This window comes from Oncorhynchus keta, chromosome 32 (assembly GCF_023373465.1).
Source record: "Oncorhynchus keta strain PuntledgeMale-10-30-2019 chromosome 32, Oket_V2, whole genome shotgun sequence".
NCBI classification, from domain to species: domain Eukaryota; kingdom Metazoa; phylum Chordata; class Actinopteri; order Salmoniformes; family Salmonidae; genus Oncorhynchus; species Oncorhynchus keta.
In genome coordinates, this window is record NC_068452.1 from 13,623,867 (window position 1) to 14,196,698 (window position 572,832).

General features: G+C 42.1%; 10 protein-coding genes and 1 pseudogene across 33 annotated transcripts; 6 read left to right on the top strand and 5 right to left on the bottom strand.

The window, feature by feature from the left end:
• The first annotated feature begins 1,167 nt into the window (after positions 1 to 1,167).
• si:ch211-126j24.1 (phosphofurin acidic cluster sorting protein 2) lies at positions 1,168 to 96,882 on the top strand. Of its 4 annotated transcripts, none has more exons than XM_035747004.2 (25): positions 1,168 to 1,589; positions 42,121 to 42,208; positions 50,128 to 50,217; positions 50,522 to 50,647; positions 52,812 to 52,974; positions 54,475 to 54,566; positions 54,919 to 55,002; positions 57,007 to 57,066; positions 60,928 to 61,079; positions 61,559 to 61,652; positions 63,532 to 63,621; positions 65,519 to 65,664; positions 68,042 to 68,174; positions 68,286 to 68,390; positions 72,968 to 73,074; positions 73,254 to 73,408; positions 73,760 to 73,870; positions 76,380 to 76,491; positions 76,966 to 76,998; positions 79,495 to 79,537; positions 83,420 to 83,462; positions 83,834 to 83,972; positions 84,630 to 84,853; positions 90,362 to 90,475; positions 92,745 to 96,882. In XM_035747004.2, the coding sequence occupies exons 1-25, from the start codon at positions 1,357 to 1,359 to the stop codon at positions 92,861 to 92,863; spliced, it is 2,856 nt and encodes a 951-aa protein (XP_035602897.1). In that variant the 5' UTR covers positions 1,168 to 1,356; the 3' UTR covers positions 92,864 to 96,882. The 4 variants fall into 4 exon arrangements, with proteins under 4 accessions (XP_035602897.1, XP_035602898.1, XP_035602899.1 ...); XM_035747005.2 differs by having other exon boundaries at positions 76,389 to 76,491; XM_035747006.2 differs by lacking the exon at positions 76,966 to 76,998.
• A 1,792-nt stretch (positions 96,883 to 98,674) lies between these two features.
• klc4 (kinesin light chain 4) lies at positions 98,675 to 129,091 on the top strand. 5 transcript variants are annotated; one of them, XM_035747001.2, is made up of 16 exons: positions 98,675 to 98,735; positions 107,323 to 107,590; positions 108,598 to 108,828; positions 110,128 to 110,206; positions 110,561 to 110,789; positions 111,026 to 111,113; positions 111,703 to 111,804; positions 114,614 to 114,787; positions 115,389 to 115,488; positions 117,559 to 117,608; positions 118,209 to 118,264; positions 118,375 to 118,483; positions 118,788 to 118,904; positions 124,595 to 124,719; positions 126,858 to 126,921; positions 127,167 to 129,091. In XM_035747001.2, exons 2-16 carry the CDS (start codon positions 107,342 to 107,344, stop codon positions 127,248 to 127,250), a joined length of 1,857 nt encoding a protein of 618 aa, XP_035602894.1. In that variant the 5' UTR covers positions 98,675 to 98,735; positions 107,323 to 107,341; the 3' UTR covers positions 127,251 to 129,091. The 5 variants fall into 5 exon arrangements, with proteins under 5 accessions (XP_035602894.1, XP_035602893.1, XP_035602896.1 ...); XM_035747000.2 differs by lacking the exon at positions 98,675 to 98,735 and adding an exon at positions 99,329 to 99,643; XM_035747002.2 differs by lacking the exon at positions 98,675 to 98,735 and adding an exon at positions 99,646 to 99,768.
• An 18,075-nt stretch (positions 129,092 to 147,166) lies between these two features.
• soul4 (heme-binding protein soul4) lies at positions 147,167 to 156,382 on the top strand. Its single transcript, XM_035746999.2, has 6 exons — positions 147,167 to 147,286; positions 151,577 to 151,762; positions 152,313 to 152,404; positions 152,941 to 153,082; positions 153,406 to 153,589; positions 154,105 to 156,382. The coding sequence occupies exons 2-6, from the start codon at positions 151,603 to 151,605 to the stop codon at positions 154,277 to 154,279; spliced, it is 753 nt and encodes a 250-aa protein (XP_035602892.1). The 5' UTR covers positions 147,167 to 147,286; positions 151,577 to 151,602; the 3' UTR covers positions 154,280 to 156,382.
• A 10,092-nt stretch (positions 156,383 to 166,474) lies between these two features.
• Positions 166,475 to 206,080, top strand: ptk7a (protein tyrosine kinase 7a). Its single transcript, XM_035746998.2, has 20 exons — positions 166,475 to 166,948; positions 182,953 to 183,249; positions 184,092 to 184,194; positions 184,415 to 184,599; positions 184,837 to 184,984; positions 190,071 to 190,201; positions 190,497 to 190,763; positions 191,223 to 191,359; positions 192,098 to 192,233; positions 194,236 to 194,355; positions 194,890 to 195,039; positions 195,416 to 195,560; positions 195,989 to 196,116; positions 196,431 to 196,628; positions 197,016 to 197,177; positions 197,298 to 197,551; positions 197,940 to 198,020; positions 198,334 to 198,485; positions 203,865 to 204,043; positions 204,478 to 206,080. Exons 1-20 carry the CDS (start codon positions 166,825 to 166,827, stop codon positions 204,636 to 204,638), a joined length of 3,258 nt encoding a protein of 1,085 aa, XP_035602891.1. The 5' UTR covers positions 166,475 to 166,824; the 3' UTR covers positions 204,639 to 206,080.
• Positions 206,081 to 210,729: 4,649 nt separating this feature from the next.
• On the top strand, positions 210,730 to 302,514 carry mark1 (MAP/microtubule affinity-regulating kinase 1). 4 transcript variants are annotated; one of them, XM_035746993.2, is made up of 19 exons: positions 210,730 to 211,333; positions 229,832 to 230,035; positions 240,585 to 240,638; positions 253,736 to 253,759; positions 269,389 to 269,437; positions 273,578 to 273,643; positions 274,114 to 274,184; positions 276,248 to 276,304; positions 276,533 to 276,769; positions 287,522 to 287,641; positions 288,012 to 288,111; positions 288,343 to 288,455; positions 289,005 to 289,158; positions 293,899 to 294,071; positions 294,401 to 294,492; positions 294,867 to 295,028; positions 296,916 to 297,173; positions 299,354 to 299,398; positions 300,008 to 302,514. In XM_035746993.2, exons 1-19 carry the CDS (start codon positions 211,283 to 211,285, stop codon positions 300,351 to 300,353), a joined length of 2,376 nt encoding a protein of 791 aa, XP_035602886.1. In that variant the 5' UTR covers positions 210,730 to 211,282; the 3' UTR covers positions 300,354 to 302,514. The 4 variants fall into 4 exon arrangements, with proteins under 4 accessions (XP_035602886.1, XP_035602889.1, XP_035602890.1 ...); XM_035746996.2 differs by lacking the exon at positions 299,354 to 299,398; XM_035746995.2 differs by lacking the exon at positions 253,736 to 253,759 and having other exon boundaries at positions 210,732 to 211,333.
• A 1,809-nt stretch (positions 302,515 to 304,323) lies between these two features.
• On the bottom strand, positions 304,324 to 326,914 carry zgc:172076. The gene is made up of 9 exons (XM_052490667.1): positions 326,758 to 326,914; positions 326,441 to 326,487; positions 324,707 to 324,905; positions 318,360 to 318,514; positions 316,216 to 316,348; positions 315,006 to 315,162; positions 312,752 to 312,875; positions 306,280 to 306,469; positions 304,324 to 304,799 (listed from the first exon to the last, which is right to left on the bottom strand). The coding sequence occupies exons 1-9, from the start codon at positions 326,771 to 326,773 to the stop codon at positions 304,639 to 304,641; spliced, it is 1,182 nt and encodes a 393-aa protein (XP_052346627.1). The 5' UTR covers positions 326,774 to 326,914; the 3' UTR covers positions 304,324 to 304,638.
• Positions 326,915 to 335,158: 8,244 nt separating this feature from the next.
• Positions 335,159 to 345,933, bottom strand: traf5 (Tnf receptor-associated factor 5). 3 transcript variants are annotated; one of them, XM_035746989.2, is made up of 11 exons: positions 345,766 to 345,933; positions 342,628 to 342,867; positions 341,778 to 341,841; positions 341,379 to 341,480; positions 341,046 to 341,210; positions 340,048 to 340,125; positions 339,129 to 339,203; positions 337,855 to 337,947; positions 337,593 to 337,733; positions 336,958 to 337,129; positions 335,159 to 336,643 (listed from the first exon to the last, which is right to left on the bottom strand). In XM_035746989.2, the coding sequence occupies exons 1-11, from the start codon at positions 345,831 to 345,833 to the stop codon at positions 336,042 to 336,044; spliced, it is 1,800 nt and encodes a 599-aa protein (XP_035602882.1). In that variant the 5' UTR covers positions 345,834 to 345,933; the 3' UTR covers positions 335,159 to 336,041. The 3 variants fall into 3 exon arrangements, with proteins under 3 accessions (XP_035602882.1, XP_035602883.1, XP_035602884.1); XM_035746990.2 differs by having other exon boundaries at positions 345,751 to 345,917; XM_035746991.2 differs by having other exon boundaries at positions 342,628 to 342,860; positions 345,751 to 345,909.
• On the top strand, positions 340,251 to 440,704 carry LOC118365070 (potassium voltage-gated channel subfamily H member 1-like). Of its 8 annotated transcripts, none has more exons than XR_008088485.1 (15): positions 369,332 to 369,857; positions 370,278 to 370,304; positions 372,448 to 372,571; positions 375,185 to 375,291; positions 375,412 to 375,540; positions 376,048 to 376,166; positions 377,607 to 377,774; positions 378,325 to 378,549; positions 380,738 to 381,167; positions 394,543 to 394,742; positions 397,997 to 398,249; positions 410,334 to 410,530; positions 438,022 to 438,162; positions 438,895 to 439,011; positions 440,425 to 440,574. XR_008088485.1 is itself a non-coding variant. In XM_052490665.1 (15 exons), the coding sequence occupies exons 1-14, from the start codon at positions 369,785 to 369,787 to the stop codon at positions 439,008 to 439,010; spliced, it is 2,316 nt and encodes a 771-aa protein (XP_052346625.1). In that variant the 5' UTR covers positions 369,344 to 369,784; the 3' UTR covers position 439,011; positions 440,425 to 440,574. The 8 variants fall into 8 exon arrangements, 6 of the variants coding, with proteins under 6 accessions (XP_052346622.1, XP_052346624.1, XP_052346620.1 ...); XR_008088486.1 differs by having other exon boundaries at positions 438,022 to 438,191; positions 440,425 to 440,457; XM_052490665.1 differs by having other exon boundaries at positions 369,344 to 369,857; positions 438,022 to 438,169.
• On the bottom strand, positions 346,308 to 365,305 carry rcor3 (REST corepressor 3). Its single transcript, XM_035746992.2, is given in 13 exon segments — positions 346,308 to 348,685; positions 348,688 to 348,784; positions 351,031 to 351,275; positions 351,381 to 351,438; positions 352,762 to 352,839; positions 357,743 to 357,964; positions 362,106 to 362,184; positions 362,271 to 362,395; positions 362,873 to 363,034; positions 364,110 to 364,162; positions 364,274 to 364,351; positions 364,781 to 364,837; positions 364,949 to 365,305. Coding segments are annotated over 13 exon segments (1,641 nt in total). The 5' UTR covers positions 365,073 to 365,305; the 3' UTR covers positions 346,308 to 348,422.
• Positions 440,705 to 451,789: 11,085 nt separating the features above from the next.
• On the bottom strand, positions 451,790 to 506,090 carry LOC118365069 (tau-tubulin kinase 1-like). 5 transcript variants are annotated; one of them, XM_035746986.2, is made up of 16 exons: positions 505,931 to 506,090; positions 500,816 to 500,974; positions 499,211 to 499,358; positions 496,664 to 496,737; positions 495,426 to 495,566; positions 491,402 to 491,506; positions 483,051 to 483,116; positions 482,682 to 482,774; positions 482,140 to 482,265; positions 481,595 to 481,749; positions 476,714 to 476,930; positions 476,175 to 476,356; positions 475,486 to 475,820; positions 474,953 to 475,116; positions 456,153 to 457,627; positions 451,790 to 455,817 (listed from the first exon to the last, which is right to left on the bottom strand). In XM_035746986.2, the coding sequence occupies exons 2-16, from the start codon at positions 500,882 to 500,884 to the stop codon at positions 455,382 to 455,384; spliced, it is 3,786 nt and encodes a 1,261-aa protein (XP_035602879.1). In that variant the 5' UTR covers positions 500,885 to 500,974; positions 505,931 to 506,090; the 3' UTR covers positions 451,790 to 455,381. The 5 variants fall into 5 exon arrangements, with proteins under 5 accessions (XP_035602879.1, XP_035602876.1, XP_035602878.1 ...); XM_035746983.2 differs by having other exon boundaries at positions 495,426 to 495,569; XM_035746985.2 differs by lacking the exon at positions 505,931 to 506,090 and adding an exon at positions 504,692 to 505,305 and having other exon boundaries at positions 495,426 to 495,569.
• Positions 506,091 to 521,259: 15,169 nt separating this feature from the next.
• On the bottom strand, positions 521,260 to 531,946 carry LOC118365735 (two pore calcium channel protein 1-like; annotated as a pseudogene).
• Positions 531,947 to 572,832: the final 40,886 nt, after the last annotated feature.

Below are 572,832 nucleotides of genomic sequence, written 5' to 3' on the forward strand. Positions count from 1 at the left end.
CAAGGCCATAAAGATCATCAAGGACATCAACCACCCGAGCCACTGCCTGTTCACCCCGCTATCATCCAGAAGGCGAGGTCAGTACAGGTGCATCAAAGCTGGGACCGAGAGACTGAAAAACAGCTTCTATCTCAAGGCCATCAGAATGTTAAACAGCCACCACTAACATTGAGTGGCTGCTGCCAACACACTGACACTGACTCAACTCCAACCACTTTAATAATGGGAATTGATGGGAAATTATGTAAATATATCACTAGCCACTTTAAACAATGCTACCTTATATAATGTTACATACCCTACATTATTCATCTCATATGCATACGTATATACTGTACTCTATATCATCGACTGCATCCTTATTTGTAAGTCGCTCTGGATAAGAGCGTCTGCTAAATGACTTAAATGTAAATGTAAATGTTATGTAATACATGTATCACTAGCCACTTTAACTATGCCACTTTGTTTACATACTCATCTCATATGTATATACTGTACTCGTTACCATATACTGTATCTTGCCTATGCTGCTCTGTACCATCACTCATTCATATATCTTTATGTACATATTCAGTGTATAAGACAGTAGTTTTGGAATTGTTAGTTAGATTACTTGTTGGTTATTACTGCATTGTCGGAACTAGAAGCACAAGCATTTCGCTACACTCGCATTAACATCTGCTAACCATGTGTATGTGACAAATAAAATTGATTTGATTTGATAAACATATTTTCTCCAAATCTTAATGGAATGTGCAAGCGACACAGTGGATTTTTTTTATATATATAAAAATAACATTTTAATATGACTTGCCATTTCTTTCTTAGGAATGGATTGTGGGCTAGTAGAGGAGTAGGATTTTATATTAAGGGATATTTCATTGGTTGTTGCAGCCGTTTTTATTATGAATCCTGATTATGATCCCTGATATATTGTATCATTAGTCTATAAATAACGTTTCTTACTATGGTTATAAAATGTCCAATAAATAATTATGTATAGACTAATAATTGTCTACTAGCTATAATCACATGGCGGATAATTACATATAATAATGTTATTATAATGCAATAATATTCAGCTCTGAATTTTTATTTACAATCAACCAATGACCCGCCCCGTTGAAAAATCTGCTGGCGCCCCTAGCGTCCAATAGTAGAACCGTACCTCGTTTTTGTGTGCGTGCTTCATAACGCCCCGGCCAGATTTGTGTCTGAACGCCTCTGTTTCAGCACTATCTCGATATGCTAGCCTTGAGCTGCCTGCTACACTGACAAGTTTCTGCGATATAGCCGAGAGTGGCTACGCGAGAGAGCATCACAGCCTGATAGCCTGCTGCTACCCCGGGAGAGGCGATGATGGCGGCGGCCGTAGAGAGAGGAGGAGTGCGGGCCGCTTTCCTGAACCCAGGTAGCGGCGGCGGGATCGGTGGACCACCCCCGGCACCTATGCCCTCTGCTCCCGGAGCCGCGGTTGGAGCGGGAGGCATGGGTTCGAATTCGGGTGGGTCGGATGGTCCCATGCCCGTGCCTATGAATCTTTTTGCGACATGGGAAATAGACCGCTCTTCTCCGAGTTGTGTTCCAAGGTAGGCTAAGCTACTTACATTGCCCAGCACGCAAGTAATCCGTTATTTTTGAGAGTGGGCGTCTGTAGTAATGTTTCCAATTCGGAGTGGTTGTTATATGTTGTTACAAGATAGCTAGGCTACATTTTGAGAGCTGTTCCATGGTCTGTAGCAGCAACCTCACACATCCATAATTCAATGACATTTGGTTGAGTTTGTTGTAAGGTCATTCGGACTAGACAGTCAATTTCTCTGGATTTATCTAATCAAAGTCTGCCCTCGTAGTCTCATTTTTGTTTCTTTTAAGAATGTACGACAAAGAATAATATGACGGTAAAGCTATCTTAAAGCCAAAGAAGGCTAGGCTATACTCATACTGACCAACCGTTTTATAGACCAAAATAATCTACCATTGCATTGGCTAAATTACTAGCTTGTTAATAAGTCTACATTTATTAATGTTTTTCTCACCATAGAAAGCGTATGGCTTGCATAGACCCCTCTTGATTTTCAAAGAGGCACTTTCCCGTTATTCTAGGCTACATGGAGCTATTTTCACCGAGTTAAACCGTTTGTTATGAATTCCATCCACCCATAGCCTACATTCCAGAACTGCATGGTAAAACATACTTGATCCAGGCAATGGAACTATATAGGGTACCTACAGGGAACTGCCAAAATAAAGGAAACACTCGAGTAAATGATGGATACAAAGTATATTGAAAGCATGTGCTTCCACACAGGTGTGGTCCCTGAGTTAATTAAGCAATTAACATCCCATCATGCTTAGGGTCATGTATAAAAATACCCATTGCCCATTATGTTGGCTACAATGGCTGGAAGAAGAGATCTCAGTTACTTTGAAAGAGGTGTCTCAAAGGAGCATAGGCAGTGTGTGTGTGTGTCTGTCACCGGATCTCAGCCCAATGGCGAACGTGCGTAAAGCTGGCAGAATTCAGATATGACGTAATTATTTCAAATCAAATTAATTTTTCCACATACACATGGTTAGCAGGTGTTAATGCGAGTGCAGCGAAATGCTTGTGCTTCTAGTTCCAAACATGCAGTAATATCTAACAAGGAATATAATCTAACAATTTCACAACATTTTAGCACTATCCACTGAGTGTAACTACAGCGGGCGATATGGTTCAATGTGCCAATAAATCAGAACAATCTTCTTTTTAGTTTTTTTTTTCAAATTGCCTGCGTCTTGACGCTAAAGGTGGGTCATGTAGGCTATACTTTGCTAATGACTATACCAACAAAAGAGCGACAGAGAGCAATGTACAATAAGGCAAATTTACAACAAGGAATTTGTGGTAAGTGTACGGGGGCCGCCATCTTTATGCGCCTCTGTTAATTGGGAGATTCTGGACTTATGCCTGAGACAGAATTTTCCACCACCATCAACAAAGAGTTCCAGACACTTGCAGAATCTATGCCAATGCGCATTGAACCTGTTCTGGCAGCTTCATGGTGGCCCAGTACCAAATTAAAGGTGCAGTGCAGTCAAAAACATGATTTGCCTGTGTTTTATATATATTTCCACCCTTTTAGTGTAAGAGCTGTTTGAAAAGACTACCTGACATTTAAGCCTGTTTTGGTGGGATGGATGGCTTTCCCTATAATCAAATAAAATATAATGGTATTTGTCACATGGGCCGAATACAACAGGTGAAGTGCTTACAGTGAAATACTTACTTACATTGTTGATGTTGTAAATGGATATTGTAGCTGGAAACGGATGATTTTTTATGGAATGTCTACATAGGCGTACAGAGGCCCATTATCAGCAACCATCATTCCTGTGTTCCAATGGCACATTGTGTTAGCTAATCCAAGTTTAGCATTTTAAAAGGCTAATTGATAATTAGAAAACCCTTTTGCAATTACAAAAACTGTTGTTCTGCTTAAAGAAGCAATACAACTGGCCTTCTTTAGACTAGTTGAGTATCAATTAAATTCAATTCAAGGGCTTTATTGGCATGGGAAACATGTGTTAACATTGCCAAAGCAAGTGAGGTAGACAACATACAAAGTGAATATATAAAGTGAAAAACAACCAAAATTAACAGTAAACATTACACATACAGAAGTTTCAAAACAGTAAAGACATTACAAATGTCATATTATATATATATATACAATGTACAAATAGTTAAAGGACACAAGATAAAATGAATAAGCATAAATATGGGTTGTATTTACAATGGTGTTTGTTCTTCACTGGTTGCCCTTTTCTCGTGGCAACAGGTCACAAATATTGCTGCTGTGATGGCACACTGTGGAATTTCACCCAAAAGATATGGGAGTTTTTCAAAATTGGATTTGTTTTCGAATTCTTTGTGGATCTGTGTAATCTGGGGAAATATGTATCTCTAATATGGTCATACATTGGGCAGGAGGTTAGGAAGTGCAGCTCAGTTTCCACCTAATTTTGTGGGCAGTGAGCACATAGCCTGTCTTCTCTTGAGAGCCATGTCTGCCTTCTCAATAGCAAGGCTATGCTCACTGAGTCTGTACATAGTCAAAGCTTTCCTTAATTTTGGGTCAGTCACAGTGGTCAGGTATTCTGCCGCTGTGTACTCTCTGTGTAGGGCCAAATAGCATTCTAGTTTGCTCTGTTTTTTTGTTAAATCTTTCCAATGTGTTAAGTAATTATCTTTTTGTTTTCTCATGATTTGGTTGGGTCTAATTGTGCTGTTGTCCTGGGGCTCTGTAGGGTGTGTTTGTGTTTGTGAACAGAGCCCCAGGACCAGCTTGCTTAGGGACTCTTCTCCAGGTTCATCTCTCTGTAGGTGATGGCTTGGTTATGGAAGGTTTGTGAATCGCTTCCTTTTAGGTGGTTGTAGAATTTAACGGCTCTTTTCTGGATTTTGATAATTAGTGGGTATCGGCCTAATTCTGCTCTGCATGCATTATTTGGTGTTTTACGTTGTACACTGAGGATATTTTTGCAGAATTCTGCGTGCAGAGTCTCAATTTGGTGTTTGTCCAATTTTGTGAAGTCTTGGTTGGTGAGCGGACCCCAGACCTCACAACCATAAAGGGCAATGGGCTCTATGACTGATTCAAGTATTTTTAGCCAAATCCTAATTGGTATGTTGAAATTTATGTTTCTTTTGATGGCATAGAATGCCCTTCTTGCCTTGTCTCTCAGATCGTAGCATCGGCATTTGTGGGTTCGATTACAGGCTCAAAATGGCCAGAAACGAAGAAATTTCTTCCGAAACTCGTCAGTCTATTCTTGTTCTGAGAAATTGGAGAAATTGCAAAGAAACTGAAGATCTCGTACAACGCTGTGTACTACTCCCTTCACAGAACAGCGCAAACTGGCTCTACCAGAATAGAAAGTGGAGTGGGAGACCCCGGTGCATAACTGAGCAAGAGGACAAGTACATTAGAGTGTCGTGTTTGAGAAACAGACGCCTCACAAGTACTCAACTGGCAGCTTCATTAAATAGTACCCACAGAACACCAGTCTCAACGGCAACAGCGAAGAGGCCACTCCGGGATGCCTGGCAGAGTTCCTTTGTCCAATGTCTGTGTTCTTTTGCCCATCTTAATCTTTTCTTTTTATTGGCCAGTCTGAGATATGGCCTTTTCTTTGCAACTCTGCCTGTAACCCGGACTCACCTCTTCACTGTTGACGTTGAGACTGGTGTTTTGTGGGTACTATTTAATGAAGCTGCCAGACTCAGACAGGGAGAGGTTGAAAATGTCAGTGAAGACACTTGCCAGTTGGTCAGCGCGTGCTCAGAGTACACGTCCTGGTAATCCTTCTGGCCCTTGTGAATGTTGACCAATTTAAAGGTCTTGCTACGGAGAGCGTGATCACACAGTCATCCGGAACAGCTGATGCTCTCATGCATATTTCAGTGTTATTTGCTTCGAAGCGAGCATAGAAGTAATTTAGCTCGTCCAGTAGGCTTGTGTCACTGGGCAGCTTTCGGCTGTGCTTCTGTAATCTGTAATGGTTTGCAATGCCTCATTCGACAGGGGTCGAAGCCGGTGTAGTATGATTCGATCTTAGTTCTGTATTGACGCTTTGCCTGTTTGATGGTTCGTCGGAGGGCATAGCGGGATTTATTCGAAGCTTCCGGTTTAGAGTCCCGCTCCTTGAAAGCGGCAGCTCTACCCTTTAGCTCAGTGTGGATGTTGCCTGTAATCCATGGCTTCTTGTTGGGGTATGTACATACAGTCACTGTAGGGATAACGTCATCGATGCACTGATGTTTTCATTATGTCGATTCTGTTGCAAAATGTTTCTTAAACTTAAGAAACTGGGAGGGACCTACCTGAATTTGGCCAATGCATACTCCAGTTTACTGTTTGGACTAATGGTTACACCTGGTGACATCACCATGCATTAAATTAATTAGTAGATCGATAAGACAGAGGCTGCGGTCCAAACACTTAAATGACTTACCCTCGCCTTATGCCCTTGGGGGAATCCCCGTCACCATCTTGGAGGGTGGTCCAAATGATTAGCCAAGCAAGGGAACACCTCAGCTCACGTTTTTAGTCAGCTTTGCGAGTGTACGATTATGTTCACTCCGGGGTCTGAAAACTCCCCATAATTCAATTTGCGACGATTGTACATCCGCTAAGAAAAGTCAGCGAAAACTTAAAAACAACATCAATGGAGAAGTCAACATACACGTGTAAGTAAAAATGGATAAGTTAGACATTGTAAGTCAGAAGTTCCAGCTAGGCAGGCTAACGTTAGTTAGCTAATTAATTTGCTAGCTATCTTACAGTAGGCGTATATTAATAATTATATATTTAACAGAAGTAAACATGCAATCATAATTGACTGTTGCGCATATAAAGTACCCACAAGCTACCGGTGGCTGAAAACATAATCATCGCGGGATCAACGAGTGATGAATTTCCGGCCAAGGGTGGTCTATTTAGAAATGATTCCTTCCTCCCTCATCCTGCAAGTGTATACTCGTCAAACGTCATGATGCGTCATCAGAAGTGTCCACTTAATTTGAGGGCTGAGGGGATAGGGTGTGTCTTTTAAGTGTTTGGACTGCAGCCAGAGAGTTCCAAATCTCTCTGCTGTTAAACAGCTCATTTTCAGTTTTCCCCTCAGACCGCTCCCAGACAGTCCAAGCATAATTCTTGCTTGAGAAATTGCACTTTGCTAAGATGCTATTTTTGTTTATTTTGGACAATTTTTTAATTGATAACAGTCACTTCATTGTTACCCAGAAATGATTTGATATTGAGATAAAAAATGGTTGCATTGGACCTTTAATACACTTTATGTTGGTGTTTCCTTTATTTTGGCAGTTACCTGTATATAGTATGCCAGCCTAATCTAATTGCTCTAATAACACAGAAATCACGGGTTCAATGATGACAGTAGAATATGCTAATGATTACCTCCAATGGCTCTCTTAAATATAAGCTACTTAGCATTGTTTTTCAGTCCAACCCACTTTACATTTTTTAAATTTTACCTTTATTTAACCAGGCAAGTCAGTTAAGAACATATTCTTATTTTCAATGACGGCCTGGGAACAGTGGGTTAACTGCCTGTTCAGGGGCAGAACGACAGATTTGTACCTTGTCAGCTCGGGGGTTTGAACTCGCAACCTTCTGGTTACTAGTCCAACGCTCTAACCACTAGGCTACGCTGCCACCACTTACAGTAGGCTTAGGCCTATTCACTCAATATTTGACAACACTTTACTTGAACTGTATATCATAAGTGTCACAATGGTGTCATAAACATGTCATAACATTCTTATCACCAAATGTCAAGTAATATTGTACAGAACACACATAAATAAGGTAGGTCTAACCACTGTCATAACTCTATGTGCTTTATTGCCACATTTTGCGATAGAAACTGAACATTATTTATGCTCTGCAGGCTAAGTGAAGACAATTTCAATATCCCTAACTTTTGAACAAAATGTGCCTGTCTTTGCTCTTAGCTAAATTTCTATTGTATGAGGTAACAGGCTTGCCAGGTTTTACCTGTTGATAAATGGCACGCTTTATGTCATTACAGCAGTGACTGAGTTTTAGAAATACTTCATGCTTCATACATAAATACATTCTCATAGATCTGATGTCCTTTTCCTCGATGTTCTTTATCATCTTTTTCTTATCCCCTTTAACTTGAAATCTTGAAATGCAAGCCCCATGTAACACACAAATTCTTCATGTTTATTTAATAAAAAATTGTTTTTTTTTACTTTGGCAGAGCAGAGTTGAAAGTTACTTAAAAAATGTATATATCATAACATCGTATCATATTAGCTTTGTCTTGCGGGATCCCTAAGCGGCAGATGTTCTCGTACTCGCCTAACACATGTACACATACATTTTCAGTGGCTTAGCCAGAAAGTTCCCCACAGACAGTGAAAAGGAAAGGAAGTAATTGTGTTTACCTAGATGTTTTTTTTCTTCTCTAGTGTCCTTCAACACACTCCAATATCCACACTGCCATTTTTTCATTTTCAGAATTCATTCTATAACCCCTTACAGGCTTGTGGGTATGTTTTTTGTACAGTCGCGACTCGCTACCCACTCCACAGTAATACACAGTAGCCTACACCTAAACCAAGGTGCATGAAATGAAGAACAAATGGGATCTAGCAAAGATACTCAGCAGGAGGGGCAAAAAATTAACGGAGGGGGAAAAAATTGCTTGCTTTGCTTTGCCATTTTTCAAAGTTAACGACAATGATGTAGTGGTGGAGAGTCTTCTCCAAAAGAATTGATTCCTTGATTCCTTGAACGTCAACTTCCTGTGCCAACTCTCATTTATGAGTGTCGAGATGCCCAAGATTCAGTATTTTTAAAACGGATGAGACTGGTTAGTTGTTGTACTTCCGAGAACACAACCACTTTCATTTTTCATAGCGAGGTAGTGAGGGACAGAGCGAAAGGGGAGTGGCACAGTATAGGCAGGTCGGCCACCAGTCAGAACCATGCAATAGGCCTATCTATCAGCAATCAAATGCTGTATCTCGCAATGGAAAGCTCTATCTTGCCATTTCTTGGCTTACAATGTCTAGCAACTTCAGTAAAGCAGGGCCTATTATCAATGAATAGGCTAAGATATTCTACAAGCAACAGACCGAAGACTGAACACACACTTGCATCATTAGTGAAGACCGAGAGGAAGAGGCGAAGCAAGAGGTCTCAGTCTCACCAAAATCTGTCCAAAATAAACCCAATGTGTTTCTATGGGCTTATTTTGGTACTAAGCTTGTCACCTGCCTTCCCACCTTCGGGACAATGACTCCCATTGTTAGGGCGGAGACATGAGCATCTTATTATTAAATACAGATCTCTGGTAAAGAACAAGAGCAGGCAAACCAACGTGAGGGAGAGAGGAGGGGGCAGGCAGAAAAAAAATGTCTTAGTAATCTATTTATCGCTATATCTTGTCTTGCAGGCCTAGCAAATTGTTTGCCTTTAGCTTTCTGGTTTTATTTACATTTCCTTACTATCCACAGACCTTTACAGGCTGAAGTCTAGTTAGGCTTCAACATGGAAAATAATGTTTTTTTGATAATTGTATTGTGATTGTTTGTTTTTCCCCAAACAAAATTACAAACAAAATAAATTGGGTTATGGATTTTCTTAATGTAAAGGATACCAACTTTGTTTAAACGTTCACACTCCTAGGCCTAAGCACTGTTTTTTCACCGCCATCTTTGTTGTTGTTGTTACTTGTGCTTGCCAAGGTGGGCAGGTCATTTGAAGCGTTTTTTATACAGTTGAAGTTGGAAGTTTACATACACCTTAGCCAAATACATTTAAACTCAGTTTTTCACAATCCCTGACATTTAATCCTAGTAAAAATTCCCTGCCTTAGGTCAGTTATGATCACCACTTTATTTTAAGATTGCGAAATGTCAGAATAATAGTACAGAGAAATTTATTTCAGCTTGTATTTCTTTCATCACATTCCCAGTGGGTCAGAAGTTTACATAAACTCAATAAGTATTTGGTAGCATTGCCTTTAAATGGTTTAACTTGGGTCAAACGTTTTGGTGGAGCCTTCCACAACATTCCCACAATAAGTTGGGTGAATTTTGGCCAATTCCTCCTGACAGAGCTGGTGTAACTGAGTCAGGTTTGAAGACCTCCTTGCTCACCCATGCTTTTTCAGTTCTACCAACACATTTTCCATAGGATTGAGGTCAGGGTTTTGTGATGGCCATTCCAATGCCTTGACCTTTTTGTCCTTAAGCCATTTTGCCACAACTTTGGAAGTATGCTTGGGGTCATTGTCCATTTGGAAGACCCATTTGCGACCAAGCTTTAACTTCCTGACTGATGTCTTGCAATGTTGCTTCAATATATCCACATGGGGCGGCAGGGTAGCCTAGTGGTTAGAGCGTTGGACTAGTAACTGGAAGGTTGCAAGTTCAAACCCCCGAGCTGAAAAGGTACAAATCTGTCGTTCTGCCCCTGAACAGGCAGTTAACCCACTGTTCCTAGGCCGTCATTGAAAATAAGAATTTGTTCTTAACTGACTTGCCTAGTTAAATAAAGGTAAAATAAATTAAATACATTTTCCTCATGATGCCATCTATTTTGTGGAGTGCACCAGTCCCTCCTGTAGCAAAGCACCCCCGCAATATGATGCTGCCATCCCCGTGCTTCACGGTTGGGATGGTGTTCTTTGGCTTGCAAGCCTCCCCATTTTTCCTCCAAAGATAACATAACGATGGTCATTATGGCCAAACAGTTCTATTTGTGTTTCATCAGACCAGAGGACATTTCTCCAGAAAGTACGATCTTTGTCCCCATGTGCAGTTGCAAATCGTAGTCCGGCTTTTTTATGGCAGTTTTGGAGCCATGGCTTCTTCCTTGCCGAGCGGTCTTTCAGGTTATGTCGGTATAGGACTCGTTTTACTGTGGATATAGATATTTTTGTACCCGCTTCTCTAGCATCTTCACATGGTTCTTTGCTGCTGTTCTGGGATTGATTTTCACTTTTCGCACCAAAGTACGTTCATCTCGAGGAGACAGAACGCATCTCCTTCCTGAGCGGTTTGACGCCTGCGTGGTCCCATGGTGTTTATACTTGCGTACTATTATTTGTACATATTAACATGGTACCTTCAGGTGTTTGGGAATTGCTCACAAGGATGAACCAGACTTGTGGAGGTCTACCATTTTTCTTCTGAGATCTTGGCTGATTTCTATTGATTTCCCCATGATGTCAAGCGAAGAGGCACTGAGTTTGAAGGTAGGCCTTGAAATACATCCACTGGTACACCTCCAATTGACTCAAATGATGTCAATTAGTCTATCAGAAGCTTCTAATGCCATGACATCATTTTCTGGAATTTTCCAAGCTGTTTAAAGGCACAGTCAACATAGTGTATGTAAACTTCTGACCCACTGGAATTGTGATACAGTGAATTATAAGTGAAATAATCTGTCTGTAAACAATTGTTGGATAATTTACTTGTCATGCACAAAGTAGATGTCCTAACTGACTTGCCAAGACAATAGTTTGTTAACAAGAAATTTGTGGAGTGGTTGAAAAACAAGTTTTAATGACTCCAACCTAAGTGTATGTAAACTTCCGACTTCAATTGTATGTCTCGTTCGCATTGTCCTTGAGCAACACGTCATATTTTATGAACTATGGGCAGTTATTTTGTTATTTGTTCAAAACAATAGTTTTTTCCACAACGATTTTACTCCCCAACACCTCAGAGAACACGCGTTAAAACACTTTGGCAATTATTACCTCAATGTGTGAATGTAGCAGGTAGCTGCGTTAGCATCCCACAAGGACGTCACCGAACCTGAGATCTACATGCCTGGTGTGACAAGCTTGGTTTTTGCTCCAGAAGTTTGCATGGTTTGTTTGAGTCTAATGTGCCGGTTTGAATGTAAGTATCATTATAGTGACAGACATGGACTCTGTTACATTCACATAAGTTTCTAACAAACTAGTAGCCGCTTTTGCAACTTCATAATTTCATAATTGTGTATTTCTTTAGTTGGCTCCCATTATAGCTGAGGTAGATGGGTGGTGGAGTTCTGGTAGACTACCAGTCATTGCGCTAACGCTAGTTAGCAATGCCTCGCGAAACTACATTCCTTCAAATTGCACGCAAAGACATAACAATGGTATCGATGAGTTCATCTGACTCGGTGTGTATAAAAATCACTTAATTGCCAAAATAACACACTATTCCTTTAATGAATATGGTACCCTGCACCATTTTGGCACCTGTACATATTCACAACGGGAGCCAGTCTGGTGACCCAGGGGAGAGATCCCTCATTGCTGGCCCAGATGTGTCGTCTATCTCTGGGTAACAAGAGCGGGGAAGTTGGCTTCCTGAGCCAAGGCTATGGAGCTCTCCTTAGGGATTGAACAGTGGTGGAGAATGCAGAGAAGACTTAAATTTGAAAGTGGTTACATTTCTCCAGCTCCATCCCTCAGCTCTTTATCCAAAAAGTGGAAGGGGGCTGGCTACCTGTTGTTGTTTGAATCCCAGATTGCCATTTTAATCAATATCAAATCAAATGTTTTTGGATGTTATTGCGAGTGAGGCGAAATACTTCTAGTTCCTACAGTGCACCAATATCTAACAAGTAATCTAACAATTCCACAACAACTACCTAATACACACAAATCTAACTAAAGGAATGGAATAAGAATATATACATATAAATATATGGATGACCAATGACAGAGCGGCATAGGCAAGATGCAACAGATGGTACAAAATACAGTATATACATTTGAGATGAGTAATGGAAGATATGTAAACATTATTAAAGTGACTAGTGATCCATTTATTATCCAAGTGGACAGTGATTTCAATCTGTATATAGGCAGTAGCCTCACCGTGTTGATGACTGTTTAACAGTCGGATGGTCTTGAGATAGAAGCTGTTTTTCAGTCTCTTGGTCCCAGCTTTGATGCACCTGTACTGACCTCGCCTTCTAGATGGTAGCGGGGTGAACAGGCAGCGGCTCGGGTGGTTGTTGTCCTTGATTATCTTTTTGGCCTTCCTGTGACATCGGGTGCTCTAGGTGTCCTGGGGGGCAGGTCGTTTGCCCCTGGTGATGCGTTTTAAAGGAATAGTTTACTCAAATTACATTTGGGTGGGTTTTGACAACCTCTTCACACATTAAGAGACCTGCAAAAAACATACATCAAGTCATTTTATTTGTCACATGCGCCAAATACAACAGGTAGACCTTACAGTGAAATGCTTACTTACAATCGTGGTGACGATTCCCATAGGGACAGATAAGGATCAACTTCCATTCCCCCAATCCTAACATTAACCATTAGTGGGGGAAATGCTAAACTAACCCAAGATCAGCATCTAGGGGCAACTTCACCCAACCCTGATTCCTCCATCTGTGGGTGGACTAGTATCTATACATCCATAAAAGGGCATTCCAGACATTTGAAAAGGAAGAGCTCAGCTTGTCTTCTGTCACATATCCCAGTCTATTCTACTTTGAAGCATTGCGCTAAAACAAACATTTGAATGAATCAAATTAATTCAATATATCGCCCAGCCCTAATACACACACACACATTATATATATTTTTTAAACAATGTTCCAGATATACCACTCACACACACACACCCCAACCCCGGTTTCTCCTCAGACGGGAGAGATAAATGATGGCGAACCCACCTAGGAATAGATGGACCCACAGTAATTAAACGTGTGCGCTGGAATCAGGTTAGCCAGCCAATAGCGCCTCTATTATTCATGCTGTTTCATTGGTGTTTAATTGGTGCAGGAGCCATTATTCCTGATGGAGCGGGCTAGCTGCATTTAAGAGGGATGGGGTTGACTTGACTGAAGGTGCTGTAGGATACGGAGTGACCTATTTAATACTGGAAATGACAAATACTATGTAGGCTATATGTACGACAACCAGCGATTCTCAAATGCATCCTATATGGAAAATGGAATGGGTTTCTCAACTAATACAACATCATGGGCCTATATTGTATTATCAATAGTACGACATCTTGTGATTCTCAATGGCTACCTATGGAAAATGGAATAAGTTGCTAATGGTGGTAAGGTATGCAATTAGTTGAATATGGTACATCCTTTGTAAGGTGCTAATCAAAACCAACATCCCCACTGTTGCATACTTGCTTTTTGGTTAAAGTCAAACGTTATACCCATTTACCCTGCAAACAGCAGGGGTGATCCCAAATGCACCCTATACCCAATATAGTGAACTACTTTTGAGCAGGGCCCTACTAGGGAATAGTGTGCCATTTGAGACACCACCCATGAGTTACCCTGCAAGGAGGTCTTTGTAAAGCATTGCCCCAAAAGGTGATGGAACTTTGTAGACAATGCCCATTAGCTTTAATATTTTTGCTTAAAACATCAACCTACAGAATCCACCTAGTTCAGTAATGAAGCATGGCACTTTTGTCACCAAAGAAAAACCTCTTCAATACTCGATCTGCCGCTGAGCGCAAATCCTTTATTAATGATCCTGATTCCTTATCCCCTGTCAGTGGATTTGATGTCTTCATTCAGCTGGTCTATCTCTCTCAACATTTTTGTCATTTAACAGATGCTCCTATTCAGAGCGACTTAAAGTTAGTACATTCATCTTAAGATAGCTAGGTGGGACAACCACAATCCTAGTCATAGAAAAGTACATTATTACTCAATAAGGTAGCTATCAGCAAAGTCAGTGCTAGTAGAAAATAAAAAAAGTTAAGTCTTGCTCTGACTCGTCTTTAATATTTAAAACTACTATGGTAGGCAGACCTCTTTCGGAATGAATTGCAATTGGAAAAGGACAGCTTACGGACCCCGACTGTGCTCGTTTTTCATACCGTGCTCTCCGAAGGCCTACTACTGGCTTGAAAGCAGATAACTGAACCCCACGGGTTTGACTAAATTGCAAGTTTCTGATGTCATTGCCTCAGGTCCCTTTTAATGTGTGGAATGAATCATGGTCAGAGCATTCACACTCCTGTTGCTAACATACGTTGTTGAATGTCAATGCTTTTTACATTTTGTTCTTATTTGTGGCCTGTTTTTAGTGGTGAATATTTCCGAATCTGTTCCTTGGTCAACAGAAATGTCAACATATTATGCCGTTGTTGTTATGCTATTGTATGTTGTAGAGGTCGACCGAGTTTTCAACGCAGATACCGATTATTGGAGGACCAAAAAAAGCCGATTCCGATTAATCGGCAGATTTAAAATAAAAATTAAAATAAATGTCTTTTTTTTTTCTTTTTTTGTTGTTGTTGTAATAATGACAATTACAACAATACTGAATGAACACTTATTTTAACTTAATATAATACATAAATAAAATCAATTTAGCCTCAAGTAAATAATGAAACATGTTCAATTTGGTTTAAATAATGCAAAAACAAAGTGTTGGAGAAGAAAGTAATAGTGCAATATGTGCTATGTAAGAAAGCTAGTTCCTCAGAACATGAGAACATATTGGTGGTTCCTTTTAACATGAGTCTTCAATATTCCCAGGTAAGAAGTTTTAGGTTGTAGTTATTATCAGAATTATAGGACTATTTCTCTATATACCATTTGTATTTCATTAACCTTTGACTATTGGATGTTCTTATAGGCACTTTAGTCTTGCCAGTGAAACAGTATAGCTTCCGTCCCTCTAGTTAGCGCGTGCTAACTAGCTAGCCATTTCACTTCGGTTACACCAGCCTCATAAACAGCGCAATGCTTGACACACAACAAAGAGCTGCTGGGAAAACGCACAAAAGTGCTGCTTCTGCCTACCACCACTCAGTCAGATACTTGTATGCTTGTATGCTCAGTCAGATTATATGCAACGCAGGACATGCTAGATAATATCTAGTAATATCATCAACCATGTGTAATTAACTAGTGATTATGATTGATTGTTTTTTATAAGATAAGTTTAATGCTAGCTAGCAACTTACCTTGGCTTACTGCATTCGCGTAACAGGCAGTCTCCTTGTGGAGTGCAATGAGAGAGAGGCAGGTCGTTATTGCGTTGGACATGTTCACTGTAAGGTTGCAAGATTGGATCCCCCAAGCTGACAAGATGAAAATCTGTCGTTCTGCCCCTGAACAAGGCAGTGAACCCACCGTTCCTAGGCCGTCATTGAAAAATAAGAATGTGTTCTAAACTGACTTGCCTAGTTAAGTAAAGGTATAAAAAAATCAAACAAAAATGTAAAAATTCAGCAAATCGGCGCCCAAAAATACCGATTTCCGATTGTTATGAAAACTTGAAATCGGCCCTAATTAATCGGTCGACCTCTAGTATGTTGTTATGCCGTCTGAGCTATAGTGGACAATCGCTTGTGTATTTTTTTCAAATCTGCTAAACCCTACGTGTGTGTGTGTGTGGGGGGGGGGGGCATGTGGGTCCAAGTCAAAGAGGCCCAGCTTCATATTGTTATTGGAGGAATTAGCAAAAAGGCTTCACCCCAAATCAGAAGCACATGCTCTCTTTTCCAAAAACTATGGCAAGCATCTACAGGATCTTTGTTGTGGTTTAGTGTGTGTGTGTGTGTGTGTGTGTGTGTGTGTGTGTGTGTGTGTGTGTGTGTGTGTGTGTGTGTGTGTGTGTGTGTGTGTGTGTGTGTGTGTGTGTGTGTGTGTGAGGAAAATAATCTGGTCTAGTGTGGATTAGTTGAGGTTTACACCACCTGCTGTAGCATGTGTTTCTTTCTGCAGCTGTTTCGACGCCAGAGTGCTAGCCAGCTAAGCTAACATTTGGGTGCAATATGAAACCAGAGCGTGAGATACCCTCAAAGCCGCTACAGCAGAGCAATAGAGCACCAGCCGCTCAACGCTATAAAGTTGAACATTCTGTTGTAAAATTGACTGTTGTTCCTCAGTTTACAGGTATTTTGTTGTCCTACTACACCAAAAATATACAGAATTGAAAAATGGCTTACTGTCACGCCCTGGTCGAAGTATTTTGTGTTTTTCTTCATGTATTTGGTCAGGCCAGGGTGTGACATGGGTTGTTGTATGTGGTGTGTAGCTTAGTGGGATTGTAGCTTAGTGGGGTGTTCTAGGAGAGTCGATGGCTGTCTGAAGTGGTTCTCAATCAGAGGCAGGTGTTTATCGTTGTCTCTGATTGGGAACCATATTTAGGCAGCCATATTCTTTGGTTGTATTGTGGGTGATTGTCCTGAGTGTCTTGATGTCCTTAGTCTATGTTAGTTTGCACCAGTTAAGGCTGTTTCGGTTTTCACTACGTTTATTGTTTTGTTGAGTTTGTGTTTTGGATTCGTGTTACGTTGTGTGATTAAACATTGATCGCAATATACACGCTGCAGTTTGGTCTGACTCTCCTTCACCACATGAAAACCGTGACAATTCTTTAAACTGCATTGTTGGTTAGGGGCTTGTAAGTAAGCATTTCACTGTGAGGTCTACACCTGTTGTATTCGGCGCATGTGACTAATACAATTTTATTTGATTTAAACAATGACGGTGTTCATTGTATGTACTGTATGTGTGTGGGTGGGTGTTTGGGCGGGATATAGAGCGATAGGGGAAGATACAGTATTGTAACATGTATCTGACATGCAAAACATTTTGGGACTATATCAACAATGGACTAATGAAACACATACCAAAATATAGTTTTGGGGTGGAATTTTTCTTTAAGATTGGGCCCTGTGCCATTTAAAGAGGATTCCTCCCCATAATGTGCATTAGTATTCGGTAGCATCAGCTTCCTCTGAGTTTCCCCATCTGCTCCCTAGCCTTTCATGTTAGCAGCAGCACAGGGCACAGCAGATAGCGGAGCTGTGATCTGACATTGCTCTGAAATAGAGAGGGAAAGAACGATGGGGGAAGTAAGGAACCCCCATCTCCATTCAGGATGAAACATCCTGTCGTCCATGTCGTCCATGTTTTTATTGGATCAGTGGGTCCATTGGGGGCTGCAGGGGGGTGAACCTGACTTACGGAATTCTCTGTCTCACTGCGCTGATGGCAGGAAGCAGGATAAGCATGGGGAAATAGTGCATCCCAGTATCCCGGGCTTACTTACTCTTGAGTTCCGACCAGCCTTTAGTGGCATTAGGGTGTGTGTGTGTCACTCCCCAAATCCTTGTCTGCTGTTTTATTCCCAACCAACACATCTACACAGACTTTCCCAGCTGTCAAACATTGTCAGGCTAGAAGTGCTGAGTGATCAATACTATCATCTGTTAACCACTTGCTCCTACCTGGCACGCAGGCGTCCCATCTAGAGCTCTGGAAATGCAAATGCGCTACGCTAAATGCTAATAGTATTAGTTAAAACTCAAACGTTCATTAAAATACACATGCAGGGTATTGAATTAAAGCTACACTCGTTGTGAATCCAGGCAACAAGTCAGATTTTTAAAATGCTTTTCGGCGAAAGCATGAGAAGCTATTATCTGATAGCATGTAACACCCCAAAAGACCCGCAGGGGACGTAAACAAAATAATTAGCATAGTCTGCGCTACACAAACCGCACAAATAAAATATAAAACATTCATTACCTTTGACCATCTTCTTTGTTGGCACTCCTAGATGTCCCATAATCACTATTGGGTCTTTTTTTCGATTAAATCGGTCCATATATAGCCTAGATATCGATCTATGAAGACTGTGTGATAAATGGAAAAAAATAGCGTTTCATAACGTAACGTCATTTTTTAAAATTCAAAAAGTCGACGATAAACTTTCACAAAACACTTCGAAATACTTTTGTAATGCAACTTTAGGTATTAGTAAACGTTAATAAGCGATCAAATTAATCACGAGACGTAGTGTTTTCTATAGGGGTCCGTCTTGAAATACTGTCCGTGTATTTCTCAACCAAAATATCCGGTCGGAGACCAGAAGAAATGGGCTGTCTCTTGTTCGTTTGACCAAGAAACAAATCCTAGGCAAATGACAAGACTGTTGACATCGTGTGGAAGCTGTAGGTACTCCAACCTCAGCCATATTTAATGTCTTTCGCCCATAACAATGGGTTGAAGCGGCGGATGGATATATTTTTCCACTTTCAGTGATCAGATTTTCCTGCACTTTCCAATGAAACGCACGTTCTGTTAAAGTCACAGACGTGATTTAACCAGTTTTATAAACGTCTGAGTGTTTTCTATCCACACATACTAATCATATGCATATACTATATTCCTGGCATGAGTAGCAGGGCGCTGAAATGTTGCGCGATTTTTAACAGAATGTTCGAAAAAGTAGAGGGTAGGAGGAAGAGGTTAAAAACTGTCCCCTGTTCAGTTTGGATGCCTATATGAAGAGTCCCAAGACAGACAAATTGATACAAATGCTTGGCTCTTGTTTAAGAAATGGCCTCCAATCAGATTTGGATGCCTATAGGAAGGGACAGAGACAGACTCTTGTTTTAGGCCTGGGCTGTCAGACCCATGTCATTGTGCTGAAGCAGCAGTGTGGATTTGATGTGCTTCGTCTGTGGTCTGGTGGCTAAGGCCACAGATACAAAGCCTCTCATTTGTTATCATTCCATCCAAGCCATTAGAGCCAGGGCCATATTCTTTGGGGCATAAAGTTTTTTGAAAAGATATGCAACGGACAAAATACAAATTAGCGCTGCTTGTGGGAGTCTGAGTAGTTCCGTCCTGTTTCAGTTCTTCCATTTGGTGCCTAATGAAAACTGCACTGTTGATTTCATGCTGGGTTATGGGCCCTATGTGATCGGGTCCAGAGTCCAGTCTTTCATTGTGTATTTATGGAGCACGAAGGCAGGGAGGAAACCATAGACTTGGAGTGGGAAGTACCACCATCTATCTATCTCGCCACAAAACCAGCCATCAAGCCTGGCAGTCAGTTACTTGAAGATGTTCATTCAAGCATTTCCTGTGCTGCAGCAGACTTGTAGGAATGTATATAAAACCTGAACTCAACTGCTGCTATCTTCCTCCCCCAACCAAACACTACAATTAATGTTATCACAGCTGCTATTGTGCTTGAAATTTGTTTTAGTCCAACCCTATTCAAATACACCCAAGACTGCTACTCTAAAGTTTGACCTAGCTTGTGTCACTTCCTGTTTGACTCACTTCCTGCATTCGGGGTGGCACGGGCATGAGTTAGAAGTGAATGGGTCCGACAGAGAGAGGCTGTGGCATCAACTCTCTCTCAGGGCACTTGGCTGGACACTACAGTGTTGACCTACCTTTTTTATTTTTATTTTACCTTTATTTAACCAGGCAAGTCAGTTAAGAACACATTCTTATTTTCAATGACGGCCTGGGAACAGTGGGTTAACTGCCTGTTCAGGGGCAGAACGACAGATTTGTACCTTGTCAGCTCGGGGGTTTGAACTCACAACCTTCCGGTTACTAGTCCAACGCTCTAACCACTAGGCTACACTTACCGTAAATACTGTTAGATTTTTCCACAGAATGATAACCATATCGAAATAATCATTACCTTAAATACTCACTGATATTGCAATGCAAGTGTGACTGATGTCACTTATGCATCTCTTTTATTTGTTCAACTGGGATTCAATGTTGCAAGAGGAATGTTAAAGATCCGTTTTTATAAAGAATTTGTGTAATTTCAGCCAGTAGTTTTGAAATTAGAACTAACAAGCCAATGCGGGTCCCTGAAAGTTGTGCACAGTTGTGTATACGCCATTGACTTTTTAGCCTCTGTAGCTTGTGCCTGAAGAGAAAAAAGCTGGGCTCACCCCACAATGTTATTGGACAATACGGTGCTGACCTGATCCTGACTCCAACTTTTTAACCTTGCAACTGCATCATTTCACCTGCTAATCAACATTGTCCATCAAGTTTGGTTGTCGCAGGTACCACCAATTTACGATACCACAAAATGCATTTTCTTCCATTGCATGTGCTTCATCCTTCGGTAGACTGCTGTGACTATACAATGCTGGAGGAAGCATTGCAAAGTTCATGTTTTGGTTTCCCCCTGAAAGCACAGATTCATCTTACTATGAAACCAAACAAACCCCCTTCCCTTCTTTGTTCTGACCAATGATTTTATATACAGTGCTTTCGGGAAAGCATTCAGACCCCTTGACATTTTCCATATTTTGTTAGGTTACAGACTTATTCCAAAATTGATTTAAATAGTTTCCCCCCCCTGAAATATCACATTAACATAAGTATTCAGACCCTTTCCTCAGTACTTTGTTGAAGCACCTTTGGCAGCTATTTCAGCCTCGAGTCTTCTTGGGTATGCCACTACAAGCTTGGGACACCTGTATCTGGAAAGTTTCTCCCATTCTTCTCTGCAGATTCTCTCAAGCTCTGTCCGGTTGGCTGGGGAGCGTCGCTGCACAGCTATTTTCAGGTCTCTCCAGAGATGTTCGATCAGGTTAATGTCCGGGCTCTGGCAGGGCCACTCAAGGACATTCAGAGACTTGTCCCGAAGCCACTCCTGCGTTGTCTTGGCTGTGTGCTTAGGTTCGTTGTCCTGTTGGAAGGTGAATCTTTGCCTCGTTCTGAGGTCCTGAGCTTTCTGAAGCAGTGGTTTCTCGTCTGGCCACTCTACCATAAAGGCTTTATTGGTGGAGTACTGCAGAGATGGTTGTCCTTCTGGAAGTTTCTACCATATCCACAGAGGAACTATAGAGCTCTGTCAGTGACCATCGGGTTCTTGGTCACCTCCCTGACCAAGGCTTTTCTCCCCTGATTTCTCAGTTTCCCAGCTCTAGAAAGTGTCTTGATGGTTTCAAACTTCTTCCATTAAAGAATGATGGAGGCCACTGTGTTCTTGGGGACCTTCAATGCTGCAGAAATGTTTTGGTACCCTTCCCCACACAATCACAATCCAGCTCTACGATCAATTCCTTCGACCTCATGGCTTGGTTTTTGCTCTGACATGCACTGTCAACTGTGGGTCCTTATATAGACAGGTGTGGCCTTTCAAAATCATGTCCAATCAATTGAATTGACCACAGGTGGACTCCAAGTTGTAGAAACATCTTGAGGATGATCAATGGAAACAGGATACAACTGAGCTCAATTCCTATTATCGTAGCAAAGGGTCTGAATACTTATGTAAATAAGGTATTTCTGTTTTTTATTTTTAATACATTTGCAAAAATGTCAATCCCTGTTTTGCTTTGCCATCATGGAGGTATTGTGTGAAGATTGCCGAGGATTTGTATTTATTTAATCAATTTTAGAATAAGGCTGTAACGTGAAAAAATCTATGGGTCCGAATACTTTCCGAAGCGCTGTATACATTAGATGACTGATGGGTGGGTTGGTGGGGGGCTGTTTTGAAGCCACCGAGCTTCCATCACCCCCACCATTGTAAAAAAAAATATTTTGGAAGCTATAGAAATGCATCTATTACGGTTTACATTTGTTTTTGCCGTGTTTTATTCTATTACCGACACATTAATGCATAATTTTAAATTATATTATTTGAGCTAAACAAAAAATACACTAACGGTCAAAAGTTTTAGAAAATCTACACTTTCAAGGGTTTTTCTTAATTTGTACTATGTTCTACACTGTGAAGACACCTGAAATCTATCAAGTAACACGTATGGATTCATGTAGTAACCACAAAAGTGTTAAATAAATCTAAATATATTTTATATTTGAGATTCTTCAAATAGCCACCCTTTGCCTTGATGAGTAGCCACCCTTTGCACTCCAGTGTAGATTTTGCCTTGTGTTTACTGTCCTGCTGAAAGGTGAATTTGTTTCCCAGTGTCTGATGGAAAGAAGACTGAACCATGTTTTCCTCTAGGATTTTTTTCTATGCTTAGCTGTATTCCATTTATTTTTATCCCAAAAACTCCTTAGTCCTTGCCAATCACAAGCATATCCATAACATGATGCAGCCTCCACCATTCTTGAAAATATGAAGTGTTGTACTCAGTGATGTATTATGTTAGATTTGCCCCAAACATAGCGCTTTGTATTCCGGACTAAAATGACATTTCTTGCAAACAGGGTGCATTTTTGGGGGGAATATTTTTATTCCGTACAGGCTTCCTTCTTTTCACTCTATCAATTAGTTTAGTATTTTGGAAACAACAATGTTGTTGATACATCCTCAGTTTTTTTCCTATCACAGATAATTAAACTCCCCGTTGGCCTCATGGTGAAATCCCTGAGTAGTTTCCTATCTTTCTGGAAACTGAGTTATTTTTGTAGTGTTACACCATCCAAAGCCTAATAAATAACTTCACCATGCTCAAAGGTATATTCATCGTCTGCTTTTTTATTTGTACACATCTACCAATCTGTGCCCTTCTTTCCGAGGTATTGAAAACCTCCCTGGTCTTTGTGGTTGAATCTGTGCTTGAAATGTACTACTTGATTGAGGGACCTTACAGATAATTGTATACAGTATGTGTGGTACAGAGATGCGGTAGTCTTTCAAAAATCATGTTAACCACTATTATTGAACACAGAATGAGACTTAATATGTGACCTGTAAAGCACATTTTTACTCCTGAACTTATTTAGGCTTGCCATAACAAAAGGGGTTAAATACTTATACCGCTTTTACTTTATGGGGTATTGTGTATAGATAAGTCACACAAAATCTCAATTTCTAACATTTTAAACCCTTTGATGCGTACGATCACATATTTGTGATCATTGTTGAGTGGACCCTGCAGCGCACCATTGCAAATATGTGATTGGAACAGTAGCAACAAAACGTATGATACAACAAATGGGTCTAAACAGCATTGTTGTCTGAAAAGCATCTAAACAATGTTTTGTACTGATGGGAAATAAAGGTCTAAACGACTTTTCCTCAATTTGACATTTTATTGTGAAAGATAAATGCGATCTTCATCATCCAAACTAGGGATGCACGATATACGATATATCGGAATCGGCCGATATTAGCTAAAAATGCTAACATCGGCATCGGCCCAAAATCTAGTTTAATGCCAAAGTGCAAAACCGATGTCAAAGCTGACGTGCATACCAATATAACGTAGGTACATGACACCACGTAAAATTGTGCTACATGTGCAACACAGCATTCCTAACCTAGCCCACACAATGTCTGCTGTGTGGATTAAGCAGTCAACAAGTCGAGCAGTCATTTGAAAGAGTAAGAACATTTCAGCATTTCAACTCAAAAGGCAAAATCCATTAACGCAAAGATAATTTAATGAATTGCCCTTGACAATCAACCGTTCTCTGTCGTGGGTGATGTTGGCTTTCGCCGACTGGTCGAGCACAGGTACACACAACCAAGTGCGCTATTTTTCAGATGTTGCCCTACCGGAGTTACACAGTAATAGCGTCACTGCTATTATCTTCACGACTGACAGGTGGACCAGCAATATCAGCCCCATGAGCATGCTGAGTCTGACAGCACAGTGGGTCGTCGAGGATTTCGTACTGAGGAAAGTTGTATTGCATGATCATGAATGTGCTGGTTATGCTGCCATTTCAATGGCATTTGAGAACATGTTTGAAACATGAACACACTTGCCTGCTCCATTCTAACAACTGACTCGAATTAAGCTCATCAACTGCGCTTGCAGCAGACGTGATACCCTCTGTCATGGCATTGAAACGCCTGCTCAACAAAACTGCCAACACAGGCTGTGAACAAGCGATTCGGTGGCATTCTCTCTTTACTGTGTCGCCACCATGCTAGATGCTATGTACTACCACCGCTACATCGATAGAGACAAGAAACAGGGTTTATGTGAAATGTTCCATACACAGCTGGACAAGATGGAAACGGACACAGTGACAGTGCGCACCGAGGAAGAGAGGCCACGGACAGACAGAGCTGAAACTTCACTACTTGACATGTATAATGAAATCCTGATTGAGAATGAAACGACTGAACAAATGAGCAATGAAACAGCACAGCAAGTAAGTGAAAGAAATAGGTTTTTATTATGTTTTACTGCTAATAGCGACATACTTCAATGTTGTGTGTGTGTGTGTGTGTGTAACCTTTATTTAACTAGGCAAGTCAGTTTTAAGAACAAATTCTTATTTACAATGACGGCCTACCCCGGCCAAACCTGGACGACACTGGGCCGATTGTGCGCAGCCCTATGGGACTCAGCCTGGATTCTAACCAGGGACTGTAGTGACGCCTCTTACACTGAGATGCTGTGTCCGTGTGTGTGTGTGTGTGTGTGTTAACTATTTAACTACTAGAATGCTTTAAAGGCCCCTAAAATGTTTAATATCGGTTATCGGTATCGTTTTTTTTGTCAAGGAAAATATTGGATATCGGTATCGGCCAAAATTTTTATATAGGTGCATCACTAATCCAAACATCACACAGAACATGTCCACAGCCAAACTCATTCCATAAACCAGTCTAAATAACAGGTTGCGCTGACAAAAAACAAATATAAGTTAGTAACCTAACAGCTAGACTTGTGCTCAGCGGAGTTGTGGTATATTGTAAACAAGGGAGAAATAATATTGTAATATTGTTCAGAAGAGATGTGTGTCAGCTAAGCTAACAGCAGCTAAATTCTTTATGATATTTTGTTTATTTTTGACAAGTGAATACTCCCATATCCCAGAATGCCATTCACTATAAGACGCAAATAGTAAAAGATGGCTGCGCCCATTAAAATATTAAGTTTGGCCACTTCATCATACACATCTTCGATGTACTTGTTAGTGTATACAAGAACCGGAACACACAAATTATAAGTAGTTTACCGACAAATCACTCGGAAATCTCGAACCTTTCGAAAAATTGCTCCGAACGGTCTTCCGACTCGGGCCTGTTTCTAGAGCTCCGTATTTCCGACCCGAAGATCACTGATGTCATGATTTGACCTCGTATTCTTCAGAGTTCCCAGTTGTCTTTTAAAGCACCATAAGTCAATCGAGTGAAATATCCCTTCACCTCGTTTTTTTATAACATCTTTGGTCTGACAGATACTTACGTGACAACCAGAATGCATTGTATGATGTCAACAAACATGGTGCCACACATCTCTGGCAAATAGCTTAGCATTAGCTCATCATAATGAGTACAACTTTCAAAAAAAAAAACATTTTACACACGTGTCCATTTCAATCTATGCAAGAATCGGAATACATGATTTGTCAACAGTACTTGAAAACGTGAATAAAACAGTAAATATATTTTGCTCCATACATACATACATACGGTATGCTACAGTTGAAGCGACAACACGCTATACTGAAAATAATGCATTTACTTTGATAGGAACGCACACATGTCCAAAGTTATTGTTTGTAAGGAAAACAACAATGAAGGCAATGCGGATACCAGACAGAAAATTTGCCAGTGGGGAAAAGTTTGCATCTGTAGTCAGATGTCTTCATACTTGATCAGGGGAAACACAGGGCTCTCGTCAAAGAAACAAGTTTGTTCTGCTCAGTGGTCCTTCTGTGGCTCAGTTGGTAGAGCATGGCGCTTGTAATGCCAGGGTAGTGGGTTCGATTCCCGGGACCACCCATAAGAATGTATGCACACATGACTGTAAGTCATAAAAGCGTCAGCTAAATGGCATATATTATTATTATTATTATATTATAAATCCTCAAACATAAATTGTCTGTAACATTGAAATAGGCTACTACTTATGTGAATTAATGAGGAGATGGAACACACATTCAAACTGTTAGAAAATAATTAGAAATTGACAAGTTGAGACATATCCTATAGATAATTAGCAGGCAGCGTGCCTTGATTTGAGAGCAGTGTCATGTTGCGTAACAATCACATTTTAGAACAGTGAGTACATTCTGACATCATGCACATAAAAAAAACTTGCGCTGGGGCGACTGTTCGAGATATCTGGAACTCTCACGTGAAAAGGTTAAATTCAGGCTGTAAGCCAACAAGATGTGGAGAAAGTGAAGTGGTATGAATACTTTCTGATGGCACTTTTCTTCATTGTTCTGACTCCAATATCAAAGATGTATTTAAATCTAGCCGAGGCTTGTTGTGGTTTCAGCATTAGACAAAAACTGTTCTATCAGCCTCCCCATTTGCACTCCCTAATGTAACGCTTTTTATCCATTAACATATTCTAGCAAATTATTAGCATTCCCCCATTCATAATACGATTTTTTTAAATCCCATTTAGCAGACACTTTTATCCAAAGTGACTTACAATACATTGAGTGCATACATTTTAATATATGTGATCCCTGCAGGATTTGAACCCATGACTGTAGCGTTGCTAATGACATGCTCTTAAGTGAGCCACACAGGAGCACATTCTCTTGGTTTGTGTGGCTCATGTGATTTTTGCCTGACCGAGTGACAACCCAAAAGATGCAATTTATCTCTGTCGTTGCTAAGCGCTAGTATTACTGTAATGGAAGGAATTGATTGGTTCTGTTGTTAACGACTGTTGTTCTCATGTGCAAAGCTCGGCTAGTAGCCTTAGCGGATAACCTGTTTTTTTTTATTGCAGTAATGCCTGTGGTTTAGCTGTTAACATTTTTAAGTATAGCTCAAGTATCCCTTGAATAAATAGCACATAAAACTATATTGTCAAGACTTTCTTGTGGCCAGCAGCAAGTATGGGGAGGCAGGTAGCCTAGTGGAAGAGCATTGGTCCAGTAACCTTAAGGTTGCTAGACTCGAATCCCCGAGCGGACAATGTAAATATCTGTCGTTCTACCCCTGAACAGGCAGTTAACCCACTGTTCCTTGGCGTCACTGTAAATAAGAATTTGTTCTTAACTGACTTGCCTAGTTAAATGTATATATTTTTTTAAGTAATGTTGTAGATTTAGTAGTAAAAACAATTGTTGGCAGTAATATCTCTCCCAGCTATTGTTCTGTATGTCTCAATAAGGAAGATAGTGTTCCCACCTTTTCTTGGCACTCGGTGCAGGCATTTCCTGTTGATTGCTCGGTTCCAACAGAAATAGGCAGGCTGCTCATTCCCACAGTGTTAGTCAAAGCAAATAGCCATTCCCATTCACAGAACTGGGCTTATATTAAACATTTGGTTAGATTACCCATTTTCACTATGTTGACTCATTTGTAAGTAACAAGCAATTGCATCATATTACTTCAATAGTAAAGTGCAACCAACACTGTCATTCAACCGAACCAGAACAATAAAGGTGATGAAGCCCTGCGTTTAATAGGTCAGAGCTAGCATGTTTGGACTTGCTTTTGAAGGATTTGAGTAGTACAGTAGCCTGTAAAGCCTGAAGAGTCATGGCCACCCCCTGTAAATGTCACAAGCTGAGGATTGTTGATATTGTGCCATGCCTGTGTGTCACGACCACGGGATTACGCAACCCCCGAGGCTGTGGGCATAATGTAGGGCACAGCAGAGATAGAGAGAGTGTACACAGGACCAGTCAAAAGTTTGGACACACCTACTCATTAAAGGGTTTTTCTTTATTTTTACTATTTTCTACATTGTAGAATAATAGTGAAGACATCAAAACTAGGAAATAACATACATGGAATCATGTAGTAACCAAAAAAGTGTTAAATCAAAATATATTTGAGATTCTTCAAAGTAGCCACCCTTTGCCTTGATGACAGCTTTGCACACTCTTGCCATTCTCTCAACCAGCTTCATGAGGTAGTCACCTGGAATTAATTTAAATTAACAAGTGTGCCTTGTTAATTTGTGGAATTTCTTCTTAATGCGTTTGAGCCAATCAGTTGTGTTGTGTCAAGGTAGGGGTGGTATACAGAAGATAGCCCTATTTGGTAAAGACCAAGTCCATATTATGGCAAGAACAGCTCAAATAAGCAAAGAGAAATGACAGTCCATCATTACTTTAAGACATGAAGGTCAGTCAATATGGAACATTTCAAGAACTTTGAAAGTGAAGTACAGTTGCAAAAACCATCAAGCGCTATGAAGAAACTGGCTCTCATGAGGACCCCCACAGGAAAGGAAGACCCAGAGTTACCTCTGCTGTAGAGGACAAGTTCATTGGAGTTACCAGCCTCAGAAACTGCAGCCCAAATAAATTCAAGTTCAAGTAACAGACACATCTCAACATCAACTGTTCAGAAGAGACCTACGTGAACCAGGCCTTCATGGTTAAATTGCTGCAAAGAAACCTCTACTAAAGGCCACCAATAAGAATAGACTTGCTTGGGCTAAGAAACACGAGCAATGTACATTAGACCGGTGGAAATCTGTCCTTTTGGTCTGATGAGTCCAAATTTTAGATTTTTGGTTCCAACCGCCGTGTCTTTGTGAGATGCAGAGTACCAAACTTTTGCTGGTACTGTACACACACAAGTAGTTTGTAATCCAAATGGATATGGTGCAAAATCCTAATTAGTTGTATGCTGCGTCATCGGAGGTAGTCAATCTATTGACATACTATAGCCGATCGTCTTAGACGGCTTCCCACTTTGAAATATTCAAATGTAACCACTTGAAAGCACAGTAAGTGGTAGGGGATCAATGGTAAAGGCTTGGGAAACACTGAGGTAATTGTCACTCACAGGGTAGGTTGATTACAGCGACAACATAATATAAAGGCAGAACAATAACACAACCTTAGCCGCAGATTTCACCGACATCCAAAAGTAGAATTCTACCAATTCAACGTCCAATTCTCTTCCTGGCTGGAGGCGGGAGATTAGGAGCCGTGTGTTTTGTGTCCCTGTTTTGGTGCTGAAATGGGACGAGCTCGACCAATCATAGTTAATCTTCTTAAAGCCCTGAACAACTCGGTCAGGAGGCAACCTGCTTCTCTCTTTGTGTCAAGGCCCTTAGAGAGAGATTAGCAACTTTACAGACAATATATTAGGTCAAGATCAAAGGCAGAAAGAAATTCTAGAATATTTTGGTAGCTATGATTTCAGGTCAAACCTATGAGAGGATTGCAGAAATGTCCTCTTGACATTTGTCCCCTCTTCTTCAGTACAGTTGGGTGATGATGATGTGTGTGCTTCATTCTGTCACATCATTGCCTGTACGTGTGAATCTGTGTGTGTGTGTGTGTGTGTTTTACTCCATATTCTGACCACGCATAGAATATTTTGGGAGCTATGATTTCAGGTCAAACCTACATATGAGCACAGTTGTGAGATGATTTGTGTGCATTATTCTGTCAAATGATTGCCTATACAAGTGTCTGTGTGTGTGTTTTACCCCATATTCTGACCGTGCGTAAGCTTAATACAGTATATTCTAACTCTGTGTTTTATTTCTCCTTGAGACTCCCTTGGGGTACAGAGAAGAGTCAGCAAACACACTCCGAGCTGCTTTTTCAGCCAATCAAAAGCCTCCTCCCACATCCTTCCATTATTCATAGCACCCCCCTCTAGTAAAAAGACATGGGCACAACATATGAATGGGTCACAAAGAGTGGTGTGTGTGTGTGTGCGTGTGTGTTCTATTTCATAGAGCTAGCATGGATATGTGTGTGTGCACGTGGGTGACAGATCACTTCAACCAGTACCTTGTGTTCTGACTGCTCTGAATGCCCTTTCTCTTTTCTATAAATCTGTGGTGCGACTTGGGGGAATACAGTAGTGAGGAGCAATTCTGCCACGGTCCTTGAATGTCACACACGGCTCGGTTAGTCCAAGAGCATCGCAGAGCTTTCAAGGGTCAGGGGTGTTTTTCATTAGTGTGACTGCACAGAGACAAGGGCTGAATTCAAGCCTGCTGCATTTACATTCTCTTTAATTTGAGCTGTAATTGCATTGGCATTTTCCAAAGAGGAAGCCTAGATAATGTGTTGTTGCTGTTAAGATAAGGTGAGAGTACAACATAATAGCATAAGAAAGGGTAGATGAGACTACAGTGCAGTATAATGCAGAACTAAGATGGGTCGATACAGAACCTTGCGGTACACTTCAGACGGAAAATGTTCAATACAGCAGTGTTTCTCAATCTATTATTCCTCTCACCCACATATGACACACACACACACACACACACACACACACACACACACACACACACACACACACACACACACACACACACACACACACACACACACACACACACACACACACACACACACACACACACAGTAATTAAGTATAGCTTTTGGTTTTCCCATTAACCCACAAACTTTTCACCGGGGACAGAGACACTATCAATACCCTAATGTCTGGCCTTCTTTCTGTCCTGATGCCACAACCTTCTACCTTTTTTAATAACTGATGTTAACCATTATTGGTAGTTCTGCCAATAAATGATGATGTGGGATCACCTCTCGCTAATATTAATAACATTCCACCCATGAGGCCACTAGGTCATTTGACTGCAGGAAAGGGCTATAAATTACTGATGTGGGGTCAGCATTGGCCTCAATCTCAGTCCTCCCAAGTTTTGTGGCCACACAAATAGTCTGGGAAGCCATTGATGTTCAGGAGTTTTATGGCTTGGGGGTAGAAGCTGTTTAGAAGCCTCTTGGAACTAGACTCCGGTACCACTTGCTGTGTGGTAGCAGAGAGAGCAGTCTATGACTAGGTTGGCTAAAGTCTGACAATTTTAGGGCCTTCCTCTGACACCGCCTGGTATAGAGGTCCTGGATGGCAGGAAGCTTGGCCCTTTGAGTATCTGAGGACCTCATGCCAAATATTTTTCAATCTCCTGAGGGGGAATAGGTTTTGTCGTGCCCTCTTCACGACTGTCTGGTGTGCTTGGACCATCTGAGTTTGTTGGGGATGTGGACGCCAAGGAACTTGAATCCCTCAACCTGCTCCACTGCAGCCCCGTCGATGAGAATGGGGGTGTGGCTCGGCCCTCCTTTTCCTGTAGTCCACAATTATCTCCTTTGTCTTGATCACGTTGAGGGAGAGGTTGCTGTCTAATATATCGAGCCTTGCAGTCTAATATATCGTTTTGTGTGTTCAGCCATCTGTGAGTAGTGTTTTTGAGTTGTGTATAACTTTATTAGCTGAGATGTCTGTCCTGAAATGTTTTCAGTCAGAGACTGTATAAACTGTTCGCAATGTGCTTGTTAGCATTTAGCTTGAAAATAGCTTCCCTTATGTCCATTGTCAGTATTACCAAATGTGTCACAAGGTCGGTATGACAATCTGGATACCGCCCAAGCCTATTGTAGTGCTCCAGCATCTGCCATGTTAATAGTCCCAAGTGCATGAATCAGATGCAAGGTGTTCCCTGTAGCTGATTGCTTAACGGTTACGCATCATCCGCATCATCCGTCATTTTACCTCAACGCGTTTCCCCTCGTCTCCAGGGAATTGAAGTTTAGGAGCACATGCTCTTCCTGTCATGCTAATGAAACACAATTCGTCTGAAGTGCAGTTTACCGTTACACCCACCCTTGTTTGTCTTTGGGCAACGTCAGGCAGTGTGCCTAATGGTGTTCTGAGAAAATGGGTTTGAATAAAACGCTTCTCGATACAGTTCATCATTACTAACACCGGGGGATGTATTGAAGACTAGTAGTCCCTGTCGCACAGTTGGGTCCATGTTATAGTCTGCAGATTAATGGCCGTTTGCCCAAAGAAGCATTTGACATAACAGCATTTGCTATATCCAACTTGGGACACACTTTAAAATAGATAAAGTTAAAGTTGTTACAGTATATTTACTAACCCGTAAGTAATGCAAAAGTGTTGCCCAAGGTTGCTTGTGGATATGTAGGATGTAGCAATGGACTACTTTTAGTCTTGTATGGGGCTACTGCTGAAGTCAAAGTGTTTGGAGAAGAGAAACCATAACAAAATATACTTTATTAAGTATCCTCATCCCCCAAGGCAGCAGCTACTCTTCCTGGGGTCTGCAAATAAATGCTCTAAATGACAATATTTTGATTTGGAATTTGGGAGAAATGTTCAGTAGTTTACATATGCCTATAAATAGTACAACCAGATAATCTGATAATTTTGCAGTGGTCTCTTCACTTTTTAAAGAGATTAAAATGCAGATAAAAATATTACATTACATTTCATAACACTTTTCACAACACATTAAGTGTGTTCCCTGTGTGTATTATCCAACAAGAAATATTTTGATCATACAATATCCCCAGCAAATATCATGCCATTTTAGCAGGTCAGCTTTGAAGCTTTCAACGTAAGCATTGCTCTACTGCACTGTGATAGATTTTTATTTTATAGATTTTTTTTATATTTTAAGTACTTTGCTTCCGCTTTCAAAATATTGTTTAGTGAATCATCGCACATTATTTTGGTAGCATTTCTATTTTATGAATTTTTCCCCATATTCCATCCAGTTCGCTTTATTTTATAATATATTGCACTTGATCTTTCTTGAATATGTTCCTCCATTCCTATAACTTATTCTGTGCCTCTATGGTACTGTGCTAGTTTTAGTATACTGCAGTGAGTGAGTATTTCCTGTAAATATACTGAATCTCTGTGTTGGAATGTCCAGTCATCTCCCTCCCCCTAAACCCTCTCTTTTCATCTCTCTGTCCATCCACCCCTCCACGTCTCTCTCTCTCTGCCTCTCGCTCTCTCGGGCCTCGCTCTCTCTGCCTCGCTCTCTCGGGCCTCGCTCTCTCTGCCTCGCTCTCTCTGCCTCTCGCTCTCTCTGCCTCGCTCTCTCTGCCTCTCGCTCTCTCTGCCTCGCTCTCTGCCTCTCTCTCTGCCTCTCGCTCTCTGCCTCGCTCTCTCTGCCTCTCGCTCTCTCTGCCTCTCTCTCTGCCTCTGTCCTTGCGATGAATGGCCGGTACAGAATGCGTTCAATCAGGTGGTCTGGCTTTGTGCTGAGTTAGCGCAGAGTCTTTTCCATCTCTTTGTGTCCCAGTGTGTTTGTGTGTATCTCTTTGGGTGCATTTGTGTTTGTATGGTCTGTGTGTGTGCATGTGCGTGCGCTGTCAGTACTGGATGTGGAAATGGCCTGTTTGTGTTTGCCTGTCAACTACACTCCAGACAAGTCAGAATTCTCAAAAGACAGACTGTGACCCCAACTTCCCCTCGTGTGTGTGTGTGTGTGTGTGTGTGTGTGTGTGTGTGTGTGTGTGTGTGTGTGTGTGTGTGTGTGTGTGTGTGTGTGTGTGTGTGTGTGTGTGTGTGTGTGTGTGTGTGTGTGTGTGTGTGTGTGTGTGTGTGTGTGTGTGTGTGTGGTGGGTGGAGGTGGCTGTGTGTGGGTCCGAGGATGTGTGTTTTTTTAGTATAAGTCTGCTTTTCCATTGTATTGTTTTTGTGCATGTATATGTGTTGGAGTAAGGGTCTGTAGTCATGGGGAATTGGAAAGTGAATGTTTTTCTACTGCTGACCAAGGTTGCCACCCCATCACAGAGAGTGTGAGAGTGAAAAGGGGAGAGAAAACACATTCATTCAACCCCAGCTCTACTTTCTCCTTCAAATGCACTAGAATGGAAGAATAGGAGCTGTCTCTAGCTTCCTGTATGACTCATACTCTGGCCATGCAGTACTTCGATAAAGGTCCCAAATGGCACCTTATTTCCTATTTAGTGCACTACTTTTGAGCAGGGCCCATGGTGCACTTTAGAGAATAGTGTGCCATTTGGGGCAAAGTTACAGTCTGAGGAGAAAAGGAAGAGCTCAGGGCCACCGTGAGATTTGAATGAAGCTCACAGCAGCACTCCTATTCAGGTCTGAACTGACCATATCTGTTTTGTTTCCTACTTCGTGTTTTCATGTTCTGCCTGCGTTTCATGGTCTCCTGATGAAGAACTATTGTGTTTTCAAATCTCTCTTTCGGAGCATGTGTGCAGATTTGTTATTTTATTTGCTACCTTGTTTTCATACATTTGAGGTTCAGTTTTTTGGGGTCGTCTTAATGTTGCAAGACTCGCCAACAATGTATTTTTTTAATTTCCTCATGGATAGGGCTTTTCAACCAATAATCAACAATCAGGCACGAGCGCCTAAGTCTATTGGATGAGTAATGTTCACGCAAGTTAAGTCCAAATTTTGCCAGTACCCACTTTTAATAAAGCCTGAAAAGATTTATTAGCAATATAAAACATTCAAAATCCTACGCATTATAGGCATTTCTTATCATTTGTAAATTCAAAATATGGATTCATAACCATTCATTAACGAACAGTATTACATTGTAATAAGCCTATGTAAGCCAATGATCCAAGAGCATGTCCTCTCCTTGAGCTGTTAGATTAATGACGGAGAACTAATTAGGTCTCAATACAGTGTTCGATACTGATACTGCATTCGCGACTGTTTGACTTGGCATTGCGACACACATTTTTAATTGTTTGCAAGGGTGCCAGGGCAAAAAAATGGACCTGGCCACGTTAGTTTTCGGCTCAAAATTTGCTTTTTTATTTTTTGATTATCATGATTTATTCAAACCGTCATGTGCAATTTATCAAAAACGTTCCTTCTTTCCGAAGAGGAAACAACAGCATGGGAAAACCCATGTCTGTGTGTGTGCAGTGCGCGTAGGGCCTATGTCTACCACTGTGTAGCCACTAATGATAGCCTAACCATCTTAGAGTAGATGGAAATGCAATTAAAAGGTCCTGCCATTACTACCTGGCAGGATCGTGATTATTTGCTTCAATCCAGTGGCCAGTTGTTTTGATAACTCTTTCATAAGTGTGCTACAGACATAGGCACCGTGTCCCCTAAAGTAAATAGAATTAAATTGCCAAAACAATATAGCCTAATTAGCCCCTCCTGTCGATACAAAAACAATTCAAAATATGCTACTAGATCAAAAAACATGATTTGGCCACAGATGATCATTGGCTTCTTTAAAAAAAATAAAGCTGTGGACTGTTTAAATTGCATTTCCTACAGTCGGAATAGCCCGCAATTTGAGCAGTGCATGCGACAAATATCCTGGTTTTAATGTCTATGCAAATACCAGTTGAGACTGTCAGTGAAAAGTAGAGGCCCAGCCAGGCATATCGCAATATTTCATCATAGTTTGGAAGCAGATGTTTATTTAATTTTTTTCACATTTATTTAACCAGGTAGGCCAGCAATTAAACACTGGAGTGATAGATGTGCAGAAGATAAATGTGCAAGTAGAAATACTAGAGTGCAAAGGAGCAAAAAAATAAATAACAATATGGGGATGAGGTAGTTGGACGGGCTATTTACAGATGCAATGATCTGGGAGCTGCTCTGACAGCTGGTGCTTAAAGTTAGTGAGGGAGATATGAGTCTCCAGCTTCAGTCATTTTTGCAGTTCATTTCTGTCATTGGCAGCAGAGAACTGTAAGTTCTATTGCTGTGAAGAGAAGACAATGAAAAGACTAATCTGGTGTTTTATGGTTAGCAAAATTCTCAACTTAATTGTTTGAACAGTGTTGCCTATTTTATTGGCACCAGTGGAGAGCATATTCACTCTTTATCATTGTTGTGCCCGTTGAAAGTTAGTTTTTGGACAATCATTTCCTCCTCCAGGTTAAATCGATGTCATATTGTAGGCAATTTTTTTCTCCCTTTTTCATAGGGTGATTATATGGATCAGACAACATCATTTTTATTGATATTTTTGTCAGTGTCAGCAGAGTAGGCTACCCTGTAATTTTTGTCATATTAAAAAAGATTCCGCTAATGTCTCGAGTCATATAAAGTGAAGTAGAATTGCATATAATGTTTAGAAAAGGCCAAGAAACGTATTTGATATAGCCTACTGTAGGCCAACTTTACGTCACTACGCGCTCAGCCATGCATTGAACAGTACTTTTTGGGAACAGTGATTGAGTTATATTATAAGGCTAAATGATGACTAATCCAATCTACTCATCACATTTGGAATAGTAGGCTATCTTACATGACGATACATGGAATGCTTTATTATCAAGGTGCATTTTTATGGTGAAAATGCATCTTCCCCAAACTTGAAACTCACACACCTCCTATGGCGACAGAAACAGTCTGGCTGGTGCCTACATCAAGCAAATCCAATTTCTCTGTTTTTTGGGGTTCACTGATGCGGTTTAAGTGTTGTTGTGGACTTAGAACATCCAATGTTGTTGTTTTTCTATTAAAAAGTGGGATTATGAGATCGAAAACTTTTTTTTTTTTTTACTGGGAGAAATCAGTCCTTTGCGGGTTTTTTATTAGTTTACTTTTTGACTTTTTCCCCCAAATTCTGTCCTCTAGAGCATGGTTTTCAAATCAGTGGTTCTTTAAACATTCAACCTACAGCTCCCCCTCTAGTACCAGGGTCAGTGCACTCTCAAATGTTGTTTTTTTTGCTATCATTGTAAGCCTGCAACACACATACTATACATTTATTACACATGAGTGTGAGTTTGTTACAACCCGCCTCGTGGGAAGTGACAAAGAGCTCTTATAGGACCAGGGCACAAATAATTATAATCCATAATTTTGCTCTTTATTTCACCATATTAAAACCTTATTTGTTCATGGAAAATTGTGAATAACTCACCACAGATTAATGAGAAGGGTGTGCTTGAAAGGATGCACACAACTCTGCAATGTTGGGTTATATTGGAGAGAGTCTCAGTTTTGAATCATTTTCCACAGTCTGTACCTGTATTTAAGCTACTGAGGACCGAGAATCCACTCTCACATACAGTTGAAGTCGGAAGTTTACATACACCTTAGCCAAATACATTTAAAGTCAGTTTTTCACAATTCCTGATATTTAATCATAGTAAACATTCACTGTCTTAGGTCAGATAGGATCACCACTTTATTTTAAGAATGTGAAATGTCAGAATAATAGTACATAATTTATTTCAGCTTTGTTTCTTTCATCATATTCCCAGTGGGTCAGAGGTTTATACACTCAATTAGTATTTGGTAGCATTGCCTTTAAATTGTTTAACTTGGGTCAAATGCTTTGGGTAGCCTTCCACAAGCTTCCCACAATAAGTTGGATGAATTTTGGCCCATTCCTCCTGACAGAGCTGGTGTAACTGAGTCAGGTTTTAGGCCTCCTTGCTCGCACACGCTTTTTCAGTTCTGCCCACACATTTTTAATAATGGAGTGGTGGCCACTCCAATACCTTGACTTTGTTGTCTTTAAGCCATTTTGCCACAACTTTAGAAGTATGCTTGGGGTCATTGTCCATTTGGAAGACTCATTTGGACCAAGATTTCACTTCCTGACTGATGTCTTGAGATGTTGCTTCAATATATCCACATCATTTTCCTCATGATGCCATCTATTTTGTGAAGTGCACCAGTCCCTCCTGCAGCAAAGCATCCCCAGAACATGATACTGCCACCCCCATGGTTCACTGTTGGGATGGTGTTCTTCGGCTTGCAAGCCTCCCCCTTTTCCTCCAAACATAACGATGGTCATTATGGCCAAACAGTTCTATTTTTGTTTCATCAGACCAGAGGACATTTCTCCAAAACATACAATCTTTGTCCCCATTTGCAGGGGTCATTGTCCATTTGCAAACCGTTTTCTGTCTTTTATCTGGCGGTTTTGGAACAGTGGCTTCTTCATTGCCTAGTGGCCTTTCAGGTTATGTCGATATAGGACTCGTTTTTACTGTGGATATAGATACCTTTCCTCCAGTATCTTCACAAGGTCATTTGCTGTTGTTCTGGGATTGATTTGCACTTTTCACACCAAAGTACGTTCATCTCTAGGAGACAGAACGTGTCTCTTTCCTGAGCTATATGACGGCTGCTTGGTCCCATGGTGTTCATACTTGCATCCTATTGTTTGTACAGATGAACATGGTACCTACAGGCATTTGGATATTGCTCCCAAGGATGAATCAGACTTGTGGAGGTCCACAATTTTTTTCTGAGATCTTTGCTGATTTCTCTAGATTTTCCCATGATGTCAAGCAAAGAGGCACTGAGTTTGAAGGTAGGCCTTGAAATACATCCACAGGTACACCTCCAATTGCCTCAAATTATGTCAATTAGCCTATCAGAAGCTTCTAAAGCCATGAGATAATTTTCTGACATTTTCCAAGCTGTTTCAATTCAGCCAATTTAGTGTATGTAAACTTCTGACCCACTGGAATTGTGATACAGTGAGTTATAAGTGAAATAATGTGGAGGTCGACTGATTTGGATTTTTCAAAGCCGATACCGATTGTTGGAGGATCAAAAACGCCGATACCGATAAATCTGCCGATTTTTATTTTATTTGTAATAATGACAATTACAACAATACTGAATGAACACTTATTTTAACTTAATATAATACATCAATAAAATCAATTTAGCCTCAAGTAAATAATGAAACATGTTCAATTTGGTTTAAATAATGCAAAAACAAAGTGTTGGAGAAGAAAGTAAAAGTGCAATATGTGCTATGTAAGAAAGCTAACGTTTCAGTTCCTTGCTCAGAACATGAGAACATATGAAAGCTGGTGGTTCCTTTTAACATGAGTCTTCAATATTCCCAGGTAAGAAGTTTTAGGTTGTAGTTATTATAGGAATTATAGGACTATTTCCCTCTATACCATTTGTATTTCATTAACCTTCAACTATTGGATGTTCTTATAGGCACTTTAGTATTGCCAGTGTAACAGTATAGCTTCCGTCCCTCTCCTCGCCCCTACCTGGGCTCGAACCAGCAACACAATGAAAACAGCCACCATCGAAGCAGCATTACCCATGCAGAGCAAGGGGAACAACTACTAGAAGGCTCCGAGCGAGTGACGTTTGAAATGCTATTAGTGCGCGCTAACTAGCTAGCCATTTCACTTTGGTTACACCAGCCTCATCTCGGGAGTTGATAGGCTTGAAGTCATAAACAGCGCAATGCTTGACGACAACGAAGAGCTGCTAGCAAAACGCACGGAAGTGCTGTTTGAATTAATGTTTACACGCCTGCTTCTGCCTACCACCGCTCAGTCAGTTACTTAGATACTTGTATGCTTGTATGCTCACTCAGATTATATGCAACGCAGGACACGCTGGATAATATCTTGTAATATCATCAACCATCTGTAGTTAACTAGTGATTATGATTGATTGATTTTTATAAGATCAGTTTAATGCTAGCTTGCAACTTACCTTGGCTTACTGCATTCGCGTAACAGGCAGTCTCCTTGTGGAGTGCAACGAGAGAGAAGAAGGTCGTTAATGCGTTGGACTAGTTAACTGTAAGGTTGCAAGATTGGATCCCCCGAGCTGACACTGTGAAAATCGGGTCGTTCTGCCCCTGAACGAGGCAGTTAACCCACCGGTCCTAGGCCGTCATTGAAAATAAGAATGTGTTCTTAACTGACTTGCCTAGCTAAATAAAGGTGTGTGTATATATATATATATATATATATATATATATATATATATATATACATACACACACACACACACACACACACACACACACACACACACACACACACACACACACACAGTGGGACAAAAAGTATTTAGTCAGCCACCAATTGTGCAAGTTCTCCCACTTAAAAGATGAGAGAGGCCTGTACACTTCAACTATGACAGACACAAAAAGAGAAAAAAAAATCCAGAAAATCACATTGTAGGATTTTTTATGAATTTATTTGCAAATTATGGTGGAAAATAAGTATTTGGTCAATAACAAAAGTTTATCTCAATACTTTGTTATATACCCTTTATTGGCAATGACAGAGGTCAAACGTTTTCTGGAAGTCTTCACAAAGTTTTCACACATTGTTGCTGGTATTTTGGCCCATTCCTCCATGCAGATCTCCTCTAGAGCAGTGATGTTTTGGGGCTGTTGCTGGGCAACACGGACTTTCAACTCCCTCCAAAGATGTTCTATGGGGTTGAGATCTGGAGACTAGCTAGGCCACTCCAGGACCTTGAAATGCTTCTTACGAAGCCACTCCTTCGTTGCCCGGGCGGTGTGTTTGGGATCATTGTCATGCTGAAAGACCCAGCCACGTTTAATCTTCAATGCCCTTGCTGATGGTAGGCTTTGTTACTTTTGGTCCCAGATCTCTGCTGGTCATTCACGAGGTGTGGTTCTGGGATTTTTGCTCACTGTTCTTGTGATCATTTTGACCACACAGGGTGAGATCTTGCGTGGAGCCCCAGATCGAGGGAGATTATCAGTGGTCTTGTATGTCTTCCATTTCCTAATATTGCTCCCACAGTTGATTTCTTCAAACCAAGCTGTTTACCTATTGCAGATTCAGTCTTCCCAGCCTGGTGCAGGTCTACAATTTTGTTTCTGGTGTCCTTTGACAGCTCTTGGTCTTGGTCATAGTGGAGTTTGGAGTGTGACTGTTTGAGGTTGTGGACAGGTGTCTTTTATACTGATAACAAGTTCAAACAGGTGCCATTAATGCAGGTAACGAGTGGAGGACAGAGGAGCCTCTTAAAGAAGAAGTCACAGGTCTGTGAGAGCCAGAAATCTTGCTTGTTTGTAGGTGACCAAATACTTATTTTCCACCAAAATTTGCAAATAAAATCATTAAAAATCCTACAATGTGATTTTCTGGAATTTTTTCCCCTAATTTTGTCTGTCATAGTTGAAGTGTACCTATGATGAAAATTACAGGCCTCTCTCATCTTTTTAAGTGGGAGAACTTGCACAATTGGTGGCTGACTAAATACTTTTTTGCCCCACTGTATATATATTTCCCCCCCACTGTATGTATATATATATATTTTTTAAAAATTAAATCGGCGCCCCCAAATACCGGCCATTCCGATTAATCGGCTGACCTCTACTGTAAACTTGTCCTAACCAACTTGCCAAAACTATAGTTTGTTAACAAGAAATTTGTGAAGTGGTTTAAAAAGGAGTTTAATGACTCCAACCTAAGTGTATGTTAACTTCCGACTTCAAAATTGAGGCAATGATTAAGAAGTTGGAGCTCTTCACTGCCGCATTAACAAGGACAACACACAGGTCTTTCCATCATTGTATGTTTTTTTGTATGCAAATGAACTCAAGCTGACCACCAATGTCAAATGTGATTTAGCAAATCACCTGAGTGAGTTGGGTGTGCAATTATGCAGGTACTTTCCCGAAATGGATGACACAAACAACTGGATTCGTTATCCCTTTCATGCCCTGCCTCTAGTCCACTTACCGATATCTGAACAAGAGGGACTCATCAAAATTGCAACAAGTGGTTCTGTGAAAATGTAATTTAATCAGAAGCCACTGACAGATTTCAGATTTCTCAGAGTATCCTACCTTGGAAAATTGCGCTGTTAAGACACTGATGCCCATTGCAACCACGTACCTATGTGAGAGTGGATTCTCGGCCCTCACTAGCATGAATACTAAATACACGCACAGACTGTGTGGGAAATGATTTAAGACTGAGACTCTCTCCAATACAACCCAACATTGCAGAGTTGTCCACATCCTTTCAAGCACACCCTTCTCATTAACCTGTGGTGAGTTAATCACAATTTTTAATGAACAAATAAGGTTTAATATGTGGGATGGCAAAATAAAGAGCAAAATGATTGATTATAATTATTTGTGCCCTGGTCCTATAAGAGCTCTTTGTCACTTCCCACGGGCCGGGTTGTGACAAAAACTCACACTCATTCTTATGTTTAATAAATGTGTGTGTGTGTGTGTGTGTGTGTGTGTGTGTGTGTGTGTGTGTGTGTGTGTGTGTGTGTGTGGCAGGCTTTCAATGATGGCAAAAAACAACATTTGAGAGTGCGCTGATCCTGGTGTTAGAGGTGGAGGTTGAACATTTGAAGGGGTACGGGACTATAAACAGTTTGGGAACCACTGATCTAAATGAACAAAACTAAACTAAATCCCTTCCCTGTCTCCCCTGTTGACCACAGATTGTGCAGCCTGACCCTCAAGAAGCTGATTGTCCTCAAAGAATTGGACCGAGAGCTTAGCTCCGTGGTGATAGCTGTCAAAATACAGGTGAGTCCAGGTTAAGAAGATTATGACGATTTAAGTGATGTGCTTCGGATTGTATTAGTATCAAATGGAGTGTCTCTAAAAACACAGGAACTTGGATTGCTGTTGACCATTGAAGTCTTGTGTAATGGGATGGTTTGGTAACAACTGCTAGCATCAATTGACTGATAATATTTTCTGAAATAAACAACACAAAATCAAAGGACTATATCAAGGTCAATCCTAATAGTCAATTTACTCAAATATGGAAATAACTAACAAAAGCTAATGGCCAACAAAAGCTCATGGTCAACATCTGAAATATTTTTCACTTCTCTGTGGTCCTCCTTACAAGCTATTTCTAAAGCCATTGCATATCTTTTCTACATCCTTTATTTCATGCATCTTGGCAGAAGTGCGACTTAGCTATATACTTTCCCTTTCACACCTGACAACCTCCCCAGAATCTCTCCTTCCACTAAGCTCAATGGTCTGAGGACTGCCCAAGTGGTTACCAAGGTGACAGCTTGTTCGATAGGAACAGAGAGAAAATAAAATATATTACAGTTATGTCCGACCGTTACTTGGGGCACTCTGCATTCTAAAGTAGTCGCTTTGGCCCGCGGTACTGCCCAGGGCTCGCATATTGCTCAGGGTACTGTGCAGTCTGAGAGAAAGAGCATTGTGTGGTTGAACTGTGTTCTTTCTGTTCTCTCTAATTACTGGTGGTAAATTCACTGGTCATCTGCACTATGCACTTCATGAGTGTTGAGAGGTAGATTATCAAAAATCTGTGCAATAATTCTATATACTGTACATGGCAAGTTTACCTTTCAGATACACACAGAGATCTGACATTTACTACATTGGTGGGATTGATTTGTCAATACATAAATAAATTGCACTTTAATCTAAGAGGGGCCCAAACAGGTCTGAACATTTTTGACATGGTCACTGGTGTTGTGAAGGAAGACACACCTCAAGAGATTTTAAGCTTGTCAGCATGACAGTTACAGTTCATCAGGTGGTAGAAAACCTGACCTGAAAACCTTAGGTGGCTGTTCCCTATCAGACCCTGAAGTGTCCGTCAATATTGCCCACCGCTGCTCTGTCCTCAAGTAACTCTGTACTTCAGCATATTTCTGAGAACACCATTCAGGTCTACTCCTTTCTTCCTGTGTTGATTGTGATGGCAAGCTAGCGCCTGGCTCTACTTGTCAGAAAAGGGACTTAAATGGCCACCTCTGATGACAGCATGTTGGGCAGCAACACAAAAGAACCAAAAGTTACGGCGTACGCAGGAGTTAAGACGGGCCCCGACTGCTCTTTATTCCCCATTGACAGGAGGAAAAAGAGTGTGAAAAATGTTTGTTCTTGGTCACTCTGTATCTCTATCAACTGAACTCAGAAGATTGTGGCGGTTTTGTTCCGTATGTTAAAACCCGATAATACATACTTGTTTTTGGACCTTTCAGTTTTTTGAACGCCTTCCGAAATTAGTTAATTTTATTGTCATTGAGCTAGCCAATAGCTTTGGTTGCAGACATGTCTGAAGCCGACACCTACGTACTCACTTAGTTGTCAGGACCCATGGGGCTACGCTTGGAAGCCACATGTCTTTTCCTCCTGCTCTAGTATCAATTTACATTAATTTCTTGAAGTAGCTAGCACATCTTTTTAGTTTGCTGAGTCACCATGAGAGGAATGCATGTCCGAATACAGATGTATTTATACAGAGTTTTATTTTCCTCACAAACTTTCCTTCTCCCGTTCATCTCGAAAGACTGAATGTATTGTGATGCTTCATCTCTGATAGCTGTCTGCTGGTCCATTTTAGTACAGCTGTGTGCGACTGCTCATTAGACGTTAGATGCTGACTGCTGCTGTTGTCTTGTTAGCAATTAGCCTGTTGCATTTACAGTCAATTAATTTGGATGTGAAGCTAGCCTCCCACGAGAACTTAACAGTCAGTATGGAGTGTTAGTGAAGCGCTAACTGACCGTGATAGAAAAAAAATAAGCTTTTCCCCCTATTTTTTCTGCATGTCATTAGCCGTGTCCGAATTCTGGCTTGCCTACTACTTACTTAAACTGCATACATATTAATCGTACTATATACTATTTAGCACATATAGTTTAGTAAAAAGTATGCTGTGGTATGCCACGGCCACAAGTGCACCTGGGAACTTGGAAACAAAATGAGCTCAGACTGGGGAAAATCGTGATGTTGGTGATCTTCAGCTCTAGTAGGATGCCGAGTTTCATTTGAGTTGGATGACTGTTAAAAAATATTTTTCCCACTAGGAGAATGTTTTTTTCAGATTTCCCTGTTGTCTTGAATTCACCAACAGTTATGGCTTCGCATATGGACCGGAAAGGATTGTCTGTAGCTCCACCCAGTGCTCTTTCACTACAGCAGAGTGCGGAGTGTTGTTAGCTGAGTAGCATTTGGAAAAACGTATTTGGAGTAGGGATGCACGATATATCGGTGAACATATCAGATTCGGACGATATTAGCTAAAAATGCCAACATCAGCCTGATGTTTAAGGCCGATGTGCAAAACCGATGTCAAAGCTGACGTGCATACCTATATAATGTAGGTACATAACAAAATGACACCACGTAAAATGTAGCGCTACAAGTGCAACACAGCATTCCTAACCGAGCCCACTATGTCTGCTATGTGGATACGAGCGGTCAACAAGTTGAGCAGTCATTTTAAAGAGTAAGAACATTTCAACGAGACAACTCAAAGGAGAAATCCATGAAACTTCTTATGGATCAAATCCCGTTAGTGGGAACGATTTGACAACATCCGGTGAAATGGCAGAGCGCCAAATTCAAATTTAAATTATTAGAAATATTTAACTTTCATAAAAACACAAGTGCAATACACCAAAGTAAAGCTTAACTTCTTGTTAATCCAGCCACATTGTCAGATTTCAAAAAGGCTTTACGGCGAAAGCAAACCATGCGATTATCTGAGGACTGTCACGGATCTCGCCGAAGCTGGTGCCTCTTCCTGTTCGGGCGGCGCTCGGCGGTCGTCGTCGCCGGCTTATTAGCTGCCATTGATTCCCTTTCCGTTTGTTTCTGTTTATTGGGTTTAATTGGGTACACCTGTTTTGAGTTAGTGTTGTTTGTAGGCTTTTTAAGGGCACTAGGCCCGCTGGGTATCTCATTATTTTCCAGACAGTTTTAGTCCTGTGTATTTTGGACGGGTGGTTTCATACGCCCTAGTGTTGGCATGTCCATGTCTCCGCTGTCCGTTGGAATAAATAGATTCACGTACGATATTACCTGCTCTCTGTGTTTGACTCCTCCACCGCACCATTTATAGAAGTCGTAACAAGGACAGCACAAATTGTCCTTTTTTTTTCGATAAATTCCGTCGTTATATTCGCCCAACATGACTACAAATGATCTAATAAGTTACCTGTAAACTTGGTCCAAACATTTCAAACAACTTTCCTAATCCAACTTTATTATTATTAAAATGTAAATAATCTATCAAATTTAAGACAAAATAAACTGTGTTCAATTGCGGATAAAATGAAAGTGGAGCGAGCTCCAGGCCGCCCGCCCCAAACAAAACAGTCCACTTGGCTCGACACACAGAAAGGAAAAGGCTACTTCCTCATTACTCAAAAGAAAAACATCAACCAAGTTCTAAAGATTGTTGACATCTAGTGGAAGCCATAGGAACTGCAACCAGATGCCTCAGAAATCTAGATTCCCACAGAAAACCAATTGAAAACACAGTGAACTAAAACAAAAAAAGTCCTGGATGGTTTGTTCTCGGGGTTTCGCCTGCCAAATAAGTTCTGTTATACTCAGACCTTATTTTAACAGTATTAGAATCTTTAGAGTGTTTTCTATCCAAATCTACCAATTATATGCATATCCTAGCTTCTGGGCCTGAGTAGAGGGCAGTTTACTTTGGGCACACTTTTCATCCGGACGTCAGAATAACGCCCCATATCCCAAAGATGTTTACGGCAAGATAATTTAATGAATTGCCCCTGACAATAAACCGTTCTCTGTTGTGGGTGATGTTGGCTTTTGCCGACTGGTCGAACACCAGTACACACTACCAAGTGCGCTATTTTTCAGATGTTGCCCTACTGCAGTTACACAGTGAATGGCGTCACTGCAATTAGCTTCACGACTGACAAAAATAAGCACATCAACTGCGCCTGCAGCAGATGTGATACCCTCTGTCATGGCATTGAAACGCCTGCTCAACAAAACTGGCGACACAGGCTGTGAACAAGCGATTTGGTGGCATTCTCTTTACTGTGTCCCCACCATGCCCGATGCCATGTACAAGGACCGCCACTTTGATGCAGACAAGAAACGTGAAATGTTGCATACACAGCTGTACAAGATGGAAACCGTGTACACCGAGGAAGAGAGGCCACAGACAAACAAGATCTGAAACTTCACTGCTTGACCTGTATGATGAAATCCGGGTTGAGAATGAAACAACTGAACAAATGAACAACAAAACAGAACAGCAAATAAGTGAAAGAAATAGGTTATGATCATGTTTTACTGGTAATGGCGACATACGTAAAAGCCAACAAAATAACTTTTTGGTGTGTGTGTGTGTGTGTGTGTGTTACCTTTATTTAACGAGGCAAGTCAGTTAAGAACAACTTCTTATTTACAGTGGAAGAATGTGCAAGGTAGAGATATAAATAATGGGGTGCAAAGGAGCAAAATAAATAAATAAATACAGTAGGGGGAGAGGTAGTTGTTTGGGCTAAATTATAGATGGGCTATGTACAGGTGCATTAAGCTGTACATAGCCCATGTACATGTGCTTAAAGCTAGTGAGGGAGATAAGTGTTACCAATTTCAGAGATTTTTGTAGTTCGTTCCAGTCATTGGCAGCAGAGAACTGGAAGGAGAGGCGGCCAAAGGAAGAATTTGTTTTGGGGGTGACCAGAGAGATATACCTGCTGGAGCGCGTGCTACAGGTGGGTGCTGCTATGGTGACCAGCGAGCTGGGATAAGGGGGGACTTTACCTAGCAGGGTCTTGTAGATGACCTGGAGCCAGTGGGTTTTGCGACAAGTATGAAGGGCCTGCCAACGAGAGCGTACAGGTCGTAGTAATGGGTAGTATATGGGGCTTTGGTGACAAAACTGATGGCACTGTGATAGACTGCATCCAATTGATTGAGTAAGGTATTGGAGGCTATTTTGTAAAGGACATCGCTCGCCAAAGTCAAGGATCATTAAGATGGTCAGTTTTACAAGGGTATGTTTGGCAGCATGAGTGAAGGATGCTTTGTTTGCAAAATAGGAAGCTAATTCTAAATTTAACTTTGGATTGGAGATGTTTGATGTGAGTCTGGAAGGAGAGTTTACAGTCTAACCATATGTCCAAATATTCTAAGTCAGAACCTTCCAGAGTAGTGATGTTGGACAGGTGGACAGGTGCAGGCTGCGATCGGTTGAAGAGCATGCATTTAGTTTTACTTGTATTTAAGAGCAATTGGAGGCCACGGAATGAGAGTTGCATGGAATTGAAGCTCGCCTGGAGGGTTGTTAACACAGTGTCCAAAGAAGGGCCAGAAGTATACAGAATGGTGTCGTCTGCGTCGAGGTGGATCAGAGACTCACCAGCAGCAAGAGCGACATCATTGATGTATACAGAGAAGAGAGTCGGCCCAAAAATGTAACCCTGTGGCACCTCCATAGAGACTGCCAGAGGCCCGGACAACAGGCCCTCCGATTTGACACACTGAACTCTATCAGAGAAGTAGTTGGTGAACCAGGCTAGGCAATCATTTGAGAAACCAAGGCTATCGAGTCTGCCGATGAGGATGTGGTGATTGACAAAGTCGAAAGCCTTGGCCAGGTCAATGAATACGGCTGCACAGTATTGTTTCATATCGATGGCGGTTAAGATATCGTTTAGGATCTTGAGCATGGCTGAGGTGCACCCATGACCAGCTCTGAAACCAGATTGCATAGCGGAGAAGGTATGTTGGGATTTGAAATGGTCGGTAATCTGTTTGTTGACTTGGCTTTCAAAGACCTTAGAAAGTCAGGGTAGGATAGATATAGGTCTGTAGGAGTTTTGGTCAAGAAGGTGGGGGATGACCGGCGCTGCTTTCCAATCTTTGGGAATCTCAGACGACACGAAAGAGAGGTTGAACAGGCTAGTAATAGGGGTGGCAACAATTTTGGCAGATAATTTTTAGAAAGATAGGGTCCAGATTGTCTAGCCCAGCTGATTTGTAGGGGTCCAGATTTTGTAGCTCTTTCAGAATATCAGCTGACTGGATTTGGGAGAAGGAGAAATGGGGAAGGCTTGGGATAGTTGCTGTGGGGGGTGCAGTGCTGTTGACCGGGGTGGGGTAGCCAGGTTATTGATTGGTTATTGCGCTATTGATTTCAGTAGCGCAACCCCATATCTCAGCCAAGCAATAAAAAAAGCTTTGTAGTGAATTCCCATAAAAAACAGTCTCAATAGCCAGTTATTGCAGGATATCAAAGGATATGCAGTAACAACAGTATTTCAGTTCGACAAAACATTATCTATTAAAACTGTAAATGGTAAGTACAAATTCTACAGGCCCTTCCAAAGTAAAATTGCAGAGGTAAACTTACAGCATATTAAAAGATTTCAGCGATTAACATGAGTAACCCAATAAATTGCATAATGTAGCGTTTTTGCATGTATAATCGATATGAAATGACCAATATTAAGATACTAGCTAAATGTTTTGTGAAAGACACCCTGTTTTTGTCATTTTTTATGTATTGTTGTTGTATTTCTGTGCATCTTGGGACAGAATAAGTTAAATGAAAGACGAGTGTTCTCTAAAATAGGTTTCAGTAAAAAATAAAGAGAAGAGAAAATTAACTAAATAAATTACATTTAAAAAAGATGCATGGGAAAAAATGTAATCTAACACAATCTCATTAAATTAACAGAAATTACACATCTTCATTTTCTTTCTCTTCAGTGAAGACGTAAAGTCGCATATCCAAAGTTTTAGAACACCAGTCATTCAAGGGTTTTTCTATATTTTTACTATTTTCTACATTGTAGAATAATAGTGAAGACATCGAAACTATGAAATAACACATATGGAATCATGTAGTAACCAAAACAAAATGTTAAACAAATCAAAATATATTTTATTTGATATTCTTCAAATAGCCATCCTTTGCCCTGATGACAGCTTTTGCACACTCTTGGCGTTCTTAATATATTCATTGATTTTGGTAGTGCATCCCCATATCTAATTGATCAGCTGTTGTCTAAACCAAAATGAGTATAACATCCAGGCATTTAAAGTATTCTTGATTTTCGAAATGTCACATACCATAAAATGTCATTTTTTAGGATTCAAGTATGGCTATTCAGACACGGCCACTGATACACGATGAAAGCAAGCTTGTATTGGGTATGGGGTGAGATGATAGAGCATGCTCGGGAAAGAAATGACGTTGCCAACAGCAGCACCAGATATATTGAAATGAGCGAGATGCTCTCTCACAGTCACACACAGTATCTGTGCACGTGTTCGCATCACACTGTTCACAGCGTGACAGCGAGGGCACCAAAGAAATGCCTTGTGCTTCAGTGCTCTAAGTTGTTGCAGAAATTGATCCATTATGCTGTTTGCTTTCTGTATCTACATCATATTGCTGAGTCTTCCTTTAAATTGGCTGGATCAGTAGGTTACTGAGGTAACATGCAACTCCAAGACCCTGTCCAGAAACAACCCCTAAGCCCTAGGCATCATTGGCAAATGCTCCTTCTTTGACACAGGGATGTGTGAGTTTTAGAATTTAGTTTCTATACACGTTTCTCAGGGAAAGGAGCATTGCAAAGTCAAAGTTTTACCACCAAATGTCTTTGTTTCAGTCACTGTTACATCCCTAACTCTCTCTGTGCCTCTCTTTACATTTTCCTCCACAGGGCTCCAAGCGCATCTTGAGGTCCAACGAGTATGTCGTTCCTCCAGATGGACTGATGGAGACTGACCTTGAGCTGACCTTCTCACTCCAGGTTAACACAGCTTTCAAAACTATTATATCATAGTATCAAAGAGTGATCCATTATGTGACTGAAATACATATTTTCAATAGCCAACGGTTGATGTACAGCGCTTTTTGCTAAAGTAATGGTAGTGCCTATGTAAACATCATAGCCCCTTTTTAGTTCTAGTGTATTTCCCACACCTCATTTTGGCATTCAAAGCCCATCTGAGGTGGCGGGTCTGAAGGCATCAAAGGAATGACTGTCTGAAGAAAAAAGTTGTCATGGTTACAGACATGATGTAAGCTGTAATGCCCTTTTCTGTCCCCCCTAGTATCCCCACTTCCTCAAAAGGGACGCCAACCGATTGCAGATCATGCTGCAGAGGAGGAAGCGATATAAAAACCGCACCATCCTGGGGTATAAGACCTTAGCTGTGGGCGTCATCAATATGGCAGAGGTAAAGACAACAGCTTAATATTTGTGACAATTTTTTAAAATCATAACGGCATCAGCCCCCCCTGAATGAGACGTTAGCTCCCCTAAATGTAACGAAAGTCAAACTTTTAGGCGTCTCTAAAAAATGCTAATTTAACCATTCTCCTATTAATTTAAAATGCAGTGGTAAATATGCTTTACAGTGGTAAATATGAAAATAAAATCTTCCTATGAAACAAACAAACCCCACCTCTTTGTCATGGTTTAAACCATGTATTTCCATGTAGCGGCGCTGTCCATCCAGTAGTGCTGAATTTCGGCTTCAGATGAGCTCCTTTTCGCATAGATTTTCCTTTTGTACTTCCAAAAATGTTCCATTTGTTTGCCATACGTCCTTGATAAAAATAGCCTTCATTCCAATGCATTTAAGGTGTCCCGACTTTTCAGGCTACAAAGAAGCTCAATTTGCTCAATTTCGTTCCAATGCATTTAAGGTGTCCCAACTTTTCAGGCTATAAAAAAGCTCAATTTGTCAGCAATCGCAGAATCTCATTAGGCACACTTTTTTGGTGTTTTGTAACAGATGTCTATTTCCATTCATAAAATGGCGCGAGTATGTAGTTTGGATGCTGGAATTATTTTGGAGTGAACGAACATGCCTACTTTTTGAAGAGATTTGTTTGACAATCGGATGAAAATATCATGACTGGTTGTGTTTATGCCACATTAAAAGGTAATTCATTTTACAGTTTAAATGATGTCTTTATTGTTAGGCGCGTGCACTCAAAACAGGTGTAATTCGCACTCTGGCAGGGCCCATACCTCAACACATACCCCAATACACACTCATACCTCAACACATAGCCGACCTTTATTGGTTTGCAGGAGGCATAGACAACTCCACCTAATCTGGTCTCAGAGCATTTCATATTAACTCCACTTATCCTGGTCTCTGAGCATTTCATATTATTCTGTTTGTAAATCCAAAACACACTCCATTTAGTATATGTTTCGTGTGATATGTATTACTTTGTGGATGTCCATCATCCATTTCACATGATATGTTACACATTGCAATTTTTTTTTTATGTTACTAAATGCAATTCATATAGTATGTTTCGAATGTTCAATACAGGGGAAGGGTTAGCTAACATGCTAAGTAGTTGCATAGTAGCTTAAAAGTAGTAAGTAGTAAGTTGCGTTAATTAACCTTCTGTCTTGTGTTGCATTTGGTATGGTTACATATCATACTAATTTGATTGACCTATATTATGTTACGTCTATTCTATGAGATCAGGCTGCTCTACCAGTTCCAATTCAGAATCAATTTTTAGCAAGGTCTGTGCTAAGTTCAAAGTTGCCAAAGCAAGAAGGAACTAATTAACTGGCCGTAACATATATGCACATCCATGAACTATTCCAAACAGCCACCAGCCAACATTACACCATGCCCCCGGATGTAGGCATGCTTCTCCATTCCTTCAATCACATTACAGGACTACCATAGCTACATTTCCTCAGGTCTCCATCTGCAATAAACTTGCAATTAGTTTCACAATTTCGCCTCCGCAAACGGCTAAATAATACAGCATGTCGGGGAGAATGACAGAGAACATGTCATACTCCGGAGAGATGTGACTATGTGAACAAAGTGCCGTCAGGCTTTGCCTTGGATTTGAATGACAGCAGTGATTGGAGAACATTTGGGGCTTTCATTTTCGATGCAACCTGCCCCAGTGATTGATGGTTAATGAAACTCCAGGGCTGCCTCTCAAATGGCACCATATGCGATTTGGTACACAGCCTAGAGCTTAGAGCGAACGTAGAGAAGTGCAGGGTGGTGGGAGTAGAGGCGTCGCTGTGATGGGGTTTCTGTCAAGGTGAGAGGCACAAATCCGATTTGGTGAGACATGGGGAAGAAAACATGGGGTGGAAAATTAAGCTTCCCCGTTTCTAAGAAAAACTGTGTGCATCAGTTTAGGGTGTGTGTGTTTGCAAATTTATGAATGTGTGTGTGTGCCTGCATGGGCTTGTGTTTATTTGTGTGTGTGTGTCTGTCGTGTGTGTGTCTGTCTGTGTGTGTGTGCCTGCATTAGCTCATGTATTTTACTCAGGTACTCATTGTTCTGTTTCAATGAACACATTGTATGTCGCTCACACACTTCTCTGTCCTGACTTGGGTTTAGGTGATGCAGCATCCGACAGATGGAGCCCAGATCCTGGGTCTCCATAGCAACGTGAAGGAGGTGCCGGTGCGTGCGGCCGAGCTCAGCGTGTATTCCCTGTCCAGTCAGCCCATTGACCATGAGGACGGCAGCGGGCAGCCAGGGACTAAGGCCAAAGCCTTAGGTGGGGACCTTGAAACCAGTGCCTGTCATCAAGTGTTTGGCTCGCATGCTGACGAAAGCTATTCATCCCGAAAACAGTTGTTTTTGCCATAATGTTATTTAATTGCATAAAGTATCCTTGTTCGAGTCTCCTGCCCTAAGGGCCGTTCTGGCTATCTCTTGTTTTTGTAGCATGAGTAAGCTTGATGTACAAGTACACCCCCTGGACTATCGCAGGGCTTTTAATTGCATAAAAAGTGCATATTTACATTGCACTTAGCCTGACAGTCGTGTGAGTGAAACCATTTCTTCTGCATTTATCCCCCCCCACCCCACTTTTCTCCCCAATTTCAATCTTGTCTCATCTATGCAACTCCTCAACGGGCTCGGGAGGCAAAGATGGAGTCATGCGTCCTCTGAAACATGACACGCCAAACCGCGCTTCTTAGCACCCGCCTGCTTAACCAGAAAGCCAGCCACACAAATTTGTCGGCGGAAACACCATTCAGGCGCCCGGCCCGCCATAAAGGAGTCGCTAGAGCATAAATGAGCCAAGTAAAGCCCCCCCCGGCCAAACCCTCCCCTAACCCCGATGACGCTGGGTCGAACCCAGGTTTGTAGTGACGCCTCTAGCACTGCGATGCAGTGCCTTAGACCGCTGCGCCACTCAGGAGGCCCAGGCAATTGCACGTTTTAATAGACATTTGTTTCTATATTGACAACTCGTTTTCACAAAGGGCATGACAGAATGGCTGAGGTTAACTTTTCTAAAAAAAAAAGAAATGATTTTGAAAGAAAGGTATTTTGTGTAGCCTTTCGATGTCTCAATGTTTCAGTCATCCTTGTGTCACTCTAGAGATGTCTATACATTCACTACTTAAAAGTCTATTTACTGAAGTGCGTTAAGCCCACCACAGACCCACTAGTAGCCCGTGTAATTGCCTGTGTCCACAGACCCACTAGTAGCCTGTGTAATTGCCTGTGTCCACAGACCACAGTTAGTACCGGGGCCTATAGCCCTAACCATGACAGCTTAAGTACATTAGGACTAATGTTACTGAGGGAAAATGGAGGATATTAATCTCAGTGATTCTTAAGGCATTTACAACCTGGCACCTGATGTTCCCTTAGGATCCTCGTGCTCCCAGAGCCAAAATGGATGCCCAGTAAACGATACAGATGTCAGATGCACTAATGTAAAGGAATTCCCTCTGAAACTAACAGCCTGCGCCTCAAAATGAAATCATCTGTCAAGGATGAAATATTAGCCAGATGGCCGGCAAGCTATATGAAATCTCTTGAAAAAATTTACTGAACTCACTTATTCATTCAATTTTCCCATCCTTGAGGAAGTATGGAGTGACATTAGAGGCATTTGAACTTACTTGACCTCTTTTTAGCTCACAGCCTCCGAGTGGAGCAATGGGACTAGCCCCTTAAAATCCATGCTAAATTCTCCAAAGTTTAACAGTGAGTGAATGGAGAATTGACATGTAGCTTATGCTCCTGTCTTTCAACCCAGATCGCTCCCCGGATATGGACAACTACTCAGAGGATGACGACGACAGCTACTCCTCGGAGCAGGAAGCTAGCGACGATGCTGTTCAACCAGTGGTGAGACAGTACATCTTACAGTTTGCCGTTGGGATGGATCTCCAGTTCGAATTATCTGTAATGAATATTTGCAGTCACAACCCAAAATACACACTGTATACCAATACAGTAAATCCCTGCATACTATTTTTCCTAGGTTCTAGTTGTAGTTATAGACCAAAATGTCATTGTCTTAGTGTTTCTCAATCTATAACTCACAGACCTGCACTTTATTGTTCTAGCCCAGCGTTAACATACCTGATTACACTAATCTTGATGATCAGGTGGGTTAGTGCTGGGCTGGAACAAAAAGGTACATTCCCGTGGGTTGTAAAACACTGCTCTCTATGACACAAAACTCTCTCTTTTGTAGGACCTGTACGATGAGGATGAGGATGTGCAAAGGAAGCCAAAGAAAAACCGGAGGAAAATGATTCGTACAACATCCATGACAAGGGTAAGGATGGGGGAGCCTCCCAAATACACATCAAACCTAGCTTGTTAGTTTATTTTAGTGCTAGAATGGGAATAGCCCCAGCATAGAGCCTTGAGTGGCCACGCTTCTCCTCCAGGCCTGCCACTCAGAAGAAATGCCATTCTGCGCAGACTTAAGAGATTTGAACTTCACTGAGTTTGCCCCATAAGTTTGCGCTATATAGATGAAAGCTTTTTCTGCGATTGAATCAACATTATATTAGCCCCTTTTCAATGCAACAAACCAAAACAAATCTAACTTTGCAAGATTGAGTCTGTGATTTTGTTGTAGGCAGAGCCGTAGCACAACGGAGTAGAGTTCTATTGGCAGGGGTAGCCCACGAGCAGAAACGGAATAAAGCGAAGCACAGGCAAAATCTTAGAGGAAAACCTGCTTCAGTCTGCTTTCCATCAGACACTGGGAGACAAATTCACCTTTCAGCAGGACAGCCTAAAACTCAAGGCCAAATATACACTGGAATTACCAATACGACATTGAAGGTTCCTGAGTGGCCTGGTTTTGACTTAAATCGGCTTGAAAATCTATGGCAAGACTTGAAAATGACTGCCTAGTAATGATCAACAACCATCTTGACAGAGCTTGAAGTGTTTAAAAAATATTAATAGGCAAATGTTGTACAATCCATGTGTAAAAAGCTCTTAGAGAATTACCCAGAAACACTCACAGCTGTAATCACTGCCAAAGGTGATTGTAACATGTGTTTACCGGGGGGGTTGAAAATTTATGTAATCAATATATATTTGAGTTTTATTTTTCATTCATCTTTTAAAAAATGTATATTTGATATTACCAAATATTTTGTATAGATTATAAAAAAGTACCATTAATTTAATTTGAATCCCAATTTGTAGCACAACAAAATGTGGAAATGTCAAGGGGTATGAATATTTTCTGAAGGCACTGTAAGTACAAACTACATTTAAATGCAATCAAGTTTTTCAGTCCCAATTCCTTGCTCCTGATAACTGTGTGCTCAGGTTTAGTGTGTGTGCTGTCTAGAAAGTTCCAAGCCAGTGCAAATGGGTGCAGTCAACAAGAGCCGGCTGTAATCTCTTTAAGGTGTGTCTGTGTTAGGTCTGCTCCTCAGTCTTGTTCTTTTCTGGGATGGCACAGAAGATGTCTCCAGTCTGCTAAATCCTAAATCCTTTGCTAAGCAGTAGTGACAGGAGAGTTGTCCTGGAATGAGTTCAACATCCACTTTTAGACCAAAACCCTGTGTAGATGACGCAGACTAAAACACCAACTAAGGATACAAATTAAGCAGGCACCAACACGCACAAACTGAGACCCGCACATGGGAACTGGTAACACACACACACAAACATAAATCACAAATAACGCACACTATCAAATCCTTTACCCTAGGCCCGGGTATTTGCTTCAAGCGATAATCCTTGGTGTTGTTTTAATAATGACACGTCTGGCTCTCTCCAATGACCTAATGTGCATTTGGTGAATCATGCAACACGCCACGGTCACTTAAGGTCACAGAGGTCGAAGCCACTAAGCCATGTGAACATTAACTGACTTTTAATGGTGTAGCCAAGTACACTTGAGTTGCTGTCACTCTTCAGATAAGAATATTAATAGGAGTAGGGTGAAATTGTCCCTAGACATTGATTTTGGTTCTGTTTTGCATTTTCCCAATGAATGAATATTGTTAGGATTGGAGGAAGGGAAGCTTATCCTAGATCTTTACCTAAGGGATACTCCACACCGGAGCGTAATAACATTTGGCCGTGAAGACTAGACACAAGGTATATTGTGTTAACTTTACTGTGATTTATTGCGCTCTCAACAGCTTTGTTGGTTACACTTACGTCTCTGAAAGATTAGCTTACGTCATGGCGTCAGCTAATGGGGATCCTAATAAAAAATGTAGTTCTTTGTGTAGTCTTGTTGACATCAAAATCTTTCTTTCTCTTCCTCACTCTATTTCTCCCTCTCTCTCAATCTCCTTTACAGCAACCCAATTTCAAACAGAAGTTTGTGGCCCTGTTGAAGAGATTCAAAGTGACGGATGAGGTTAGTATTGCATGTTTCAACTGTTCTGTTTTATAGTAATAACAAGCTGCAATGGATTCATCTGCCAGTGCTTGTAGAATACTACAAGGTTCATAAAGTGGTCTTCGATTGTCCCTGTTGGAGAACCATTTCTTGTTTTCAGGTAGAACTTTCACCCAACAAAGAACCCTCAAAGAATAATTTTGTGAAAAAGTTATACCAACCAAAAAGGCTTCTACTACAGTGCTGGGACAGCTGAAGAACCCTTGGTTCTAGGTAGCCTCTTTTTTCAAAAAGTATATACCATTAGATCTGTTAATGACATCCCAAACATATGGAGGTTATTGACTTTGACCCTTTCTGTTTACAGATCCATTTTAATTGATTTAGGTGCGTTAACTAGGCCCACTGATCAATTATGACAAAGCTCCTGGCATTGACAACTTAGATGGAAGGCTACTGAGGATGGTAGCCGACTCTATAGCCACTCCTATCTATCATATTTTTAATCTGAGCCTAGAGGAAAGTCTTTGTCCTCAGGCCTGCAGTGAAGCCAAAGTAATTCCGCTACCCAAGAGGGGTAAAGCTGTCTTTACTGGTTCTAACAGCAGACCTATAAGCTTGCTGCCAGCTCTTAGCAAACTGTTGGAAAAAATTGTGTTTGACCAAATACAATGCTATTTCTCTAAACAAATTAACAAAATACTTTCAGTTTGCTTATAAAGAAGAACACTCAACATGTACTGCACTGACACAAATGACTGATGATTGGTTGAAAATAAATTGATAATAAGAAGATTGTGGGAGCTGTATTGTTAGATTTCAGTGCAGCCTTTGATATTACTGTCCATAACCTGTTGTTGAAAAAACGTATGTGCTATGGCTTTTCATCCTCTGCCATAATGTGGATTCAGAGCTCTCGATCTAATAGAACTCATAAGGTTTTCTTTAATGGAAGCTTCTCTAATGTCAAACATGTAAAGTGTGGTGTACCGCAGGGCAGCTCTCTAGGCCCTCTACTCTTTTCTATTTTACCAATGACCTGCCACTGGCATTAAACAAAGCATGTGTGTCCATGTATGCTGATGATTCAACCATATACGCATCAGCAACCACAGCTAATGAAGTCACTGAAACCCTTAACAAAGAGTTGCAGTCTGTTTTGGAATGGGTGGCCAGTAATAAACTGGTAATGAATGGTGTGGCTGTTGAACAAGTTGAGACTAAATTACTTGGCGTTACCTTAGATTGAATCTATATGTTTTACCATGACAGTTTACAATGGTTGTAAAGATGGGGAGAGGTCTAGCCGTAATAAAGAGATGCTCTGCTTTTTTGACACCACACTCCAAAAATAAGTTCTGTAGGCGCTAGTTTCGTGTAATATTGATTATTGTCCAGTCGTGTGGTTCAGTGTTGTAAGGAAAGACCTAGTTAAGCTGCAACTGGCCCAGAACAGAGCAGCACATTTGGCTCTTAATTGTAATCAGATATAAATACTGTGCATGCCAGTCTCTCTTGGCTAAGAGTTGAGAAGAGACTGACTGCATCACTTCTTCTTTTTATACGAAACATTAATGTTTTGAAAATCCCAAATTGTTTGCATAGTCAACTTACACACAGCTCTAACACACACACTTACCCCACCAGATATGCCACCATGGGTCTTTTTACAGTCCCCAAATCCAGAACAAATTCAAGAAAGTGTACAGTATCATATAGAGCCCTTATTGCATGGAACTTCCTTCCATCTCATATTGCTCAAATAAACGTCTCTCCCCTATTTGACCTAGATCGTTATTGTGTATGCATTGATATGTAGGCTATGTGTGCCTTTTTTAAAATGTATGTAGGTCTGTCCTTGAGCTGTTCTTGTCTATTGATGTTCTGTATTATGTCATTCTGTATTATGTTTCATGTTTTGTGTGGACTCCAGGAAGAGTAGCTGCTACTTTTGCAACAGCTAATGGGTATCCTAATAAAATACCAAATACCACTGTAGTCTCTAACATAACCTCACTCGCTGTCTACCAGTCTCGTCCTGAGAGCGCCACTGTCCTTTAGTCCTTAACAATATTACATCTCCTTCAAACAGGAAGTGACCTAAATAGGAAAGAAAACTGTCCTAAATTGCACCTTATTCCATATATAGTGCACTACTTTGATCAGGGCCCATTTTTCACCATGTAGGGAATAGAGTGCCATTTGGGGGACACACCATGATTCAATGTGTACAGGGCTGGCTGGGTTCATTATGTGCAGTATTGGATCAACACATTTATATTACTGACAGGACATTCTAGGGACCAATTGGTTGACCCCGGTCACAGCTTTGTCATGCATCCTGCCGTCGGACGAAATAAATGATTGAAAACGGTTGAAAATGTATTGTCCATGACAGCCGGAGCTTCACATTGTTCATCTTCCCTAACCCAAAGTTGTGCTTCAGCACCTGCCAATATATTGAATCATAATTACATACTCATAAATGACTCATTGGAATTGAGGAGAGTAGCAGAGGTGTGGGAACCCTTGATTTGCAGCACTAGTTTATTACCGCACCAATCCAGACATTGGGATAGTTTGTAAAAGCCGATCACAAACTATTTGAGTCAAAATAAATGTAGATATTCAACTAGTGAGAATATGAGGGGAAATAAAATATTGATTTATTATCGCTTAGCGGTGAGTTTTTAATTGATGTTTCGATATTTTTAATTGGTCTCATCTCGGTCATTAATGATTCATAAAAGGCCCAGAGACAACCAAGTCGGGTAATGTATGGCCTGTGGAAATTAATTAAAATCTTTTGTGCCTCTAAAATAAATCAATTTTGTTATGTGCTCCAAGTAATTTCAGAACTAATTGACAAATAATATAAATACTCTCCTAGTTGAAAGAACATTATCTGTGTTTGTATGCATAGCTTCATAAGTCTAACTACAGTTTTCCAAATAACAGCAGCTGTTTGTCAACTCCAAAGAGAAATATGGAAAAATCCCAATTTCCTCCTTTGAGACCTGTCATGTTTCCAAAGAAAACAAATTTATATTGTAGAGAAAATGTATTCATGATGTTGTTACAATAGCAGTATGGCTCCAGATATATAAACTCAGTGGCCAGTTTATTATCTAGTACTGGGTCGGACCCCCGTTTCTCCAGAATATCCTGAATTCTTTGTGGCATGGATGCTACAAGGTATAGAGGTTAAACGTTGCTCAATTGGTTTCAAGGGACCTAACGTGTGCTAGGAAAACATTCCCCACTCCATTACACCACTGCCACCAGCCTGTACCGTTGACACTAGGCAGGATGGGTCTCCTTCGACCTCTCTCATCAACGAGCTGTTTTCGCCCACAGGACTACCGCTAACTGGATGCTATTTGTTTGTCTCATTTTCGGTAAACCCTAGACACTGTCATGTGTGAAAAGCCAAGGAGGCCGGCCGTTTCTGAGTTACTGGAACCGGCACGCCTGGCACCGAAGATCATACCACGCTCAAAGTCGCTTAGATCACTTGTTTTGCCCGTTCTAACGTTCAATCAAACAGTAACTGGATGCCTGTCTGCCTGCTTTATATAGCAAGCCATGGTCACATGACTCACTGTCTGTAGGAGCGAACCATTTTCGTGAGCAGGGTGGTGTATTTAATAAGCTGGTGGTGTATGTATACAACTATTTTCTGAGTTACCAATGCTACTCTGAACTTTCAACTCCATCAGCCAGAGGAGTTATTCCTTGCCAGTGTGCTATTACTTGCTCTTTGGAAGTGATTTGATTGTTTGATGGATGGAGAGAGAGAGAGTGACTGATTTGATTGATTGCTTGATTGACTGATAGATTAACTGACTGGTTATTTCACTGTCCATTTGTTGTTGCCAGGTTCTGGACTCGGACCCAGTGGACCAAACCCAGGAGGTGGAGGAGGATCTGGACCTGCTCTATGATAGTCTGGAGGTTTACAACCAGAGTGACAGCGGCCCTGAGATGGAGGACAACGAGAGTGTCCTCAGCACGCCCAAACCCAAACTCAAGTAAGGTTCTGCAAAATGTTAGCAGTATTGTATACCTTAACTGAAGTAAGTCCACACAAAATGTCCCAAATACAGACAGCTAAACCCAAACTCAAATAGGGCCCCATATCATGTCGCCAGTACACCTACACTCAAATATGACCGCACAAATGTTGTGAGTACAGCTAAACTCCGAGGGTCCCATATAATGCTAACACTCTAGTCAAAGTGAAGACCACGCATATTTCCCTCAGTGTTAAGGCGAGTTTATTTGTGCATTGTTACTGTACATGAAATCAACGAGAGAGAAAAGAAAGTCGCTGCAGGGGAGAAACGTTAGAAACAATTGCAGCTGAATGACTAGTATGAAAACATTACCTAAATGGGTCCACAAGTTAGTGTCACTACTACCCACCCACCTCAGCACAGTTATTGTCTCTCACGTATGTATTTTTTGTGAAAGTTTCAAATATGTTTTTTTTTATGTGGTTGTCACCCAGGCCCTTCTTTGAGGGAATGTCCCATTCGAGCTCCCAGACTGAGATTGGGAGTCTACACAGTCAGAAGAGCCAGCCCAGGGACCTGGCCAGCATCGTAAGTACACACACACAGCATAAGGCCACAACAAGCCGTGCCACACACACACACACACACACACAGTTTTTTTTTTTTGTCTCTGCTGAACTAGCCTTTTAATATAATTTGGATTAGCATGCTAATGCTAACATAGGTCCTACCGCTCCCATAGTTTTTTTTGACCCAACAATGCTCAAACGCTCTAAAGCTATGCAAACATGGGTAGGTTGCTGACTATCCAGATCCATTATCTATTTAGATCTCCAGGTTTCCTCTTTATTTAGCTATCAATAAGATGAGGAACATTTGTAGCTTGGATGAATTATCCCTTTAAATAGTAGTGATTTGTGACATCCGTATATATGCCAGGGGAATCATTTATCAATATTTGCATAGAAATAATTAAGAAAAATAAAAGTATTTTATCAAGCAATTCTACGAGCGTCATACACACACCGATAGGCGATAACTGTTGATAAATACCAAATGTTCTGAGCCTCAGTGCATTTCGAAACACCCCTAATTAACCATATATGAGCAAAATCATCCCTTTAATGCCAGTATGTAATATACAACGCCGTACCAAAAACACGAGGGTGGATAGCACTTTAATGTGCACCAGAATGGCATGCTTTTTTAAATGTTTTGTACACTCAGTGTATTTTTGCAATTCTAAGCTTGACAAGCAGTTCCCTTATTCCACCACTTATCACTGTGCATACGCATGGTCATGGCTGTACATACATATACACACTCTCAAGCAAATGTTCATTGTGATAAATCTCACATTTTGTGTGGAAATGATCGCACGCATCGTTTACACACAGATTTGTGGCTACACATGATTGATAAATGAAGCCCCAGGGATTTCAAAGGATGAACTATCCCTTTAAATAGTTATGATTAGTGGCATCTGTATATATATACCAGGCATTTTAGATTAGGTACATTTGTAGCTTGGGTGAACTCTCCATATAAATAGTTAATTATTTTTGGCATCCGTATGCCAGGCAATTAAGATTTAATAAATTTGTAGCTATACCCTTTAAATAGCCAATTATGTGTGGCATCCATATGCCAGGAATTTTAGATGTCCATTCTTGGATATTCTCTGAATTGTATGTATGGTAGTACCGTGTACTGCTGCACCAGACACTTTAACTGTGTGGGTGATTTCTTAGTGTGGGGGTTAGATATTGAGTAAGGCCCGATCGATTCTGCGTGCACGGTGTCCTAAGGCCTGCAGAAATTATTTGTACTGAGGAGCAATTGTCGTTAATTCAAGCAAATCAAACATGGCCACAAAATAGAACATTGATCGTCTCATTAAATATGTAGACACCAGCTATGAAAGTATCGGTGAAGGCATTTCAGAGTTGGACCCTGGCGCACGTTGAAGATGGAATCCACAGTAGGGGTAACAGTTTCACTGTCCGCCCCACCGCCGTTGTTATAGTTTTTGCTTCGTTGACGAAGCGGTGAGGAGCTTGGTAAATATTCTGCTGTTCTGTCCCACATGCAATGATGTCATAGGGAAGAAAACAGTGTTTGTTGTTTGCAGTTTCTTCCTTGTTGTTGTAATATCACAAAAGGAGCGTGACAGGTTCACCATTAAGGATTACACCTTTAAGTGAGCAAACTTCTGGAATGTTGCAGATAGAAACGTTATGAATGCAGTGTGTTCCTGAAAATGTGATGTAGCTTGTGTCATGACGAAAGTAGATAGGGGTAGCCAGCCACCTAAGGGTTAGTAATCACCTATTTCGCTGGCAGCAGGCGCATATGAAACCACACTGAATAGAGTTCATGTGATTTCTTACATGGAATTAGGATATGCTCATGGGTGTCCCCTAGCAGACGGTTTTGGTAACTGCGTCCTGTGTTCTGCTCCTTTTAGGGTGGAGAGCTGCTGTCCCCGGACAGGGCCAAAGTCCAAATAGGGACCAAGTATACAGACGACAGCGCCAGATTGGAGTCTCCTGCAGGGGTGAGTGGGCAAGCTGCCCCAAGGTACAGCTCTAGGATCAGCTTCCCTTCCCCCAATTCTGACCTTAACCATAAGTGGGGGAAAACTCACCGAAGATCGGTGTCTAAGGACAACTTTATTCTACACCGGGCAACCGCTGGAGGATCCCTGTAGGCGTAACATATTTTGTGCTCTTCCTAAGTGCTCTTTCTCTTTTGCTTTGTGTCCTTTTCTGTTCTCTATCAATGGCTGGGCCGGTCTCTCTGTCTCTAGTACCTCTCTCTTTCTTTCCACTCTGTCTCTGTTTTTGCCTGTCTCCTTGCCTCAACTCACTCATGTTCTCTCTACCTGTCTTTTTTTACCCCTTCTCTCTCTTTCTCACTAACCTTGTTTCCATCAACCCATTTGTATGAAAGTAATAAAAAACGGATACAAAAAACTCAAGACAGGCATAATGGAAACAGCAATTGTCAGTAAACATTCCTAAAATGTAAACGGAACAAAATACGGTCGACATGGTGGAAATAAATCCCGGGTTCTTAAACATTTTGTTTCTCTCTTCTCTCTCTCTCTCTCTCTCTCTGCGCTGCTATTTTGTCCATGATCATAAATCAGCTCCCATCTGTTTATTTTTCCACTCGACCATTTTTGATGCAAACAAGAGTGCATTTACACTGTTACCACAAAGACCTCCATTATTACACACAAGCATACATGCACGCGCGCACACACACACAGACATACATTGTGTATACACACATGAGCGCGCTCATGGGGCGCGCCGGGGTGGCAGGGTAGCCTAGTGGTTAGAGTGTTGGACTAGTAACCGGAAGGTTGCAAGTTCAAACCCCGAGCTGACAAGGTACAAATCTGTCGTTCTGCCCCTGAACAGGCAGTTAACCCACTGTTCCTAGGCCGTCATTGAAAATAAGAATTTGTTCTTAACTGACTTGCCTAGTTAAATAAAGGTCAAATAAAAATACACACACACACACACAATATTTGCAGTACACACACACATTATGTATAAACACACCGACACCACTCTTGAGGCCCAGATCCAGCTGGCTGTAGAGAGGGCGTCAGCGTGCGTATTGGTCCGTGAGAAGAGCAGTGCTTTACATAGTGTTTTGTTATTCTTCACCGTTGCCTCTCGTGCTCCTTTGCCTCCTCTGCACTTGTTCACCCCGGGAACCCCGGCAACGAGGAGCACCTGACGATGCATTTCTTGGGAGAGGGAGGGACGGATTCTGAGGGGGCTTGTGTTTGGGGCCCAAGGACGGGATGTTCAGTGGCCAAACGCATGATACTTACATGCACACACTGGGCTTCATGTGAATGTGTTTGCGGACATCTGCCAGGCGTTATGTGATGTTGTCACGGTCACCATGACAGCACATTGAAATGCATCGACAATGGGTACCCTGCACAGAAATAGCTGTTTTCTAGGTACTGTGTGCATTTCATCATCTTACGTATTGGTTGCGGTTGCTACCTCTTGGGCATGATCCAATTGAGAAAACAATGATCTCAATGGCTGCGTTCCAAATGGCACCATATTCCCAATGTAGTGTACTAATTCAGGGCCCATAGGGATCTGGTCAAAAGTAGTGCACTATAACTGAAATAGGGTGGGATGCAGATAATTGAGTTCACCTGTAAAACAGGTGTTCTCAACTCTCACAGGGTGAACCTTCGTGACTTGTGTCTCTGGTGTCAGTGAATTCCCACTGACAATACCAACTGGAAAAGGATTGTTAAGTAAAGTGTTAATTAATCTCTAGGGAGAGAAATGAACCAGCGGGAGCACGGTGCAGCGGATGGAAATCCAATGAATGAGTGAAATACCCTAGTATGTACTGTACATCCCTATATATTGAAAATATATTTTGAACTATATTTCTCCCATTATGTACAGGACGCGGAGGATGAGGAGACAAGGGCTGGCACAGGGTCAGGGGAGGCTAACCCCACTCCCATCAGCTGGGACCTGAGCACGGACAAACTGCCCGGCCCAGTGGCCAAACTCTGCAAGACCGAGTCCCAGACACTCATGTCGCCGAGGTAGCCGCCCACAAGCACAACCGCTCACTTGCATGCATGTATGACATTTATGCATTCATGCACACACGCACAAAAACAGTCACACGCACACAGTCTCACACACAGTACCGCTTATTAACCCTTACACTATAACTAAACAAGGATGGGTGTGCTCACTTTATTCCAACCCAGCACTAATACACCTGATACCACTAACTGTGATCCAGATTGATCGTGACTAGTTAATTATTTGAAACCAGTGTCGCAGTGCTGGGCTGGAACAAAGCCTGCAAACCCAGTAGCTCTCCAGGCCGTGAGTTGGATAAGACACATGCCCAAAATAAAATTGATGGGATGAGAGAGAGGAGGGGGCGGGTGAGATCAGGTCTACCTCTCTGACTGAGCACCTGGTGTCTTGGTTGTTCAGCGCAATACAGTGATTTCCCCTGCTACACCTATCTATAAACAAACTAATCAGCAGAATGACGTCCCCTAGCACAACTTCCACCGACATTTCTCCATTGTGCAAGGATACTTCAATGTGTAGCTGGCTTGTAACAACCACATACAGTGGGGCAAAAAAGTATTTAGTCAGCCACCAATTGTGCAAGTTCACCCACTTAAAAATATGAGAGAAGCCTGTAATTTTCATCATAGGTACACTTCAACTATGACAGACAAAATGAGAAAAAGAATTGTAGGATTTTTAATGAATTTATTTGCAAATTATGGTGGAAAATAAGTATTTGGTCACCTACAAACAAGCAAGATTTTTGGCTCTCACAGACCTTCTTTAAGAGGCTCCTCTGTCCTCCACTCGTTACCTGTATTAATGGCACCTGTTTGAACTTGTTATCAGTATAAAAGACGCCTGTCCACAACCTCAAACAGTCACACTCCAAACTCCACTATGGCCAAGACCAAAGAGCTGTCAAAGGACACCAGAAACAACATTGTAGACCTGCACCAGGCTGGGAAGACTGAATCTGCAATAGGTAAGCAGCTTGGTTTCAAGAAATCAACTGTGGGAGCAATTATTAGGAAATGGAAGACATACAAGACCACTGATAATCTCCCTCGATCTGGGGCTCCACGCAAGATCCACCCCGTGGGGTCAAAATGATCACAAGAACGGTGAGCAAAAATCCCAGAACCACACGGGGGTACCTAGTGAATGACCTGCAGAGAGCTGGGACCAAAGTAAAAAAGCCTACCATCAGTAACACACTACGCCGCCAGGGACTCAAATCCTGCAGTGCCAGACGTGTCCCCCTGCTTCAGCCAGTACATGTCCAGGCCCGTCTGAAGTTTGCTAGAGAGAATTTGGATGATCCAGAAGAAGATTGGGAGAATGTCATATGGTCAGATGAAACCAAAAATATAACTTTTTGGTAAAAACTCAACTCGTCGTGTTTGGAGGACAAAGAATGCTGAGTTGCATCCAAACAATACCATACCTACTGTGTGGAAACTGGGGGTGGAAACATCATGCTTTGGGGCTGTTTTTCTGCAAAGGGACCAGGACGACTGATCCGTGTAAAGGAAAGAATGAATGGGGCCATGTATCGTGAGATTTTGAGTGAAAACCTCCTTCCATCAGCAAGGGCATTGAAGATGAAACGTGGCTGGGTCTTTCAGCATGACAATGATCCCAAACACACCGCCCGGGCAGCGAAGGAGTGGCTTCGTAAGAAGCATTTCAAGGTCCTGGAGTGGCCTAGCCAGTCTCCAGATCTCAACCCCATAGAAAATCTTTGGAGGGAGTTGAAAGTCCGTGTTGCCCAGCAACAGCCCCAAAACATCACTACTCTAGAGGAGATCTGCATGGAGGAATGGGCCAAAATACCAGCAACAGTGTGTGAAAACCTTGTGAAGACTTACAGAAAACGTTTGACCTCTGTCATTGCCAACAAAGGATATATAACAAAGTATTGAGATAAACTTTTGTTATTGACCAAATACTAATTTTCCACCATAATTTGCAAATAAATTCATTCAAAATCCTACAATGTGATTTTCTGGATTTCTTTTCTCATTTTGTCTGTCATAGTTGAAGGGTACCTATGATGAAAATTACAGGCCTCTTTCATCTTTTTAAGTGGGAGAACTTGCACAATTGGTGGCTGACTAAATACGTTTTGGCCCCACTGTAGATAATGTGTGGCAGCCATTTTGTGCTCATAAAATGCTTCCAGAACAAAAGCTTGAAAAGCTTTTGCTGGGGAGAGTCAAAGAGAAGGATTAGATGGCCAGGATTGTCTGAGGAGTTCTGCTGTAGGCATATCTACTACTTAGTATTTAGTATTGGTGAATAAGGTTTTTTTTTATTAAGATTTCTCAGCAGTGGCTCAACCTGGCTCAGTGCTTCATTGGGTCCGTGCCTGTTTGTGGTCCACAGTAAAACAGAGAACAAGCTGCAGAGGCGTCCTAGGAGCACATCCATGAAGGACCGACAGAACTCCAAGGCCCAGAGTGACAGGACCAGCAGCATCGACAGCGAGACATCCCCGGAATCCAGGATCGCTGTCCAGGTGTGTGTGAGTGTGTGCACAATAGTAAAGTAAGCTAGTGTGTGTGTACAATATCTACATATGTGTATACAGATAGACCATCTCTTTTACTTCTGCCTCTTCCTCTGCCAGGTCCCCAGGAAGTCAGTGTATGACCAGCTAAACCAGATCCTTATCTCCGACGAGCAGCTCCCCGAGAGCATCATCCTCATCAACACCACAGACTGGCAGGGCCAGGTAGACTACTTTTGTGTTTGTGTTGGTCAGTGTGACTAATTAAGTGGTAAAAACAAGGGTACTATCTATCTGGTCATATAATATCATTCAAAACAGTTGGTATCTGCTTTTTTTTTTTTTTACAAAATCGTCATTACAGTATTGTATAAAGACTATGAAATTACCCTCTTACCAAAAACAGTTGAGGTCTGAAGTTTACATACATCTTAGCCAAATACATTTAAACTCTGTTTTTCACAATTCCTGGCATTTTATCCTGGTAAAAATGTCCAGTCTTAGGTCAGTTAGGATCACCACTTTATTTTAAGAATGTGAAATGTCAGAATAATAGTAGAGAATGATTTATTTCAGCTTTTATTTCTTTCATCACATTCCCAGTGGGTCAGAGGTTTACATACACTCTATTAGTATTTGGTAGCATTGCCTTTACATTGTTTAACTTGGGTCAGCCTTCCACAAGCTTCCCACAATAAGTTGGGTGAGTTTTGGCCCATTCCTCCTGACAGAGCTGGTGTAACTGAGTCAGGTTTGTAGGACTCCTTGCTCGCACACGCTTTTTCTATGGGATTGAGGTCAGGGCTTTGTGATGGCTGCTCCAATACCTTGCCTTTGTTGTCCTTTGTCACAACTTTGGAAGTATGCTTGGGGTCATTGTCCATTTGGAATTTGCGACCGAGCTTTATCTTTCTGACTGATGTCTTGAAATGTTGCTTCAATATATCAACACAATTTTCATACATCGTGATGCCACCTATTTTGTGAAGTGCACCAGTTCCTCCTGCAGCAAAGCAGCATGATGTTGCCACCCCCGTGCTTCACGGTTGGGATGGTGTTCTTCAGCTTTCAAGCCTCCCCCTTTTTCCTCGAAGCATAACCATTTTTATTGATTTATTTCACCTTTAATTAACCAGGTAGGCTAGTTGAGAACAAGTTCTCATTTACAACTGCGACCTGGCCAAGATAAAGCAAAGCAGTTCGACACATACAACGACACAGAGTTACACATGGAATAAACAAACATACAGTCGAAAAAGTCTATATATAGCCTCCCGGGTGGCGCAGGCTCTGTTTCCTCTGACACATTGGTGCAGCTGGCTTCCGGGTTGGATATGCGCTGTGTTAAAAAGCAGTGCGACTTGTGTTTCGGAGGACGCATGGCTCTCGACCTTCGCCTCTCCCGAGTTCGTGCATGAGTTGTAGCGATGAGACAAGACAATAGCTAATAACAATTGGATACCACGAAAATTGGAGTGGATAAGGGGGTAAAACAAAAAGTCTAAATACAGTGTGTGCAAATGAGGTAAGATTTTTTTTATTTTTATTTTACCTTTATTTTACTAGGCAAGTCAGTTAAGAACAAATTCTTATTTTCAATGACGGCCTAGGAACAGTGGGTTAACTGCCTGTTCAGGAGCAGAACGACAGATTTGTACCTTGTCAGCTCGGGGATTTGAACTTGCAACCTTGCGGTTACTAGCCCAATGCTCTAACCACTAGGCTACCCTAAGGGAGGTAAGGCAATAAATAGGCTATGGTGGCGAAGTAATTACAATATACCAATTAAACACTGAATTGATAGATGTGCAGAAGATGAATAGAGTATTGGGATGAGGTAGTTGGATGGGCTATTTACAGCTGGGCTATGTACAGGTGCAGTGATCTCTGAGATGCTCTGACAGCTGGTGCTTTAAGCTAGCGAGGGAGAAATGAGTCTCCAACTTAAGTGATTTTTGCAGTACGTTCCAGTCATTGGCAGCAGAGAACTGGAAGGAAAGGCGGCCAAAGGAGGAATTGGCTTTGGGGGTGACCAGTGAGATATACAGTGTGGCAAAAAAGTATTTAGTCCGCCACCAATTGTGCAAGTTCTCCCACTTAAAAAGATGAGAGGCCTGTAATTTTTATCATAGGTACCACTTCAACTATAACAGACAAAATGAGAGAGAAAATCCAGAAAATCACAATGTAGGATTTTTAATGAATTTATTTGCAAATTATGGTGGAAAATAAGTATTTGGTCACCTACAAACAAGCAAGATTTCTGGCTCTCACAGACCTGTAACTTATTCCATGTATCGTGAGATTTTGAGTGAAAACTTCCATCAGCAAGGGCATTGAGGCAGCGATCGGGCAGGTGGAGGCAGCGATCGGTTGAAGAGCATGCATTTAGTTTCACTTGCATTTAAGAGCAGTTGGAGGCCACGGAAGGAGAGTTATAGTATGGCATTGAAGCTTGTCTGGAGGTGAATTAACACAGTGTCCAAAGAAGGGCCAGAATGGTGTCATCTTTGTAGAGGTGGATCAGAGAATCACCAGCAGCAAGTGCGACATCATTGATGTATATGGGAGAAGAGAGTCTGCCCAAGAATTTAACCCTGTGGCACCCCATAGAGACTGCCAGAGGTACGGACAACAGGCCCTCCGATTTGACACACTGAACTCTATCAGAGAAGTAGTTGGTGAACCAGGTGAGGCAGTCATTTGAGAAACCAAGGCTGTTGAGTTTGCCGATAAGAATGTGGTGATTGACAGAGTCGAAAGCCTTGGCCAGGTCGATGAATACGTCTGCACAGTAGTGTCTCTTATTGATGGCGGTTATGACATCGTTTAGGACCTTGAGCGTGGCTGAGGTGCACCCATGAACAGCTCTGAAACCAGATTGCATAGCGGAGAAGGCACTGTGGGATTCTAAATGGTTGGTAATCTGTTAACTACGCTTTCGAAGACCTTAGAAAGGCAGGGTAGGATAGATATAGGTCTGTAGAAGTTTGGGTCTAGAGTGTGTGTCCCTTTGAAGAGGGGGATGATTGCGGCAGCTTTCCAATCTTTGTGAATCTCAGGCGAAACGAAAGGGAGGTTGAACAGGCTAGTAATTTTAGAAAGAGAGGGTCCAGATTGTCTCGCCCGGCTGATTTGTAGGGGTCCATGGGGAGGCTTGGGCGAGTTTCTGTGGGGTGTGTAGGGCAGTTGACCCGGGTAGGGGTAGCCAGGTGGAAAGCATGGCCAGCCGTAGAAAAATGCTTATTGAATGCTTATTGAAATTCTGACAATGTTTCCTAGCCTCAGTGCAGCTGGGAGGAGGTGCTCTTATTCTCCATGGACTTTAGTGTCCCAGAACGTTTTTGAGTTTGTGCTACAGGATGCGAATTTCTGTTTGAAAAAGCTAGCCTTAGCTTTCCTAACTGCCTGTGTATATTGGTTCCTAACTTCCCTGAAAAGTTGCATATCATGGGGGCTATTCGATGCTAATGCAGTACGCCACAGGATGTTTTTGTGCTGGTCAAGCGCAGTCAGGTCTGGAGTGTTCCTGGGTCATTATTTTATTAACCATGGTCATTATGGCCAAACCGTTCTATTTTTGTTTCATCGACCAGGGGACATTTCTCCAAAAAGTACGATCTTTGTCCCCATGTGCAGTTGCAAACCGTAGTCTGGCTTTTTTATGGCAGTTTTGGAACAGTGGCTTATTCCTTGCTGAGCGGCCTTTCAGGTTATGTCGATATAGGACTCGTTTTACTGTGGATTTTGATACTTTTTTTTTAACTTCCAGCATCTTCACCAGGTCCTTTGCTGTTGTTCTGGGATTGATTTGCTCTTTTCGCACCAAAGTACGTTCATCTCTAGGAGACAGAACTCGTCTCCTTCCTGAGCAGTATGACGTCTTCGTGGTCCCATGGTGTTTATACTTGCGTACAATTGTTTGTACAGATGAACGTGGTACCTTCAGGCGTTTGGAAATTGCTCCCAAGGATGAACCAGAATTGTAGAGGTCTACAATTTTTTTTCTGACTTCTTGGCTGATTTCTTTTTATTTTCCCATTATGTCAAGCAAAGAGGCACTGAGTTTGAAGGTAGGCCTTGAAATACATCCACAGGTACACCTCCAATTGACTCAAATGTTCTAGCTTCTAAAGCCATGACTTCATTTTCTGGAATTTTCCAAGCTTTTTAAAGGCACAGTCCACTTATTTTATGTGAACTTCTGACCCACTGGAATTGTGATACAGTGAATTATAAGTGAAATAATCGGTCTGTAAACAATTGTTGGAAAAATTACTTGTCATGCACAAAGCAGGTATCCTGACCGACTTGCCAAAACTATAGTTTGTTATCAAGAAATTGTGGAGTGGTTGATACACTTCAAATCAAATCAAATTTATTTATATAGCCCTTCGTACATCAGCTGATATCTCAAAGTGCTGTACAGAAACCCAGCCTAAAACCCCAAACAGCAAACAATGCAGGTGTAAAAGCACGGTGGCTAGGAAAAACTCCCTAGAAAGGCCAAAACCTAGGAAGAAACCTAGAGAGGAACCGGGCTATGTGGGGTGGCCAGTCCTCTTCTGGCTGTGCCGGGTAGAGATTATAACAGAATATCTCTAAGCCGAGCTGGAGAAAGGCTTAGCAATCAGGGGGAATCCATTTCTTATGTAAACATAATGCAACTCTGAAGCATGTGCGCTCTCAAACACAGACTGTGTCGGCTTCTGATCCCAAGCCCCGTCTCACCTCTGTCTTGAAACCCCTTTCAACCCCGTTCTCTCTCTGCCCTCTGTCTCTCATTCCCTCACTTCCTGCAGTATCTATCTGAGATTCTCCATGAGCACAGCCAGCCTATCGTGTGCACCATCTCTGGTGCGGATGTCCATGCGGCCTTCAACACCATAGTCACCAGGATCCAGAGATTGTAAGAACTCGCTTCCTTCCTCTTTCTAATTCAATGATTGTATTTGAGAGAAACAAATCGAATTCACTTTAACTTTGCTTCATTGTAAAAATGTAAATGTTTCTTGTAGACTTTTTAATGTGAATTTTAAAACAAGTTACTGTTTCTCATAATGTTTTTTCCCCCACTTCTCTGACTAGCTGTAACTGCAATGCCCAGACACCCCCCACCATCAAAGTGGCAGTGGCCGGAGACCAGAGTTACCTCAGCACCATCCTCAGGTGCTTCGTGGAGCAGCTAGCCAACAAGACGCCTGATTGGCTCAGCTACATCCGCTTCCTGGTCATCCCTGTTGGTAAGCAGCAATTCAGCCAATCGCCATGGAGTCCAAGTTCGGGTTGGTCGTCAATTCCATTTCAATTCAGTAGATTTAGGGGATAAATTGAAACTATCATTCATGCATTGGAAAAGTTCACAAACTGTAGAAAAATGATGGCCTAATTACCATTCTGCAGGCATAACGCAAGCCTCCCATAAATCATGCATTGACGTCAAACGGAAAACTGCACACAAAACACTAGTTACAGGAACAGATCTCATATAGGACCCTGGGTATCATAGCAGGCTAACAACATACAGACTAGAAAAGATGGACTCCATTTTGTTTTCCTGTGTCCTTCTAATCAGTCTGCTCCTCCCTCTGCAGGCACTCATCCTCTGGCCAAACACATGTCTTCGTTCGACAGTAAGTTCAACAACATCTTCATGGACGCTGGCTGGAGGGACTTGTTCGGCAGACTGGAGGCCCCAACATCAGGTACAGCAAAGAGCTGGAGCAGCAAACGCTTATTATGAGCCAAAATACCATGCAGGATAGGGATCTGCTCATAATGCTTCATAAATGCAGTTACAAATGTTTCGGAACATCTATCAGCATTATGGTGCGTTATGCGTCACATCAAAACAATGTTATTGATCACATACACGTGTCTAGCAGATGTTATTGCGGTTTTAGCTAAATGCTTGTGCTTCTAGTTACGACAGTGCAGCAATATCTAACAAGTAATATCTAACAATTTCACAACATATACACATCAATCAAAGTAAAGAATGGAATTAAGAATAAATATATGGACAGGCAATGTCAGAGCAGGATAGACTAAGATGCAGTAGAATAGTATAGAATACAGTGTATAAACTCAGCAAAAAAAGAAACATCCCTTTTTCAGGACCCTGTCTTTCAAAGATAGTTTGTAAAAATTCAAATAACTTCACAGATCCTCATTGTAAAGGGTTGTTCAATTAACCATAAACAATTAATGAACATACACCTGTGGAACGGTCGTTAAGACACTAACAGCTTACAGACGGTAGGCAATTAAGGTCACAGTTATGAAAACTTGGACCACTAAAGAGGCCTTTCTACTGACTCTGAAAAAAACACCAAAAGAAAGATGCCCAGGGTCCCTGCTCATCTGTGTGAACGTGCCTTAGGCATGCTGCAAAGAGGCATGAGGACTGCAGATGTGGCCAGGGCAATAAATTGCAATGTCCGTACTGTGAGACGCCTAAGACAGTGCTACAGGGAGACAGGATGGACAACTGATCGTCCTCGCAGTGGCATACCACGTGTAACAACACCTGCACAGGATTGGTACATCCCAAACACCACAACTGCGAGACAGGTACAGGATGGCAACAACAACTGCCCTAGTTACACCAGAAACACACAATCCCTCCATCAGTGCTCAGACTGTCTCCAATAGGCTGAGAGAGGCTGGACATCAGTGTTCAGACTGTCTCACAAGGGGTGATGTTTGGATTTGCATTTATCGTCGAAGGAATGTGCGTTACACAGAGGCCTGTACAGGCCTGTACTCTGGAGCGGGATCGATTTGGAGGTGGAGGGTCTGTCATGGTCTGACATAGCACTCACCTCTGTCATCATGAGGTGCTTTGAGAGACTTGTCAAGGATCATATCACCTCCACCCTACATATTATTCCATTTCTGTTAGTCACATGTCTGTGGAACTGTCACCCACATGTTAAGTTTTCTAGACCCACTTCATTTATTCAAGTGGCCATTTGCATACCCCTGAGTTAGAAGCTGTTTTTCAATAGGTCAACAGACAATGCAATCGCTATCACACTGCCTTATCCCATCTAGAGAAGAGGAATACCTGTCAGACCATGACTGGGATAGGGAGAGATTGAATATGTTCATAAACACACCAGCCAGCCGTCTGGGCCGGCAGCCTTGCGAGGGTTAAGACTTTTAAATGTCTTACTCACGTCGGCAACAAAGGAGAGCCCACAGTCCTTGGTAGCGGGTCACGTCGGTGGCACTGTGTTATCCTCAAAGCGGGCAAAGAAGGTGTTTAGCTTGTCCGGAAGCAAGGCGTTGGTGTCTGCGACGTGGCTGGTTTTCCTTTTGTAGTCCGTGATTGTCTGTTGACCCTGCCACATATGTCTCGTGCCTGAGCCGTTGAATTGTGACTCCGCTTTGTCTCTATACTGACATTTTGCCTGTTTGATTGTCATGCGGAGGGAATGACTGCTCTGTTTGTATTCTGCCATATTTCCAGACACCTTGTTATGTTTAAATGTGGTGGTTTGTGCTTTCAGTTTTGCACGAATGCTGCCATCTTTCCACTGTTTCTGGTTAGGGTAGGTTTTAATAGTCACAGTGGTACAACCAATCCTATACACTTCCTGATAAAGGCAGTTACCGTTTCAGTATATTTGTCAATATTATTCCCGGAAGCTACCCAAAACATATCCCAGTCTGCGTGATCAAAACAATCTTGAAGCGTGGATTCCGATTTGATCAGACCAGCATTGCATAGTCCTTAGCACCGGTACTTCCTGTTTGAGTTTCTGCCTACAGGAAGGAAGGAGCAAAATGGAGTCGTGGTCAGATTTGCCGAAAGGAGGGGGGACTTGTATCCCGGAAGTTGGAGAAACAGTGGTCTATAGTGTTTCATCAGCGCGAGTACTACAGTCGATATGCTGATAGAATTTGTTCTTAAAAAGTACTAGTTTGTTAATTATAATATCGTATTTATTATTAAAAACATTATTACAAATATACAAGTTATTATTTATGTACAGGGTATTCATTGCAGGAAGTTTTACCGAAAATTTATTTTAGTATAATATGCTCGCATCCACACAATATTAGTATATTTTGATGCTTCTACTGTTGCATTAGTGTATGTGTTGAATGATAATACAATACATGAATAATAACACTAAAATAATAATACATGGGATTTAAAAAGGGTGTAAGAACAAAAACATGATAGGTTGTGCCCTCCACTTTGAGTTTCCATAGACAACATTGATGTAGCAGGCCGCGTGTCTCAGTACCTGGCTGGGGCCAGCGTCTCGCACCAGTGTCCCATCTCTGAGGCCATGCTCACCTACAAACAGAAAAGGTAAGGTGTGTGTGTGTGCAAGCAAGCGTGTGCATGCATGTGAGTACAGAATGAATGGGTGATATTTAAGGGTGTGTGCATGTGTTTATGAAATGTCTGGTAAAATGTAGATATTATGTATGTAGATATTTTTGTATGCTATTATTCTATTATGCTATTAAACTATATTTGGATTATCTATTGTATTCTATAGTGCTCCCTCTACGCTTCAGATTTTTCAATTTAGTGGCTTCATTCTCATTAATTTATCTTTGGAAAAAGCAACACTAATGCTAATTTCAACCATATTCAATCACGTTCATCGACCACATTTGCTTATTTAAATTAGCACCAACAGAATAACAACATGTGAACTCCACTTTGACAGAACATATTTTGCGACAGTTGACTCATAACTTGCGACAGTTGACTCGACGGCTCGTACCATTTTACCACACTGAGTTATTCTACCTTTTTCTTTCATTTGCATTCAAGGAAGAGAAGCTTGTATTTTGATTTTTACATCAGGTACCTGGCCGCAGCCTTTCGTTTGACCCCGCCCCCCTGCTGTGTTGCATTTTGTACACCAATATAACCTGTGACCCCTTGTTGTCTAATGTCTAACCCGCCCACACATAACTCGCTGTTCGTCTTAACTTCATATCTGGTCTGCATCGACTACCCCCGTATTGATTTGAGTTTTTGCATGTCTTACTGTCTTAACCACTTGTTTGTTTGTCTGGCTTGGTTGGCTTTTGGTTTGGATTTGGTTTGGATAATATACAACCGCATTAAAGGTACAGTCAGCAATATGACATCATCATACACTGCTGGGTGACTTCCTGCTTACAGAAGTCAACAACAAAAGTCAAATCTGCCGAGACTGCCTCAAAGGAGTGCCGAACTTGCAAATTGGAAAGAGCCCATACTTGCCATCTGTTATTGTTGAAATATGTAATCAGGAAGTCGCCCCGCTGTGTTTGATGATGTCACATTGCTGACTCTACCTTTAAGGTCTCCCACATACATTGCTCTTTGAAGTTGGGAACAGTAGGGCAAACTGTTGACTCAATGAGATCTAAGAGAAAAAGGTTGACATTGATGTGTTCTTTCCTATTACCTCAGAGAGAGGGGGACGAGTGTAAAGGAGAGATGACAGTGGAGATCTAATTAGGTGGTTTGAAGAGGAGGGAAGGAGGGAGGGGTGGGTGGATAGTGCAGAGGTAGAGAACACCAGCCACGCACACGACACACACACCTGCATGTGTGACTGTTATTTACAAATCTCTGCTCAGATGTCACTGTTGACCCACCTCAGAAACCATTTTTGCCTTGTAAGAGTGTAATGATACACACACACCCACACACTTTATATCCACCAGGGAGGAGGAGCACTCAAACATTTAAAGGTCACCTTAACAATTACCAGGCCAATAAAAGGCACGGTGTACTGTATTATAGGAACAAAGGGGTGCTGAAAGGTGACTTTTGATTGGCTAATCCCAGTCTCTCCCGGTCTCCCCTTGGTGACAGAGACAGAGTCCACTGAGTATTGTCACAACATGACGAGAGCCGACCGAGTCCAAACTCTGCAGAGAGGAGTAATGCTTTCATCTATCATGTGTTTTCAGATCAGTGCCATTGAAGAACAGGAGACCAGGAGAGGAAGCCGCGTTAGAATATTGAGACACACCTGAAGATTATCCTAGATCAGGGCTCTACAACAATGTTCCTGGACTGTTTTTGCTCCAACCCCAATTATAACTAAACTGATTCATCAACCTGCTATATATTAGAATCAGGTGCCCTCGATTAGACTTAAAGTGAAACCCTACAGGATCGTAGCTCTCCAGGAACAGGGTTGGAGAACCCTGTCCTAGATAATATTCTGGTCAGATAGGCAGATAGTACTGTACACCAACGGCCCGACTTGAGTTTGCTTAATGTGCATCATTTGTACCTACTTGTCTTCTTTCTATTTGAAAAGCAAGGGTGCAAAGTCTCAGATGTGTATACTCAATATTTTAGTCAATGCTTTTTCCATCTTTAAAAACTCTAGAAAACCCTCAATGCTACTCTCAGGTGTGTTTCACGAGGGAGATGAACTTGTCATGCTCTGTTTGTCCTACCTCTTTGCTATCCTAACATGCTTTTCTCACAGCTCTTTTCACCATGCGCTCCAAAAATGCACCCCCTCTGGCCTCATTTTGCAGGTTATTTTGGTTTTACACCAGCCGTATCCAGCTTTTTGAGCTAATTTGGGGGGGATTTGTGAGAAATAGGGAAGGATAGCTTTGGTAAGACTACGGCAGCACTACCAACTTCACATAGACGTAGTTGACTGGGACCGAACATATGAAATCCTAACTATCCTTTAACCCTCTGTCTATAAAGGCCCCTTTACAAATACAGGGGTGAATTCTAACTTCTACTTAAGTAAACTTTTTCTTTTTGCTTAGTCTCCCATTGACATCAATGAATAACTAAGTTAAAACCTAAATGTACCTAAATGGAAATTAGGATTTGCCCCACACTGTATACCGGGTGTGCATAGCTCTGGTCCTTGAGTGCCATAGTTCTGTTGATTTCCGTCTGTTGATTTTTTTTTTCAGCCAATCAGTATTCTTAAGTACTGAGAAACCAAAACCAGCGGGATTGCAGAACTCACCCTGTATATTGGGTTCACATTCAATGTCACCAACCATGTTAACCCCCTCACTCCTCCACTGCTCACGTCACAGCAGGCTTACAACACATCCGTTTAGGGGTCGGTTGTAAGGAGCGTTCCCTGGCATTCTCATCGCGGCATGACCTTCATTCCCAAAATGTTCCTGGTTTTCCAGAACCAGTTGGGAGGCGCCATGTCTCATCGATTCCGATTGGACATCCCTTAGCCACACACACAAACTCATTCTTCCTTCAGCGCCATCACACCACCACATCCAAACAGGGAGAGTGTTGATCCTGGTGCGTTGTGTTAACGCAAAACTAACATTATTATATGTTATCCATTCGCTCCCTCAGCCCTGACGAGGACTCCTGTCAGAAGTTTGTGCCATTCATTGGGGTAAGAATATTCACTTGCAACTAAATAACTTGAGTGTTATCTTTGAGCGCTCATCTCCAGTTAGATAATTATCTGTCATTTATTTGAAGCTGTCATGATAATACACAATAACAACAGATTTGTATTGCTGTTTTATTGAGAAAAGTTTTACACGCAATGACTCTGATATGTGGTTGTTTTCTACTTACACTCTCACAGTGCATTCAGAAAGTATTCAGCCCCTTTACTTGTTCCACATTTGTTATGTTACATTCTAAAATGGATTAAATAAAACATTTTCCTCTTAAATCTACACACAATACCACAAACTAACGAAGCGAAAACAGGTTTTTAGAAATTGAGCTCCGGTGGATCCTGTTTCCATTGATCATCATTGAGATGTTTCTACAACTTGGAGTCCACCTGTGGTAAATTCGATTGATTGGGCATGATTTGGAAAGGCACACACCTGTCTATATAAGGTCCCACAGTTGACAGTGCATGTCAGAGCAAAAACCAAGCCATGATGTTGAATGAATAGTCCGTAGAGCTCCGAGAAAGGATTGTGTTTTGGCACAGCTCTGGGAAAGGGTATTCTTGCAGCATAGAAGGTCCCCAAGAACACAGTGGCCTCCATTATTCTTAAATGGAAGAAGTTTGGAAGCGCCAAGACTTGTCCTGGAGCTGGCCGCCTGGCCAAACTCAACAATCAGGGGAGAAGGGCCTTGGTCAGGGAGGTGACCAAGAACCCAATGGTCACTGTGACAGAGCTCCAGAGTTCCTCTGTGGAGATGGGAGAACCATCCAGGAGGCCTTTAAGGTAGTGGCCAGACATAAGTCACTCCTCAGTAAAAGGCACACGACAGCCCGCTTGGAGTTTGCCAAAAGGCGCCAGACCATGAGAAACAAGATTGAACTCTTTGGCCTGAATGCCAAGTGTCACATTTACATTTACATTTAAGTCATTTAGCAGACGCTCTTATCCAGAGCGACTTACAAATTGGTGCATTCACCTTATGACATCCAGTGGAACAGCCACTTTACAATAGTGCATCTAAATCTTTTAGGGGGGAGAAGGATTACTTATCCTATCCTAGGTATTCCTTCCTTTCTGGAGGAAACCTGGCACCATCCCTAAGGTGAAGCATAGTGGTGGCAGCATCATGCTGTGGGAATGTTTTTCAGTGGCAGGGACTGGGAGACTAGTCAAGATCGAGGGAAAGATGAACGGAGCAAAGTACAGAGATGTCCTTGATGAAAACCTGCTCCAGAGCACTCAGGACCTCAGACTGGTGCAAAGGTTCACATTCCAACAGGACAACGACCCTATGCAAACAGCCAAGACAACGTAGGAGTGGCTTTGAGACAATTCTCTGAATGTTCATGAGTGGCCCAGCCAGAGCTTAGCCGCGCAGACTTGAACCAGATCGAACATCTCTGGAGAGACCTGAAAATAGCTGTGCAGCGACGCTCCCCAGCCAACCTGACAGAGATTGAGAGGATCTGCAGAGAAGTATGGGAGAAACTCCCCAAATGCAGGTGTGCCAAGCTTGTAGTGTCATAGCCAAGAAGTCTCAATGCTGTAATCTCTGCCAAAGGTGCTTCAACAAAGTACTGAGTAAAGTATCTGAATGCTTATGTAAATGTGATATTTCCGTTTTAATTTGGGGTCACCTAGAAATGTCCTTGTTTTTGAAAGAAAGTACATTTTTTGACCGTTAAAATAACATCAAATTGATCAGAAATACAGTGTAGACATTGTTATTGTTGTAAATGACTATTGTTGCTGGAAATGGTAGATTTAAAAAATATATATATATATATTATCAGCAACTAGGCCCATTATCAGCAACCATCACACTGTGTTCCAATGGCATGTTGTGTTAGCTAATCCAAGTTTATCATTTTAAATGAGTAATTGATCATTCGAAAACCCTTTTCCAATTATGTTAACACAGCTGAAAACTGTGCTAAAAAAAATCTGATTCAAGAATAAAAAAAACTGGCCAACTTTTGACTAGTTGAGTATCTGGAGCATCTATCAAGGCACAAGGCGAGACCTAAATGCAGACACAGGAGGCAGATGGTTGGAGTCTTACAATATTTATTAATCCAAAGGGGTAGGCAAGAGAGTGGTCGTGGACAGGAAAAAAGGTCAAAACCAGATCAGAGTCCAGGAGATAGAGTGGCAGATGCTCATGGTCAAGGCAGGCAGAATGGTCAGGCAGGCGGCAACAACGTCCAGAAACAGGAAAGGGACAAAACCGGGAGGACTAGAAAAAGGAGAATGCAAAAAAAGCAGGAGAACGGGGAAAACGCTGGTTGACTTGGAAATTACGAACTGGCACAGAGAGACAGGAAACCCAGGGATGAATACACGGGGGAAAATAATCAACACCTAGAGGGGGTGGAGAAGGACAGGTGAAACAAATCAGGGCGTGACAGCATCAGCATTTGTGGGTTCGATTACAGGCTCAAAATGGCCAGAAACAAAGAACCTTCTTCTGAAACTCGTCAGTCTATTCTTGTTCTGAGAAATCATGGCTATTCCATGCAAGAAATTGCCAAGACACTGAAGATCTCGTGCAACGCTGTGTACTACTCCCTTCACAGAACAGCGCAAACTGACTCTAACCAGAATAGAAAGAGGAGTGGGAGGCCCCAGTGCACAACTGAGCAAGAGGACAAGTACATTAGTGTCTAGTTTAAGACGCCTCACAAGTCCTCAACTGGCAGCTTCATTAAATAGTGCCCTGCAAACACCAGTCTCAACGTCAACAGTGAGGAGGCGACTCCGGGATGCTGGCCTTCTGGGCAGAGTTGCAAAGAAAAAGCCATATCCCAGACTGGCCAATAAAAATAAAAGATTAAGATGGGCAAAAGAACACAGACACTGGACAGAGGAACTCTGCCTAGAAGGCCAGCATCCCGGAGTCGCCTCTTCACTGTTGACGTTGAGTGAGTTTGTCAATTTCTACCCCTGGTCAGCTGTAAGTGCTGTTAGTGGAAGTGGAATCATCTAGGAGCAGCAGCGGCTCAACCGCAAAGTGGTAGGCCATAGAAGCTCACAGAACGTGTGCCTTGTAAAATCTTTTGTCCTCTGTTGCAACACTCACTACCGAGTTCCAAACGGCCTCTGGTAGCAACATCAGCACAAGAACTGTTCGTCGGGAGCTTAATGAAATGGGTTTCCATGGCCAAGCAGCTGCACACAAGCCTAAGATCACCATGCACGATGCCAAGTGTCGGCTGGAGTGGTGTAAAGCTTGCCGCTGTTGGACTCTGGTTCATTGGAAATGTATTCTCTGGAGTGATGAATGACCCTTCATCGTCTGGCAGTCTGACGGACTAAACTGGTTTTGGCGGATGCCAGGAGAACACTACCTGCATAGTGCCAACTGTAAAGTTTTGTGGAGGAGGAATAACGGTCTGGGGCTGTTTTTCATGGTTCGGGCTAGGCCCACTAGTTCCAGTATAGGGAAATCTTAACGCTATAGCACAAAAATGACATTCTAGACGATTCTGTTCTTCCAACTTTGTGGCAACAGTTTGGGGAAAGCCCTTTTCTATTTCAGCATGACATTGCCTCCGTGCACAAAGCGAGGTTCATAGAGAAATGGTTTGTCGAGATCGGTGTGGAAGAACTTGTCTGGCCTGAACAGAGCCCTGACCCCAACCACATCGAACACCTTTTGGGATGAATTGGAATGTCGACTGCGAGCCAGGCCTTATTGCCCAACATCAGTGCCCGACCTCACTAATGCACGAGTGGGATGTTTGACAAGCAAGTGTCCACACACTTCTGGTCATGTATTATACCTTGGTTAAATGTACTGACTGGATAAGAGTGTCTGTTAAATGACCAGAATGTAAATCTCAATCGTGGTTTTTGTCCCCCCACAGCTGGTGAAAGTGGGCATCGTTGAGCACAACCTTTCAACCTCAAGTAAGACATCCTACTCTTTATTTTCCTTTGACCCTATGTTTGCTTTGTATTGTCTGATAATCCATTGTTTCGAATGAGATGGGAGAAAGAAGGGAAGACTGAGAGAGAAGAGGCCCAGCAGGCAAAATACTGAATGCATGATGTCTTAATCATGTAATATTTTTCTTGTAAAATGGTTTTCTGGTTAAAAGACTTAATATAACTCTTTTACAACCGCTGTTGCGCCTTTTTCATGATGAGATCAAGACGTCATGAGACAGACGTCATATTGGTTGTTAATTGGTTACATAACCCGAATAAACCAGATAAAGATGCATTTTTTTCTGGTTACTTAAAGACGTTAACAAAACCTCCTCCTCCCTAATCCCCAGTGGACTCTGATGATGCTGTGATGGGGAGCATCAATATGCTGGCCTCCCCTCCCCCCCAGCCGGGACCACCCTACATGAAGGACCTGACCTGCACCCCGCCCCCCTCCCCCTCCGTCTCAGCCACCCTCGCCGGAGCCGGGTACGTACTATACCCAAGATGTCTTGTTAATTAATGTCTCTTTCCTTCCTTCTTTCCTTAAACATTATTTGATCTCAAGGTTCAACCTTATAACTGTACAATGGCTACAACCCCGACAGAGGCCCATTGGCCACAGTAGTCAATAAAACAATTTCAGTAGGTACAGGCCACACCTTCCACATTAATTCGTTTCTTATTATATTTTGGGTTCTGATGGGGTAAGGCAGTGGAACTTTGCTCATGAGGCATTTGTAAACTATATGTTATTAATTTAAATGGCAAAAGATGGACCAATCTGGAGTGTGTGACAAAGGATAGCCATCCTTCAACACCCCGCTTTCCTGCCACTCCCAGATGAATGACCTTTCTCCATCCAGATGTTCCTTGGAGACCAGATGGTGGGAAGGGGGAACGACCACTTGTCTTCAGTGTTCTGTGTTCCAGTCTTTCACTGGAGCTCTACTGTACCCTTTCTCTTCTTCCTTTTTATGACTTGACCTGTAAGTTGTACATAATAAACTAAACTGTCTACAGCCACACACAAGTTCAGATGGTACTCTACCTTGCAGTTTGGGCCTTTTTCTTCCCTTTCATGGATACAAAACGTTCATATGACGTTCTTGTGACGTTTCTCTCCCATATCCCTCCGCCATGCAGCTCTCCGGTGACGGGCGGGGAGGTGATGGGGCTCCAGGTGGACTACTGGGCATGTCACGGCGTCGACAAGAAGAAGGAAGGCGAGAAGCGAGACGTGGGCATCAAGAATACCCTAAAGAGCAACTTCCGCTCGCTGCAGGTGTCCCGCATCCCCAACGGGGGCGAGCTGACCCCTCCTCCCGGCATGGCCATGACCGTCGTCATGAAGGAGAAGAACAAGAAAGGTGGGTGTCGCTTTACTGAAAGCCAAAGAGTGTAATGCGTTATTACTCAAATAATGGTATTTTAATTAAACATAAACCCCAAACAAAACCTCAGGGGAGCATCTTCCCTCCCCGTCACCCTACAAAATACCTTTCCCTATCTCCCCGTCCCTAATCTATCCCCTTACAAATCTAAATGACACCCAGCCCTAAACCCCCCTCCACCTCTCCCGAGCAGCATGCTGCCCCCACTTCCTCTCGTCCCTCTTCATCCTCCCCCTACCCTTCCACCCTCCTCACTATTCCTTCCACCCCCCAATCTCTCCCTGTCTTCACCATGTTCTGCCTGGCTTCCCACAGCCCCCGTTTAAAGAGACTCATGACCAAAGTGCCACAGCAGCTGTTCCGCCCGAGGACCCGTGTTAGACCACACCATTACGCTTCTCGCCTGATACGAGAAGAACACCCGCAGGAGGTAACCGGACGGGTGTATCACTGGCTGAGCAAGCTCCGTTAACAAGAAAGAAACAAAAATTGTGTCCAGCTTGAGGGGGAAATGTGGTACCCCCCTACCTCCCTCCCCTGATGGGACAGATCATGCGTGCCCTGGCGACCCACTCGCACCTGCCACTCCACATAAACTGAAACACAAGCCTCACTAGAGGCCTCCTCAGACAAGCCGGCAATGGGTAGATGTATGCCAAATACAAAAGAGACGGCAACACATCCACCTTTAGGACCAGGACTTTGCCCATAAAAGACAAATACCTAGCCTTCCACATTGCTAGCTTCCTCTGTACCACTGCGATACGCATGTTCCAGTTTAGCGTCGCTGAGGCACATCCGTTCTACCGCGCCATCTTCCGAAAAACTTGACGGAAGACTTTGCATGGTTCAGAACTGCTCCCGACGCTCGGGTGAAATCCCCAAAGATGGCAAGGGACCTTGTCAGGCACGAGTCCTTGCACAACAGCAAGGAAGTGTCGTCGGCGTACTGTGTCATCTTAACACGCAGCCCACCACTTCCAGGGATCAGCAAGCCTTCCACCCATGTGTCTGCCCTAATGGCAGCCCCCAGAGGCTCCATGTACAGAACGAAGAGGAGAGCCGAGAGTGGGCACCCCTGCCTGACCCCAGACGAGAGGTCAAAAACGTCACCCAAGTGACTATTTACACTAACTCGGCACCCCGCTCCGACATATAATGTACGAATCCATCCTATAAACTTCTCCCCAAATCCTAATCGACCTAACACTCTGAATAAAAAGGATCTATTCACGCGATCGAAGGCTTTCGCCTGATCTAGCGCTGCTACCATTAAAGGCAGTCCTCTATCTTCAACCCAAGCGATGGAGTCCCTGATTAACTGTAGGTTCCATCTAATAGAGCGGCCCTCTACCCCGCACGTCTGATCCTCATGAACGACGTAGGGAAGGGCTGTGTGCAACCGGTCTGCTAAAACCTTTGCAAGTAGCTTGTAATCTACACACAGCATGGTCAACGGCCGCCAGTTGCCAAGGTCTGTTACTTCCCCCTTCTTATATAAAAGTGACAGCACACCAACAGCCATTGATCCCCCCGGGACCCCCGTCTCAAGGATGGCCTTCAAGACTTCGAGGACCACTGGTCCAAGTATACCCCAAAACTTGAGATAAAACTCAGCCGGCAGCCCATCCATCCCAGGCACCTTCCCTTTTCCCATCCTCCTAAGAGCGCTCTCAACCTCTTCTAGTGAGATCTGGGCCTCCATCACTTCTCTAATGTCCTCCGGCAACCGCCTGAACAAGTGTTCTAAAAACACATTTCCCTGCTCTACATCTATTTCCCTTTCCTTAAATAAACCTTGGAAATGATCAGTTGTCACCCTGACCATATCCTCTGGTTCTCTAACTATACTACAATTTTCTTCCCTAACACCATGCATTACCTTCCTACTCTGTCTGGCCCTAACCAACTTAAAGAACATAGCAGAACAAGTCTCATTATGTTCTGTAGAAAGCCACTATGAAAGCCCGTGCCCCAGGACTACCTGACATGATGGCTCCTTGCTGTCCCCACTATGCGCACGCTCCAGGAAAGCTCTTGAGCCTTCCGCTCCTGCAACTCCCTGAGCTGCGCCTTTGAGGCTGATGTACGAAGGGCGGATCTCTCCCAGTCAAACGACCCGCCGAGGTTGCCTGCCTCGTATTCGAGTTCAATTAACCTTTGGATACGATCCACCTCCCTCCTCTCCTCCCTCCTTTTTTCCCTCTTGCAATACCCTATTATAAAAGCCCTAATCCTCACCTTAACTTATTCCCACCACTCTAACACCCCCTCGCACATGGACCGGAGGCCTTCAAGCGAAACCATAAAACGCGTCAACAAAAGCCTGCTCCTCCAGCACATCCCGATCTAACTTCCAGTACCCCCTACCAAAGAGGCAGACTGGCGACCCCACCTGCAGGAGCACCCCGTCGTGATCCGAAAAGAAAACAGGCAACAGCCGCCCAGACAACTTACCCAAAGACCTGGGTACAAAAATATAGTCGAGCCTCCGCTCAACCCCCTGGAGTTGCACCATGTAGGACCGTCCATTTTCGGAGTAGTGTGCAGACCACCATCTACCAGACCATGGCAAGCCATTAGCCCGGCAATGGCGCCTGCACTGCTATCCCCCCCTCTTCCTAAATCTGTATTAAAATCCCCCCTTATCACTAACTTCCTATTTGTGACACACAGGGGCGTCAGACAGTCCACCATCTCCCTCCTGTCTGCCACCACCTGTGGCCCATACACCACCACTAATCTAAATGTACAATCCCTTATCGTGACATCCACCCCTATAACCCTCCCCTGCATTACCACAAAAGAATCCTCCACTTTTACCTCCCTGTGCCCAAACAAAATCCCTACCCCCGATGAGTGCACCCCCCCAACACCCCAAACCGACTCCCCCTTGTCCCACTCCCTCTTAAACCTACTAACATCCCCTCCATCCCTCAGGTGAACCTCCTGTAAAAAACAAAAATCAAACCCCACACCCTCCAAATAACTAAAAACCGCCCTCCTCTTAACAAAATCCCTTAAACCCCTTACATTTAAACTAGCAAAAGTAAAATTAGACCCCATGAAAAAAGAAAAACATGTAATACACTCAAATTCTAAACTCAGACAGAAAAAAACAAAAAAAAACAGGAGACTCACCCGATGCTCCCCTGCTCGATATCTACCGGTGAGAACACCATCCGTACTCCCGACATCCCCCCCTCTTCCTCCATCTCACCATCCCAGGATGCAGGAATAGTGTTTGGCTCCGGGGTGCCCTGCCCCTGGATCTACCCCCACAATCCTCCCCCTCCCCAGTGTTGCAGCTGGTTTGGAAAAAAATCGGGGAGGCTGAGTCCCCAAACAAAAAACTCCCCACCTCCTCCTGTACCCAGTCCTGAGTCTTGTTAGGTGTGTCCCCACCCAACAGAAGTTGAGGGCCTGGGGAAACCAGCAGCAACCCAGAGGTTTCTCCCACCCCCATCACTCTCTTGGCCATCCCCTCCCTCTCACTGTCAGCCAATCATGAGGCGTGCTTCTTTCCCCTCCTCTTCTTCCCCCTCCCCCCCCCCTGCTCCCCCCCCCCCCCCAGCTGCAGACGCATATGACCTCTGACGGGCCGGGCACCCCCGCCACAGGTGCACTGACGAGCCACACCCATGGCACGTCTTAGGCTCGTCACAATCCCTCGCCTCGCACCCTCCTCTTCATTCTCTTCTTTGGTGATGACGGCAGTGGAGAGATACCACCCCCCCCCCCCGCCAGCTCCTCCACCATACATACCCCTCATCTCTTCCACCAGGACACTTTCCCCCCAGTCCACTTGCTCTTCCACCGTCTCCTTCTCCACCACTCCTCCCTCGCTTTCTTCTCTCTCATGCTCCTCCACTCGGTTGCCTTCTTCCGCCGCTTTTCCTGGTTCTCCTACTCCCGTGCCTTCCGTTTCCTTCTCTCTTCCATCCGCCGCTTCTTGCTCCTCCTCCTTCCTTGTGGCCTTCCCCTCTGGACCTGTACTCTGGTCATGAGGCGTGCTTCCTTCCCCTCCTCTTCTTCCCCCATCCCCCGCCCCCCCCCCCCCAGCTGCAGACGCATATGACCTCTGACGGGCCGGGCACCCCCGCCACAGGTGTACTGACGAGCCACACCCATGGCACGTCTTAGGCTTGTCACAATCCCTCGCCTCGTGTTCCTCAGATCCACAAAATCTGCATTTTCTTGTACTGCACGAGGCGAATATGTGACCGTAGGCCATGCAGCACCTGCAAAATGGGGGCTGACGTGCATTAAACAACGTCCCCTGTCAGCCCCTAGGGAGAACATAGCAGGAGGATGGAGGTAGCCACCATGTCCCTTTGGGTCCTCTCTGAGGAGGGCCTGGAAGCCTCTCCTCCCATTCCAAATCCAAGGGAGTCTTTGAGGTGCCTTGCTGAGGAGACGTTATCCATGTATCTCCCCAGAAAAGCCCTCACCTCTTCGTCCTTAACGTAAGGGTTGTAAATGTTGACAGTTACAACCCTAAAGTTATTCTTCGCCAGGCTTGTTATTTCATAGTGGCACATCGGCCTCTCACCTCCTACTGCTCTTGCCCTTCTCAGGATATCATCGTGTTTTTCCTCTGTATATAGTGCCACGTCGTATGCTCCCTCCAACGAGTTGCCTTGGAAACAAAACATGTCCTTCACCGTCAGCTTTAGAATCCCCATCAATATTATCCTTCCAAAAGATTCCCGTCCTAAAGGCTCCAACTCCTTTTCCTTCCAAGCAAAACTAATCGTGTTGGCCAGCCCAATCCCAGGGACCGACCGTGTTGATGTATTTAGCACCATCTCCGCAAAGAGAATGGCGCTCGTTCTCTTCTCTTCCAAAACAAGGAAAAAAGAAAAACCAAAGTGACCGAGCCTATCTGGTGAAACTACACAGAGACAGGAACAATCACCCACAAAACACACAGTGAAACCTAGGCTACCTAAATATGGTTCCCAATCAGAGACAACGAGAATCACCTGACTCTGATTGAGAACCGCCTCAGGCAGCCAAGCCTATGCTAGACACCCCTACTCATTTACATTTACATTTAAGTCATTTAGCAGACGCTCTTATCCAGAGCGACCTACTCAGCCGCAATCCCAATGCCTACAAAACCCCAATACGAAACACAACAAAATAAACCCATGTCACACCCTGGCCTGACCAAAATTATAACGAAAACACAAAATACTAAGACCAAGGCGTGACAGCATGTTATGTTTTTCTTGTGTGTCACTGATGAAGAAGACGTCTTTTTTTGGTTGTAATCTAGTTGGCCAAATACAGCAACAACCAGATGTTGTGTTTATGTCGTCACGAAAAATACATCTTTACCTTTTACCTTTACATCTTTAGTAAAAATAAATATAATAATTGTAAAATAAATGTTTTATTTTGTACCGTGTATGGCAAATTATCTCTTTATTTTACTGATGTCCTCTCTCTCTCTTCTTTTTCTCACACTTTGATGAGCAGTGATATTCCTGAGTAAAAAGCCCAAGGAGAAGGAGGTGGACTCCAAGAGCCAGGTGATCGAGGGCATCAGCAGGCTGATCTGCGCTGCCAAACACCAGCACACCATGCTGAGAGGTACAGGCCTGACAAACACACTCACACATATGTAAGCATACACACATACCCACATATAGGGCTGTTGCGGTGACCGTCAGTGCTTGACTTGGGCAGGAGCTGACCAGAGCTGAGTACTGGCACATCACATTTTCTACTGCTTGAGCTCCTGTTCCTCGAATAGAATATTAACTCAAAAGTATTGTGGAGCTCCTGCACCTAAATGTAAGCAGTACTTGCACCCAAAATGAGTACGGTCACCTATTTCAGTCCAAATCAAGTACTGCTGACCGTATTACCGCCACACCTGCAGTCATGAGTCATGACCGCAGTCAAATTCCATGTGACCGTTGAGTCACGGTAATCTCCTCTGGACATGTGTTAGTAGTACCCAACTCACTAAAGACCATCAGGTCCTAATGGCCTGGTACTCAGCGCTCTATTGTCCCTCTAACCACTCTCATATCAATGCAAATAGAATCGAAAAATCTCAAACACTTATCATCAAAACAGTATCATGCTTTTAAAACTCACCGCACTGTGATTGATCAATTTGAAGATAGTAGGTTGAAACTGTAGTTTGAAGATAGTAGGTTGAAACCCAACATGACGAAATTGACAGTACTTTCTAAGGTGATGATTAATTCAAAACACCCATACGCATATTAGAGCATTTGCATACGCATAGGCCTATATATGAGTCCAAGCCTGGGAAAAAAATGAAATTCAAATTATGATTGCCTACCGCATAGGCCTATTACGCACGGCATAAAAACAAGATAGATTTAAGTTGTAGAAACTTTGGTCTAATTGGTCTACTCTAGCCTATACTCCAAAATGAAACAAGTTCTAGTAATCACCTTTGAATGTGTACTGGATTATTAAGCATACTGGATGGATTGTTTACCTTACCTTATGCTACTCTCCAAACTATCTATCCATGAGTCTGGGAGAGAACATATAGGCCTAGGCGATGCTGTTGGTTCACTGATTGTGCAGGGCGGCTTACATAGTTAAGCCTACAATCATTTTTTATATTTTCACAATTAATAGGCTGACATTTCCTTTAGCTACAGAATCTCACCACCATGCTTCTCCATCTCCTCCTCTCTCTCCTTCATTCCTTTCTCCAGCATGCAGAGAGAGGGGCTGTCAACAATTTAAATGAAATATTGTTTAGTTGTGAAAACGTTACTATGGTTTCAACCAAAAAAAGGAGGAGCCCAGCTGCTACTATATTTATTTCTCAGCTGCTCATATTAAGCACATGCTCCACTATAAAACCAGAATAGCTTACCCGGCATGATTGGAAAAGGAGCCGTGGAAAGCCGCCTTCATTTACTATTTGAGTGCACTTGATGAGAGAGCAGCGTGTGCAGCCTGAGTCAAGGAACAGAGCGCAAGCTTTTATTTGCGACTTTCTCAAAGCATCAATGGCCTATAGTCGCATCATGCAGCCCATATATGTTTTTATTTCTGAGACATTCTATCATTCACAACTAAAGTTATCAAATAACACAAATAAATCTAGTGTATAGATCCTGTTTCAAATGATCACTTTTACGCTCAACATAGCCACTTCATATGTGCACTCGCATCGGAATAGGAAAAATATCCTTTCTATTGTGTTCAGCTACATTTTTATTCAGCTAAATTCAAATGATATTCTTCTTAATATAAAATTATAATGTAAATTAATGTCACGGGATTCATAAGCATATCTTGTCTGCTAAATGAACTAGCCTACAGCCTATGGCAAGGAGCATAGCCAGATTACATATATTCTCTTCTTCTGAAATACATTTTCTTTGTATAATAATGTTTCCTTAGACCTGCCTAAAAGAAATAATGGATTCATTGTGATGGTGTCTATTAAATGTAGATGTTCCAAAGGCGCACATCAGCGGCTTGTATGCGTGGAGGCTGAGCGTGTTTATGTTAATTAACGGGAGACCAACAGTAATTAGACTAGAAATGTCATGACCGCCACAGCCCTCCCCACACTCCCCACACATCCCACTCTGCATCCCTTCAACGCAAGCATGCACCCATATGTTCAATAATACATGTACACTACATACTCATTCTGTTTATACACATACTGTAGAGTATGTGCTGAAGGCTATTCAGGGAATTCACATGAACCTATGTGTGTGAATACACATAAGGTTCATGTGAATTCCCTGAATAGCCTCTATTCTATTTTTTGAGTCTTTAAGATGTGCAATATTACCACCAAGTGGTTGAAAATGAACACTTTTGCATCTCTCTCCCCTCTCTCTCTCTATAGTGTCCATTGACGGTGTGGAGTGGAATGATGTCAAGTTTTTCCAGCTGGCCGCCCAGTGGCCCACTCACGTCAAGCACTTTCCTGTTGGCATCTTCGGCTACACCAAGCCTGCCATGTGACATATCACTGCCACCTAAACCCAAGTATGGGTAGCTGCAGCCCAATATGGCGACCGGAGTATGGGCAAGCGGGTGTGTCGAAAGGAGTGGGCGTATGGAAAGCTAATCAGCTATTTGGGAAGATTTGTTGCCACTCAAGACCGTTTTGCATGGCTGATACGAGTCAATAAGCCACCGACCACTGCAGCGGTTTTGTATCGAGGTGCCTGCTGACCGGAGGTGCTTCCAACTGGGCAGCCGTGTCACATAGTCGCCAGCGGTAGCTAACATGGCAAAAACAAAAAAAATCTCCCATGATTTTGTTTCCAATAGGATAGAAGCCTACATAAGAAATAACTAATATTGATAACCATTGAGATTTCACATTGATACATACATACAGTCTACTCAATGGGCAGGGCATGAAGGGCAACAACACCTGGACACAGTGTCCTTGCTCCCGCTTTGCCAAGCACCACTGTCCCGATGTGAGAAGTAGCTATTTAGTAATATCAGGGTGACAGTCACAGTGAGCATACGCATACAAGCAATAGTACACCCATCATCAGTACTTTTCATTTTTTTTAAATAAACAATTTGTCAGTTTTACAACTTAAAAAGGTACAATTATTTGTGTAAAACTAAAAGCGAAATACGATAGTTGTGTGGTAAGAACCGGGAACAAAAAAAACTGCATCATCAAAACCGTCTAACCCACTGGTTCTCAATCCTGGTCCTGTGGACCCAAAGGGATGCACATTTTTTTCCCCCATAGCACTACACAGCTGACTCAAATAATAAACTCATGAGACTTTGATGATTTAAATCAGGTTTGTAGTGCTAGAGCAAAAATCTAAATGTGCACCCCTTTGGGTCCCCAGGATCAGGATTGAGAACCAGTGGTCTAACCTATAGTAGAGCGCTTTCAACACACCCACTCCTTTCCACATGCCCACTACTTTCCTTTCCACACACCCACTACTTTCCTTTCGACGCACCCACTCGCCCATACTCAGGTCGACATATTGGGCTGCAGCCCCCTTCTCTCTAAACCCTGACCCTAGAACAGCCATTATCTCCCATAGAGAGAGACAAGCTGGATTCCATTCTGAAAAATCACTCCCCTCCTTTCTGTTCTTTGATATTTGTATTTACTAGATATTGAGGCTATAAATATGGTAATAGCTCCATCAAGTGAAGATTATAGGTCCTTACATGCTGGTTCCCAATGTTTCAAAATGAAATTATTAGAAATACATTTCTAAGTCTAAGTTTGAAATGAATCCAACTCTTTCAGCTCACCATGGGCTTTCCAAGTTACCGAAGGTAGTGGGGAAAGCTGGGAGTAAAATCCACCAGATTGGAACCCAGCCGAGGCTGCTCTGACCAAGCAAAAAAACGTAAACAAACCCCCTAGTCCTTTTCCTGTGGAAACTGTCCAATTACAAACCTGTGTTCCCAGTATAAAATGGATGTTGCTGTCAACGTCAAATGTTACTGTTTTATCCACCAGCAAAAAAAAAGAAGGGAAAAAATGTATGCTGCCTTTTAAGTATAATAGTGTATATTGTGGTTAGAAACTTAGAATGGCCACCTGTAATGGCAGCTTTGTTGGCACTTTTTGTTACTATATTATTATTTCTGTGAAATCCTATATTGGTAAATGTCCTGTATATAATGCAAGAGGTTTGAAGGGGTGCGTTGGAGTGTGTTCGCAGTGTGTGCCGGGAGGCAGTGTGGTTACTGATATTTAAGGGAAAGGGTGGGATGCTAAGAGAGGAATTGCTGTGAAATTTGCAGAGGAACCCCTCTTGCTATGGAGAGATGTATTTCGTTCTCTTTTTTATTGAGAAAAGTGACTTAAGTTTTTGATACTTTCAAGCTAGTATACTTGCCTCCTTGATTTAGAAGCACATTTTTCGGAAACAGAATAGGGACAATCAGTAAACCAAGAAACTTGGCACTGTATAACGAGAGACGTTCATCAGAGAGTGGGATGTATCCTTTGACGAGATCAATGCAGGGACTTCACTTGTGAATTTGTGAAGAGGGACGTAGGTGCATGCAAGAATCTCTGGACACAAACGTGAATAGGACAGAGGAGTGAGTGTGGGGGAGGACAAGGAAAGAAGGAAACAAATGTCTTGTTCCCAGTGCCCTGCTCTAACACACCTGATTAGCCTAGTGTCTCTGCAAAGGGCTCAGCAGTGCAGTTTTCAGTAATACCTTTCTCACACTACTACTGAGTTGATCCAAGCTCTACTGCACTGGCCTGGTTAAGCAGCCATTATAGTTGCTGGAATTGTGTTCCAAATGACCAGGTGGAAAGAAAATACAGTTAAACATAGTACAGTTTGGCTTGGTACAGTAGTGTGAAAAGGGTATAAGAATTGCCCAGTGCATTGCTCGGTTCTTAAACTATTTACCGGTGACTTTGAAGTGGTGTTCTTTTTTCTAACTTCATCCATTCTGAAAGACAGCAATCCCTTTACGATCCTAGCGTGCCGTATTCAACAATGAACAAATTGCTGTCAACTGTTCTCTGTTTTTATACTCTCTTTAAAGATGGACCCACTCATAACGTTGAGTCAAAAAGGGCCACAGGCTTCGTTGGTTTTTAGGGTATTGCCAGGATTGACTCTGGGTACATTGTGAGGGACCATTTTAATGTCGGCAATGTTTCTGTATCGTGTGTTGATGTTGTTTCATGAGGTGTGTTTTCTCATAGACCTATGAGGGAAATAACGTCCTGTGCCACTTCAGTCGAGGCTATGCAGGACACTGGAAGGAACTTGGAAGTCAAAACATCAGATTCCTGCCTTAGTTATTCCGCCTCCGTCTTTTGACCTGGTATGTTTGTGTTGTCTAATGTGACTTGACACAAAAATGCATTTAATTTGGATGAAAGTGTGTTTTGGAGACTTTTAAGTGTGTGTGTTTGTGTGTGCATGCGCTGATAAGGGATACTGTGTAACCCCATTTGTCAATTTCAACCCTTTGAAAACTATGGCTTCACTTGCGATTAGATACTACATCTATAGTATTAGTATTATTTGATGTATTTTTTGTTAATCTTCACAGTGGTAGATGATTTTAACAACCGTGTATGTTACAGTAAATGTTATCCTTCATGCATTGCTGACCGTCAAGGTGTCTCGTGTTTTTTCCTCGGAAAGAGGGAAGGTCTTCAGTCAATCCCACTCATTTCACTGTACAATGTTCCACTATTTCATGATACAAATATACACTATATATATAAAAGTATATGGACACCCCTTCAAATGAGTGGATTCGGCTATTTCAGCCACACCCATTGCTGACAGGTGTATAAAATCGAGCAGAGCCAAGTAATCTCCATAGTCAAACATAGACAGTAGAATGGCCTTACTGAAGAGCTCAGTGACTTTCAACGTGGCACTGTCATAGGATGCCACCTTTCCAACAAGTCATTTCATCAAATTTCTGCCCTGCTAGAGCTGCCCTGGTCAACTGCATATTCATGCCCATGATTTTGGAATGAGATGTTGACCAGGTGTCCACATACTTTTGGTCATGTAGTGTATGTATACATAACTGATACATAAATATGTTCCACTACTTAATAATACATATTTATATTATAGCACTACTTTTGGGAAGTCAAGCGGCACCAAGTAATACCTAGAAAAACTGGACAGTCTAATAACTCCAACATTGAGCTTTACAGCTCTTTTAAGTATAGTTAAAGTTTGCATATGTTTTTGCACAAACATTATTTTAAATGATGTGACAGACAGTATTCTTTTTTTTTTTATGAACCACTAAGAGAATACAAGGTAAAATCTCTTGTTTTTATGATGTCATGTTTCATATCAGTTTTTGTTTATTGAAATATTTGTTTTATTTACATCTTACTCTTTATTAAGTTTTGTATGGCCATTTTATTATTCTAACCCTTTTCAAGAAAAGAGTTGAGCTCTTTTGTAAAGAAATTCTGTTTGGAAATTGGGTTTTGAAGTGTTGTAAGTGAAAAACAGGCTATTAAAGGAGTGTTGAGAGAATTTGCGTTTGTTTTTCTACTGTTTAAATTGGGAAAGATACTCATGTTGTCATAATACCATGTAACTATTAACCATACTGAGACTTTTCTTTGCATACAGAACACACACACAGAATATGAGCTCATATCTGAGGCTGGACAGTGTAACATAGTGTTGTATTTCCCATACCAACAGCAGATGGCAGTGTCATTGTACACATCTGAATCATGATATGAATCTTTCACTTTAATGTTAATAATGTCAGATAATCCACACACCAGAGCTTAATTTCATATTCATTAAATCCGATCCAACTTTGGTTATCAAATAGGAAGCCTGCACCCTACCTCTGTGCCGTTCAGAGGCAAATCAAAATGTATTTGTCACATACACATGGTTAGCAAGTGTAGTGCGAGTGTAGTGAAATGCTTGTGCTTCTAGTTCTGACCATGCAGTAATATCTAACAATTTCACAACTACCTTATACACACAAGTATAAAGGAATGAATAAGAATATGTACTTACAAATATATGAGTGAGTGATGGCCGAACGGCATCGGCAAGATGCAGTAGATGGTATAGAGTACAGTATATACATATGAGATGAGTAATGTAGGGTATGTAAACATTATATAAAGTGGCATTGTTTAAAGACCGGTCTGCTGATGATAGTTGAAGGCAAGTGTACATTCAAATTTATAAAGAAATGGTCATCTCATGAGCACAATCAACAATAGCTGACTTGGGCAAACGTCCAGGGATTCAATTTGATCACGCATTGAAAAGCGCTGACAACAATTTGGCTCTTAAAGGCATCTATCTATATGAACCCAGGTCTGCTGATGATAGTCCTCAAATGTTTTGCAGATATGAGCAATTCTCCAAGATGAACACAAATGGTTTCTAGCAAATCATTTGGTTTTAAATCAAACAAAAGTCCCATATCATGCTGGTACACTACAAAGAATAAACTCCACAGCTGGCAATTTCTTTCATTCATGAAAGTGATGGAACAATCCTTAAGTGTTGATTTAATATTTGTTTGATTATTCTTTTGGAAATCATATTGATTATCTAAGAAAAACAATTAACCATAAGCTTGGGTTACTATACAGATCTAAGAACTGTTTTAATGTATCCATTAGAAAGGCATTAGCCCAACTGCTGCTTCCTGTCCTGTTTAACCAATGGCTTAATCAAAATTATTCCGTGAGTTGAGGGCAAAAGGACAAGAATTTAAGCTAATCTGTAAAGTGTGTTTACTAAACAAACTGCTCGAAGTGAGCTGAATTTGAACAAGCTTGTTGAGTAAAATAAAGATGAGTGTTTGCTAAAAACCACTTAAAACCACATTCGTCATTATCATATTTGACAGCATGTATTGCAGGTAGATTTTCAGAATTGTTTGTTTCATTACCTGTGTTTTTGCATATACACTACCATTCAAAAGTTTGAGGTCACTTAGAAATGTCCTTGTTTTTGAAAGGAAAGTACATTTTTTTACCATTAAAATACCATCAAATTGATCAGAAATACAGTGTAGACATTGTTAAATGACTATTGTAGCTGGAAATGACTATTGTAGCTGGAAACGACTGATGGAATATCTACATAGGTGTACAGAGGCCCATTATCAACAACCATCACTCTTGTGTTCCAATCACACGTTGCGTTAGCTAATCAAAGTTTAGCATTTTAAAAGGCTAATTGATTATTAGAAAACCCTTTTGCAATTATGTTAGCACAGCTGAAAACTGTTGTCCTGATTAAAGAAGCTATAAAACTGGCCTTTAGACTAGTTGAGTATCTGGAGCGTCAGCATTTGTGGGTTCGATTACAGGCTCAAAATGGCCAGAAACTTTCTTCTGGAACTTGTAAGTCTATTCTTGTTCTGAGAAATGAAGGCTTGCAAAGAAGCTCAAGATCTCATACAATGCTGTGTACTACTCCCTTCACAGAACAGGGCGAACTGTCTCTAACCAGAATAGAAAGAGTGGGAGGCCCTGGTGCACAACTGAGCAATGATTTACTAGAAACTACTGATTTAAAGATTTTAGTGGATGTTCAAAGAGAACCGAACCATTGATTACAGTTTCTCCCATAGACTACTTTCTCCCATAGACTACTTTCAGGGTGAGGAACCATCGAACATTAAGTTGTGACATACTGAACCATTTTTATTTTTTACCATATTCATTCATATTCAAAAAAAAAAATAATTACAACTTGGTTATTAATCAAATTGACACATTTTATGTATTTGCGATGACTACTTGAAGGCAAGTGTACATTCAAATGTATAAAATAAATTATTTATTTATCTATATCAATGATGTATCTTTGGAAATGATGCATTTGGATTTGTTATTCGTACCGTCAGCCAGTGCCAGACACACACAGCCTCTGTGCAGCCACGCCCGAAAAAAAAAAATCCGATACATGACGTCGTTCAAAACTTCGCTGTGGATGCTGGGAGATCAATAACCAAGGAAGACATTTTGGATTTAAAACGAGCTCATTTAGTGGTTGACGAAAATATGCTCCGTCGGCAACACCATTTATCATTAGTTAGAATGTATCGTCAGATGGGTTTGTTTGTCAGTTGTGCGCAATGAAATGGCGTCGTTCTTGTGAAAAATTCCACGCATTGATCCCAAACCATATCGCCGCGCTCATCTACGAATTCTGTTAGTATAGGTTTCTTGCTGGCTCAGCTGTGTGTATGTACATCGAGAAGGCTCCTATAGTTCCTGGCTGTCCTACGAGGAATTAACCAATTTAGGTATGTAACCACATGCAAATGGGAGCATCTGATTTTGTTTTGGCTCACAGAATTCAACATTTTGCATAAGAAAGAACACAGGCAGTGTGATCGATTTTTCCCTATTGACTACACAGCTACAGACAGTAAGTAACTTAGCCTATAATAACAGTCCTTGTGAAGGCCTATTTTCTTTATACTGGAAAAAAATAAACTTACCATTTCACTGAGTTACAGTTCATATAAGGAAATTAGTCAATTGAAATAAATTCTTTAGGCCCTCACATGACTGGGCAGGGGTGCATCCCATTGATTGATGCACGAACGCCCCCGCTATCTTCATGCTATTTTCTAGATGCGAGGCGTGGCTTGACGTGACCACGCCCCCGAGTAGGATATAGCCGTAGGGTACTCCTTGTTCTTCCCATTTAATAATTCACTACAGTTTGGCGGCATCCTAAGCGCACTGCTGATACTTGTCGTTTCAATAAAGGTTTTCAGCAACCTCATTGTTATTAACATACTTGGCTTTCACAACATGGTTTGCATGATACTTATTATGCCACTAATTTGTTAGCTGACATGCTAAGACTAACAGTAAAGCTGTTGCAGTATTCTTAAGTCACTGTTTATTTACATTTACATTTAAGTCATTTAGCAGACGCTCTTATCCAGAGCGACTTACAAATTGGTGCATACACCTTATGACATCCAGTGGAACAGCCACTTTACAATAGTGCATTTACCCATAGCTGGGGATACAATCCTACCAAATGGCCCAAAGTTGTCTATGGTGATGTCTACACCTACTTGTTGGAATCTCCGGTTTTGCATGTACCGGTGTCCTAGCTAACTAGCCAACATTGTCACCCCCGCCTCTTCTTCTTTGGTGTTTATTGGTGATTGGCATTCAAGTTACTGCCACCTATTGTACTGGAGCGTCCCTGCTTCGCGTCTGTGTACTGGAGTCCTAGCGTAAAAGTGGACCAATAGCAATATGAAGGGGGCTGCAATTTCACCCTTCTCATGGGACCAGGAGTTTTATTTTGGGAGCACTGTGTGACTATGAAAACAAATCTCCCAGATAATTATTGTAATGATAATGTTTTGCTGTACCGTTGTTTCCAAGTGCCCTAAAGAAACAAGGGAGTGCAGATTCGTTTGTCATGGTTTCACCATTACTGCAGTGACAACTGCTTGCTTGTAGCCCACCTAGGTCTTACAGTATATCGACGGGACCGCATTTTACATTAATAAACCATGTCGTGGGCTGTTCTAAAACTACTCGCTCGTCAATGTCGATAACCATTTGTTTACACTTCAGTCATGTTACCTCATTGCCTAATAACCTGGCAACTTTACCAGTATATCCACACATTTTGGGGACGCAGAAAGGGATAGCTCCTTCAGGAGATCAATGAATGAATGACCGATCTCTTGCATGTCCTCATCACAAACCTGCTGGGTTAATGCATCTCAATAGGAAAGTAGTGCTTTTACACAATGTAGAAACCTAGTATTGACTTTAATTTCAATGACAGGTATTCTTGTCAAGCTAATATCTTTTTTTTTTACAGATTTCCATATTAGTTTCTAGGGCACAACATGTGCTTCAAAAGTAACTACAATTTAACTTGGGAGCACCCATACTACAAATAGCAATGCCATTTTTTTCCTAATAACAGGCATCAAACGATTTGAGCAGAGATGCTGGTCCAGTCCACTTTGCCTTTTATTTACTGAAGTGGAGAAGTTAAATCAAGGCCAGTGAAGAAATGGTGACCTTTGGACTGCAGACAGCTCACAACAGCAGTCCAATATGTCACTGGATCTGAAAGGGTGAGATAAAAGGAAGAAATTGGTCCCCTAGTTACAGTTTTACCAGACAGGTGCTCAAATGCACACACCCAGAAGACATACAGTACTGTATGAAATCTTGTTCCTCTGTAAATATTTTCATAGTAGTTTGCAGTGAAGATTACTCTCAGCGTGCTCTGTTAAATAAATGTATGCTCTGGTGTTGAAACCTTGAAGCAGGCTGACACAAACAGTAACAGGCCTATAATTGACCCTCGTGATGCTGTAAAATGTGCACTCTTGGACTATGACTTTTGAAATCATGTTGGGCCCTTGCCCCCTTTGTCAGACAACTGTGCATACAAAGAAGCCTACGAAACCGACTATCTGAAACATTTAATAGCTACTACACTTTGAAGAGAACATCTCCATTTTACTATTATTCCTTCCATTTCCTATCATTACCCATGTCTCATAAGTTTACCAGTGCAGGGAATTGAAACATGAATAAGGTTGTGCTTTTATCTGCAGTTGAGTGGTTCGCACAACACTCAGGGGAAATACTTTTCATTGTAATAATATAATAATAATATATAATAATAATAATATATGCCATTTAGCAGACGCTTTTATCCAAAGCGACTTACAGTCATGTGTGCATACATTCTACGTATGGGTGGTCCCGGGAATCGAACCCACTACCCTGGCGTTAACGTAAATACTCCAGACCACAAGGTGGCAGTAGTTTTTGGTTTGTGCTTGCTTAGCTGTAGCTTAGCTGTAGATTGCTAATGTTAGCTAGCTAGTATTGGTAGTAATCCCTTGATACTAGCCAGATGGCCATAACTAGCGTAGCTCGCAACATTTATAATTAAATCACAATGGATTTGTTTTTGAATGAAGCCGATGCCTGTAAGCCTCCGAGATTCAGTGGAGAAGCTAGCTATGCTGTTCTACTGGCAAGTGGTAATAACTGTTTAAGCTAGCATGTGAACTGGCATTGGCAGTATGGGATAATGGATAGTGAATTTTATTATTTCCTCATCTTGCTAGATGGCTCGCTTAGTAATAAATAAATGGGTTGTGTACATTGTTCTGCACTTACCACCCCATTAGTTTCATGTGAAGTGTGACTGCCTTTCAGTTGGCAAGCTAATGAGGAAGTGCATATCAAACCTAACAAAAAAAATCCCTCAAGCACAAAATACCTGCGCTAGATGTAAAGACTGTTTTTTCTTGTCACTCTGTCAGCTCCTTCATGTGGAGGTTCATGCTCCCTGATTGGCTCAGTCAGCCACTGCAGAGCATTGCGATTCTACAAATAGAAACGGCTGGTTCGACAGTACCAGGTCTAGCACAGTAGAAGGCCGTTCCTTCTCTTGCTAAGTGCCTATCGTCCGTCAGATTTATCGTGTGTCTAACCTATTGGGGCGTGGGTGGGCAATTCCAGTCCTCGAGGGCCTGATTGGTGTCACAGTTTTGCCCCAGCTAACACACCTGATTCCAATAATCGCCTAATCGTGATCGTCAGTTTAGAATACAATTTGATTAATCAGCTGTGTTTGCTAGGGATGGCGAAAAAGTGACACCAATCAGGCCTTCGAGGACTGGAGTTGCCCACCCCTGTATTAGAGGAAGGATGAAATGAATGAATTGGAGAGAAATGCTGTAAAATCATAAAACCTCCTCCATTTACTGCAATAGCCTATATGTATAAGAAAAGGGTACTAGCCTTGCACAAATAGGGAATCATGTTCTTCAGGACTGAATTTAGGCATCATGTTGAATCAATACATGTTCAGGGCCATATTGATTTAGAGTTCTTGTGCCTATTTCCTCATGTAGCTAGCTTGTTAATTGTACAGAGAGGAAAAAAGTGTTGCAAATTTCAAGCTTGTTTTTTATAAAACGCATCCTATTAATACCACTATCTGATTACTGCTCTCAAACCAGACAGGTTGGGATTTCTATTGATATTCTAGTAATGGAGATAGCCAAGAGACTCGAGACAATTATCCCAGATCTCTACTTGTGCTAGTTATTCGCTCCTTTTGCCTCGCTCTGGCAGGTAGGTGCATTGAGCCAGCAAATGAAAGGTTGCTGGATCGAATCCCCAAGCTGACAAGGTAAAAAGCTGTCGTTCTGCCCCTGAGCAAGGCCCACTGTTCCCCGAGTGCCTATTTTTTAAGGCATCCCCCCCGCACCTCTAATTCAGAAGGGTTGGGTTAAATGCAGAAGACATTTCCGTTGACTAGGTACATCTGACTAGGTAGGTATCCCTCTTTCCCTTCTGCCGCACTGTGAAAGAGGCAGCGTGGCATTTGAACCAGCATCAATGATTCATTGCTATGACTCTCCATTGTCGGACGGGTTGGAAAATGTCAGCTTCAAGAGCCATTCTATCAGACTAGCTACTTTAATAAACCGGCTTTTAAAAACATCTTTAGCCTTGTTGCTTCACATCGAGGAGACAAAAGGGGAGAGGGGGGTTAGCGACTCAGCAGTGCTTTTCATTCAATCTCTGTAACATTTGTTTTGTCCTGGAAAACACCGGAAGTACATTGTCTTTGACTTACTGGGTTTGATAGGATAGGGCCTTAGATCTCCATGTAACTTTAAATATGTGTGTGTAAATTGGACTTGTGTTGATTTCGAAAAGAAAGTTCTGAGAAAGTTGAAGTTATATGCGTGGATCTCAAGTCCACGCATGTGTCAGTTATAGTCTAAAGGGCTTCAGTGTATCTAAGCAAGAAGAGTTCTGTGAGCATCGATGCATTATTTTCATTTTATATTGTGTACAAATAGGCCTACCTATGTTCACATGCAGTAAATCAACCATTCTGCCACCGTTGGGCAGAAACGTTATGGGAAAGTGTAGTCTAACGAATTAACACAGGAAGAAACCCTGAGAGGAACCAGACACGAAATGCTGAGCCAAGCCTATGATGTCCAGAGCAAGACTAAATGGCATTCATGTGTGACCTAGGCCTGTTAGCATGTGGTAATTTTAGCAAACATCACTGTTAGGTAGCTTATGTTATTGAATGCACAGTCTTCTATATCTTGATCCTTGCAGTCAACCTGTGAGAGGCTATGCTATTGATTGTTGAATGAGTTAATGGATAGATTAGAAGGGTGCAGATGCATTTGTACAAGACTCAAATAAGGCTGTCAATCTTAACGTTACTGTCTGTAAAATTTGTACTCATCAGTAGAATAATTACATATATACATACATACATATATGCCATTTAGCTGACGCTTTTATCCAAAGCGACTTACAGTCATGTGTGCATACATTCTACGTATGGGTGGTCCCGGGAAACGAACCCACTACCCTGGCGTTACAAGCGCCATGCTCTACCAACTGAGCTACAGAAGGACCCAGAGCATAGTCAGGTTCTTCAAAAGATGGTTGCTTAGCTGATCCACCATCAGTATAAACAGCAGTATCTTCCTGTTTTGCTATCCTCATGTTTATAAATATCAAAATGTAAACAATAGGCTACAACAATATTTCACCCCTTTGCAAAGAAGGCTTTTTTGATTTTATGATGACAGTGTATACCAAGCTATTTTGAAGTTGTATTATTTTTTTCTTAACATCCCTAGTGGGTTTCCAGCTGTCCCTACATCTCATCTCCCCAACCAAAACCACATATGCCGCCTTCCCACGTGTCCCTAAATCAGAAACATCAGTCTGCAATCTCTCCTATCCACTAGTAACCGGCAGAGACCAGAGGCAGGAGAAGATAAAGCACTGCCATAGCCATCAACACCAAAAATATAGCTCGCCAATGGGCCCTATAATTCCATCTGGATGTGATGGGATTGGAGAGGAATGGCTTTATGCTACCAAAGACAGGGTGACACGAGACAGGGCGTGGAGATGGAGGCAGCGTCTGTATTACCCACACTGTTCTCATGAAATTTTTATGTCACTCGTGGTGGTCTATTGTACAGAGGAAGCAAAAATGAGGGCTATTTAATATTTCAAGCTTTCTTCTCCTTTAAATGGTAGTGTGCCCTGGTCACCATTTTAAATCTGATGAGCCCATTGTCATATTTGCTAGTAGCTGGGATTGGGGTCAATACCATGTCAATTAAGGAACTTAATTCATTAATTAAACCTCATAGTAAAGAATTATGAGCAATTGTTCATTAATTTGTTGAATTTCAATTAAATTCCCTAAATTAAATTTCTGTAAATTGACTGACTGAAATTGACTACAACCCTGGCTAGTGTTTTCTGTTGAGGGAACCCAATATCCCTTATTCATGTGAGCTACCACAGTTTTTTTTTCTTCTTTGTGCCTTTTTATGCTTCTTCTGAGTGTGCTCCTTGGGACATTGTGTAAATAATTAAGAGCGCTCATTTCAAGCTTCCTTTTTGCACACAGCTAACAAACATACTATGATGAATAGTTTAAAAAAAAGACTATCTACTAGCTATCTTAACCAACTGTAGCTTAACAGTACTTGGCCCTGGGAAGACTATCACTGCTATATGCTCACATGTGTGGCATTATTGCTGTACTATACTACTTTGCTTTACCATGAAAGTAAATCTATAGTGTTTTTGATACCAGATCTCATTACCTTTTGAACGTATGGATTAACTGAGTTATGGTATTGAACTAGTCTTTCCTTTACCTATGCTTGCTCAAAATATTTTTTTCTTCTTTGAACATGGCGTCTTCCAAAGGGAACCCCCCCCCGGGCAATAACGCTGTTGACTGTGCCAAAAGGTTAATCTGACTTGGAATTCCCTACAGATGTCCTTTGAGAAGTCTAATAGTGGCTTCGTAGCCACTCATGAAATATGACTCATGCGCCTGTAAAAGCGCCATTACTTCTTTGAAATTAGACCTCTGTAATCCGTCATGCCGACAATCAACATTTTGCACTAGTTGTTTACCCTGTGTTCAGTGTAGTCTACAGCACATCTAGAGTTTAGATATCCTTTGTTTGTTTCCAGATTACATTCAGCTGAATCCCATTAAAAGCAATTCTGTATTCTTCTGAATCTATAGATTTTGGCTCTATATAGTCAACCTATTTTTAGAAGGCTTGCTGAAAATAATGGATTGGGGCTCGATGCCATGTGTGTTTTTCAATATGAAAGGAATGTCATACAAGCTAGTAGCGTACCGTACCACTCTGTCAAGCTGCGTGTGTGTGTGTGCACACAGCATCCAGGTGAAATGATACGTGGCTCTTGGTGTTCTATTTCTGTCAGTCTGTTTCCATGGCTCTAAACAGACCTTTTTTTTTTAATGGGATATTTAAATGCCAAAATCACCACAGAGTTAGAGATTATCTGCCTGTTTTATGTTTTGGAATAAGAATACCAATACGAGTGACTAGAGCGGAGTTATTCCACAATGGAAATACACAAGTCGGATACAACCGTTTACTCTTTATCTGCAAGCTTTGATGGTGAACTCAGGGCTAAATACTCGGGGGTGGGGTTTAGCCTAATTGTCTGCAGCTATGCCCACGCCAAGCCTAATCATGTGACTGTCTTGTGAAGGAAGAGGGAGCCATGTGTTTTATTTACTCTGGCTTTGTCGATTTGCAGGGAATGTAGAGAGTGTGGGCTAGATTGGACTCCTACCCTGTCATTTTTTGTTTCTATCCCAAGGCTTCCATTTCCTCGTACATCTCTATCCAGTTTAATTAGACATGTAGCATGGATTGTAAACGGAGCAACCTTTTCTTCTGCTGATAATGACAGTGGAAGTCTCAATGTTGGAATCTCGTGAATCGAACTGCTATTGTTTTATTCTGATGGGTCCAAAGAAAATCCCCAAAAGTGAGGTCATTGCATTAAAAGGAACCACTGCCCCAAGAGTGACCTAACCTCCCACCTTCCTTTTCTTCCACTTCTCTCCCTCCACCAGCCTCTAAGTCCACCAGGCAATGTCAATAATGGTGTACCCCAGGGAGGACCGCCTGGAGAAGCTGTCCCAGGAGGAGATCATCTCCAGCACCAAGCTGGTGATCCAGGGCCTGGAGGCGCTGAAGAGCGAGCACAACTCCATCCTGCACAGCCTGCTGGAGACCATCCGCTGCCTGAAGAAGGACGAGGAGGCCAACCTGGTGCACGAGAAGTCCAGCCTGCTGCGCAAGTCAGTGGAGATGATCGAGCTGGGGCTGGGCGAGGCGCAGGTAAGGGTTGACGATCCCTGGGTGATATGGAGAGAGTAAGCCATACGGGAATGTTTTGGGTAATGTTAATCAATCCGTTCTTGGGGTGGATCCCCATGAGTTGTCTTAGGTCTCTTTATGTAGTGTTGTGGTGTCTCTTGTCAAGATGTGTGTATTGTCCTATGTTATTATTTAGAAAATGTGTAATCCCCGTCCCCGCAGGAAGCCTTTTGCTGTTTGGTAGGCCGTCAATTGTAAATAAAAACTTATCTGACTTAAGTAAACATTAACTGGAATTAATGTTGCATGCGTCAGTTTCATGTTTTGAAGTTGACTAGTCTTTCTCTGGCTTATGTAAGCCTGCCTGTCTCTGGCCACAGGAGTCCACAGCTGCCACAAATTATTACCTTTATCTATCAATCATATTTCAATCAATCCAATGTATTTAAAGATGTCACAAAGTGCTTATTTAGAAACCCAGCCTAACACCCCAAAGAACAAGCAATGCAGATATAGAAGTACGGTGACTAGAAAAACTCCCTCAAAAGCCAGGAACCTAAGAAACCTAGAGGAACTAGGCTCTGAGGGATGGCCAGTCCTCTTCTGGCTATGCCGGGTGGCAATTGATAGTACATGGCCATTAAGGCCAGATCGTTCTTCAAGATGTTCAAACGTTCATAGATGACCAGCAGGGTCAAATAATAATCAGGGGTTGTAGAGAGGGGCAACCTCAGGAGTAAATGTCAGTTGGCTTTTTATAGCCAAGCATTCTGAGGTTGAGAGGGCAGGTTCTGGAGAGGGCGAAAGAGGTCTGGGACAAGGTAGTACAACTTGTGAACAGGTCAGGGTTCCATCGCCGCAGGCACCACAGTAGAAACTGGAGCAGCAGCACGACCATGTGGACTGGGGACGGGTACAGCCAGGAGTCTACTGGCCAGGTAGTCCTGAGGCACGGTCCTAGGGCTGAATCGCATACAATGATGCATAATTAATTGATCCCTCTGCATGTATGCACCTTTCTCTGTCAGGTGATGATGGCCCTGTCTGCCCACCTGAACGCTGTGGAGTCGGAGAAGCAGAAGCTGCGTGCCCAGGTACGTCGGCTTTGCCAAGAGAACCAGTGGCTGCGAGACGAGCTGGCGGGCACCCAGCAAAAGCTGCAGAAGAGCGAGCAGAGTGTGGCCCAGCTGGAGGAGGAGAAGAAGCATCTGGAGTTCATGAACCAGCTCAAGAAGTACGACGAGGATGTGTCCCCTACTGTGAGTTATGCCCTCACACCCATACTTAAATGCACAACACAATTGCTTGCACACAAGCACAAACACACTGCTCGTGAATCTGTTCAAGAATTATGATGAAAACATTTCCTTCTCTGAGGTAATGTATACACACACACACACTCCCTGATCATAAACAATTGAACCAGCTCGAGAGCTGTAATCATCATGCAAGTAATCAGGCATTGCATTTGCCTCTGCTGATGAAGCCCCTTCTGGCGGGTTGCAACTGACCTATCGATAATACTTTTTTGTTGTTGCCTATAGTCTACATTCTCTATTCTCAACCAGGATTTTGATCTCTCCATTAATGTGCAAGATAATTCTTAGAGTGGATTGATGGCTAGGGATTTCTCCCTACAAGATGAAATTAAAGCTGAGAGCACCTTTTTTGTAAAGCCTAGTTAACACCTGGGCAATTCCAGTCCTCGAAGGCCTGATTGGTGTCACACTTTAACCCCCATCCCTAGCGAACACACCTGATTTTAAACTAATTTCATTTTTATCTGAATATCATGATTAGTTGATTATTGGAGTCTGGTGTGTTAGCTGGGGCAAAAGTGTGACACAAATCAGTCCCCCGAGGACTGAGTTGCCCAGGCCTGACTGACAAGCTCCATATTCTGTAACTTTCTTTATTCTTCCCTCTGAGCAATGCAGGCTGCCAAGGTGAATGAATTGGTCTCATTTACTTTAATTGTTATTTGCCCTATATTTAACTTGGCAAGTCAGTTAAGAACAAATTCTAATATACAATGACGCACCAACCATTATGAACTGATTAAAGTTTATGGTGGGCAGAAGTCCTCTATCGTTTGGCTGCTATAAGGCAATTAATTTAGTCATTAACATTTATACATTTTGACGAGAGCTCGTTAATATGTACCAAATGTAGTCCACTGGAATTTAGAACTGTTCAAATGATGTCAGCTGTTGAATATTTATGATTGTAGTACATGTTTGAGAATGCAAAGACGAGGGGTATGAATGTGGAAGATGGGGTGAGGTATTTCTAGTTCAGCCTGAAGGGAACTGTGATGAGGTACATGAGTCTCCTTGAGCACCCTCGGCATGGATTTTCACATGCTGTCTGTCAAACATTGACTCTAAATCCCAGATGGCCACAAGAAGTTTCCATCGAATTGAAACGCACAATATAACTTTAATTTCTAGTCAAAAGTGCTGCCCAGCTGTTTGAGACTGTGGGGTGGGTCTTGACAAATGTATTTGTCACTGTGTATAGAATTAGAATTCCACTGCTTAAATCTTTTTTTTTTCCAGGAGGAGAAAGATGGAGAGCCTCCTAAAGATACACTGGACGACCTCTTCCCCAATGATGAGGAGGACAACAGTCAAGGAAGTAAGCGGTCTGTCTACCTACAACCATATCCTGCGTCATCGTGTATTGGATTAGTATAGATTATTTATTTTAGTTGAATGCTCATTGCTTTGGTGTGTAACGTCAAACAACAACCTGTTGCGTCGTCTTTTTTATTTAAGGTCCCATATTTGAACTTGAGTTGCTCTAATATTGAGCTGATGACCCTCATCTGATAATTTTATCAGCACAGAACTGGCATTTTACTGATCTTCAAATATATATGTATTCTATGGATTGTATACAAAAGAGAATTTTAAATCCATATAAGAACTTAAAACTCTGCAGCAACTGCCCAAAACTTCTACCTGTGAACAAACCGCATCTCTCCTTCAGTGCCTCACCAGCATAACAGTGCAGCGGTGGCCGCAGCCCAGCAGGGTGGCTATGAGATCCCAGCCCGCCTGAGGACCCTCCACAACCTGGTGATCCAGTACGCCTCCCAGGGCCGCTACGAGGTGGCCGTGCCCCTCTGCAAGCAGGCTCTGGAGGACCTGGAGAAGACATCTGGACACGACCACCCTGACGTGGCCACCATGCTCAACATCCTGGCCCTGGTCTACAGGTGTGTGTGCGTTTTACGTTGGTCTCTTTGTTGGAGCCACCATATGAACACGGCTCCAGCAGGAAAAAGGTTATCACATGTATGTGCTGCTATCCTTTATAATTATACTGTAACACCTATATAACCACACTTTTTCACCACCTATGCCACTTATCTACACACTGCTTCTCCCTTCAGCACCGAGTTTATTCCGGGTCTTTTTCTTTTAGACTATTATGTGTTTTTCTTTTTTTCAGGGACCAGAACAAATACAAGGAGGCGGCTCACCTGCTCAATGATGCACTGTCTATCCGGGAGAAAACCCTTGGGAAAGACCACCCTGCGGTGAGTTAGTCTACCAGATGGAGCAATCTCTTCTTTTTTTTTCACTAGACAAAAGGGGACTTTTCTGCATGTTTTTTTTTATTAGGATTCTTAAGGACGTGGGTTGGAGAAGGTCAGGTTGAAACTGCCGTCAGCGGCTCCAAGGGCTGGCTAATCCTAAAGCATGTTGGCCATGAATACATTACAGGAATGTACTGTTTAGCACGTTCCTAATGGCAAATCTGGTTGTCAGCACTTGGGCACGCATCTAGGCAGAGAGAAGTTAGTTAATATCCATTCGTACGCATCCACATTAAAGGCTCCTGGATAGTGCCTGGGCATAATGGGAATGCAAAAGGTGCTCGCTCATTGTAATGTAAATGCTCCCAAAGTTGAAATGTCCGTTGTCACAAATTGTACAACTATTGTCAATTTTGTATTCATGCCAATATGTAGTGGTGTTAGATGTTTATAAGACGACACATTTGTAGATGTACTTTTGGAAACATTTAAACTGTACAGGCTCCCTTGTTTGACTCACTGCATTGCAGGTACAGAGCAGCTACATAACACGATGAGAGCTGCTCACTAATCCTTCTCTGTTTCTCAGGTGGCTGCGACACTGAACAATCTGGCAGTGTTGTATGGCAAGAGGGGGAAGTACAAGGAAGCTGAGCCCCTTTGCAAGAGGGCTCTGGAGATCAGAGAGAAGGTAGGTCTAGTGCAGTACATATCCAGTGCAGACATACTAGGTAAAATGATACAATGTCAGTTAATTTGTACTGTGCTTTGTTCAATTAGCCGAAGTTCATCACCAGCTCATTATTATGATTTATGACATGGCGAGACATTGAGGTCATATTAAATGACAATTCATTTTTTATGGCTTTGATGATGGCGGAGGTTTGTAAAAAGAAGAAAAAAAACTATTATGCCATCACTCTGTCCCGTAACACTTCTAATGGTTTCATGGCAGCCATAAAATATCAATGTTTTATATATACCGTACCAGTCAAAAGGTAGGACAGACCTACACATTCAAGGATTTTTTTTATTTTTACTATTTTCTACATTGTAGAAGATTGAAGACATCAAAACTATGAAATAACACAAGGAATCATGTAATAACCAAAAAAAGTGTTAAACAAATCAAAATATATTTGAGATTCTTCAAAGTAGCCACCCTTTGCCTTGACAGCTTTGCACACTCTTGGCATTCTCTCAACCAGCTTCATTCACCTGGAATGCATTTCAATTAACAGGTGTGCCTTGTTAAAAGTTCATTTGTGTAATTTCTTTCCTTAATGCGTTTGAGCCAATCAGTTGTGTTGTGACAAAGTAGGGGTGGTATACAGAGGATAGCCCTGTTTGGTAAAAGGCCAAGTCCATATTATGGCAAGAACAACTCAAATAAGCAAAGAGAAACGACAGTCCACCATTACTTTAAGTCATGAAGGTCAGTCAATCTGGAACATTTCAAGAACTTTGACAGTTTCTCAACCAGCTTCAAATGACTTCCTTGCCTGGTCCACCAACTACTTCTCAGAGTTCAGTGTGTCAAATCGGAGGACCTGTTGTCCGGACCTTTGTTAGTCTCTATGGGGGTGCCACAGGGTTCAATTCTCGGTCCGGCTCTCTTCTCTGTATATATCAATGATGTCGCTCTTGCTGCAGGTGATTTGTTGATCCACCTCTATGCAGATTACATGATTCTGTATACTTCTGGCCTTTCTTTGGACACTGTTAACAAACCTACAAACTAGCTTCAGTGCCATACAAAACTCCTTCCGTGGCTTCCAACTGATCTTAAATGCTAGTGAAACTAAATGCATGATTTTCAACCGATCGCTGCCGCCCGCCCAACTAGCATCAGTACTTTGAACGGTTCTGACTTAGAATATGTGGACAACTACAAATACCTAGGTGTCTGGCTGGACTGAACTCTCCTTCCAGACTCACATTAAGCATCTCCAATCCAAAATTAAATCTAGAATCAGCTTCCTATTTCGCAACTAAGCCTCCTTCACTCACGCTGCCAAACATACCCTCGTGACACTGACTAGCCTACCGATCCTTGACTTCGGCGATGTAATTTACAAAATAGCCTCCAAGACTCTACTCAGCAAACGGGATGTAGTCTATCACGGTGCCATCTGTTTTGTCACCAAAGCCCCATATACCACCCACCACTTCAACCTGAATGCTCTTGTCGGCTGGCCCTCGCTACGTATTCGTCGCCAAACCCACTGGCTCCAAGTCATCTATAAGTCTTTGCTAGCTAAAGCTCCGCCTTATCTAAGCTCACTGGTCACCTTAGCAACACCCACCCGTAGCGCACGCTCCAGCAGGTATATCTCGCTGGTCATCCCCAAAGCCAACACTCTTTGGCTGCCTTTCCTTCCAGTTCTCTGCTGCCAATGACTTCAGCGACGTTTGCAATTTGAATTTTATCTCCCACACTAGCTTTAAGCATCAGCTCTCTGAGCAGCTTACCTATCGCTGCATCTGAAAATAGCCCATCCAGCTACCTAACTCATCCCCATATTGTTTTTGTTTAATTTTTTTGTTCTTGCACATCTACACATCGATCACTAGTGTTAATTTGCTAAATTGTAATTACTTTGCTGCTATGACTTCCTTAATCCATTTGCATACACTGTATATAGATTTTTCTATTGTGTTATTGACTACTTTTGTCTATCCCGCGTGTAATTGTTTTTTGTCGCTTTGCTTTATCTTGGCTAGGTCGAAGTTGCCTGCCTGGTTAAATAAAAGTGAAATATATATATATATATATATTAAACCATTGTGTCTGTTACTTGAATGTGAAGCATTTATTTGTTCTGCAATCTGAGGTACAATTAACTAATGTACTTATCCTCTGCAGCAGAGGTAACTCTGGGTCTTCCTTTCCTATGGCAGTCCTCATGAGAGCCAGTTTCATTATAGCGTTGGATGGTTTTTGCGACTGCGCTTGAAGGAACTTTCAAAGTTCTTGACAGACCTACGTGTCTTAAAGTAATGATGGACTGTTGTTTCTCTTTGCTTATTTGAGCTGCTCTTGCCATAATATGGACTTAGGGCTATCTTCTGTGTACCACCCCTACCTTGTCACAACGCAACTGATTGGCTCAAACGCATTAAGAAGGAAAGAAATTCCACAAATTAACAAGGCACCTGTTAATTGAAATGTATTCCAGGTGACAACCTCATGAAGCTGGTTGAGAGAATGCCAAGAGTGTGCAAAGCTGTCATCAAGGCAAAGGGTGGCTACTTTGAACAATCTAAAATGTATTTTGATTTGTTACTATGTAATTCCATATGTTATTTCATAGTTTTGATGTCTTCACTATTATTCTGCAATGTAGAAAATAAAGAAAAACCCTGGAATGAGTAGGTGTCCACTTTTGACTGAGACTTTATACAGTACATCTTAAAAAATGAGTTGCGTTGCCATCTTTGATTATTTGGCTGCACCTCAACTCGTGTTTGATGCTTCTGTCCTCTCGCCTCCCATATAGGTGCTGGGCAAGGACCATCCTGATGTGGCCAAGCAGCTGAACAACCTGGCCCTGCTGTGTCAGAACCAGGGCAAGTACGAAGAGGTGGAGTACTACTACTGCCGTGCCCTGGAGATCTACGAGTGCAGGCTGGGCCCTGACGACCCCAACGTGGCTAAGACCAAGAACAACCTGGTGAGGGGGCTGCCTGGCTTTTTGACTGCCGTTCTTGACTACTGCTGCTCGTGGGTGAACAACTCTGCTGGTTTTCTCTTTCATCTGACACTAATTGCACAGAAGTGCCGACACCTGATTTCTCAGGTCAAAATCAGACAGCGGTTTCAAATTAAGAACAAAAACCTGTAGACATTAAGGCCCTACGACACCGGTGTCAAACTCATTCCACAGAGGGGCCATGTGTCTGGGGGATTTCGCTCCTCCCTTGCACTTGATTGATGAACTAACTCCCCACACCTACTTGTCTAGGGCTTAATAAAAAATATTTTAGAACGACACTAGGCCTTCCGTGGATTGAGTTTGACAACCCTGTCCTATGAGAACCAAAGTTGCTCATCCTTGCCGTAGGTCTTTGATCCTGTTATGCTTGTATTTATATTGGTGGTAGACTAAACAAGATGTTGCAGGGAATGAAATTTGTTTCCTTTTAAATCTCATTAACTGTGATGGTTGTTGCTTTGTGTAGATGGAACCTGGTTTAGTGATTTGCATTGTGCATACTTTTAGTTCAAAGGTGAAATGTCTGAACTCTCCTGAGCCTTTTCCTCTCGTCTCCCAGGCTTCGTGTTACTTGAAGCAGGGGAAGTACAAGGAGGCGGAAATCCTTTACAAAGAGATTCTCACCCAAGCTCACGAGAAGGAATTTGGATCCGTGGATGGTGAGCAAACTAGTCCAAAACTCGAAAGGGCCACAACAAACACTTGGGGGTAGTAGTCACTGCCTCCTTATTTGCAAACTTTTTTTTTCAATCTGTTCTTCGTCTACTCAAAGATACAGTACGTTCTAGTGTTTCTTTTACATGAATTCAAAGTCTTGGGTTTCTAGAATGAACAATTGAGCGCTGGACTGTACTGACCACAGACATACAGTAAGTCTGTAGATCTGACATTGTAGAACACTTTATTTCACACGTAGCATTTTGTACTGGCAAACTAGCTAACTGATTTGTCAAATTTTGCCATCAATTATCAGGATGAGTTATGACGCCCAGTTAATGACAACGTAGTTGACAAGTCGACTTGAAGTGTAAGGGTTCATTGCTAATGAGAACATAGTCAACATTTAACTTTAAGTGTAGGGTTCAACCACTTACAGAATAGTGCAGGCTGGAGCAGACTGATTTAAGAGCTGTTCAATAAATACTTCAAAATCTAGATCATAAAGAAAACAACTGGTTACGAGGAGTATAGAGTATTTGAAATAAATGTTTAGTAGATTATATTTTTAGACGTAAAGATTTAGAATATTTGAAGGACTAGCTGGCTAACTAACAGGTTTTGTTAAATTCCTAAATTGAAAGAAGTATTTGGAAGAAAAAAATAATGGACTTCTTCCCATATTGAATGTATTGGGAACTTGAACATTTGTCCTATTTTCTAGCATTTGCGAGTTGTTTCTGATGCTCAATTGAATTATCTTTTTCATTTGAGGTGTTATGGATGATCAAAGTGCCATTAAAGGTTTTCTTGACCTTTCACTCTAAATGCCATGTCACATTGTAGGATAATCACTGGGCATGTGCATATGATACACAACAATGAAGGTGAGTGGAACATTGATGGGGGGGGGAGTTTTCCCAGAAAGAAATATGCACATTTCTGAAACCAAAACTAAATCCAACTTGGTTTACATAGGTGGTGCTTATTATATTGCCCAGCATTTAATTAATTAATTATTTATTACCAGTTGCGATATAAAGAATGTGAACAAAGATATTTAAGTCTCGGTTTTTGTTCTTTTTTGTGTTGTGTAAAATTCCATACTTTTGTTATATATTTTTCATGATTTTTATAATAGTGACACATATGTTTCATTGTATTTTTGGGTTCATCTGTCATGACATTACTTCACCAACTTAGTAGTCTTGACACAATGCTTTCGTAACACTGTTATAGAATCACATACATGACCACTTACTACAGCCAACCTTTTCTTCTAACTACGAGCATAATACTTCCGATGTCGCTGTAACAAAGAAAACAAAGGTTGGTTATTATACACTGTCAAACTATTTGTTTTGATAAGCATGATGTCTTTATTATGATCAGTGTTATTCAGGCTTAACATGCCATATTTCAAGTAAGCTTCCACATCCTTTTCATTTCTCATGTATTTTTCTTTACTGTGCTTCTGTTGTCTTTCATGTTATGTTGAGTTTGTATTGACTGTTTCTGACATTGACCATATTCTTTTAGATTTTATTTTGAATGATTTCTAACTTTTTTTTTTGTCATTAAATATGCTTCGTTTTATTTTTGATCCATAATTAAATTAAATGCTTTCATCAAAGTTCTCTCAAGATTTAACATGTGAAATGATGGGTTGACTTTATTTTCACATTTCCTTTTCCATATTCTCAATAAATTTGAGACATAATTGTGACCATGTCTCTTGACTTTCTTACTATGCCAATATATAATACACGGTTAATTAACAAATAGGTCTCAATTGATTATGTGAGGGGGTTTGGATGAAATTGAGGGATTATCAGAACTCTGGTCTCAGGTTGAAACAGAGTTTTAAAAATCTCAAACCATTACTGAGATTGAGAGGTTGCGATAGGATCTTGTCTCACGAAAGAAAGGAACCACGTTTAAATAATGTTGCCTAAATGTCGGCACGGTGCAGATGTCTACATCTCTATGCTACCGTTTTGCTAAAATGCCTGTTTCTTGTTGATGTTTTTGCCAGCATACAGCACACATTTCTCTTTCTCCTCTCTCTGCAGCTGAGAACAAGCCCATCTGGGTGCATGCCGAGGAGCGGGAGGAGTGCAAGGTGAGTCTGTAAAGTGTGTGTGAGAGCGAGCACAGGCATGTGGCAGGGGTGCCCATTTTTACAAGGAGTGCCTATTTAGTTTACTTGTCAATACTGTCTGGTCCCGTGTTCCTCAGTTGGTAGAGCATGGTGCTTGAAACACCGGGGTTGTGGGTTTGATTCCCATGGGGGACCAGTAAGAAACATTCAAATGTATGCGCTCACTGTTGAAAGTTGCTTTGGATTAGAGCGTCTGCTAAATGTCAAAAATGGGGGGGGGGATGCTTGTTTTGTGTAGGCTCAGCGATATGACACCATACACATCGAGGCAGCAACATCCCGCTAACTGAAATCAGCAGCAACAAAAAGCTCTTACCAAACACGCCTCAAGGGAGGGTGCACATTGCTAACAGTCAATAGTGGTGGTCTGGACAGATTTAAATTCTGTTTTCTCCAAGCGAGATGTTGTCCCTGCTGTGTTTGATGTCAAATATCTGAGTCAATCGGAAGGGACTGTTTGGAGAATGAGGGGTTTCCCTTTTTGTGACGTATTTTTGTGCTCCTCTATCCTCTCTCCCCATCCTCTATTTCCCCCCCCCCCCTCTATCCTTGTATCACCAGAGCAAAGACGGCTATGGAGATTATGGCGGCTGGTATAAGAATTGCAAGGTGAACAGGTAAGTCCACTTAAAGACTTGTTAGAACTACCGGAGCAAAGGAATGGTACTGATTGGCATCTCTAGTCACTGCAGTGATTTTTGAAGTGAACTTGGTGTGTGTCCATCAGCCCCACTGTCAACACCACTCTGCGTAATCTGGGAGCTCTGTATCGCCGGCAAGGCAAGATGGAGGCCGCTGAGACCCTGGAGGAGTGTGCCTTGAGGTCCCGAAAACAGGTCAGCTTCTCTCTCACATTTTATAAAAACGCACACATTCAAGCTTAAATCCAAACTTGTGTTATATTCAGTTATGGAAATGCTTGTACTGAAGGTAGACATCCACAGAGACTTTAAGACCTATTGTTGCATATTTGTTATTAGTGTTTCACATCTGTATATTCATGGACTATTTTGCTTGATTGTGTGTTTGACTGCATGGTTTACTGATTTTACCAATCAGTTGCACCAATTACTTTCAATAATAATGTAGATCAAAAGGTGAAATATTGCAAAATTGAATGGATTTGTGTGTTTTGTTCAGGGTGTGGTGGAGCTGCAGAGAGACGGAGACAGGAGGAGGAGCAGGGAGAGTCTGAGCAGTGTAAAATATGAGAGCGCCTCCGAAGCGGGGGAGGACGGCAGCGTGGACTGGAACGGGGTGAGTGCACTGCACAGACACGCACACCTAAGACTTAATATATTATTTAGGAAGGCATAGAGTGCAAATGTAGTGTAAAATATACACTATATATACAAAAGTATGTGTACACCTCTTCAAATTATTGTATTCGGCTTCACCCATTGCTGACAAGTGTTTAAAATCAGCCGTGCAATCTCCATCGAAAAACATTGGCAGTAGAAGGGCCTTACTGAAGAGCTCTCTGACTTTCGACGTGGCACCTTCATAGGATGCCACCTTTCCAACAAGTCACTTAATCAAATGTCTGCCCTGCTAGAGCTGCCCCGCTCAACTGTAAGTGTTATTATTGTGAAGTGGAAACGTCTAGGAGCAGCAACGGCTCAGCGTTAGGCAACACAAGCTCATGGAACGGGACCGCTGAAGTGCGTAAAAAAGAAATGTCTGTCCTCGGGTTGCGTCACTCACTAACGAGTTCCACACACAAGCCTAAGCTCATTGCCACCATTGGACTCTCCAGCAGTGGAAATGTGTTCTCTGGAGTCATAAATCACACTTCATCATCTGGGCAGTCTGACGAATTAACCTTGGGTTTGTGGATGCTATGGGGACCTCTGCCTACCCCAATACATAGAGCCAACTGTAAAGTTAGGTGGAGGAGGAATAATGGTCCGGGGCTGCTTTTCATGGTTTGGGCTAAGCCCCTTAGTTCCAGTGATGGGAATCTTAACGCTACAGAATACAATGACATTTTAGATGGTTCTGTGCTTCCAACTTTGTGGCAACAGTTTAGGGAAGGCCCTTTCCTGTTTCAGCATGACAATCCACAAAGCGGAGTCCATACAGAAATGTTTTGTTGAGATTGGTGTGGAAGAACTTGACTGGCCTGCACAGAGCCCTGACCTCAACCCCATCAAACGCCTTCGGGATGAATTGGAACGCTGACTGCGGGCCTAATCGCCCAGCATTAATGCCCAACCTTACTAATGCTCTTGTGGCTGAATGGAGGCAAGTCCCTACAGCAATGTTCCAACATCTAGCGGAGGCTGTTATAGCAGCAAAGCGGGGACCAACTCAATAGAAGTGCTCATGTAGTGTATTTCTAACATAGATTTGGTTCTTTGCCAGCAACTTGTCAATCCAGAAGACATATTATTAATAACTTAATATCTCTAATCACGTCTTTATATATTATACTGGGTTTAATATATACTAGGTATACCTGAGACTGGCCAGGTGAAAGCTATAATCCCTTATTGATGTGACTTGTTAAATCCACTTCAATCAGTGTAGATGAAGGGGAGGTGACAGGTTGAGGGATTTTTAAGCCGAGACATGGAATGTGTCATTGAGGGTGAATGGGCAAGACAAAAAATGCCTTTGAACGGGGTATGGTAGTAGGTGCCAGGCGCATCGGTTTGTGGTCAAACCCAGCAGCGTTGCAGTTCTTTTCACTTTCAACAGTTTCCTGTGTGTATCAAGAATGGTCCACCACCCAAAGGACATCCAGCCAACTTGACAAGCTTGTGGGAAGCATTAGAGTCAACGTGGGCCAGCACCCCTGCGGAACGCTTTCAGCACGTTGTAGAGTGCATGCCCAGACGAATTGAGGCTGTTCAATATTAGGAAGGTGTTCCTAATGTTTGGTGTACTTGGTGTATAATGGTTTCTAACCAGTTTTAAAGCAGATTCTCCATAGCCCTGGTCCCTAACTGTAGATGGCTAGGAGCACGCTGCATTGCAGGGTGAGCAGACTGCTAAGGTGCCCCTACAGTCCCACTGCGGTTCACACTGATGTCATTAGCTGACTGCGTTCAGTGCAGCGTAGCGAAGACTACAAAAGCGTTCTTCTCTAAACCTTTTCAAATGTGATATAATTGTCAGACAGGGCCACAAATAATTGTCTTCTACTTTTTCATTCTTTATGGCAAATGTGCAGTCATTTGATAAAGATGGTTTAATATTGGTCATAAAATAATGTTCTAAGCTTTGATCTTTTAATCTGGCTATATTCCTCTCTTGAAGGGTGTGTTAACCTTGTGTTTTTCTGCCTGTGTTTTTATCTCATCTTTCTCTTTTCTGCTGTATTGTCTCTTTCTCCCCGTTCTGGTCCTCAATCTCTTGTCTGTCTCTTTTGCTCTCCACTGTTCTTGTTCTCTTTCTTTCTGTCCTCCATTAGGCCTAAATCAGCAGGATGACCTTCCTCCGCCTCACTCTCCTCAACCAATCAAGCCAATCGAATCAAAATGGATGTCTCCTTTCATTTCCTCTGTGTGAAGCCTCTTCTAATCTTTCATGGAAGACTCCCTTCATCCCCACAAAACCGATTATCCCTTTTACCTCCCAATCTTTCTCTTCCCATCCTTTCGGGGTCTCTCACTCCCACCCATGTTCTCTATCTTCTTGCGTTTTCCACACTCTGCCCCTCTTCTCCTGGTCTCTTGCCCTCTTCCTCTTGCGTTTTCCACACTCTGCCCCTCTTCTCCTGGTCTCTTGCCCTCTTCCTCTTGCGTTTTCCACACTCTGCCCCTCTTCTCCTGGTCTCTTGCCCTCTTCCTCTTGCGTTTTCCACACTCTGCCCCTCTTCTCCTGGTCTCTTGCCCTCTTCCGTTTTCTTTATCCCTCTCTCTAGCTCTCTTGTTCATGCCCACTCATTTCTCTCATCATGCTGCATCACAGTTTCAGCCTTTCTCTTCCTCTATCCCTGTCTCTCCCTTTCTCTTGCTGTGTCATCACTTGTATAGTATGTATGATATTCTAACCAATAAGAGATGGTGGCACCAGAGTCCAACTGAACACTGGAAACTTGACTATCAAAGCATTGGTTGTTTTTTCTCTTTTCTGTTCTTCTTGTATGCAAATATGATTGCTTTTACATTGATCTTCATATTTTCACTAAGCACAGACACACAGTTAGAACGGCATAAATTATTGGTCCACTACCAAATGAGACCAGTCAGAATTTGTATCTCGTTTTGTTATTGCTAAAATATTATTGGCCACTGAAAAGCAACCAGCTAGAGTAGTGCTTTTTATTTAGCTGCTGCCAGCTTTTTGTCCTGATATTTGACCAGGATTGATCCACCTTGGTGCCTTTTTTATGTTCACTAACTTGCAACCTGTTTTAAGTGTGACCATGACCCTTGTAAATTATTTATGCGTACTGTTGTGTTGTATAGGAGCAAATGTAAGACAATTAAAAAAATGTATATCGTGACGCTATTATGATTCCAAGTCACGTCGCCACTTAAAAGCACCTTTTGAGTACACATCGATTACTTATGGTTTATTGAGATTAGTGTATCTTTCTCCTGTTTTTATTTCGTTTACTTTTAAATAATTTCTTATATAGGATAGTGTTTATCATGTTTATTTATCTTTGCATTGTCCCTCTAAGCAATTTATTATTATTATAATATAGCCATACGGTTAGTAATGATGGTGTCTGTGCCTGACTATGGTATTGACGTTTTAAAGAGGAACAGCTTGCTAACTGTAGAATCAGTGTCTTTGAATTGAATGGCATTGTGCAAATTGCTTTCTCCAAAGCCATAGCTTGGGGAAAGAAATGATTTCTCTGGTTATGCTCCAAGCCAGAGAATCTTGTTTCATATTTTGAAGTAGCCATTGAAAAGGGACACAACACCAGAGACACACGAACACACACATTACTGTACACTGCTGCACAAAGTTGTTGTATTTGATTTTGTAAGCTTCTGAGTGGCATTTGGTGAGGTCACTTATTTAGTTTTAGCCTGATGGTCCTCTTGTTGTTCCTCGCATAGCTTTCACTCTTGTTATCGTCTCATCTTTAAAGCCTACTTTACCCTGCTATGACGTAAGGCAGTCATAACAGCTTAAGTTAGTTTATAACACCTATGAACAGCCACATCAAACAACCAAGGTTAGCTGTCTTGTCAGCCAACAACATAGTTACCTTGAACACAGTGACATGTGACCTAGCTGGCTGCTCATAAGATATATGTTATGAATTGACATCAGATTTTATGAATGCTCCTGATGACAACATTGCTATGCTTAAAGATCGGCTTTAGATTGGGGATTTAAGTTAGGTGTGATCATTGAGGCCTCGTTTAACAGTTATGTTACCTGAATGTAAAGATTTTTCAAACAGCTCTAGCTTGAAATGTGCTCATTGTTGTCCACTAACTGTCCCAGTTTTTATTTTATATTTCCCATGTTTCCCTCATTCTAAACTATAGTATCTTTATATGATGTAGTTTAGGCTGAATAAGTGTAGTACTAGTAACTAACCTTGCTAGCCAGTCGTTTCAGCATTAGCCAACACCACCAAATTGAAGTTGCCTGTATGCCATGTAGTTACTCTTTAAGCACTTTAACTATTATATAATAACTGTATCACAATCAGTGCAGGTATATACTAGTACACCATAGTACATTTACAGATGTTTTAAAGTGCATGTGCTAAACCAAAACAGATGATGTACTATGAGACTGACTTCAATTAGCTTGTGTGTAGTTAAAGGTAATTACACTTGATACCATATGAAAATGCAATTCCATGTAACTGTGGCATTTTGGTATCTCGGTGGAAAGAGATGGCTGCAATGTTGCAAACCGAATTTTAAAAAAATAATAATAATAAACGGTAATAGTGGAGCTAGCCAATTCTGAAACACACTGGCTGTCTGGCTGGTAGGCCTATGTAAGTGGAGCAATTTAGCTATGTCACACTATTTCATTGGTCTGTCTGTAGAATGCTCTCCATGACTAATACTCCTGTCCTGGCATCCCTTTGTTGCATTGTGATGAATGTGTCTCTAAACCTTGTTTGACATTGACTGAAAATAAAGACTTTCATTTTGGGCTTTTCTTTGGCTTGTGTAAACCAACCTGAGGGGGAACCGCACATCCAAAATGAGCTCTCCCTCTCTATTCCCCCCCCCCCTCTGGAGTCCATTGACCTAGTTTCACAACCCGGAAGTTCTGGTGCATGAAAGCTTCACTGCAGTACTAAAATGTAGTACACAGCAATAGGCTGCAGATTAAATCCAATTACATTTCACCCCCTTCTACCTGAAGTGTGCACTTAGTGTTTAAATCCCTAAGTACTGAAGGTTTGCTTCAGTTGTGGTAGGGCATGAAAGACTAGTTTCTCAAAGCAGAGCATTTCTACAGCTTCATCCTATTCATAAATGTTTTGTTTAAAATTCATTATCTTTGACATACTATAAATGCCCCTACTGGAGAAGTACTGATTTTGAAATAATGCCCATGACTATGCCTTAGCGAGTGCAGGGTTAGGTTCGGTAGCTTCTCGTCTGCTGCCTGTCTGAAAAATACTGAACAGTATAAAACCATAAGGTGGATACAAATTTGTGGACTCGATTTTAGTCTTTCAGTACTAACCCATCATAGCAGATGAAGGAAAGGAGAGACGGTGAGTATGACTAAGCCACTTTACTAGATTGTTGATACACCCCTGAAGAGCCCTTAGGTCTGCAGGCTTTTGTTCTAGGTCAGCACAAACAACCCTAATTGGGTATTGTAAAGGAAGTTTCGGGATGGCAGCCGAGATTTATTCTGGATGCTTTTTGGACACAATTTGTCAGAGCAATCTGGTATGTTTGGGCTGGAGTGGGAAATAATGTGCACACCCCCTGGGATCTATCAGGAATGGATTGGGAGACTTGAGTTTCCAGGACTGTCTGACCCTGGTGTTGTTTCAGGATGGCAGTGGGGGCCTGAGGAGAGCAGGGTCGATGGGGAGGCTCCGGGATGTCTTACGGCGAAGCAGCGAGATGCTGGTGAAGAAACTACAGGGGAACGTTCCCCCCGACCCACGCAACCTCCAGTAAGCGAGAGAAACATGCGCAAACACACAGTGCTTATTGAGTCCTCACACCCCATGCACAGTTATAAAATTTTGCTGGCTTAAAGGTATAATATGTAATACTTCTTCATTCAAATGGCTCTAAATGCCCATAATAAAGTGGCAAGGATCAGAGAATAAAATGCTTTGAAGATTACATGATAACTTCAAACCCCAGTGTTGCGCCTCTGGCAACTGCTGTTATAATAGTGTTCGAGTACGATTTTGCTGTAAAATTTGGCCTGTGTGCTCTCACATAAGATGCGTGGCCACTTGCCTTTCGAAGGATCCAAGACCCATCTCACAATAGCAGTTCCTTGGAGTTTGCAAAACAGCATTGGCACTTGGATTGAAACCGGTGCTATGGTCCGATGACATGAAATAGAGCTCTTTGGCCACACACACCGGTGGTGAGTTGGTTAAAATTGTATGAACTGCCTTAATTTTGCTGGACCCCAGGAAGAGTAGCTGCTGCCTTGGCACCAGCTAATGGGGATCCATAATAAATACAAATACCTACTGTAAAATATGGTGGGGGGCTTTGATGTTATGGGGTTATTTTGCTTCCACTGGTCCTGGGGCCCTTAAGGTCAACGGCAGCTTCAAAGCCTTTCATTGGCCAAGACACAGCATCAGCATTCCAGGGTTTATATACATCATTGGTTGAACCCTAATTGCAGGAACAATTAATAATAGTGGAAGCCTCATCCATGCCCAGTTTTTGCAGTGTGTAAATTTAAGTAATGAATAATATGAAATGCTCAGAGACCAGGTTGGGTTAGGCACAGGGGTGGTTAGTGCCAGATCGCCTGTTTTTACTGTGGTTTGAATTGAAGAGGGCAGTCCATAAGTGCAGACAACGGATATCAAGGTTCTGGACAGGTTCTGTATGGAGGAATGGTCTAAGCTCCCTCCCATTGTGTTTGCCAATCTCATAAAACATTTTAGAAAAAGGCTGTGTCGTTATCTGCGCAAGGGGAGGGTGCTGGAGTATTAAAAACAGGGGTGCCAATATATTTGACCCCTGTCTTTTATCGATTTTGTATTTATTTATTACTTGTTAAACAAAATCTCTCTTTCTCTGAGCAATTGCATTAGTATAAAATACAATAATTAAAACAAAAATATATATTGCTCAGTATTTGTATTACTATATACATGTTTTGCTGATCTTTATCAGGGTGCCAATAATTTTGGACCTGACTACAATACTTTCTATCTGGTTTTAGACATTCAGGTATGGATGTTCTGGACTGTTACCAATATCCATTTATTTTATTTTATGGCCTTCTGAACCATTATAGCACAGAAGATGCACCCAAGTTGCTATGTTCATAAGGCTATTAAGACAAATTGTGAAATTACTTAAATATGGGAAATGTTTAAAAATATATATTTGCATAACAAAGTGACTCAGGAAATAAGGTGCTTTGGAGGCTGAATGGGGCTTTAAATGCCAAAATAGCCTGTGTCAAAACGTGATTCATTTCAGTACAATGTTTCTCTATCTGATTCCCATACGGTCTCAATAGTGTCAAAATACCCTGGCCTAAAAAATATATATATTTAGATTACAATATTCACACATTGGAGATTATTTTAAACAAGTACCTAAAAAAAAGTATTTTCCCCTTTCCACTCCAATCTTCACTTCTTAAATGGTGTTTCTGCAACTACAAGTCTGACACTGCATTTTTGTTTACGGATATTGCTGCAGTTTTTTTTTTTTTTTCTTCAGCTATTGTCTTCATCTTAATTAGGGCCACCAACCCAACACTTCTTCTGTACAATGTTTAGTTGAAGATAAATAGCACGAAAATAATCTTAAATGTACTGTTATATTAATGATTAATCTCACATGAAGCTATGCTATTCTGAGCAGATGTTCAGTAACGGTGTTACTGAATCATAATATGAAATGCACCTGACAAAATGTGTAAACAAATGAAAATGTTGTGACATTCATTTGACACACAAATTCACACAACATGATACACTATTCCTTCTTGGTCCGGGACCCGTCAATAGTCTCACCCACACACTCGCCGAAAGCATAAGACATTTCATATACATTTGCTTGAGACCCACTCCAATGAAAATGCTTTGTTTTTCCGTTGCAGTATGAAACGAGCTGCCTCTCTGAACTATTTGAACAAGAGCAGTGATGACGACGACTCCTTTCAGGTAACATGTCTCCTAGTGGATATACCGTTATTCATACTTCTTGCTTAGTTTGCGTTATGGCCTTGTAGCAACTTATCCGCTGCCTGCTGGATAGTTCACCTTAGTTCACCCAGGACCTCTCTTCAGAATCGAGTTTAGCAATAAAGCATGACCTTGTGTTTGTTGTTTTTTTCTATCTGTATTTCTTTAATTCTCTCTCTCTCTGTCTCTCTCCCTCCTGTCTCTCTGCCTCTTTCTCTCTACAGAGTCCAGCAGGTGATAGGAGGCTAAGGCAGAGCAGGAACCTGAGTTCCAGTACTGTTGATCTCTACAGTGGAACTGGAAACTGAACACACACACTCCCAACAGTTTTTCCAAATATGATGTTGTTTAATTTTCACTTGTGCCATTCTAAACCTAAATGTTGTAGTTTCCATTCCTACATTTAAACACTGTTTAATGTTATTGCTGCTTTGTAGACTTTCTGTAGAATTCAAAAAAATATATTGTAAAAATGTGCTTGGTTGTAAATGTCATTGATATATTGTGAGATTAGACAGCGAGAATCCTTACTGCTTGGATTGGTTTGATTACAAATCCCCTTAAGGTGCTCTGTGCAATCAGACACTCGGCAGTGTATTGTGGACCATAGTGTTTCACATGGAGACCAAGCATGGTCTCCTTGTGAAGCTAGTTATTAGCTATTATTCACTATACCTGCAGATTCTGAAGGCATGGTGGGTCAGTACTCTTCCCAAATCAGAGAGGATTATTATTTTCAAGAGCTGTCCAATTCTGCCATTACACTTCTTTTTACACTGGTTTCTCCCCTTTCCATAACCATGAAGATACTCGGTACTGTAGTGAAAGAGTAATTAAGTCATGAAGATGGAATTCATGAATATAGAATAAAATATATCTGCGATTTAAAGGGGTACCTCACCTAATAAAAATGTACATGAAGAAAATAGTTGATGGAACCAGATATTTCTTGTTTATATAGCTACTACAGCTTAGCCTTGAGCATTGTTGAGTGTAAAACAATTTAAGTGGTGCTAGGACTCCTGTTTTGCTTGTTTCAAATGACTTATTTTTTGACCATGTTCATTAGTTAGGGTGTTCCTCAGAGATTTTCAAGTAAAGCAATATGAGCACAAATAAGTCTTGGGGGGGGGGTCGCTACTGAAATTAACCTAAATCTAAGTACTTACTCAGTAAAGGCCAAATTCCATGATGTAATTATCATTTTTAGGTTAGATGGTAACCACATATTGACCTGGTTATTTTACATTTCTTCTTATACATTAATTATTTATCTCAGGGTCTGGGATTGAGTGTTTCCCAAAGCTATACTTTCCAATGCTGTATCAATTCATGCAATACACTCTTCGAACAAAGGGTTCTTCGGGTGTCTCCATAGAAGAAACCTTTTTGGTTCCTGGTAGAACTCTTTTGGGTTCCATGTAGAATCCTCTGTGTAAAGGGTTTTACATGGAACTCAGAAGGGTTCTACTTGGAACCAAAAGGGGTTCTTGAAAGGTTTCGCATATGGGGACAGCCAAAGAACCCTTTTAGGTTCTAGATAGCACCTTTTTTTTCTACGTGTGTAACTAAGCCATGTCTTCCCTGGTCTTGATCTGTTTGTGCTCTTGCCCACAGTCTAGCCTCACAGCATAATGGTCATGTTTGGCATGATAGCACAAACAGACTGGCACAGGCTAAGGCTAACTTTCTATGGATGTCAAAATGTTCCAATGTTGTAAGAGGGGAGGCTCATTTTCTCTATAGCTTTTCCTCCCTAAGAACGTTGGAGAGACACAAAGGAAAACATTTGTTTTCATTCAGCCATGCAAGAGATGCGTTCCATTAGATCTATTTATAATGAAAAATTATTATAATCGTGTTTTATTGAGTTTATGAATCAGTCATATGAATGTAGTATTGCACTAAAAAGATCATTAGGCTTGAATTGTGAATATATTTTAATATTTGTTTAAATATGACTACGATTTTAAAAGTTTCACTTCGGTACTATATATGTGTTAATATATATGTAGATCAGGGTATTGGGTATTTTAGTGGTGTAAAACTGAATGTTAACCATTTTCAGGTTATGATATTATTCTCATGCAATCATTTTCAGTCAGAATTCCTTCATTGAATGTAAATAAACCCTTAATAAAATAGCTGATATCATGTCCTGGTATTGATTGTTATTATTAACCTTTTGGTAGCCTTTGATGACTGTGGACATAATGTAGGCACAATGCTGTATGCCTATGTATGCCTATGCATAACTGCAACAACAAACAGTCATTTCAGTGCTGGGTAATCATAGCAAGCCATCAGCAGTTGTCTTGAGAAAATGGCTCAAACTATAATTTATCAAGGGGTATCACCTTTCTAATCATGGAAATAGAATGTAACAGATTAGAACAAGAACAGCATATCGAATAGAATGAACAAAATAGAGTCCGTCGAGAAATCGAGACTTAATGATAAACTATCATGTTAAGAGTCAAGTATACTGTGTAGTCAATGGTAGGCATCGTTTCATGGAACATTGTTGGCTGATATACCAATGTCGTATACTGTATATACCCTATTATTATTCGCACTGTCATCGGTTTGATGTAGCACATTTTTTATTTTCAAGGACATGCACACACGACACCCCCGTCTCCTATACAGCAGCTGCATTGAGTACCGATCTCATAGCAGCAGGGTGTTATGTTGGCAGCACGATCGGGATTTATTTTTAATTATGAGTCCCCCTGAAAATTAATGCAAAACTTTGGGAATATCGATTTTCTTTTAGCACTCTAGTGCAGTACAACTGTTTTTCACAGGATTGTAACCACCTATGAAAAAATAAATGGATAATTTGACATACTTTTAATTTAAAAATGTATTATTTATACCACCATTTCTTAAAGTTTACACCAATCAGGTTTGTTGAAAGCTATTGTATAGGGCAGGTTATATTTAAAGGGGAAATGCAGTGGCTAATTTGGCCTTGTTTTTTGGGTTGCTCCTCAAGAAATCCTGGTGGCCATGACAGAAGCTAAACTTTGATGTGGGTGTTTCTTGGGTGTGTCCTTGCCACCATCAAGACACACCCATCTGTCAGAACCTTCCCTGCAGCTGTTTCACACCACTCAATCAACAAACAAACCTCATGCATGTTGAGTTCAATAACTACAGCATGGTTATTATGTATGGTGAGATGCTGGAGGAAGCTTTAAATAGGTCAGTAGCCTACAGAGTCATTTGAGAAGAATGCATTTTCTGAATTGATGTAGTTATTCTAAACAAAGTGTTTTGATAACTTTCAAATGTAGTAACAGGTCAATGTAGAATAAACAAGCCTTTACATAATTACCATAGAAGCAGTGTTCTACTAATATAACAATGTGCACCTTTTATTGTCCTTCCCAGCCGATACAGATACTGTGCCTATTCATAATTTTGTCTGATGGAAATGAGGCTACCTTGGCAAACATGTCACAGTGGTCATACCTGTATACCTGATGTCCTGTATACAAAATTAGTTCCTTGATCCTTTTGCAGAATACACAGGGTTTCTCCCTCCCCATAATGACTGATTCAATTCAATAATTTAAAAAAAGACAATACAAGTAAAAGTTTAGTACATTATTTTATGCAAAGTGACAGGTCTCTCTCCATGTAAAGACATCAGTATCAAGCCCGTCTGTCAGACTGGACTTCACATCATCTTGCAAGTCTCCATCTGCTGACTCCATACATGTTTCTGTGAACACATACACACACCGTCACTGTTCTATTGCCACTGGCAGTTAGGATAGGTGATATCTGACAAACAAACATATACTATGTTGAAGCTTGAAGAGGTCAGACTAAACCTACCTAATCGACGACCATTGGTGAGTGGGAAAGAGGTGAGGCTGGAGGTAAGGTCTTTGCCTGCACCCCATTGATAAGCATGGCAGTATAGATCAGACCCTGGCCCCTCATCAAATATACAGTGCTATTTAAGAGTGGCTGGCCCAGTTCTTCAGTTTCATTGATAGATGCCACCTTTAGGTGGCACTCCCCTTTTTGAGTTCTAGACAAACAATCCTGTTGTCTGATTTTGTTTTGCATCACCTTTTTGGTGTCTTTTTGAACCCCTCCTAAAACCCCACCTGTTTCATTTTGGTTGTTGTCAGTGACTCTTTGTTTGTTTCCCCCTTCTGTTTGAGTGACATTATTTGGTCTTCTTGCTGGGCAACATAACAAAATGGGGGCTTGTCTGGGATATTGTTTCCCGTGAGTATGTTGGTCACTCTCGTCACCTACTCTGAAGCTCTGCTGTACCCAGATATTTGTGTTCAAAATAAACTTGTGGAGAGTTTATTTCACTGACATCCACCTTGAGGGGTTATAAGATTGGTGGAATCATTTTAAAAGTTGAATAAACACACAGGCTTTAATTAAATAAGAGGGCGTGCACTGCTTTGTCTCTTGAATGGAGATCGGACTGTGGCACTGTTGAAGTTACTGTCCTTCGGGCTTGTGAGTTGGTCCCAGAGGCATACAGACATCATATTTTTTTTTTAAAACAATAAAGCCATGTTGAGTTCGCAAGGGAACAAGCATGTCTTTTTGATGTGTTCTTAAGAGGTCAAGGAATTTAAAGACTCATACTTCTCTAGCAGTTCAAGAATTGCCTTCAGGAAAGGGTTGCAACCTAGATACACGAGCACAAAGATCCCGCTTGAGAAAGCTGCAGTTCTAGCAGATGAGTTTGTTGACACATACAACTACCTTCACAAACAAAGCAACCAGTAGTTATCTCTGTGCAAAAAGCAATCCAGAGAAGTCCCCTACTGTGAGGTTTCAGTCCAGGGATGTCCAGAGAAGTCCCCTATTGTGAGGTTTCAGTCCAGAGAAGTCCCCTACTGTGAGATTTCAGTCCAGAGATGTCCAGAGAAGTCCCCTACTGTGAGGTTTCAGTCCAGAGAAGTCCCCTACTGTGAGATTTCAGTCCAGAGATGTCCAGAGAAGTCCCCTACTGTGAGGTTTCAGTCCAGAGAAGTCCCCTACTGTGAGGTTTCATTCCAGAGATGTCCAGAGAAGTCCCCTACTGTGAGGTTTCAGTCCAGTGATGTCCAGAGAAGTCCCCTACTGTGAGGTTTCAGTCCAGAGATGTCCAGAGAAGTCCCCTACTGTGAGGTTTCAGTCCAGAGATATTCAGAGAAGTCCCATACTGTGAGGTTTCAGTCCAGAGATGTCCAGAGAAGTCCCCTACTGTGAGCTTTCAGTCCAGAGATGTCCAGAGAAGTCCCCTACTGTGAGGTGTCAGTCCAGAGATGTCCAGAGAAGTCCCCTACTGTGAGGTTTCAGTCCAGAGATGTCCAGAGAAGTCCCCTACTGTGAGGTGTCAGTCCAGAGATGTCCAGAGAAGTCCCCTACTGTGAGGTTTCAGTCCAGAGGTGTCCAGAAGTCCCCTACTGTGAGGTTTCAGTCCAGAGATGTCCAGAGAAGTCCCCTACTGTGAGGTTTCAGTCCAGAGATGTCCAGAGAAGTCCCCTACTGTGAGGTTTCAGTCCAGAGATGTCCAGAGAAGTCCCCTACTGTGAGGTTTCAGTCCAGAGATGTCCAGAGAAGTCCCCTACTGTGAGGTGTCAGTCCAGAGATGTCCAGAGAAGTCCCCTATTGTGAGGTTTCAGTCCAGAGATGTCCAGAGAAGTCCCCTACTGTGAGGTTTCAGTCCAGAGATGTCCAGAGAAGTCCCCTACTGTGAGGTGTCAGTCCAGAGATGTCCAGAGAAGTCCCCTATTGTGAGGTTTCAGTCCAGAGATGTCCCCTACTGTGAGATTTCAGTCCAGAGATGTCCAGAGAAGTCCCCTACTGTGAGGTTTCAGTCCAGAGATGTCCAGAGAAGTCCCCTACTGTGAGGTTTCAGTCCAGAGATGTCCAGAGAAGTCCCCTACTGTGAGGTTTCAGTCCAGAGATGTCCAGAGAAGTCCCCTACTGTGAGGTTTCAGTCCAGAGAAGTCCCCTACTGTGAGGTTTCAGTCCAGAGAAGTCCCCTACTCTGAGGTTTCAGTCCAGATAAGTCCCCTACTGTGAGGTTTCAGTCCAGAGATGTCCAGAGAAGTCCCCTACTGTGAGATTTCAGTCCAGAGATGTCCAGAGAAGTCCCCTACTGTGAGTTTTCAGTCCAGAGATGTCCAGAGAAGTCCCCTACTGTGAGGTTTCTGTCCAGAGATGTCCAGAGATGTCCCCTACTGTGAGATTTCAGTCCAGAGATGTCCAGAGAAGTCCCCTACTGGGAGTTTTCAGTCCAGAGATGTCCAGAGAAGTCCCCTACTGTGAGTTTTCAGTCCAGAGATGTCCAGAGAAGTCCCCTACTGTGAGGTTTCAGTCCAGAGATGTCCAGAGAAGTCCCCTACTGTGAGATTTCAGTCCAGAGAAGTCCCCTACTGTGAGGTTTCAGTCCAGAGATGTCCAGAGAAGTCCCCTACTGTGGGCTTTCAGTCCAGAGATATTCAGAGAAGTCCCCTACTGTGAGGTTTCAGTCCAGAGATGTCCAGAGAAGTCCCCTACTGTGAGGTGTCAGTCCAGAGATGTCCAGAGAAGTCCCCTATTGTGAGGTTTCAGTCCAGAGATGTCCCCTACTGTGAGATTTCAGTCCAGAGATGTCCAGAGAAGTTCCCTACTGTGAGGTTTCAGTCCAGAGATGTCCAGAGAAGTCCCCTACTGTGAGGTTTCAGTCCAGAGATGTCCAGAGAAGTCCCCTACTGTGAGGTGTCAGTCCAGAGATGTCCAGAGAAGTCCCCTATTGTGAGGTTTCAGTCCAGAGATGTCCCCTACTGTGAGATTTCAGTCCAGAGATGTCCAGAGAAGTTCCCTACTGTGAGGTTTCAGTCCAGAGATGTCCAGAGAAGTCCCCTACTGTGAGGTGTCAGTCCAGAGAAGTCCCCTACTGTGAGGTTTCAGTCCAGAGAAGTCCCCTACTGTGAGGTTTCAGTCCAGATGTCCAGAGAAGTCCCCTACTGTGAGGTTTCAGTCCAGAGATGTCCAGAGAAGTCCCCTACTGTGAGGTTTCAGTCCAGATAAGTCACCTACTGTGAGGTTTCAGTCCAGAGAAGTCCCCTACTGTGAGGTTTCAGTCCAGAGATGTCCAGAGAAGTCCCCTACTGTGAGATTTCAGTCCAGAGATGTCCAGAGAAGTCCCCTACTGTGAGGTTTCAGTCCAGAGAAGTCCCCTACTGTGAGGTTTCAGTCCAGAGATGTCCAGAGAAGTCCCCTACTGTGAGGTTTCAGTCCAGAGATATTCAGAGAAGTCCCCTACTGTGAGATTTCAGTCCAGAGATGTCCAGAGAAGTCCCCTACTGTGAGGTTTCAGTCCAGAGAAGTCCCCTACTGTGAGATTTCAGTCCAGAGATGTCCCCTACTGTGAGGTTTCAGTCCAGAGATGTCCAGAGAAGTCCCCTACTGTGAGCTTTCAGTCCAGAGATGTCCAGAGAAGTCCCCTACTGTGAGGTGTCAGTCCAGAGAAGTCCCCTACTGTGAGGTTTCAGTCCAGAGATGTCCAGAGAAGTCCCCTACTGTGAGGTGTCAGTCCAGAGATGTCCAGAGAAGTCCCCTATTGTGAGGTTTCAGTCCAGAGATGTCCCCTACTGTGAGATTTCAGTCCAGAGATGTCCAGAGAAGTCCCCTACTGTGAGCTTTCAGTCCAGAGATGTCCAGAGAAGTCCCATACTGTGAGGTTTCAGTCCAGAGATGTCCAGAGAAGTCCCCTACTGTGAGGTTTCAGTCCAGAGATGTCCAGAGAAGTCCCCTACTGTGAGGTTTCAGTGCAGATGTCCAGAGAAGTCCCCTACTGTGAGGTTTCAGTCCAGAGATGTCCAGAGAAGTCCCCTACTGTGAGGTTTCAGTCCAGATAAGTCCCCTACTGTGAGGTTTCAGTCCAGAGATGTCCAGAGAAGTCCCCTACTGTGAGGTTTCAGTCCAGAGATGTCCAGAGAAGTCCCCTACTGTGAGATTTCAGTCCAGAGATGTCCCCTACTGTGAGGTTTCAGTCCAGAGATGTCCAGAGAAGTCCCCTACTGTGAGCTTTCAGTCCAGAGATGTCCAGAGAAGTCCCCTACTGTGAGGTGTCAGTCCAGAGATGTCCAGAGAAGTCCCCTACTGTGAGGTTTCAGTCCAGAGATGTCCAGAGAAGTCCCCTACTGTGAGGTGTCAGTCCAGAGATGTCCAGAGAAGTCCCCTATTGTGAGGTTTCAGTCCAGAGATGTCCCCTACTGTGAGATTTCCGTCCAGAGATGTCCAGAGAAGTCCCCTACTGTGAGGTTTCAGTCCAGAGAAGTCCCCTACTGTGAGGTTTCAGTCCAGAGATGTCCAGAGAAGTCCCCTACTGTGAGGTTTCAGTCCAGAGATGTCCAGAGAAGTCCCCTACTGTGAGGTTTCAGTGCAGATGTCCAGAGAAGTCCCCTACTGTGAGGTTTCAGTCCAGAGATGTCCAGAGAAGTCCCCTACTGTGAGGTTTCAGTCCAGATAAGTCCCCTACTGTGAGGTTTCAGTCCAGAGATGTCCAGAGAAGTCCCCTACTGTGAGGTTTCAGTCCAGAGATGTCCAGAGAAGTCCCCTACTGTAAGATTTCAGTCCAGAGATGTCCAGAGAAGTCCCCTACTGTGAGTTCAGTCCAGAGATGTCCAGAGAAGTCCCCTACTGTGAGGTTTCAGTGCAGATGTCCAGAGAAGTCCCCTACTGTGAGGTTTCAGTCCAGAGATGTCCAGAGAAGTCCCCTACTGTGAGGTTTCAGTCCAGATAATAATAATAATAATAATATATGCCATTTAGCAGACGCTTTTATAAGTCCCCTACTGTGAGGTTTCAGTCCAGAGATGTCCAGAGAAGTCCCCTACTGTGAGGTTTCAGTCCAGAGATGTCCAGAGAAGTCCCCTACTGTAAGATTTCAGTCCAGAGATGTCCAGAGAAGTCCCCTACTGTGAGTTCAGTCCAGAGATGTCCAGAGAAGTCCCCTACTGTGCGTTTTCAGTCCAGAGATGTCCAGAGAAGTCCCCTACTGTGAGATTTCAGTCCAGAGATGTCCAGAGAAGTCCCCTACTGTGAGGTTTCAGTCCAGAGATATTCAGAGAAGTCCCCTACTGTGAGGTTTCAGTCCAGAGATGTCCAGAGAAGTCCCCTACTGTGAGATTTCAGTCCAGAGATGTCCAGAGAAGTCCCCTACTGTGAGGTTTCAGTCCAGAGATGTCCAGAGAAGTCCCCTACTGTGGGCTTTCAGTCCACAGATATTCAGAGAAGTCCCCTACTGTGAGGTTTCAGTCCAGAGATGTCCAGAGAAGTCCCCTACTGTGAGGTGTCAGTCCAGAGATGTCCAGAGAAGTCCCCTATTGTGAGGTTTCAGTCCAGAGATGTCCCCTACTGTGAGATTTCAGTCCAGAGATGTCCAGAGAAGTCCCCTACTGTGAGGTTTCAGTCCAGAGATGTCCAGAGAAGTCCCCTACTGTGAGGTTTCAGTCCAGAGATGTCCCCTACTGTGAGGTTTCAGTCCAGAGAAGTCCCCTACTGTGAGGTTTCAGTCCAGATGTCCAGAGAAGTCCCCTACTGTGAGGTTTCAGTCCAGAGATGTCCAGAGAAGTCCCCTACTGTGAGGTTTCAGTCCAGATAAGTCCCCTACTGTGGGGTTTCAGTCCAGAGATGTCCAGAGAAGTCCCCTACTGTGAGATTTCAGTCCAGAGATGTCCAGAGAAGTCCCCTACTGTGAGATTTCAGTCCAGAGATGTCCAGAGAAGTCCCCTACTGTGAGTTTTCAGTCCAGAGAAGTCCCCTACTGTGAGTTTTCAGTCCAGAGAAGTCCCCTACTGTGAGGTTTCAGTCCATTTCTTCAGTGCCCAAAGATAAAGATCAGCAGAATACTGTTTTTTTTGTATCCGCCAGTTTCTCAGTACTGGCGTGAGAAAGTACACATCGTCTATTCCCTCATGACGCCAGGACAGCGGAGTCAATCACCACCTTCCGGAGACACCTGAAACCTCACCTCTTTAAGGAATACCTAGGATAGGATAAAGTAATCATTTTCACCCCCCTTAAAAGATTTAGATGCACTATTGTAAAGTGGCTGTTCCACTGGATGTCATAAGGTGAATGCACCAATTTGTAAGTCGCTCTGGATAAGAGCGTCTGCTAAATGACTTAAATGTAATGTAATGTAAATGTCTATCAGTGTTCTAGGTTGAAACGGAGAAATGAGAGAAAAAGACGTTTCTTCTTGTGGGAGCACTCTGGCCCATTAAGTTTCTGGTTAGGACTGGTGTATTTCCTAAACAAGATTTTGGATCCGATGTTATAGCCATTTGATTCAGATGGGTTCGTGCCTCTGAGGAGTTGGGATGCTGTTAAGCAGCCGGTGAAGATACTGTGAGATACCGGGGCAGCCCAGTCCTTCATTTAGGAGGGTGTTTTGCCTTTGTCTGACACTTCAGTAACTGGCTACAATGTGTAAGTACACGCTGTGGAGATGGGTTGCATGGAAGTTCCTTTGTATAATGTGGAACTCGAGTCTGATCTTATTTCTAGTTCCATTGTTTGAGTGAGGCCTAGCCTACCAGTGAAGGGGGTCTTGTTCATTTTGGGAAGCGATTTGGCTGGAGGGATGGTCGTGCCAAATCCTGTTGTTGGTAAGGAACCCAGAGTAAAGTAACCTGATGGGTTATCAAAAAATTATCTCAGTGTTCTCAGTGTGTGCCGTTACACATGCTACGTCTAAGAAAGTTGCCGGGAGCAAGTCTAGTGTTGAGGATGTCAGCGATCCCACCGTGGTCGATATGTCCGAGACGTTTATGGGTGATCCTGATTTCGCTAAACCTCCTGAGTTGATCTCTCCTTTTAAAACCCCAAAGGTGAGTGAAGGTTCCTACAGTTGACACTTCAATGTCCAGGAATAAGCTGATTGCGAAACAGTAAAATGTTCTAATGAGGAAATGGCATCCTCGCTTCACTTCGGGGCAAGACAATTGGCCCAGTGTGTCTCAAATTGTCGTTACAGTTACACTACGATAAGAGATACTGAGGTTGGCTCATGATGTTAGTATGGCAAGCCATCTTGGGGTCAACAAGATGTATGACTGTATCTTGAATAACTTCTTCTGGCCTAGTCTGAAACAGGATGTTGTGGCTTACTGTAAATTCTTTCATGTTTGCCAGCGGATAGGTAAACCGAACCAAGCTGTGCCGGTTGCACCTTTTCACTATATTCCTGCTTTTGACATACCTTTCAGCAGGGTTCTGGTGGACTGTGATGGTCCTTTGCTCAAAGTTTCTTAACAAGTTACTCTTAACCATCATGTGCGCTGCCACTCGTTTCCCTGAGGCCATTCCACAGAGGAAAATCACAAGAGGAAAGTTACTACGGATATTGCAGCAGTTCCCCCTTGAAATCAGACATGTCCGTGGTCGAGCCAACTTGGTTGCTGAATGTCTTTCAAGAGAGGGCAGTCAATAAGTTTTGTCTTTTGTGTTGAGCCAGTGTGTAGCCCTGGCTCACAATTGATTTTGATTGCACGTTTTGCCATATTGGAGATGAGTATTGTTTTGGTTGCGATCGTTCAAAGGGGACGAGAGTTATAGGAGCTTACAGTATGTGATTTTCTCAAAACTTCAATTTTAGACAGCTATAAAAAAATATATATATATATGTACACAAATTCATAATAAAGATGTTTTTTTCTTAAAGCATATATATATATATATATATATATATATATATATATATATATATATACAAGAATAAGAAGTGGCTGTTTTGTCTTGTTTTTGCAATGAAAGTTGTTTTCTGTTGGTGATGAGAGAACTTGTCCTACAAAATTATAGGATTTATTTGTTGTCTTAAGGGGGAAGGTGTTACCGGTTTTGGTTTTTCCATTTATTTTTTGAGGTTGGACTTTAGCACGTAAATCTTGGTGTTGCTAATATTTGTTTTATGTTCAGAGCTTTCTCTGTGCACTACTGTATCAGTTTTGCCCCACATCTTGATGTAATTAAGATCTGGTGTTACACCTGTGCTGGTCGCCATCTTGTTATTGGGAAGGTGTTTCACATGTGCTGGCCCAGGTGCTATTTAAGAGTGGGTAGCCCAGTGCTCCACTTGTCTTGATGGAGGCGCAGGGTTAACATCTTTAGTTGGCGCTCCCTATGTTGATTTCTATAAAAACAATCCTTTATCTGATTTAGTTTTGCCCCACCTTTTTGGTTTTCTTACTGTCTTTAAGTTTGGTGTAGGTTTTCTTTTGTTTTCCTCTTAGGCTAATTTAGTGGGTGGGTGTCTTTTTGGTTCCAGTTGTTGTTCATTGCTAGTCAACTTTCAGTGGACACCCGCATGAGTGTCTTTTAGAACTCCTCCTAAAACCCCACCTGTTTTGGTTGTTGTCAGTGACTCTCCCTTCTGTTTGAGTGACATTTGGTTTTCTTGCTGGGGAATGTTACTCAGCTAATACTGAAAAGCCAGAGAGGTCATTATATTCCAGTATTTCTGGTTATACTCTCCAGCGCGGTCATTATATATATTTTTTTTTTCACCTTTATTTAACCAGGTAAGCTAGTTGAGCACAAGTTCTCATTTACAACTGTGACCTGCCCAAGATAAAGCAAAGCAGTGCGACAGAAACAACAACACAGAGTTACACATGAAATAAACAAGCGTACAGTCAATAATACAATAGAAAAAAAATAAAGTCTGTATACAGTGTGTGCAAATGACATGAGGATGTAAGGCAATAAATAGGCCATAGTAGTAAAGTAATTACAATTTAGCAGATTATGTAAAGGATTTCCTCCTCTTCGACTGAGGAGGAGTACAAAACCGAAACAGTGCCGTATGGCCCAAACACTCACACGGAAACATACACCCACCAACCAAAAGTGAAACCCAGGCTACCTTAGTATGATTCTCAATCAGAGACAACTAACGACACCTGCCTCTGATTGAGAACCATAACAGGCCGAACACAAATACCAACTTAGAAAAACAAACATAGACTGCCCACCCAAACTCACGCCCTGACCATACTAAAACAAAGCATAAAATAACAGAACTATGGTCAGAACGTGACAGTACTCCCCCCTATAGAGGAGGGTCCGGGTGGGCATCTGGCAGCTCTGATGCGGGACGTGGACCCCACTTCACCACAGTTTTTGTCCGCCTCCTTAACCGCCCCCGTGGCCTCTTACGAGCGGTGACCCTCGCCGCCGACCTCCGACTGGGGACCCTAGTCATGGGTCCCGAATGGACGGGAGATTCCGGCAGCGCCGGACAGGCGGGAGACTCAGGCAGCTCCGGAGTGAAGGGCGGCTCCTGGCTGACTGGCGGCTCTGACGGCTCCTGGCTGACTGGCGGCTCTGGCGGCTCCTGGCTGACTGGCGGATCTGGCGGCTCTGGCGGCTCCTGGCAGCTCAGGACAGACGGGAGACTCTGGCGGCTCAGGACAGGCGGGAGACTCTGGCGGCTCAGGACAGGCGGGAGACTCTGGCGGCTCAGGACAGGCGGGAGACTCTGGCGGCTCAGGACAGGCGGGAGACTCTGGCGGCTCAGGACAGGCGGGAGACTCTGGCGGCTCAGGACAGGCGGGAGACTCTGGCGGCTCAGGACAGGCGGGAGACTCTGGCGGCTCAGGACAGGCGGGAGACTCTGGCGGCTCAGGACAGGCGGGAGACTCTGGCGGCTCAGGACAGGCGGGAGACTCTGGCGGCTCAGGACAGGCGGGAGACTCTGGCGGCTCAGGACAGGCGGGAGACTCTGGCGGCTCAGGACAGGCGGGAGACTCTGGCGGCTCAGGACAGGCGGGAGACACTGGCGGCTCAGGACAGGCGGGAGACTCTGGCGGCGCTGGAGAGGAGGGAGGCTCTGACGGCACTGGACAGGCGGGAGCACCTGTAGGGAGAAGACGGAGAGACAGCCTGGTACGGGGGGCTGCCACCGGAGGGCTGGTGCGTGGAGGTGGCACCGGATAGACCGGACCATGCAGGCGCACTGGAGCTCTTGAGCACCGAGCCTGCCCAACCTTACCTGGTTGAATGCTCCCCGTAGCCAGGCCAGTGGGGCGAGGTGGAATAGCCCGCACTGCGCTGTGCTGGCGAACCGGGGACACCATGCGTAAGGCTGGTGCCATGTACGCCGGCCCGAGGAGACGCACTGGAGACCAGATGCGCAGAGCCGGCTTCATGGCACCTGGCTCGATGCCCACTCTAGCCCCGCCGATACGACCTCACGGTATAATACGGTATAATACGGTGCCGGCCCGGTCCCTCTCCCGGTCCCTCTCTCTCTCCGGTAAGCTCAGGTCTCCTACCTGACTTAGCCACACTCCCCGTGTGCCCCCACCCAATACATTTTTGGGGCTGCCTCTCGGGCTTCCTTGCCAGCCGTATTCCCTCGAAGCGCTGGCTCCCATTACCTGCTGCTCCCATGTCCAGGAGTCCTGAGATCGCTGCTGCACGATACCACGCTGCTTGGTCCTTTTTGGTGGGTGTTTGAGGAGTAAGGATCGGACCAAAGCGCAGCGTGGTAAGTGTTCATGATGATTTTAATTAAAGAAAGCACTGAACACTGAATCAAAACAATAAACGATGACGTGAATTTACAAAACCGAAACAGTACCGTGTGGCCCAAACACTCACACGGAAACTAAGAATAAAATAACAGAACTATGGTCAGAACGTGACAGATTATCACGGGAGTGATAGATGAGCAGAGTGTGGTGTGTAAGTAGTGATACTGGTGTGCAAAAGAGCAGCAAAGTAAATAAAAACAATATGGGGATGACGTAGGTAGATTGGGTGGGCTATTTACAGATGGGCTATGTACAGCTGCAGCGATCGGATATTCAAGTCTCTCTGGTTATACTCGCCACCACTAGTCGTTGCACACCAAGCTAGCGTTACTGGTGTAGACTTGGGGACCAACCGAACTCCAACCACCTATTCTGCATACTAGAGTGCTTTGGCAGGGCATGCATTGCAAGACATCAAATCAAATCAAATTGTATTTGTCACATACACATGGTTAGCAGATGTTAATGCGAGTGTAGCGAAATGCTTGTGCTTCTAGTTCCGACAATGCAGTAATAACCAACAAGTAATCTAACTAACAATTCCAAAACTACTGTCTTATACACAGTGTAAGGGGATAAAGAATATGTACATAAAGATATATGAATGAGTGATGGTACAGAGCAGCATAGGCAAGATACAGTAGATGTTATCGAGTACAGTATATACATATGAGATGAGTATGTAAACAAAGTGGCATAGTTAAAGTGGCTAGTGATACATGTATTACATAAGGATGCAGTAGATGATATAGAGTACAGTATATACGTATGCATATGAGATGAATAATGTAGGGTATGTAACATTATATAAGGTAGCATTGTTTAAAGTGGCTAGTGATATATTTTACATCATTTCCCATCAATTCCCATTATTTAAGTGGCTGGAGTTCAGTCAGTGTCAGTGTCAGTGTGTTGGCAGCAGCCACTCAATGTTAGTGGTGGCTGTTTAACAGTCTGATGGCCTTGAGATAGAAGCTGTTTTTCAGTCTCTCGGTCCCAGCTTTGATGCACCTGTACTGACCTCGCCTTCTGGATGATAGCGGGGTGAACAGGCAGTGGCTCGGGTGGTTGTTGTCCTTGATGATCTTTATGGCCTTCCTGTAACATCGGGTGGTGTAGGTGTCCTGGAGGGCAGGTAGTTTGCCCCCGGTGATGCGTTGTGCAGACCTCACTACCCTCTGGAGAGCCTTACGGTTGTGGGCGGAGCAGTTGCTGTACCAGGCGGTGATACAGCCCGCCAGGATGCTCTCGATTGTGCATCTGACGTTGAGTGTGAGGTTATTTTCCTGACACCACACTCCGAGGGCCTTCACCTCCTCCCTGTAGGCAGTCTCGTCGTTGTTGGTAATCAAGCCTACCACTGTTGTGTCGTCTGCAAACTTGATGATTGAGTTGGAGGCGTGCGTGGCCACGCAGTCGTGGGTGAACAGGGAGTACAGGAGAGGGCTCAGAACGCACCCTTGTGGGGCCCCAGTGTTGAGGATCAGCGGGGTGGAGATGTTGTTGCCTACCCTCACCACCTGGGGGCGGCCCGTCAGGAAGTCCAGTACCCAGTTGCACAGGGCGGGGTCGAGACCCAGGGTCTCGAGCTTAATGACGAGCTTGGAGGGTACTATGGTGTTGAATGCCGAGCTGTAGTCGATGAACAGCATTCTCACATAGGTATTCCTCTTGTCCAGATGGGTTAGGGCAGTGTGCAGTGTGGTTGAGATTGCATCGTCTGTGGACCTATTTGGGCGGTAAGCAAATTGGAGTGGATCTAGGGTGTCAGGTAGGGTGGAGGTGATATGGTCCTTGACTAGTCTCTCAAAGCACTTCATGATGACAGAAGTGAGTGCTACGGGGCGGTAGTCGTTTAGCTCAGTTACCTTAGCTTTCTTGGGAACAGGAACAATGGTGGCCCTCTTGAAGCATGTGGGAACAGCAGACTGGTATAGGGATTGATTGAATATGTCCGTAAACACACCGGCCAGCTGGTCTGCGCATGCTCTGAGGGCATGCTCTGATTTAAATGTTTTACTCACCTCGGCTGCAGTGAAGGAGAGTCCGCATGTTTTCGTTGCAGGCCGTGTCAGTGGCACTGTATTGTCCTCAAAGCGGGCAAAAAAGTGATTTAGTCTGCCTGGGAGCAAGACATCCTGGTCCGTGACTGGGCTGGTTTTCTTCTTGTAGTCTGTGATTGACTGTAGACCCTGCCACATACCTCTTGTGTCTGAGCCGTTGAATTGAGATTCTACTTTGTCTCTAAACTGACGCTTAGCTTGTTTGATAGCCTTGCGGAGGGAATAGCTGCACTGTTTGTATTCGGTTATGTTTCCAGTCACCTTGCCCTGATTAAAAGCAGTGGTTCGCGCTTTCAGTTTCACGCGAATGCTGCCATCAATCCATCTGGATTGGGAATGTTTTAATCGTTGCTATGGGAACGACATCTTCAACGCACGTTCTAATGAATTCGCACACCGAATCAGCGTATTCGTCAATGTTGTTATCTGACGCAATACGAAACATATCCCAGTCCACGTGATGGAAGCAGTCTTGGAGTGTGGAATCAGCTTGGTCGGACCAGCGTTGGACAGACCTCAGCGTGGGAGCCTCTTGTTTTAGTTTCTGTCTGTAGGCAGGGATCAACAAAATGGAGTCGTGGTCAGCTTTTCCGAAAGGAGGGCGGGGCAGGGCCTTATATGCGTCGCGGAAGTTAGAGGAACAATGATCCAAGGTTTTTCCAGCCCTGGTTGTGCAATCGATATGCTGATACAATTTAGGGAGTCTTGTTTTCAGATAAGCCTTGTTAAAATCCCCAGCTACAATGAATGCAGCCTCAGGATGTATGGATTCCAGTTTGCAAAGAGTCAAATAAAGTTTGTTCAGAGCCATCGATGTGTCTGCTTGGGGGGGAATATATACGGCTGTGATTATAATCGAAGAGAATTCTCTTGGTAGATAATGCGGTCGACATTTGATTGTGAGGAATTCTAAATCAGATGAACAGAAGGATTTGAGTTCCTGTATGTTTCTTTGATCGCACCACGTCTCATTAGCCATAAAGCATACGTCCCCGCCCCTCTTCTTACCAGAAAGATGTTTGTTTCTGTCGGCGCGATGCGTGGAGAAACCCGCTGGCTGCACCGCCTCCGATAGCGTCTCTCCAGTGAGCTATGTTTCCGTGAAGCAAAGAACGTTACAGTCTCTGATGTCCCTCTGGAATGCTACCCTTTCTCGGATTTCATCAACCTTGTTGTCAAGAGACTGGACATTGGCGAGAAGAATGCTAGGGAGTGGTACACAATGTGCCTGTCTCCGGAGTCTGACCAGAAGACCACGTTTCCCTCTTTTACGGAGTCGTTTTTTTGGGTCGCCGCATGGGATACATTCCGTTGTCCTGGTTGAAAGGCAGAACACAGGATCCGCGTCTCGAAAATCATATTCTTGGTCGTACTGATGGTGAGTTGACACTGATCTTATATTCAGTAGTTCTTCTCGACTGTATGTAATGAAACCTAAGATGACCTGGGGTACTAATGTAAGAAATAACACGGAAATAAAAAATAAAAAACTGCATAGTTTCCTAGGAACGCGAAATGAGACGGCCATCTCTGTCGGCGCCGGAACTCATAAAACGTTGGCTGTGGAGGCATGGTCAATCCGTATAGGGTTTTTCAGTCTGCCATCCTTTGAAAGCATTGGGGGTGATGACACAATGGAGTCCCATTCAATGAAGGGACACAACAATTTCAAAGATTTTGTAGAGTTACAGTTCATGTAAGGAAATCATTCAATTGAAATAAATTCATTAGGCCCTAATCGATGGACTTCACATGACTGGGAATGCAGATATGCATCTGTTGGTCACAGATACGTAAAAGAAGAAGTTAGGGCCTTTGATCAGAAAACCAATAAGTATCTGGTGTGACAATTTGTCTCATGCAGCACAACATGTTCTTCGAATAAAGTTGATCAGGCTGTTGATTGTGGCCTGTGGAATGTTGTCCCACTCTTCTTCAATGGCTGAGCGAAGTTGATGGTTATTGGCGGGAACTGGAACACTGTTATACATGCTCAATGAGTGGCATGTCTGGTGAGAATTTTGGGCATGGAAGAACTGGGACATATTCAGATTCCAGGAATTGTGTACAGATCCTTGTGACATGGGGCCGGGCATTATCATGTTAAAACAGGAGGTGATGGCGGTGGATGAATGGCACAACAATGGGCCTCAGAATCTTGTCACGGTATCTCTGTATTCAAATTGCCATCGATAAAATGCAATTGTGTTTGATGTCCGTAGCTTATGCCTGCCCATACCATAACCCCACCGCCACAATGGGGTACTCCATTCACAACGTTGACGTCAGCAAATAGCTTGCCCACACAACGCGATACATGTGGTTTGCGGTTGTGAGGCCTGTTGGATGTACTGCCAAATTCTCTAAAACAACATTGGTTGACAAATTAATATTCAATTATCTGGCAACAGCTCTGATGGACATTCCTGCAGTCAGCATGCCAATTGCAAGCTCCCTCAACTTGATACAATCTGTGGCATTGTGTTGTGACAAAACTGCACATGTTAGTGGCCTTTTATTGTCCCCAGCACAAGGTACACCTGTGTAATGATCATGCTGTTAATTCAGCTTCTTCATATGCCTCACCTGTCAGGTGGATGGATTATCTTGGCAAAGGAGAAATGCTCACTAACAGGAATGCAAACTAATTGTTGCAAAAAAATCTGAGCGAAATAAGGGTTTTGTGCTTATGGAAATTTTCAGGGATCTTTTCATTTCAGTTCATGAAACATGGGGATCAGCACTTTACATATTGCGTTTATATTTTTCATCAGTGTAGTTTTTCCACAATTAAACATTTCCACATGCATAGATCCACATAACTCGACATGACTAGGCAAGGATGTATTGCTCAACAGTCAAACAGAAAAACAGAAAAAACATTTTTGACGAGACTGCCTTTATGACAAACTTTGTAGTCAATTTTGACACTAGAATAAATGTTTCTGACTCATATCGAAGCCACATAGGCCCTTTTCAAAGTGATTGGTTGCTTTTTAGGGGCAGTCAATATATACTTAACAAAATACAATATGTAATCGGAATTACTCAATATAGAGTCTGCAAAACTTAAATTGGTCTCTTGTGCTGGGCAGTGGGTTTAATACAGGGTGCTGGTGACTCATTACTTCAGCCTCTACATTCATTACAATCCAATACACTGCATATGAATTACATACTGTATGGGTTTATAGATATAAACTGCTGTATATACTGAGGTAAAAGTGGGTTGGGAATACTCAGTAGGGTCTGTAAGTCGAGTGGAAATTGTGGCTTGGTATTTAGACTTCAGTCCCTCAAAAAATAACACCATATATTGATTCTACAGACCCTACTCTACTGAGAATTTTTTCTCCACAGCCCGATGTTGTGAACATACCGATCTGAACATTGTGTTTTTTGATAGTGGTCTTACAAAAGGTTTTTAGAAGCATATTTGTAATTGTTTTCATAAAGTCATTTTTGCGTTTGCTTTTATGCACAATACAAATGGGACATTGATTCAAATGGAATACTGTATCTTTGAAATAGTTATCCACATTTTAATGTTTTGAAATGCGGGCTTTTATTTTGAAGGAATTTTTATTAGCATACAAAATTGACATCATCGTTTGTGCTGCTGGCAGAACACTAGTGCGGCATTGAATGTAAATGTCCTGTTTTGATTGTACAGTAGATCAGAAGAAGTAGTGCTCAAATACGATCCTTTACTTTGTTGACCAGGTAAGAACGCCGACTTTATCACTAAATGTTACATTCGGGTAAACGAGTTGGTCTAAACTAGAGTTCAGGGAAGAATATAACAAATTAATAGCTAAATGTACGAAAAGTCCATAGATTCTACACAATTAATAACCGATTTGCGGCTTAACCAATATAAATGATTGTAAAAAAAGAACATGTAAACGATGAGCTGTCTATCCTAAAGCCTATTAACTTCATGGCATGCGTTCAAGAAACCCCTAGTGACATTTTTGCCGCGTTATTGGGTGTGCTGGTTCCCTAGGGTTGACCTACTTTTGCTGTCATGCATTGCAGTCAGTGTGTTTGTTCGACTTTGCAGGCGACTTGCCGACTGACTGATCTACAAATGACCTTGCATCACAAATAACAACTCATTATTATTTGTTGATCAGCCAGTGTCACCATTTACCCACAATGCATTTGACGCTCTCGAACACGGTAGTGAGTTCACTGTCCATTTAATTGTCTGATGATTAATCGGATGTTGCATTAAAATCCTTAACGAAGGCTGTACTGTTGTGCACTCCTTTTAGTGGTTTTGTTAGCGCGCGCTGGTATAGTGTTTTTGTGTTTGGTTTGAGTCATGTGCAGCCCGGTTGCCATAGTAAACTGAGTTTAATTATGTGGGGTAAAAGCCGATGTATGGTTAATCTGATCTCTGTAGCGGCAGTACAGAATTTACTGAGATGCTACCTCGGCAGAAGTCAAAGCATTCGTACTGCTTGCGCTTTAAGGAGCTGTCGTACGCATCCAATAAATTGGTCTGCGGTGCACCACTCGTAGTGATAGCCTTTCAGCTAATTACAAACAACTGGCCAAACGAAATGACAAGACCTTACCTCTTCTGAGATGTTGGAGTAGGAGCTCAGCCAATTCTATCACGAAGTAAAAAATACTGCACCGGTTTTCCACCTGCATCTCCCCGATAACCCCCAGCAAAATTAGGCTACATTCAGGCTATTGTTTATTTCACACTATGTTGAGGTAAACATCAGAGTATAATCCTTGTATGGATGTCAACCCCAATACATGTTCATGTCATCAATCAACTGCATTACAGTTAAAAGTGACTGAATACCACCACTGATTTCTGTATGCGAGCTATGCTACCGGTTTATATGAATGGGAGTTTATCAGCACTTCTTCTAACCCGGAAAAGGGACAACTTCTAAATGTTATGCAGCGAAAACAGCCAAATATATAAACATCTGATTTTAATAACCACATTGTGGGCCTGTTACAATAAATAAATCATGATGGATTTGACAAATATCCACTTTGTTTGATAAGATTTGTTGATTGTTTACAAATCCTCCCTGATCTCCTTCCAGGAGTTCTAACTCCTTTTTGTGTCTTTGAAAACCATACATGAGGTATCATAAACATGTATTTTATTTGTCAACTTTCATCAAAGTTCTCCATGTTTATGTTTTGTATTTGTCACAAGCGTCAAATACAACAGGTACTTACAAGCCCTTAACCAACATTTCAGTTATATAATTAGAGTTAAGAAAATATTTACTAAATAAACTAAAATAAATATATATATATTAAAGTAACACAATAAAATGACAATAATGAGGCTGTATTAAGGGGGTACAGGTACCAAGTCAATGTGCAGATTACAGGTTAGTCTAGGTAATTTGTACATGTAGGTAGGGGTAAAGTGACTATGCATAGATAATGAGCAGTAGTGTAAAAACAAAGGGTGGGGCGGCAATGTAAATAGTCCGGGTGGCCATTTTATTATTTGTTCAGCAGTCTTATGGGTTGGGGGTAGAACCTTTCGGACCTGGATTTGTCGCTCCGGTACTGCTTGCCGTGCGTGTTATGATCTTCTTCATCTGATGAGGAGTATGAAAGATCTGACCAAAAACACAAAATAACCAAAGTGAAACAATGACAATCGAAACAGTTCTGTATGGTGAAACACAGACACAGAAAACAACCACCCACCAACCATAGTGGGCAAACAGGCTGCCTAAGTATGGTTCTCAATCAGAGACAACGATTGACAGCTGCCTCTGATTGGGAATCATACCAGGCCAAACATATAGAACTATAACACATAGAACAAAAACATAGAATGCCCACCCCAACTCACGCCCTGACCAAACTAAAATAGAGACATAAAAAAGGAACTAAGTTCAGGAAGTGACAGTACCCCCCCCTCCCCCCTCCAAAGGTGCGGACTCCGGCCGCAAAACCTAAACCCATATGGTAGGGTCTGGGTGGGCATCTGTCCGCGGTGGCGGCTTCGGTGTGGGACGTGGACCCCACTCCACCTTAGACTTGGCCCACTAAGGTGGCGCCTTTGGAGCGGCGACCCTCGCCGCTGACCCCGGACTGGGGACCCTTACAGCGGGCCCCGAATAGACGGGAGACTCTGACAGTGCTGGATAGGCGAGAGACTCTGGCAGCGCCGGAAAGGCGGGAGACTCTGGCAGCGCCGGAGTGAAGGGCGACTCCGGCGGCTCCTGACTGATGGGCGGTTCCAGCGGCTCCTGACTGACGGGCGGCTCTGGCGGCTCCGGACAGGAGGGAGACTCTGGAGGCGCCGGTCAGGCGGAAGAACCTGGAGGGAGGAGACGGAGAGACAGCCTGGTGCGTGGGGCTGCCACAGGACCCACCAGGCTGGGGAGACCTACAGGAGGCCTGGTGCGTGGAGGAGGCACCTGGATGGACCGGGCTGTGGGGGAGCACTGGAGCTCTGGTGCGCAGCCTTGGCACCACTCCTCCAGGCTGGATGACCACTTTAGCCCGGACCCTCCAGAGTGCAGGCACAGGTTGAACCGGGCTGTGGGGGAGCACTGGAGATCTGGTGCATACCACTCACACCTCTCTCTTAGGCTCAATGCCCACATTTGTCCGGCACGGGCGGAGGGGAGGCATAGGGCAAACTGCACCCTCCCAGCGCCCCGGAGACACAGCACGCAGCCCCGGCGCAGGATAACCTGGGCCGAAACGGCGTACCGGAGACCAAACACACTGAGCTGGCACAACACGCCCTGGCTGGATGCCCAGTCTCGCATGACACTTGCGGGGGGCTGGCCTATAGCGCTCCGGGCTATGAGCGCGCACTGGCGACAACGTGCGCTTCACCGCATAACACGGTGCCTGACCAGTACTACACCTCTCCCGGTAAGCACGGGGAGTTGGCTCAGGTCTATCACCTGACTCCGCCAATCTCCCCGTGTGCCTCTCTTGCCTGTTGCGCTGCCTTACCTCATATCGCTCATATTCCCCAGCCTGTGCCCAGGGTCCCTTACCGTCTAGTATCTCCTCCCAAGTCCAGGAGTCGAGAACCATCTGCTCCTTGTTACCACGGTGCTTGGTCCTTTTCTGGTGGGTAGTTCTGTAACGATCTTCTTCATCTGAAGAGGAGTACAGCGCTCAGAGCCCAAACAAGCCATAAAGATATCCGTCATGTTGTGGAGTCAACATTAGTCAGAAATAGCATTATAAATATTCACTTACCTTTGATGATCTTCATCAGAATGCACTCCCAGGAATCCCAGTTCCACAATAAATGTTTGATTTGTTCGATAAAGTTCATCATTTATGTCCAAATGTCCTCCTTTTGTTAGCACGTTTGGTAAACAAATCCAAACTCACGACGCGCGTGCAAGTCCAGCGGAAAGGTCGGACGAAAAGTCCAAAAAGTTCCATTCCAGTCCGTAGAAACATGTCAAACGAAGTATAGAATCAATCTTTAGGATGTTTTTTTATCATAAATCTTCAATAATGTCTGTATAAAAGCAATGGAACGCGAGGTAACTCTCACATGAACGCGCGTCACGAGCCCATGGCACTCTGCCAGACACCTTGCTCAATCCCCTCTCATTCAGCCCCCCTTCACAGTAGAAGCCTGACACAAGATTCTAAAGACTGTTGACATCTAGTGGAAGCCTTGGGAAGTTCAAAATGACCCCACAGACACTGTATATTGGAATGGCAATGAGTTGAAAAACTACAAACCTCAGATTTCCAACTTCCTGGTTGGATTTTTTTTCAGGTTTTTGCCTGCCATATGAGTTCTGTTATACTCACAGACATCATTTAAACAGTTTTAGAAACTTCAGAGTGTTTTCTATCCAATACTAATAATAATATGCATATATTAGCAGCTGGGACTGAGTAGCAGGCAGTTTACTCTGGGCACCTTATTCATCCAAGCTACTCAATACTGCCCCCCAGTCCCAAAGAAGTTAACAATCACCCTATTTCTAGGAAAGTAACAAACTTGTCTTCTTGGTCTTGTATTTGCAGATCTGCCCGGGCTGTGGACGAAAACAATGGCACTAATCTCCCTCGAGGATCTCGACGGATTGGAGGATGAAGAACTGGACAATGACATCACTGACAATCCTGATCCAATGGAGGACGACGAGCAGCAGAGGCTGTACACCCATTGGCAGGCGATCGCCAGCACACACCAGGTGTCCGTCCCCAGAGGTAAGCGAGATAGTCGGTGGAGTAAAATAGTCCCATTCGAGGTAGTTGCTTGGCAGCAGTGTATTTGGAGACAATCAATCTGAGAAATCAAACTCGTTGCAACAGGACATGGTTTCTTCCTATAGTTTAAATAAAATCTCAGATTCTAGTTGCTACATCCTGTCCATAAGCAAAGACGGCTAAACAACAACAATATCGGTGCATTGTTTTACGGCACATTGTTTTATCTTCCACATTCCAAACCGTCCGCAATACAGCAGTATGACTTGATTGCTATAGTGTGTGTACTGAAGTCTCTATCATGGCGTACTCAAATGGGCATCAGTTTGAGGTCTAGTAAGAAGCTTATAGATATTAGCGCAGGCCCATTTTCCTAGAGACTTGAATACTTGACATTAGCCCTGGGTTCCTTTTATAAAGCATAAGCCAATGACGAATATCCCCCCACTTCACTTGGTTCCGGTGAGGTTTTTACCAGTGAGGTTTGCGCTCAGGCTGCTCTCTGTAAACTTTAAAATAAATGAAGAGGACCCCTGTGTTGTTTTGATAGAAATGACAGGACCAATTCAAGAGCTTACTCGACGGAACCAAACCCAAGAAAGAGAGCAGGTCCCCTTTACCTCCGTCTCTCTGCATGAAAAGGTACAGTATGTGTCCCTTCCACTTGTTACCAATCTTAGGTCAGGATGACAATGGCAGATATGTTGGCTGGATGTTCCATTTTGAAGTGAAGGAAAGCCTGTAGTAAAAGCTAAATGAAGCCATTTTCTTGTCTTTCTTTTGTGTCTGGCATATGTACTTTTGAGTTGTTTTGAATGATAAATAAATAATGAAAGCTGTGTGTATGTTCAAACGGATTTGTGTAAATGCCTGAGTGCAATGTGGTGTGTAAAATCTGTGTGCGTGTTGCCTTATGACCATCCATGTATTTGCTTGAGTGCAATTTATGTTGTGTGTGTGTGTGTGTGTGTGTGTGTGTGTGTGTGTGTGTGTGTGTGTGTGTGTGTGTGTGTGTGTGTGTGTGTGTGTGTGTGTGTGTGTGTGTGTGTGTGTGTGTGTGTGTGTGTGTGTGTGTGTGTTTCAGCTTGAGCATCCATGCCATTGCTCGAGTGCAAAGTGAAGTGAAAGATTTCTTATATTCCCTGGATTACGAAGTGTGTGTTTGTCTATTTCTGCAGCTGGGCGAGGTGCTGTTTGAGGAGCGGGTGTACCCTGCAGGGAAGTGGGCGTGCATCACTAAAGGGGAGAAGCTGTACGAGCAGAGCATCTCCATGGGCTTCATGAAACTCATGAAATTCATCTGCAAGGAGAACTCTGTCGGTAAGGGCTTAGTGTTCATGTTACTGTGTAATTATTGATGTAAGTATAGTGAAAAATCTATTGTAATCACTCATTGTTACAACTATATTGTAATCACTTGTTGTTCCACTGTACTTACAGCAGTAACCCTAACCCTTATCATAACCTTAAGTACAGTGCATCTACAATTGATTGATTTGGGGCCTAGACTCTATTGTATATTAATTAGTCATTCTTGCTGTACTTACATCAGTAATCCTAATCCTTACCATAGACCTAAATATAGTGTATAGTAAGACAGGGTAACAGTGAGTAATTATAATAGCACACTCTTGTATCGACAGGACGCTATTTGGGAATGACTGTACCCATTGTGAACAGTATCCAAATGCTGGAGGACGGCAATGGCTTTCAGAAAGACATCTTGACCGCATACTACCTGCCTGCTGAGTTCCAGGCCAACCCGCCCCAGCCAACTGACCTAGACATCACCATACTCCAAAGGGAGGCTTTACGAGTCATCACCCGGTAAGGACACTCCCACCTCTGGCTGACTTCGATACTCAAGCCCCAGGCTTGATTTGAGGCATATTCTACTTCGCCTGTGGTTTGGAGACCTATTCTGACCTATTTACATATCTACATGTAAAAATAGTCAATGGATTTAGATAGACAATGTCTAGCCAAAATGGGTGGAAATAATTAGTCAGATTAGTGATAATATCCATGTTTGTTTTTTTAACTATACTGGCTGGTTTCCCGGACACAGATTAAGCCTAGTCCTGTATTAAAAAGCACTTACAATGGAGTCCACATTGAGCATTTGTTTTGGTCCAGTACTGGCTTAATCTGTGTGTGGGGAATCAACCCAAACAATAATGTTAACTTCAATAAATAATGGATGCGTACTAGCTAGACTCACACACTACTTTGCATTGGTAAGATATCTGGCTAAAATACTATTAGGTTAAAAAAAAAAATCAGATAATAGCAGTAATGGTAGTATTTATTTAAACACGAATAACAAATGCGGTCTTCTGTAGGACTTTCTTCGGCACCACCACGGAGGAGACAATCATGCCTCAGATTAACCTGCTGTGGGAGATGCTGGGCCCCAGCGAGGAGATGCATCGCTACTCCTACATGGTGGCTGTCTACGACAATCCTGGGGTGTCCTGTCGCAGGAACGAGATCTGGTTCATACGACGAGACCCCTAAATCTCTTATAACATCCACCTGTCCCCTCCTGTATCACCCCAGGGTTGTGTTCATTTGCCGTTAAATGGAATAAAAGGGACAAACGGGGATGGACTACCTGGACTTGGTCCAATAATCAACACTCATTTTCAGTTTCCAGTGCAAAATGTTTTTTAAAAATGTTTGTTTTTGTTTTTGCCTGCCCTAATCAACACAACCCAGATGATTCCTGTCATGGGGATAGAGTATGGATTAAAATGGGAGGAATGGCTCTTGGGTTAGTTTTAGAGGTAAACATGACAAGATTACTTTAAATATGGTATTAGGTAGACAGTATGACAGGAAAATAGTTATTTAACATTCACTGAGATGGTATGCTTTTCTATGCTCTAGGGGAGCACATGAAAATACTAGCTTCAGTGGCATTTATACCATGTACACAACCAAAAATGGTGTTTAAAATACAAGTATATTGTATCTCTGTGGAAGAACTGTCTGGGCATTACAAGAGTTAACTCTTATATTTCCATCACGTTTTATCTTTATTTTTCTAATTTTTTTTAATATCATCTAATCATTGCAAACTGGTGTCACATAATGTCACAGTCCGTTTTGCATTTGAGTCATTTAGCAGAAGCTCTTATCCAGAGCGACCTACAGCAGTGAGTGCACACATTTTATTCCTTTTTTTCTTCATGATGTCGATACTATAATGTTTTTTTTTATGTCTTATAGGTCTTGAAACATGTTGTATTTGCAGTTGACTAGAGTAGGCATCCAGGTTTAACCTATTGTTATCCATAGGTAATTCTGACACAACTTTGTCATTCAAAGTTACTTGCCATGATATGTGGGTGTTCTCTTACTCTTAACTGTCATTAAGTTTTATCCTTCCAGTGAATTTTGCCCACACTTTGCTACTGTACCTACATTTTGAGGCTGGTGTAGGGATTTTGGGTATACGTGTCCTAATAAGTAAATGACTATCCCCCTTCCCCCAGCCACAAAATGATTGACAGATTGGTCATTCGTTACCTTCAGTTGCCACTAGGTGTCAACCAAACAGTAACGTTTGTATTATGTTTTTTGTCTGTTTTTTTGCTTATTGGTGAATAGCGAATATCTCACAAATGAATAGATTGGTTTTGGTGAGGTTAGTTGTAAATGGAGCTGAGACTGTGACCAGGCTCTTTAGGTTTTGAGGAAGGTTCAAGCTTTTTGAAGATTCATAGCTATAGTTAATGATGGTTGGGGAATGGAAGTTTAATTTAAGTGACTTATGAACCTGTCTGTTCAGCATGGCCTAATGATGTGCTCTTACTGTGCTTGCCTCTTTTTAAAAATATATTTCCCAGAATAAGTGTGTATTTGTTTGTATTCTCCAGTAATTAGTACGGTATACATTTGATATGTTAACATTGTACCCGGCTTCTCTTTTGTGACCTTGTATTTCTATGCTGTTTTCAACTGTTTTCAATGCATACATTTCAACATTTCAGTGTGAATTGTAGTGGGTTGCTTCAATTTAAAGCTGCAATATATAACTTTTTGGGCAACCTGGCCAAATTCAAATAGAATTGTGAGGAGTTATAGATCATTCATTCTCATTGAAATCAAGTCTAAGATGTAGTAGATCTGTTCTATGTGTGTTATTTCTATGCTTCTGTTCATAAGTTTTGTTTTTACCTCTTACTTTCTGTTTTGTACAATAACTTCAAACAGCTGAAAATACTATATTTTTGGTTATGAAAAATATATTTCACAGCAGTTTAGATGGTACAATGATCCCTCTACACTATTTTTGCTTGTTTTGTTACAAACCAACATTTGGAATTTTAGCAAACAGAGAGATTTCTTTATAGTGCATCTTTAAACTACTTAAAAGATTGCCAGTGTAAGTTAATGGAGATTTGATATACATTTACACTTAAAAACGTACCGTGCCTTCAGAAAGTATTCACACCCCATTTACTTTTTCCCCATTTTGTTGTGTTACAGCCTGCATTTAAAATGCATTCAATTTAGATGTTGTGTCACTGATCTACACACAATACTGCATAATGTCAAAGTGGATCTTTTATTTTTTTTATTTTTTACAAATTAATAAAAAATGAAGAGCTGAAATGCCTTGCGTCAAAAGTATTGAACCCCTTTGTTATGGCAACCCTAAATACATTCAGGAGTAGAAATTTGCATAACAAATCACAAGTTCCATGGACTCATTCTGTGTTCAATAATAGTGGTTAACATTCATTTTTAATGATTACGTAGTTTCTGTACCCCACACATACAATTATCTGTAAGGTCCCTCAATTGAGTAATGAATTTCAATTACATATGCAACCACAAAGACCAGGGAGGTTTTCCAATGCCTTGCAAAGAAAGGCACTGATTGGTACATGTGAAAGAAAAAGAAAAATGACCTATTTGAGCATGGTGTAGTTATTCATTACGCTTTAGATGGTGTATCTGGGGTCAATACAAAGATACAGACGTCCTTCCTTAACTTGAGAGGAGAGGAAGGAAACCGCTCAGGGATTTAAAACAGTTACAGAGTTTAATGGTTGTGATGTGAGAACTGAGGATGGATCGACAACATGGTAGTAACTCAACAATACTAACCTAAATTACAGAGTGAAAAGAAGGAAGCCTGGACAGAATAAAACATATTCCACAACATGCATCCTGTTTGCAACAAGGCACTTAAGTAATACTGCAAAAAATGTGGCAAAGAAATGTACTTTTTGGCCTGAATACAAAGCATTATGTTTGGAGCAACAACACATCACTGAGTTCCACTCGTCATATTTTCAAGCATGGTGTTGGCTGCATCTACCTACATGTACGTATTACCTCAATTACCACGACTAACTGGTGCCGCCGCATTGACTCTGTACCAGTACCCCCTGTATATAGTCTCCACATTTACTCTGTACCGGTACCCCCTATATATAGCCTCCACATTGACATTATTTTGTGTAGATCAATGACAAAAAAATTACAATGAAAACTATTTGAATCCCACCTTGTAACATGTGGAACAAGTAAAGCGAAGTGAATACATACTGAAGACACTGTATACAGCATTTATAATATTTTCACTTTACGACTTGTAATTTTTATGTAAAATGAAAATATAAATAAATAAAATGGTGTGAAGGAGATGATTGATTCCACTCAGATTAACTCAACAACAAAAATGTGCACATACCTGTCAGTTACCATTTGATATATTTCTGGTTATTTGGCTAGGTCATAGTTTGTCTTATTAGTATACTGCCTCTGTCCAAAAACCTTACACAACTAAAATGACAAAAGTACCCCTTTTTGACAACAACCTTGTCTGCATTACATTTTTTAATACATTTGAGATGTATTTTAAATCGTTGAGGATGTAGCCTGGCAGTGATTGAGGACATTGTCCTGTGTAGGGTGCTGTCTTTCGGATGGGATGTTAAACGGGTGTCCTGACTCTCTGTTGTCACTAAAAGTCCAATGGCACTTATTGTAAGAGTAGGAGTGTTAACCCTGGTGTCCTGGCTAAATTCCCTATCTAGCCTTCATACCATCATGGCAGCCTAATCATCCCCAGTTTACAATTGGCTCATTGGTGGTGCAAAGGGAGAACAAACAACTTATAGAAACCTTGCTTGATATATAGTGTCGATCAATGCGGGACAATCTAATATTTTAAGGGATACTGGAGAATGACAACAGCAGAGGCTGTGAGCACACTGTCTGAGACTTTATGTCAACTCAACTGAAACTGCCCACGGATGTTGTGTGTAATGTCACTTTCTCCAAAGTCCATAGAATGGGTAAGGCCTCTGGGAATAGGCCATGGGCTATTATTGCATGTTTTGACAAATTTAAGCAAAAGGAAATGGCGAAGAACATGGGCAGAGGACTCAGAAACACTGATTTTGGAATGAATGATCACTTCCCCACCGAGATCAATGAAAGGAGAAAAAGACTATCCCATCATGAAGGAAAAGCATTGCCTGAATCAACGAGTCTTCATGGTGATGGATAAACTTTATATCGGGACTCTAGAGTAACTCCCTGGCTATTTTAATCCAACTGTATCGGGAATCTAGAGTAACTCCCTGGCTATTTTAATCCAACTGTATCGGGACTCTAGAGTAACTCCCTGGCTATTTTAATCCAACTGTATTTTTTAACCAGATAGGCAAGTTGAGAACAAGTTCTCATTTACAATTGCGACCTGGCCAAGATAAAGCAAAGCAGTTCGACACATACAACAACACAGAGTTACACATGGAGTAAAACAAACATACAGTCAATAATACAGTAGAAAAATAAGTCTATATACAATGTGAGCAAATGAGGTGAGATAAGGGAAGTAAAGGCAAAAAAAGGCCATGGTGGCGAAGTAAATACAATATAGCAAGTAAAACACTGGAATGGTAGATTTGCAGTGGAAGAATGTGCAAAGTAGAGATAGAAATAATGGGGTGCAAAGAAGCTAAATAAATAAATAAATACAGTAGGGGGAGAGGTAGTTGTTTAGGCTAAATTATAGATGGGCTATGTACAGGTGCAGTAATCTGTGAGTTGCTCTGACAGCTGGTGCTTAAAGCTAGTGTGTTACCAATTTCAGAGATTTTTGTAGTTTGTTCCAGTCATTGGCAGCAGAGAACTGGAAGGAGAGGCGGCCAAAGGAAGAATTGGTTTTGGGGGTGACCAGAGAGATATACCTGCTGGAGCGCGTGCCACAGGTGGGTGCTGCTATGGTGACCAGCGAGCTGAGATAAGGGGGGGACTTTACCTAGCAGGGTCTTGTAGATGACCTGGAGCCAGTGGGTTTGGCGACGAGTATGAAGCGATGGTCAGCCAACGAGAGCGTACAGGTCACAGTGGTGGGTAGCATATGGGGTGACAATACGGATGGCACTGTGACTGCATCCAATTTATTGAGTAGGGTATTGGAGGCTATTTTGTAAATGACATTGCCGAAGTCGAGGATCGGTAGGATGGTCAGTTTATGAGGGTATGTTTGGCAGCATGAGTGAAGGATGCTTTGTTGCGAAAAAGGAAGCCAATTCTAGATTTAACTTTGGATTGGAGATGTTTGATGTTAGACTGTAAACTCTCCTTCCAGACTCAAACACCTAGGTATTTGTAGTTGTCCACATATTCTAAGTCAGACGCGTCCAGAGTAGTGATGCTAGACGGGCGGGCAGGTGCAGGCAGCGATCGGTTGAAGAGCATGCATTTAGTTTTACTTGTATTTAAGAGCAGTTGGAGGCCACGGAAGGAGAGTTGTATGGCATTGAGGCTCATCAGGAGGGTTGTTAATACAGTGTCCAAAGAAGGGCCAGAAGTATACAGAATGGTGTCGTCTGCGTAGAGGTGGATCAGAGACTCACCAGCAGCAAGAGCGACATCATTGATGTATACAGAGAAGAGAGTCGGCCCAAGAATTGAACCCCGTGGCACCCCCATAGAGACTGCCAGAGGCCCGGACAACAGGCCCTCTGATTTGACACACTGAACTCTATCAGAGAAGTAGTTGGTGAACCAGGCGAGGCATTCATTTGAGAAACCAAGGCTATCGAATCTGCCGATGAGGATGTGGTGATTGACGGAATCAAAAGCATTGGCCAGGTCAATGAATACGGCTGCACTGTCACAACTTCCGCCGAAGTTGGCTCTCCTGCCTGTTCGGGCGGTACTCGGCGGTCGTCGTCACCGTCCTACTAGCCACTACCGATCCCTTTTTCGTTTGTCTATTGGTTTTGTCTTATTAGTTTCACCTGTGTGTATTTTAGTTTAATTAACGTCCCTATATGTAGTAGGTTGTCCCGCCCTTGTTTTGTGCGGGATTGTTTTTGTATTCATGTCATTTGGTGTAGTGCTTGTGTTTTATTCTCCGGTCTATTTTTGATCCTGTGTTGGATTATTCACCCTGTGTGTTGGGTTGACCGTGTTTTTTGTGCGCCGGAGAATAAACTGTCAAATATCTGAAACCTGCTCTCTGCGCCTGATTCCACCCACCTTGATAAAACGTGACATGCACAGTATTGTTTCTTATTGATGGCGGTTAAGATATCGTTTAGGACCTTGAGCGGGACTGAGGTGCACCCATGACCAGCTCTGAAACCAGATTGCATAGCGGAGAAGGTACTGTGGGATTCGAAATGGTCGGTAATCTGTTTTTTGACTTGGCTTTCGAAGACCTTAGAAAGGCAGGGTAGGATAGATATAGGTCTGTAGCAGTTTGGGTCAAGAGTGTCCCCCACTTTGAAGAGGGGGATGACCGCAGCTGCTTTCCAATCTTTAGGAATCTCGGACGACACGAATGAGAGGTTGAACAGGCTCGTAATAGGGGTTGCAACAATTTCGGCAGATGATTTTAGAAAGAAAGGGTCCAGATTATCTAGTCCGGCTGATTTGTAGGGGTCCAGGACTCTAGATATCAGGACCCTGGCTATTTTAATTCAAATTTCAGTTTGATCTACACTATAATGAATACATGCTCTGTTGATCTCCACTATAATGAATACATGATCTATTGATCTCCACTATAATGAATACATGCTCTATTGATCTCCACTATAATGAATACATGATCTATTGATCTACACTATAATGAATACATGCTCTATTGATATCCACTATAATGAATACATTATCTATTGATCTCCACTATAATGAATACATGCTCAATTGATCTCCACTATAATGAATACATGATCTATTGATCTCCATTATAATGAATACATAATCTATTGATCTCCACTATAATGAATACATGCTCAATTGATCTCCACTATAATGAATACATGATCTATTGATCTCCACTTTTATGAATACATGATTTATTGATCACCACCATAATGAATACATGCTCTATTGATCTCCACTATAATGAATACATGCTCAATTGATCTCCACTTGATAAGGAAAGGGTTACATATTGCTTAATGTATGTAGCCTTCCTAACAAAACACATGAGGTTTTTAACTTGGTCAACATAAATAATAGTCATATTTTGGCTGTAAATGATGGGCAAATGAACATTCAAGGAAATAGTCTACTTAGAAAGGACAGGAATAGGAATGGTGGGGGTGTAGCACTGTACATTCAGAATCATATACCTTTTAAGAGGAGGGATGACCATAATGTATGTCAAATAGAGGCACTATGGGCTCAGGTACATCTGCCTCACCAGGCACCCATATTGGTAGGATGTGTGTATAGACCTCCTAGCTCTAAGGTGTCCTATCTGGATGAATTATGCACTGGGTTTGACAAGGCCACAGATAGTAACAGAGATGTGCTTATCTTGGGTGATTTTAATATAAATTGGAAGGATCATAATAATTCAAATATAACTACATTGATTAGATATGCTGAGAACTGTGAAACAAATGGTTAATGATACTACTAGATCATCAATTAAGTTGGGTCATCGTTCAGACACATGCATTGATCTGATATTCTGTAATATACCATTGCAATGCTTAAAAGCCAGATCAGTGCCATAATATTGTGACCATAACCATGAACACCAAGGTTCCAAAGAAACCCTCAAGGATTGTGGTCAAGAGAAATTGTAAAACCTTTAATCATGAGCTATTTCAAAATGATTTGGCTGCTGTACCCTGGGAGCTAATTTATCAAGAGGATGATTTAAATCACACTACAGAATGTTTTATTGATTTTCTCACTGAGGTAATGGACCATCATGCCCCAGTAAGAAAGAGGACAGTTGGGGCTCGTCCATCTCTATGGAGTGATGATGAACTGGGTGAGGCTTTTTCTCAAAGAAATACGGCAAAAGTCTTAGCAGCCAAATCTAAACTAGAAACTGATGTTCAGAATTATAGAACATTGCGTAATTATGCAGATAAATTAAATCTTAAGAAGAAAAATTGTTATTTTACAAAAATGCTTTTATTGATTGTAAAAATTATTCTTAAAATGTGTGGAATAGAGTTAAGGGCTTACTTGTACATCTATCTCATCACGCCCATCTAGTGTGGAGGTTGGCGGGAGAACAATAACAAAACCAGCTGATATTGCCAATAATTTTGCAATTTTTTTTTACAAAGAAAATGTATTTACTGAGTGATAATGTAAACATACATTCTTCCAAACAAGCTATTGTCCAATGGATTGATGATCATATTATGAGCAACAAGACCTGCTCTTTTAGTCTACAAATGGTGTCAGTAGAGGAGGTGTTAAAACTATTGAAGTCATTACCTGATGGTAAATGTACAGGTTATGATCTTATGGACAATTTTTTACTTTCTATTCTGCCCCATAGATTGCAGCTCCACTGAAATAAATATGTAAATGGTCAGTGGAAAAGGGGATGTTTGCAAATGTATGGAAGCATGCGAAACCGTGTTCTATTCCGAAAGACAGCAAAGAACCCATTACTCCGGCCAATAGTCGACCATTTAGTCTACTCCCTGCACTCAGTAAGATATTGGAGGGTAATTGTGAATAGACAAATATGGGACAACATGATTAAGAATGATCTGATTACAGCCAATCAGCATGCTTATCGCAAAATGTAACGGCTGTCGTAGGTGGGAGAAGGTGAGGACCAAGATGCAGCGTGGTAAGTGTTCATCATTATTTTAATAAACTGAACACTAAATACAACAAGGAACAAAAGAAACAACCGAAACAGCTCCGTCAGGTGCAAAACACACTAAACAGAAAATCACTACCCACAAAACCCATGTGGGCAAGAGCTACCTAAGTATGGTTCTCAATCAGAGACTACGACAGACAGCTGTCCCTGATTAAGAACCCTACCCGACTAAAAACAAAGAAATACAAAAACATAGAAAAAAGAACATAGAATGCCCACCCTAGTCACACCCTGGCCTAACCAAAATAGAGAATAAAAAGCCTCTATGGCCAGAGCGTGACACAAAACACATTCCACTACCACTGCATTGGTTGACATGACTGACCAGTGGCTCAATGCTATGGATAATGGCAGGTTTGTGGGTGTACCATTTTTAGATTTTAGTGCAGCATTTGATTTAGTGGATCATGAAATAACTTTGACAAAATTAATGCATTATGGTTTTAAGGAGGTAGCACTGAATTCATATAAAACTGACAGGAAACAGTCCACCTATGTCAATGGTTCATTTTCTTCCCCTCATGCTTTAACCTACTTTAAACCGTGGAATACCGCAAGGCAGCTGCCTTGGGCCACTTCTTTACTTAACCTGTTGATCCTACCCCCTACTTTTTCGAACATTCTGTTAAAAATCGCGCAACATTTCAGCGCCCTGATACTCATGCCAGGAATATAGTATATGCATATGATTAGTATGTGTGGATAGAAAACACTCAGACGTTTCTAAAACTGGTTAAATCACGGCTGTGACTATAACAGAATGTGCGTTTCATCGAAAAGCGCAGGAAAATCTGATCACTGAAAACTGGAAAATATATCAATGTGCCACTTGAATGTATTGTCTATTTGCCTAGGATTTGTTTCTTGGTCAAACGAACAAGAGACAGCCCATTTCTTCCGGTCTCCAACAGGATATTTTGGTTGAGATTTATCCGGACATTATTTCAAGACATAGAGCTATAGAATATACATCGCCCCGTGATCAATTGATCGATTATTAACGTTTACTAATACCTAAAGTTGCATTACAAAAGTATTTCAAAGTGTTTTGTGAAAGTTTATTGTCGACTTTTTTAATTAAAAAAAATGACGTTGCGTTATAAAACACTGTTTTTTTCCTTGATCACACAGTCTTCATAGATCGATATCTAGGCTATATATAGACCGATTTAATCGGATAAAAGACCCAATGTGATGTTTATGGGACATCTAGGAGTGCCAACAAAGAAGATCGTCAAAGGTAATGAATGTTTTATATTTTACTTCTGCATTTTGTGTAGCGCCGACTATGCTAATTATTTTGTTTACGTCCCCTGCGGGTCTTTAGGGGTGTTGCATGCTATCAGATAATAGCTTCTCATGCTTTCGCCGAAAAGCATTTAAAAAATCTGACTTGTTGGCTGGATTCACAACGAGTGTAGCTTTAATTCAGTACCCTGCATGTGTGTTTTAATGAACGTTTGAGTTTTAACGAGTGCTATTAGCATTTAGCGTAGCGCATTTGCATTTCAGATGTCTAGATGGGACGCCTGCGTGTCGGGTGGAGGTAAGAGGTTAATATATACCAACGACCTTCCTTATGCCTTATCTGAAACTCAAGCTACTATATTTGCAGATAATACTACAATTTATACAGCAAGACAATCGGTTCAACATGTACAGCAAGCTCTACAAGTAGATTTGGAAAATATCAGGGAGTAGTGGAACGACCCTGGGGTTATAAGCGTGGATATTGACTCTGCCGCTCGAGCCATCGCCTCGTTATGTATACTCCATCTGTCAATAGGCCTCGACGAGTCTCCCGCTGGTGGCTGACCTGCTGTACGCCACACTCTACATCAAAATGTTATTTTGCCTATTTCTCTTTTCTGTCTGGATAACACATAGATGGTGGACAATCTATTACTGATATTTACTGAATGTCTGTCTCTTACCAACTGAATACCTTTGTGAATAGAGTTTGGCTGTTTTAAATGTTGTATAGTGTGATGAAACAGGCAGGGAGCAGGTCTCGAACCCTCAACCTTCTAATCCGAAGTCCAGTGCGCTATCGACTGTGCCCCAAAAGCATGGGGACAGGATTGTCCGCTGTTCGCGGCCCTATGGGGGCACGAGTTGAGGAAGAAGGTACGAGCCGGCCGAAGAAGAGAGCGGGGATGACCAATAGTCTGCGCAGCCCGGAAGCAACCGGTTAACCAGCATGTGTCTACGGCTCCGGAGTAGGAGCCACTCGAGACCCCCGCAGGGGGCCAACTTAGGGGACAGTTCGGGACGGCCCAGTGGGAGGATTCGAACTTGAAAGCCTCCACAGCTCAAGTGATAGCGGTGGATGGACAGCTACTTCCGGGGGTGAGTGACTGGCAATACTCCCATTTCCAAATCAAGAATAACCTTTTGTATCAGGTGTCGCACCAACAGGGGGAACTTCAAGAGGTATTGTTGCTGCCCCGACGGTACGTGGGAACCGTTCTTCAGCTGTCCCACACCCACCTGTTGGGGGTGCACCTGGGAATGGAGAAGACCCGGAACGGATCGCCGCCCGGTTCCACTGGCCCGGGATGAGGAGGGCCGTGGAAGACTACTGTCGCAGCTGCCCGCAGCTGCCCGGAATGTCAACTCACAACCCTGAAAGCCCACTTCCAAAGCCCATTGGTCCCCCTACCAAACGAGATCTTGACAGACCAAGGTACGGCGTTTATGTCCCGCCTCATGAAAAGTTGTGTGCCCTCCTGCAGATCAAGCAGATCCGGAGCTCAGTTTTTCACCCGCAGACGGTTGGACTCGTCAAGCGCTTTAAAAAAATGCTCAAACAGATGCTGCGGACTGGGGGAAGTAAAGTTGACATCCGTGAAGTTGGAGACGGTGCCCAAGCTAAGACGAGGGAGTTGAGTTTGTGTGCTCGGCATGATACAGCAAGACGGAGCCCAGAAGACGGTATCCCAGAGAGGGTCTCATGGGGGAGACCGATCCTTTTCTTTTGATTTATTATTTAATAAACACCCTTGAAACCGAGCTAATCATACTCTGTCCGTGTCTGATCTGTGTAAACGTCTTGATCAAACCCCCTGGTCTGCCACAAGAGCAATAAAGAAATGTAATAATTGAACTGAGCAAACTAGAAACCTTTCTATATATGAATTTAAACAATGCTTTAAAACCATTTAAATATAATACATAGGAAAGTTGTGCTTGACTATGGTAGATGAATAATCAATCTATCTTTTTAGACTGTTAGAGTATTTATCGGGTCAATATGTAAGTCTATTATGTCTGTAACAGTGTGTGAAAAATGTGATCATATTACAAATAGTTTTTTAATGTTTAAGGACTCTTGGAAGATTAGTCCAAATGAGGACTGAAAGGGAACCAAATCAAATACATCCCCCCTCCTCTCCCCTGTAACTATTCCCCAGGTTGTTGCTGTAAATGAGAATGTGTTCTCAGTCAATTTACCTGGTAAAATCAAATAAAAATAAAATGTTTGCATAGAAAAGTGCAAACACGTTTGGCCTACTAACGCTACCTTTAAAAAAAAATATATTTAGTGCCCACCATCCCCTCACCCCTCCCTCTCTTCTCCAAACACCGGAAGCTTCTCATCCAATGTGGGAGCTAAGGGGAGAGTAAAATAAAAAAGGCTACTTTCATTCAATAGTGTCGAAGTAATTTTATGTAGGCAGCTTTCTTTCTTTTTGTCATTATTTGAAATAATGGAATAGGGCCCACGTCTTCACATTTACAAATTGATCGTGCAACAGTCGTATCATCGGACGACCACTAGACAAAGCAGTCGTTTCTCGTTGGGAGTACTTTTCAGAGGTCTTGTGAAACGTTGATAGTTCAGGTTTTCGCGCTGACTTCCCTTGGTTTTGCGGCTCGTTTTCTCGTGCGAATGATTTAACTTAGTTGTGGCTTACTTTGCTGGAGTTCTATTATGGAGTTACCGTCCACAGAAAATAATGGTTTCAAAGAGAGTAACCTGAACTCGGCGAATAGGAGTAGACAAGGAGTCATGCCGACCATACACACCACGACTCTCTTTCTTATTTTCACCAAAGGTAAGAAGACACCAAGTGGCCACAAGCCCGCCGGGTGTTATACATGTTAAGTTATCTGAAGGTGTGCTTATCGCTCGGTACAATACTCTATACTATAGAAATACTACTTCAATGTAACAAACAAGCTTTATTTCAGAAAAATGTTGGTGACTAGAGTATATATAGTACGTTATCCAATAACTCAAGTTGTAAGTTCCCACAAACAAGTTGAAACAACGTTGCCTTGGTTTAAAAAAAAATGTAACCCTTTTATTCTACGAAAGGCTAGTGTAATATTTAACGGCAGTAAGTAAGCTCGTTGTCACCCACTCCCAAAAAACCTCCAAAAACATAATCGGTGAAAATCGTGCTACCACTTTTGTATTTTTTTTTATGTCCAGTTGGTTAGTTTAGATAATGTCATGACCAAATATTCTATCCCCTTGAGCATTGGTCTTTGACTTGACAGCATTGCAGGGCATACAAAGAACTGTCTTCCAATGCCACACATGGTAATGCTGCTATTTCCATAACAATATGCATTTTACAGTATGTCATTTGAGCTTAGTAGAGCTCATAACAGGACCATGACTAAACTGTTTTTGGGCAGAAGGCAGAATAATTATCAATATTGGTTGTCTGCTAAATTCATGTTTGAATGACCTGACTTCAGAAGTTTCCCTACTGCTCAGCTTGATTCAACAGGCTCTTTCATAGAATATGGCCAGACCTGGGCTGAAGAGAGTGGGGGAAGTGACTGGCCTAGAGTGAGTGTACAAAATATTAAGAACACCTAACTAATATTGAGTTTGCACCCCTCTTTCCCTCATAACAGCCTCAATTTGTTGGGGCATGGACTCTACAAGGTGTCAAGCTTTTCATAGGGATGCTGGCCCATGTTGACTCCAATGCTTCCTACCATTGTGTCAAGTTGGCTGGATGTCCTTTGGGTGAGGGAGCATTTTTGATACTCACAGGAAAATGTTGAGCATGAAAAACCCAGCAGCATTGCAGTTATTGAGACAAACCGGTGCGCGCCTGGCACCTACCACCGTACCCCGTTCAAAGGCACTTTTGTCTTTCCCTTTCACCCTCTGAACGGCACATATACCCAATCCATGTCTCAATTGTCTCCATGCTTAACACTCCTTATTTAACTGGTCTTCTTCACTTCATCTACACTGATTGAAGTGGATTTTACAAGTGACATCAATAAGGAATCATAGCTTTCACCCAGGCTCACCTGGTCAGTCTGTCATGGAGAGCAGGTGTTCTTACTGCTCAAACATTTTCCAATCATCTCAGAGCTCCAATTCTAATTGGGCAGCACAGGCTGATTGTCAGGAATGATATGTTCATAGAGATCCTATAACTGAATTATAGGATCCTATGGATATGTTGGTAAGGCAAATACTGTAGTACAGTGTGTAGAAGGGTAATTTAGCTATGCTGCAGGCTAAAGCCGCCTGTAAAAGTTTAAGGTAAGCTTGTGCAAAGAAGTGACATGGCTCCAGCTCAATGCTTTTGCTTTGGTCCTTCCGCAATGCCCCAATGTATGACTACAGTATATATTTTTTATCTTGTAGGTAAGTGGAAGTGTGGAGAAACAGTCAGGAAATGGATTTGTATCTTTTTGGAGACCTTGAGAAAAAGTGTGTTGGGGTGTTGTCGTTGGCCTCAGGGTCTCTGGAGGAAATGGGACTACATTTGCATGGAAACCCAGGAGATAAAAGCAGCCTGACAAGAGACTTCACAGGTAGTTGAGGGGCCTGCTTGATCTTTAGAACTTGAGGGGGACCATCTCCTTCCATTGTTATGGAAATCAGGATTGGTCTGGGAAAAATACTTTAGAAGCACTCACTGTAATTGCAAAGACAGAAGTAGTATCATTTCTCTTGACAAGCCCCTTTGCTCTGAATTGGACTCACATTTGTTGTTTATTCTAAACTAAGATGACTGAGAAGCATGCTATGCTGTAGTGTGGTTTTCACACTATAATTAAGTGGAAAAGAGCCCCCAGTCTTATTGGACTGTTTTTAAATGCAAGGCTCTGTGTATTGTTTGAAATATCACCATTTTGATTTCTGGGGCTTCAGAGGGGGAAATAAAAATGTCTTCAGATACTTATACATCAAAACCATATTGTGAGCCCTTTTCCCCTGACAAGATGGTCCTGTGTCGTGATTAAGATCTACAGTGTATAATGTGAAACATCCTTTGCCTTTAAGTACTGGAATATGGCCTGCTTCCAAGGAGGTTTCAGTTAGAGGAATAGTTCACATTGATTACAAATGTAACTTGTTTTATAGTTATTTGGAGAGTGGTCTATGTACCTGGAGAGCCGGCGATCTAATATTTGGGTTTGTTTACTTTGCTACACAGCCAGTGTTTGGGCTGCTGACGCTAGTATAGATTATTTTCTTGGTTCTATTACCTTTCACGTGAGGTACATTTGTAAGTTGAGTGAACTCTCGTAAACCAACAGCGCCCACACAGGACATAGGCAACGCCACAGAAGGCTATATCACACAGGGCATAGGGGATGCTACAGCCGGCTATATCGCAGAGATGAGGAAGCGAGAATAACCAAACACATACAATAAGATCAATCACCATTTGCAGCAATAGAAGTGCATTTTCTGAAACATTGAATTATGCTTATAGTATTCTAATCTTATTTCCAACATTTCATCCAATTTGTGTAGTACTTTCAGAGCTTGTACAAATTTGCTGGTTCGAGCACAACCCAGTCCTTATTTCCTATACTGCCATCTGTTCCTACTGTGTGTGTCTTGTTAAAGCAATGGCAACTACTCGTATGAAAGCGAGGGTCACTCTGGTGTATGACACGTGAGGATGGAGGATAAGCAGCTGAAATGTTTTCTTGAAACACATTCTGGATTAGGCGTGATGGCATGTTCTTCTCTCTTGTCGAACTCCTCCGAGGTCTCGTGGGTCTTTGGGACTGTGCCGTTAAATGTCAGGGGTAACCATCACTATTCTCTTTTGGCACACCTCTGGCAGCTGCAGTTTGATCAGACACACAAGTGTTTATTACAGCTGAACTTTAAGATCTGGAAAATATGTTTTTGAAGGAGTTTTTTGGGGGGGGGGGTAGAAATAATAAATCTCACCACTATTGCCCTTTAGTCAGCCAAAGCAAATGGTGTTAGCGGTCAGTGGGCAGCCCTGATATATAGGGCATTTATTTGAGAGGTGGGTTGATGTATAAAGATTTGTCGTACTATTATTAGAAGTGTAAAAATAAGACCTCAACCTCTATGCAACGTCACACACACACACACCAATGAAATATGCACAATTTTAAATGTAACGGTGGAGATTCACAGTTTAGATGTGTAACTGTTAACTGCACAGTAATTTAAAGCAAAACAGCAGTGACACTATTTACACTGTCAAAGGTTTAAAAATTACATGGGCAGGTGGGTGTAAAGGTAACATTTTATAATTGAGTCCTCTGATATGGTTGCTGCTCCTCTATGCTCAACTCATAGGATGATTTATGCCACTTTATTTGCTTGTTGAGTAAATCTAACCCGGGTCAACCCAGCACGGTCGTGCCAAGGCATGTTGTAACCGAGGTGCTTGTAATTAGTTTCCACAATGCCCTCCGTATTTGGGGCCCAACCCTGTGCACAAAGACGATGCCAGCGGCGGACATAACTGACGTTTGATCTGATAGCCCTTAATGAGCTCCTAAAATGACAGCCTGGCAGATGTGTGAAATGAATGCCTGTGTAAACTATGCCACCCGTCGTGAGATTGCTCGCCGGCAGAGAAATAGCAGGGCCTTGGCAAGGAGGAAGAGATTCAGCTCATAAGATGTCAAGTTATCTGATATGGAGTGTCAGCCATGAATGGCCTGAACAAAATGGTGGGGAAAATTGGTCTGTTTTGAAGTGTCTAATGATGAACTGTTCAACAACAAAAAGCTCAGAACTATTGTGTCTCTAGACTCATGGTAGTATGTGTTTTTAAACATTTCAAAGCAGTTGGTTTAACTATTGCTTTTGTTGTTGTTTTTTTGCTAAATTGGACGTTCTTTAGAACCAATTTAGGAAACTACATCTGTGTGCGGATCTGTTACTCTGGCGTACTTAGGTGCTTATTTAAAAAAAAAAAATGTATCCCCCTTTTCACTCCTTGATGGAAACCGCTTTGTTGGTAAAATAAAAGTGCTATATTTAGCTTTGAACTTGTTCCTAAAAACAGCTCCAATTTCCTTTGTGTGGCCAGGAAACGTTGGGTTGAAATCAACAGCTTTCACTGGATTAAAAACGGACGATTTGTGTGGAAGATTGCCACTTTCTAGATGAATCAAATATCACCCCTTTTTTTTATTTTTTTTTTTAGACATGCCTTTCTGCCAAAGCTAGGACCTAGGCTTGTCTTTCAACCGCATAAGAGCCATTGGCACCATATCAGTCAAGGTGCATAGCCCTGTAACCCTGGCCAACCTCAGTGCTGCTGACTGGGAGAGGAGTGTTTCCATGTTGTAAAGTACACTAGGAAAGCCCGGCAGATGTCATTCACAATTCCACATAGAGATTTGGCTGCATTTCTTTTCCATTTTTAGAGAGGGATTTCACAATTTATTGAGGACTGATAATGGCTTTTTGATAAGAATATTTGCAGATATATATTTTTTAAACTCCCAGAACTGCTTGGGTTTTGTGCGAATGATAAGTAATGACATAAGAGTAATTGCTGACGCAGTGTATAAACTATACACAAAAGTAGTGGTCCAACTGTTTATGTCCGTGCCATCCCTTCATGCTCCTCTAAAATGACGACGGCATGTGAAATGGACAGCAAAACTTCCAGATGAAAAGAACCCTGTCTGACAGAGCCAATCACAACTATGCACGGCTCTCGTTGAGCATGATGAGGTACACCAAAGGCTGCTCAAAAGCCACAGGCTCCAATCATCAAGGGAAACCCACACAGACTGAATCCAGGGCAGAGAGGTCACGAGCAGGGGAGAAGAGATGTTTTTACACTTCGCCACCCAAGAACAAGCTCAGTCTGAACCGTTTGAAGAACTAGGGACATGAGTGCTGGTACCTTTTTTGAGTCCCTCTGTGGTAAAACAATATTTATTGCTAGATGTTTTGCCAGATTTTTGCCCTTTGTTGTGTATTAACCCTTTCCGGTCCTCTCAAGGGCTGTCTGGCGAGATTTGTTTTAGGGACAATTTTAGTCTGTTGACCTGCCTGGAACCAATATGGAGTTGCCTGGTGACTCTCCTGAGTGCTCTGCAGAGAGAACAAGTGGTTCTTGTTATGAGATCAGAATTTGTATAATTAAATTGAAGTCCATATGCTTTTCATTAAGCGCCATCTATTTCCAGAACCGAATTTAGAAATGCCACAACATTCCCAGAGCACCAAAGGCTTTTTAGATTTTATGTATTATAAAGAGAAGCGTGTGGAATTTACTGTGAAGGATAGACTAACCTTCAGTACTACACACATTGCCCCTTCCCGCCAATTTAGTTTGTGAGAATAAATAATTACTTGGTTAATATGCCAACACTATCAACATATGTGGTCTAAAAAAACTGCTGGGTTGCACAACTGTGAATGTCCCAAGCCTCGTCTCCTAAACATTTCAACATCCTCTGCTGTTAGCCTCCCTTAATGTTTATTGTATTTTGTCCCTCCTTGTGTGCTGTAGGGGTATTGTTTGTTTGTCAGGGGCCCCACGCTTTCTGCGGTATGCATCAGTCGCTTGCACTTCTCACAGCATGAGGTCAACACTGCCAACTGGCAGGCGTGGAGAGGGTGAAGCAGGGGGTGGAGAGGATGACCCCCCCCCCCCCCACAGGGGACAGCTAATTGCATCGCATTCTAAATCTCACATCGAAAACACATACTCTGGATAGACTTCCAAGTCTGAGCTGCCTGCGGCAGATGCCATACCACAGTGGATGAGGGGGCATAGTTGAGATGTCATGGGTTGTATCCTGGCTTTGGTGCATCAATTGTTATTTCCCCCCCGAAAACAGAGATGAGGCTACTTTATCACCTTCAAGCCAGTTAGCCAACAGTAAAATGAAAGCCCCAAGGCTCACATGAGAAAAGTGGCTGAACCCCTGACTCTTCCAGGGCCGGAAACTTGGCTCTGGACTCTAACGATCGAGGTACACACAGCTTTTATTTTCTTCTCCAGGAGCATATCAAATTAGGCATAAGTAAAGGCTTTGATTTCTGAATCAGAAAATGTTAAAATCTACAAGGAAAAGGTCTTATCAGAAATGCATCAAAACCCCTGCCAAATAATATCAACACTTAATATTTGGTTTTTGGAGGAATTGAGTTAAAAAAAATATTGCCTTGTGCCTCTTAATTCTGTAACCAAAAAGCTACATATCTTTTAAAATGTCTCTCCCTCATGAGGGAGGATAATGAAAGTTCACAAAATAATAGGTAATGGTAGACCTACCGATTTCAGTTATAGTGATTTTACTGATGTCAATTTTACTTGAATTATTAAGTGAATATAACTCGTAATTCTGTTACCAAATTGGTACAATGGGAAATCATAATAGTCACAAATCACAGTTGGGTCACCTGCTACTGTCCTCCCTTCCACTGTCATGTTCAGCTCAGAACAGCTTTGTCTGTCTCATGGTCAAACCAAGAGTGTTAAAAACAGGCTGAGTCTGGACAACCTCTCGCTCCAGTTAAATGTCACCTCTCCCAGCTCTTACTGACCTCTACCCACGAGCCCACTGTAACGAGCATCCTAACGCACTGACCGACATCAGACGCCCATGGATGTTGAAAAGTAGTTTTGCATTTGGTCAGTCGACCCTGGCCTCGATGTTTAACGTCCAGATGGACCTGGACCAAATCTGAACCTATATTTCACAAGTTTGGATAGCTCAGTGGAGTGTAACTGCACATTTCCGCACCCAAAGAATATCCCGCTTTTACACAGGACAATTCATGTGATACTGCTGCAGTTTGCCCACACACTAGTCGCCGTTCAACTCCATCGTACATCGTTGTTTAGTCGGCTAAATAGAGTAGAGTACAATGTAGTACAGTACAGAAAAATGTATTCTATATTCTAATACTGTATAATAGGTGGTTTAATCAGTTAGTCTTTTCTGTAGTATTTGTCTAAGTCGTGTCATGTAATTAAATATTTTTTTACTGTCATCTCCACCAAGAAAATTACCATGTATGGCCATAGTAAGCTCTCGCTAATCTCTGCGCGCCCCCCCCCAGCTGTTTTGTCCCTTGTATGTGCAGTGACGGGGCAGGGGATTCTCATATAAATGTTTTGGCCACAGATGGGTATCCATCTCACAGCTGGGCCCCTGCGTTAAATGAAGGGAACGGTTCACCAAGGATTTAGTCTCATCGGCCTCTGATACAATCGCATGCCATGCTCTCTGTGATGACAGGACAGAAGAGAACAGCTGCAATGCAAACCCATCCTAGGTCTGGTTTCTTATATCGAATTAATTCCAATGAATGTTTTTCTGCAATATTCAGGTTGTTTGAATCGCATGAAGTTATTTTGTATACCCTTTTTATGAGCGTTTGTCTGCTTGTTCTCACGTTGTCTTTTTGGTCTCCTTCGCTGTAAGGCAGGCGACCAAGCTTATTCTGGACAGGATTTGGGCAAGAGTGAAACCTCTTGCTTTGCCTTTTCCTCTCTGTTTCCACACACACCAAGCCCCTCCCTCTGCCACACCAACAAAGTTGAGAGAAGACTTCTTCCTCTGACAAGCACTGTCAACTCGCAATTTGAGGTTTGGTCCAACAGAATCTGTCAAATGGACACTGAAATGCATTGAGACATTTTACTGCAATAAAGAAGTTAACCTTTCTAACGATACCTTTTAAAGAAATGTTTCAACTACTCAAATTGCACGCAGAGCAGACACTAATAAAACAGGAGTATCAGTGAACATTCTGGAAAATGAATGCTCAGTTTGTCACACGGCATTTTAGCTACAGACTGTTAGCTGTGGTCTTTTATTTTTTATTTTTTTAAATAAATGTGCAGTAAGCATTCAAACATTAATATAATGAATTGGCAACTCGTTTTCATTCTGAGAAATAAGGTAGGCCACTTGATTTTAACATCTGAACACAGTGGACAGGCTAGCATGCTGTTCAAACAGTGGGAGACAGACAGAAGGGTGTGTTCATAACAATTCAACTGTTCTGCCTTGTTAGCGAACAAATAGATTCAAGTTAGCTAAACTTTAAATATAAACATTAACTGGCTACTTACTAGCATGTTCTTTTGCTTGAGAGATTGAGACCTGTGTTAATTTTCTGTATGGTAATATCTGCTACAAGACGTTTGTTATTATATGTACATTATGCATTTGTTCTGGTAAAATGTTTGAACAAAAAGGGCATTTTCATAGACTTGAAAGCCAGATCAGTGATTATTGCAAAAAAAAAGAATCAGGTGAAACTAGTTAGAGAAATGATATTATTTAGCCTAATTTCACACGCTGTGAATTCATTAGATTATTGCTGACTGTTTAATGCGGTGTATTTTACCTTTTTAATTGTACAACAATGCTTATTTAGAGAACATAAACAAAATATATTGTGAATTGCCCTTAAGTTTGAAAAAAAAATGGAGATGTGATTTTTAGGCCAGATCGCCCCGCCCTATTCTATCCTACTGCCGGGCTGTTCTTTGCTGCGCTCCTCCTTTTTGAGTGGAACATTGTCATTATTGTCAATTTATCCAGGAAACACATTTAGCAGTTATGATTAAATTGACTCCTATGCCTACTTCATCCTAATCTCGCTTGACTTCCTTTACCCTAGTATGGGGAAAATGAGTCCAACACAGCAGTGTCTGATAAATCCCTCAAGCAACATCCTACTCAGTGTCATTGTCTTACATCAGGTGGCGTCTTGATTTCACCTGAACTGTCTCGTATCTCCGTAAATGGTAATGGCTGCCATAACGTTGAAAATATTACCTACGTGACATCGTCTGCGGAACTTAATTTCTACATCAAAATTGTCTGAATTAATCTAAGCTAAAACAAATGTCTTTTTCTTTTTGGTGAGCTAAGGAATATTGTGCTTCAATTAGCAGTTGGTTCTGAAGTTTTGACTATATGTGCGAAAGCTAATGTAAATTTGTCCAACGTTAGCTGAGCCAGTCCCTGAAATCATCTTTGACTGAAACGGTGCTGCTAACTAACCAGCTACCTAGTACTGCACACAATGTTGTCTTCCAAAAAAAGCTAGCTAGCTAGCAAGTTACTGTAGCTAGTAGTGCTAGCTGATGCTTCCATTGAGTTTTCATGAAGCAGCTGTTCTTCTGCCACGAGTCATTGCAGTAGCCTCCCGAGTCAGCTGTTGTGCTCAGCTGACCCAACGATACGATTACAGGGAGAAACATGCTGATCATGCGGACTGATTTCTGATATCAGTTCTTTTTAATTGTGGGTCTGCATGCCTACAACCTCAGGAGAATTTAGACAGGCCAATGCAAGCTTTTTGTGTCATTCATGTCAGTAAGCTAGTTACAACAGTTAGCTACATAGCTGATCAAGTCACTGCAATGGCAACCAACATCCTTGCGCAGCCTTTGTGCAGGAGGTAGCCACTGGTTTATTTAAACATTTTTGCGTACTATTAAATCACTCAAAGTTTGTAATACCTTTGCTCACTAGTTAATCTGTCTTTCTTGGAATGTCATGTCATACAAGAGCACAGTGATGTCAAATTGGGAACTATGTTTGAATTTTAATGGCGGATGTGTAACAGAATAACTTTACATCCGTCCCCTCGCCCATGAACCAGGGACCTTCTGCACACATCAGCAACAGTCACCCATGAAGCATCGTTACCCATCGCTCCACAAAAGCCGCGGCCCTTACAGAGCAAGGGGAACTACTACTTCAAGGTCTCAGAGCAAGTGACGTAACCGATTGAAACGCTATTTAGCGCACACCGCTAACTAAGCTAGCCGTTTCACATCCGTTACACTCACCCCCCTTTTGACCTTCCTCCTTTTTCCGCAGCAACCAGTAATCCGGGTCAACAGCATCAATGTAACAGTATAATTTTAAACCGTCCCCTCGCCCATACCCGGGCGCGAACCAGGGACCTTCTGCACACATCGACAACAGTCACCCTCGAAGCATCGTTACCCATCGCTCCACAAAAGCAGAGCAAGGGGAACTACTACTTCAAGGTCTCAGAGCAAGTGACGTAACCGATTGAAACGCTATTTAGCGCACACCGCTAACTAAGCTAGCCGTGGCCCTTATCAGAGTGGATTCACTGTCTCCCCTTTTGCCTGTTGTCTGTCACTCTGGACTGTGTTATTAAATGGAGGGTGACTTGCTCCTACTGCACTGTCCCAATGGACTGCAGGCCCCAACTGGTTCATCTCAGTATCTGCGGGCATTTCAGAGCGGGCACCTGTTTAACCATGTCCAGCTTGACACTGTCCCTCAACGTGGGAGCAGCTGCATAAACTTCCAACTTCCTGCTGTCCTGGACCCTCTGATTGGCCTTGTGAACGCCTACCTACCCCCTTCGACTGCAACGCCCCTTAAATGGCTCTTTGTTTGAGGGGTCCAGGCCCAGTGTGATACCGCAGGCCCAACTGCCTTGTCTTCTTGCCCCTGACCGTCACGTAGCTTGATGACTTAAATAGCCTTTTGCATGCTCCCATGGCGTTGTCTCAAGTGGATGAGATGAGGACAATGGGAGATCCAGTTTCCACTGTTGTGTATCTGCATAACGATGCTCCTCAGCCTTGTGGACCGTGGGTATGGTGAAACACACCTCAGTAAAAGTTATGGTAAGCGTACGTACAATGCTGTTGTCATTTATGGACACACCTTGTGGTGGGTCATATTTCACAGGGTGGTTTTGTTTTATGGCTCAATTTAATACTTGGCTCCTTTAGTGGACAGGTGGTCCAAATCAACGCTACACAATTGTTAAGTGGGAGTCTGCTCGCGTCCATGGAGTCATCCTTACGCCTGATGTATAGCACCAAAATAGGTCAGTTTGAAGTTACCACAGCGGAAGCCCACAAATATAAGGTAACATTCTCATTTTCATTCCACAGTTTGCCGTTGTGGTCTCTCCCAGTCTTCTTCACGTTCCACAGCGTTCTGTATCTTGTGAATTAAACCTAAAATATTTCTGTGCCCATCTTTCCCTGCCTACAGTCAATAGCGCTTGGTGGGAGGTCCCTGCATCTGCAATGAAGCCTCGTAGGTATCTTCAAATGGAACCAGTCACAGGCCCAGTATCTTTACACTAAAGGGTCCTTGACCGCTGTGCATCAAAGCCCTCCTTTGTGTGAGCGAGGGAGAAACCACATGATTTTTTTTTTTGTTGGCACGAACAGAGCCAAGTTGATCTTTGAGACAAGTAGGGTACCGCTATATGAGCTGGAAGAGGAAGACCAGTGCCCTAAAGCTCCGGGTGCATAACTTATACAGAATGAAAGAGTTTTACAACTCGACCGATCCAACGCATGTAACATAACAATTGATGCCTCAACTTTTTCGCTTCCCTGCTTGGTGCACGATTTGTGTCTTCAGGTTCACATGAATATTGATTTTAGCTCGATCTTGGGAGGTTGTGTTTGTCGCTCAGATCCCAGTTGTGATGTAATGTACAGCGTTTTATGCAGCAACAGCTTCCATTTGTGGTTCATGTTTCAGCCAATCAGGTTTGCTTACACTCGGTTAGTATAGTTCCACTGCTCCAGCAACTATGAATGCCACCTTTGTCACTTTAAATTCCTGCCCTGGAATCAAGGAAGAGGTTTGGAATGTGCCAGACATTTCTGCAGAGGCTAGGGTCCTCACCTAGACACTGATTTTTGTAGACACTTTTAAATGTGGAAGACCCTTGTCATTCCTGATATCTCAGAGAATCTCATGATTTGAAATTCAATATAAAATGAAGCCTACTGGACTCCAATGGTTCATCATGATGCTCTGGTAAATGTACCATCTCTGGTCAAACAATTATTTACATGAAACAAATGTTAGAGGCATCATCCTCACGACCTAGTTTAGCTACACTCTGCACAGTTGATGCCGTGCAACATGGCGAGTCACCACATGTCTGTTGGTTCAATTTGTTTGGCGAGTAAATTTCCCCAGAGTCCACCCAGAAGAGGCGACAAACAGACTGACGCTCGCTGGAGGCCACACGAACACTCGCCCGGTTTATTTTCCTGTGGAAAAAGTGCAAGAAAGATGTACACATACCCCTGAACTGTCCACTGCATATTCATGCGGGGAAAGAAAACACATTTTCCTGATTTAGGCGGGGGCTAGGTTCCTCTGTGGCTGCTTATGATAAAAGTAAGCGTCACGTTTGTTTTCTGAGAGAATGTCTGAATCATTCAAGCAAATGTATTTATAAAGCCCTTCTTACATCAGCTGATGTCACAAAAGGCTGTACAGAAACCCTAAACAGAAAGCATTGCAGGTGTAGAAGCACGGTGGCTAGGAAAAACTCAGGCTATGAGGGTTGGCCAGTACTCTTCTGGAGATTATAACAGAACATGGCCAAGATGTTCATAGATGACCAGCAGGGTCAAATAATAATAATCACAGTGGTTGTCGAGGGTGCAACAGGTCAGCACCTCAGGACTAAATGTCAGTTGGCTTTTCATTCAGAGTATCTCTACCGCTCCTGCTGTCTCTAGAGTTGAAAACAGCAGGTCTGGGACAGGGAGCACATTGAACTCTATCTTTAAATAGAAGAGATACTTTATTGAATAGCCTAGATTTAGGTTTGTTTATTAATTGCAATGGTTCTTGAATGACACCAACAGGCTCTGTTTGTATACTTGTTGTGACTTGTAGTTTTGAATAATGGAGGTGTGAGTAGACATAATAGCTATAGCCTACATTGCAGCAATGACTCCCTATTCTCTTGTCTGTTCAGTTCTTCTGGGTCTTGGTACACTCTTAATCAAGAGTATTCTCTGAGAGGATCCTGTCTCCATAGCAGCAACAGGCACAGATAATGGCTTGTCCTGTCCCTCTGGCTGCGCTAAGTTTGGAATGTGTCCTCCCCTGTAGAGGAGAGAGCTAGTCTCTGTGTGTGTTTTATTTATTAGTGGACAACAGGATGTGTGAGAGCTAGTACAGAGCCAAAGAGACGAGTCCTGGGGGAAATTGTTATTGACAAGGTGACAAGATACAAATGTGTCGTTCTGCCCCTGAACAGGCAGTTAACCCACTGTTCCCAGGCCGTCATTGAAAATAAGAATGTGTTCTTAACTGACTTGCCTGGTTAAATAAAGGTAAAATAAATAAATAAAATTGGGTACCAAGGGCCACTCTCCTTCCTGTAGTCTCAATTAGACTCTCACTAGGTACGTCTAATGATAGAACTACTCTAGAAGCAGTGAGAACACAGTGTTGTGTAGTTAAAAAAAAAATTTACTAGGCAAGAACAAATTCTTATTTTCAATGACGGCCTAGGAACAGTGGGTTAACTACCTGTTCAGGGGCAGAACGACAGATTTGTACCTTGTCAGCTCGGGGATTTGAACTTGCAACCTTTCGGTTACTAGTCCAATGCTCTAACCCCTAGGCTACCCTGCCCAGTTGACTGAAGTTGTGTAGCTAGCAAGGCTGTGAGCTTTTAATTTTGGATGGAAAGAGGGGGAGCATGATAGCCCACCAGAACAAAGAGGTCATTGGACAGGTCATCATTGTAAATAAACATTTTCTCTTAATTGACTTAACCTTTAAAAAAAAAAAAAAATACAGGTAACTAAAATGCATGGATGTTAAGACACTTTTACTCACATTTCCTGGGTAACCCAGGAGTCCCATTCATCCAAGGCTGAGGGGTATGAATGAATACCTCATCCACTTGAAGCCGGGCAGATGCCACTCCGCATTTCATCCCCTTCGCCGGTATGCACCCTCGACCTGCGACGTGTTGACCGTGTGTATTAAAAAGAGACCAAACCAGGTGCAGCCACACTGGAGTTGAACTGTTCAGGATACATTCTTTTTTAGTTGTTTCAACCAGTCTCTTGATTCCACACATGTATGTCACGATCACAGCACATTTTTATTGTTGATAGACTTATGAAACAGAACATAATATGGATTCGGTACTCAAACACAGACATATAGTATCAGTTATAGCCAGTTATTGTTGATAGACTTATGAAACAAAATATAACTATGATGGATTCAGTGCTCAAACACACACATATAGTATCAGTTATTGTCCCCCCTCTAGTAAAATACAGCAACTTGTACACAAACAGAGGCCAAATGCCAAAGTAAGGTGGTATGCATTCCATGGTGGAGTGAGGGGGGGGATCAACTGAGTGATGGCACAGTGCCCGCCTACCTGCAAAATCACTGATATCAGCTCAGTTGATGAGTGCCAGTCATTCATCCTCTTTGCTCATTATAAGTGTAGCCTACTTGTGCCACCCCCCCCCCCCTCTCCATGGGAAAGCAGAGGCTTTATTTCCCACTCCCAGTGCAGACTGGTCCACTCCCAGCATGGGCCTTCGCTCGGCCTGGGCCCCAGTAACCAGTCACTGGAGCGAGACAGACTGCCGTCTCAGTCTCAGGCAGTCATCTGTCTGGATGAATGGGCAGCTCTGAGTTCCAGACAGGCCCTGCCAATCACTGAGGATCAGTGGCACTCTATTCAACGTCTGGGACAGAGAGAGAGAAACAAATCCGTCATTGATATTCATACTTAGTATTACTAGCATTTATTCATTTGAAGGTTCACACTTATTATTCTAGTAGTTTGACTTGATCTGCTTGTGTAACTAGAATTTTCGCTCACATCTCCCATAGACATAAATTAATGAGTTGCGCAAAAGTCTGATTTGCAAATGCGCTCAATTTGGAATCTGGACATTTGAATGTCTTTTAAACAAGGACAACCTAGCATAGTTTTAATGTAGTGAATGGCTGTGTCCTGTAGGGTGTTCTAATGGCTTATACTGCACCCTTAAAGGGATAGTTCACTTTTATGAAGTTTTTTCTTATTTACAGCTCCCCTAGGGTGGTGTTGTATAATCCAAACCACTTTGAAGTTAATTGTCCAAGTGTTTAGCAACATCCCAAATCTCCTGGCCAGTATTTGTTTGTGCATGTAGCAATGCAAGTGGAAACTCATGGTCTTGCAGGAGACGTGGTTATTATTTGGGATGAGAGTACATACCTGGCATGTCACTCAGCAAGGGGAGGGAGGCCAAGGAGTTATGAACCATGAAACTGGGGCCCATGGTCTGTCTGCAGCACACCTGGGTGTCTCTGTCTGCAGCACACCTGGGTGTCTGTCTGTCTGTCTGCAGCACACCTGGGTGTCTGTCTGTCTGTCTGTCTGCAGCACACCTGGGGGCCTGTCTGTCTGTCTGCAGCACACCTGGGGGCCTGTCCGTCTGTCTGTCTGCAGCACACCTGGGGGCCTGTCTGTCTGTCTGTCTGCAGCACACCTGGGTGTCTGTCTGTCTGTCTGCAGCACACCTGGGTGTCTGTCTGTCTGTCTGCAGCACACCTGGGTGTCTGTCTGTCTGTCTGCAGCACACCTGGGTGTCTGTCTGTCTGTCTGCAGCACACCTGGGTGTCTGTCTGTCTGTCTGCAGCACACCTGGGTGTCTGTCTGTCTGCAGCACACCTGGGTGCCTGTCTGTCTGTCTGTCTGCAGCACACCTGGGTGCCTGTCTGTCTGTCTGTCTGCAGCACACCTGGGTGTCTCTGTCTCTCTACTCCCAGCTGCCAGTGGACAAAAGAGCCAAGGGTGTCGAGGGGAGACGGTGGAAGGGGAAAAGCATTGTCCTCTTTCCTTTTTTATGATTTTTTGAGTTGATGTGCGGATGGTTGAAAGTAGTCTTTGACTTGATCTTTTCAAGGAAGAAAAATAAGATGAATAAGTATGTGCATCAAATGCAGGCTTGATGAACGGAATACTTTTTGGTTTAGCGTAACACGTAAGAGCATAACGACTAATTCCTCTCTTTCTCTTTTCATTATCCAGTTCTCACCGTTCACGCCGCCTCCTTCCACTTCACCAAGGAGCCCAAGTCCCAGGATGCCTTGCACGGCCGGAGCGCCATGTTACGCTGCGAGGTCAGCGACGCGGAGGGCGTGAGTTACAGCTGGCTGCAAAACGGCGATGCGGTGAATGACACGGAGCGCCGCTTTCGGGAGGGCGGCAACCTCAAGTTCACCTATGTGGACCGGGTGCTGGATGCCGGGACCTTCCGGTGCCTGGCCGCCAACAATGCCACGGGAGGAGAAGAGCGCTCCACGGAGGCGTCCTTCAACATCAAATGTGAGTTTACTTAATTGCTACTTAATTTTACTTAATTATTTCTCATCAATGTTTTGAGATCTCATAACCAAAATACTGTAAGAAGAGGTGCAGTTGTTAAATTCATACACATATATTGATATGACTCAAACTAGCACTAAGCATGGATGGTAGTGTAATAGCAAATGATAGGCATAATTATGTTACTGCAATAATTTTTCCAAATGCACTGAATTGGCTGCAAAGCAATTAACACCATATTAGACCTTATGAGGACCTACCTGTTTTGAATATTGACAGTTGCCTTTGCAGCCATAGATTCAAACTTATTGAGTTTTATTCTTCCATATGGAAACTCAATATGTCTGTCCTCCCATGTGTGTCTATAACCATCAAACGCATCTCCTGAAGCGCTAAGAAAACGCTGCATCTTACTTATAAAGACTCTTACGAGAGCCAGCCAGTGCTTTCCTTTACCTAACTCTTATTTCCGCCGGACCAAAAAACGAAATCACGCCTGCGTGAGAGGTTATTTTGAGTGCGGGGCGGACAAAAGTGTCATTTATGTCCTCTACCAAGACGGACCGCTTGTGAAGTTGCTGGGTCTGGCTGGCCGTGTCACAAAACAAGGAAGGTCAGCTGACAGGAAAGGGGCCGTTTTGGGAGCCCGGCACTAAGTTAGCCGGCCAGGTGTGAATGGCTGGTTTGTTTGTGTAAATGGGCAGCAAGAGGGGGGTTGACACCTTTTTCTTTTCTTTTTTCCCCTCCTTTTTATTAACCCACCTTGTGTGCTCGCCCTCTACCTTCTGTCTTTTTTTAACACTCACTCAACCTACCTCTTCCCCCCCCCATCTGTCACACAGGGCTAGAGAGTGGTGGGGTGACCCTGAAAGATCCTGCATCAGAGCAGGACATCAAGAGCTCTGCCCCTGTGACGTTCCGGTGCAACATTGATGGACACCCACGGTGAGAAGCACAAGAGTTCATGCATATTAAAATAGACTGGGTACTTGCCGCTTTTACATTTTTTTCAGAGTGAACATCTTTTTAAGAGAGTATGTGAACTGAAACATTCTGACGCCCTTACAAGGCCTGACGGGGCCTCAAAGCGTTCATCAGTCTCTCCACTTATTCTTATGTGCCAACTCACTCATGCATATTAAGTAGTCATGTCTTCCTCCCCCAGACCAACATGCCACTGGTACAGAGACGGCGTACGCCTGCCGGAGAAGAGCCATCAGATCAACAACAAGGAGCGAACTCTGACCCTGCCCAGTGCCAGCCCAGACAACAATGGCCTCTACTATTGCTGTGCCAAAAATCCAGCTGGGCACGTGTGCAGCAATGTCAACTTCACCCTTGATATCATAGGTGTGTATATGGACAAAGATTCAATAAAGAAGAGGTGAGGAGGGATGGCAGTTCCCCCCCCCATAGTTTAATTGCAAAGCAACACCCAGCCCCACCGACATTAACATTGTGACATTGTGATAGAAGCCAGAGCTGAAGTTGACCGGTCTCTTACCTTTCTTATGTACTCTGTGTGATGTATACCTCTTTCTCACAGTCTCTTCATACCACACACTCACACCCTTACCCTCTGTATAGATAAAAGTTTCCCTCGTCCCGTGGTGATTCCTGAGGACCTGGTGGTGATGAGGAACGAGGAGGCCCTCCTTAACTGCCTGTTCACTGCCGAGCCCCCTCCCACCCAAGAGTGGTACCATCAGGACGAGCTAATCACCAACAAGTCCCGGTAAGACTTTTGTGTGTGTTTATATCTATCTACATACACTACTGTTCAAAAGTTTGGGGTCACATAGAAATGTTTTTGAAAGGAAAAGAAAAAAAAATGAATGTCCATGAAAATAACATCAAATTGATCAGAAATACAGCGTAGATATTGTTCATGTTGTAAATGACTATTGTACCTGGAAACTGCTCTTTATTTTATGGAATATCTACATAGGCGTACCGAGGCCCATTATCAGCAACCTTCACTCCTGTGTTCCAATGGCACGTTGTGCTAGCTAATCCAAGTTTATAATTTTAAAAGGCTAATTGATCATTAGAACACCCCTTTGCCATTATGTTAGCACAGCTGGAAACTGTTGTCCTGATTAAAGAAGCAATAAAACTGGCCTTCTTTATACTTGTTGAGTATGTGGAGCATCAGCATTTGTGGTTTCGATTTACAGGCTGAAAATGGCCAGAAACAAAGAACATTCTTCTGAAACTCGTCAGTCTATTCTTGTTCTGAGAAATGAAGGCTATTCCATGTGAGAAATGGCCAAGAAACTGAAGATCTCGTACAACGCTGTGTACTACTCCTTTCACAGAACACCGCAAACTGGCTCTAACCAGAATAGAAAGAGGAGTGGGAGGCCCCAGGTCACAACTGAGCAAGAGGACAACAAGTACATTGGTGTGTCTAGTTAAAGAAACAGACGCCTCCATAAGTTCTCAACTGGCAGCTTCATTAAGTAGTACCCGCAAAACACCAGTCTCAACTCAACAGTGAGTTGGTGACTCGGGGATGCTGGCCTTCTAGGCAGAGTTCCTCTGTCCAGTGTGTGTGTTCTTTTGCCCATCTTCAGCTTTTCCTTTTATTGGCCAGTCTGAGATATGGCTTTTTCTTTGCAACTCTGCCTAGAAGGCCAGCATCCCAGAGTTGCCTTTTCACTGTTGACGTTGAGACTGGTGTGTGTGAGATATTCTCGCTCTCGCTCGCTCTCTCTTGTCAAAAGTTTGGACACACCTACTAATTTTATTTAACCTTTTATTAACTAGGAAATTCTTATTTACATGGGGGGCTGGGATTAAATATAAATCTAGGACAAGACATCCCACACAAACATCATAAGAGACAACATTACATAAAGAGAGACTGAAGACAACATTCCAATGTTTTTCTTTATTTACTATTTTCTACTTTGTAGAATAAGTGAAGAAATCAAAACTATGAAATAACACACATGGAATCATGTAGTAACCAAAAAAAGTGTTAAACAAAGTAGATTTTAGATTCTTCAAAGTAGCCACCCTTGATGACAGCTTTGCAAACTCTTGGTGTTCCCTTAACAGGCTTCATGAGGGTATCACCTGGAATGGATTTCAATTAACAGGTGTGCCTTGTTAAAAGTTAATTTGTGGAATTTCTTTCCTTAATGCGTTTGAGCCAATCGTTTGTGTTGTGACAAAGTAGGGGTAGTATACAGAAGATAGCCCTGTTTGGTAAAAGTTCAAGTCCATGTAATGGCAAGAACAGCTCAAATAAGCAAAGAGAAATGACAGTCCATTACTTTAAGACATGAATGTCAGTCAATCCAGAACATTTAACCCCTCTAGGGTATGTGGGACGCTAGAGTCCCATCTGGCCAACATCCAGTGAGATTGCAGAGCGCCAAATTCAAATACAGAAATACTCATAATAAAAATTGAGAAAACAAAACAGATTTTTTACATAGGTTTAAACCTATGTAAGATGAACTTCTTGTGAATCCAACCACGGTGTCAGATTTTTAAAATGCTTTACGGCGAAAGCATACCTTACGATTATTTGAGAACATCGCCCAGTTGACAAATTATTACAAACCGTAACCAGCCAAGCAGAAGCGTTACAAAACTCAGATAGAGATCAAATTAATCCCTTACCTTTGATGATCTTCGTATGTTTGCACTCAGAAGACATTCATTTACTCAATAAATGTTCCTTTTATTCAGTAAAGTTTCTTTATATCCGAAAACCTCAGTTTTGTTTGCGCGTTATCTTCAGTAATCCATTTAATTTGGGCATGCTTTTCATCCAAAATTCAGAATGCTGCCCCCTGCCCTAGAGAAGTTAAGGACTTTGAAAGTTTCTTCAGGTGCAGTCGAAAAACCATCAAGCGCTATAATGAAGCTGGCTCTCATGAGGATAGCCACAGGAACGGAAGACCCAGAGTTACCTCTGCTGCAGTTCATTAGTTACCAGCCTCAGAAATTGCAGCCCAAATAAATGCTTCAGAGTTCAAGTAAAGGACACATCTCAACATCAACTGTTTGGAGGAGACTGCGTGAATCAGGACTTCATGGTCGAATTGCTGTGAGGAAACCACTACTAAAGGACACTAATAAGAAGTGATTTGCCCTCCGCGTCGACTTGCCAAGAAACATGAGCAATGGACATTAGACTGGAGGAAATCTGAGCTTTGGTCCAAATGTGAGATTTTTGGTTTCAACCACTGTGTCTTTGTGAGACGCAGAGTAGCTGAACGGATGATTTCCGCATGTGTGGTTCCCACTGGGAAGTGTGTGTGTGCTTTGCTGGGGGATAGTGTCAGTGATTTATTTACAATTCAAGCACAATTAACACGCATTGCTACCACAGCATTGTGCAGCGATACGCCATCCCATCATGTTTGGGCTCAGTGGGACTATCATGTGTTTTTCAACAGGACAATGACGCAACACACCTCCAGGCTGTGTAAGGGTTATTTGACCAAGGAGAGTGATGAGTGCTGCATCAGATGACTTTGCCTCCACAATCATCTGACCTCAACCCAATTGGGATGGTTTGGGATGAGTTAGACCACAGAGTGAAGGAAAAGCAGCCAACAAGTGCTTTGAAGAATCTCAAATATAAAATATATTTTTATTTGTATAACACATGATTCCATGTGTTATTTCATAGTGTTGATGTCCTCACTATTCATTTTGGAGGTTGGAGTCATTAACTCGTTTTTCAACCACTTCACACATTTCTTGTTAACAAACTATAGTTTTGGCAAGTCGGTTAGGACATCTACTATGTGCATGACACAAGTAATTTATCCAACAATTGTTTACAGACAGATTATTTCACTTATAATTCACTGTATCACAATTCAAGTGGGTCAGAAGTTTACATACACTAAGTTGACTGTGCCTTTAAACCGCTTGTAAAATTCCAGAAAATGATGTCATGGCTTTAGAAGCTTCTGATAGGCTAATTTACATAATTTGAGTCAATTGGAGGTGTACCTGTGGATGTATTTCAAGGCCTACCTTCAAACTCAGTGCCTCTTTGCTTGACATCATGGGAAAATCAAAAGAAATCAGCCATGAACTTTTGTAGACCACAATTCTAATTGAACTAATTGTAGACCACAATTCATCCTTGGGAGCAATTTCCAAATGCCTGAAGGTACAACTTTCATGTATACAAACAGTAGTATGTAAGTATAAACACCACGAGACTACGCAGCCGTAATACCGCTCAGGAAGGAAACGCGTTCTGTCTCCTAGAGATGAACGTGCGAAAAGTGCAAATCAATCCCAGAACATCAGCAAAGGACCTTGTGAAGATGCTGGAGGAAACGGGTACAAAAGTATCTATATCCACAGTAAAACGAGTGAGTCCTATATCGACATAACCTGAAAGGCTGCTCAGCAAGGAAGAAGCCACTGCTCCAAAACCGCCATAAAAAAAAGCCAGACTACGGTTTGCAACTGCACATGGGGACAAAGATCGTAGTTTTTGGAGAAATGTCCTCTGGTCTGATGAAACAAAAATAGAACTGTTTGGCCATAATGACCATCGTTATGTTTGGAGGAAAAAGGGGGAGGCTTGCAAGCCGGAGAACACCAACCCAACCGTGAAGCACGGGGAGGCAGCATCATGTTGTGGGGGGGCTTTGCTGCAGGAGGTGCACTTCACAAAATAGATGGCATCATGAGGTAGGAAAATTATGGATATATTGAAGCAACATCACAAGACTTCGGTCAGGAAGTTGAATCTTGGTCGCAAATGGACAATGACTCCAAGCATACTTCCAATGTTGTGGCAAAATGGCTTAAGGACAACAAAGTCAATGTATTGGAGTGGCCATCACAAAGCCCTGACCTCAATCCCATAGAAAATGTGTGGGCAGAACTGAAAAAGCATGTGCGAGCAAGGAGGCCTTCAAACCTGAGTCAGTTACACCAGCTCCATCAGGAGGAATGGGCCAAAATTCACTCAACTTATTGTGGAAGGCTACCCAAAACGTTTGACCCAAGTTAAGCAATGCTACCAAAAACAACTTGAGTGTATGTAAACTTCTGACCTACTGGGAATGTGATGAAAGAAATATAAGCTGAATTAAATAATTTGACTATTATTCTGACATTTCGCATTCCTAAAATAAAGTGGTGACCCTAACTGACCTAAAATATTACATTTTTACAAGGATTAAATGTCAGGAATTGGGGAAAAACTGAGTGTAAATGTATTTGGCTAAGGTGCATGTAATCTCTCTCACACTCTCACACCCTGTTCCTGGAGAGCTCCCCCCCCTGAAGGTTTTCGCTCCAACCCCAGTAGTACTAACCTGACTCGGTTTATCAACCAGATAATTATTACAGTTAGGTGCCCTAGATTAGAGTTGGAGCGAAAACCTGCAGGAGGGTAGCTCTCCAGGAGATAATATATTTTATTTAGACCCTGCTGTTCAAATCCAGCTAAATATGCAGATGAGCGAGGGATAAAAATTAATAAATGGCATTATACTGTGACATGGTTCAGTGAGTTAGACATGTATGTATTACACACACACCAGATGTGTGAAGGCTAAGTACCGTCTCCTAGATGTGAATGGCGGTTTCTACTATATACATCCACTAAGCCTGTGTGTGTGCATGTTGTTTATGAATGTTTTGGAAGCATGTCGACATTGAGGTGAATTCCGCTAATGTTTTATTGTTTATTAGTATCTCTTCCAAGAGTCCTTTTTAAAATGTAAAAATATACAGAAAATGTCTAACAAGTCCTCTTTCCTGAGTTGGCCAACTTTCCAGAAAATGTTCAGTGTTTTGTTTTGATGTTTCTTTCTCTTCCTCCCTAGGTTGGTGATGTTGAACAATGGCTCCCTACTCATAACCCAGGTGAAGCCCAGAAACACTGGGCTCTACAAATGTGTAGCCAAAGGGCCCCGCGGACTCCCTGTCACTCTGGAGGCCACCGTGAACCTAGCAGGTAAGGGAGCACACACAGACATGCACAGTTTTGACACACTGTCTCAAGACAGATGTTTGAAACCTTCACTTTGTGTCTAACTCACTGTACCCTGTCACAGTATAATGCCATTTATTAAGTTTATTCCTCTCTAATCTGCACAATTTTTAGCTGGATTTGCATGGCATGGTCAACAGTTATACTCTGCAGTTGAGATGTATATATTTGTTTTGCAGTCTTAATTCATGGTTTTTGTTTTCTATTGCTGATGTCATGATGGACTATCACTTCAAATACTTCCTCCCACCCCTTACAGAGATCGAGGAGATGAGCCCCAGCCAGACCCGGGTCTTCTCGGCAAACTCCCTGGAGAGGGTGTCCTGCCGCCCCCCTCGCGGCCACCCGGAGCCCGATGTGTGGTGGGAGCAGGGCGGGGAACGCGTCCCCTTAGAGGGCAGGGTCTACCAGGACGGACTGGAGCTGGTCTTCAGCCCCACCCAGGGGGAAGACTCTGGACTGTATACCTGCGTGGGCCAGAACAAGGCCGGTACCAGGAGGCAGGAGCTGACCGTCACAGTGGCCAGTGAGTATAGACCTCAAGACCCTAAAGGCTTTTCATACTACTGAGCCAAGCCAAGCTGGTCTGGTTACACATCCACAATTGTCCCTGGAACCTTGATGAAAAGCACAATGTGAAATGAAAATATCGGAGCTAGCACAGTTTGGATCAGGTCAGCAAGATGGTGTGAAAAGGGCATTTGTGGTCAAAACGGATGAAAACGGTCTAAAATTGAGGGAAGCGGTATGTAAACTTGTCCGATTTTAAAAACCTCTAAGTTCTATTTTCCGTTGTGTAAAATTGTTCTACAGTGTGCCCTAATGAACACGACTCAGGTGTTTCACTGCTGAGGCGGGAGTTGGACAGAACTCTGAAGGACTGTGGCTCTCCAGGATTGTGGCATTTGTTGTGACCTGCAGCTGCTGAAATGTATTGGGTGTAGACACTACTTTTTAAGAGATGCTAAATGTGTGTATCCCCTAGCCCCTCCGGAGTGGGTGACGAAGCCAGAGGACAGCCAACTGGAGGAGGGCCTCCCTGGGTACCTGCATTGCCACACCCGCGCCACACCCCATCCCGAGGTTACCTGGTACCGCAACTTCATCCCCATCACTGCCGAGGTCAGTCCTGTGGTCCGAACTGTGTCCTGGTCATTCTGAAAAGAAGTGGGAATATACACAAAGAACTACTACACGCCGAGTGTACTAAACATTAGGACCACCTGCTCTTTCCATGACATAGCTTGACCAGTTAAATCCAGGTGAAAGCTATGATCCTGTATTGAAGTCACTTGTTAAATTGACTTAAGTCAGTGCAGATGAAGGGGAAGAGACGGGTTAAATAAGTACTTTTAAGCCTTGAGACGTAGATTGTGTGTGCGTTCCATTCAGAGGGTGAATGGGTAAGACAACATATTTAAAAGGACATGCAGCCAACTTGACACAACTGTGGGAATCGCAGGAGTCAACATGGGCCAGCCTCCCCGTGGAACGCTTCCGGCACCTTGTCGTCAACGCCCCGATGAATTGAGGCTGTTCTGAGGGAAACGGAGTTGCAGCTCAATATGTTATGTTTGGTACACTGAGTGTATATACTTATATTTACACACGGTTCTGGACATTGTGAATGTGATATTCTCTTGCATTGTCAAGTTCATTAAGAACCATCAAACGATAATCCATGTAATGAAATGCGTTTCTCAAATATGCCCCTGCCGGTGCATTTACATTAACTATGAAGCTGTGCTGCAATACAGATGAACTTTTTTATGCCCAGAACTATAAATATACATGAAGGTGCAATCTGTAACTTTCATTTCTATGAAACCTATCGGTAACCCATTTATCTTTTGACTGTAGGACATTCGCTTTAAGCTGTACCCCAACGGGACCCTGAGGATCAACAGCGTGGAGGTGTACGATAACCACCTGTACATGTGTCGGAGCCAGACGGAGGCTGGGAGGGTGGAGGGCCGGGCCAGGGTCTTCGTTCTTGGTGAGTGTGTATGTCTGCGCGCACATGCGTAGGTGTGAGTTTGTAAGAGAGAGACAGCATGCAAGTGTGTGGTAGTGCCATAATGTGTTTGTGGTGTGCCCTGTGTGTATGTCTATGAGCGAGAGAAAGAACTTTGTGTGTGGGAGTGCCATGTTCTATATGTGTGTATCAGGGTTTCCGTTAGCTGGTAATTGCCAGCTTTTGGCTGATTTCAAATGAAATGAAATGCCGATAAATAAAATTGGAGCCGGGCCAAAGTGCCTGGGGCTGCCCCTCTGAGGAGAGAGAGAGAGAGAGAGGAGCCTTGGCTTAGGCTACTGTTGGTTATGGAGATTTGCTCCAGGAGAATTAAGTGTTCTGATTGGATAACATTTTAAAAACACCGCTATCCTGTTGTCACAGGTGGAGAGAGGATGTTATCAGCTTTCTGTAGATATACTTTTTATTTCTATACTTTTAATTTTGAGTTCAATAGCAACTATTTTACAAATAAGATATTTGATATGGCTGTGAGATACGGAGCTGCTCATTGGCCATTGTGAGTGCATAGGCCTCATTGGTAGGCTACAACTGCAATGTTTTTGGGGACATTAAATGTACTGTTAGATTTGATGCATGGCTACTAGCATGTGTTTTGAGTTTCCACTTACTCAGGTGGTGAATTGACCCCAAATAAATTAGTCTGATATTAGATCACATAAAGATGCAGGCGAAGTCATCTCTTTTGAACCCCCAAAAATGATCAAATATTAACAGTAAAATATAACAACAATAGTATAATTTTCTACCCAAAATGCATTTCAAACACTGGAGTGGTTGGACATAAATATTTTCAATCACATGAAAAGATGCTAAACTTTTTAATTAAGCACTGAATTACTTTTAAATATTGCATGATGCTGTGAATATTTTTGGTGTGACTAAATCATGGGTTGGTGCCACCAACTGAAAAAACGTAGGGAAAATGTTAGTCTGGATCTCTGCTACAAGGGGTATGTCCCCTGTATGCCCAAGTTCTAATATTGTAGCGGACAAAGATGAGATGAATGTTGGCATGGCCAAATGCAGGCTGCAACTTCATATTCAGGTAGGATGCAATTTTGAAATATTTATTTATTGTAGTCCTATTTATTAATCTAAACCAGTTCTTTAAATATGCAAAACATGTTTCATTTCATTCTGTTGAGACATTTTTGTTGGCTAAATTTAATTTTGATCCGTCTTTTTTTCAATGCTGTGCTCTGTTATCATTAGCCTATTGCTTGCATTTGTTGGGTACGGTAGGCATTAGCCTGCCTTGTTAATTGCTACAATATAGCCGGTTCAAAACTTTATGGACAAGTGTTTCGTTTCATTCTGTTGATCCATTTTATTTTTGATATTACCGTAATAACGTTTAGATGTTTTTGAAGGTTTGGTGTTGTGTAGCCTATTATACTGCAGGCCTATAATATGAAGGTAGTGCGCACCGGTGCTCCAACTGACTTCGACATAGGAGGTGAGGAAGAATGTTTTAGGCCTACCAGACTACTACAATAAACGCTAATCTGATAGAAAATTAACAAATTATCCCCCTTCTGAACGGCTATACCTATACAGCAGACACAGTTGCCTTTCTGACAAGTATAAAGAATTTCAGTTTTGCATATGCTACACATCGAAACACAAGGAATAAATAGTATTTTGTAATTAGTTATAGACTGTTTAAGGACATCGAAGTGTTTCTTTTGGCCAATATCGCTAATTTATTGATGGATCTGGCTGCGTGGGTGGAAGACCTAATGGGTTTACGCGTCCAATGCATATGGATGACCGGTAAATGTATCAAATGTCTGAACTGTATTCTTCCTGGTCATTTGGCCAGTGCCAAATTTTCCTTACGGAAACTGTGTGTGTGTGTGTGTGTGTGTGTGTGTGTGTGTGTGTGTGCGCTTGGAGATGTGTATGCTTGTGTCTCTCTACTCTACGTTCTGTCACCAACACGGTTGTCTCCTCCCTGCAGAGAAGCTGAAGTTCACCCCCACCCCCCAGCCCTCCCAGTGTCTGGAGTTGGACAAGGAAGGCACTGTGCAGTGCTCCGCCAAGGGCCGCGAGATCCCCACCATCCAGTGGACCAAAGCAGGTGGGTGTTCAGACCTCCTTGCCTGCCTTAGGACTCAGACACACACATGTACAATGTTGCTCAATCCAATCCAAAATCTACTCTTAGCCCAAACCCCTTGTACCTAGATGCTTCTAGTTGATCTCAAAGGATAACATGGGTGTAAGCAATATGGTAATAACTTCCTAGCTTATTGGCATAGTCAGATTTTCTGGCATTTTCTGACATTGTGTAATTGTAGATGTATGTGTTTAGGGGTAGGGTCGAGGGGCTATTCAATCGAGGTGCTAGAGGGCTTAAACACTTTTTTTGTTTCTACATGTGTCTCCGACACATGAAGGTTAGAATAAAATCCAGAAGAGTATTCGACCCTCCAGGAATGGAATTTCATTAGCCTGGGCTAGGGGGTTGATATTGGACTGCTCCCTCAACTGTTACACTGTTTGTTTCCTGCTGTGGTTTCTAAATAGTTTTAGTCTATCTAATGTGTGAGCTGTGCTCCACTTGTAGGACAATAAATGTGAATCTGAATCTCCTAATATTCCCCCCTTGCAGATGGCAGTCAGCTGCCAGAGCATGTAGTACAGACCGGCGGCGTGCTCCACTTTGCACTGGTGACGAGGGACGATGCGGGAAACTACACCTGCCTGGCTTCCAACAGCCTGCAGGGCCAGATCACAGCCGCTGTGCAGCTCACCGTAGCAGGTATCCCTTCACTAACACTAGTGGCACTAATGCCAACCACACCAATGCAGATCAGACACACCACATCCTGCCACCTATACAACCAGACACCACACAGACCAAGGATCCAACGGTTGTCGTCCTCTACTTTTTAACCAGAGAATGATTTCTACCTGTGAAAAATGTGTATGATCCAGCCAGCCCGTGACAGTAATTGATTAAGTTCCAGGGTTAGGTTTAGAAACAAAAACGCCAGTACTCAAGATGGCAGAACTACGTTATCTGATTTTAACAGTGCAAATGCCATCACTAAAGCGGTCTCTAGACTCCAACACAACTAAATCCATCTTAACCAACACTTCCAATATTTCTTTATTTCCTTCTCTCTCTCTCCCAGTGTATATAACATTTAATATGGAGCCGGAGCACACCACTGTTTACCAGGGCCACACAGCCATTCTGCACTGCCAGGCCACCGGTGACCCCCAGCCCTTTATCCAGTGGAAAAAGAAAGACAAGTTCCTGGAGCCTCGCAAGAGCAGGTAGAGAACCACAACTCTGTGTTTTGTTAAGGCCCAAAGTCATTTTTGTAGTATTTGGTTTCTCATTTGTGTGTTTTTTGTTCTGAACACCGTGCTAAACAGCATGTTTGGATAGTGTGTTTTGATAGACATCTTCCCTACCATGATAAAAAAAAAACGATCTAGCCTTAGCAATATTGCTATCAGCCAGTCCTAATTCCCTTCCCTTAGGCCTAACCCTTCATTGTCTGGTAAATACAATAAGGAAAATGCAATATGGTGGAAGTGCTTTTGCTACACTGCTTATACCTCGAGACCCCTCTGATATTAAAGGGTTAAGGCCAGGGGGAAGGGGTAGAAAGTGAAATGGAACTGGATCAACTGTGAATGGGCGTAAACGAGGGAAAATAATTGAATGCCGCCACGGCCTCACTCCTTTTGCTCTCCAGGTTTCAGAAGATGCCCAACGGTTCTCTGGTCATCCACGACGTGAGTGTGGAAGACACGGGAAGCTACACATGCATCGCTGGCAACAGCTGCAATATCGGCCACACCTCGGCAGAGCTCTATGTCGTAGGTAAGACACCAGGGGGAAAAAACGAAGAAGTAAACTTTGTGTACCTGCCGCAGCTGTCTAAAGTATTGTGGTAGGTGGAGGAAATAAAGCAGTCCCCCAAACTGTAAATACTTATTTTGGCGCTTGAATGTGTAATGATAGTCGCAATGTCTCATTTAGAAAGAATGTAATTGAGAGGTGTCATCTTGAGTTGTCCACTTGACATCTGAGGTTGAGATGGTGATTCAGTAGACTCCAATAGAAGACTTTAACTCAATAGAGAAGCATATCACGTCACTGGACTCTTTTGTGTGTGTTTACGTGTGTCTCAACAGAGAAGCCTGTGCACCACTCGTTGGAGGATGACGAAAAGGCGCCATACAAGATGATCCAGACCATCGGCCTATCAGTGGGCGCCGCTGTGGCCTACATCATCATCGTCCTGGGCCTGATGTTCTACTGCAAGAAGAGACGCAACGCCAAGAGACTAAAGGGCCCCGAGGGAGAGGAGGCTGAGACAGAGCACCTCAACGGTCAGCGTTCGCAGTCGATTCCATTCAGTTGAATTCAAGTATCTGGTTTTCCTGGTAGTGTGAAATGTATTGAAAACATTACAAGTATGCAGTACAACAACTACACATTGACATTTATTACTAGTGACGTGCACCAATATGTAAAGTCAATATTGGTGTCGGCATTTAAAAAAATACAATATTAATAAATGGCTAATTAAAATAAACACATCCTCTTGAAGCTCTAAAACGAAACTGTTTCAAGTGATTCATTTAATTTCCATGGCTGTATTTCTTTCTGTACCTACATTTCTGTACCTAGAAATAAGAAAAGGACGATGGAGTATGTACAAGCAGTCATGTTTAGTTACCGGTATTGAAGGATGCCATTTTGTCCTGGCACTACAGGGGGCACGGTGCAGACCAACGGACAGGCCACCGCTGAGATCCAGGAGGAGGTGGCACTGACCAACATGGGCACCACGGCCAGCAGCTCCAGCAACAAGCGCCACAGCAGCCACGACAAAGGGCACTACCCCCGCGCCAACCTGACCACCATCACCACTCTGGGTATAGAGCAACGCATGCATGTGTACACACACGTCGTCATTGGAAATAAGAATTGGTTCTTTGTTGACCTGTATAAATAAAGGCTATATAAAATTATATTGATTCCCCTCTCCTACACAGGGAAAGGTGAGTTTGGCGAGGTGTTCCTGGCCAAAGCCAAGGGCATCATGTCGGCAGGAGGAAGAGGCAGTGAGGATGAGGAGGAGACGGTGGTGCTGGTGAAGAGTCTGCAGACGCGGGATGAGACTCTGCACCTGGAGTTCCGTCGCGAGGTTGAGATGTTCGGCAAGCTGGGCCACCCCAACCTTGTGTGCCTACTGGGCATGTGTAGAGAAGCCGAGCCTCACTACCTCATACTGGAGTATGCTGAATTGGTAAGGAGGGAGCTACCTGCTTTACGCTCCAGGGTGAAGTTTCCCCTAGGTACAGATCTGGGGTCAGCTTCCCCTCCCCCAAACCTTAACCATTAGTGGGGGAAATGCTAAACTGACCCAAGATCAGTGTCTTCGGGCAACTTAACTTCACCCTACTCCCTACACACACACACTTTATTTATGTATACGACATGGCAGTCAATTGCATCATTGAAATACATGGGTATTAAGGTTAAATGCCTTGATAAAATAAAGACTATTTAAAATATGAGCTACGTACGAACACACTGACCCCAGTGCATTGAAAAATGTGTGCGGGTGTACTTAAAAAAAACAAAAAAACATCCATGATTTAGCATCCACCCCAGACTTGTGTATATGTTCCTAGGGGGACCTGAAGCAATACCTCAAGATGTCCAAGAACAAGGAGGAGAAACCCAAGTCCCATCACCTCGGTACCAAGCAGAAGGTCAGTTTACACACACACACACACACACAAGAAGGCATAAATGAGCATCTTAATTAGGGTTAGCTTCAGTGCAGTAGGCCAGGATTTGGTAGCTGGTGCTTATAGTAAGGCTCTCCTGTTGCATCATGCCACTGGCTTTCACTGTCTGTTGGACCACTCAAGAAGGAGAAACAGATTAACCAGAAGATGTCATTTTAAAAAAGCCATTCAAATGCTTAAAACATGCGCACTAACTCACTCACTTGAAGGCATATATATGCTTGAAAACACAGTGATTTAATGCTCCGTATGTCCCACTCTCTCTTTCCCTCAGGTGGGAGTGTGTCTGCAGGTTGCCCGGGGGATGGAACATCTATCCAATCAGCGCTTCGTCCACAAGGACCTAGCCACCCGCAACTGTCTGATCAGCGCCAAGAGACAGGTCAAGGTGTCTGCACTGGGGCTCAGCAAAGATGTCTACAACGAGTAAGATTACAATTGATTAAATCTTGATTTAACCAGGAAAGATCCCTTGCGGTTGAAAACCATACTTATGGTTTTTATTAATTTCAATAAACAGCATAATTGTATCGATAATTTAGATTTCCCAAAGTCTCCATTTAAAGAGACCTGTGATAAGTATAGTGAAAAAGGCACCAACAGAGATGGCCACCTCGCTTCGCGCTCTTAGGAAACTATGCAGGATTTTGTTTATGTATTTCTTACACTGTTGAGTTTATTAATTCAACCATTTTTTAAAATTTAAAAGCACACGCAACTTGAAAAAGCCATACATGCATAAAATTGAGGATAACGCACAATAAAGTCTGGGAATTATTTCCATTGTGGTCCTCTTGAGACAAGATGGCTAGACAAGATCGAACACAGTATGACAGTGAAATCATTTTTTTTTAAACATAGAAGAACATCAATCTCATGATTCCAGTTACATTATAGGGGTTATTCATATGGGCACAGAAGACATCAAACATATTTTTACTTTCTTTTTAAAGCTGCCCAGAGAGGACGTTGTTTTTATAGGCAGAGGCAACTCATTCCATTCTGAGGCTACAGTATACAAGAAAGTACCTTTCCCAGCATTACTCCTGAACCTGTATAAACACACATCAGCAACACCTGATCTGGTGCTGTGATTGTGTGCATCCCTAACACGAGGAAAGTAATCTTGTAAACCAAATCTAGTCTAATCTGGGACACCCTAGCATCAACAGGCAGCCAGTTTAGTTCCTGAAAGCAGCTCCTGCCTATGAGTATGTGGACTCACCTTCAGTACTACCCTGATCAGCTTATTCTGGGCTATCTGGAGCTTCCCCTTCATAAGTTTAGATAAGCCCCCAAACCAGGAAGTGCTAGCATAGTCAAAATGGAATTGAATGAGGGCAGTAGCTATCAGGAAAGCTTAAGTCTTATTACAAGTCTTATTACATACAGCCGGGAGAAACTATTGGATATAAGAGCAATGTCAACTTACCAACATTATGACCAGGAATACAACTTTCCCCCGAAGCGGATCCTTTGTTTGGTCCACCACCCAGGACAATGGATCGGATCCCAGCAGGTGACCCAAAACCACGGCTCCGCAGACGGAGCGGTCTTCTGGCCAGGCTCCGTAGACGGGCCCACTGCTCCAGAGTATACTACTTGCCAATGTCCAGTCTCTTGACAACAAGGTAGACGAAATCCGAGCAAGGGTTGCCTTCCAAAGAGACATCAGAGATTGTAACATTCTCTGTTTCACGGAAACATGGCTCCCTCAGGATACGTTATCAGAGTTGGTACAGCCACCTGGTTTGTTCACGAATCGCACCGACAGAAACAAACATCTCTCTGGTAAGAAGGGTGAGGGTGTATGCCTTATGATTAACGAGTCGTGGTGTGGTCATAACAACACACAGGAGCTCCAGTCCTTTTGTTTATCTGACGTAGAATTCCTTACAATCAAATGCGGACTGCATTATCTACCGAGAGAATTCTCTTTGATTATAATCACAATCGTGTGTATACCCCCCCACACCCCAAAGCAGACACCTCGGCGGCCCTGAAATAACTTTATTGGACTCTATGTAAAACTAGAAACCACATATCCTGAGACTGCATTTATTGTAGCTGAGGATTTTAACAAGACTAATCTGAAAACAAGGCTCCCCAAATTTGATCAGCATATCAAATGCGTGACCCGGGCCGGCAAAACTCTGGATCATTGTTACTCTAAATTCCGTGACTCATACAAAGCTTGCCTTCCTTTCGGCAAATCTGACCACGACTCCATTTTGTTGCTCCCAGCCTGCAGGCAGAAACTAGAACAGGAAACGCTCAGGTCTGTTCAACGCTGGTCCAACCAAATTTGATTCCACTCTTCAAAATTGCTTCGATCACGTGGACTGGGATATGTTCCGGATAGCGTTGAACAACAACATTGATGTATACGCTGATTCAGTGAGCGAGTTTATTAGCAAGTGCATCTGTGATTATTAAAACCTTCCCCAACCAGAAACCGTGGATTGATTGCAGCATTCGCCCAAAACTGCTCTATACTGACTGCTTTTAATCAGGACAAGGCGACCGGAAACATGACCGAATTCAAACAGTGTAGCTATTCCCTCCGCAAGGCAATCAAACAAGCTAAGCGTCAGTATAGAGGCAAAGTAGAGTCGCAATTCAACGGCTCAGACACGAGAGGTATGTGGCAGGGTCTACAGTTGTGGCCAAAAGTTTTGAGAATGACACAAATATTAATTTTCACAAAGTTTGCTGCTTCAGTGTCTTTAGATATTTTTGTCAGATGTTACTATGGAATACTGAAGTATAATTACAAGCATTTTGTAAGTGTCAAAGGCTTTTATTGACAATTACATGAATTTGATGCAAAGAGTCAATATTTGCTGTGTTGACCCTTCTTTTTCAAGAACCCTGCAATCCGCCCTGGCATGCTGTCAATGAACTTTTGGGCCACATCCTGACTGATGGCAGCCTATTCAATGCTTGAAGTTTGTCAGAATTTCTGGGTTTTTGTTTGTCCATCTGCCTCTTGAGGATTGACCACACATTCTCAATGGGATTAAGGTCTGGGGAGTTTCCTGGCCATGGACCCAAAATATTTGTTTTGTTCCCCGAACCACTTGCCTTATGGCAAGGTGCTCCATCATGCTGGAAAATGCATTGTTCTTCACCAAACTGTTTCTGGATGGTTGGGAGAAGTTGCTCTCGGAGGATGTGTTGTACCATTCTTTATTCATGGTTGTGTCCTCAGGCAAAATTGTGAGTGAGCCCACTCCCTTGGCTGAGAAGCAACCCCACACATGAATAGTCTCAGGAAGCTTTACTGTTGGCATGACACAGGACTGATGGTAGCGTTCACCTTGTCTTCTCCGGGCAAGCTTTTTTCCGGGAGAGAAGTGGCTTCTTTGCTGCCCTTCTTGACACCAGAGCATCCTCAAAGTCTTCGCCTCACTGTGCGTGCAGATGCACTCACACCTGCCTGCTGCCATTCCTGAGCAAGCTCTGAACTGGTGGTGCCCCGATCCCGCAGCTGAATCAACTTTAGAAGACGGTCCTGGCGCTTGCTGGACTTTCTTGGGCGCCCTGAAGGCTTCTTCACAACAATTGAACCGCTCTCCTTGAAGTTCTTGATGATCTGATAAATGGTTGATTTAGGTGCAATCTTACTGTAAGGAATATCCTTGCCTGTGAAGCCTTTTTTGTGCAAAGCAATGATGACTGCACGTGTTTCCTTGCAGGTAACCATGGTTGACAGAGGAAGAACAATGATTCCAAGCACCACCCTCCTTTTAAAGCTTCCAGTTATTAATTATTATTATTATTATGTTATTCGAACTTAATCAGCATGACAGAGTGATCTCCAGCCTTGTCCTCGTCAACACTCACACCTGTGTTAACGAGAGAATCACTGACAGGATGTCAGCCGGTCCTTTTGTGGCAGGACTGAAATGCAGTGGAAATGTATTTTTGTGGTTCAGTTGCATGGCAAAGAGGGACTTTGCTATTAATTGCAATTCATCTGATCGCTCTTCATAACATTCTGGAGTATATGCAAATTGCCAGCATACAAACTGAGGCAGCAGACTTTGTGAAAATTAATTTGCGTCATTCTCACAACTGTACAGTCAGTCACAGACTAAAAAAGAAAACCGACCCCGATGTCCATGCTCCCAAACAGACTAAACATTTTTTTTGCTCTCTTTGAGGACAATACAGTGCCACCGACACGGCCCGCTTTCAAAACCTGCGGGCTCTCTTTCACTGCAGCCAACGTGAGTAAAACATTTAAACGTGTTAACCCTCGCAAGGCTGCCGGCCCAGACAGCATCCCGAGCCGTGTCCTCAGAGCATACGCAGACCAGCTGGCTGGTGTGTTTACGGACATATTCAATCAATCCCTATCCCAGTCTGCTGTTCCCACATGCTTCAAGAGGGCCACCATTGTTCCTGTTCCCAAGAGAGCTACGGTAACTGAGCTAAACGACTATCACCCTGTAGCACTCACTTCCGTCATCATGAAGTGCTTTGAGAGACTAGTCAAGGATCAGATCACCTCCACCCTACCTGACACCCTAGACCCACTCCAATTTGCTTATCGCCCCAAAAGGTTCACAGACGACGCAATTGCAATCACACTGCACACTCCCCTAACCCATCTGGACAAGAGGAATACCTATGTAAGAATGCTGTTCATTGTCTACAGCTCAACATTTAACACCATAGTACCCTCCAAACTCATCATTAAGCTCGAGACCCACCCAACTGGGTCCTGGACTTCCTGATGGGCCACCCCCAGGTGGTGAGGGTAGGAAAATATCTCCACCCCGCTGATCCTCAACACTGGGGCTGCACAAGGGTGCATTCTCAGCCATCTCCTGTACTCCCTGTTCACCCACGACTGCGTGGCCATGCACGCCTCCAACTCAATCATCAAGTTTACAGACGACACTACAGTGGTAGGCTTGATTACCAACACCGATGAGACGGCCTACAGGGAGAAGGTGAGGGCCCTCGGAGTGTGGTGTCACACTCAACGTCAAACAAAAACAAAGTTGATGATTGTTTACTTCAAGAAACAGCAGAGGGGGCACCCCTTATCCACATCAACGGCACAGTAGTGGAGAAGGTGGAAAGTTCCTCTGCGTACACATCACGGACAAACTGAAATGGTCCACCCACACAGACAACTGGTGAAGAAGGCACAACAGCGCCTCTTCAACCTCATTTAGGCTGATGAAATTTGGCTTGTCACCAAAAACACTCAAACTTTTACAGATGCACAATCAAGAGCATCCTGTCGGGCTGTATCACCGCCTGGTACAGCAACTGCTCCGCCCACAACCGCAAGGCTCTCCAGAGGGTAGTGAGTTCTGCACAACGCATCACCGTGGGCAAACTACACCACCTGATGATGTCACAGGAAGGCCATCATCAAGGACAACAACCACCTGAGCCACTGCCTGTTCACCCTGCTATCATTCAGAAGGCAAGGGCAGTACAGGTGCATCAGAGCTGGGGCCGAGACAAAAAAAAAACAAGTTTATCTAAAGGCCATCAGACATCACTAACATTGATTAGCTGCTGCCAACATACTGACTACTACTGATTACTTGTTAGATGTTACTGCATGGTCGGAACTAGATGCACAAGTATTTCGCTACACTCTCATTAACATCTGCTAACCATGTTAATGTGACCAATAAAATTTGTTTGATTTGATGAATTGACAGATTAAATTGTGGCGACACCCAGTGGCCAGACTACCAAACAACATACCAAACAACACCCAAAGTGGAGGTTACCTTAGTCCTGGTGCTGACCTGTGTGTCCTCTCTCCCCCTCCAGTGAGTACTATCACTACCGGCAGGCGTGGATCCCTCTGCGTTGGCTGCCAAGCGAGGCCGTGTTCGAGGACGACTACTCCACCAAGACGGACGTGTGGTCCTTCGGCGTGCTCATGTGGGAGGTGTTTAGCCTGGGCGAGCTACCGCACTCTGCGCTCGACCACGACAAGGTCCTCGAAGGTGAGGCCAGTCGAACTGGAGCTTGAAGTGTTATTGAAGGATGCTACTTCACCCCAGATGGGGGTAGAAGTCCACTATTCTAGTGTCACACATTTTGTCACCCTCCTAATGGTTACTTTACTTTGCCTGCTCATAGTTGTTTAAAACTACACAATGCATAACATACCAGATGACGTCACCAATGTCACTAGAGGATGTTGCACACACAAATTTAAAAATAAATATTTTTTATAAAACCTGCTGTTTTCACATATGTTTACATTGCGGTAATGCTGGAGATGAATATAAGGTTCAAAAGTGGTGGAATTCCCCTTTAAGGTTTATTGCTCTGTTCTGTACTTATTTCTCTATCCCTCCTTCTTTCACCTCTTTCCCTGCATCTTGCTCGCTCTCACCCCATGTGTGTTGTTCTCTCACGTCTACCCCTCTACCAGAGCTGAGAGAGGGCCGTGGGAAGCTGCCCCTGCCCCAGGGTTGTCCTTCCCGGGTGTACAAGTTGATGACTCGCTGTTGGGCCCCCAGCCCTAAGGACCGCTCCTGCTTTAGCGACATCGTCTCTGCCCTCAGCGAACTGCCCTCCGAGAGCAAGGTGTAACACACACACGGCCCAGGTGCACTGTGTGTGTGAGGGTATGAATGTGTTAGGAATGGGGGGAGGTGACAAGTGTGTGTGTGTGTGAGAGCAGTTGTGTACAAATGTGATTAAGTCCACACACACACAAAACCGGTGGATCAGTGTGTATGTGAAGGACGTATAGAGGTGTTGGCGTGTGTGCGTGAGCATGCATGTTTTGGCCTTTTTGAATTTGTGTGTCTCGCACTCCAGGACTATCCTACTCTGCCTTGTTGGCCTCTGTATTTAGCGACTGCAAGAGCAGAAAGAGTCTCTTAACAACAAGGAACTTTGGTCCCAATGAGGACCCAGCCGAGAAGAGATCAACATCCGACGAGCTTCTCCTTCACGTCTCTATGGATTAAAATGACATTTTTTTTACAATGAGGACTTATATTGTGCCTTAGGTCAAATGGTGTCTATAACATTTAATCTAGAAACTAATGAGTTAATGTTGGCACGGTTTTCACCCCAATTGGATCTTTTCTGTTGCTCATGTTTGCGAATGGACAAGACAGAAGGGACATTTTCTGCCCAGAGCCAAACGGGACATTAAGGTACAACCTCTTCAGGCGTAAAAATCGAGTGTCTCACCCTGTTAGATATGATCAGAACAAGGTGAAGGGCCAGCGGTGGCATTATTACACTTGTGTGGCGTTTAGCTGGAGTGTGGATGGAATCAACGCTCACAACACTAGTTTTCCTTGCCTTGAAGGTACATCTTTGGTTTATTTAAAGTATAGTCATGACCGTATATGAATTAGCTTCAACATGCTATTTGAGTAAAGGTAACAGATCATCTGAGCTGTAGCATTGTAGGCTAGCTATAGGCCATCCTGTCATGGACAGTTTTGTACTCCTATCAAAGATGTCTGAATATTACTGCTCCATTTGCCCATCATTCATCCAATCCTATCGCGACCTGAGCTTTTTCAATCAGAGTGGGAGAAACCTTTCTTTGTAGTGCTTTGTATTCATGTTTACAACATGCACTGATCACAACTATACCTTTTTGTATTCTAGAATAATTGTTTTGGAGACCTGTTAACTTATTTTCAAGGTCCTTTTTTGTATGTTTTCACTGTATAGAAAGGTACTAAGCTTCTTTGATATAATTGTTTTATGTGCAAGGCATTTAAGGATTTGTGTGGAATAGTTCATTTGTCATTTATTGAACCAAAACATATGGAATTAAGGTTCTCCTGAAAAAAAAATGTGTAAGTGCCTGGCAAATGAAGGACTTTGCATCAGTCTTGCTATTGTTTTAATATTTACTTTTTTACTTGAACATTTTTATACATTGCAGATTTTCCCTTTGTTTTTATGTACAAAATGTTGTAGTAATTTGGATATTGGTTCTATTTTAAGTGTTTATACAAACATACATGCCGCTGGTCCAATAAAATCCTTTTGTTGTAAATGTACCTTTTCTGTTTGTACGCCGTTTGGGAAATATTGTGCATATAGCCATTATTAACAAATATAAGATCTCACTGGTAACATGTAGAGTTTGGCTTGAGTAAGAGTACACCTTAATTTAAAAAAAAATCTATCAACAGTTGAACAAAAAATAACCCTCTGCAAGGATATTCAAGCTTTGTCCAAAGTTAATATTGGTATCATCAAACTCAAGTCTGTATTGTTTTGTCTTTGAGGGTCAGTCCAGCTTGCAGAGTGGAGGATCTGTGAATCCTAAATCCAGCATAGTGTGGCTCCGTGAACGTGGTGTGGAATGCATGCAGAGGAACACTTGACCCACGTGAATCGATTAGGTAGAATCGCAGGCCGTCTTTGGGCCAGTTCAGATAAACCCCAAACTGACTGATGAGCGCAGGCCAGCTCTCAAGAGGAAGGATAGAACTTGATCCCCCAGCCTTTGCATTTTGCTCCATGTACTCCTTCACTACTCCATCTGAGTCTGTTTAGACATCACCCCCACTGATATGGCTCTGGGTTTCTCTCCTCCAGTCCACTCTCCCTCCCAGCAACAGTGGTCCAATAGCTGCTCTTGACATAACAACCCAAAGGGATTCTGAGGTTCAACGGGAGATGTTGGTTTCCTCTGTCCTACAGTGTCAGCCGATAGGCATCAGAGGGACAGATTTCTCTATCAGACTGCTAATATCATTTGTCATAACTAAGACGGATGGGGACTATGATCTGTAACAACAACATTCTTTTGAAGAGTTATGCTAATTGAAATACGTTTCCCCCCAGCTATATTAGGACAAAGTTTTGAACTCACATTTCACAAGCCCTGGTTTGTTTCAGCATCAAATGGTCCACAAGATGGAAAAATGTTAACCGTTACTGAGTTGCAAAGTTCTCCACAATGGTTCTAGAGGACTAAGACAGACAAGGCATTAAGACCAACCCTGCTGTAGCCCACATTTACTTCAGCGTCTCCAGCCTAGTGTGGATCCTCCAGCACAGCAGAGAGCAGTTGCAGTCCTAGCTGCTTTTAGCAAGCCGGTATATTTACAGTGCATTCTGAAAGTTCAGACCCCTTCACTTTTTTGGCACAAATCAACTGTCTTTCAACTGTCTTTGTCGTCCTATCTTGATTGCTCTCCGGTAATAGGGTCAAGTGCAGCAAAGAAAGAACTAGCTTTTTGTGCGTATGGAACGTTTCTTGGATCTTTTATTTCAGCTCATGAAACATGGGACCAACACTTTACATGTTGTGTTTTTATATTTTTGTTCAGTGTATTATCTTTATTTAGTTTGAGTTTTCTTCTAAACTGTGGGCAAAAATCAAGTTTTTGTATGTTACTAATTTAACAACATATATTGCAGGATAAATCAATGTTAAAGTTTACATACCTGGCCAGATTTTCTTATCAGCATGAATTACAGTGGGTCAAAAAAGTATTTAGTCAGCCACCAATTGTGCAAGTTCTCCCACTTAAAATGATGAGAGAGGCCTGTAATTTCCATCATAGGTACACTTCAACTATGACAGACAAAATGAGAGAAAAAAATCCAGAAAATCACATTGTAGGATTTTTCATGAATTTATTTGCAAATTATGGTGGAAAATAAGTATTTGGTCACCAACAAACAAGCAAGATTTCTGGCTCTCACAGACCTGTAACTTCTTCTTTAAGAGGCTCCTCTGTCCTCCACTCGTTACCTGTATTAATGGCACCTGTTTGAACTTGGTATCAGTATAAAAGACACCTGTCCACAACCTCAAACAGTCACACTCCAAACTCCACTATGGCCAAAACCAAAGAGCTGTCAAAGGACACCAGAAACAGAATTGTAGACCTGCACCAGGCTGGGAAGACTGAATCTGCAATAGGTAAGCAGCTTGGTTTGAAGAAATCAACTGTGGGAGCAATTATTAGGAAATGGAAGACATACAAGACCACTGATAAGCTCCCTCGATCTGGGGCTCCACGCAAGATCTCACCCCGTGGTGTCAAAATTATCACAAGAACGGTGAGCAAAAATCCCAGAACCACACGGGGGGACCTAGTGAATGACCTGCAGAGAGCTGGAACCAAAGTAACAAAGTACCATCAGTAACACACTACGTCGCCAGGGACTCAAATCCTGCAGTGCAAGACGTGTCCCCCTGCTTAAGCCAGTACATATCCAGGCCCGTCTGAAGTTTGCAAGAGAGCATTTGGATGATCCAGAAGAAGATTGGGAGAATGTCAGATAAAACCAAAACAGAACTTTTTGGTAAAAACTCAACTCGTCGTGTTTGGAGGACAAAGAATGCTGAGTTGCATCCAAATAACACCATACCTACTGTGAAGCATGGGGGTGGAAACATCATGCTTTGGGGCTGTTTTCTGCAAAGGGACCAGGATGACTGATCCGTGTAAAGGAAAGAATGAATGGGGCCATGTATCGTGAGATTTTGAGTGAAAACCTCCTTCCGTCAGCAAGGGCATTGAAGATGAAACGTGGCTGGGTCTTTCAGCATGACAATGATCCCAAACACACCGCCCGGGCAACGAAGGAGTGGCTTCGTAAGAAGCATTTCAAGGTCCTGGAGTGGCCTAGCTAGTCTTCAGATCTCAACCCCATAGAAAATCTTTGGAGGGAGTTGAAAGTCTGTGTTGCCCAGCAACAGCCTCAAAACATCACTGCTCTAGAGGAGCTCTGCATGGAGGAATGTGCCAAAATACCAGCAACAGTGTGTGAAAACCTTGTGAAGACTTACAGAAAACGTTTGACCTATGTCATTGCCAACAAAGGCTATATAACAAATGATTGAGGTAAACTTTTGTTATTGACCAAATACTTATTTTCCACCATAATTTGCAAATAAATTCATTAAAAATCCTACAATATGATTTTTCTGGATTTTCATTTTCTCATTTTGTCTGTCATAGTTGAAGTGTACCTATGATGGAAATTACAGGCCTCTCATCTTTTTAAGTGGGAGAACTTGCACAGTTGGTGGCTGACTAAATACTTTTTTGCCCCACTGTAGATTAGAATAAAAGTGGGGCTTTTATTGCTCATAGGCTGGGATCCGCACTATGCAGCTGTTGCAAAGAGCGCAATTTTCACTGGCTGTCCATTGGTTTCAAAGACAATGATTGATAGTCACCTTGAACTTCTTGAATTCAATCATTATTGGGTTCATATACACACTTAGATTTGTGAATAGCCATCCACAACAACCAAAATCTGTAAGGCGCAAATAGCTAAACGAGAGAGCAGCAGTGTGATTCACATCAATTCGCTGTGTAGATATCAATAATAAATTATATCCGGATCGCCGTAGACTACACCACTGCTGTCATCCTTTCCTCCAAGCGTTTATTACATTTCATAATCTTCGGATGCCGACAGCAGTCGCACCATTGTAAGACATAGCTTGTACTGTAGCCGACGAAAGTTTATTTGTGCTCTTTTCCCGCGATACATCAAACACATTTGGTGTGTCATCATAGTGGTCAGACTGGGTCAGGTGGAACAGATTTAAATGTGCGCCTTTTTCAATGCTGATTTCAATGTCATCGAGAAAACAGTAGTGTCAAATATTTTTTCCCCGCAAACATCCTTACTGAATTTAAACGTAATCTTCAAATTAATCATCTTGTTTTTCAAAAGTCTCAATTGATTACAATATTTATGCTGGTAACGGATTACAGTTACCGTTCTTGTAATCCCTTACATGTAACGGATTCCATGAAATCCGTTACTCCCCAGCCCCGCCTAACGTACCCTACAGGGTAAACAATTGCCATTCAACCAGTTTTGAAAAGAGAAAACATTCTGCTCCATTGTAAAGTGCAAGGGTGCCACACTATTTGAGCACAACTGTAAGTGTATTTCATTACCTTGCAAATCACACATTGAACCTGATATCAAATCGTGTCACATGCTTCCTAAACAACGAGATGTAAAGTAGACTAACAGTGAAATGCTGATTTACAGGCCCTTCAAAATGCAGAGGGGGGGAAATGAGTAACGATAACTTGCCTATGTACACGGGGTACCAGAAATGTAGCATAACATAGGATGATGACCTTGGCGGAAAGGGAATAGGGGATACCTAGTCACTTGTATAACTGAACGCTATCATATAGATTCAATCTCAGGCGTTTTAGGGTACAGCAAAGGCAAATGAACATAATCAATGCAATTCCGAATTATAAGCGCTAGATGGCACCATTGGCAAATTTAACTCGTTTTTGACATTGCAAATAATAGACGAAATTCTTAGGTATGGCTTTTTAGTTCTGTTATTGCTAAACAAGGTGATACTTTCCTTGTATTTTTAATGAATGTATACGAAGTCGATGCATTTTAACCAGGAATCAATGACCAATTCGCTTAGAAATTATGGTATGCTTACAAATACGGTACTTCGAATGTTTAGGAAGGTCATTCTTTAAATCTCGAGATGATTTTACATCCCAAGAATGATGATCATGGTGATGCTTTCCAAACAAGCAGTTCCCACATGCATATCCTTGGCAGCATATGTCAACAATCAAGAACCTCATCCTGCTACCACAAATACGTCCTTTTAACCATTTTCTTACATTCATATTAAAACCCTCCCCTCCCCTCTCCTTCCTCCCCCCTCGCTTTGATCTAGGTTGCTCGATCCCTCTCTCGCCACCTGGCGTTGCTACTGTCATATGTTCTTTCGTCTTACAGCGTTGCGAAGGAATATAATGTTGTTGCTTGCATGCATTCTATAAAAGATACTCCATGAACACGGGTTGTACCCGGGTAGGCTACCCTGCGCCCAAGCCTTTTGGGAGGGGAGAATGAAGTTCGCTCCTGTGTAGGGTGTTGTTTTTACTACTACTCCCCCATCTCGCGTTCGTTTTCCTAGTGTGTGTCAGCATATATATCAGGGTGGATCAATGCTGGATTCTTTCCTTCATACAAACTCCTATCCGTTCTTTCGGCCCGCTACACCCGCTTGCCTCGTACCCGGGGGCGCATCTATCAGCATAGATAGACCTGCGCTGGCTCCGAGCGGGCCTTGAGGTAGATATGCTGTAGTGTGGAATACTCCCTTTGGACGGTCGGGTAGGAAATGCCGGTGGTGTAAAAAAAAAAAAAGACAAGTCAAATTCAAATTTTTACTCGTCGCACTGTTCTCGGCGGCTGCCAAGCTCGGGGCTTAGCGGCCTGTACACAAAATGTCGACCAGAACGCCATTACCCACAGTGAATGAGCGTGATACAGAGAATGTAAGTATCCTATGTTCCTTCTTCCCTATGGCCTATATTTTCCTAAGGACGATATTATTTTTGGCTGAGTTTGTGTGGTGATACCTTGTGAATCACAATAACGCTAACATTGGGCTTGTTTGTGTAACCTATCGGTCAGCAAGCTAGCCGCATAGCCCACTGGGGATTTAGCTAACGTTACCCATCCTCTGCCATTGTCATTTTTTAAACATTATTGCATTTGAAATCGTTTCATCAGATCAATTTTTACGCATGCCATTGTAGGTTAAGACTACAGGTAAACATTCATATTTGTAGTAGCTAGAATTTGGCCATGTTTGCGTGGAAGACTGCGTCCTAAAAGATCTGATGCTTTCGGTTATCTATGACTGGGAAACCGTTGCCCACAAATCAGATACAATGTTACCTTGTGTCTGCCGGTCCTCGCTGATTATTAGAGTCAACGTTACACCGTATCTTAATTTCTGGAGGGGGCCCGTTTTGAAAATGTGCCATATCATAGGACAATTTCTATTGTTAGCTTACTGCAACATTAGATCAAGACCATGTTCAAAAGCTGTGACTCAACTTGGAGATCATGGTAGGCCTACGTGCGGGAAGAAGTCTAGCTCAGCAGGCCGTCTAAGTGCCTTGACTGATTACCGTCTGTCGTACTGTAGTTAATGACGCATTTTGCTCTGATTAAGACAATTAACATGGCTTTCAGGTAGTTGTTACAGGTAGGGCCAAGTAGTTACATCAATTTTTTTGACTTGTAATTTAATGATAGGCTAAATACCCATTCATTCTTTAAGAATGTAACTCATAAATGCCTCATGGGTTTAGTTCAACTGTCTTACCCCCAAATATAAGCTTTTACTCCTGTTTGTAACAATGTCATTGTTAAACACTCAAAACATGGAACTCTCATGGATGGTCAGTCTGCATCCACAAATCTGTCTTTGAGTTTGAAAATTCAGATGTCAAAACGGAGGTTGTGACCAATGATGTATATAAACCCTGGATTGCAGATCCTATGTATTGGCCATTGACAGTCTTTGAAGCCACCGGTCGGCCATATTGACACTCCCTGGAAGGCACAGTCCTCCACAGGAATTAATGGAATTCTACATTATTTCAATTAAATGTTTTTAAAGGCAAAAGTACATATATTTAACGTTTTTGATGTGGACAGTAGAATGAGTCATCTCAAAAAATTACTTTAAGGAATGTTTTTTTTAGATTTTAATTTTTTATTTAGAAGTTTAGCTCACATAATATAATTTAAACATATGCATTAAAGTGACAGATTTTTCACCTAGTCGTCTCGGAGATTCGAACCAGCAACCTTTCCGTAACTGGCCCATCTCTCTTAATCGCTAGGTCAGGAAAGCTGCAGAAGGGCGTGCAGGTTACTATCATTTATCAGTGCAATTTTGACGGCCAACTAAAAGCTGAAAAGTTTGAGGGCTTATCTACTGTTCCCTCTTTAGATTTTAGCTCATCTCTCTCTGGCTAACATTAGCTGTTGATCTTGTTGTTGATAGGAAACTGAGGGAGAGTGAGTCTACCTTTTTCATGGTTGTTTCATCAATGGGACTGTAAAGTTCCCAAATGTAAGAGGACTCCCGTTGTATTTATATATTTTCATAAATCTGTTCAGGTGTATTTTGTGGCTTTTGGTGACTGCTTTGTAATGATCTAAAGTTGCGCTGTTGCTACTGCCTGTAAACACAGTCTGGTTCAAAGTGAATGATGGCACGGCCATGTGGCAAATGGCTTGTTTGCATATAGGCTTAGTGTAGCTATGATTGGCTATGGTGCACCGGTCTATGTAAACTACAGTCTTGGACAAGACGGATGCTTTTTTTTTTTATTAGGTTTTAATTACTGCAGTGTTTATTAATTGTCCAAATGCACTGCTGCTTTGATTCCTACTCTATATTTCTATAGAAATTCCTCATGCCTTTCCCATACGTCATTCCCAAACATTCTATGATGTGCTTGTGACTAAGTGCTCGTTTGTCAGACAATTTAGAAAAGTGTCATTATTCCTGGAGGTGTATATGATCAGGTTTTTAACAAGATTTTATGTTGCTAAAATGCTTTCAGTTGGTCTTTAATAATGAAGCCAGTCAAGTTTTTGAACTGTCACCGAGAAAAGGGTTTGCGATTGTGCATGTTTATGAATGACTGTTGGCACCACGTGTAAAGTGTAATTCAGAGTCCACCGATGCAGAGACGTGATAGCCTGGCGTCCCATTGTGACATAGCTACGTGCATCTGAGACTGTCTGCAGGGGAATGCCAAGCCCGAATGCACACCTCTCAAATTCCCAACCAACGCAGCTTCGCATACTCAACTTCTATTCATCTGAATTAGAGGTCGACCAATTAATCGGTATGGCCGATTAATTAGGGCCTATTTCAAGTTTTCATAACAATCGGCAATCTGTATTTTTTGAGGTTTTTATTTGATTTTTAAATTATTATTATTATTATTATTATTTTACACACCTTTTATTTAATCTTTATTTAACTAGGCAAGTCAGTTAAGAACACATTCTTATTTTCAATGACGGCCGAGGAACAGTGGGTTAACTGCCTTGTTCAGGTGCAGAATGACAGATTTTCACCTTGTCAGCTCGGGGGAACCAATCTTGCAACCTTACAGTTAACTAGTCCAACGAAATAACAACCTGCCTCTCTCTCTCGTTGCACTCCACAAGGAGACTGGCTGCCTGTTACACACATGCAGTAAGCCAAGGTAAGTTGCTAGCTAACATTCAACTTATTTTATAAAAAACAATCAATCATAATCACTAGTTAACTACACATGGTTGATATTACTAGATATTATCTAGCGTGTCCTGCGTTGCATATAATCTGACTGAGCATACAAGTATCTAAGTATCTGACTGAGCGGTGGTAGGCAGAAGCAGGCGTGTAAACATGAATTCAAACTGCACTTTTGTGTGTTTTACCAGCAGCTCTTCATTGCGCTGTTTATGACTTCAAGCCTATCAACTCCCGAGATGAGGCTTGTGTAACCGAAGTGAAATGGCTAGCAAGTTAGCGTGTGCTAATTGTCGTTATGTTGCTGGTTCGAGCCCAGGGAGGAGCGAGGAGAGGGACGGAAGCTATACTGTTACACTGGCAATACTAAAGTGCCTATAAGAACATCCATTAGTCAAAGGTTAATGAAAGACAAATGGTATAGTGGGAAATAGTCCTATAATTCCTATAATAACAACAACCTAAAACTTCTTACCTGGGAATATTGAAGACTCATGTTAAAAGGAACCACCAGCTTTCATATGTTCTCATGTTCTGAGCAAGGAACTTAAACGTTAGCATTTTTACATGGCACATATTGCACTTTTACTTTCTTCTCCAACACTTTGTTTTTGCATTATTTAAACTAAATTATCATGTTATATTATTTATTTGAGACTAAATAGATGAGATTTATGTATTATATTAAGTTAAAATAAGTGTTCATTGTTCATTCAGTATTGTTGTAATTGTCGTTATTACAAATATATATAAATAGATATTGGCTGATAAATCGGTATCTGCTTTTTTTGGGTCCTCCAATAAATCGGTATCGGCGTTTAAAAATCATAATCGGTCGACCTCTAATTGGAAGAGATTTCTGAATGTTCTTCGCCCAGCATACACCCCTCCAACCAGACATGCTTCATATTTTTCTCTATACCATTTGTATTTCATATACCTTTGACTATTGGATGTTCTTATAGGCACTATAGTATTGCCAGCCTAATCTCGGGAGTTGATAGGCTTGAAGTCATAAACAGCGCTGTGAAGCAAGCGTTGCGAAGAGCTGCTGACAAACGCAGTAGAGTTTGAATGAATGTTTACGAGCCTACTGCTGCCTACCACCGCTCAGTCAGACTGCTCTATCAAAGAATATACTTAATTATAATATAATAAACACACAGAAATATGAGCCTTTGGTCATTATGGTCAAATCCGGAAACTGTCATTTTGAAAACAAAACGTTTATTCTTTGAGAAATACGGAACTGTTCTATATTTTATCTAACGGGTGGCATCCCTAAGTCTAAATATTCCTGTTACGTTGCACAACCTTCAATGTTATGTCATAATTATGTACAATTCTGACAAATTGGTTTTCAACGAACCAGGTGGCCCAAACTGCTGCATTGACTCTGCGTGCAATGAACGCAAGAGAAGTGACACACTTTCCCTAGTTAATATTGCCTGCTAACATGAATTTATTTTATCTAAATATGCAGGTTTAAAAAATGTACTTCGGTGTATTGATTTTAAGAAAGGCACTGATGTTTATGGTTAGGTACATTCGTGCAACGAATATGTTTTTTTTGCAAATGAGCTTTTGTTAAATCCTCCTCGTTTGGTGAAGTAGGCTGTGATTCGATGATAAATTAACAGGCAATGCATTGATTATGTGCAACACAGGACAAGCTAGTTAACCTAGTAATGTCATCAACCATGTGTAGTTAACTAGTGATTATGTGAAGCTTGATTGTTTTTCATAAGATAAGTTTAATGCTAGCCTGCAACTCTTACCATGGCTCCTTGCTGCACTCGCGTAGCAGGTGGTCAGCCTGCCACGCAGTTTCCTCGTGGAATGTACTCGGCCATAATCGACGTAAAAAAAATGCAGATTGTTATGAAAACATGAAATCACTTCAATACACGTTGCCTGTGAGCATCAGTCATCCAGTTGCATACACAGCTTGAGCAAGACATTCACCAGCATTTCTCTGACTACGTTTCTCCATTGAGTCAAAAAAACGTATGATTCCAGGAGCTGTTGCTATCGATAAGGTGTCTGACTCATAATTTTCACCTCGAATAGAAGTCGAGGGACTTTTGTCAGAGGTTGGTTGTTGTGAGCGCTGAGTGAACTTTATGCACTTGGCCAGATGATTCTGCATATTTGTTGCATTCTTCACATATGATTTGGCATAATATTTGCAAATGTACACCGTTTTTCCTTCTAATTAGCTGCAGTGAAATGTCTCCACATATCAGATAGTGCCTGTGGTTTTTCCCTGTAATGATTTGAAAAAAAAAGAGTAAAAAAACAAACATACAATTCCATGTACAGATAAATACTTAAGCAGTTAGATTAAACAACTCCTTTGTAAGATACATGTTTTAAAATGAAACTTGTATGGCAACAGGTGAATTAACACTCCTCAGTTAGTAGGCTCAAGCCAGCTAAAACCCACATGGTAGCAAAAACTAACAGAAATTGTTAACAAGTTAGAAATGTTTTAAACACATTTTGCTGTAGGCTACTATTTACTAGTTAACAAAAAAATGGTATGCCATCTAAAATGTATTCACCCCACCCAGTATTGTAATCAAAACTTACGAGAAAGCATGTAGTCCTTGGCTCAGACTGTGTAGTAGTGTGGGCTCAAAAGCATCTCATTAGTGTGCAAGATCTTTAGAATCAGCTGTCCATGTGATGGAAGTGTGCACTGCACAGGTGATGGAAGGGGTTGCAATTCCATTGAATTGGGGATAGTTTAACCAAAATATGCCACAAGACCTAGAATTGCCTTGTGCATCCCACAAAAAAGGTTCACTTCTCAACTTTAAAAAAAATAATTTAATCTAAATTCCCGGGCTTAACTTCCCATAGAAAATGTCCACCCTTTGCAACCCTATCTACAACTGTTAGCGGTCCACCTAGACTGGGTCAGCAATATCTGCGGACTGTTGTTTTTGGCATAATTCGTTTGGATATAAAATCTCTTCAGTCAACCATCAGTGGGCCACCAAAAAAATGTATGTAGCAAATGCATCCCTTGACTTATGCACTGCTCATTGGATGAATGACATTCCAATCCATGAGTTCCACATAACTTAACTTTTTTTTTTGTGAATCTATACGTCACTTCCATTATTATATTGTCTGTCTCTAGTCTGCTTATTGCCTCAGTACAAGCTAGATTTAATGGCTGACTAATGAAATAAGTTAATAGATTTAAGCATGGCATGCCACATGGAAAGGCAAAGTGCTTACTGCCCTTTCCCTGTGAGCTAGTGATCCATGCTGTCAGGAGGGATATATTTTGAAGTCAGTAGGCTACAGTAGTTCTGAAGAACTGTGCATTCTTCTACACAGCTTTGTTTGTGTGTCTCATTCCATATTTATTTATTGGGGCGGATAAGAAGGTGGATAAGAATTTCATCCTTAAAATACACATTAATTTCAAAGCGTTTCCTACATTGAGGTAAGCTAATGTTGAAAAGGCAGGCATCAAAAGTGTAGTTACTCTTGACAGATTATATTTCAGGGGAAAGCCAAATGAAAAAGGGAAATAAGTACTTTACTCATTTTCTGATTCCAGAACGAGTTGTTTGTCAACTTACTGTAAAATACTGCACTGAAAGATAATGGGTTTTGAAGATATGCAAGTTGACAGAACTGGGTCCTGTTTCTTAACTGCAGTAGCAAGGCCCGATTTCCATTACAATCCAGTTAAGTGCCCTATTACAAGACATTGCGTAATGCCGAAAAATAAATTGCAAATCACTGTCTTTGAATATTATTGAATGTTCAGTGTAATAGTAGGCTAATGATTAGAATCTTGATATTGCTGTCGAAAGAATCAGGGCACTGTTCTATGTAGTGAAACATTCTGAATTCCTAAAGAAAATTATAACTGTGTTCAAGACTGCTTGGAATAAATTGAGGGGGGATTTGCTTTTTGTTTGTTTTTAAATCTTCTATGAGAGCCTGTATCAGAGTAATGTGACTAAATGCAGGTGACAAGTCTCTTGGACCTTTGTCGATGAATATCTGACAACTGCAACTTGTCTGGGCCAGGTCAAAGTAGCTCGACTGACTTCAATACCCCCCCACATTGAATCATTGTAATGGATAAACTTGTGTCCTGCATTCGCCAAATATCTGCCTGTCTCCAAATATTAAAAGGTATATATTGAGATGGAAATAACCTCATCAAATATTTATTGGTAAGATTTGAGAAATGTGTTTTTAAAGTCCAAGAGCTCATAATTTTGTATCACTTTATGGGCTGAATAAAGTTGCTTCCTGTGCATAAATGAAACCTTTGTCTTGCTACAAAAAATATGATAGTAAATCAGAAGAAAATGAACCTCTGGGGGAAATGTTGCCCTTTCCATAAAGCATAAAGAAGACCGCCCATTGTTGCCGCAGGCAATGCACTACTACTAACTAACAGCCCTCAGGCTGAAAGGAACCAGTAACTATCTCTGTAAAGAAAGTGAGTGTGAAAGACTGAGCGAGGGAAAGAGAGAGGAGTTCACTGAAGCATACCATATTACTGCTTGGCATTTCAACTGGCCCAACCATTGCATAACAAGCGTCAAGGGGTTTGAGAAAGGATTGAGGCTTTCTAAGAGGCGGGCCGGGGGTGTGGGCTAATGTACCTTTCTGGAATGCTGTGAACAGGCAGTTCCACATTGTCACATAAACGCTGGAATTTTAGTGGTGTTAATAGATAACAGAACAGAATGTTAATAGAAAATAACCTTTGGTGCTTCTACCTGCTTTCCAGGAAAGGAAACAGAATCCACTGTTGGCTGACAGAGAAGTGGCTCCATGGTGTCTTTCAACGCTGTCATCTGGATTGCATGAAAATAACTTATTGCCTTGCTCAAGGGCAGAATTACCTTCTTTTTTTTTACCTTGTCAGCTCCGGGATTCGATCCAGCAACCTTTCGGTTACTGGCCCAACGCTCCTACCCGCTAGGCAACCTGCTGCCCCACGAGCTCAATAATTAATTTGGTATTAACCTGTCTAGGAACGGGGTTCCTACAGCCAATGAAATTGCAGTGTGCCAAATTCCATCAACAGAAATCTCATAATTCAAATTTCTCAAACATACAAGTATTAGACACCATTTTAAAGATACAATTCTCGTTAATCCAACCACAATGTCCAATTTCAAAAAAGCTTTTCGGCGAAAGCATAACATATCATTATGTTAGGTCAGCAACTCTTCACAAAGCATACAGCCATTTTCCAACCAAAGAGAGGAGTCACAAAAATCAGAAATGGAGAGAAAATGAATCACTAACCTTTGATATTCTTCATCAGATGACACTCTCGGGACAACACGTTACACAATACATGCATGTTTTGTTCAATCAAGTTCCTATTTATATCCAAAAACCTCAGTTTACATTTGGCTTTGCCTCCAAAACATCCTGTGAATTTGCACAGAGCCATATCAATTTACAGAAATACTCATAGTTAACATTGATACAAGATACAAGTGTTATTCACAGAATTAAATATATACTTCTCCTTAATGCTGTGTCAGATTTTTTTTTAAACTTACCGAAAAAGCAAACCATGCAATAATCTGAGTACGGCGCTCCGAGACCAACGCAACCCAAAAAGATATCCGCCATGTTGAAGTCAACAGAAGTCAGAAATAGCATTATAAATATTCACTTACCTTTGATCTTCATCAGAATGCACTCCCAGGAATCCCAGTTCCACAATAACTGTTTGATTTGTTCCATAAAGTCCACCATATATGTCCAAATAACTCCTTTTGGTTCATGCGTTCAGTACACAATCTAAACTCACGACGAGCTGGCAGGTCCAGGCAAAAGTTCAGACAAAAAGTCATATTACAGTTCGTAGAAACATATCAAACGATGTATAGAATTAATCTTTCGGGTGTTTTTATCATAAATAATGTTCCAGCCGCAGAATTCCTTTGTAGAAAAGCAATAGAACGAGAGGTAACTTCCACACGAGCTTGTGGCTCTCTGCCAGACCTCTGACTCATTCCCATCTCATTCGGCCCCACCTCACAGTAGAAGCATCAAACAAGGTTCTAAAGACTGTTGACATCTAGTGGAAGCCGTAAGAAGTGCAAAATGACCCCACAGACACAGTGTATTCGATAGGCCAAGAGTTGAAAAACTACAAACCTCAGATTTCCCACTTCCTGGTTGGATTTTTACCAGGTTTTCACCTGCCATATGAGTTCTGTTATACTCAGACATAATTCAAACAGTTTTAGAAACTTCAGTGTTTTCTATCCAAATCTACTAATAATATGAATATATTAGCAATTGGGACTGAGTTTACTCTGGGCATGCATTTCATCCAAATGTGAAAATGCTGCCCCCTAGCCCAAACAGGTTAATTAATTGTTTGCTACCCATAGCTTGCTGTTAGTTTGAATTAAGTGGACTGCTTTTTTTGTTTTTGTTGCATTGCCCTCAACGTTGCAGATAATTGCAGTTGCATACTTTTACTAGCTTTACTATCTTCTGCTTCCCATGAACTGATTATTAGTGTTATAGCATTATCTTCAAGATATGGTGCAATGCTGAAATATAAGGCTTACAGTGAAAAAATGTTTCTCACAGAACAACCATTGACCTTTGTGAAGAGAACATGGCTCTCAGTGGACATCAAAGTATGGCTAACTTTCTACAGCTCCTTTCATATTAAATGACCCGTGGTCAGCTTAGCTTATACATAATAGTCCCCTAGGAATGAATCATAAACAGACATTTCTTGAGAAGCAACGAATGTAGTTAGTTTCTCAAACTACACATCAGTCCATGGCCCTGACTCGTAAGGGGGAAGCAAGAAAAGGAATGGTTCCATTGCTGTCCTTTGAATGTGTTTACGATTAACAGTATGCACCCACTCCGGGCCCTGTTCCATTTTAGATCACATTTGATGCGTAGCAGAGTAACCTTGCAACCCTGTGGCACATATGGCAACGTTTATAGCTCGTGCCCGCAAGAGACCAGCAATGGTTGATACAGATCATCTTTGGCGCTGCATAAGCACAAGTGTTGCGTACACTTACGAGCAGCCAATGGAGGCTCACTTGGATGGAAACTTAAAGAATCTTGGCATGTTTATCCACTTCAGCAGGTAATAAATATAATTGGTTCTGGTATGCTTATGTTAATTAGGGACTGGAAATTAGCATAAGTCGTAAGCTAATTGCTTCACAGCTCAATGCATCTGACTCCGTGTCAGTGTTGCATTTGCATCTCTCCCGAGTAGATAAAGGATTAAACTAGTTGATATAACAATACCAAAATGAAGACCAGAAAAAGATTATCCTAAGTGCAGCAGATGATGCAGCCCACATGCAACTTGTGTAACTCTAGCTTTAGGAAAGTCTGTGACCACGAATCAGACAAATCGGTAGCTATGTCTGTCGGATCTGTGAGAGGAACGAAACAAGAGGTTCATAACGAATGCCCAGATTAGACGTCGACCGATTAATCGGCATGGCTGATTTCAAGTTTTTAATACAATCAGTAATCTGCATTTTTGGATGCCGATTATGGCCAATTATATTGCAATCCACGAGGAGACTGTGGCAGGCTGACCACCTGTTCTGCGAGTGCAGCAAGGAGCCAAGGTAAGTTGCTAGCTAGCATTAAAGTAAAAAAAAAAATCTCTTCGCATAATCACTAGTTAACCTAGTAATATCATCAACCAGGTGTAGTTAACTAGCTTGTCCTGCGTTGCATATAATCAAAGCGGTGCCTGTTAATTTATTCATCGAATCATAGCCTACTTCACCAAACGGGGGAGGATTTAACAAAAGCGCATTCGTGAAAAGAGCACAATTGTTGCACCATGTACCAAACCACAAACATCAATGTCTTTCTTAAATTCAATACACAAGTATATTTAAAAATAAAAACCTGTATATTTAGTTAAAAGAAATTAATGTTAGCAGGCAATATTAACTAGGGAAATTGTGTCACTTCTCTTGCGTTCAGTGCAAGCAGAGTCTGGGTATATGCAACCGTGTGGGCTGCCTGGCTTGTTGCAAACTGTTTCTTCCTAACAAAGACCGTAATTAATTTTCTGGAATTTTATGTAATTATGACAACATTGACGGTTGTGCAATGTAACAGCATTATTTAGACTTAGGGGTGCCACCCGTTCGATAAAATACAGAACGGTTCTGTATTTCACTGAAAGAATAAACGTTTTGTTTTCGAAATGATAGTTTCCAGATTTGATCATATTAATAACCAGAGACTCGTATTTCTGTGTGTTAATTATATTATAATTAAGTCTATTATTTGATAAAGCAGTCTGACTGAGCGGTGATAGGCAGCAGCAGGCTCGTAAGCATTCATTCAAACAGCACTTTCCTGCGTTTGCCAGCAGCTCTTCACAATGCTTGAATCGCAGCGCTGTTTATGACTTCAACTCCCGAGATTAGGATGGCAATATTATAGTGCCTATAAGAACATCGAATAGTCAAAGGTATATGAAATACAAATGGTGTAGAGAGAAATAGTCCTATAATAACTACAACCTAAAACTTCTTAACTGGGAATATTGAAGACTCATGTTAAAAGGAACCACCAGCTTTCATATGTTCTCAAGTTCTGAGCAAGGAACTTAAACGTTAGCTTTTCTCCATGGCACATATTGCACTTTTACTTTTTATATTGCACTTTTAATTTCAAATAAGTGTCTATTCAGTATTGTTGTAATTGTCATATATATACACACACACACACACACACACAGTGGGGCAAAAAAGTATTTAGTCAGCCACCAATTGTGCAAGTTCTCCCACTTAAAAAGATGAAGTGTACCTATGATAAATTACAGGGCTCTCTCAACTATGACAGACAAAATTAGAAAAAAAACATCCAGAAAATCACATTGTAGGATTTTTAATGAATTAATTTGCAAATTATGGTGGAAAATAAGTATTTGGTCACCTACAAACAAGCAAGATTTCTGGCTCTCACAGACCTGTAACTTCTTCTTTAAGAGGCTCCTCTGTCCTCTACTCGTTACCTGTATTAATGGCACCTGTTTGAACTTGTTATCAGTATAAAAGACACCTGTCCACAACCTCAAACAGTCACACTCCAAACTCTACTATGGCCAAGACCAAAGAGCTGTCAAAGGACACCCGAAACAAAATTGTAGACCTGCACCAGGCTGGGAAGACTGAATCTGCAATAGGTAAGCAGCTTGGTTTGAAGAAATCCATTGTGGGAGCAATTATTAGGAAATGGAAGACATACAAGACCACTGATAATCTCCCTCGATCTGGGACTCTACGCAAGATCTCACCCTGTGGGGTCAAAATGATCACATGAACGGTGAGCAAAAATCCCAGAACCACACGGGGGGACCTTGTGAATCGCCTACAGAGAGCTGGGACCAAAGTAACAAAGCTTACCATCAGTAACACACTACGCCGCCAGGGACTCAAATCCTGCAGTGCCAGATGTGTCCCCCTGCTTAAGCCAGTACATGTCCAGGCCCGTCTGAAGTTTGCAAGAGTGCATTTGGATGATCCAGAAGATTGGGAGAATGTCATATGGTCAGATAAAACCAAAATATAACTTTTTGGTAAAAACTCAACTCGTTGTGTTTGGAGGACAAAGAATGCTGAGTTGCATTCAAATAACACCATACCTACTGTGAAGCATGGGGGAGGAAACATCATGCTTTGGGGCTGTTTTTCTGCAAAGGGACCAGGACGACTGATCCGTGTAAAGGAAAGAATGAATGGGGCCATGTATCGTGAGATTTTGAGTGAAAACCTCCTTCCGTCAGCAAGGGCATTGAAGATGAAATGTGGCTGGGTCTTCCAGCATGATAATGATCCTAAACCCACCGCCCGGGAAACGAAGGAGTGGCTTCGTAAGAAGCATTTCAAGGTCCTGGAGTGGCCTAGCTAGTCTTCAGATCTCAACCCCATAGAAAATCTTTGGAGGGAGTTGAAAGTCCGTGTTGCCCAGCAACAGCCCCAAAACATCACTGCTCTAGAGGAGCTCTGCATGGAGGAATGTGCCAAAATACCAGCAACAGTGTGTGAAAACCTTGTGACGACTTACAGAACGTTTGACCTATGTCATTGCCAACAAAGGCTATATAACAAATTATTGAGGTAAACTTTTGTTATCGACTAAATACTTATTTTCCACCATAATTTGCAAATAAATTCATTAAAAATCCTACTATGTGATTTTCTGGATTTTTTTTCTCATTTTGTCTGTCATAGTTGAAGTGTACCTATGATGAAAATCACAGGCCTCTATCATCTTTTTAAGTGGGAGAACTTGCACAATTGGTGGCTGACTAAATACTTGTTTGCCCGTGTGTATATATATATATATCTCTGCCATTTTTAATCGATAATGGCAACAACAGCCCTTCTTAGTCAGATGCTATCCCTGGGTGGCAGGGTAGCCTAGTGGTTAGAGCGTTGGACTAGTAACCGAAAGATTGCAAGTTCAAATCCCGAGCTGACAAGGTACAAATCTGCCGTTCTGCCCCTGAACAGGCAGTTAAACCCACTGTTCCTAGGCCGTCATTGAAAATAAGAATGTGTTCTTAACTGACTTGCCTAGTAAAATAAAGGTAAAAAAAAATACCGGCCCCAGTTTTCTGTCATTCTGCGTGTTCGGACAGCTTATCGGTGGGACCGTGAAGCCGGATGCCATTGTGGCATGCCTGCATTACGTCCTCAACCATGTTGATATACAAAATTGACCACATTTGATGTTGGTGCTGGAGCAGTTGCCTGGATTCATTTGATCAACGCTTCCCTCAGGGCCAAGGCAAGGGAGAAGAGAATGTTGGTGAAATTCCATAATTGGAGTTTCCCCTACAGACATCAGCGCTCTAGATGACATAAATAAGGTATGGGAAGGTATCTGCTTTCAAAGCTCAGGAGGAATTGGTCAATTAATTCCCTCACGTCCTTGCAGGGCTACAATTTCCTACTTTGTGAAGCTTAACCTTAACCTCACTGTCAAAATGAGCACAGGTAATAAGCTGATATGCAACCCTTGTGTGGTTTTGATATTGTTCAACAAGACTATATTCCTTCTCAATGTCTTGAGTGCAGAGGTCAATAGATGTACTGTTTTAAATTAGTGTTTTACTGAAAGTCATGAGGGTCAAACCATATTTGTTCTTGAAGTAGTCCCTTTTCAGATACATTTATTTTAATCTCATGAGTTTTCCATACTGGACAATAGTTTTTCAAAACTTTGATTCTGAAATCCCCAAGAGGTGGAAACAAATAAAAAGCAGCGCCAAAGTCAATGGACCTGACAAAGCTTCCTCAGTAGCTTAGATAAACCTCTCTTGCCCTTACAATGACCTTCAGTCTGTTCCCGTTAGATGAGCCTCTGCAACAGTGGCTGTTGATTTTGATGTAATTCCTCAGTCCTCTAGCCCTCTGTCCTGTTTTGTGCGAGACAAACCCTGGCAGTGAAAGGGAAGTAAGTTCACAGCTGGAGTGAGTCCCATGCTGTTCATTCATTCAGACCTGACACTGTCACTTTCAGCTTTTATTTCTTTCATTACATTCCACTGGGAATGTATAAAATAAATAAAAGCTGAAATAAATCATTCTCTCTACTATTATTCTGACATTTCACATTCTTAAAATAATGTGGTGATCCTAACTGACCTAAGACAGCGAATTTTTACTATTTTTACTCAGGAATTGTGAAAAACTGAGTTTAAATGTATTTGGGTAAGGTGTATGTAAACTTCCGACTTTATTTGTATTATTTTCTACATTGTAGAATGATAGTGAAGACATCACAACTATGAAATAACACATGTAATCATATAGTAACCAAATAAGTGTAAAACAAATCAAAATATATTTTAGATTCTTCAAAGTAGACACCCTTTGCCTTGATGACTGCTTTGCACACTTGGCATTCTCTTAACCAGCTTCACCTGGAATGCTTTTCCAACATTCTTGAAGGAGTACCCACATGCTGAGCACTTGTTGGCTGTGTTTCCTTCACTCTACGGTGCAACTCATCCCAAACCATCTCAATTGGGTTGACGTAAGGTGATTAGGGAGGCCAGGTCATCTGATGCAGCACTCCATCACTCTCCTTCTTGGTCACTGTAAATAGTCTGGGTGACCATTTGATTAATTGTTCAGCAGTCTTATGGCTTGAGGGTAGAAGCTGTTAAGGAGCCTTTTGGACCTACATTTGGTGCTCTGGTACCTTTTGCCGTATGGTAGCAGAGAGAACAGTCCAGTTTGAAGAGACTGAACTCTTCAAAAATTGAACGCTTGGTATAGAGGTCCTGGATGGCAGGAAGCTTTGCCCCAGTGATTTACTGGGCAGTACCAACTACCCTCTCTTGCGCCTTATGGTCAGATGCCGAGCAGTTGCCATACCAGGCGGTGATGCAACCGGTTAGGATGCTCTTGATGGTGCAGTTGAAGAACTTTTTGAGGATCTGGGGGACCCATGCAGAATCTTTTCAGTCTCCTGAGGAGGGGAAAGGTGTTTTCGTGCCTTCATGACGGTCTCGTTGTGTTTGGACCATGATAGTTTGTTGGTGATGTGGACACCAACTCTCGACCCGCTCCACGACAGACCCGTCCATGTTAATGGGGGCCTGTTTGACCCTCCTTTTCCTGTAGTCCATTACTACTCTTGGATGCTTTATGCATACAGGCTCAGGAGTGAAGGTAGTAGGACCTGAGAGCTTCATTTAGCCTTTAGTGACCAGACCCTTGAGTGGCTGACGAGGAAGGAGAATTCAGAAAAACGTGTGTTACCAAACACAATGTTCTGTTGCTAGGGCTTAGCGAGCCATGCGAGCGTGAATGAGCGAGCAAGTTGAGCAGAAATAAGTGGCGAACGGCTAAAAGCCAGGGCAAACACCCAAGCTCATAACCCCCATTCAGAAGGTAGGCATCATGAATGTTCTGGATGGAAAGAATTGGTTAAAACAACAATGGGCACTGATGTAATGGGCTGATTTTGAAAACCATTAGACTAAATAGAGGTGTTATAATAATACAGTAATGAAACCAGTAGAAGTGTGGTTTCCGAATCCTTAACGTTCTGGTCAGTTATTATATTACCGCTATATAGTAAAATGCTGTCATTATGATAATATTGTTGATTATAATACTTTGCCATAGTATTAAGCATTTCCCAGCTTCAGCTATTTTGTTGACTATCAGTCTGTTTGTATAATGTGATATGCTTTCCATTTTTATTGAAGGGAGTTGCCACTGTCCCTCAACTATTCCTCTCGGTTTCTCATATTTTGGCTTTGGTTGATTTGTAAATGGTAGCCCTCATATGGAGGTGACGAGTAGTGTGTTGATATTGCTCACAAAGTTGAACACAACTGCACAAGGCTCCTGCCAAAGGATGGAGAATAAAAAAACAATAACAGCGCTCCATCTCTTTACGCTGCTGTCACTTGTGTTCGTTGTGCAGCCCCACACCTGTTTTTATGATTTGAAGTAATTACCTATAATACACAATTTATCACTCTACTTCTGAAGAAGACACTCCTGGACCACACCCCACAAATCTGCTTTTACGCCACTCCCTTCAGTCGGCAGTCGCTAGATGATATGTGAGGTCTGCCCACCACCGTCCCTTTCCCATCTGCTGTGACGAATGCGTCAAGGCTAACCGCTATCGACGACTCCTGCGTTTGGCCCAAGGCCACAGACTTTTTTTCCCCTCCTATCCAGATATATTACATTTAGTAAGTGTTTACAATGGCGGGTTATGTGTCATTGTTAATTCTATCATTACTGTAATTTACCTCCTTGTGTCCCCAAGTATGACAGTGCTGCCCTATCTTTTAGGCAAGGTTTTCCTAGGACAAACACTCACCGGTGATGAAATACTCCAGTGAGAGAGTCCTGGTATGTATTCACTAGAGGTCGACCGATTATGGTTTTTCAACGCCGATACCAATACCGATTATTGGAGGAACAAATAAAGCCGATACTGATTTAATCGAACAATTTATTATTAGTTTTAAATGTATTTATTTGTAATAATGACAATTACAACAATACTGATTCAACACTTTTATTTTAACTTTACATAATACATCAATCAAATCAATTTAGCGTCAAATAAATAATGAAACGTTCAATTTGTTTTAAATAATGCAAAAACTAATTGGAGAAGAAAGTGAAAGTACAATATGTGCCATGTAAAAAAGCTAACATTCAAGTTCCTTGACCAGAACATGAGAACATATGAAAGCTGGTGGTTCCTTTAACATGAGTCTTAAATATTCCCAGGTAAGAAGTTTTAGGTTGTAGTTATTATAGGAATTATAGGACTATTTCTCTCTAACATTTGTATTTCATTTACCTTTGACTATTGGATGTTCTTATATGCACTTTAGTATTTCCAGTGTAACAGTATAGCTTCCGTCCCTCTCCTGCCCCTACCTGGGCTCAAACCAGGAACACATTAACAGCCACCCTCGAAGCATCGTTACCCATCGCTCCACAAAAGCCGAGCAAGGGGAACAACTACTCCAAGTCTCAGAGCGAGTGACGTTTGGAATGCTATTAGCGCGCATCCCGCTAACTAGCTAGCCATTTCACATTGGTTACACCAGCCTAATCTCAGGAGTTGATAGGCTTGAAGTCATAAACAGCGCAATGCTTGAAGCTTTGCGAAGAGCTGCTGGCAAATGCATGAAATGGCTGTTTGAATGAATGCTTACAAGCCTGCTGCTGCTCAGTCAGACTGCTCTATCAAATATCAAATCATAGATTATAACATAATAACACACAGAAATACGAACCTTAGTTTCCAGATTTTACCATATTAATGACCTATCATTTCAAAAATAAAAAGTTTATTCTTTCAGTAAAATATGGAATCGTTCCATATTTTATCTAACGGATGGCATACCTAAGTAAGTCTAAATATTGCTGTTACATTGCACAACCTTCAATGTTATGTCATAATTATGACCAATTCTGGGAAATTAATTACGGTCTTTGTTAGGAAGAAATGGTCTTTATACAGTTCACAATGAGCCAGGCAGCCCAAAATGCTGCATATACCCTGACTGCTTGCACGGAACGCAAGAGAAGTGACACAATTGCCCTAGTTATAAGAAATGCATGTTAGCAGGCAATATTAACTAAATGCGCTTGTTAAATCATAACCCGTTTGTCAAAGTAGACTGTGATTCAATGATATATTCATTGATTATATGCAACGCAGGACACACTAGATAAACTAAGTTAGTAAGTGTAGTTAACTAGTGATTATGTTAAGATTGATTGTTTTTTATAAGATGAGTGTAATGCTAGCTAGCAACTTACCTTGGCTTCTTGCTGCCCTCGCGTAACAGGTAGTCAGCCTGCTATGCAGGCTCCTCGTGGAGTGCAATGTAAGGTGGTTAGAGCGTTGGACTAGTAAACCTGTCGTGATTAGTTTTTTAAAATCTGATGTACTTTTAATGGATGGAAACCTGGGTCATGTAGCAGATAGACTCTCGCTAGATGTTTAGCTTTGTGACTGTGTGGAAAGCTGGTCTAGTCGTAATGCCACAGCCTCTGGCATACGTCTTTGATGTTTGAATCTGGCCTATTCTCCTTTGACACAACCTCTCTATCGTTCCACACGGATCCTTTATCTGTTCAATAAAAAAAAAATATTTTTTTAAACCGACACGTTGTTCATCTCCACACATGTCACATTCTTACAGCACACTTCTGTGGAGGGCTACCAGGAGCCCCCGGCCCCTCCGGCCAAGTCGGGAAGTCGGCACAGCCTGCCGAGATGTCGGAACTCTGTGGCGTCCACGACGGAGGAGCAGCCACACATCGGGAACTACCGGCTGCTCAAGACCATTGGCAAGGGGAACTTCGCCAAAGTCAAGCTGGCCCGGCATATACTGACAGGACGAGAGGTACGTTTCCTCCATTATGGATTTTTTTATTTATTTTTAATTTTAATTTATTTCACCTTTATTTAACCAGGTAGGCATGTTGAGAACAAGTTCTCATTTACAATTGCGACCTGGCCAAGATAAAGCAAAGCAGTTTGACAGATACAACGACACAGAGTTACACATGGAGTAAAACAAACATGCAGTCAATAATACAGTATAAACAAGTCTATATACAATGTGAGCAGGGAGGTAAAAAAGGCAAAGGCCATGGTGGCAAAGTAAATACAATATAGCAAGTAAAACACTGGAATGGTAGTTTTGCAATGGAAGAATGTGCAAAGTAGAAATAAAAATAATGGGGTGCAAAGGAGCAAAATAAATAAATAAATTAATTAAATACAGTTGGGAAAGAGGTAGTTGTTTGGGCTAAATTATAGGTGGGCTATGTACAGGTGCAGTAATCTGTGAGCTACTCTGACAGTTGGTACTTAAAGCTAGTGAGGGAGATAAGTGTTTCCAGTTTCAGAGATTTTTGTAGTTTGTTCCAGTCATTGGCAGCAGAGAACTGGAAGGAGAGGCGGCCAAAGAAAGAATTGGTTTTGGGGGTGACTAGAGAGATATACCTGCTGGAGTGTGTGCTACAGGTGGGAGATGCTATGGTGACCAGCGAGCTGAGATAATGGGGGACTTTACCTAGCAGGGTCTTGTAGATGACATGGAGCCAGTGGGTTTGGCGACGAGTATGAAGCGAGGGCCAGCCAACGAGAGCGTACAGGTCGCAATGGTGGGTAGTATATGGGGCTTTGGTGACAAATTAATACTCTGGCAACAGATTTGTCACTGTCATTTAGCAATTTGGTCTTTTGTTGGATTCCTTTTCATTTAAGACTGATTACTTAGACAAAGATTAGCCCAGGCGTAACCAGGGTCTGTTTTCAATTTAAATGTGGCTAAAGATACTTATACTGAAAAAATATATAAATGCAACATGTGAAGTGTTGGTTTCATGAGCTGAAATAAAAGATCCGGAAAAGTGTGTCATATGTACAAAAAGCTTATTTCCCTCAAATTTTGCGCACAAATTTGTTTACATCCATGTTAGTGAGCATTTCTCCTTTGCCAAAATAATCCAATCCATCCACCTGACATGTGTGGCATATTAAGAAGCTGATTAAACAGCATGATCATTACGCAGCTGCACCTTGTGCTGGGGACAATACAAGGCCACTAACATGTACAGTTTTCTACACAACACAATGCCACCAATATCTCCAAGTTTTGAGGTAGTGTGCAATTGGCATGTTGACTGCAGGAATGTTTCACCAAATCTGTTGCCAGAGTATTAATTTATCTACCATAAGCCAATGTTGTTTTGGAGAATTTGGCAGTACGTCCAACCGGCCTCACAACCGCACGTGAAACCACGCCAGCTCAGGACCTCCACATCCGGTTTCTTCAACTTCGGGATCATCTGATACCAGCCACACGGGCAGCTAATGAAACTGAGGAGTTTTTCTGTCTGTAATAAAAGCCCTTTAGTGGAGAAAAACTCATTCTGATTGGCTGGGCCTGGCTCCCCAGTGTCTGGGCCTATGCCTTCCCAGGCCCAACCAACCCTTGCCCAGTCATGTGAAATCCATAGATTAGGGCCTAACAAATTCATTTCAATTGACTGATTTCCTTTTATTGAACTGTAACTCAGTAAAATCATTGAAAATGTTGCATGTTGAGTTTTTATATTTTTGTTCGGTATAGATTCCCCACAACAGACAATTGGAACAGATAATCAAATGGTTTACGACAAAGAAAACTAAAAGTAATAATTTTGTAAACTATTTTTTTTTTCACTTAACACTGTTAAACACCATCAAATCAGCTCCAAGAGATTTTAATTTTGAAAGTCTTTCCACACATAATATGTATGCATGTAAGCAAGGTTTGAAGTTATGTTTTAGTCATATTAGATCTGTTTTATAGTTATTTGTAATTATGTTCCGGCCCCTTGACCATCCGCTTGAGAAACAATTGGCCCTCGGCTAAATCTAATTGATGATCCCTGTTCTAGAGGTCATGTTGATTCATCTTGAGTATTTTATTTTAAATGCCTAAACAGAAAATAACCAATTTTTCCTTCTTTCGAATTGGTCTCACGCGCGTGGCATGTCAAGTTTGTTGCTGTTATTGACCTTGTTGAAAATTGCATGCGTCTGTCTTGTTTGGTACACACACAGAAATATTTAGACACTGGATTCATGCCAATAGCTTAGCAATTACATGTAAAGACTCAGAGGTGTGGAGTTCCTAAAGTTTATACATTGTTTGCATGTCCACATTTCTCTGGATTTTTGCTTCATGGGCTCAACAGCTGAGTGAAAAGGGAATCTGGAGAAATACAGCACCAAAGTACTGTCCCATATCTCTATGAAAGCAGATGTTAAAGGAAAATGTATGTTTTTCTGTCCTTAAAGGTAGTTTAATGTCCCCACATCACATGCCTTTGGTTGCTTTGATCCAGTCTATGCCCTCATACACAAATGTGTTTAAAAAGATGAGCACCAAATAAACAGTGCTTATCTTTTCATTTTGGATTGCAACAACAGGTGGGATGTGGATTTATCAACATCTAACCACTTTTAGTCTGAAAACATCTGAGACTTTGGTTTTGGAGTGAACTGTCCCTTTAAAACAAGGAAGTGAACTGTCCCTTTAAAGTGTTACTGACAGCATTTTAACTACTATTCAGATATGAAACAATCATATCAGTCAAAAATATCAAATTCCCAGTTTATGCTTCAAAACCAACTTTATAAGTGGTTTTAAAAGTAGGTTCCATTTGAGTCTACATTCCATGATGTACACTCGCACATTGATGACATAATAGATGAATGCAGTTCAATGTATGATTTAATATAATTCACCTATACATTTCTTGGTAGTCCAAAAAATATTGCTCTTTAGCATGTAAATCACAGCTGGCCTTGTACATTGTTTGCTGCCTCCATTCGGGATGCACGGTTTCAGTTTCCATTACTCCAATATTTTGGACAAAAACTGACAAATTTAACAAATTCAAACTCTAGCAACACACGTCAGTCATAACGTGGATAATAGGCAAGAGTATCTATTTACAGTTGATTTACAGTTGAAATCGGAAGTTTACATAAACCTTAGCCAAATACATTTAAACGTCAATTAAAATGTCAATTCCTGACATTTAATCCTAGTAAAAATTCCCCGTCTTCGGTGAGGTTGGATCACCACTTTATTTTAAGAATATGAAATGTCAGAATAAGAGTGATTTTATTTCAGCTTTTATTTCTTTCATCACATTCCCAGTGGGTCAGAAGTTTACGTACACTCAATTAGTATTTGGTAGCATTGCCTTTACATTTTTTTAACTTGGGTCAAATGTTTCGAGTAGCCTTCCACAAGCTCCCCACAATAAGTTGGGTGAGTTTTGGCCCATTCCTCCTGACAGAGCTGGTGTAACTGAGTCAGGTTTGTCGGCCTCCTTGCTCACACACGCTTTTTCAGTTCTGTCCACAAATTTTCTACGGGATTGAGGGCAGGGCTTCTTGATAGCCACTCCAATACCTTGACTTTGTTGTTCTTAAGCCATTTTGCAACAACATTGGAAGTATGCTTGGGGTCATTGTCCATTTGGAAGACCCATTTGCGACCAAGCTTTAACTTCCTGACTGATGTCTTGAGATGTTGCTTCACTATATCCACGTAATTTTGCTCCCTCAATGATGCCATCTATTTTGTGAAGTGCACCAGACCCTCCTACATCAAAGCACCCCACAAAATGATGCTGCCACCCCCGTGCTTCACGGTTGGGATGGTGTTGTTCGGCTTGCAAGCCTCCCCCCTTTTCCTCCAAACATAACCATGGTCATTATGGCCAAACAGTTCTGATTTTGTTTCATCAGACCAGAGGACATTTCTCCAAAAAGTGCAATCTTTGTCCCTATGTGCAGTTGCTGGCTTTTTTATGGCGGTGTTGGAGCAGTGGCTTCTTCCTTGCTTCTTCCTTGCTGAGCAGCCTTTTAGGTTGTCGATTATAGGACACATTTTACTGTGGCTATAGATATGTTTGTACCTGTTTCCTCCAGCATCTTCACAAGGTCCTTTGCTGCTGTTCTGGGATTGAGTTGCACTTTTTGCACCAAAGTACATTCATCTCTAGGAGACAGAACGCTTCTCCTTCCTGAGCAGTATGATGGCTGCGTGGTCCCATGGTGTTTATACTTGCGTACTATTGTTTGTACAGATGAATGTGGTACCTTCAGGCATTTGGAAATTGCTCCCAAGGATGAACCTGACTTGTGGAGGTCCACAATTTTTTTTCTGAGGTCTTGGCTGATTTCTTTTGATTTTCCCATGACGTCAAGCAAAGAGGCACTGAGTTTTAAGGTAGGCCTTGAAATACATCCACAGGTACACCTCCAATTGACTCAAATGATGTCAATTAGCCTATCAGAGTCTTCTAAAGCCTTGACATCATTTTCTGGAATTTTCCAAGCTGTTTAAAGGCACAGTCAACTTAGTGTATGTAAACTTCTGACCCACTAGAATTGTGATACAGTGAAATAATCTGTCTGTAAACAATTGTTGGAAAAATTACTTGTGTCATGCACAAAGTAGATGCCCTAACCGACTTGCCAAAACGTTAGTTTGTTAACAAGAAATGTGTGAAGTGGTTGAAAAACAAGTTTTAATGACTCCATCCTGGGTGTATCTAAACTTCCGACTTCAACTTTATGTAGTAAGCTAAAAACACAGAGCCTAACGTTATCTAGCTAGCTGCTAGGAGGATGTCAAATCAAACTTTTTTTGTCACATGCGCCGAATACAACGAGTGTAGACTTTACTGTGAAATGTTTACTTATAAGCCCTTAAACCAAAATAAAATATTTACCAAGTAGACTAAAATAAAATGTAACACAATAAGAATAACAATAACAAGGCTATATACAGGGGGCACCAGTATCGCGTTAGTTTGTGGGGGTATAGGCTTGTTGAGGTAGGTGGGGGTGAAGGGGTGAAGTGACCTATGCATAGGCAACAAACAGCGAGTAGCAGCAGTGTTCAAATAGGGAGGGGGGCAGCAATGTAAATTGTCCAGTGGCGATTTCATAAATTGTTCAGCAGTCCAATGGCTTGGGGGTAGAAGCTGTTGAGGAGCCATTTGTTCCTAGACTTGGCGCTCCGGTAGCAGAGAGAACTGTCTAGCTTGCGTGACTTGAGTGTCTGACAATTTTATGGGCTTTCCTCTGACACCGCCTATTATATAGGTCCTGGATTGCAAGGAAGCTTGGCCCCAGTGATGTACTGGGCCGTTCGCACTACCCTTTGTAGATGCCGAGCAGTTGCCATACCAGGCGGTGATTCTCTCGATGGTGCAGCTGTAGAACCTTTTGAGGATCTGGGGGCCAATGTCATGTCATTGGAGGAGTGGGTGAGTGAGTATTTCCCCTAATATTGTTTTTTTGGTGGCTATACACAGCTAGACATGCAAGTGTCATTTGGTTACAGTAGCTAGCAAGAACTTCAATTATTTTTATCCTGTTACCATATCTCTTGTTCACAAATTCACTCTGGCGATTTACTCCGATTTCAGAGCACTCTCGTCTGAGTAAGACTAATAGCCGATGAATTCACGAATGTTCAACGCCGACTGAATATGGACGGTGTCAGTAAACATGGGCCAAAAAAGTTAGATAGTCAGGAACGCTCTAGATAACAATATGTAAACAGCCTAACTGGTCAGAGTGTGGTGTTCTCTCATTTGTGTCTGGAAGTAGCGAGCTAGCCAACTTTAGCCAGTTAGCTTGGTTGCAGACAAGTGCCACAAGGATGAGTAGGCTACAATTCCCCATTGTTTATCATTGCAATTTTGACAGCCAACTTGCTCAAACGGTTTGAAGGTTTATAAAATGTTCCTTCGTAAGATTTTAGCTCATCCTTGCTCTGGCTAGCATTAGTTGTTGATGTGCATAACTGAGGGGGAGAAAGCCTACCTTTTTTCATGGTGGTTCCATCAATAGGACTGTAAAGTTCACAAATGTAAGAAGACTCCCGCGGTATTGATATATTTGCAGACATCCATTCAGGTGTATTTTGTGGCTTTTGGCGAATGCGTTCTAATGATCTAAATGATCTATAGACTCAAGTCGCAACTCTCTGTAAACACACAGTCCAGTTCCAAGTGAATGATGGCAGGCCTGTGTGGCTAATGGCTTGTTTGCATGAAGGCCTACTGTAGTTACATTTTAGTAATTTAGCAGGTGCACTTACAGTGACTTATTACCGCCACACCGGCGGTCACGAGTCATGATGGCAGTCAAATTCCACGTGACTGTTTAGTCACGTTAATTAGGTTTCCCCAACTTCTGATGCTGCCGATGGTCATTAGTAGCCTACCAAACTTGCTAACTGCCTGGTACTCGGCACTCTATTGTCCCTCTAATCACTCTGACATCAATGCAAATGGTATCAATTTTTATCAAACACTTCATGAGAGCCTTTGAGCTCATGTTGCACAGCATTTCTATAGGCAATGCAATTGCATGAGAAACATAGTGATGGCCTCTTAAAAAGCTGATTGGATCCTCTTTTTATAGGCTAGGCCTATATTTATTTCTCAACTTTCCTAATATTAAGAACATTGCATCTCTTCACAACAGGAGTATAGTCTACCTGATTGGTATGAAATTAACTGGGAAAAGCGCCCTCCAATCGCATAGATGACATGTATTTTTTTTTCTTCCTGTTTTTAGACAGTTGCATGATAGTGGTCTATTCTAAATCAAAACTATCTTCATACATATATTATTTAGAATATGTGAAGAGCAGATTGAATCAAAAATAGGCTAATATTGTCACCCATCAGACTATCACTTGTGAATGAAACCATGTCTTTTTTTGCGACTTTTTCAAATCATAATCGCACACCTCATGTAGTCTAGCCTATAGGCCTATATGTTTTAGTAAGGTTAGTATCACACCTCATGTAGTTTAGCCCATAGGCCTATATGTTTTAGTAAGGTTAGTATCACACCTCATGTAGTCTAGCCCATAGACCTATATGTTTTAAGGTTTGTATCACAACCAAAGTGGCCAAATTAAACTGATTAATCCGCATTACACTGGGTGTAGAGTCTAACCGGCATACATATGCAGCGCATGAGTTTCAAGTTTGAGGAAGAATTTTCACCATAGAAATGCACCTCTTTTATTAAAAAAGCATTTTGCGGTCACTTTTGAGAATGGTGTTTTCCTGCTAATGGCACATTTGCGCTTATAGCCTACTGCTGTGTGTGCATTGCTGTGCTTATAATGTGAAGAAATAGCCTAATAGTTTATCACCATTTTTAAGCTAAACATTCTGATCTGTTTTTTTCTTCTACTTGTGGTTGTATTAATTTGGGATCTATCAAATCCCACAACTGTCCCAGACTGTTTGGAATATTTATTTCTAGCATTGAACAGGTCAACTTCTGTACTATGGGGATAGTAGATTGAAATAGGCTAGTGCTTTTGCTGTGCGTTAGGCCTACTCATCTTGTTGGCAGATGAAAAGTAAATTACAGTTCTTCCTATATCTTCAATATGCACCTCGGAATTGGATAAGAACGAACGCAATTCCATCCTTGATGTGTCTGTCTTCACTTGTGAGAGACTCAATCACTTGGACATAGAGCCATGTGAGTGAGCGGTGCTTCTGCAGGCAGTTGGGAGAAGGGAATTATAATTATTATATTCAGCCCAAGGGCCACTGGCCGCAAGAGGCATGGATTTTTTTAGGGGGCATCAAGGCCACAAAGGGGATGCAGCTGGGAAATTTGAGGCATTATCAAGTGCTTGTCAAATTGTGAATGAGAGACTGATGAAGTGTGTACAGCCTGTGCAAAACAACAAAGCAGAGCTCATGCCTTTTCATGTAACTGTATTTAAGTCATTAGAATCGCATCATGCAGCCTTAGAATGTATTAAAAATCAACACGTAATAGCCCAACATTTGTATCACAACTGAAGTTACATACATAACTCTGAAATAAGAATATAGGAGTACCTGTTTCTTTAACTGCTCAACACAGAATAGCCCCATGTGAGCACTCCCTCAAGTTGTTTGGAGAAAATATCCTTTCTATTTTATTCCCTTATGTTCAGTTGTATTCTTCGTACTATAAAATAATGCCACGGTATTCTAAGCAAATCTTGTCTGCTAAATGAACTATTGTACCCCACAAATATATGGCATAGCAAGATCAGGGCCTAACATAAGGACAACTCAGATTATGCTATTTTGTTCTTGCTCTTCATTTCATGTTTCTTTAGATTTGTGTAAAATTAATACTGGATTTATTGTGATGGTGTAGGCTATATTATTAAATGGATTTATTAGACTTTAAAATGTAGATGTTCCAAAAGTCTGCATCAGTGGCTTGTATGCTATGCTAAACGTGTTTTATGTTTAATTGACGTGAGACCGGCAGTTATTTGCTTGACAATAAATGGCCCACAATTTCATGACTGCCATAGCCCTAGTAGTGAGTGCATACATTTTGATATGTTTTGTAGTGGTCCCCGGTGGGAATCGAACCCACAACCCTGGTGTTGTAAGCGCCATGCTCTACCACCTGAGCTGACTGGCCATGGTGCACTGGTCTGCATAGACTCCAGTCCTGGACGAGACATGTTTTATTTAATGCAGTGTTTATTAATCGTCCAAACGCACAGCCGCTTTCCCACTATATTGCTATAGAATTGTTTTTGGAATGCCCTTTTATATGTAATTCCCAAACATTCTAAGAATTTATGAACATGTGAAAATGACTTAAGTGGTCGCTTATCAGAACATTGTTAAAAAATAGTGTAATTCTCCTGGGGGTGTATATGAACATATTTTAATACGATTTGATGTTGCTACAATGCTGTCAGCCACTTTAAGACAAATCAAGAGTTAACAAGATATGGCTGCATTGGTTGCTCTCACCACCCGTTGACCTCAACCACTCAACAATTCTCTTTCAGTGTTGGCCAAAACCTCAGCGCATTTTAAAAAGTCTACTCTTGAAATGGAAATAACTTTGGCTGGGAACTCTGACCCAGCATGAGCCACAGTGTAGGTTAAATTATTGATGCAATGTACGTCAGTACTCTCGCCAGAGTGTTGAGTGAGATGTTGTTACGTGTGAAATCAAACATTCCGGTATGCCTACTAAGAGATTGGCTGATAGGATGCGAATGCTTATGGTCTCACGAGCCTGCTGTTTCTACCCAGTAATGGTGTCTGATTTACATATCCATATTTCAGAAGAGGAGGCACTGTTCTTTGCAAGCGAGGTATATTCTACGCTGCCTATGATTTGCTTTGTGCTAGTGTCATATCCTATCCCAAAAATGATTGTGCGTTGATTATAGTGATTATGGTTCATTGTAGTCTAGGGGACTGATGCAACCTTTCTCAGTGACTCTTTAAAATGATCTATGGCACTCTGGGGAGTACGAGAAGAATTTCACATGTGTCTTTAAAGGCACAATCTGTAACTTTCACTTCAAGTGCAGCAGTAGCCCTTTTGACTGGTTTCTAATTTGTGGGGGTGGATCTGGACAAATGGAACTGCCAGTGAGTTATTATAGTGTCTTTTTTTTAAATGGCGCTTCTTGCTGAGAAGTTTGTACACCAACACAGGCCCAAATAAATTACCTTTTTCCTCCTCTCAATTCCACTCTGTAGCAGTTAATGTTTTGCACCAGGAGGACCAAACAGCATCACTGCACCAGCTCAGATTTGAACCAACAACCCTCTGATTCATAGTCTTTAAAGCAGCCACAGTCAAATGAAGGAGTGTCGCTTTAACTGTTGGACATAACTTGTCTCTTTTAGAATGGTTCATCTCTAGACATTTCTAAGACCAGCCTCGTCTGAAATGATGGTTGAGGAATGTCATTACAGCCACCATCTCTGTGTGTGGGGCTCGCGGCTGTCGCTGTGTGTCTGTTGGTGTGTGCATCCAAATTTACATTCTCATACTGTCCATTCAAAACATTCATCAGTTTGTGCATTTGCAGCCTTCCTAACAGGGACAGTGTTTATCTATTTTGTTTAGCTGGCAGACAGCAAGAATTAGGCCTGAATAGATTTTCAATTTTGAGCTTGAGTTACCCAACCCAAGTCTGTCGATTTCTGCATTCTGGCGACTTGATCCCCCTGTTCTGAGGAAAGCACACCTTGTGTGGTGCTAACCATGATGCTAATTTACCATTTAATCATAACTTTCTGCCTGTATCCTAAATGGCACCATATTCCCTATATAGTGCACTACTTTTGATCAGGGCTCATAAGGCTCTGATCAAAAGTAGTGCCCTATACAGGGAATATGGTGCCATTTGTGACACAGCCTCTCTCTCGGAAGCTCCTCAGACTCCGGTAAACCTAGGTCAGGATTAGAGGATCAAAACCTTCCATTGTCAAACACAAAATGGGCGATGTCACAGGGCTTTGGCCTGATGTGATTGGTGTGTAATGTCTATTTCTTGTTTGTCTCTGCTTCCGAAGGTTGCCGTGAAGATAATAGACAAAACGCAGTTGAACCCCACTAGTCTACAGAAGGTAAGGCCTCACATTCAAACTTCTCTTTCTCTCTCCCTTTTTCTCTTTCTTCTCTTCCTCTCATCTCCTCTCTCGCTCTCTCTGTTAGACACGGTCTAACATGGGTCACGTCAGCACAGAGATCAGATGATATCTATACAGCCTCCCTTTTGGGTTTTGCGTCAGACACCGGATGACATTGTGTACGAGAGACCAGAGCCACACAAGGGCCATGCTCGTGAACTTTTGCTAAAAATATTGGTCTTAAATGGCTTGTTGCTATCTTTTCTCATAGGCCAACGTGGCAAAATTAGCCACGATGCTGGGGCCGACTAGCTGAGCAGATAATTATATCCTTATCAGCCAATAAAAATTGTCGACGTAGTTGGACCTGATTCCAACACTTTCACCAAAGCATCCTAACCAGAAATCAATGCACTACATCCCATGTAAATATGGGTATTGACAATTAACTCAGTGAACAGTGCCTAGTTCCTGATCTATCTATCACAACTTGTGCTGTAATTTTTAATCCCCATGATCACCTTTCCTTTGAAATGTCAACTAACATTCATTGATGTATTGTGTTGAAGAAAAATAATTCAGTCATCAACATGAAAATTAAGTTTAAGAATGAATTCCATAAGGAAATAGCCGTGTTCACAAACACATTGCTAGGACCTAATAATCATACTGCATGGACTATGCCACCAAACAGTTATATTGGTCAGGAAAAAATACACCAAGTTGACAAGACCACCATCATCTTCAGTCTTTTTATGATTGATCTAGATGCGAATATAAATGCATAATCCGCTTAGAAGCTTGGTTAAAAAATGATTTTTAAGCCTGGAGACATGGATAGTGAATGTGTGCCAGTAACCACGTTTCCATCATTTCATGCGGATGAATTACCTGACGCATGAAACAAGTCACGACCGGGCTGATGGCAACGTGTTATGCCAGTACAATTTTATAAATGCCAACAATTTATTTGTTCGACATCTTTTTGTTGGTCAAATAAATATGCGAGAAATGGTGGTGGAAATGGCTTTCTGTGCAAATATTGATATAATAACCAGCCTATTGAAGTCAACTTGACGTGACATGTCACGTGACATGACGTGACATGTTGTGTGGTCCTCCCACTACAACTCGGGGAAAGCATGCAGTTTATTAGACTACAGATGAAATAAGTTAAGATGAACTTCCCTGGTCAGTGTGCAAGGTAATGAATGAGCTTTATGCTCCTTTCTGATAAATATCAAGGTTCTTATTCTGGTGACATGATTATTGATGCTTGGCTGCCATTTGACAAATACAAGTAATTACCGCTCTTATCCATAATAATCTCAATGTAGGTAGCCTACCCGCACTGAATCTGTGAGCTGTTGGCTAGAGCACATGTGACAAGACCAGAGTGGGCACATTTGCAATATATAATGCTCAAGATTTGTGACAAAACCATCAGATAAAAATGTGATGGAAACACATTAAACTTAAATTACCATGTACCCAGTGAAAAATATAACCGCAAATGTGCAGTACGTCATCACGCACAGCCTTTTATCTGCAGAAAGTCTTTTTGATGGAAACCTCTCTGGTGGGAAAATGCAGATTTGAGAATATTTGCATAAATCTGTGGCAAATTGGATGGAAACCTAGCTACTGAGGTTGAATGGGCAATACAAAATATTTAATGGCCTTTGAACGGAGTATGTAAAGTAGGTGCCAGGCACACCGGTTTGCGTGTCAAGAACTGCAACGCAAGTTTTCACACTCAACCTTTTCCTGTGTGAATCAAGAATGGTCCACCACCAAAAGGACATCAAAGCCAACTGGGCATATCTGTGGGAAGCATTGGAGTCAACATGGGCCAGCATCCTTGTGGAATGCTTTTGACACCTTGTAGAGTCCATGCCTAGACGAATTGAGACTGCTCTGAGGGGAAAAGGGGTGCAACTCAACAGTAGGAAGTTGATCCTAATGTTTTGTACGCTGTATACTGACACACTCCACTTACCATTTAAGACCAATGTTTTAAACCAAAGTTCACGAGTATGCCCCCCCAGGGTTCGTTAACCTCTTGCAACGAGCAATCCCGTATCCGGGATCCTATTTATAGCCTCAAGCTCATTACCATAATGCATCGTTAACTATTCATGAAAATCGCAACTGAAATAAATATATTAGCTCTCAAGCTTAGCCTTTTGTTAACAACACTGTCATCTCAGATTTTCAAAATATGCTTTTGAACCATAGCTAAACAAGCATTTGTGTAAGAGTGTTGATAGCTAGCATAGCATTAAGTCTAGCATTCAGCATGTAACATTTTCACAAAAACAAGAATAGCATTCAAATAAAATAATTTACCTTTGAAGAACTTCGGATGTTTTCAATGAGGAGACTCAGTTAGATAGCAAATGTTCAGTTTTTCCAAAAAGATTATTTGTGTAGGACAAATCGCTCTGTTTTGTTCATCATGTTTGGGTAAGAAAAAAACCCGAAAATTAAGTCATTACAATGCGAACCTTTTTCCAAATTAACTCCATAATATCGACAGAAACATGGCAAACGTTGTTTAGAATCAATCCTCAAGGTGTTTTTCACATATTTATCGATGATAAATCATTCGTGGCAGTTGACTTTCTCCTCTAAAGAAAATGGAAACGCACATGGAGCTGGAGATTACGCAATAATTTTGACTGAGGACACTGGGCGGACACCTGGTAAATGTAGTCTCTTGTGGTCAATCTTCCAATGATATGCCTACAAATACGTCACAATGCTGCAGACACCTTGGGGAAACGACAAAGTGCAGGCTCATTCCTGGCGCATTCACAGCCATATAAGGAGACATTGGAACACAGCGCATTCAAAATCTGGACCATTTCCTGTATGAAATTTCATTTTGGTTTCGCCTGTAGCATTAGTTCTGGGGCACTCACAGATAATATCTTTGCAGTTTTGGAAACGTCAGAGTTTTTTCTTTCCAAAGCCGTCAATTACATGCATAGTCGAGCAATATCTTGTTTAAAACGGGAACGTTTTTTATCCAAAAATTAAAACAGCGCCCCCTATCTCGAAGAAGTTAAAACCTTCCTCCATTTTGGCTCCAGTTGGCTTGCATGACTGTTGGTCGCTTTCGATAAAAGCATCTGATAAATGGCCTATAGTAGTTGGATAGTTTAACTATCTCCATCTAGTGGCCAAGTTGACCCGTTTTAACAATTGCAATTGGATGGTGTCTTTACCGTTTAAGGTCTCTGATAGGTTGAGTTGTTTTTTTAGCTACTGGATGTAATGATCTGCTCAGCTGGCCATCCCCAGAATCGTGGCTAATTTTGCCAGGTTGACCTGTGAGAAAAGTCATTAGCTTGCCATTTAAGACCAATGTTTTAAACCAAAGTTCACGAGTATGCCCCCCCAGGGTTCGTTAAAACCTTCCTCCATTTTGGCTCCAAGCCTTTCATAATAACAACAATATGATGTCACATGACTTTTGCTGCCAATGTAAATTCAACATCTTAAACATAGTTTAACCAACTGGGTTTGTCTGTGGCTCTGTGAGAGACCAACAGTAAATGCTTATTACCTTTGATGCAGTGCTTTCCTTGGTTCGGAAATGTGGTTGGGTCTATGGCAAGGCCTTGTGATATTTAGAGCAACCTTGTTGTGTCTAGGTCTGATAGGAGGGGCTTAGCCGTAGATAATCTGGGTTTGGTGGAATAGGATTAAGTTGCACCTAGACACTGATCTAACATCAGTTAAGCCATTTTCACCACCTAATTGTCAAAGGTATGACCGGGAGGGTAAGCTGGTCCTAGATCGGTTGTTAATGGAAACGTGTACCTAGAACGGTGTTGGTAGACAGTGTCTTGGTGCGAACTGCACCCTCACTAGATCCCTTTCAGAGTAAGTATTTTTTTAAAGTGTTGTCCTGTGTTTTGAAATGTAACGCATCTGCGACACCTGCAAGACTTTACTCTTTCAAGTAATTTAGCCATGACACAACAACGAACCTGAACCAAAAGCTTCTGTCCATTTCAAACCCAGAGCTTATTTGTGAGCTCTATCCGTGGTCTCGAGGGAAGTGTTTTCGGTTCACTAGAAATACGAGCCTGAAGCGGGAGACAGAGAAGCATACCAGGTCTCCTCTTTTTGCATTGAAATCCAAACACCAACAATCCCCTCTAGAGCTTTGGCAGAACATGTCATCTGGTGCGGCCTGGGGAATGAAACGTTGGTCATTACAATATCATTATTATAGGTTTACATGCAGACGGCTCCTAGCAAAGCACACAAATAAACCCAAGAATTTGTGGGATTGCTGAACTGTAATTTCATAAGCTAGCGATTACTGATTTATTGAGTAATTCATACATTTATCTTGATTTTGTTTGGAAAAAGACCATTGGGCATGTTATTATCTTAATGTTTTGGGTATGGGTTATGACCGTTTAATGGATGAAGAAAAGTGTGTTATGACGATTGTATACAATCAATATGTTGGCCTATTTTGTGCCTCAAATATGCTAGGTGTAACTAGCTGGTCTTGTGCTAGGTGTAACTAGCTGGTCTTGTGCTAGGTGTAACTAGCTGGTCTTGTGCTAGGTGTAACTAGCTGGTCAAGTCGCCATTGCATTTTCAGCCTTTTAAATGTATTCCGGCATATCTATATACTGTGGTATATTAAAGGTCCCAATGCATTTTTCATCTTAATATCAAATCAAGAGTGTTTTCTGATTTTATCAATAACAAATGTGGCAAAATTCAGAATGTAAAATGCACATAAAGTCAACATTGTATTTGGATTCAGTCTTATCTGGTGAACTGCTGGGTCCTTACCTTTGGTCTAATAATTTTCCCATAATCTCAACTGTTCCCTTTCAATTGCTACCATTCTTATGCTTTTCATATTTTTTCTATAAGAAACATTTCGATTTAGTCCTATCCATATATGCCAATTCTCACGAATGTGAAGGGTTTGGATGGAGTGTCACCATGCGACTTCCGCCTTTGGAAGTTAACATCACAGGCTTCCGGTTGTTTACACACCACGCAGTGTGTGCTCGCGTTTCAGCTCAGTAATAAGTCACGTAAGAGTATCCCTCTCGCTCATTCTCTCACACAACAAGCAGTTCTGGTGGTGGATGTCATTCAGAACACCCTGCATCGGCCAGTCTAGGATGGGTGGATGTATGGATGATCTCAAAAGATAGACTGATAGGTGGACATACAGAGTTACACAGAAAAATATCATATTTTAGGTAAAGCTTTCTTTTAGAACATGAAACAGGACATAGGCTGGCTTGTGACTTCACAGGAGGCAGAATCTGTCGATAATGGCCCGAGACACTTATAATGTGAGGGCCATCCACGCTATCGTATTCCAGCTGATCAATAGCTCGCATTAGGCCACATCCTCCCCCAGCCATGGGTGCTTTGTCCTTCAACACAAAGGATGCACGTCAATAGTCTAAAAAGGCCTCCTCTCGTCTCCTTTTCTTCCATCTGTGCATACCTGAAATAAGGTTGAATATAAATAGTTTAGAGACCTCGTTTTATTTCCAAGCGAAAGCAAATTCCTAAAAGGCATTCAACATATTGCTGTCACTTTATCCCGTGTTTTCAGATCTGTGCAGATGGAGAGGAAGCTGCATTAGACTATCGAGACGCACGCGCCGTGAGGTCTCGCGTTATAAGAACACGGTGTGGGATTTGTCAAAGCTCTGCGGGCCTGTTACCCCGCTACTATTCTGCTACATGTTTTTTCCCGGTGTGGTCGGAAAAGCTGAAATTGGCCCACTTGACCATGCTGCAAAGTACCTCCCAAGGGAAGGAATTCTCAGGGCCTGTTTTCCGATTAATCATTTGAGACTGCTCTCTGATTGACAGGAAAAATGCCAAGGGGGGTGAATACTTTCGCAAGCCATTGTGAAACATTTAAGTTATCTGTTTTAGATTATCTATACTAAATATATTTACATTAGGGATGTCAAATGATGAAAATAATTGAGTTAATAGCATTAGTTAATTGTGAATAATTCCTTTTTAAAAAACAATTTGCTCAAATTTGGCCTTAAAATATTTTTACATTTTAAAAAGCATTGCATTGAGTTACAGGCAAACTATGCTTTAATTTATAAGGTACGGAAACACAAAATGATCTACATCAGAATGTTTTAATAGGAATTTTCCACATAGCTTTAAGTAGGCCTACTCGCTCATATCAATGTTCTTGAAGCTTAACACTTGCACACAGCAGTCTCTCTCACTCACTCACTCACACACACACACACACACACACTCACACTCACACTCACACAGCTTTAATTACTGTTAATGCTTCAAGCATTCTAAATTATTGTAACTATAGCAGGGTTCCCCAACTGGCGGTCCGAATTTGGCTTGCTGGTGATTTTATTTGGCCCCCCCGAGTTCTCTAAACAAATAACTACTTTAAAAAATATAATTGATGGATATTAAACACTGTAAAAAATACCAGCAAATAAGCTCAAAGTAATTTTTTTATACATTTTTTGGGAAATCTGTGCCAAAGTATTTCCAAACCTAATATGTGATCGTGTACAAATGTAAGCAAGATTTGAAATTATTATGTTTTAGTCAAATGTTTTAGTCAAATGTTATCTGTTTGGGATTCTTGCAGTCAAATTATTTGTAGACTTAATTATGTTCTGGCCTGCGGCTGAATCTCGTTGATGATCCCTGGACTATAGGGGATACAAAGAACAGAGCTCTTAAACTTGTCCAACAATGTTATTAAAACACTTTAACCATCTGTACTGTTCAGATAACTTTACACACATAGGCCTGCATATACTCTCTTATTTAGATTTTTATTTTATATACTGAGACCAAGGTCTCTTTAACAGATGACCCCTGAATTACAAAAAAAGACATGCAAAGACATGCACGATAAACACATTCTTCAGTAATATGGTCCATAATCAGCTTTTTGAATTGCCAGAACATCAAATGTAAAACAGCAAAAGCAGTGCGATACAAACAACAGAGTTACACATGGAATAAACAAACGTACAGTCAATAACACAATAGAAAAGTCTATATACAGTGTGTGCAAATAAGGTGCAAGAGAACTAAAAGTTGATTGACCAAACTAGAGACCAAAGGAATTTACAGGGTTAGCCATCATTGAGACTGGGTGTCGTAACTTGTATGTCTACATTTTAGTAATGATGTTAGGTGCAGTGTGACTTTTTGTCATCTCAGATTTTCAAAATATGCTTTTCAACCATAGTAAAACAAGCATTTGTGTAACAGTATTGATAGCTAGCGTAGCATTTAGCGTTAGCATTCAGCAGGCAACATTTTCACAAAAACAAGAAAAGCATTCAAATAAAATCATTTACCTTTGAAGAACTTCGGATGTTTTCAATGAGGAGACTCAGTTAGATAGCAAATGTTCAGTTTTTCCTGAAAGATTCTTTGTGTAGGAGAAATCGCTCCGTTTTGTTCGTCACGTTTGGCTACCAAAAAAAAAACCAATTCAGTCATCAAAACGCCAAACTTTTTTCCAAATTAACTCCATAATATCGACTGAAACATGGTAAACGTTGTTTAGAATCAATCCTCAAGGTGTTTTTCACATATCTCTTCGATGATATATCGTTCGTGGAAGTCTCCTCTCTCCTCTGAATCACATGGAAGAATGCTTGCAGCTGGAGATTATGCACCAATTTCGACAAAGGACACCGGGTGGACACCTGGTAAATGTAGTCTCTTATGGCCAATCGTCCAATGATATGTCTACAAACACGTCACAATGCTGCAGACACCTTGGGGAAACGGCAGAAAGTGTAGGCTCGTTCAGGGCGCATTCACAGCCATATAAGGCTGCCTCAAAAGTTGCTCATTTCCTGTTTGAAGTTTCATTGGTTTCGCCTGTAGCATCAGTTCTGTGGCACTCACAGATAATATCTTTGCAGTTTTGGAAACGTCAGTGTTTTCTTTCCAAAGCTGTCAATTATATGCATAGTCGAGCATCTTTTCGTGACAAAATATCTGGTTTAAAACGGGAACGTTTTTTCATCCAAAAATGAAATACTGCCCCTAGTGTTCCAAGAGGTTAATAAATGAAAACATTGCAACGTGTCGACCTATGTGACATCAGAGGGCCAACCAACTTTCTGGTAGAGAATTACTCTCTCTTACACTCACGCTCACACTTGACTATGATTTTGATTACTCCATTGTTGGGAAAGAGCAAGCAAGAAACTCATTTCACTGTACTCTTGCATATGCAGCCTACCTTTTTGAAGAATCTCTTTGAAGACCCTATTCCTTTTCAGTTATTCCTGTGCCATTCAAGTTTGTGCATAGCCTAGTCAGTGGTCAAGTTCAGGTTGCTAGCTAAGTAACATGACTAGCTAGCTAAAAATATGTTGTTGTTAAACCAACAAATAGCGCCTCACGAGTAGTTTAAAATGGCCTGTGACATGCGCAACAATCCGCGGCAGAATGAAAAAACAGCTCCGATTTTTAATATTGGGCATAACTTTTCACATGATTTTGGCTAGAGGCACACGGTCTTCAGCCATGCAAAGCCGCAAGCACTGCCTGCAAGCAGTGTTGTGTTCTGCTCTTAAAAGGGTCCTTGTAGTGAAGAAATGGAGACATGATTAACGCCGTCCCAAAAATATGGCGATTTAAAAATGTTGCGCATTAACTTTGACAGCCCTAATTTGCATCTCATTAAATAACTAAAACACACTTTGCAATGGTCTACAGTAGCTTCAACAGCACTTTATAAGGTAGCACCAGGGTGTTGCCGGATGACAGCTATTTTCCCATCCTCCTCTGGGTACATTGACTTCAGTAAAAAACCTAGGAAGCTCATGGTTCTCACCCCCTTCCATAGACTTTCACAGTAACTATGGCAACTTTTGGAGGATGTCCTCCAAACTGTCTGAGCTTTTGCAGTATGAACTGATATGTTGTCCACCCAATAAAAGGATCAGATAATTAATCTATTTCTGAAAGCATAAGCTACAGCAAGCTAGCACTGCATACAGTATGGTGAGTGGTTGACTCCGAGAGAGAATATAGTTGAACCGTTTTAAACAAATTAATTTCTTTAAAAAATGTAAGGAGAAGCCGCAGTAAGAGAGGGAGAGGGTTAGCTATTTTTCTTCTTGGTTTTCCTTTTCACTTAACTAATGCAGCTAATTTTGCCTACTCAATAACCTGACTCAAACAGAGGAATGCTGTTTAAGTTAGCTAGCTGGCTAAGGCTATCCAACACGGCAACTCTTCCAAGTCATGTTAAGCTTTCGGTTGTGTTAATTTATTGCTACTAGGGCCCGACTGTCTAACTGCTTGTTGTACAATACTGTGTGATTGTACACATGGATCGGATTAGTGTCATGATACCAGAATTTGATTTTGATACCAACACAAGGTTTATTATCACGATACTCAATACCATAACGATACTTGATAGCACGGCAAAAAAAAGAATATTATCTTGTCACAGAAATCAGCGTATTTTGCCTTATTTGCATATTACAAAGCACTGGGCTAGTGAATTAATGTTCGCTTTAGCTGTAAGCTAGCATCCAAATCGGATGCGAGATACTCTATATGAATCCTGACAAATAAAATGGCCAATAAGGGTGCAATCGATTAGCTTAATTTCTCAGATCAAATTTATATTTCAACAAAATAATGTTGCAGGAATGCTAATCTTATCTGTTTCTACAACATAAATGATTTCAGAGCAATCTGAGATGGTGGGTGTCATGGCTTGCTGACATGACATGGAACAACCCAATGCAGCCCTGCTTCTGCACTGAACAGAGATTAATGATGTGGGGGGGGTGTGCGATTTTTATTGTATTTTTTATTTTACATTTTATTACTTAAAAAAATATATATATATATATATATATATATATATATATATATATATATATATACCTTTATTTAACCAGGTAGGCCACTTGAGAACAAGTTCTCATTTACAACTGAAACCTGGCTAAGATAAAGGAAAGCAGTGCGACAAAAACAACAACAGAGTTACACATGGGATAAACAAACATACTGTGTGTGTGCCTGAGAAAGTGTTTCAGAGGGAACCAAGAGCGAGTCGGAAAGATGGACCCAAACACACAGACATTTATCCACAACACCGTCAAATAATTCCACCCTCGCAGGAAGTTGTACTTATCAGTCAGCTCAGAATGTTGTTGTGGTGGAATTTGGAAATATCTTGCTAAATTAAATATCTTCTAGATTTTGCCATGTCAGTTGCTCAGCTCAATGCACAAGAATGCATTACAAATTAAGGACCTCTGAATATAATTTCTTTGGTAGTCAAATGGGTATGTTTTGTGAGGAGCCCATTGAGACAAATAATAACAGAATGATGTCAGGTTAGTGTTAAATTCAAATGAGATAAATTTGTATATCTAATTTGACAAGATGGTTCTCAATAGCATGGTGTGTTATAAATGCCCATGACAATTTCTGGTCCCAGTGCTTACATAGGCTATTTCCTAAGCATAACTTTAGTATTATAAGGCTGCCGTAATGTAAAACGTCTCCCATTCCATACTAGGGCTGTGCGGTATACTGTATTTTACTATACCGGTATTTATGCACGGACCAGTTTGGGTTTTTACTTTGCCTTCTATACCTTCAGCTGCAAACCACTCTGCATACCACTGCTGACTTGCGTCTGAAGCTAAGCAGGGTTGGTACTGGTCAGTTCCTGGATGGGAGACCAGATGTTGCTGGAAGTGGTGTTGGAGGGCCAGTAGGAGGCACTCTTTCCTCTGGTTTAAAAGATTATCCCAATACCCCAGGGCAGTGATTGGGGACACTGCCCTGTGTTGGGTGCCGGCTTTCGGTTGGGATGTTAAACGGGTGTCCTGACTCTCTGAGGTTATTAAAGATCCCATGGCACTTATCGTAAGAGTAGGGGTGATAACCCCGGTGTCCTGGCTAAATTCCCAATCTGGCCCTCAAACTATCACTGTCACCTAATAATCCCCAGTTTACAATTGGCTCGTTCATCCCCCTCCTCTCCCCTGTAACTATTCCCCAGGCCGTTGCTGCAAATGAGAACGAGTTCTCAGTCAACTTACCTGGTAAAATAACGAATAAATAGAAAATAGCGGTATTTGAATGTTTGTTTGGTTAAATGTGATACGCCGTGTGTAACGTCCATTTTTATAGTTTACTCTGCTACTTGAGTCATCCCTCCGCGCTCTCTCTCTCCATGCCGCTTTCCACACAGACCTAGTCCCACCCCGTCACTCAAGGAGCGCATTTGTTGTTGCTTGACCATGAGACTCTTTCGTTCAGTCTGCATGGTAAACACAGCACATGCAACAATGTTGATGACGATGTTTCCACTTTGTCCTTAAAATACACCCACAAGTGTTCTATAATTACAATATTAGTTTGTGTTCATTACATCTTCTGCAAACAGCTAGTTTGTATTTTCTTGGCAAGTTCAGCTAAATCGTGTTAGCCACTAATAATAATCGCTAGTTAATAAAAGTACTGAGTCAGAGCAAATGTAGCTAACTAATACAGCCTGATACCAGTACTGGTGGAGGCTTAAATCCGCATGTTGTTTGTGCAACAGTATCTTTTAAATCAAAGAGGAATAGGCGAAGCATGAATATGTTGGCTATATGAATAAAGATTTAATGTAGCCAAAGTTAATAGGGTCCCCTAGGAAACACTGACCATCACTCTGGTTTCTACCTTGTCACAATAACTCCATGGCATTTTCATTCGTTGTCATGTCAAACAGCACTGTATTCAAAGTGCCCACTCTCACTTATATTCTAACTACAGAATCATAATAAACATTCTATTTCCATGATTCCAGAAGTTCACCCAAGTGTTTTGATCTAAATCGTAATTTGGTTCAAAATAAGGCCTAGTATTTTTGCCCATATCGTGGCAGTGTGGAAATAATCTCATGAGTGCAGGAAATGCAGAAAATGGTGGAATTGCAGGAAATGATTTTAGGTTGAAGTTGAATTGAACTGTATAAAACAATCTGAATGGAGAAAGACCCATTGAAGTCATTTTGAATGTATGTGTTGCCACCCTAGGGTTATGCACTACTTATAAAATAAATTTAGAACTTTTAGTAATCAAAAACATAAAATATCGTCATACCGTCACAAATTTGAAAAATACCATGATATGATATTTTGTCCATATCGCCCAGTCCTTTCCCATATATTATCCTACCCATTATTAGGTAGTAAGGCAGCTTCATTTGTTTTAGTTTGTTTCCTCTCAGTTTAAGGTTGATTTTGCTGTATCATTTGCTTTAATTGGCTTTTCAATTGGTGTACTAAAGGCCACATACTCTGCAGTTACCATAGTAATACATGAACAGCTAGCTACATATAATTATGATATAAAGCCTTAAATTCTAAAACTACTGTAACACTACTATAATAATGATCTACATCTCAGTACTAGAGCCGTCACTACAGACCCTAGTTCGATTACAGGCTGTATTACAACCGGCCGTGATTGGATGTACCATAGGGCGGCGCACAATTTGGCCCAGTGCTGTCCTGGTTAGAGTTTGGCAGGGGTAGGCCATCATTGTAAATAATAATTTGTTCTTAACTGACTTGCCTAGTTAAATAATAAAATCTGGTCGACGGGATGAAAAGTCTATCTTCCAGAGCTTCCTGTCAACATTGCAGACGCATTGCAGACGCAATCTCCTCCAGTCCGGTGTCGCTCCTTAGCTGGATAATGATGTTAGTTGTACTACTATTGAGTAATAATAATACAATACTACCGGTAGTTAACACTGCATATTCCCTGGGCTGGTACCCCTCTGGTCTGTCTGCCGTGTCAGAACTAGACTCTGTTGCGTTCACGAAAGACAAGTCGGTAATATTTGGAACGCGACAATGGTAGTGAGGGGAACAAAGGGATAGGACAGCATCCAAATGTGATCAATTGATCTGTCACTATTGTTGGGGGAGATTTTTGGGTGTCGTCAGAAAGAGGCCCCACCCCTCTCCTGCTTCGTGTTGCTCCATCATTTAGCGTTTTGCCTTTCTCTCTCCCTCTTTCCATCTCTTCTTTAGTTTCGCATCTTGCATTCTAAGCAGGTAGGTGACCTTTCTGCTCCCTGACTTTCCCACACATTGTCTGTGTGTGTCTGCGACACATTCATTGTGGTATTTGCTCTTATGTATGTTGTCAGCACATATACACATGCCTACACAAACCTGTGTGATATATGTTCACCATATTTTGAAGTTCATACACTGTGAAAGCACTGTGCACATCACTTCGTAGATGTCCTCACTCATTCCTATGTGGCTAATTACCCCCCCCCCCCTACCCATTTGTACGGCTTCTTCTGTGATAGGGTTTCATCATATTTTTCTACATGGGGAGAACAAAACATGTTTGTATAATGTGACAACATGGCAGCTGTTCTTACTATGGCTATCTGTGTATAAAATGCTAAATGTAATTTTGTTTTTTGTTTTGTGGACATATTACTTCAATAAATAAGTGTCTTACAAGGCACCAATTGGTATATGACACTGGAATAAAATTAGTAGCAAGCTAGGGGGTGCGGTGGCATCCCCCACCACAACTTTTGCCACTCAAAATCAAATTTGGTGACATCTTTAACACCCCAATAACATACGGGTTAGTCGTCAGCTATTTGGCTGGCAGCTGGCACTTATGGAACTTACTGGTCAAAGCTTTGCCTGGACAACATGATAGCCATAATGCAGTAGTACTGCTTGTCCTAGAAGGATCATTTTTGATATATTTTAGAGTGGAATTCCACTTCCCTTTTTATTTATTTTTATGCTTTATTACAGAGTTTAGAAACCGAGAGAGAATGGAAGGAGGAGATATAGCAGGAATATAAGATGCAGGAATTGAATCTAGTCTCTGGTGGGAAGGCACGTGCATGCTCGCAGTACACGTCCTGGTAATCCGTCTGGCTCTGCGGCCTTGTGAATGTTGATTTGTTTAAAGATCTTACTTACTCACATCGGCTGCGGAGAGTGTGATCACACAGTCTTCTGGAACAACTGGTGCTCTCATGCATGTTTCAGGGCTATTTGTTTCGAAGCGAGCATAGAAGTAGTTTGGTTCGTGGCACTGGGCAGCTCTTGGCTGTGCTTCCCTTTGTAGTCTGTAATGGTTTGCAAACCATGCCACATCCGACGAGCGTCAGAGCTAGTGTAGTACGATTCACTCTTAGTCCTGTATTGACGCTTTGCCTGTTTGATGGGTCATCGGAGGGCATAGCAGGATTTCTTATAAGCTTCCGGGCTAGAGTCCCGCTCCTTGAAAGCGGCACCTGTAATCCATGGCTTCTGGTTGGGGTATGTATGGTCAATGTGGGGACGTCGTCATCGATGCACTTATTGATGAATCCAATGACTGATGTGGTGTACTCCTCAATGCCATCGGCGGAATCCCGGAATATATTCCAGTCTGTGCTAGCAAAACAGTCCTGTAGCTTAGCATCTGCTTCATCTGACCACTTTTTTTTATTGATCGAGTCACTGGTGCTTCCTGCTGTAGTTTTGCTTGTAAGCAGGAAAAGGGAGGTCTGATCTCTTTAGATATCGTGCGCCAGCTGTTATTTACAAAAATACATAGTCCGCTGTTCTGTCCTGCCGATACAGCATGTAACCAGCCAGCTGTAAGTTGATAATGTCGTCGCTCAGCCACGACTCTGAAGCATAAGATATTAGTTTTGAATGTCCCGTTGGTAATTTAATCTTCCTTGTAGGTCATCGATTTTTTTATTTTCCAAAAATTTCGCGTTTGCAGAATGGAAAGAAGTGGGGGTTTATTCGATCGACTACAAATTCTCAGAAGGCAGCCCAGCCCTCTGACCCCCCTTTCTTCGCCCTCTCTAAACGCAAATGACGGATCTTGGCCGGTTCCCGGGAAAGCAGTATATCATTCACGTCGAACTCGTTAATGGGAAAAAAAGGATTCTGCCAGTCTGTGGTGAGTAATTGCAGTTCTGATGTCCAGCAGTTATTTTCAGTCATAAGAGACTGTAGCAGCAACATGATGTACAAAAAAAGTAAAATGATAAGTTACAGACCATGCAAAGAAACACAATTGGTTAGGAATATGTAAAATGTCCGCCTTGTTCTCCGGCGCCATCTTGTATCCTGATGAATCCATTACCTGGTTGCTAAAATTCTTAATGTTAACCTAATTTCAGTTTGTGACAAAACAAGCAATATATATTGTTGAGAATCATTGTACCATCTAAATTGAGGTGAAATATTTTCCATAACCGACAATATTGTATTTTAAGCTGTTTAAACAACAGACGCATAGAAATTGCGCACATGAACAGATCTACCACTTAGACTTGCTCAATGAGAATGACAGATGTATAAATCACATTTATATGTGAATTTGGTCAGGTCGCCCAAAAAGTTAAACATTACTGTAGGGATGCACAAATATATCGGTGAACATATCGGAATCAGCTGATGTCTGGTTCAACACCGATGTTAACATCTCTGGTACAACAGCCAGTGAAATTGCAGGGCACCAAATTCAAAACAACAGAAACCCCATAATTAAAATTCCTCAAACATACAAGTATTTTACACCATTTTAAAGATACACTTCTTGTAAATCCAGCCACAGTGTCTGATTTCAAATAGGCTTTACTGCGAAATAGGCTTTACTGCGAAAGCACACTTTGTGATTATGTTTGGTCAGCGCTTAGACACAGAAACCCATACAGCCATTTTCCAACCAAGGAGAGTGTCACAAAAGTCAGAAATGGCATTAAAATGAATCACTTACCTTTGATGATCTTCATCTGGTGTCACTCCCAGGTCTCCATGTTAGACAACAAATGTTTGTTTTGTTCGATAAAGTTCATCTTTGTCCAAAGACCTCCGTTTTGTTGGTGCGTTTACTTCAGAAATCCAAAGGCACAATGCGCGCTCTCAACACCAAGACGAAAAGTCAAAAAAGTACAATAAAAGATAGTAGAAACATGCCAAACGATGTATAAAATCAATCCTCAGGTTGTTTTTGTCATAAATAATCAATAATATTTCAACCGGACAAAAGCTTAGTCAATGGAAAAGGTAAACAAGAAATGCGCACTCCCGATCACGTGCTTGGTTCATGTCTGGAAATTCACTGTCCTCTCATTGAAAGTGCTGTATCTCCCTCATTTTTTCAGAAGAAACGCCTGAAACAATACCTAAAGACTGGTCATGTTGAGGAAGCCATAGAGATCGTGAACTGGGTCCTAAGTCTTTGTATGGTGGATAGGCTTTCAATGGAAAAACAGCCTTTCAAAATAATCGCACTCCTGTTTGGATTTTCCAATGTCAAAGCTACCGTGCATATGTATTTGACTGAGCAGTCAACAAGTCGAGCAGTCATTTGAAAGAGTAAGAACTTCAGCGAGACAACTCAAAGGCAAAATGCATTAAAGCCAAGATAATGGAAAACAGTGGCCAAGAACGATGTGTTTACAATACCGCGTTGGAAATAAAGCGTCATTTGTTTGACCGCAACTTCTGGGGAAGCTAGCTTTTGCTTGGTACCTAGCTAGTACCAATACAACCAGTCTGAAAACATTAACCAGTAGGAACTGCAGTAATTTTCATTATTCTTAGCAATGATTTAGGAATCCTTGTAAGTATCAGCTAGGTTGCCACTTGTTGTTCACCTATTGAAATTGCACTTCAATTCATGAAAATAAATAGCTAGCCAGCTACTTAACCCTGTTGCCCAAAGCTAACGTTATAACCAGCCAGCTAGCTTCAGCTGGCTAGTGAGGAATTTGTGGTTTGACTTCAAAATAAATCAAATCCCAAGTCAAATAACATTTTATTGGTCACATTCACATGGTTGGCAGATGTTAATACGAGTGTAGGCATAGGCAAGATGCAGTAAATGGTATAGTGTACAGTATATACATATGAGATGAGTAATGTGGGGTATATAAACATTATATAAAGTGACTAGTGATCCATTTATTACATCCTATTTTTAATTATTAAAGTGGCTAGAGATTTGAGTCAGTATGTTGGCAGTATGTTGTTAGTGATTGTTTAACAGTCTGATAGAAACTGTTTTTCAGTCTCTCGGTCCCAGCTTTGATGCACCTGTCCTGACCTCACCTTCTGGATGATAGCGGGGTGAACAGGCAGTGGCTCGGGTGGTTGTTGTCCTTGATGTTCTTTTTGGCCTTCTTGTGACATCAGGTGGTGTTGGTGTCCTGGAGGGCAAGTAGTTTGCCCCGGTGATGCATTGTGCAGACCTCACTACTAGAGGTCGACCGATTTATGATTTTTCAACACCGATACCAATGCCGATTATTGGAGGGCCAAAAAAGCCGATACCGACTAATCGGACGATTTTAATTTATTTGTAATAATGACAATTACAATAATACTGAAGTAACACTTATTTTAACTTAATATAAAACGTCAATAAAATCAATTTAGCCTCAAATAATGAAACATGTTCAATTTGGTTTAAATAATGCAAAGTGTTGCAGAAGAAAGTAATGTGTGCCATGTAAAATATGTGCCATGTATAAAAGCTAACGTTTAAGTTCCTTGCTCAGAATATGAGAACATATGAAAGTTGGTGGTTCCTTTTAACATGTAACTTCAATATTCCAAGGTAAGAGGTTTTAGGTTGTACTTATTATAGGACTATTTCTCTCTATACCATTTGTATTTCATATTCCTTTGACCATCGGTACTTTAGTATTACCAGCCTAATCTCAGGAGTTGATAGGCTTGAAGTCATAAACAGCGCAATGCTTGAAGAGCTGCTGCCAAAAGCAGGATGTGCTTGTTAAATCACCCGTTTGACGAAGTAGGCTGTGATTCAATGATAAATTAACAGGCACTGCATCGATTATATGCAACGCAAGACAAGCTAGATAAACTAGTAATATCCTCAACCATGTGTAGTTAACTAATGATTATGTTACGATTGATTGTTTTGTATAAGTTTAATGCTAGCTAGGACCATACCTTGGCTCCTTGCTGCACTCGCATAACAGGTAGTCAGCCTGCCATGCAGTCTCCTCATGGAGTGCAGTGCAATCGGCCATAATCGGTGTCCAAAAATGCAGATTGCCGATTGTTATGAAAACTTGAAATCGGCCCCAATTAATCGGCCGACCTCTACTCCTATACTGACGCTTAGCTAGTTTGGTTGCCTTGCGGAGGGAATAGCTACACTGTTTGTATTCAGGCATGTTTCTGGTCGCCTTGCCCTGATTGAAAGCAGTGGTTTGCGCTTTCAGTTTTGCGCGAATGCTGTCATCAATCCACAGTTTCTGATTGTGGAAGGTTTTAATATTCGCCATGGGTGGAACATCACCGCTGCACTTGCTAATAAACTCGCTCACTGAATCAGCGTATACATCAATGTTGTTGTTCGATACTATCCGGAACATATCTCAGTCAACGTGAACGAAGCAGTCTTGTGAAGAAAAAAAAAAGGATGTCATTGACAGTGATGCAAATGAATACAAACAGTAGAATTATGCCATACTTTTATTTTGAAGGCTAACCGCTAAGTCCACTATTGTGGCTAGCTTTACATGGATGGGTCCGACCACCATTAATCAAATAAGAACCGTCTTTTAAATTAGGGTTATTTTTAGATGACACCTAGCTCGCTAACTATAGCTACTGAAACAGATTTTGACGTGTATCTTTTTTGATACGCAAAGACCCAAACGGCGTTCCATAGAAATCCTGGTTGAGAATTAAACGACTGAACAACGAAACAGCAAGTAAGTGAAAGAAATAGGTTTTGATTATGTTTTACTGATAGTGGAGACATGCGTAAATGCCAACAATTATTTTTTGTTCTGTGTATGTGTGTGTAACCTTTATTTAACTAGGCAAGTCAGTTAAGAACAAATTATTATTTACAATGACAGCCCGGATGAAGTTGGGCCAATTGTGTGTGCCATATGGGACTCCCAATCACGGCCGGATATGATACAGCCTGGATGAAATGCAGTGCCTTAGACCGCTGCGTCCATGTGATTGCTTAAAAGGCCGCACTCATTTTTAATATCGGTTATCAGTATCGGTGTTTTTTGGCAATGAAAATATTTGTATATTGGTATCGGCCAAAATTGTCATCAGTGCATCACTACATTGCAGCTTTCATTTAGGTTAATTTGATTGGTTGAAAGTAGGCTCTTGGTTTGTCCTAACACAGGTACAAGCTCAGGGAGCATTAAACCAGATTTTTGGGGGGGCGGGAGTGGCACCAACCGAGGCAGTACTACCCTAAAATTGACTGATAATAAAACACATTTTCATTCCCCGATTGAGAACGCTTTCATACGGTGGTGCCTGCTGAATGCAAGCCAGCTCTCTGCAGTAGATCAGACTAGACTCCTTTTGCGACTTGCGTCATGGGAGGGGGAGGTCTGGCCCACATGCCTGTCACTCCTCATCAGCCAGTCAGGCATCAAGAGGCCACCCTAAGGGGTGCCTCGGACGCAAACAGTCATGGGAGTAGAGGACTAGGTAAAAAGCGGATGTCTGTGTGGTTACTTTGTAGTTCATTGAGAAATGTGTGAGTGCATGCGTGTGTGCGCACGTGTGAGTGCCTGGTGTGTGAGAGGGCTGACGTTGCTGTGATGTATGGAAACTCTCTAGAGGGGCTCTTAAGAGCAAGAATGCGCAAGACACATATGTGGTCCGAGACAGTGAATGACGCAAATCATGAATAAAAACCAAAGTTAATGCTCAAATTCAGTGTGTTTGTTTATTACAGTTCACTCACATTTTTCTTTGTGCATTTCAAAGAGGGTGTGGTAGACTGGTTTGGGTGTACTGGGCAGAAGTACCCCGATGCTCAGATACAAACATGCATGCATGGAGTTCACATATTCAATGTACACATCCACACGGTTAAAAAATACACACAATCTGTTACTCACGGATGCTCGTTGCTCCCACCCAGCCTCGCTTTTTGAGGAGCCAATCACGAGCCGCAATGTCATGAATATGAATCGAGTTGAGTCCCGTGGCTACAAGGCTCTCCCGTATCCAAGTGCGGAGCTAGTTATAGCCCCTGATCTAAAAATACAACCACTGTTCCTGCCAACAACAGTCACGTTTCTGTACACTGACACCTCATTCTAATAGTGCACCTGTGTACAGTGTTTTCAATGGTGCTGACCTTGAGTCAGTATTTCATTTACCCTGGTAATGGGTAAGGTTAGGATTGGAGGAGGGGAAGCTGTTCCTAGATCGGTACCTAGAGTAAACTTTACCCCATAGAAATGGGTGAAGATGAAGCACCTATCAGGGCTGGGTGATTATGGCTTAAAAAATTTCTTGATTATTACAAATTTACAATTATAAATCTCGGTTTGAACGTTTCCTCTAACTGTTCAACAAGGGTGAAATGCACTGCATTTCAAACATCAGCAATAATCTAATGAATTCAGAGCCTGTGAAATTATACCTAGGCTAAATATAAGCCTTCCACAACCATAAGACCCACTAATGTAATTATTTTATGAAAATAATTTAATTATCATTTTTGCAATCACTGGCTTTTAAGTCTGTCTATGAAAATTCCCTTTTTGTTAAATTTAACCAGAACCATGCATAATGCACATTTACTTATAATGACCAACTTCTTGTAGCAGACATTATAGAAAATTAGCACAGGTCTCATATAAACAATCTCTCAAGCAGAAGTCCACGTGCTAGTTGGTAGGCAGCTGATCTTTTTATATTTAAAGTCTAGCCAACTTGGTTATTTTTGCAAGCAAACAAAGTAGAACAGACTTCTGTCTATCTCCAACTGTTTGAACAGATTGGTTGGCTGTCCACTGTTCAGATGTTGAAATCAAGTGGTTTACCTTATTTGTCAGAACGAGAAAGCTGCCAATTCCTTATATAATAGTTTTTTTAATGCTCATTGCACAGCTAGTATAACAGTATGCGGACAGCTAGTATAACAGTATGCGGCAAATGCTGCTAGCAGTAAGTGGTACCACAATGAGGCGCATTCAGAATCCATGTTCATTGATACTCCCGTTTTAGTAGGTTCTGCTTTTTGCACAATTTGAGAAGTTGAGACATACAAATGGTATTGTTAGAAAGGTTTTCTTTATTACAGTAAAATGTATTATTGTGTTTCGGTGTCCTTGTGACCAGTTATGTTTGACCAAACCTCCAAATGCAAATGGCGAGTTGTGAAACTGTTTGTCTTTGTTGTTGTGAGGTGATTGGGGAGTGGCTTGCGAGTGGGAAGGTGCACAGTACACATGGCACAGAAAGAGCGAAGGAGACCAAAACACTCATAAAAATAAAAAAAAAATATATATATATATATATATATATATTTGGACATTGATTCTTGCGAAAGAGGCATTTGGAACATTTGTGCTAAAACAAATGAGAATGAATTCGATATCGGCCAGCCCTACCTTCTATTCATTCTGATAATGATTCATAGGGTCATGGTTTGGTTTTCCCTTTGTTTCAGGGAGTGGATGCAGGGGGAGGATTCTCACCAGGCATGTGTGTACACTGATGAGTGTGTAAATTGTGTAGCATCAATGTAGAGTATTATATTTGCAGGAAAAGCAAGGAAGAACATGTTTTGAGTGATAGTGTCACCATGTTAATGCAACCAAAAGGCAACATTTACAGTAGTACAAGCTTCTCTACTTTCTCAGTTGATTTCCATACCTGTTAGATGCATGCTGGGAAGCGTTTGTGTGCATATGCACTGAACGGGAGAACCGAAGTAATGTCTTTGTATGTTTTTTAATTTTTTTCCCTCACCTTGAAATACCTTGAGGGGATTCCCACTGGTTCAGTCAGAGGGTGATGGCTGCCTCCCAAGTGGCACACCTATTCTGTGTATATACTGCACTATTTTGACCAGGGCACATCGCACTACTTGGATCCTAGTCAAAAGTAATGCATTATATAGGGAATAGGGTGCCATAAAATACTTGAAAGTAGTTTTTTGGGGTCTCTATACTTTACTATTTATATTTTTGACAACTTTTACCTTCACGACATTCCTAAAGAAAATGTACTTCATACATTTTCCTTGACATCCAAAACTCGTTACATTTCGAATGCTTAGCAGGACAGGAAAATGGTCCAATTCACACACTTCTCAAGAGAACATCCAAAGTCATTCCTACCGCCTCTGATCTGACTGACTCACTAAACACAAATGCTTTGTTTGTAAATTATGTCTATCATTCAATGATGTCTATCCTTTAAAAATGTTTTGTAAATGGTGCTGTCTGGTTTGCTTAATATAAGGAATGTGAAATTATTTATACTTTTACTAAAGTATATTTTATCAGTGACATGTACAGTTGACACTTAAGTATATTTAAAACCAAATACTTTTTGACTTTCACTCAAGTATTGTTTTACTGGGTGACTTTCGCTTTTACCTTAATCGAAAATGACTCAAGTGTCTTTTACTCAAGTATGACGATTGGGTACTTTTCCCACCACTCCCATTTGGGATGCAGACAATTAGTGTGGCAAGGTATACTGGTACCACGGTAATATCACGGAACCAAAACATCATGATACTTATGGTACCAACATTTTGTAGTACCGTTTCATATGATACTACCAAATTGTTGGGCCCTACCGATTTAAAGAACCCTCTACTGCCTCTTTATAAAATGTTTATTAAGTCAGTTTTGTTTATAAATTCTGTTAAATTTAAGCAACAGCAACTAGTCACTAGTATGCACAGGTCTGATAATGTCCACTTAATTTTCGTGCCAGGGTTTCTGTTAGGAAAATGTGGTGCAGGTCATTTGACTGGCAACATTTACATTTTACTGGACATTTGAGAAATCTGACGGGCCCATGTGCATTGGGTGCGTAAACTGATTAGGGCGTCCACCCAGAGGAAATCTATTCAGCTACTTTGAAGCAAGGTAAGACATACCTCGTATTAAAATGTTCAGGTTTCGGGGCGGCAGGTAGCCGTTAGACCGTTGGACTTGTAACCAAAACTTGTAACCAAAAGGTTGCAAGATCGAATCCCCGAGCTGACAAGGTAAAAAATCTGTCATTCTGCCACTGAACAAGAGTTAACCCACTGTTCCTAGGCCGTCATTGAAAAGAAGAATTTGTTCATAACTGACTTGCCTAGTTAAATTTTCCAAACGCATAGCCTACTGCCTCCAGCTCATCCAGGCTGTATCACAACCGGCCGTGATTAGGAGTCCCATAGGGCGGTGCACAATTGGCCCAGCGTCGTCCGGGGCAGGCCGTCAATTGTAAATAATAATTTGTTCTTAACGGACTTGCCTAGTTAAATAAAGGTTACATTGCAAAGTAGTATGTGACGCACTGATGAAGCTTGCCTCCCATTTGATGCTGCTGGTCTCGCGCTGCCTGACATTTTCCGCTCATAGGATATACGCCTGTAATAAATCAGATACACAAGGAATATACTGTAGCCGACACGTGCTAATTTTAATTCCATTAAATTAGGCAAATTAACCTAATAAGCATGACCGGTCAAATGTTTTTCTATCGACTGGTATTTTCACCAATGAATAGGTTAAGTTTTTTTTCGCTATGGGATTTTTTTCTTCTGGACAATTGGCTGGCTCCAATGTTAAATTAATCAGCTTTTCAACAACAACAAAAATGATAGGCCAAAAGCCGGCTATTACCAGCTGACAGATCCTGTTTCAGGTGTGGAGGCTGTAAATCCACCAGCCGAAGCCACTCTCCGGCTGCTCTTCCTACGCATCTATTCCTCCATCAGTTTTTAACATATCGTTTATTCAGGCCCTGAGTCTGAATAAACGGCCATGAGTCTTCTGTTGTTACATCTGACACATTGGAGCAGCGCTCAGAGCGAACAAAGTGGATGCATTCTATATAATTTCAACCCTGGTATAACCAAGAGAAACGGCTTCGAGATGGTCATTCTTGCAGCTTTACAGCAAATGAAAGGTCTTGTCTCTTGCTCAAACGGTTGAAGAAATTACTCATATTACTGGAGCTACCTTTTTTTCTTGATGTGCGATTTCTGCGCACATTAGATATCATTTCACAAACCATGTTGTTTGCCATTTTAAACTAATCTGGGGCCGCTAATTATTGTTTGGATAACATGCGTTGTTCAGTCATGTTACCTAGCTAGCTAACAACCTGGTAACTTGACAGTAGGTCTCGGCAAATTTTGATTGACACAGGAAGACAGCAAAAGCATTCTAGTACAGTTAAATAGTTAACACATGCACGCAGCGGTCTTCGGCACTGCATCTCAGTGCAAGAGACGTCACTACAGTCGCTGGTTCGAATACAGGCTGTATCACATCCGGCTATGATTGGGAGTCCCATAGGGCTGCGCACAATTGTCCCAGTGTCGTCTGGCAGTCATTGGAAATAAGAATTTGTGCTTAACTGACTTGCTTAGTTAAAAACAGGTTACACACACACACCCACCCTCCACACTGACCAAAAAGTAATTTTGTTGGCATTTACGCATGTCCCACTACCAGTAAAACATAATCAAAACCTATTTCTCTCACTTACTTGCTGTTCCGTTGTTTCATTCTCAACCAGGATTTCTATGGAACGCCGCTTGGGTCTTTGCGTGTCAAAAAAGATACACGTCAAATAACACGACATAATCTGTTTCAGTAGCTATAGGTAGCTATATAGCTAGGTGTCATCTAAAATAATCCTAATTTACAAGACAGTTCTTATTTGATTAATGGTGGTCGGACCCATCTGTGAAGCTTGCCTCAATAAGGATTAGCCACAATAGTGGACTTTGCGGTTAGCTTGCAAAATAAAAGTATGGCATAATTACACTATTTGTGTAGATTTGCATCACTGTCAATTACTTTTAATTTGAAGGCAAACCGCAAATTCCACTTGTGCCTAATCCTTATTGTGGCTAGCTTCACAACACGGTCCGGTCGAGCCTCACTAGCCAGATGAATCTAGCTGGTTGCTTATAACAGAAGCTTTGGGCAACCGGGTTAATTAGCTGGCTAGTTATTTGTTTTCATGAACTGAAGTGCAATTTCAATAGGCAAACAACAATACTTACTCAACAAGGATTCCTAAGAATAATGAAAATGACTGCAGTTTCTACTGGTCATTGTTTGCAGGCTGGTTGTATTGTTGCTAGCTAGGTACCCAGAAGTTGTGGTCAAACAAATTATGCTTTATTACTAATGTGGTATTGTAAACACATCGTTCGTGGCCGGTGTTTTCTGAACTTTTTTTTTTTTACAGCTTTGACAGTGCTACTGTATCTTTTGACACGCAAAGACCCAAACGGTGTTCCATAGTATGTTCTGTATATCGTGAAGCTAATAGCAGTGACGCTATTACTGTGTAACTCTGGTAAGGCAACATCTGAAAAATAGCACACTTGGTAGTGTGTACCGGCGCTTGACCAGTCGGCGAAAGCCAACATCATCCACGACAGAGAACGGTTGATTGTCAAGGGCAATGAGTTCCATTATCTTGGCTTTAATGCATTTCACCTTTGAGTTGTCTCGCTGAGATGTTCTTACTCTTTCAAATGACTGCTCGACTTGTTGATTCCTCGATCCTCGAAACCCAGCCTAAACCCCCAAACAGCAAGCAATGCAGGTGTAGAAGCACGGTGGCTAGGAAAAACTCCCTAGAAAGTCCAGAGCCAAGGAAGAAGTCTAGAGAGGAACCAGGCTATGAGGGGTGGCCAGTCCTCTTCTGGCTGTCCCGGGTGGAGATTATAACAGAACATGGCCAAGCTGTTCAAATGTTCATAGATATCCAGCAGGGTCAAATAACAATAATCACAGTGGTTGTTGAGGGTGCAACAGGTCAGCACCTCAGGAGTAAATGGCAGTTGGCTTTTCATAGCCAATCATTCAGAGTATCTCTACCGCTGTCTCTAGAGAGTTGAAAACAGCAGGTCTGGGACAGGGAGCACATCCGGTGAACAGGTCAGGGGTCCATAGCCACAGGCAGAACAGTTGAATCTGGAGCAGCAGCACAGCCAGGTGGACTGGACAGCAAGGAGTCATCAGGCCAGGTAGTCCTGAGGTCCTCCGAGAGAGAGGAAAGAGCGAGTGAAAGAGAGAATTTAGAGACTGCATACTTAAATTCACACAGGACACGGGATAAGACATGAGAAATACTCCAGATATAACAGACTGACCCTAGCCCCCCGACACAAACTACTGCAGCATGGAGACTGAGACAGGAGGGGTCAGGAGACACTGTGGCCCCATCCGACAATACCCCCGGACAGGGCCAGACAGGCAGGATATAACCCCACCCACATTGCCAAAGCACAGCCCCCACACCACTAGAGGGATATCTTCAACCACCAACTTACCATCCTGAGACAAGGCCGAGTATAGCCCACAAAGCTCTCCACCACGGCACAACCCAAGTGGTTATATACGTTAAATAGGAATGCACAGTAGCTTTGACATCGGTTTTTAACATCGCATCAGCCGATTACGATATGTTCACCGATATATCGTGCATCCCTACTCGTGATATTCCTCATCAGGAGACTGAAAAGATCTGGCATGGGTCCTCAGATCCTCAAAAGGTATGGCAACTGCTCGGCCTCCGACTGCAAGGCACTACAGAGTGTAGTGCGTACGGCCCAGTACATCACTGGGGCCAAGCTTCCTGCCATCCAGGGCCTCCACACCAGGCGGTGTCAGGGGAAGGCCCTAAAAATTGTAAAATCTCCAGCCACCCTAGTCATAGACTGTTCTCTCTGCTACTGCACGGTAAGCGGTACCGGGAACGCTAAGTCTAGGTGAGGATTCTAAGAGGCTTCTAAACAGATTCTACCCCCAAGCCATAAGACTCCCGAACATCTAATCAAACCCAGACTATTTACATTGCCCCCCTCCCCTTCTTTTACACTGCTGCTACTCTCTGTTATCATCTATGCATAGTCACTTTAATAACTCTACCTACATGTAGATATTACCTCAACTAACCGGTGCCCCCGCACATTGACTCTGTACTTGTACCCCCCCACCGTATATAGTCTCACTATTGTTATTTTACTGCTGCTCTTTAATTACTTGTTACTTTTAGATTTATTCTTATCTGTATTTTTTGTTTTTATTGCATTGTTGGTTAGGGGCTCGTAAGTAAGCATTTCACTAAGATCTACACCTGTATTCCGGGCATGTGACCTAATCAAATTGTATTTTATTTATCGTGATACTTGACTTGGTGTTTTGTTTTGTTAGCAAAATGTTGGTAACTTGACCACTACAGACAATGTGGCAGAGTACTGGTCCTCGTTCGCCCTCTGGGAGAGGAGGGAGTCGGGAGGAGCGGACAGGCAGCCAACACATGTTACAGCACCCTGTCACCGCTTGACAGAGGCTGCCTAATCACACGGGTAACGGTGCGTCACAGGGACTGTTGCCGCGCGGACCCCATTAGCCCTTATGGAAGTCTGTCAAACACACACAGTAAGCGCACGCACACTATTAATTCACTCACTTTAACACACAGTACACCCACACTCGGTTGTCCATCTATGAAGCAGTGACTAATTCGCTGCGCACATGAGCAGTCAAAGATGAAAATGCCTAATGTTCTACTCCACTTCAGCAGGCATGTCAATCATCTCTCCAGCTCTCTTTAAAGCCCGTATTCTAGTTACACTTCTGGAAAATGCCTAAGTGGACTTGTTGGGTAACATTCAGCTATCGTTCTGTTATTGTTGGAATAAAAGGGGCAGTCCAGTGGTTCGACAATTAGGTGTCACAGCAGCTGCCCAGCAATGGTATTGACTGTCTGGTATAGTACATGTCCGGAGATGTGCAGTTTAATCTCATTGAATGGTAATAGCCAGAATGCAGCATCAGTATAATTAGTGATGTACACTAATTACATAAGTTATTAGTGTACATCACTAATTACTCGTGTAATTAGTGATGTACACCCTAAACCAGGGATCATCAACTAGATTCAGCCGCAGGCCGATCTTTTCTTGAGAGGATGGTTAGGGGGCCGGAACATAATTACAAATCATTAGTACACTGCAAATTGACTGCAAGAAGCCCAAACAGATATATAATAATTTCAAACCTTGCTTGCATTTGCATACGATCACATATACAGTATCTCTCTAATATGTGTGGGAACAATTTTCCGAAATTAAAATCACTTAGAACTGATTTGCTGGTGTTGTTTTTTGTCTTTTGTGTCCATCAATAATAACTTGTGTGGCCAAATAAAATTCACCCGTGGCCCAAATTCTGCCGGCGAGCTGCAAGTTGGGGAAATCTGCCCTAAACTATTTATAACAGATGTTTAATCATGGTGTTTTACCCTGAAATGCTCATGCTGTTCATCTGAAACATCTGTTCAATGCAGCTGCATTGTCATCCAAAACACACTGATGCAACTGCTCGATGATCTGAATGTGGCCCTGTTGTGTTGGGCTTTTTTAAACGTCAGTGAAGCTCTTGAACACTCACAGTACCAACAATTATCATCAGGAGATGACAATCATATGCTCCAGTCATTCCAGTCAAGATACAAATCCTACTTCTGTGCAAGAAGACAAAGTATTATCTTATTTCACTTTCAAAACTGATTTTGTTCTTGGTTATTTTGTTTCCTTGATTTCCGTGATGAAAATGACGACTGATCCCTGGCAGTGTTTGATTGCAGGAGATTATGATTGTAGATGGCATCTTTCTCTCTTCTTTTCACAGCTCTTTCGTGAAGTCAGGATCATGAAGATCTTGAATCACCCCAATATAGGTAAGACCAACCAACACATCTATTCTATCCTTACAATGCAAGTTATTTTCAAAAGCAATGCAAGTGTGAAGCGAGATTGTACCGTATTAATAATAACACTACCATATTACTACCACTTCACACGACTTCTTTCAAACCTATTGTACAACATCCAATTCATTTGTATCCATTTCTTTCCATACTCTGTGACGTGGACAGTTTTGAGAACAGAGCTATCAAAAAAACAAATGAAATATCACCCGAAGACTCAATTTTTTAAATTTAACTAGGCAAACAAATTCTTATTTACAATGACTGCCTACCCCGGCTAAACCCTAACCTGGGCCTGTTGTGCTCCGCCCCATGGGACTCTTGATCACGGCCTGTTGTGATACAGCCTTGAATCGAACCAGGGTGTGTAGTGACACCTCAAGCACTGAGATGCAGTGACATAGACCGCTGCGCCATCTCTGGAGACTTGGCCTAGGATAAGTACATGTATGCATTGTCTTCCTATTAATGTCTTTATGCTACTTCTTGTCCAGAGCAAAACATTTGCCTCTATCAATGGGACTTGCCAGGCTAGATAAAGGATACATCAAATAAAAAGAATGACAAACTAATAACAAGAGAACTTGATGGAAAGCGATGCGGCATTCCAGGATGAAACGTCATTCCGGGATGTGGCTGTGCAGTGACAACTAGGGAAAAGGGAGCCGGCAGTCCTTATTAGTATGATTTTGTTTTCAACCGGATCCCATTCCGGTTGACTTTGAGATGCTCCTTTTCTGGGCCGGCCCATTCCGGCTAGCCAGCGGGTGGTCGGAAGTACTCCCATAAAACATATTTTGGACTGGGGGATGGCTTCATTAAGACCCTGGGCCTGGGAATGATTACACAATACACATGCACACACACTTCAAGGCAAGGGCAGAGATTTATCTGAAGGTAACCAGTGTCACTTAAAAAAAACTGACTCGCCAAGTTGCTTTTTTACAACCCATTATTCACCAACAGATACAATTTCTTTCAGCCATAACTGGCATGTACTGTCTTTCTGTTTTTGGGTTTCCAATCATGGTAATGTCTGCAGTGCCTTTTTATTGTTGTTCAATTTAGGCTGATGAATCCCATTTTTAGAACTAATCCAAATCTAACGTATCTGACCTCCTGACCTGATGGGAACAGGTTGAAGCAGTAGTTGAGTGGTAGCCTGAGCGCCAGTCTGTTTTAGCGATCATGCCAGCTCTTTGTCACGCATTATGTCAAACATGTTTGACTTGACAATGACAGCTATGTAGTTGCTAAGAGCACAAACAGATCTGGGACCAGGCTAGATGACTGGATGGGCAGGGCTGACAATTATTAGGGTGGCTTTGCTCTCGATACTTGGCTTATTGTTTTAGGTGGGATAGTTTAGGGTGGGTTGTGCAGGCAGTCGCTGATATTGAATCTTAGGCCATCTACTACCATTGTGGCCTTGAGCAGGGTTCTAAACTGCTCCTGGGATGTGCATATGGGGTTTTGAGGAATTTGAATAAAGAAGGAGACAAAGCGGTTTCCTTAAGACAATGGACAATTAAGTAATCGTCATTATATTTGAATAGTCAGTTCAATTTGACTTGAGTCCAACCCTGATCAAACCTTCAGTCTCTTACTACCTTTCTCTTTTCCCGTTCTATGCCCAGAGTAATGAAATGCGTGTGACAGGAAGGGGGTCATTTCATTCCTTTACATGTTGAAACAGACTCAGCGTGCTGGTCTCCACTAGAGGTCGACTGATTAATTAGGGCCGATTTCAAGTTTTCATAACAATCGGTAATCGGCATTTTTTGGGACGCCGATTACATTGCACTCCACGAGGAGACTGAGTGGCAGGCTGACTTCCTGTTATGCGAGTGCAGCAAGAAGCCAAGGTATGGTGCTAGCTAGCATTAAACTTATCTTGTAAAAAAACAATCTTAACATAAGCACTAGTTAACTACACATTGTTGATGGTATTACTAGTTGATCTAGCATGTTCTGCGTTGCATAATATCGGCGCGGTGCTTGTTCATTTTTCATCGACTCACAGCCTACTTCGCCAAACGGGTGATGATTTAACAAGCACATTCGCAAAACAAACACTGTTGTTGCACCAATGTGTACCTAAACATCAATACCTTTCTTTAAAATCAATACACAAGTATATATTTTTAAACCTGCATATTTAGTTAAAATTGCCTGCTAAACATTATGTTCTTTTAACTAGGGAAATTGTGTCACTTCTCTTGCGTTCAGTGAAAGCAGAGTCAGGGTATATGCAACAGTTTGGGCCGCCTGGCTCGTTGAAAACTGTGTGAAGATCGTTTCTTCCTAACAAAGACCGTAATTAATTTGCCAGAATTGTACATAATTATGACATAACATTGAAGGTTGTGCAATGTAACAGCAATATTTAGACTGAGGGATGCCGCCCGTTAGTTAAATACAGAACGATTCTGTATTTCACTGAAAAAATAAACGTTTTATTTTTTAAATGATAGTTTCCAGATTTGACCATATTAATGACCTAAGGCTTGTATTTCTGTGTGTTATGTTATAATTAAGTCTATGATTTGACAGAGTAGTCTGATTGAGCAGTGGTAGGCAGCAGCAGGCTTGTTAGCATTCATTCAAACAGCACTTTCGTACATTTGCCAGCAGCTCTTCGCTGTTCTTCAAGCGTTGAGCTGTTTATGACTTCAAGCCTATCAACTCCCGAGATTAGGCTGGTGCAATCGATGTGAAATGGCTAGCTAGTTTAGTGGGGTGCGTGCTAATAGCGCTTCGATCGGTGACATCACTCGCCCTGAGACCTTGAAGTAGTTGTTCCCTTTGCTCTGCAAGGGCCGCGGCTTTTGTGGAGCGATGGGTAACGATGCTTCGAGGGTGGTTGTTGTCGTTGTGTTCCTGGTTCGAGCCCAGGGAGGAGCGAGGAGAGGGACGGAAGCTATACTGTTACACTGGCAATACTATAGTGCCTATAAGAACATCAAATAGTCAAAGGTATATGAAATACAAATGGTATAGAGAGAAATAGTCCTATAATTCCTATAATAACTACAACTTAAAACTTCTTACCTGTGAATTTTGACTCATTTTAAAAGGAACCACCAGCTTTCATATGTTCTGCGCAAGGAACTTAAACGCTTTTTTACATGGCACATATTGCACTTTTACTTCCAAACACTTTGTTTTTGCATTATTTAAACCAAATGGAACATGTTTCATTGTAAACTGTATTTGTCTGTGGCATGTGTCTAAGTCAAAAGCATCCACACACACATGATACCCCCCACGTGTGTGCGTGCGTTTGAAAGAGCCTTTATGCATCCAGAGCAATGAGAAATTAATCACTTTCTTTGTACAAATCATGGCTTTGTTTTTTTTCATATACACATAAAGCTTATTTCTCTCAAATGTTGTGCACAAATTTGTTTACATCCCTGTTTGTGAGCATTTCTCCTTTGCCTTTGTGGCATATCAAGAAGCTGATTAAACAGCATGATCATTACACAGGTGCACCTTGTGGTGGGGACAATAAAAGGCCACTTTAAAATGTATAGTTTTGTTACACAATACCACAGATGTCTCAAGTTTTGAGGAGTGTGCAATTTGCATGCTGACTGCAGGAATGTCCACCAGAGCTGTTGCCAGAGAATTTAATGTTAATTTCTCTACCATAAGCCACCTCCAATGTCGTTTTAGAGAACTTGGAAGTATATCCAACTGGCCTCACAACCGCAGGCCACGTGTAACCATGCCAGCCCAGTACTTCCACATACAGTATTTCTGTCTGAAATAAACCCTTTTGTTATAAAAACCCATTCTGATTGGCTGGTCCTGGCTCCCCAGTGGGTGGGACCTATGCCCTCCAAGGCCAACCCATGGCCGAGTGTGTGTGCATCCCTGCCAAGTCATGTGAGATCCATAGATAAACGCCTAATTCATTCATTTAAATTGACTGATTACCTTATATGAACTGTAACTCAGTAAAATCTTTGAAATTGTTGCATGTTGCGTTTATATTTTTGTTCGGTATAGATGCACCCTTTTTGTCTGTCAGCTAGTAGTTGAGAGGATGTGTTGTCCTCATTGGCTGTCTTTACTAATCCACTATTTCTCTCCTTTTCTCTCCAGTTAAATTGTTTGAAGTCATTGAGACTGAGAAGACACTTTATTTGATAATGGAGTACGCCAGTGGTGGTGAGTATGAACAAAATAATGATTGAATCTAAAATAACTGTCTTAATTATAATGCTTCCCCCGCATGCACAGTATTTTATTGGGCGAGTGATACATGTTTTGACCATGATTGTCTTTTCCCGGTTCAGTAAGCACACATTCTCTTTTTTTTTTGAGACATTTGTATATTTTGTCCGCACCTTAAAGAATAACTGTACTAGCACATTGGCAGACAAGTCCCAGGTATTGGAGAGCCGCATTGTGTGCAGGCTTTTATTCTACATCAGCTAAGACGCCAAATTATTCATATTATTCTGGTACAAACTGAAGATTTGCAGATGACTTGAATCAGGTGTGTTAGAGATGGCCTGGAACAAAAGCCTGCACACCTGCGGCTCTACAGGACTGGAGCTGCCAAAGCTTTTTGGTTTGCAGTAGATGTTTCCTCCCTCACTCCAGACCTCGCTCTTTCTTTCTCTCGACCTGTCCAGGTGAGGTATTTGACTACTTAGTTGCACATGGAAGGATGAAGGAAAAGGAGGCTCGGGCCAAGTTTCGCCAGGTGAGTTACTGCTAACACTCAGTCACACACAACTGCAGACTCACATGGACACGGACACACTCCAGCAAGCAAACATACACTTACACACAGAGTATAGCGATACAAGCGCGTGCGTGCGCACACACACTGCTGAAAACCACTGTGTGAAGAGGTGCAGTGATGTCACCAGACATATTCTCTGTCATCCAGTGGAGAGGGAGGAAAGAAAGGCACTGCAGGAGACGGGTCCGTGCTCTGAATAAATATATGAGCTAATGACCTCCTGGGAACAGACGGTGCGTGTATGACTGCATTTATGTTCCATGTTCTACAGGAAAAGGGGGATACCTAGTCAGTTGTACAACTGAATGCCTTCAACTGAAATGCGTCTTCCACATTTAAGCCAACCCCTCTGAATCAGAGAGGTGCAGGGGGCTACCTTAATTGGCATCCACGTCATCGGCGCCGGCTGTCTATTAGGGTGTGTGTCATGCCACTGAGTCCTACATCTCAATAAAGTGTGTGTGTCTGCGAGCGTGTGTGTGTGCTCATGAAATTCCCATATCTGTTACTCAGCATGAACAGACCTCATGCTGATTCACCTAGCAGAAATACAGAACATCATTAGAAGTACTTTGTTATTCCCCTAGTGTACTTCTCTGTCAACCCACACTGTGTTTTGGCATCGCAGCATCCTTGCGTGACTAAATGAAAATTTGACTTAAGCGGATTCCCCTTAAGTATATAAGGTTAGTCAATGGCCCCATCTAGAAACAAGGGACTAGGCCTTTCCTCTAGACTCTAGTGGTAGTCCTTAAGCATAGCAGAATCCTTTTATGAAGTGTCTCTCCCAAGTATATAAGGTTTGTGTTGGTCAATGGCCCTGTCCAGAAACAACCCCTAGCCCTATCCACTACCCACCACATTTGTAGATCTGAAGCAATTGGATAGGGTGTAAGGAACATGGCAAAAAATTCAGAGTGCAAGGTCAATCTATTACTATATTGCTGGCCCCTATCCAGTCCTTTCAGATCTACCTAGGAGTCAATATAGAATTGCACAAAAAGTCTAAACTGTTCATTTGAATGGTGCAAATGTCTAACATTTTCTTTGCATCCTTCCTTTACCTCTCCTTTGAGCTAACTGTAAGGTGACCAGATGTCCCCAATTTCCGGGACAGTCCCCGATTCTGGTAACCTGTCCCTGGAAATGTCCCCGATTAGCCCTCAAAGAAAAAAGCAACTCAGAAGTTAAAATGAGTCTGATATTTAAATAATCAAACACTGTATCCAATCAGATTTGCATGTAAAAATGCTGTCTTTCACTGTACCCAACTCGCTTACATTTTTATGTTAATATTTATCAGTGATAACCTATATTGTAACCACCGCACGAAAGACCGTGCCTCCAACAGCATAGCTACCAAACTTGGGTGATAGGCTACGATTAAGAACTGTAGAGGGGTAATCCATTTTTTGCGCAGCTAAAATCTGCTCACCTAAGCTAACAGATCAGTTCCCATATTATGTGTCTCAGAATAGGACTGCTGATCAAGGATCTGCTTTTTTGGATCGTTATGAGATAATATGGACCGAGGGGACCTGATCCTAGGTCAGCATTCCTACTCTGGACATACTTTATGAATTCGGCCCTGGCAAATATGTGTTGTCCTATCCAGTCTTGTCAGAATTGATGTAGCGTTAGCATACCTCGAGGGAGGAAGGATGACTTATCTATGTAGCATTCAAACAGAGTACCCTATCTCTGACTGATGAGATATATGATTAGTCTTATTGCAAGGAGGCTAATGCAATACAACCTCTGCTAGGAATGGGGACTAATTCATTTGTAGCGTAGCATAGCTTAGCGGCTAATGTTGACTAGCTGTAGAGATTCATTAGCCGTCAGTAGAGCGATTGCGTAGCGGCTAAATCTACCATTGAGATTTGTTAGCTTAGCTCGGTAATTTGTTGATTTAGTTAAATCAAGTGTGTTAATGCTGGGGTAGAAATGTACAGACTGAGAGACCCCTAGGAATGGATTGGGGAAAAATTGTCCCCCTCCAACAGAATTTTCTCTTTCAGATTGTCTCTGCAGTGCAGTATTGCCATCAGAAGAGGATCGTCCACAGGGATCTGAAGGTGAAAACCAATACCATACATGCTGCTGTAGCATTGGAACTTTACGCCATCAAGGATCTCACACACACAGTGACTCACTGTCTGAGTGTGTCTGAGTAGACATTGATCGATACAGATTGAGAGACAGACACTCAGACTCTTTCTCTCTCGATCACTGTATATCTGTCTTTCTGTCTGCTGTGTCTCTCGTATACAGATACTCACCCCCCTCTTCCAATCTCAAATCAGGCTGAGAACCTACTCCTGGACGCAGACATGAACATCAAGATTGCAGACTTCGGCTTTAGCAACGAGTTTACCCTAGGCAGTAAACTGGACACGTTTTGCGGCTCCCCGCCCTATGCTGCCCCAGAGCTGTTCCAGGGGAAGAAGTATGACGGGCCCGAGGTGGACGTCTGGAGCCTGGGGGTCATACTGTACACACTTGTCAGCGGCTCACTGCCCTTTGATGGACAGAATCTAAAGGTGTGTATGGTGGGGGGTGGTTGTGTGTGTGGATTTTGGGGGATATTCTGTATGGAACCTATATGGGTCATAATGTTATAGGTATTGGTTGAAGCTCAGTGTTAAATTCCAATATGACACCAATCTCTTGATAAAAATTCGCAAATCTACTTTATTGGAGGTACACAACACACTCCGCGCCTTTTTCGTCATGAGCATTTTTTTAACAGGGTCATTAGCAATTGAGTTATTACATTTACATTTAAGTCATTTAGCAGACGCTCTTATAGGAGTATTTGTTGTGTCTACCTAGCTAAAATTCTGGACGTCAGATTAAAATGAGACTATAGCATCCATAAAGTGACCCGTCCTTTAAGAAACAACGATGTGCTACCCTTTTGTAGCATTTCTGACAATGTTAACATATTTGTTTTTTGCCCAAATGCCGAGTAATAACACTGGGTCGGTTGCTCGGCAACAACACAGCTACTTGCACCATGCTGCCAGTCATAAGTGTATGCAAACAAACCTAGGCTACTGTATATAGCTAGCTATATGGTGGTATTCAAGCTGAGGTTAATTCATAAATGCAAGCAGATATTTTGGTTAGCTAGGAAGCTAACTAGCAAACATTAGCTTGCTTGTACAAAGTCCCTCAGCTAGCCTCTGAAGCCAGCTAACACTTGTCAGCAGAAAGCTAGCTAGCTAATGGACAGGCAAATAAATAAAGGTAGCTGGCCAATGAATGTAGCTTTGATTAACTAGGTAGGTAGCTCGCAATGTAATGTTAGACGAGAGCTAACGCTGGCTTTAGCCAAGTAAGGTTTTTCACATAAAGTCATCATGTGTTAACTGCTGACCTAGACTCTTGCGTTTAATCAGAGCACAAAAAAATTGCTCAAATAAACTAGCGAATGTCCTTGGCTGCTATGAAAGCCAATTTCACTTTAACTAGCTAAGTAACTTAAGCCACCCGAACACTGTAACGTTGGCTAACGTCAATGGCCAGATCATTCACCACAATATATCATACTTTCTTACGCAAAATATAAGTGGTTAGTTAATGTTACTTTGGGAAACCGCCAAGCTAATCACTTTCATTTGCATTGTACAGACCGAGCTACGGTAACGTTAAGACGAGGTAGCCAGATTTCAGACATGACAAACACTGCAGTTAGCTACGCTACATTTCCTTGACTAAGAACAACCAAGACCACAACACAAACCATAACAGAGAAAACAAATTGCTTTGTTAAGAAACAGTAAATTAGCTATGTTGAACCGCATATAATATATGGTTGAACCCCAAACGCATATGTACAGATAGCCTTGGAAAGTGCAACTGATGGTTAACAGCATCGCTGTTTCAAACACGTGTTGAATAAATTCCAGCTCTGGCATAAACTCCCTCTCCTGGCGTCTTTACATTTATAACCCAAATGTGTGCTGACTGATCAACAGTGTTAAATGACTTTTCAGTGTGTACACAGAAAATCCGAAATCGCCATACACAAGTAAAACATAGTCGGGGCTCCACACACTGCACCAGGTTAAAATAACAGCATCAGAATCATTGCTTGGTTAAGTGACTGTGTGCCAGTTTGGTCTCATAGATTAGAAGCAACATACTAAATGTAAATCAAGGACACTGAAATTAGTATGGTATGTTACATTTGTTATGCTTACAAAAAACAAAATGTTCCTATTTCTGAAGTTAATCTCTATTTTTGGTGTAAATGGCATGTTATAGAAGGGTCCGGACACTTTGTGTTGGTGTGTGATTTGGCTTGTTTTTGAGAAATTTACCTCAGCCGCAATTCACTTCCTTATCTTGTTGAGCAGTAATCGGTACACAACGATGAACAAAAGCTCCAAAAATACATTTTCTTTAAAACTGCGTTGTTGGTTAAGGGCTTGTGAGTAAGCATTTCACTGTAACACTGTGACACGCTCTCAGTATATTTATGTAGATATTTCAGGCCAAGCGTGTCCTGTGGGCAGCACAGCTGGTAGAAGAAACATCTCGAGTCGCACAAAATGGATTATAACGTTGCAGATAAAGTTCGGAATGATACAATTTCATGTGGACAACATCTAAAGACCTGTATCACTATACTGTAATGAAACTGCAGGTGAGCAGGTCTCAAACCCTCGACCTTCTAGCCCGAACTCCAGCGCGCACGTTTATAAACCCCAGGGTCGTTACAATACTGAGACCATGTCTGTTTCTAAAAGGACATGCATGCCCTGATTAGGGGTCGACCGATTATGATTTTTCAACACTGATACCGATTATTTGAAGGACAAAAAAAGCCAATACCGATTAATCGGCCAATTTTTAGAATGTATTTGTAATAATGACAATTACAACAATACTGAATGAACACTTATTTTAACTTAATATAATACATCAATAAAATCTATTTAGCCTCAAATAAATAATGATACTTATTCAATTTGGTTTAAATAATGCAAAAACAAAGTGTTGGAGAAGAATGTAAAAGTGCAATATGTGCCATGGAGAAAAGCTAATGTTTAAGTTCCTTGCTCAGAACATGAGAACATATGAAAGCTGGTGGTTCCTTTTAACATGAGTCTTCAATATTACCAAGTAAGAAGTTTTAAGTTGTAGTTATTATAGAAATTATAGGACTATTTCTCTCCATACCATTTGTATTTCATATACCTTTGACTATATTGGATGTTCTTATAGGCACTTTAGTATTGCCAGTGTAACAGTATAGCTTCCGTCCCTCTCCTCACTCCTACCTGGGCTCGAACTAGGAACACATCGACAACAGCCACCCTCGAAGCAGTGTTACCCATGCAGAGCAAGGGGAACAACTACTCCAAGTCTCAGAGCGAGTGATGTTTGAAACGCTATTAGCGCGCACCCCGCTAACTAGTTAGCCATTTCACATCACATCGTTACACCAGCCTAATCTCAGGAGTTGATAGGCTTGAATTCATAAACAGCAGAGCTGCTGGCAAAACGCACGAAAGTGCTGTTTTAATGAATGCTTATGAGCCTGCTGGTGCCCACCATCACTCAGTCAGACTGCTCTATCAAATCATAGACTTAATTATAACATAATAGCACACAGAAATACAAGCCTTAGGTCATTAATATGGTCGAATCTGGAAACTAATCATCTCAAACAAAACATTTATTCTTTCAGTGAAATACGGAACCGTTCTGTATTTTATCTAACGGGTGGCATCCATCAGTCTAAATATTGTTGTTACATTGCACAACCTTCAATGTTATGTCATAATGGTCCTTCTGTAGCTCAGTTGGTAGAGCATGGCGCTTGTAACGCCAGGGTAGTGGGTTCGATTCCCGGGACCACCCATACGTAGAATGTATGCACACACGACTGTAAGTCGCTTTGGATAAAAGCGTCTGCTAAATGGCATATATTATAATTCCGTAAAATTCAGACAAATTAGTTCGCAATGAGTCAGGCGGCCCAAACTTGCTTGCATATACCCTGACTCAGCGTGCAAGAGATGTGACACAATTTCACCTGGTTAATATTGCCTGCTAACCTGGATTTATTTTACCTATATATATATATATATATATATATATATATATATATATATATACTTCTCTGTATTGATTTTAAGAAAGGCATTGATGTTTATGGTTAGATACACGTTGGAGCAATCGCGAATGCGCACTGCATCGATTATATGCAACGCAGGACATGCTAGATAAACTAGTAATATCATCAACCATGTGTAGTTATAACTAGTGATTATGATTGATTAAGTTTAATGCTAACTAGCAACTTACCTTGGCTTCTTACTGCATTCGCGTAACAATCGGGCTCCTCGTGAAGGGAGGTGGTTAGAGCGTTGGACTAGTTAACCGTAAGGTTGCAAGATTGAATCCCTGAGCTGACGAGGTACAAATCTGTTGTTCTTCTCTGAACTAGGCCGTCATTGAAAATAAGAATGTGTTCTTAACTGACTTACCTAGTTAAATAAAAATTGAATAAAGGTGTAAAAAAAAAAAAAAAAACTTGAAATTGGCCCTAATTAATATAGGTACTGATACTGCACAACGAGAAATTGGGAAGTGAATCGCGATTAGTGTAAGTTTTTCAAAAACGAGCCAAATCACACAAAAAAGTATATTGACCCTTCTATAACATCCCATATACATCAAAAATAGAGCTTTACTTCAGAAATATGACAATTTGACAATAACTAATTCTCAGTTATGGCAAAAACAAGGATGGTTTGGAAGGATAGGCATATAACGTGAATGTCTTGCAACCCAAAAGTTGAGTGTTCAAATCTCACCATGGACAATTTTAGCATTTTAGCTAATTACCAACTTTGCTACTACTTACTACTTTTTAGCTACTTTTCAACTACTTAGCATGTTAGCTTGTCTGTAGAGCTTCGAGGGAGGATTGTGTCGAGACACAGATCTGGGGAAAGGTACCAAGAAATGTTTGCAGCAGGAAAGGTCCCCAAGAACACAATGGCCTCAATCATTCTTAAATGAAAGAAGTTTGGAACCACCATGACTCTTCCTAGAGCTACCCGCCCGGCAAAACTGAGAGAAGAGCCTTGGTCAGGGAGGAGACCATGAGCCCGATGATCATTGACAGAGCTCAAGAGTTCCTCTGTGGAGATGGGAGAACCTTCCAGAACAACAACCATCTCTGCAGCACTACACCAATAAGGCCTTTATGGTAGAGTGGCCAGACGGAAGCCTCTCCTCAGTAGAAGGCACATGACAGCCCACTTGGAGGTTGCCAAAAGGGAACCTAAAGGACTCCAACCATGAGAAACAAGTTTCTCTGTAATATGCCAGGGAGATAGCAACAGTGTACATAAGAAAGTAATACTACATGTATGTTGTGTGGTAAGCTGTTAGTAGCCCATGTGCCTCATCCTAATAATTTGGTACCTTTCCCCCCTCATAATTTAGCCTACTGTTCTGACTTGGTGGTACACATGTAGCCTGTAGCCTGTTTTAGAGAAATGTCATCATCGAATATTGTAAGACCAGTGTGTGCTTATATGCCCCCTTTATTTATCTTATGGTTCTGACATGGTGTATAGGGAGAATATTGTGAGGATGGCCCATGTTCTGAATTCTTTTTCAAAAGTGCTGAACAAATTGTTGTATTGACTACACTAACGGTCAAACGTTTTAGAACGCCTACTCATTCAAGGGTTTTTCTTTATTTTTACTATTTTCTATATTTTGAATAATAGTGAAGACATCAAAACTATGAAGTAACACATATGGAATAATTTATTAACCAAAAAATTGTTAAACAAATCTAAATATATTTTATATTTGAGATTCTTCAATTAGCCAACTTTTCCATGATGATAGCTTTGCACACTCTTGGATTTCCCTCAACCAGCTTGATGAGGTAGTCACCTGGAATGCCTTTCAATTAAAATTTAATTTGTGGAATTATTCTACTTAATGCGTTTGAGAAACTACAGTCCATCATTACTTTAAGACATGAAGGTCAGTCAATCCGGAACATTTCAAGAACTCTGACAGTTTCTTCAAGTGCAGTCGCAAAACCCATCAAGCGCTATAATGAAACTGGCTCTCATGAGGACCGCCACAGGAAAGGAAGACTCGGAGTTACCTCTGCTGCAGAGAATAAGTTCATTAGTTACCAGCCTCAGGAATTTCAGCCCAAATAAATGCTTCACTGAGTTCAAGTAACAGACGCAGCTCAACATCAACTATTCAGAGGAGAATGTGTGAATCAGGCCTTCATGGTAGAATTGCTGCAAAGAAACTACTACTTAACGACACCAATAAGAAGAGACTTGCTTGGTCCAAGAAACACGAGCAATGGACATTAGACCCGTGGAAATTTGTTCCAATCGCAGTGTCTTTGTGAGACCCAGTGTGGCTCAACGGATGATCTCCGCATGTGTATTTCCCACCGTAAAGCAGGTGGTGTGGGGGTGCTTTGCTGGTGACCCTGTCTGTGACTTATTTAAACATTCAAGGCACATTTAACCAGCACAGCATTCTATCACATTCTACCACAGCATTCTGTAACGATACCCCATCACATCTGGTTTGAGCTTAGTGTGACTATCATGTGTTTTTTGCAACAGGACAATGTCCAAACCAGCTTCACCTGGAATGCTTTCCAACAATCTTGGCGTTCCCACATATATTGAGTACTTGTTGACTGCTTTTCCTTCACTCTGCGGTCCAAACCATCTCAATTGGGTTGAGGTTGGGTGATTGTAGAGGCCAAGTGATCTGATGCAGTACTCCATCACTCTCCTTCTTGGTCAAATAGCCCTTAAACAGCCTGAAAGTGTGTTTGGTCATTGCCCTATTGAAGAGCGAGAAGAAAAAAAAGTGCCACTAAGCGTAAACCAGATGGGATGGGTTATTACTGCACAATGCTGTTGTAGCCATACTGGTTAAGTGGGCCTTATTCACCAACCAGTGTCCCCAGCAAAGCACCATCACACCACCTCCTCCATGCTTCACGGTGGGAACCACACATGCGGAGAGCATCCATTCCGCTATCCTGCGTCTCACAAAGACACGGTGGTTGGGACCCAAAAATCACAAATTTGGACTCATCAGACCAAAGGTCAGATTTCCACCAGTCTAATGTCCATTGCTTATGTTTCTTGACTCAAGCAAGTCTCTTCTTATTGGTGTCCTTTAGTAGAGGTTTCTTTGCAACAATTCGACCATGAAGGCCTGATTCACGCAGTCTCCTCTGAACAGTTGATGTTCATGTGTCTGTTCTTTGAACTCGGTGAAACATTTATGTGGGCTGTAATTTCTGAGGCAGTTAACTCTAATGAACTTATCCTCTGCAGCAGAGGTAACTCTGGATCTTCTTTTGCGACTGCACTTGAAACTTTAAAGGTTCTTGAAATGCTCTGGATTGACTGACTTTCATGTCTTAAAGTAATGATGGACTGTCGTTTCTCTTTGCTTATTTGAGCTGTTCTTGCCATAATATGGACTTAAAGCTTTCTTCTGTGTACCACCCCTACCATGTCACAACACAACTGATTGGCTCAAACACAAGAAGGAAATAAATTCCACAAATTAACTTTTAACAAGGCACAACTGTTAATTCAAATGCATTCCATCCAGATGACTACCTTATGAAGCTGGTTGAGAGAATGCAAAAGCTTTCAAGGCAAAGGGTGGCTATTTTGAAGAAGATCCTCAAATTATTTGTTTAACACTTATTGGTTACTACATGATTCCATGTTTTATTTCATAGTTTTGATATCTTCACTATTATTCTACAATGTAAAAATTAAGAAAAACCCTCGAATGAGTAGGTGTCCAAACTGTGTGTGTGTGTGTGTGTGTGTGTGTGTGTGTGTGTGTGTGTGTGTGTGTGTGTGTGTGTGTGTGTGTGTGTGTGTGTGTGTGTGTGTGTGTGTGTGTGTGTGTGTGTGTGTGTGTGTGTGTGTGTGTGTGTGTGTGTGTGTGTGTGTGTGTGTGATTATATAAATATTTTGGGGATTGGAAATGATGTAGACAATTACATTGATAGAAGCCACAATGTATTTGCAATATTAAAGCTTATCCACCTCCTTAAAATAATACATACCATATAAACACAACTTACTAAATGGAGTGTCTCGGATTTATGTACAGAATAAAATGAAATGCTATTAGATCAGGTTGCAGCCTGCAGCAGCATTCAGTCAAAATAAAAAGGAAATTAGTCTTTACCTGATTAAATGAGTCTGTTTTCAACAAATCCACTGTTTTAGACTTGTATTTATCCAAGCAAGAGAAATAAATGTGCGATCACTATTGTGAGAATGAATTCAAATAGTTTTGGAATGAACGCTTCCAGACATTTAAATGCTCTGTTTAAGTCAATGTGTTAAGAACATAATTCAAAGTTTAATGGTTAAAGTTAGCGCTTGTGGATCAGAACGTTTTTGGTTTGCCTCCCGGAGGAGATATGTTGACCGTTTTTTAGTTTAGTTTTGACAGGCCGCTCCCAACACATTGAGAACAGCCCATCCATATTTCACGCTCCTGTAGCCATCTAGCCAGCTACATTGTGTAGTCGCATAGTAAATATTTGCTTGAGTCGTTGTTTGTTGCTCTTGCCAATTTGCTTTGAGCAATGATCAGTAGAATTGTATCAATTATATCAATTAATTGTATCAATTAATACATTAAATACAACGCACAGCATCATTTCAAGAAGCTGATTAAAACAGCATGATCATTACACAGGTGCAGCTTTCACTGGGGACAATAAAATACCACTTTAAAATGTATAGTTTTATCACACAACACAATACCAAAATATGTCTCAAATGTTGAGGGAGTGTGGAATTGGCATGCTGACTGTAGGAATGTCCACCAGAGCTCTTACCAGACACTTTAATGTTCATTTCTCTATCATAAGCCACTTCTAACGTTCTTTTGGGGAATTTGGCAGTACATCCAACTGGCCTCACAAACGCAGACCGTGTATGGCGTCATGTTGGTGAGCGGTTTACTGACATCATCATTGTGAACAGTGTGCCCCATGGTGGGGTTATGGTATGGGCAGGCATACGCTACGGACAACAAACACAATTGCATTTTATCAATGGCAATTTGAATTACAGGTCGAACGATAGATTAGGGCCGATTTCAAGTTTTCATAATAATTGGTAAAAGACCATTTTGGACGCCGATTTACATTGCAATCCATGAGGAAACTGTGTGGCAGGCTGATCACCTGTTGCGCGAGTGCAGCATCAGAAGGACCTTGTGGCTGCAATGAGTATGTTGCTAGCTAGCATTAAACTTATCTTATGAAAAACAATCAATCTTCACATAATCACGTTAACTACACATGATTGATGATATTACTAGGTTAACTAGCTTGTCCTGCGTTGCATATAATCAATATGGTGCCTGTTAAATTATCAGCAATTCACAGCCTAATTCAACTTCGCCAAACGGGTGATTTTAAAAAATCGATATAAATTATTACTTTTGTTTTTACCTTTTATTTAACTAGGCAAGTCAGTTAAGAACAAATTCTTAATTTCAATGGGAACAGTGGGTAACTGCCTTGTTCAGGGGCAGAATGACAGATTTTTTACCTCGTCAGCTCCGGAATTCGATCTCGCAACCTTTCGGTTACTAGTCCAACGCTCTAACCACTAGGTTACCTTCCGCGTCATGATTTAACAAAAGCATATTCGCAATAAAAGCACATTCGTTGCACAAATGTACCTAATCATAAACATCAATGCCTTTCTTAAAGTCAATACACATAATTATATATTTTTTAACCTGCATAATTTGGTAAAATAAAAGCATGTTGGCAGGCAATATTAACTAGGGAAATTGTGTCACTTCTCTTGCGTTCAGTGCAAGCTGAGTCCGGGTATATGCAACCGTTTGGGCCGCCTGGCTTGTTGCAACCTGTGTTTCTTCCTAACAAAGACTGTAATTAATTTGCCAGAATTGTACATAATTATGACATAACATTGAAGGATGTGCAATGTAACCGCAATATAGACTTAGGTTTGCCATCCGTTAGATAAAATACGGAACTGTTCCGTATTTCACTGAAAGAATAAATGTTTTGTTTTCGAAATTATATTTTCCGGATTTGACCATATTAATGACGAAAAGCTTGTGTTCCTGCATGTTATTATGTTATAATTAAGTCTATGATTTGATAGAGCAGTCTGCCTGAGCGGTAGTAGGCAGCAGCAGGCTTGTAAGCATTCATTCAAACAGCACTTTCCTGCGTTTTCCAGCAGCTCTTCGCAATGCTTGAAACGCAGTGCTGTTTATTACTTCAAGCCTATCAACTCCCGAGGTTAGGCTGGCAATACTAAAGTGCCTATAAGAACATCCAATTGTCAAAGGTATATGAAATACAAATGGTATAGAGAAAAATAGTCAACGCGTCATAATTCCTATAATAACTACAACCTAAAACTTAAACTTGAGCTTTTTTACATGGCACATGTTGCACTTTTACTTTCTTCACCACACTGTTTTTGCATTATAAATCACGGTATTGTGAAAGCACCTCCTCTAAGAGTATGAATCAGGCTGTTTGAGGACGTATGAATCCGAAGCAACCTGCCTACACATAGCTACTGTAGTAGGTCAAAGCTGTGTGCTAGAAAACCTTGGTATAACATGGATGGAATAGGCATTGTGGTGCTCATGTGAATTTCCTTTTTCTGCTTCCGACCAATGCCTATTCTCACTTTTTTTTTTTTTTGATAGGCCAATATACTTGATTGTGTGGTGGGGCATGGGGATGGATGTATGGACCAGATGTAAGGATAAAGCGAGATGGACGATAGTCTGGAGGTCATCCTTTATGCCCTTTGATTCTCCCAAGGGGAGGTGTGTGTGTGTGGAGACACTTATTTCTGATGTGGAACACATCATTCTCAGTTGCTACCGTAGTCAAATACTGCTGTTTCAGTTGTTCCACAGTTCTCATTTGCTAGAAAGTTTTTTTTGTCACACTTAAAGTTACGTAGGCCTTATAAAGTACTGCAAAACAAAACACTGTTTTTGGTCACACTATTTGACATGGTCCAATTACATATTTAACATTTTCATGCCAAATAAAGTGTTGAGTGGTAGTCTTTCTCTTCCTTTGGCCAAAAAGTCTCATCCACTGTTATTGTTAATTGTCCTGTGTAGGAGCTGAGAGAGAATGCTAAGAAGGAAGTAATCGTATTCCTTTCTACGTGTCTAGAGACTAACCCAAAACCTCTACTCTCTATATCCCTCCATAGGAGCTGAGAGAGCGAGTGCTGCGAGGGAAGTATCGTATTCCGTTTTACATGTCTACAGACTGTGAAAACCTGCTGAAGAAACTGTTGGTGCTCAACCCTGGCAAACGGAGCAGCCTGGAGGTAAGAGTGTGCGAGCAACACGCACTGACACATACGCGAATGTACAGTCACGCACACATGCATGGAAACACGCTTATAGACTCAAACGCATACCACATGTGCATGCTCATACAGACATGTAGATATAGAAATCTCTAGTTCACGTCTACACTTTGATTTCATGGAACTAAAGATGACATGTTAATCAGATGGCTTCTAGACGCTGGAACACTTTGTGTTGCTCTTTTTTTTTTCTACGTCTTACTAAATCCAACTTGAGCATACAGATGTACAAAGTATCATGTTTTTCACTATGTTGAAGCTGTTTAGTCCTCTCTATCTTTGTCTCTCTTTGTCCATTGGTCCATCTAACTGTCTGTCTGCCCCTCAGCAAATCATGAGAGACCGCTGGATGAACGTGGGCCATGAGGAGGAGGAGCTGAAGCCCCATCAGGAACCAGAACCCGACTGGAACGACACCAAACGGATAGGTCAGTCACACACGCCCAATATCATAAAAGTCTGATTGGATTCTCTCCCTTCCTCACTTATGGGCTGTTTTGTAACACACTATATTTTATGAAAAATATCAATTCCATGCCACAATATGATAAAATACAATAATGTTATTATTCTTAAGGGAACTTCGGGTGTTACATTATATTACTACCCTTTTCATGCCATTCATTCATTGTGTTATGTTCCCTCCTCTCTCCCTACAGAACTGATGATAACCATGGGCTTCCCCAAAGAGGACATCACAGATGCGTTAACAGGACAGAAGTACGATGAGACCATGGCCACTTACCTCCTTTTGGGCAGGAAACCAGCCGAGGTGAGACATGGGCTATAGCCATAATAATGACAGACTTCACAAACAAACAATTCATGTGTATCCTATGGATACGCACATTAAAGACTTACTCCTTTATTTGAAAACCACAAAACGGCAGCTCCACCACTTGGTTTGCTATAAAGCTGAGGGAAGGGGCAACCACACTCAAATTTTTATTAGGAGATATGGATCAAGGACTGACAGTCCATGAGGTCAAAATTATAGTTTAAACTGTTTTAAAGCTATACTTTAGACTGAAATAATCATACACAGCGGGCAACTTCCTGCTTACCAGACATCAACAACAACAAAATTCTAATCCGCCAAGACTGCCATTATTTCCTCTTCCCAATGTACCTTGAAGCATGGGAAGAGCCAATAGTGGCGGTCTTGGTAGGTTAGAATGTTCTTGTTGATTTCTATAAACAGGAATTCGCCCCACTGATGTCATATTGCAGTCTACCTTTAAGTCTACATGACCACCACGTTATAATGTGTGCAATGACTCTCTTGTTTCTTCAAATGCCTCCCCCTCCTTTCATTGGGCAGTTTGAGGGGAGCGAGTCGCTGTCCAATAGCAACCTGTGTCAAAGGTCACGGCCCAGCAGCGAGGCCAACAACAGTTCCAGCCAATCTCCTGCCCACTCCAAGGTCACACGCAGCATATCGGCCAACCAGAAGCAGCGGCGCTTCAGCGACCATGGTAAGGACTGCATTGTCGACCATCTTGAATCTCATGGCACAAGACTTGAGTTTTATCACCATTATTTAAGAAAATATAGTTAGTTAGTTAGTTGAGCTAGCTAGAGACATAAAAATGCCAAAATCCATAACTCTTTAAGCTACGATTAGCCAATATATTAATATTGGCTAATCGTAGCTTAAAGAGTTATGGATTTTGGCATTTTTATGTCTCTGTGTCCAGTATAAAGCAAGTTATAGTTAGTTTTGCGAGCCAATGCTAACTAGTGTAAGCACAATGACTGGAAGTCTACAGCAGGGCTCTCTCCAACCATGTTCCTGGAGTGCTACAGTCCTGTAGGTTTTCACTCCAACCCTAATGTAGTTCGCCTTGCTGTGCCTTCAGAAAGTATTCACACCCCTGGACCTTTTCCATATTTTGTTGCTACAGCCTGAATTTAAAATGGATTAAATTAAATTGTGTGTCACTGGCATTGGTGAAGTTATTAATTACACTTTGGATGGCGTATCAATACACCCAGTCACTACAAAAATACAGGCGTCCTTTCTAACTCATTTGCCGGAGAGCAAGGAAACCGCTCAGAGATTTCACCATGAGGTCAATGGTGACTTTTTTTAAACAGTTACAGAGCTTAAAGGATATGATAGGTGAAAACTGAGCATGGATCAACAACATTGTAGTTACTCCACAATACTAACCTAAATGACAGGGTGAAAAGAAGGAAGCCTCAACAGAATAAAAATATTCCAAAATATGCATCCGGTTTGCAGTAAGGCACTAAAGTAAAACTGCAAGAAATTTGGCAAAGAATATAACTTTTTCCTCAATGCAAAGTGTTATGTTTGGGGAAAACACGAGAGTGCCATTCTTAATACTTTCAAGCACGGTGGTGGCTGCATCAGGTTTTTTTTGATAAAAAGGAATAGAGATAAGCACAGGAAAAATCCTAGAGTAAAACCTGGTTCAGTCTGCTTTCCACCAGACACTGGAAGACAAATTCACCTTTCAGCAGGACAATAACCTAAAACACAATGCCAAATATACACTGGAGTTGCTGATCAAGACGGACATTGAACGTTCCTGAGTGGCCTAGTTACAGTTTTGACTTGAATCGGCTAGAAAAATCTATGGCAAGACTTGAAAATGGCTGGCTAGCTCAACAACCAACTTGACAGAGCTTTTCTTTTTTTTCACCTTTATTTAACCAAGTAGGCTAGTTGAGAACAAATTCCAGCTGCGACCTCATTTACAACTGCGACCTGGCCAAGATAAAGCAAACCAGTGTGACACAAACAACAACAGAGTTACACATGGAATAAACAAACAAACACACAGTCAATAGCACAATAGAAAAAAAAGTCTATATACAATGTGCAAATGAGGTAAGGCAATAAATAGGCCATAGTGGCAAAATAAGTACAATTTAGCAATTAAACACTGGAGTGATAGATATGCAGAAGATGAATGTGCAAGTAGAGATACTGGGGTGCAAAGGAGATAAATAAATACAGTATGGGGATGAGGTAGTTGGATGGGCTATTTACAGATGGGCTTTGCACAGGTGCAATGATCTGTGAGCTGCTCTGACAGCTGATGCTTGAAGTTAGTGAGAGAGATAAGAATCTCCACCTTTAGAGGTTTTTGCAGTTTGTTCCAGTCATTGGCAGCAGAGAAATGGAAGGAAAGGCGGCCAAAAGAAGAATTGGCTTTGGGGGTGATCAGTGATATATACCTGCTGGAGTGCGTGCTACGGGTGGATGCTGCTATGGCGACCAGTGAGCTGAGATAAGGCGGGGCTTTACCTAGCAGAGACTTATAGCTGACCTGGAGCCAGTGGGTTTGGTGACGAATATGAAGCGAGGGCCAGCCAACGAGAGCATACAGGTCGCAGTGGTGGGTAGTATATGGGGCATTGGTGACAAAATGGATGGCACTGTGATAGACTGCATCCAATTTGCTGAGGAGAGTGTTGGAGGCTATTTTGTAAATGACATCGCCGAAGTCGAGGATCGGTAGGATGGTCAGTTTTACGAGGTTATGTTTGGCAGCATGAGTGAAGGATGCTTTGTTGCGAAATAGGAAGCCGATTCTAGATTTTATTTTGGATTGGAGATGCCTAACCAGACACATTGGAATTTGTAGTTGTCCACATATTCTAAGTCAGAACCGCCCAGAGTAGTGATGCAAGTTGGGCGGGCGGGTGTGGGCAGCAATTGGTTGAAGAGCATGCATTTAATTTTACCTCCATTTAAGAGCAGTTGGAGGCCACGGAAGGAGAGTTGTATGGCATTGAAGCTCGTCTGGAGGTTAGTTAACATAGTGTCCAAAGAAGGGCCAGAAGTATACAGAATGGTGTCGTCTGCGTAGAGGTGGATCAGCAGCAAGAGCGACGACATTGATGTATACAGAAAAAATTGTCGGCCCGAGAATTGAACCCTGTGGTACCCCATAGAGACTGCCAGAGGTCCAGACAACAGGCCCTCCGATTTGACACACTGAACTCTGTCTGAGAAGTAGTTGGTGAACCAGGAGAGGCAGTCATTTCAGAAACCAAGGCTGTTGAATGTGCCGAGAAGAATACGGTGATTGACAGATTCGAAAGCCTTGGCCATGTCTATGAATACTGCACAGTATTGTCTCTTATCAATGGAGGTTATGATATCATTTAGGACCTTGAGCGTGGCTGAGGTGCACCCATGACCAGCTCGGAAACCAGATTGCATAGCAGAGAAGGTACGGTGGGATTAGAAATGGTCGGTGATCTGTTTGTTAACTCGAAGACCTTAGAAAGGCAGGGTAGGATAGATATACAGTTGAAATCGGAAATTTACATACACTTATGTTGGAGTCATTAACTCATTTTTCAACCACTCCACAAATGTCTTGTTAACAAACTATAGTGTTGGAAAGTCGGTTAGGACATCTACTTTGTGCATGACACAAGTCATTTTTCCAACAATTATATCACAATTCCAGTGGGACAGAAGTTACACTACACTAAGTTGACTGTGCCTTTAAACAGCTTGGAAAATTCCAGAAAATTATGTCATGGCTTTAGAAGTGTCTGATAGGCTAATTGACATCATTTGAGTCAATTGGAGGTGTACCTGTGGATGTATTTCAAGGCCTACATTCAAACACAGTGCCTCTTTGCTTGGCATCGTGGGAAAATCAAAAAGAAATCAGCAAAGACCTCAGAAAAAAAATGTGAGACCTCCAAGTGTGGTTCATCCTTGAGAGCAATTTCCAAACACCTGAAGGTACCATGTTCATCTGTACAAACAATAGTACTCAAGTATAAACACCATGGGACCACGCAGCTGTCATACCGCTCAGGAAGGAGACACATTCTGTAACAAGCTGTAACACAACAAGATGTGGAATAGGTCAAGGGGGTATGAATACTTTCTGAAAGCACTATAATTAGGTGGTTAAGGAGCTGAATCAGGTAAATTACAACTGGGGTTGGATTTAAAAAACTACAGGAGGGTTGCTCTCCAGGAACAGGGTTGGAGAGCCCTTGTCTACTGTGATACTCTCTTTTCCCATAGAGTACCGCAGTACAAACCAATAACCATAAAACCTAACGGTCAAACAAGGAAATGGTTTCATTATCTATCCCATAGTGGATTGTAAAAACACTTAAAATAAGGACTGTGTTTCGTGTAGGCTTACCCTGGCATAATGTTTTGATTACCGTGTTAATCTCTCTAGGACAAGGTGGCTTTTATCAATATATTTGCCTGTATTTACCCCCCAAAAATGACATTCTAATTAGCTGCTAATGTGGTTATCATAAACAACTACAAACGCCATGGTGGTCTGGATGAGATTTATGAGTCGAGGCAAAGGTAAGATTCTGTGGATTAACTATGTTAGCTAAATGTAGTAATGAATAAATTGGCTACATTTCTTTAAATAGGCAATTCTGTGAAATGTCTTGTGCAAGTTTTAAATTGACACTACCAAAGGGGACACTCCTAGCAAAGGTGTCAGCTAGAGATGACGTGCAGAGGCATGCAGGGATTTGTAGTCTTGCATGATGTCTACTTTGATGCTAATGAGTATTTTTGAATCTGAGAGTAAATGGAATATATAAGTCATCTTGTCCGAGAGCAATTTACATAGTTATCAAAACGTCACGCCAGGGTTAGCCTACACGAAACACAACCCGTATTTTAAGTGTTTCTAAAATTCCCAATGGTAAAAATGAATTGTGGAGAAATGATTGGAATCATTTCCCTGTTTGACTACTAGGTGTTATGGGTATTATGACACCTCCACTGTGGGGCTCTATAGACTTCCAGTCATTGTGCTAACGGTAGTTAACAATTGCGCTAATGGTAGTTGGCAACTTCCTTCAAACTGAACAAGTTCATCTGACTCTGAGGAAGTAGATAGTGCTTCATTGCCAAAATCCTGAAATATCCCTTTAAGTTGAACTGATTAGCCTCAGGAAGTTCCCTTTACACTTGAACCGTGTGCAACATGTGCAAGCAGAGCTTTCTTTACATGTGGCCTAATATAGTACATCCAATGGAAATGTTTAATTACTTAACACCAGTAGGAATTGTAGGTGGGTGCCAGTCAATAAAACACACAAATGTAGTTTTAACTGTTTAATTATTATATAAATGTTCTGCATTGACTGAAGTTAAATGATATTTGCCCTAACTCTGCGGAAACCACAATGGGGACTTCTGTTGTCCATACTGTTGTCATTGCTCTGTGGCTCCTCAGTGGCGCCCTCTATCCCCCCGTCTATGTCCTACACCAAGCGGGCGCAGGCCAACAGCGTGGAGAGTGACAAGGGCGATGCCGCCCACAAGCTTGGCACGGCCGGTTCCAAGGCTGACGTGCCCACCTCGCCGCTGGTGGCACAGGAGAGGAAGAAGTCATCCACCGCCTCAGGGGTGAGAGATCAAAGTGCCCTTTTGGGGGTCAAAATGCTATGCAGGATATGTATTATAATATTCAGAGGGCTATGGTTTCTGCCTCAAAATAAGCAGGGGATGACTGGCACAAAGTAGTTTTCTATCCCAAAATGTACAGGAAAGTTGGTCATTCCCAAAGTAATTTAGAACCCATCAGACTAGTCATAACTAGTCACTAGATACTTAGCTTCCATTATGGTTTTTATTTTGTGGGACGGTCAGAACAGAAATAGTCTACATTGTGAATTAAGTTATTAAAGGCTGTGTGTTTCTGTGTGCGTGTCTGTGTGCTTGTGTGTGACCCATAGAACAGCAACGCTATGACCAGGAGGAACACGTACGTGTGTGAGCGGTCGAGCACAGATCACTACACGGCCATTCCCAATGGCAAGGACAGCAGGTGAGGAGGGCGATGGGGATGATTGCTGTTGATAACGTTTGCAGCTTTGATTGCTGTTGACAATGTTTACCTGCCTAAATATGTAGGCGTTGGAGTGTGACTCTAGAACTGACTCTCTCCCTGTTCTTGCCCCCTCTCTACCCCTCTCTCCTGCTTTCCTCGTGTTCTTCCTCCTGTGATCCTTGTCCCCTCTCTCCTGCTTTCCTCGTGTTCTTCCTCCTGTGATCCTTCTTGCCCCCTCTCTACCCCTCTCTCCCGCTTTCCTCGTGTTCTTCCTCCTGTGACCCTTCTTGTCCCCTCTACCCCTTTCTTTCGCCTTATTTCTCTCACCGTCCTGCTCTCTCTCTCTCGGTCTCTCGCTGTCTTTCTCTCAGTCTGACTGAGATGTCAGGCTCGGCCAGTGGCTCCTCGCCGTCGTCAGGGGCAGCCTCAGCTGTCCCTTCCACCCGTCCGCGTCATGTCAAGTCCATGTCGGCGTCGGGCCACCCCATCAAGTCCCCACTGCCTCCCATAGACGACAACGCGGAGTACAAGGGGTGAGCTAGGGGGCTAGAGAGAGTGAGAGGTGCTCAAGTCCCAAATAGGAAGGGGTCAAGTTATATGAATTACTAATACCTACTCTATAAAAAAAAATATTCAGGTCTAAATCAAATCACATTTTATTTGTCACATACGCCGAATACGACAGGAAATGCTTACTTACTAGCCCTTAACCAACATGGCAGTTCAATAAATAGAGTTAAGAAAATATTTACTAAATAAACTAAAGTAAAAAAATCACAAGGTAACACAATAAATTTACATAACAATGAAGCTATATACAGGGGGTACCGGTACCTAGTCAAGGTACGGGGGTACAGGTTAGTCGAGGTAATTTGTAAAGTGACTATGCATAGGTAATAAGCAGCGAGTAGCAGCAGTGTAAAACCAAAGGGGGGAGCGTCAATGTAAATAGTCCGTTGGCCATTTGATTCGTTTAGTTGTTCAGCAGTCTTATGGCTTGGGGGGGAGAAGCTGTTAACCTCTTGGTCCTACCTGGCACGCAGGCGTCCCATCTAGACATCTGGAAATGCAAATGCGCTACGCTAAATGCTAATAGTACTAGTTAAAACTCAAACGTTCATTAAAATACACATGCAGGGTATTGAATTAAAGCTACACTCGTTGTGAATCCAGGCAACAAGTCAGATTTTTAAAATGCTTTTCGGCGAAAGCATGAGAAGCTATTATCTGATAGCATGTAACACCCCAAAAGACCCCCAGGGGACGTAAACAAAATAATTAGCATAGTCGTCGCTACACAAACCGCACAAATAAAATATAAAACATTCATTACCTTTGACCATCTTCTTTGTTGGCACTCATAATGTCCCATAATCACTATTGGGTATTTTTTTCGATTAAATCGGTCCATATATAGCCTAGATATCGATCTATGAAGACTGTGTGATAAACGGAAAAAAATAGCGTCTTATAACGTAACGTCATTTTTTTAAATTAAAAAAGTCGACGATAAACTTTCACAAAACACTTCGAAATACTTTTGTAATGCAACTTTAGGTATTATTAAACGTTAATAAGCGATCAAATTGATCACGAGGCGAAGTATATCCGACCGGAGGAAATGCGTTGCCTTGTGTCTGTTTGACCAAGAAACAAAGCCTAGTCAAATGACAAGACTCTAGACAACGTGTGGAAGCTGTAGGTATTGCAACCTCAGCCCCATTAAATGTGGTTCACCTTTATCAATGGGTTCAAGTCGCGCATGGATATATATTTCCATTTTCAGTGATCAGATTTTCCTGCGCTTTTCGATGAAACGCACGTTCTGTTATAGTCACAGCCGTGATTTAACCAGTTTTATAAACGTCTGAGTGTTTTCTATCCACACATACTAATCATATGCATATACTATATTCCTGGCATGAGTAGCAGGGCGCTGAAATGTTGCGCGATTTTTTAACAGAATGTTCGAAAAAGTAGGGGGTAGGATTAACAGGTTATAAGGAGCCTTTTGGTCCTAGACTTGGTGCTCCGTTACCACTTGCCGTGCGGTAGCAGAGGGAACAGTCTATGACTTGGGTGACTGGAGTCTTTGAGCATTTTTTGGGCCTTCCTCTGACACCGCCTAGTATATAGGTCAAATGAAGTGCCTAAAGGTAGGGGTACATTTAGAGTTGAGCAAGGGTATAAGACAATGGAGGGTTGAGGAACTGTGAGAAATGACTTGTTAGGACGTCTATGTATTTTCATTGCCCTACGATACTATTTCCTAGAAGTCAGAGATGGAACTTAATTTGTTTAATGTTCTATTACTACTAATGCCTTGATATTAGGTGAGGGAAGAAATAGGTGATATTTCTTATCTATATCTTCTTTCTACTTCCTCTTTCCCTGCACCTATTCTTCCCCTCTCCCTCTAGCCCTCCCACGGCCTCGCCGTCGGCGCACAGCATCAGCAGCAGCACGGCCGCCACGCCGCCTGACCGCACGCGCTTCCCCCGCGGCTCCTCCAGCCGCTCCACCTTCCACGGGGCCCAACTTCGCGACCGCCGCTCGGCCACCTACAACGGTCCGCCCGCCTCGCCCACACTCTCCCACGACACGGGGGCTCTGTCCCAGGCGCGCAGGGGCACCTCCACGGGCATCATCGGCAAGATCACCTCCAAGTTTGTCCGCAGGTCAGTGGAAATGGGCGGAAAATGCACCATACCAATATGTTTGCCAAACCTGGGACAAATAGTCAGATGGCCTACCCTGAAGTATTGTAGGTGCGCTTGATTTATCCATAACTGCGTGCAAGGCTGAGCAGAGTTGGCAATTTTGGGCCCATTCTATAGGTTTCATTGTACCGGGCACATCTCCATTATTTAAACGTATCTGACAATGTATTTGACTCAGGTCTGATATTTACAATACTAAACTGCAGGAGTATGGTCAAGTCCATTTAAATTCGGCAAGTAAACTGCAATTACAATTTAGTCCCTGAATTGACGTTATTGAAATGGAATTGACCCCAATATCATGTCTCATGTTTCCCTTCCTTAGAGCCATATTTACCCAGCGTTTGCATCGGATATTGAAAGTAACAGCTGCATATTTTGTACTAGTCAATATATGTAGTTCTTTACTAGGGTACCATGTAAGGTACAAGGCTGCTTTGAGTGTGGAGAGGGATAATAGTGTGTGGTTGGGTTACTCTTTCTCTCAATCCTGCATCAGGTGAAGTTGACCTTAGACACTGATCTTGGGTCAGTTCAGCATTTCCCACTAATGGTTGAGGTTAGGATTGGGGGAGGGAAAGCTGATCATAGATCTGTTCCTAGGGTAAACTTAACCCCGGAGCGCTAAGCCCACAGATGTCGTGTCCAGGCCCTATTCCTCTAGGTGAGCCTGTGGTGAGCAGGCTCTGGTCTGAGAGAGACGTGGGCTGCTTAAAGATATGCTCACACACTTGCAGGACCACACGCAAAGGCATAGACACGCATACATAAATGCATGCCGTCTCTCTCTCTTACACACACACACACACACACACACACGCACACACACAGAGAGAGTGTGTGAAGTCTGCAGTATCTGTGACCGTGCTGCAGTCAGTCAAGGGCACTGGGTAAAATGAGCCTGCTTTTTATCACCAGCCCGGGGCTCCACCCTTAGAGCATGACAAACTGGCCTATCACACTGCAGCCTGCCTGCATAACTGCGAGGTTCTATACACTCATCGTACGCTACTGTAGCAATCAATGTGCATTTTTTAATGAATATTTTTATTTAAGATGAAATGTTTTGATTTTGTTCTTATAGTTTGATGAAAGCAATTGTTAATCAGACTTTCCATGTGTAGTAGGTATGAACTGGTTATGAACCAACCAGTATGAACTAGTTGGTTCTTAGTGCCTTCAATTAGCCCATAGTGAATTTAGCGTTATTGCTGAAAGCATATGTAACGCGTATTTAAGCACATCATTTGTTCATGGAACATTGGGATCGATTTGCTGACGTCGTGGACCCATCACCATTTGATCGTACATGTCTGCCACATTATGAGAAAGTCATTGAACAACATTTCCACAACACCCTTTTCTGCCTTTCCGTTTCCATCCATAGTTACAATCCAAAAAAAAAAAGAAAGACCAATTTATTTTAAAATTGACTTCTTTCATTGTTTTTTTTTTTTGTTTGTTGTTTTTTTAGAACTATGTCTTTCAGGGCTGGCCAGAGGTAGGAGCGCACAGAATGGGTTACCATGTCTATATCCCCACAATGACTCACCTCCACACCCTCTCTTCATCGCAATTCTAAGCCCTCTTCAACGACATGCAATCATTCATGCCCTGGTGCCAGCCCCGCTTCCCTAACCCCTCTCCCTGTCCCCTCCTCACCCAAAATCCACTGTGCCGGGGCACTACACCGCTCCGCATTATCCACCCCCCTATCTGACCCTGCACCACTAACAGAGTGAGATTGAGACTTCCGAGATGCCTTGCCTGTGATGCCTTGGAGTTTGCAGACACCTGCACTCACTTTCCGACTTCTTCTTGTTTCGTTCTCTGGTTTGAGTGTGTTGTGTACTGTCGATGACTTCTATCATCCATCTCTCTCTGTTCACATGATTTCCACATTGCATCATCCTCCGTTTTTAGCTTGCTTGCCAATATACGTGTCATGTTGGTTTTTTGGCAGTCCTCGCCAGTTGCCTCCCCAGAACGAGTTGAGTTGCGTGACCGTGTATGTTTATAGGTTTGACCCCATCCCACCCTCTTCCTTTTTTCACGTTCACATATCCCATCGTCTGTGTGTACACTGACGATCCCTTCCACTGCTCTGTTGAACTCTGAACTCTGATTGCTTCCCAAAGGGCCACGGTTGAAGGAGAGGCCAGTGGCAGTACAGACCCCCCAAGGTGAGGCATCGGCACAGCCGCCCGCAGAAAAAGCAACAACCTCGAAATGAAAGCATGGCATGTCAATGAGGGTCACTACTAGTCTCAGGATCCTAAGCGAATGTCACCGGTTCACTCTTATTGTGCTGTTCTTTGTTGTTATGTGTGTACTTTGTCCCCATGCCCTCTGTCACACAGCGGTGGTGTTTGCGCTTTTTGTGCCTAAGTGGCGTGACCCTGAATACCATATTCTTGCTAGACCTTGGTGGGCCATGTGTGTGTTTAATCTGTCTAGAAGAGTCTGATCTGAGTGTGTATTACACGGAAATAAGTAATAGGTGCGTAATCTTTGAATAAAATATTTGAGTCATTCAGTTGTCAGTCTTACGAGGTCCCAAACACATGGGTTATATGTTCTGTGCGTTACTTTTTGTCCTCTATTATGCCTTCGTTCCATCTTTGAAAAATAAATAGTTGAACGCTCTATGTACTCCCAACCACGTCATATGACTCTTTAAAAAATATATATTTTTTAAATGGTCAGCACCTCACCAACCTTTTGGGGTTTTGCGTCTACCTACTTATCTCCCATTCAATTAATACTATTGCCTGTGTTCTTTTCCTCTCCAGGAGCGCGTCAGGGGAACCCAAGGAGGACGGTTCCCGGGACTCCAAACCCCGTTCACTGCGCTTCACATGGAGCATGAAGACTACCTCATCCATGGAGCCCGGTGACATGATGCGCGAGATCCGGAAGGTCCTGGATGCCAACAACTGCGACTACGAGCAGCGTGAGCGCTTCATGCTCTTCTGCGTGCACGGCGACGCCCGCCAGGACAGTCTGGTCCAATGGGAGATGGAGGTGTGCAAGCTGCCACGCCTCTCACTCAACGGCGTGCGCTTCAAGCGGATCTCAGGCACGTCCATCGCCTTCAAGAATATTGCGTCCAAAGTGGCCAACGAGCTCAAGCTGTGAAAAGTGACTTTTGGGAAGACTAAACAAACTAAAGAGAATTAACATACAACACTGAAAAGGGGGGCAGAGGACATAATCCTGGTGTTCCTTGAGTTTGCGGGCGCCCATTGAGTTTACCGCTATTCGAGGCTACTGCCATATTGCTTGGTGAATCGACACAAAATACACTCCCATTTTTCCTCCCCAAGGCAAACCCCTGTGTTACAAAATCGTTGATTATAACGAGAGGTGAGAACTGACCATTATTGCAATGATATGAAAACATTTGTATCAATGGCCCGCAAAATTTCAATTCCATTGCTAAACTACCATTAAAGGGGTTTGAAATAAGAGACTGCAAAGCTACTTTTTCCACATGTACAGTATAAAATAAAATAGAATGTTTTGTTGTATTGTTCATAGAGTTGTATAAAACAGGACTCTTCAGCATAATGTCTGCAGGTATTGTATAGTCTTGAGTTTATGTACAGAAAGTGTTTAAATGTGTCATACTGTATTTTTTTTCTTTTCGTTTGGAGTTCTTTTCTTCTTGTTGACATATTTGTAGATTGTTTGCCTCCACTGAAGTCTAATGTTTAGAAGGAAAAAAAAAACATTTTTTATTATCACGGGGAAAAGGAAAAAAACAAGCTTATTTTTTACTTGTCATGGATAATAAGTTCCTTTCCCAATACAGGAGAGATTGAGTGATGTGATCTGTGTTGAAAAGCAAAACTCTACACATCCCAAAGCCCTAATCAAGTCATTCCTCCTAAATGCACTATTTTGGCCATTCTCACAACCCTCTTTCATGTAGCGTAGCTGGATGATGACGTTAGCACTGCAGTTTAAAATGTTCTGTTTATTGCATAGAATTTACATAAGGGATCTTATGTTGGCTAAGTCAGATGTGACGAACCATGTCCTTTAATTATCTTTGAGAACCCAAATATACAGTGTAGACTAGCAGCACCACAAATTGTTCAGTTGCACTCAACTTTAAGCCCGCTCTCATAAAGTCCGCTTTATGCAGTCTTTAACACGGTGTTGCAGTTGTCGCTGGCATTGCGCTCGATGATTAATCAAATGCTCTTCAAACAAATATTGGGACAAAACTATCCATTCAAAACACTATTCGTGGTCTTTTAGTAGCATAAATGCACCGACCACCATTCTAGGTCAGGAAGTGACATCAATTATTATAACTGCCTCAAATAACTCATGTTCTGCTTGAGAATGCCCAAAGCTTTAAGGGTTCGCACAAAGTGATGCCCAAGCAGATGCCCAACCTCACTAGTGACTATATCCCTCTGTTTCTCTTACTTCCTTCTAAACTGCAGTTAATTGGTAGTTACTGTGCGACACCTGTCTGACTTGTTTTGTGATTAATTTTATTTTCTTGCAAAATATATTGTATTTATTCCACCACATTATGCCTTTTAATGTGCTGCTTGGTATTTCTGAGGCATTCACCTGTACGAGAAAAAAAAATAGGATATAGCTAGTTTCGCACATTTTTATTTTGTTTTAGGTTTTTCCCCTTTGTAATTAGTGATTGCGATGAGTACGTAAAATAACCACTAGTGCTGGTACGTTTCTACTTGTTATTTTGTATGAAAAGTAATGAGGGTCAACTGTGCAATGGTATTCCATGTTGTATTACTGTAAAGATGAGAGATGGGCCTATAGACCGCACCCTTTAACGCAGCGTAGAGAATGGAAACAGAATGCAGACATTTTATTTCCTAATTTCAAAAGACACAATAGAAAGGAAAAAGCAAAGGTTAAAAAAATATATATATGAAAACAAGGTTAAAAGCTGTGAGTCCTTCTGGAAGCTGAGCGAGAAATCTCCACCGCTGACTTTCTGTGGCATTATGGGAGCAGGGGGGTTTGGAGGGGGTACTGCACGTGGAAGAAAAATGCATATTCCTAATTGTTAACGGTACAACTTCCAGAGAGGATGTCTATTGTGTTGCCTTAGCAGATCAAGTGAAGAGGAGAAGCAGAAAGTGTTAAAGAAATGTAAATGATTATGCCTCGCCCTTTTCATCTCCATTAACCCCTCCCCCCACCGAAAGCCCTCCTACCACTACATACATGCGAGGAAAGCTTGAGTCATCTAGATTCAGTCTCACTCGTGCACAATATTAAAGCTTACTTGAAAGGAGTCTCAAGCAAATGTCTGGTGTCATTTTGTTATTTTTTTACCAGTATTTACTCTTCAATTTTGTGTGAGTAACCATGGCTTCACAGCCAATCGGTTTAACATAACCCGAGTAACATGGAGGAACGATACGTCCTGGAAAGAGCTTTGTAATTTGTATAGAAATATACACTGCTCATAAAAATAAAGGGAACACTAAAATAACACATCCTAGATCTGAATGAATGAAATATTCATATTAACTACTTTTTTCTTTACATAGTTGAATGTGCTGACAACAAAATCACACAAAAATGATCAATGGAAATCAAATGTATCAACCCATGGAGGTCTGGATTTGGAGTCACACTCAAAATTAAAGTGGAAAACCACACTACAGGCTGATCCAACTTTGATGTAATGTCCTTAAAACAAGTCAAAATGAGGCTCAGTAGTGTGTGTGTGTGTGTGGCCTCCACGTGCCTGTATGACCTCCCTACAACGCCTGGGCATGCTCCTGATGAGGTGGCGGATGGTCTCCTGAGGGATCTCCCAGACCTGGACTAAAGCATCCGCCAACTGCTGGACAGTCTGTGGCGCAACGTTGGTGGATGGAGCGAGACATGATGTCCCAGATGTGCTCAATTGGATTCAGGTCTGGGGAACGGGCGGGCCAGTCCATAGCATCAATGCCTTCCTCTTGCAGGAACTGCTGACACACTCCAGCCACATGAGGTCTAGCATTGTCTTGCATTAGGAGGAACCCAGGGCCAACCGCACCAGCATATGGTCTCACAAGGGGTCTAAAGATCTCATCTCGGTACCTAATGGCAGTCAGGCTACCTCTGGCAGGCACATGGAGGCCTGTGCGGCCCCCCAAAGAAATGCCACCCCACACCATGACTGACCCACCGCCAAACCGGTCATGCTGGAGGATGTTGCAGGCAGCAGAACATTCTCCACGGCGTCTCCAGACACATGTGCTCAGTGTGAACCTGCTTTAATCTGTGAAGAGCACAGGGCGCCAGTAGCGAATTTGCCAATCTTGGTGTTCGCTGGCAAATGCCAAACGTCCTGCACGGTGTTGGGCTGTATAAGCACAACCCCCACCTGTGGACGTCAGGCCCTCATACCACCATCATGGAGTCTGGTTCTGACCGTTTGAGCAGAGACATGCACATTTGTGGCCTGCTGGAGGTCATTTTGCAGGGCTCTGGCAGTGCTCCTCCTGCTCCTCCTTGCACAAAGGCGGAGGTAGCGGTCCTGCTGCTGGGTTGTTGCCCTCCTACGGCCTCCTCCACGTCTCCTGATGTACTGGCCTGTCTCCTGGTAGCGCCTCCATGCTCTGGACACTACGCTGACAGACACAGCAAACCTTCTTGCCACAGCTCGCATTGATGTGCCATCCTGGATGAGCTGCACTACCTGAGCCACTTGTGTGGGTTGTAGACTCCGTCTCATGCTACCACTAGAGTGAAAGCACCGCCAGCATTCAAAAGTGACCAAAACATCAGCCAGGAAGCACAGGAACTGAGAAGTGGTCTGTGGTCACCACCTGCAGAACCACTCCTTTATTGGGGGTGTCTTGCTAATTGCCTATAATTTCCACCTGTTGTCTATTCCATTTGCACAACAGCATGTGAAATGTATTGTCAATCAGTGTTGCTTCCTAAGTGGACAGTTTGATTTCACAGAAGTGTGATTGCCTTGGAGTTACATTGTGTTGTTTAAGTGTTCCCTTTATTTTTTTGAGCAGTGTATATTGCTCTGCAGCTCATGATTATCCTAATGTGTGTGGCCTGCCAAACTTCATACTGAAAGCAAACAGGTGAAATTATGCAAAAATATTTGAAGTCAAACAGTTTTTATATACAGCACATAAGCATCATTTTGAACTTTTGAAAAGTATTTTACTTTTTTATGCAATATTAATGCAATAAGTCTTTGTACCTATGTCACCGTGTTAATTGAATTAGAACACAGTACAATCAACATTAACATAGTCAGCTGTTAAAACATTGTTGGTTTTAGAAAAACTCATGATCATGTCATTCTCGCAAAAGCCCTGTATTACAATAGCACGCTCCCAGTCAATCTACTAAAATGTGAAGTTTTTGTTGATTAGGACAGGAGTCCCTTTCCCTCCCATCTTCCTCAGCTCTACTTCTGTAAAGGCACCAGATCATCGATTTTCTCTTCCCCCTCTAACCTCTTCTCCATGCGGATGAGCAGCTTGACCCCGTCCACCACTAGCTGCGTGAACCCCACCTCGTCCAAGCCGATTGTCTGGGCATTACTGATGTTATACACTTCACTGCAGTCTAAGGAGAAAGAGGTAAGAACTTCAGTTATTTCAACCATATTAAAGTAGGGTATGTAAGGACTTGCTTGTCAATTTTGAGGAAATTATAGCAGTATATTTGTTTTATCCTTGTAAAAAAATTAAAATATATATTTTTTTAAGTAACTAACTTATAGCATATATAGATACTATATACACAGACATTATACAATACATGACTTAAAGTATGTGGACACCTGTTTGTCAAACATTTTATTCCAAAATCGTGGGCATTGATGTGGACTTGGTCCTCCCCTTTGCAGCAATAACAGCCTCTTCACTTCTGGGAGGGCCTTCCACTAGATGTTGAAACATTTCTGCAGGGACTTGCTTCCATTCACCCACAAGAGAATTAGTGAGGTTGGGCACTGATGTTGTGTAATTAGGCCTGGCTCACTGTCGGCGTTAAAATTCATCCCAAAGGTATTCGATGGGGTTTGAAATCAGGGCTCTGTGCAGGCCAGTCAAGTTCTTCCACGCCGATCTCGACAAAACATTTCTCTATGGACCTCACTTTGTGCATGGTGGCATTGTCAAGCTGGAACAGGAAAGGGCCTTCCCCAGACTGTTGCCACAAAGTAGGAAGCACAGAATTGTTCTAGAATGCCATTGTATGCTGTAGTAGCATTAAGATTTCCCTTCACTGGAACTGAAACATGAAAAACAGCCCAAGACCATTATTCCTCCTCTACCAAATTTTACAGTTGGCACTATGCATTGGTGAGTTCTCCTGGCAGATGAACGTGTTTCCACTGCTCCAGAGTCCAATGGCGGCAAGCTTTACACCACTCCAGCCGACGCTTGGCATTGCGCATGGTGATCATAGGCTTGTGAGCGGCTGCTCAGCAATGGAAATTTCATGAATTTCATTTCATGAAGCTCCCGACGAACAGTTATTGTGCTGACGTTGCTTCCATAGGCAGTTTGGAACTCGGTAGTGAGTGTTTCAACTGAGGACAGATGATTTTTATGCGCTTCAGCACTCAGCGGTCCCGTTCTGTGAGCTTGTTTCCACTTCACAATAACAACACTTGGTTGACTGGGGCATCTCTAGCAAGGCTGAAATTTGACGAACTGACATGTTGGACAGGTGCCATTCTATGAGGGTGCCACGTTGAAAGTCACTGAGCTCTTCAGTAAGCCCATTCTCCTGTTTGTCTATGGAGATTGCATGGTTATGTGCTCGATTTTATACACCTGTCAGCAACGGGTGAAGCTGAAATAGCCGCATCCACTAATTTGAAGGGACGTCTACATACTTTTGTGTATATGTAGTGTATATTACACCTAGTTATACTCATCAGAATATCTAGAAGAATGATTCATGACCTATATATATTTTGCCAATTGTACAAAAACTCTGTCAAATGTGCCAAGGAAGCGCTGATATTCAGAATAGATTTATTTTTTACTCAAATTAGTTTTCACTAAAACAATTTCAGCCCGTCCATGTGCATTACCGGTGTTGTCCATGCGGAGGCGCAGTCTCCTGAGGACGTCTTCCAGACGTTTGTGTCTGGGCAGGTGTTGCAGCTTGACACGAACACTAGCCCTCAGGCCCGTCCCCACATCTGCTGGAGAGCTCACTACCCATCCAAGCTGCTGCTTCCAGAGGAATGGGTGCCTCAGCTTTTTGTACAGTGCCTCCAACTGGACAACAAGAGACGGTCATAGCTCATTAGTTTTGCCCCATTAAATTTCTATTAATAGACTTGTTTTTTTTCACCACCACAGAAGTTTGGATTGGACATCCATACTAGAGGACGACCGATTTAATTGGAATGGATGATTTAATTAGGGCCGATTTTCAAGTAATCTGCATTTTTGGACACCAATCATGGCCGATTACATTGCACTCCACGAGGAGACTGCGTGGCAGGCTGACTACCTGTTATGCGAGTGCAGCAAGGAGCCAAGGTAAGGTGCTAGCTAGCATTAAACGTATGTTATAAAAAACAATCACTCTTAACATAATCACTAGTTAACTACACATTGCTGATGATATTACTAGTTTATCTAGCTTGTCCTGCGTTGCATATAATCGAAGCGGTGCCTGTTACTTTATCATTGAATCAGCCAAACGAGTGATTTAACAAGCGCATTCGCGAAAAAAGCACTGTCGTTGCACCAATGTGAACCTCAATATCAACGCCTTTTTTCAAATCAATACACAAGTATATATTTTTAAACCTGCATATTTAGTTAATATTGCCTGCTAACGTGAATTTATTTTAACTAAGGAAATTGTGTCACTTCTCTTGCGTTCTGTGCAACAGAGTCATGGTATATGCAGCAGTTTGGGCCGCCTGGCTCGTTGCGAACTGTGAAGACTATTTCTTCCTAACAAAGACAGCCAACTTCGCTAAACGGGGGATGATTTAACAAAAGCGCATTTGCGAAAATATCATCATCGTTGCACGAATGTACCTAACCATAAACATCAATGCCTTTCTTAAAATCAAGACACAGAATTATATATTTTTAAACCTGCATATTTAGTTGAAAGAAATTCATGTCAGCAGGCAATATTAAACTAGGGAAATTGTGTCACTTCTCTTGCGTTCATTGCCAGCAGAGTCCGGGTATATGCAACAGTTTGGGCCTCCTGGCTCGTTGCGAACTAATTTGCCAGAATTTTATGTAATTATGACGTAACATTGAAGGTTGTGCAATGTAACAGCAATATTTAGACTTAGGGAAGCCAACCGTTAGATTAAAAAAGGGAACAGTTCCGTATTTCACTGAAAGAATAAACATTTTATTTTCAAAATGATAGTTTCCGGATTTGACCATATTAATGACCTAAGGCTCGTATTTCTGTGTGTTATTATGTTATAATTAAGTCTGTGATATTTGATAGAGCAGTCTGACTGAGCGGTGGTAGGCAGCAGCAGGCTTGTAAGCATTCATTCAAACAGCACTTTCGTACATTTGCCAGCAGCTCTTCACTGTGCTTCAAGCATTGCGCTGTTTATGGCTTCAAGCCTATCAACTCCTGAGATTAGGCTGGTGTAACCGATGTGAAATGGCTAGCTAGTTAGCGGGGTGCGCGCTAATAGCGTTTCAATCAGTGACTTTACACGCTCTGAGACCTCGAAGTAGTTGTGCCCCTTGCTCTGCAAGGGCCGCGGCTTTTGTGGAGCGATGGGTAATGATGCTTCGAGGGTGGCTGTTGTCGATGTGTCCCTGGTTCGAGCCCAGGTAGGGGCGAGGAGAGGGATGGAAGCTATACTGTTACATTGGCAATACTAAAGTGCCTATAAGAACATCCAATAGTCAAAGTTATATGAAATACAAATGGTATAGAGTGAAATAGTCCTATAATTCCTATAATAACTACAACTTAAAACGTCTTACCTGGGAATATTGAAGACTCATGTTAAAGGAACCACCAGCTTTCATATGTTCTCATGTTCTGAGCAAGGAACTTAAACATTAGCTTTTTTACATGGCACATATTGCACTTTTACTTTCTTCTCCAACACTTTGTTTTTGCATTATTTAAACCAAATTTAACATGTTTCATTATTTATTTGAGGCTAAATTGATTTGATTGATGTATTATATTACGTTTTAAAAAGTGTTCATTCAGTATTGTTGTATTTATCATTATTACAAATAAATAAATAAATACAAATTTTACAAATCGGCAGATTAATCGGTATCGGCTTTTTTTGGTCCTCCAATAATCGGTATCGTTATCGGCTTTGAAAATCTTAATCGGTTGACCTCTAATCCATACCACTTTCATACTATCATGCTGACCCAAACTATATGCTAGCGCATTAGAGCTTAGTTTGGATGTGGCTCAGAAGTGTGAAAAGGGTAAAAGTTTGGTGGTAGGAATCAGAAATTCAAATGGCCTATGGCTAAGCGTAGTCTTACTGAAATGTGCAATATCGCTAACCAGTACAGCGGTCAGAAACATGGTTGAATTAAACACCTTCTTGCTATGCTGGGAAAAAAAGCCTGTACACTCGTGTACAACCTGTGCTTCTTTAGACCCAGAATTGCCTAACACCGCCTTAAAGTGGGACTGATAGCATGTTAACTACTTTGCAGATACGAAACAGACCATCCTAATTTCAGTCAAAAATATCAAATTCTCAGTTTATGCCACAAAAGCAACTTTATAAGAGGTTGGGTTCTAAATATACTTAAATATCCAATTGAAATGTAATTGCTGAAATATACTTAAAAGTAAATAAATTCCTTATATTAAGCAAAGCAGATGGCACCATTTTCTTGTTTAAAACATTAACGGATAGCCAGGGCTAGAATCAACACTCATTTACAAATTATGCATTTGTATTTACTGAGTTCTCCAGATAAGAAGCAGTAGGGATGTCCACATGTTCTCTTGACAAGTGCATGAATTGGACCATTTTCCAGTCCTGCTAAGCATTCAAAATGTAACGAGTACTTTTGGGTGTCAGGGAAAATGTATGGAGTAAAAAGTACATTATTTTCTTTAGGAATGTAGTTACTTTTTAGACAACCTTTACTTAAAGTACAAATATTTTTTTTTAAATGACAAAAGTAGTACTTTAAAGTATTACACCACTGTGCATGGTTAATATAATTGACCAATACTTTTCTTGGTCTTGCCAAAAATATTGCTATCAGGTTGTAAATCAGAGCTGGCCTGGTACAATGTTTGCTGCCTCCATTCGGGATGCACTGTTTCAGTTACAATGGCTCATTTATTTTTTTTACAAAAATGGGCGAATGTAACTAAGGCTGGGAATGACCATACAATCAAACTAGCAAGGGCAAGGATCACAATCAGTCATAACGTGGCTAATAGGCTAGCGTATCTATACTGAACAAAGATATTAACGCTACATGCTACAATTTCAACTATTTTACTGAGTTACAGTTCATATAAGGAAATGTGTCAATTTAAATGAATTAAGTAGGCCCTAATCTATTGATTTCACATGACTGGACAGGGGCGCAGCGATGGGTGAGCCTGGGAGGGAATAGGCCCACCCACTGGGGGGCCAATCAGAATGAGTTTTTCCCCACACAAGGGATTTATTACAGACAGAAATATTCTTAAATTTCCCGCCGGTGAAGAAGCCGGATGTGGAGGTCCTGGGCTGGCATGGTTACACGTGGTCTGCGGTTGTGAGGCCGGTTGGACGTACTGCCAAATTTGATAAAACTGTCAATTAAATTCTCTAGCAACTGCTCTGGTGGACTCCTGCAGTCAGCAACTTGAGACATCTGTGGCATTGTGTGACAAACGGCACATTTTAGTGGCCTTTTATTGTCCCCGGCACAAGGTACACCTGTGCAATGATCATGCTGTTTAATCAGCTTCTTAATATGCCACACCTGTCAGGTGGATGTATTATCTTGGCAAAGGAGAAATGCTCACTAACAGGGATGTAAAGGCATTTGTGCACAAAATCTGAGACAAATAAGCTTTTTGAGCTATGGAACATTCCTGGCATCTTTTATTTCAGCTGATGAAACATGGAACCAACACTTTACATGTTGCGTTAATATTTTTGTTCAGTATATTTATGTAGCAAGCTAAGATTACGGAGCCTAACGTTAGCTAGATAGCTAGCTAGGAGGATGTCATGTCATTGGAGGAGTGAGTGAGTGCCCCCTCCGTATCGTTTTTCGGTGCCTATACACAGCTAGAGATGCAGGTATCATTTGGTTAGCTAGCAAGAACTTAAACTACTGTTATTCAGTTAACATAACTCTTGCGTTCGAAAATTCACTCTGGCTTTTTTATCTACTCCGATTTCAGAGCACTCGTCTATGTCCCAGAGCGCAGAATGGCTGATGAATTTAAGAATGCGCTATATCCGCTCAATATGATCGGTGTCTGTAAACAGGCGGAGAAAGTAATTGCACAGCTAGAACAATGAGACCGATATATTTCACTTGATGTATAAATGTGAGGCATCCACTTGAAGTTTCCATCCATTACCAAATGCTAGTTAAAGGAAGCCCCGTAGCAGGCAGTGGGAGTAGAGGGAACCAGATGGATTTTTTCCCAAATTGTGTTGTGTAGAAGGGCCGGGGTGCAAAGGCTAATTGCGTTATTGCACTTCGCAGGCTAGGTGTTCCCTAAGGAAAATATGCTGGAGTGCTTGAATATGATCTCGCTCGCCTGTGCTTGACTCATTTGTTTCCATTTGAAACGACAAAACTGTGGTTTATATTGATTTAGTTATAACAGTCTTTGGTAATAGTTAGTCACGAACGCTCTGGATAACATGTAAAGCGCATAACCAGCTCTGCTCGGGCGAGTAAAATGGTCAGACTAGATTTGATTGGCTTTGGCGCATCCGCCTGCGTAGACTCTGGTCCTGGACGAGACAGATGTTTTTATTAGGTTGTATTTGCGTAGACTGGTCCTGGACGAGACAGATGTTTTTATTCGGTTGTATTTGCGTAGACTCTGGTCCTGGATGAGGCAGATGTTTTTTATTAGGTTGTATTTGCGTAGACTGGTCCTGGAGGAGACAGATGTTTTTATTAGGTTGTATTTGCGTAGACTGGTCCTGGACGAGACAGATGTTTTTATTAGGTTGTATTTGCGTAGACTGGTCCTGGACGAGACGGATGTTTTTATTAGGTTGTATTTGCGTAGACTGGTCCTGGACGATACAGATGTTTTTATTAGGTTGTATTTGCGTAGACTGGTCCTGGACGATACAGATGTTTTTATTAGGTTGTATTTGCGTAGACTCTGGTCCTGGACGAGACGGATGTTTTTATTAGGTTGTATTTGCGTAGACTGGTCCTGGACGAGACAGATGTTTTTATTAGGTTGTATTTGCGTAGACTGGTCCTGGACGATACAGATGTTTTTATTAGGTTGTATTTGCGTAGACTGGTCCTGGAGGAGACAGATGTTTTTATTTGGTTGTATTTGCGTAGACTGGTCCTGGACGATACAGATGTTTTTATTAGGTTGTATTTGCGTAGACTGGTCCTGGACGAGACGGATGTTTTTATTAGGTTGTATTTGCGTAGACTGGTCCTGGACGATACAGATGTTTTTATTAGGTTGTATTTGCGTAGACTGGTCCTGGAGGAGACAGATGTTTTTATTAGGTTGTATTTGCGTAGACTGGTCCTGGACGAGACGGATGTTTTTATTAGGTTGTATTTGCGTAGACTGGTCCTGGACGATACAGATGTTTTTATTAGGTTGTATTTGCGTAGACTGGTCCTGGATGAGACTGATGTTTTCATTAGGTTGTATTTACTGCAGTGTCTCTTCATAGTCCAAGCGCACGGCCGCGTTCCCAATCAATGTTGCTGTAGCATTTTCACAAATGCCTTAGTATACGTAATTCCCAAACTTTTAAATAATTTATGAAAAATGGGAAATGACTTTGTCTAAGTGGTTTCATGAATTGTTGCGTGTAAAATCTCTAGAATTACCTATGTTTACCTTTGATGTTAAATGGCATTATACATATCCTTGTAATTCTGATTATAACTATTTTATTACCATTATTATTCTCTTGGCCAAATATTATGTTCACAAATGTAAATGGGGTGGAAATATTCCTAATTTTGTAGTTTTTTTTCATTGAACTGTTACAATTGTATAAATCCCTGAAACTTAAGTTGGAAAAATTATTAGAAGTAATGTCTCTAAATGTTAATGTCACATATTAATGATGTCATTCATTTTTTAATTTTTGGGGTCGGGTTCGCCTGGTGTTCTATTATTTTAAAAATGTCATTGTATTCACCGGAATGTCCCTGTATTGATGTGTAATAATCTTATTATTGTTGCAATATAAACTAAATTAAAACAGTAAGAATAAAAAAAAGTATTCGTCCTCTGTGTTTATGAACTGATTTTAATACGATTTCATGTTGCTAAAATGCTGTCAGTTCCACTTTAAGGTAATCATGCAATCAGGATCTGTGTCTTCCGAGGGTACCAACCTTAAGGATGTTGACACAGATACATTGGAAGGCCTCTGCGATGTTGGCGTCATCTCGCGTGGTCACCAATCTGAGGTGGTCGTCAATATTGACCCATACCACCAGGGTCCCGTCTTTACTGATCCTGCAGAGTGGTAATGGTCATCACAACAGTATCAGTGTTCAATGGACTTACAGGGCCAGTCCTTGCATCTAGAGTGCTGTTATGAATGTGAGAGTAGTTCGATATAGCCTCGTCCCTCAGCCATATACTAAAACAAGTGGTGTGCTGCTGTTTTGCTGGAAACATAGCTTTAATCTGTTAGAAGGCCCATTGTGTAAAGGCACCATCTAACTGGGTTGTACGATAAAAGACAGTACTGTGCAGCCGTCTTCATCGACCTTGCCACGGCTTTCGACTCTGTCAATCACCATATTCTTATCGGCAGACTCAGTAGCCTCGGTTTTTCGGATGACTGCCTTGCCTGGTTCACCAATTACTTTGCAGGCAGAGTTCAGTGTGTCAAATTGGAGGGCATGCTGTCCGGTCCTCTGGCAGTCTCTATGGGGGTGCCACAGGGTTCAATTCTCGGGCCGACTCTTTTCTCTGTATATATCAATGATGTTGCACCATTCTATATACTTTCGGCCCGTCATTGGACACTGTGCTATCTAACCTCCAAGCGAGCTTCAATGCCATACAACACTCCTTCCGTGGCCTCCAACTGCTCTTAAACGCTAGTCAAACCAAATGCATGCTTTTCAACCGATCGCTGCCTGCACCCGCATGCCCGACTAGCATCACCACCCTGGATGGTTCCGACCTTGAATATGTGGACATCTATAAGTACCTAGGTGTCTGGCTAGACTGCAAACTCTCCTTCCAGACTCATATCAAACATCTCCAATCGAAAATCAAATCAAGAGTCGGCTTTCTATTCCGCAACAAAGCCTCCTTCACTCACGCTGCCAAGCTTACCCTAGTAAAACTGACTATCCTACCGATCCTTGACTTCGGCGATGTCATCTACAACATTGCTTCCAACACTCTACTCAGCAAACTGGATGCAGTTTATCACAGTGCCCTCCGTTTTGTCACTAAAGCACCTTATACCACCCACCACTGCGACTTGTATGCTCTAGTCGGCTGGCACTCGCTACATATTCGTCGCCAGACCCACTGGCTCCAGGTAATCTACAAGGCCATGCTAGGTAAAGCTCCGCCTTATCTCAGTTCACTGGTCACGATGGCAACACCCATCCCTAGCACGCGCTCCAGCAGGTGTATCTCACTGATCATCCCTAAAGCCAACACCTCATTCGGCCGCCTTTCATTCCAGTACTCTGCTGCCTGTGACTGGAACGAATTGCGAAAATCGCTGAAGTTGGAGACTTTTATCTCCCTCACCAACTTCAAACATCAGCTATCTGAGCAGCTAACCGATCGCTGCAGCTGTACATAGTCTATTGGTAAATAGCCCACCCATTTTCACCTACCTCATCCCCACAGTTTTTATTTATTTACTTTTCTGCTCTTTTGCACACCAATATCTCTACCTGTACATGATCATCTGATCATTTATCACTCCAGTGTTAATCTGCAAAATTGTAATTATTCGCCTACCTCCTCATGCCCTTTGCACACATTGTATATAGACTCCCCCTTTTTTTCTACTGTGTTATTGACTTGTTAATTGTTTACTCAATGTGTAACTTTGTGTTGTCTGTTCACACTGCTATGCTTTATCTTGGCCAGGTCGCAGTTGCAAATGAGAACTTGTTCTCAACTAGCCTACCTGGTTAAATAAAGGTGAAATAAAAAATAAATAAATTGTACATTTTGAGTAATATTGATTAATCACAGGACCTGGGTCGAGCTACAGAATCAGCTGGGTTTGTGACACCATGATATTTTTTGTTGCTTCTTTAAAATGGTTTGAATAATATGGGGTTTATTTAAACAGATATTCATGATTTACTCCTATACTTACAAGAGTGCACTGCCTCACTTCTCCACTAGATTAGTAACGAACTGTTAAAGGCAAAACAGGCCGTAGAGCAGTTGTTTTTACTTCTCTATCCAGTTTACAACTACTGTGGACTAAAAGGCAAAACAGACCCTAGAGCAGTTATTGCAACATTAACGTGTGAACATGACATTATATTTACGTACTTTTCATTGCACAAAGAATATTAGTGCATAAAAAAGGTAAACAACACACACAATAAATTATTTAGGTTGTAAAGAAGGGAACACTTAAAGAGCAGCACTGACCATACAGCTCTGGAGTCAGGCCAGTCACGGGCCACCCCGTTCCTCAACTGGGAAAGGGAAGGGGCTCCCACGGTCACTGCCTTGTCTTCTTTGTCTTGTGACAGTTCTGCCCTTGAGTACAGCTTCCCTGGCAACTCCTCTGCCAATTGGTCCAGAGCTGGAAGAAGTGTCAATCAATCATGTTTGCTATAGGTCTGATTGGTTAGTGCAGGGATGCTCTGCTCCATTCTTCGATGACAGCAGTTCTGCAGATTTTTGTCCTTGCCTTTTAGCTAGTGACTGATTTCTATTTGGGCCATTCGGTAACATCAATTTGGTGAAGCGAAAACCAGCCGAGCTGTGGAACTCGGCCTTGAGCTGTGGAACTCGGCCTTGAGCTGTGGAACTCGGCCTTGAGCTGTGGAACTCGGCCTTGAGCTTCACACACTACTGTGTGAGAAGGAGCATTGATTGCTTTTGCTTGGTGTCCTCAAGATTATTAAAATTGATAGCAGCCCTCATATTCATTGTTATTCTTTAAATGTAAATGAATAGCCTAAAACATATCAACCTAAACTGCTGGAGTTAATGAGCTCAATTACATGAGCTCAATTACATTTGGTTTTAATTGGTTTTAATTGCCGCTGAGGATAAAGTATCACACTGTATCAGAGTTTGGGTCAATTCCACAAATTACATTTTAATTCTGTTCTCGCTTCCTGTAAACTCCATTGAATTAAATTCAAATTCCAGGTCAGTCTTTGAATTCAGAGAAAATTCAATTCCAATGTTCGGTCAATTCCAGTAATTGAATTCCCAATTCAATCATTTCCCCAACAATTCTAATTCTAATATATGTCACTGTTCAGATACCCTAGCTATACTGTAAATATAGGAATAGATGTTGAAATTACTAAAAACAAATCCTACAGTACATGTTTGATACTCTGTACATTAATTCCATTAACTGGGAAATGTAGGAATATTGAATTTCAATCTAAAATATGTTTTTACAATTCCAATTTAATTCCAATTAAAAATATATATATATTTCAATTCCATAACTTGAAGATTTCAAAATGTGAATTTAATTAAAAGTAAATTATCCACTTCCTGACTGAATTCAATAATTTAAATGGAATTTAAATTAAATTGGAATTGACATCAAACCTGCACGCACTGTATGTAATATTTGTGCTATGTTGTTACTGTAGATCAGAGCACGCAGTACCTTTCTTGGCCAGCATGAAGAGCTGTCTACGTTCTCCCCTGCTGCAGTGTGTCGGAAAGCCGAAGTCATCCACACCGCGCACCACACTCACCTCGCAGCTCAAGGCGTAATCACGGTCAAAATCATCACCTCCCTACGCGCGCACACACAGAGTATACATTAATCAGCCAGCCATACACACACACACACAGAGAGAGAGCGAACAAGCCATAAATGGCGAAAAATAAATGCATTTAAACACATTGAAGTATTTACACATCTGATACGGATGTACTGGATAACACTATTGGAATGTTATGCCACAATGCCCTACATACAGTGCCTTGCAAGTATTCATCCCCCTTGGCTTTTTTCCGATTTTGTAGCATTACAAACTGTAATTTAAATAGATTTTTATTTGGATTTCCTGTAATGGATTTACACAAAATAGTCCAAATTGGTGAAATGAAATGGAAAAAATAACATGATTCAAATTCTACAAAATAAAAAACTGAAAAGTGGTGCATGCATATGTATTCACCTCCTTTGCTATGAAGCCCCTAAATAAGATCTGGTGCAACCAATTACCTTCAGAAGTCACAATTAGTTAAATAAAGTCCACCTGTCTGCAATCTGAGTGTCACATGATCTGTCACATGATCTCAGTACAAATACACCTGTTCTGAAAGGCCCCGGAGTCTGCAACACCACTAAGCAAGCGGCACCATAAAGACCAAGGAGTTCTCCAAACGGGTCAGGTACAAAGTTGTGGAGAAGTACAGATCAGGGTTGGGTTATAAAAAAATATCAGAATTTTGAACATCCCACGGAGCACCATTTCAATCCATTATTAAAATATTGAAAGAATATGGCACCACAACCAGGTTTGACCAGGCAAGGAGGGCATTAATCAGAGAGGCAACAAAGAGACTAAAGATAAACCTGAAGGGGCTGCAAAGCTCCACATCGGAGATCGGAGTATCTGTCCATAGGACCACTTTAAGCCGTACACTCCACAGAGCTGGGCTTTATGGAAGAGTGGACAGAAAAAAGTCATTGCTTAATGAAAGAATTAAGCAAACCCGTTTGTTTGGTGGTCACCAAAAGGCATGTGGGAGACTCCCCAAACATATGGAAGAAGGTACTCATGTTAGATGAGACTAAAATTGAGCTTTTTGGCCATCAAGAAAACGCTATGTCTGACGCAAACCCAACACCTCTCATTACCCCAAGAACACCAGGTTTTTCATCGGCAGGGACTGGGAAACAGGTTTCCCTCAAGAATTTCCCTGTATTTAGTGCCATCCATCATTCCTTCAATTCTGACCAATCTTCCAGTGATTTGAGACTGGGACGGTGGTTCACCTTCCAGCAGGACAATGACCATAAGCATACTGCTAAAGCAACACAAGTGTTTTAAGGGGAAACCTTTACATGTATTGGAATGGTCAAAGCCTAGACCTAAATCCAATTTAGAATCTGTGGTATGACTTAAAGTACACCAGAGGAACCCATCCAACTTGAAGAAGCTGGAGCAGTTTTGCCTTGAATCTGCAAAATCCCAATAGCAAGATGCGCCAAGTTTATAGAGACATACCCCCAAGAGACTTTACAGCTGAAACTACTGCAAAAGCTGGCTCTACAAAGTATTGACCTTGGGGGGGTGAATAGTTATGCACGCTCAAGTTTTTTAAAAATGGTGGAATTTCATGTATGTTTCACAATAACAAAATATTTTTTTATCTTCAAAGTGGTAGTTGTGTAAAATAAAATGATTACAACCCCCCCAATTTTTTTTTATTTTTAATTCCAAGTTGTACGGGAACAAAATAGGAAAAATGCCAAGGGGGTGAATACTTTCGCAAGCCCCTGTAGTTGTCATAAACATGACTGAGATCTTGACATAACATCTATCAACAGTTTTTATGACATGTCAAATCACACATCTTTGGTAGAGGTCTGTTATGAAGTGTGGCACACTGAAATCGTGTGAATAGTCCAAGCGATATGTGGCAAATGTTAACTTTTACATAAAAGCATGAAACGTTGGAGTTGGGATTATGATGAAACCTTCAAATACAACTTTTTAAAAAAATATTTTACATTTTGTTATGTTAAATGGAGATACACTTATAAGACCAGACTCTGTGTCCACGCTACAGTACCTTTAAGTTGTCATGATTAAAGTCACTCTCCTGTAACTTGCTGATCTTGTGGTTTTGGTAGGCCTCAATGACCCGATCAAAGAAGTCACAGAAGAGGATGTACGACTGGCCGTCACCAGCCACACAACCCACAGACGTGGGTCCATGAAGCTCCCCTGTAGGACGGTACAGGAACAGAATACACACATATCGTAAGTAAACACTCATACACTAGAGTCACACATTGTAAAGCAGCAGCAGATATTTTGGATTAGCTAGGTGTTAGGACATTGTTACAGTATTTTTTTAAGTGGGTCGCTATCATTATAGTACATATATACACTGCTCAGAAAAATAAAGGCAACATAAAGCCACTTTCTACCATTCTAAATTCCAAGCATCTGCCTCTAACCCTAGGAAGCTCTTTGCCACCTTCTCCTCCCTCCTGAATCCTCCCCCCCCCCCTCCTCCCTCTCTGCAGATGACTTCGTCAACCATTTTGAAAAGAAGGTCGATGACATCCGATCCTCGTTTGCTAAGTCAAACGACACCGCTGGTTCTGCTCACACTGCCCTACCCTATGCTCTGACCTCTTTCTCCCTCTCTCTCCAGATGAAATCTCGCGTCTTGTGACGGCCGGCCGCCCAACAACCTGCCCGCTTGACCCTATCCCCTCCTCTCTTCTCCAGACCATTTCCGGAGACCTTCTCCCTTACCTCACCTCGCTCATCAACTCATCCCTGACCGCTGGCTACGTCCCTCCCGTCTTCAAGAGAGCGAGAGTTGCACCCCTTCTGAAAAAACCTACACTCGATCCCTCCGATGTCAACAACTACAGACCAGTATCCCTTCTCTCTTTTCTCTCCAAAACTCTTGAGCGTGCCGTCCTTGGCCAGCTCTACCGCTATCTCTCTCAGAATGACCTTCTTGATCCAAATCAGTCAGGTTTCAAGACTAGTCATTCAACTGAGACTGCTCTTCTCTGTATCACGGAGGCGCTCCGCACTGCTAAAGCTAACTCTCTCTCCTCTGCTCTCATCCTTCTAGACCTATCGGCTGCCTTCGATACTGTGAACCATCAGATCCTCCTCTCCACCCTCTCCGAGTTGGGCATCTCCGGCGCGGCCCACGCTTGGATTGCGTCCTACCTGACAGGTCGCTCCTACCAGGTGGCGTGGCGAGAATCTGTCTCCTCACCACGCGCTCTCACCACTGGTGTCCCCCAGGGCTCTGTTCTAGGCCCTCTCTTATTCTCGCTATACACCAAGTCACTTGGCTCTGTCATAACCTCACATGGTCTCTCCTATCATTGCTATGCAGACGACACACAATTAATCTTCTCCTTTCCCCCTTCTGATGACCAGGTGGCGAATCGCATCTCTGCATGTCTGGCAGACATATCAGTGTGGATGACGGATCACCACCTCAAGCTGAACCTCAGCAAGACGGAGCTCCTCTTCCTCCCGGGGAAGGACTGCCCGTTCCATGATCTCGCCATCACGGTTGACAACTCCATTGTGTCCTCCTCCCAGAGCGCTAAGAACCTTGGCGTGATCCTGGACAACACCCTGACGTTCTCAACTAACATCAAGGCGGTGTCCCGTTCCTGTAGGTTCATGCTCTACAACATCCGCAGAGTACGACCCTGCCTCACACAGGAAGCGGCGCAGGTCCTAATCCAGGCACTTGTCATCTCCCGTCTTGACTACTGCAACTCGCTGTTGGCTGGGCTCCCTGCCTGTGCCATTAAACCCCTACAACTCATCCAGAACGCCGCAGCCCGTCTGGTGTTCAACCTTCCCAAGTTCTCTCACGTCACCCCGCTCCTCCGCTCTCTCCACTGGCTTCCAGTTGAAGCTCGCATCCGCTACAAGACCATGGTGCTCGCCTACGGAGCTGTGAGGGGAACGGCACCTCAGTACCTCCAGGCCCTGATCAGGCCCTACACCCAAACAAGGGCACTGCGTTCATCCACCTCTGGCCTGCTCGCCTCCCTACCACTGAGGAAGTACAGTTCCCGCTCAGCCCAGTCAAAACTGTTCGCTGCTCTGGCCCCCCAATGGTGGAACAAACTCCCTCACGACGCCAGGACAGCGGAGTCAATCACCACCTTCCGGAGACACCTGAAACCCCACCTCTTCAAGGAATACCTAGGATAGGGTAAGTAAGGGTAAGTAATCCTTCCCACTCCCCCCCCCAACAAGAGTTAGATGCAAGTGGCTGTTCCACTGGTTGTCATAGGTGTTTGCATCAATTTGTAAGTCGCTCTGGATAAGAGCGTCTGCTAAATGACTTAAATGTAAATGTACTTACACAACACAATGTAACTCCAAGTCAATCACACTTCTGTGAAATCAAACTGTCCACTTAGGAAGCAACACTGATTGACAATACATTTCACATGCTGTTGTGCAAATGGAATAGACAACAGGTGGAAATTATAGGCAATTAGCAAGACACCCCCAATAAAGGAGTGGTTCCGCAGGTGGTGACCACAGACCACTTCTCAGTTCCAATGCTTCCTGGCTGATGTTTTGATCACTTTTGAATGCTGGCTGTGCTTTCACTCTAGTGGTAGCATGAGACGGAGTCTACAACCCACACAAGTGGCTCAAGGTAGTGCAGCTCATCCAGGATGGAACATCAGTGCGAGCTGTGGCAAGAAGGTTTGCTGTGTCTGTCAGCGTAGTGTCCAGAGCATGGAGGCGCTAGCAGGAGACGGGCCAGTACATCAGGAGACGTGGAGGAAGCCGTACGAGGGCAACAACCCAGCAGCAGGACCGCTAACTCCGCCTTTGTGAAAGGAAGAGCACTGCCAGAGCCCTGCAATGACCTCCAGCAGGCCACAAATGTGCATGTGTCTGCTCAAACGGTCAGAAACAGACTCCATGAGGGTGGTATGAGGGCCCGACGTCCACAGGTGGGGGTTGTGCTTACAGCCCAACACCGTGCAGGATGTTTGGCATTTGCTAGAGAACATCAAGATTAGCAAATTCGCCACTGGCGCCCTGTGCTCTTCACAGATGAAAGCAGGTTCACACTGAGCACATGTGACAGACGTGACAGAGTCTGGAGACGCCGTGGAGAACGTTCTGCTGCCTGCAACATCCTCCAGCATGACCGGTTTGGCGGTGGGTCAGTCATGGTGTGGGGTGGCATTTCTTTGGGGGGCCGCACAGCCCTCCATGTGCTCGCCAGAGGTAGCCTGACTGCCATTAGGTACCGAGATGAGATCCTCAGACCCCTTGTGAGACCATATGCTGGTGCGGTTGGCCCTGCGTTCCTCCAAATGCACGACGATGCTAGACCTCATGTGGCTGGAGTGTGTCAGCAGTTCCTGCAAGAGGAATGCATTGATGCTATGGACGATGCTCGTTCCCCAGACCTGAATCCAATTGAGCACATCTGGGACATCATGTCTCGCTCCATCCACCAACGCCACAGCACCACAGGCTGTCCAGGATCCCTCAGGAGACCTCCCTCAGGAGACCTCATCAGAAGCATGCCCAGGCATTGTAGGGAGGTCATACAGGCACGTGGAGGCTACACACACACTACTGAGCCTCATTTCAACTTGTTTTAAGGACATTACATCAAAGTTGGATCAGCCTGTAGTGTGGTTTTCCACTTTAATTTTGAGTGTGACTCCAAATCCAGACCTCCATGGGTTGATAAATTTGATTTCCATTGATCATTTTTGTGATTTTGTTGTCAGCACATTCAACTATGTAAAGAACAAAGTATTTAATAAGAATATTTCATTCATTTAGATCTAGGATGTGTTATTTTAGTGTTCCCTTTATTTTTTTGAGCAGTGTATATATACATACAAATATATATATATATATGTATATGTATATGTATATGTATATGTATATATATATATATATATATATATATATATACACATTTACATACATACATATACAAACATGCATACATATAAAAATACATACATACAAAAATACATACATATATACATACATATACACATATAAATGTGTGTGTGTATATATATTTTTTAATATATATAATTTTTTATATATATGTGTGTACAAATATACATGTGTGTGTATATATTTGTGTACATACTCATCTCATATGTATATACTGTACTCGATACCATCTACTGTATGCTGCCCTGTACCATCACTCATTCATATATCCTTATGTACATATTCTTTATCCCCTTACACTGTGTATAAGACAGTAGTTTTGGAATTGTTAGTTAGATTACTTGTTGGTTATCACTGCATTGTCGGAACTAGAAGCACAAGCATTTCGCTACACTCGCATTAACATCTGCTAACCATGTGTATGTGACAAATAAAATTAGATTTGATTTGTATAGATGTATATGCATATATTTGTGTATGTGTAAATATATATATATGTGGGTGTGTGTGTGTGTGTATACAGTGGGGGGAACAAGTATTTTATACACTGCCAATTTTGCATGTTTTCCTACTTACAAAGCATGTAGAGGTCTGTAATTTTTATCATAGGTACACTTCATCTAAAACAACTATCCAGAAAATGTGCATTTTATTGTATGACATAAGTATTAGATCACCTACCAACCAGTAAGAATTCCGGCTCTCACAGACCTGTTAGTTTTTCTTTAAGAAGCCCTCCTGTTCTCCACTCATTACCTGTATTAACTGAACCTGTTTGAACTCATTACCTGTATAAAAGACACCTGTCCACACACTCAATTAAACAGACTCCAACCTCTCCACAATGGCTAAGACCAGAGAGCTGTGCAAGGACATCAGGGTAAAATTGTTGACCTGCACAAGGCTGGGATGGGCTACAGGACAACAGGCAAGCAGCTTGGTGAGAAGGCAACAACTGTTGGCGCAATTATTAGAAAATGGAAGAAGTTGAAGATGACGGTCAATCACCCTCGGTCTGGGGCTCCATGCAAGATCTCACCTCGTGGGGCATCAATGATCATGAGGAAGGTGAGAGATCAGCTCAGAATTACACGGCAGTGCCTGGTCAATGACCTGAAGAGAGCTGGGACCACAGTCTCAAAGAAAACCATTAGCAACACACTACGCCGTCATTGATTAAAATCCTGCAGCGCACGCAAGGTCCCTCTGCTCATGCCAGCGCATGTCCAGGCCCGTCTGAAGTTTGCGAATGACCATCTGGATGATCCAGAGGAGGAATGGGTGAAGGTCATGTGGTCTGATGAGACAAAAATAGAGCTTTTTGGTGTAAACTCCACTCACTGTGTTTGGAGGAAGAAGAAGGATGAGTACAACCCCAAGAACACCATCCCAACCGTGAAGCATGGAGGTGGAAACATCATTCTTTGGGTATGCTTTTCTGCAAAGGGGACAGGACGACTGCACCGTATTGAGGGGAGGATGGATGGGGCCATGTATCGCGAGATCTTAGCCAACAACCTCCTTCCCTCAGTAAGAGCATTGAAGATGGGTCGTGGCTGGGTCTTCCAGCATGACAACGACCCGAAACACACAGCTAGGGCAACTAAGGAGTGGCTCCGTAAGAAGCATCTCAAGGTCCTGGAGTGGCCTTGCTAGTCTCCAGACCTGAACCCAATAGAACATCTTTGGAGGGAGCTGAAAGTCCGTATTGTCCAGCGAAAGCCCCGAAACCTGAAGGATCTGGAGAAGGTCTGTATAGAGGAGTGGCCCAAAATCCCTGCTGAGAAGTGTGTGCAAACCTGGTCAAGAACTACAGGAAACGTATGATCTCTGTAATTGCAAACACAGGTTTCTGTACCAAATATTAAGTTCTGCTTTTCTGATGTATCAAATACTTATGTCATGCAATAAAATGCAAATGAATTACTTAAAAATCATACATGTGATTTTCTGGATTTCACAGTTGAAGTGTACCTGTGATAAAAATTACAGACCTCTACATGCTTTGTAAGTAGGGAAACCTGCAAAATCGGCAGTGTATCAAATACTTGTTCTCTCCTCTGTGTGTCTATATATATACATGTATATCTATTTATATTGAAATATAAATAGATATATATCACACACACAAACATTTTGCCTGCGACGAGGTGGAGACTTAAAGTATGTTATGATTCCCTAGCACAGTAACCACACACACCCTTAACCTAACCTTAACCCCTAATTCTTTATTTTTTTGCTGAAAACAAACTGGATTGAGTACTGTGCCATACTGTACATAGTACTAGTACTATCAGTGTAGGACGTGATAGATTGTATATCGACAGTCCATATACTACTCTATCACTTCCTATACTGGTGGTACTAGTACTATGTACAGTATAGCACAGTCTTCAACCCCCTTTGTTTTCAGCACATACAGATCTAGCAACAAGCGTTCCCTATAGATTGCGTAATGCCTGTTGACTTCACCTGGTTCCTCGAGGCCCGGGCGTATGACATCATCAAAGATGACCCCACTCTGGGTGGCACGGTTGAACTGGCGAGCATACAGTTTTGGAGTCAGGATGCTCGCCATACACGTGTAGTTGTATTTTAGGTTAGGGAACTCCTCTTCGGGGGAACCTCTCTTCAGGTTGAACAGGGACATGGGGTCTGTAGGGACCAAGGTCTGGGCGGATAGGATGTGGTCAGACGGGAAAATAGAAATAGAATAGAGTATAAACGTTATTGGCCTTGAAGGCTGTTTGTCTAGGACATACCAGTAGACTACATAGAATAGCATGAGCATTTCAATTCATAAATGGAAATGCATACACTATGGCCCATATTGGCCTACACATAATGATGCAGACCAATACCATACAAATAAATGAGTTCTAAGGTAACCTCATCCCCAGGTTATTGCACACAGAGCATATATGTAAGTGTGGTACATTAACAATTCAAAGTTGGCCTTAGTGGGAGTGACCATAGAATTATATGGGAGTGAGGATTTGTCATGGGGTATTGTGTGTCGATGGGTGAGAGAGAAAAAAATATTTAATCCATTTTGAATTCAAGCTATAGCACAACAAAATGTGGAATAATACTTTCTGGAGGCACTGTTAAGGCTTCCCAGCCAAAACAGTTCAGAAGAGTTTGTGCATATATTATGACGACATTTTGTGACTCTTATGTTCGTTTTGGACTTTTTTTGTTAGGTTTTTTGACTGTTTGGGCACACAAAGTGTTTTCTCAAGGCAAGCCGAAGTCGGTAGCCATAGTCTACTCTGCGTCTGTTATTGGTTAACAGTATGGATTCTTTAATAGTAGGTGTCATTCAATGAGAGACAACTGATTTTCATTCACATTTTTTCACTTGAGAAATACTGGACCAAACATCTTACACGCAACATTGCACGCTTAAGATGTCCTCTGCAAAAATGTCAAAATTAATGACAGATTTCTTGAGTTATCGTAGATGAATTCGGACTATGTTGAGTACGGCTACGGTATCTCAAAATGGACAAACAGTAATATTGCCACTTTTTTCTAATTTTCAACCGAAGGTCTTTCAAAAGGGAGTATGCTGTTCCAAACTGTTTCGGCTGGGAAGCATGCTGACGCCTTTAATTAACTCTCCACCATAGAGAACGATAGAGGCCTCTAGTGGCCAAAAGGCTGATTTGGCATGGGTAGCGCCACTTTAAAGTAGTCGACTGGGTGGGATTCCTATGAATTGTTGCCTCGGGTGCTGCCCATGCTGTCACAGATGCGCTATAATGGCAAAGATATAAAGTCCTCAATGTAAATTTTTACAATGACAACATACAGTATCTTGGGATTTTCCTGGTGGATTTTCAGTTCATGAATGAAATTCTAATTGAGTTCATTGTTTAACTGGACCCTTGGTAGGTTTCAAGAGGGCACACAACAGAAAATGTTTTAACACAATTTTGCAATGGAAACCCAATGAGCGTTTTTTGGGGGCCAGGTAATCCCTCCCTGTTTCAGTACATCGTCTTCCATTCAACGCCCAATGAACATGACTCTGGTCTTGCCTCTGCCTTGTTGTCTGACCAGATGTTTGAAAGCACACTCGGAATTGCAAGGCTGCGATGGCTTTCGTCCATATAGCTTAGTCCTTAGTTACCCTGCGCAGTAGGAATATAGAACATCGAGCCTTGCTAGACAGTGAATTAGATTGGATCAAAACAGTATTACCTCGAGATGGGGCCTGTACTTTGCTTCCAAAGAGTAGGTGATGGGGGCTGTAAGAGAAGTTTTACATCAGGAATGCAGTACAGTGGCATTTTATATTCTTAATCTCCAATCAAAATCATAACGCAAAGGAATTGAAGGTGTGAGCTCTACCAAGTTCTATTAGTTGCCTGGCTGAAAATGTCTCTCAGCCATACAGAACTGTAGCCTGTGTGAGTGAGTAGGGAAAAACAACTTGCCAATTGCAGTCATTTTGTTATTTTCGTTTTGACAATGTGAAAGAGGATGCACGCATGCCACAACATGGTGGCGTCACTTACGTTTGATCTTCCACATCTCGTCAAGTGAGAACGACTTTGGTGGCTGGCAGTCTGGACTTCGTGGCCTGGGTATAGGGTGGTAGTGGAGGTGATAGTACGGTCCCAACTCTACTCTCAACACTGAACAAAAGAGCTAAGAATAGCCACGTAGTCTCGTCATCCCCAGTTTTGACTGTCCAAGTCCCACCTGACACGCTCATCTTTACAAAGTGGTGCGGCGGTCGCCGGTGTCATGTTGCATGGCCCTAACAATGTCAGTCTTTTTATAACCCAATGTAAATTAGCACTGCTAGGATGTGGTGGTTGGTGGATGGGTGTTTACACAAACGTAGAGTTGACTTTGGACAGGCACACCACAGCAGTGAATGGAGAGTGAATGGTGCTAAATGGAAGAATCCTGATTTGGAGGAGGTTCCCCCAGGGCTCAATGTTTAGTCAAAGTTACTGACTGCTAGCCTCGTCACAGATCTGTTTGTGCTATCATGTCAACTACACGTCAACTCCATATTTGGCATGACAATGAGTGACAAGAATTTGACATGAAGCACAGAAAAATCTGGGACCAGACTAAATGATCACTGGTGCATTTGATATATTTCTAAAGAAAGTGTAAATAACTTTTTAAAGGTGCAATCTGCAATATGTACAGCTGATGGTAATTTCAATGAGTGATGATACCCACTGATTACTTTTTTCCAGCCATGTCCAGCCACCAAAAAGCAGGGCTGCCATATAGCTGACAAAAAAATGTAATAGAATCAGGGATTGTGCCTTTGATAGACCATTAAGAGAAGTTACAAAATACAGAGTGGCTGCAGATTCAAATTTTCTAGAACCATTTTCCCTACAACTAAATCCAAAAGCTTCTGCGCAGGGTTCAATTATCGGGGAGACTCTTTTCTCTGTATATATCAATGATGTTGCTCTTGCTGCGGGCGATTCCCTGATCCACCTCTACGCAGACGACACCATTCTATATACTTTCGGCCCGTCATTGGACACTGTGCTATCTAACCTCCAAACGAGCTTCAATGCCATACAACACTCCTTCCGTGACCTCCAACTGCTCTTAAACGCTAGTAAAACCAAATGCATGCTTTTCAACCGATCGCTGCCTGCACCCGCATGCCCGACTAGCATCACCACCCTGGATGGTTCCGACCTTGAATATGTGGACATCTATAAGTACCTAGGTGTCTGGCTAGACTGCAAACTCTCCTTCCAGACTCATATCAAACATCTCCAATCGAAAATCAAATCAAGAGTCGGCTTTCTATTCCTCAAAAAAGCCTCCTTCACTCACGCCGCCAAGCTTACCCTAGTAAAACTGACTATCCTACCGATCCTCGACTTCGGCGATGTCATCTACAAAATGGCTTCCAACACTACTCAGCAAACTGGATGCAGCCTATCACAGTGCCATCCGTTTTGTCACTAAAGCACCTTATTACCACCCACCACTGCGACTTGTATGCTCTAGTCGGCTGGCCCTCGCTACATATTCGTCGCCAGACCCACTGGCTCCAGGTCATCTACAAGTCCATGCTAGGTAAAGCTCCGCCTTATCTCAGTCACTGGTCACGATGGCAACACCCATCCGTAGCACGCGCTCCAGCAGGTGTATCTCACTGATCATCCCTAAAGCCAACACCTCATTTGGCCGCCTTTCGTTCCAGTACTCTGCTGCCTGTGACTGGAACGAACTGCAAAAATCACTGAAGTTGGAGACTTTTATCTCCCTCACCAACTTCAAACATCAGCTATCTGAGCAGCTAACCGATCGCTGCAGCTGTACATAGTCTATTGGTAAATAGCCCACCCATTTTCACCTACCTCATTCCCATATGGTTTTTATACTGTTTTTATTTATTTACTTTTCTGCTCTTTTGCACACCAATATCTCTACCTGTACATGACCATCTGATAATTTATCACTCCAGTGCTAATCTGAAAAATTGTAATTATTCGCCTACCTCATGCCTTTTGCACACATTGTATACAGACTCCCCCTTTTTTCTACTGTGTTATTGACTTGTTAATTGTTTACTCCATGTGTAACTCTGTGTTGTCTGTTCACACTGCTATGCTTTATCTTGGCCAGGTCGCAGTTGCAAATGAGAACTTGTTCTCAACTAGCCTACCTGGTTAAATAAAGGTGAAATAAAAAATAAAAAATAAAAATAAAATGTGTGGGATTCTCTAATTTACGCAGTCTCTCTGCTTCACTTGTTTAATGAATTAATAGCCCAGAGAACTGGCTACTTTGGCAAATTTCTGTGATGAATTGAGAATTCTGCTTGATAAATCCAGACTGAATCACGTAATGATATTTTCCATATATCAGACCCGAATAATAATAGCATACGTTACTGTAAGACAAAAAAAACAACACCTAATTTCTTATGAGATTTAGGATGATTGTGACAATGGTAACATTTTTCTCTGACCACTTCTCAGTTCCTATGCTTCCTGGCTGATGTTTTGGTCACTTTTGAATGCTGGCGGTGCTTTCACTCTAGGGGTAGCATGAGACAGAGTCTACAACCCACACATTTAAAAACATTTATTTTTATTTTTTTACCTTAATTTTACTAGGCAAGTCAGTTAAGAACAAATTCTTATTTTCAATGAAGGCCTAGGAACAGTGGGTTAACTGCCTGTTAAGGGGCAGAACGACAGATTTGTACCTTGTCAGCTCGGGGATTCAAACTTGCAACCTTTCGGTTACTAGTCCAACGCTCTAACCACTAGGCTACCCTGCCGTCCCATGTGGCTCAGGTAGTGCAGCTCATCCAGGATGGGACATCAATGCGAGCTGTGGCAAGAAGATTTGCTGTGTCTGTCAGCGTAGTGTCCAAAGCATGGAGGCGCTACCAGGAGACAGGCCAGTACATCAGTAGACGTGGAGGAGGCCGTAGGAGGGCAACAACCCAGCAGCAGGACCGCTACCTCCGCCTTTGTGCAAGGAGGAGCAGGAGGAGCACTGCCAGAGCCCTGCAAAATTTACATTTACATTTAAGTCATTTAGCAGACGCTCTTATCCAGAGCGACTTACAAATTGGTGCATTCACCTTATGACATCCCGTAGAACAGTCACTTTACAATAGTGCGTCTAAATCTTAAAGGGGGGTGAGAAGGATTACTTATCCTATCCTAGTTATTCCTTAAAGAGGTGGGGTTTCAGGTGTCTCCGGAAGGTGGTGATTGACTCCGCTGTCCTGGCGTCGTGAGGGAGTTTGTTCCACCATTGGGGGGCCAGAGCAGCGAACAGTTTTGACTGGGCTGAGCGGGAACTGTACTTCCTCAGTGGTAGGGAGGCGAGCAGGCCAGAGGTGGATGAACGCAGTGCCCTTGTTTGGGTGTAGGGCCTGATCAGAGCCTGGAGGTACTGAGGTGCCGTTCCCCTCACAGCTCCGTAGGCAAGCACCATGGTCTTGTAGCGGATGCGAGCTTCAACTGGAAGCCAGTGGAGAGAGCGGAGGAGCGGGGTGACGTGAGAGAACTTGGGAAGGTTGAACACCAGACGGGCTGCGGCGTTCTGGATGAGTTGTAGCCTCCAGCAGGCCACAAATGTGCATGTGTCTGCTCAAACAGTCAGAAACAGACTCCATGAGGGTGGTATGAAGGCACCAAGATTGGCAAATTCTCCATGGGCGCCCTGTGCTCTTCACAGATGAAAGCAGGTTCACACTGAGCACATGTGACTGACATGACGGAGTCTGGAGACGCCGTGGAGAATGTTCTGCTGCCTGCAACATCCTTCGGCATGACCGGTTTGGTGGTGGGTCAGTCATGGTGTGGGGTGGCATTTCTTTGGGGGGCCGCACAGCCCTCCATGTGTTCTCCAGAGGTAGCCTGACTGCCATTAGGTACCGAGATGAGATCCTCAGACCCCTTGTGAGACCATATGCTGGTGCGGTTGGCCCTGGGTTCCTCATAATGCAAGACAATGCCAGACCTCATGAGGCTGGAGTGTGATGCTATGGACTGGCCCGCCCGTTCCCCAGACGTTGCATCACAGACTGTCCAGGAGTGGTCGGATGCTTTAGTCCAGGTCTGGGAGGAGATCCCTTGGGAGACCTTCCGCCACCTCATCAGGAGCATGCCCAGGCATTGTAGGGAGCTCATACAGGCACGTGGAGGCCACACACACTACTGAGCCTCATTTTGACTTGTTTTAAGGACATTACATCAAAGTTGGATCAGCCTGTAGTGTGGTTTTCCACTTTAATTTTGAGTGTGACTCCAAATCCAGACCTCCATGGGTTGATAAATTTGATTTCCATTGATAATTTTTGTGATTTTGTTGTCAGCACATTCAACTATGTAAAGAACAAAGTATTTAATAAGAATATTTAATTCATTCAGATCTAGGATGTGTTATTTTAGTGTTCCCTTAATTTTTTTGAGCAGTGTATTAGTGACATATACTTGTGGATTCTTGAAGAATATAACGTATAAATGCCATGAGCTTAGATAAACTGTCGTACCCAATCATAACCCAAAAAACAAGCTTATATTTGGGGTTCTGATGGGGTACAACAGTTTAACTATAAGTTTAACTATAAGCTCATGGCATTTATCTTCAAGAATCAACAGGTATATATCACTTATAATAATTGGATGTAGCAACTGCAGATTGCCCCTTTTTAAAGTTTTGTTGTGGAAATTCATAGTGCTGAATGAGACTTTGTAATTTCTTAAAACAATCATCTTTATTTAATATTGATTAATTAGAATGAAGCTGGTCGACCACACACTCCGAAGTGTGTGTTGCCGAGAGCTTAACCTTTAATGACAAAACAGAGATCTTTAATTACAGTAGAAGACCCCAAAATGCTTAGTCATGGCTGATTCCACTCCCCCAATGCTGATTGGGGGGGTGGGGCACCACAAGCCATCCTGGGTTCATCCTGTGGTCATCTGCACAATAAGGGATTTTTCTACTCCTCCAGGCTATCTCTATCTCGGTTCACACACCACATCTTATCTATGGAATGCCAGCTGTAGGTTTTTATCACCAAGACATGAATCAATTGTCAGCTCAAGCTCCTGATCCCAACTCAGTCCCACAGACACAGATGAGAGAGTACTCATCATAGCTATTTGATTCATAAACAGTATTATAACATGCATTGTATATATTTGCTTTCGTATTTCTGTAAAGTAGAACCATGTGTTTCTGTAGAGTCAGACAGAATGACAAGGCTGTCATTTTGACAAGACTACGGTTGAAACGTGTCTGCTTTTTGAATAAACTAGCACCATTAATTCATAAATATGGTTGTTGTGGTCCATTCATGTGTGTTGTTACTCTTCCATTATTTTTAAGGCTTAGGCCGGGATTCCATAATGGAGCAGCGTCCTATCCGGTAATGCACCTTTTTAAAGGCAATTTCTTTCTCATAGATCACATTCATTTTCTTTCGCTTAGTTCGCTGCTCTGTAACGTGCCTCAGATTGAATCCCGGCCTTGGTATTCAGTATTTACCCAGAAAAGCACCCCATTCCCATAGAAATGTATAACTGCATCTGAAGTGTCATTTTTTATTATGCATTGGCATCCCATAATGTTTTTACATGAAAGCTCACATAATGTTGCTTTACCGTTAACACAGTCATAAGAATAATGACCCGCACACACTGTCTTTGTGCTGGTTCATGTCCATCCCACAGTGGTTTCAGATACAGTACGTAGGAAAATGGTACTAAAGATTGTTCCCTGCCAATCTCTATCAAAGGCATAGTAGGACAAATAAATGGCATCTCACAACGAGATGTGATGCACATAAGTGTTATGCATGTAAACACAATGTAAGGAAAAAGCATGTAACAAACTTAAAATAAAACACAGTACTTTGAAACAACACTGCATATAATTCAAGAAGATCTAATGCGTATTCCCATGAAACCAAAAAGTATTTAGTCAGCCACCAATTGTGCTAGTTCTCCCACTTCTAAAGATGAGAGAGGCCTGTAATGTTCATCATAGGTACACTTCAACTATGACAGACAAAATGAGAAAAAAAATCCAGAAAATCACATTGTAGGATTTTGAATTAATTGATTCGCAAATTATGGTGGAAATTAAGTATTTGGTCAATAACAAAAGTTTATCTCAATACTTTGTTATATACCCTTTGTTGGCAATGACAGAGGTCATTTCTGTAAGTCTTCACAAGGTTTTCACACACTGTTGCTGGTATTTTGGCCCATTCCTCCATGCAGAGCTCCTCTAGAGCAGTGATGTTTTGGGGCTGTTGTTGGGCAACACAGACTTTCAACTCCCTCCAAAGATTTTCTATGGGGTTGAGATCTGGAGACTGGCTAGGCCACTCCAGGACCTTGAAATGCTTCTTCTGAAGCCACTCCTTCGTTGCCCAGGTGGTGTGTTTGGGATAATTGTCATGCTGAAAGACCCAGCCACGTTTCATCTTCAATGCCCTTGCTGATGGAAGGTTTTCACTCAAAATCTCACGATACATGGCCCCATTCATTCTTTCCTTTACACAGATCAGTCGTCCTGGTCCCTTTGCAGAAAAACAGCCGCAAAGCATGCTGTTTCCACCCCCATGCTTCACAGTAGGTATGGTGTTCTTTCGATGCAATTCTGCATTCTTTGTCCTCCAAACACGACGAGTTGAGTTTTTACCAAAAAGTTATATTTTGGTTTCATCTGACCATATGACATTCTCCCAATCTTCTTCTGGATCATCCAAATGCTCTCTTGCAAACTTCAGACGGGCCTGGACATGTACTGGCTTAAGCAGGGGGACACGTCTGGCACTGCAGGATTTGTGTCCCTGGCGGCATAGTGTGTTACTGATGGTAGGCTTTGTTACTTTGGTCCCAGCTCTCTACAGGTCATTCACTAGGTCCCCGTGTGGTTCTGGGATTTTTGCTCACCGTTCTTGTGATAATTTTGACCCCACAGGGGTCTTGCGTGGAGTCCCAGATCGAGGGAGATTATCAGTGGTCTTGTATGTCTTCCATTTCCTAATAATTGCTCCCACAGTTGATTTCTTCAAACCAAGCTGCTTACCTATTGCAGATTCAGTCTTCTCAGCCTGGTGCAGGTCTACAATTATTTTCTGGTGTCCTTTGACAGCTCTTTGATCTTGGCCATAGTGGAGTTTGGAGTGTGACTGTTTGAGGTTGTGGACAGGTGTCTTTTATACTGATAACAAGTTCAAACAGGTGCCATTAATACAGGTAACGAGTGGAGGACAGAGGAGCCTCTTAAAGAAGAAGTTACAGGTCTGTGAGAGCCAGAAATCTTGCTTGTTTGTTTGTGACCAAATACTTATTTTCCACCATAATTTGCAAATACATTAATTCAAAATCCTACAATGTGATTTTCTGGATTTTTTTTCTCATTTTGTCTGTCATAGTTGAATTGTACCTATGATGAACATTACAGGCCTCTCATATTTTTAAGTGGGAGAACTTGCACAATTGGTGGCTGACTAAATACTTTTTTGCCCCACTGTAGCTTGCTGTATCTCTGAAAGAGAGCAAAATGAAACAACTCAAACAATTAACTTATGGCTAATAATTGGTAACTACTAGGTTTCCAGAATTAGTTCATTTGTCTTGCGCTGCAATACTACTGTTGGGATTTGTGTAGTCCACTAAACAATGGTTACAGTGTTACATATATTTTTCTTGTTGCGCTTGAGTGACATTTTGTTGTACTCATCCCGGAAACATAGGCTGGCATTCAATAGAAGACACGGTACAGAGCAGCACATTGCATTTTACTTTTAAGGTTGATTTACGTTTGAGCCAACATACACAGTGTTTACCATGAATGGGTTGTGTCGTGGAAAATTCATATTGAGACTTTGTAATTTGTTCAAACAATCATAATTTAATATTCATTAATTGTTGCAATAATGAGACTAGTCAACCCAACACACTTGACTGTTGGGCCTAGTAGCCTAACCTTTACAGACAATGCAGAGTTTTTATGTAACTGATACTAAGTCATGGCTGGATCCACCCCTTCCATGCAGATTTGGGGCACCATCAGCCACTTTGGGTTTATCCTGTGGTCATCTGCCTCTGGTGTTGTTTCCCAGATGTAAGAAGGACTAGATACAATAAGGGTTTTGTTTTATTCCTCCAGGCTCTCTCTCCTGGTTACACCCACCACATTTATCTATGGAATGCCAGCTGTAGGTTTTTAGGCTCCTCTCAATTCACACAGACATGTAATAGAACATAAATGTCACACTATTAGTTAAGTATATGAATATCAAACAGATCAGGTAAATATGTCATTTTTCTATCACAGTTGTTGAATTGGCATCTGGGCGTGACATTTAAGAAAAAACAAACTACACTCTTTATTTAGACACCCGATCCTCAAATTGTAAAAAAAAAAATACTGAAAAGGGTGTGATTAGCTAATAATTTTCTTTAATATAGACCCTTCCCCCAATAAGTTTGCCATTGGAGGGAATTCAAGGTCCCTATAGGTCTTATTTTCAAGGTGGTAACACAATGACATAGAACCTACATTACTTTTGTTTACTTTATAGCATTAAAAATAATATGTCACTTCAACTCTACTCATCACTACTTTAAACAAAAACAATCATTTATAAACAAAACGCATGGATGATTTATGCATGTACCACAAAATTTAAGGAAAAACACATGTAACAATTCACTCAATGATAACACCTTATAATCAAATCAAATTTTATTTATATAGCCCGTCGTACATCAGCTGATATCTCAAAGTGCTGTACAGATACCCAGCCTAAAACCCCAAACAGCAAGCAATGCAGGTGTAGAAGCATAATAACTTTAATGAATAAGCATTCTTACTTTTATAATGTTTACATTTCTAAATAATGTATATAAACCTTCAACGTACATTGGCTTATTCAGTAAAGTTATTACAATTACATCAACTACTTTTTAACAGCTGTCCATTAATCCCTGAGATGTCATCAATTGACAATTAATAGATTGCATGCTCTCTGATTGTAGGACTTTACCACAAAATACAATATGTGGGAAGCATTAACACTTGAATCCTCAGTGAACATACAAGCAGTCTGCAGACAAGGCTAATGCAATAAAAAAAAATTAACTACTTCACTGCAATATCTGTATTGCTTTATCGTTTCAGTATCTGGGGAAAAATGCATGGATTTGCTGACACTTTCTGTTTGCTAAATTTGGAGTACAGCTGAAGCATTGGCCTGCACTGTGCTTTGAAGCATTAGCTAACTGTTTTTGAAATGATCTCAAACCAGTTTTTTAAGGCCCCTCTACAAGTCCTCCAAACCGCTCGTGTCTACTTTGACCTTAACAAAGAGCGTATCGTCTCTCACGTATATGGCGTTCTTGGGTGTCTCCAGCTGGGCATGCGAGGCAAAGCACTGGAAACCAGAGGCCACATTGGTGGGGGCGTTGGCGGTTGCAGCGGCCGAGCCGGGCCGGTGGAAGCTAGTGTTTTCTGGGTCGGGTTTGAAACTCATAGTCAGGTGGTTGTTGGTGCCGCTCTGGTCCAGCACTGACAATGACACAGGCTGTCTGAAGGGCCAGGGCAGGAGGGGGTCGAAGTCGCCCCTCATGAGGACCACGTAGAGAGACAGGTGGGTGTCCCGGCCGGCCCCGTCGCCATTCAGGTAGGCCCTGGCGGCCATTTTGTAGCCACTGCGGCCCGTGTGGAAGGGCGCGCTGCTCAGGCACGGTCCCTGGCCTTGAGACCCGGCCTCCTTTCTCTTGCGGTAGTCGCGGAGCTTCCAGATGAGCTTGCCGTCGTACGAGGTGGACTCGAGCTCTCTGAAGTGCTCCTCGTTGCACTCCAGCTGCGCCGTATGGATGCTGAGGAGGCGTGAGTGGCGCATGTAGGTCTCCTTCAACTCCCCTGGGGGAAAGATGGGCGATTACATTTTTTATACTTTAATTAATCCACAAGTAATTTTGATAAATGTCAGTACAATGTTAATTATTTGCTCATAATCGCTGAAAATCCTTAAAGACATAAGATCATTGGCCTAACAGTTTTTGTGGAATATGCTAACAAAGACAGAGGCAGTTTTACCATAATTCAAATAACCCAGTTACATTTCACAAGACCCACTTTTCACACTTCATGGGCTTACTGTTGGTGGAAACCATAAGAATGATCTCTAATCCACCTTTAGTTCACCCAGACCATTAAGGACCCCCTCCACTCACCCAGATGGTCTTTGAGCCCCTCCGTGACGGACACCTGCTGTCTGAGGGCGTCCAGGGACGCTCTGATTTGGCCCAGTTCCTCCCGGGCCACACCAGGGCCAAACACACTGGACAGCTCCTCGAGCTGGAGCTGGACGCTGGAGATGTGATCCTGCTGCTCCTCCAGAGACCTCTGTACATGGACGACCAGAAAACGGTAACACTTTATTTTCAGTACTGCTATTTACATGGGTAGTGTTCATAATCATTAGGCACCAAACAAAATGTTTTAAAACGTTTTCTGTTGCATGCCCTCAAACACAATAATACAGGTAGTCTCTCTTCTCATGAGAATCCTAAAGTTTTGATTCCTATGACCAAAGGATTATATTAATTGCAATGTGTGAATGAATGATTCCTGCTTCTTACCTGTACTGCAGAAAGAGTGCATTATTTCCATAAATATTTTTAAGGTATTTTCAGATTTTTTTTAACAGAGAGAAGATGCAAGTGGGGAAAGACGGAGAGTGGCTGTGTTAAAGGGCAGTAGGCCAGATTCAAACGTATACCTACACTATAGAAATGCTGCAACATTACCACTAGACCAGCCAGGCCTCTGGGTGTTGTATTGGTTACAATACAGTACTGCTTCTTACCTGTACTGCAGACAGGGTGTTGTCACATCGGCTGACCTGCTGGGCCAGTGGGTGGACCTCCTTCTCCAGACCGCTGACCTGGCGGCTCCTCTCCTGGAGCTCCTTGTGCCTCAGCAGCACCTCCTGCTGGAGGATTGCCATCTGCCGGGTCAGAGGAATGGTCTAAGTCTCCAGGTACAACTTGCCCTTTGGTACATTGGTCTAGGCACTATAAGGGCTGAATCCTAACTTGAGAAAGGTTCTGGGTAGTGATTGGTCCTACCTGTGTCTCCAGCTTTGTGTTGCTCCCCAGAACCAGGAGGATATGGTCATTGAGAGCAGTTTCCTCATGAACTTGAACTTGGGCTCTCCTCTCCTGTCCACACAGAAAGAAATAACAATTAGTTGTGTGGCAATCATGCCAAACAATGACATACAAATTATAACACTCATTATACATACTGTATTGACATTAACTTGTCACGATGGGTAAGGCTGATGTTGAACCAAGACAAATTCATGTGTCTTTTGGTTGTATTGTATAAGACTAGTTCATATAAACACCTATTACCATTACTGAATAAAAATATAAACGTAAAATGTTGGTCCCATGTTTCATGACCTGAAATAAGATACCAGAAATGTTCCATATGCACAAAAAAGCTTATTTCTCTCAAATGTTGTGCACAAATGTGTTTACATTCCTGTTAGTGAGCATTTCTCCTTTTCTAAAATAATCCATCCAGGTGTGGCATATCAAGAAGTTGATAAAACAGCATGATCATTACACAAGTGCACCTTGTGCTAGGGACAATAAAAAGCCACTCTAAAATGTGCAGTTTTGTCACACAATAAAATGTCACAGATGTCTCAAGTTTTGAGGGAGCATGCATTTGACAAGCTGACTGCAGGAATGTCCTCCAGAACTGTTGCCAGATAATTTTGTTAATTTCTCTACCGTGAGCCACCTCCAACGTTGTTTAGAGAATTTGGCAGTATGTCCAACTGGCCTCACAACCTCAGACCACGTGTAACCATGCCAGTCCAGGACCTCCACATCGGGCTTCTTCACCTGTGGGATCGTCAGAGACCAGCCACCCGGACAGTATTTCTGTCTGTAATAAAGCCCTTTTGTGTGGATAAACTCATTCTGATGGTCTGGGCCTGGCTCCCAAGTGGGTGGGCCTATGCCCTCCCATGACCACCCATGGCCTAATTTATTTATTTCAATTGATTGATTTCCTTATATGTAACTCAGTAAAATAGTGGATGTTGCATATATATTTTTGTTCTTTCTGATACTCTGGAGACCCTATAGACATGACTTATTGTCGTGAATTGTTACAAGGACATCTTTCTATCACCACACGACATCGGTTGACAGCCACTACCCATCCAAGAGGGTCGAATAAAGACTTTGACCCATTGAGAATGCAATCATTGCGACTTTGGAGCTTCCAGCCCAACCTATAAATTGAGATTGTCCGACTACAACTAGATTTCCTTTGGCGTAGAATTAGAATCCAAAGCACAGAGTGGGAAAATATGTCCACCAACCCGGACAAAGCAGCCATATTTCTTAAAAACACAGTCCGTCTGCACCTCAGGACACTGGTCAGCATGGTCTTCAAGCTGTGTGATAGAGAGTACATTAAAAGCAAAGAGGTGTTTGTCAGAGAGGGAAAGTGAGGGGGAGGGTATAAAAAGGTGAAAAAGAGAGGGGAGAAGAGAAGTCAGACAGAAAAGGATAAGTGAGATGTAGAAGCAGGAACCAAATTAGTTCTACACACTCATACAGTTTTACAAACAGCTGTACAGTGTATTATACACCAAGTGTACAAATCATAAGGATCACTTTCTAATATTGAGTTTCATCCCCTTTTCTTTCATCCCCTTTTCCCCCCAGAACAGCCTCAATTTGCTGGGGCATGGACTCCACATGGTGTTGAACGTGTTCCACAGGGATTTTGGCCCATGTTGGCTCCAATGCTTCCCACAGTTGTGTCAAGTTGGCTGGATGTCCTTTGGGTGGTGGACCATTCTTGATACAGACAAACTGTTGAGCGTGAAAAACCCAGCAGCGTTGCAGTTCTTGACACCCAAACCGGTGTGCCTGGCACCTACCCCGTTCAAAGGCACTTACATCTTTTGTCTTGCCCACTTACCCTCTGAATGGCAAACATACACAATCCATGTCTTAAGAATACTTCTTTAATTTGTCTCCCCCCTTCATCTACACTGATTGAAGTGGATTTTACAAGTGACATCAATTAGGGATCATTGCTTTCACCTGGATTCACCTGGTCAGTCTGTCATGGAAAAAGCAGGTGTTCCTAATGTTTTGTACAATCAGTGTATGTGCTTGTGGCAAAATGTCAAGGAATATAGAAAATCCTTCTTCAAACAATAAATGAGCCTCTTCAAACAATACATTCAGCAAATAAAACAAATGTTATGGTCATATCTGAATATTTACCATGCATCTTTTAATCATCTGGGAGCATTTGTTGGGGCACTTGATTTCAACCTCTGGGCATGAATGCCTCTCATGATCCTGGTGGAGTCCGAACAGAAATAATAAGTGATTATTAAGAAGGATGTTCCTTCTTAGTGACTTACAGTATCATATCATAATAGACTGAAAAGAGCTTCGTTCAAGTGTTGTCAAAGGCACAGTAAGTGTGAGGGATTCAAACATACATTCAAGTCACTTGCGCCACCTGTTGGGAGAATGACTGTATAATTCCCAGACTGTAAAAATAATCTTTGGCTAAATGTAGTACAACCAAGGGTTAGAGGGGGAACACAGTTGAAGGACAATCCACTTCCTTAATATTACTTGTTATGATATGGGGGGTAGCATAGTGTTAGCAGAGAGTTAGGCAACACATTTCCAAGATACACTTCCACACTCCATCCCCAGGTGGCAGCAATCAGGTCTACATGCTGAGCTAAGCCTTGAGAAACACATCAGGTGCAGCCAATTAAAGTGATTGTCAGTCAGAGAAAGAGAGGAGGCCAGAAGCCCCCCAGCCACCCTTTTGTTTGTTTCTTTGTGTTAGTTCACCTCTTTGAATGGGCAGGCATTTTTGTAGTTTGGTACATATTTATTTTGTCACCATCTGAACAAATAATAATAGCTGGGACTGGCTGACCAAAAGATCAAGACGGAGCTGGCCTTGGACCTAAGATAAGGTAGCTGTGTCCGGGGTACATGCATTCAACACCTAGGTGCATACAGTGATTTCTCATGTACTGTATATGCACTTAAATCCGGTTACCTAGGCCTAAGACACCTAGACATAACAGGTGCAGCAAAATCAGTAGGCTAGTTATGGGTTCCACCATCTTAGAAAATCCCAAATAAACCACCGGGGACAACAGCAAATTGAAAGTCCTCATATCATAAAACGTAAACCCTGACCATTGCAAGCATAAGAACATATTAAAACAGTCAATTCCTCTGGCATTCACCTCGAGCTGGCAGCATGTGTAAGGATGCTTGCAGTAGTGACAGGGCTCCATACGGTAGGAGCAGCTGATTCTGAGGTGCTCCTGCAGGTCCTTACGTTGCATGGTCTCACTGCAGCCTGCATTGGAACACTGCAATGACTCAAACTGACATGCCTGTAGATGCTCCTGAGAAAGAGAGAGGGAATGTATATCATGTATTAAATGTTTGGTCATGTTGCTGTCTGAGCATTTGTTAATGATTTATTTTACAGTCCTGTTTTAGCTGGCGTTTTCTCTCGTATTTACTACAGCAACGGGTAACATTTGGTACTTGTGGTGTCTTGTGGGATTTACCTGCAACCGACATAATGTCATTCTGTGGGAGCAGTTGGGAGAGTTTGTGCAGTAAACTTCTAAATTTGAGATCTCCCTTTTGCAGCAATTGTCTTGGAAAACCTGCAGGAAACGGTACAATTGTGTAGTATTATTTTACATTTCAAGACACTCATGATTGTTTAATTTCTGTCAATAAAATAGTTTTGTCTTACAAATGAAGTAGGTTGGGTGTCTTAAAGTTTCATGAAAAGTAAAACCCCAAAAATAGTTTTATGTACCAGTGAAAATACAAAGTAGACATCAGTTGTGTTATCAGAAAAACTGTACTCTGCGAAAGTAATTCTGAATAAAGTATGCCTAAAGTATTTCTTCATATTTAGCTTTCTTCCCAAATGAACCATGGTTTCTTAATCTCACCTCATCAGATTTGATCAAACCTCTGTCCAAAGGACAGGCAGGGGTGGTGGCTGGGGAGTTTTCCCTGCACAAAAGAGAGCATCACATTTCAATATGATTGCTGACTTTTAACTTATGACATATGCTACCTACAGTATCAAAGAATGGCCCTTTAGCTCAATGGGCTAACACATTATTAAAGAGTAAATTCAGAATTGTGTAACTTGATTAATTCACAAATTTAAAATGTATATATTTAAAGGCCGACTCACTTGAAATCAACTATACAATCCACTCCATATTTGGTTTGATGTTACTTTATGGTCATGTGGCCATTAAAAAAAAACAATGCTCAAATGCTTTCATTTCCAATCTTGTGGTGGCTGAAGTTTGAAGTGGCAGTTAAAAAAAAAGAACTGATTCATTTCTCCTGGCCCATGGACTACTTTCAGGGTGAGAAACCACCTAACTGACGACACTCTTATCCAGATCAACTTCTAGTAGTGACTGTGTACATTTTCGTACGGGTCCCCCATGGAAATCGAACCCACAACCCTGGCGTTGTAAGTGCTGTTCTCTACCAACTTCCCCTTTAAATTGTGACAGATCATGCACAATTGAGGGCTGGTAATTGAGGGCTGATTCCAGTTCAATTTCAGTCAGCTTGGAGACATATTTTTTTACTTAAACAATAATACAATATTCAGAGGGGAAAGGACCATTGTCAAATCACAAATAGAATTTCAATTCAACTCCTAGACTGACTGGAATTCAAATGGATTTGACCCCTCCCCCCAATACCCCCCCTCACTGTGTAAATGAACACATAACATGCAGTAAATGGCTGTTTTGTTATCACTACTGTTCTTACAGGAGCCCTTGGATGCAGCTGTAGCAGAAGATGTGTCCACAGCCAGTTTGGTGTGGGTTGAGAACTACTCCTTTACAGGTGGGACAAACATAGTGCTCTTCCAGCTTCTTCACAAACTTCAAACTGTGCTGCACTGCAGTCAAGTCCAATTCCCACGGTCCCACCACTCCCGAATTCTGCCTGGAGAGTCCTCCGGATCCACTCGGGTCACTCTCCTTTGTTGCCATGGCAATCTGTAGGCTGACAGGTGTGCGGTAGATGTTGGACAGTTTGTAGACCTATGCAAATGTACATCTACAAAGACTCTGACATTAACATTTCCTATTCCAGAAGTCCTGCAATTGACTGACTACCTGCATGACTTTAACATTCAGAAAATCCCATTCAAAGCTCTCCATAATGAGATATAGTCCAAACATTTGTGCATGAAAGTGTTTAGTAAATAGGTTTGTTTTAAAATGTGGGGATATTACATAAACCCCTCCCCCTATCTTTTTTAAGGAGTTTATTCACATGGACTTATAACCAGGGCCGTAGCTACATATGAGGACTGGACCTCCTGTAATATTTTTGAATACAAATAAATACATTGTCAGTCACTTAGGTAGACCATGACTGTTAACCTTTTTTAGATTGGTAAATGAGTCGTTAGTCTAGCCAGCTAAACTTTCATGGCTGAATTACCGACCCGGATCGCAAAGCATGTACCCAGGGGTCCTGACATCCAAGGGGCCCACATTCGTTCTGGTAGTCACTCTCATATCATACAAACATGGCAAAACATGTTGAATTGCATGAAATTGTCTGTAACACTACAACAAATCTGTAAAAACGTATTTGTTGACCTTTTTGTAAATAAAATACTTTTTCTGCCAACAGATCCCTCTGTACATATACAATTATAGTTTTGAATTGATGCGAGTTAAAGTGTAGTGGCTAATTGTTTAGCTAATATGCTATAGTTGAATTCAGAAGTTTACATGCACCTTAGCCAAATACATTTAAACTCAGTTTTTCACAATTCCTGACGTTTAGTCCTAGTAAAAACTCCCTGTCTTAGGTCATTTAGGATCACCACTTTATTTTAAAAATGTGAAATTTCAGAATAATGGTAGAGATTTATTTCAGCTTTTATTTATTTCATCACATTCCCAGTGGGTCAGAAGTTTACATATATTCAATTAGTATTTGGTAGCATTGCCTTTTAAATGGTTTAACTTCATTTAAAAAAAGGGTCAAATGTTTCGTGTAGCATTCCACAAGCTTCCCACAATGAGTTGGATGAATTTTGACCCCTTCCTCCTGACAGAGCTGGTGTAACTGAGTCCTCCTTGCTCGCACACGCTTTTTCATTTCTGCCCACAAATATTCTATAGGATTGAGGTCAGGGCTTTGTGATGACCACTCCAAAACCTTGACTTTGTTGTCCTTAAGCCATTTTGCCACAACTTTGGAAGTATGCTTGGGGTCATTGTCCATTTGGAAGACCCATTTGCGACCAAGCTTTAACTTTCTGACTGATGTCTTGAGATGTTGCTTCAATTATCCACATACTTTTCCTACCCCATGATGCCATCTATTTTGTGAAGTGCACCAGTCCCTCCTGCAGCAAAGCACCCCCACAACATGATACGGCCACCCTCCTGCTTCAGGTTTGGGATGGTGTTCTTCGGCTTTCAAGCCTCACCCTTTTTCCTCCAAACATAACGATGGTTATTATGGCCAAACAGTTCTATTTTTGTTTCATCAGACCAGAGGACATTTCTCCAAAAAGTACTATATTTGTCCCCATGTGCAGTTGCAAACCGTAGTCTGGCTTTTTTATGGTGATTTTGGAGCAGTGGATTCTTCCTTGCTGAGCGGCCGTTCAGGTTATGTCAATAAAGGACTCGTTTTACTGTGGATATAGATACTTTTGTACCTGTTTCCTCTAGCATCTTCACAAGGTCCTTTGCGTGTTGTTCTGGGATTGATTTGCACTTTTCGCACCACAGTAGGTTAATCTCTAGGAGACAGAACACGTCTCCTTCCTTTGGAAATTGCTCCCAAGGATGAGAAGCTTCTAAAGCCAAGACATCATTTTCTGGAATTTTCAAAGCTGTTTAAAGGCTCAGTCAATTTAGTGAAGGTAAACTTTTGACCCACTGGAATAATCTGTCTGTAAACAATTGTTGGAAATATTACTTGGGTCATGCACAAATTAGATGTCCTAACCGACTTGCCAACACTATAGTTTGTTAACAAGAAATTTGTGGAGTGGTTGAAAATGAGTCTTAATGACTCCAGCCTAAGTGTATGTGAACTTCCCGACTTCAACTGTATATGTTTGTAGATCGAGGTGCATGAAGCTACAGCAACCATGTTATAATGGCTGGGGTCATTTTTGCTATTTTTGAGGTACTCCAAATAGCAATTGAGTGTTTTTAAATTGTATAGAAATGCAGTTAATGAGCTTCAACTGTCTTACCATCTATTGAAAAAGTGGCGGGGGTGCTTCCAGACCTCACTAAAACTCAGAGCCTAGCTACAGCCCTGCTGACAGACAGGCATTAGTGTGTGGTAAAGTTTCCATCTTCTAACATGTTTAATGTTAAGTCAAGCAAATATTCATATGATTCTCAATCGGCACCCATGAAGGACCGTGGATTGTCTCATCAGAATCTCCCTTTCAGAAATCCCCCTAGCCTAGTGGCTTAGTGCTGGTGGAATCAGCGATTCTGTCTTTGGGGTAACCCCCTCGCAGCCCGCGGTAATGGTGCGCGGCAAATTCTTAATGAGACGATGGACAATTAAGCGAAACATGGCTTATGTTGTATTATTACATTAACAGTTCGAGGGTATTCATTGACGTTATATTGAGAAAGACAAAAAGCCGCGACGGAATTATGCGCTCTTTGCAGCACTACAATTTCGGGGAATCCCCACTGCTGAAGAACAGCATAATGAATTATGATTCCAATAGATGAAAACATCATGATTATTATAAAAACAGATTATTTTAATGTTAACGACATCCAAGGGAGTTCTGTATTTATATTGTTTAGTCAAAAAGTAACACTGAAATTATTTTGCTTTCGTTTTCATAGCCTACATAATTAACAACCGTTGCATTGAAGATCTTACCGTGTGCGTTCTTACCGTGTCTTTAAAAACGGAATGTGCGACGATGTTCTTGGTTTACTTTTGTAATTTACATCCACATTCATATGGCAAAAACGTCTGCACAGTACGGAGTGTGTAGCCCAGGCTATACGTCACAACTCGGCGTGCAGCAAATTCTATATGAGCGGAAAATGTTTCAGGAAGTGAATGTAACGGCACTGTGTTCACGGTTCACACCCTTTAAATGATCGTATCCTGAAACGCTGTCAAATAAAATGTATGGTTGGCACCTTGCATAGCCTCCCTGAATCGTATCGAGGTAGGGTGCTGAAGAAATTATCCCTTTTTTTATGCATCCACAGGTTTAAAATGGTATTTGCTGGAAATTGAGAGTTGAAAAATTGGGAAGTTTCAAGTTATTTTCAAATACATTGTGATAATTTAACTTTAGGCTACAGTTCACGGAGCTAGTAGTTCGATCAAACCCAAACGTCAGTGGTGCTTATACTGCTATATTACAGGTTTGAGCATATAGAAATGTAATAAGTGGTCTAAAATAACATGCATACATTTAGAAATGTTGAGCACATTGATACTGCTTTTTAATATAACAAATACATTACAACAGAATCATGTAGGCCCTAGGCCTCGTAAGTCAAGGCCACCAAGAAGCACAGCTGATGTTTTTACATGCATGGCAAAACTGGTTGAATCAACGTTGTTTCCACGTAATTTGAACCAATATAAAACTGATGAATCAACGTGAAACTGACTGTATTTGCAAAAAGTCAACGTAAGGGCATATTTTTTTTCCACCCAACCCTAACCTAAATCCAATGGCATGGTACCAAAACTAGACCAACTGATGTCTGCCCAGTGTGGCGGTATTATTTACATACGCCTATGCTATTTAATTGCATTGGTTTAGAATTATTCCACAGCAGTTACATTGAGGCGTGATGATTTTGGGAAACCATTCAATTGTCAATTAGGCATATCAAATATCAGAAACAACGCTGGATGCTGATAAAATGATTTAGGCTAAAGTAGACAAATCAATTAAAGGTAAACTATGCAACAATTCCAAATGTGTTTTGTTTTATTTAAGTGCTATTTATAGTTGTATATTTGGGATTGCACCAGTATGCTATATTTTTGGGGCAATATTCATTTCAATTTAAGCAGGCAGGGAAATGTAATGATTTACTATGCCAACATAGGACAAACCAAATAAATGTACTACAATAGACATGGAATTGAAAAATGTTTGAAAGACACTTAATTGAAATGCAAGTGCAACGAGAGATCAAAATAATGGCAAGCGAATAGCATAGTAAACACAATGTCATGTATTTTTAAGGAAAAATGCAAGTCCTCAATGTCCATGATTATACTTACTTCTGGCCACATTATTTCTACAGGAAAGGATTAATGACTCAGTGTATTAGTGGTTTAAGGGTAATTTAAGTTCGCATTTCAACATGTTAAATCTTGTCACCATGTACAGTAGTGAATTTGCCTATTTCCTCCTCTATTCCTTAACAGTGATCAGGCAGAATTTGAGAAACGTTCCAGAAATCTTACAACCAGGATTTCTGGAGAACATAACATTTTACGGAATCTTTCAACCCCGAACATGAAGTGGCACTCATTCATTCCCAAAACTTGGTAAGAAACTATAGATCATAGCTGGACAGACAACATAAAACAAAATGTTAGAAATATTTGAATGGATTTGTTAGGGACTATGCCATATCTTACACTGGGAATTACTGATAGGCGACCGTTAAAAACACGCTTTTGGATTTTGTTTTAGTTATCATCATCATGGTTTAAAATGATGCAAACAAATTACACAACTGTACAGAAGTCAAACATTTTGTTCTTCAATATATCTTAAATGAAAATCATTTAAACAAATTCCTGAAAATGTGGCTCACTGACTACAACAATCAATTGACTGACAGTGACACCCTCGTAGCTTAATATTACATTAAACAAGTTCATTTTATTAACCGGTTCATCATTTTTTTCAATCGGTTTCTTCCAGTTTAGATAAATTCAATCACGTAAATACAGTTGTCCTAGAGGTGTAAGAGCACTTACACAATGGTTATTATTATACTGGACATCAGTAGTATACAAAAATCAGTCAAGTCCATAGCACCGAGTAGAAAAATAAATAATGCTTATATAAAGATAAACGTCTATATTCGCTCAAAGAACAAATATGCGTCACAGCAAATCAAAGAATCCAACAGAAATATGGCAACGCCACCTTTTCACTAGTTTTGTGTATTGTCCATCATAGTGTCTTCAATATACCTTTTGTTTATATACTACTTGCAAATTTTGCCAGTTTGTAAAATATACATTAACCAGAAGCCAAGAACACTTTCAAAAAGAACCAATGCTTCTAGTAAATCTTTAACATCACCAACACATAACATCTAAGTAAGTCTGTTAAAGATGAGTGAATAAAAAGTGATTTCAAATAAATAAAAAAACTAAGACCTAACCTAATATACATATACTTTAAAAACTTCAACGGTTTTACTTTTCTCATTAATATACATCATTTCCTCATAACAACCAACGATTGACAACCTTCAGGAAAACAACAGTAAACAAACGACCAAGTTTTAAAAAACGACCACGACTTTTCAGTTTTCTTCCTTCGCCATTGCACACACTCAGTGCAGCGTGGAGGAGGACGGCGTCTCCGATGGGATACCCACCAGGGTGGGGGGCAGCTGGCTGGAGCCTGGGCACCCTGTGGAGGTGGGGACAAGCGGCCGGGGATTGAGGCGCGGGGGCTGGGGGTTGGAGGGCCGGATGAGCGGGGGGGGCTGGTTGAGCACGGGCCGGGGTTGGAGGAAGCGGGCCTGCTGCTGGAGAGGGGGCGGCTGCCTGTGGAGGGCTGGGGTGGCCGGCAGGGAAGGCCGTAGGAGCGGGGTGGCTGGTTGAGCGAGGTTGCCGACGACGTCACCAGGGTCTGGAAAGTTGCAGAGGAAGTGGCAGCGGGAGAAGGGCCTGACGAGAGGGTCACCTGGCCCTGGAAGAGAGAGGCGTGAGTTGGGATTTCAGACCAAAACACAGATGGGCAATACATTACAGCATACAGTGCATTCGGAAAAGTATTGCGAACCCTTTTAACGCTTTTTCATTACAGCCTTTTTCTAAAATTGATTTTTTTTTTTTTTTTTTCCCATCGACACACAATACCTATAATGACAAAGCAAAAACAGGTATTTCGAATTTTTAGCAAATCTATTAAAAACATTGAAAAACAAAAAATTGAGCTCAGGTGCATCCTGTTTCCATTGATCATCCTTGATGTTTTTACAATTTGATTGAGTCCACCTGTGGTAAATTCAATTGATTGTGCCGTTCCAAATCATGTCCACACACACACCTGTCTATATAAGGTCCCACAGTTGACAGTGCATGTCAGAGGAAAAACCAAGCCATGAAGTCTAAATAATTGTCCGTAGAGCTCAAAGACAGGCATGTCTAGGCATTGAACATCCACAAGAAAAGTGGCCTCCATTCTTAAATGAAGGACGTTTGGAACTACCAAGACACTTCCTAGAGCTGGCCACCCGGCCAAACTGAACAATCATGGGAGAAGGGCCTTGGTCAGGGAGGTGACTAAGAACCCGATGGTCACTCTGACAGAGCTCCAGAGTTCCTCTGTGGAGATGGGAGAACCTTACAGAAGGACAAACATCTCTGCAGTCCTCCACCAATCACGCCTTTATGGTAGAGTGGCCAGACAGAAGCCACTCCTTAAAAGGCACATGACAGCCCCCTTGGACTTTGCCAAAAGGCACCTAATGACTTTGACCATTACAAACAACATTCTCTGGTCTGATGAAACCAAGCTTGAACTCTTTGGCCTGAATGCCAAGCGTCACGTATGGAGGAAACCTGGCACCATCCCTACGGTGAAGCATGGTGGTGGCAGCATCATGCTGTGGGGATGTTTTTCAGCAGAAGGGACTGGGAGACTAGTCAGAATCGAGGGAAAGATGAACGGAGCAAAGTACAGCGCGATCCTTGATTAAAACCTCCAGAGTGCTCAGGACCTCAGTCCAACAAGACAACGACCCTAAGCACACAGCCAAGACAACACAGGAGTGGCTTTGGGACAAGTCTCTAAATGCCCTTGAGTGGCCCAGCTAGAGCCCGGACTTGAACCTGATCAAGCATCTCTGGAAAGACATGAAAATAGCTGTGTTGCGACGCTCCCCATCCAACCTGACAGAGCTTGAGCGGATCTCCAGAGAACATTGGGAGAAACTCTCCAAACATGGGTGCCAAGCTTGTAGCGTCATACTCAATGACTCAAGGCTGTGCTCACTGCCAAATGTGCTTCAACAAAGTACTGAGTAAAGGGTCTGAATACTTATGTAAATGTGATCAGTTTTTTTTTATTGTAATAAATTAGCAAACATGAACAAACCCGTTTTTGCTCTGTCATTGTGGGGTATTGTGTATAGATTGTAGATTTGTTTTGTCGAGATTGGTGTGGAAGAACTTGACTGGCCTGCACAGAGCCCTGACCTCAACTCCATCGAACACCTTTGGGATGAATTGGAACGCCAACTGTGAGCCAGGCCTCATCGCCCAACATCAGTGCCTGACCTCACTAATGCTCTGTGGCTGAATGGAAGCAAGTCCCTGTAGCAATGTTTCAACATCTAGTGGAAAGCCTTCCCAGAAAAGTGGAGGCTGTTATAGTAGCAAAGGAGGGACCTACTCCATATCAATGCCTATGATTTTGGAATGAGATGTTCGACGAGCAGTTGTCCTTACTGTCCATACTTTTGGTCATGCAGTGTTTGTATTATACTATTTTCTATACTGTATAGCATGGCCATCTACCACTGGTTATGAAATAATACTTAGCTACACATCATGCAAGGAGTAAAAAAAAGACCATTAGTCAACCACATTCAGATATTTCTAGAAGTTATCAAGTCGATGGAAATTTGTAGAATAATAAATTGTGAATTGAAAATGTAGTGTTTTGCATATTGCCCCCCTTCCAAGGTGAGAATGTCCACATGCAACTAACATTGTTAGGAACTTTGGCACAACCATAACTGCTTATGACATCTTATGCCCTGACTATAATGTTAAGAACATGAAGGAATGTTTATGAAACTGCAGTGTTAGAGATTTGTTGGAGCAAAAACCTGCTTGTGGGAGGCCAACTCCCATTGCGAAATCACAGAAGGGGTTTCTGGGAAGGTAAACATTTTTTTGTTTTAGGGGAATAAAGGAACGCTTCACCACCTCCTCCTCCTCTTCGTCCGTACTCTTCCCAGAAGGGGTGTTGGAGCTGTTCTTCCCCTCCTCGCCAGAGGTGGCAGTGTCACCGTTGGTGGTGCCAGTTCCCTGCTCCGCCTCCCACTCCTGCAGCACCTCCTCCAGGTTAAACCGGCGGCGGTAGTTCACAAAGAAGTTCTTTACCTGCCCTACTGTCTTATTACCGATAACGTCGGCAATGGCCTGGAAGTCTTTCCCGTACTTCCGGACACCTGGTGAAACAACAACATATTCTGAAATTGCACGAGGTAAACAGACTGGCGGCCCATGTACAAGAACATGACCTGACTACAAACGCACAAAGAACGTAGGTTTACCTTGAACTGCCAGAAGCTGTTCATCTGTTGTCCAGCGGGCATTAACTTTTTGGTTGCACTAGAACAGACAAAGAATACCTGATATTATACACAAAACAAATGTAACAATTGCAAAGATTTTACTGAGTTGCAGCTCATAAGGAAATTGGTTAATTTAAATGAATTAATTAGGGCCTAATCTATGAATTTCACATGACTGGGAATACAGATGTATCTGTTGACTCAGATAGCTTAAAAAAAGTAGGTGCTTGGATCAGAAAACCAGTCAGTATCTGGTATGACAATTTGCTTCATGCAGCACACCATCTCCTTCACTATAGAGTTGATCAGGCTGTTGATTGTGGCCTGTGGAATGTTGTCCCACTACTCTTCGGTGGGTGTGCGAAGTTGCTGGATATTGGCGGGAACTGGTCGTGGGTTACATGTCTAGTGAGTATGCAGGTCATGGAAGAACTGGGACATTTTTTTTACTTCCAGGAATTGTTTACAGATATTTGCGACATGGGGCTGTGCATTGTCATGCTGAAACATGAAGTGATAGTGGCGGGTTGAATGGCAAGACGATGGGCCTCAAGATCTCTTCACTATCTCTGTGCATTCAAATTGCCATAGGTAAAATGCAGTTGTCCGTAGCTTATGCCTGCCCATACCATAACCCCCCACCATGGGGCACTGTTCACAACATTGACATCAGCGAACCGCTCGCCCACATGACGCCATATATGCTGTCTGCCATCTGGCCGGTACAGTTGAAGCTGGGATTTATCCTTAAAGAGCACACTTCTCCAGTGTTCCAGCAGCCATCGAAGGTGAGAATTTCCCCACTGAAGTCCGTTACGACGCCAAACTGCAGTCAGGTCAAGACCCTGGTGAGGATGACGAGTTTCATCAGCTGTCCGGGTGGCTTGTCTCAGACATTTCCGCAGGTGAAGAAGCCGGACGTGGTGGTCCTGGCCTGGTTACACAAGTCTGCAGTTGAGGCCATTTGGACTTGCTATCAAATTCTCTAACACAATGTTGGAGGCCACTTATAGTAGAGAAATGAACATTAAATGTCCTGGCAACACCTCTGGTGGACATTCCTGCAGTCAGCGTGCCAATTGCACACTCCCTCAACTTGAGACATCTGTGGCATTGTTTTGTGACAACTGCACATTTTAGAGTGGCCTTTTATTGTGCCCAGCACAAGGTGCACCTGTGTAATGATCATGCTGTTTTAATAAGCTTCTTGATATGCCACACCTGTCAGGTGGATGGATTATTTTGGCAAAGGATAAATGCTCACTTACAAGGATATAAACAAAATTATGCACACCATTTGAGAAATAAGCTTTGTTCTTACGTCCCTTTTCTCACTGAAATCTAAACATTTGGCACATACCTCTGGCAGCCTGAAGTCATTAATGCCCGCTTCCATCCTGTGTTTCAGACCACTGTTCAGTTGCTTTGCATTTTGAACCTGTGGGATAAATTCATAGTGCCTTCAGAAAGTACTCACATCCCTTGACTTTATCGACATTTTGTTGTTACAGCCCAAGCACAATACCCCATAATGTCAAAGTAGAATTATGTTTTTAGAAATGTTTACAAATTAATAATAAAAAAAATGAAAAGCTGAAATGTCTTGAGTCCAAGTATTCAACCCCTTTTATGGCAAGCCTAAATACATTCAGGAGTAAAAATGTGCTGAACAAGTCACATAATAAGTTGCATGGACTCGCTGTGTGCAATGTGTTTAACATGTTAATTAAATGACTCTGTACCCACACATATACAATTATCTGTAAAGTCGTTCAGTTGAGCAGTGAATTTCAACCACAAAGACCAGAGAGGTTTTCCAACGCCTCAAAGGGCACCTACTGGTACATGGAAAAAAGAAGGAAAAAAATCAGACAATGAATATCCCTTAGAAGCATGGTGAAGTTATTAATTACACTTTGGATGGTGTATTAATACACCCAGTCACTACAAAGATGCAAGCGTCCTTCCTAACTGTTGTCGGAGAGGAAGGAAAACTCAGGGATTTCACCATGAGGCCAATAGTGACTTTAAAACAATTTAAATGCCTGTGATAGGAGAAAGCTGGATGAACAACATTGTAGTTACTACACAATACTAACCTAAATGTCAAGAATGAGAAGGAAGCCTGTACAGATTTTTTTTTCTCAAACATGCATCCTGTTTGCCATAAAGCATTAAAGCAAAACTACAAAAAAATGGCTAATTAACTGTCCCGAATACAAAGCGCTATGCTTGGGGCAAATTCAACACATCACTGAGTACCATATTTCATATTTTCAACCATGGTGGTGGCTGCTTCATGTTATGAGTATGGTTGTCATCGGCAAAGCCTTTTTTTGGGGGGTGGGTAAAAAGAAACGGAATAGATCAAAGCCCAGGCAAAATTCTAGATTAAAACCTGGTTCAGTCATCTTTCCAACAGACACTGGGAGACACATTCACCTTTCAGCAGGACAATAACCTAAAACACAAGGCCAAATATACACTGGAGTTGACCAAGACGACATTGAAAGTTCCTGAGTAGTGTAGTTAGTTTTGACTTAAATCAGCTTGAAATTCTATGGCAAGACTTAAATGGATGTCTAGCAATGACCAACTTGACAGAGCTTGAAGAATGTACAATATTTGCATTTTTTTTTTCTCTTGGATTTGCCCAGAAAGACTCACAGCTTTAAAATTGCTGCTAAAGGTGATTAATATGTATTGACTCAGAGGGTTGAATACATGTATTCAAGAGAATTTAAGAAAAATAAAACACTTACATTCTTCCACTTTGACATGTAAATCATTGACAAAAAGTTACAAATCCATTTTAATCCCACATTGTAACACTAAATATCGAAAAAGTCAAGGGGTGTGTATCCTTTTTTTAAGGCATGCTTAGAACACCACAATGCAGTAAGTAGTGCATTGTGAACCAAAAGTATGTGGACAGTTGCTTGAACATTTCATTCCAAAATCATGGGCATAAATATGGAGTTGATCCCCCTTTGCTGCTATAACAGCCTCCACTCTTCAGGGAAGGCTTTACAATAGATGTTGGACCATTGCTTCGGGGACTTGCTTCCATCTAGCCACAAGAGCATTAGTGAGGTTGGGCACTGATGTTGGACGATTAGGCCTGGCATGCAGTCGGCGTTCCAAATAATCCTAAAGGTGTTCGATGGGCTCTGCAGGCCAGTCACGTTCTTCCACACTGATCGTGACAAAGCATTTCTGTATGGACTTCGCTTTGCACGGAGGCGTTGTCAAGCTGTAACAGGAAAGGACCTTCCTCAAACTGTTGCTACAAAGTTGGAAACACTATCATCTAGAAGGTAATGGTGTGCTGTAGCATTAAGATTTCCTTTTACTGGAACTAAGGGGGCTAGAGCCCGAACCATGAAAAACCCCACCGTTATTCCTGCACCAAACTTTACAGTTGGCACTATACATTGGGGCAGGTATCTCCTGGCATCCGCCAAACCCAGATTCGTCCGTCGGACATCGATGGTGAAGCGTGATTAATCACTCCAGAGAACATGTTTCCACTGCTCCAGAGTCCAATGGTGGCGAGCTTTACACCACTCCAGCCGACGCTTGGCATTGCGCATGGTGATCATAGGTTTGTGTGTGGCTGCTTGGCAATGGAAACCCATTTCATAAAGCTCCTGACAAACAGTTCTTGTGCTGACATTGCTTCCAGAGGTTTGGAACTCGGTAGTGAGTGTTGCAACTGAGGACAGACGAGTTTGACGCGCTTCAGCACTCGGCAGTCTCGTTCTGTGAGCTTGTGTGGCCTACCACTTCGCGGCTGAGCGGTTGTTGCTCCTAGATGTTTCCACTTCACAATAACAGCACTTACAGTTGAACGGGGCAGCTCTAGCAGGGCAGAAATTTGATTAACTGAATTGTTGGAAAGGTGGCATCCAATGACTATGCCACGTTGAAAGTTACTGAGCTCTTCGGTAAGGCCATTCTACTGTGAATGTTTGTCTATGGAGATTGCATGGCTCTGCTCGATTTTATACACCAGTCAGCAATGGGTGTGGCTGAAATAGCCAAATCTACGAATTTGAAGGTGTGTCCACATTTGTGTATATATACAGTACCAGTCAAAAGTTTGGACACACCTACTCATTCAAGGGTTCTTCTTCATTTGTACTATTTTCTACATTGTAGAATAGTGAAGACATCAACTATAAAATAACATATGGAATCATGGAGTAACCAAAAAAAGTGTTCAACAAATCAAAATATATTTTAGATTCTTCAAATAGCCACCATTTGCCTTGATGACAGCTTTGCATACTCTTGGCATTCTCTCAACCAGCTTCATGAGGAATTTCAATTAACATGTGTGCCTTGTTAAAGTTAATTTGTGAAATTTCTTTCCTTCATGCGTTTGAGCCAATCAGTTGTGTTGTGACAAGGGAGGGGTGGTACAGTGCCTTGTGAAAGTATTCACCCCCCTTGGCATTTTTCCCAATTCGTTTTCGTATAACCTGGAATTAAAATCAATTTGATTTACATACCATGCCTACCACTTTGAAGATGCAAAATATGTTTTCTTGTGAAAGAAACAAGACAACAAAATAGAGAGCTTGAGCGTGCATAACTATTCACCCCACCAAAGTCAATACTTTGTATAGCCACCTTTTGCAGCAATTACACCTACAAGTCTTTTGGGGTATGTCTCTATAAGCTTGGCACATCTTGCCAGTGGGATTTTCGCCCATTCTTCAAGGCAAAACTGCTCCAGCTCCTTCCAGTTGGATGGGTTCCATTGGTATGCAGCAATCATTAAGTCCTCCCACAGACTCAATTGGATTGAGGTCTGGGCTTTGACTAGACCATTCCAAGACATTTAAATGTTTCCCCTTTAAACCACTTGAGTGTTGCTTTAGCAGTACGCTTAGGGTTATTGTCCTGCTGGAAGGTGAACCTCCGTCCCAGTCCCAAATCTCTGGAAGACTGAAACAGGTTTCCCTCAAGAATTTCCTTGTATTTAGCACCATCCATCATTCCTTCGATTCTGACCATTTTTCCAGTCCCTGCCAATGAACAACAACCCCACAGCATGATGCTGCCACCACCATGCTTCACTGTGGGGATGGTGTTCTCTGGGTGATGGGAGGTATTGGGTTTGTGCCAGACATAGCGTTTTCCTTGATGGCCAAAAAGCAACATTTTAGTCTTATCTGACCAGAGTACCTTCTTCCATATGTTTTGGGAGTCTCCCACATGCCTTTTGGTGAACAACAAACGTGTTCGCTTATTTTTTTCTTTAAGCAATGACTTTTTTCTGTCCACTCTTCCGTAAAGCCTAGCTCTGTGGAGTGTATGGCTTAAAGTGGTCCTATGGCCAGATACTCAAATCACTACTGTGGAGCTTTGCAGCTCCTTCAGGTTTATCTTTGGTCTCTTTGTTGTCTCTCTGATTAATGCCCTCCTTGCCTGGTCCGTGAGTTTTGGTGGGTGGCCCTCTCTTGGCAAGTTAGTCGTGGTGCCATATTCTTTCCATTTTTTAATAGTGGATTTTATGGTGCTCTGTGGGATGTTCAAAGTTTCAGATATTTTTTTATAACCCACCCCTGATCTGTACTTCTCCACAACTGTCCCTGACCTGTTGGGAGAGCTCCTTGGTATTCATGGTGCCGCTTGCTTGGTGGTGCCCCTTTCTTAGTGGTGTTGCAGACCCTGGAGCCTTTCAGAACAAGTACAGTGGGGAGAACAAGTATTTGATACACTGCCGATTTTGCAGGTTTTCCTACTTACAAAGCATGTAGAGGTCTGTCATTTTTTATCATAGGTACACTTCAACCGTGAGAGACGGAATCTAAAACAAAAATCCAGAAAATGACATTGTATGATTTAAGTAATTAATTTGATGGAGTGCTACATTAGATGGCCTCCACAATCAACCGACCTCAACCCAATTGAGATGGTTTGGGATGAGTTGGACTGCAGAGTGAAGGAAAAGCAGTCAACAAGTGCTCAGCATATGTGGGAACTCCTTCAAGACTGTTGGAAAATCATTCCTCAAGAGTGTGCAAAGCTGTCAAGGCAAAGTGTGGCTACTTTGAAGAATCTCAAATATAAAATATATTTAGATTTGTTTAACACCTCTGGATACTACATGATTCCATGTGTTATTTCATAGTTTTGATGTCTTCACTATTATTGTACATTGTAGAAAATGGTCAAAATAAAGAAAAACCCTTGAATGAGTAGGTGTGGCCAAACTTTTCACTGGTACTATATATGTAAAAATGACAAAAATGTACTGTGAAGAAGCCTCAAATCAAGCACCTTGAGGACCCAGGTTGCCCTGCATTGAGACCAGAATCCCCAACGCTCACCTGTCTTTTGAGGCCCACCAGCTCCATGTCCAGCTGCCGAAGGACGGTGTTGGCAGCGCTGGAGCTGCACGACACTGCCACCACATCCTCCTGGGTCAGATACATGCCCTTGGGCGGCCGGCACTTGGAGCGCTGTGAGTGGTGCCGGTGCATGAGCGTCAGGTGCTCCCGTCGGCCGAGCCCAATCTTGGAGGAGCTCAGGGGCTGGGGCTCCATGTGGCTCTGGAGAGGCGTAGGTAAACTTTCTATTAGCTGTCACAACTGTTCGTAACATCTATTGGGTCATTGTTAGGACATATGACATGACACCTGGGAGTATGTTTTAAGAGGTATATTAAAAGGAAACGCCGCACACTCCTGTTCATGCTCCCAGGTGATTTTATTGATACGTTTCGACTCAGGTGTTCATCAGGCATCAATGAAAAATCACCTGGGAAGATGAACAGCAGTGTGGTGCTCTCATTTTAATTGATAATGAGTTCACCTACAACTGACACACCTGCAAAAAAGTACCTGGATGTGCGTATGTTCTGAAGCTTTTGCAAGTTACAAGAAGTGTCATATTAAAGTGAGACTCAGCGATATGAAGCTGCCATGAGCAGCACCACTGATATTCAGATGAGCACAATGCAAGACTGTGCTCTCACAGTACCAGAGTTTCTGCACATATGCGTGGTAGAGTCCTGCACGGCTCTGTTTTTTGGACCCGAACCCGCCCCCGCCACATCAATTCCGAGCCCCACCCGATATCAAGACAGAAATTCCCTCAACGCGACCCACCAGCATAGAATTGTTCCAAGAACCGATCTATGACACGCCAAATAACATCAATTTATTTAAAAATAAATTATGACCAGAGTGTTAGGCCATTTTATGATAAGCTGTAGACCACACCAAGAGAGTTTCTGTATTTTTCGTAGCTGTCTGCATACCACCACAGACAGATGCTGGCACTAAAACCACACTCAATGAGCTGTATAAGGCCATAAGCAAACAGGAAAATGCTAATTCATAGCCAGCACTCTAGACGAAAGGGACTTTAATGCAGGGAAATTTAAATCAGTTTTACCTTATTTCTATCAGCATGTTAAATGTGCAACTAGAGGGAAAAAGTCTAGACCACCTTTACTCCACACACAGAGATGACTACAAAGCTCTCCCTTGCCCTCCATTTGGCAAATCTGACCATATTTCTATCCTCCTGATTCCTACTAACAAGCAAAAAGTAAAGTAGGAAGCGCCAGTGACCAGTGAAAGTGGTCAGATGACGCAGATGCTAAACCACAGAACTGTAGCACAGACTGGAATATGTTCCTGGATTCTTCCGATGGAATTGATGGAGTACACCACATCAGTCACTGGCTTTATCAATAAGTGCATTGAGGACATTGTCCCCACAGTGACTCTACGTACATACCCCAACCAACATTCGCACTGAGCTAAAAGGGTAGCGCTGCCGCTTTCAAGGAGTGGGACGAACCCGGAAGCTGATCCTCAACACAGGGGCCCCTCAGGGGTGCGTGCTCAGTCCCCTCCTGTACTCCCTGTTCACTCGTGACTGCACGGCCAGGCACGATTCCAACACTATCATTAAGTTTGCTGATGACCCAACAATAGTAGGCCTGATCACCAACAAAGTTGAGACAGCCTATAGGGAGGAAGTCAGAGACCTGACCGTGTGGTGCAAGGACAACAACCTCTCCCCCAACGTGATCAAGACAAAGGAGATGATTGTGGACTACAGGAAAAGGAGGACTGAGCACACCACCATTTTCACCAAGTCCCTTGGTATCCACATCACTAACAAACTAAAATGGTCCAAGCACACCAAGACAGTCATGAAGAGGGCATGACAAAATCTATTGCCCTTCAGGAGAATGAAAAGATTTGGCATGGGTCCTCAGATCCTCAAATGTTTTACAGCTGCACCATCGAGAACATCTGGCGGGTTGCATCACTGCCTGGTATGGCAACTGCTTGGCCTCCGACCGCAGGGAACACAGGGAACACAGAGGGTAGTGCGTAAGGCCCAGTACATCACCAGGGCCAAACTTCCTGCCATCCAGGACCTCTATACCAGGCAGTGTCAGGGAAAGGCCCAAAAAATTGTCAAAGACTCCAGCCACCCTAGTCATAGACTGTTCTCTCTGCTACCACACGGCAAGTGGTACCGGAGCGCCAAGTCTCGGTCCAAGAGGCTTCAAACAGATTCTACCCCCAAGCCATAACACTCATGAACAGCTAATAAAATGGCTACCCATACTATTTGCGTTGCCCCCCTCCCCTCTTCTATGCTGCTGCTACTCTGTTATTATCTATGCATAGTCACCTTAATAACTCTACCTACATGTTCATATTACTCAATTACCTCGACATCGGTGCCCCGCACATTGACTCTGTACCAGTACCCCCTGCATATAGCCCCGCTATTGTTATTTACTGCTGCTCTTTAATGATTTGTTATTCTTATCTCTTACTCTTTTTTTGTGTATGTTCTTAAGTGCATTGTTGGTTAAGGGCTTGTAAGTAAGCATTTCACTGTAAGGTCTACCTACACCTGTTGTAATCGGCACATGTGACAAATAAATTGTCATTTTATTTCCCCTCCTTGCATGAAATAATTTGTCTGCATGTCTATTAAACATTTGGATAGAAGGAAACCATGCCATGAATTAAGAACGATAGCCTTATCTTATTTTGTTAATGCCGGCGCACATTGACAATTTAAATCGCTTTGAGAAAAATCCTTATAATTAGCATTCTTACCTAATTAAAGCTTATAAGGGTCATCACGAAACAATACCTTAACATTCAATATTGTTTAGATAATAAAATAGTTTAATTGAACCAAATAAAAAAATCCCAGAATCGAATAAGCTATAGGCTGCAAAATTATCCTACATTTATTTAGTAGGTTTAGACTTTATACAGCCTGCGTATGGTCTAAATGAACAAAAGCCTGAATTAATGTAATAATTCATTGATAATTAACTGAATTATCGTAAACAAATACCTGTTTGCACTTTTGCAGGCTGGGTTGTTTATCCACAGTGACTACAAAATCCTTCCAAACTGGGGATTTCACTCGCGGAGCATATGTTTCCACGATGGTGTAATCCACCATCATAACCTTTCTTTCCATTTCTCCTGTTACGTTAGCCATTTTTGCGTGAGCTAGGCATCAGGGAAAATAAACAAACGTATGTATTGTTGCGTGGTGGAAGGAAACGTAAGGTCAGCACATGGATAAATTAGGAACGTTTCAACAACACACAAATAATGAATAGTTCCCTGCTCCACTCTCGCTGTGTGGCTGGTAGCCTAGACTATGTCTGGCTCACCGTGCACATCATGGAAATCGCAACAATTCAACAAGCTCCTGGGTTTGTAAAATAAATGTTGATTTAAACCTTTTGACCTGCAATATAATTGTTCTGAACTTGCGATCCAACCCACGGGTTGAAAGACTTTTCATTCCACCTGCCATAAATGTTTTTTTGCGAGTCAACAGTGGGTATCCATCCCGATGCAGGATTCTAGTCCACGGGTGTACGTCTCACTACTACAACGTAATAGCTATGGAACCAAAACTGTGTAAAAGTTTAGTCTCGTGCTTCAAACGCTCTTAGTTGTTTGCGTAAATTGGCCCTGTTGCGTTTACTTTATGCATCGCTTACTGTACCTTTTTTAGTGTGACCTTTGTTACCAACACAATAACTAGCCTACGGATATTGTTTCACTCGCTGTATCTTGTGGTCCTAGGCCTAGATACATGGTCTGTAACCTGAACGTGTGTATTTGTGAGAACTCTGTGCATTGGAGGACCGTGTCCAGGGAGACAGCAATCTTATCTTAGTCCAGGGCTAGCTCTGTCTCTCTTGACCTCGTTCGTCATCCAAGTGGATTATCATTTGTCCAGATGGTGACAAAAATACATGCATACAAAAAGGAAACCACAAACAAGTATGACTACTAAACTAAAGATTCAAAACTAAACGAAAGGCGTCATGGCAACCAAACCAACGAGCAACCTCACAGCTTGCAAAGCTGAGACACTGACCGATGATCACCCTTAATTGGCAGCACCTCATGTGCTTATCAAGCAGGCTTAATACCTGGGCAAGGTTACTGCCACCTGGGGATGGAGTGTGGAAGTGTATCCTGGGTAGTGTGTTTGTCTACAGTATATCCTTAACACTAACCTTCCCCCCCACATCATAACACCTTGCATTTTATTTCACTATTTTCTTTGGCGTCTGTCTACTCTACTACTCATTGTAAGTGAATGCTTGTCACTGATTACTGTTTGATATATCCCAACTGCCATTCCATCAGTTTAAATTCTAAAGTTTACATAACGTACCTCTTTTTTCGTCTCCTTGGTGGGGTCATAATCGCTATCGTTTGCTTCGATGGGGTTGGCCTCCTCCATTTCTTCATCACTAATTTCAAGAAAAGCAAATCGTTATTGGATTCCGACCACTTGGAATTTGACAGACAGTGGTAAAAGGCGAGCTACAACTCTCACCTTTCATCTTGGGCGTTTCGGTTTGCCAGCTTTCTGGCCTGGCGGTCCATCAGGCTGGTCCTGGAACGGGTCTTCTTCCAGGAGTAGTAATACTTCACAAGGCTGGATATGGACTTGTCTGGTAACTACAACAGATGAGAAAATGGTACCAATCGACAGTTTATACTTACATTAAAGCCGGGATTCAATCAAAGGCGCATTGTTGACAAGCGCACTGCACTGTTGACAAGCGCACTGCACTGTTGACAAGCGCACTGCACTGTTGACAAGCGCACTGCACTGTTGACAAGCGCACTGCACTGTTGACAAGCGCACTGCACTGTTGACAAGCGCACTGCACTGTTGACAAGCGCACTGCACTGTTGACAAGCGCACTGCACTGTTGACAAGCGCACTGCACTGTTGACAATGCGTCCTTTTAAAGGCAATCACCCCAACGTTCACACAGGTTGCATTCATGGTGAATGCAGATGTCGGCTCAAGCGTAAATTACCTTAAATTCAACTGCAATATTCATCGATACTGCTTGTGTATGTTTGTATAAACAGTATACAGACACACATTCAAGTAAAATATACTGTATATTAATATATTTATGTTACCATTTGTTGAATCCTGTGGAAGCTTTTTCCGTGGAAGCTGAAGGCTTGTTCGAACAGCACCTTATCCTCCACGGTCCACTCGTCGGGGAAGGGGGTGAAGTTGGGCAGGTCTGCCAGGGACTTCTCAATGTTGTGTTTGTGCCAGAACAGCATGCCCAATGCCTGTGGGGGACAGCAACGAGTGGAATCTGCTGAGAATGGACACCAGGCAGGTCTATGGGGCATCACGAAGCCAGAAATGCTTGAGCAACAGAACTAGAATAGGTAGAGTAGGTATTCCCCTAAATAACATTTGAATATGTTATTTTTTAAGTATTTTTGTTTATTTTTTATTTATTTCACCTTTATTTAACAAGGTAGGCTAGTTGAGAACAAGTTCTCATTTGCAACTGCGACCTGGCCAAGATAAAGCATAGCAGTGTGGACAGACAACACAGAGTTACACATGGAGTAAACAATTAACAAGTCAATAACACAGTAGAAAAAAAGAGAGTCTATATGCATTGTGTGCAAAAGGCATGAGGAGGTAGGCGAATAATTACAATTTTGCAGATTAACACTGGAGTGATAAATGATCAGATGGTCATGTACAGGTAGAGATATTGGTGTGCAAAAGAGCAGAAAGGTCAATAAATATAAACAGTATGGGGATGAGGTAGGTAAAATTGGGTGGGCTATTTACTGATAGACTATGTACAGCTGCAGCGATCGTTTAGCTGCTCAGATAGCAGATGTTTGAAGTTGGTGAGGGAGATAAAAGTCTCCAACTTCAGCAATTTTTGCAATTCGTTCCAGTCACAGGCAGCAGAGAACTGGAACGAAAGGCGGCCAAATGAGGTGTTGGCTTTAGGGATGATCAGTGAGATACACCTACTGGAGCGCGTGCTACGGGTGGGTGTTGCCATCGTGACCAGTGAACTGAGATAAGGCGGAGCTTTACCTAGCATGGACTTGTAGATGACCTGGAGCCAGTGGGTCTGGCAACGAATATGTAGGGAGGGCCAGCCGACTTGAGCATACAAGTATGTCGTGGTAGTTTATGAATAAATTGTGGGTCAAATTTACTGAGCTTTCACAGAGTTGTAAATGTTAGGCCTGTCGGGGGGGGATTGGAAAATGTTAAAATTGTGAATATGCTTCAAGTTTTTCATATGATTTTGAAAAATAGGTGGATTCTCTGCATTGGTGAAAAAGCTAAGTAAAAGTGGCCCTAATTAATCCTAAGAAGCAGACATACCTGCTCAACATTATATCCATGCTTCTCTTTTGCAATGGCAATATATTCATCCACTGTGGGGAAAAAAAATCATAGTTTAATTAAACTACTTATAAATATTTTTGTAAAATCAACTTTTGGTTGTCTTTAGAAATAAGATGCTTGTGAAAACCAAACTGACTTACATTTTGGGTCGACAATGGTGTGATATGGAGACCACACCAACATTCCCCCACTATCTTTATCACTGTACTTGGTAGAACCTACAGAAAGATATATAGTACATATATAGCACATAATTAGAAAAAAAACACACATTTTCATATGGTGTAATTTCATGTCATTTTAACAGCCTAATTAAAGCAATATACATGCAGGACTAAAGAGGCTGCTTTATTGTTGTTAATATTGTTTAGATAGCAACAAAAAGCCAATTCAGTTGGAGACCAATAGCAAGCCTAGGGTGGGCAAGTATAGCCTCGGGATAGAAATGTTTCAAAACGCTTCTATAAACCAATCATGGACAACATCTTTCAATGGGCCCATAATTCTCTACACATCTGGCTCAACTCTGAAATAAAAGACTACTGACTATGGGTTGTAAAAGTAAAAAGGTTCATTTAAATGTATTGTCATAACCTATACCGAGGCTACCACCAGAATACAGTCAGGTAGATCAAGCATAACCTTACCAGGATCAAATTCTGGTATATTGGCTTGATAATCGGATCCCACACGCATTCCGACATCTGCAATTAGGAAAAATGTGTATAAAACATTAATAGACACATTTTCTGTTTTTCGCGTTGAAAATAATACATGTACAGTGTGACATGCAAAATGAGTGTTCGAGGCTATACCGTGCTCGTCGTCACTGCCACTCTCATCAGAAAAATGTCCATTCGATGCATTTGAAGGGCTTTTTGTTCCGTTAGAGCGTCCCTTTCCGAGATACTCCGACCCTTTATCCATCATTCCAGGCATTTTTTACGTATCTTTGTGGGTTTTCCTTGGGAGAATACCTAATATAACCATGCAATGTATCTTTTTTCACAGCCAGTCTTTTCAATAACTCCCACAGCTACGCAGCTGTGACACTGTGCCACAGTCCAGTATTCATCCACCATTTTTAGCTAATTATGGTTTTACAAAGATATATATATATAAAAACATTGTTCAAGCCTGTTCCCGAGTCTGCTATCGGTTGTTTTTGGTGTAATTCACACGACTTGTATTTGTTCAGACATACGGCAATTGATATTCAAAATCAGAAGGAACTAATTCGTCTGGCGGAAGGACTTTTACGCACTTGGTTATATGAAGCCAAACTGCGGCTCTGCGTGCGCGGGTGAAAATGGAGTTGTTTACAGTCACGCTCCGTAGACGAATAGGCTTCAACAATAATCATTTGTTACAATTTCTTACACATAATATAGGCTACGTCTGTTTGGACACGTTGGAGGCGTTTTGTAAAGCCAATATAGAACCTGTGGCTCTTTTTTTTTAAAGAAGCGTCTTTATTCACAGAAGCGTCTACACAGCTTTTCAACGTAGGCTATTTTTGACTTGATTTTTTTTGCAAATATAAACAACTGTACGTTTGCAATGATGGCCCCATATTAGGCTAATGATAAGTAGAGGAATATAGCCCAACTGTACAAAATAAAATAACCTGTCGTTTGGGTAGCCACGTTTTATTCTGAACATTGCCCTTGGTTTGCCAGCAGATGGAGACAAAAGACCACTAGCCTATTTCGAGAGATCCCACAATTAATGAATTGTTTATTTGGTTTTCGAGTGTAATTTATTGATTTGGAAGTATAGGCCTATTAAATGTTTACTAGGCCTATGTAATTTACTTATGTCCGTGTGAGTGATGAGCGGTGACTTTTGAGAGCGTTTGGAGATGTTTTTTACTATTTAGGTATCCAAAATGACTATGGGCCTAATTAACTGAAAAGGTCAGTAGGCTCTCCCTCCCAATCCACATTGGTAGACCTCATTCCATTATCCTCTGTCCAGTCTATGAACTAAACTATGGATACAATGGTTGGTAAATAAAAAACCCACAAAGCCCTTTAGATGGTCAGTGAAGATGGACCCCAGCAGTTTGCCATGGAGGAGGCAAACTGGATATGAATAAAGATTTTTTTAAATATGGATAAAGAATTAAGAAATTAATTAAGAAATGCCTGGTTGGTTGGTACACTGTAGTACACTGTAGTGTACCTAATATGAGCTGCATTTCTGTACAAAACAGTCTTGTTCACATGTAAATTACTGTAATGTAGGCTTACATCTATTCAATGGCAAAAACATAATATTGGGGGGGATAAGTGGACTATATCACTTGGCAGAGGCCATAGTTCAATCACATACCCAAGATTTTTGGGACCTAGAACTGTTTACCCAAGATCGGGGGTCTTTTGTCACATAACAATCATTTATGTAATTTTGTCATGAGACCTATGCTTACAACTCTCTTCAATCTGAATAAGCCCTATAGAATGAGTTAATCATTGGTGCCATATTGAACTTGGGGAACCCACTATTACTATCTGCAACTAACTGAACAAAAAATATTGTAATCAGATTACAAATGCTCTTAAAAAAAATAGATGATTACTTCTAAATTCAGAAATTACTTTTAAATTCAGAGATGGATGTTTGTGGGGGGGACTGACACCTTTCAAATCAAATCAAATGTATTTATATAGCCCTTCGTACATCAGCTGATATCTCAAAGTGCTGTACAGAAACCCAGTCTAAAACCCCAAACAGCAAGCAATGCAGGTGTGGAAGCACGGTGGCTAGGAAAAACTCCCTAGAAAGGCCAAAACCTAGGAAGAAACCTAGAGAGGAACCAGGCTATGTGGGGTGGCCAGTCCTCTTCTGGCTGTGCCGGGTGGAGATTATAACAGAACATGGCCAAGATGTTCAAATGTTCATAAATGACCAGCATGGTCAAATAATAATAATCACAGGCAGAACAGTTGAAACTGGAGCAGCAGCACGGCCAGGTGGACTGGGGACAGCAAGGAGTCATCATGTCAAGTAGTCCTGGGGCATGGTCCGGGGGCTCAGGTCCTCCGAGAGAGAGAAAGAAAGAGAGAAAGAGAAAATTAGAGAGAGCATACTTAAATTCACACAGGACACCGGATAGGACAGGAGAAGTACTCCAGATATAACAAACTGACCCTAGCCCCCCGACGCAAACTACTGAGGCATACATATTGTAGGCTGAGACAGGAGGGGTCAGGAGACACTGTGGCCCGATCAGATGACACCCCCGGACAGGGCCAAACAGGGAGGATATAACCCCACCCACTTTGCCAAAGCACAGCCCCCACACCACTAGAGGGATATCCTCAACCACGAACTTACCATCCTGAGACAAGGCCGAGTATAGCCCTCAAAGATCTCCGCCACGGCACAACCCAAAAGGGGGTGCCAACCCAGACAGGAAGATCACATCAGTGACTCAACCCTCTCAAGTGACGCACCCCTCCTAGGGACGGTATGAAAGAGCCCTAGTAAGCCAGTGACTCAGCCCCTGTACTAGGGTTAGAGGCAGAGAATCCCAGTGGAAAGAGGGGAACCAGCCAGGCAGAGACAGCAAGGGCGGTTCGTTGCTCCAGAGCCTTTCCGTTCACCTTCACACTCCTGGGCCAGACTACACTCAATCATATCAATCACCCACTGAAGAGATGAGTCTTCAGTAAAGACTTAAAGGTTGAGACCGAGTTTGCGTCTCTCACATAAGTAGGCAGACCATTCCATAAAAATTGAGCTCTATAGGAGAAAGCCCTGCCTCCAGCTGTTTGCTTAGACAATCTAGGGACAATTAGGAGGCCTGCGTCTTGTGACCGTAGCGTACCTGTAGGTATGTACGGCGGGACCAAATCAGAGAGATAGGTAGGAGCAAGCCCATGTAATGCTTTGTAGGTTAGCAGTAAAACCTTGAAATCAGCCCTTGCCTTGACAGGAAGCCAGTGTAGGGAGGCTAGCACTGGAGTAATATATATTTTTTTGGTTCTAGTCAGGATTCTAGCAGCCGTATTTAGCACTAACTGAAGTTTATTTAGTGCTTTATCTGGGTTGCTGGAAAATAGAGCATTGCGGTAGTCTAACCTAGAAGTGACAAAAGCATGGATTAATTTTTCTGCATCATTTTTGGACAGAAAATTTTAGATGTTTGCAATGTTACGTAGATTGAAAAAAGCTGTCCTTGAAACAGTCTTGATATGTTCTTCAAAAGAGAGATCAGAGTCCAGAGTAACACCGAGGTCCTTCACAGTTTTATTTGAGACGGCTGTACAACCATTAAGATTAATTGTCAGATTCAACAGAAGACCTCTTTGTTTCTTGGGACCTAGAACAAGCATCTCTGTTTTGTCCGAGTTTAAAAGTAGAAAGTTTGCAGCCATCCACTTCCTTATGTCTGAAACACATGCTTCTAGCGAGGGCAATTTTGGGGCTTCACCATGTTTCATTGAAATGTACAGCTGTGTGTCATCCGCATAGCAGTGAAAGTTAACATTATGTTTTCAAATGACATCCCCAAGAGGTAAAATATATAGTGAAAACAATAGTGGTCCTAAAATGGAACCTTGAGGAACACCGAAATTTACAGTTGAAATTTACACCTTTGTTGTCTCAATGACATTCAAGGCCATTTTGAAAAAAGTTTTTAAACTTGTTCCACATGAGCAAGTCTGACCACAAGTCAGCGACCATTATGATAACACACCAAATGCGATTGATGGATCCTTTTTGTCTTCTTCTAAAAGTATTTTGGTATTTGTTTCATCAGTCCATTGTTGATATAGTCCCAAAATGTTTTGCATCATGCAAAATGCATGGTACTGGCTGTATCTCTATATTTTGAAAGTTATATATCTTTAAAACTTGATTGCTGACATGCAAAACATTTTGGGACTATATCAACAATGGACTGATGAAACAAATACCAAAATACTTTTAGAAGAAGTTTTGGGGGGGAGTTTTCCTTTTAAATGGAAAGAAATCCAAGAGTAACTGAAAGTTATCAGATTGCGTTACTGAGCTTGGGTAATCCAAAAGTTACATCACTGATTACAATTCCTGACATGTAACTAGTAACTTAACTAACGCATTACATTTAGAAAGTATCTCTCTCTCTCACTCTGTGTTGCGTCCTTGGGATTCTAGTCCTTGCACTTCTGAAGGCGGGCTACCTCTAATTCCCCTCAGTGGCCTATTAGCCTAAAAAAGCGATGAGATCGCACAAATAACCAGTGTGAAGTGCAATATAGCTGTGTTCTTTTCCCGGAATCGACTGCGCAAAAAAAAATCGCATCTACAGTCAGTTTTCCATTTTTGTGCTTCATAGCCTAAACGCAGGGCTGTTAGTAACCTACTCGGTATTCCTTCACACAATTGTGGGGGTGGGGTACTCATGTGCAAAGATGTGAGACAAGAGACAGGTGATGCGCTCTCTGCATGCATCCTGTCTTCAACAGGGGGAGCACAGCCACGGAACGAACGGTCGAACAGCATGAGGTGAGGGATTCTTCCACTCGTCATATATAAGCAGAACAGGGACCATGCAAGCAACCGAGTGGAGATTTGAGCAGCTGTATCATCATACGGATCATTCAGGCATCCTTTCACTCTAAAAGCGTTCTCTTTTTACCGACGTTGAATGACGAGGCGGAATGGCAGGTGGACGTCGAGGACTTGTGGCCCCACAAAACACTTTTCTTGAGAACATCGTCCGAAGATCCAATGGTAGGAATGTGTTCGTTTTTATTTTGTAGGAAGAAACACTGTGGATGATAGTCTATTGTCCAATCATTGAAAAACATTGAATAAATTCAAACAAAAACACTCAGGACAACTAACCGATATTTGACACTAGTCATTCATTGTAAAACGTTTTTTTGCTGATTAGCCTATTTGATTTATACATTTATACAGCCAGCATGCTATGCAAAGAATGATTCAACAATTCAAACAATAATGGCATTTAATGGATGTTGTCTTTACAACGAACAACTCGAATAAATAGCTGTCTACAATTGGTATTCCTTACCAGTCAACTACTGTACTGCACCTAAACGGGAACTTTTGTTTTGGTTAATTACTTTATCTGTTTTTGACACTGTTTTTTGCCTCTTGCTTTAACCACTTTTCTTTTTAACTTTTCAGTTTGGACATTATCACATAGACAGACAGGTATTAACAGTGTTTTAAAGTGGTGTCATGTACCGTTTATGTTCCTACCCCAATCATCCACCATAGACTTGTTTGTGTTCTGTCGACCCATTTTTCTTATCCACTTTTTATCACATAGACCTCACTTGTGGTGAATAGCTTCACCCTCAAATATTCTTTGCACTTGCTTCCCAAGTTTTCATTCCTGATACTATCCTATGTGGGATATACTCTAGTAGATAAACTCCCTCCAGTTTCCCTACTACTCCCCATGTTTTCAAGGCGTTGTGTCTTGTGAAACATTATGTTTTGACATACCCAATGTCTGTGATGGTCTCATGACATTCTCATGTCGGTCTGTGTTGTCAATATGTATGAAGAATACATATTTTCTTAAGATAAGAGCGAGATTAAGTATACTATAAATACAAAATAAATCATAGTAGGAGTGTGGATTTAGGATCAGTGTTTATTGCCTTTTAGATCACAATGAATAAGATGACGGGGGACGTGATCCTAGATCAGCACTCCTGATCTGAAATTTTGGAATGGGGCAGCTAAGGTCGAAGGGCAAAACACCCAGCTGCTTCAAATGTGCTGGCTCATCACCTAGAACCGGGCCATTTAATGACACTGTGATGAATGTAGTCTTAAAAGTGACGCCTGATGTTTAAACACAACACAGCACCTTCTGAGGTCACTGCTACTGCTGCATCACTGCCAACCTAGCCAATGATAGACAATGTTATAATGATTGGCACCACTGACCCAGCCAATGATAATGTTAGTCAGGTTGCACTAAAACAGGCAAGACCCCATTTACCAGGTTAAAAGTTGTGGTACAATGGATATCGGCACCTGAATCTGTTCCGATACTATACAAGAGGGATATGTGGTGTTGTATCGTAACCTCTTTAAACAATGTTTAAGATTCAACTGGTTCAATGTAGTAGCTTTCTGCAAATGTAAAAGTATGCAATAATCAGGTTAATATTGACCGATAATACTGGCAGATGATGTATTGGTCAAATCGGCAACAGTGAAAGTGTTGGATTTTGTGTACAGCATATTGATTTCACTGTCCCGTTTTCCCTCTTCTCTCAACCTTGTTGCAGTAGCCTCGGATTCAATTTCCACAACAAGTAAAACATCTTTGCCAATATGCTGTATCATCATGGCAAAGCTTTAGATGCTTTCTTTCCCCTGTTTCTACAGTGGAGTTTGACATGTATTTCATGTCCAATAAACTCTACATTCACATACTATAGTTGGCAGTACATATTTAGAAGTATGGTAGTATATTAAGTATGCTTCAAACTTTATTTTACAATGCGCTAATTTGTCTGTTTGATATTTATCTAGATAGATGTAGATGGTAACAGTTATTACGCAACAATGTGCCGTAATGCTCAGTATTACAGTAATACTTGGTTTTTACCTAAATCTAACTTGTTGCTGACTACTAATATAATAATAATAATAATAATAATAATAATATATGCCATTTCGCAGACGCTTTTATCCAAAGTGACTTACAGTCCATGTGTGCATACATTCTACGTATGGGTGGTCCCGGGAATCGAACCCACTACCCTGGCGTTACAAGCGCCATGCTCTACCAACTGAGCTACAGAACCACAATTACTAATTTAGATTTTTTTTAAAATTGTATTTATAATCGTTTTATAGTGTACATTACACATGAATCAACATCAATATTACGATAATGCAACATCTATGTAAATGTACTGGGGTTAGTCAAAAGATCATTTGCACCTGTAATCCCAGGGAAGCTAAGGGCAGTTACACAGCCACAATACAAATACTCACTAAAACAATACAAAATACAAATACATTACATCCAATAATATATCATCCTAGCAACAATAACTTATTCGTAATAAAAAAAACTATCATCAACTGTCGTCTTACATACGAGGAACACAGATAACTTATGTGTACAGGTTTGGATAGATTTGAGCCATGTTTTTCAATTTCATTTTAAAAGTACAATAATGATTTCATGAAATGAAGACATGTAGTCCTACATCCAGGTACCTTTATGACTTCCAAGTCAAATAATGAGTTACAGACAGTTAATAGTTCTGTAGTAGTTTCTATCAGTTCTTTCTGAACAGGTTTTATGTTTTCCCTCCCTGGGCAGATACCAACTTTGTTCTGGGCAATGCCCAGATTGTGAACTGGCCCATTGTGTACAGCAACGACGGCTTCTGCAAGCTCTCCGGTTACCACCGTGCTGAGGTCATGCAGAAGAGTAGCACCTGCAGGTACTCACTTTGCTACTTATGACTGCATTATGGCACCACTGATTTTGTGGGTCAGCATTTTGTTTCACTGACAGCAATACTATACAGTAGAGTATAAATACAGTAACATATAGACATATCGGGCTGGTTTCCTGGACCCAGATTAAACCTACTCCTGGATTTAAAGGGGCAATCTGCATTTGGTACATCCATTTTTAGACTTAAATTATTATAATATATACCCAATGATTCTTGAATATAACTTACAGATACTGTCATACCCCATCAGAACCCCAAATAAAATCTGGTTTTATGCTTTTGTTTGTAAAGAATATTGTAAACAAACACTTTATAGCCTCAAAACACGGTTAAAACTATAATTTTAATATCACGGATGGTCAATTCTTGTATCCATAGCTCTGTCCATGAATTTGAGAGTGGTAACATTTCTCCAGCCCCATCCCACAGCTTGTTAACCAAAAAGAATGGCAGGGTGCCCACTTTATTGTTTGAACTACAGATTGCCCGATTTTAAAGTCATACTCAATGGAAAATATATAATAAGTGATTTTTAGTCCAGGAATAGACTTCATCTGGGTTCGAGACACAGTTTATAAACATACAGTATATTCTATACATTAGTAATCCTATTATTACTACATAACAAATAACATATTCTATATTCCTTTTGGACAATTTCAAGTTTACAATGTTTTTTCCATGCAAATTCGGGTTATTTCAGTCAACAGCAGTCAAGTGTTTTGGAATGGGAGAAAACAATATAGGCACTAAGGAATTCAAATATGCCTCTGAAGTAGCACACGTACAGTTGAAGTCGGAAGTTTACATACACTTAGGTTGGCGTCATTAAAACTCGTTTTTCAACCACTCCACAAATTTCTTGTTAAAAAACTATATTTTTGGTAAGTCAGTTAGGACATTTACTTTGTGCATGACACAAGTAATTTTCCCAACAATTGTTTACAGACAGATTATTTCACTTATCACTGTATCACAATTCCAGTGGGTCAGAAGTTTACATACACTAAGTTGACTGTGCCTTTAAACAGCTTGGAAAATTCCAGAAAATGATGTCATGGCTATAGAGGCTAATTGACATAATATGAGTCAATTGGAGGTGTACCTGTGGATGTATTTCAAGGCCTACCTTCAAACTCAGTGCCTCTTTGCTTGACATCATGGGAAAATCAAAAGAAATCAGCCAAGACGTCAGAAAAAAATTGTAGACCTCCACAAATCTGGTTCATCCATGGGTGCAATTTCCAAATGCCTGAAAGTACCACGTTCATCTGTACAAACAATAATACGCAAGTATAAACACCATGTAACCACGCAGCCGTCATACCGCTCAGGAAGGAGATGTGTTCTGTCTCCTAGAGATTAACGTACTTTGGTGTGGAAAGTGCAACTCAATACCAGAACAACAGCAAAGGACCTTGTGAAGATGCTGGAGGAAACCGGTACAAACGTATCTATATCCACAGTAAAACGAGTCCTATATCGACATAACCTGAAAGGCAGCTCAGCAAGGAAGAAGCCACTGCTCCAAAACCGCCATAAAAAAGTCAGATTACGGTTTACAACTGCACATGGGGACAAAGATCGTACATTTTGGAGAAATGTCCTCTGGTCTGATGAAACAAAAATAGAACTGTTTGGCCATAATGACCATCGTTATGTTTGGAGGAAAAAGGGCGAGGCTTGCAAGCCGAAGAACACCAACCGTGAAGCACGGGGGGGCAGCATCATGTTGTGGGCGTGCTTTACAAAATAGATGGCTTCATGAGGTAGGAAAATTATGTGGATATATTGAAGCAACATCTCAAGACATCGGTCAGGAAGTTAAAGCTTGGTCGCAAATGGGTCTTCCAAATGGACAATGACCCCAAGCATACTTCCAAAGTTGTGGCAAAATGGCTTAAGGACAACAAAGTCAAGGTATTGGAGTGGCCATCACAAAGCCCTTACCTCAATCCTATAGAAGATTTGTGGGCAGAACTGAAAAAGCATGTGTGAGCAAGGAGGCCTACAAACCTGATTCAGTTACACCAGCTCTGTCAGGAGGAATGGGCCAAAATTAATCAAATTAATTGTGGGAAGCTTATGGAAGGCTACCTGAAACGTTTGACCCAAGTTAGACAATTTAAAGGCAATGCTACCAAATACTATTTGAGTGTATATAAACTTCTGACCCACTGGGAATGTGATGAAAGAAATAAAAGCTGAAATAAATCATTCTCTCCACTATTATTCTGACATTTCACATTCTTAAAATAAAGTGGTGATCCTATCTGACCTAAGATAGGGAATTTTTACAAGGATTAAATGTCAGGAATTGTGAAAAACTGAGTTTAAATGTATTTGGATAAGGTGTATGTAAACTCCCGAATTCAATTGTATGTCAATTCAACATGACATTCGCTGTGACCAGTGCTTGTGCAGAGGCTTAACCATGTTGTTTATGAGCCACAATGTTTTTCGTGAGGCCTTTGTAACTGGGATAATTCGTTTCAAGAACAGTGTCACATCTGCCTAACTTCTGGTAGAATCTGAATGTATTATCCGGTTTTATTTGTTTTGTATGTAAATTAGCACCAACAATGCCATTTTCAGTTTCATGTATGGGGAGCTCACAGACAAGGAGACGGGTGAGAAAGTGCAACAGATCTTTGAGAATTATGAGATGAATTCGTTCGAAATTCTCATGTATAAGAAGAATCGTAAGTGTTTCTTTGCTCTCTGTTGATTGAATCATGTCAAATTCAATTGTTACATCAATTACTTATGAGATACATTAGAATATGAACAGATATCATAACGTGATTTTGTGTTTCCTACAGGGATGCCGGTGTGGTTCTTTGTTAAGATCGCTCCTATCAGGAATGAGCAGGACAAGGTGGTGTTGTTTCTGTGCACCTTCAGTGACATCACTGCATTCAAACAGCCCATTGAGGATGACTCTGTGAAAGGTTGGCGTGACCCTGAATTTCAGATAATCTAAGGAAGATTCTGTTTTAATGAGGACAGGATCAAGCTGAGGATAGTAGATACAATTGGTTTTAGACAGCTACAAATGTGGGTTGCTGACATTATTGAGAGAGAACACAGTGCATCATTTCATCTTACAACTTACATTTTTGTCTGATAATTTGAGCTTGTACTGTTGGACTTTCTCAGAATTCCAAATCAACTGCTAGCTAGCCATTGTTTTAGGCAGTTCATGCAGATCTGAAAGAAATGGATAGGTATAAGAATATGGTATTAGTTCCATTTGCCATCAAATTTGCTATGAATAATTTCTGTAATATTGAATACACCTAGTAAATCTTTTCAGATTTACAGATATGCCTACGTAGTAGTAGCTTGAAAATTCAGTTTGAATTTAGCTCACATTTGTTTAAATGCACCATGATTCAGTCTTGATTGTGGATATGGGTTGATTTGGTATTCCACATTTCTTTGACTCTGTCATTCAGGATGGGGTAAATTCGCTCGGCTCACTCGGGCCCTGACGAGCAGCCGGGGAGTGTTGCAGCAGCTGGCGCCCACCGTCCACAAGGGCGAGAACGTCCACAAGCACTCTCGTCTGGCTGAGGTAGAGTGTGTGCTGCTGTCCCCGTTGATAAGCACTCATCTGCCTAAGTGTTTCTGGAAGGAGCACCCATCTCATATTTCCAAGCCCACTTCTGTTTAGCTTCAAATGAAATGCCTAATCCTGTCCCCATACTCGCTCACTACTTCTGAGCTAAAAGAAGTGTCTTTCCATTCCCAAAGCAGTAGACCACAAACCCGTGGCCACCTGGGTAACTGTAACTCTGCAGACAGACACAACTCTAATATGAATGATCACTCTATATATTGTCCTGACCATAAATCCTTATGGCAGAAGTCCCCAATTACATTCAGCAGTGGACTTGAGCGCATGGTCGGGGGGCAGGAATGCATTTGTACGCATTTGACCGCAAGAAGCCGAAACAGATATTGTATTTGACAAAGAATTTGTCCCGTCGGGGAACTCTGACCTATGACCTTTGCTGTGGAGATGTGTAACCTAAATGTACATTTACATTACTAATTTAGCAGACTCTCTCATCCAGAGTGACTTATAACCAGTGCACTCACTTATAATCAGTGCGTAAAAGGGCAGAGATGTCAGCAGGAGCAGGATTCAATTAAATCTGCTTCAGCAATGTTTGACTTGTTTATGGACTTGATTATTATTGGCACACTTACACTTTTTTTTACTCTGAATAATGCAGCCGTCTATGCTACAGTCTACAGTGTATATACCATACAACAATACTGGTTTGATTGAATAGTCCTTAGTCCTCTGAAAATCCCTAGGCTGGAAATAAAGTTGAGTCCTCTGATATCCCAAGGGGACTGATTGTTTGGGCAGATCATCTTCTGGGACTAGTCCAAGATGTCTTACCACCACCATCTTCTAGCAACATCCTGTTTCTTGAAAAATGGTGGAAAAGCTAATTGTGTTTAGATGGTCAGATAAGGTGCTCTGTTTACTAATGGGAAGATGAGCTTGCTACTGTAGCTTAGATAAAACAAAATTGGCTACAGTTTGTTTATTTGTTGATCCTGGAAAGTTACATGAATTTATTTACAAAATATGTTAAGGGAGAGAGGAATTCCACTGTTTGTATGTTATATTGATTGGGATAGAGAGTTATGTCACACTATCCAAGAGATAGTGAGAGATGAAATCAAGGCAACACTGAACTGTCTTTGTGCGGTCCAAAAGACTACAGAATGTGGTCATTATATTGTCATGACTTACTATTTTATATTATGAGTGTTATGTCAAAGTTATCGCTAACAAACAATAAGAGACCTTGTCATAACAAACTAAAATGTTATCATATTTTTATGTACACTAGGTAAAAAATGCATACCTGAAATGGTGAATAGCAGGAGAAACAGATGACACACTGGTTCCACCAGGCTTATTCAAGGTAGCTAGCTGCCAAAACACTGACTCATTCATGACTTGTTACCAACTGTTTCTTAACCAAAAACTTAGGTTCTCCAGCTGGGCTCAGACATCCTCCCCCAGTACAAGCAGGAGACGCCTAAAACTCCTCCCCACATCATCCTCCACTACTGCGCCTTCAAGACCACCTGGGACTGGGTCATCCTCATCCTGACCTTCTACACAGCCATCATGGTGCCCTACAACGTCTCATTCAAGGTCTAAACTCTCTTCAACTACCCACTAACCCTAACCTTAACCCTTACTCTAAACCCCAAACCGAACCTTAGCAAGTTGTTTTGGGGGGATTTTTATTTTGTTGTGTGTACTTTTATTGACTATGTACCAGCTGTAAAGTAATTTGCCACTCAGGGATAACTTATATTCATTCTCTACTCAACTCCTTAAGTAATAAAGATTCTCTACTCAACTACTTAAGTAACAAATATTATCTACTCTACTACTTAAGTAACAAATATTCTCTACTCTACTACTTAAGTAAAAAATATTATCTACTCTACTACTTAAGTAACAAATATTATCTACTCTACTACTTAAGTAACAAATATTCTCTACTCTACTACTTAAGTAACAAATATTCTCTACTCTACTACTTAAGTAACAAATATTATCTACTCTACTACTTAAGTAATAAAGATTCTCTACTCTACTACTTAAGTAACAAATATTCTCTACTCTACTACTTAAGTAATAAAGATTCTCTACTCTACTACTTAAGTAACAAAGATTCTCTACTCTAATCCTCCAGACCAAGCAGAACAACGTCACCTGGCTGGTGGTGGACAGCATCGTGGACGTCATCTTTCTGGTGGACATCGTGCTCAACTTCCATACCACGTTTGTGGGGCCAGCCGGAGAGGTCATCTCGGACCCCAAGCTGATCCGGATGAACTACGTCAAGACGTGGTTCGTCATCGACCTGCTCTCCTGCCTGCCGTACGACGTCATCAACGCCTTTGAGAACGTTGATGAGGTCAGTGGTTTGTTTGCTAACTGGGGTCTGTGTGTTTGTGGATGGATGGATATGAATGAAGACACACAGACAGACACACAAATAGACACACACACAGACACACATATTGTTTATGGATCTGGAAAGCTTACCACATCGTTGACTCTTGGAAAGCTCGCCACATCATTATAGCGTAATAGACACCGACTGGACTTCTCAGCAGTAGAAATGTCATCCCCTGCAGTTGCCTAATGGTCGCTGGGAAATACTGTGAATAGAGGCTAAAAAGTCAGACAAGATCCCTCTAACATATTAAAAAGAACATAGGAATTGGAGGCTGGTAAAACAGCACATTTTTCTGATGCCTCTTCGAGACATTCTGTAGTATACAACACTGTAATCAAACTTGGCACACAGGCCTTTGTAGGATGGTCCAGATCGTCTTGATCCACACGCTAGTCTTGATAACCTTAAAGTAATCAACAGATGCTGCAAGTGATACCATTCTAACCTACGCCCAAGTACAGTATTATCAGAGTAATACGATCTGTACTACAGAAGGCACAGATAAAGGTCAATATTACATTTAAAGAATGAATAAACACACGCTTCAAGGGTCAAACAACTAACATTGTTAGCCAATTATAGCTTAATTAACAAGTCAAAACACTGCTTTTGCCCTTTGGGCATTGTAACTTAGAACCAAAACAAAAGTGCAGAAACCACCATATTTCCTGGCCACCTCTCCAGTGTTATGTGCTGTTCTGTTGTGTGCCTGTTGTTGCACGAATTGTGGTGTGGCGAAAGATTATAGCACCCCCACAGTGAGCTCCCACAAAGCCTGTGGGCGCTGCATGTGCCTTTGCTGCACTTGTCAACGCAGGTTATCCTTCCTTTTCATTCGGTGCTGTGCTTCAGATACAAGCATCGTGCAGCTAGCATCCATTCTGCTCCTCTGAAGCAAAGGCTTTCAGCACAGTGACCTTGTTGTATTCACAATTGTAGCGATATACAATTGTAGTGAGACATTCAAGTTGCCACAGGGACACATTTCAGCGTTTTGTGGTTGAAAGTAATTGCATTATGAATGTGTCCCTGGTGAACTGAAAATAGCTTGATGCAGTTGGTTCACACACGTCGTGGAGGCGGATGCGAGCAGAGGCTTGTGAGATTACATAAACCGCACTGCATTATGTGCTTGCCTTCAGTACTAAATGTAGATTCACCCTTTCGGGAAGCGCCTGGTACTTCTCAGCCTCTCTGTACAGTATGCCACGCTGTCTTAAATGTTTTAGGGAATCTAGATTTGATGAGCCGTTGATTTCACATCACATTTTGACGTTTGAAGACACCAAGAGCTTGATTCAAATTGAGCAAGCAAAAGAGGATAATGGGATTTTTGATAAAGCCACATACGAGTGACTCATTCAAATGCTGGAATTAAATGTGTCATCTCCAAATGAATCAGAAACCCGTCCTCCCTAGTACTCTTTCACATACCATTATCGGAGTAAGATCCTGGAACATTAATTTTGGGTGCCTGCTCCGTGCCCATCAATGAAAACAAAAGTAACCCCAGGCTAAATTAATTCCAATACTGTACTTTCCAAAGGTCGGTCCAGGACTCAAATAATTGTTATTCTGTCACACGGCAGTGTGGAATTCTTCACTAAACCAGCTTCTGTAGCAAAGTGATGTTTTGTAGAAGTAGCATGTTGTAAAGCATACCCTCCGGCTATTATTTTATTTTATTGCTAATGGCATTGTATTCATTATCACCAACACAACAGGGAACTGCACCATGGTACCAAATCCATATGCAGAATATACTGTACAGTGTTTTAGGGAGTGGAGTTCCACAGGGTTCACTGTTGAGACCCTTCCAGTTTATCTTTAATCAATGAATGAACAGTTGTCTAAGGTACTGCATCTCAGTGCTTGAGGCGTCACTACAGACACCCTGGTTCGACCCTGGTTCGATTCCAGGCCGTATCTCAAAAGGCCATGATTGGGAGTCCCATAAGGCGGCACACATTTGGCCCAGCATCTCGTCCAGGTTTGGCCGGTGTAGGACGTCAATGTAAATAAGAATTTGTTCTTAACTGACATGCGTAGTTAAATAAAGGTTAAATTTAAAAAATTAAAATTAAAATTACTTTTCATTCTCTCTCTAAGCCTAACCATTCCCCTCTTATTTTCTACACATCAGGGCATCAGCAGTCTCTTCAGCTCCCTCAAAGTAGTCCGTCTGCTTCGCTTGGGCCGGGTGGCCCGTAAACTGGACCACTATATTGAGTACGGGGCCGCTGTCCTGGTCCTGCTGGTGTGCGTCTTTGGCCTGGCCGCCCACTGGTTGGCCTGCATCTGGTACAGCATCGGCGACTACGAGGTCATCGACGAGAACACCAACAGTGTGAGGATGGACAGCTGGCTCTACATATTGAGCGAATCGGTGGGGACGCCGTACCGCTTCAACGCCAGTGGCTCCGGTAGGTGGGAGGGCGGGCCAAGCAAGGACTCGGTCTACATCACTTCCCTGTACTTCACTATGACCAGCCTGACCAGCATCGGCTTCGGCAACATCGCCCCCACCACCGACGGAGAAAAGCTCTTCGCCGTGGCAATGATGATGATCGGATGTGAGTAAGAGCCCTACCCATGAAATTTCACACTGTCATCAAAGGAGGCTGGTAGGCTGTAACGGCTGGAATGGAACACATTGAACTTTATCAAAACCGTGTTTGATACCTTGTCACCGATTCCATTCCAGTCATTACAATTATATCTCCTCCCACCAGCCTCCTCTGACTGCCGTGTTATCTTTATGAAAAACACAATTTCATTAAGAAATACCATACCAGATGTGTCCACTGCTTCTTCAAGGAGAGGTATTGTTAACAGGCCAGTATGTCTCTGAATCCTTGATGAATTCAGTAGAAGATAGCATGCTGTTTAATGTACTTACTATACAACTCAATCACAGCTAAATTTACCATTAAGTTATTACAGAAAAATGCTTGATTGAAGCATTTATGAACATTGTGATGGTTCATTGTGATGGTTGTGATGGTTCCGAAAAGACAAAGGTTGCGAATTTCACATGGTGCTTAAGGTTTATTATGAGTATGCCAATTTGTTTAATTTTGTGCTGTGAAGATTGTACATATCTAAAGAGGATTTTCAAATGCTTTCATCCATTTTAAGCTGGCAACTGAGTGATTCATCGTGTGCCCATGGTTATTCCTTCTACTGGAGATGCGATTGACACAGTTTTGTCCCGGTCCTATTGTGGAACAAATTGCATTCTCAAAAACGCAGGCCTCAAGATTGGGAAATATGATGGATTGCATAAAGGAAAAAGAGTTCTGTTTTGTCTTTTTAGGTCAAGTTGAGACTTTCATTATCTCCCTGGAAATAGACATAAAATGTGATAGGACTGGACCAACTGTGGCAGGCATCATCAATTTGCGTGCTAGCGTCTTGCTCGAAGTTTGCCAGTATAAAGAAGTTTGTTTAACATGACTATGGACAGACCAGTAAACTTCAACATTCCTGTGAAATATCACAGTTGCCGAATAATAAAGCAAGCGTGATCTGCACCTTTCAACTACTATTCCATCCCAAAATGCATTGCTGACCATTTAGCATACATTATGATCCATACTGACTTGCTATCATAGTGACTTTGTATCAATTTCTGATTGTGAATCAAAACCACAATCCTGGTGTTCGAAGCATCACACTCCAACCAACAGAACCTCATCTTATTTAGCTTTTAATACATACGGTACACTGTCAAGGTTGTTTTCAACATGGGGGAAAGTTATCCAGCTCAGGAGATCAATTTGAGTAAAAAACAACAATGCAATGTTATGTTGTTAAATTATAAGACACATGGTATAACTTGAGTGAAGAAGTTTTGCTATAATGGTATAACTCACAAGTGAAGCAGTTTTTAGATTTTTTCCTCAACACATATATGCAGCATTGTTGTGTTGGTGTTGCAGGTGAGGGGGAGTATAAAGAGGTTTGCTTAGCACCTCGGGGAGAGACTGGCTCTGACCAGAGGTGACAGTGATGCAGGGTGGCAGATGATAAGGGAAGCGAGAGTGATGGGGGGCGCTTGGGGGTCATGCTGCTATTCCTCAGTTGTGGGAAGACAGTCTGCCACCCACAGCCTGGAAGCTGGACAGAAGCTTAGTCATGCAATATGTTGCCAGTTGAGTTGCCTGCCTGCCTGCCTGCCTGCGTGCGTGCGTGCGTGCGTGTGTGTGTGTGTGTGTGTGTGTGTGTGTTATGGGTTGGATTTCGTTTGTGTCTTGGTCTTTTTGTGAGGCAGTATGTACTGTATTTTCTGTATGTGTATTTGAATATGTGTGCTTGTTTAGGTCTTGACAAATACATTAGTCACTATTCTGCTAATCTTAGCCCCAAAAAGAGCAGTCATAATTGTGCAAACTGGTGCCGTAAAACACGGAGGTCCACTCACCCCCGTTGCATTTTGGCGGTGTCCAGAGCTTATGACACGACAGTCTCTGTGGCGGTGTGACAAGATGTTCCTGGCTGTCACAGGGGTCTTGTCTCAGTGCAGCCAGCCGTGTCATACCCTTCTGTGTCCCCATATGCACACCAACCCTCCTCTCCTGCTCCTCTCTCTCCCACAAGGCTTGTTAACTGTTTATATACACTGAGTATACATTTAGAAACACCTGCTCTTTCCATGACAGACTGACCAGGTGATCCAGGTGAAAGCAATGATCCCTTATTGATGTCATTTGCTAAATCCACTTCAGTGTAGATGGAGTGGAGACAGGTTAAACAAGGATTTTTAAGCCAAGAGACAATTGAGACATGGATTGTGTATTCATAGGGTGAGTGGGCAAGACAAAATATTTAAAGGAAAATGCATCATACCGGGATGATTTCTGTAGTTAGGTTACATATCTAGAAAACCTGATGGCTGACAAGCAAAACTTTTCAGGACTATGTCAACAATGGATTAATGAAACAAATACCAAAATATAGTTTTTGGGTAGAATTTTAAAGGGGTATGGGGGGGGGGGGGGGGGTGAGAGTAAGCTGAGAGTTAGTTAATACTAATAATTTCAAATTGAAGTCATGTTCTCTTTTGGGCCAGTAATGGTGACTTTTTTCATCCTCAGTGTTGTGCCCAATAGACTACATTATGGAAATGTTATGCAGATGCTTCCAGGTATTGCCTTTTCAAAATGTCAACCAGTTGCTTTGCATGTGAATAGTAAACTGATTATTTTGTCATAGTGCGCATTTTCCCTTCTTTGACTCATTGCTCGCTCAGTGGGAGCTGTCACTTCTGTGATGCGCCCAAGGGGAGGGGAGTACAGGACTCAACCCATTCTGAAAAGAAATATGAGCTAAATCAGGGAGACTTGGCTAAAGACCATGGGTATTATGTATCAGCATAATGATGCCAATGTAGTGCATTGAAATACATTTTATGAGCCCATATGACCCCCTGATAAAATCCTAGTGCCAGTTAAACTGAGTTGTCAGCCATTTGAAGTCAGTTGAAAAATGCCAAGTAGAATTTTTGTTCTGGCGCTTGGCACCCAGGGCCAGTACAGGATGACAGGGGACCCCTTAGGTAGGTTGACTGACATCCTGCCTACCCCTAAAAAGAAGATTCAATGGAGATTTTGATTCATGCAACTGCCACTATAGGCACTATTGACATTGTCAAGAGGTTTGGAACTTTTGGTGTAAATCGCAAGGTAGCTGGTTCAAATCAAATCAAATTCTATTGGTCACATACACATATTTAGCAGATGTTATTGCGGGTGTAGCGAGATGCTTGTGTTCCTAGCTCCAACAGTGCAGTAGTATCTAACAAGTCACAATAATGCACACAAATCTAAAAGTAAAATAATGGAATTAAGAAATACACTGCTCAAAAAAATAAAGGGAACACTAAAATAACACATCCTAGATCTGAATGAATGAAATATTCTTATTAAATACTTTTTTCTTTACATAGTTGAATGTGCTGACAACAAAATCACACAAAAATTATCAATGGAAATCAAATTTATCAACCCATGGAGGTCTGGATTTGGAGTCAGACTCAAAATTAGTGGAAAACCACACTACAGGCTGATCCAACTTTGATGTAATGTCCTTAAAACACGTCTAAATGAGGCTCAGTAGTGAGTGTGGACTCCACGTGCCTGTATGACCTCCCTACAATGCCTGGGCATGCTCCTGATGAGGTGGCGGATGGTCTCCTGAGGGATCTCCTCCCAGACCTGGACTAAAGCATCTGCCAACTCCTGGACAGTCTGTGGTGCAACATGGCGTTGGTGGATGGAGTGAGACATGATGTCCCAGATGTGCTCAATTGGATTCAGGTCTGGGGAACGGGCGGGCCAGTCTATAGCATCAATGCCTTCCTCTTGCAGGAACTGCTGACACACTCCAGCCACATGAGGTCTAGCATCGTCTTGCATTAGGAGGAACCCAGGGCCAACCGCATCAGCATATGGTCTCACAAGGGGTCTGAGGATCTCATCTCGGTACCTAATGGCAGTCAGGCTACCTCTGGTGAGTACATGGAGGGCTGTGCGGCCCCCCAAAGAAATGCCACCCCACACCATGACTGACCCACCGCCAAACGGGTCATGCTGGAGGATGTTGCAGGCACGTCTGTCACATGTGCTCAGTGTGAACCTGCTTTCATCTGTGAAGAGCACAGGGCGCCAGTGTCAAATTTGGCAATCTTGGTGTTCTCTGGCAAATGCCAAACATCCTGCACGGTGTTGGGCTGTAAGCACAACCCCCACCTGTGGACGTCGGGCCCTCATACCACCCTTATGGAGTCTGTTTCTGACCGTTTGAGCAGACACATGCACATTTGTGGCCTGCTGGAGGTCATTTTGCAGGGCTCTGGCAGTGCTCCTCCTGCTCCTCCTTGCACAATGGCAGAGGTAGCGGTCCTGCTGCTGGGTTGTTGGCCTCCAACGGCCTCCTCCACGTATCCTGATGTACTGGCCTGTCTCCTGGTAGCGCCTCCATGCTCTGGACACTACGCTGACAGACACAGCAAACCTTCTTGCCACAGCTCGCATTGATGTGCCATCCTGGATGAGCTGCACTACCTGAGCCACTTGTGTGGGTTGTAGACTCCGTCTCATGCTACCACAAGAGTGAAAGCACCGCCAGCATTCAAAATTGACCAAAACATCAGCCAGGAAGCATAGGGACTGAAAAGTGGTCTGTAGTCACCACCTGCAGAACCACTCCTTTATTGGGGGTGTCTTGCTAATTGCCTATAATTTCCACCTGTTGTCTATACCATTTGCACAACAGCATGTGACATTGATTGTCAATCAGTGTTGCTTCCTAAGTGGACAGTTTGATTTCACAGAAGTGTGATTGACTTGGAGTTACATTGTGTTGTTTAAGTGTTCCCTTTTATTTTTTTGAGCAGTGTATATAAATATTAGGACGAGCAATGTCGGAGTGGCATTGACTAAAATACAGTAGAATAGAAAACAGTACATACATATGAACTGATCAAAGCAGTATGTAGTGACTAGTGTTCCGTTAATAAAGTGACCAGTGATTCCACGTCTATGTATATAGGGCTACAGCTTCTAAGGTGCGGGGTTGAGTAACCGGGTGGTGCTTGGCTAGTGATGGCTATTTAACAGTCAGGTAGCCTTGAGCCTTGTTTTTCAGTCTCTTGGTCCCAGGTTTGATGCACCTGTACTGACCTCGCCTTCTGGATGATAGCGGGGTGAACAGCCCCTGGCTCGGGTGGGGCCTTCCTGTGACATCTCGTGCTGTAGGTATCCTGGAGGGCAGGCAGTGTGCCTCCAGTGATGCGTTGGGCAGACCGCACCACCCTCTGGAGAGCCCTGTGGTTGTGGGCGGCGATACAGACCGACAGGATGCTCTCAATTGTGCATCTGTAAAAGCCAAATTTCTTCAGCCTCCCGAGATTGAAGAGGTGCTGTTGCGCCTAATTCACCACACTCTCTGTGTGGGTGGACCATTTCAGATTGTCAGTGAAGTGTACGCAGAGGAACTTGAAGCTTTTCACCTTCTCCATTGCGGTCCCGTCGATGTGGATAGGGGCGTGCTCCCTCTGCTGTTTCCTGAAGTCCATGATCAGCACCTTCGTGCTGAGGTTATTGTCCTGGCATCACTCCGCCAGGACCCTCACCTCCCTGTTGGCCGTCTCGTCATTGTTGGTAATCAGACCTACTACTGTTGTGTCTTCTGCAAACGTGATGATTGAGTTGGAGGCGTGTGTGGCCAAGCAGTCATGGGTGAACAGGGAGTACAGGAGGGGGCTGAGCAGACACCCTTGTGGGGCCCCTGTGTTGAGGTTCAGCGAAGGACCCAGTTGCACAGGGACCCAGTTGCATAGGGCTGGGTTCAGGCGCAGGGCCCCAAGCTTAATGATGAGCTTGGAGGATACTATGGTGTTGAAGGCTGAGCTATAGTCAATGAACAGCATTCTTACATAGATATTCCTCTTGTCCAGATGGGATAGGGCAGTGTGCAGTGCGATGGTTCAAGCCTAACACAGGATCCTAGGGAATATACGATCACATGGGGTGTTTTGGACTCATATTGTCTTACGCAACCAGCAGACACATTCGGTTTCAATGATCTAGAACAAAAGCTCAAGGCAACATACAATTCCAACCCTTGCACATACGCACACACACACTCCTCACTCTGACAGTTAGCTACCTGCAGCTAAAGCCCAGCTTGCTGCCTTATCCAAGTGTCACCAAAGAGAGACCCTGTGCTTGACAGCAAGCCCTAATGGTGATCACTCCCCATGAGGCAACATTTGGAGTTGAGAAGTAGTGAGAGTTTGTGCTTTCAGGGCTCAGCGATTACACTCTTAGAAATGACTGTGTGCGAGCCAGCCTGGACAAAGCACCAGACATGAGCTAAGTGGCTTGTCAGCTAGCTCTGCGTTGAATTTAGATTTAAGAGTCACACTTAATGTGTGCCACGGACGATCAAACACACTGAGTGTTAGGGCCACTGCATGGTACTAGATTTGTGGGAACTCATTGCCATAGCAACCAATGTCCAGGTGTACCATATTAGCTCATTAGCGTAGTAATTTGTGTATACTCTAATCTACTATGCCTTATTACTTGGACTGATCTTTTTATTGATGCACTGAATACCTGAGACTACTTAATGAGCCGGCTCAAGAATCCAATGGTAAAAATAGATGATCCAGTTCCCTATGAAAGCACCTGGTTCGGCAGACCTCACACAGCATAGTTTCACTACCCCAGTTTCTCCTAGCCTCAAAACCTGGTTACATTTCGACTCGTTAACGTGACATATATCACATGTAGAGGGTTCCACCACTGTAAAATAAGAACTTGAATCAACCTCAGAATCTCAGATCCTCAGTGAGACCAATTGCTGCTTTAATTTTCCAATATACAGTACCAGTCACAAGTTTGGACACACTGACTCATTCAATGGGTTTTCTTTATTTTTACTATTTTCTACATTGTAGAATAATAGTGAAGACATCACAACTATGAAATAACACATCATGGAGTAACCAAAAAAGTATATATATTTTAGATTCTTCAAAGTAGCCACACTTTGCCTTGATGACAGCTTTGCACACTCTTGGCATTCTCTCAACCAGCTGCATGAGGTAGTCACCTGGAATGTTTTTTCAACAGTCTTAAAGCAGTTTCCACATATGCTGAGCACTTGTTGGCTGCTTTTCCTTCACTCTGCGGTCCAACTCATCCCAAACCATCTCAATTGGGTTGAGGTCGGTGATTGTGGAGGCCAGGTCATCTGATGCAGCACCATCACTCTCCTTCGTTGTCAAATAGCCCTTACACAGCCTGGAGGTGTGCTTTGGGTAATTGTCCTGTTGAAAAACAAATAATAGTCCCACTAAGTGCAAAACAGATGGGATGGCGTATCGCTGCAGAATGCTGTGGTAGCCATGCTGGTTAAGTGTGCCTTGAATTCTAAATAAATCACTGACAGTGTAACCAGCAAAGCACCATCACACCTCCTTCATGCTTCACTGTGGGAACTACACATGCGGAGATCATCCGCTCACCGAATCTGTGTCTCACAAAGACATGATGGTTAGAGGACAGATTTCCACCAGTCTAATGCCCATTGCTAATTTTTCTTAGCCCAAGCAAGTCTCTTCTTCTTATTGGTTTCCTTTAGTAGTGGGGTCTTTGCAGCTATTTGACCACGAAGGCTTGATTCACGCAGTCTCCTCTGAACAGTTGATATTGAGATGTCTGTTACTAAGTAATGGTGCAGGAGGGGATGGCTGCCGTTTTATGGCCTCTTAACCAACCGTGCTATTTTGTTGTTTTTTTCGCATTGTTTAACTTTCGCATTGTTTAACATTGTAACTTATTTTGTACATAATGTTGCTACTACTGTCTCTTATGACCGAAAAGAGCTTCTGCACAGTGATTACTCACCTTGAACTAGAAAACTCATTTTTCTTTAATGAGTCGGACGAGAGACACCCGGCGAGGCCCTCATCCCCGTCATTCGCAGGAGAAAAAGACGGAGATATCGCGAGTCGTGGCTGAATGATGACATGAATAACATACAGCTGTCGGGTTACACGTTACACACTGTATCGGCAGGATAGAATAGCAGCCAGACGGATTACCAGACGGATTACCAGGCCATGTACTCCGAGCATGCGCTGACCAACTGGCAAGCATCTACACTGACATTTTCAACCTCTCTCTGTCTGAGTCAATAATACCAACATGTTTCAAGCAGACCACCATAGTTCCTGTGCCCATGAACACTAAGGTAACCTGCCTAAATGTCTACCGACCCATAGCACTCACGTCTGTAGCGATGAAGTACTTTGAAAGGCTGGGCATAGCTCACATCAACACTATTATCCCAGAAACCCTAGACCCACTCCAATTTGCATATTGCCACAGCAGATCCACAGATGATGCAATCTCTCTTTCAATCCACACTGTCCTTTCACACCTGGACAAAAGGAACACCTATGTGAGATTGCTATTCATTGACAACAGCTCAGTGTTCAACACCATAGTGCCCTCAAAACTCATCACTAAGCTAAGGACCCTGGGACTAAACACCTCCCTCTGCAACTGGATCCTGGACTTCCTGATGGGCCGCCCCCAGGTGGTAAAGGGTAGTTAACAACACATCCGCCACGCTGATCCTCAACACGGGGGCCCCTCAGGGGTGCATGCACAGTCCCCTCCTGTACTCCCTGTGCACTCGTGACTGCATGGCCAGGCACAACTCCAACACCATCATTAAGTTTTCTGATGACACAACAGTGTCCTGATCACCGACAATGACGAGACAGCTTATAGAGAGGAGGTCAGAGACCTGGCCATGTGGTGCCAGGACAACAACCTCTCCCTCAATGTGATCAAGACAAAGGAGATGATTGTGGACTACAGAAAAGGAGGACCGAGCAACGCCCCCATTCTCATCGACCAGGCTGTAGTGGAGCAGGTTGAGAGTTTCAAGTTCCTTCGTGTCCACATCACCAACAAACTAACATGGTCCAAGCACACTAAGACAGTCTTGAAGAGGGCATGACAAAGCCTATTCCCCCTCAGGAGACTGAAAAGATTTTGCATGGGTCCTCAGATCCTCAAAAGGTTCTACAGCTGCACCATCGAGAGCATCATGGTTGCAACACTGCCTGGTATGGCAACTGCTCGGCCTCCGACCGCAAGGCACTACAAGGGGTAGTGCATATGGCCCAGTACATCACCAGTACATCATACCAGGCGGTGTCAAAGGAAGGCCCTAAAACTTGTTAAAGACTCCAGCCACCCTAGTCATAGACTGTTCTCTTTGCTATCACATGGCAACCGGTACCGGAGTACCAAGTCGAGGTCCAAGAGGCTTCTATTTACATTTACGCTGCTGCTACTCTGTTTATTATCTATGCAGTCACTTTAATAACTCTACCTACATGTTACCTCAATTACCTCGACTAACCGGTGCCCCTGCACATTGACTCTGTACCGGTACCCCCTGTATGTAGCCTCGCTATTGTTAGTTTACTGCTGCTCTTTAATTATTTGTTACTTTGTATCTTTCTTAACTGCATTGTTGGTTAAGGGCTTGTAAGTAAGCATTTCACTGTAAGGTTGTATTCAGTGCATGTGACTAATACAATTTGATTTGAACTCTGCAAAGCATTTATTTGGGCTGTAATTTCTGAGGCTGGTAACTCTAATGAACTTGTGCTTTGCAGCAAGTCTTCCTTTCCTGTGGCTGTCCTCATGAGAGCCACTTTCATCACAGCGCTTGATGGTTTTTGCGACTGCACTTGAATAAACTTTCAAAGTTCTTCGAATATTGTTGATTGACTGACCATGTATTAAAGTAATGATGGACGGTCATTTCTCTTTGCTTATTTGACCTGTTCTTGCCTTAATATGGACTTGGTATTTTACCAAATAGGGCTATCTTCTGTATACCACCCCTACCTTGTCACAACACAAATGATTGGCTCAAAACGCATTAAGAAGGAAAGAAATTCCACAAATTAACAAGGCACACCTGTTAATTGAAATGCATTCCAGATGACAATCTCATGAAGCTGGTTGAGAGAATGCCAAGAATGTGCAAAGCTGTCGTCAAGGCAAAGGATGGCTACTTTGAATAATCTCAAATATCAAATATATTTTTATTTATTTTACACTTTTTTGGTTACTACATGATTCCATATGTGTTATTTCATTGTTTTGATGTCTCACTATTATTCTATAATGTAAAATTGTACAATGGCCAGCATCCCAGAGTCGCCTCTTCACTGTTGACGTTGAGACTGGTGTTTTGCGGGTACTATTTAATGAAACTGCCAGTTGAGGACTTGTGAGGCATCTGTTTCTCAAACCGTACTTGTCCTCTTGCTCAGTTGTGCACTGGGTCCTCCCACTCCTCTTTCTATTCTGGTTAGAGCCAGTTTGCACAGTTCTGTGAAGGGAGTAGTACACAGCGTTGGCCGTTTCTTGGCTATTTCTCGCATGGAATAGCCTTCTTTTCACAGAACAAGAATAGACGGACGAGTTTCAGAAGAAAGTCTTTGTTTCTGGACATTTTGCGCCTGTAATCGAACCCTCAAATGCTGATGCTCCAGATACTCAACTAGTCTAAAGAAGGCCAGTTTTATTGCTTCTTTAATCAGGATAATAGTTTTCAGCTGTGCTAACATAATTGCAAAAGGGTTTTCTAATGATCAATTAGCCTTTTAATATAATAAACTTGGATTAGCTAACACAATGTGACATTGGAACACAGCCAGGTTACTGATAGTGGGCCTCTTTACGCCTATGTAGATATTCAATTAAAAAAATCAGCTGTTTCCAGCAACAATAGTCATTTACAACATTAACAATGTCTACACTGTATTTCTGGCCAATTTGAAGTTATTTTAATGGAAAACATTTTTAATTTTCTTTCAAAAACAACGACATTTCTAAGTGACCCCAAACTTTTGAATGGTAGTGTACATTCTCACACACACACACACACACACACACACACACACACACACACACACACACACACACACACACACACACACACACACACACACACACACACACACACACACACACACGTATATACAAACATACAGGGCATTTGGAACGTATTCAGACCCCTTCCCTTTTTACACATTTTGTTGTGTTACAGCCTTATTCTGAAATGTATTAAATTATATATTTTTCGCACACAATACCTCATAATGACAAAGCGAAAACAGGTTTTTAGATTTTTTTGCAAATTTATTACAATTAAAAAACATACCTTATTTACATAAGTATTCAGACCCTTTGCTTTGAGATTTGAAATTGAGCTCAGGTGCATCCTGTTTCCAGTGATTATCCTTGAGGTGTTTCTACAACTTGATTGGAGTCCACCTGTGGTAAATGTAATGTATTGGACATGATTTGGAAAGGTACACACCTGTCTATATAAGATCCCACAGTTGGCAGTGCATGTCATAGCAAAAATCAAGCCATGAGGTCGAAGGAATTGTCCCTAGAGCTCTGAGAGAGGATTGTGTCGAGGCACAGATCTGGAGAAGGGTACCAAAAAAATTCTGCAGCATCGAAGGTCCCCAAAAACACAGTGGACTCCATCATTCTCAAATGGAAGAAGTGTGGAACCACAAGAATCTTCCTAGAGCTGGCTGCCTGGCCAAACTGAGCCATCGGGGGAGAAGGGCCTTGGTCAGGGAGGTGACCAAGAACCCAATGGTAACTCTGACAGAGCTTCAGAACCTTCCAGAAGGACAACCATCTCTGCAGCAGTCCACCAATCAGGCCTTTATGGCCAGACTGAAGCCACTCCTCAGTAAAAGGCACATGACAGCTCTCTTGGAGTTTGCCAAACGGCACCTAAAGGACTCTCAGACCATGAAAAACAAGATTCTCTGGTCTGATGAAACCAAGATGGAAATCTTTGGCCTGAATGCCAAGGGATACATCTGGATGAAACCAGGTACTGCTCATCACCTGACCAATACTATCCCTACGGTGAAGCATGGCGGTGGCAGCAACATGCTGTGGGGATGTTTTTCAGGGGCAGGGACTGGGAGAATAGTCAGGATCGAGGGAAAGATGAAAGGAGCGAAGTACAGTGAGATCCTTGATGAAAACCTGCTCCAGAGTGCTCAAGAACTCAAACTAGGGCGAAGGTTCACCTTCCAACAGGATAATGATCCTGAGCACACAGCCAAAACAACGTAGGAGTGGCTTCGGGAGTCTCTGAATCCAGTTACAATTAAATTACACCCTTAAATTGCTTCTGATAACTGAATGATCCAGCCTAGTGTATGTTGTCAGAACAGTCCCAAGCTGTTGCATTTAACAGTAGTCAACAGTATCCTGATGCATTTTTATCACAGGCGGCTACCCTTAGTTCAGTTCTGTGGCTTGATCAGACAGGTCTATTTGGCCCATCACTCATCACTGCTGCGGCTGGAAAAATGACAGACGTTTTTAGCCCAGCCTAATGCCTCTGAGCATTGCCCCATTGTGTATATGACAAGCCCTCTCTCGTCTCCCTGACTGTTTACCTGTTGTGCTCGCTCGCTGCCTCTGTGAGGATCGATCGCGTCAGCAGCAACAATAATATAGTCATGTCATCCACCTTCTAAAACGTCCTTTGGCAAGGTTGCTCAATATCCCCTTCAGTTTAACAATTATGACGACCCTTTGGTTATAATAAAGCCAGTGATTTTTCAGCTTTTGGTGTGCCACCTGAACGATTGAAAACGAGCACTATGTTTCACTTCCCTTGAAAATGAATGCCACCAGTGTCATCACTAATGGCTGACAGGACCTCTATTGATTTCTCTGACCCTGCTGTGGAGGAGTGGGGCACTGGAAGGGGAATAGGGCGACACATTCTCAGGCAAAGTGCTGACTTGGGTATGAATTGTGAGAGCCGATATGGATTGAATAGCTGCGGGATTGAGACACAGAATGAGAGATGGCTGATTGGTCAGCAGTCAGTGGGAAGTGAGAGGGAGTGTGACACCATTTTGTCTTTACAGACCATCTCCCAAAGCCCATTATGACCAATGGAGAGATAATGTCCGTGTAGAAGAAGATACGATAAATGTAACATGCCACTTGTTTTGCTACACACATCGCTGCATTTGCAAGGGCACAAAATGATGTTTCCAAGTTATGACTGTGAATATGGGGATATTATTATTGTGATAGATTTACAGACTGTTGTCTGCCGAAAGAAAACATCACGAATGGTTCCTTTGGGTCTCTAGTGTTCTGTTCATTCACTATTAATAATACACAGAACAGTCTTGTCAGTGAAAAAATGCTAATAAACTCAAAACCAGCTCATAATTCTTACCAGCTCATAATTTCAAGGGTCCCATTTGCTAGAATCCTTTAGTGGACACATCAACAGTAGGCTATATTTGCCAGCACATTGACCACACACTTTATTGGTCTTTTCCAGCACTCCTGTATGCCACCATCTTCGGTAACGTGACCACCATCTTCCAGCAGATGTACGCCAACACCAACCGCTACCACGAGATGCTCAACAGTGTCCGCGACTTCCTCAAGCTCTACCAGGTGCCAAAGGGCCTCAGTGAACGCGTCATGGACTACATTGTCTCTACATGGTCCATGTCTAGAGGCATCGATACAGACAAGGTAACGCAAACATGGCTTAAAACGTCCATACCATTTTGTTACCGTCTCACAGTATGCATCTTTATTTCATGGCTGAGTTGGTCTGTGAGAGGAATCAAAAGGTTATGCATCACCATGGATATTACTGGTATGTGTTGGTGGTATTATGTTGTCATTGTGATACCATTATTATTAATTTATTATAATTATTATTATATTGATACAATTGACTGATTTAACGCTACTCATTGGCCCCCGATTCAAATGTTTAAGATATGACTGTATCATTCCTTGGACCCCATACCGATCCAAATGTAAAATGCATTGGTCAGAAAATTGATTGAAACGTTAGGAATCGCCGATTCACTAACATTTTTTTTCTCATATTACTTTATTTTTTGCCTTCCAAAACTACCTCATCTTTTGTGACAACTGCTGTGTCCTCTCCTTCGGTGTCAAACTAAAAGCATGTAACTGTTGACAGTCATTGATCAACAAGTAATTTTGCATGCCGAACAACCCTAGGGAATATCAGTAGCGTCGTCAAACTGCATACTGTGCCCAGCTTCGCACGCTGACCAATGCGAGGAAGAAGGCCCGTTCCTGATCTTGCACACCTGTGTTCAAATGCTAAAATGGCTTGCGTGATATTAGGGTTTATTAGTTGAGTGACAACGTATGTCATTTGCTAGGTTATTGTTATGAATGAACTGTTGAAATAGTGTGTTTTAACCAGAATAAAAGTAAGCTACCAGAAACACATCTCTCATCTAGATGTACCTGCTGAGCAGGGTTTACAATAGATTTGATTTTGCTGCACAAAACCCATCAGCAATAGTTTGGGTAGTTTTACTTTAAACAATTAGTGTATATGGTCATTTTTAGACATACAGATTAAAGTTAATTATTTCATAAGGAGGAATCACCTTTTGGGAGGAGCACTGCATGGCTAAAGCGGGAGGAGAAAATAAACTCACTACACTTCCAAACGGTCAAAACCATTTGATTTTGAGATGGGGGTATAATCCAAAATTGTGCTATATATTTATTGGCTATGTCATAGCTAATTTGTAACGGAAAAATATTGATTCATGTACATTACTAGCTCGAACACTTGATCTGCAAAAATGAGAAGTTAATTAGTGGGTGATGGTAATTTCAGAAGTGCGGGGACAAAAAAATATGGCTACATTGTCCCCACCCCTCCTAATCTGATAGTGGGGTGTCAGGTGGCAAGTGTCCTTTATGGCTCAGATTAGGTGCCTACATAGTATACACCACAGCATAATTTACACACGCAGATGTACACATCAACTCAGACAGATCCAGCTCAGAGAGGCCCAGCTCATGAGTTCCATCACCAGCAGGTTCAGATTTGCAATGGAAAATGTATGTGCTTATACAACAAATATTAGTGCATCGAATTGTATCACACCAAATCATTTCAAACTAAAGCTTAGCGTTCCTGTATCGTATCGGAGGCCACGTATCTAGATTCGAATCGTCTTGAAAGGGAATGATGCACATCCCTACAATTTATTATTATTATTGTATTATGTCAAAAGGGAATAGATTCATACAGAACTAGAAATACGATCTGATGTTCTGTCATCTAGTGTCATATTTCAACATTACTGGTCCTATTTGTCTTCTGGCTCATTCTAAATTAGAATTATTCCTGACCTGGTCCTGCAAACGCGTGTTGGTTATGACCTCTTAACATTTGACATAATAGGAGATGCAGAGGTAATCATGTGCAATTGGCCCTCTATTCCCAGAACAGGGAGAGACTGAAATTTGCAAAGATTCACCCCTTTTAAGTTGATGTGAAAGGGATTATTCTATTTGGGGGGGAAGTTTTAGCTTATTTTTGACTTGTTTCATTCAAACCTTTTTTAAATGCCCACACCAGTAGAAATCTACTTTTTTTTCAAATGAAAGACTATGGCCAGAGCTTACCCATAATATTGCACAATGATTTAAGTTAATAAGTCATCGTTTTAGTCAAAGTATGATATCTTTGGGCTTGAAGTGACAAATTCGAACTGCCCACTTCATGCAAATCCGTGGGCATGTAGTGTTTTTTCCTATGATATGACACACATTATTGTCAGCCTACATTTCAGGGCTGGGTTTTATTGTAATGTTACCACCCACCAGCATGGCATTGTTTATTCATCAGAAAAAGCTGCAACGTTATTACTCTTCACTACTGAGAAGAGCCAAACAGCCTTGTGACCACTTGGCTAACGAGCCATGGAGCAAAATTAACATACGTTTTTCAACCTCCACTTTTTTTTCTTTTTCCCCCCCAAAATTATACAAAATCCATTAGATAATTTGTCACAGCTAGTCTGTATTAAAAGTATATATACGGGACAATTTTATAAAATGGTATAATTGCATGATACTGCATAATAGCATTTTGCAAACCTGCTCCTCCTGTCGCCCCAAGATCAATGTTTTTGACCACTGAAGTTTTGCTTCACGACACGCTCCACTGCTTTGATTGGTGTAACGTTATCCGCTATCCAGATAATGAAAAGCCACCCGCGAAAGAAAATTGCAGCGTGCATGATGACGAGCTGTCATTGTAGGCTATAATTTCTCTTTCCCTGTGGGCACAGGCTGACTTTGCTCAGGCAAAGCCTGCTAGAAACCTTCCTACCAAAGGTTGCACCTTGTCCATTACAGTGTAGAAAAACGCATATCAGCTATCTTTCAATAGTTATCCATATTATTGGAGCGTCATCATATTATTTAATCTACTTATAAGGTGGATTCACGGCCGCAATTTATGAACGATGCCAAAACGTTGTAGATAGCAATATATGGCGAAGTCAAAGATAGGGCAAACTTTTCCCTAAATTGGGCTCCCGGGTGGCGCAGCATTCTGCATCTCAGTGCAAGAGGCGTCACCACAGTCCCTGGTTCGAATCCAGGCTATATCACATCCGGCCGTGATTGGGAGTCTAATAGGGTGGCGCACAATTGGCCCAGCATCATCCAGGTTTGGCCGGGGTAGGCCGTCATTGTAAATAAGAGTTTGTTCTTAACTGACTTGCCTAGTTAAATAAAGGTTAAATAAAAAATATATATAAAAATCAATGCTTATGACAAATCCAGCTCCAGAACCAGCCATAGAGCTGGAATATGATGTAGTAAAAAAAACACAACACCATAACATTAGCTAGCTACACTAACTAGCTACACTCCACGAAGAAAATACCACAACCAATTTGTGAATATGTATAAGTAACCTTCCTCTCCCGCAGGTGTTGCAGATCTGCCCCAAGGACATGCGGGCGGACATTTGCGTCCATCTTAACAGAAAGGTGTTCAAGGAGCACCCAGCCTTCCGACTGGCTAGCGACGGGTGCCTACGGGCTCTGGCCATGGAGTTCCAGACCACCCACAGTGCCCCTGGAGACCTCATCTACCACGCGGGCGAAAGTGTAGACAGCCTCTGTTTCGTGGTGTCCGGGTCCTTGGAGGTCATCCAGGACGATGAGGTTGTGGCCATATTAGGTGAGGGTTTATTTATTCTTAATTTTTAAACCTTCATTTATCCAGGAAGTGTAATTGAGGCCAGAAGACCAGAGGGAGACATGGTCAAGAGGCCATCTTTGGTATCTGTATGTATAGTCAATATCTGACACTCGAAAACAATTGCATTATAAAATGGTGTGTTTTCATGACCATATTACACTTAGTGACCTTTCAATGCATAGAGCATTGATGGACCTGGCTTATTGCTCATTTGGTGAAATTGAGGTGAGAGTAAAGTGGATTGCGCTGAAAAACATGTTTCCTGTTTGTGTACACCTGACTGTAAGGTATTGCATCACATTAGTATTCAAGACGACAATAGAGACTCTGATTGCGGAGATCCACCCCTTGATGTAGGTTCACGTCTGCTGCTTTAAAGCGTAAACCAGCCTCAAAATAGCAAATTACATCTGTGCTTCTTTTTAATGTTAATTCAAAGTGAATTAAAGCGTCCCTATTCTCTATACAATCTGTTCAGGAAGTATGCTCAACGGCCTACATTGAGCAAACTCAATGTTTTGATAGTCGCATGCTTTTCACTTTCATAAGAGCTGTGACAATATCTGTGCAACCCCTTAGGGCGATTCTCGTGAACTCGTTATTATGCGGAAACGAATGTTGTGAAAATTAGCAGTGAGCATGTCAAAGCAAACAGTAGTAATCCTAACTCTAATAAACAAAAGCAGCTTTGTGTGGATCTCTGGAGGTGATGTAGGATCTTAATTTGAGCCAGTTTGCTACAGCAGGAAAATAATCCTGCAGCAACAGGAAATGTGAATTATTATGTAGATTATGATGGAACATGTTTTTGTAGGGGTTGATACAAATCCAGTCTGAAAATCAAGTCTGGAATTTCAAAGTGGAAATTACAAACTTCAGAAGCCTTTTTTAAACCTCATATACTAGAGTGCCTCTTCTCTCTTGAGGGAACTAAGATAAATGTATATGATGGGGTGGCAGCGTAGCCTAGTGGTTAGAGCGTTGGACTAGTAACCGGAAGGTTGCGAGTTCAAACCCTGAGCTGACAAGGTACAAATCTGTCGTTCTGCCCCTGAACAGGCAGTTAACCCACTGTTCCCAGGCCGTCATTGAAAATAAGAATATGTTATTAACTGACTTGCCTGGTTAAATAAAGGTTAAAAAAAAAAAAAAACATCTGCATTGCAGGAAATAAAATAATTCATTATGATTAAGATCCTACATCTGTGTTCAACCACATGAGAAGTCAAATGAAGACAAATGACACTTTCTGAAATGATACTTTGAGAGTATACTGAACCTCTGTTGTCTGGGACGTGATGTGAAGAGGTTCTCCAACCTTTTCTAGCATGAGAGCTTCTTTAAAAAAAATGAAAGATCAAAAATGGAAATAAATAAACTTAACACCACAATATTTTGCTTTATGGCCAAAAATGGATGACATAATAGCTATATTAACCATATTTTCTCATCTCACTTTAAAATGACTTTCGGCAGGAAAGAAAATAGCCTTGCCGGAGAATTGCCGGAGAATTTTTGCACAACACCGGGACCTATTACAATTGAGTCAAAGTTTTTCAGTTTAGCCACCCCACTATATAGGAACAAACATGCCATATGTGTGTCAACCTGTAGTGGTTAATATTATTTAAAAATGCTTGTGTGATATAATAATAAAAAAGAAAGAAATTGCTTTTGTAGGTGTTATGCTGTGCTCATGTAGTGTCTTCCAAATAGACTTACAACACAGAGAACCTTTATCTTAGTTCCCTCAAGAGAGAAGAGGCACTCTTTAGTCAGACCTCTGTTAGATGCATGATGGTCTGATAACTCATCCTCAGAGATTAGCTGTGTCACTGAGACAGAAAAACGCTGGTAGGAAGTGGGATGATGAATTTACAATACTCTAGGGCTGCTCTCTGCATCCTTTCGGTGATTGTTTTTCCCTCCAAATCGTCAAGCGAGAAGACTGGTTATCACGATGGAGCTCGTATTTACACGAGGGATAAATATTTGGATTGCCCTCTCCCTCTAGCAGTGATTTAACCTTTAAGAAATGAGCAGGAGAATATATCGCACTACTAGGGTCTTCACACTTACTAGACTTTTTTGCAGTAATACCCTCAGCTACAGATATACTGTCATGTAAACTTGCTAGTTTGTCACGTTTCGACTCATGACACTCGAAAGTTGCCCCTCTAAGCACTGTAAACAGAACAACACTCTTACAGTAAAATTGTAATAGCAATGATTTTGAAATGTACATACATTTTCCATATTTAAAAAAACACTTGTTTTATCGATTAAAAAAATAGCTGAAATTGTAGTAACAGCATGTTACATTCTAAAAATGGCCGCCGTAGCTTTACATCTCAACAGTGTTTTGTTGTTTTGCTTGACTGCATGGAGGTCCAGGCAAGAAGCAACTCCCCCTTTACCTCATATAGGTGGTGGGCTGTAGCAAGCTATGCTTTAGTTTTCGAGATGATCGATCTCTGTCGAGGGAGTAGCTTGTTTTTACACATTGTGTATATGTATTTCTGTTGGTAGGTCATGTCAATTATTTTAATGTTCGCTAGTTGTACAGGCAAACATCGGCGCGTATCAAACTGTAAACTGATCAAAACTCGTGTACTATCAATGGTATTATCTCTGCTGATCACGTTGTCCGTATCTAAAGGTAGTAAACAGCTGGTGAAACCTCGAGATAGATTGCTGTCCGACAAAACTGCTATTTTTTGTAATCTAACTATTTAGTTATAGAAACACAATATCATCAATGTAAGCTTGTAAAATTACTCCCAATTTAGAACACCGCAACATTGGTAATTTAGCGAGCTTGCTAGTTAGCTAGCTAGTTACAACAAGTAGATATGTTGCTAGTTAGCAGAAGCAGATAGCTTTATCACTAGCTAGCATTTCATTCTGAGACAATGAGTATTTTAGCTATCAGTTTATTTCAAGTAATAATTTAAGACTACAAAAATCTATAGGACAAGTAGTGTAAATCTAATACAGTCATCAAGGCAAGACCCACTAATTTCATTCATACTGACTAATAAGAAATGTCACATTATCCCTGTCAATAGTTGGAGTAGGATGATTGCAGAGCTCCCTGCCTCAGACTGTCAGGATGTTTATTTTCTAGCTCACAAACTACATTCCTTTACTGTGATTTGTTTTATTATTGTCTCTCACTTTTGTCTCACATGATCTATTCAGCTCTCCTGTGTCCTGCTCCAAGAGATCAACCAAGTGCTATCCATACTGCAGTTTCAACTAGCCCTACTGTCACTATTTAGATATTGAGATTGCATATGCATTTGCCTGTTGTATTTTCTTTGTGGGGTTTGTCTTACATGGTGTAGTGCATTTCAGAGTTAAAGCACACCAACTACAGATACTCATGCTGGTTTGATAATCTCAGTTTAGATTCAGTTTAACAGGTGACAAATAGATGATTATTGTAACATGCAGTGGGGAGAATATTGCCCCAGTCAGGAGCCCAGGCTTTCGCCATAGATTGTAGTTCTCGTCTCTGGACCACACAAGCTTTAGAGTGCATTCTGCTAAGGCACTTGTCTCTCTCTACATCTGTCAGCTCCATTGGTGACCAGGGTGGGATCCTTTCGATATACCTATGGGGCCTGGGCACACAATGCTCCTAGAGAGAAGGGGAAATACTGAAGCATGCCATGATGACAGTTGTAACGTCTCCAAAGGCCCAGGCTTTTGGCATAGATGGTAAAGTCATTTCTGGACTGCAATATTGTAAGATTGTTACCTCCACGGCACTTGATATACGGTGAGGGAAAAAACTATTTTGATCCCCTGCTGATTTTGTACGTTTGCCCACTGACAAAGAAATTATCTGTCTATAATTTTAACCCATCTCCATTCATAGCATACATGACACACACACACAACTATCTATCTATGCTTTTATTTGGGTATCTACACAAAGTATATGATTGAATGTTTCTTTAAGACTGCAGCTAGTTACATGATAGTAGACATATAATCAGGCCACAATATGATAATGAAACACATGAACATTTACAGTAGCTGGAAATGCTAGTCAAACGGCAACATTGGCTAGCTTTCAATAAATTGGCTAAATGCTTAACAGAGTTACCTCTTCATACGATCAGGACAATTCGTATTGCATTTTGCATATTTAACGTGCACTTAAAAATATATTTATCGTATTTCAGTCTTTGGGAGCTCGCTATGCTCCTCTTCATCAGACAGCAGCTCGTGTTTTCACGAGCTGTTTACATCGCAGACGTAGATAGATGCAGGCCATTGGCTGCTGTCATCACGAGGTGTATGTACGGGAGTTCTGATTTGGTTCCAAGTTTAGAATTTCTGCAAATTTGCCTAAGCAGACAGAGTGGTGAAATACAGTTCTTATAAGAAAATGTTCAAGAATTGAAAGTGCCAACAAATGTTGCAGTCATAAGAATGTTTAACGATCATATACAAAAAATACATATACAAAAAAACTCGGGGATTGATCAAGTTCAGGTTTTCGGTTCGGCCAACAACCTAATATAATGACTTCCGTGAAATTGATCAAATGAACCCTGGTTTGTTCTAAGGTAGCTTTAATATGGTAGCTAGTGTAAACTTAAAAGCTACTATCTAGCTATGGATCACCGCTACATTTGTAAGAATGCAGAAATTATTTTATTTACATAGCTAATGTTACCTAGTCGTGTATGTTCATTTCCTCTTCCCGTTGGGTTAGTATGAGTGTCATTAAAGCAATTTGTGCCAGATGTGGCTTGAGCGGATTAAATTGGACTTGTACTTCCCATTTTTCACAGATCTCCTCAAATATCATCCAAGGGAAGAAAGGGTCTCCCAAAAAGCAAGCCATGGTGACAAAATGACAAGCTGTTTGTCTGTTAATGAATCAAAAAGGGACATTAATTTCCCTTTCAAATCAAAGTTTGTCAAATGTTTTCAGACCTCTAAAGTAATCTAATGTCAAGATGAAACCACATGACAACGTGTAGATCCAGCTGTATTCCTCCACCCCAAATGAATAGAAAAGTCAAGCACCGAATGAAACCAGGAAATTAGACAGTGCTTAACTTTTCCATTCATTTGGGAGGTATCTACACAACATCATACAATACATTTCATCTTGAAAGTACTGTACTTTCGAGGCCCGAAAACATCTGACAACTTTCATTTATGAGTGAAATGTCCCTTTAATGGGAAAATCAGCAGTTTATACATCAAGTGCTGGACATAAATCAATTATATGTACCCATTGATTCTTGAAGAATATAACGTATAAATGACTCATGAGCTTAGTACAACTGTCTTACCCCATCAGAACCCCAAATATAAGCTTGTTTAAGTTCAATGTAAACAAAGTAAATCCAAACAAACACTATGAGCCTCAAAACATGGTTAAAATGAATTGTTATATCATGGATGGTCAGTACTTGCATCCATAGCTTGTCTATGAATTTGAGAGTGGTAACATTTCTCCAGCCCCATCCCTCAGCTTTTTACAGAAACAGGAGGGGAGTTCACTTTGTTATTGTTATTGTGGTGGAAGGACACGTCACGCTCTGACATGCCATATACCACTTGAGAGCTTCTTAGCTTCCGTGCTGTAAGAAAGTATTCCCATTGCTCTGACAAACACAAATTGTTTTAGTTCGAGCTTCATTTAAAAAAAAATAACGTTATTTGTAGATGTCAAATCAAATGTATTTATATAGCCCTTCGTACATCAGCTGATATCTCAAAGTGCTGTACAGAAACCCAGCCTAAAACCCCAAACAGCAAGCAATGCAGGTGTAGAAGCACGGTGGCTAGGAAAAACTCCCTAGAAAGGCCAAAACCTAGGAAGAAACCTAGAGACATTGTTAGAGATCTGAATTCTGTTCGCTCCATCCCTCCAGGCTATGTGGGGTGGCCAGTCCTCTTCTGGCTGTGCCGGGTAGAGATTATAACAGAACATGGCCAAGATGTTCAAATGTTCATAAATGACCAGCATGGTCGAATAATAATAAGGCAGAACAGTTGAAACTGGAGCAGCAGCACGGTCAGGTGGACTGGGGACAGCAAGGAGTCATCATGTCAAGTAGTCCTGGGGCATGGTCCTAGGGCTCAGGTCCTCCGAGAGAGAGAAAGAAAGAGAGAATTAGAGAGAGCATATGTGGGGTGGCCAGTCCTCTTCTGGCTGTGCCGGGTGGAGATTATAACAGAACATGGCCAAGATGTTCAAATGTTCATAAATGACCAGCATGGTCGAATAATAATAAGGCAGAACAGTTGAAACTGGAGCAGCAGCACGGCCAGGTGGACTGGGGACAGCAAGGAGTCATCATGTCAGGTAGTCCTGGGGCATGGTCCTAGGGCTCAGGTCCTCCGAGAGAGTGAAAGAAAGAGAGAAGGAGAGAATTAGAGAACGCACACTTAGATTCACACAGGACACCGAATAGGACAGGAGAAGTACTCCAGATATAACAAACTGATCCTAGCCCCCCGACACATAAACTACTGCAGCATAAATACTGGAGGCTGAGACAGGAGGGGTCAGGAGACACTGTGGCCCCATCCGAGGACACCCCCGGACAGGGCCAAACAGGAAGGATATAACCCCATCCACTTTGCCAAAGCACAGCCCCCACACCACTAGAGGGATATCATGTGAAACATAACCACTTTGTGTTCATCACAGACAGACTAAATCTTAAAGCTGAAGTTGTAATGTTTCGGCTGGTGTGTGAATGGCGTCACTGAGGACGCAGGGCAGAACATTTTCTTTCACCAGTTCTATGAAATGGTGTAACTAAATATGATCATATCTATTTTACAGTTATAAGGTGAACTCTTAGTAGTCGTTTTCTAAATTGGTTGTTACTATATTAAGAAAGCATGTAAGTCATTTCAAGCCCTATTCATTAAGTTATGTTGAATAGGAACTAAGTCATAATATTTCATATTTTCATGTACTTGAGCTTGTGTCCTCAAATGTGAGTACACATCAGCAATACATTTTTACTAGAAAAGGGGAGATTTTTATCTTTCTTGGAGTATGTGGCATTACTACTTATTGTTTATGTCCTTAATTAACAACTTAATTATTTACTTAGGTGGAAATCTACATACATCTAACAGGCATTATGCAACGTTTCCACATGGAAATAACCCTTAACCTCTTGCTCCTACCTGGCACGCAGGCGTCCCATCTAGAGCTCTGGAAATGCAAATGCGCTATGCTAAATGCTAATAGTATTAGTTAAAACTCAAACGTTCATTAAAATACACATGCAGGGTATTGAATTAAAGCTACACTTGTTGTGAATCCAGGCAACAAGTCAGATTTTTAAAATGCTTTTCGGCGAAAGCATGAGAAGCTATTATCTGATAGCATGTGACACCCCAAAAGACCCGCAGGGGACGTAAACAAAATAATTAGCATAGTCGTCGCTACACAAACCGCACAAATAAAATATAAAACATTCATTACCTTTGACCATCTTCTTTGTTGGCACTCCAATATGTCCCATAATCACTATTGGGTCTTTTTTTCGATTAAATCGGTCCATATATAGCCTAGATATCGATCTATGAAGACTGTGTGATAAACGGAAAAAAATAGCGTTTCATAACGTAACGTCATTTTTTAAAATTCAAAAAGTCGACGATAAACTTTCACAAAACACTTCGAAATACTTTTGTAATGCAACTTTAGGTATTAGTACACGTTAATAAGCAATACAATTCATCAGGAGGCGATGTCAATTCTATAGGTGTCCGTCTCAAAAAAATGTCTGGAGAAAGCTCGACCAAAACATCCGGTCGGAGACCGGAGGGAATCGGTTCCCTTGATTCGGTTAGACCAAGAATCAAAGCTGAATCAAATGACAAGACTCTAGACAACGTGTGGAAGCTGTAGGCACTGCAACCTCGGCCTCATTTAATTCGGTTCACTTTGAACAATTCCTGGAAGTAGCGCAAGGACATTTATTTCCATTTTCAGTGATCAGATTTTCCTGCACTTTTCGATGAAACGCACGTTCTGTTATAGTCACAGCCGTGATTTAACCAGTTTTATAAACGTCTGAGTGTTTTCTATCCACACATACTAATCATATGCATATACTATATTCCTGGCCTGAGTAGCAGGGCGCTGAAATGTTGCGCGATTTTTAACAGAATGTTCGAAAAAGTAGAGGGTCGACTTAACAGGTTAATGGCCAAACATCGTTCAAAGCTGTATACAGTTGTTTGTTTGTGGTGTGACCGGTTGGTCCGAAACAGTAAACTTCAGTCATAAATGTCTTTTTTTTTAATGAAGAGTTCTCCCCCTCTATACTGAACAAATATATAAATGCAACATGCAACAATTTCAATTATTTTTACTGATTTAGTTAATATAAGGGAATCAGTCATTTGAAGTAAATTCATTAGGCCCTAATCTATGGATTTCACATAACTGGGCAGGGGCACACCATGGATGGGCCTGAGAGAGCATAGGTCCACCCACTTGGAAGTCAGGCCCAGCCAATCAGAATGAATTTTTCCCTACAAAAGTGCTTTATTACAGACAGAAATACTCCTCAGTTTCATCAGCTGTCCGGGTGGCTGGTCTCAGACGATCCCGCAAGTGTAGAAGCCGGATGTGAAGGACCTGGGCTGGCGTGGTTACACGTGGTCTGCAGTTGTCAGGCTGGTTGAATGTACTGCCAAATTCTCTAAAATTATGTTGGAGGCGGCTTATGGCTTATTGAGAAATTAACATTCAATTATCTGGTAACATCTCTGGTGGACATTCCTGTCGTCAGCATGGAAGCTGCACGCTCCCTCATCTTGAGACATTTGTGGCAAAACCTGCACATTTTAGTGGCCTTTTATTGTTCCCAACACAAGCTGCACCTGTGTAATGATCATGCTGTTTAATCAGCTTCTTGATATGCTTCACCTGTCAGGTGGATGGATAATCTAGTCAAAGGAGAAATGCTCACTAACAGGGCTAAAAACAAATTTGTGCACAGAATTTGAGAGAAATATGCTTTTTGGGTGTATGGAACATTTCTGGGATGTTTTATAACAGCTTATGAAACATGGAACAAAAACTTTACATGTTGCATTTATATTTTTGTTCAATATTTATTTTTCCCCCAGTCTTTTTTATTCACAAAGCTATATTTACCCACTCATGCAAATCTGTATTGTACATCTCCAAGTTCTGAGGAAACTATGCAGTATTCAGTTTTTTAATGTATTATTTCTTACATTGTTACCCCAGGAAATCTTAAGTCTTATTACAAACAGCTGTGAAGAACTATTGGATATAAGAGCAACATCAACTTACCAACATTACGACCAGGAATACGACTTTTCCGAAGCGGATCCTCTGTTCGGACCACCACCCAGGACAATGGATCTAATCCCAGTAGCCGACCCAAATCAACGGTGCCAGAGAAGGAGCAGATGTCCAGTCTCTTGATAACAAGATAGAAGAAATCTGAGCACGTGTTGCCTTCCAAAGAGACATCAGAGATTGTAACATTCTCTGTTTCACAGAAACATGGCTCTCTCGGGATATGTTGTCGGAATCGGTTCAGCCACCGGGCTTCTCCATGCATCGTGCCGACAGAGAAAAACACCTCTCTGGGAAGAGGAAGGGCGGGGGTGTATGCTATATGATTAACAACTCATGGTGTAATCAATCATAACAACTTACATGAACTCAAGTCCTTTTGCTCACCCGATCTAGAATTCCTTACAATCAAATACCGGCCATTTTACTTACCAAGAGAATTCTCGTCAGTTATAGTCACAGCTGTGTACATTCCCCCTCAAGCAGACACCAAGACAGCCCTCAAGGAACTTCACTGGACTCTATGTAAACTGGAAACCATATATCCTGAGGCTGCATTTATTGTAGCTGGGGATTTTAACAAAGCAAATTTGAGAAAAAGTCTATCTAAATTCTATCAGCATATTGATTGCACTATGCGCAGGGGTAATACACTCGACAACTGCTACTCTACCCCCGGTCCTCCCTTCATAAAATCCGACCACGACGCCATCTTGCTCCTACCGTCTTATAGGCAGAAACTCAAACAGGATGTACCAGTGACAAGAACCATTCAATGCGGTTCTGACCAATCGGAAGCAACGCTTCAAGATTGTTTTGATCACGTGGACTGGAATATGTTCTGGTCAGCCTCAGAGAACAACATCGACCTATACGCTGATTCGGTGAGGGAGTTTATAAAGAAGTGCATTGTTGTACCCACTGAGACTATTAGGGTCTACACAGGATATTACAGACTACAAACAGAAAACCAGCCACGTCACCGACACTGACGTCACGCTTCCAGACAAACTAAACACCTTCTTTGCCCACTTTGAGGATAATACAGTGAAACCGTCGCGGCCCACTAAGAAAGACTGTCCCCCTCTCCTTCTCCATGGCCGACGTGAGTAAAACATTTAAACTTGTTAACCCTCGCAAGGCTGCTGGCCCAGACGGCATCCCTAGCCGCATCCTCAGAGCATGCGCAGACCAGATGGCTGGTGTGTTTACGGACATATTCAATCGCTCCCTATCCCAGTCTGTTGTCCCCACATGCTTCAAGATGGCTGCCATTGTTTCAGTACCCAAGAAGGTAAATATAACTGAACTAAACTGAACTGTAGCACTCACTTCTGTCATCATGAAGAGCTTTGATCATATCACCTCCACCTTACCGAGTCCCCCTAGACCCACTTCAGTTTGCATACCGCCCCAACAGGTCCACAGATGACGCAATTGCCAGCACATTGCCCTATCCTATCTGGACAAGAGGAATACCTATGTAAGAATGCTGTTCATTGACTAAAGCTCAGCATTCAACAGTACCCTCCAAGCTCGTCATCAAGCTGAAGGCCCTGGGTCTCAACTCGGCCCTGTGCAATTGGGTCCTGGACTTTTTGACGGGCCGTCCCCAGGTGTTGAAGGTAAAAGACAACATCTCCTTTTCGCTGACTCTCAACACTAGGGCCCCTGTTCACCCACGACTGCGTGGCCATGCACGCGTCCAACTCAATCATCAAGTTTGCAGACGACACAACGGTAGTGGGCTTGATTACCAACAACGACGAGACAACCTACAGGGAGGAGGTGAGGGCACTCGGAGTGTGGTGTCAGGAAAACAACCTGTCCCTCGACGTCAACTAAACAAAGGAGATGATCGTGGTCTTCAGGAAACAGCAGAGGGAGCACCCCTTATCAACATCAACGGGACAGCAGTGGAGAAGGTGGAAAGTTTTAAGTTCCTCGGCGTACACATCACGGACAAACTGAAATGGGTAGTTGTTGTGCGATTGTTAGATTACTTGTTAGATATTACTGCACTGTCAGAACTAGAAGCACAAGCATTTCGCTACACTCGCATTAACATCTACTAACCATGTGTATGTGACCGATAAAATTGGATTTGATTTTGTACTGTAAATCCAAAAGCTCCCATAAGCTGTCTGATGCATTTCATCAATTAAATTTGGACACGGGAAAGGGACAGATTTGTATTTTCATGTGTGAAAAACAAAAGGTCTGCATATGTGTTAATAACCATGGCTTATAGAGTCTTGGCTAATACTTTTTTAGATCTGTTTCCAGAAAAGTAGGAGCTTGGTGGAGTGAGGGATGCAGCTTGACATTAGTAAGAGGTGCAATATGTTGTTTACAGCTCAGTACAGGGTCTGTTTGCCTTGTAGGTGACAAGGCTTCTACAATTGGTATCACAAATGCACTGTGTATCATTTCCCCCCCCCCCGTTGGTCTCAAACTAGTTATTTTTTAAATGAGCAGTTACATAATGCACTCTTTTTCAATGGTCAATTTCTTTGTTTGTTAACATTGTACAGGCAGTTTGCAATTGAAGCACATTTCAGCATAGAAGTATGACCTTGGGCTTTTTACTTTATATTACCATGAAAGGCTGCAAGATTTGCTTCATGGCAGTTAGATTCATATCATTGTGGATGGATGGGGTTTCCCTTGTTCTCATTCACCTCACTATTTATCTCTCCCCTTTCTATCGGCGGTTTTTATCTTCACAGGAAAGGGAGACGTGTTTGGGGACGTCTTCTGGAAGGAGGTGACCCTAGCCCAGGCTTGCGCCAACGTTCGGGCCTTGACTTACTGCGACCTCCACGTCATCAAGCGTGACGCTCTGCAGAAAGTTCTGGAGTTCTACACGGCCTTCTCCAACCACTTCTCCCGCAACCTGCTGCTCACCTATAACCTCAGAAAGAGGGTAAGCTGCCCGGGAGCATTGCTCTCTCTCTGACTGTGTCTCGATGGTCTCCAATAGCTTATTGATTGGCAAAAAGATTGGATAGACTCCAAAGTTATGTATTTTTCACCTATCCAGTCCTTTCTGAACAGTGGTCTGGAAGGAAACAAGAGCTATTTAAAAAAGCAAAGGTGATGGCATCTCCATCAATGAATGGTGCTCTTATTTATTTTAAAAAGCTGACACTTCAACCTCAATTGATCTTTCTCAAAGCCTGCTTTTTTGGTGGATGTGGCACCTTCTCTTTATGGGAACTGCTTAAAGATAGACGCAGCAATATTTCATCATCAAACACAGTGGGGCAACTTTTGGCTAGACATCAACAACAGCCCAAAAAATTGTACTTCTGCCTTACAGGCATAAACAACAACAATCTGCCAAAACTGATGTCATTGCTGAGTCTACCTTCATCATGCAGAGTCAGTTGTACTGAGTGTCTCACACTTAATTTGTGATTCTGGCCTTGCTGTTTCACCATAGTTAATCTCATTCCCAATGCTCGCAATAGCTGGGGACGAGATTCTCTGTGAAATGTGTCTTAAAATAACTTTCTTGGACCAAAAGGAATTGAGATCGAAATAGTGGCCAGTTCCCGGTCTTTGTGTTGCATAGTACAATATTTCCTTTCAGGGACAGGTAAAATGCACAAAGTGATATTTGACAAATGTTGAATAATTACTCAATAATGAAGTCACCTTGTCCTCCATTTTCATCAAAATGTCCTCGTCTCTTTTGTTTTGTCATTTTACCTGTAAAAAGATAAGGCCTCTAAACAAAGTATCAACTCCAGTATGCACCATCAACCCAGGTCGCTTGTGTTAAACGCATTGCTCCAATAAGGGTTAACTCACTTAGGGGGAACTGTAAGGTGGGCTTATTAGCGAGGATTGTTACAATATGACATTCATCATGGTGTTTGAATAGTATATTATAAATACATTATTTGACAAATTATTATTGATGCAGATTTATTGATTATTTTTTAATGTTGCATTTGTTTTTACAAATGGTCCGCAATGTCTTATTGATCTGAATATCAGTGCTATAATCTTCTAGCCTTTAACCATTGACTTTTTACACCCACTCAAACACTCAAAACTTGTAAACTGAGAACATCACTGAAAACCCACAGCATTTCCTATAAAACATCAAGTACTGAAATTGATTCAACTTTGCTGAAGAAAACACAGCATATTAACGAGGACATAGCTTATTCATCAGAAGGTGCTGTTGATTCATCAAGATGCAATCCTCTGTCCTTGTCGTCATCATGCAATTCAAACTTGAGTATATGTTAGGCAATAGAGGTCATGTTGACTAATACGATGACTCACTTTTACCGCATATCCTATTATGGTTCGTCACGATCTGCACCCTTAGCCGTGGTGTATGCGGTTTCTTGCGGTCATCAAGGTTATTGCTTTGTTTAGTCTAGAAAAGCTTTCAGGTGCATAAAGCCTCTTCAGGCAGCCACTAATCCACCGTACTTTTCAGGTTAGGCAACCACAGGGGTTGATTTGGCTAAAACCTGCTGTGAGGTTAGGCACCAACTTGAAGAACTACCTGGACCTGTCCAATTAGAAACGCTCATTGATGATTTCTATCGTGTGCCCTAATGAACACGATCCTGGTTCCGCCATAGTGCCGTGGTGCCCCTTTCTGTAAGTTATACCCATGGAATCAGTAACACACCAATTGATGGGCCAATTCTGGAGGCCCATCATAATAGCTTTTGATGTCTGTCGACAACCACAATTTTTCATAGACCTTTGCATTAACGCGAGCTGATTAAGCATTTAGAAGGTGAATGTCGATAAGGTCAAATATTGATGAGTATACTAAGTCATATCGATTTCAGAAATACATTGATTGCATAATTGACACAGTAGATACAGTTGAAGTCGGTAGTTTACATACACCTTAGCCAAATACATTTAAACATTCCCTGTCTTAGGTCAGTTAGGATCACCACTTTATTTTAAGAATGTGAAATGTTGGAATAATAGTAGAGAGTGATTTATTTCAGCTTTTATTTATTTCATTACATTCCCAGTGGGTCAGAAGTTTACATGCACTCAATTAGTATTTGGTAGCATTGCCTTTAAATTGTTTAACTTAGGTCAAATGTTTTGGGTAGCCTTCCACAAGCTTCCCACAATGAGTTGGGTGAATTTTGGCCCATTCCTCCTGACAGAGCTGGTGAAACTGAGTCAGGTTTGTAGGCCTCCTTGCTCGCACACACTTTTTCAGTTCTGCTCACACATTCTCTATGGGATTGAGGTCAGGGCTTTGTGATGGCCACTCCAATACCTTGACTTTGTTGTCTTTAAGCCATTTTGCCACAACTTTGGAAGTATGCTTGGGGTCATTGTCCATTTGGAAGACCCATTTGAGACCAAGCTTTAACTTCCTGACTGATGTCTTGAGGTGTTGCTTCAATATATCCATATAATTTTTCTACCTCATGATGCCATCAATTTTGTGAAGTGAACCAGTCCCTCCTGCAGCAAAGCACCCCCACAACATGATGCTGCCACCCCCTGTCACGTTCTGACCATAGTTCTGTTTTTTATCTTTGTTTTAGTATAGTCAGGGCGTGAGTTGGGTGGGCAGTCTATGTTTGTTTTTCTATGTTGGTTTTTGAGTTCGGCCTAGTATGGTTCTCCATCAGAGGCAGCTGTCAATTGTTGTCCCTGATTGAGAATCATACTTAGGTAGCCTGGGTTTCAGTTTTGGGTGGTGGGTGTTTGTCTTCCGTGTCAGTGTTTGTCGCCACACGGGACTGTTTCGTTCATTTCACGTTTGTTTTGTATTTCGTAGTGTTCAGTTTATGTTTTAAAATAAATATTATGGAAACTTACCACGCTGCGTTTTGGTCCTCTGATCCTTCTTGCTACTCCTCCTCGGAAGAGGAGGACGATATCCCTTACACCCCCGTGCTTCATTGGGATGGTGTTCTTCGGCTTGCAAGCCTCGGCCTTTTTCCTCCAAATATAACGATGGTCATTATGGCCAAACAGCTCTATTTTTGTTTCATCAGACCAGAGGACATTTCTCCAAAAACTACGATCTTTGTCCCCATGTACAGTTGCAAACCGTAGTCTGGCATTTTTATGGCGGTTTTGGAGCAGTGGCTTCTTCCTTGCTGAGCAGCCGTTCAGGTTATGTCGATATAGGACTCGTTTTACTGGAGACATAGATACTTTTGTACCTGTTTCCTCCAGCATCTTCACAAGGTCCTTTGCTGTTGTTCTGGGATTGATTTGCACATTTCGCACCAAAGTACGTGCATCTCTAGGAGACAGAACGCGTTCCCTTCCTGAGTGGTATGACGGATGCGTGGTCCCATGGTGTTTATACTTGCGTACAATTGGTTGTACAGATGAACGTGGTACCTTCAGGTGTTTGGTTCATCCTTGGGAGCAATTTCCAGACTTGTGGAGGTCTCCAGTTTTTTTCTGAGGTCTTGGCTGATTTCTTTTGATTTTTCCATGATGTCAAGCAAAGAGGCACTGAGTTTGAAGGTAGGCCTTGAAATGCATCCACAGGTACACCTCCAATTGACTCAAATTATGTTAATTAGCCTATCGGAAGCTTCTGGAATTTTCCAAGCTGTTTAAAGGCTCAGTCAACTTAGTGAAGGTAAACTTCTGACCCACTGGAATTGTGATACAGTGAATTATAAGTGAAATAATCTGTCTGTAAACAATTGTTGGAAATATTACTTGTGTCATGCACAAAGTTCTTTGCTCAAGGGCACAATGGTTATATGTGGCATATTAGATGGTCTTATAACTGATGTTTCATCAAACAATACCCCATCCCTTAAAACGTCTTATGGCTTTAGGGGCAGTATTGAGTAGCTTGTATGAAAGGTGCCCAGAGTAAATGGCCTGCTCCTCAGTCGCAGTTGCTAATATATGCATATAATTATTAGTATTGGATAGAAAACACTCTGAAGTTTCTAAAACTGTTTGAATGATGTCTGTGAGTATAACAGAACTCATATGGCAGGCAAAAACCTTAGAAGAAAGCCAAACAGGAAGTAGGAAATCTGAGGTTGGTCTGATTCTGGTGAAGATCGTCAAAGGTAAAGGGTATATTTATAATGTGATTTCTGTTAACTCCAACATGGCGGATAATTGTATTTATTTTCTGAGTGCCGTCTCAGATTATTGCATGGTTGTGCTTTTTCCGTAAAGTTTTTTTGAAATCTGACACAGCGGTTGAATTAAGGAGAGGTATATCTATATTTCCATGTCTAACAATTGTATTTATTGACATTTATGATAAGTATTTCTGTAAAATGATGTAGTTCTCTGCAAAATCACTGGATGTTTTTGGAACTAGTGAACGTAACGCGCCAATGTATCCTGAGATTTTTTTATATAAATATGAACTTTATCAAACAAAACATACATGTATTGTGTATCACAAAGTCCTATGAGTGTCATCTGATGAAGATCATCAAAGGTTAGTGATTCATTTTATCTCTATTTGTGCTTTTTGTGACTCCTCTCTTTGGCTGGAGAAATGGCTGAATTTTTTTGTGAGTTGGTGGTGACCTAACAATCATTTGTGGTGCTTTCTCTGTAAAGCCTATTTGAAATCGGACACTGTGGTGGGATTAACAACAAGATTACCTTTAAAACGGTATAAGATACATGTATGTTTGAGGAATTTTAATTATGAGATTTCTGTTGTTTTGAATTTGGCGCCCTGCACTTTCACTGGCTGTTGTCATATCGATCCCGTTAACGGGATTGCAGGCCTAAGAAGTTTTAAAGGCACAGTCAACTTAGTGTATGTAAACTTCTGACCCACTGAAATTGTGATAAATTATAAGTGACATCTGTCTGTAAATAATTGTTGGGAAAAATACTTGTGTCATGCACAAAGTTAATGTCCTAACCGACTTGCCAAAACTATAGTTTGTTAACAAGAAATTTGTGGAGTGGTTGTAAATTTGTTGTAAATTACTCTAACCTAAGTGTATGTAAACTTCCCGACTTCAACTGTAGGTTTCTATCCAATTGGCGACAGATTTTCATGTGAATATTCAAAAATATGCTTAAAGAAAATATGCTAATTTTCCCACCAGTGGCGTTTCCACCAAAGTGATTTGTTGCGGATAAAAATCTGTGCATGATGACCTAGTGCACACAAAATGTACTCTTAGCTTAAGTTTTCATCTAGCGAATAAAAGTATAATCTAATGTGGCTAATGTGCTTCCATCCCATTTAATCATAGTGGGAGGACCACACACCATATCATTGCGACTCCAAGTTTGCTTTGATATGGTTATTATATCAATATTTGCGTATAAAGGCACTTCCACAGCCATTTCTTGCATAATTAATTTTACTGACACAAAAAGGTCAAACCGTGTCAAACGAACAAATCTGTCGGCATTTATGCAATTGTACCAAAACTTCCTGTTTCCATCACAGCTGTCGTGATTTTAAAAAAAAAATTATACGGTATGACTTTTTTAGTCGCATAAAAACTGTGGTTGGAAACATGGTTTATGTTACGTAAGTTTAATGAACGAACTATACACTGGAGAGACGGGACCAGATTCACCAACAAGGATTGAAGTAGCTTCCTATATGTGTAGTTTCTTTTTGTTGGGTGGTTTACTCAGATCGGTTGTGAAAAGTGAATAATTATTTGTAAGTCGCTCTGGATAAGAGCGTCTGCTAAATGACTTAAATGTAAATGTAATTAGGAACACACCCATTGTGGATATATCTTTACAAAATGAAATGAGCTCTTAGCAGAGATACTGAGATATGCAGTCTGGATTTATTTTGGAAACTTAATTTTCATGCAAGTTTATAAACCAAATTTAATGACACATGATCAAAAGTTTCCAAGGCTGTCAGTTTATTAGTTAAAAAAATTAAATAGCAATGCAACTATTGACATTGCAGCATAATCTGAGGAGAGAGAAGGGAAATGCTTAATATACACTACCGGCCAAAAATACCTACTCATTCAAGGGTTTTTATTTTTTGTTGTTGTTGTAATTTTCTTCATTTTCTACATCTACATTAACCTCTCCTTCCAGACTCACATTAAGCATCTCCAATCCAAAATCTCCAATTCCTATTTCGCAAAACAAAGCATCCTTCACTCATGCAGCCTGCCTCGTAAAACTGACTATCATAACGATCCTTGACTTCGGCGATGTCATTTATATCTCCCTCTATGTCTTATATCTCCCTCTCTAACTTTAAGCATCAGCTGTCAGAGCAGTTTACCGATCACTGTACCTGTACTCAGCCAATCTGTAAATAGCACACCCAACTACCTCATCCCCATATTGTTACTTTTCCTCTTTCTCTTTTGCAAGTGTGTTAATGCTCCAGTGTTAATGCTAAATTGTAATTATTTCGCCTCTATGGCCTATTTATTGCCTTTACCTCCCTACTCTTCTGCATTTGCACACACTGCACATACATTTTTCTATTGTGTTATTGACTGTATGTTTGTTTATGTGTAACTCTGTGTTGTTGTTTTTGTCGCACTGCTTTGCTTTATCTTGGCCAGGTCGCAGTTGTAAATGAGAACTTGTTCTCAACTGGCCTACCTGGTTAAATAAAGGTAAATATATATTTTTTAAATGTAGAAAATGGTCAAAATAAGGAAAAGGCTTTGAATGAGTAGGCATTTTAAAACTTTTGACCGGTTGTGTATATAAATATTTCACTTAGTAAACGCTTTTATCCAAAGCAACATACAGTACAGTGAGTGGATTCATTTGTTACATTTGACGAGAGAGCTGCTTTCAACTTCTTGTCTTATAGTGCCTGCAAGATGGATGTCAAATATGCATGAATCTTTAATATCACCTTTATTTAACTGTTACATCATATTCATTAAATAGTTATGGATGACTCATTCAACCTCAATCCTCGCCCCTAAAACTTTTCGCAGTTCTATCAACTTACCTGGTAAAAGAAGGTTTACAATTCATAAATTCTTTATCTAGATTGTCGGGGCCCCATTCCAAGTATGATCCATGATCTCGCCATCACGGTTGACAACTCCATTGTGTCCTCCTCCCAGAGCGCTAAGAACCTTGGCGTGATCCTGGACAACACCCTGTCGTTCTCAACTAACATCAAGGCGGTGGCCCGTTCCTGTAGGTTCATGCTCTACAACATCCGCAGAGTACGACCCTGCCTCACACAGGAAGTGGCGCAGGTCCTAATCCAGGCACTTGTCATCTCCCGTCTGGATTACTGCAACTCGCTGTTGGCTGGGCTCCCTGCCTGTGCCATTAAACCCCTACAACTCATCCAGAACGCCGCAGCCCGTCTGGTGTTCAACCTTCCCAAGTTCTCTCACGTCACCCCGCTCCTCCGCTCTCTCCACTGGCTTCCAGTTGAAGCTCGCATCCGCTACAAGACCATGGTGCTTGCCTACAGAGCTGTGAGGGGAACGGCACCTCAGTACCTCCAGGCTCTGATCAGGCCCTACACCCAAACAAGGGCACTGCGTTCATCCACCTCTGGCCTGCTCGCCTCCCTACCACTGAGGAAGTACAGTTCCCGCTCAGCTCAGTCAAAACTGTTCGCTGCTCTGGCCCCCCAATGGTGGAACAAACTCCCCCACGACGCCAGGACAGCGGAGTCAATCACCACCTTCCGGAGACACCTGAAACCCCACCTCTTTAAGGAATACCTAGGATAGGATAAAGTAATCCTTCTCACCCCCCCCCCCCCTTAAAAGATTTATATGACTATATGGTGGAAAGACTACTGTATTTATTTCTTTTTTACTTTTGCGTTTTACTAAGAAAATACTGTATGCTTTTTATTTAAGTAATATGTGTTCAGGAAGTGTAAATGTGTCTAATAAGCTATAAGTTTGTTAATGAATATTTATATTTTGTGTTTTTAAGTTATCATTTAAGTTTTACTTGGTGTTATCACTGTTACTTACACACAATTATTGTAAAGTGGCTGTTTCACTGGATGTCATAAGGTGAATGCACCAATTTGTAAGTCGCTCTGGATAAGAGCGTCTGCTAAATGACTTAAATGTAATGTAAATGTAAGTATGGAAAGGCATGCATTACTTTCACGTGATTCATTCATTAATGTCAGTGAGAGACTTGCATGAAAATGTTTGTCAAACCCACAGATCTAAGGTTAGAAATACCGCCCCTTAGTGATGTTATGGAAACATGATTGTTTCCAAATCATGTTGCACAAACCAAGGCCCTTGAGATTTGCATAAAGTTTAAAAAAACATGATATTTCAGAAGGGGAAGTAACCTAGGTGGTGAGTGGGGGAACTCCTTCAGGGCGATGGTCAGATCCTCTTCTCTGTTCTGCTTTACCATGAAGATGTTTTTTTAATCTATTCCCTTCTGTACCAGAATTCATAAGGTCAAGGTGAGAAACAGGAAGTGTGAAAGACCTCCAGTATTTCAGTTGAGTGCAGCAGCAAGGGACTTTGCACAAAAAGTGATTAATAGATGAACACAAAAGCTCTGGGAATATATTGTTACAACAGAGAGACATTAGTCACTTGTTTGATCACTGTCCATGCACCAATAATTGGAATTTGTAATCAGTCATTCAATGAATTTTCATGTGTATATATGTGTATATATTTATTATATGTGTATATATTTTATTATATATATTTTATTATTTTATTATATATTATATTTATTATTATTATTATTATTATTTATGTGTATATATTTTTACAAATGAAGTGGTCAAAAAGAAAGCATGGGCCTCAAATCCACAAAGAGCAAAGGTGACTGGAGTAAAAAAAAAAAGACCCTCAACCCTTGAGAGGTAAACCCATACCTCTCTGACTGACTGATCAGATAGTTCAGGGTTCATAATATTGACCACCAATGTCAGACAGTTGTCCTTTAAAGGCAAAGTCAAAGCAGAGCCTGGCAATGTTGCCAGCACAGCATGGTGGAAGCCAGCCAACAGGGATAAAAAACACTACAATCATATTCCCTCACTGTATAGTATTGGGCAATATTTTACTACTACAATACAGTACCTATAGTACTACCACATACCACCACTTCCACGTTGTGCTACAATGACAACTACTGCTACTACAGCTACAAAGTACATAACTATTAAGAAGATAAGTAACACCAACTTTTTGATCCAAAGACAAATCCTATAACAGGAGGTTGGTGACACCTTACTTGGGGAGGACGGGCTCGTGGTATTGGCTGGAGCGGAATCAGTGGAAAAATGGCAAATACATCAAACACATGGTTTGATGCAATTCCATTCACTCTGTTCCAGCCAATACTATGATCCGTCCTCCCCTCAGCAGCCTCCACTGAATCCTATGTGTATGTACCACCCCTCCACCCTAGGCTCATCAGTCTCTCTCTTCTACCCATTATCTTTTTCTCCTCTTTATTTCCCTTTAGTTGTCTCTATCCCTCTCATGGCCTCTCCCTTCCCCTGATCGATCTGAAACCCAGCCCTGCTGCATGGGACCCGTTCTGCCGCACTGTGCAATAACGATCTCCTGTGTGAGAAATGACCCTGACTCGCTTGAGGAGGCACAGTGCTGGTCTTCCACCTGCAATATTGCATCCTCTGCAGTTGCTTCACAGGACAAATCTTTTGACATTTCACACCAGGATTTACAAAAAAGAATCCCTCTACTCTATAAAGTTCTTATGTCTTTTTCACCAATCGAATATATCTCTTAAGAAACTCTACGGACATTTTCCTGGTGAAGTTTCGGCCAATATTACTGATCTTGTGAGAAATGTGGGATACAGGTCTGGGATACGAGTCTAAATCGAATCTAAATCAAATACAATAATCTGGCGGACAACATTATTTGTGCTGTATTTCCTAATAACACATTGATTTACATGATTTCATGACCAACTGTTTCATAACATTGACCAAGTAGCTAATATAATCCACTCTACAAAGCATTATGTACCAACTACTCTCTTGTTCTTCATATATGTTAATCCATTGTCACGATTCAATTTCATCAGGTGAAATGGCTAAATGAAAACAACTAGGGTAATAAAGATATTGATCACATGGTTAATGTCAAAAATGATTCTGGGAAAGCCTCTGCAGTCTGTATGACCACATGTAATCATGATCTGAGAAAGGTCTCACTACTAACACGAGATACTGAGATTGATCTGTCACTACATGGACTATGGACACATTTTCTCGTTCGCCGTACTGAATCTCAAATACTATCATGGTCATGAACAAATGAATGAATCTGCCACATTCCTAGAGACAGATAAAGATGGAGACTGGTATGGGCAATGTGGCGACCTCTTGTAGCCATGATTTAGACATATTACAGGTGAGTAATTGTAGCGCTGTAATTTGTTGAAGATGGAACTCTACAGCTGTAGAGCGGGCACGATTATCGTATAAACGAATGGTTATGGATGAAGACCGTCTGAAAATAAAAGTTACATTTTAATGTCACGTACAAATGAGGACATTGTGCAATATTTAGTTTCTAACTAATGTCTGAGTCTTTAAAGGAAATTAAGTTCATGTATATATAATTTGATATACAGAAGAATATACATAACTGTCTTATGATTTATATTATCTTGTTTTGATATTGTCAATTTAATTGTACAGTACAGTGAAGTACAGTGAAATGCCTTTCTAGCAAGCTCTAAAACCCAACAATGCAGTAATCAATATTTAGTACTAAAATAACATTGAAGTACAACAAAATACATACAAAATAATAAAATAAGAACATGAGTTGTAAGCTAGCTACTGGGTCAGTTCCAATACATGTGCAGGGATACTGGAGAGGTAGATACAATGCCTTCAGAAAGTATTCATACCCCTTGACCTTTTCCAAATGTTGTTGTGTTGCAGGATTAATAAAAAATGTATTACATTGATTTGATTATCACCCATTTGTTTAGACATTTTAGCAAATTTATTGAAAATGAAATACATACAAATCATTTACATAAGTATTCACACCCCTGGGTCAATATGTTAGAATCGCCTTTGGCAGAGCTTTGCACACATGGATTGTACAATATTTGCCCATTTATTATTTTCAAATATTGGCCTGTTGGAAACTACAACTCCCTACTACATTACACAGTTCAGGCTAGATATGATTTATCTCTAGAGAAACTGTGTAATGTGTGCATTGAGCTCACAGAAAAAAAATGAACAAAGGGAATTTAAATAATTGAACAGACGTTGTTTATTCGATCAGCACTACTTTTTAGCCATTCTGAATCCTTCCTCAGGTCAAGCAGTTATCTCAGCTCTCTGGTCTGCCAAAAAAAACAAAGATCTGATTGGCTGTTCAGGGGATTGTGCTTTATGAATACACAAATGTAATTTGCACTGTGGGATAGTCTATGCCTTTTGGTGCAGTCTTTGGAGAAGAGTCTGAATGTGTATTAGGCATTGATGACCTCTGTTTGAACGGACAGCTAAAGCTGCATTTTGCATGCTTTGAGATGGAAAGTTATTGGGTTTTGATTGTGACCCGTGCTTCGCCTTAATCTGGCAAGTTTGAATAAAGCGTTGCTTAAAGCTTCACTCTAAAATATCTGATGCGAAGAGAAAACCAATTCATTTCAGTTACTTGGTTAGACTAATACAATTTCAAGGTTTCAAATAAATGCTCTCAAGACCATACCTGTGCTCATAGCCGCGGGAAGTAGGGATGCACCCCTTGAACCCCTTGAAAAATCTTAATTCATTTTTTTTTTTTTTACAAAACTAGTGCACTGGGCCTTTAATAGTCTTGTATTAGCAGACCGATATAAGATTTGTCCTTTTTGATTATGTTTCCTATCCCCAACATTACTTATTTCTGTGTTTGTATTGTTTTATGTGCCATGATTTCAACGTGGTACAATATATTCATCCATTTTAAAAGGGGTCACACTTTGCATTTCCACTGCCTTGATAAATAACTATGGTGAGGGGAAGCTGCTTTACTTTTTGCCTCTACTGCTTTGTGTTTGTGCTGAGTGCACCTAAATAAAGACCACTGTGTTACATAAACACAATGCAGACTTCTTGTTCCTGCGAGCTTCCAGCTGGCCATTCAAAATGTAATAAATAAATGAATTAATGAGACAAACAAAACCCGCACTGATATTTTTAGGGCAGTGAGCGGTTGTCCTCGGAGTAGTAGCCTACTAGTCGATGCTAACGTGCCAGTTCCACATGTTTATAGTAATGATGTTGCACAATATTACCTACATTTGATCTAATTAAACATTACCACTTCCAAACTCTCCACGAAAGAGATTTGAATTAGTCAAACCTGGTTAGTCAGTGCCAAATGAACTATTCCCAAATGCCAACACTTTATTGTTCCGACACTTTAGCTTTATGAAATAATTACTGTACATCTTTCTTAGGACATCACCACCATCTGACTCTCCATGTCGAAGAACATTTCATGATTCGGGATATGCCCTTTTAGTCCCCGTAAAAAGAGAAATCTTAACGCTACAGCGTACAATGACTTTTTAGACAGTTCTGTGCTTCCATCCTGTTTCAATGCCCCTGTGCACAAAGTGAGGTCCATACAGAAATGGTTTGTCTAGATCGGAGTGGAAGAACTTTACTGGTCTGCACAGAGCCCTGACCTCAACCCCATCGAACACTATCAGAATGAATTGGAACGCCGACTACGAGCCGTGCCTAATCAGTGCCCGACCTCACTAATGCTCTTGTGGCTGAATGGAAGCAAGTCCCAGCAGCAATGTTCCAACATCTAGTGGAAAGCCTTCCCAGAAGAGTGGAGGCTGTTATAGCAGTAAAGGAGGACCAACTCCATATTAATGCCCATGATTTGGAATGAGATGTTTGACGAACAGTCCACATACTTTTGATAATGTAGTGTATGTTGGAGGCTTAGGGACATTATGCTATTTTCCTTCAGTTTAGAAATGTTTATGTCATAAGTGTCCAAAGAAATACTTAAAGTCAAAATATTTAAAGGGTTGAGTAGATGAGTAGCAAATGTCATTTTGGACCCAATGATTTTAAGATGGGCTTGATCCCAACCTGATGTTCTGATTTCTTGTTACAGATAGTGTTCCGGAAGATCAGTGATGTGAAACGTGAGGAAGAGGAGATGCTCAAGAGGAATAACGAGGCCCCTCTGAACCTTCCTCCGGACCACCCCGTCCGTCGCCTCTTCCAGCGCTTCCGGCAGCAGAGGGAGGCGCGACTGGCAGTGGAGCGAACCTGTCAGGGGGAGCCACCAGACGTGGAGAAGGGCACTGTCCACCTGGAGCAAACCAAGGTCCATGAGGTCCTCGCCTCCACCAGCATCATCATGGTGACCGAGAGCCCAGCTACTCCCACAGCTTCATCCACATCTTTGTCTTTGTCCTCCAGGCCCTCTAGCCGAGTCATGCTTCATGCCCCTGCCATCCAAAACGGCAACCTCGTAGGCTGCAAGTCCGCAGAGCCTGCGCCAAAGACCAAAAAGGGCTGGGGTCGTTTCAAGGAGTCTGTTGTGAAAGCAGAGTCGTGGAGCAGCGTTTCTAAGGCCGAGTCCATGGAGACCTTGCCGGACAGGACTAAGTCCCATAATGAGATGTCTCTCAAGAAGACGGACTCTTGTGACAGCGGTATTACTAAGAGCGACCTGCGCTTAGATAACGTGGGTGACGCCCACACTCCGCAGGACCGGAGCCCTGTGCAGTCAGAAGGGAAGCTGGTTGTCTGTCCTATACCCGTACAGACCATGCACGCCTCTTTCCTGGAGCTGAAGCAGGAACTTAGGGGAGACATTGGGTCTCTTAATGGCCGCATGGCGGTGGTGGAAGCACAGCTGGCCGAGATGCTTCAACTACTAAAATCGAAAAAGGCCTCTAGTTCGAGAAAAGCCTCTCACTCATCCAGTTTCTTTGAGATGTCACGACCAGCATCCCCCAATTCCCATAAGGACGACAGCTTCTCACAATCTTGACACTGCATGTTTTGTCAGTCTATGCAGTGTTTCCCAACTCCAGTCCCTGATTACCAACAACAGTACACATTTTTGTTGTAGCCCCGGACAAGCACTGATTCCTGATTCAACTTGTTAACGATCAAGCCCTCAATGAGTTGAATCAGGTGAGTTTGTCCGGAGCTACACCAAAAATGTGTGCTGTTGGGGGTACTCGAAAGGGAGTTGTGAAACATTGGTCTATGGAACATGAAGTGAATGCATCCTAGAATTCATCCAGGAGCTGGCTGTGGTGTAGCAAAATTGTGAGAGAGGTTTTGTGAAGACTTGGGCAGTAAGATGTTCCTAAATTAGTACAGATGAGTAATGAAGGATTTTCTTACCATATTATTATTATTATTAGATATATGGGGTAATCTGGATTTTTTTTAAATGCACATCTGGATTATCTCTGCACCTTGAGGTACATTCTGTGCGATATTCCATCGATCTACTTTTGTAGGGGTTCAAACTGTAAACTGCATAAATAACGCTTTTGTTGTCTAATTTCTTTTCAATTGGATTCGTTTTAGTTTTAATTTGGTCACACTTTTCACATGGTAAAATGACTAACCCCTTAAGGAGGTTTTCATCAAATCTGTGCACTCAATTGAAATTAGCAATAATATTTTATTGCATTGATATAGTTTTTCACCTGGTCTCAAAGCACTTCAACTTGCAGGGAGTGATGTGGCCATGATAACATGAGCAGTGTGGAGCAACAGCGAAGATGCACATATCTGAAACGACAATGTCCACAGCGAAGATGCACATATCTAAAATGACAATGTCCACAGCGAAGATGCACATATCTAAACTGACAATGTCCGCAGCGAAGATGCACATATCTAAAATGACGAGGTCCATTGTTATTTACACCATTGCTCTCTCCTTGTGGTATTAAAATGAAGGGAAATGAAGGGAAAATCATGATTGTGAACTTTCAATGTATGGTGGAAACCATGGCATCTTTTCAACCAACATCCATCCTAAATTGTTATGGGAAGAAATCAATGTGAATTTGTCTAAACTATGAAACCTTTGTGCATTTTGGGTCATCACTGTTGATATAATATGCAAAGTATTGCCATCTATATTGTGTCTTTAGCATTTGAATTGCTAAATTGCTAATGTTAAAGGAGTAAAAGGAGATACTTGTACAGACAGGTCCAGAATTATTGGAACCCTTGATAAAGATGGGCAAAAAAGACTGTATAAAATAAACAATACAAATACTACAATTGCTCAGAGAAAGAGATTTTGTTTAACAAATAATAATTGTTTTCTCTTAAAAAAAGATAGGGATCCCCCCTGTTTTCAATATACTCCGGCACCCTCCCCCTTGCGTGGATAACGGCACCGACTTTTTCTGAAATGTTTTATGAGATTGGAGAACACATTGGGAGGGATCTTAGACCATTTCTCCAAACAGAATCTTTCCAGATCCTTGATATCCTTTGTCTACACTTATGGACTGCCCTCTTCAATTCAAAACACAGGTTTTCATTGGGGTTCAAGTCCGTAGACAGAAAGCCGTTGCAAAATATTGATTTTGTGGTGAATTAACCATTTCTTTGTGTATTTTGATATGTGCTTGGGGCCTATTGTCTTGCTGGAAGAGCTACTTGCGGCCAAGTTTCATCCTCCTGGCAGAGGCAACAAGGTTTTTGGGCTAAAATGCCCTAGTGCAGTACTTGGTAAAGTTCATGATACCGTTGACCTTAACAAGGGCCCCAGGACCAGTGGAAGCAAAATAGCTCATAACATCAAAAGATCCACCACCATATTTTAAAGTAGGTATGAGGTTATTTTCTGCATATGCATTCTTATTTTGAAGCCGAACCCACCACTCCTGTGCGTGGCCAAAGAGCTCTATTTGCACAGGTTCCAATCCAAGTGCCAATGCAAACTCCAAGCGTTGCTCTCAATGAAGTTTTTCTGGCAACCCTTCCAAAGAGCCTATTTGCATGGACGTGGCATCTAATTCTAAGACTTACTTGGTGACCTGAAGTTTTCCATAATTTTCCATCTTTGGCCCTTCAATTTTTCTTTACCTCCCTTTACCTCTTAATTGTTGACATAATAGTGGTAAGTGGGATATTTGTTTGTTAAGCTATTTGTTGTTCCTGTTGTGAGTTTTTCGCATTTTCCCATGGCGATTGATGATACATTTACATGTGTGTTACCTCGTTTTAGAAGTTAACAGGGAGCCATGGAAGACCACAATACAGTTATTTAATGAGATTAATTTAAAAAGAATGTTAATGCAGATTTTGTTTGTTTTTATAAGAATCTTTAGCGGTTCCAATCATTTTGAACTGTATCTTTTTAAAATATATATTTTCTCTGTGCAATTGTATTAGTAGAAAAAAAACAGTTTACTGTGCACTTGGGAAGTTTTCAAACCCCTTGACTTTTTCCACATTTTGTTACGTTACAGCCTTATTCTAACATGGATTATATTGTTTTTTCCTCCCCTTTTCAATCTACACACAATACCTCATAATGACAACGAAAAAACTGTTTTTTTAGAAATGTTTGCAAATGTATAAAAATACTACTGAATATCACATTTACATAAGCATTCAGAACCTTTACTCAGTACTTTGTTGAAGCACCTTTTGCACTGATTAAAACTGAGTCTTCTTTGGTATGATGCAACAATCTTGGCACACCTGTGTTTAGGGAGTTTCTACAGATGTTTCTCTGCAGATTCTCTCAAGCTCTGTCAGGTTGGATGGGGAGCACCGATGCACAGCTATTTTTTATAGCAAAGATACACCCCCTTAGTCTACATGACAAACAACAGATGTGTGGAATGGGTCACATGGTTAGGATTTGTATGAAAGAAATGAATCATTCACAGCAGACTATCTACTGTAAAGACTGTTCTCATTGTGTGGAAACCAGTCTAGCCCCCAAAACAAGGTTCCCTTCATCATTATCCATACCCAAGCCATCTCTCCCTCGTACCTTCCAGTCAGACTTGAGCAGTCAGATCTCTCTCACATGAATGGAATGTGGCTTGTTAGGTTTATCACCTAAGGCATCGTAAATCTACTATCAGCATTAAGCCCCAGAGGCCCACTCTCAGTTCACACAGACACATTAGAGTTCTAAGAACCCTATTCTGTTGCAAAGAACAACCATTTTATGCAATAACAGTATTATAACATAATCTTGTAGTTTTGCCAGTCTGAGGTCCTGAGCACTCTGAAGCAGGTTTTCATTAAGGATCTCTCTGTACTTTGCTCTGCTCATCTTTGCCTCGATCCTGACTAGTCTCCCAGTCCCTGCCGCTGAAAAACATCCCCACAACATGATGCTGGGGATGGTGCCAGGTTTCCTCCAGACGTGACGCTTGTCATTCAGGCTTGTCATTCAGGCCAAAGAGTTCAAGCTTGGTTTCATCGTGTTATCATGATGAATGTCATGTTCCTTTTACTGAGGAGTGGCTTCTGTCTGGCCACTCTACCATAAAGACCTGATTGGTGGAGTGCTGCAGAGATGGTGTTCCTTCTGGAAGGTTCTCCCATTTCCACAGGGGTACTCGAGCTCTGTCAGAGTGACAATTGGGATCTTGGTCACCTCCCTGACCAAGGCCCTTCTCCCGATTGCTCAGTTTGGCCGGGTGGCCAGCTCTAGGAAGAGTCTTGGCGGTTCTAAACTTCCATTTAAGAATGATGGAGGCCACTGTGTTCTTGGGGAGCTTCAATGCTGCAGAAATGTTTTTGTAACCTTCCCCAGATCTGTGCCTCAACACAATCCTGTCTCTGAGCACTACGGACAATTCCTTTGACCTCATGGCTTGGTTTTTGCTCTGACATGCATTGTCAACTGTGGGACCTTATATTTAGACAGGTGTGTGCCTTTTCAAATCATGTGCAATCAATTGAAGTGACCACAGGTGGACTCCAAGTTGTAGAAACATCTCAAGGATGATCAATGGAAACATCATGCACCTGAGCTCAATTTTGAGTCTAATAGCAAAGGGTCTTAATACTTATGTAAATACGTTATTTATGTTTTATATTTTTAATACATTTGCTAAGATTTCTAAAAAACTGTTTTCGCTTTAATTATGGGGTATTTAATCCATTTTCAAATGTTATCCATTGTATAATAAGGAAAAAGTCCTTAAACAAAATGTGGAAAAAGTCAAGGAGTCTGAATAGTTTCCGAATACACTGTATACAGTATTTTTTGCTAATCTTTATCAAGGGTGCTAATAGTTTTGCACCTGAGTGTGTGGCATTTACAGATTATGTATAAGGAATATAATGAGGACATTCTCACAGTTGCACTTTTGTCAGTTAAAGACACATTGTAGTCAATGCATGAGAACTGCATCTGAATGTATTTTCCTTGAGCAATTCTAAAAGACAGAAAATGAATCAGCATCTCCCAATACCCTTGACACTTTCCCTTTCTACTTTTATTAACTGACCAACTTGACCTCGGGTTGCCTTTAACAAATGTGTACTCTTCTTGGAATAACACCAATAATTGAAATTAGTAAACAAATTGGATTCAATTCTTATTTTTTTGCATCTTCTACAGTATGTCTTTCCTGCAGCCTCATTTGTTGTGTGCATGATGACACCACAATGTTTGTACTTGACCTTAAAACTGTAATATCTTGTGTGCACTGTTCTGGAATTTCAGATTTGAAGGAATACTAATAACGAATTGTAAAGGACTAATAATTAATAGTAAGAAAAGTATTCACACCCCTTGCCTTTTTCCATATTTTGTTGTTACAGCCTGAATTTAAAATGTATTAAATGTATATTTTTGTTTTGTTACTGGCCTACACACAATACCCCCGTAAAGTGGAATTGTGTTTTTAGAAATGTTTACAAAAATGAAAAGCTGAAATGTCTTGAGTCAATAAGTATTCAACCCCTTTGTTATTTCAAGCCTAAATACATTCAGGAGTAAAAATATGCTAAAGTCCCTCTGTGTTCAATAATAGTTTTTAAACATGATTTTTGAAGAACTACCTCCTCTCTGTACCCCACACATACAGATAATTTTAAGGTCCCTCAGTCGAAGCTGTGAATTTCAAACACAGATTAAACCACAACGAACAGGGAGGTTTTCCAATGCCTCACAAAGAAGTGCACCTATTGGTAGATGGGTAATAAAACAAAAAACAGACAATGAATATCCCTTTGAGCATGGTAAAGTTATTACATTTTGTATGTTGTATCAATACACCCAGTCACAACAAAAATACAGGCGTCCTTTCTTACTCCGTTGGCGGAGAGGAAGGAAACCACTCAGGGATTTCACCATGAGGCCAATGGTGACTTTAAAACAGTTAGAGTTTAATGGCTGTGATAGGAGAAAACAACTGAGGATGGATCAACAACACGTCATTCCACAGTAATAACCTAATTGACAGAGTGAAAAAATATTCCAAAACATGCAGTAAAGTAAATATTATAAAAGTAATACTGCAAAAAATATGTCAAAGCGATTCACTTTTTGTCCTGAATATAAAGTGTTATGTTTGGGGCAAATCCAATACAACTGCAGGTAGCCTAGAGGTTAAGAGAGGTGGGCCAGTAATTTAAAGGTCGCTGGTTCGAATCCCTGAGCTGACCAGGTGAAAAATGTGCCCTTGAGCAAGGCACTTAACCCTAATTGCACCTTTAAGTTACTCTGAAAAAGAGTGTCTGCTAAATTACAAAAAAAATGTATAACATTTGTCGTGGAAATTTCCTCTGTTTACCAAATCATGGGAGCAAACCACACACACACACACACGTCAGAGTTAGTTATAAAAGTCCATCTTTAATTATATAAGCTCTTATCACAATCCTGTGACTCTCAGATAAATTCAGTGTCTCCCAGTGAATCTTCTGAGAGTCCCCTTACAATGCAACTGAGTTCCTTTTAATAGCAAAGACACCCATAGTCAGACAGCATAGACATAATTCATCGTTCAGCTTTGTCTCCTTTCCCAAACCCCAGAACCATAAACCAATTCCTCCATATCAACAGGCATATATCAAATTGTAATTTATATACAACCCACTCAAAATACAAACTCCTGGACAAACTCACGGAGAGGGGGTGAGGCTATAGGTTAAGATAGAAACAACATAAGAGGGAGCATAGAATGATTCCAGACACTGCAACCCCTCCTTTCCCCACTGGGAAAGGTAGGGAGTAAAATATATGTTTACACATGATGACACTTTGACCTCTCCCCTCTCAGCGGCCCATGCAACTTAGTCCTGACATAGAACAGATAACTGCCAATGGCCACCACTATAGTACAACAAAATACATTCTTATGAGAAGTAACTTACACACATTTAATGAATATTAAACATCTTACAAATGTTACCAACAAATTCTGATAATTCCACAACACATTACTGAGAACCACTGTCCATATTTTCAAGCATAGTGGTGGCTGCATTATGTTATGGGTATGCTTGTAATCGTTAAGGACTGTGGAGTTTTTCAAAACAAGAAATACATGGAATGGAACAAAGCACAGGCAAAATCCTAGAGGAAAAACTGGTTCAGTCTGCTTTCCACCAGACACTGGGAGATGAATTCACCTTTCAGCAGGACAATAACCTAAAACATAAGGCCAAATCTACAGTAGTTGCTTACCAAGAAGACTGAATGTTCCTGAGTGGCAAAGTTACAGTTTTGACTTAAATCTGCGTGAAAATCTATGGCTATACCTGAAAATGGTTGTCTAGCAATGATCAACAACCAATTTGACAAAGCTTGAACATTTTTTTAAATTGTTGCACAATCCAGGTGTGGACAGCTCTGAAACTTACCCAGAAAGACTCACTGCTGTAATCGCTGCCAAAATTGTGATTCTAACATCAAATTGTATTTGTCACATGCGCCGAATACAACAGGTGTAGGTAGACCTTACAGTGAAATGTTTACTTACAAGCCCTTAACCAACAATGCAGATTTAAGAAAATAAGTTTTCAGTAAAAAATCGAAATAACAAATAATTGAAGAGCAGCAGTAAAATAACTGTATTGAGGCTCTATACAGGGGGTACCGGTACAGAGTCAATATGTTGTGGCACATGTTAGTTGAGGTAATTGAGGTAATATGTACATGTAGGCAGAGTTAAAGTGACTATGCATAGATAATACACAGAGAGTAGCAGCAGTGTAACGGGGGGGGTAACTGCAAATAGTCTCGGTAGCCATTTGATTAGCTGTTCAGGAGTCTTAAGGCCTGGGGGTAGAAGCTGTTAAGAAGCCTTTCGGACCTAGGCATGGCGCTCGGGTACCGCTTTCCGTGCGGTAGCAGAGAGAACAGTCTATGATTAGGGTGGCTGGAGTCTTTGAACATTTTTAGGGCCTTCCTCTGACACCGCCTGGTATAGTGGTCCTGGATGGCGGGAGGCTTGGCCCCAGTGATGTACTGGGCCATACACACTTACCTCTGTAGTGCCTTGCGGTCAGAGGCCGAGCAGTTGCCATACCAGGCACTGATGCAACCATGCTCTCGATGGTGCAGATGTATAACTTTTTGAGGATCTGAGGACCCATGCCAAATCTTTTCAGTCTCATGTGGGGGAATAGGCTTTGTCGTGCCCCCTTCACGACTGTCTTGGTGTGTTTGGACCATGTTAGTTTGTTGTTGATGTGGACACCAAGGAACTTGAAGCTCTCAACATGGGAAAACTTATCTAATCAAGATATTAGTGTTTCATTTTTATTTACAAATGGTAAAAAAAATTATTATACTTAATATTTTGTGTAGATCGTTGACAAAAAATAAGAATTAAATCCATTTGAATGCCACTTTGTAACAACAAAATGTGGAAAAAGTCTAGGGGTATGAATACTTTCTAAAATGCACTGAACATGTTATTCTATTGACATACTGTCAAAAGATTAGTATTTGTAAAATGTGTAAAATGTTCATATTAAATTATTTTGTACTTTGGATTCATTTTTTCCCCCTTTTACAGTAACTTCCCTAGATAACCTAGATGATCATTTATTTCAAGTCTCATTCATTACTGTGAGCACCAAGGAAGTTTGCTGCTGAAGTTAGCTCTTATAAAGCTCTTATTTGGCCTATACCACCACGCTCAACAGTTTCCTGTGTGAATCAAGAATGGTTCACCACACAAAGGACATCCAGCGAACTTGACACAACTGTGGAAAGCTTTGGAGTCAACATGGGCCAGCATCCCTGTGGAACGCTTGACACCTTGTACAGTCCATGCCCTGACGAATTGAGACTGTTCTGAAGGAAAAATTGGGTGCAACTCAATATTAGGAAGGTGTTCCTGTTTGGTACAATTTTCCTCATCAATCTACATACAATACCCCATAACGACACAGCAAAAACAGTTTTTAGACATTTTGGAAATATCACATGTACAATAAGTATTCAGACCCTTTACTCAGTACTTTGTTGAAGCACCTTTGGCAGTGATCACAGCCTCGAGTGTTCTTGGGTATGATGCTACAAGCTTGGCACACCTGTATTTGGGGAGTTTCTCCCATTCATCTCTGCAGATCGGGATTGGGAGCGTCACTGCATAGCTATTTTCAGGTCTGTCCAGAGATGTTAGATCGGGTTTAAGTCTGGGCTCTGGCTGGGCCACTCAAGGACATTCAGAGACTTGTCCCGTATTCACTCCTACGTTGTCTTGGCTGTGTGCTTCGGGTTGGTGTCCTGTTGGTAGGTGAACCTTAGCCCCAGTCTGAGGTCCTGAGCGCTCTGGAGCAGGTTTTCATCAAGGATCCTTCTGTACTTTGCTCTGTTCATCTTTCCCTCGATCCTGACCAGTCTCCCAGTCCCTACCGCTGAAACACATCCCCACAGCATGATGCTGCCACCACCATGCTTCACTGTAGGGATGGTCCAAGGTTTCCTCCAGACTTGACGCTTGGCATTCAGGCCAAAGAGTTCAAGCTTGGTTTCATCAGACCAGTGAATCTTGTTTGTAAGAAGAAGAGTTCTTTTAGATGCCTTTTGGCAAACTCCAAGTGGGCTGTCATGTGCCTTTTACTCAGGAGTGGCTTCCGTCTGTCCACTCTACCATAAAGGCCTTATTGGTGGAGTGCTGCAGAGATGGTTTTCTTTCTGGAAGGTTCTCCCATCCCCACAGAGGAACTCTGGAGCTCTGTCAGAGTGACCATCGGGATCTTGGTCACCTCCCTGACCAATGTCCTTCTCCCCGATTGCTCAGTCTGGCCGGGCGGCCAGCTCTGGGAAGAGTCTTGGTGGTTCCAAACTTATTCCATTTAAGAATGATGGAGGCCATTGTGTTCTTGGGGACCTTCAAGGCTGCAGAAATGTTTTGGTACCCTTCCCCAGATCTGTGCCTCGACACAATCATGTCTCGGAGCTCTATGGACAATTCGACCTCATGGCTTGGTTTTTGCTCTGATATGCACTGTCAACTGTGGGGCATTATATAGACAGAGAACCTTTCCAAATCATGTCCAATACATTGAATTTACCACAGGTGGACACCAATCAAGTTGTAGAAACATCTCAAGGATGATTAATGGGTAGAAGATGCACCTGGGCTCAATTTTGAGTATCATAGCAAAGGGTCTGAATACTTATTTAAATGTTTTTTATATTTTTATTTATATATTTTAGAATAAGGCTGTAACGTAACAAAATGTGGAAAATGTCAAGGGGTCTGAATACTTTCCGAATTAACTGTATAAATGCTTCACACTTTACTTAACCATGTGTGAAGTGTATAAGGATCAGTCAGTCAAGGTTCCATTATAATCAGGGTAATTACTCTGCATAATTGAGGGTAAATTATTCAATCAAAGATAACTACAAATAATGATACAATTAATTTCATTGTCATATTAAGACAAATTGAAATTCATACCTTAACACACTAAACTGCAGTGGGTAAGAGGAGCCATTAGACTGGCATATTTGATATTCTGAAGATTTACAACAGTATCCCTCTGGAAATCCCAGCTCTCCCTCCCTCCCTCTCGTTTGATGATCTGCAATGCAGTGCCAGGTCTTCCACCCTCCTCCCCCTCCTTCTTCTTGGGCAATCTTTGCAGTGCCAAAACAGGGGTCTATCCTGAGCTGTGCAGACTGTCAACTAAGCATGCCATTACAGTCCTACTCCTCCCACTCCTGCCATTTCCTGCATCTCATTAAGTATTGGCTGAAGCCACAGCTCCCTCTAGAGAGCACTATGTAGCCACTACAATTACAGCGGTTTCTGTTACTAAATGCAAGGTGGACTAACAAAAGTTGTCATAGCTGATAGTGAGTGTAAAAGGATACATTTCTGAGCATGGTGGATTCTAAATATGCTTTGTCTAAGTGCTTGTGTCACTTTTGAGCCAGTAGAGCACATTTTAGTCAAATATTTCCCCCGGGATAAAGAATGTAGTGAAAGTGCAATAATGAAGGTGTTGGAAATTAATGGTCAGATAATCTTCCACCAGAAAAGCAAAGATTCCGATTGTAAGTGAACTTAAGTTAGATGATCCAACTATGTGCCCACTTACTGTGGGGACATGACAGTTTGGCTGACCTTTTTATACATTGTCCAATGGTTGTGCTTTTTATATTGGTCAAGTGCCGGATGTCATGGCAACTGGGCCCATGTGGTCGACCCCGATTGGCTGGCTAGCCGGGATCATCCGTTGCTGTTTGCAGTGAGAATTGCTGAGTGGACCCTCCTTTTTAAAGCCCCCTCCCTGACTCCCCTGTGGAGTTCATGGCCTCCTATTATTTAGCAGATTTGTTTTTGCATCCTGGTTGAACCTTCTAGTTTGAGAGGAAAAAAACTCTATCGGGATCATATATGTGCCTTTGCAGGGACGCGGGGGGCATAACCTAACAAATGTGTGGGGTCAATTGGTAAGGACTGCTTTCCGTTTGTTATTCCTCCAGAGGTAGGAACTTTAGGCGAGTACTGTAAGTCGTGTGCCGAAAGAAGAGTGGAAGTTGACTGTGTGGCTTTAAAGAGGGGTAGCTTGGGTGTGGATATACTAATGGTAGCAATTGGAGTGTCTCACCTCCATTTTAATACTTGAACTCTTAACTATTGCTCAGGAGTAAGACCCTCTCAACTCCTGATGTATTTAAGGCAAGTGCTAATAACTTGTAAGAAAGTAATGGTGGTATTTTGGTAGTTTTCATGCCAAACACAGACAGAACACAGTATGTTCTACTTTGAAAAGTTATTCTCAATAGATATTTTAGGGCCACCATTTGGCTATAACTGTATTTGAACTCTTATCAGTGTTTGGAATTGAAAAAAGAAACCACTTGTGTATTAATCATTTTTGGATGAATGGTTCTACCAATGAGGAACATTTTTAATGCTATTGAAGAACATTTGCTAAGAGTGACAGTGACAGCCTGGTTGGTGATTCGGTAAATGCTTTAAGATTTGCACAGACACTAAAGTGAGCTCCTCTTGCTAGCTGCTACAGGACGGACAGGAGAGAATAATGTCTGTTATCTGGCTTACCTGACTCGGGACTGGTCAGTACCAAAATGGCAAGATTTCAGCTCTCAGGTTGGGGGGTGGAGATTTAAACTGCATAATAGCAATCTCCTCACACTTGCAAGTTGAGAGGGGGCACTATCAGAGCAGAAAGGACAACCTGGATGTATATAATGTGGAAATAGAAGGGTGTGGAAATATCCATTATCAACAAGGAATGTTCTAAGTGAAGAAATGAATGGAAGAAGAAAATATTTTTTCGCACTTGTTGGTGAAATGTTTTGGATTTCTGACACTTTGAGCAAGGACTATGACATTTATTGGACAACTACTTGAAACGACCAGAGACACTTACCTAGATGTCATGAAGAGATCAAGAACAATTCAGAGGGTTCGCACATAGGCTTCAATAAAACATGATATCGGAAGAGGCTCCTGAAGCGTTAGGACACTGAAAAATGAAACAACTCATTTTGAATTGAAGACACCCCATCTCCTAACCTTGTACCACTTGAGAGGACAGAGAAAGGGGAAATCTATCCTCTTTCCATAAAGCTAATGAAAAATGGTGATGGTGAGGGGAAGAGGGAGCGGGGATGGGTGCACTGAACAAACAACGTTGCTCTCGGTACATTTAACATCAAGCCCGCAGAGTGACAACAATGGCTTCAACAAGGCCCTACCACATCTAAACATTGCTAGATTTCTCTCTGACCAGTTTAGCCGCGCTCGACCAGCAAAAGTCGAACAATTGAAAGTTGTATATTTTCCATCATGCTCAGCAGTCAGAACTGGGGCTGCGAGGGGTACGACACTCGGCGTAAAAGAAGGTTGCTATGGTGCTTCGGTGAGGAGTTTTACTAGTTGAGGTACTGTTCTGGTTTCTTTTTCAGGCTTACTTTATGGAAGCCTGCCACAAGTGAGTGCAATTTAGATGCCATAGTAACACACTGTGTTTCCTCCAAGTATTCAGGTGTTTAAGCTGTGCATTTTTTAAGGATAAGCAAGAAAATAATATTGTATTAGTCTAAAATTCATACAGAAAAAAAGGCTGGTGACATAGGTTTCAGAGGAGATGAGATTGATAGGCAGTCCGTAACTTTACGGTAAACCCAAGAGTGTTGGTCACATAAAGGTCAATAGTTCAGGTTATGTCAGCCACATTGTGTATAGTATGTTCTTTGCATAATCACATGCACAGACAAGTTCATTGGGGGCAACTAAACAAGTACAACACAGAAAGGGACACCCACACTTTGCAGCCTAGCAAATACCTTTTGTGGTTATGTAATGTAATATATATGTTAAATCACGCTAACAGTATATTTGGCTTGAGATCACATCTTGATCAACATTGCAAGTTAGCTACTTGCTGTATAGTCTCACCTGAAGGGCTGCAGATAATTGACAAAGTGGTATTACTTATCTTCAACACTAGTGAGTTTTCAGGATCACAATATGATTATGTGAAAGGAGATCCAATCATGTTCATTTCAAATCCATTAACTGGCAGCAGGGCCTTTACTCAGGATGAATGATTAAGTAAATATGATTGCAAAATTGCGGGCCAATTTATTATTGACATCTGTACTTATGGATGATTGCGCATTTCATCTGTGCAATGATCTAGGTCAATACTGCCTAAAAGAAAGAAAACAAGCATTTCACCTTCAAGCCTCAAGCCTAAAAGGGTATTGACCATCTCTTTCCATGTATTGACCAGATGTTAAATTCGGGAACCAGTAATAGTTGGTGAGGTTTGAGTTATTAACATGGTGAGACAAGCTTCAAAGAGAAATCCTCAACAGAGAAATGGCATGCATGACTGTATGAGATCATTTTCTTCTCCTGTATATGGCATTACTATAACAATGGACAACCTCTAGTGCAGATATAGTCAGTCATGAAGTCAGTAACAGTCAAGAAGTTAGCGGTCATATCATGTACAGCGTGATTATATAATGGTGCTGTATAAACTAGTGGATTAAGCTGTTGCCATTCCCCTAGGTTTCCCAAGGGGACGCTACTGAGAAGCTGGCTCACCAAGTCCCGGCCCAGACTGCTGCTGCTCATCGCGGGGTTGAAAAGGCCTCAGGTGACCCTCATGCGGAGGAAAAGGATGAAGCGCACGAAAGTAGCAAAGGCCACGTAAGCGGTAAATATGGCTAGTGTTGGATGTAAGAATAAACTCCCTCCCCTCCCATCAAAACAGATTATTCTTAATAATTATACCCGTTACAAAAGATACCCAAACCCAACAGTTGAGGTTGAGGAACAGATTTTGGTCTTAAGGAAATTAGAGTGTGTTGTGTGCAGTCTTCTGACACTTAATAGAAACTGTTAATACTAATTATAAATGAATTTCTAAAGGGGTACACAATAACACTTGATTTAAAGCTGACAGTGAAAATTCTTTATAACTTGATATAAGCATGTAGGAGCCATTGAGATGTGTTATTATAAGGCTTGCAATGTCTATTTATGTATCAGGATCATTACTAGATTATATAAGACATAAGGAGGCCAAACATGCTTCTGAGAAGTTTTTCATAATGTGTTATACCTGTTGATGTATTGTGTGACTAGATCAAATATTTTTAACTGTACACAAAGTAGTTCATATTCGGCTTAATAATTAGAGTTCTGTGATGCCTACGTGTCGGGTTTCACAGCCAGTCAAGAAAAGAGAAAGAACTCAAGAGCAATTGCGCACAACACACTTTCCTGTCCTCGAAATTCTGTAGAATGGTTACCCAGCAGAGGTTCCAATCTTACTCCAACGACAGACCACTGTTTACTGATACTAATATGCCACTCGCTCAGTCTACTGGTGTACCACAGGGGTCAGTCTTGGGGCCAACCCTGTTTTCTATTTATCAGATCATGCATCGGCCACTTGGACACTGACAAACTGGTCCAAGCTATCATTTTATCTAGGCTGGACTACTGTAAAGTTATCCTCACTGGCTCTCATGATGAAACCATCAACAAACTAAGGTCAGTCCAGAATGCAGCAGCTCATGTCAATTAACAAATGGCACTCAACATGACCATAGGCTATGTTCGGAATGGGGAACTACATGCTAAATACTTGCATACTACATGAGCATGCACATTGTACTAAACATACTACATACGGTAATAAATATGGGGAGGTAGTCCGTGCGGGATTGCAAATGCTAATGTTAGTCCAACACCTAGTTGCTGTTGTTCTAAAATCACTAGAGTATTATTTTGAATATTGTGATTTTACCTTAGAGTTACCTGGAGTTAGTACCTTGCTAGTAGGCTAGCTTGGGCTACAGCTAGCGTCCCATTCTCATGCCTTCTGGGATAGAAATTGACACTCCTGTGATAGTGTACAGTGATCTCATACAATAAATAGCCACTTTGATTTAGCCATAACATGAAAAAAAATAGGTTTTGCTCCATTGTACCCCATTCAGTTTTCCAGTCGTTTGATGTGTCTCCCAGAGGCAAGTTTTACAGCATACAATGGGGATAGACAGATACATGGCTAAATCTAAACATTGTTACAGTGTCATATTTACATTTGAGGCCCAGATGTCATAAACATTTTTACTTTACTTGTAAGCTCTTAAAAAAACTTGAATTGGAGAATCTCCATTGATCCCCATATTCAGCTTGTACTCTTGATGTGTGCCCTCTGCTGCTCGAGTCTCTGGTACTATACTCATCTGTGCGACCTCCGTGGTAGAAAATATATCTAATTTTGAAAGCTGCAATTCTTACATCATCAGATATTCCTTGCTGTTATTACATTTTGGGGCAAATGTTGTATGACATCCTGATCTGTCAACCATACTTCAATAAATATACTACCCTGCATACTTCGTACACTGCAGCCAAACATACTATGTTGTAGGCATAGCGAGTATGTAATTCTGAATACAGCTATAGTCTCTAGGATAGGATAACACTACACTACAGCATAGTGAAGATAAGATGGGGTGCAGTAGTTAAGTAAATCAATTTGAAGGCTTCCCCTCAGCCCCCCCTCAACCTACATGTCAGATTTTTGGTTGGCTATAAGATCTAATGTACTGGACCAATCAGATAGCCTCTTAAGAACTTAATTCCCACCAGCAGCATAAACTCCAATGCTAGTGGCACACTAATGATCTGGTCTGTTGCCTCTGTAATCATCATTTCCCATTGGAAGCGGTCAGCATATTTCAACCTGGATATATTGTATAATTTACAATTGCCTAACTAACCAAATTGTGTCCTTTTGTTTTTTCCATTTCCTTTTTGTATTATCTTGATACATTATGGTTACCATATCTAAATTAATATTGAACTATATAAGCCTGTTATAGCAATTAGTCAGTTCATTTGTCAAAATATTAATTATGATCAAATTGAAAACCCATGCTCTTTGTCTTACAGAACCTGCAATCGAATGCCGCATTTCAGTTGAGGCTTTGGCAAAGAGGATCTCCCCACCTGAGTTAGATATGAAAGACGAAGACATGGAAGAACTACGTTTTGAATCTTTGTCAAAGCAACGAACTAAAAGCCAAAGCAAACAGAAAAGGGGTTTAGCGTCTTTTGTGAAAACAAGGGACCTGCAACAGAGATCTAGACCCCCTGATTAAATCGAGATCTTCTCCTACACGCCCATTTGTATATCTCCTCTTCAAATACAAATTTGTTATGGTTCATTATAGTACAATGAGTGTGACTTGTACATTATTTACATCCAGTGGCATACGTTTAGTTTAACAGAACTATCGCTGTGTTCTTAGGATAGATCTTTTCCAGTCAGAGAATGATTTGTTTCACATAAGCAAATTTGTGTTTGAGTGGGTGAATAAGAAAATAGTGCCTCTCCGTGGCTAGCAGGTGCAAATATCTAAACCACAGTAGGTACACACCATTAATGCAACTCCTGGCCAATGAAAGGGTCACCATTAATGCAACTTCTGGCCAATGAAAGGGTCACCATTAATGCAACTCCTGGCCAATGAAAGGGTCACCATTAAAGCAACTCTGGGCCAATGAAAGGGTCACCATTAATGCAACTCTGGGCCAATGAAAGGGTCACCATTAATGCAACTCTGGGCCAATGAAAGGGTCACCATTAATGCAACTCCTGGCCAATGAAAGGGTCACCATAAACAATCTGACCCATCCTTTTTCTTTACTCTACATAAACCATCCAAGTGACTTAAAAGGGTAAAAAAAGAGGTTAAACCTTGAGGTAAACATTCAAAAATCGAATTGTATTGGTCACATACACATATTTAGAAGATGTATTGCGGGTGTAGCAAAATTCTTGTATTCCTTTACAAATAGGTGACAATTCAAGGCAACACTATTAGACTCAATTCATAAAGCCTACTTTACAGTGCCATGGACAGGACATTAAAAACATTTTTTTATTGCCAAACATATTTTCTTACTACATTGCCTAATTGTATTTAGGTGAATGACAAGCTTTCACAAATCAGGTCTCATAAAATAAACCGCTTAAAATATCATATGCCCTGCTTATGACACTGCAATGTATTCTTTATTGGAAAGGTTTCAAGTAAAACAAGTTCATATTTTGGTTTATTTTATTATAAGTTTATTTTACCAACCCGAGTGATACTTTTTAAAATCAGATAATTAATGACATAAACATTACAATTACTTAACCTAGCTAGAAAAAAAAGTTTGGACCATTTGAAAGTTATAGTTAACACAATTCACGATTTTATAGATTTGCTTGTCTTACTTTCTTACTTTTGAAATCATTATCATTTTTGCTACCATGAGATGGAAAGCACAATGTCTCACCATACAAAAATATAAGTATCATTTTTGACAGTGATAGCAATCTTTGAATATTATAAATGATATTGTTAATTTTTCATGGTTACACTTTATACTAAGTTAGCCCATTTCACATGTAAATACATTAACTTTTGTTCCACAATCTTCACAAAGGACAAAATTGAAATAGTCAATTATAGCAGAGAATTACTAAACTCTAGTTCAAGCTCAACTTTGATTTGAACCATCCACATTGAAATTCCTCCAACAACCTGTCACTCAGTGGAACATCAGCTTTGTTACTCATGCGGTAACAAATTATGACTTCTTAAAACAATAAACTGACAACTTAGTAAAGTGTGACCCGGATACATTCTCATGGATTAATACGGTAGCTTTGTTTCCATATGTGTATTTGTTCTGTAAACTGTACTTACAAAATTCACCTTTTTTAAAAATGACTTTATTTTATGCAAATGATCTACAGGGTGGAAGGCAACTCTGCACCAATCAGTGTTACCCAAAACTTGGTCTAGGAGAACTGTTGAGTATGCTGGTTTTCCATCAACCCATTATATTAGTTGTTTTTATTTGAACTGTTGATGGCTTGGCTGGGTCTATTGTTGCTCAAACGAGTCTCTGAAAGGATGGCTTGTAAAACAAACCAGCATTCAAAACAGTTCAGGTTGGGGAACCATTGGAAAAATAAACCACAGATTTGGAACATTCTGTTGAAATGCAAGACACAGTAAGAGACAACTTTGCAATTAATGGACAACATATGGCTAGTAACTCCGGTGAGAAGAGAGAAACAAAACAGAACAGCAGCATAAGTGTCACTTTGAGAATATAGGAAAGTGATGTCCCAACTTTACTCCTGGAGGACCATGGATATAGTAGTTTTCATTTGAACAACTCATATGCATTTGTTGCTGTCATTAACACTACCAAGGTATGAAGCTTAAGCTCAATTCAGAAACTAGTGGTTACAAATATACAGCACTAACCTTACATTGACTGTTCAGATTGACTGTGCAAACTGTACCAATGTGGTCCACATACAATATTGTGCATTAATTAGGTTGTGTACTGGTTTGGTCCCTTGGACTAAATGACATCACTCATTAGTGCAGAGAAAAGAAAGAACTTCACACCCCAGTTTTTTGCAGAGCCAAAACTCTTGAGGAATACACGCTTGTGGTAACGTTGTGCATGCAGAAGAGAATAGCTTAGCCCCATACTTGATGGCACTTGGCTTGGTTATTTTGCAGTGAGTTTCTGCTGAATGAGTTTATTTGAGAAGCTCTCGTTCAGAGACGGACGGTTTGAGGCAATCCAATGCTTGGTTGAAGTCGTCGGCAGAGACCAAAAGAGGGGTAATCCTCTGTGTCCAGACCTGAATGAAAGAGGGAGGGAAAGAAATGGAGGGGCAGGGGAAATAGAAAGGGGGAGAGAATATAGGAGAGTGAAAGAGATAAATAAGTCCCTATTGCACTTGTTACTGACGCTTGAGGTTGTCATAGGGCTCTAGGAACTGAGACGGTCATCTCTTAAAATACTATTAACTGTAGATATGATTGGTATTTAGAAAGGATGATGTGAAAGAATGATATTTTATATATTACCCAGTACATTAATAATAATGGTTTAAGTTTTTGTGGAATGAAAATTTTGCACTATAGTAAAAACTTGACTGAATGGATCTTGTAATTTGTGCCCATGTGTTGCCAAAATAAGATACATTCATGTTTGTTTCTACATGATATGAGTGGGTTGTAGGGATAGAACAAATGCAAGAACGCAGCAGATAAAAAATAGTTTCATAGCAATGAGACTGGATTTTATACACATTATTTGGGTAGATTGTCCACATTGATGTTTTTCAATAAATGGACAAGATAAAGATACCATTGAAGAGCACGACGGTTGACGGTCAAATCATTTGAAAATATATCTATATATTTTACCTTTATTCATACAGATTTTTTCTCATTGAGATAATCTCTCTTTTCCAAGAGAGACCTGGTCCAATAGCAGCAGGGGGGAAACCGTTTCAGGCAAGACATCTCTTTTCCAAGAGAGACCTGGTCCAATAGCAGCAGGGGGAACAACGTTTCAGATTTTTTTAAATGTACATACACTAACGCAACATTAAACAAAACTATAAACACACATACAGTACAACAAAAACAGTGTACATTAAAAACACAAACATCTTGACTAAAAACAGCTGGCCTAAAAACAATTCCACTCTTCTATGATATATACATCAATCAAGTGTTTAAAACTCCACCAACGAAACTAGATCATCACATTTTCAAATGTTCATGACAGAATTCCAGGACCACGGAGCTAAGTAAATAAAACTATTTCTACCATGTCCTGTTCTAATTTTTGGTACTGTTAGAAGCAAATCAGAATGGGACCTTAATTGATATTTATTTACTGACCTGACCAAAAAATAACAGAGATCAAATGGCATTTTGCCCAATATGGACTTATAAATCAGTGTATATCAGTGTTTAAGCCTATGCAAAGTCAATGACGACCAGCCAACAGCGCTGTAGAGATCACAATGATGTGTTAGACGTTTCTGATTTGTAATGAACCTGAGGGCTGCATGAAACACTGAATCAAGTGCTCTCAGGGTAGTGGCTGAGGCCTGCATATATATATCACATCACTAAAATCTAAAACCGACAGTAATGTACATCGTACCAGCTCCTTCCTGGCCTCAAAAGAAAAACAAGCCTTATGCCGGTAATAAAATTATATTTTCAGCTTGAGCTTCCTTATCAAGTTCTCCACATGCACAGTGAAGCTCAGCTTATCATCAACCCACACACACAAATATTTGTACATGTTAACTTGCTCTATAGTATGTCCAGACAATGTAGCAATGACATGATTTGTAGCATGCCTAGCATTTCAAAATACCATGCATTTTGTTTTACCTGAATTTATAATCAGCTTAAAAATCATACAGATTCTGTTGTATGATGTTAAATACTCTTTGGGCATTTTCAAAAGCTAAACTACTACCACTTGAATAAAGTACAGTATCATCTGCATAAAAATTTACATCAGCTGTTTCAATAAGATCCCTAATGTTGTTGATATACAAAATGAACAAAAGTAGGCCCAAAATAGAACCTTGCGGAACACCTGAGCACACCTCTATGGACTCCTCTATGGAGATTTACAAACATCCTCCATTACACATTGGTTTATAAATTACCTATCAAAACGTACACAATCTAGAGCATGACCAGTAATTCCACAACATTTTAACCTTTTCACTAGCACAGCATAGTCCACGGTGTCAAAAGCCTTCGGCAAATCAATAAAAACAGACACACAATGTAAGTTCTTATCAAGAGCACAGTGGATGTCATTTAAAGGCAATCATACATCACAGTTTTCCATGCTTTTTTTACACCTTAAGGAGGATTTTTAACAGACATTTACAAGGAAAACGCTCACGTCTCCATTTGTGAGGGCCAAACGTACCATCAGTGACACGTGCGGTCCTTCTGTAGCTCAGTTGGTAGAGCATGGCGCTTGTAACGCCAGGGTAGTGGGTTCGATTCCCGGGACCACCCATACGTAGAATGTATGCACACATGACTGTAAGTCGCTCTGGATAAGAGCGTCTGCTAAATGACTTAAATGTAAATGTAAATGTAAAATGGCAGACATCATGGCGTCGGAGCAGAGAGCATACATTTCCGCCCCTGTGAGCTGAGGAGGGCAGCGTTCCACGACATCCTGGAGACTGACGCTCAGGACCACCATGAACCTGAGAGCACAGAAATACACAGACACGCATAGCAATTCACATACAGCACAAATACCATGTGTTTGAAACAAATTTCTGCACTTTAAACATGATTCTGCACGGATAACTTTTGGGGAAAAAACACCAGTAGTGTTACCAGCTTTTTGCTGTTCATGTTTGACCATAAATGATAATCAGGCATCACACACGTACTTTCTGACTATGGCCTTCAGAACTTGCAGCTGAGACTCTTCATCTTCATTGATCCCAACATACACCAATTTGTCAAACCTGAAAGTGCAGCAGATGAAACCATAAGGTCACAAACATTATGGAAAAGACAAAAAAATGCTTTTAGAACAACAAAGTACAGCCATTGGGTGGCTTGTCCAAGATCTAAATGTTGACTTTTTCGGAAGGTACAGTTGAAGTCGGAAGTTTACATACACTTGGGTTGGAGTCATTAAAACTTGTTTTTCAACCACTCCACAAATTTCTAGTTAACAAGCTATAGTTTTGGCAATTCGGTTAGGACATCTACTTTGTGCATGACACAAGTAATTTTTACAACAATTGTTTACAGACAGATTATTTCACTGTATCACAATTCCAGTGGGTCAGAAGTTTACATACACATACACAAGTTGACTGTGCCTTTAAACAGCATGGAAAATTCCAGAAAATGATGTCATGGCTTTAGAAGCTTCTGATAGGCAAATTGACATAATTTGAGTCAATTGGAGGTGTACCTGTGGATTTATTTCAAGGCCTACCTTCAAACTCACTGCCTCTTTGCTTGACATCATAGAAAAATACAAATAAATCAGTCAAAACCTCAGAAAAAAATTGTAGACCTCCACAAGTCAGGTTCATCCTTGGGAGCAATTTCCAAACGCCTGAAGGTACCACGTTCATCTGTACAAACAATAGTATGCACATTTAAACACCGTGGGATCACACAGCCGTCATACCGCTCAGGAAGGAGACACATTCTGTCTCCTAGAGATGAACGTACTTTGGTGCGAAAGGTGCAAATCAATCCCAGAACAACAGCAAAGGACCTTGTGAAGATGCTGGAGGTAACAGGTACAAAAGTATCTACATCCACAGTAAAATGAGTCCTATAGCGGCATAACCTGAAAGGCAGCTCAGCAAGGAAGAAGCCACTGCTCCAAAACCTCCATAAAAAAGCCAGACTACGGTTTGCAACTGCACATGAGGACAAAGATTGTACTTTTTGGAGAAATATCCTCTGGTCTGATGAACCAAAAATAGAACTGTTTGACCATAATGACCATTGTTATGTTTGGAGGGAAAAGGGGGAGGCTTGCAAACCGAAGAACACCCATCCCAACTGTGAAGCACGGGTTGACAGCATCATGTTGTGGGGGTGCTTTGCTGCAGGAGGGCCTGGTGCACTTCACAAAATAGATGGCATCATGAGGTAAGAAAATTATGTGGATATATTGAAGCTACATCTCAAGACATTAGTCAGTTGTCAGTCAAGTTAAAGCTTGGTCGCAAATGGGTCTTCCAAATGGACAATGACCCCAAGGATACTTCCAAAGTTGGGACAAAATGGCTTAAGGACAACAAAGTCAAGGTATTAGAGTGGCCATCAAAAAGCCCTGACCTCAAGCCTATAGAAAATTTGTGGGCAGAACTGGAAAAGCGTGTGCGAGCAAGGAGGCCTAAAAACCTGACTCAGTTACATCAGCTCTGTCAGGAGGAATGGGACAAAATTCACCCAACTTATTGTGGGAAGCTTGTGGAAGGCTACCCGAAACTTTTGACCCAAGTTAAATGATTTAAAGCCAATGCTAACAAATGCTAATTGAGTATATGTAAACTTCTGACCCACTGGGAATGTGATGAAAGAAATTAAAGCTGAAATAAATCCTTCTCTCTACTGACATTTCACATTCTTTAAATAAAGTGGTGATCCTAACTGACCTAAGACATGGCATTTTTACTAGGAATAAATATCAGGAATTGTGAAAACTGAGTTTAAATGTATTTGGCTATGTTGTATGTATAAACTTCCGACTTCAACTGTATGTGAGAATGCTATTCATTGACTACAGCTTAGCGTTCAACACCATAGCACCCTCCAAAGCTCATCAACAAGCTAAGGACCCCGGGACTTAACACCTTCTGCAACTGGATCCTGGACTTCCTTATGGGCCGCCCAAAGGTGGTAAGGGTAGGTAACAACACATCTGCCACTCTGTTTCTCAACACAGGGGCCCCTCAGGGGTGCGTGCTCAGTCCCCTCCTGTTCACTCATTACTGCACGGCCAGGCACGACTCCAACACCATCATTACATTTACCAATGACACAACAGCGGTAGTCCTGATCACCGACAATGACAAGACAGCCTACAGGGAGGAGGTCAGAGACCAAGCTGTGTGGTGCCAGGACAACAACCTCTCCCTCAACGTGATCAAGACAAAGGAGATGATTGTGGACTACAGGAAAAGGAGGACTGAGCACGCCCCCATTCTCATCGACTGGGCTGCAGTGGAGCAGGTTGAGAGCCTCAAGTTCCTTGGTGTCCACATCACCAACAAACTAACATGGTCCAAGCACACCAAGACAGTCGTGAAAAGGGCACGACAAAACCTATTCCCCCTCAGGTGTCGGAATAGATTTGGCATGGGTCCTCAGATCCTCAAAAGGTTCTACAGTTACACCATCGAGAGCATTCTGAGTGGTTGCATCACTGCCTGGTATGGCAACTGCTTGGCCTCCGACCGCAAGGCACTACAGTGGGTAGTGCGAAAAGCGCAGTACATCACTGGGGCCAAGCTTCCTGCCATCCAGGACCTTTATACCAGGCGGTGTCAGAGGAAGGCCCTAAAAATTGTCAAAGACTCCAGCCACCCTAGTCATAGACTGTTCTCTCTGCTACCGCATGGCAAGCGGTACCGGAGCGCCAAGTCTAGGTCCAAGCTTCTAAACAGCTTCTACCCCCAAGCCATAAGACTCCTGAATATCTAATCAAAGGGCTACCCAGACTATTTGCACCCCCCCCCCCCTCTTTTACACTGCTGCTACTCTCTGATGTTCTCATCTCTATATAGTAATTTTAATAACCTACATGTACAAATTACCTCAATTACCTCAACTAAACTGTGCCCCCGCACATTGACTTTGCACCAGTAACCCTAATCTATATAGTCTCGCTATTGTTATTTTACTGCTGCTCTTTAATTACTTGTTACTTTTATTTTTTATTCTTATGTGTATTTTTTATTTTGTTGGTTAGGGGCTCGGAAGTAAGCATTTCACAGTAAGGTCTACAACTGACGTATTCAAATCAAATCAGCTTTTATTGGTCACATACACATGGTTAGCAGATGTTAATGTGAGTGTAGCGAAATGCTTGTGCCTCTAGTTCCGACCATGCAGTAATATCTAACTTAGTAATCTAACAATTTCACAGCAACTAACTTATACACACAAGTGTAAAGGAATGAATAAGAATATGTACATATAAATATATGGATGAGCGAGGGCCGAACGGCATAGGCAAGATACAGTAGATGGTGTAGAGTACAGTATATACATATGAGATGAGTAATGTAGGGTATGTAAACATTATATAAAGTGGCATTGTATAAAGTGACTAGTGATACATTTATTACATCCAATTTTTAATTATTAAAGTGGCTAGAGATTTGAGTCAGTATGTTGGCACCAGCCAGTCAATGTTAGTGATAGCTGTTTAACAGACAGATGGCCTTGAGATAGAAGCTGTTTTTCAGTCTCTTGGTCCCAGCTTTGATGCACCTGTACTGACCTCGCCTTCTGGAAGATAGCGGTGTGAACAGGCAGTGGCTCGGGTGGTTGTTGTCCTTGATGATCTTTTTGGCCTTCGTGTGACATCGGATGGTGTAGGTGTCCTGGAGGGCAGGTAGTTTGCCCCCGGTGATGCGTTGTGCAGACCTCACTACCCTCTGGAGAGCCTTGCGGTTGTGGGCAGGGCAGTTGCCATACCAGGCGGTGATACAGCCCGACAGGATGCTCTCGATTGTGCACCTGTAAAAGTTTGAGTGTTTTTGGTGACAAGCCAAATTTCTTCAGCCTCCTGAGGTTGAAGAGTCGCTATTGCGCCTTCTTCACCACCCTGTCTGTGTGGGTGGACCATTTTTGTTTGTCCGTGATGTGTACGCCGAGGAACTTAAAAACTTTCCACCTTCTCTTCTACTGTCCCATCGATGTGGATAGGGGGGTGCTCCCTCTGCTGTTTACTGAAGTCCACGATCATCTCCTTTGTTTTGTTGACGTTGAGTGTGAGGTTATTTTCCTGACACCACACTCCGAGGGCCCTCACCTCCTCCCTGTAGGCCATCTCATCGTTGTTGGTAATCAAGCCTACCACAGTAGTGTCGTCTGCAAACTTGATGAATGAGTTGGAGGCGTGCATGGCCACGCAGTCATGGGTGAACACGGAGTACAGGAGAGGGATGAGAACACACCCTTGTGGGGCCCCAGTGTTGAGGATCAGAGGGTTGGAGATGTTGTTCCCTACCCTCACCACCTTGGGGCGGCCCGTCAGAAAGTCCAGGACTCAGTTGCACAGGTTGGGGTCGAGACCCAGGGTCTAAAGCTTCATGATGAGTTTGGAGGGTGCTATGGTGTTAAATGCTGAGCCGTAGTCAATAAACAGCATTCTTACATAGGTATTCCTCTTGTCCAGATGGGTTAGGACAGTGTGCAGTGTGATTGCATTTGTGTCATCTGTGGACCTATTGGGGCGGTAAGCAAATTGGAGTGGGTCTAGGGTGTCAGGTAGGGTGGAGGTTATATGGTCCTTGACTAGTCTCTCAAAGCACTTCATGATGAAGGAAGTGAGTGCTACGGGGCGACAGTCGTTTAGCTCAGTTACCTTAGCTTTCTTGGGAACAGGAACAATGGTGGCCCGCTTGAAGCATGTGGGAATAGCAGACTGGGATAGGGATTGATTCAATATGTCCGCAAAAACACCAGCCAGCTGGTCTGCGTATGCTCTGAGGACTCGGCTAGGGATGCCGTCTGGACCGGCAGCGTTGCGAGGGTTAACACGTTTAATTGTTTTACTCACGATGGCTGCGGTGACGAAGAGACTTCAGGTTTTGGTAGCGGGCCGTGACGGTGGCACTGTCCTCAAAGCAAGCAAAAAAGTTGTTTAGTTTGTCTGGGAGCAAGATATCGGTGTCCGCAACGGGGTTGGTTTTCTTTTTGTAGTCCGTGATTGACTGTAGACCCTGCCACATACCTCTCGTGTCTGAGCCGTTGAATTTGCGACTCTACTTTGTCTCTATACTGACGCTTAGCTTGTTTGATTGCCTTGTGGAGGGAATAGCTACACTGTTTGTATTTGGTCATGTTTCTGGTCGCCTTGACCTGATTAAAAGCAGTGGTTCGCTCTTTCAGTTTTGCACGAATGCTGCAACTAATCCACAGTTTCTGGTTGGGGAAGGTTTTAATTGTCGCCGTGGGTACAACATCACCGATGCACTTGCTAATAAACTCGCTCACTGAATCAGCATATACATCAATGTTGTTGTTCGACGCTATCCGGAACATATCCCAGTCCACGTGATCGAAGCAATCTTGAAGCGTGGAATCAGATTGATCGGACCAACGTTGAACAGACCTGAGCACAGGCGTTTCCTGTTTTAGTTTCTGTCTATGGGCTGGGAGCAACAAAATTGAGTCATGGTCAGATTTGCCAAAAGGAAGGCGAGGGAGGGCTTTGTATGCGTAGGCGGAAGTTAGAGTAACAATGATCCAGAATTTTGCCAGCCTGGGTCGCTCGCGCAGTCAATATGCTGATCAAATTTAGGGAGCCTTGTTTCAGCAGATTAGCCTTGTTAAAATCCCCAGCTACAATAAATGCAGCCTTAGAATATGTGGTTTCCAGTTTACATATGAAGTTATTTCAGGGCCGTTGAGGTGTCTGCTTGGGGGGGATGTACACGACTGTGATTACAATCAAAGACAATTCTCTTGGCAGATAATGCAGTCGGCATTTGATTGTAAGGAATTTCACTAGCCAGGCAGCTAACAGGCAAGAAAGCTAGGGGTAAACAAACAATGAGGTAAATATAATCAGACAGCATTACTGTCAGTATTAGAATGTCAGGTAACAAATTAGTGGCAGAATAAGTATCATTTGTTGCTGTGACAGCCAAATATGTTAATAACGACATGTGAGGCTGCTGAAAATGTTTATTGAAACTACAAAAAATGGTCAGCAGTTTGCTTAGGATGATGCCAAAGTTATGCTAATTACAGGGGAGTAGCGGGAGTACCCTATGGCTGTCCCATCCTCGGGAGCATGGTTACGCTAAAAACATCTTAAGGATCTGACCCTTTTTTTCAATTTTCGACCAAAATGACATACCCAAATCTAACAGCCTGTAGCTCACTTATTGAAGGAAGAATATGCATATTCTTGATACCATTTGAAAGGAAACACTTTGAAGTTTGTGGAAATGTGAAATTAATGTAGGAGAATATAACACAATAGATATGGTAAAGGAAAATACAATAAAAAAAATGTACCATCATCTTTGAAATGCAACAGAAATGTCATAATGTATTATTCCAGCCCGGGTGCAATTTAGATGTTGGCCACTAGATGGCAGCAGTGTGTATGTGAAATGTTTTAGACTGATCCAATGAACCATTGTATTTCTGTAAAAATGTTTGTATCAAGACTGCCCAAATGTGCCTAATTGATTTAGTAATAACTTTAAGTTATGTGCACAATAACTGTGCACTCTCCTCAAACAATGTAATAGCTACTGTAAATTGGACAGTGCAGTTAGATTAACAAGAATTTAAGCTTTCTGCTAATATCAGATATGTCTATGTCCTGGGAAGGGAAATGTTCTTGTTACTTACAACCTCATGCTAATCACATTAGCCTACGTTAGCTCAACCGTCCCGTGGGGGACCCACCAATCCTGAATTAAACCATGCCAGGCCTCGCTGTTTGTATCTATCAAATCAGATTTCCTCCGTCTTGCAAAGTTTGCGTCATCATCCCCTTCGTTTGAGGAAGACGACTAATTTAATATTTTATTAATCAAAGGTGTACATTTTTTTAAATGTTAAAATATATCATATTGAACATTTAGTAATGACATAATTGATTTTCAACTTCACGCAATGTAACACTTTTGTGTGACTTAATAATAGCACACCAAAGCACACCAAGACAGCATGAACGACAAGTAATAAAATAAAGACGGCACTTCTAAAAGCGTATTTGTGTCACCATAGCCTGCTGATTTTGCAAGACAACTTTTCTTTCCTTTTGATTTCGACCCAAATGAAAATGTGGCACTTACTCTCCCATGGATTGATGTTTCAGCATTGTCTCAACGAAGAATTCGGCGTTCGTCTTGCCATGTGCTACATGCACGTGCAGTTACAAGCCTGAGCTGGAATGTGAAGCTAACTGAATGTGCAGCTTCAGAAAACCCTCAGTAGATCCAGCTTGCGTTGTAGGATACAAGATACAATATTGCCAACTCTCCAGTATCTTTGGTTTATTAGCTAACCCAACATTATTTCCCTAGTTCATTCAGTCTTGCAAATCCTTTATTCCGGTATTCAGATTTTCATTGATGTAAATAATCCCATGAACTCTCTCTGCTCTCACTTGGTACGTTTACATTCGCTCAGAATAATAGTTTGATTAATACGTTTACATGCTTTGCCAGAAGAATGATTTCCCTAATAATCCTGTTTACTTGGACACTTAAAATCAGGCTACTTGATGGGACTTTGATAAATGCAGAAAAATAGCCAATCAAAATAACCACAGTGACCATGTTATTTTTGGGAAGCATGTTGATTTTGAGTTCAGACACATTTTGTATGTGAAAACTATTTCTAAGATGTATACTTTCAGTTTTTCCGAACTCACTAGGAGAACTCAAAAAGTGGGGCAGGGAGAAAGGGAGGCCTCCCTTCTACTTGATATCTCTCAGGTCTCATAGTTTCAACTTTCAGTGCATATATAACAGAATTTAAAAAGGCAACTCCAAGAGACCATTAGTCTCAGAACAGTACTACACTGCAATGCATTGCAATTAAATAATAATAATAATATATGCCATTTAGCAGACGCTTTTATCCAAAGCGACTTACAGTCATGTGTGCATACATTCTACGTATGGGTGGTCCCGGGGATTGAACCCACTACCCTGGCGTTACAAGCGCCATGCTCTACCAACTGAGCTACAGAAGGAACATATTCCTATGTACATAACTTGTATTATTTTCAATCTATTGCTTCTTGTTGGAATGGATCAAAAATTAATTTAATACTATTCAAATGTGGGTTATGTACTTGCTCAAGAATATTCTGATATGGAAAAAAATATAAAAAAATGTCACACATGGCCTTTACGATTGGAGACAGACAATTAGAGAAGCTGCCTGTCCCTAAACTAGGAAGAGACTGGACTTACTGCTGTGAGGAAACGTATGTGTCTGTGTGAAATGTACCATTTGATCTTGTGTATGGTATTCAACCACATGTCGTTTTTGTACACGTCTGTACTGTAACTTTACCTTTTCAAAATAAAATGTCCTAATTGTGGAAACACTTAAAAAAACGTGTCTCTGAGTCAATTCACCCTGATACGGAACCTTTCAGACCTACTAGGTTGCCCAGGATGGTTCAGTTCCAGTCCTAGAGGGCCGAAACCTTTTCTTCTACCTGGTACTTTATTGCACTCACCTGGTGTCACCTGGTGAATAAAGTCCCTGATTAGAAGGAGAGGATGAAAACAATAAGTAGTCCTTTCTAGGGGTGATGGTTAGATCTGGCAAACAGTGTAGAAATGAAACCGGAGATAGTCATTCCACATGACCATTATTTAACTTTATCTCAGTGCCCTGCAACTGTAGGTTTCATTTGCCCAATACAAACACAAAACATGGGTTCCAATGATCCACCAAACATGTCATTGTCAGAACATTAAAAAGGTAGGTATCTATCACTCAAAGTTAACGCTATTTTTCTCATGCGTAAAAAAACAAACAAAAAACAGGCCAACATTGTTCAGAGGAGGAAAGACAAAATATACAGGTTGTTTTCGCAAGGTAAAAAATAAAAATGTATTTTTCAAGAAATTATCATATTATATACACTTTTGAACATAAATATAATCAAACACCCAAAAAATTGAATGATATAAAGCATGCCCATTGTCACACACTAACAAGGAGGCCAGCAATATTACTTCTGCGTTCTCTTAATATTGGCAGTAATCTAACCCATAATCCAACCTTTTAACACATCTGACCAGAGTTGGGAATGATTTTGGCCTTTGCATCCTATCAGAATTGGTTATCGCGTCAGACCATTAGAAGATTGAGAGTGTCGTACATTTCCTTAACATTAGTCAACTTATCAAAAGTGTTTGTGATATCTATACCATGCAATATAAAGTGAGCAGAATATTGTCGATGATAACTTAGTATATCGGTGTGAGAATCTTGTGAGTTGAGAAAGATTACAACTTCTGGATTCTTATCCCCCTCATTTTGTCTGTCATAGTTGAAGTGTACCTATGATGAAAATTACAGGCCTCTCATCTTTTTAAGTGGGAGAACTTGCACAATTGGTGGCTGACTAAATACTTTTTTGCCCCACTATACATGGTTTGGATCAAAGTAGGTAAAAAAAGATGGGAAACCGCGTCAGTCTTAATTTAGGTCCGTGCTGGAGCTTTTTGAAGCATTGAGTCTTTCTAAGGACAACAGAGAAGCATATGCGTTTCTTCCCAGTGAATCTGTTTACTATCTCGCGGCAGCCATCTTGTCCCCTGTGCTTTGTTTCGCTTTGGCAGGGCCCGTGGATTTGGCTCGGATTCTGGCAGGCATAGCGGTGGACACCTGGGTAAAGGTGTCCTGTGAGTTGGCCCGTTTTATGCTGGTAGTAGTAGTAGTAGTATTAGCCCTGGGCTGGAGGGGAGGGGCAGTTGTGGGCCGGACAGAGAGGGACTGTCTAGTTGGATGGAGACGCTGGGGGGAGGGGCTGTCTGACCTGCAGTGGAAAGTGCTTAAGCTGCGTTGGGTCACGAAAACGCAGTGCAGGGGCATTCGGGGGCTGCCGCAGGGCTGGGCGGGGACAGGACAGGGCCTTGGACAGGAGGAAGAAGGGGAGCCGGTCTGCAGAGGTCTAGACCGCCTCTGGGTTGGGAGAGTGCTTAGTCCTATTTTCTGAACTTGGAGACTGAAATGAGAATAGGTGGAATAAGAGTTAATCCTTCCCCTCGGAAACCTTTGATAAGTCATCATTTTCAAGTGTTTTCACAAAAATCATAAAACTTTACAGTAACATGACACTTTTCAACTAATCAAATTAAGCTTAGGTCATAAACAAGATAAATCAGACCATCTTTGACAGAAATGGCAATGGCTAAACTCTTGATATTTGGCACCGCAAAGAAGAGTTCTCATAAATTATAGTAAAACAATCAAGGGTCTTTTCATTTACTATTGTAACCAATGAGCCATACAATGTTAGAATGTTATGTTTGCAAACATGATGTTGTGAAGACTACCTACCTATTACAAAAGGTGGATGCATCTCTACAAATGCCCGATCCTGGCAGAGCGAGAGGAGAGGACACGGAGGCCAGCAGCCACCCTGAGGGCCTCTTGATGGGGGTGACGGGCCTGGGGATCCTGCTGTGCCAGTCCGTCTGGCCCTGGTCCCCTCCAGCCCCTGCCCTGGCCTTCAGACAGGACCTCCTCCTGGCCAGAGACTCGTCCGAGGCATGGGTGTCTTCCTCCGAGCCGGTAGTGGAGAGCGTCTCGGAGGCCCTCCCGTCGCCGGAGGACAGCGAGGAGGATGTCCCCGAGGGCAGCCTCATCCAGCGGCCCTGCTGCTTCTGCACCACCAGGCGTGCCAGGTCCAGTTTCCGGGCTCTCTTCTGTAGTTGCGCCCGGGCAGAGAGCGAGGCTGAATGCTCCGAGCCTGTGCCCTCTTCAGACAGTAGAACCGGGATGCGGCTTTTGATCCTCCGCATGAGGGTGGTATGCGGTAGTTCAGCGTTGGCAATACCTTCGGTAGACAATGGACCCTTGTTGGAATCTACAGAGAGAGTTTTGTGTTCCAGAATGGGCGACATGGCTTCCGGGACAGGCTCCAACGACTTGACGAAGACCAGCGGTGGGCGGTCGTCCGGTTTGGTGCGCGTGACACCATTCTCCAGGGTCACGTCTGGGATAGAATGGGCTTCGGGCTCTCTGGAAGGACTCTGGGATTCCTCACCCTTTTCGACATGTCCGGTCTGTTCACGGGTGTCTCCTTCCCATGGTAAGGCCTCCTGGGTAACGGCTGAGATGTCGCAGTGGTCGCTGCTCTCCTTTGCGGTTTGACCTCTGGAAGACATGATGTTAAAGTGGGAAGTCTCGGAGATGTGGACAAAGGTGAGCTCAACTTTGGTGAAGGGGGGAGATGCGGGGGCGATAGGGGTGGATGGCCTCAAGTCCGACCTCAGTGTGAAGGAGAGCTCTGGCTGGCTGCCCGCACCCACCAGAGGCATATCGTTCCTAGGGGTAGAGGCAGACGGTGTCCCGAAGTCAACCTCGAGCAGGACGTGTTCTCCCCCAGTGGATGGAGACTTCTGGGTATCCCCCGGCGAGAACAGAACCAGGGTCTTGGAGCCGTCCTCAAAGTCAGGGTCAGCATCTGCGGCTGAGGCGGGTTCCCGGGGGCCGGCCATGAGGGTGTCAGGGGCCCCATCCTGGCTCCGCTCTGTGCTTTTTTGGCTGGCCTCGCTGTTTGACTCACTCTTGGACACATCATCGTCCCGCGGGCTCTGGGGCTCCTGGACCTCGTTCTCTGCCGACAGAGCTGCTGGGAAGGTTCGCCGCTGAGGAAGGGTGCCGGTCAGCATGACAGTGAGGAAGTCGGCCCTCTTGACCTGGAGTTGGGGAAGGATGTGGAAATACTCCTTCTCATCCATCTGGCCCTTGGTCCTGAAGTCTGGACAGGGCTGATATAGGCCAGTGTGCTCAGTCAGAGACATGATCATCTACAAAAGATGCAATTAAATAATTACTTTTACAAGAGGCATGCTGGAAATATGGTCAAGGCAGAAAATATAAAACCACAACTATTTTGGAAGATATGGCTCGTGTCACATGATGTAAATGGGGACAAAACTGTGAAAACACCCAAGATTGTGTAATGTGAACATATCTAAGATAAATTCATAAAAGAACGAAACGAGGGACAGCATTTTCCCCCCAAACAATTTAATGTTTTTTGTTTGGTTATTCACAGGCTTTTAAAGATTGTCTAGATTACAGAGATTTTTAGAAAAGGCACAAAAATGCTTTGAAGAGTTTTCCCTTTTAGATACACAGTCCAATATCTTGTAATTTTCAAGTGTTTCCCTTCATAAAGATTTGACACACAGTACTGTAGTATATACACACTAAAACCAACTATATTGCATGCTACTACAGATTAACTGAGAACTCAGTAGTCAGACTGGTTAAAATTACATCTTTTCAACCAGTTTTAATGTTAAAAATACATCATTTCAACCAGTTTTGACCATTGGGAATTGAATATTTATTGAGTTGTATGTACACACGTTTTGTTGATTTATACAAAAGGTTTAAAATACATGCTTTTTACCTGTAAATATTACAAGCAGACTGCAATTGTATTGTGATACAAAAAAATGCTTAGACATGTATATACAGTGTATCGTACATCTAAAAGACAGTCATGGATCACGCTTGACAAATACTGCAGTTATAATCACTACTATTTCTTTCTTTGACAATTATATCATATAGTACCTTCTACTATCTCATGAGCCATTTATTGCCAGTATTTTCAAGAGCTGACAAACAGAGACAATAAATAAGCCAGTGTCTCCAAATGTGACGATGAATGCTCATTCATTTACAATATTTTGACAGAAATCTGTCCATTTCTTTATGTTGTGCATGTGAATTTACTGAAATGAAGATGATTGTTTTTTGAGGGACACCAAATAAAATTAAAAAACATACAGAAATTTAATAGATTATCCAAATTGGTCCTTGCAGCTTCATTGAACAAATTCATAACATCTACCTCCTCAAATGCAATCAATCACATAATGCACTATACCCTGTTTATAAAAAAAAAATATGTACGGATATCCACTTTTCAAATCTGGTCAGATGAAAAACTATGTACCGTACAACTTCAAGTAATATAGACGAGGCATTTGTGTGCCCACATTAGAGCCCTGCACCGGCATACATTTTGTAAACCTAAACCCATTTTAAGCCCAAACGCAAAATCAGAGAAATAACCTCCTCCGTTAGTGTCCATTAGCTGCTCGTCTTTCTGTCACTCGCTCCCTGCGCTGCTGCATGCACTCTGAATGCCTGTCCATACGACTCCGTGCATGCGGCTCTGTGCATGTGCTTTGTCAATAGCAAAGCCTCTGCTTGCTGTTCTGCACAATGACTAGCTACTTTTCGTCACTCTAAACCCAAGGAACACTATTTTCAGTAAAGTAATCTTTCCTGTAGACTCAAACAAATGTCTTGTCTTATATTTGACGAGGTTGAAGCACTTCTGACACCATGATATGTACTGCGCAGCAGAGCAGAAGCAAATGGCTCAGCTTCAAAATGTTAATGATCAATTTAGTGATACCCGTACCCTAGTTTTTTTTTAAATTTCCTGCACTAATGTCAAGTTTCTTGTCTTTAAAATGCCTCTATTTAAATAATAAAAATAAAACTTTTCTTTGACAGAATAATTATTATCCTATTTGACTGTTCATTTTCGGCAGTTCTTACTTTCTCTGGGGGTCTGTACTCCCGATGTTGACTGTTTTTGTGCTTGCCAGTTACCTGGCAGTTCTCGGCTGTTTAGCAGCCAACGGCTAGCAGTTGCTGACTGGCAACAAAGATGGATGACTGTCATAATTTTTTGAAGTCATTAATTACTGAATTATTTAATGTAACAAATCAAATATGAAACCTTGTACACAATTCATGGTAACAGTAAACAATTAATTTAGACCCGACGTTCATTTGAAACACGCGTTTATTTGCTGAAATGTGTGCCGTTGCCCAGCTGTTAAAAAGGGACAGGCGGCTATTTGAGACTGCGTTTAATTGAAGTTTTACGGTACATCTTAATTTTCAGTAAATTTTCCTTATGGAGATGCATAAAATATTCAAGTCATTCAACACCTAAGACTTATAGACTGAAAACACTCTTTCAAATTCTAGGCTATGGTTGACAAATATGACTCTGCAATTCAAGTAATAATTGTTTACAAGACCAAGTCACGCTTTTATATTAACTCAACTTGAAAGCCAAAGGGTTAGGGGACTTTGAGCATACAGTATACTTTACATGTGCAGTGGCTTTGTGTAATGTTATATGTGATATTATGTTACATGTTACACAGGTATCACATCTATGGCATTTTCAATCACTCTTAGTCCAAGGCTAAAAGGGATTTCTGCCGCAGTAAACAGTTTACAATATTTCACAACAGACACTTTGCCCATGTCCTGTGGATTTCACAGCAGATCTCTCAACCTATACTGCCATCTAGGTTGGACACGCAGCCTTGTGGAACAAATAATTTTTCAGAATATAGGACAGGATATGCAGAACATATGGAAGATGTGCTCATGTATCAGTGACGTGAACCGAATATGTTTAACTTGCAATCTGATAAATTAAAATAAGGTGCGAATCACAGTCCCTCTTCGCTGCAACTTGAAATTCATTTTTGATCCGTGAGTATACTCCAAGTCAATATTCACATAATAATAATAAGGAATTGCACGCCCACAAATTGAGGAAAACAAACATTCTTTCCTTCGTGGTTGATTTTTAGTTATACAGAAATAACAAAACATGCCGAAAAGCTGCTGTGTTGTTCAATGTACATGTAAACAGGTAAAAGAAATCCCAATTTATGGTTTGCATTGCTCCCACGTTGGGAGATAGAGCCTGCGAGAAGAGCCCTGTGGCTTCAGGCTATTTGGTGTGGGAGAGTGGGAAATGTGGGGAGCCGGTGTCCAAGTATGCTACACATAGCTATGTGTATCGAAAACATTTCCTCACAGGTAAGACAGTTAACTTGTTAAATATAGTCTGCTTGTAACTCCATTCACTACTTGTAGCTGTATAGTCTGTGTTGGCTTGCTTAATGTCGCGGTCGGTAGCTAGCTAGCACTCACTCACACGGCCGCTAGCACCGTCATGAAAAGGGGCATGAGGGAAGCCCTACAATATTCTGTTTTTAAGTAGGCAATGTTGAAAAGTAATCTTTAGACATATTGTACTTTTCTTAAATGTAGTTTTGTAATTGACTAAAACAAGCAGACAAGAAAAGTGTGTTTGAAAAGGCTCACGTTTTTGCTGTGAGCCAATGGGGTAACCTAGGTAACCCACGGGTCCCAGTCTAATACCGACTGGGACTATCCCGTTACCAGTGGTAATGTACTGTACATAACTCACAGAAAAAAATACTGGGTTGTTCCACCAATTGGGTGCCCTTTGAGTAGTATAACATAACCTGATTTCACCAAATGAATAGTTTCACCATATCAAACGAGAGTTTAGTTAACAGGGTTGACCTTAAAATGAGGGACAGAGGCACATAAACCACTGATCACATTAAATATATAATAATCTTTCAGAAATCAACATAACTTATAGCTTTACAATGATGGTGTAGACTTGGGATTTTTTTGGGGTTAAGTTGGTTAAAATCTTCCTAAATTCTGAAGAATTTGAAGGAGCTTTCAAAATGCTGGCACTTCAGAACGTCTTTATTCATATTATAAAACAGACTTATTGAATTGTCCATGTGGTCTATATTAAAGGGTACTTCATTGAATATAACAGGCTTTTAGAATTCAATATTAGTGCACAATTATTATACTTGTTTTATTTTATTTTGTACTTTTACCCCCAATTTCGTGATATCGAATTGGTAGTTACAGTTTTGTCCCATTGCTGCAACTCCCCTACGGACTTGGGAGAGGCGAAGGTCGAGAGCCATGAGTCCTCCGAAACATGACCCTGCCATGCCGTATTGCTTCTTGACACACTGCTTTCTTAACCCGGAAGCCAGCCACACCAATTTGTTGGAGGAAACAGTCTAGCTGGCGACCGAAATCACCACAAGGAGTCGCCAGAGCCGGGTGGGACAAGGGAAAAACATAAAGGGACGCAAAAGGCACTCATTTAATAGAACAACCCTACTATACATTCATAGCCAGAGTTTGATCTTATCATGAAAATAGGGTTAGAAATATGAAAACAGTCTTGTACAATACAATTTCTCTGCAAGTCAATTGCCTGCGTTATTTTTAGAGTTCAGTGACAATTGTTTGACATCCTGTTTTGATTGAGCGTATTATGGCGGGATTTGTTTTACCGAGAACGGACAAAAAAGTTAAAAAACAATATGTTTTTTAATAGCAGTGCCAATAATGTCAAGGAACAATTTGCATATGTGCAAAATTAAGTTTGGAGTGAGCAGCTAATCCACTCTCAGTACATTCACTGAGTAGTGCTCGCTGCGTGGTGCTACACACAAAACGACTAGCATGATTTGCAGAAAATCGTCGAACCAAAGCAGCGGGAAATTAACTGATGGAACAGTTATCTTTTCTAATCAGAGACAGAGGCGACATTCAGAGAGGGATGCTTGTTTGCTTTTTAGTGCTGTTAAGTAAAATGCAAAATGTCTTAAATGCTAAGCTTGGCAAAAGTAAAAGTGGTGCATATTTTGTAAGCGTAGCCCTTTTAGCGCATTCACAAAAGCAATCATAAAAGAAACACAAGATCCTACTCATTGAGAAGACCAAATAAGAAGGCTGCATGTGGTTATGCCATTTCAGAAACACAGTAGTGTCGTTCCTCTTCACAATTGTTTCAGCAAAACAGGGAACACAAAGCCAAGAGATACACGGTTATTACAAGAAGACATCAGTAAAATATCAGCATAAAACATTCATTAAATGTTGAAAAGACGTCCAAAAAAACTTGCTGTGTAGCAAAATCAGCATACAGTGCAGTGTGAAGCCTGTGATGTCACGGGTCTGAGGTGTAATTCTATACAATTCATTTCTATACTGTACATTTTGTCACTTGGCTACATCTACAATGCATTCCCTTTACATTAGAACTGCTACCCACTTAAGGGTCTGTTACCTCATTGGTTTTTCCGTTGGAGAGAAAGTGGCATAAAATGAGTGTGGAAATAACCAATACTCTCCCTGGTCTCCTTTCCTCTTAACCTTGTTTCTCCAAAATGGCGTAACATTTTTTTCCCCAAGCACCCTTAGCATATCTTATTTATTGCGTTTCTCATCTTTTGCATTAATATTTTCTACCTGGGCCCAATCGTGACCATGTTCTCCTGTTAAGTCCTTTATAAAGTGCAACAGTGAGGTACAGTACTCAACGGACAATGTAGAAAGAAGTGCTATGTTGATGACTTATCTACACAAATATACTGTCACATACAACAGTCGATCCTGATATACAGTATGTAGCTCACTTCACTGCAAATATGCACACCAAAACCCACAGAATTCCAATGGCATTTTTGGCTAACTTTGGCTACTTTAATGAATGGTGATGTCATTCGAATGAATGGTTTATGCTATTCTGCAAGAAGATAGATAACACAAAGCCCTCCAGTGCAATCCAAACCCTGGCATTATCTATCTATAACAATGATACAGTTGAAGAGCTGAGCCAATGCAATGGCAGAGATGCCATTCTATGGAGCTTAAACTGTAAGTGCCTGAACAACTTTGGAACCAGATTTCATTTCATAAAACACAGCTGTTTGCATAATACCTGCCTGACATCACAGCTCCTCTAGTTTAGCAGAAGTCCACCCTAACCACTGGTCCAGGGTCTACCCTCCTTATGGTTAAGGATAGGATTCAGTGTTGGGTGATCTTATCCTAGATCTGTGGTTAGAGACAACTTCTATCTCAAGCGGGAAAACCACCGTCTCTCTGGGTATTACTTTATACGTGCAAGTTTTCCTCCATCAACATTCACACATAGCAGCTTTGCTACCGATTCCAGACGGTGACGTGATTTCACATTATGACCAAACAAACTTCAGACAACTGTGAAATAACTACGAGGGTGATCTGAAGCTGGAAACAACGTCAGCACAAGACCTGTTCATCGGGAGCTTCATGAAATGGGTTTCCATGGCCGAGCAGCTGCACACAAGCCTAAGATCACCATGCACAATGCCAAGCATCAGCTGGAGTGGTGTAAAGCTCGCCACCATTAGACTCTGGAGCAGTGGAAACGTGTGGAGTGATGAATCACACTTCACCATCTGGCAGTCCAACGGACGAATCTGGGTTTGGCGGATGCCAGGATGCCAGTTTGGTGGAGGAGGAATAATGGCCTGGGTCTGTTTTTCATGGTTCGGGCGAGACCCCTTAGTTCCAGTGAAGGGATATCTTAACGCTACAACATTCAATGACATTCTATACGATTCTGTGCTTTCAACAGTTAGGGGAAGGCCATTTCCTGTTTCAACGTAACAATGCCCCTGTGCACAAAGCGAGGTCCCTACAGAAATGTTTTGTCGGGATCGTTGTGGAAGAACTTGACTGGTCTGCACAGAGTCCTGACCTCAAACCCATCACCTTTGGGATGAATTGGAAAGCCGACTGCGAGCCAGGCCTAATCGCCCAACATCAGTGCCTGACCTCACTTTACATTTTTATTTATTTTACCTTTATTTAACTAGGCAAGTCAGTTAATAACAAATTCTTATTTTCAATGACGGCCTAGGAACAGTGGGTTAACTGCCTGTTCAGGGGCAGAACGACAGATTTGTACCTTGTCAGCTTGGGGGTTTGAACTTGCAACCTTCCGGTTACTAGTCCAACACTCTAACCACTAGGCCACCATGCCGCCCCGCCTCTTGCGGCTGAATGGAAGCAAGTCCCCGCAGCAATGTTCCAACATCTTGTGGAAAGCCTTCCCAGAACAGTGGAGGCTGTTATAGCACCAAAGGGGGGACCAACTCCATATTAATGCACATGATTTTGGAATGAGATGTTCGACGAGCAGTTTGTCATGTATTGTAGCACATGTTAATAAATGCTATGTCACGTAACTGAATTAAGAACAGTTATATGAAAGGAGTTTTCACCATTTCTTGCATCATAACGTTCAAATCATGTTACTGTAGCAACAAGCCTTTTTAAAAACTCAAATACATAACAAGTTTAAATTCTCAGCAACAAAAGAGTGATCAAATTAAGATTGTACATCTATACAGTACATTGAAGTCAATCACGATAACACTTGTCGTAAAAACATGACACTGAATATTAGAGAAAGGGAGTTTTCCTATTGCAAAACCCCACACCTAATATCCTCACCTTTCAAAAGCCTGCCTAACCCATTGCTCCAGCATTTCAACACATAGAAAGCATGGATATGCCAGCAACCAACAGACAAAAAAACACCTCTATAAAGTACACCAAAAGCAAGATAAGACATACAGAAAAGCGCCCTGTGCGATAAACATACAGAAGCGGAAATATTTCTGTTTACACTCCATAAGAACTAGCCTAGTCCCACATCTGTTTGTGCTGTCTTGCCCGGACGTGACAATGATCATAAGTGTTGGCAAGACTCCACAAACAGATCTGGGAACAAGCTACACAAGATCAGTGTGTAGACTGCAGAGCACTTATAGTGCATTTACATGCCTTCTCTGGGGAATAATTTAACTCTAATGCTTTGTCACAAGACCCTCGTAACGGTGTCAGGAGCATGACATAACTGACGCCTTGGGATAAACAAGGACAACTTATGACTCTACATTGTTACGGCACCGTTGATAAAGTAGCTGGGCTAGTATGTACCTAACTCACAGTTTCTGTTGTGACTGCTTAAAATCAGCTATCATTAGAGGCAGTAACTGCTTATGACATCTATATGTCATTATCATGACAGTGCACATAGGTCTTACGATGAAATATTATTTAAGGTAAGTGTGGTAACTCTTAACTTGTAGCTTGCAGGTATAACGCTTTATTACTAGTTATAAGCATGTATGAGCCTTTATAATGACTTTACATTGCATTATAACCTCATCATAATGCATTATAGCTGCACGGGCAAACTGCGATAGGTACATCCATTTTAATATATACCCATTGAATCTTAAAGAATATAACTTATAATTGCTCAGTTCAACTGTCGTACCCCATCAGAAGCCAAAATATACGCTTGGTTTACTCCATTGTTTGTAAACAACGTAATTGTTAAACAGCATCCAAAGCTAAAACTACAAGTTTGATATCATGGATCTTCATTCCTTGCATCTATAGCTCTGTCTAGGAATTCAAGAATAGTTCTTCATTCCCATCCCTCAGCTGTTTACCAAAACAGTGGTGGGGTGTCCGCCTTGTTATTGTTTGATCAGAAGAGGACTGGCCGCCCATCGTAGCCTGGTTCCTCTCTAGGTTTCTTCCTAGGTTCTGGCCTTTCTAGGGAGTTTTCCTAGCCACGTGCTTCTACACCTGCATTGCTTGCTGTTTGTGGTTTTAGGTTGGGTTTCTGTACAGCACTTTGGGATATCAGCTGATGTAAGAAGGGCTTTATAAATTTGATTTGATCTACAGATTGCCCCTTTAAGCAAAGTGTTACCGAAAGTGTTACTGAATTCCTTTAGCTACGCATTGCCGACATGACCTGCATTCGACGACAATCCCACAAGCCTGCAGCATGAATGGAAAAAGAATGCAATGAATGTTGAACAGTCTCTTAACAGTCTCCGTTTTGTGACTCCTCCTCCGCACAGTACCATTAAATGATGAAGAGGGAAAGGGGAAACCTCAAGTTTACACTTCCATCACTTTTTACTCAAATTGCAGACTTTGCAAGGAGCAGACTTTGAGTTTATTAAGTGAAAAATATTTTGCCATCAGCACTTTTCATCTCTTCCTATTCACTTTTTAAAAGTTAGTTAAATTAAAGTGAGTTGTTTGAACAGTGTTTTAGTTAATAATGTGTGTGCAAGCGTGCATGTGTTTGTGTTCTAACCAACCCGTCAAAATAGGGCTCTTTGGGTTTCAAACTGCGAGTATGTCCCTGTGTATGTACATAATGGGTGAAAACGAGTATACGCTAATGCATTTTGGCATGCAGAGTGCCCCCCCCCCCCTCAGCTTGTGTTCTTATTCATGAGCTTGGCAAGCAATTGCTGGATTTGCGTGCGCGACACGTTCAGGACCGAGTGCCTGCTCCGTGGGCTGCCAGGGCTCTGCAGGGGAGCATGGCGCCGGTGTGTGGAAGAGTTCATGTGAGCGGGGCTGCTCTCGGCTGAGCGGCTCCGCTGGATGAAGGACCCTCCGGGGTGCGGGTACTGCTCCGTCTCCAGCGTGGATGATGAGAAGACGTAGGAGGCCAGCCTCCGCAGCTGATTGGGCCTCGGGTGGTGCCTGTCATCCTCCAGCTGCAGAAGAGACCAATCAGAAAACAGAAGGAGGGGCATTAGGATGGAAGGGGGAGGGACAACAAGGTCATGCTAACAGACTATAGACCAGTAATTGGTTCACGTTCCAACTCATGAAACGGCTTCATTTCCTTGTCTTCTTACCCTTCCTCACCAGTATTCTAAAAGGATTAGATAGTTGAGAGTTATAGGCTTGGGAGTTCAACTATCCAGTACCTTTCAGGTCAGCTGATAAGAGGGTAAAAGAAGGAGACAAGAAAAGGGATCCATATGGAGTATTGGAACATATCTTGTCATACATCTCCCCTTCCCTGTGTGCATGCTGTAAGGGCTCTCGGATGTAGTCCAGAGAGAAACAGGGAGAGGAAGACTTTATGGTTGCCATTACAGCAGAGGCGTTACAGTATGTTAAAATGATAGAAGACAATATTCTACAAAACAGTTAAGTAGATTGCCAGATTGGAAGCAAATGAGAGTAGGTTTCCGTCTGTCTCATAATTGAGGCACAGAGCACGCATTCCCCAACAATGGCATTAAAAACACGCACAAGTACTGCGCATGTTCTTCTAGTATGTAAACACATTGAACCTGGGAAAATGCCTGGACACGATCAAATTTCATTACACTCAATTTGACTAAAAGTCACAAAAAAAAAAAAAATCACCATTGGAAAATGCAAAATGAATAACACAAAATATAGATGGTCTCATCAAGCACACGAAACAAACACACAACGAAGGAAAGGGGATAAATATGGCTCAACAAAAAAAGGAGGAGTTCGGAACAGAAACTAATTAAGAAAAAAACAACAGAAGGAAGGACTATCCTAAACTGTGCTTACCCCAAAACACCACTTTATTTCTTCGCTTGTTGTTCCCATGGCACCCTCGCTTTTTCTCCTCTGGGTGAGTGCAACTTGACATACTGTACTTTTAAGTGATAGGTTGAGCAAATGCATCAGTTATGTCAAGGAAGAGGTCGCAGGGCAAATAAAACGAGGGTCCTTGATCATGTTTGCGATAGCGAGGCCTGCCGTACTAGGCACTTGCAGTGAAATCACAAATAAGGCTGGTAAAACGTGATTGGTGAGGTAAGTAAAATCAACATTTTTGTTTTCTTTTCCGGTAATCCATGACAAGGAAATACAACTGGCACAGGGAATGGGTGAACTGGCCTTGTGATTTTGAAGGGTCCTTGTGTATTCTGGTTTTTATTCTTACCATACACCCGAGCAAAACGTTCTTTAACATATTTCATGGACATACTGTAACCGTCAGAAAAAGACACTTACCAAAAACGTACAAAAAGGTTAAATAGACATAAAATATAAACTTGATCAAATGGTACGCAGACCTACATAACACAAGAGACCTTCCGGACTGGTTTATAATTGATGCAGTGCTAACGGACCCTAGTGGTACATGGATGCTGGGTAAATGTGTATTCAAAAAATAATCTGTAAGATTTTTTTGTTCAAAATGTTTTTAGGCAGGGCAACAAGGTCAACAATATTAAATTGTAATCTAAGCCAGTGGGAAAAACTGGTTGAGCTCAGGTTGTGTTCTGATTAACGTCTTTAAATAGTTGAAATCATCTGACCAGGTGACAACCAAATTATGGTGCCTTTCCCATGGCTGGATTACTGAACGAGTATGCAGGGCACATGCCCTGGGGCCCTAACCTCCAGGGTGTCCTCCCCCCAAAAACTATGGAACACGTAGGTTGTGGACCCCGGAAATGTTCTCTCAGCCTCATGGCAAAATGTATAGAATAGCATGAAATTTGCTATAAAACTGCAAATGTTTCTGTCTGCCCCCTGGCAAAATGTGTAGAATTGCAGGAAATGAGCTTTAAATCAGGTTTAATATGATCTGAGCTAGTTTATGTATTTTTATTCAAATTGAAGAGATTGCAATGGATATAATCGGTTGAAAATATAAAGGAAGGATTACATGACTTTTTGCACCTGGTTGTAATCTAATGTTGGTTCAACAACAACCTATATAGTCTGCATTTTTCCCAGGGTTGTTGATGTCGTCATGACAAAGATGCCTTTACCTGCTTGTAATCTGATTATCTGACTTCGCTTCAACCAGATCTCAACAAAAGGAAACCTTACAAAAGCATGTTGTGTGAAGTTTTGGATTTGTATACAAAATAGTTTGAGCGTGTGTATTTTGTTCAATAAAAATAATAAAAACAAATTTGATTTTGGTTTTCAAAGAACAAGGATTTGCTCCAAAATGAAGTATCTCCAAAATGAAAATAAAATATTTCAAAAGTCCTTCTTCCAAAGTGCATTAACTCCATTTAAATTACACTCAATCGAGCCAATGAGTGATAACTGGGTCGTTACATGAAATGAGTCCCTTTTGGGTAGTGAAATTTGGTGAAAGTTTTATTTCACCTCATTGTAACATTCTGTCATGACGAGCACATGTTCAACTTAGTAAAAAAGAGGACTATAGTAAGTGCCTATTAAGTGCCAAATAAAGTAACAGGATTAAATCAGCCATAAAACCCCTTGTGATAGGGGGAACGGAAGCTTGTTGTGTGCAACAGGGAGGGGCAATTGAGTGCAAGCTTCAAACATTTTTTTATTGTTAAAACATTTCTAGCCTGTCCACCTATGGGTAACATGGTTGACGTGTTATGTTCAACGCACTCAGTTCTCCACTACAAAACATGGCCAAAAAGGGTAGAACCAGCTCACCTGCCTTACACTATGATTTGACTATATATATTAAATGTTCTTAAAGGGGCCAGTGCAGTCCAAAACTAGATTTTCCTGTGTTTTATAAATATTTCCACACTCTAAGTTTGTAATAATTATGTGAAAATTATGATAATGCACTTTAAGTGTAAAAGCTGTTTGAAAAGACTGCCTGAAATTTCAGCTTGTTTGGCTGGGTGGGATTTTTGAACCAACTGGTGACATCACCAGGTGGTACAAGTTAATAGTCCAATAAAGAGAGTTTGCCCTACTCTCTGCCAATAACAGCTAGTTTTCAAGTTCAATTAGGCTCCTTCAAATTAGGTCCCTCTCTCAAACCACTAGCAGACAGTTCTAACTAAATTCTTGCTTGAGAAATTTCAATATAGCTAAGGAGCTATTTTGGTTCCTTTTTGGCCTTCTTAATGGAAAACAATCACAGTAAGGTACTTCATTTACCCAGAAATGAGTTCATATTGAGATGAAAATGGCTGCATTGGACCTTTAAGAAAAATATATTTTAAAAATAGTTTAAATCATATTAAAAAACAGAGTTCAGTTCCTGTAACAGGGTGGACCTTAAAGTGAGGAACAGTTTTTTTTCTACTTAAAATTAATCACAAAATAAATATGAATCTTCAGAAATGACTGTCAAAGCAACAAAATAACTAGGGCTTTATGAAATGTTGCAGTTAAGTGGGTTAAACTCTTCTGAGATGTCACAGAGTGCACAGAGGAACATGTACACATTTAGGCACTTTAGGCAAAACTTCATTCATATAAAAATCAAATGAATGTATTTAAAGTCTAAGCCTTGGTTGGTTTGGGGGGGTTGGGTAAACAGACGGATTTTGATGGGAATATCGGCCCTAGGGGATGGGTCATTTTTAATATTATAGGCTTTTAAAATCCAATATTGGTGCACAATATCTATTTGAAATATCAAAGGGGCACAACATGGACTCAGTTTGTGGAATGACCCAACTGCACTATTGTTTTAATTAATCAATCTGAACTAACTGGATTTAAAACCACATCTCAGTGACTACTGACTGACATTCTTGTTAGTTTTGTTCTTTTTTTGTCTGTTGTCCTTTATCAGTGAGGGCCATTGTTTCATTCATATAGAGCTGTATCCCGTTTTCCATTCAAACCTTTCAAATGATCTGGAAGTTATTGCTCACCCTAACCTCATAGATAAATAGACCTGTTCGTCGAACATCTCATTCCAAAATCATGGGCATAAATATGGATTTGGTGCTGCTGTAACAGCCTCCACTCTTTCTGGGAAAGCTTTCCACTAGATGTTGGAATATTGCTGCAGGGACTTGTTTCCATTCAGCCACTAGAGCATTAGTGAGTTTGGGCACTGATGTTGGGCGATTAGGCCTGGCTCGTTCCAATTCATCCCAAAGGTGTTTGATGGGGTTGAGGTCAGGGCTCTGTGCAGTCAAATTATTCCACAACGATCTCAACAAACCATTTCTGTATGGACCTTGCTTTGTGCATAGGGGTATTGTCATGCTAAAACAGGAAAGGGCCTTCCCCCCAACTGTTGCCACAAAGTTGGAAGCACAGAATTGTCTAGAAAGTCATTATATACTTTAGCGTTAAGATTTCCCTTCACTGAAATTAAGGGAACTAGCCCGAACCAGGAAAAACAGCTCCAGACCATTACTCCTCCACCAACCTTCACATTTGGCACTCTGCTTTACGGCAGGTAGCGTGCTCCTGGCATCCACCAAACCCAGATTCATCCGTCGGACTGCCAGATGGTCATAGGAAGGCCAAAAAAGATCATCGAGGACATCAACCACCCGAGCGTGTTCACACCGCTTCCATCCAGAAGGCGAGGTCAGTACAGGTGCATCAAAGCTGGGACCGAGAGACTGAAAAACAGCTTCTATCTCAAGGCCATCAGACTGTTAAACAGCAATCACTAACTCAGAGAGGCTGCTGCATACATTGAGATCCAATCACTGGCCACTTTAATAAATGGATTACTAGTCACTTTATACAATGCACTAAATAATGCCACTTTAATCATTATTACATATCTTACATTACTCATATCACATGTATATACTGTATTTTATACCATCTATTGCAACTTGCCTATGCCGCTCGGCCATCGCTCATCCATAGACTGACATGTACATATTCTCATTCACCCCTTTAGATTTGTGTGTATTAGGTAGTTGTTAGGGAATTGTTAGATTACTTGTTAGATATTACTGCACTGTTGGAACTAGAAGCACAAGCATTTCGCTACACTCGCATTAACATCTGCTAACCATGTGTATGTGAAACACAATTTGATGAAGTGTGATTTGTCACTCCAGAGAACGCATTTCCACTGCTCCAGAGTCCAATGGCGGCGAGCTTCACACCACTCCAGGCGATGCGTGGCATTGAGCATGGTGATCTTAGGCTTGTGTGCGGCTGCTCAGCCACCCATTTCATGAAGCTCCCGACAAACAGATCTTGTGCTGACATTGCTTCCAGAGGCAGTTTGGAACTCAGTAGTGAGTGTTGCAACCAAGGACAGATGATTTATACGCGCTGCACGCCTCAGCACTGGGTGGCCCCGTTCTGTGAGCTTGTGTGGCCTTCTACTTCGCAGCTGAGCCTTTCTTGCTCCTAGATGTTTCCACTTCACAATAACAGCACTTACAGTTGACCGGGGCAGCTCTAGCAGGTCAAATATTTGCCAAACTGACTTGTTGCAAAGGTGGCATCCCATGACAGTGCCACGTTGAAAGCCACTGAGCTCTTCAGTAAGGCCGTTCTACTGCCAATGTTTCTATGGAGATTGCATGGCTGTGTGTTTGATTTTATACACTGGTCAGGCTTATATAGCCGAATCCACTAATTTCAGGGGGTGTCCATATACTTTTCTTTGTATAGTATTCATACTCTGCTCTGAGTTAGGTTGTTTTGAGCACAGGGTTGTTTTGAGCACTGTCTAGTGTTGGGCGCAGGGGAATAAAAATAAAGAACCAGTGTTACTGTACTCACACCATGTGTATGGGCTTCCCATTAGACATACACAGTAGCACATAGTAAGCAATGTATGACTCTTTTCAGCATGCACAGTTTATGCAAATCAGGGTTCTCCAACTCTAGGGAGATACTGGATGTGCAGGTTTTTTCCCCAACCCAGCACTAACACCTGTTTCCAATAATCAACTCATCATGACCTTCATTCAACCAGGGATGTCAAACTCAAAACAGTCTATCCATCATTTTGGGAGTTTTTGATGCTCCCTGATTGTCTAGCTTTCAAATTCTGTGATTATTAGTGAGCTGGCCACAGTCAAGAACAGTTATGTATGTAGGTCCATTATAATTTCTACACAGTTTCGATTTGGTTTTAGTCATTTTAAAGTATATAGAGTTTGTTCCCCACCACCAAAAAAAACAAACATTTATCTTGTTTCAAAAAAAGAATCAAACCACCCGTGGGCCGGATTGGACCTCCTCGCAGGCAGGATCCGAGCTCTGGGCCGTACGTTTGACACCTGTGCCATATGCCAACCAGTGATTGAGCGTTGGAAAACAAAGCATTTATGAATCTCTTTGAAATGCTCATGGATGTGTCTTTGGTTCATACTTAAATGCCTGTTTCTTGACACATTTGTGTACAAAGCAGTATTTCAGAGTTGAAAGTGTAACGTGACAAAAATGAAATACAATACAGATCGTTGTTGGGAAAAATAGTATGATTGCATTACATTCTCACCTAGAAGACCCCTGAATAACTGAAACCCTAATGGAAGCTAACAATAAAAATAATAATTTTGTCAACTTCAATTGTTCTCCAAGAAATTGCTGAATTTATAATTCACCTAAAAGACTTGAACATTCCCCATATTTTCTTTGTGCATCTTTTTATGTATGAGGTAACAGTCAGCTTAATCACATTTGGTGGCAGCGGTGGGATATGTTTCCCTAGCCTGATGGGAAGACCCACGGTTTAAATGTTTTAATTTAACATTTTCAACCAAAGGTTTTCATGTCAGGAATTTATAACACTGACGTCAAGAACATGTTCGATATGAAGAAAACGTTTTGAAACTTGGTGGCACCACCTGAACATGTCCAAAGATTATATTTCTGTTACAAAAACCTTTTGCTACGGTTATCTGGATGTTTGTTACATTATTCTCATCAGAATGACAAAGTGTCATCATGTATGCATATATATTGTTTCATCAGTGTGTCATAACGAGGGCATCAAGTGCAGTGCAACCCTAACAAATGTCAACCCGAATACTGGGACGTACTGGGACCAGGAATCTTCCTGGGGCATGGACCAGCCCATCTGGCATTTGCCGGAACCGTACAATAAGAAAATGCTCGTGGAGTCATTGAGAAAACTATTGAGAAAATATTGTAGAAATACATTTGGGGGAAAGCACCTATCAAAAACAACCCTACTCATGCCACCATCTCACCCAAAAAGCATAAACTGTTCAATAATTATTATATGTAATGCTATATCTTATCTGATGCTGGAATATGCAGTTAGCAAAGCCACGTCTCCCATTCATACCATAGCATTACAAAACAATGGTTAAAACCAAAAGTCATGGGCAAAACCAAACTGATGGAAAGGAAGAATTTGTGCTTGCTGACACAGAAAAAGGCACGTTTCCTCTCATTACACTGGCAGGATATGTCTGTGAATGACACTAAAATGGCTGCAGGAATAATGGTCGCCCCCCGCCAAGGTATTCACTTCCCACTGGCTTGCAAAATTGTAGGATTGCAAAATTCCCAGGTTTTCTAGAAAGATTACTTGAATTATAAGGAAATAAGACGGAAATCCGTGAATCTTCCAACTGAGTTTTCTGGAAAAACAGGTCATTTGGGTTAAATTATCGGAATTTTGCAACCCTTGGCTTAACCCTACCCCCAGGTTTAGCACTGCATGTTAATGGACATCCCGACCAGAGGGGGCACCGAACAGCTCATCTTTACATAATCTGGATAGATCAACAACACCCACCGCTAAGGTGGGTCTCATCCATATCATCTAAAGATTAACCGCACTGTGCAGCAGGCGACCCAGCTCTGAGCCGACTACCGTGAACATGCAAGGAGAGAAGCCTCCCTCCACCGATAAGGTTGGCCCGATCTCTTACCGGTCTTTGGGGTCCGACAGGACGGCCTGACGGGAGTGAATGACAGGGCGACATGGCGGGGCTTCCCCCACTTCGTCTGGAGGCTTCCTCCTCGGTGAGCGTGAGCATGCCCCGGCTGCTGTTGGTTGTGTGGGTCGTCTTGGGCCGCACCACCATCTCCGCCCCTAAAACAAAGGATTGGTTAGGAATCTAGTACCCTTTTCACACTATCATGCCAACCGGAACCAAACTGTGATGGGTTAAATATTTAATTTTCACATTGTCCTTTTCAGCACGGTTCCAGCAAATGTGATGGATGCATAACCAGGTCAGCTCAGTACAAATACTTTGGTTCGGCTCAGTAGCGTGAAAAGTGTTTGCCGGATTAAGTCAAACGTTAAATAATATTTTATTGTCAGAGGAGAGATGAGCATCATCGTCAACACAACTTGTACGGAATAGAACAGAACTGAATTACAACAGAACTGAATAGAACAAAATTGAACTGACTGAAATTTCACATTATTGAATGTACATAAAACCTTCAGGCCCACCTCCTCCCCGCAGCTTCCTCCTCTCCTCTCCCTCCTCCAGGGGCCTCAGCTCCTCAGGCTCCTCATCGGTGGTGCCCGACGTGGTGGGCTGGAAGTCCCTCAGCTCCGTCTCCTTGTCAATGATCACCCACTCCTTGCTATCAAAGTCTTCCTCCTCGGCTAGCGGCACCGATCTGATAAAGGCATTGCTGTGGGCTTCCTGGTCCACGGACGCCACCGAGCCCTCGCCGTGCCGCCCGCGCTGCAGGCCGTCGTCCACAGACAGCATCATGGCTGGTTGGGACGAGTACATGTGGCGCGAGGGCGAGCCCAGGATGTCCATGCGGGACCTGATACTGTGGCACACAGATATGTACACATACACACAGGTACAAGCACGAGGACGTAGAAGTGCACATAAACACACAAGCACGCACAAACAGATGCAACAAAAGACCAAAAGAACACACACATTAAGTATTGAATTAAGTATTAAAGTGGAGGGCTATAATAGATAGGCTTATAGCAGTTACACAGACCCTAACCCAAAGGACTTTCCTGGAACGCCTAAGAGACTAATGTAGCTAGGTACAATACTAAATGTATTTTAGCATAATGCACTTCCTGGTTAACTACTATACTTAAATACTACTATACTAAAAGCTAGTACAGGTCTGTAGCTAATACTAGAGCTGGTTTGTAGTGGTCACCTTTGGCCATAGCCGTCGACGGCCCTCCCATCAGCAGCCGACATGCGGTCTGACTCTGGGCTGTTGATGCGGCGGTACCGGAGGGAGCGCACCTGGCCACTGGGGGACTCTGGGGCCCCTCCTGCCCGGCACAGCGACATGGGACAGGCCCCTCTGCTGGGTTCATCCCCCTCCTGGGCCCCCTGCAGACACAGAGGGGAGAGGAGGTGAAGAGACGGGAGGTCACGATGGTGTATGTTAAACAGTAATTAATTCTAAAATGTGTCCATTACCACTGCTAGGAGTTTAAAGGGTAGGCCTTCGTCTGTCTAGTGTACACATTTTCTGTCTGGATGTTAATCTCAGTCTATGCATCTGTATGTCAGTCTATCATCCTCTACCCAGCCAACCATCAATCGAGCCCATATTTTTCATTAATAAAAAATGCTAAAAATACTGTTATCAACAAACAGTATAAGCTACGCTAGAACAACATCTACATAGATGCCATACAGTAAAATGTTGTGTTCTCCTTCCCCTCATCCCTCCCCCTTACTCACCTTGCCCAGGCTGATCCTGAGTTTGTTGCGGTTGAAGTCTGTGTCCTCCCATCCCTCGCCCTTTGCGGGCGTCTGGCCACCGCCCTCGTCCCCCTGGCGGCTCCCACTGGGAGGCAGGGCCGGAGGGGCGTTCTCCTGGTCGCTGAGGTGCTCGTCCTGGAGCACGTTCTCCGTGTTCTCTCTCTGGAGGTCTCTGGGCACCGGGGTGTTTAGGGCTCTGTGGGAGAAGATGGATGGGAGTTGCGGGATGGGTTCAGGTTAAATCAGTTGATTAAGATCAGCGGCGGCCCAAGGATGTACACAATGTATATTATAAACACATGTATAACACCTATATGTGAATATATGTCCACTGGGAATGCAGGTTTTTGTTCCAGCCCTACTCAATTCCAAAATGTTTTTTATTTTTTTATTTCCTGAATTATGCATGCACTTAATTAATGCACTTTGTACAGGCAGCCCTCAAAGTTCAGTAAACATCTATTTATTCAGTGAAACATTGATTGTAAACTTGTATTTCAAAGTCCTTTTACAGCCTAGTTTAGAATTCAATATCATGCATTTCAAAGGGTTTGGAAGAGCAGTGTGGCAGTAGCCTCGAGGTGTGACAGCAATACTGATGGACACAAAACCTGTTCTTTCTCATTTGCACTGGGAGGCTCAGGATGCCTCCTAAATGGCACCCTATTCCCCACATAGTGCAATATGACGTCAAAGTGCACTACATAGGGAACAGGGTGCCATTTAGGATAGAACCTCATGTGTGATGACGACCAAAACACTAACGATGTCTCCAGAGATAAGGATGTCGTGTTCGCAGGGAAGTCATGCAGCTGTGTGTAGTGTGTGCGTGTCTAGGCAGCCTGAACAGTGAAGAGCTTCAAACCAGACAGTCATCAGAGAGAGAGAGAATCTTCAATAATAATATATTTGGGTGACTGAGTCAAACAATAGCTCCCATGAAAGATGTATAAAAGACAGATCAAAAATAGAGCACTGTGACTGCACTATCATGTTGTGGCACTTTCAGGATCTAATGTATTGTGCCATTGCACTGTGATTTGATACTGTAAATGGCAAGTATCAAAGACAGCCAACTGGTGGAAAAGACTCTAAGATAAAGGAAGATGCAGAAATATGACATCATCATACACAACGGGGAAACGTTCTGCTTACAAAAGTCAACAACTACAAAATGTGAATCTGCCATGAATGCCTCTATTGGCTCTTCACATGCGAGCACGCCTCAAGGGAGGCCATTTCAGCTGGCACATTTACATTGATGTGAACACTGAAATGTTGATTAATGGTTACTGTCCCTGTTAACACTAGAACCACTAAAGCAGTCATATAATTTTTTTTATTACTCTGCCATTTTTAAAGCCATGCCCCCGACCGTCCTTGACTTTTCCTAAGTCTATATAACCGTAGGTAGAACGTTAATATCACAAACCGAACTGGAGTTATAACCAGTTTCAGGAGGGCATCTCATTTTTTTAATGGTTTTCCCCATTGAGGGAGTTGCTGTGTTGGTGCTTTTTGCATGGAATTCGCCCGACGGAACGTGTCAGGGATTTGATGGTACATGGGTCAGCGCTCCATACTCGTCCTGAGGTGCGTGTTAGTCGGCTGGTGAAGTTGGTGCCAGCCTCACGCATCAGGCCTCCTGTGCACATCCCTAACCTTGCACGTCCTGTGCCAACACTGCTCTCAAGATCTCCAGTACGCCTTCACGGTCTAGCCCATCCTGTGCCACCTCCACACACCAGCCCTCCGGTAGCAGCTCCCTGCACCAGGCTTCCTGTGCGTGTCCTCGGCCCAGTACCACCAGCACCACGCATCAGGCCTACAGTGCGCCTCGCCTCTCCTGCGCTGCCGGAGCCTCCCGCCTGTTCAGCGCTATCAGAGCCTTCCTCCTCTACAGCGCTGCTGGAGTCTCCTGTCTGTTCAGCGCATCTAGAGCCTTCCTCCTCTACAGCGCTGCTGGAGTCTCCTGTCTGTTCAGTGCTATCAGAGCCTTCCTCCTCTACAGCGCTGCTGGAGTCTCCTGTCTGTTCAGCGCATCTAGAGCCTTCCTCCTCTACAGCGCTGCTGGAGTCTCCTGTCTGTTCAGTGCATCTAGAGCCTTCTTCCTCTACAGCGCTGCTGGAGTCTCCTGTCTGTTCAGCGCAGCCAGAGCTGTCAGCCTGCATGGAGCAGTCAGAGCTGTCAGTCTGCATGAAGCAGCCAGAGCTGTCAGTCTGCAAGGAGCTGCCAGTCTGCAAGGAGCTGCCAGTCTGCAAGGTGCTGCCAGCCTGCATGGAGCAGCCAGAGCTGCCAGCCTGCATGGAGCAGTCAGAGCTGTCAGTCTGCATGGAGCAGCCAGAGATGTCAGTCTGCATGAAGCAGCCAGAGATGTCAGTCTGCATGAAGCAGCCAGAGATGTCAGTCTGCAAGGAGCTGCCAGTCTGCAAGGAGCTGCCAGTCTGCAAGGTGCTGCCAGCCTGCATGGAGCAGCCAGAGCTGTCAGTCTGCAAGGAGCTGCCAGTCTGCAATGAGCTGCCAGTCTGCAAGGTGCTGCCAGCCTGCATGGAGCAGCCAGAGCTGTCAGTCTGCATGGAGCAGCCAGAGCTGTCAGTCTGCATGGAGCAGCCAGAGCTGTCAGTCTGCATGGAGCAGCCAGAGCTGTCAGTCTGCATGGAGCAGCCAGAGCTGTCAGTCTGCATGGAGCAGCCAGAGCTGTCAGTCTGCATGAAGCAGCCAGAGCTGTCAGTCTGCAAGGAGCTGCCAGTCTGCAAGGAGCTGCCAGTCTGCAAGGAGCTGCCAGTCTGCAAGGAGCTGTCAGCCTGCATGGAGCAGCCAGAGCTGCCAGTCTGCAAGGAGCTGCCAGTCTGCAAGGAGCTGCCAGTCTGCATGAAGCAGCCAGAGCTGTCAGTCTGCATGAAGCAGCCAGAGCTGCCAGTCTGCAAAGAGCTGTCAGTCTACAAAGAGCAGCCAGTCTGCAAGGATCCGCCAGTCTGCCAGGATCCGCCAGAAGTGCCAGTCAGCCAGGATCCGCCAGAAGTGCCAGTGGGCCAGGATCCGCCAGTCGGCCAGGATCCGCCAGTCAGCCTGGATCCACCAGTCAGCCAGGATCTGCCAGTCAGCCAGGATCTGGTAGATTCATCAACCTGCCTGAGCTTCCTCTCACTCCTGAGCTTCCTCTCACTCCTGAGCTTCCTTTCACTCCTGAGCTTCCTTTCACTCCTGAGCTTCCTTTCACTCCTGAGCTTCCTTTCACTCCTGAGCTTCCTTTCACTCCTGAGCTTCCTTTCACTCCTGAGCTTCCCCTCAGTCCCGAGCTTCCCCTCAGTCCCGAGCTGCCTCAGTCCCGAGCTGCCCCTCAGTCTCGATCTGCTCCTCAGTCGAGTGGGGTTCTGGGTGAGGACTACTAGGCCATGGTCGGCGGCGAGGGTGGACTATTCAGGGACGCGAGGAGAGGGGACTGGAACATTGATTGAGTGGAGTCCACGTCCCGCGCCGGAGCCGCCACCATGGACAGACGCCCACCCGGACCCTCCCTATTGTTTTGAGGTGCGTTCGGGAGTCCGCACCTTAGGGGGGGGTTCTGTCACGCCCTGGTCGAAGTATTTTGTGTTTATCTTCATTTATTTGTTCAGGCCAGGTTGTGACATGGGTTTTTGTATGTGGTGTGTATGTAGTGGGATTGTAGCTTAGTGGGGTGTTCTAGGTAAGTCTATGGCTGTCTGAAGTGGTTCTCAATCAGAGGCAGGTGTTTATCGTTGTCTCTGATTGGGAACCATATTTAGGCAGCCATATTCTTTGGTTGTGTTGTGCGTGATTGTCCTGAGTGTCTTTATGTCCTTGTGCTGTGTTAGTTGACACAAGTATAGGCTGTTTTCGGTTTTCGTTTCATTTATTGTTTTGTAGTGTTTTTGTATTGATTCGTGTTACGTTTGTTTGATTAAACATGGATCGCAATCTACACGCTGCATTTTGGTCCGACTCTCCTTCACCATATGAAAACCGTCACAGACATTATTACTTTTGTGCAGATTTTCACCATTTATCAAGTACAGTTGGTGCTAACCATGCGCCTTGGTGGTTGGAATATTTTTTATTTATTTAATCATTATTAAAAGAATGTCACGTCCTGACCTTAGTTCCTTTTTTATGTCTCTATTTTTGGTTTGGTCAGGGCGTGAGTTGGGGTGGGCATTCTATGTTTTTGTTTTATGTTTTGTATTTCTGTGTTTGGCCTGGTATGGTTCCCAATCAGAGGCAGTTGTCTATCGTTGTCTCTGATTGAGAACCATACTTAGGTAGCCTGTTCCCACCTGTGTTTGTGGGTAGTTGTTTTCTGTTTTGTGTCTTCACCTTACAGAACTGTTTTGTTTAGATCACTCTCTCTCTTTGTTGTTTTTTGGTTATTGCAGTGTTCAGTTTATTTGTTAAAATTAACATGGACACTTACCACGCTACGTTTTGGTGTTATCCTTCCTATTCCTCATCCGAGGAGGACAACGATCATTACAAAGAAGCTGTTACCGTGTTCCAACACAAAGGCACTCCACAAATAAAACTGATTGAAGACTTGTATTTTTTACATATAGCCTACAGCAACATAAACAAATGAAAATGCAATTGTGTTATTTGAAATTGTTTTTTTTATTACTCAAATGTTACCTTCATAACACAACCAAATACTAATTTTTGTGATAGCATATATGAAACGTATGAATCACACTGTTGCAGTCAGAATCACTGCTCATTAGCCTGAAGGGGGTTCCTCGAGGCCCAGCGGTTCCAGTGTTAAATGAATTGCAAGCAGAAAGTTGCCCTGCAGTGTAAAATTGTGGACTTTCCTTTTAATTCTAATGGTAAATATATCAGGGTCCTTACCCCACCATGGCGACGGTGGGCCGTGTGTTGTGCTGTGGTTGGGTGGAGGCGCTTGTTGACTGTGTGGAGTCTGTCCCTCCTTTCTCCCAATCAAACGGCTCATTTTCCGTGATGATGCGCTCCTTCATGCTGTTGTCAAACACCGACATCAGCAGCTGGGAAATAAAGGAAATTTGACTTTGGCTACATCCCAAATGACACCCTAATCTTTAAATAGACCCTTTCCCTTGACCAGAACAGCAGCCGGCCAAATAGAAAACAACTTCAAATTAGACTCTGGTTGTGTCCAAACAGCACCCTACTTCCTTTATATTGGTGCAGTATATAAGAAATAGGGTGTCATTTTAGATGCAATTTTCTTATTGGAAATAGCATAGGGAGAACTAGGAAGCATTGATGAAGTCAATATATCAGTTTGTGTGAGCATACAAAAAAGTCCCCGGGAATAGTGAGATGGTGGCCAGTCAAAAAAAAAGAGACGTTTGTTGGAGCATTTCAAAACACTTTCAAAGTACTTTCCTTATTCTCTATACTGCGAAAGGTACCTGATAATCCGGCTTGGTGTAGTAGTCCAGGCCCAATACATGGTCGAGGAAGATATGAAACTCTGACGGCATGTGTTTCAGCAACATCCTATGGTCATATCGCTCTTTAATCTGCCCAACTTGCTCCTGCGCAAAAAACCCCAGAATAAAACATGATATATTTGTTTGACTTTATTTAATTGTCATTCAGTAGCTGAACAAACCAGTTCTTTCCCCTTCCCCCTCCATTTGCCCATTGCACCATGTGGCACAAGTGTCCGAAAGATCATGCAACTTCAACGGAGCCAACACACACTGTGATATTTGGAGTTTGCACAATTTCATACAAAGAATCGAATCTGATTTCGAGGCGCAACTCATATTACAAAATAAATACCTACTAAATGAAATGTTTAATTGTTAATAACATTGTTAAGAGTTGAAAGATAAGAAGATCCAGAAAGGCTTGTGTTTTGTTCAGCTTGCGTATTATTTGATTATTTGACTTTAACGATTCGCTAGAAATACAGTGGGTCTGTCGTGGACGAGTGAAGGGACTCTACCTTGTCCTTGATTTTTCGCCATGGTAGCTGTCCAACTGCAAATTCCACCAACATGTAAAATAAAGACCATAGGTCATCATGGCGGCCCATTTCCTGGGGAGAGAAAAAATACAAGTAAAGATTATGAATGATATCCACGCTATATTGTTTCAATTAGTGCTTAATAGTGCCAAACCTAAGGTTGCCCCCATAGAGATCCTATTAAATAACTGGAGGGGTTATGTATTGTAATTCCTTATTATATGGTTACCCGCCACCAATTGACAGTACAACAACATAATTAACAAGTTCTACGTTTATTTCAAAAGAGCAAAATTGGCAGAATACATTTTCCAGCATATACATTTCGACAACATGAACATTGTTTACTTTGTTTTTATGTGCGTTGACTGAGGCATATCGGACAGTTCCTCGAAAACCTGCAACAGTTCTCGGCTGAAAGGAAATAAAACAGTATTAGTGACAGACGAATATCAAGATGCATATTCAACAACGTCTTAGAAAAGGAAAATTCTAACACATCTTCCTTCTAGGTTTATCCCTACTGTTCACTCTCCAAAATCTGGTGGTTTTAAGAAACAAACTATTCCTATCTAAATGTTTACTTAAATGTGAAGTAAATAATAAGGACAACAAATGGAATAAAATAAATGACTGATAACGATTTACATTTACACTGCACTAGCATTCATCCCACATCCGTTAGCGCCAAATAAACATGACACAACAGCTACATAGAGGATACATGCAATACAAACCATCTTAAGACCCAAAAGCACGCCATCGAACGTTGAAAATGCTACATTTGACCTTGACTATTCGATCTGACATGCGCCATAAGATGCCGAAGTCAAATATAGGTAATATCAATGCTTTTGTTGCCAGCATTTAGTGCCGTAGAGGAGTTATGAATGCTTAATGTAAACACAGTGAATCTAAATTGTAAAAATAAAAGCTAAATAATAAAGTAGACAGAAACATAAGTGAGGGGGTCACACCTTTAATCTGTACACTAATCCTACTAAAAGCTCATGAATGCATATCTGTGTGTTCGGCTCAGTAAGCGACTTGGGTAAAACCATAATGGTATTATAACGTAGTTGAGCTAAATTCCATTTGAATCGAGTCAATATCAATAATTAATATTCAATGAACTTGAATTGAAATATTTCAATAACTCCTTAGAATTGTTTCCTAAATGTCGATTCATTTCCTATACTGACAATCTGAAAATAGAATTGCGCCTCTCTAGTTGAGTAACTCAATCTCTTGTGTTTGGCTTGGGATGGCAGTATCAGTGGCGCAGAACACGCTGTTCGTTCTCACATTACCCTCGCGGTTTGCTGGTGACATGACCTTAGCTCCGAGGGGAGCAGACTGAACGCTCACGGTCGAGTTCCACGGTCATTTCTCGAAACACTGAGTACTGAGCCCTCAGAGGTAGACACTGAAGCTGCATCCCAAATAGTACTATTTGGGACACTCTTATCTGGTTATTACAGAGAGAGGCTGCCTGTATGTCAGTCCTGTTAGAAACAGGAGAAACTTCCACATTGCTCTAACTTACACTTAGATATTCTGTTGCTTTCAAGTTTGTTGCTTTCAACTGCGTATGCATCAGAATTAGGACCCTGCTCTGACACATTGCTAAAACCTAAAAGAAACAGAATATCTAAGTGTAAGTTAGAGAGTGAGCAATAATGTACAAATATCTCACATCCGAATGTGGCTCTAATATTACTGCTATGTAGATAGATCCACTTATAGCTGTTGCTATATAAAATAGGTGCAAGCAACAATAAGGGGGTCCTAGCAATAGAAATACCATCACTTGATTAGCTATTGATATAAGTATAACAGAAAGGTCGAAGGTGGGTGTCCTTAGTGTGACCCCTCTGCTATGAGGAGAACAGAAAGCTTGGTGACCACACTCACGTCACTCTGTCATCATGCACATGACAGCCACGGCGGAGCAAGGATCTGATGGAGAAACGGGTTGGAGCATGCACTTCAAAATCAAATATCCAAAGGAACTGTAAAACACAAAACAAAGGCAAGCACTGAAACAAAAGGAATTAATAAATGCAAGGAAATGTAACAGAAATAGGCACACATCACATCACAAAAAGTGACAATTACACATAGTAACTTGTCAAACATTTTCTATTGGCTTGTATGTAATAGAGATAACTATATACTTAACGAGTTGATAATAAGCAATGTCCTTGCTCACCATCAATGGCCACAATTCTGTCTGAAATATTAACATTTTTGTAAACGTGTTTCAACTTCCTGTAACAACCACATTCTGGCTTACAACATCACACATTCAGAAAATATGTCAGTTTGATTTGTGGGAACTGCTAGTGAGTGGGGATCTTACTTTTTTTCAACTGGCTGTTTTCAAGTTTCAAATCCCATCTTTTCACCTACTGTAGGTCTGAAAGTGGATTGAGTGGCATCCTATCCAAGGGAAATAATGTGCATGAAACAGCCTTAATAATACCTATATAATGGCGTTAAATAATCTGTAATAACAGATTATTACAAGTTAAAAGCCCCAGAACATGATAGACGTAATACGTATTGGGGCTGTTTCCCAGACACAGATTAGGCCTAGTCTTGAACGAAGACGCACTAGTGAATGTGTTTTAGTCTAGAAATAGACTTCATCTGATTATACATAAAACTCCCCGAAAAGTTGCCTAATCCTGCAGCATTACATACTCAAAAATAGTAAACCACCTTCAATCAAATATAAGTGTGTTAAAGCCATACATTTTGGCAGCTGATATGTAATTTGACAGATGCCTCAAGATAAAGCTAACTTTGAAAGCATTTTTTTCCAGCAGCATTTTAAATGTAGCCTTTTTTTAACTGGGCAAGTCAGTTAAGAACATATTCTTATTTACAATGACGGCCTACCCCGGGCCAAACCCGGACAACGCTGGGCCAATTGTGCGCCGCCCTATGGGACTCCCAATCACGGCCGGATATGATACATCCTGGATTCGAACCAGGGACTGTAGTGACACCTCTTGCATTGAGATGCAGTGCCTTAGACTGCTGCGCCACTTGAGAACCCCAATATGTCAATATATGAATATGAAAATGTCCCAAGAGTTTACAAAACCCATCAACATTTAACATGCATGCCAAAATCTCTACATAAATAATATTTTCCACTTCTCAGAAGAAGTCATGGAAAACAAGATTTCTTATAAAACGCCTGATGCGTGCCACGAGAGGAAAAATAGCTCTGCTATTTATTACCCACAATGATTTATTCAGTTATCAGGGAGGGAAAGTGTGGGAGGATCCTTCTTCATTGCGGAGAGAACACTAGTGTTTAGCAGCTGATAGGTCTTTCACTGCACAAGCACTGAATGCCAACGGCTGAGTGCTAACAAATATGCTTTTTGGCTAATGGCTGGGGGCTAACAGCTACATGCTAACAAAAATGCTTTGTGGCTAATGGCTAAGGGGCTGACATAGTGGCAAGGTGAAGGACATTTGGACAGGGGAGGCCCCTGACACTTGCTTCCCTGGAGACCTGGCTGCCTAGGGGTAGGGGAGAGGCATACACTGCTAATGGTCAGGGACTGGGGGAAGAGGGAGATGAAGAGAGGGAGGGGAGATGGAATGAGAGAGGGAGAGGGAATGAGGAGGAGGGAGAGAGAGGGAGGGAAGAAGGGGTAAAGAACGAGAGAGACATGGAAGCAGGAGGAGTTAAATAAAATGAGATGGAGACAAACAGGCAGGGAGAGAGGTAGACAGAAAGACGGAGAAGCAAAAGGGAGAGAAAAAAGGAGGGATAACGATAGAGAGAGAGGGAGACAGAACCTCACATTCATCACGAATCAATGAACTGAAGCTGACTCAGCTGTACTGGCTAGAAGGGCAAAAAATCAGAGAGCAAGAGAAGGGAAAAAGGAGAAGGGAAGCGAGAGGCGATGCCATAGCCTACTGATGCATGCAAAAGCAAATTAAATCTCACACTGCTGCACTCACAGAGCTCTGAATGCAGAGAGAGGGGGGCTGCTGCATGAGGACACAGAGTGTTCGGGCCAGAGATATGAGAGGAGAGGGGGGAGATGTAGAGAGAAATAGAGGAGAGCAGATAGTGACTGAGTCAAAGAGATGAGAGGAGAGAAATAGAGAGATGGAGGAGAGTAGGAGAGTGGAGGGAAGGGGGAGAGTGGTGCCTAAGAGATGGGAGGCAAAAGAAGGGGAGAGCAATGGAAAGAGTGGATGGAAAGGGAGAGGAGCTGAAAGAGAAATGGAGTGGATGAGATAAATGAATAAGAGGCAAGCGGGGAAAGGAGAGAAGATACTTGAGAGAGTCTATTTAAAATGAGGGGAGGGGAGAAGAGGAAAGGAGGGAGGGAGGAAAAGGAGAGAGATAAAGGGGGAGAATAGTCCAGGGGAGAGAAGGACAAATGCATAAGCAATTGATGAGAGGGAGAAGAAAGGAGAGGAGGTGAAAGTGCTAGAAGAGATTAAGGGAGATAAAAGGATAGGGAGAAGAGGAAATGACAGGATGGAAGTGGAGGAGAAGAAGAAGAAGATCAAAGAGGGGAAGAAGTGGAGAGATTGAAAATGCAGTCAATAAATCAAATCAAATTTGATTTGTCACATGCGCCGAATACAAGGTGTTGTATTGTGTACACCTTACAGTGAAATGCTTACTTACAAGACCTTAACTAACACTTTGGATACCTCTCTCTTGGATGAAGGTATGTGTAGAGACAGAGACAAACAGTGTGCTGGCAGGAGGATGGGGAGGTTAGTCCTTCTTCGGCTTAGTTCTGGTCGCATAAGACTTTGATTAGCATGTACAGTTGAAGTCGGAAGTTTTACTTAGGTTGGAGTCATTAAAACACATTTTTAAACCACTCCACAAATGTCTTGTTAACAAAACTATAGTTTCTCCTTTGTGCATGACACAAGTAATTTTTCCAACAATTGTTTACAGACAGATCACGTATAATTCACTGTATCACAATTCCAGTGGGAAAGCAGTTTACATACACTAAGTTGACTGTGCCTTTAAACAGCTTGGAACATTCCAGAAAATTATGTCATGGCTCTGATATGCTTATTAGCATAATTTGAGTCTCTGGATGCTGTGGATGCATTTCAAGTTCTACCTTAAAACTCAGTGCCAAAATGGGAAAATCTAAAGAAATCAGCCAAGACCTCAGAAAAAAAATTGTAGACCTCCACAAGTCTGGTTCATCCTTGGGAGCAATTTTCAAACGCCTGAAGATACCACGTTCATCTGTACAAACAATAGTACGCAAGTATAAACACCATGGGACCACACAGTCGTCATACCGTTCAGGGAAGCTAGAAACCATTATACACAGGCAGTCTTTTTCAAGCAGAAATTTGCTTCCTGCAACACTAACTCAAAAAAGTTCTGGGACACTGTAAAGTCCATGGAGAATAAGAACACCTCCTCCCAGCTGCCAACTGCACTGAAGATAGGAAACACTGTCACCACTGATAAATCCACCATAATTGAGAATTTCAATAAGCATTTTTCTACGGCTGGCCATGCTTTCCACCTGGCTACTCCTACCCCGGGCAACAGCACTGCACCCCCAACAGCAACTCGCCCAAGCCTTCCCCATTTCTCCTTCTCCCAAATCCGTTCAGCTGATGTTCTGAAAGAGCTGCAAAATCTGGACCCCTACAAATCAGCCGGGCAAGACAATCTGGATCCTTTCTTTCTAAAATGATCTGCCGAAATTGTTGCCATCCCTATTACTAACTGTTCAACCTCTCTTTCGTGTCGTCTGAGATTCCCAAAGATTGGAAAGCAGCTGCGGTCATCCCCCTCTTCAAAGGGGGGGACACTCTTGACCCAAACTGCTACAGACCTATATCTATCCTTCCATGCCTTTCTAAGGTATTCGAATGCCAAGTCAACAAACAGATTACCGACCATTTCGAATCTCACCATACCTTCTCTGCTATGCAATCTGGTTTCAGAGCTGGTCATGGGTGCACCTCAGCCACACTCAAGGTCCTAAACGATATCTTAACCGCCATCGATAAGAAACATTACTGTGCAGCCGTATACATTGATCTGGCCAAGGCTTTCGACTCTGTCAATCACCACATCCTCATCGGCAGACTCGACAGCCTTGGTTTCTCAAATGATTGCCTCGCCTGGTTCACCAACTACTTCTCTGATAGAGTTCAGTGTGTCAAATCGGAGGGTCTGCTGTCCGGACCTCTGGCAGTCTCTATGGGGGTGCCACAGGGTTAAATTCTTGGACCAACTCTCTTCTCTGTATACATCAATGAGGTCTTGCTGCTGGTGAGTCTCTGATCCACCTCTACGCAGACGACACCATTCTGTATACTTCTGGCCCTTCTTTGGGCACTGTGTTAACAACCCTCCAGGCAAGCTTCAATGCCATACAACTCTCCTTCCGTGGCCTCTAACTAAATACATGCTCTTCAACCGATCGCCACCTGCACCTACCCGCCTGTCCAACATCACTACTCTGGACGGCTCTGACTTAGAATACGTGGCCAACTACAAATACAAATACTTAGGTGTCTGGTTAGACTGTAAACTCTCCTTCCAGACCCATATCAAACATCTCCAAAGTTAAATCTAGAATCTAGTTAAATCTAGAATTGGCTTCCTATTTCACAACAAAGCATCCTTCACTCATGCTGCCAAACATACCCTTGTAAAACTGACCATCCTACCAATCCTCGACTTTGGCGATGTCATTTACAAAATAGCCTCCAATACCCTACTCAACAAATTGGATGCAATCTATCACAGTGCAATCCGTTTTGTCACCAAAGCCCCATATACTACCCACCATTTCGACCTGTACGCTCTCGTTGGCTGGCCCTCGCTTCATACTCGTCGCCAAACCCACTGGCTACAGGTTATCTACAAGTCTCTGCTCGCTGGTCACCATAGCATCTCCCACCTGTAGCACACGCTCCAGCAGGTATATCTCTCTGGTCACCCCCAAAGCCAATTCTTTCTTTGGCCGCCTCTCCTTCCAGTTCTCTGCTGCCAATGACTGGAACGAACTACAAAAATCTCTGAAACTGGAAACACTTATCTCCCTCACTAGCTTTAAGCACCAACTGTCAGAGCAGCTCACAGATTACTGCACCTGTACATAGCCCACCTATAATTTAGCCCAAACAAGTACCTCTTTCCCATCTGTATTGTATTTATTTATTTATTTTGCTCCTTTGCACCCCATTATTTTTATTTCTACTTTGCACATTCTTCCATTGCAAAACTACCATTCCAGTGTTTTACTTGCTATATTGTATTTACTTTGCCACCATGGACTTGTTTGCCTTTACCTCCCTTCTCACCTCATTTGCTCACATTGTATATAGACTTGTTTATACTGTATTATTGACTGTATGTTTGTTTTACTCCATGTGTAACTCTGTGTCGTTGTATCTGTCAAACTGCTTTGCTTTATCTTGGCCAGGTCGCAATTGTAAATGAGAACTTGTTCTCAACTTGCCTACCTGGTTAAATAAAGTTGAAATGAATAAAAATAAATAAAGGAAGGGGATGCGTTCTGTCTCCTAGAGATGAACGTACTTTGATGCGAAAATGCAAATCAATCCCAGAACAACAGCAAAGGTTCTTGTGAAGATGCTGGAGGAAACAGGTACAAAAGTATCTATATCCACAGTAAAACGAGTCCTATATCGACATAACCTGGAAGGCAGCTCAGCAAGGAAGAAGCCACAGCTCCAAAACCGCCATAAAAAAAGTCAGACTACGATTTGCAACTGCACATGGGGACACAGATCGTACTTTTGGGAATAATGTCCTCTGAATTGATGAAACAAAAATAGAACTGTTTGGCCATAATGTGTATGTAAACTTCCGACTTCAACTGTAAACTAACTTCAAAGGCTTTCTATAATGGTTAGTTAGCTTGGAGGAAGGATTTAGTGTTGTGTGCGTTGCGTCTGTGCACTTAGCTAACTGCTATCCCATAGCCTTCAGTACATTGCACATGAAGTGTGACTGGCTGAAGAAAATTCCCCAACATGTTCTCAAGCTATCTGATTGGCACAAAGTCAAGTTGTTGGCCACTGACAAGCGTTGCGTAGGTTCGTCGAAACCGGGTCAGCACATAACAGATAACGCTTTTGTTCTAGCAAGAGAAGGAACAGCCTCCCACTGTGATAAGTACCTATCGACAGTCTTCGGCAATCAGATTCTCAGTGTGTTACATACTTCAGGGTGGGTGACGTGACGTCATTGATCCTGACCCACCATTTGGGGAACACTGGGTGCGTCGCAGGTCTGTCTCGCTGCACATCGCAGAACATGGATATATCGTATTACCGTTTGCCTTTTAGATCATAAATGGACAGGGGTACCTGATCCTAGATCAGCACTCCTACTCTGAGATGGTTTATAAATACAAGCCTAGACCTGCTAATCTGTGCAGCCTCACCATTGCAATAAAGATGACCTGGAATTTATCCACGAGCTGAACATTATTCTAATAACATCACAATAACATTTAAGTGGACGGCAGGTAGCCTAGTGGTTAGTGTTGGGCCAGTAACTTAAATGTTGCTGGTTCGAATCCCCAAGGCACTTAACCCTAATGGATAAGAGTATCTGCTATAATGTAAATATTAATCTAATTTTGTAGGACAAACAAAAACAAAGCAAAGGAACAGAAGAGGAGACTTACAGGGCGGACTTCTCCAGTGGTATTGGTGTACTGCCGCGCGAGGCCGAAGTCTAACATGTAACACTTCCTTAAGGTTGAAGGCAGCCTTCCCATGGCGAAGTTTGACTGCAGAGAAAATACATGATTATACAATGCATTTTAGATATGGTCTGGTGGCTCAGATGGTAAGAGTGTGGGGCTACTGTAGCAACACCAAAGAACCATCACAGTGCCATTAGTGTTAGCCAGGAGGGGCGCTTGTTCTTCTTAGGGCTGCATTCCCGTTAACGGGATGTTATGACAACAGCCAGTGAAAGTGCAGGGCGCCAAATTCAAAACAACAGAAATCTCATAATTAAAATTCCTCAAACATACATGTATTTTATACCGTTTTAATGGTAATCTTGTTGTTAATCCCACCACAGTGTCCGATTTCAAATAGGCTTTAAAGCGAAAGCACCACAAACGAGGTGACCACCAACTCACAGAAAAACCCAGCCATTTTTCCAGGCAGAGAGGCATAAAAAAAGCACAAATAGAGATCAAATAAATAAAAGTTCATATTTATATAAAAAAATCTGAGTTTACATTGGCGCGTTACGTTCACTAGTTCCAAAAACATCCAGTGATTTTGCATAGCCACATCAATTCAACAGAAATACTCATCATAAATGTAGATGAAAATACACATGGAAGATATACACATGGAATTATAGATATACCTCTCCTTAATGCAACCTCTGTGTCAGAATTCAATTTTTTTTTACAGAAAAAGCAAACCATGCAATAATCTGAGACAGCGCTCAGAAAGTAAATAAAATGATCCGCCATGTTGGAGTCAACAGAAATCACATTATAAATATTCCCTTACCTTTGATGATCTTCATCAGAATGCACTCCCAGGAATCCTAGTTTCACAATAAATGCTTGATATGTTCGATAATGTCCATTATTTATGTCCAAGTAGCTACTTTTGTTAGGGCTTAGGTATACAAATCCAAACGCTCATGCAGGTCCATCCGAACCTCGGACAAAAACTTCAAAAAGTTATAATACAGGTCGAAGAAACTTGTCAAACTAAATATAGAATCAATCTTTGGGGTGTTGTTATCATAAATCTTCAATAAAGTTCTAACTGGAGAATTCCTTTGTGTGTAGAGAAGCCCTTGGCTCTCTGCCAGACACCTGGCTCATTCAGCTCCCATTCAGGCCCACAACACAGTAGAAGCCTCATTCAAGTTTCTAAAGACGGTGGAAGCCCTAGGAAGTGCAACTTCATCCATATCCCACTGTGAATTCAATAGGGGTTGGGTTGAAAATCGACCAACCTCAGATTTCTCACTTCCTGTTTGGATTTCTTCTCAGGTGTTTGCTTGCCATATGAGTTCTGTTATACTCACAGACATCATTCAAACAGTTTTAGAAACTTCAGAGTGTTTTCTATCCAATACTAATAATAATATGCATATATTAGCAACTGGGACTGAGGAGCAGGCCGTTTACTCTGGGCACCTCTGGGCTCCTTTCATCCAAGCTACTCAATACTGCCCCTGCAGCCATAAGAAGTTTTAAGGGATGGGGCATTGTTTGATGAAACATCAGTTATAAGACCATCTAATGTGCCGTTGAGCAAAGAACTTAACCCCTAACTTGCTCCAGGGGTACAGGTTACTTTAGGGAAAGCTCACCCCAATGCTGGGGCGTGTGTGTGGTGTCTGGGATTGGGAATGAAATGAACCGATGGCAAAAATACACATTTCCGTGTTGATGGATAACACTGATGCAGTCTTTTTTTTACATGCGTCATGGCACAGCACAGCATGCCACAGCATTATAATAATAATAATAATAATATATGCCATTTAGCAGACGCTTTTATCCAAAGCGACTTACAGAACTGACTGTATTACCACATTCTTCAGGCTTTTAATGGTTCTTATTTTTTCACATTTGGTTAAGTTTTAGAGTGCTTCTGCGTATCAGTGAGAAAATGCAGGTTATGAGGCCTCTCCTGAAGCCACAACTTGGAGGGAGGCAGGGCAATGAAGGCATTCTCTTCCAGTAGAATTAGGAGGAATTCAAGTTGACCCATCCAAATAAAATAGCTCTGCTTTATGGGAAGAACTAATTACAGGACGTTGCTATCTGAATGGAGGTTGAAGGAGCAAGTTAATTAACTGGCCTCCAGAAAACAGAAAACCCTGCTTCACCTCTGTTAGTTCGATTTTCCACACAAAATAATTCAGCAAGTAAGCAAGGGATCATCAAGACCTTGCTCTGACAGTTTATATTTAAACGAAAAAAGAAAACATGAGGGATTGAGAGAAGTGATTCCCTGCTGGTCAATCTCCCTTGGTATCAAAATAAGGAGTGTCCACACGGACCGGCTCCTCTCTATAACATTGTGATGATGGCAGAGAGGGGTTAACAGTGTCCAACAGTCTTTAACTACCCATGGCTACCAGCCCTCTGACACTGGCTGTATTTAAAAAGTTCCTTTCAATCCATCTCCACACGTCTCTCCTTTCATCACCTGACTTGCTCAAGATTCTAAAATGAATTCTTTTATCTTAAAGGTCATTTCATTCAGCCGGGCACCAAACAGACCTGACATCTTTGCATTTAAGCGTTGAGTTTTTAAGTCCCCAGCTTAGCCGGCAGCAGAGAGAGAAGAACTCTAACAGAGCTCAGAGCAGATCTATTGAAACGGCTCCATGTATCATACAGTTCCACTTACAACAGAACATTTCCATTTAATGACACCAAACATATTAACCCTGGTCAACTCAGAATAAGTGAATTATCTGCTGCACCATGTAATTTGAAAATGTTGTCAGGCAATGTGAGCCAGGCTGACGCAGAGGGTGGGCCCGTTTTTTCATTTTGTTAATCCAGCTCTCATTAAATCCCAGGCCTCGTGGGTTATTTCAAATCCATTAACTTTGAATACAGGTAATTCCTTCATTCCCGTCCACCCATTCAAACAGAAGGGAACACCGAGATTCCCTGTCTGTCAGGGGCTGTTGTTATGTAGAATGACACGAACAAAACTGATTTGATGAGCTTTTTCCTCCCAGGCCAACACTCAATCAAACAAACTGTCCGGGCAGTGAACAGAACACCATTCTATTTAATTACAGGCTTCTAACATGCCCTCGGATAGCATTACACCACCTAGCCTATACAGTCATGTTGCTATCAAATACTGTATGGAGGAAAACTTATTGGAAGTTTGTGAGATGGTTACAAAATCAAATGCCTTAATTAAATCTCCTTCAAGACACAGAAATGTCTCTCCCTGACACACACATATCTTATTCTACACCTCATACTGATGTGTGTACAAAGTAACAATGTTTCAGTTGCAGCGCCGAGCCAGCAGCTCCCATCTCACATTTAATAGCATGTAAATAACACCAGGTGGTGAATATTAAGTATCTAACATGTGTCACAGCACTCTGTGGGTGTAAATCCCTTGGCCTCCCAGGCAATGATAGTAAGGGTGATTTAAGTTATGGGCTGAGCTGGTGAACCTGTTACACTCTGAGTCATAGCATATATTCTACACTGTAGACTAGAACATGGGCAGCTAGTTTAGACCATGCAACATGGACTGACAGATAGGGTATCAACTACAATGCAGTAGAGACATCCAATGAGCATGAACACACAATGAATGTGTAAACATACTATTACATACTTGTCTTGGATACATGATAGCACACAGGCACACACACACACACACATTAGCACACACACACACACACACACACACACACACACACACACACACAAAAAAAAAAAAAAAAAAAAAACACACACACACAGTGCAATTCAAAATGCAATGTGCATCAATTCATAAAGCTAGCACACAGGCACACACACACACACACACACACACACACACACACACACACACACACACACACACACACACACACACACACACACACACACACACACACACACACACACACACACACAGTGGCATGCTGTGACCGTTTGATGGTATGATACGTGCCGTGATGTTATGTATGATACGTACCGGTTTGATATCTCTATGCAAGAAGCCAACAGAGTGGATGGCCTCTATAGACTCCAGGATCTGTTTCCCCAGGCGGAGTGTGGTGCTCATGGTGAAAGTCCCCCGAGGCTGGCTCCTCCGCAAGTCTGCCAAATTGCGTCCCTGCTCCACCCCCCAAAACAAAACAACGCTCTGGGGTTAAGTTCCCTCTAGGTACAGATCTAGAATCAGCTTCCCTCCCCCAATCCTAAACTTAACCTTTGGTGGGGAAAATACAAATCTGACAGAAAAATCAGCATTTGGGGCCACTTCACCCTACTCCAGAAAACCAACCATACGTAACCAAACATGCTTTGTGCGAAATAACAAATAGATTTCTTACCGGTACGGTACACCCAATCGCCTAGGTGTGATCATAGAATTACTTATAGAATCCCTATTCATTTCATAAATTATATATGTGGGCCTAGTAGCCTGGGCCTAGTAAAGATTTGTCACATCACTTTTGACATACAAAGCCTTTTAATATAGGCGGCAGGTGAGTTTCAAGCTTGGGGAAGCAAATTTGAACCATAAACATGCACCTTTATAATAAAGCATTCCATGCATCCTCACATTTACAGACTTATGTAAGATAGGTTACTATTCCTAATGTGATGATTAGATTTAGGCCAATAATATCACTCAATCACTGTTCACAGAATAGACTGTTCAATGCAGCTCGTAGTGGCGTAGAGTAGGCCTGGGCTACAAATACAAGATCGTATTTTTAAATATTCCGATATGCCTGGCTTGGTCTCTCTGTTTTTCACTGACAGTCACAAATCAACAATCATCTATCTGTTTGTATTCAAAGTCATACCGTATCAAAAGTTTGGTCATGATGGATTTTTACACCCAAGTACCATGACATAACAGCTTTATAGGCTGTGTCTCAATCGACAATGGATTGGATTAAGACTCTCCATAATATACTTTCATATTATAGAAGGCTGACAATGCTATGCTGGATCATGTGACATAATGGCATTCGTCAGTATGTGCTTTGTCAGCCTCTAACCAGCCGCTGCTTATGAATATTTTTTTCAGTTAATATGGCCTATTTGCCAAGACTTCATATTTCACTATGCCTTTTGCAAGCTTTATAAATTGCACTTCCTCAGAAAAATGTGTTTTTGTTGAATTGTGGTCAGATTCTCACAGAATGCATTTTGGGGATGGTGGTCAATCTTTATTAAAAGCAAAGGTCAGCTTCTTACCTGAAGTTGCATGACCACGTAGTTGAATTTGTCATTTCTCCCGCAGCCAATAAACTTGCAAACATGGTTTTTACCTAAACAAAAAAGTCATATTTTAAGAATCGTAGTTCAAAGATGCATATGCCAAAATATTCCATATCACTTCAACTTGATGATTGGATTGGTTTTCATTGGTTACACCAGGGAGATGAGTGGTGACAGGGCCTAGGTAAGATCCAATTCAAATTCCCATATCAATCAATGAAAATACAGCAGAACCACTCATGTTGACACTCAAGGGCTGAAGAAAGGATAAAGCAATATTTTCTTTCCAGGTTTTCTTCCCGGCAACACCTGTCTTAGGACTGTTCTTTTCAGAACTTCTTTCTCTAGGACATGGCCTTGTGTTAAATATTCTATAAAAGATCACTTTAGATAAAATACTGGCAGACAAATAAAACTGGACAAATTCATGAGCTGGCCAGTCCATGCTTCCTGGTCTTCGTTTTCTTCACAGTTAATCCCAATTAAGGTCAGCTGGGCATGAATCATTGTTATTCATCATGCACCATTAATCTTTTGATGGAGCACCCTGTTAATGTGACTCAGACTCTAAAAAATTCTTATTCAGATTGTTTGATATTCCTTAAAAAGGTAGAGTCTGTAATATGACATCATTAAACACGAAGGGGTGTCGTCCTGCTTACAACAGTATTGGCAAGTCCTGATATGGGCATGCTGGGAAGAGCCAATAGTAGCAGTCTAAGCAGATTTGAATTTGTTTGTTGTTTCGCTCATCTACGTTTCGTGATGTCACATTGCAGTCTCTTCCTTTAATATGTGCATAGAAATACCAACACACACACACAAGCTTCTTCAAAGACATAGTACATGTTGCAAACCGATCATGAGTCATCATCACAATATGAGGGACACATTTTATTCGAAAGCTGTCACACGTCAGTTACAGTGTGTGACTGTCACCCACAGCTTTCGAGGTAACTTTTTTCCTCATATTGTGATGATGACTCGTAGCCAAAGTGAGTCACTTGTTACCCTGGCACATTGACGTGCATACTCCAGGAGGAGAGAGTTGCTCTCCTTCTATGTGCCACGTGATCGCCATCACGTCTAACATGTTACTGCTGCCCATGCAAAAAACGTGCTGTGAGTCACAACATTTAATCTACATAAAAACATATAGAGGGCCCATTATGGCAGAATTAAAGGAATAGTCTAAGCCAAAAGACTTGCTCTAGTTTGTTCACTGTTTTGGAAATACTGTTGGGACCATGCAATCAAGCATCAATAAAGTACTGTTAGGATGCATGTTTGGCTTTTGTAAGATATTTGATTGTTGGGACCTCTACTTCCTACTGACATACGTATAACCAAAAACAAGCATCACTATATTGCTTATTTTCCAGGCACATTTTTAAGGGCCTTTTTTAAAATCATGAGTGGAGTATTTTTCACAGCTATGTCATAATGGCCTTGTAGACATTTTACCTGCACTATACTTCAAGGAGATCAGAGGCCCCTTAATCAATACACAACATGAGCAATGATGTTGAGTAGTTTACTAGGTTACCTATTGATTCATAAGGTCTACGCTATTCTTAGCCACTCTTCCGTGAAGCTACTATGGGTGTAGTAAGCAAGAGAGACATCGGTTTCCACATTTGCTTGAACCTCAAGCAAAAGATTCAAGGGCCATAATTCAAACAGCACACCAAAATGCAAAAAACGAAACAGATATGCTTAAATAGTGCATCGTGACCCACTAAATAAGGCCAGGAGGAAGAGAAGGTTCCATTAAATAAGCTTAGTGCATGGCAGACAGAGCTAATGTTTGCTCTCCCTAGCCACTTGGACTAAAGCTCTATTCAAAGTCCACAGCCACCGAGTCACAATAGTCTGGCGGCCCATTATTACATATTTACGAAACGAATGTAATTGGCTGTTTATTAGGTTACAGATTCTGTCACAGTAGACTGCATGGCTCTGCAGCTTTTAACTCTGTAGGATGCTTAAGGGTGTACATGACAATGTGAGAGGAAATTCGGATTCCTTTTGACCGGATGTCTCAAAGGACACCCAAAGCACTAACACTTTACCTGGTTTTACTGTCCTGAAACCTATGCTGTGCTGTCATGAGGAGAGGTTATTGCACTTTTCACTAGACTGTCATGAGTATGACATAGCAGATTTTATAGCCAATCATAAGTGCAGTCTTAAGCAGTATTGATGTAACACATTTATCTTACACAGGAAAGATAAACGTTCTTACTTGACTATGCACTGTAGCTGACACAAACTTTATATATTTGTCTGTCATGACTACAACAAAGTACACTGACATATGGTGTCAGTGGTGGGATCTGGGTTCAAGTCAAGTGACATCAACAAAGAATGACATTTATTGAATTTAAGAACGGCTGAGCAGCACCTTCATACTCATTGATTAAGCCGAACGGTAAACACAGAATGGTAACCGCAGTGGCACCACCAGGCTCATTGACAAAACTAGCAGAAAGGTACAAAATGGCCACTGCAGTGGGCCCTTACCCTGCAATTTCTTCAGGACTGCCACCTCCATCTTCAGGACCTGTTTGGGCTGCTGGGCCGACTCCACCTTCAATGCCACGTTCTCCCGAGTCAACAGGTCCAGAGCTTCGTAGATCTCCCCAAAACCTCCCCCTCCAATTTTCTTCAGCTAGAAAAGTGTTGAGGATAAAAAATGTACTAAACACCATTATTCTAGTGCTGTTAGAATGCTGGCTTATACTGTACTGTACTGTAAAGAAGCTCAACTTAACAAACCTTTCGCATGACAAACACCAGTTTTGATGGAAGAGTAAAGGGAGGTTAGCCTTGTTCCCAGATCTGTTTGTGCTGTCTTGACAACTGCTATGGTCATTGTCATTGTTTGGCATGACAACGACCAAAATTAGTTGGCAAGACAGCACAAACTGATCTGGGACCAGGCGATAGAGAGGTGTGTCTTATTGATCAAACAGTAATTGAGTGAATTCATTTTTGCTAGATAGTTGCCCTCCTTCGTCCCACCCCTCTTTCTCCAGACCCACTTTCTCAACTCCTCTATTGCATTTTTTTCTTTATTTCACCAAGTACTTAAGTGCTTTGAACAACCCTATTATCCGTTTATGGCTTGATCATGACAGCTAAGTGCCGAAGACAAATATTAACCAGCCATGTGCAAACACACTCTACTTTCTTCCTCAGCTCTTTGGCCTAGGGATCTATCGCTCCGTGATTGGTTCTGACAGGGTCGTCTAAGTGATCACCATCAGAAGCACAGTAACTGTTACGCAATCACCGAATGCGTGGTGCTGTGTATACGATACCATTATTAAAGGGGCAGAAGTAACCCCAAAAGTTTGTTAGATATCATTAAAGGGACATTTGACAAAAAATACAAAGTTTGTCCAATGATTTAACAATTCTACATTCTGTTCTTGTCATGTCTGCTCCTGCTCCTCTCCTCCGGCGTATGATGTCGCCAGAGTACTAACCACCGGTCCTGGGATTCATCATCACGCACAACTGACACTCATCATTAAGCGCACCTGTTAATCATTATGATTCACACCTAGACTCCATTACCTTCATCATTTCCTCCCCTTTGTATGTCACTCTCCCATGTTCGCTCACCAGTTGGTATTGTTCTTGTGTATCTGCGTTCTGCCTTCTGTTGGTGTCGTGTTATTGTTTTTGTTGTTTTATTAAAACGTTTCACCTGCACCCGACTCACCGCCCCATCATTACAGTTCTGTAGATCCAGGAGTAGAGTTAAGGAGAAAATATTGTGGTCCCAAATGGATGGGAATAAATGCTGCTGTGAATTAGTTACAATCTTTCCCATTCAGGCTGGATCGAGGCCTGCATAATTCTGTAATCTGCTTGACGTAAAGGTATGAAAACACCTGACAAACGGATTTGAGATTTATCTGCTCAACTTCAAGGTATGAAAACACAGATTTTCGAGTACACTACCCCTTAATTCTGGTGAGACGCAGAGAACCTTGGTGATGGGGAGTCAAATCTGTGTGTGTGAAGGTAATCTTGTAATTAGCCCCTTAGGGAAACACTGATATAGAGAGACCATACCAAGACAAAACCACAACTAGATCAACTATGTAGCATACTCACCACTTTCCATCGGTCCTTGACCATGCAGTTAGGCGGCAGTATGTCTGCCGTCTCCCCAGCCCCATTCATGTTGGCGTGGTCCTGGAGGCCTGGCACTAGGCACTGAATCTGCCAGCCCGACAGAACGCGGGCAGCTCCCAACTTAAATGAGCCATTTATCTGGAAAAGGATATTCAATAAGACATAAGTCAGTCTTTTTCCCTTTCTTTTAACACAATACCCATGAGCAGGCATCACACAGCGCACTCAAAGCAAAAGGCATAAGTCAGGGTTGTCTTATAAAGCCATTCGTTTTGTTAGCTCGGGCCAAAGTGGAGGAGAAAACAAAATGGTATTTTCCGTTATCCGTGCAAATACCATGGTCATACAGAAAGCTTGCTGGTATTGACGGTTGTAGTTTGACATCTAGATTGTCTTGAAAGACCACGGGGACAGACAGTACATACTCTGCATTTCTTGCCTCAAGTGAACGATGGAAAATAAGGCCTTGGGTATACTGTGTGTTGGAGGTACATCAACTACAGCAACTACATATGTCCATGGATACTAAATGTCCTTCATATCTGAATAACATCACGCCCAATAAGGAGATGGACTTTCCTTAGGGTGTGGCCAATTCAAATTTGAAATTACTTTTGGCACTTGAAGCACAGTACATCACTCTGCTTGAGCGCCGAGCTAAGAGTTTTGTACAAAAGCTTGATTTATGTAACAATGTATGCCAACAATGTACCTACAATATGTCATTTGTATGTGATACATGGTTTTAGTGACCTCCGACAAAGCGGGACCATAACCATTCTCATAGTCTTGAACACTGTTGTACAACAACAAACTGACAATACATCTATGAAATTCATTATAATGGATATATTATTTGGCCTCAAATTTCTGCTTGTAAACTAATTTTGGAGGTTAAGAAGACGTGATAACTAGATTATAACCAACTGGTCTCTGTTACAATCAGGTAAAGACGTCCTCTTCATGATGAGATCAAGGCGTCACCAGATAACATCCAGATGTGGTGGCTAAAAAGACTTCAGCAAAACTTCATTATACAACCACTATACAACCACTATACAACCACTATAGAACCACTATACAACCTGACCATGAGTCCGTTGCAACCAGTTTTGCCTGATGAGATAGACACTTCTTAAATTTGAATTGATCTGTTTTGCAATATCTGGCCAATCGCTGTTAGCCCTCTAAACTATTAGACAGTATTGGTATTGGGTTCAAACCGATATCTATCAACTTTTATTTTCTAGATGCTTATGATTATTCTGGGTAAACAACATTGGGATAAGAGTGATGCATGTAAATAGGTTAGTACCAAAACCATGCTATTCTGCATGCAGGGCCATGTACCATTAGTTATGCATGCACAGCTCAGCTCAGCTCCATTTGGGGGGGTACTTAGTCATGCCTAGGCTGAGGCCAGTAGAGAGACTTGTGTGTATTATCTAGCAGATTAGTCCGCTGTGAAAAAGTGACAAAATGCACTAGAACACATACAATAGGTTTAGGCAGAGGGTGTGAGCCTACGAGGGTGGTATTGCCAGTGCTTATGGCTTTAAAGCAAGGTTTGTCAATGGACCTGGGTCGGTTCCCAACATTTGCATTGCTACGGCGGGAAGCATGTGAATGGAGGCTGTGTCATTGAACGTCAATATGCCAATAACTGGTGGTTATTTCAAACACTCTCATTGCACAGCAAGATTACAGGCTGGTAACACTGCAAATGTAGCAAGACCTGGGTCACGTTCAGTTGGCAAATGTTGTGGAACCTTGCAGATAGAAATGTCATGAATAGAGCTTACGCGGCTCATTATTCTACATGTTCTGACATGCATGTTCGTTCTACATAACATTTTATATCTGAATGTCCCATAAACATTGCACCATGCTGAAAGCGACCCTAGCGCCCTCATCAGACTTGATCTAAAACCCACAAGAGCAGGCAATATTGTAAGTAGTTTAAGTGAAATACAAAGAGGTTTGTTCAGGGAGCATTTCCTCACTTAGCGTCCTCTACACACTACAGCCATGGAATTGGAATTAATATTTTACTTTAACCTTAAAATCATTAAAGGGATAGTTCACCCATTTACAAATCATATTGGTTTCCTTGTCCAAAGACTTCTTAAAGGGTAAGGAAATTAATGTAATTTTGAAATTTGAGTGAACTATCCCTTTAAGCTTATTTTATACTTTCAAAAGTATGACTGACTAATAATGAATCAATCGAGATAATTGCTGATCAGCAATTATAGTGACTGCTCATCATGATGCCACCCTATAAGATCATATAAAGTAGGCTTCATGTTGTATGGTTCAAGATAATATATCATTCTCATTCTAACTATTATAATGTTATGGCCATCTTGCCAGGTGTTATGAAAGATTATTCTCATGTAGGGAAACACTGCAAGCCTGTTCCCTCCCTTTGGATTTAGTTCAATAATAATCTTGGAAAATGAAAATCATATTAGCATCACCATAGTTTCATTTTCACTGGGTTGTGAAAGTTCAGGGTTCAGTTGTCATAGCAAAAAGCAAAACATAGGGGCAGTGCATCAGTGAGGATAGTGAGAGACTCATATAAATTATAACACACAACTAAATGTGTATTTGCTGTCCTATACTAACAATAGTGTGAGGGGATCTACTTTGCAAAAAGCCAAGGGGTTGCAATCAAGTTTCCCAGAACTTTGAAATCATGAAATTTCCTTGAAATCCGCGAAGGAAGCCGCGACAGCCATTTGTGTTCAAACTGGTGGGTAAAAGTGCAGCCGCATTTCCAAGGGAACTTTGAAGAACACATGAACCTCTCACCATATTTACAACCTCTTCAAAAACCTTTACGTCTGAGAAAAAATCCTGAACTTGGCCAATTTAGTCGATGCCAAAACCCTCCTTTGTAAGCCTACAAGCCAAAATAAATACAAATACAAAGAGGTTTGTTACGACTGCCTCCACAACCAAATCAATGATGTTTAGAGATATTTAGATATAGAAATAATATTTATGAGAATGACAGTTTCATTTGAAGGAGTAGATAATGAAATAATGACAAGTAATAGTATAATGGACAACAATACACACAAGCCATATACTGCAATAATTTAGCATAACATTCATATAAGACGATGATTAGAACTACGAGACAATCTTTTTACAATATATGAATTACTTTACAGGTCCCAGGTCTATATTTGGCAGTATAAATGTTGTACATAAGGCCTGATCCAAGCGACTGTTGAACCTGTATCATTAAATGTAACATTGGCAAGTAGAAAGTTGGAACAATTAAACAAATCTGACATCTCATCCTAAAGTATTTTACAATAGCCTAACAATTAGACAAATATTTAGACTTACTCTTTAAGCACAAACTGTAATAGTAGTATGTTTCTAATGAGTTGAATTGATACTGCTTGATGGGCTATAAGCAAGTGCACGCTCAACTGAGTGTGTGCTATAACTCCGTAGACATATCGGCTACTAAGGCAACTGACTGTTCAACATTCACAAAATACAGGCAGAGATAGTTTGATTTAGTCAACTATACCAATACCAACAAATGGTCAGGTTAAGTAGTGCACATGCAGTATTTTTTTTAAACAAATGGGCCGAACTGATACTTTAAATATAGTTACATAAACAGCTATAGCCCTATTAAACAATAATTAAACATAACTTTTTGCTAAATTTCGGGACAACATCTGTCCATTTAGGGCTCAAGAATAGTCCCAGAGGCAAAAGTCATATAGAGCCTCTTTAATAAAGCACCCAGGAAGTCCTATTCATGTCCAACTGATATCTATATTATGTAAACGTTATTAGCCAAACAGATGTCATGAAGAATATTACCTGGCGCAGAGACGGCACGTTAGTCTTTTCCGTCTTTTTGGAATCTTCATTTGGGATTTTAAGGTGGCAGAAGACTTCTGACAAACAGTAGCCCTACTGCTACAGCTATACACTCAATAATAGCATAATTTCCCCATGTAAGACCAAATCCATTGCGAGAAAGGTCCATATAAACATCTACTCCGATGTCCGACGCTAAACTGAACCGTACTCCTTTGCATTTAGCAGGCAATTATCCCAAGCGAAACCTCCAATACATTCAATCAAACATATGATTTTCTTACATTGTGTATTGGCCTAACACACACATTTTATTTTTGTATTTTTCTACATTAGTTTGTCAAATTGTTTAAATTAGAATAAGATCCAATTTCTTCGACAATAAACGTGTCACGCAAGCGGATTCCGATGATTACAAACTGCAGTGTATGCTTTGCATGAATGCACAATTAAAATACATTGTCGACGACTAAAATCCAGGTAAGCAGTGGGTCCAATTCCGATAAACTATTCCGATACAATGCCTTCTCTTACTAATTGATGTATCGGTTTAAAATACGGTTATATGCTCTCCAACGCCAAGGCTCTCGATCCATCCCACTTCTCGGTTTTTGTCCGCACTGCAGCGTATACTCATGCTTGACAAGTGACCCACCTATTACTACCGCCTTTATGGCGAGAGGTGGCGCACGACACCCCATAGATATTCTGCAAAATCACAAAACTTGAACCATTTTACAAATATTATACCCTTAATAACAGTCCGTTACTTCTCCTCGCGCGTAATGGACAGAGTTTGTAATTGGACGTCAGCCTTTCTAATCTTCAATAATATTGCATATTTTTAATGGAATTGTTTAATATAGGTAGACCTACCACTAAGAAAAATACTACCGAATGCAATGTAGCATATATGACAGCAAAAACACCGGACTACAATTCCCAATGTGAACCAATCACTGGAAAAAGCCAGCGCCGAACTTTATCATACTAAAATACGCATAATAATAGATATAACTCTATAATAGCCCATCAGCATTAATGGATTGGGATCAAAATGTTTTGCTATATTTTAACTACATCTACTGCAATTCAAATCCACATTCCACATTTATATTCAACTATAATTCCTTAAATCAGCCACCTGGGCCTTCAGTGTACAAACATACGGCGATATTTACATAACCCTTCAAACCTGGGGAATGGGAATAAAGAGAGGATAGTAGCTTTTCTTTTTACCTAATTCTCTTCAGACGCGATGACATGAAAGCCTCGAAGACTTTGAAGAGGCACATTGTTTCGCCTCCACGGTCAAAACCATTGCAGGAGGTTCGCCCCACGTACCACCATTTCTACGGCAGCATCCTCTTCCCTGCCCTCATTCGCGTCCCCAGCACCAGCATCATCATCATTTAGCAACCAAAGTGATCGTCCTCTGTGCTTTCCTCAGAGATTTGTGGTATAGGCTACACGGCACATACCGCCACCTACCGAAGTGGAGAAGAATATTTTAGACCTGGATACACAATTAGGAATATACTTATGTTTTGAAAAAATGAACATGGTGACTTAAAAGTTAGGGAGGATGACGGATGAAAATGATTTTTATAAAAAGCCTTATCTATATAATTTTGGGAGTTTCTCTCAAAGTAATTCTGAGGAGGACATTTCTCCCACAGATATTTCAGAAAAGGCTTGACTGAATGAATATACAGCAGCCTAAAATAGTATTACAGTAGTTTTAACAAGTGACAGGGCATGCAAGATGCCACTGAAGAACGTGGCTGACGTTTTGCATTCTCCCAACCAAGTGTGCTACTTTGTAATTTTTGTGGATTTTGTGTAACTTGTTTTTTAAAACTTATTGTGTACATAATGTTACTGCTGCCGTCTCTTATGACCGAAAATAACTTCGGGACATCAGAAAAGCGATTACTCACCGCGGACTGGAAGAAAGTTTTTCCTTTAACGAGTCTAACAAGAAGGATATCCTGCTTTCACTGGAACAGGCCTAGATCCACGCCTTTTGCGTAAAAAAAGATAATTGGAAAATAAAATTGATGATTTACGATTAAGATTATCAAATCAAATTGTATTAGTCACATGCACCGAATATAACAGGTGTGGACCTGAAAGTGAAATGCTTACTTACAAGCCCCTAACCAACAGTGCAGTTTAAAAGAAATATGGGTATGAGATAAAAGTAACAAGTAATTAAAGAGCTGACAACCACTCTCTGTTGTCAGCTCTTTAATTACTTGTTACTTTTATCTCATACCCATATTTTTTTTAAACTGCGGTTGACATACCAGGCAGTAATGCAACAAGTCAGGATGCTCTCGATGGTGCAGCTGTAGAATCCTTTGAGGATCTGAGGACCCATGCCAAATCTTTTCAGTCTCCTGCAAGGGGAATAGGTTTTGTTGTGCCTGCTTCATGACTGCCATGGTGTGCTTGAACCATGTTAGTTCGTTGGTGATGACAAGGTGACTTGAGGGGGGGAACTTGAAGCTCTCAACCTACTCCACTGCAATCCCGTCGATGAGAATGGGGGCGTGCTCAGTCCTCTTTTCCTGTAGCCCACTATCATCTCCTTTGTCTTGATCACATTGAGGAAGAGGTTGTTGTCCTGGCACCACAGAGCCAGGTCGCTGACCTCCTCCGTATAGGCTGTCTCGTTGTTGTCGGTGATCAGGCCTACCACTGTTGTGTCATCGGCAAATTTAATGATGGTGTTGGAGTCGTGCCTGCCCGTGCAGTCATGAACAGTCATTAACATCAACAGGGCTGTAGTGGAGCTGGTCGAGAGTTTCAAGTTCCTTGGTGTCCACATCACCAACGAACTATCATGGTCCAAACAGACCAAGACAGTCGTGAAGAGGACACAACTAAATCTTTTCCCGATTTAGGCCCGATTTAAGGTAATCTAAATGTAGGATAATCTGGGCCTTTAACTACAGCAACAATCAAGTTAACTGCGTTGTCTTTGACCAGTGGCCTCATTTATAACTGTTGCGTAAATTTCATACTGAATTTCTGCTTCTGCCATTTCTGAAAAGTCTGCTCACATACAAAAATATTTATAAACTTGACACATGCCATACGCATGTTTCCAGTTATAAATCAGTCGCAAAAGTGTGTGGGTGTGAACGAACATTAAAGCTCTGCCTGGTAACGACCTCCATTCTCCTTTCATGGTGACAATAACTCCCTTTATTTGCTGTTAATTTGGAACTATTTGGAATTAGGTCACGACAGTTTCTGGAAGAAAGAGCAATGGCAATTTTGGGCAGAATGTTTTGATATTTTGCCGTGACTAAACATGCATGCTGCCTATAGCAAGGTCCATGCTCCGTCATAATGCAAGATTGATTGTATATTCGAAAACAATTTAAAAGTAGGCTAAATGCTGCAGCCCACACTTCTATACAAAAGACAAAATGATTTTCAATATTTAGTTTACCATAAGATTATTGGGTTTCTATATCCTGACTTGGTATAGGCTTTGAGATTAAATAGGCAAAGATGTTACGCTCTATCGCACAGCAATACTGTAACCTACCCATAATGTCAAATATTTCACACAAGCTACCTGTAACGGTTTTCCTCCTGGGAAGGAGAGGCGGACCAAAATGCAGTGTGGTTATAATTCATGGTATTTTTAATATGAAAAACTATACATGAATAAACTACAAAAAAACAAGAAACGTGAAACCTGTGTGGTACAAACACTGACACAGGAGACAACCACCCACAAAATACCCCAAAGAATATGGCTGCCTAAATATGGTTCCCAATCAGAGACAGCGATAAACACCTGCCTCTGATTGAGAACCACTCCAGGCAACCATAGACTTTCCTACACAACTATACTGAACACAACCCCATAAATCTAATAAACCCCTAGACAAGAAAAAACACAATAAATCACTCATGTCACACCCTGGCCTAACCAAAATAATAAAGAAAACACAGAATACTAAGGCCAGGGTGTGACAGTACCCCCCGCCCCCAAAGGTGCGGACTCCCGGCCGCACACCTAAACCAATAGGGGAGGGTCTGGGTGGGCGTCTGTCCACGGTGGCGGCTCTGGCGCTGGACGTGGACCCCACTCCAACACAGTCTTAGTCTGCGTCCCTTGAGTAGCGGCCCTCGCTGCCGACCTTGGCCTACTAATCTTAACAAAGGGCCTCACTGGACTGAGGGACAGCTCGGGACTAAGGTAGCTCGGGACTGAGGGGTAGCTCGGGACTGAGGGGTAGCTCAGGACTGAGGGGTAGCTCAAGAATGAGGGGTAGCTCAAGACTGAGGGGTAGCTCAAGACTGATAGGTAGCTCAGGACTGAGATAGCTCAGGACTAAGAGATAGCCGTCAACCTGCCTGAGCTCTGGCTGTGTTAGCTGTGCTAACATAATTGCAAAAGGGTTTTCTAATGATCAATTAGCCTTTTAAAATGATAAACTTGGATTAGCTAACATTGGAACACAGGAGTGATAGTTGCTGATAATGGGCCTCTGTGTGCCTACAGTATGTACAGTATGTAAATATTCCATTAATGTATATCAGTGATTCCTTAGTGCTTGTCAGTTTATACCATGCTTATATTAGATTATTGCTGGCAGTGAGACATTTTTTTGTTGCCAAATAGCGTTTCTTACTGCCGATAAAAAAATATATCATATGTAATGGGTACTTTGAGCACCTATTTATTAGTTTCTCATTTAGTTAATAAATAATACATCATTAATTTTTAATGTCTTGCATTCATCTTCTGAAGGAATGTTAAGAATGTATTATTGTTAAGAATTAATTCAATTGTTACTGCATATGTTTTATGGAGGATTTGACATATTTGTCAGGTTTTTTGAGAACCTATTAAGTTAATTAGTGTTACTTGCTCAGCAGACTAAATATTGTATATATCAGGTAAGACCCAGATGCAGACCATGTCGAAGTAACAATGTCCATTACAGCAACAGGGGCAAAGGTACAGGACTGCAGGCAGGCTCAGGGGCAGGCAGAGTGGTCAGGCGGGTGGGTACAGGGCCAGGACAGGCAAGGGACAAAAACCAGGGGACGAGAAAAGAGAGACAGGAAAAGCAGGAGCAGATAACAAAAACAATGGTTGAGTTGACAAAAAAAGACAAACTGGCAACAGACAAACAGAGAACACACGTATAAATACACGTGATAATAGGGAAGATGGGTGACACTTAGAGGGGGGTGGAGACAATCACAAAGACAGGTGAAACAGATCAGGGTGTGACAGTACCCCCCTTCTAGGGGCCCACCTGACATCCTACCTGCCGCATACCTGGTTGACCGGGGTGTCGGCGGTGTAAGTCGGCTATGAGGGCTGGGTCCAGGATGTCTCTAGCGGGGACCCAGTACCTCTCCTCCGGGCCATAACCCTCCCAGTCAACCAGGCACTGGAAACCCCTGCCCGTGGTCGAACCCTCAGGTGTCGTCTGACCATGTACGTTGGATGGCCATCGGTGACACAGGGAGGAGTGGTGGGCCTGGAAATAGAAGACAAAGGGCTGTGAGACATGGGCTTAATTCTATACACATGGAATGTAGGATGAATACAAAGGGTACGGGGCAACAGAATATGGACAGCAGAGGGGCTAATGATCATGGAGATGGGGAAAGAGCCGATAAACTGGGGGGACAGTTTGGAAGACTCCACCCGGTGGGACAGATCCCGGGTGGACAGCCATACCTTCTGCCCAAGACGATACTGGGGAACCGGGGTCCGATGCCGATTCGCTTGTCGCCGATACCTGGAGGTGGTCTTGAGGAGTGCTAACCGGGCTGCAGACGGACAAACATCTGGGCAGAAGGTATGCCGACCTCCTCTTCCTGCTCAGCGAAGAGCAGGGGCCGATACCCAGGGAACACTCAAAGGGAGACCGTGGCAGAGCAGGGAAGGGTGTTGCGGGCATATTTGACCTACACAAGCTGCTGGCTCCAGGTGGTGGGGTTGGCGGAAACCAGGCAGCGCAGGGTAATTTCGAGGTCCTGGTTGGCTCGATCCGACTGGCCATTTGGACTGGGAGTGAACCCCGGAGGACAGGCTGGCCAACGACCCAATGAGGGTGCAGAACGATTCCAGAACCGGGACGAGAACTGATGACCCCGGTCGGAGACCATGTCAACGGTCAGTCCATGGATCCGGAAGATGTGCTGCACCATGAGCTGGGCCGTCGACTTTGGCCGAGGGCAGTTGGGGGAGAGGAAAGAAGTGGGTGGCTTTGGAAAACTGATCTACCATGGTCAGGATGGCGGTGTTGCCATCAGAAGAGGGAAGACCCGTGACAAAGTCCAGGGGGATGTAGACCAGGGATGGTGGTGGACAGGCAGAGGTTGGAGGAGACCAGCCGGAGCTTGCTGAGGAGTCTTGTTCTGTGCACACACCATGCAAGCGGCTACGAATGCAAACACGTCAGGAACCATAATACGAAAAGTGCTTCGTACAAAGGCCAGGGTTCAACAGGCTTGGAAGAGCAGGCCCACTCAAGGACCGCGGAGCAGAAGGCATCAGGAACGAACATCCGGTTATCAACCCCCCTGGGGTTCGGCTGGGAACTCTGCGCCTCACAGACCTGCTCCTTATTCCCCAGCTGAGTGCCGTCGCCAGGCATGAAATGATGGTTTCGGGTTCCGGGGTAGTAGTTGTGGGGCTATAGCGGCAGAACAGTACATACACCTTGATTTCTTCGATCCCGGCCGGTATGACAGGGAGAGGTTGAACCGTGTGAACAGCAGGGCCCATCTGGCTAGCCTGGAGTTGAGGCGCTTGGCGGTGTGGAGATACTCCAGGTTCTTTTGGTCAGTCCACACAATTAACAGATGTTCCGCCCTCTCCAGGCCAAGGAGATGAGTGGTAGCGGGTAACGGTTCTTAACCGTAATGTCATTGAGTCACCAGTAGTTAATGCATGGGCGCAGGGTCTTGTCCTTTTCCTCCACGAAGAAGAACCCTGCGCCGGCGGGACATGAAGAGGGACGGATAAATCCAGCAGCTAGGGAGTCCCTAATGTAGGTCTTCATAGTCTTGGTCTCCGATCCCGACAGAGAGTACAGATGTCCCCGGGGCGTCGTGGTGCTAGGGAGAATGTCAATCCCGCAGTCATAGGACGGAAGGCATGCTCAGGGTCAGTTCAGGCAGAGGTTGGTAATCCCGAGGTGGGGCAAAGGTACAGGACAGCAGGCAGGCTCAGGGTCAGTGGCAGGCAGAGTGGTCAAGTGGGTACAGGGTAGGGACAGGCAAGGGTCAAAAACCAGGAGGACAAGAAAGAGACTGGGAGAAAGCAGGAGCTGATAACAAAAACGCTGGTTGGCTTGACAAAACAAGACAAACTGGCAACAGACAAACAGAGAATACAGGTATAAATACACAGGGGAAGATGGGCGACACTTGGAGGGCGTTGGAGACAATCACAAAGACAGGTGAAATAGATCAAGGTGTGACAGTATAACTTGGTTCTGACTTATTAGTCCCACTAAATCCTTCACTCATATCTTACTTTTCTTTGGAACACTATTTTTCATGCAAGGTTTAAGTTAGAAACACTATTCAAACTCTATAAAGTGCAGACTGGTATGGAATGGTGTGGTTGTATACAACTTGTTCTTCTTTTTGTCCTTCTCCATCCACTTCGATGGGATTTTTCATAATTTTAAAGCTCCCATTGTTAAAAATGGCCATGACTTCCAACATTCTATTCATTGGAATGTAACTTTTAACACATATTACCTACTTTTACCACTTTCCAAACAGCTTAGACAAACACTTAAAGGGGATGATATGTGTCTAATTCTCTGCTATTCAACCTGTGAAGAGGAAAAACATTAAGATCCACAACATTTATTCCACGGGACTGTAAACAGTAGCTATAAAAAGTAATTGAGTAAGCTGTATAGATTTCATGACTAGAAGCTAAAAAGACAAAAATGCAGTAGTTTTTTGGGGGGGGTAAATTGACATTTTATATCGTAAATGTTAGCAACACCTCTGCCTTTGCGGGATGCGTGGGGGATATGGTCACTAGTGTAAGCGAGAGGTGAGGCCTCATTTAACACAGTAAATTCATCAGGCTTAAGCCATGTTTCAATCAGGCCAATCACATCAAGATTATGATCAGATATTAGTTCATTGACTATAACTGCCTTGGAAGTGAGGGATCTAACATTAAGTAGCCCTATTTTGAGATGTGAGATATCACAGTCTCTTTCAATAATGACAGGAATTGAGGTCTTTTTCCCAGTGAGATTGCTAAGATGAACACAGCCATGTTTAGTTTTACCCAATTTAGATCGAGGCACAGACACGGTCTCAATGGGGGTAGCTGAGCTGACTACACTGACTGTGCTAGTGGCAGACTCCACTATGCTGGCAGGCTGGCTAACAGCCTGCTGTCTGGCCTGCACCCTATCTCATTGTGGAGCTAGAGGAGTTAGCGCCCTCTCTATGTTGGTAGATAAGATGAGAGCACCGCTCCAGCTAGGATAGAATCCGTCACTCCTCAACAGGCCAGGCTTGGCCCTGTTTGTGGGTGAGTCCCAGAAAGAGGGACAATTATCTACAAATTACAGTTTTCAACCAGCAATTGCGTTGTGAGACTGCTGTAGAGCTCATCACTCCCCTTAACTGGGACGGGACCAGAGACAATTACTCGATGCCGACACATCTTTTTAACTGATTTACACCCTGAAGCTATGTTTTTTTGTTGTTGTTTTTTTATATATTATTTTTGCATTTTCCAATTAAGAACATTCAAAACAAAAGTGAAAAGATATTAGACAACGATAGGACAAAGTGACAGTAACAGACGAGCGTAACAAAAAAAAATATTATAATTATATATACAAACATACAAAAATAAAAAAATTATAACGAGACATTGGATCACCTGCCGTAGGCTACATATTATACATTACATGTGAAACATTATGTGAGGATTATATATAGATTCAATTAATGAGATGTGTGGGGAGATTCTCCATATAGTCAATAAAAGGTTGCCAAATTCTGTAAAATGTCTTTAACTTATTCCTCAAGCAGTAAGTGATTTTCTCCAAAGGGATACAACTATTAACTTCCGATAGCCACATTGCAACTGCCAGGGAGGAATCCAATTTCCATTTCAAGGCAATACATTTCTTGGCCCCCTGAAGCTATGTTGCGCTTGGTCTGACTGTTTCATCCTAACATCGTTGGTGTCGCCATCGCTACAGTCACCAGTTTTAGCCTTAGCCAGCACCATCTTCAGATTGGCCTTAACGTCGGTAGACTTGCCCCCTGGTAAACAGTGTACGATCGCTGGATGATTCGCCTTCTTCTTAAGTCTAATACTGCGGGTAATGGAGTCGGCAATGACGAGGGTTTTCAATCTGTCACAGCTAATGGTGGGAGGCTTCGGCGTATCAGAGGAGGAGAGACCAGAGAAGGCTCGGCCTCTGACTGCGACCCGTTTCTTAATGGGGAGAACTGGTTGAAAGTTTCTGTCGGCTGAATGAGAGACAGCGGTTGAGCATTCCTACAGCATTTCCTTCCAGAAGCCATGAGAAAATTGTCCGGCTGCGGGGACTGTGCGAGGGGATTTATACTACTATCTGTACTTATTTGTGGCACAGACGCCATTTCATCCTTTCCTACACTTAAAATACCATTGCCTAACGATTGCATCTGAAGCTGAGCTTGCAACACAGCTATCCTCACCATAAGGCGATCGTTCTCCTGTATATTATAAGTACAGCGACGAAGGCATAATGTTAATGTTACAACTTAGCTTCGGCTGGTTGAGGTCCCGACGAACCACGTCCAGATAAAGGGTCCGGTGTGAAAAAGTTCAATGAAAAAAGTTGAGCGAGGTAATTAAAAAATACAAACCGTAAAGTTGGCAGGTAGCAAAGTAAGGTTAGCAACAAACCGCACAGCAGCACGTAAACAAGTCTACAAGTTTTACAGAAATCGTAGTCGACTTTTCTGTTATTTAAATCTGAAATCAGAAAATGTAATTATATTGATAACTACAAGTAAGAAGGTAGGTATAACTCAGTACCAGTTAATAACTATACCTAGTAACTCCAAGGAACATACAACGTCACAAAAGGTAATTATATAGCAAAACATTTTTCCCAAAAGTAAGTACAAGTAAGAACCAGCTTATTACTATATAAATACGTAGTCACACCAGTCTCTTTCAAAGTAATACCTAAGAATCACCAATAAACATACATGGTAATTTATAATGTATTACTATGTAAATACCAACCAAAATACCTTCTCCCGTTGTTTCTATGTACTTAACCTTTAGTTACCATGAATGTTCATAGTAACATCTTCCTTCACTCATGCTGCCAAACATACCCTCGTAAAACTGACCATCCTACCATCCTACCGGTCCTTGACTTCGGCGATGTCATCTATAAAACACTCTACTCAGCAAACTGGATGCAGTCTATCACAGTGCCATCCGTTTTGCCACCAAAGCCCCATACACTACTCACCACTGTGACCTATACACTCTCGTTGGCTGGCCCTCGCTTCATACTCATCGCCAAACCCACTGGCTACAGCTTATCTACAAGTCTCTGCTAGGTAAAGCCCCGCCCTATCTCAGCTCGCTGGTCACCATAGCAACACCCACTCATAGCACGCGCTCCAGCAGGTATATCTCACTGGTCACCCCCAAAGCCAATTCCTCTTGGGTCACCATTCCTTCCAGTTCTCTGCTGCCACTGACTGGAACGAACTGCAGAAATCACTGAAGCTGTGATTTCCCTCACTAGCTTTAAGAACCAGCTGTCAGAGCAGCTCACAGATCACTGCACCTGTTCATAGCCCATCTGTATACAGCCCATCTATCTACCTCATCCCCATACTGTATTTATTATTTATCTACCTCTGTCAGGTTGGATGGGGAGCGTCGCTGCGTGGCTATTTTCAGCTCTCTTCAGAGATGTAGGTATGTATAGAACTGGTTGTATGTTGCTGAATTTAGCAAAGTCACCTTGAGTGGGCACATAGTAAAGTTCTCTGAGTGGGGCCCCACTGTATGGATTACTGCCTGAGTGTTGTGGCTGTCTTAGGTACGTGGTTGCAATGATTCGAAAACGGTTAAACATTTGACAGTGTTTGCATGTATGGCCCTTAGCTGGGCAATCTGGAGCTCTTGTAGCATGACGGGTAGATCCACAATTTCCACAGCGCCTCTACTGATGGACAATGGCTGCCGTTTTATTGGCTCCTAACCAATTGTGCTATTGTGTGTGTGTGTTATTTCTGACATAAGGTTTCTGCCACCATCTCTTATGAACCAAAAAGAGCTTCTGGAACAGCAATTACTCACCTCGTACTGGACAAGGACATTTTCTTTAACGAGTCGGGCGCAAAGGATTTACTTCAGACATAGGACAAGGCCCAAATTCCTGTCATTCTCATGAGGAAGAGAAGGAGATATAGGTCGGGGTGCCTTGTAAGAATCCGACGTTGAGTGAGTAACCCGGCTCTACCATCAGTCCTATTAGCCAATGTGCAATCATTGGATAATAAACTGGATGAGCTCCGATCAAGATTATCCTACCAATGGGACATTATAAACTGTAATATCTTATGTTTCACTGAGTCATGGCTGAACGACGACAAGGATAACATACAGCTGGCTGGGTTTTCTGTGCAATGGCAAGACAGAACGGCTGCCCACGTTAATTCAAGGGGTGGCGGTCTGTGTCTATTTATCAATAACAGCTGGTGCAGTAAATCTAATATTAATGAAGTCTCAAAGTTTTGCTCACATGAGGCAGAGAATCTCATAATATGCTACAGACCACACTATTTACCAAGAGGGTTTTCATCTACTAAGACCGCACTCAACGAGCTGTATTCTGCCATAAGCAAACAAGAAAATGCTCATCCAGAGGCGGCGCTCCTAGTGGCCGGGGACTTTAATGCAGGGAAACTTAAATCCGTTTCACCTCATTTCTACCAGTATGTTACATGTGCAACCAGAGGAAAAACACCTCTAGACCACCTTTGCTCCACACACAAAGACATGTTCAAAGCTCTAGCTCACCCTCCCTTTAGCAAATATGACAGTAACTATATCCTCCTGATTCCTGCCTACAAGCAAAAACTAAAGCAGGAAGTACCAGTGACTCGCTCAATATGGAAGTGGTCAGATGACGCAGATGCTAAGATACAGGACTGTTTTGCTAGCACAGACTGGAATATGTTCCGGGAGTATTCCAATGGCATTGAGGAGTACACCACAGTACCTGGCTTCATCAATAAGTGCATAGATGACGATGACCCCACAGTGACCGTACGTACATACCCCAATCATAAGCCATGGATTACAGGCAACATCTGTACTGAGCTAAAGGGTAGAGCTGCGTCTTTCAAGGAGCGGGTCTCTAACCCGGACGCTTATAAGAAATCCTGCTATGCCCTCTGACGAACCATCAAACAGACAAAGTGCCAATACAGGACTAAGATTGAATCCTACTACACCAGCTCCAACTCTTGTCGGATGTGGCAGGGCTTGCAAACTACTACGGACAACAAAGGTAAGCAGAGCTGCCCAGTTACACAAGCCTTCCAGACGAGCTAAATAACTTCTATGCGCACTTTGATGCAAGCAACACTGAAGTATGCATGAGAGCACCAGCTGTTCCGGACGACTGTGTGATCACGCTCGCCGTAGCCGATCAACTTTCAACAAACAGATTACCAGGACGTGTACTCTGAGCATGCGCTGACCAACTGGCAAGTGTCTTCACTGACATTTTCAACCTGAGTCTGTAATTCAACATGTTTTAAGCAGACCACCGTAGTCCCTCTGCCTAAGATCACCAAGGTAACCTGCCTAAATGACTACTGACCCGTAGCACTCACGTCTGTAGCCATGAAGTGCTTGGAAAGGCTGGTCATGACTCAACCGACAACGATGAGACAGCCTATAGTGAGGTGTCACACCCTGATCTGTTTCACCTGCCTTGTGCTTGTCTCCACCAAATATATCCTATTTGTTCCCATTACCTCCTGTGTATTTATACCAGCGTTTTCTGTTTGTCTGTTGCCAGTTCGTCTTGCCTACCAGCTTGATCAAATCCTACCAGCTTGATCCTGTGTTTCCTGTGGCTAGTTTTTGTTTTCCTAGTCTTCCCAGTTCTGAACTTTCTGTCTGTCCTGACCCTGATCCTGCCAGCTGTTCTGTACCTGGCTGACTCTGATTTGGATTTTAACTCTTTGCCTGCCTTGACTTACCTTTTGCCTGCCCCTTCTACTGTAATAAACTCAGAGACTCGTACTATACGCCTCCTGTATTTGCATCTGGGTCTTAGCCTGAGCCGTGAAAGGAGCAGGTCAAAGACCTGGCAGTGTGGTGCCAGGATAACAAACTCTCCCTCAACATGATCAAGACAAAGGAGATGACCATGGACTACAGGAAAAGGAGGGCCGAGCATGCTCCCATTCTCATCGACGGGGCTGTAGTGGAGCAGGTTGAGAGCTTCAAGTTCCTTGGTGTCCACATCACCAACGAACTGTCATGGTCCAAATATACCAAGACAGTCATGAAGAGGGCACGACAACGCCTATTCCCCCTCAGAAGATCCTCTCCAGCTGCACTATCGAGAGCATGACTGGTTGCATCACCACCTGGTATGGAAACTGCTCGGCCTCCGACTGCAAGGTTCTACAGAGAGTAGTGCGTACGGCCCAGTACATCACTGGGCCAAGCTTCCTGCCATCCACGACCTCTATACCAGGCGGTGTCAGAGGAAGGCCCTAAAAATTGTGAAAGACTCCAGCCATCCTAGCCATAGACTGTTCTCTCTGCTACCGCACGGAAAGCGGTATCGGAGTGCCAAGTCTAGGTCCAAGAGGCTTCTTAACAGCTTCTACCCCCAAGCCATAAGACTCCTGAACAGCTAACCAAATGGCCACCCCCCCGCCTCCATTTTTACGCTGATGCTACTCTCCATTTATCATCTATGCATAGTAATTTTACCTCTACCTACATGTACATATACCTCAATGACCTCGCAATGACCTCGACTAACCTGTGCTCCCGCACATTGACTCTGTACCAGTACCCCCCTGTATATAGCCTGATTGCTGTTATTTTATTGTTGCTCTACTCTCTATTTGTTATTTTTCTTATTTTTTTCATTTTTCATTTTTATTTATTCATTGTGGAGTGATCTTGTGCTTCAGTCAGATTTTTCAAATGGAGGGCGGGGGAGAGCTTTGTATGTGTATCTGTGTGTGGAGTAAAGGGGATCTAGAGTTTTTTTCCCCTCTGGTCGCACATTTAACAGGCTGATAGAAATGAGGTAAAACGTATTTAAGTTTCCCTGCATTTAGGTCCCCGGGCCACTAGGAGCGCAGCCTCTGGATGAGCGTTTTCCTGTTTGCTTATGATGGAATACAGAACTTTGAGTGCGATCTTAGTGCCAGCTTCAGTCTGCGGTAGTGTGTAGAGAACTACGAAAATAGAGATCAAAAGTCTCTTGGTAGATAGTGTGGTATGCAGCTTATCATGAGATACTCTACCTCAGGTGAATAAAACCTTGAGACTTCCTTAAATATCGTGCACCAGCTGTGGTTTACAAATATACATAGACCGCCACCCCACATATACTGCCACCCCACATATACCGCCACCCCATACCAGAGGCTGCTGTTCAATCCTGCCGATGCAGTGTGTAACCCGCCAGCTGAATGTTAATCATGCTGTCATTCGGCCACAACTCAGTGAAACATAAGATATTACAGTTTTTACCCTGGAGGGAGGAGATGGACACCTACAGAAGGCCTGGTGTGTGGAGGAGACACCGGATGGACCGGGCTGTGGGGGGAGCACTGGAGCTCAGCTTTTTTGGTGGTGGGTAGTTCTGTAAGGGTTTTCATCCTCTTCTGAGGAGGAGTATGAAGGATCGGACCAATATGCAGCGTGGTAAGTGTTCGTCATTTTATTAAACTGAACTGAAAACTACAATACAAAGTAACAAAAATAATAACCGAAACAGTTCCGTCTGGTAACTAAAACAAAGACAGAAAACAACTACCCACAAATCATAGTGGGAAAACAGGCTGCCTAAGTATGGTTCTCAATCAGAGACAACGAGAAACAGCTGCCTCTGATTGGGAACCATACCAGGCGAAACACAGAAATACAAAACCATAGAACACATAGAATGCCCACCCCAACTCATGCCCTGACCAAACTAAAATAGAGACATTAAAAATGAACTAAGGTCAGGGCGTGACATTGACATGTTAAATACATCTATGATGTATTTTATTCTATGAATTTGCAAAAATACCACATAATGTATTGTGTGTAGGCCAGTGACAAAAAAACGATCTAAATGTAATCCATTTTAAATATTGCTTGTAACACAACAAAAGTAGAAAAAGTTAAGGGGTGTGAATACTTTCTGAAGGCACTGTAGGTATATAACCGTAACAGTCTCTGCACGGTGTCAGGTAGGGGCGCAGGCATAGGGCGCACTGCACCCTCCCAGCGCCCCTGGGAGGGTGCAGTGGGCTACCCTGGGGTGACAGGGTAGCCTAGTGGTTAGAGTGTTGGACTAGTAACTGGAAGGTTGCAAGTTCAAACCCCCGAGCTGACATGGTACAAATCTGTTGTTCTGCCCCTGAACAGGCAGTTAACCCACTGTTCCTAGGCTGACATTGAAAATAAGAATTTGTTCTTAACTGACTTGTCTGGTTAAATGAAGGTAAAAAATAAATAAAAGAAAAAGGGTAGGCTCTGCCCCAAATGGCCAAAGCTTACTTGAGAAAGTGAAGAAAGTGGCTGTCAGAGCAAACCAGTCTTTGGTAAATTAATGCTTTGTTACATGAAATGTTAGTTTGGCCACACATAATACATCACAAGAAAGGCCTTAAAATATATATATTTTTTACCCTTAGCTGGTATGCTTTATTAGTAAACATATAATGATGTATATAGGCCTACAGAAGAATGGTTGGTTGGATGTGAGGACTGGTTTCCTGGACACTAAACTCATTTCAATTGAGATTCTGCATTGAACTTGCTTTTTAGTCCAGGATATGGCCTGATCGGTATCCGGGAAACTGTGAATAAAAAACAATATCAAGTAAAAATGTGGAAATAATTGAGAGTAGAGTCTGTACATACAGCATGTATTTGAGTCAGATTGCCCAATAGAAACAGACAATATATACAACCTTTCATGCTGTGGCAATTTACCTCAGCAGATTTTCAATTTTATATAATTTCAGTTATGCCTTCATGGTAAATTATCAAATGCTGTTCCTTTGAGTATAACTTTAGAGATAATCAAACAAGAATAAAGTCTCCTTTTCGATGAATGTGGATTGTGTTGTCAAGATATTTACAAAAAGCAGTATATGAAATAGCAAGCTAAATACTACATTGAGGAATGTTTAACCGTTTATAGCTTATTGTGTTTTACATAAACCTCTAGAAATATTTCATAAAATATAGTATTTGTTATGATACATTTCAGTACAAAACATTTTTTGTGTATTTATTCCCTTTCTGACCACGGCTATACAGAATCAAAGGTTGAATTTGGGAAGTTCAGATTCGATGGGTTATTGGGATCGAAATCTTCGTCTTCTGCTAAATTCTCTGGGTCTAGGTCCGCCTCAAACATCCTCTGTAACAAACCGTCCACAGTTTTGTATCCTGGGAGGAAGCAGGCAGAAATCTGAGGTCAGTACAGATGGTTAAAAGGAAGGACCTATTCAGGTAGACTACTACCTGAACTTGTCTAACAAAAACACAGATTTACATTTTCCTTTACTAAATCTTTTGCTGTTTCCTATTGAAAACAACGTAGGTTTTTGATAACGTTTTTCCAGGTATTAAATCATCATTCTGTGTATGATGCATTGATTGTGCATTCAGAATTCACAACATTGTATAGCACATTATATCAGCCATCATATTTGAAAATGCATTAAATTGCCATACACATTCATATATTTCCAAGGTATAAAATGTATCATATCACCATACAGGTGATTAAGACAGAGCAACAATGAATTCTCCTCAAAGCTTATTTTTTACAGGCGATCTTGAACATGAGTGCAGGTTTTCCCTTGGTCGACTCAGAGGTGCCCATATTGTCGTTAGTTTCCATGGCATCCACCAAGTTTCCACCAGTTTCTCTCTGATTGGCACAAAGAGAACGTACAATAAAACAAGATAAACATGGCTGTTCAGGAGAACATAATTACAGAACGTTCAGATTGAAATGTTTTGCATAGATTGAGCAGCTATGATTGTCATGTTGAATAGGAAATCGTATCAACTCTTTATCATATTTACATTTACATTTAAGTCATTTAGCAGACGCTCTTATCCAGAGCGACTTACAAATTGGTGCATTCACCTTATGACATCCAGTGGAACAGCCACTTTACAATAGTGCATCTAAATCTTTTAAGGGGGGGGGGGGTGAGAAGGATTACTTTATCCTATCCTAGGTATTCCTTAAAGTGGTGGGGTTTCAGGTGTCTCCGGAAGGTGGTGATTGACTCCGCTGTCCTGGCGTCGTGAGGGAGTGTGTTCCACCATTGAGGAGCCAGAGCAGCGAACAGTTTTGACTGGGCTGAGCGGGAACTGTACTTCCTCAGTGGTAGGGAGGCGAGCAGGCCAGAGGTGGATGAACGCAGTGCCCTTGTTTGGGTGTAGGGCCTGATCAGAGCCTGGAGGTACTGAGGTGCCGTTCCCCTCACAGCTCCGTAGGCAAGCACCATGGTCTTGTAGCGGATGCGAGCTTCAACTGGAAGCCAGTGGAGAGAGCGGAGGAGCGGGGTGACGTGAGAGAACTTGGGAAGGTTGAACACCAGACGGGCTGCGGCGTTCTGGATGAGTTGTAGGGGTTTAATGGCACAGGCAGGGAGCCCAGCCAACAGCGAGTTGCAGTAATCCAGACGGGAGATGACAAGTGCCTGGATTAGGACCTGCGCCGCTTCCTGTGTGAGGCAGGGTCGTACTCTGCGGATGTTGTAGAGCATGAACCTACAGGAACGGGCCACCGCCTTGATGTTAGTTGAGAACGACAGGGTGTTGTCCAGGATCACGCCAAGGTTCTTAGCGCTCTGGGAGGAGGACACAATGGAGTTGTCAACCGTGATGGCGAGATCATGGAACGGGCAGTCCTTCCCCGGGAGGAAGAGCAGCTCCGTCTTGCCGAGGTTCAGCTTGAGGTGGTGATCCGTCATCCACACTGATATGTCTGCCAGACATGCAGAGATGCGATTCACCACCTGGTCATCAGAAGGAGGAAAGGAGAAGATTAATTGTGTGTCGTCTGCATAGCAATGATAGGAGAGACCATGTGAGGTTATGACAGAGCCAAGTGACTTGGTGTATAGCGAGAATAGGAGAGGGCCTAGAACAGAGCCCTGGGGGACACCAGTGGTGAGAGCGCGTGGTGAGGAGACAGATTCTCGCCACGCCACCTGGTAGGAGCGACCTGTCAGGTAGGACGCAATCCAAGCGTGGGCCGCGCCGGAGATGCCCAACTCGGAGAGGGTGGAGAGGAGGATCGGATGGTTCACAGTATCGAAGGCAGCCGATAGGTCTAGAAGGATGAGAGCAGAGGAGAGAGAGTTAGCTTTAGCGGTGCGGAGCGCCTCCGTGATACAGAGAAGAGCAGTCTCAGTTGAATGACTAGTCTTGAAACCTGACTGATTTGGATCAAGAATCAAGAATATTTCTATCTGGAACACTGAACCTTTCACCTCACTTAACACCAGTCTGCCACATCTACTGGCAAATAAGCTATTAGCAAACCCTTTGTTTTAAGGCAGTGCATCATGAATACTGTATGTGGTTTAGCTTGGAACATGACTCGTGGCTACAGGAAATGATGCATGCTACACTTTCACCCCTCTGACTCAATACGGAATCAAGCCCACCCCAAAGCATGGCTAATTATTATTCTCCAATTGCAAAACAATCAGGCATGTACTGTTCGACGCCCAATTCCAGTTCCTCAATTTTATTTTCCAAAGAAGATTGTAGGTTACTTTGGTCCACGGTGTACTCCACGAAGAAGGCTTACAGGATGAAAGCAATGAAAATACTGAGGAACAAATGCACGTGATACCAAATGCACGTGATACTCAATTCTCATAAATAGCGAGCGAGTTATCAAAGTCATACTATACTGAGTTCCAACTGGATTCCTATCACTACCCCTTAGGCACTCCTGCAGATCTGAAACTATTGGATGGGTACAAGCCAATCAAAAGGCAAAGTGAAGTTATTACCATATTGCTTAAGCTTGTCTAATCCTTTTAGATCTACTGTAGTGCCTGTAGGGGTAGGGAGCTAGGGGTCGATTTGATATTCAGCAATAGAGTATCATTGAGAAAAGTTTGTTTGGTTCTCAATATTTCAAAGGAGACTTGTTCTTACTTGATGACTACAATGTGGAAGAGGACGAAGAACATCCTGGCTGAGATGTGAGTGACCGCGATGAAACCGCTGGACAGCAGTGGGACCAACATTAAAGAAAATAATAAAATAGTAACAATTCTCCACTGAGTGGTTAGGAATGGTCAAGTTAGCCTGGCAACTTAGAGAATCACTGAGAAATTACCCAGTTGTCTAAAATAAGCTATGAAGACTAGTAAATAAAAAGTTGTTATTTCAATTCATCTCATTTTTAACCCTCTACACACTAACCTACTGTAAAATTTTAGTCAGTGACCACTGCTTACTGTACATTACAATTAAAAATTTCTATCTTGTAGCAACATTTTCACAAGAGTACGGAAAAAGTATCGTTTTAGCTCAATGTATTTTCCCAAGCTTTGAAAGGGATATCATGCCACTGGTTGACCACGGTGAGTTCCAGTAGGAGGATAAAAGAGGAAACAACGTTGTTAAAGTTGTTCTTGCAGTAGTTGTGCTTGGCGAACACTAAGTTTGAGTAGGGTGTTTCCACAGAATGCCTTATCCGGATCAGTGGAGTTGGCCTCGAAAAAGCATATTTTTCCCTTTGAACAACTCAATTCCCACCATGGTGACTATATGTAATAGACCACCTGAGAAATATATGGGACAACTATGCAGTCAATCAATCAGTTGCAACACAGGATTACATATTGGAGGGATATTTCACTCCAAAATCAATTGTCTGATGTTTTCAGCCATCATAATAAAGTGTAATTTAAATATGCGTCAATGACCAAGACCATCTGTTTTGTAGATCTAGCTGTATGGCCTAATCCAAAATTAACATAAGAGATCAGCCCCATTCATTTGGGGTTGAGGCATATAGCTGGATATACACAGCTGACAGATTGGGAATTTGATTCATCTTGACATTTGAAATCATCTGATATCCCTTACAAGCGTCAATCTCATGAGCTTAGTTCAACTGAACCCAAAATAAGCTTGTTCACTCCAATGTTTGTAAACAAACAATTTACGACAATGAGCTGTCTGAAAGTGAGTATCGTCGGTCCAATCTTGATGAGGGTGTTGATGATGGCACGGAACCTGAGGGGGAAAAGAACATCAGGAAGAGTGAGTTCCGCGTCTAAGTCCATGAATGATAATATCAAATCAACCATATCTGACTTGTATAGGTCTTTCTTCCAATTCATTTTGTCACAGATACTAGCTCTGGCAGTTAAGCGAAAAGGTTTGATAATGTTTCACATCTTTATTTTGAAACTCTCTTACATGCACGCGTACTGTACATGAGCACACACACACACACACACACACACACACACACACACACACACACACACACACACACACACACACACACACACACACACACACACACACACACACACACACACACACACACACACACACACACACACACACACACACACACAGGAAATGGAAGTCCTTGACCTCCTAACCTTTTGATGTTGTCTACCACTCGTATGAGCCTCAGGATGCACAGGATGAACACAATGTCCAGGATCTGACGGCTGGTGTAGCCATCAGCTGGGACAAAACACATGAACATCACAACATGAACGCCAGGCAGACTCAGAGGGCAAAACCATTTTACATGCATGTGTTCTATGCTGCAAGTTACCCATGTTCCAAAACAGGCTGTAGTAGAGGGCACCATTGACAGCATAATGAAAAAAGGGACACAAAGAAAAGAAACATCCAAAGTCAACATAGGAAGCAGATGCTTGATTTATAGCGCTTTTCAACAAGCTCCTAAAAGTAGGAAAAACCTCATCCATCGCCAATGTATGCCACCCACTACCAATGTACGTCATTATATACTATACTGATTTTTCAATCATTTAATTGATGAGTATCTATCATCAGTCATCTATCAACAAAAAAAACATGAATAAAGTACCATCTTATTTTATATTTCATTGCTCAAATTTCAAATGAAACATAATGACGACTCCTCATTCAACAGGCAATCATCAATAGGTTTAAAATAATACATGAAAAAATCAAAGCGCTTATGGGAAACAGAAACAGGATGACACCAACACACCAATGGCAGGCTTACTGTCAGGATTTGGCCAGGGTTGTTCCGGTTTTGGTCACTAGATGCCCCCATTGTGCTTTTTGACCCTTTTGTTTTCCCTTGTTCCCAGTTATGATTTGCACCTGTGCCTCATTTCTCTTGAATGTATTTAAACCCTTAGTTTTCCTCAGTTCTTTGCTCTGTGTTTGAATGTTAGCACCCAGCCCCAGCGATGCTGTGAACATTTGTTGCTCCAGTTGGACTCACTTGAGGTACTCTGTTTTTGTTCTTATTTATATGTGATTATCTTTTTAGGCTTTTTTTCTGCTGTACCTACCACCTTGTGGATTTACCTTTTGACTTGGAGGATTACCTTTGTTCTCTTGGAATTTTGACGTTGTGGATTTATATTTTTGCCTGAACTTTCCTTTTTACTTTATTAAAACACTGTTTCCAGTACTGCTGTGTCTGCCTCATCTTCTGGGTTCTGCTGACTATTAGTGGCTCAGTTTGCTAAGTGACTGTTTCTCACACCGGAGACCAGAGTTTGTAACCGGGTCCTGACATTTACTATAGGTGACCTTCCACCTTCCCGGGGCCAGCACAATGGTCAACAGGAGCCAGCATTAAAAATGAGCTGCGATCACCACCAGAGGGTGGCTTATGGGGAACAGCAAACCCCAGACAAAATGGACAATTAAGTTGCATATTGTATTTCACTTAATAACGTTTACTGTCATCTCAGACCCGGTGGTCTACAATCGGAAATGTAGGCCTAAAACATTGATGGTTGCAATGCAGGCACACTGCTGCTGAGTCCTTAACAAATAAAATAACATTTACCGTTTGAGTAAAGCGTGGAAGTCATCCATGATAGCACAATGTGCTAGATTTAAAGACATACAGTACCCATCAAAGTTTGGACACCTACTCATTCAAGGGATTCTCTTTATTTCTACATTGTAGAATAATAGTGAAAACATCAACTATGAAATAACACATATGGAATCACGTAGTAACCAAAGAAAGTGTTAAACAAATCAAAATATATTTTTGATTCTTCAAACAAGCCATGATGACAGCTTTCCATTCTCTCAACCAGCTTCACCTGGAGTGCTTTTCCAACCGTCCTGAAAGAGTTCCCACATGCTGAGTGCTTGTTGGTTGCTTTTCCTTCACTCTGCAGTCCAACTCACCCCAAATCATTTCAAATTTGTTTGCGGTCAGGTGATTGTGGAGACCAGGTCATCTGACCTTCCACAAGGACAACCATCTCTGCAGCACTCCACCAATCAGGCCTTTATGGTAGAGTGGCCAGGTTAGAAGCCACTCCTGAGTAAAAGGCACATGACAGCACGCTTGGAGTTTGCAAAAAGGCACCTAAAGACTCAAACAATGAGAAACCAAGATTGAACACTTTGGCCTGAATGCCAAGCATCACATCTGGGGGAAACCTGGCACCATCCCTACGGTGAAGCATGGTGGTGGCAGCATCATGCTGTAGAGGTGTTTTTCAGTGGCAGGGACTTGGAGACTTGTCAGGATTGAGGCAAAGATGTACGGGTGAAGGTTCACCTTCAAACAGGACAATGACCCTAAGCACACAGCCAAGGCAACCCATGAGTGGCTGCAGGACATTTCTCTGAATGTTCTTGAGTGGCCCAGCCAGAGCCTGGACTTGAACCCGATTGAACATCTCTGGAGAGAACTGAAAATACCTGTGCAGCTACGGTCCCCATTTAACTTGACTGAGCTTGAGAAGATTGGAAGAAACTCCCTAAATACAGGTGTGCCATGCTTGTAGTGTCATACCCAAGAAGACTTGAGGCTGTAATTGCTGCTAAAGATGTTTCAACACTGTACTGAGTAAAGGGTCAGAATACTTAGTGGGGCAAAAAAGTATTTAGTCAGCCACCAATTGTGCAAGTTCTCCCACTTAAAAAGATGAGAGGCCTGTAATTTTCATCATAGGTACACTTCAACTATGACAGACAAAATGAAAAAAGAAAATCCAGAAAATCACATTGTAGGATTTTTAATGAATTTATTTGCAAATTATGGTGTATTTGGTCAATAACAAAAGTTTATCTCAATACTTTGTTATATACCCTTTGTTGGCAATGACAGAGGTCAAACGTTTTCTGTAAGTCTTCACAAGGTTTTCACACACTGTTGCTGGTATTTTGGCCCATTCCTCCATGCAGATCTCCTCTAGAGCAGTGATATTTTGGGGCTGTTGCTGGGCAACATGGACTTTCAACTCCCTCCAAAGAATTGGAGACTGGCTAGGCCACTCCAGGACCTTGAAATGCTTCTTACGAAGCCACTCCTTCGTTGCCCGGGCGGTGTGTTTGAGATCATTGTCATGCTGAAACACCCAGCCACGTTTCATCTTCAATGCCCTTGCTGATGGAAGGAGGTGTTCACTCAAAATCTCACGATACATGGCCCCATTCATGCTTTCCTTTACACGGATCACTCGTCTTGGTCCCTTTGCAGAAAGACAGCCTCAAAGCATGATGTTTCCACCCCCATGCTTCACAGTAGATATGGTGTTCTTTGGATGCAACTCAGCATTCTTTGTCCTCCAAACACGACGAGTTGAGTTTTTACCAAAAAGTTATATTTTGGTTTCATCTGACCATATGACATTCTCCCAATCTTCTTCTGAATCATCGAAATGCTCTCTAGCAAAGTTCAGACGGGCCTGGACATGCACTGGCTTAAGTAGGGGGACACGTCTGGCACTGCAGGATTTGAGTTCCTGGCGGCGTAGTGTGTTACTGATGGTAGGCTTTGTTACTTTGGTCCCAGCTCTCTGCAGGTCATTCAATAGGTCCCCCCGTGTGGTTCTGAGATTTTTGCTCACCGTTCTTGTGATCATTTTGACCCCACTGGGTGAGATCTTACGTGGAGCCCCAGATCGAGGGAGATTATCAGTGGTCTTGTATGTCTTCCATTTCCTAATAATTGCTCCCACAGTTGATTTCTTCAAACCAAGCTGCTTACCTATTGCAGATTCAGTCTTCCCAGCCTGGTGCAGGTCTACAATTGTGTTTCTGGTGTCCTTTGACAGCTCTTTGGTCTTGGCCATAGTGGAGTTTAGAGTGTGACTGTTTGAGGTTGTCGACAGGTGTCTTTTATACTGATAACAAGTTCAAACAGGTGCCATTAATACAGGTAACGAGTGGAGGACAGAGGAGCCTCTTAAAGAAGAAGTTACAGGTCTGTGAGAGCCACAAATCTTGCTTATTTGTAGGTGACCAAATACTTATTTTCCACCATAATTTGCAAATAAATTCATTAAAAATCCAACAATGTGATATTCTGGATTTTTTTTCTTCTCATTTTGTCTGTCATAGTTGAAGTGTACCTATGATGAAAATGATAAAAAATCATCTTTTTAAGTTGGAGAACTTGCACAATTGGTGGCTGACCAATTTTTGATTTGTGCTTTGTCATTATGGGGTATTGTGTGTAGATTGATGAACAAAACAAACAATAATACATTTTAGAGTAAGTCTGTAACCTAACAAAATGTGGGAAAAGTCAAGGGGTCTGAATACTTTCCGAAGGCACTGTCTACTGTATACTTTCACAAGCTCCCCCAAACCTCTTTCCTGTACGTCTGCTGAGCAATGTCTGTGCTGGACCATGCGGCAGACGAGCCGACTTGGGGAGGAGAGAGAGAGAGAGAGGGGAGCCATGTCTTGAGTGGGTGAGGCCGTGACATCATCATGATCACCTGGATGTTCAGAAAGTCCACCAGCTGAAAAAATGCCACTTTCCCTGAATAGATGGGTGGACAAAATTAATAAATGAAGGTCATCTTGGGTAACACTATGGTCGCGTTCCAGGGCAACTATATTGCAGGCATTGTATTGCATGAACCATGTCAGTGAATGGGAATTCGGGATTCAAATGGCTATATCATATGATGTGGATGTTAACTGACATATTAAACACCTATCCAGGTCTTGTGATATCTGGCAGCCATCTGCAATTTACTCAGCATGTAACACATCTTTGTGTGGGTCTCTGTGTGAAGTCGACCTATGCAGCCGCACAAGCTGGTTCCAACTGGCCTGGCTTACCACAGGCTCCTCCTCTCCCTTCCTTTCCTGCAGCACACCGAAGGCTCGCACCATCTTGTGCCTCTTGGCCCTGACGAGCTTCCATACTGCTTTCTGATTGGGTACATAGGATATGAAGTTGCCCATAGACAGTGATCTTGGGTCAGTTTAGAATTTTCCCCACAAATGGTTGAGGTTAGGATTGGGGAGGGGAATCTGATCCTAGACCTAACTAGAGGAAACTTCATCACATGGGTGAAGTGACTTCACTTAACCTACAATCTCGGTAGTCTAAAGTATGCGTTCCTTCATCTTCACTTATCTAACACCCACCTAGGGAAAGTGATGAGACTGTTCTCATAATGAGTCCTTTTTGACACCACCCAATTATCAGCTGCTCACTTTTCTCACCAACTCAGTGGCCTTGTGGTTAGAGTGTCTGCCCTGAGATTGAAAGGTTAGGAATTTGATGACCGGCGGAGACATACCAAAAGACTGTAAAAATAGGACCTGATGGGTCTCTGCTTGGCACTTAGCATTAAGGAGATCTGAGGGTAAGGCCCTGCGATAGGATGCTAGTCTTTCTTGGGGGGCAGCATTCTGCAGTGATACGCCATTCCATCTGGTTTGTTTTTCAACAGGACAATGGCAAAGGATGGCTACTTTGAAGAATCTAAAAATATATTTTGATTTGTTTAACACTTTTTTTCATTTCTACATGATCCCATGTGTTATTTCAAAGTTTTGATGTCTTCACTGTGAAAATAAAATAAAAACCCTTGAATGAGTAGGTGTGTCCAAACTTTTGACGTGTATTGTAATTGTCTGTATTTTAAAGAGTAAACAGTTAAATTTCTACGTGGCTTGCTATATAAAGCAGGCAGACAGGCAGAGGCATTCAGTTACTGTTTAATTTAACATTAGAACAGCAAAACGAGTGACATTGGCGACTTTGAACGTGGTATGATCGTCAGTCCCAGGCGCTACGGTTTCATCTCAGAAACGTCCATCCTCCTGGCCTTTTCACACACGATCTTGTCTATAGGGTTCACAGAGAATGGTGCATCCAAAACAGCTTGTTGATAAGAGGTCGAAGGAGAATGGCAAGAATCATGCAATCTCCTGGCACACGTTAGGTCACTTGAGCAATATTTCCATGCACCAAATAATTCAGGCTGTTCTGCAGGCAGAGGGACCCTGGATAAGTGTCTAAGGGCAACTTGATCCTCGACACCTCCCCCTTCTATTGGGATAGAATAGCGGATCCTAGACCTTCTCTTATAGAGGCAACTACGGTAGTTTTCAGTGCAACTTTAAGTGCTACACATTTGGTAATAATGATTTGCTTGCCAACTATATCAGACTGGCATGGGTGCAGGCTTTTGTTCCAACCTAGTATGAACACACCTGACGCCAACTAATAAAAGTCTTGATAGAATATGAGTTGATTAGTTGAATCAGATGTGTTAATGCTTGGCTGGAATAAAGGCCTGCATTCAGACCAGGCTTCTGCAGACAAAATGGTCACCCCTGTTCTAGATTTTACAAAGCTGGCAGACATATGACTACAAGACATTCCTGATCCTGACTTACCTTTTCCCAAAAAGTTTGAGGGCCATGAGTGAGAACATGAGCATGCTGAACATGGAGAGCAGGAAGACAGAGGATCTGAGGCAGTGCATTACGGATGCTTCGGAATGCTCTCCGGAGCTAGAGGAATAAAGAGAATGTGAGTGAGTGAGAGATGAAAGGGAAAGGAAAGAGGATACCTAGTCAGTTGCACAACTGAATGCATTAAACTATCATGTGACTTCCGCATTTAACCCAACCCCTCTGAATCAGGGGGAAGATGGTGTTTGAGACAGACTATAACTGACATACAGAAAATACATACACACACACACACACACACACACACACACACACACACACACACACACACACACACACACACACACACACACACACACACACACACACACACACACACACACACACACACACACACACACACACACACACACACACACACACACACACACACACACACACACACACACACAAACACAGATTTGACCTGTTGTCCCTCAGTGATGTTGACCAGTAGGAGGGGCCTCAGTACCCGCAGCCAGTAAACCACTGGCTTTTAACGCCCCATAAATTATCATGTCAACAAGTAGGGGCTGAGAAGGACGAGAAAATGTCAATTACTACCCAGTTTCTTTCTTTTTAAATAGGAGTAGTAAGTCAAAGTTGCATAATAAATTACAAATCAACCTCTAACGTCTCCTGGAGACCAGAGTAAATTGTATAGATTTAGCGTGGTAATTGTATTGTAGCCATATTGTTTCCATCTATCCAATCCTGAAGTGGGTGAGAGTAATGGCTAATGGTTGATTTGCAATTCAGAATTTTTCATTATTTCATAGTAATTCTCACACAGAAACTTCTTAAAGTGGAGCCCAGTGTTGGAAGTTGGAATTGGTCTAGCTTTAAGCAGCATGTCGGCTTGAAGCTAGACCAATTCCAACATTGGGTTCCACTTTTCCACACACTGCTCAATCAAGAGTCAACACTACCCGTCATACAATTTACATTAACATTGAAATAGGTTTGACCATCTATAGTTTCCGTATACTATCTATATGTACCCATCTATTGCTATTGTTAGGTTCTGATTTTCAGAGTAAATAACTCGACGGACACTAGAGAAGTTTAACCAAGTTTAATGGCTCCAAAAGGGTTGCTACAGCTGGGTTCAGACAAAAAAAAACATTCACACGCACTGGTATTTTACCCTTTCACCTAGGCTGAGTCTCCTCCTCCACAACTGAACAGCCAATTTATATCTATTGCTAGACAGAACCTTAGTGATATATGTTCTTCCTCACTTCATCTAACCTGACCTCTAAACCAAAGTGCTCACCAGACTGTCCCTGACTGATACCAGACTGTCCCTTCTCCTCCCAGAGGATCCCTGATGGATAACAATAACATATCCTGACATAATGTAAACATTATACATTACCCTCTCCCTCAGTGACAGTTAGTTTCTAAGATCTCCACCCATCTCTCCTTATCAATGCCTGCCACATGTAATCGCTTCCTTGCACTAAGCACATTCCAAGCTTAGTTGCACCCACTACACAGGGTGGCAAATAAAGTATTTAGTCAGCCACCAATTGTGCAAGTTCTCCCAGTTAAAAAGATGAGAGAGGCCTGTAATTTTCATCATAGGTATACTTCAACTATGACAGACAAAATGAGAAAAAAAATCCAGAAAATCACATTGTAGGATTTTTTATGAATTTATTTGCAAATTATGGTGAAAATAAGTAAATACCTGACAGGAAACATTAATCATTCAGCTGATACTTTCTATTTGCTGTCCAATCATATGGTCTATTACATTAGATGTTCTTTTATTTTTTCTCGAAGGTGGATTTAATTTTTGCCTGAGAAATATTGATTGGTAAAAAGTTCCATTCAGCTATAGCTCTATATAAAACGGTAGATTTAAGGTGATTTGTCCTTGGCTTGAGTTGTTTTAGCTGTCCTGAATTTGCCTGTCTGGTTTGGTGGTTATGCGTGTGGCAATTATGTACTAATTGGACTGAAAAAGACATTGTATTTTTGAAACATATAATATTCTTAAAGAAAATCAGAAGACGAGATAGTAATTTGTTTTCAACGTGAAGCCATGAGAGATTCTGATGCATTTTAATAATATTCATTCGGTTAGAGCAATGAAGAGATAATCTGGCAGCCCTGTTTTGAGCCATTTGGAGCTTTTTTATATATCTTTCTTTGCTGCAGATGACCATATAACCGAACAGTACTCTAAGTGTGATAAGACCAGGGATTGAATCACCTGATTCAGAGTGCTAGATGTTACATACTCTGAAATTCTTCTAGTAACAGCAATTCCCTTACACTTGCTATGTGTTCTGACCATGATAAAGCTGCGTCCAACATGACGCCTAGTAGTTTTGTTTTTTTCACTTGCTCTACATGTATTCTATTCATCTGCAAATTCAACTGGGAGTCATCAGCAAGCATATATCTTGAACCAAATACAATACATTTCATTTTAGAACTATTCAACACCAATTTGTTCATATCAACCCACTCAGACACCATTCTTCGTTCACTGCTCAGTACATCTGTTAGCTCATTACATTCTGATGCTGCACTATACAATGTAGAGTCATCAGCATACATGACCACTCTTGCTTTGTTCATTACTGAAGGTAAATCATTAGTAAAGATACATTAGAGTAGTGGGCCTAGGCAGCTTCCTTGAGGAACACCACAATGTGTATCTTTACTATTTGAAAAGCTACCATTAAAGAACACTTTTTGCCTTCTCCTGGATAGATAGCTTTCCATCCAGGATAGAGCTGCATCCTTAAGACCATAACATTTGAGTTTTCCTAGTAACAGTTCATGATCAATTACATCAAAAGCAGCACTGAAATCCAGCAACACTGCACCAACTAACTTCCTATCATCCATACTCTTTAAGCAATTATCTGTCATTCGTGCTATGGCCGTACTCTTAGAAGGCCCTTCTTTGTATGCATGCTGGAAACCCGTTATCAGACCATTATATGAAAAATAATCCTTGATTTGTACAGATACAATTTTTTCCAATAATTTACTTAACACAGGCAGCAAGCTTATAGGACAACTATTAAGACCAGTGAATGCAAATTGTTTATCCTTAGGTAGAGGAATAACCTTTGACTCTTTCCAGACTTCTGGGCACACCCCATACATCAAACAGACCAGTATCCCTTCTTTCTTTTCTCTCCAAAACTCTTGAACGTGCCATCCTTGGCCAGCTCTCCCGCTATCTCTCTCAGAATGACCTTCTGTCAAGACTAGTCATTCAACTGAGACTGCTCTTCTCTGTATCACGGAGGCGCTCCGCACTGCTAAAGCTAACTCTCTCTCCTCTGCTCTCATCCTTCTAGACCTATCGGCTGCCTTCGATACTGTGAACCATCCGTTCCTCCTCTCCACCCTCTCCGAGTTGGGCATCTCCGGCGCGGCCCACGCTTGGATTGCGTCCTACCTGACAGGTCGCTCCTACCAGGTGGCGTGGCGAGAATCTGTCTCCTCACCACGCGCTCTCACCACTGGTGTCCCCCAGGGCTCTGTTCTAGGCCCTCTCCTATTCTCGCTATACACCAAGTCACTTGGCTCTGTCATAACCTCACATGGTCTCTCCTATCATTGCTATGCAGACGACACACAATTAATCTTCTCCTTTCCCCCTTCTGATGACCAGGTGGCGAATCGCATCTCTGCATGTCTGGCAGACATATCAGTGTGGATGACGGATCACCACCTCAAGCTGAACCTCGGCAAGACGGAGCTGCTCTTCCTCCCGGGGAAGGACTGCCCGTTCCATGATCTCGCCATCACGGTTGACAACTCCATTGTGTCCTCCTCCCAGAGCGCTAAGAACCTTGGCGTGATCCTGGACAACACCCTGTCGTTCTCAACTAACATCAAGGCGGTGGCCCGTTCCTGTAGGTTCATGCTCTACAACATCCGCAGAGTACGACCCTGCCTCACACAGGAAGCGGCGCAGGTCCTAATCCAGGCACTTGTCATCTCCCGTCTGGATTACTGCAACTCGCTGTTGGCTGGGCTCCCTGCCTGTGCCATTAAACCCCTACAACTCATCCAGAACGCCGCAGCCCGTCTGGTGTTCAACCTTCCCAAGTTCTCTCACGTCACCCCGCTCCTCCGCTCTCTCCACTGGCTTCCAGTTGAAGCTCGCATCCGCTACAAGACCATGGTGCTTGCCTACGGAGCTGTGAGGGGAACGGCACCTCAGTACCTCCAGGCTCTGATCAGGCCCTACACCCAAACAAGGGCACTGCGTTCATCCACCTCTGGCCTGCTCGCCTCCCTACCACTGAGGAAATACAGTTCCCGCTCAGCCCAGTCAAAACTGTTCGCTGCTCTGGCTCCCCAATGGTGGAACACACTCCCTCACGACGCCAGGACAGCGGAGTCAATTTTCACCTTCCGGAGACACCTGAAACCCCACCTCTTTAAGGAATACCTAGGATAGGATAAAGTAATCCTTCTCACCCCCCTTAAAATATTTAGATGCACTATTGTAAAGTGGCTGTTCCACTGGATGTCATAAGGTGAATGCACCAATTTGTAAGTCGCTCTGGATAAGAGCGTCTGCTAAATGACTTAAATGTAAATGTAAGCACTTATTAAAAATTTGAGAGATTGGTGTAGATATTTGGTTAGCTGTAACTCTAAGCAATTTGGCGTCTAGATTATCTGTACCAGGTGACTTGTCATCCGAAAGAGACAACAGCATCCTTTCATCCACCTCTGCCCTTTCTACTTGGTGAAATTTGAACCTGTATTGCCTCTCCTTCGTGATACAATCTTTTATAAGGGTATATGACATGGAGCCATCAGTTGGAATTATAGCATTCCTCAACTTGTCCACTTTGCCTGTAAAATATTCATTAAAGTAGTTTGCGATGTCATGTGGTTTTGTAATAAATATACCCTCTGATTCAACAAAAGAGGCAGACATGTTTGAATTCCTACCCATAATAACGTTCTCCACAGCTTTTTTCCCCCATCACCCTTTACTCCATGAATTTTGTGCTGATAGAATCCCTTCTTTCCTTTGTTTAGCTTGGTCACAATATTTCTTAATTTACAATAACTCTGCTTATCAAACAAAGGACCAGATTTATCTGCTACTTTTTTTGGCATCATAATGTTGAATCATGAGATTTCTCAGCTTGTCATCAATCCACCATTTGACCTCACAGTGCATTTTCTTAAAAGGGGCGTGCTTATCAGCTATACTCATAAATAATTTCATAAACAAACTTAGTGACATTTCAGGATCATCCTTACTACACACTTTAACCATTGCACATTCTTAATCTCATCCACAAATGAGTCCTGATTGAACCCCCAGTAGGACCTGTGGTAGATTATTTTAGGGAAGAGCCTTTGGTATTTTAGTTTTCCTAGTGAGTGCAACCAGGTTATGATCCCTGTAAGCTAGTGCCACTGATATAGCTTTAGAACAATGTTCAGCCATGTTAGTAAAAATGTGATCGATAAAAGTTGATGATGTAATACCAGAACTATTAGTGAACGTTCTGGTTGGTAATGTCATAACTTGGGTTAGGTTTCATACATTGGCAACAGAAATACCTTTCTTTCTCTTTGGACAGTTTGTATTAAAAAAAATCAATATTCATATCTCCCAAAAAATATACATTCCCTATTTTCATCAGATACCTTATCCAACATTTCGCAAATTACATCAAGATATTTCACATCAGCACATCAGTTTCAAATGTGGTGAATGCACCTATACCCATAGTGCCTCTAATCCATTCAACATGAAGTCCTTACGTTGTTTTGCTGGAATATGATTCTGGATGTAAACTGCAACTCCACCCCCATATCTATTTCTGTCCCTCCTGAACAAATTGTATCCATGTATAGAGATTTCAGCATCCTCAAAAGAAGAGTCCAAGTGAGTATCTGATATTGCCAATACATGAATACTTTGACTGTACTAGAGAGCCTATTTCCTGAATTTTGTTCCTTAAACTGCATATATTCAAGTGAGCAATTAACATAACTTTCTTTGGTAGATTTACATGTCCAAACCTGAATCAGTAGTTTGAATCTGAGAGAGAGATACTCAGTGTGTGTATGTGGGGCTGAAATTACTTGTGTCTGTCGCTCCTCTTAACTCCATGGGAGGGAGGGTGAACAATCAGTTTGTCATACCTCAGATATGCTATGTCACCTCGTTCTCTTGCAGCCTTCATGGCTGGTATTAGTTCCTTTATTCTTTGACGGAGTGAATCTGAAAAATCCTCATTGATGAAGACTGCAATCTAATGCTTGAACCTGAGGAATTTCACTACAATTGGCCTGGGTCTGGTTCCATTCTCATCACTAGTGACCCCTGGTTTCCCAGACCGGTGAGCACGGTCCAGCTCTACCTGTTGATTCAGTTGTAGCTCCTCATAAAACAGCTTTTGAACTTTGTCCTCTGATTCAGCCCATGTCTCACATTGGCTCTCCTGGATACCATCTATTACAAGATGAGTTCTCCTTGATTGTCCATTCAGGTGATCAGCCTTGCTCTGGAGGCCCTCCCAGACTGTGGTGATTTCATTCCATATAGAGGAAGTTTCTGGAAAGTGTATCCTGTGTGGTCTTCCACACATCCACATCATTTTATGTGAACTGAAGGCTTGTTTTAATGTCTTGTACATCTTTAGTTAGGTCGTCCAGCAGTACTGTTCATATATACAGAATATGTATAAGCTGTCGCTGGATAAATTCATTCTAATAATTAAAAATATATTATTCAGGTACCTGTACCTAGATAGAGATATGCATACTGAATCAAAAGCACTGGATCCCAATGACCCTAGTGTCCATGTCTTGTGAGGAGAGGTAGGAGAGAGTGGAGCAGACAAGGAATTTCCAATGTTGTAGTTGGACAAATAAAGTTGTATTGTATATATTGCATTGCACTAGAGAACATGAGGGTAATATGCACTCCCTAAACGTTAGTATACCAGGGCTGGGCTGAAAAATAATTCTGATAATAAATGAGAGGTCCGCTCACGGAATATTCCTGTTCCCCTGTGCTTTATTCCTGCACCTAAAAATAATTGTATTGCCTGGATTTTGGCATTGCATCGGCCCAGCCATTTGGCAATGAACTATTGATCAGATTTTGCAAGGAATCCCAGGAACCCAGTGTATCTTGGATGACATGATCATAACAGGACACACCGACAAAGAGCACCTGGTTAATCTGGAAGAGGTCCTGAAAAGACTGAAAGAGTATGGACTATAGGCAAACTTACAGAAGTGTAAGCTCTTCAAAGACAAGATTGTCTTCTGACATGGCAGTGGACAGAACACTGTGAAAATGTGTTTCTTGAGGCAAAACAGCTCATCACATCTGAACAGGTCTTGGTGCATTACGGCCCTGAACTGCCAGTGAAGTTGGCTTGTGATGCGTCCCCTTATGGCTTAGTGTGTGTCCTTTCACACACACTGAAAGATGGGTCAGAGAGGCCAGTTGCATTTGCGAACATTGAATGATGCAGAGAAGAACTACTCACAAATCGACAAAGAAGCACTGGAGCTAGTGTGGGGCGTCAAGAAATTCCACGCCTATATGGCAAGCGTTTCACACTGGTTACGGATCACCAGCCGTTGCTTTCCATTTTCAGTCCAAAGAAAGGCATTCCGGCAATGACAGCGGTCAGGTTACAGCGATATGCCTTGTTCCTTGCCAGTCATATGTATGACATTGATTTTAAGCTGTCGTCCCTCCACCATAATTCAGATGGATTATTCAGACTGCTGTGTTCAGAGGAGTGTGGATGCAGTGGACATTTTCCATACCTCTCAGCTCGAGGCACTACCTGTCACAAGCACAGTTATCAAATGGGAGACAAGGAAAGATGTGACCGTGTCAAAAGTATACACCCACAACATGTCAGGATGGCCAGCTACTGGCAGAAAGGAGCTGACTCCGTATTTCCAGCGGAGAAACGAAATTACAACGTACCAAAGATGTTTGATGTGGGGAATGAGAGTCTTGATACCCCAGAAATGCCAACATCGGGTTTTGCAGCAACTACATAAAGGTCATATTGGAACTGTCAAAATGAAGCTGCTCGTAAGGAGCCACTTCTGGTGCCTGTGTCTCGATCAACAGATATAAAACATGGTGAAGAACTGTAGCGGGTGTTTGGAAACCCTTCACATGCCTGCTCCTGTCCCAGTCCACCCATGGGAATGTCCCACAGAGCCATGGCAGAGAATTCATGTGGACTACGCTGGTCCCTTTGAAAAGCACAGGTTTCTGGTTATAGTTGATGCCCATTCCAAATGGCCAGAGGTGTTTTGCACTGACTCCTCCACCTCAGCTCAGACGATAGAGTGTCTCACAACAACGTTTGCATGCTTTGGATTGCCGCTGCAGCTGGTAAGTGACAACGCGCAAGCTTTATTAAATGATGAGTTTACAAGATTCATGTCAGTAAATGGATCCTGGGCTGGCAGAACGCTTTGTGCAAACGCTAAAGCTAGGACTCTGTGCATCAAAACGAGACGAGGGGACTTTGCAAACAACACTGGCCAAGTTCCTGGCCTCCTACCAAAACACCCCACATGCCACGACAAATGAAAGCCCAGCCGCACTGATGTTCGGGAGGCCTCTCCGCACACAGCTGGACATCATGAAGCCAAACAGGCGTAATGAAGTGCTGAACAAACAAGCCAAGATGCTTTCGGGTGGCCGGGAGCGCCATCTCCAAACAGGACAGGAAGTGATGGTGCGAGACTACAGAAGGGGAGGGAAATGGACAAGAGGGACCGTACACACACAAACAGGACCCAGAACTTACCAGGTTCAAGTGAGCCCAGACATAATGTGGCGGCGTCACATTAACCAAAGGCATTCCACGGAAAACAGCACAACAATCGAAAGAGAACCAGCACAGAGAGCTCCTAAAAGTGACACACAAGGAACTGTAGAGGACGGTGGGACAGTAAAGAGACCCCAGGCTGAAAGAAGGGAACGTGTTGATGAAGATGCTGCTATAGCAGAAGCTATAATGGAGCAAGCACACACTGAGGATGTTCAGGAGCCTCCAGACAATCCAAGGCGTTACCCAGAACAAAGGCACCATCCACCAGACAGACTGGACTTATAAAGAAACAAACACAAACAAAAACAAACTGTTCAAGTTCAAATCAAAATATGCAAAATAACTACAACAAGTTCTGGGAATTGTTTCAGTTGTGGTTTGGTAAAAGTAACTCTGATTGTAATAGAGAAGGAATGTTATGTTCTGTTAATTACTGATGTCCCCTTTAAGAATGGAGCACCCTTGGTCATGCGCAGGTTGTTCTATGTTGTTCTGGTACTAGCTTGTTTTTAGTAAATGTGAAGCTCCTGTTCATTTCCTTGTATTCTGAGTCTTTTTTATTATATAAATAAGTAATAAGAGCTAAGACACTACAATGTTGATGACATGTATAATATAAAACGTTAAGGGAAAAACAAGCATGGTGTACTGGCTGTGACAAAACAGATTATTGCCATGCCAGTAAGAGAGCCTATAGTTGATGCATTACTATTTAATGCATTATTATCATGATTTTGAACAGTACACATAGCCTACAGTAGCCTAGAACAACTGTATAAAACTATGCACCTACGGTATTCTGCACAAACGCAATCAACTCAAGTATGGTCATGTGATGAGACAGTGACAGAAAGAAAATACTGTATAGTGTATTGACTTGGAAATGCAAAGGTGATACGTCAGCAATAGGCTACAAAATATCACTTTGTCTTTCTGTTCACAGTCTCGGATGTATTTCCACTGTTTGTTATCCTCTTTCCGTTTTTGGGCGCCTCTTCTGGATTGATTTGCTTTTCATTTGGCTCAGACATTGTTTTGAGCATTACATTTCCCTTAAATGTACTTTTCTCCTCTTTCGCAGGCCTAGATCAACTATTCGCTCCTGTTAAGTTGGCAGGATATCCCGTTATTGAGTTGGGAGTCGTCACTAAATTGTTATAACTCATGTTTTCCTACGGGGTAACATCGTCTGCTACATATAAACTCGGCAAAAAAAGAAACGTCCCTTTTTCAGGACCCTGTCTTTCAAAGATAAATCGTAAAATTCCAAATAACTTCACAGATCTCTATTGTAAAGGGTGTAAACACTGCTTCCAATGCTTGTTCAATGAACCATAAACAATTAATGAATATGCACCTGTGGAACGGTTGTTAAGACACGAACAGCTTACAGACGGTAGGCAATTAAGATCACAGTTATGAAAACTTTGGACAAAAAGAGGCATTTCTACTTTCTACTGACTCTGAAATACAACAAAAGAAAGATGCCCAGGGTCCCTGCTCATCTGCGTGAACGTGCCTTAGGCATGCTGCAAGGAGGCATGAGGACTGCAGATGTGGCCAGGGCAATAAATTGCCATGTCCATACTGTGAGATGCCTAAGACAGAGCTACAGGGAGACATGCAGACCACGTGTAACAACACCTGCACAGGATCGGTACATCTGAACATCACACCTGTAGGACAGGGGCGGATGGTATCCAGTGGCCTCGTTGCTGATTCCCTTGGGCCTGCTCCATCTCCGGCCTCTTCAACGGTGGTTCAACTCCCACCGGCTGCACCCGAAGCGCCACTGTCACATCCAGCTGCGGGTGACTGCACAGTGCCTCAGGGCATTGTTGAGGAGGCGCTGTCGCTCCTTTCTCTCAGGTGGGGTGATGTGCCTGCCGGGAGCTGGTCAGCACAGAAGCCTCCCAGATTGGCTGGGGAGGTGTGACCAAGGGCAGACCGGCAAGCGGCTGTTGACTCGAGCTCCGAAATATACTGCTGGCCCTGCGGTCTTTCCTCCCACACCTGAAAGGAAGACATGTCCTGGTCAGAAAGGACAACACCACAGTGGTGGCTTACATCAACCATCAGGGTGGACTGAGGTCCCATTGCCTCCATCTTATAGCACGGGAGCTCCTTCTCTGGGCTCAAGGACGTCTAGCGCACGTACCTGGCATCCTGAATGTGGCAGCGGATATGCTCTCGAGGGAGAGCCTGCTACCTTGGAACTAGAGCATACATCCCCAGCGCCTGTGGGACAAGTTCGGGAGGGTGCAGGTGGACCTGTTTGCCTCCCTGGACAATGCACACTGCCCCCTGTGGTATTCCATGTTGGAGCCCCCAGGGCCTCTGATGACCAAGATGACGAAGCATTGTTTGCTGCTGGCACCATACTGACCCAGACGACCTTGGTTAAGCCTTCTTCTGTCCCTGTTATCTGGGACACCTTGGCAACTGCCCCTGAGACCAGACCTGCTGTCTCAGGCCGGGGGAACTCTGTGGCATTCGAGACCGAACCACCTCAGTCTGTGGGCTTGGCGGCACCATTGGTACATTGGTACTGAGGTTGTGCCCGAGTCATGCGAGGTGCAGTATGTCCTCCAATACCTGCAGTCTCGCTTGGATGAGGGTTTGGCAGCCTCTACACTGAGAGAGTATTTGGCTGCGATATCTACCAGCCACGTGGGATGGATGGACAGGCCAGTGGGGTGCCATCCCTTGGTCTCCAGGTTTCTGAAGGGGGTTCATCGCCTGCGTCCAGCTAGGACTCGCTCAATGGCGAGCTAGGATCTGGATGTGGTCTTGGCAGCTTTGGCAAAGCCGGCTTTCTAACCATTGGAGTCTGCCTCCCTGAAACACCTCTCTATGAAGGTGGATTTCTTGGTAACGAGTACTTCCATGAAGAAGGTGGGTTAGCTCCATGCTCTTTTGGTAAGTTCTGAGTGCTACCGGATTGACCCCAGTGGGAGGAGTAAATCTTCATTCCTCCCGAAGATTCTTTCAGACAGGTGAACATCACTTTTATCCTGTCTGCTTATGACCCCCCAGTAGTGGCGGGGGAGTCTTAGCCTCCCTCCTACATGCTGTGCCCTGTGAGGGCACTGGCTGCCAATGTGGAGCGGACACGGTCAGTGAGAACAACAGACCAGCTCTTTGTCTGCTTTGGTAGGAGAGTCCTGGGGGCTGGGTCATCAAAGCAGAGTCTAGCTCACTGGATCGTGGACACGATTACGACAGCATACCGCCTGGCTGCCAGGCCAGTGCTGTGATCTGTGGTGGCACATTCAACATGAGGTGTGGCTTCGTCCTGGGCTCTACTGAGAGGAGTTCCCCTCGCTGATATCTGTGCTACGGCCAGCTGGGCTTCCTCTTGCACCTTTGCTAGGTACTATCGGGTAAATGTGGCACCTCCCTCTGCGGTTGGTTCAGAGGTCCTGGGTGTCACCTCCCATTCCGGGGACTGTGGCGGGGCCCCCCTTCCACATTGACGGCCCCTGCGTCTCGGTCCCGAGCTGGGACTTCACCGCAGGTCCCTTTAGCACCGGCTAAATCTGGTACGGGTATACCAAAATATTAGAGTGATACAATATAGTGAAACATAACGAAGGTTACATATGAAATCATGGTTATGTGAGCTATATGGATCACTCCAATCCTCAAAAATGATGTAGAGAACGTGTCACGGCCATGGCGTCTATATATAGGGGCGATATGGAGCTTCCGCAATGGCCTTCACCTTCGATGGGGCCTTGTGGAGCCCCGAACTGTCGATGACATGGCCCAGGTACTCAACATTTGTCCTTCAGGACCCTCAGACCGTACTCCTCCAATCTCTGTAGTGTAGCGTTCAGGTTTCTCAGGTGCTCCTGCTCGTCCATGCCAGTAATGAGTAGATCATCGAAGTAACATTGGACCCCAGTGAGCCCGCTCAGTATCTGGTCCATAAGCTCTCTGAAACAAGGCCGGAGCTGAGGTGATTCCAAAAGGAAAACTCCGGCACCTGTACAGTCCTTTTTGAGTCACTATTGTCAACAGTTCTTGTGACTCTTTTTTTATTTATTTTATTTCACCTTTATTTAACCAGGTAGGCTAGTTGAGAACAGGTTCTCATTTGCAACTGCGACCTGGCCAAGATAAAGCATAGCAGTGTGAACAGACAACACAGAGTTACACATGGAGTAAACAATTAACAAGTCAATAACACAGAGAAAAAAGGGGAGTGTATATACAATGTGTGCAAAAGGCAAGAGGAGGTAGGCGAATAATTACAATATTGCAGATTAACACTGGAGTGATAAATGATCAGATGATCATGTACAGGTAGAGATATTGGTGTGCAAAAGAGCAGAAAAGTAAATAAATAAAAACTGTGGGGATGAGGTAGGTGAAAATGGGTGTGCTATTTACCAATAGATTATGTACAGCTGCAGCGATCGGTTAGCTGCTCAGCTAGCTGATGTTTGAAGTTGGTGAGGGAGATAAAAGTCTCCAACTTCAGCGATTTTTGCAATTCGTTCCAGTCACAGGCAGCAGAGTACTGGAACGAAAGGCGGACGAATGAGGTGTTGGCTTTAGGGATGATCAATGAGATACACCTGCTGGAGCGTGTGCTACGGATGGGTGTTGCCATCGTGATCAGTGAGCTGAGATAAGGCGGAGCTTTGCCTAGCATGGCCTTGTAGATGACCTGGAGCCAGTGGGTCTGGCGACGAATATGTAGCGAGGGCCAGCCGACTAGAGCATACAAGTCGCAGTGGTGGGTAGTATAAGGTGCTTTAGTGACAAAACGGATGGCACTGTGATAAACTGCATCCAGTTTGCTGAGAAGAGTGTTGGAAGCAATTTTGTAGATGACATCGCCAAAGTCCAGGATCGGTAGGATAGTCAGTTTTACTAGGGTAAGCTTGGCAGCGTGAGTGAAGGAGGCTTTGTTGCGGAATAGAAAGACGATTCTTGATTTGATTTTCGATTGGAGATGTTTGATATGGGTCTGGGAGGAGAGTTTGCAGTCTAGCCAGACACCTAGGTACTTATAGGTGTCCACATATTCAAGGTCGGAACCATCCAGTGTGGTGATGCTAGTCGGGCATGCGGGTGGGTGCATGCATTTGGTTTTACTAGCGTTTAAGAGCAGTTGGAGGCCACGGAAGGAGTGTTGTATGGCATTGAAGTTCGATTGGAGGTTAGATAGCTCCGTGTCCAATGACGGGCCGAAAGTGTATACAATGGTGTCGTCTGCGTAGAGGTGGATCAGGGAATCGCCCGCAGCAAGAGCAACATCATTGATATATACAGAGAAAAGAGTCGGCCCGAGAATTGAACCCTGTGGCACCCCCATAGAGACTGCCAGAGGACCGGACAACATGCCCTCCAATTTGACACACTGAACTCTGTCTGCAAAGTAATTGGTGAACCAGGCAAGGCAGTCAACCGAGGCTACTGAGTCTGCCGATAAGAATATGGTGATTGACAGAGTCGAAAGCCTTGGCAAGGTTGATGAAGACGGCTGCACAGTACTGTCTTTTATCGATGGCGGTTATGATGTCGTTTAGTACCTTGAGTGTGGCTGAGGTGCACCCGTGACCGGCTCGGAAACCAGATTGCATAGCGGAGAAGGTACGGTGGGATTCGAGATGGTCAGTGACCTGTTTGTTGACTTGGCTTTCAAAGACCTTAGATAGGCATGTGGACCAAGACCTTCTTGGTCCACATGCATCTGTATGTAGGCCTGACAAGTCTATCTTACTGAATTGATAGAGGGGTAGTGGATATTTTTCAGCGGTAAAGACTGGGTTAATGGTGACTTTGAAATCACCACAGAGTCTGAGTGATCCATCTTTTTTTATGACTGGAACAACGGGTGTAGCCCATTCACTAACATTCACTGGGTACAATACTCCACTCTCCACTAGTCTGTTTAGCTCAATTTCATCTTTTGGTTTTATGGCGTATGGGACAGGTCTAGCTTTGAAGCATTTTGGCTTGCTGTCTGGTTTCACGGTCAGTTTAACTGTCATGTCCTTCATACTGCCAAGGTCTCCTTTGAACACATCTGCGTGTTTCCTCAATATCCCTTGTAGGTTTGTGTCCTCTTTTGCAACCATGTGAATTTCCTGCCAGTTTAGTTTTATCTTTTCCAGCCATGTGAGTCCTAGCAATGCTGGATGGTTGCCTTTCACAATGTAGCTTTACCTTCTGTTTTTTGAGCTCCACTGTAACAATCACACTTCCTCTCACTGGAACAATCTCTCCGGTGTATGTTTTCAGCATCATCTTTCTGGGCCTTTGTGTGAGGTTTCTCCTTGTATCCAGCCTCAGACAGCAAAGATATGGCTGCTCCAGTGTCCACATGCATCCGTAATGCATTTCCATCCAGTAACGGTGTCACCCAGTATCCGTATTCATTGTCTGAAATGGACAAAACATGCAAAGATTCTTCCCCTTCAGACAGGGTATCACGTTGTTCATCCTCTGTGTGCTCCATTTTATGCACTTTCTTTTTGTACTCCCTGAAGTCGCTTTTCCGTTGTTCAGTACTTTTGTTTGATCGTCTCTTTTTGTTTTTACATGCATGTTCGATGTGACCCTTTTTCCACAACTTCTGCAGTCTAAGTCATTGCACCAACACTCCTCTGCTTGGTGACCTGGTTTCATACAGCGATTACATGGCTTGCCACCTCCTGCCTTGTTTTTTAACTCCGTAGACACCTTGTGCACTTAGGTCGATGCACTTAGCCGTCTTTATTTGCCATTTCCATTGACGTACTCAATTCTATTGCTCTCTGCAATGTTAAGTTACTCTCAGTCAAAAGGCATTTCTGAATTGCCTCGCTGCGCATGCCACACACTAACCTATCACGTAGTGTCACTCATTGATTGCCCAAATTCACAGTATTCAGATAACTGTTTCAATACAACCGCAAACTGTGAGATTTATTCCCCCTCCTCTTGATTTCTCTTATGCAACCAGAATCTCTCTGCGATTATCAGTAGTTTGGGAGAATAATGTCATTTTATGGTAGCCACAATATCATATGATTTATCACCAGGTTTTTCAGGCGTTACTAGGCTGTGCAGTAGATTTAATGTTTTTCCTCCCATAACAATCAAAAATGTTGGCACAACGACTTCACTTTAATTCCATTTGCAAACACAAAGTACTCAAAACGTTCTGTGTAAGAACTCCATTGTTCCACAGATTCATCAAATGTTCCTATATTTCCAACCAATGCAGACATTTTTGGCTTATTTTTCTTTCTCACACTTTTCAGACGGTCCCTTACTACCAGACTCTTAAAAAAAAAAATGCTCATGCATACTTCACTTTCTCCGGCAGTGAAACGCTTTCTATTCCTCGAGGGTCTCGTTGCTGTGACATCAAAAGCTAGCTAGCATCACTCGACTCGGCTAGCTTCATGTTTTGTTTGCGTCTTTCAACAGCGAAAAAAATAGCACGAACGTTTCTTTCTCGTCGCCAGTTTTGTTGTATAGCACACTGTATTACTTATACAACTAATATAAGGACAAGACATGATAAGGAGTAGAAATTAACGTGGGCATTGTTTAATGCGTTTAATGCGTAAGCAAGGGGGGTTACAGGTACCATAAAAGAGACAAAACTAGAATAATAAAATGTTTTGTCATTCAGATATTCATGAATGAGAGTATTTTAATCACCACAAACTACATTTTAAACCAGCCTTGGTTTATTCACTCATTTCATTTGGCAGCACATTATTTGAATTGTGTACAGAATAAACATTATCAAAGCAAAAATAAGCCATAATGAATACATTCCACATTTACAGTTGATGTCAGAAGTTTACATACACTTAGTTTGGAGTCATTAAAACTCGTTTTTCAACCACCACAAATTTCTTGATAACCAATTATAGTTTTGGAAAGTCGGTTAGGACATCTACTTTGTGCATGACACAAGTAATTTTTCCAACACTTGTTTACAGACAGATTATTTCACTTGTAATTCACTGCATCACAATTCCTGTGGGTCAGAAGTTTACATACACTAAATTGACTGTGCTTTTAAACAGCTTGGAAAATTCTAGAAAATGATGTCATGGCTTTAGAAGCTTCTGATAGGCAAATTGACATAATTTGAGTCAATTGGAAGTGTACCTGTGGATGTATTTCAAGGCCTACCTTCAAACTCAGTGCCTCTTTGCTTGACATCATGGGAAAATCAAAAGAAATCAGCCAAGACCTCAGAAAAGAAAATGTAGACCTCAAGTGTGGTTCATCCTTGTGAGCAATTTCCAAACGCCTGAAGGTACCACGTTCATCTGTACAAACAATAGTACGCAAGTATAAACACCATGGGACCATGCAGCCGTCATACCTCTCAGGAAGGAGACTTGTTCTGTCTCCTATAGAGGAACGTACTTTGGTGCGAAAAGTGCAAATCAATCCCAGAACAACAGCAAAGGATCTTGTGATGATGCTGGAGAAAACAGGTACAAAAGTATCTATATCCACAGTAAAACGAGTCCTATATCGACATAACCTGAAAGGCCGCTCAGCAAGTAAAAAGCAACTGCTCCAAAACCGCCATTAAAAAAAGCCAGACTACAGTTTGCAACTGCACATGGGGACAAAAATCATACATTTTGGAGAAATGTCCTCTGGTCTGATGAAACAAAAATAGAACTGTTTGGTCATAATGACCATCGTTATGTTTGGAGGAAAAAGGGAAAGGCTTGCAAGCTAAAGAGCACCACCCCAACTGTGAAGCACGGGGGTGGCAGCATCATGTTGTGGGGGTGCTTTGCTGCAGAAGGGACTGGTGCACTTCACAAAATAGATTGCATCATGCGGTAGGAAAATGATGTGGATATATTGAAGCAACATCGCAAGACATCAGTCAGGAAGTTAAAGCTTGGTCGCAAATGGGTCTTCCAAATGGATAATGACCCCAAGCATACTTCCAAAGTTATGGCAAAAGGGCTTAATTAAAACAAAGTGAAGGTATTGGAGTGGCCATCACAAAGCCCTGACCTTAAGCCTAGAGAAATTTTGTGGGCCTACCTGAAAAAGCATGTGCGAGGAAGGAGGACTCAGTTACACCAGCTCTGTCGGGAGGAATGGGCCAAAATTCACCCAACTTATTGTGGGAAGCTTGTGGAAGGCTACTTGAAACACTTGACCCAAGTTAAAGAATTTAAAGACAATGCTACCAAATACTAATTGATTGTATGTAAACTTCTGACCCACTGGGAATGTGATGAAAGAAATAAAAGCTAAAATAAATCATTCTCTCTACTAATATTCTGACATTTCACATTCTTGAAATAAAGTGGAGATCCTAACTGAACTAAGACAGGGAATTTTTACTAGGATTAAATGTCAGGAGTTGTGAAAAACAGAGATTAAATGTATTTCAAATCAAATCAAATTTATTTATATAGCCCTTCATACATCAGCTGATATCTCAAAGTGCTGTACAGAAACCCAGCCTAAAACCCCAAACAGCAAGCAATGCAGGTGTAGAAGCACGGTGACTAGGAAAAACTCCCTAGAAAGGCCAAAACCTAGGAAGAAACCTAGAGAGGAACCAGGCTATGTGGGGTGGCCAGTCCTCTTCTGGCTGTGCCGGGTGGAGATTATAACTGAACATGGCCAAGATGTTAAAATGTTCATAAATGACCAGCATGGTCGAATAATAATAAGGCAGAACAGTTGAAACTGGAGCAGCAGCCCGGCCAGGTGGACTGGGGACAGCAAGGAGTCATCATGTCAGGTAGTCCTGGGGCATGGTCCTAGGGCTCAGGTCCTCCGAGAGAGAGAAAGAAAGAGTGAAGGAGAGAATTAGAGAACACACACAGATTCACACAGGACACCGAATAGGACAGGAGAAGTACTCCAGATATAACAAACTGACCCTAGCCCCCCGACACATAAACTACTGCAGCATAAATACTGGAGGCTGAGACAGGAGGGGTAAGGAGACACTGTGGCCCCATCCGAGGACACCCCCGGACAGGAAGGATTTAACCCCACCCACTTTGCCAAAGCACAGTCCCCACACCACTAGAGGAATATCTTCAACCACCAACTTACCATCCTGAGACAAGGCTGAGTATAGCCCACAAAGATCTCCGCCTTCGCACAACCCAAGGGGGGGTGCCAACCCAGACAGGATGACCACATCAGTGAATCAACCCACTCAGGTGACGCACCCCTTCCAGGGACGGCATGAGAGAGCCCCAGTATAAGCCAGTGACTCAGCCCCTGTAATAGGGTTAGAGGCAGAGAATCCCAGTGGAAAGAGGGGAACCGGCCAGGCAGAGACAGCAAGGGCGGTTCGTTGCTCCAGAGCCTTTCCGTTCACCTTCCCACTCCTGGGCCAGACTACACTCAATCATATGACCCACTGAAGAGATGAGTCTTCAGTAAAGACTTAAAGGTTGAGACCGAGTTTGCGTCTCTGACATGGGTAGGCAGACCGTTCCATAAAAATGGAGTTCTATAGGAGAAAGCCCTGCCTCCAGCTGTTTGCTTAGAAATTCTAGGGACAATTAGGAGGCCTGCGTCTTGTGACCGTAGCGTACGTGTAGGTATGTACGGCAGGACCAAATCAGAGAGATAGGTAGGAGCAAGTCCATATAATGCTTTGTAGGTTAGCAGTAAAACCTTGAAATCAGCCCTCGCTTTGACAGGAAGCCAGTGTAGAGAGGCTAGCACTGCAGTAATATGACCAATTTTTTTGGTTCTTGTCAGGATTCTAGCAGCCGTATTTAGCACCAACTGAAGTTTATTTAGTGCTTTATCCTGGTAGCCGGAAAGTAGAGCATTGCAGTAGTCTAACCTAGAAGTGACAAAAGCATGGGTTAATTTTTCTGCATCATTTTTGGACAGAAAGCTTCTGATTTTTGCAATGTTACGTAGATGGGAAAAAAAGCTGTCCTTGAAATGGTCTTGATATGTTCTTCAAAAGAGAGATCAGGGTCCAGAGTAACGCCGAGGTCCTTCACAGTTTTATTTGAGACGACTGTACAACCATTAAGATTAATTGTCAGATTCAACAGAAGATCTCTTTGTTTCTTGGGACCTAGAACAAGCATCTCTGTTTTGTCCGAGTTTAAAAGTAGAAAGTTTGCAGCCATCCACTTCCTTATGTCTGAAACACATGCTTCTAGCAAGGGCAATTTTGGGGCTTCACCATGTTTCATTGAAATGTCCAGCTGTGTGTCATCAGCATAGCAGTGAAAGTTAACATTCTGTTTTCGAATAACATCCCCAAGAGGTAAAATATATAGTGAAAACAATAGTGGTCCTAAAACGGAACCTTGAGGAACACCGAAATTTACAGTTGATTTGTCAGAGGACAAACCATTCACAGAGACAAACTGATATCTTTCCGACAGATAAGATCTAAACCAGGCCAGAACTTGTCCGTGTAGACCAATTTGGGTTTCAAATCTCTCCAAAAGAATGTGGTGATCGATGGTATCAAAAGCAGCACTAAGGTCTAGGAGCACGAGGACAGATGCAGAGCCTCGGTCCGATACCATTAAAATGTCATTTACCACCTTCACAAGTGCCGTCTCAGTGCTATGATGGGGTCTAAAACCAGACTGAAGCATTTCGTATACATTGTTTGTCTTCCTATTTGCCTAAGGTGTATGTAAACTTCTGACTTCAACTGTATATGTTGAAGAGGGTGGGGCTTAAACTGCATCCCTGTCTCACCCGACGGCCCTGTGGGAAGGACTCTCCCTCTCTGATGAAGCGCATCAATTTTTTGTAAGACTTGAACAAGATGTCGACCTCTTAAGTAAGCTAAAATAATTACCAGTTGGCGGCAATGTATTCCTAGGGGATGTTATGAAACCAGTTCTACAGTTGAAGTCGGGAGTTTACATGGTCCAGGCTCCAAACCTGGGGTGCATTCAGATTTTTTCTGAGATGTGGACTTTTTCCTTTCCTATGACTTTTCCTTGACCTCGTTTTAAAACGTCACAGAGTTCAAGGTAAAGAAGGGAGGAAAAGTCATAAAGTAAATAAAAAGCGAAAAGAGCGTAGTGTTTGAAAGAATCCGGCCATCCTCATTCACTCCTCTCCGATTCTGTCACTACTCTCCGATTCTGTCACAACTGAAATATAAAGAATTAATTAAGTAACATTTTAAGGATTTATTCATCCATATGAATTGAACAAACCCACATTAATAATGATTTAGTGACATTTCATTGTTTTAGAATGTCCCTAAATTATTTTAAACTGTCAAACCAAGTCATTATCTTAAGGCTATCGCCCAAAATTATTCCGCAAAGAATATTCCTTTGCATATTTGGCAAAAGGAGATAGTTAAGGACTCTGTCATGTCAACTCCTTGTCTTTACAAATGTGTTTTGCATGACAAAGAGTGGCAAGGAGTGGCATGATGGCACAAACAGACTAGTACCCAGGCTCATATAGTATACAAATTATCTCAGAATCATCCTTTTGTTAGATAGAATCTCATAATTCTAAGGTCACAAGGTCAATCGTCAGCTAAATTAGCTATGAAGCATTTCCCAAAGAACAAATATGACCGAGCATCTACTCTACCTACTGGTCATCTCTACTTGGACCCCATTCATTAAAAAAAAAACACAAAAAAAAAACATGAAATCCAAGAAGAAAAGCCCACGTGATAAAGCCATCGTTGAATCATCACTTTGGGAAGAAGAACAATATGAAATAAAGATGAGTAATTTTCAACGATCTGGATACATCACTTTGCTGGAAACCAGATCCCCTAGAAACAGTAGATAGGCAGACTACTAGTGTCCTGGTCTGGTGACACAGAGAGAGGGGTGGATTGTGACCTCTTCTCCTCTCCCTGGCTACATTAAGGATACTACTTGAATTTGAAATGATCAAGTAGTTTGAACTTGTATTACTACAGTGGTACTCTAAATAATACTTTATATTAAAAACAAACTATAAATAACTTTTTGAGCCAAGCTATAGTAATTTGATTGATATATATTCTGGTGAGTATAACAAGGAAATAGCTATAACTGTAAAATGAAGTAGTTATTGTAGTATACTTTGGTACACAAGACTGTCCTGACACATTTTCATTGTCTGTTGCTATCTATTTCCCCTATTTCCCCTGACAAAACTGGAACCCAGACTCTGATTAGCTAAAGTGTTAGTCCTAAAGAGAAGAGCTGTTGAATAGTCGTGTCCTGACATATTGGCCTATTGTTTCCACCGCAGTCCTGTTTACACTGTCTATGCTGGCATTATTGGCCAACCATAGATCACAGGAGTAACTATCTAATCACACTGAATGGCGCCAGAGGAGATTTCTGCCGTTTTACATGCTCCTAACCAACTGTGCTATTTCGTTTGTTTTTCGCTTTGTAACTTATTTTGTGAAGGTTGCTGCTACCGTCACGTATGACCGTAAATAACTTCTGGACTCAGAACAGTGATTACTCACCTAGAACTGGACGAAGATTTTTTTAGTGAATGAGTACAACGCCAAGGATTACCTCAATTACCTCGACTAACCGATGCCCCAGCACATAGTCTCTGAACCGGAACCCTCTGTATATAGCCTCACTACTGTTATTTTATTTTTGCTCCTTAATAATTTGTCTTATAAATCTTATTCGTTTTTTGTAATCGATCAAATTAAACATCAAGGGCCGGTTTGCAGGCGACAGATAAAAAAAATGCAGGCCATAGGCAAGCTTTAAAAATCTGACAGTTGATGTTGAGTCCTTGCATCCATAGCCTCATCTATGAATCTTAAACCAAATCACCCATTTCTCCCAGCTATCATTGTCAAAGTTGCAATATGCAGAAATCACTCTGCCATTTCCTGGTTTCTAAAATTCTAATAGTTAGCCTAATTTCAGTTTATGTGACAAAGTGTATTGTGTGTACCTTGTGTTTTGCTTCATAATGATGAAACATGTGGGGGAAAGCACTATTGTCAGTTTATTGTCTAATGTAGAGGAAGTGTTGGGTCACAGAAAGTAATTTAAGGAATTTAATCTTGCATCTTGTCATCACAACTTGCAGACTTCAAGTGCCATTTAGCCCTAGGGAACATGCATAGACCCCACATACAAATTACTTTAACATCCACAAGCTTTGCAAAGGGAGAGGTTGAATGGATGCCAGCTTAACATTTTACTTAATTATTCATTTGGATGGGACCCTTTAAAAAAAATTAAAAAACGCCTAATTTACATACCCAAATCGAACTGCCTCTAGCTCAGGATCTGAAGCAAGGATATGCAATTCTTGATACCATTTGAAAGAAAACACTTTGAAGTTTGTGAAAATGTGAAGTTAATGTAGGATAATATAACACATTAGATCTAGTAAAAGGTAATACAAAGAAAAAAACATGTTTTTTATTTGTTTTCCCCATCATCTTTGAAATGCAAAAGAAAGGCCAATTTAGGAATCTAGGCACAACTTGGATTTTGGCCATTAGATGGCAGCAGTGTATGTGCAAAGTTGTAGACTGATCAAATGAACCATTGTAATTCTGAGAAAAATAAATTGTATCAAGACTGCCCACATGTGCCTAATTGGTTTATTAATACATTTTCAAGTTCATAACTGTGCACTCTCCTCAAACAATAGCATGGTATTATTTCACTGTAATAGCTACTGTAAATTGGACAGTGCAGTTAGATTAACAATAATTTAAGCTTTTTGCCCATATCAGATATGTCTATGTCCTGGGAAATGTTACTTACAACCTCATGCTAATCACATTAGCCTACGTTAGCTCGACTGTCCCATGGGGAGGGGGGGGGGGCACCGATCCTGTAAATGTTAAAAACAAATGTTAATGAGAAATAGCTAGATTTCAAACATGTTCTTTAACATAAACAGAATCTACTCTTCCAATTATATTTGTTACTTCAGGGGTCATTCAGGTCAACAATGCACCAACGCTTCAAAAACAAAAGACATATTAGAGAATTAAAAGTGGTCAAAGGCTTCAATGGAAAATGTCAGTAAAGTCGCATTTTGAAACACATGCATTTAAAAAAAATATGCTCTGTGCTCACCTCCCCCAAAAATGTATGACTAAGCTACTTCTTCCAGCACTGGAGACAAACCACCAGCTTTACCCAAAATAACTTTGGTGTCCAGAGAGTCAGTAGATAGGCTTCAGTGGTTTGCGCCAGTGGGCAACTGAAGATGAACTAGTCCTGGTCCTTCTGTAGCTCAGTTGGTAGAGCATGGCGCTTGTAACGCCAGGGTAGTGGGTTCGATTCCCGGGACCACCCATACGTAGAATGTATGCACACATTGGATAAAAGCGTCTGCTAAATGGCATATAAACTACATGAGCATGGCCATTTGTGCAATGTCATCTGCTGTGCTGTAACGCCACATGAATTCAAATGTACCCTCCCCTCCCAGTTTCAGTCACTCAGTGTGAGTCCTGAGGTGCAAAATCTGACAGCTTAATTTTATCCCTTGATGAGGTACACTATATTTACAAAAGTATGTGGACACCCCTTCAAATGAGTGGATTTGGCTATTTCAGCCACACCCGTTGCTGACAGGTGTATAAAATCGAGCACACAGCCATGCAATCTTTATAGACTAATATTGGCAGTAGAATGACCTTACTGAAGAGCTCAGTGCCTTTCAACATGGCACTGTCATAGGATGCCACCTTTCCAGTCAGTTCCTCACATTTCTGTCTTGCTAGAGCTGCTCCGGGCAACTGTAAGCGTTGTTATTGTGAAGTGGAAATGTCTAGGATCAACATTGGCTTAGCCGTGAAATGGTAGGCCACACAAAATCGTCTGTCCTCAGTTGCAACACTTACTACCAAGTTCCAAACTGCCGCTGGAAGCAACGTCAGCACAAGAACTGTTTTGTCGGGAGCTTCATGAAATGGGTGTCCATAGTCGAGCAGCCACACCCAAGCCTAAGATCACCATGTGCAATGCCAATCGTCGGCTAGAGTGTTGTTAAGCTTACCGCCATTGGACTCTGGAGCAGTGAAAAAGTGTTCTCTGGAGTGATGAATCACGCATCACCATCTGGCAGTCCAATGGACAAATCTGGGTTTGGCGGATGCCAGGAGAATGCTACCAGCCGCAATGTATATTGCCAACCCATTGTTCCGAGGCCATCATTGAAAATAAGATTTTGTTCTTAACAGAGTTAAATAAAGTTAAATAAAGGTAAAATATATATATTTTTTAAATACAGAAATTGTTTTTCGAGATCGGTGTGGAAGAACATGACTGGGCTGCACAGAGCTTTGACCTCAACCCCATCGAACATCTTTGGGATGATTTGGAGCACAGACTGCGAGCCAAGCCTAATCACCCACCTGTCCGACCTCACTAATGCCCTTGTGGCTGTAGTGGAAAGCCTTCCCAGAAGAATGGAGGCTGTTATAGCAGCAAAGAGGGGACCAATTCCATATGAATGCCCATAATTATGGAATGAGATGTTCGACGAGCAGGTGTCCGTCCACATACTCTTGGTCATGTAGTGTATATCACCCCGAAATGAAAATGTTGCCCCAGTGATGCCATTGTTATTTGTTAATGCACACAGTTTGGCAATATCAGAAAATGAATTTTGACCCAGGGTTTTCAGTTATTGTAGAGCTTGAAATGAAATATTAATCACTCATTGAGACATATATAACGTTAAATGCATAAACATCACACTGCACCTTAATGATTAAAATATTTTATGAATCTGTCAAAAGTAAGCAGTCAAATTTCATGAGGAAACACAAAGAGAGGGTTTACCTAAAAAAAGATCATTAAAGAACAGTGAGCAACTTGTCAGCATAGATACCTTGTCACTTACAGCTCTGGCAAAGTAAAGGCAACAATGTGATTCTCACTCTATACTGGCCTTCCAATATCTTGCTGACGACAAAGTTTTAATTCAGAGGAAATGTAGTATTTTGATTCACTTTTAATAACGCTGAATGACCAACAAACCAAATAACACTAAGAAATATGTTGTTTAATAAGGGGATAACATTAGCTTAGAGCACAAGCCTATTATCACAACTACTTGCCCCCCTTGAACGTATCAGGTTACCTTGCAGTGTATTGATCGAGATAATCCAATTTTTTAAGCAGGATGTTTTAATACCTACACCATTAAAATAGCATTAAGCCCCAGGGCTTACAGTTCACCCATATGGTATTTGGGCGCTGCTGCTTTCTGACTTGAGTGGGTATCATAAGTTACAATGGTGGTTTCTTGGCATGCTCATGTTGCATCCCAAAATGCACCCTATTCCCTGTATAGTGCACTACTATTAAACAGAGCCCTAAGGGAATATTTAGGACACCAACATAAAAAAATACTACAGTTTACTATAGAACACTATAGTACTTACTATATAATTATATAGTATTCTGTAGTAAAATGTAGTATAATGTAGAATACTATACTCCAGACTGTAGTATACCTCAATCATGTCTAGAATTTTGTGGTATACTGTAGAGTACTATACACTGTAGTATTTTATGATTGTGTAGTGCGTGCTCAGATAAGTGCAAGAAAGGCATTTCTTGCACTTACAAATGTGAAACTTTATATGGATGACAAGCGGTGAGAGAGGTGCAAAATTCCGTTATTTATAAAGAGGGATACCTAGAGAAAGTCAGACCTCTATGAAATGATAATGGATGACCCTCCCTTCAGTAAAATCTATTTTTACCCAACCCACCCTGAACAACTGACCTTCCCCTATACCCAAAATACCCCATATACAAGCCTACAGTTTACCCTCACTCCTAGGACAGACCAGGGCCTTAGATAGGCCTATGCAGTTTTAGGAACTGTTTTTCATTATATAAGATTTACATGGCAAAGTTTCCAGAAGGTTGTAGATTCCCAGACCACTGCGGACAACAGTAGGGGTGAAAATATCAGCATTATAATAAAAGCACTGCATGAATCTATCATCTTATTTGCGGTCTGAGGAAAAAATGTATTTTCTAGGCGTATTTCATGCAATTCTACGTAATTTTACATGGAGTCAAGCAGAATCTTTTTTAGTAACACAACAGAGCATGACAACGAATGAGCGCATGCTGCAGCACCGGAGACGTTTTGATTTCTTAACAGGCTTTTGTTAAAAAAAAAACAGGATAGTCTAGGTGTCACGCCTTGGTCATAGTATTTTGTGTTTTCCTTAATTATTTGTTCAGGCCAGGGTGTGACATGGGTTTATTGTGTTGTCGTATTGGGGTTTTTGTAGGCATTGGGATTGTGGTTTATTAGGGGTGTGTCTCGTTAGGCTTGGCTGCCTGAGGCGGTTCTCAATCAGAGTCAGGTGATTCTTGTTGTCTCTGATGGGGAACCGTATTTAGGTAGCCTGGGTTTCACTGTGTATTTTGTGGGTGATTGTTCCTGTCTCTGTGTAGTGTTCACCAGATAGGCTGTATTAGGTTTTCACGTTCCGTTTGTTGTTTTTGTATTTATTAAGTTATTTCATGTATCGTCATTTATTTTCATTAAAGACATGAGTAACCACCACGCTGCATTTCGGTCCGACTCTCTTTCGACGAACGAACGCCGTTACACTTGGTTTGGAATGGTGCTAACGTTGTCTATCAACTGTAAAATGAAAAATAAATGCGCAATAGAACTAGTTACTACTGAAGTATCTGAATAGAACTAGTTACTACTGAAGTATCTGATCATCAATAAATTTGAGGAAAAGCCATTTGTTTTTTAACACAACAGTCGCATATGGGAAAATATAATTTTCAAATGTATTATATTTTATACTATGATGTTGTTACAAAATAGATTTGTTGTTGACTGTGATTAGGGCATGGGAATATAAGAGCATCTGTTAAGCTAAATTAGCATGCATAGCTCACTGCATGAACCTCAAACCAAAGATTAGCCAAACTCGTGTTTCTAAAAGTGAATTCAAAGCCACTGTAGAATGACTGTATAGCCTAATAAGGCATTTTTCGTTTCATTGTCATTTAATTCTAAGTGATTCTTTTTAAAAATGTAATTTTATACAGCCTAAATGCAACATTTCTAGGTATGTTGTTGAAGTGCTGATATGTTGTTGAAATGCCGAGGATTCCTGCCAGCCCCTAGCATGTGACGTGTCACAAATGTTTATAGAATTTATTTATTAAATGTCCTTGAATTTGAAAGGTTCCTTCTTATGATACCTGGCTTGCTACAGACTGATTTAGAGTTAGTATGTTATTTAATAACCTGTAAGTATGTTGATTAATACATGTTGAACGTCAATTGATCGTGACAGAATCACACATCACCTCCCAAGCAAAGTCTTTTTTGTCTCCTCGGCTATACAAGGTTATAGCGCAGCCTCTGAGACAAACCAAATATATCCCAAATGCATCGGTCACGTCTTTTCCCGGCATTTTACAGCTCGTTTCAAGCATTTAAGCATTGCTGACTAAAGTGTCGTTATAGATGGCGTTTTATAATCAGGTCCATATACACTACCTTTCAAAAGTTTTAGAACACCTACTCATTCAAGGGGTTTTCTTTATTTTGACTTTATTTTCAACTTTGTAGAGAAATTGTGAAATAAAAACTGTGAAATAACACATATGGAATCATGTAGTAACCAAAAAAAGTGTAAAACAAATCAAAATCTATTTTATATTTGACAATCTTAAAATAGCCACCCTTTGCAAGACCATGGTGCTTGCCTATGGAGCTGTGAGGGGAACGGCACCTCAGTACCTCCAGGCTCTGATCAGGCCCTACACCCAAACAAGGGCACTGCGTTCATCCACCTCTGGCCTGCTCGCCTCCCTACCACTGAGGAAGTACAGTTCCCGCTCAGCCCAGTCAAAACTGTTCGCTGCTCTGGCTCCCCAATGGTGGAACACACTCCCTCACGACGCCAGGACAGCGGAGTCAATCACCACCTTCCGGAGACACCTGAAACCCCACCTCTTTAAGGAATACCTAGGATAGGATAAAGTAATCCTTCTCACCCCCCTTAAAAGATTTAGATGCACTATTGTAAAGTGGATGTTCCACTGGATGTCATAAGGTGAATGCACCAATTTGTAAGTCGCTCTGGATAAGAGCGTCTGCTAAATGACTTAAATGTAATGTTAAATGTTTGCATTGAAGTTGTAAATGAGAACTTGTTCTCAACTAGTCTACCTGGTTAAATAAAGGTGAAATAAAAAATAATATATATAAAAAAAATACTAAACACAGAAATACGAGCCTTAAGTCAAATCCGGAAACTATCACCTCGAAAACAAAACGTTTATTCCGTTCCGTATTTTATCTAACGGGTGGCATCCATGAGTCTAAATATTCCTGTTACATTGCACAACCTTCAATATTATGTCATAATTACGTAGTATTCTGGCAAATTAGTTCGCAAAGAGCCAGGCGGCCTAAACTGTTGCATATACCCTGACACAATTTCACCTGGATAATATTGCCTGCTAACCTGGATTTCTTTTAGCTAAATATGCAGGTTTAAAAATATATACTTGTGTATTGATTTTAAGAAAGGCATTGATATTTATGGTTAAGTACACACTGGAGCAACGACAGTCGTTGATTGATTGTTTTTTATAAGGTAAGTTTAATGCTAGCTAGCAACTTACCTTGGTTTACTTCATTTTTTATAACAGGCAGGCTCCTCTTGAGGCAGGTGGTTAGAGCGTTGGACTAGTTAACTGTAAGGTTGCAAGGATGTATCCCCCGAGCTGACAAGGTACAAATCTGTCGTTCTGCCTCGTTCCTAGGCTGTCATTGTGCTGTCACTGTGTTGAGGCGGCCCGCCAGGAAATCCAGGACCCAGTTGCACAGGGCAGGGTTCATACCCAGGGCCTCGAGCTTAATGATGAGCTTGGAGGGTACTATGGTGTTGAAGGCTGAGCTATAGTCAATGAACAGCATTCTTACATAGGTATTCCTCTTGTCCAGATGGGATATGGCAGTGTACAGTGCTATGGCGATTGCATCGTCTGTGGATCTATTGGGGCGGTATGCAAATTGAAGTGCGTATAGGTATGGCAAATGTGACATGATCCTTAACTAGCCTCTCAAAGCACTTCATGATGATGAGTGAGTGCTACGGGGACAGAGGTGAGTGCTACAGGGCGATAGTCATTTAGTTCAATTACCTTTGCTTTCTTGGATACAGGAACAATGGTGGACATCTTGAAGCAAGTGGGGACAGCAGACTGGTATAGGGATTGAATATGACCGTAAACATTCCAGCCATGCATGTCTGCGCATGCTCTGAAGACGATGCTAGGGTTGCCGGCAGCCTTGCGAGGGTCAACATATTTAAATGTCTTTCTCAGGTCAGCTACGGAGAACGAGAGCCCACAGTCCTTCGGAGCGAGCCTCGTCGGTGGCACTGTGTTATTCTCAAAGTAGGCAAGGAAGGCGTTTAGCTTTTCCAGGAGCAAGATGTCGGTGTCCGCGACGTGGCTGGTTTTCCCTTTGTAATCTGTGATATTCTGTAGACCTTGCCACATATACGTTATGTGTCTGAGCCATTAAATTGCTACTCTACCTCATCTCTGTACTGACATTTGCCTGTTTGATTGCCTTATGGAGGGAATAACTACACTGTTTGTATTCAACCATATTCCCAGTCCCCTTGCCATGGTTAAATGGGGTGGTTCGCGCTTTCAGTTGTGCGTGAATGGTGTCATGTATCCACGGTTTTTGGTTTGGGTAGGTATTATTATATTATTATTATATTATTAGTCACAGTGGTGAATAATCATCTCCTATACACTTCCTGATGAACTCAGTCACCGTGTCCGTGTATACTTCAATGAGGCTACCCAGAACATATCAGAGTCCGCGTGATCAAAACAATCTTCAAGCATGGATTCTGATTGGGCAGACCAGCGTTGAATAGACCTTAGCACGGGTACTTGCTGTTTGAGTTTCTGCCTATTGGAAGGGAGGAGCAAAATGGAGTCGTGATGTGATTTGCCGAACGTAATGTGTGGGATAACCTTGTAGGCATCCCGGAACGAGGAGTAGCAGTGGTCAAGCTTTTTAGCAGCGAGAGTACTACAGTCAATGTGTTGTTAGAACTTCAGTAGCATTTTCCTCAAATTTGCTTTGTTAATATCCCCAGCTACAATACAGTGCGGAAAACAAGTATTTGATACACTGACGATTTTGCAGGTTTTCCTACTTACAAAGCATGTAGAAGTCATAGGTACACTTCAACTGTGAGAGAAGGAATCTAAAAAAAAAATCCAGAAAATCCACATTGTATGATTTTTAAGTAATTAATTTGCATTTTATTGCATGACATAAGTATTTGATACATCAGAAAAGCATAACTTAATATTTGGTACAGAAACCTTTGTTTGCAATTACAGAGATCATACATTTCCTGTAGTTCTTGACCAGGTTTGCACACAGTGCAGCAGGGATTTTGGCACACTCCTCCATACAGACCTTCTCCAGATCCTTCAGGTTTCGGAGCTGTCGCTGGGCAATACGGACTTTCAGCTCCCTCCAAAGATGTTCTATTGGGTTCAGGTCTGGAGACTGGCTAGGCCACTCCAGGACCTTGAGATGCTTCTTACGGAGCCACTCCTTAGTTGCCCTGGCTGTGTGTTTCGGGTCGTTGTCATGCTGGAAGACCCAGCCACGACCCATCTTCAATGCTCTTACTGAGGGAAGGAGGTTGTTGGCCAAGATCTCCCGATACATGGCCCCATCCATCCTCCCCTCAATACGGTGCAGTCGTCCTGTCCCCATTGCAGAAAAGCATCCCCAAAGAATGATGCTTCCTCCATGCTTCACGGTTGGGATGGTGTTCTTGGGGTTGTACTCATCCTTCTTCTTCCTCCAAACACAGCGAGTGGAGTTCAGACCAAAAAGCTATATTTTTGTCTCATCAGACCACATGACCTTCTCCCATTCCTCCTATGGATCATCCAGATGGTCATTGGCAAACTTCAGACGGGCCTGGAAATGCGCTGGCTTGAGCAGGGGGACCTTGCGTGCGCTGCAGGATTTTAATCCATGACGGCGTAGTGTGTTACTATTGGTTTTCTTTGAGACTGTGGTCCCAGCTCTCTTCAGGTCAATGACTGACCTTAAACAACCAATGGACGATTTGCAATGACATCTCACGAGGAAACCTCCCTAAAGGGGCCCCATGAATAAACTAAAAACAAATATTTTCTTATTGATGCAAAAACAAAAGCTATTCTCTTATTGATGCATATCAAAGATCTTTGATTCAGTGGGATTGATGTGTCAATTCCAGCCTTGGCGCAAAAGTTTTTTTGTTTTTGATTTTCTCCTACCAATTACTATTGCAACAACACATCATCAGTAGGGTAAAACTCTCATGACGGTCTAACCCCAGCTCACATTCCCTGTCGTGTAGTTCTGGGCTGATCCCTCACCTTCCTCATGATCATTGATGCCCCACGTGGTGAGATCTTGCATGGAGCCCCAGACCGAGGGTGATTGCCGTCATCTTGAACTTCTTCCATTTTCTAATGGACAGTTGTTGCCTTCTCACCAAGCTGCTTGCCTGTTGTCCTGTAGCCCGCCCAGCCTTGTGCAGGTCTACAATTTTATCCCTGATGTCCTTACACAGCTCTCTGGTCTTAGCCATTGTGGAGAGGTTGGAGTCTGTTTGATTGAGTGTGTGGACAGGTGTCTTATATCCAGGTAACGAGTTCAAACAGGTGCAGTTAATACAGGTAATGAGTGGAGAACAGGAGGGCTTCTTAAAGAAAAACTAACAGGTCTGTGAGAGCCGGAATTCTTACTGGTTGGTAGGTGATCAAATACTTATGTCATGCAAATGAATTACTTAAAAAAATCATACAATGTGATTTTCTGGATTTTTGTTTTAGATTCCGTCTCTCACAGTTAGTGTATCTATGATAAAAATTAGACCTGTACAAGCTTAGTAGGAAAACCTGCTAAATTGGCAGTGTATCAAATACTTGTTCTCCCCACTGTAAATGCAGCCTCAGGATATGTGGTTTCTAGTTTTCACAAAGACCAGTGTAGTTCCTCGAAGGTCATCGTGGTATCGACTTGAGGGGGAATATACATCCCTGTGACTATAATCGAAGATAATTCTCTTGGTAGGTAATATTGTTGGCATTTGATTGTGAGGTATTCTGGGTCGGGTGAACAAAAGGACTTGAGTTTCTGTACGTTATATCACAGTCACACCATGAGTAGTTAATCATGAAATGTTCACCACCGCCTTTCTTTTTCCCGGAGAGTTTTTTATTCCTGTCTGTGTGATGTAATGAGAACCCAGCTGGCTGTATGGATGAGGACAGTATATCTGGAGAGAGCCATTATTCCGTGAAACAGAGTATGTTACAGTCCCTGATGTCTCTCTGGAAGGAGATCCTCACCCTGAGCTCGTCTGCTTTATTGTCCAGAGACTGAATATTAGGAAGTAATATACTCGGAAGTGTTGGATGGTGTGCACGCCTCCTGACTCGGACTAGAGGTCCACTCTGAATACCTCTTCTCCGCCAGCAGCGTCTTGGAGCAGCCTCTGGGATCATTTCAATTGCCCTGGGGGTACGAACAAAGGATCCAATTCAGGAAAGTTGCATTCCTGTTTGTAATGCTGGTGAGTTAACGTCACTCTGATATCCAAAAGTTATTTCCGGCTGTACACAAAAAACATTCTGGGCTAATAATGTAAGAAATAACACAAAAGAAACAAAATACTTTAAAGTTTCTTAGGAGCTAGAAGCAAAGCCGCCATGTCTGTCACCACATTGCCTTGATTTGAGTCCTCATTTTAAAACTTCTTAAGGATTGGTGTTCTGCTAGCGGGACAACTTCTGGTGAAACTGGAGGGCGCATAATTCAAACAAATAATCATAAATATTATGGATTTTAAACATTTAGGTACATATAAGTGTCTTCTATCGGCTGAAAGCTTAAATTCTTGTTAATCTAAATGCTCTCTCCAATTTACAGTAGCTATTACAGCGAAAAAATGCCATGCGATTGTTTGAGGACAGCGCCCCACATCAAAATATTTGTCCACCGGCACAGGTTTCATACATTCACATATAACGATTAAATATTCACTTACTTAAAAAAAATATTCCTCTGATTTGTCATCCAAAGGGTCCCAGCTACAACATGTAATGTTGTTTTGTTAGATAAAAAGGTCAGTTTAGTTGGCGCCATCGATTTGAGTAATCCACTCGTTCAACTTGCAGAGAAAGGAATCTGAAAATCTACCCCGAGACTTTGTTTCAACAAGTCAAAATACGTTTCTATTTACTGTTCATAATACTCCTCCTCATAACTCATAATATTTATTTCGGAAAGAAGTATGTTCAATAAGAAACCGATTTTAAGCAGGTGCATAATGTCTTCATGGGCGCAAACACGAATTTCCACGACTGTGTCCTTCTACTACAAGCCTGAAACCTTGAACATAGACTGCTGACACCTTGTGGAAGCCATAGGAATTGCATCCAGGGAGCTACTTTTCAATATGACCTTTCTCTTGCATTTCTAAGAGGATGGTCTCTCAAAAGAAAAATCTGGTTGTTTTTTCTTTGGATTTTCTCCTACCATATCTGTTATATATAATGTGTTATATTATCCTACATTATTTTAACTTTCTACAAACTTCAACGTGTTTTCTTTCCAATGGTACCAATGATATGCATATCCTGGCTTCAGGGCCTGAGCTACAGGCAGTTTACTTTGGGCACGTCATTCAGACAGGAAGTGGATAAATAAGGGGCCTATCCCTCAGAAGCCTTTCACTGACAGCAAGATATTTAAGGAGTGCATGGTGACTGAAATAATTGGCTGACAAAATCTATGGATAGTAGACTATCATTTTGTCTCTTGTTTCTTTAATAGGAAGAAATAGGCTCCCTTGTTAATAGCCTAAACTCAAAGTCTCGAATTAGCCTACTTTCAGCACTGTCCATCTCCGTGGCTGCCACTTCATAATAATGTAAGTTTTGCAAATTATATATGGCTTATTGTGAGGTCAATAACTCTGATAAATAGCTTCATTACGGGCAACGAAACATATTGTTTTTACTAAAGTTAATTGTAGAAAGCTTACCTCCGGTTCTCTTTTACATTTTCACGCTCTCCCTCTCAAACTGGATATCAGTATGCCTAGTCCACACGCACAGATATTGCATCGAACACGCCTTTGACTTGCCTCCTGAAGAGCCACCATACAGCATCAGGCAGCATCAGGCGCACATCGAGATATAATATACAACTAATTCTCAAACACTGAGCAATATGACATGTAATAAATTACAAATTATATGATCCTCCCCTGGACTAAATAAAAAAAATACTAAACCCCTGACAGAAATGTAAAAACTAATTACCCTTAACAAGTGTGCATATTTAGACTGCTACCTTTAAACTACAACCAATGAGTGATCAAATGTCATTGGTGTGTTGCCACATAAAGGCTAGGCGCCTAGTAGATTGAAATTGAGGTTTAGCCACTCTGGTCTGTAATGTTGAATATAATCTGAAACAGCCTTCTTCATTTATGGTGTGGTAATATACTGTATAATCCTGTTGTAATGTGTTGCCTGCAGTCTGTCAGTCATATCTGATGTCAGGCAGTATTTGCCCCTTGGGAATAACTTGAATTTACATGCATTGAATTAAATGGAATTAAAATTGGTAATGGTAGTGAGCCCTTTGTCACAGAGCCATCTTCTGTAGACACCCACACTTACCTCCTGCTTGCAGGGGCGAGGTGCGAGCGGAGGGCCACACAATCCCATCAACACCCTTCTGCTTCACTCCTCCTCCTCCGTCCCAGTGTCCTGCGCTTGACATTTTACACACCGCGGATAAAAATAAACAGATCTACTGGAATGTTGGAAAATAAACTGTCTGCGTTTCGTCCTCCTGCGGCAATAGGAGAAATGTTACCACTCGAATGCTGTCATGCCAGAACTGCTTAATGTTTTGTTACACTGTGGTTTAATGAATTAACATCCAACTGTGACCATATAAGAGAAGTGATGCCCTGTGTGACTAAGAAGAGATAGATTTCTTTAGACAGAAGAGTCAGCTTTTATATGTAATGCCTTGGATTGTCATTACCATACATTATGATAATGAAATGTATGGGATATTGTTTTGTGGTAATGTATGTAATAATGTGTTTGAGGTGATAATGTACAGTATGTGATCATGTGTGTGCTGTGGTAATGTATAGAAACCGGATAATAAATGTTTAAATATCCAAATGATTGAATGCTTTTGAATAAAACATAATGTACAATCCATGTCCCCTCATTATCAGTAGCCTACTGTAGATCCCCAAAGCACTTGGTGTGAGACTAAGAATCTGCAGTCAGTGTTGTGTGTGGAAGCATCATGCCACAACGAGGTATTCATATATCTAAGCTGTTTGATGAATCCATAACTGGACCCTGTGTGTGTGTGCGTGCCTGTTTGTGTGTGAGAGAGAGAGAGGCAGGATTAGGATGATACCCGCTAATTATCAAAATTCTAAAACCACCTAAAAGGAAGCGATTCTCAAACCTTCCATAAAAAAACATCACCTACAGAGACGAATCTGGAGAAAAGTTCCCTAAGCAAGCTGGTCCTGGGGCTCTGTTCACAAACACAAACAGACCACACAATTGTTTATATTTTATTTAACCTTTATTTAACTAGACAAGTCAGTTAAGAACAAATTCTTATTTACAATGACAGTCTAGGAACAGTGGGTTAACTTCCTTGTTCAGGGGCAGAACGACAGATTTTTACCTTGTCAGCTCAGGGATTCAATATAGCAACCTTTCGGTTACTGACCCAACACGCTAACCACTAGCCTACGCTGCCGCCCCACCCAGGACAGCAACACAATTAGACCCAACCAAATCATAGAAAAACAAAAAGATAATTACTTGACACATTGGGAAGAATTAACAAAAAACAGAGCAAACTAGAATGCTATTTGGCCCGAAACACAGTGGCAGAATACCTAACTACCATGACTGGTCCAAACTTAAGGAAAGCTTTGACTATTTACAGACTCTGAGCATAGCCTTGCTATTGAGAAAGGCCACCGTAGGTAGATCTGGCTTTCAAGAGAAGACAGGCCACAAACCATATTTATGTTTATTTATTTTCCCTTTTGTACTTTAGCTATTTGCACATATGACATTTGAAATGTCTTTATTATCTTGTAACTTTTGTGAGTGTAATGTTTACTGTTATATTTTGTATTATTGTTGATTTCACTTTTGTTTATTATCTATTTCACTTGCTTTGGCAATGTAAACACGTTTCCCCATGCCAATAAGCCACTTAATTTGAATTGAGAGCGAGTGCAGTTGAGCGAGTGAGCGTGCGTTGAAAGCAGTGACTATTCCAGATATGTTTCAAACATTTTGTGCTCAATCACAAGAGAGAGCCCGTATTGTTGACACTTTCAATGTAGCCTGCATACCAACACTATATTGTCTTAAGAGTTATCGGTAATTAGGCTACATTGCTTGTGACATCTTAAACAACTGTACTGTGACGCATGCAACGAAAGCGTTCAACCACAATTCCAATCATTGACATTCGATGCATCATAGCAGTCCAATCTAACAACTTCTTTGCTGGAGATTTTCATGGGTCTTTATACATTTTTTTTTACTTACCTCTGTAGTGTTTCTTTCTCTTACAGATTGAAATATTCTTTGATGGGTCCTTTGTTTTGTTGATCATTTGAAATGTGGTTCGTGTAAGACTCTTTCTCCTGAGCAGATCCAGCTCATCCCCTCAGTCACATGAAAATCTTGCGTCACTTCGCAGGCGGCAAGAATGAGATGGCACAATGGGTTCATTACAATGATTTCCTGTCTTCCATCATTACTGGAGTGAACGTATTATTGTCTCTGTATATTCAAATGATTTACACTCACAAGAAGAAACTGCACTCATATGGGCATTAATGTCTTATTTGAGTTTTCAAAACAAATTGCTTTGAAATGGAGTTGAATTCCCAAAGCTTGTGTAATTAAAATATAAATAACAAGAAATCCACATTAGCCTTTGTAGTTATTTCTGTCTTCATCAAGTTAACTATTGGATGTGAGGGGAATATGGCATTTGACTATCTATTAATTCAATTACTTTTTCATTGTTACTGTCAATTGACTTCAAGTCATTCAGCTTGTGATTCAAATCCTTTAACACTCAATTTGTAGTTGCAGCAAAGTACACAACCTAAAATGATATTATGTACATGTATTTAGGAAAAGCATTGCATTTCCAATGTTTCAATCAAGACTGGCTGATGATAGTTTTCCACACTGCCCTTTACAGTAGCAAGTCCAGGCTGGAGGAAGTTGACACTTGTTTTTGGCATTGGCAGTGCTGTTGTGTGCCCTGGATGACTTCTCCGCCAGGTTTGGCATCAATACGGAACGCGTCAGAACACGAGACTGCCCATTTCTAAATCATATGTTAACTTCCTCCTTCTGAGGTAAATGCTGTGCAAATCAAACACACTTCTGAAAAGGCAGTGTAGAAAATGTCATTTCTGCAATGGTTGAATGGCAGTTTATGCCTCAAGGCTTTCGACTAGCATTGTCCTCCAAAATGGTGGATGCTCCATGATGTAAAGTAACCTTCAAAACCAAAATAAAGTGTTTTGAGATAATGGGGTATATTCTGTAGAAACATATCCATGTTTATTTTCCTCTGAACACAACACAACTTAAAAGTGGCAAAACCAAAAGATAATGAATATTTCCGAATGCAAATGCTACCAAGACACCATCTGAGCTCATCCAATAGCACCGCTTATTTATGCTTCAAAAGCGATTGCTCCCACTTGAGGTTAACGCTTGCGTCCTAACTGTGTGGAACAGACGTTTGGCACGACTTGAATTTTCCAACTTGGATCATGATGTCGAAGGAGCACAAAGGGGGTCCAGTAAATAGAGCAGCGTGCTGCTTGGGGCCAAATGAAATGAAGCTCAGACACAGATTCTGTGTCCCAGACGGGGTGAGATAAGGTTTCTCTTTCAAGGGAACTGTGGAGGAGGGAGCATTGTCGCTGCAAATAAATCACGATGACTACTCGATTGGAGAGGAAAACCAAATGGTGTGAAACTATCTATCTACGACAGCTTGCTTTACAAAGCTTGGCTACAGTGGCAGGAAAACGTATGTGAAATACCTGGATTTCTGCATAAATTGGTCATAACATTTGATCTGATCTTCAGCAAGGTCACAACAATAGACAAACACAGTCTGCCTAAACGAATAACACACAAACAATGATATGTTTTCATGTCTTTGTTGAACACACCGTGTAAACATTCACAGCGCAGGGTGGGAAAAGTATGTGAACCCTTGGATGTAATAAATGGTTGACCCTCATTTGGCAGCCATAACCTCAACCAAATGTTTTCTGTAGTTGTGGATCATACCTGCACAACAGTCAGGAGGAATTTTGGACCATTCCTCTTTACAAAACTGTTTCAGTTCAGCAGTATTCTTGGAATGCCTGGTGTGAAATGCTCTTGAGGTCATGCCACAATATCTCAATCGGGTTGAGGTCAGGACTCTGACTGGGCCACTCCAGACTGGGCCACTTCAAGCCATTCTGTTGTTGATTTACTTCTGTCTTCTGGGTTGTTGTCCTATTGCATCACCTAACTTCTGTTGAGCTTCAATTGGTGGGCAGATAGCCTAACATTCTCCTGCAAAATGTCTTTATATTTTTCCGTCGATGATAGCAAGCTGTCCAGGCCCTAAGGCAGCAAAGCAGCCCCAAACCATGATGCTCTCTCCACCCTAGTTTACAGTTGGGATGAGGTTTTGATGTTGGTGTTGTGTGTTCCTTCCAAACAACTCAACTGTAGTTTCATCTGTCCACAGAATATTTTGCCAGTAGCACTGCGGAACATCTAGGTGCTCTTTTGCGAATTTCAGATGTGCAGCAATGTTTTTTTTGGACAGCAGTGGCTTCTTCCGTGGTGTCCTCCCATGAACACCATTCTTGTTTAGTGTTTTACGTATCGTAGACTCGTCAACACAGATGTTAGCATGTTCCAGAGATTTCCGTAAGTCTTTAGCTGACACTCTAGGATTTTTCTCAACCTCATTGAGCATTCTGCACTGTGCTCTTGCAGTCATTCTTTGCAGAACAGCCACTCCTAGGGAGAGTAGCAACAGTGCTGAACCTCCTCCATTTATAGACAATTTGTCTTACCGTGGACTGATGAACATCAAGGATTTTATAGATACTTTTGTAACCCTGTCCAGCTTTATGCAAGTCAACAATTCTTAATCTCAGGTCTTCTGAGATCTCTTTGTTCGAGGCATGGTTCAAATCAGACAATGCTTCTTTTGAGTAGCAAACTTAAATGTTGTGTTTTTTATAGGTCAAGGCAGCTCTAAACAACATCTCCAATCTCGGCTCGTTGATTGGACTCGTCTCGTTGATTGGTTAGCTGACTCGACTCCAATTAGCTTTTGGAGAAGTCATTAGCCCAGGGGTTCACATACTTTTCCAACCTACACTGTGAATGTTTAAATTATATATTCCATGTAGACAAGAAAAATACAATAATTTGTGTGTTATTAGTTTAAGCACTATGTTTGTTTATTGTTGTGACTTAGATGAAGATCAGATCAAATTTGATGACCAATTTATGCAGAAATCCAGGTCATTCCAAAGGGTACACATACTTTTGCTTGCCACTGTATATGCTTCATATTGTTTAATAACACTTAGCATAGCAAAATATAGGGTATGCAACATCCTCATTCATTTTCCGTGCTTTTACACCTGCATTGTTTGCTGTTTGGGGTTTTAGGCTGGGTTTCTGTACAGCACTTTGAGATATCAGCTGATGTACGAAGGGCTATATAAATACATTTGATTTGATTTGATTTGATTTACATTCATGCCTTCCTATTAAAGTGCAGGAGGGCTAAAATAGCAAATTCCGCTGATTAGTTGATTATGGTTTCAGATATGTCAATCATTTTGTCAATCATACTGTTTTACAGTAGCTTTAATGAACCTCAACCCTTTTAAGGCTGCCACCCTTCCTCTCAATATCTCTACTCTTCCACCAGACACTAGTAGAAGATGGTTGATATCT

Bases quoted from the DNA above. Each gene is read 5' to 3' on its own strand.
- si:ch211-126j24.1 (XM_035747004.2), top strand. From the start codon at position 1,357: ATGATGGCGGCGGCCGTAGAGAGAGGAGGAGTGCGGGCCGCTTTCCTG. The intron at 79,538-83,419 runs GTAAGAATATTC...GTCCCCCCACAG, and splicing joins AGTTTGTGCCATTCATTGGG to CTGGTGAAAGTGGGCATCGT. The intron at 90,476-92,744 runs GTACAGGCCTGA...CTCTCTCTATAG, and splicing joins CCAGCACACCATGCTGAGAG to TGTCCATTGACGGTGTGGAG.
- klc4 (XM_035747001.2), top strand. From the start codon at position 107,342: ATGTCAATAATGGTGTACCCCAGGGAGGACCGCCTGGAGAAGCTGTCC. The intron at 107,591-108,597 runs GTAAGGGTTGAC...TTTCTCTGTCAG, and splicing joins TGGGGCTGGGCGAGGCGCAG to GTGATGATGGCCCTGTCTGC. The intron at 110,790-111,025 runs GTGTGTGTGCGT...TCTTTTTTTCAG, and splicing joins ATCCTGGCCCTGGTCTACAG to GGACCAGAACAAATACAAGG.
- soul4 (XM_035746999.2), top strand. From the start codon at position 151,603: ATGGCACTAATCTCCCTCGAGGATCTCGACGGATTGGAGGATGAAGAA. The intron at 151,763-152,312 runs GTAAGCGAGATA...TTGTTTTGATAG, and splicing joins CCAGGTGTCCGTCCCCAGAG to AAATGACAGGACCAATTCAA. The intron at 153,590-154,104 runs GTAAGGACACTC...GGTCTTCTGTAG, and splicing joins GCTTTACGAGTCATCACCCG to GACTTTCTTCGGCACCACCA.
- ptk7a (XM_035746998.2), top strand. From the start codon at position 166,825: ATGGAGTTACCGTCCACAGAAAATAATGGTTTCAAAGAGAGTAACCTG. The intron at 190,202-190,496 runs GTAAGGGAGCAC...CACCCCTTACAG, and splicing joins GGCCACCGTGAACCTAGCAG to AGATCGAGGAGATGAGCCCC. The intron at 196,117-196,430 runs GTAAGACACCAG...GTGTCTCAACAG, and splicing joins GGCAGAGCTCTATGTCGTAG to AGAAGCCTGTGCACCACTCG.
- mark1 (XM_035746993.2), top strand. From the start codon at position 211,283: ATGTCGACCAGAACGCCATTACCCACAGTGAATGAGCGTGATACAGAG. The intron at 288,112-288,342 runs GTCAGTCACACA...CTCTCCCTACAG, and splicing joins GAACGACACCAAACGGATAG to AACTGATGATAACCATGGGC. The intron at 288,456-289,004 runs GTGAGACATGGG...TTCATTGGGCAG, and splicing joins TGGGCAGGAAACCAGCCGAG to TTTGAGGGGAGCGAGTCGCT.
- zgc:172076 (XM_052490667.1), bottom strand. The intron at 318,515-324,706 runs GTGAAGTCAACA...ACCGTCCTACAG, and splicing joins CCCGGGCCTCGAGGAACCAG to GGGAGCTTCATGGACCCACG. The intron at 312,876-315,005 runs GTCAGTGCTGCT...ACCACTCTGCAG, and splicing joins CCTGACTCCAGAGCTGTATG to GATCAGTAAAGACGGGACCC.
- traf5 (XM_035746989.2), bottom strand. From the start codon at position 345,833: ATGAATGTGGATGTAAATTACAAAAGTAAACCAAGAACATCGTCGCAC. The intron at 341,842-342,627 runs GTAAGAACAGTA...TCTTTTGTGCAG, and splicing joins AGCTGCATCCAAGGGCTCCT to GGAAAACTCCCCAGCCACCA. The intron at 339,204-340,047 runs GTAAATATTCAG...TCTATCACACAG, and splicing joins AGATGATTAAAAGATGCATG to CTTGAAGACCATGCTGACCA.
- LOC118365070 (XM_052490660.1), top strand. From the start codon at position 369,785: ATGGCAGGTGGACGTCGAGGACTTGTGGCCCCACAAAACACTTTTCTT. The intron at 375,541-376,047 runs GTTGGCGTGACC...TCTGTCATTCAG, and splicing joins TGAGGATGACTCTGTGAAAG to GATGGGGTAAATTCGCTCGG. The intron at 377,775-378,324 runs GTCTAAACTCTC...CTAATCCTCCAG, and splicing joins CCTACAACGTCTCATTCAAG to ACCAAGCAGAACAACGTCAC.
- LOC118365069 (XM_035746983.2), bottom strand. From the start codon at position 500,884: ATGAATGGGGCTGGGGAGACGGCAGACATACTGCCGCCTAACTGCATG. The intron at 495,570-496,663 runs GTAAGAAGCTGA...TGGGGGGTGGAG, and splicing joins ACGTGGTCATGCAACTTCAG to CAGGGACGCAATTTGGCAGA. The intron at 482,775-483,050 runs GTAAACAATGTT...TTCTCTCCCCAG, and splicing joins TCAACGCACATAAAAACAAA to GAAATGGGCCGCCATGATGA.